The 556,029-nt window shown below is 42.7% G+C and overlaps 7 protein-coding genes and 3 long non-coding RNA genes across 67 annotated transcripts in view; 7 read left to right on the plus strand and 3 right to left on the minus strand.

Annotated features, from left to right (window-relative positions):
• The first annotated feature begins 347 nt into the window (after window positions 1-347).
• LOC118391988 (phospholipid-transporting ATPase ABCA1-like) lies at window positions 348-291,620 on the plus strand. 2 transcript variants are annotated; one of them, XM_052459513.1, is made up of 50 exons: window positions 348-464; window positions 14,535-14,663; window positions 32,032-32,125; window positions 34,952-35,093; window positions 35,364-35,482; window positions 39,064-39,191; window positions 40,066-40,263; window positions 50,929-51,009; window positions 51,258-51,465; window positions 60,722-60,861; window positions 63,154-63,270; window positions 69,998-70,195; window positions 78,449-78,654; window positions 79,709-79,885; window positions 92,527-92,749; window positions 95,613-95,834; window positions 109,542-109,743; window positions 110,425-110,541; window positions 115,088-115,259; window positions 120,820-120,951; window positions 125,392-125,531; window positions 126,882-127,019; window positions 143,291-143,505; window positions 145,166-145,244; window positions 154,669-154,871; window positions 159,920-159,968; window positions 163,685-163,798; window positions 163,948-163,983; window positions 165,811-165,950; window positions 173,286-173,413; window positions 180,327-180,428; window positions 182,022-182,211; window positions 197,568-197,662; window positions 197,959-198,064; window positions 209,131-209,205; window positions 210,450-210,619; window positions 220,100-220,277; window positions 223,774-223,889; window positions 224,507-224,651; window positions 235,100-235,223; window positions 241,684-241,813; window positions 242,214-242,334; window positions 251,568-251,630; window positions 253,925-254,031; window positions 256,189-256,330; window positions 257,244-257,378; window positions 262,074-262,177; window positions 263,519-263,611; window positions 283,062-283,305; window positions 289,836-291,620. In XM_052459513.1, the coding sequence occupies exons 2-50, from the start codon at window positions 14,598-14,600 to the stop codon at window positions 289,959-289,961; spliced, it is 6,750 nt and encodes a 2,249-aa protein (XP_052315473.1). In that variant the 5' UTR covers window positions 348-464; window positions 14,535-14,597; the 3' UTR covers window positions 289,962-291,620. The 2 variants fall into 2 exon arrangements, with proteins under 2 accessions (XP_052315473.1, XP_052315472.1); XM_052459512.1 differs by lacking the exons at window positions 283,062-283,305; window positions 289,836-291,620 and adding an exon at window positions 266,406-268,763.
• Window positions 291,621-379,323: 87,703 nt separating this feature from the next.
• On the minus strand, window positions 379,324-454,363 carry LOC118391990 (thyroid receptor-interacting protein 6-like). 50 transcript variants are annotated; one of them, XM_052459547.1, is made up of 14 exons: window positions 439,187-439,351; window positions 438,827-438,943; window positions 427,808-427,901; window positions 396,400-396,536; window positions 396,031-396,144; window positions 392,279-392,489; window positions 383,956-384,092; window positions 383,600-383,713; window positions 382,845-383,420; window positions 382,577-382,673; window positions 382,247-382,416; window positions 381,877-382,055; window positions 381,120-381,240; window positions 379,324-380,976 (listed from the first exon to the last, which is right to left on the minus strand). In XM_052459547.1, exons 1-14 carry the CDS (start codon window positions 439,187-439,189, stop codon window positions 380,845-380,847), a joined length of 2,202 nt encoding a protein of 733 aa, XP_052315507.1. In that variant the 5' UTR covers window positions 439,190-439,351; the 3' UTR covers window positions 379,324-380,844. The 50 variants fall into 50 exon arrangements, with proteins under 50 accessions (XP_052315507.1, XP_052315508.1, XP_052315500.1 ...); XM_052459548.1 differs by lacking the exon at window positions 396,400-396,536 and adding an exon at window positions 418,733-418,869; XM_052459540.1 differs by lacking the exons at window positions 427,808-427,901; window positions 438,827-438,943; window positions 439,187-439,351 and adding exons at window positions 396,844-396,934; window positions 427,902-428,018; window positions 428,416-428,482.
• Window positions 439,499-440,401, plus strand: LOC118391993 (somatostatin-1-like). Of its 2 annotated transcripts, none has more exons than XM_052459583.1 (2): window positions 439,499-439,744; window positions 440,051-440,401. In XM_052459583.1, exons 1-2 carry the CDS (start codon window positions 439,604-439,606, stop codon window positions 440,240-440,242), a joined length of 333 nt encoding a protein of 110 aa, XP_052315543.1. In that variant the 5' UTR covers window positions 439,499-439,603; the 3' UTR covers window positions 440,243-440,401. The 2 variants fall into 2 exon arrangements, with proteins under 2 accessions (XP_052315543.1, XP_052315544.1); XM_052459584.1 differs by having other exon boundaries at window positions 439,514-439,733.
• Window positions 454,364-457,963: 3,600 nt separating the features above from the next.
• LOC118391994 (B-cell CLL/lymphoma 6 member B protein-like) lies at window positions 457,964-463,293 on the plus strand. Of its 3 annotated transcripts, none has more exons than XM_035783581.2 (11): window positions 457,964-458,121; window positions 458,544-458,630; window positions 458,762-458,988; window positions 459,105-459,350; window positions 459,681-459,872; window positions 460,139-460,531; window positions 460,669-460,784; window positions 460,938-461,084; window positions 461,276-461,418; window positions 461,729-461,866; window positions 462,182-463,293. In XM_035783581.2, the coding sequence occupies exons 2-11, from the start codon at window positions 458,598-458,600 to the stop codon at window positions 462,320-462,322; spliced, it is 1,776 nt and encodes a 591-aa protein (XP_035639474.2). In that variant the 5' UTR covers window positions 457,964-458,121; window positions 458,544-458,597; the 3' UTR covers window positions 462,323-463,293. The 3 variants fall into 3 exon arrangements, with proteins under 3 accessions (XP_035639474.2, XP_052315545.1, XP_052315547.1); XM_052459585.1 differs by having other exon boundaries at window positions 458,088-458,223; XM_052459587.1 differs by having other exon boundaries at window positions 458,088-458,223; window positions 460,938-461,075.
• An 11,738-nt stretch (window positions 463,294-475,031) lies between these two features.
• LOC118391995 (arf-GAP with coiled-coil, ANK repeat and PH domain-containing protein 1-like) lies at window positions 475,032-495,792 on the minus strand. Its single transcript, XM_035783582.2, has 23 exons — window positions 495,090-495,792; window positions 492,388-492,445; window positions 490,636-490,755; window positions 490,392-490,445; window positions 490,156-490,214; window positions 489,803-489,986; window positions 489,240-489,284; window positions 488,967-489,062; window positions 485,934-486,008; window positions 485,311-485,423; window positions 484,935-484,986; window positions 484,698-484,798; window positions 484,335-484,446; window positions 484,005-484,213; window positions 483,833-483,902; window positions 482,562-482,656; window positions 479,096-479,292; window positions 478,516-478,566; window positions 478,263-478,441; window positions 478,050-478,159; window positions 477,866-477,976; window positions 477,726-477,787; window positions 475,032-475,812 (listed from the first exon to the last, which is right to left on the minus strand). The coding sequence occupies exons 1-23, from the start codon at window positions 495,140-495,142 to the stop codon at window positions 475,715-475,717; spliced, it is 2,304 nt and encodes a 767-aa protein (XP_035639475.1). The 5' UTR covers window positions 495,143-495,792; the 3' UTR covers window positions 475,032-475,714.
• A 5,807-nt stretch (window positions 495,793-501,599) lies between these two features.
• Window positions 501,600-522,982, plus strand: LOC118392711 (arf-GAP domain and FG repeat-containing protein 2-like). Of its 2 annotated transcripts, none has more exons than XM_052459588.1 (13): window positions 501,600-502,369; window positions 506,681-506,774; window positions 508,189-508,304; window positions 510,565-510,712; window positions 514,978-515,104; window positions 516,825-516,929; window positions 517,647-517,865; window positions 519,216-519,288; window positions 519,560-519,603; window positions 520,271-520,363; window positions 520,607-520,726; window positions 521,260-521,330; window positions 522,015-522,982. In XM_052459588.1, exons 1-13 carry the CDS (start codon window positions 502,203-502,205, stop codon window positions 522,060-522,062), a joined length of 1,425 nt encoding a protein of 474 aa, XP_052315548.1. In that variant the 5' UTR covers window positions 501,600-502,202; the 3' UTR covers window positions 522,063-522,982. The 2 variants fall into 2 exon arrangements, with proteins under 2 accessions (XP_052315548.1, XP_052315549.1); XM_052459589.1 differs by lacking the exon at window positions 501,600-502,369 and adding an exon at window positions 503,430-506,207.
• LOC127906738 (uncharacterized) lies at window positions 511,233-513,521 on the plus strand. The gene is made up of 4 exons (XR_008062725.1): window positions 511,233-511,558; window positions 511,798-511,830; window positions 512,368-512,659; window positions 513,473-513,521. It is a non-coding gene; the product is annotated as an uncharacterized LOC127906738 (long non-coding RNA).
• Window positions 515,114-516,354, minus strand: LOC127906737 (uncharacterized). 4 transcript variants are annotated; one of them, XR_008062724.1, is made up of 3 exons: window positions 516,211-516,354; window positions 515,802-515,955; window positions 515,114-515,649 (listed from the first exon to the last, which is right to left on the minus strand). It is a non-coding gene; the product is annotated as an uncharacterized LOC127906737 (long non-coding RNA). The 4 variants fall into 4 exon arrangements; XR_008062721.1 differs by having other exon boundaries at window positions 515,802-515,993; XR_008062722.1 differs by having other exon boundaries at window positions 515,764-515,993.
• A 626-nt stretch (window positions 522,983-523,608) lies between the features above and the next one.
• LOC118391996 (insulin receptor substrate 1-B-like) overlaps window positions 523,609-556,029 on the plus strand; it is a 109,143-nt gene continuing 76,722 nt past the window's right edge. Inside the window, 1 exon segment of the mRNA XM_035783583.2 lies at window positions 523,609-524,596. Coding sequence (XP_035639476.2) covers window positions 524,248-524,596 — 349 coding nt within the window. The 5' untranslated portion in view covers window positions 523,609-524,247.
• Window positions 554,019-556,029, plus strand: part of LOC127906739 (uncharacterized) — an 11,667-nt gene continuing 9,656 nt past the window's right edge. The window contains exon 1 of the long non-coding RNA XR_008062726.1: window positions 554,019-554,190. This is a non-coding gene — a long non-coding RNA (uncharacterized LOC127906739). The remainder of the gene's footprint in view (window positions 554,191-556,029) is intronic.

Genomic DNA, 556,029 nt, shown 5'->3' on the forward strand with positions numbered 1-556,029 from the left:
TCAGTTTCTCAAGGCCATGGAATATATGCAAAGTGTCTCCCTCACCTTGATTTTTACCTCAGCCAATTAAAGCTAGAATTAAAGCTTTGTCTATGAATTTGAGTGGTTACATTTCTCACGCCCCATCCCTAAGGTTTTTTACACTAGTCAACATGTGCTCCCGGATTGAGCTTAAGGGAGTAAGCCGTGTAATGTGCACTTGCACATTACCTCGTCACCTGGGTCTATTACCTCAGTCTGTGGCCATGGTAGTCCCCGTAGAGGTCATTTGCATACTTTATAGCTCTGGGTAAAAGGGGAAGGAGGAAGGAAAGTAGAAAAGGGATAGAGAGAGATAGTGGGCTCAGAGGAAAGAGGGTGATGATAAGAGTCACAGGAACTTGTTTGGAGTTTGCACTGGGTCATTGTCATCTGGGGACTCCTAAATATGTGCAGAGAATAATTATATTCTAAAGATCTAGGAGGTAAGTTGCTCATAAATATAATTTTTGGTAACACTTGACGGTACAGAAATTAATAGGTAGCCTAGTTACATAGAAAGTACATGATAAGTGTGTAGTTACACAGTAATAACCTATAACATACTTGTGTGTCTTTGGGATTTATCAAAAACTACTACCTCTAAGCATCATTGGTACCCGTTACCAATTGTCTGTTTTTAACTACATGTTACATAGCAAGGCCTCATGTGATGCCCTGGGCTGTTATTGTTGCTAGCTAGTTTCCTCCTGGGGCTATTTGCATCTTAGCAGTCGCTCTTATCCAGAGAGACTTACAGGAGCAATTAGTGTTAAGTGCACAGACAGATTTGTGTACCTAATTAGCTTGGGATTTGAACCAGCAACCTTTCAGGCTACTGGCCCAATGCTCTTAAACTCTAGGCTACCTGTAGCCCATGACTGGGTCATTACTGCTGGTTTATGAAATTCAGTGCACAAGGTTGAGAGCACAGGAGGTTGGTGGCACCTTAATTGGGAAGGAGAGTCTCGTGGTAATGGCTGGAGGGGAATGAGTAGAATGGTATCAAATGCATCAATGTGTTTGATGTATTCTATATCATTCCACTCTTTCCACTCCAGCCATTACCACAAGCCCGTCCTCCTCAATGAAGATTTCCATGGTTTCCATGTGTTTGATGCCATTCCATTTGCTCCGTTCCAGCCATTATTATGAGCCGCCATCCCCTAAGAAGCCTCCACTGGTTCAGAGTTAGTTTACACTGTGTAGTTATTATATTACCACGAGGGGTACAATTATTTCATAAGTTCTGTCTAATGACTTGGTTTACAATGTCAATGACATTTTTTTGATACATGCTTCTGTAATTTTGTGTATAATGAATTATAACTGGAAATCGTTTTGAATTAATCAGATAAAGCACAAGTTATACAGTACATCTTGTTCATAAGTATGTTGTACAGTATATATTTTATCTTGGTCATATCTTGCGCTATATATTTTATATATTGGTCATACTGTGTCTTTTAATGTAAATCTTGTATCTTGTTCATACAGTATGTTGTAAACAATACATTATTGACCATTCATTTCTATTGGGCACAAACCAATCTGAAACACAACCAAAACAAACAGCAAACGCATCCAAGTTTGTAGGTTCACTGCATGCTAGGAATATGGGACCAAATATTTTTTTGTGACTACATTAATACACCTATAAGTGAATTTGTCCCAATACTTTTGGTCCCCTAAAATGGGGGGAGGGGGGGAGTGCTGTAATTTCTAAACGGTTCACCCGATATGGATGAAAATACCTTCCAATTAAAGATGACAGTCTGGAATTGTATCATTTCACATCAAAAGTGCTGGATTACAGGGCCAAAACAACAACAAAATGGTCACCTTCCCAATACTTTTGGAGTTCCCTATCTTTGCTTTTGGACAAGCTGGTTGTCTCCATAATGCTTACCTTCAGCAATAGCTGTAACAAGTGAAAAACAAACATTGATTGACATGTATTAGCTTAATATCTTCTCTAATGTGTGCTAAACATCAGTGGAGGCTGCTGAGGGGAGGACGGCTCATAATAATGGCTGGAACAGAGTACAAGATTTATTTTATACTATTCCACCAATTCCACTCCAACCATTGCCACGAGCCTATCCTCCCCAATTAAGGTGCCTCTAACCTCCTGTGCTAAACATGCAGTAAGTTGGTGCTAATATGGCTAATTAGCAACTAACAATTGAGTAATAGGCACCAAATTATCATGAACTTACTGTTGTTGATGGATGCTAATATCATGCTGCTTTAAACATCTGAATAGCTTTAGTTCATGCGGCGTTGCGTTCTGTACAGTGACCCATTTTCAACATTTCACAAACAGTTTTGTTTTCAAACTTAAAAGGGGCAATCTGGAACAAAGCCACCACTGCCACAATACATTTTATAGACAGAGCGGGATGGCTATGGATGCAAGGACGGAACATCCATGACATCGTAATGTTCGTTTTATTTATATTTTGAAGCTGTACAGTCTTTGTTTAAAATTACATTGTATACAAAAAATGAAGTATTCTTCCAGAATCAATGTCTATATATAATTAAATTAAAAGACTGCCCCTTTAACACAGAGATAACACAATAGCTTTGATGCAGAAGATTCAACATTTCAGAACATTTAGAGTTAAAGCCAATGTACAGCATCAGTAGAGGAAGTATACAATTGGTTGCAGTGACATCATTATGACACATGTTATGACTTCAAGGTCATACTATTTGAATAAAGAAGTTGTGTTAACGTTAACTAATTCCAGACCAAAAAGTGACATGCCAAATTTGGACCTGCTGGGTCAGTGAAGGTAGGATGTAGTGTATAGTCGTGGCCAAAAGTTTTGAGAATGACACAAAAGTAAATTTTACAAAAGTCTGCAGCTTCAGTTTGTATGATGGCAATTTGCATATAATCCAGAATGTTATGAAGAGTGATCAGATGAATTGCAATTAATTGCAAAGTCCCTCTTTGCCATGCAAATGAACTGAATCCCCCAAAAACATTTCCACTGCATTTCAGCCCTGTCACAAAAGGACCAGCTAACATCATGTCAGTGATTCTCTCGTTTACATAGCTTTGAGTGTGGACGAGGACAAGGCTGGAGATGACTCTGTCATGCTGATTGAGTTCAAATAACATACTGGAAGCTTCAAAAGGTGGATAGTGCTTGGAATCATTGTTCTTCCTCTGTCAACCACGGCTACCTGCAAGGAAACACGTTCCGTCATCATTGCTCTGCACAAAGAGGGCTTCACAGGCAAGGATATTGCTGCCAGTAAGATTGCACCTAAATCAACCATATATCAGATCATCAAGAACTTCAAGGAGAGCGGTTCAATTGTTGTGAAGAAGGCTTCAGGGTGCCCAAGAAAGTCCAGCAAGCACCAGGACCGTCTCCTAAAGTTGATTCAGCTGTGGGATCAGGGCACCACCAGTACAGAGCTTGCTCAGGAATGGCAGCAGGCAGGTGTGAGTGCATCTGCATGCACAGTGAGGCGAAGACTTTTGGAGGATGGCCTGGTGTCAAGAAGGGCAGCAAAGATGCCACTTCTCTCCAGGAAAAACATCAGGGACAGACTGATATTCTGCAAAAGGTACAGGGATTGGACTGCTGAGGACTGGGGTCAAGTCATTTTCTCTGATGAATCCCCTTTCCGATTGTTTGGAGCATCCGGAAAAAAGCTTGTCTCAAGGTGAGCTCTATCATCAGTCCTGTGTCATGCCAACAGTAAAGCATCCTGAGACCATTCATGTGTGGGGTTGCTTCTCAGCCAAGGGAGTGGGCTCCCTCACAATTTTGCCTAAGAACACATCCATGAATATAGTGGTACCAACACATCCTCCGAGAGCAACTTCTCCCAACCATCCAGGAACAGTTTGGTGACGAACAATGCCTTTTCCAGCATGATGGAGCACCTTGCCATAAGGCAAAAGTGATAACTAAGTGGCTCGGGGAACAAAACATCAACATTTTGGGTCCATGGCCAGGAAACTCCCCAGACCTTAATCCCATTGTGAATGTGTGGTCAATGCTCAAGAGGCAGGTAGACAAACAAAACCCCACAAATTCTGACAAACTCCAAGCATTTTTTACGCAAGAATGGGCTGCCATCAGTCAGGATGTGGCCCAGAAGTTATTTGACAGCATGACAGGATGGATTGCAGAGGTCTTGAAAAAGAAGGGTCAACACTGCAAATATTGACTCTTTGCATCAACTTCATGTAATTGTCAATAAAAGCCTTTGACACTTATGAAATGCTTGTAATTATACTTCAGTATTCCATAGTAACATCTGACACAAATATCTGAAGTCACTGAAGCAGCAAACTTTGTGGAAACTCATATTTGTGTCATTCTCAAAACTATTGGCCACAGCTGTATAGCTGGAGTTTACACAAAGTGGGTTGAGCATCCCTTAATGGGAAAATTCACTCAAATTACAAAATGGTATATTGGTTTCCTTAACCTGAAATCAATCTATGTACAAAGTTAGACATCAAGCCATATCTGTAATGAACTTCGTCTGTTGTTTGTAGAGAGTCAGACCGAAATGCAGCGTGTAGGTTACTCATGACTTTTAATGAAGAATAAAGCGGTACATGAAATAACTGAAAAAACAACAAACGAGAAACTAATACAGCCTATCTGGTGACTAACACTAAGACAGGTACAATCACCCACGAAATACAACGCGCACTCAGGCTGCCTAAATACGGTTCCCAATCCGAGACAACGAGAATCAGCTGACTCCAATTAGGAATCGCCTCAGGCAGCCAAGCCTAACTAGACACACCCCTAATAATACACACTCCCAATTAATACAAACCCCAATACGAAATACAACATATAAACCCATGTCACACCCTGGCCTACCCAAACATATAACAAAAACACAAGATATAATGACCAAGGCGTGACAATATCTAGTTTTGTTAACCTGGTCACTGTCTCCAAATGGAAGGAAACCATTATGTGTCATTTGGGTGAACGATCCATTTAATGTTTTGTGAGTGCCGACTGAACTTTTTCAGGTGAAGGTCAAGGCAATCGTTTTAACCACATACATTTCCTCCTATACAATTCTATTTAGCTGTATACTTACTGTAAAACACTACAATTTACAGGGTCAAGCCTCTTGAGATGTGAGCAAAAATACCTTTGTGCCAAATTGCATGTAATTGTTTCTACATAAAGATATCAGAAGGGGCTGAACCTCTCAAGACTACCATTTGAGGCCCCATCTTGAGCATGCATTTTATAAATAGTAAATTACCTTCTGCATTTTTTATAACATAGGTTTCTGGTAATGGCAGGGCTTTTTTTTACCCAATGATGTCTGTGTAGAGCGTAATGAAATATTCAAGTAAAGCAGAGGCAATTACATGACCTAGTGTATACCGTTTCTGAAGGCTTCGCAGAAGAAACTGACTGGTCATAGGGCAGTTCAGAAAAATGCCTGCTGGACTGGTCCATCTTTAGCCCGGTAGGCCTGTCTAAATTGTCCTAAAGGCCTCAAGGACAATAAAAAATGTCCCGGTGCGTTAAAAATGCCTGAGCCAGGCCCTCCCGAGTGGTGCAGTGGTCTAAATAAAACACTGCATCGCAGTGTTAGCTGTGCCACTGGAGATCTATATATATATACCTCTGGCCCTTCTTTGGACACTGTGTTAACTAACCTCCAGACGAGCTTCAATGCCATACAACTGAAATTACATCATTTGAGTCAATTGGAGTTGTACCTGTTGATGTATTTCAAGGCCTACCTTCAATCTCAGTGTCTCTTTCCTTGACATCATAGGAAAATCAAAAGAAATCAGCCAAGACCTCAGAAAATGAATTGTAAACTTCCACAAGTCTGGTTCATCCTTGGAAGCAATTTCCAAACACCTGAAGGTACCACATTCATCTGTACAAACAACAGTACGCAAGTATAAACACCATGGGACCACGCAGCCGTTATACCGCTCAGGAAGGAGACACGTTCTGTCTCCTAGAGATGAACGTACTTTGGTGCGAATAGTGCAAATCAATGCCAGAATAACAGCAAAGGACCTTGCGAAGATGCTGGAGGAAACAGGTACAAAAGTATCTATATCCACAGTAAAACAAGTCCTATATCGGCATAACCTGAAAGGTCGCTCAGCAAGAAAGAAGCCACTGCTCCAAAACCACCATTAAAAAAGCCAGACTACGGTTTGCAACTGCACATGGGGAAAAAGTTTGTACTTTTTGGACAAATGTCCTCTGGTCTGACGAAACAAAATAGAACTGTTTGGCCATAATGACCATCATTATGTTTGGAGGAAAAAGGGGGAGTCTTGTAATCCGAAGAGCACCATCCCAATCGTGAAGCACGGGGCCGGCAGCATCATGTTGTGGAGGTGCGTTGCCTCAGGAGGGACTGGTGCAATTCACAAAATAGACAGCAACATGAGGAAGGAAAATTATGTGGATATATTGAAGCAACATCTGAAGACATCAGTCTGGAAGTTAAAGCTTGGACGCAAATGGGTCTTCCAAATGGACAATGACCCCAAGCATACTTTAAAAGTTGTGGCAAAATGGCTTAAGGACAACAAAGTCAAGGTATTGGAATGGCCATTACAAAGCCCTGACCTCAATCCTATAGAACATTTGTGGGCAGAACTGAAAAAGCTTGTGCGAGCAACGAGGCCTTCAAACCTGACTCAGTTACACCAGCTCTGTCAGGAGGAATGGGCCACAATTCACCCAACTTATTGTGGGAAGCTTGTGGAAGGCTACCCGAAACGTTTGACCCAAGTTAAGCAATTTAAAGGCAATGCTACCAAATGCTAATTGAGTGTATGTAAACCTCTGACCCACTGGGAATGTGATGAAAGAAATAAAAGCTGAAATAAATCATTCTCTCCACTATTATTCTGACATTTCACATTCTTAAAATAAAGTGGTGATCCTAACTGACCTAAGAGAGGGAATTTTAAATAGGATTAAATGTCAGGAATTGTGAAAAACTGAGTGTAATGTATTTGGTGTATGTAGAATGTATGCACACATGACTGTAAGTCGCTTTGGATAAAAGCGTCTGCTAAATGGCATATATATAAGGTGTGTATGTATAAGGTGTATGTAATCTTCTGACTTCAACTGTACATTGGCCATATACCACACACCCTCATGCCTTACTCATCCAAAGTACATGCATAGTACTTTGTGAGGGGCACACAATATGCAGCCTTTGGTATACATTAGCTACATTAGCTACAATAATAAACAGATGTTGAACACTATTTAAGTTGCTGTAATTAAGAATGTTTTCAGTCAACTCACCTGGTAATGCAAGGGTTAAATGAACCGCAAAACAACTTACACTCACACTGAGGAACCCCAGTGTTCTCATTGAAAAAAACAGCGGTGCTTGGCTATTCACGTTGTAAATAAAGTCTGGAAATGTCTCAACATGTTCCTGAATAAACCTTACCAGCTGTTCAAAAATAGCTTGGTAGAAATAAGGGTGACAATACCTTGAAGGGACAATTCCATGGCCACATTTTTATTAAAGCACAGATGTTCTGGGGGAATTAGTTTTGGATGTTTAAGAACTATTCTTGAAGGAAGTAGTATCAGGAAAAGAGCAGAAGGCCCTTGGCCCTCCTACATTGCACAGTTGGTGGTATAATCTGCCATGACTTTGGAAAGCTTTAGTTACCAAACGGTCATTGACAATGCAGGTTAGGTTCACTTTTAGGTTTTGATTATGTAGTCGAATGTCAAAAAACTTTTATTTTAATCCCAATTCCACAAACACAAGGAGGAGGCAGACAGTCAGTCTCTACAGTCCTTTAAGATCTTTATTTTCTTAGTATTACAAAGTGGTTTACAGGATAGAAGTAACACAGAACAAAACACAAGGTCGTTCGGCTTTTCATCCCGAGCAGGGTCGATCCTTTCGGCTCTTCCCGGTCAGGGTCACTCTCATCTGTTCCCCTCTACCCAGACACGGCAATGGAGAAGAAGTGGAGGAGACAAGTCAAAAAGAAATGTCTGAAGCTTTGACACATGGATTGTGTAGGTGTGCCATTCAGTGGGTGAATGGGAAAGACAAAAGATTTAAGTGCGTTTGAACAGGGAATAGTAGTAGGTTCCCTTGGGCACCAGTTTGTGTCAAGAACGGCAACCCTGCCGGGTTTTTCAAGCTCAACAGTTTCCTGTGTGTATAAAGAATGGTCCACCACCCAAAGTACATCCAGCCAACTTGACACAACTGTGGGAAGTATTGGAGTCAACATTGGCCAGCATCCCTGTGGAACACGCGCGACACCTTGTAGAGTCCGTTCCTCGACTAATTGAGACCGTTCTGATGGCAAAGGGGGGATGCAACTCAATATTTAGGAAGATGTTCCTCACGTTTTGTACACCCAGTGAATTTTATTCATTATAAATTAGGCAAAGTGTATAACTGTATTCAGCAGGAGGTCCTGTTTCTATCACAATAATGATCATTGATAACGCTGTACTGTATTTGCCACCGACGGGAAATGAAGGTGAAGTTGGCTGAAAACTCCTTTGACTCTGGTTCATTCATCTGAGCTATAATGAAGACCCCATCTATGTCATCTCAAATACAACGATATTCAGAGAGGAAAGTGTTGGTCAAGAATACTGACGTGTCAACCGGAGAATGATTTCTTGGTAAAAGCGGACTGTTTATTTGCGTGACCCAGCAATTCACCTTTCCCCTCAGGTACTAATTAAAACGAGCTGTGCCATCAGCCATCCCTATTGAACCGGCCTCAGAGACTTTTAAGATTCCCACATGTAAAGAGAGCGTGTGAGCTATAGAAAGAACATTAGCTCTTTGGGAGAGGGCTTTTGGAAACTGATGTTAAAAACATTCTCTGCCTTACTCCGTTTGGATGACAAAATATCTGTTCACACGTTCTGTCATTGCAGGGGTTGAAATGATGCATTCTGATGTAGCAAGTCCCCAAAAACCAGACTTGCACGTTTCTCATACTACATGCTTTAATTTCCTTTCTTTCTTTGTTTCTTTTTTCCTTCTCTCCTCTTTTTTCGCTCCGTTTCTTTTTCTCTTTCCTCTGCCTCGACTCTGTTCTGGGATCCTCTTTGGAACTAATGACACCATTGAGACGGCTTGAGTGTAAAAAGTGGCACGGCAACATATTTAAATTATTCAGTAGTGTTTCCTCTGTCACTGAGACAGAAGACAATTATGGAAAACCAGGGAGACTGTACTGTATGGCTATGAACTCATGAGGGCTTGTGTTGTGTTTGTCTAACTCTGACTTAGATGCAAATCTCCATCATCAATTCCCATTTCCTGTTGACTGAATATTTCCCTATTAAGCAGGCCTCTATGAAGCTTGATCCAGCGACATTCACGCTTCTCAAGGTATAGGCGATGTGCTGGGAGAGTGTTATTTACCCTTCATGGTTGACGTGACTTCCAACACAGAAGGCTAGAAGAGCTGTCCTTCCCTATGTGCAATGCTTGTTTCGAAAGAAGGGGGTTGAAAGCTTTGCAAGCGAATGTGGTACATACTCAATTATACAAGCACTTGAGGGAGACAAGTGTTCATGCATATACAAGGGGGGCTGCTATATAAAGGAAACATGCTGTTTTATCCTGGTGACATTTGTCTGCTCCTTAATGTCAACTCACCTCAAAGATATGGGAAGTATGAAGTATGGGAAGACTTTTTGGAGCCATCTGCTTCGAGGGTCATACAGAGAGTGAATACATGTATATCTGCAATATCCAACTTTTTGTTTTGTTGCATGTGTGTTGACATTTTTCTTTGGGTATGAAACAATATACGTTATGGTAATATTTCAAAAGATGTATTCACTTCAATGAGACAATTCCATTGATGCCCCACCTATTCCTACATTTCAATAATTCCTCATATCAGATGTTTGTATATAGTATGGTAATAGTTGTATATACACTGTTGTACCTGGACCCAAAAGGTTTCTACCTGGAACCTAAAATTGTTATTCAGCTGTCCCCATAGGAGAACCCGTTAAAGAACCCTTTTTGGTTCCAGGTAGAAACCTTTTGGGTCCAGGTACAACCCTTTTGGGTGTCATGTAAAATCCTTTCCACAGAGGGTTCTACATGGAACCCAAAATAGTTCTACATAGTTCTACATCCCACCAAAAATGGGAATTTAGTCCAGTTGGAGTCTCAGGAGTTTCCAGGTTTGGTTTTGTCTATGTTTTGTCTGTTAGCCTTTACAGCAGCTTAACGCCTAATAGTAATGGAACTTTAATTATTTAAGGTCTTCCGGAAACAGCGTCTGGGGACCTAAATCTCTTTTGCACCATTAGAGTATCTTTCTGGCCACCTGGATGTACAGCTTTCATGACAGTAAATAAAACATCTACGGAGTAACGGTAAATAATGGAATAATACAGGTTGGAAATGGAAGGGAAGGAAATGGAGCGTCAGAAGGTGCACATTTGTATGTGGCTTCGACTCGGGCTAAAACTTGCATCCTCTATTTTTTTGCTACCAAAGTCCTACTGTTGTTTATGCAGGAAATGAAGCTTCAAAGTAGCCTTAGAATAGCATACTATATACCGTGTCTTCAGAAAGTATTTATACCCCTTGACTTATTACACATTTTGTAGTGTTAGAGCCTGAGATATATTTTGTCTCATATATTTTGTCTTATATATTATATATTTTGTCTCACCCTTCTACACAAAATACCCATAATGACAAAGTGAAAACATGTATTTATTATACATTTATGCAAATATCTCATTTACATAAGTATTCACACCCCTGAGTCAATACTTTGTAGAAGCACCTTTTCTGGGTATGTTTCGAAGAGCTTCCAACACATGGATTGCCCATTATTCTTTTCAAAATTCTTCAAGCTCTGTCAAATTGGTTGTTGATCAATTCTAGATAAACATTTTCAGATCTTGCCATACATTTTAAGGAACATTCACTGTCTTCTTGGTAAGCAACTCCAGTGTAGATTTGGCCTTGTGTTGTAGGTTATTGTCTCGCTGAAAGGTGAATTAATCACCCAGTGTCTGGTGGAAAGCAGACTGAACCAGGTTTCCCTCTAGGATTTTTCCTGTGCGCTTATCTCCATCCCATAAATGTTTTTATCCTGAAAAACTCCCCAGTCCTTAATGTTTACAAGAATACCCATAACATGATGCAGCAACCACTATGCTTGAAATATATGGAAAGTGGTATTCAGTAATGTGTTGTATAGGATTAGCCACAAACATAACACTTTGTATTCAGGACAAAAAGTGAATTGCTTTGCCACATGTTTTGCAGTATTACTTTAGTGCTTTGAAGCAAACAGGATGCATGTTTTGGAATATTTTTTATTCTGTACAGGCTTCCTTCTTTTCACTCTGTCAAATAGGTTAGTTTTGGGGAGTAACGAAAATGTTGTTGATCCATCCTCAGTTTTCTCCTATCACAGCCATTAAACTCTGTAACTGTTTAAAGTCACCATTTGACCTCATGGTGAAATCCCTGAGCGGATACCTCCGGCAACTGTTAGGAAGAATGCCTGTATCTATGTAGTGACTGTGTATATTCATACACCATCCAAAGTCTAATTAATAACTTCACCATGCTCATAGGGATATTACCCATCTACCAATAGGTGCGCTTCTTTGGCATCGGAAAACCTCCCTGGTCTTTGTGCATAAATCTGTGTTTGAAATTCACTGCTCAAATGAGGGACCTTACAGATAATTATATGTGTGGGGTACAGAGATGAGGTAGTCATTCAACAACCATGCAACTTATTACATGAATTGTCAAGCAAATGTTTACTCCTGAACATATTTAGGCTTGCCATAACAAAGGGGTTTAATACTTATTGATTCAAGACATTTCAGCTTTTCCTTTTTAATTAATTTTTGAACATTTTGAAAAATAGTTCCACTTTGACATGATGGGGTATATTATGTAGGCCAGCGACAAAGAATCTCAATTGAATCCATTTTAAATTCAGGCTGTAACACAACAAAATTTGAAAAAAAGTCAAGGGGTGTGAATACTTTCTGAAGGCACTGTAGCTTTTCTAGCTTAACGTTCACCTATAAGGTCCATGACATTGTCCATTTGGGTGATACAATTAACAAATACTGTATATGGTAAATGGTGTAGTGATAGCTCTGGTCCAGGGCTTTAGTGTGCGTTCCTTCACGTGCTCACCCACATTCTGGACCATAGCTAGTGTAGATGTAGTACTACCAAACAAAGAGAAACTGAGTTGAAACCGAAACCGAAGTGTGTTGATTACAGTAGGCACTTGTTATTATAATGGTAAATCAGCAGGTTAACTGTATTATTTGGTTTAGAAAAGCTTTGGTGATGTCTAATGTAACGAAATAGAATGCAGGTAAAGGTTACAGTATGTCAGTGATGGATTCATAATCTAATAAGGCCCTGCCTGTTGTGCAATTATTGAGTTTTTAATAAAGGTCACGGTGAGAGTGTAAAATGCCATCGTATATCAATCTGTGTTTATTATCTGTTTAATCAGTGTGCCAAAGCCACTCAAATCTTTCGTAAATCCTTTTATTATTATCTGAAATATAAATAAAAACTACATTGACTTGTTAGTCATAAATTACTTGTAAATACACAGTACAACTCGTTTTTGAATTGACATTTCATTCAATTAATTCCATTCCAAGGAGTAAGACCGATTAAGGTCCACAATGGGTGTATGCATATTTTGTTTTTCATCACAAGTGACCTTTTCCTTTGCACAAATCTGGTATTGAATTCAACTGTGATTTATGTTGCTTAGCTACTGTATGCAGACATAGAACATTGAAATACTCAGGTTTAGAACCAGTTATCGCAGAATATTGAATACAGTGAGGAGTAAAAATGCAAACCGGCACACCAAATGTTAAATAATGTCCCTGTCAAAACCTTGTTGAGTAAAGTAAATGCATGTATAGAGTATAGGTTTTCCAGCACACAACTTTGACCTACTACTGTCACTATGTTGGTATTGTACCTACACAAACTATGTGTAGGCAGGTTGCTAATGCTAACAGCCTAATGTATACTCTTCAGAGGTACTGTATAATGGACTTAACAGTGTCCTGCTATTAAAATGATGTATACCGGTATATATACAGTATATATCACTTGGCTGTATGTATTTTTATATATAGGCCTATTTTAAAAGTGTATTATTGTGACGTCACCAACATTATTGCAACAAGAAATACAAGTACAAACATAACTTTAAGCTACACTGAACAAAAATATAAACGCAACATGTAAAGTGTTGGTCACATGTTTCATCAGCTGAAATAAAAGATCCCTGGAATTTTCCATCCGCACAATGTGCCCAAATTTTTTACATCCCTGTTTGTGATCATTTTTCCTTTGCCAAGATAATCCATTCACATGACATGTGTGGCATGTCAAGAAACTGATTAAACAGCATGATCATTACATGGGTGCACATTGTGCTGAGGACCAGAAACGGCCACTCTAAAATGTGCAGTTTTGTCACACAACACAATGCCACAGATGTCTCAAGTTTTGAGGGAGCGTGCAATTGGCATGCTGACTGCAGGAGTGTCCACCAGAGCTATTACCAGAGAATTGAATGTTCATTCCTCAACCATTAGCCGCCTCCAACATCATTTTAGAGAATTTTGCAGTATATACAACTGGCCTCACAACAGCAGACCATGTGCATGGTGTCGTGTGGGCGAGCGGTTTGCTGATGTCAACGTTGTGAGCAAAGTGCCCATGGTGGGGTTATGGTATGTGCAGGCTTAAGCTACGGACAATGAACACTATTGCATTTTATCGATTGAAATTTGAATGCACAGAGATAACGTGACGAGAACCTGAGGCCTATTGTTGTGCCATTCATCAGCTGCCATCACCAGCTTGATAATGTATGGCCTCATGTCGCAAGGAAAATGTCCCAGTTCTTCCATGGCCTGCATACTCACCAGACAAGTCATCTATTGATCATGTTTGGGATGCTCTGGATCAACTTGTACGACAGCGTGTTCCAGTTCCCGCCAATATCCAGAAATGTTGCACTGCCATTGAAGAGGAGTGGGACAACAGTACACAGGCCACAATCAACCGCCTAATCAACTGTAGGCGAAGGAGATGTGTTGCACTGTATGAGACAAATTGTGGTTCACCAGATACTGACTGGTTTTCTGATCCATGCCATTAGCTTTTTTAAAAGATGTCTATGACCAACAGATGCTTATCTGTATTCCCAGTCATGTGAAATCTATAGATTAGGGCTTAATGAATTCCTTTCAATTGACTGATTTCCTAACGTGAACTGTAACGCAGTAAAATCTTTGAAATTGTTGCGTTTATATATGTTTTCAGTATATGATAATGCATCACTGGGTTGTCCCGAACCAGGTGCTTTGCTATGAGACCAAGGCCTTGGGAAGTGGGTGATTAGTGGCATTCCCTCCGGCATGATGCACTTGTTCTCTGTATTAAAACCAAAACCCTGCTTTTATTCCCTTTAGGGTCTATTAAGTGGGGGGTTGCCATAACAACGCGTTGGCAGGATATTGCCTAGATACGGCATAATGGGTCTCCTGACACAACTTGGTCTGCTCCTGTGGAAGAACTTCACTCTCCGGAAGAGACAAAAGGTAACTAACTACACACCCTCAAAATAAATCAACCTACATCTGCTAAAATCATGGACACAGGGCCGTAACTAGGGTTAGAGTTTTAGTGAGGTCTGGAAAAAGATTATACTGCATTTCTATCAAATTAAAAAACTTTAAAATGCTATTTGAAGAACAGCAAAGACAAGGAAAAATGACTTGAGCCATTATCACCTTGGCTGCTATAGGTTCATTCATCTCATGCGATCTACAAAGAGCCAGTCTTTGTTTGTTTGGTGGATGTCTGTAGACATGGGAGCAGCAAAACTTTTTTACTCCTGTTTTAAAATGGCATTTTGTCCGGTATCTCGCAAGCACACTCTCATCAGCTTCTCTAGACTAGTTGCCTGTGAGGCCGGCTGCAAGCGTGATTTGTTTCACGTCACCCTCAGTCTGTGCCATGAGAAGGCGGAGTTAGCGGTTTGAGAGAGTGGCGAATTTGACGCTAAAATGTTCTGGGAGGAAAATCCAGGGGATGCAGGCAAACATAACGAACAAACCACTGTTCATGATTTCACTAGTTGCAAAGATGCAGGTGCAATTAGAACTCGGTCAGATCAAGAATATCAGCGTTCTGAGTTTTGATCAACTCTGGAAGCAATATTTCTATCATATATATATATACAGTGGGGAAAACAAGTATTTCATACACTGCCGATTTTGCAGGTTTTCCTACTTACAAAGCATGTAGAGGTCTGTAATTTGTATCATAGGTACACTTCAACTGTGAGAGACGGAATCTAAAACAAAAATCCAGAAAATCACATCGTATGATTTCTAAGTAATTAATTTGCATTTTATTGTATGACATAAGTATTTGATACATCAGAAAAGCAGAACTTAATATTTGGTACAGAAACCTTTGTTTGCAATTACAGAGATCATACGTTTCCTGTAGTTCTTGACCAGGTTTGCACACACTGCAGCAGGGATTTTGGCCCACTCCTCCATACAGACCTTCTCCAGATCCTTCAGGTTCTGGGGCTGTCGCTGGGCAATAAGGACTTTCAGCTCCCTCCAAAGATTTTCTACTGGGTTCAGGTCTGGAGACTGGCTAGGCCACTCCAGGAGCTTGAGATGCTTCTTACGGAGCCACTCCTTAGTTGCCCTGGCTGTGTGTTTCGGGTCGTTGTCATGCTGGAAGACCCAACCACGACCCATCTTCAATGCTCTTACTGAGGGAAGGAAGTTGTTGGCCAAAATCTTGCGATACATGGCCCCATCCATCCTCCCCTCAATACGATGCAGTCGTCCTGTCCCCTTTGCAGAAAAGCATCCCCAAAGAATGATGTTTCCACCTCCATGCTTCACGGTTTGGATCCTTCTTCTTCCTCCAAACACGGCGAGTGGAGTTTAGATCAAAAAGCTCTATTTTTGTCTGATCAGACCACATGACCTTCTCCCAATCCTGTTCTGGATCATCCAGATGGTCATTGGCAAACATCAGACGGGCCTGGACATGCGCTGGCTTGAGCAGGGGGACCTTGCGTGCGCTGCAGGATTTTAATCCATGACGGCGTAGTGTGTTACTAATGGTTTACTTTGAGACTGTGGTCCCAGCTCTCTTCAGGTCATTGACCAGGTCCTGCCGTGTAGTTCTGGGCTGATCCCTCACCTTCCTCATGATCATTGATGCCCCACGAGGTGAGATCTTGCTTGGAGCCCCAGACCGAGGGTGATTGACTGTCATCTTGAATTTCTTCCATGTTCTAATAATTGGGCCAACAGTTGCTGCCTTCTCACCAAGCTGCTTGCCTATTGTCCTGTAGCCCACCACAGCCTTGTTCAGGTCTACAATTGTATCCCTGATGTCCTTACACCCTCACTGGTCTTGGCCATTGTGGTGAGGTTGGAGTCTGTTTGATTGAGTGTGTGGACAGGTGTCTTTTATACAGGTAAGGAGTTCAAACAGGTGCAGTTTATACAGGTAATGAGTGGAGAACAGGAGGGATTCTTAAAGAAAAACTAACAGGTCTGTGAGAGCCGGAATTCTTACTGGTTGGTAGGTGATCAAATACTTATGTCATGCAATAAAATGCTAATTAATTACTTAAAAATCATGCAATGTGATTTTCTGGATTTTTGTTTTAGATTCCGTCTCTCACAGTTGAAGTATACATATGATACAAATTACAGACCTCTACATGCTTTGTAAGTAGGAAAACCTGCAAAATCGGTAGTGTATCAAATACTTGTTCTCCCAACTATATATACAGTACCAGTCAAAAGTTTGGACAGACCTACTGATGCAAGGGTTTTTCTTAATTTTTTACTATTTTCTATTAAATAACACATATGGAATCATGTAGTAAACAAAAAAGTGTTAAACAAATCAAAATATATTTTATATTTGAGATTCTTCAAAGTAGCCAACATTTGCCTTGGTGACAGCTTTGCACACTCAGCTTTGGACATTCTCTCAACCAGCTTCACATGGAATTATTTTAGAACTGTCTTGAAGGAATTCCCACATATGGAAATATTAAGAAAAACCCTTGAATGAGTAGGTGTGTCCAAACCTTTGACTGGTACTGTATATATATTTTAAAAAACGAATTAGAAAGCACTACCGCGGTGTACTCATATGTAGTTGGCCATAAGTTAGTAAGAACCTCTAAGGTATTGTGTTAGGGCAAAAATAGAGGGATTTGTCTTAAAAACTAGTACATTTCCATGTGAGCTGCTGCCCGAATTCTCTCGCTGGATAAAGGTTTTTACCCTGACACACACAAACAGGAAGTGTCACATTCAATTTGCAGAGATTCATCCCTTCTAAATGTTATGTCACTTGCCCCCTGTGTTTAATCTTTAACAAAGTCAGCCTGATGGGAATGGATGGGGCTTTGGGAATGAGTGGTCAAAAGTTTGTTTAAAAAAGCTAGACTATACCTTTACCCACCAAAACATCCACCTACAGTATTACGTTAAATTCGATAACATAGGGGTATGTGAATATGACACACATACAATTGTCTCTGTCTTTGCAACTGCTTTTATAGTGGAGCATAAAGACTGGTTTTTGATAAATAAAGAAATCCCCCTTGAACCTCCTTCAATGCGATTGAAAAATGGGCTCTTCATACTCTTCCTTGATTTTATGGTCAGAGAGTCCAAGGACATTTACAACGCCCACTCGTTATTCTGGTCTCTGTCAATTCCTGCTGACTCCTCATCTTAGCCAAGGTTGGAGTGTGACATCCCAAATTTGTGACCAGCTGAATTTCAATACACAGCTTTGACTGTAATGTCAAATTTGAGTAATTTAGCAGACACTCTTATCCAGAGAATCTTAAGGGAGCAAATAAGGTTAAGTGCCTTGCTCAAGTATCAGCAGATTTCTCACCTCACCAATGCTCTTAACCGCTAGGCTACCTGACACCCTTGTTGACAACTATGTAACATTGAAGATCCATCCTCATCTTCTCATCTAATACAAAACTACATACAGATGTAGGATTATAATTGGATCACCCTGTTGCAGGAGAACTTTCAGGAAATGTCGAACTTGTAGTGTATTTGAGGTTTAAAAAAGCTTCGGGATTTTGTCATTTCCACTTTTACATTTCAGACTTGATTTCCACGCAATAATTCACATTTCCTGTTGCTTCAGGATTATTTTCCTACTGTAGAAAACTGTGTCTCAAATTAATTTCATCACCCGGTTGCAGGAGAAATTTCCTGTGATGCAGTAAATGTAAAACTTGTTGTGTATTTGAGGTTTAAAAAGGCTTCTGAAGTGTGTAATGAATGTCAGGACTCTGTGTCAGGCTCAGGTTAAAGGTTCAACTCCCATTATCCCTGGCAAATTCCCCCAACCCTAGTCGTTAGCTCCTCACCTCACTCTCATTACACACACAACCCTCTCTCTCACACAAGCCTAATGTAGCAGCTAATGATGTATAGGCCATATAATAGTCTGTGATATCACCAACCAGCCATAAGGGAACAGACTATACTGACTAAAGAGAGAGACCCATTATGGCCATTGCTATCCGGGATCCCTTCGTAACTGAACATCTAAAATGTGAACAATATTAACAGTTCTAAAAGTTAGCCTAACTCTCAAAATATCTAGGAACATACAGAGAAGAAACTATCAGATGCGTCACAATACCCCCGGAACTAGCCGCGTTGGGAGCCAAATTTAAAATGGTATACATTAAATACATGGAGCGGGGTGGAAAAAAGTCCCGGAAGTGACCCAGTGGTCTCCTTTGTTTGTGCGGTTGGGATGGGGGGAGAGTGTCCACTTCACAGGAGGTTGGTGGCACCTTAATTGGTGAGGCATGAAAGACATGAGCCACTGGAGAGCAGACTGGCCAGTCCTTACAGTGAAGGGCAGGTCACACAGGTAGTAGTTGAAGTGTTTGATGGACTCCACTACAGCGAGGAGCTCTCACCGGGTGACACGGTAGCGGTGCTTTTGCTTTTTGAATGTCTTGCTGAAGTACGCCACTACTGTCTCCCTTTCTGGCCCTGGGCCAGCACCCCACCCATGCCCACATTGCTCGCATCTGTGTCCAGGATACAGGTCACAGTGGGGTCAGGGGGCACGAGCACAGGGGCCTCGATCAGTGCATGCTTGAGGGTTTTCAAGGCCTCCTGGCACTCTGCTGTCGTGAGAAGGACTGGTCCTTCTGTAGCAGGCGGCTTAGGGGAGCGACAACGCTGAAGAAGCCCCATACAATCCTCCAGTAGTATAATGCCATGGCCCAGGATGCTCTTCAGCTGCTGCTGGTTGGTGGGGATGGGCCAGTCTTCGACAGCCCACAATTTGTCCTCCATAATGCTGATTCCCTCCTCCCCCAGATACTCCAATCTCCGCTGTGGAGCTATGCAGCTCCTTCAGGGTTATCTTTGGTCTCTTTGATGCCTCTCTGATTAATGCCCTCCTTGCCTGGTCCTTGAGTTTTGGAGGGCAGCCGTCTCATGACAAGTTGGTGGTCCATGGGATGTTCAAAGTTTCTGATATTTTTTTATAACCCAAACCTGATCTGTACTTCATGGTGCCGCTTGCTTGGTGGTGCCCCTTGCTTAATGGTGTTGCAGACTCTGTGGCCTTTCAGAACAGGTGTATACAGTATATACTGAGATCATGTGACACTTAGATTTCACACAGGTGGACTTTATTTAACTAATTATGTGACTTCTGAAGGTAATTGGTTGCACCAGATCTTATTTAGGGGCTTCATAGCAAAGGGGGTGAATATATATGCATGCACCACTTTTCCGTTTTTTATTTTTTATAATTTTTTGAAAAAACTTATTTTTTTCATTTCACTTCACCAATTTGGACTATTTTGTGTATGTCCATGACATAAAATCCAAATAAAAATAATTTTAGATTACATGTTGTAATGCAACAAAATAGGAAAAATGCCAAGGGGGATGAATACTTTTGCAAAGCACTGTAAGTAATAAGGCCCCGGGACACTATAGTGATGTCTCCTTGTCCTTTGATGCACTCCCTCTGGATGGAGATATGATTGTACTTCTCACACTATGGCTCTGGTAAGCCGTAACCCGGCCAATCCTTATCTATAATGCACAAAAAATAAATGGATGCGCTGATACACCATGGGCTCTGCTGCCTCAGCCATACTGTCAATCTGTCATCTATATTGTCCACTCCTGTTTACAGAGTTTATCTCGTGACCTCAACAAAATAACTTTTGTTATGTGGTGATCACAAGAAAATGATCTTGTCATCTCATTAAAACCAGGGAATAATTGTTTATTTCATATATCCTTTCTAGACTTCTGTACTAATCAACTGTATGGCAAGAACATAATCATTTAGATGTGATTACATTGGTAAAATCACTGCTCTATTAAAATATATGAATCTTACGGTATTTCTCCAATGCCAAACCTGTGTGTCTTGTTTGCAGTGAAACTGACGCTGTTTGCAAAGAATTCAATCGGAGATTCAATCGTTTCTATTTACACTTTTATCCAACTGTTGGTGCTTGCTTCTGTTTACAGTTCCTTAGGAAAGTATTCAGACCCCTTGACTTTTTCCACATTTTGTTAGGTTTCAGCCTTATTCTAAAATTCATTAAAAAAAAAAAACGAAATCAATCAATCTACACATAATACCCAATAATGACAAAGACAAAACAGTATTCAGACCTTTTTCTCAGTACTTTGTTGAAGCACCTTTGGCAACAACTACAACCTCCAGTCTTCTTGGGGATGACGCTACAAGCTTGGTACACCTGTATTTGGGGAGTTTCTCCCATTATTCCCTGCAGATCCTCTCAAGCTCTGTCAGGTTGGATGGGAAGCATTGCTCTCTAATGATGTTAGATCGGTCTTAAGTCTGGATTCTGACTGGGCCACTCAAGGACATTCAGAGACTTGTCCCAAAGCCACTCCTGCATTGTCTTGGCTGTGTGCTTAATGTCATTGTCCTGTTGGAAGGTGAACCTTCACCCCAGTCTGAGGTCCTGAGGGCTCTGGAGCAGGTTTTCATCAAGGATCTCTCTGTACTTTGCTCCGTTGATCTTTGCCTTGATCCTGACAAGTCTCCCAGTTCCTGCCGCTGAAAAACATCCCCACAGCATGATGCTGCCACCACCATGCTTCACCGTAGGGATGGTGCCAGGTTTCCTCCAGACATAAAGCTTGGCTTTCATAAAGCTTGGCTTTCAGTTCAATCTTGGTTTCATCAGACCAGAGAATCTTGTTTGTCATGGTCTGAGAGTCCTTTAGGGGCCTTTTGGCAAACTCCAAGTGGGCTGTCAAGTGCCTTTTACTGAGGAGTAGCTTCCGTCTGGTCACTCTACAAAAAGTTCTGATTGGTGAAGTGCAGCAGAGATGGTTGTCCTTCTGGAAGATTCTCCCATCTCCACCGAGAAACTCTAGAGCTCTGTCAGAGTGATCATCGGGTTCTTGGTCGCCTCCCTGTCCAAGGCCCTTCTCCCCCGATTGTTCAGTTTGGATGGGTGGCCAACTCTAGGAAGAGTCTTGGTGGTTCCAAACTTCTTCCATTTAAGAGTGATGGAGGTCACTGTGTTCTTGGGGACTTTCAATGCTGCAGACATGTTTTGGTACTCTTCCCCAGACCTGTGCCTCAACACAATCCTATCTGGGAGCTCTACGGACAATTCCTTTGACCTCATGGCTTGGTTTTTGCTCTGCCATGCACTGTTAACTGTGGGACCTTATATAGACAGGTTTGTGCCTTTCCAAATCATGACCAATCAATTGAATTTAACACAGGTGGCCTCCAATGAAGTTGTAATAACATTCCAAGGATCATCAATGAAACAGGATGTACCTGAGCTCAATTTCCAATCTCATAGCAAAGGATCTGAATACTTATGTAATTAAGGTTGATCTGTTTTTAATTTGTAATAAATTTGCACCAAAAAATAAATGATCTGTTTTCACTTTGTCATTATTGGGTATTGTGTGTAGATAGCTGAGGAGTCTTTATTTATTTAATCAATTTAAGAATGAGGCTGTAACTTAACAAAATGTGGAAAAAGTCAAGGGGTCTGAGTACTTTACGAAGGCACTGTATGCATCCTTTAGTAACCACTGTAGTTTGAGATTCTTGTTTCCGAACGTTATGCCTTTACAATTTTCTGAGTCCCCGTGTGTGTAACTCAAATGTGTATTTGACTCTGGAATGGGAAGGTGTGAAACATATCAACGAGAGAAAGAATCCAATCAATGTTATCTTATAGCCTAAGGTCTCTTCATTATATGTGCTATCACTCCTCATGCCATGAAGGAGAAAACAATATCAGCATTTAACTTTGATTGAATGAAACTATATCAATGAATTTGAATCATATAGAAAAGTGAAAAAAAACTGTGATTCCGATTCTGATGTTTGTCCGGCAAGAGGAAATCTTAGCACATCTCACATATAACATAGGCCTGAACAAAACATAGAAAACACAGCAGGAAAGAAACAACAACATATGGGGATGAAACTCCCCCCAAAGCATGTGCGCAACATTTAATTGGCTGATTTCTCTGAGCTGATGGGAGATCAGAGCAGTGGTAGAGTGGGTTGTCTGGGCTGGAGATCATATAGGCTTTGCGCTGTATAGGGTATTCGTTCAGTAGGTGAGGACGATCCAATCCATTTAGATGCAGTGAAGAAAATGCAACAGTAGGCCACTCCAGTGACATTTTTTTATTTAAATCGGCAAGTTAGTTAAGAACACATTTTTATTTACAACGACAGCCTAGGAACAATGGGTTAACTGCCTTGTTCGGGGGAAGAACGGCAGATTTTTACCTTGTCAGCTATGGAATTTGATCAAGCAACCTTTCAGATGCTGTCCCAACACTTCAACCACTAGTCTACCTGCCACCTATACAAATCTTCAAAAACATACAGTGCGAAACTTGAAAGTAGTTGTGGTTCTCACAATCAAGCGAAATGATACAATGTAGGCCTGTGCACCAGTGATCTGTGGAATGGAAACAACGCGATATACAGGGAAACAACTTCACGCACAGATGTGAGATTTTTTTCCACGAGAGAAGCAATTGTCCTCTTAAATTGTAATTCAAAGTTGCACGTGAAAATATTTAGCATCCTATGACAGTCTGCTCTGCCATTCCTCCACTTTACACCGGGGCTTCCAAAAATATAGGGCTGCTATAAGACCTAAATGGGAAAATAATGGACCCATGAAATAACTATAAAATAGCTCACCACTACCATGACTATATATTTAAGGTATTAGTTGAATGGGGACAACAGCCTTTCTGAAAATACATTTAAATCATGTTTTAATTCATTTTTTCCCCACCCTACTCAATGTACTCATTGTATTCCATTTCAAATTTGGCTCTCAATGTGACTTTACTTCCGGGCTATTATGACGCATCTGGCAGTTCTTTCTCTGTATGTTACTAGCTAAATATATGGACCTGGTACTAAACAAGAGAGATGTTGCCATAAACAGAGCTCGTTGTCATAGAAACTAAACTGTCTCCAGGGCAGTTTCATTGTTTGGTGTAGATACAGTATGGCCCTTATTCTTTTCAGTCAATGTCAATCACATGGTTGTTTTGACTTTACCATGGGGACAGTGTTGAGAAAATCCATCCACCAGTACACCAGGCTCCCTGTGGATAAAGCACAGTAGGGTGGGCCTCATTCCAGCAGAGAACAAAAGACTACATAGAAAGTTTTTAAATCAGCTTTTTAATAAAGTTTTGACTTTATAATCGATACTGACAACATGTCATTTGAGGCTTGACAAATCTTGTTTTGTAGCTGAAGCATTCTCTTATTAATCGTGTTAAGAAGATGACAAAGATGTTATTTCATGGCAATCATGAAGGGCTCTGTGTGCGGCTTGTTCCGTGGAATGTCGTCGAAGACAACATAGATATTGTGCACAGATTATATGTCAGGGAAAGAAACAAAGGGGATATTGGCTAGCAGAAACTGGATGGGAGGAGAAAGGGTATTTTAGGGGTTAATGTCCAATTAAATTAATCTCTCACCAAGCATTTGGGGATTTTATAACAGGCATTAAACTGATTGTATTGTACATTATTTCACATAATTTCATAGTGAGAGGTTACCTATTCACAAATAAGCTAGTTTAAAGCGGCAGGTAGTCTATAGTGGTTATAGTGTTGGGACAGTAATCGAAAGGTCGCTGGTTCGAATCTCCAAGCAACCTCTTATGCACGGATCCTGTTATAGGGATCAAAATCGACAACATCCGGTGAAACTGGAGCGCACCAAATTCATATGACAAAATCGTGATATTAAACATTCATGAACATACAAGTGTCCTACATAATTTAAACACTTAACTTCTTGTTTATCCATCTGCTTTGTCAGATTTCAAAAAGGCGTCAAGGCGAAAGCATACCACACACAAAAGCATTAAAAACATTTTCCAAACCAGCACAGGCATCACAAAAGTCAGAAATAGCAATAAAATAAATCCCTTACCTTAGAAGATCTTCCTCTGTTTGCAATCCCAAGAGTCCCGGCTACACATCAAATGGTCGTTTTGTTCTTTATATCCCAAAATTATCACTTTAGTTGCAGCGATGATTCAGTAATCAACCGGTTCCACTCGTTGAACATGCATACAAAGGAATCTCAAAAGTTACCAGTAAACTTCATCCAAACAAGTCAAACAACGATTCTAATCAATCCTCAGGTACGCTAATATGTAAATAAACGATAAAACTTAAGAAGGAGAATAGATAGATAGATATAGATAAATAGATAAATAACGAAGTGCGCGCCCTCATCCACGCGCTCCACAAGACTACAGTCCAAATGAGAGCCACTTTGAAAAACTACAAATTCTAGCTCATATTTCAAAAAACAAGCCTGAAGCCCTTTCTAAAGTCTGTTGACATCTAGTGGAAGCCATAGGAACTGCAATATGGGAGCCAGTCACCTCAAAACAAACATTTCTGGATGGATTTTCCTCAGGTTTTCGCCTGCCATATCAGTTCTGTTATACTCACAGACATTATTTTAACACGTCAGAGTAGTTTCTATCCCATACAACCAATTATATGCATATCCTAGCTTCTGGGCCTGAGAAACAGGCAGTTTACTTTGGGCACGTCAGTCATCCGAATTCCCGAACACCCAAACAATATGCCCTGACTCTCTTGAAGCACTCATTAGACTATATACAGTTGAAGTCAGAAGTTTACATACACATTAGCCAAATATATTTGAACTCAGTTTTTTACAATTCCTGACATTTAATCCTAGTAACAATTCCCTATCTTAGGTCAGTTAGGATCACCAATTTATTGCAAGAATGTGAAATGTCAGAATAACCGGAGAGAATTATTTATTTCAGCTTTTATTTCTTTCACCACATTACCAAAGGGTCAGAAGTTTACATACTGAATTAGTATTTGGTCACATGCCCATTCCTCCTGACAGAGCTGGTGTGACTGAGTCGGGTTTGTAGGCCTCCTTGCCCAGCTACGCTTCTTCAGTTCTGCCCACAAATGTTCTATAGGATTGAGGTCAGTAGTTTGTGATGGCCACTCCAATACCTTGACTTTCTTGTCCTTAAGCCATTTTGCCACAACTTCGAAAGTATGCTTGGGGTCATTGTCCATTTGGAAGACTCATTTGCGACCAAGCTTAACTTCCAGACTGATGTCTTGAGATATTGCCTCAATATATCCACATAATTTTCCTTCCTCATGATGATGTCTATTTTGTGCACCAGTACCTCCTGCAGCAAAGCACCCCCACAACATGATGCTGAAAGCCCTGTGCTTCACGTTTGGGATGGTGCTCTTCGGCATGCAAGCCTCCCCCTTTTTCCTCCAAACATAACAATGGTCATTATTGCCAAACAGTTCTATTTTTATTTCATCAGACCAAAGGACATTTCTCCAAAAAGCACAATCTTTGTCCCCATGTGCAGTTGCAAACCATAGTCTGGCTTTTTTATGGCGGTATTGGAGCAGTGGCTTCTTCCTTGCTGAGCGGCCTTTCAGGTTATGTCGATATAGGACTCATTTTACTGTGGATATTGATACTTTTGTACCTGTTTCCTCCAGCATCTTTGCTGTTAGTCCTTTGCTGTTGTATGCTGTTGTTCTGGGATTGATTTGCACTTTTCGCACCAAAGTATTTTCATCCCTAGGAGACAGAACACATCTCCTTCTTGAGCGGTATGACAGCTGCGTGGTCCCACGGTGTTTATACTTGCGTAATATTGTTTGTACAGATGAACATGGTACCTTCAGGCGTTTGGAAAGTGCTCCCAAGGATGAACCAGACTTGTGGAGGTCTACACATTTTTTTCTGATGTCTTGGCTGATTTCTTTTGATTTTCCCATGATGTCAAGCAAAGAGGCACTGAGTTTGAAGGTCGGCCTTGAAATACATCCACATGTACACCTCCAATTGACTCAAATGATCAGAAGCTTCTAAAGCCATGACATCATTTTCTGGAATTTTCCAATCTGTTTAAAAGCACAGTCAACTTATTGTATATAAACTTCTGACCCACTGGAATTGTGATACAGTGAATTATATGTGAAATAATCTGTCCGTAAACAATTGTTGGAAAAATTACTTGTGTCATGCATACAGTAGATGTTCTAACTGACTTGCCAAAGCTATAGTATGTTAACAAGAACTTTGTGGAGTTGTTGAAAAATGAGTTTTAATAACTCTAACCTAAGTGTATGTAAACTTAGAAATGTCCTTGTTTTTGAAAGAAAGCTGTTCTTTTGTCCTTTAAAATTGATCAAAAATACAGTGTAGACATTGTTAATATTGTAAATGACTATTGTAGCTGATTTTTTAAAATGGAATATCTACATAGGCATACAGAGACCCATTAATAGCAACCATCATACCTATGTTCCAATGGCACGTTGTGTTAGCCAATCCATGTTTATAATTTTAAAAGTCTAATTGATCATTTGGAAACCCTTTTGCAATTACGTTAGCACAACTGAAAACTGTTGCCCTGATTAAAGAAGCAATAAAACTGGCCTTCTTTAGTCTAGTTGAGTATCTGGAGCATCAGCATTTGTGGGTCGATTACAGGCTCAAAATTACCAGAAACAATGAGCTTTCTTCTGAAACTCGTCAGTCTATTCTTCATTAAATAGTACCCACAAAACACCAGTCTCAATGTCAAGAGTGAAGAGGTGACTCTGGGATGCAGGCCTTCCAGGTAGAGTTGCAAAGAAAAGCCATGTCTCAGACTGGCCAATAAAAAGAAAATATTATAATTTGCAAAAGAACACTGATCAGAGGAACTCTGCCTAGAAGGCCAGCATCCCGGATTCACCTCTTCACTGTTGACGTTGAGACTGGTGTTTTGCAGGTACAATTTCATGAAGCTGCCAGTTGAGGACTTGTGAGGTGTCTGTTTCTCAAACTAGACACTCTAATGTACTTGTCCTCTTGCTCTGTATTGCACCGTGGCCTCCCACTCCTCTTTCTATTCTGGTTAGAGCCAGTTTGCGCTGTTCTGTGAAGGGAGTTGTACACAGCATTGTACAAGATCTTCAGTTTCTTGGCAATTTCCCGCATGGAATAGCCTTCATTTCTCAGAACAAGAATAGACTGACGAGTCTGGGCATTCTCCAGGCATGGTTGGATCAGAGTGGTGTAGATTTCGACAAGATCATCAGCGGGAAGGCCGTTTCTTGCCATCACAGTCAGGAAATGGAGATAACGTGAAGCCTCTTTCACTGTCTGGTCAGTATGTTGTTCCCCAATGAGTTGGTTGTCCTATTGGAAGCCTTGTTATTTTGTGTTTTTCCAACTGGAACAGCCTGTCCACCTATTATTAGTGGAGCTGTTTGTGGAGGATTTTGGGAGAAGCAGATTCTTAGTTTGACAGACTTCTTTCCATTAAGAAGCATGTGGTTCTCTACTGTCCAATCCTCCAGTTTTCCCTCCTCTTCCGTTGAGGTGTCATTTTCAATGTTGACTAGCCTTAAATCACAGGACAGCCCAATGTCATTGGCGTAGCAGGTGTCCAGTGTATCCTCAAATATGACTCTCTGAGTGGACATGTGAAGCAGTAAGAGGTAAGACGAGACGACCCCACCCTGTGGGACCCCAGATGTTACCTCTGTCCATGAGCTGTAAATTCCATTTGCCATCACCCTCTGTGTTCTCCCTGTTATATAGCTGTGAAGCCAGGTGAGTTGCCTTGGACACAGACCCAGACTGGCCAGATGCAGGAGGAGTTTAGCATGGTTACCACGATCAAAAGCCTTTGACATGTCCGCCAGCAGAACCCAGACCATTATCGGCTGCTTTGAGTCTGTCTCCATAAGCCATGTGTGTCCGGCTCTGATCAGCGCATTTGTTGTGCTGTGTTCAGGCAAGTATGCATACTGGTTTTTGCATTCTTCAAGGGCAAATGGTAACAGCTTCTTGGCAATGAGAATTTCCTGGACTTCACCCAGACAAAATGTCAGAGAGATTGGTCTCCAATCACTTTTCTATCCAGGGCTGGGGACCTTAGGAATGGGGCAGATGTTGACAGTCTTCCACACTGTAGAAACTGAGCCCTATTGTAAGTGAGTGAGTGACCACTCATGATAGATCCTCAGAAAATTCCTTCAGTAACCAGGGGGATACCATCTGGACCCCTTGCTTTCTTTAGACGGAGTCTTGAAAGACCTTGTTTCATTTGTCCAATGTTGCGTAGTTCTCCTTCCCCAACAGGCCTCGGAAGAGGAAAAACAGTGAAGGTTGTATTTCCTAGTTCCTCGTCATTTTTCCACACAGTCAATCTGTATCGTCTCTCCAGATGATTTTGAACTACAAAGCACTTTGTTGATGAAGCCCCGCACTTTTTGGGGGTTCTTATTTTTGAGGGCTTGAATTTCATTTGTGTAGTAGTTTTTCTTTTCTTTGCCCCTCGGATGAGCTTTTGAACAGCATTTCTAGTTTTTAAAAAAGATTTCTCCGTTTTCCCTTTCCTGTGAAATATTTGTTGCATTTTCTTGGTGGCCGTTTTTAGTTGTTCCGTCATCCATGGCTGTTGTTTTTTTCTTTTGAAAGGGCATACAATATTGTCATACCCCACACACATTCATATACACTACATATGCACATATGCACACACTTTTGCACTCATCATTTGCTGCTGCTACTCTGTTCTTTATTTTACTCTTATTATTATCTAACCTGATGCCTAGTCACTTTACTCTGCCTTCATGTACACATCTATCTCAAATATCTTGTACCTCTGCACTGGTACTCCCTGTATATAGCTCCACATTGATCTGGTACTGGTATTGTGTATTTTATTTTATTCCTCTTGTGTTACTATTTTATTTTTTAAACTCTGCATTGTTAGGAAGGCAAGCATTTCACGATAAAGTCTACACCAGTTGTATATGGCACATGTGACAATTAAATTGTATTTGATCCTTCTGTCTTTCCTCTGATACTGTGGAATATATTATGATAATTCACATTCTCAGTGGTACCACAATTTCCCTGACACATGTAAAGCTGAGGAAAATGGAAGAGATGTGAAATTACCTAAGACATCCCTCAATAAATGGTGGTTTCATATTGATACTCAGCTTTGACTTTGGTTACATACCGTATTACATTGTTGAGCAACAGATACATATTATGTACTGTAGTAACCATATCCAATAGGTGTGGCTCATTTAAATTCTCTTGAAATCTATGGACTGTAAGTCCATGTCACAGCATCGGAGAAGCTACAACACTCAGTAACAACAAATAAAACACCTAAATAACAACTACTGTATTGGCTGAGTACCATCTCACAACACCGTTGGGCTTAATTCAGAAACCTAAAAGAGTTTGTATGTGTGCATATATTTTAGCAACAAGAAATAATAATCACATGCCATAGAGACACAATAAGTCATTCATATTTGAGAGGATTGACAACAACAGACATCCAGTCAGTGGAACAGCAATGGTGATTTTTAAGGCCATGGACTCTATTGAGAGCCACAGCACAATTGAGGCTAGGGCTGGCTTTGAGTCCTCTAAGCAGCTAGGTTATTCCACAGCAGAGAAGGGGGAGATGAACACACCGGCAGAAGAGATCAGCGGAGGTGGAGGGAGGGAGAGGGAAAACGCTGAGGGACACATAAATGCCTAGATGAGGAGGTGAGGTGGAAAGTTGAGGCCGGATGTAGCGTTTTAACACCGTTCTCCCTAGTTGGCTCTTTGCGAAGCCTGTAGACAGCTCACGCTGTGAGATCACTTTGACTGTTGTTCTAAATTGCCCTCCTACCTTGTCTCTGAGCTACTCAGGTTGCTATGGTATACATATAGTCAAGCTGCATATAGGTGTTGGTTCAACATTAGCTAGCTTGCAGAATCGGTGGCCAGTCTATAGGTATTAGAATGAGATAGCATAGGGCAAGAGTCCCATTGAACTTCTGATTAGCTAGGAGGGTTTCAAAAGGCTCCAATCTCCCACGCCACGGTGAGATTGTGCTCACAGTGTTACTAGCCATCTCTACAAAGGGCAAATGAAGAGATAGAGTAAGAGAAAAACTCAAAGGGAACACATCAAGCTTCCATTGTGTGACTTGTTTTTTCTCCCCTTTTCATTCCCTGGGGTTATTTGGAATAAAAGGCTGATATCTTTGATGTGGTAGGGAGAGATGCAGGAGGGTGGTGAACTGGACACATTAACGAAGAGAAGGGACCCAGGGGTCCAGACACTCAGGTTTAAATTCCATTTATAGCAGGATAGACTGTGTGACCGCGTCCCAAATTATACCCAATTCCCTCAGTAGTGCACTACTTTTGACCAGAGCCTTATGGGTAAGCCCTAAATCGGGAATATGGTGCCATTAAATTGCACATTTTGGGATGCAGCCAGTGTATGAGAAGACGATGTGAGTAAGCTCTGGCCAGGCGAAGTAGTAGAGGAGTCAGTGGAGCTTGCAGTCTCATCCTCGGTAAAAGCTCAAAGCTATGGTGATGTAGAAGCCGACTCCACCGCAATGACTATGCTTTGACACACACACACACACACACACACACACACACACACACACACACACACACACACACACACACACACACACACACACACACACACACACACACACACACACACACACACACACACACACACACACACACACACACACAAAGGCACCAATACGCACGCACACACACACACACACATTGGCGCTTTTACGCATGCACACACATGCACACACACGCTCCAGTGAACCCTCATTAACTTCACTGAACCATACCTAATGATTTCAAAAGCACATTCGTACATAACAGGTGATTTTGCAGAGGTGCTGCAATTTACTGAAACAGGTGATTTTGCAGAGGTGCTGCAATTTACTGAAACCTCGACTCTGTGATTTGTCACTGTACTTTGAGTTCTATTATTTCAGAGATGCGTGTTTCGTAATCATAGATGGATGGCTATAGTATTTGTTCCAAATGCCCTTTAATCATCTTTAAATATCGTGGACAGTAAGTGTCATAACCACAGGAGGATGACGGCACCTTAATAGAGGAGGTCGGGCTTGTGGTAATGGCTGGAGTGGAATCAGCGGAATGGTATCAAATACATCAAACACATGGTTCTCCGCTCAGCAGCCTCTACTGGTCATAACATAAAATGCATGACACGTCATTCATATTAGATTATATGTAATTTGTTGTCAAAGTCTATGCACTTGGCATGCCAATTTCAATGTACAGGGTATTTTATTGCAATGACAAACAAGGTGACCCTAACTCTTCTTCAATAACACTAACTATATCTTTCAGAAAAGTGTCAGAATGACTAGAATGGGATTCACAAGGTAATATGATATAATATGATATGATGTAACATGAGGCAATCTCTCTTCTTTAACTTCAATGCAGGTGCGTCTGGTGGTGGAGTTGTTGTGGCCTCTCTTCCTGTTCTTAATCCTCGTCAGGGTGAGATCAACCAATCAACCCATTTATCAGGGCGGATGTAAGTAGAACAGTCCCACTTTAAGCAAATGACAACTTAGAAAGGCTTTATATGTGAACTCAGCAAAAAAAGAAACATTCTCTCACTGTCAACTGCGTTTATTTTCAGAAGACTTTGTAAGTATTTGTATGAACACAACAAGATTCAACAACTGAGACAAAAACTGAACAAGCTTCACAGACATGAGACTAACAGAAATGGAATAATGTGTCCCTGAACAAAGGGGGGTAAACATCAACAGTTACAGTCAGTATCTGGTGTGGCCACCAGCTGCATTAAGTACTGCAGTGCATCTCCTCCTCACGGACTGCACCAGACTTGCCAGTTCTTGCTGTGAGATGTTACCCCACTATTCCACCAAGGCACCTACAAGTTCCTAAACATTTCTGGGGGGAATGGCCATAGCCCTTACCCTCCAATCCAACAGATCCCAGACGTGCTCAATGGGATTGAGATCCGGGCTCTTCGTTGGCCATGGCAGAACACTGACATTCCTGTCTTGCAGGAAATCACGCACAGAACAAGCAGTATGGCTGGTGGCATTGTCATGCTGGAGCATCATGTCAGGATGAGCCTGCAGGAAGGGTACCACATGAGGGAGGAAGATGTCTTCCCCTTGTTGCCATCCTGTACCTGTCCCGCAGGTGTGATGTTCAGATGTACCGATCCTGTGCAGGTGTTGTTACATGTGGTCTGTCACTGCGAGGACAATCAGCTGTCCGTCCTGTCTCCCTGTAGTGCTGTCTTAGGCGTTTCACAGTACGGACATTGCAATTTATTTCCCTGGCCACATCTGCAGTCCTCATGCCTCCTTGCAGCATGCCTAAGGCACGTGAGCAGGGATGAGAAGGGACCCTGGGCATCTTTCTATTGGTGTTTTTCAGAGTCAGTAGAAAGGCTGCTTTAGTGTCCTAAGTTTTCATAACTGTGACCTTAATTGCCTACCGTCTGTAAGCTGTTAGTGTCTTAAAGACCATTCCACAGGTGCATGTTCATTAATTGTTTATGGTTCATTGAACAAGCATGGGAACCATGTTTAAACCCTTTACAATGAAGATCTGTGAAGTTATTTGGATTTTTACGAATTATCTTTGAAAGACAGGGTCCTGAAAAAGGGACGTATCTTTTTTTGCTGAGTTTATAAAGTATTTCCAAAATATAGATGCTTCGAAAAATGTCTATAAACTCACAAATCTTTATACTCTAAAGCCCCCAAACTCAACAGGCGTACCGTGGGCCGGATCTGGACCCAGAACGTGGTCAATATGGACCGAGGGTCCCGATTTTGTAACGTTCTGACCATAGTTCTGTTATTTTATTATTTATTTTAGTATGGTCAGGGTGTGAGTTGAGGTGGGCAGTCTATGTTTGTCTTTCTATGTTGGTTTTTGTGTTCAGCCTAGTATGTTTCTCAATCAGAGGCAGGTGTCATTAGTTGTCTCTGATTGAGAATCATACTTACAGTGGGGCAAACATGTAGTTAGTCTGCCACCAATTGTGCAAGTTCTCCCACTGAAAAAGATGAGAGGCCTGTAATTTTCATCATAGGTACACTTCAACTATGACAGACAACATGAGGGGAAAAAAATCGAGAAAATCACATTGTAGGATTTTTTATGAATTTATTTGCAAATTATGGTGGAAAATAAGTATTTGGTCACCTACAAACAAGCAATATTTCTGGCTCTCACAGACCTGTACGAGGCTCCTCTGTCCTCCACTCGTTACCTGTATTAATGGCACCTGTTTGAACTTGTTATCAGTATAAAAGACACCTGTCCACAACCTCAAACAGTCACACTCCAAACTCCACTATGGCCAAGACCAAAGAGCTGTCAAAGGACACCAGAAACAAAATTGTAGACCTGCACCAGGCTGGGAAGACTGAATCTGCAATAGGTAAGCAGCTTGGTTTGAAGAAATCAACTGTGGGAGCAATTATTAGGAAATGGAAGACATACAAGACCAGGACAGAGGAGGAGCCTCTTACAGGTCTGTGAGAGCCACAAATCTTGCTTGTTTGTAGGTGACCAAATACCTTTTTTCCACAATAATTTGCAAATAAATTAATTAAAAATCCTACAATGTGATTTTCTGGATTTTTTCTATGATGAAAATTACAGGCCTCTCTCATCTTTTTAAGTGGGAGAACTTGCACAATTGGTGGCTGACTAAATACTTTTTTTTGCCCCACTGTAGGTAGCCTGGGTTACACTGTTGGTTTTTGGGTGTTTGTTTCCGTGTGAGTGTTTGTCACCACAAGGTACTGTTTCGGTTTTCGTCTTCATCACATCGTTTATTGTTTTGTATTTCAATGTTCAGTTAGTTTTAATAAATCGTCATGAACACTTACCATGCTGCATCTTGGTCCGATCCTTACCCCTCTTCAGACGAACCCCTGCTATCATATGAACACACATAAGACATGGCAAAATGTGTAGAATTTCAGGAAATTAGCATTAAAACAGCAAAATATTGGGTTAGGTGGTCATCAGCTGACCATATTAAGATGGCTGAGACAGAACACACAGACACACACCAATCAATTCACTAAATGGAAGCCAGCATCTGAGGACATTCCAGCAATTCGGGTGGATAAATTAAGATGGCCTTTACCAATGAAAAAAATGGTCAGTTCCGCAATGCAATAGCAGCTGGGTCTCGTCTACTTTGTTCCTTGACTTCCATCGAAACAAAAACAATTAGGGAGCAGAAGGTCTCACTTCCTCTTCTATCTCTGACTGCAGTATGTATCTTTGAAGGAAAGTGGAGGATGAGGACTTTTTGGTGGTCATGTATGAAAGGAAATGATCTTTCTGGTTCCAGGTCATTATCCAAATAACGCCATGCCGTCCTCCGGCTTGCTGCCTTGGCTTCAAGGCATGATGTGTAACATAGGCAACCCCTGTGTAAACCATCCCACGCCAGGAGAAGCACCAGGACAAGTCAACAACTTCAACAATTCCATGTATGTAGAAGGGCAACCATTTCAACCAATTTCCATACAGTGACAATTTCCAAATGTACTTCAATATGTCTTAGTTTGACTTACATTATTTCACCTTGATAATGGTAGGTTGTGATGCTCATTTGGCCATTGATATTGTTTTAGGATGTGAGTTATAACATATGTGAAAAAATGTTATAGCTATCTTTATTTAGCCAAGTTTGTTTGTTTGTTTATTTAAGATTTTTCTTGAATAATGTTACTTTTTTCAACCTTCCTCTGTCTAACCAGAATTGCTGGGATGTTGATCGAGCTGCAGTCACTTCTGGCAAACAGATCCAAATTCCAGAGGCTTTCAGAGGATGTGGACCATTGGGCTTTGATTATACAGACATCTAACCCTGCAAACGGTACAGTATTTCAACATTTCAACTCAACTTGTTCAAACTGGTTTTAGGGCCCTGGAAAATCATGAGCCCTTTGGAGTGGTGATCTACTTTGGCACACAAACTCAACCGATCCAGTACCCACTGTTCAAAACTAAGTCTTCAACCAAACCCTGAAAATCTCATGAATAATAAAGCTTTTAAAGCTTGTCCAATTACTGGTTCAGCAGTAATTTGAACAGTATAATACTTTACCAGACTGACAATCACTTCGCCATGGATTTGACCAAGGTCCTCCATCAACGAGAGTAGCCTATTCACAATTTTGTTATTCTCCAACATCCCTTGAAAAACAATGACAACTGATTATTTATGATCCAATTTTCTGTGTGAAGTGGCAGATCGTTTATCTTTATAAGTTGTTACTTTGCATTTGGCTCATTTAGCCTGATGATATTAAGATTTTCATAAGGCAACTAATTTGCAAATAGGCAAAAGGGGGCTTGGCCATTGTTGAGCCTCGCACAAACACCACACTGAAAACCACATTTGCATTTTGGGGTCGCGGGCTTGTAATATACAAGATTAAATCCATCAGAGATCTGTGCCACAGCTTAATTAATGGGATACGCTGTCTGAGGCGAGATGGCGAAAGGTCATTAAGACAAGCAAGAAGCAGAGGAATATCAAAGGGATAGGGATGGCAAAGGTGACTGTATTGTGCTTCTCACCGGAGATGATTAAATGTGCTAGGGTGGGGACGCCAATCTCGTCCGGCAACCAAGTTCAGTCGGAGGCGAGAGCATGTTTTTGGTTTTGACATGTTAGCGAAATGTTGTCCTACCTTATTGGTGGTGTTACAATGATAATGACAGAGGTAGTAATAAGTGTATACTATTGGTAAGTGTATAGTATTTGTAAGAGCATAGTGGTAGTATGAGTATAGTATTAGCAAGAGTATAGTGGCAGTATGGTTATAGTATTAGCAAGTGTATAGCATTAGTACGAGAATAGTGGCAGCATGAGTATAGTGTTAGCAAGAGTATAGTGGTAGTATGAGTATAGTATTAGCATGTGTATAAGATTAGTATATGTATAGTATTAGTAAGCGAATAGTACAAGTAAGAGTATAGTATTGGTAAGAGTATATTGATAGTCAGAGTATAGTATTAGTAAGAGTATAGCATTAGTAAGAGTATAGAATTTGTATGAGTATAGTACTAGTACGAGTATAGTGATATTAAGATTATAGTGATAGTACTAGTATAGTATTAGTAAGAGTACAGTATTGGTAAGAGTATAGTATTACTATGAGTATAGTGATATTAAGAGTATAGTGATAGTGAGAGTATAGCGACAGTAAGAGTATAGTGATAGGACGAGTATGGTATTAGTATGATTATAGTACTAGAAAGAGTATAGTGGTAGTAATAGTATAGTATTAGTATGAGTATTAGTAAGAGTATCAGTAAGGGTACAGTACCAGTAATAGTATAGCATTGGTAAGAGTATAGTGAGAGCAATAGTGTAGTATTGGTAAGAGTGTAGTATTAATAAGAGTGTAGTGATAGTAAGAGTGTAGTATTAGTAACACTGTATTATTAGTAAGATCATAGTGATTGCAAGAGTATGGTGATAGTAAGAGTGTAGTGCTAGTAAGAATGTAGTTATAGTAAGGGTGTAGTATTATTAAAAATGTAGTATTAGAAGAGTGTAGTACTAGTACGAGTGTAGTGATAGTAAGAGTTAAGTGATAGTAAGAGTATAATGGTAGTAAGAGTATAGTGATAGTAAGAGTATAGTATTAGTAAGGTCACAGTGTTAGTAAAAGGATATTATTCGTAAGAGTACAGTATTATTACGAGTATTTTAATAGTATGAGTAGCTCTACTTGTCGTTTAAGTTAAAAAAGTCCTTAGCATATCCACCAATATTGAAATTAGTTCCATAACAGATTTCATTATGTTCTATTTATTTACTCTAGAATACTTAACCGAACCATGTAGCCTAGTAGCTAACCACTGCACAGGAAACTAGTACTGGGATGTATTTCGATTGTGAGCTGCACCCTTACATTCTCATTCAAAGCGGGGAGGTTTGCATTCAACAGTCGATTGGTTTTGATTTTGTCACTGCAATCATGACTATCAGTGGGAATATATAGCTAGCTGGCTAATTGTTTTTGTTTGAATGATGCATCTGGACACTGTACCAGCTTTTTTGTATCACCTGGTTGATGGTTCCTGGTCATTTGAAAATATAAATTGAAGAGTCGTTTGAAGCTTGGGCTCGTAGTGAGGACAGCTGGCTCCTACTCTGAACTGTGTGTGGTGAGCTTTCTGGCTCCCAGAGCTGCTGAGGCATCACCCAAGTGGGTACCATACATTCTGGAGGAGGAGAAGTCCAGTTGCTACATGACTCAGGCTGGTTCCCAGAGTAGCCCTCTACATGATCGTCACCAGACTCCATCTTTATCAACCATCTCCCTGACCCCCTTCCTCTGAACTGTCCCTCTCCATCTTTGGAGGATGCATGCACTCAAAGACTTGGCCTCTATTGGTTGACCTTACTAAAGCTAGGCTACTCATGATGATGTACCGGTTGACCTAACTATAGGTAGGCTACTCATGATGATGTATTGGTTGACCTAACTATAGGTAGGCTACTCATGATGATGTATTGGTTGACCTAACTATAGGTAGGCTACTCATGATGATGTATCGGTTGACCTAACTATAGGTAGGCTACTCATGATGATGTATTGGTTGACCTAACTATAGGTAGGCTACTCATGATGATGTATTGGTTGACCTAACTATAGGTAGGCTACTCATGATGATGTATCGGTTGACCTAACTATAGGTAGGCTACTCATGATGATGTATCGGTTGACCTAACTATAGGTAGGCTACTCATGATGATGTATCGGTTGACCTAACTATAGGTAGGCTACTCATGATGATGTATCGGTTGACCTAACTATAGGTAGGCTACTCATGATGATGTATCGGTTGACCTAACTATAGGTAGGCTACTCATGATGATGTATCGGTTGACCTAACTATAGGTAGGCTACTCATGATGATGTACTGCTTTTACTGTTTTGCTTTTGAAGCACTTTGAGATTGTTATGAAAAGTGCTATAGAAATGTAATGTATTATTATCATCAGCACAAAATGGCTACTTAACTGACTGATACACGTTCAGCAATGATGTGCGAGCTCTCACTAAAACAATTCAACTGTTCGACCCTCCCTCGCTCTTATCCACATTTTATTGCAACATTCACTTGGAGAGTACAATACAATTTAAATTCTGATTCATCAGTAGTTTATGACCCAATGCCCTCCAAAGTGATGAGTAAACAAATCAAAGCAAAGCACTCTGGGGAATTCTACACCTAATGCTGTCAACAACAACATGAGAAAGGAACATCACCACTTTCAGAAATATCTCCCAATCTTTGATGTTTGACACTTTTAGGGAGTATATTGCATTCCATCTTCCCAAAAGAATGACACAGCTCCCTCAAAAATAGTTTTCACCCCAGATCCATTCTAACGTGAAAACACAACTTGTTCTCTTCTCTCCCTTCCTGTTTAAGGTCAGCCCATTCCTCTGAGAAGTATCCTAAATGACAATGAAATGTTCACCGCGTATCTGAAGAAGAACTTGTCCATGCCATTGACAGTAGTCAACAGTCTGATGAACTCAAATATTCACCGGAATGAGGTGAGTCAGCAAAACGCCACACACACATTTATTTCACGTCATAGTACTGCATGCAAAATATGTGCAGAAAGGTCCGGAAACAACATTGCACTCTTAACAAACACAACACAACTTTATTTGCCTGCTTTTCTCTTAAACACTTTGCCCACACAACACACGAACACAGACTTTTCAGCAAGGGTGCAGTGGCGCTAGAGCCAGTTTTTAAATGTCTTGTTCAAGAGCAAAATGGTTGGAGATTGTAGTTGGGATAAGAGACGAGCAGTCTTGCACTTCTTTTAGTACCCAGCCGTTGATTCAAACCAGGGACCTCTCCAACCTCTAGGCTACTACCTACCTCCCAAAATGATTGAACATATCACTGAATTGCAAGGACATCATTTTCAAGCCCAGCACTAACACACCTGGTTCAACTCATTTGACTAATCCCCAAGTCCCTGATTAGTAAAATCAGGTGTGTTAGCCTTGGGGGTTCCCAAGTGTGAATACTTGGGGTTCCCCCAGTAGTTGATTGAGGAACACTGCTTTACCTGGCTGGGACCTTTGTCTTTGTGTTTGGGTGAAATAAAGCTATACTGTAAGTGTGATCTATGAGCGACAAATTCCAACGCTGCTCCAACTGATATCAGAAGATGTGGAGGAAGACAATTATGTGTGCCAGGCAGTACACAATTCCCTGACAAGGGTGTTCAGATAGAATGCACAAGGATTAGGAGATCACCATCTCCTCCACTCACTGTCTAATGTGTGCGTGGGCCGGTGGTAGCGTGTGTGTGTTGTCTGTGTCTGTCTGCTCATGTGCAAAGTACAAAAACTGAAAACTGAATCAGATAGGTTTCTTTCACTTCTGACACTCCTCATATCCTTTAACAAGATGATGGGCATTTCAAGGCAGGACGACCTGAGAACCACCCTCTGCAATGGAACAACACTTGATAGATATGTGGAATTCACCAGCGCGTCTGACAAGGAGGCCTTTCAGAACGTCAGCTGCTCCCTCCCAGCACAACAGATGAGACGAGCCAAGGAAGTTTTCCTACAAAACCTGAATACAAGCAAGATGCTCACCAACGTAAGTAATTGGAATTAGGCTTACAACTTGAATGCTGTCAATTTACCTTATGCCTGGAATCCTTAATGGTGAAACGGCCACGTCCGTTTGGGATATTACAACAACAAAGATGTTACAGCAAACAACTGACACTGTTTTGTTTCTCCCTCTGACATCATTGCACACGCGATAGAACAGAAGAATACCCACACTGCTCGATGCAATAACAGTGGCGCTGTTTCCCGTAATGCAGATTCCATCTTCCATTGTGTTGTTTGTTTCACTGTGACACACAGTGCATGTAATGGAGCAGCATTGTATTTCACTGACCTTTTCTCTCTTTTGGATCTGAATTGTTTGAAATCTATGGTAGTCACTGGCTGATGGTTGTGGCATGTGGCATATTGGTGATTTGCAATTAGTGGCTATTTTCAGTCCAAGACATCCACATGTCACCAAGTAGGGAACACATATTAAGGCTAAATAAGGAGTTCTTAGACTGTAGTCAATTGGAGCTTGTTACTGTCAAATTGCAGGCACATCCTGTGCAGCTGTAACACTCAACTTAATACTGCGGTATAATAATACATATTTTAGTTCTATTGAGCTGCATAGTTTCTAAGAAGCAAAGAAAACATTAAATTGGACTTACTTACTTATTCCTTTTAGCTCGCAGTAAACCAAAGGGCCTCAACAGTGCATTGAATTGGATATATACAATATTATACAATATTGTGGAGTCGGCAATCATTTAGGTTAATATTGTAGATCATTTTCTCTGGAGTATTTTCATTACTGAATCTCACAGTCTCCGTGAGTTCACTTTTTCAATCTTGCATCGAACAGAGCATCCTAAGGTCAAAACTGTCCAAGACAATCACCATCTTAACCTGCGTTGTTTATTGCACATTTGAAATATGTGAGAGTGTATCTGTCTCAATATGTTGGCATGGTGGTATAACGGTTTGGACGGCTGTCGGGGAAAAGTATTTTTGAATAAACCCAAGGTGAGAGATTTTCCCTAAGCCTGAGAAGCTGAGATTTTTGCTCTGTTAAAGAGGCTGGATGGAAGTTATGTTACTCAACTCATGGAACCACACAATTGTAACGGTTTTCTAGGTGTGAAGGAGAGTCGGACCAAAACGCAGCGTGTAGATTGCGATCCATGTTTAATGAACAAAACGTAACACGAATCTAAAATACAAACACCACAAAACAAAGAACGTAACGAAAAACGAAACAGCCTATACTAGTGTAAACTAACACAGACAGGAACAAGGACACTAAGGACAATCACCCACAACAAACTCAAAGAATATGGCTGCCTAGATATGGTTCCCAATCAGAGACAACGATAAACACCTGCCTCTGATTGAGAACCACTCCAGACAGCCATAGACTTTGCTAGATCACCCCACTAGCTACAATCCTAATATATACACACCCACATACAAAAACCCATGCCACAACCTGGCCTGACCCAATAGATAAAGATAAACACAAAATACTTGGACCAGGGCATGACAGAACCCCTCCCCCCGCTAAGGTGCGGACTCCCGAACGCACCTCAAAACAATAGGGAGGGTCCGGGTGGGCGTCTGTCCATGGTGGCGGCTCCGGCGCGGGACGTGGACCCCACTCAGTCAATGTCTTAGTCTCCTCTCCTCGCGTCCCTGGATAGTCCACCCTCGCCGTCGACCATGGCCTAGTAGTCCTCACCAAGAACCCCACTGGACTGAGGAGCAGATCGGGACTGAAGGGCAGCTCGGGGCTGAGGCAGCTCGGGACTGAGGGAAAGCTCGGGAGTGAGAGAAAGCTCGGGAGTGAGAGGAAGCTCAGGAGTGAGAGGAAGCTCAGGAGTGAGAGGAAGCTCAGGCAGGTAGATAGATCTACCAGATCCTGGCTGACTGGCGGATCTGGCGGATCCTGGCTGACTGGCGGATCCTGGCCGACTGGCAGATCCTGGCCGACTGGCAGATCCTGGCCGACTGGCGGTACTGGAAGAGTCTGGTTGACTGGCAGATCTAGAAGAGTCTGGCTGACTGGCGGATCTGGAAGAGTCTGGCAGACTGACAGATCTGGAAGCTCCGTGCAGAATGACAGATCTGGCTGCTCCATGCAGACTGACAGCTCTGGCTGCTCCATGCAGACTGACAGCTCTGGCTGCTTCATGCAGACTGACAGCTCTGGCTGCTTCATGCAGACTGACATCTCTGGCTGCTTCATGCAGACTGACAGCTCTGGCTGTTCCATGCAGGCTGGCAGCTCCTTGCAGACTGACAGCTCCGTGCAGACTGACAGCTCCTTGCAGACTGGCAGCTCCTTGCAGACTGGCAGCTCCTTGCAGACTGGCAGCTCCGTGCAGACTGGCAGCTCCTTGCAGACTGACAGCTCCTTGCAGACTGACAGCTCCTTGCAGACGGACAGCTCCTTGCAGACTGGCAGCTCCTTGCAGACTGACAGCTCTGGCTGCTCCATGTAGACTGACAGTTCCTTGCAGACTGACAGCTCCTTCCAGACTGACAGCTCTGGCTGCTCCATGCAGACTGACATCTCTGGCTGCTTCATGCAGACTGACAGCTCTGGCTGCTTCATGCAGACTGACAGCTCTGGCTGTTCCATGCAGGCTGGCAGCTCTGGCTGCTCCATGCAGGCTGACACCTCTGGCTGCTCCATGCAGGCTGGCAGCTCAGGCTGCGCTGAACAGGCAGGAGACTCCAGCAGCGCTGGAGAGGCGAGGCGCACTGGAGGCCTGATGCGTGGTGCTGGCACTGGTGGTACTGGACCGAGGACACGCACAGGAAGCCTGGTGCGGGGAGCTGCTACCGGAGGGCTGGGGTGTGGAGGTGGTACTGGATAGACCGGACTGTGCAGATGCACTGGAGCTCTTGAGCACCGAGCCTGCCCAACCTTACCTGGCTCGATGCCCACTCTAGCCCGGCCGATACGGGGAGCTGGAATATACCGCACCGGGCTATGCACCCGCACTGGGGACACCGTGCACACCACTGCATAACACGGTGCCTGCCCGGTCTCTCTAGCCCCCCGGTAAGCACAGGGAGTTTGCGCAGGTCTCCTACCTGGCGTAGCCCTACTCCCTGTGAGCCACCCCCCAAGACATTTTTGGGGCTGACTCTCGGGCTTCCTTGCCAACCGTGTTCCCTCATATCGCCGGCTCCTCTCTCCGGCTGCCTCTGCTCTCCTCGCTGCCTCCACCTGTTCCCATGGAAGGTGATCCCTTCCCGCCAGGATCTCCTCCCATGTGTAGCAACCCTTGCCATCCAATATATCGTCCCATGTCCAATCCTCATTGCGCCGCTGTTGCTGCCGTTGTTGCTTCTCCTGTGGCTCCTGCCTGTTGACACGCTGCTTGGTCCGTTTGTGGTGGGTGATTCTGTAACGGTTTTCTAGGTGTGAAGGAGAGTCGGACCAAAACGCAGCGTGTAGATTGCGATCCATGTTTAATGAACAAAACGTAACACAAATCTAAAATACAAACACTACAAAACAAAGAACGTAACGAAAACTGAAACAGCCTATACTAGTGTAAACTAACACAGACAGGAACAAGGACACTAAGGACAATCACCCACAACAAACTCAAAGAATATGGCTGCCTAAATATGGTTCCCAATCAGAGACAACGATAAACACCTGCCTCTGATTGAGAACCACTCCAGACAGCCATAGACTTTGCTAGATCACCCCGCTAGCTACAATCCCAATATATACACACCCACATACAAAAACCCATGCCACACCCTGGCCTGACCCAATACATAAAGATAAACACAAAATACTTCGACCAGGGCGTGACAACAATACCTAGTTTTCGGCAAACAAAATGCTTTTGCTCATGGGCGTTGGGAGTTGTATCCCTTTTAGTCAAATGAGGTCAATTCTGGGCAAAATGCAATGTATTTCGGAAAGGCCTTGACTTTTTTCCACATTTTGTTGTTATAGCCTTATTAAAAAATGTATTATATTGTTTTTTTGCCTCATCAATCTACACACAAAACCCCATAATGACAAAGCAAAAACAGGTTTTTAGACAAATATAAAACTGAAATTTACGTAAGTATTCAGACCCTTTATTCAGTACTTTGTTGAAGCATCTTTAACTTCTTTCATTTAAGAATGATGGAGGCCAATTTGTTCTTGGGGATCTTCAATGCTGCAGACATTTTTTTGGTACCCTTTCCCAGATCTGTGCCTCGACACAATCCTGTCTCGGAGCTCTACAGACAATTCCTTCAAACTCATGGCTTGGTATTTATTCTCTGACATGCACTGTCAACTGTGGGACCTGATATAGACAGGTGTGTGCCTTTCCAAAATATGTCCAATCAATTTAATTTACCACAGGTGGATTCCATTCAAGTTTTAGAAACATCTCAAGGATGATCAATGGAAACAGTATGCACCTGAGCTCAATTTCATGTCTCATAGCAAAGGGTCTGAATACTTATGTAAATAATATATCTCAGTTTACTTTAATTAATTTGTAAAAATGTCTAGAAACCTGTTTTCGTTTTGTCATTATGGGGTATTGTGTTTAGATTGACAATGATTTGTTTCATGTAATCCATTTTAGAATAAGGCTGTAACAAAATGTGGAAAAAGGACAGGGTCCGGAAAACTTCCCAAATGCACTGTATCTGTCCATTTAGGGGAACCTTTTTGCCTCTAGAGCATCAAAGCCAAAATGTTTGCATTACCTCTTTAATTGAAGTTTGTTCTCTATGCTTCTCCAGTGGCCATAGTAAAGTAAAAGCAATTCAATTTGTTTGAATAAAAATTGATATTTTCTTGATTTCATTTAAACATTATTTCTAGTGGAGGCTACAAAAGAGTGCACAAGTTTATCTTTGAGAGAAAGTGTATGGGACAGCAAAAGCAATAAATAAATGATAAGGCAAGAAGTACACAGGCGGAAAAAAAAGCCATTTGTGCAACTTAAGCCCGGAGGCATTTTCAGTCATAGACAAGAAAGCCAGACAAGCTCCGAGCAAAATGGAGCTGGAAAAACATTCTTTCACACTCAGAGAGATGGGAGTTGCGGAAAAGTGTTGATAACAAAAATATAAAGAAAGGGACTTAAAGAAAGAAAGAAAAAAGAGACAGGGTTTATCGAGACAGAGTTGAGTGGTAGTGGGTGATTTGGACATTTGTTGCAGCTTAGCACAGTGCACGATAGATAGTGAGGTCATAGGAGGTGTTGGACATTAAGTAACTGGTGCTCTCTACTTCTGTCATACAATGGTCAAGGTGCACAGTAGGTTAGAGATGTATGAAAATAAGATGTTTTGACCTTAAATTAATTTAATTGAAAAAACTGTTATTGATCCCCATAGGGCAAATAGGATTTGTCACCGGTGTAGAATACACACAGTGATTAAAACGCATACAACAGATAGGTGACGTTTTTACAGGATCAGCCATAGCAGTGCGGTGCCCCTGGAGCAAATTAAGTTTAAGTGCTTTGCTCAAGGGCACATTGACAAATGTTCACGTAGACGGCTTGGGTATTCGAACAAGCAACCTTTCGGTTAATGGCCCAAAGCTCTAACTGCAAGGCTACCTGTTGCCTGAGCACTGATGGCTGTCGGAACAAGTACAATACATTATGTCAATGGCATCAACAGTATAAATATAATTTAACATCTTACAAACTAGTAGTGTTGTTATGATAACAGATGTTTTACCTCAAAACCAATTCCAGGTTTCGTATCATGATACCGAAACGATACTCAATAGCAAAATGATATTTGATAACAAAACGATACCACAGCAAAATAAAAAAATGTATTAGGTAAAGACACAGAATAACCACTGGGCCTATTTATTTATTTTTTACATTTAACAATATGTTGATAACTGGTAGAACAAATAGAAAAAAATGGAATATCTTCGATTCTATATTAAATTTCTTGCAAAAATAAAACACCATATTAAATAACAGAAGAATACCTTACATTTTCCAGATGCGAAACCATATCGGATACTTTTTTTTTTACAATTACATGTAAGCCATTTTAAAATGTAATTTAATACATATCAGGGTTAATTTGCTCATCTATGATTCATAAAAGTAGCTTTTTTGTCTTAAATTAAGGTTAGGATTAGGTATAAGGTTAGCGGTGTGGTTAAGGTTAGGTTTAAAATCACAATTTAAGAAAATAAATTATAGAAATAGGCGGGGTTTGTGACTTTGTGGCTGTGGTAACTAGTGACAACCCTGCTGGCTGGCTAGTGGCTACTGCTCGCAAGTCTCGACAAATAGTCTAAATACTGTATATTGCTGTCAAGTTATCAGTGCATTTCACATTACTTTGAGTTGTGTAATCATATTATAAAGCTAACATGAATGTCATGCTGAATATATGTTGATGTCTTTGTCACTCAAAAATAATAAAAATGTAGTCTAATAATAATGTTACAATGCAAATCTAACGTGTAAAATGTGTCATTTATGTTATTTTGGAACTAAATCTCCCTTGCGCTGCACTGCTTTGGTCACATTTTGCTTAATAGTTTATGTGGGCTGGTCCTCATCTCCTCTGTAATCTGTTTTGTCAACAAGCTACGGGCGTAGAGGTGTGATGTTTTCATTAGAAGAAGCCATGCTGCCGGCTATGCATATTCATGGCGTGAGGCTAGTATCATAGCATCTTTCTCCATTTAATACCAGCAGTTGACGTCAACAACCTTTACCAAATTTTCAAAAATGGATTACAATAACGAAATGTATCCACCAATCCAAAGAAAGGATAGGCGGAAGCTAGAACGTCTGCCGTGCCGCTTTGTGGACAACGGCTCCTATTGTTAGGGCGGAAAGACATGTATCTTGTCAGTATATCCATAAACTTTGTTACTACTGCTCACTGAGAAGATTCAGACAAAATACTAGACAGACTCAATGCTCTCAATCCATATATGACGTGAGACACACGGAAGTACCGGAAGTAAAAACAATTCTAGTACCGAACTATGTTCTAGTATCGAAAAAGTACAGACGTTTCGGTGTACTGTGTAAACACTACAACCACTTATCATAGGATAAATATATAATAATAACCAGTGTTATTACTTTTTATATGATTTGAAAGTACATGGAATTACACAGGAACAATAGTTTTTGTTCCTGACTCATTTTGTGACAATAATATAACTATATATATATATATATATAAATAATGCCAAGAGTGTGCAAATCTGTCATCAAGGCAAAGGGTGACTACTTTGAAGAATCTCAAATATAAAATATATTTTGATTTGTTTAACACCTTTTTTGGTTACTACATGATTCCATATGTGTTATTTCGTAGTTGTGATGTCTTCACTATTATTCTACAATGTAGAAAATAGCAACAACTCAGAAAACCCTGGAATGAGTACCGTAATTGCTGGACTATGAGCCGCTACTTTTTTCCCACGCTTTGAACCTTGCGGCTTATACAATGACGCGGCTAATTTATGGATTTTTCCCGCTTTCACAAGATTCATGCCGCCAAAAAACTGAGCACCGTCACATAATGTGACGTAAATCGAGCTCGCTCAAACTTCCCATCATTCTGATTACGGTAGGCATTTTGTCACCCTCATCATGGCAAAGACACGGAGAAATGCATATGATGCAGCTTTCAAGTTGAAGGCGATCGATCTGGCTGTTGGAAAAGGAAATAGAGCTGTTGCATGGGAGCTTGGCCTTAATGAGTCAATGATAAGACGTTGGAAACAGCAGCGTGAGGAACTGACTCAGTGCAAAAACACGACAAAAGCTTTCAGATGGAAGAAAAGCAGATGGCCCGAACTAGAAAATGAGCTTGAAGACTGGGTCAACACACAGAGAGCAGACGGCCGAGGTGTTTCAACTGTGCAGATCCGACTGAAAGCCAAAACAATCGCCACCGCAATGAAGTTTGAGGATTTTAGAGGTGGACCATCGTGGTGTCTAAGATTTATGAGGTCTTTGTGGTCCTTCTGTGGCTCAGTTGGTAGAGCATGGCGCTTGTAACGCCAGCGTAGTGCGTTCGATTCCCGGGACCACCCATACGTAGAATGTATGCACACATGACTGTAAGTCGCTTTGGATAAAAGCGTCAGCTAAATGGCATATATATTATTATTATATTATGAGACGTAAGGGCCTGTCCATCAGGGTACGGACGAGTCTGTGTCAGCAGCTCCCTGCCGACTACGAGGAAAAAGTTTCAAACTTCCGCAAATTCACTGATGCAAAGATAGAGGAGCATTCCATCGGCCCGCACGACATCATAAATATGGATGAGGTTCCTCTGACGTTTGACCTGCCTCTCACTCGGACTGTCAACAGGAAAGGCGAATCATCCGTCACGCTGAAAAACAACTGGGCATGAAAAAACGCACTTCACCTGTGTTCTGAGCTGCACGGCATCGGGAGAAAAGCTTCCACCGATGTTGATTTTTAAACGCGGATGACGGAAGGCCTAATGCATGAATGGCATACGGAGTGTAATGGCAAGCGACCGGGAGGATTCTTTCACAAGAACAAGGCATTGCTCGTGTTGGACAGCATGAGGGCCCACATAACAGATTCTGTGAAAGAAGCCATCAAGAGGACAAACTCAATTCCAGCTGTGATTCCTGGGGACACAACAAAGTATTTGCAGCCACTGGACATCAGTGTAAATCGTGCATTTAAGGTGGCGCTCCGTGTTCAGTGGGAGGCTTGGATGACAAGTGGGGAGAAATCCTTCACTAAAACGGGTCGCATGCGAAGAGCCACGTATGGTCAAGTCTGCCAGTGGGTCCTGACAGCGTGGAGCATTGTCAAAAAATCCACTATCATCAATGGGTTTCGAAAGGCTGGACTGCTGCGTGTTGTTGAGGGCAGTTCAGCGGGGAATTTGCCGACAATGAAAACGATCCAGCATCAGATGAAGCAATTCTGAGGCTAATCAACTCCTACACCGAAGGAGATGACTTCAGTGGTTTCAGTGCACAGGAGGAGGAAGATAGTGACCAATGACTTTACTGGTAGGCTGCTGTTTAATTTTTGTTACAGGCCATGTTTCGTTAAAGCCTATTTATTTTTGTTACAAGCCGTATTTCGTTAAAGCCAAGGCTGTGTAAAGTTAATTTGTTTCAATGTACCGGTAGGCACCTGCGGCTTATAGACATGTGCGGCGTATTCATGTACAAAATACATAATTTAAAAAAAAATCCGTTGGTGTGGTTTATATTCAGGTGCGCTTAATAGTCCAGCAATTACGGTAGGTGTGTCCAAACTTTTGACTGGTACTGTATATATTTTCAGTAACATAATGTGCTGCTTGGGTGTTATGAACTCTGAAACAACACAAACCTGAGGGGTCATTTTGGGGCATTCCTTAATTAAGAAGTTACAGTACCCATATAAATCTAGTAAGGTCACTGTCTTACTAACCTTTGTAGTTTCTTTAGTCCACAAGGAAATTAGTGTTCTATTTTTGTAACCCCATACCATGCTCTTGCCTCCTTTGGAAACACAGCTGAGAAACACGTGTGAAATAAAGACTGTAACATCATACAGTTTATCAAATGGCTCTGAGATATTGCCTTGTGCCATGGGTCTACTTTTAAAGCCTTTAATACGATACAGCCCAAGACCTCTCTCTCTGCCCATTGACTACTTCGCTGTGATGTCAAGCTGTTTCACCCAAAATGTCCTGAGTGAGATGCCCATGCTTTTCCAATCAGCTTGTCTTAGCTTCCTTGTGTGTTGCTGCCGAGGTTAAAATTGAACCAAAATGAATGTACTCAGAATAAGGGCTGCCTCAATTGCCGGGATAAACGGGGATTTGAGTGACACTTCCTTGAATTCGTAAACACTTTGTGGCTTATACTTTTCATAAACTCAACAGGGGGATTAAGATTCTCTCTCTCTCAATTTGAGATATGTTTTGCTCAGTGAAGGTCACCAGGGACTCATGTCAACATACTCCGGACACATGGAAATGATAGTGTTTAAGGACATGTACAGTGGCTGGGCTCCCTTGGGCCATTGTGCTCTAGCCATCAGATACATGGTATGGATATGAATCATATTCCTACCATTTCTGTAAAAACACATCCACTTAAAACGATCACTGCACTGTTGGGGAAGATATTGTTCTTGGCCATGTTTGAACTAAGTTAACACATTTTGATGGAGAGCACTATTGGAAAAATGCCTTGTCTAGGTTTTTTTTCTTCCAATGTAACAGTTACTATACTTAATATGGTGTTGTTTGTCCTCAAGCAACCATTGTTTTAAACTGAGAGGACATGCACCTGAACAAGGAAATACAGAAATACTCTCTGTCGGCCACTTTTATTGCTAACACCTGAGGTGTTTGATGTAACATTTGAGGTGTTAGCTAAAAGGGGAAGTTCAGTATTTTACAACTTTATGTTAAATGGTTCCTCACTCTGAAAGTAGTCTATTGGGTACAATGGACTACACCATGGTTTTAAACACCCACTACATCAGCTAACTTGTAAGCTAAAAGCGATGGGAGTTATGGGCAACAGTTGAATTCAGATTGAGGAACCATGCATCTTACATTAAGTTGTGAAATACTGAACTTCCCCTTTAATACCCTTAAGCCTGTTAAAAAAAACACATTATGTATTGGATATTACTCAACAACATTTGCTAAATCAACTTCTTATTCCCTCATTTAGTTACCTTTGGATGTGAATCCGGCAGAGACATTTGGATTAGTGGGGAGAACTACAGAAGATGCGTTACATGTGATTGATGAGGTTGGTGTGGTAGTTATTTACCATCTGAAAGGATAGTAGGCCTACATGGAAATCTAGTAACATTCAGTATGTGTCTGTGTCACCCTGTATATGTCTCACTGTATGGAAATATCAAGACAAGTCTATTGAGCAATTGCATGATAATGGATAGAATCATATCAATTTGTTGTCTTCAAGTCAATAAATGAAGTACTACACTGCCATTTTCTGATCATTTGTTGTTGTAATAACACCCTTCACCAATACAGGTGAACAAGTTGCAGAACTCAATGCTGTTCAAGTCCGCTAACACGCTGGATTTCAGAGCGGATGCGTTAGGTAGTCTGAACATGCTACTATGTGGCAAAGCTCCAGACTCCAACTCCAGAAATACCACCATGAATTTCTCTGCCTCTGGACTGACGAGGAATTACACAGAAAACAGTGAATTATCTGATTCCAGGAACCGCAATTCCAGTAAGTATTGTTAATAGTTCACAATACCTTGACCTATGAAAATATTTTAGAAAACAAGTACTGTCAAACTGTCATAACAGTCTTGGTGTTGTTCTCTACCAGATGATACACTATGAAGCAGACACAAAATGTTATATTTTTGTGACACTAAATGGTTCTTATATTTTTATTTTATACAGTATATTGTATTGTCGTATAGTCACCTGCCAGTAAGCCAAAATTGGTTCTGTGAAAGTTCCCAGAACATTTAATTTAATTGAGGTAAAGGCATAAGAAACATTCCCTCCAAAAGTTATAATAACACAACATCTGTCCAGTTGTGTAGACAATTATACAATGTTTGTATTAGGGTGCAAAAAAACATTCCTCTGATGTTAACAGAACATATTTCTTTGTGGGGACAATACAAAAAATAGGTTCCCAAAACACAAAATAGTTGATGACCTTCATACAATGTTTGTATCAGAGGTCACAAAACTTTCCCTCAATGTTCCTTAACAATGTTAGTCATTAACAGTAAATTATATTTTATTGTAAAGGAATTTTGTTGTTCAACAGTCCATGTGGAAACGCATATGGCAATTGTGATATTTATAGACGTTTTTGAACATTTTAAAATAATTATATATTGTCGATCCATTGATTCTTAAACCATATCAAGCCTTGAAATAGCGTATTATTATTGTGAAAAGGGTTCTTCGATCAGTTGTTCTGTCAAACAGCTAGCCATGTTGTGTAATGTACAGTACGTATACACAGCACAGACATGGCACTGAACCATGTTCAGAAATGACATTCATGAATGCTTCAAAGGTCACATTTGTCAAGTGGAATGTGTATAATTCCTGTGAACACTGATGATTTGTTAAAAAAAAATAGGCTGCAATAGGCTTCCTCCAATGACAACAAATCCATTTAGTACAACAGTTACCTGCTGGGCATACACATATGGTTGCTAATCCCAACAACATGAAATAAATATGTAGCCCGTTTCTTGGGTTTCTGTTTTCCCGACAAACGGTCATGCTTTAAAATGCAGCAGTTGACTGTTCTGTTTATTGATTTATTCAGAGAGTTAAAGTTTTTTTAAGGTCAGAAGATGCCAAACTAAAAACCTAGAGAGTCAGAGGTCATTCAATTCAAAATTCATCAATAATAAAAAAGCAGTTTCTGTCTAAAGAGAAAAGACGAACAAGGGAAATACATAAACTAATAGTACAGGTAGTTAGCAATAAAAACGATACTACTGTCATGTATACAGCGCTTGAGGTCACCAGACTGATCATTATTACATACACCTGTCAACATTGTTACGCGCACCAGCGCCTCATCAGATTCACCTGGACTCCATCACCTGCCTCAGCTGGCTCGTCGGGCTCCCATGCCTCAGCTGGCTCGACGGGTTCTCGCGCCTCAGCAGAGGCAACTGGCCCGCTCCTGGTTCCTGGGATCGTCCCTCTGGTCGGTGTGCTGCGGCCGGATCCACGCATCAGTGAGGGGATACTGTCACGTATACTCCCTCTCTGTGCGCTATTACACACACCTGTCACAATCGTTACTTGCACCAGCGCCTCATCAGACTCTCCTTGACTCCATCACCTGCCAGATTACCTTCCCTATATACACCGCTCAAAAAAATAAAGGGAACACTAAAATAACACATCCTAGATCTGAATGAATGAAATATTCTTATTAACTACTTTTTTCTTCACATAGTTAAATGTGCTGACAACAAAATCACACAAAAATGATCAATGGAAATCAAATTTATCAACCCATGGAGGTTTGGATTTGGAGTCACACTCAAAATTAAAGTGGAAAACCACCCTACAGGCTGATCCAACTTTGATGTAATGTCCTTAAAACAAGTCAAAATTAGGCTCAGTAGTGTGTGTGGCCTCCACGTGCCTGTATGACCTCCCTACAACACCTGGGCAAGCTCCTGATGAGGTGGCGGATGGTCTCCTGAGGGATCTCCTCCCAGACCTGGACTAAAGCATCCGCCAACTCCTGGACAGTCTGTGGTGCAACGTGGCGTTGGTGGATGGAGCGAGACATGATGTCCCAGATGTGCTCAATTGGATTCAGGTCTGGGGAACGGGCGGGCCAGTCCATAGCATCAATACCTTCCTCTTGCAGGAACTGCTGACACACTCCAGCCACATGAGGTCTAGCATTGTCTTGCATTAGGAGGAACCCAGGGCGAACCGCACCAGCATATGGTCTCACAAGGGGTCTGAGGATCTCATCTCCGTACCTAATGGCAGTCAGGCTACCTCAGGCGAGCACATGGAGGGCTGTGCGGCCCCCCAAAGAAATGCCACCCCACACCATGACTGGCCCACCACCAAACCGGTCATGCTGGAGGATGTTGCAGGCAGCAGAACGTTCTCCATGGTTTCTCCAGACTCCGTCACGTCTGTCACATGTGCTCAGTGTGAACCTGCTTTCATCTGTGAAGAGCACAGGGCGCCAGTAGCGAATTTGCCAATCCTGGTGTTCTCTGGCAAATGCCAAATGTCCTGCACGGTGTTGGGCTGTAAGCACAACCCCCACCTGTGGACGCCGGGCCCTCATACCACCCCCATGGAGTCTGTTTCTGACCGTTTGAGCAGACACATGCATATTTGTGCCCTGCTGGAGGTCATTTTTGCAGGGCTCTGGCAGTGCTCCTCCTGCTCCTCCTTGCACAAAGGCGGAGGTAGCGGTCCTGCTGCTGGGTTGTTGCCCTGCTACGGCCTCCTCCACATCTCCTGATGTACTGGCCTGTCTCCTGGTCGCGCCTCCATGCTCTGGACACTACGCCGACAGACACAGCAAACCTTCTTGCCACAGCTCGCATTGATGTACCATCCTGGATGAGCTGCACTACCTGAGCCACTTGTGTGGGTTGTAGACTCTGTCTCATGCTACCACTAGAGTGAAAGCACCGCCAGCATTCAAAGTGACCAAAACATCAGTCAGGAAGCATAGGAACTGAGAAGTGGTCTGTGGTCACCACCTGCAGAACCACTCCTTTATTGGGTCTTGCTAATTGCCTATAATTTCCACCTGTTGTCTATTCCATTTGCACAACAGCATGTGAAATTGATTGTCAATCAGTGTTGCTTCCTAAGTGGACAGTTTGATTTCACAGAAGTGTGATTGACTTGGAGTTACATTGTGTTGTTGAAGTGTTCCCTTTATTTTTTTGAGCAGTGTATGTCACTCCCTTTGGTTCTTTCCCTAGTCATTATTGTTTCTGTTTCAGTGTTTTATGTCTATACGCAACTCATGTTCCTAGTTTATTTCCTTGTGTTATTTATTATTAAAGCCACTCCCTGTACTTGCTTCCCGATTCCCAGCGTACACGTTACAACTACAGAGATCCAAAATAAGCTAAAGGAAAACAAAAAGAAGTGATTCAAGATTCAAGAATGGTCTAATGTAGTCTATTACAAACTGGATGGAATATGGAGAAAAATTCTTCAACACAAGAACACTACTAAAACTAATTTGAAGAAACTCGTTACTAAAGATGTCATCTATGATTCTCTAAATTATATTTTAAAGAGGAAGCTAAATATTTTAAGCAGATGTTCTCTTTTCTGTCTCATTCTCACCCTCTGAATGACAATTACTGTAAGGAATTCTTTCCAAAAAAAATGAAAATGAACAAGTCTACAGAAAGATTAGTGCAAATGCCAAATTACAGAGGAATAACTTCTTGAGGCTATTTATCGTTTTGGTCTGGAAAAACCCCAGGGCATACCGGTAGAGATACAGTATATCAAGCCTTCTTTGATATACTCAAAGCTCCATTGTTAGCTTGTTTTAAATACTCTACTATTATAGAAATGGTAGTCTGCCAGTCTGGCAGGAAGGTCTGATTTCACTATTATTCACAAGATCCAGATGGCAAATATAAAGATCCAGTCTATCAAAAAAACTGGAGGCCTCTTATACTTCAATGCTGTAATGCAAAAATACTAGCGAAATGGATAGCACTCAGAATTAAAAAGGTTTTACAAGGTATTGTTCATCCTGATCAGACAGGTTTTTTACATAGACGATACATTGGAGAGAATATACGACAACTACTATGAATAATAGAACAACATGAAACATCTAAGAAGCCAGACCTGGTATTTATAGCGGAAAATGAAAAGGCCTTTGATAAAGTAAGGTTGGATTTTATTTATAAATGCCGTGATTTTTAACATTTCTGTGATTCTCTTATAAAATGGGTAAAAGTAACGTATCTCAACCCCAAGTCTAAAATAGTAAATAGCGTTTACTCCTCAGAGAGTTTAAGTGTCAAGAGGAGTGTAACAAGGTTGTCCGCTGTCACTAGATCTATTCGTTAAGGCCATCAAAATGCTAACTATTAAAATCAGATCAAATAACATTATAGGTTTAGAAATACAAGGCTTAAAAACAAAGGTGTATGCCGATGACTCAAGTTTTATATTAAGTCCACAAGATAGATCCCTGCAATGTCTCATTGAAGGTGTACATAACTTTGCTGGACTCTCTGGACTAAAACGTAATTAACATAAGTGTACAATATTATGTATTAGATCTTAAAAAATACAGCTTTTACATTACCCTGCAGTTTACCTATAAAATAGGCTGATGGTGAAGTAGATATACTTGGTATTCATATCACATAATATATAAATGAGCTCTCCACAATGAATTTCATTAGAAAACTTGCAAAAATAGACAAGATCCTGTAACCTTGGAGAGGAAAATACCAGTCCTTTTATGGAACAATTACACTAATTAACACCTTAGTCATATCTCAGTTTTGTCAGGACCCGGTTACGAACCCGGGTCTCCGGAGTGAGAAAGAACTGAGCCACGAATAGTTGGCAGAACCCAGAAGATGAGGCAGACACAGCAGTACTTGAGACGGTGTATTTAATGAAGTAAAAAGTGAAGTTCTTCAGGAAAACATGTAACTCCACAACCTCAAAAGGAATTCCACAAGAACAAAGGTAATCCTCCAAGACAAAAAGGTAAATCCACAAGGTGGAAGGTATAGCACAAAAAGCCTAAAAAAATACTCAAAAACAAACAAACAAGAACAAAAAACAGAATTCCACAAGAGAGACCACCGGGATCAACAAGAGTTCACAGAGTACTAGGGCTGGGTGCTAACATACAAACACAGAGCAAAGGACTGAGGAAAACAAAGGGTTTAAATACAATCAGGGGAAACGAGGCACAGGTGCAAATAATAATGGGGATCAAGGGAAAACAAAAGGTCAAAAGGCACAATGGGGGCATCTAGTGACCAAAAACCGGAACAACCCTGGCCAAATCCTGACAAGTTTACTCACTTACTTATGGCGCTGCCGACTACTGATTATTAGTTTTTCAAATCATATGAGCAAAAAATATTTAGCTTTTCTGGGATGCTAAACAAGACAAATAAAGCGCGCCTATCTATATAATGAATATGAACTGGGTGGGTTTCGGTTATAAAATATAAATGCTCTAAACCTATCTCTAAAAGCTTCACTTATCCAAATGGTTCTCAAATAGATTACTAAGAAAAACTCATCCATTGTTTAAAAATTGACATTTTGCCTTTGTGCAGATTGCCATGTCTCTTTTTCGATTACTAGAAAATAAAACTTTTTTCAAAGTATCTCTCTTTTACAAACAAGCATTGCAGAGCTAGCTAAATGTTCTATTTCACCCCCCTGAAAAGAGAACAAATAGTACAACAAATATTATGGCTGAACTCAAATGTGCTGGTTGATAAAATAACTGTATTTATGGAAAAGCTGTTTGAAAAGGGTGTTTTGTTTGTAAATGATATTGTAAATTGGGATGGTAGAGTTATGTCTTTCATAGAGTTATCAGAATTGTATGGAAAGGTCTGCTCAATCCAAGATTACAACCAATTGATTACAGCATTACCCCAAAAATGGAGGAGGCCGGTGGTCAGCGGGAGGAGGTAGGGAAGATGTCTGTCTTCCCAATATAAAGAATCAAAACTGGCGGAGGAATAAAAATAGCATAAATAGGAAAGTTTACCAGTTTCATTTGAGGACGAGGATGTTGACAGCTGTGCCGTACAGAATACAAACAAGTTGGGAAGTGATTTTTGATGTAAAGATTCCATGCTACAGGGAGTATGAGTTGTATGAGGGGTATTGGGGGTGCGGAATGGAATTATTAAAATATATGTATATTTGGGGGTGGGGGGGTGGTTTGAGGAGCAACTCTTGGAGAACTGTTGGGAGGGGGATCTTGGAAGGCTGGTGGCCTGGCGGTTGTGAGCTTGGGCCGGTGGCTGATGGGTCGCTGGTTCGGGACCCCGTTTTTGACTTTGTGGGAGATCTGTCGATTTGCCCTTGTGCAGGACGTTGACCTTAGTTGCTTCTGTGGGTCACTCTGGTGGGAGTCTGTAAGATGACTAATGTGATGTAGATGTTGAGCGGCTCCACTGCAAATAGATCCTATGTTTTCAATATTCAACAGAACCCCCCCGCCCCCCAAACCAAAAAAACGGAGTCTAGAACCTGACCCATCAAATCAAGCTATTTATTTACATTGCTGAGTTCCTCATTACACAAATGTTTGTCCCTCTGCTTACCACAGATCGCAATTTCTCAAGTGTGATGTCTTTGGAGTTATACTAATTAGGGGCTGCACAATCCAATTCCATTAATTGCCTATTCGTTTGAGGATCCACAGAAAAAAATGAACGATTTTAATAAGCTTGACTCTTCCCAGGAATAAAGTTACACTCTAAAGTGGATTTGTGTGCTGGTGCCACTACAAATTAGTAAAACAATGCAGCAGCCATTTGAAATGAGCGCAAACACCTCTGCCGGCATGCTAATAGCTTTTCTTGCCTCTTTTTATTGTTATGTAAAGTAAATGGGTATGGAATAAACATTTGCAAGGCTCCAAGTGCACTCTGAGGAATATTAAAATAGAAACAATAAAGGCTAGAAAAGACATTTGGTAAATACTCAATTTTGTTATCCCTCCCAAATTAATTCATGATGGCATTCGGCACCATCCAATTGCATCATTAAGGCAAATAACAGTGTAATACATTTCTTTCCTTGGCAGTAAACAGTATTTTTGTTTAAAAGATTCTCCCACAATGAGATTAGCACTTTCGATCGATTGTTTACAACCACCAATGTGCTGGAGAATCACATATCTATTCATTTGTAGAAGAAAATGTGTGTAGGCCATTGACATGTTTGATTTTGAAAGCCTATATAATACAGAATGACACAGTAATTTAGCTGTTGTATTTTTATTGGTGTAGTTTTGTACAGGGAGGCTCTTTCTGTGAACTGGCATGATTGTAAAATATTGATTTGATTGATATTGTAGTTGCAGTATAGTGGCAGTGGAGCATTGTGTGTGTGTGTGTGTGTGTGTGCATGTGTGTTATGTGTGAGTGACAAAAGGAATTGTCTGTCTTTCACATAAGAGAAATTCCTGCTTGAATGACACATATTCTAGAGAGTTCTATTTCAATGTTGGACGCAAGAGATGTTTGTTGCGGGCAAGAGAAGCGGTGAAGTCTGAATGAGTGATGTGTGTGTTAGCCCAGTTAGGTAGGTGTGTGACTGACTGTGTGTGTGTGTGAGTTGTCTTGTTTCTGCGCTGTGCCGAGTTGATCCACTCTCCAGGGTACAACTCAAATTGATTAAATTTGCTAGGTAAGATGAGGGGCTGCCTAAACGCTCTAAGCAATTACTTGGCTGCAGCTCCCTGTGTAAAATATGGATTCAGTTCCTCACCGTTGTGTGATAAATCGGAACCTTTGGTCAGAATACGATGGTGAGTCACAGTTTTGGGGGAGATAAATATTCGTACGGATAAGAATGGGCGGAAGAGATTCATCCCGATGTCAATATTTATTGGACGGAAAGCTACAAGCCATGTGTCCCTATGTACTTCCTGTCTAAGCAATGTGATTTTAGGAAATGACATCTGTGTGGTCGGGGGAAACAGCTGGCTGCAGTGAGGGCGGCCATTAGCTCTTGACAGAGTCTCCCCGGAGCACCTGAGTAGGGATTGCCGCAAGGCAAAAGGCAAACGTTTATCGCACATCCTGCACTGCAAATGGCCACTAAAATCTTTGACGGCGTGATAGGTAGCCAGCTGTGAAGAGAGCACTGTGGTAGAGGAGTTGGAACAGTCTTTTGGGTCGAGCTGACGAGCCAAGTGTAGACATACACACCTGAGCCCAGACAGACGGACGGACAGAAACACAGAGCAGGACAGACCGTTAGACAAAGACGCAGTTACACATAGGACAGATGGACGGACAGACCACCGTCAGAGAAGGACAGCCAGGCTGGCAGACAGACAGGCAGATACACAGAGATGCTGAGCAAGACAGACAGACTCATCCGCACACCCCTAGAGAAACACAGACAAATGAAGGTTGCAGCACCTGTCACTGTGCTGTTCCCTTAGATCTATGTCTCTGCATAACCTACAAAGCACTCCAACCGACCTAGCAGTATTCACATTGGCAGATTGGATAAATTAATAATGATCCCGCTGCAGCTGAGCATATTGACTTGTTTTCTCCCTCCGCGTTGAGCACTCCCCACCTCCTATGTATTCAGCTAGACTACCGTACAAATGTCTTGCTCCATTCCTCTCTCCCCAGACATTGTGTTATTAGGTACACATTAATGGAGTCGTTTGGGTTCTTTGAAGTGTGGTAATTACATTAAATCCTCTGCATAGTGAAAAGTTAAAACTTGACCGATTGTGTCATATCGCCTGCTACTTCTATTATTAAAATGACTGTTTATTATCTCAGCAGTGAAGTACTGGTTTGCTGTGATTGCCAGCAGATTTCTGGCGATCCTTGTAATTGTACTCTGTGGTTCATCCATTATATTCAGCATTCAGATTGTCCTTTCTTTAAACTAATTCCCAAATGGCACCCTATTCCCTATATAGTGCAATACGTTTCAATAGGGCTTTGGTCAGAAGTAGTCCACTATAGGGAATAGGGTGCCATTTGGGATGGATATTTAATTTTAGGCTTCTAACCCTGAAACACAACAGATGAACAAACTTGCATTTTGATGGTAATCTTGATGGTAACAGATGGATAAAATGTGATGCCAATATAAAATGTTTTTGATGTTTGTTATTGTCAAGATATCATTCATTTATCTTTGTGTTGTATTGAGTAGTTTGGCCCATGTACTCGTTGAGACAGATTGCATTTTTCCATTTTGAAGTTATTAACAGGTGTATTCTCTCTCACCAGGTGCCTTCTGCAAAATATTGATTGATACTATTGAGGGAACTCCTGGCCTACATGTTGTCTGGAGTATGTTTCGGCCCCTAATCCAAGGGAAGGTCCTCTACACCCCTGACACACCTGCCACTCGACTAATGGTCAAAGAGGTAAGTAAAAGAGAAACTCATATTGTATGCACATCAGTTCAGGCGCTGGACCAGCAAAAAAAACATAAAAGTGAAATATCTCTGCTAGAGTCAATTTGAATAGAAGTCAGTGAAGAGAACTGAAAGTAAACTGATGTATGCAACACTCATATAAGTGTCATGGACGTTTACACTCATATCAGTGTCATGGACGTTTACACTCATATCATTGTCATGGACGTTTACACTCATATCAGTGTCATGGACGTTTACACTCATATCAGTGTCATAGACGTTTACTCTTGTATCAGTGTCATGGATGTTTACACTCGTATCAGTGTCATGGACGTTTACACTCATATCAGTGTCATGGACGTTTACACTCAAATCAGTGTCATGGACGTTTACACTCATATCAGTGTCATGGACGTTTACACTCATATCAGTGTCATGGACGTTTACACTCATATCAGTGTCATGGACGTTTACACTCATATCAGTGTCATGGACGTTTACACTCATATCAGTGTCATGGACGTTTACACTCAAATCAGTGTCATGGACGTTTACACTCATATCAGTGTCATGGACGTTTACACTCATATCAGTGTCATGGACGTTTACACTCAAATCAGTGTCATGGAGTGTAAACGTCCATGACACTGATACAAGAGTAAACGTCCATGACACTGATACGAGTGTAAACATCCATGACACTGATACGAGTGTAAACGTCCATGACACTGACATGAATGTAAACGTTCATGACACCGACATGAGTGTAAACGTCCATGACACTGAAATTAGTGTAAACGTCCATGACACTGATACAAGAGTAAACGTCCATGATACTGATATGTGTGTACACGTCCATGACACTGAAATGAGAGTAAACGTCCATGACACTGACATGAATGTAAACATCAGTGTCATGTATGTTTACACTTGTATCAGTGTCATGGACGTTTACACTCGTATCAGTGTCATGGATGATTACACTCATTTCCGTGGCATGGACTTTTACATTCATACTGTATCAGTGTCATGGACGTTTATATTCATATCAGTGTCATGGACGTTTACACTCGTATCAGTGTCATTGACGTTTACACTCGTATCAGTGTCATGGACGTTTACACTCACACTGTATCAGTGTCATGGACGTTTACAATCATGTCGGTGTCATGGATGTTTACACTCATATTAGTGTCATGGACATTTATACTTATTTCAGTGGCATGGACGTTTGCACTCATATCAGTGTCATCGACGTTTACACTCATATCAGTGTCATGGATATTTACACTCATATCAGTGTCATGGACGTTTCCACTCATATCAGTGTCATGGACGTTTACACTCAAATCAGTGTCATGGACATATGTACTAATTTCTATGGCATGGAGGTTTACACTCATATCAGTGTCATGGACGTTTACACTCATACTGTATCAGTATCATGGACATTTACACTCATTTCAGTGTCATAGATGTTTACACTCGTATCAATGTCATGGATGTTTACACTCGTATCAGTGTCATGGACGTTTACACTCATATCAGTGTCATGGACGTTTATTCTTTACACTTTATCAGTGTCATTTACTTTCATGTAGTACACTTACTCCCTAATATTTCCTAAAATGTACAAACCTGTTAAGTGACATTACTTGGGTGTCTATGTAAGTAGCTTGTACAATTAAAACTTTTGCCATTGTATCTATTTCCATATTTTTACTCCACAAATCAGTTGGCATTTACATTAGCTGGTAAATAAAAACGTGATGATATACGCTATGAACCCGTCTCCAAAAAAACAACTAGGAAGTGGAGATGGAGAACACACTCGGGGGAGATGAAAATATAATGTATTTTTCATGAAGTTTCTTCCGATATTAACATCATTTTGACAACGGCATAAACAAAACAAACAAATGTCGAGAAGCTGTAGGGAATTGGATGTGGAGAATATCCAGTGAGATAATGACTTCTAGCGGATCCACCAACTTCACAGTGACCGGCTCGGTCTTGGCATAGGGGCCCGTCTTTACACTCGGCACCGGCCGATTGTTTACATCTCAGTGCTCGGGATTAAATAACCCTGTTTACATTAGTCACAATGGGGGGTATATGAATCAGATGAGTCTCCTGGGGGTTAGGTGAAAGTACGAAGAAGCAGTATGTTCTCAAGGTCGGACTGGCTACAAAATAAATTAGATAGCACAGTGGGAATTCCATCAATTGGAGGACAAACAGATATGGCATTTTCTATTTTTTAATCACCATACTGTACATCTCTCTATCTTGTTTAAGGCAAATAGCACATTCAATGCATTGGCCATGATACAAGAGCTGGCAAATGCTTGGGAGGATTTCGGACATCTTGTTTGGGACTACTTTCAAAATGGCCGCCAAATCACTACACTGCGGGTAAGACTTATGACTCCTTCAATAGAAACACGGATATTTGATGTACTGTACTGCACCGGGGAGCTGGTTTACATGTATCTGATGTTAGACAAGGCCGAGTGACTTGTCATACATGCATCAGTGTCACAGTGTCTTATCTATGGTGACTATGTCTAATGTTAAAGTAACTGTCCAGTGTTTCCAGATTTCTATGAAATATGAACTGCAATTAATTACATGCAATTAATTACAATGTGAGTGAAATAGTTTCCTTCCAAAAAATTGTAATTAAGTATGTTAAAAATCAGTTTTTCTGTGTTGGGGTGGTGTGGACATAGCCCAACAACAGAACGGTGTGGGAGTATACTAGGGTTGAAGGGTGGGAAACACCAAGATTTCCCGGGATTTACAGCCTAAAACCACTCTCTTTTCCCGGGATAGATAACTGCGAGAAACCGGTAAATTATAATAAATGATTTATATAAACAGCATGGCGTGAAATGGAACTGTTAAATTATATGCAATGTCTAAATCTCGCTTCTCGTTGGCCTCTGCATGATGAATCAACACTCAGGGTGGGGACAGACAGTCTATCTCAGTATGGAGAACAGTTCACAATGCATGTAGACCTATCATCTCATTATGGTAACTTTTTTTCTTGTGACAAGGAGGCCTACATTTGCTGCAGCATAGCCTATGCTACAGTAATATAAAGACTGAATGCTCGTCTAATTTACCCATCTCCATCTGGCTTTCAGGGGTCACCTTGTTTTTTATTTTACAGATGATCATTTTTTTAACTGCAGCTGCAGTTTTAAAACAGCTATCAAGCACTCTCCTGACGTCTTTCTCTCTTTCCATCAACTCTAATCAAATTGCATCCAAAATAGATAATCCTGTTCTAAATTGATATATAGCCCTATATATAGACATCTTAGCCTACCTCTTTCACGTAATACATCCAATGCAGTATTAGCCCTATATTTAGCTAATTAATGATGGCTTATGCATAATATGCTTCTATCTTATAGCTTCTGTCTCTTGCGCAATATGCACACACCTGTGCTCTGCTGGCCTCTCAACCTCCTAAGGATCTGACCCTTTTTTTAAAATGTTCTCCTAAAATGACATACCCAAATCTAACTGCGTGTAGCTCAGGACCTGAAGCAAGGATATGCATATTCTTGTTACCATTTGAAAGGAAACACTTTGAAGTTTGTGGAAATGTGAAATTAATGTAGGAGAATATAACACATTAGATCTGGTAAAAGGTAATACAAAGAAAAAAATATGTTTTTTGTGTTTTTGTACCATCATCTTTGAAATGCAAGAGAATGTAATATTCCAAATGAAATATTCCAGGTTAGGCACAATTTATATTTTGGCCACTAGATGGCAGCAGTGTATGTGCAATGTTTTAGACTGATTCAATGAACCATTGCATTTCTGGTCAAAATGCTGTATCAAGACTGCCCCAATGTGCCTAATTGGTTAATTAATACATTTTAATGTTCATAACTGTGCATTCTCCTCAAACAATAGCATGGTTTTCTTTCACTGTAATAGCTACTGTAAATTGTACAGTGCAGTTAGATTAATAAGAATTGAATCTTTCTGCCCATATCAGATAAGGCTATGTCCTGGGAAATGTTCTTGTTAGTTACAACCTCATGCTAATAACGTTAGCCTATGTTAGCTCAACCGTCCCACGGGGGGGACACCGATCCTGTAGAGGATGCTCCTTAGCTCTTGGAGTCCCATGCAGGAATAGCTAGACTAGAATAGCTTGCTGGACATTATATTTTTCGCATTTCTTATACCAATATACTATTCAAAGAGGGACACAAGCTCTTTTTTGCTAAATGTTAAATACAGAAGCCAATTGAACTCATGGGTAGTTTGAAAGAAGAGCGAATGCACGATGGCTATAACAGATATTTATTCATACCCATAACCATTCAATCTTCCTGAAGAGAAGTAAAAGCCTTCTGCATCTAATTTTATTCCTATATTATTCAAGGATGTCATTAGAATGATGAAGATAAGGACAACAAAACGTATTTAATTGAACTGGTAAAAGCAAGGAAGGAGTGAAGCAACAATAGAGAGAGAAAGAGGAGGTAGGCTAAAAACATTAGAGGAAATATTGTGAAAGGTATAGATGCGTCAGCCTGCTAATTATACAAACAGGCACTATTGTTTTCAAATATTTTATAAAACTCTCTAGCCTGTACATGTAACTTTGTAGACCGTATGTGCGGCACCAGAATCGCAGGTTCACTTCTGCTTTATCATGGTTTGAACGATGTGCGTAATTCCAGTCCATATAATACAGTATAATACAATACAGTAATACATTTCACACTCAAAAAGATTAGCCTAAAGGAGCTAGTTTAATTTATTTACCCAAGAGAGCACATCGCGAGCTATATCTATATGGGCTTTTATGTTTTTATGCCTTATAATGCTTTTGAATGTCACTTCTGGTTTTGGCAGGAAATACCGGTTCACCCGGGAGAAAAGGGATTTATTCTCGGGATGGAACATTTGTAAAATACTGTGTTTTTCAAGTGTTGTTTCTCCAATTAATGCTTTGGCCAGAAATATGAGTAAAGGACGAGTCAACAACATTATTTGGGTATTAGTTAACAGAATAGGAACGTCTAATGTAAGTGATAAATTAATCAAGTTGAAAAGAGCTTTTAATATCCTTATCAATTCGTTGTAATAATCCTTGTCCACTTTCATTTTGAATGACGTACTGTACACAAGCCTTCCCGTCTGATGTTGAACATATCCTCCTGCAGCAAGAAAGAAAGAGTATACTGTTTCCACTAGGAATATTTATCAACCTTTGAGAACTGCTTTTCTTACCTGATATCTCTCAACAATAGACTCCTACATTTCCCACCATAACATGTTTTTAACACTAATTCAGCTGAAAAATATACATTTATTGTAGCATATGGAAATGGTGAAAAAGAAAGTAATTATGGGTAAGTGCTGCGTAACTTTCACCTCGGCAGTCAGGGAAGAGGATTAGCTTCCCTGTTCCCTTGAAGCTGACATTACTCACGTGTCACCTGAAATGAGCTTATGGGCAGCTAGGGGAGAACGTAGCCGAGCGCTCCATATAGCCAGGGTATTCATTACCCTAGCCCTAACCTTTACACAAATGGACCCGGCAATTCTCCTTTGTCTTCATTTTCTCCCTCTGAGTGGCGTCCGACCGGACTCTCCTCAGAATGGGTAGCTCTGCTGGTATGTCATCTTCTCCAGAGGTCTCTCAAGGTTTTGGCAACTTTCTACATTGATGGCAATCATGGCACAGCTGAGTTATCAGCCGAGCTGAAGAAAGAGAATCTCTTAAATCCCAAATGAACCCCTTGCCCCTAGACACAGAAAGGATCTAGGAGGATTGAATAGGTCTAAGGAATATGGTGAAAATTTCACCTTGTGTCACGCTCTGACCTTAGATATCTCTGTTTTCTTTATATTTTGGTTAGGTCAGGGTGTGACGAGGGTGGGTATTGTGTAGGCGTTTTGTATGTCTAGGGGCTTTGTAGGTCTAGGTATTTGTATGTCTATGGTTGCCTGATATGGTTCCCAATCAGAGGCATTTGTTTATCGTTGTCTCTGATTTGGGATCATATTTAGGTAGCCATTGTCCCTTTTGTGTTTGTGGGTTCTTTTCTACAGCAAGTTGTCTTTGTGCACTCATTTGTATAGCTTCACGTGTCGTTTTGTTATTTTGGTTAGTTTGTTCAGTGTTCATTCTTATAAGGCTGTGCCTTGGTCTGATTCATACGACGAAGATGACACCTTGACTGTCAAAGGGCAAGATGAAGTTACTACCAATTTGCTTACACCCATTCAATCCTTTCAGATCTACACATGTGCATAGGGGAGAGGGGACAGTTCAGATTAGGATAGGGAACTTCATGTTTACCAGCTTGATCTTAAGTGTTTCCCATAGCATTAACTGTAGCTATACTTGCTATTTTCTTGACTAATTCAGGACTTATGCCATTGAGAAAGCAGTAAAATAAAATCATTAAGATAAATGATAAATTCAAACCTAACAAGGAAATTTCCAATACTATTTCAGTAAAAGCACTATTCTCAAACTCTACCATTGTAACTACCCATCCCGGATCCGGGAGCGTAAACATCAACTGACACTAATTAGCATAACGCAATGGACATAAATATTACTAGAAAATATTCATATTCATGAAATCACAAGTGAAATATATTGAAACACAGCTCAGCATTTTATTAATCACCCTGTCATCTCAGATTTTGAAAATATGCTTTACAGCCAAAGCAAGACAAGCATTTGTGTAAGTTTATCGATAGCCTAGCATAGCATTATGCCTAGCTAGCAGCAGGCAACCTTGTCACGAAAATCAGAAAAGCAATCAAATTAAATAGTTTACCTCTGATGAGCTTCAGATGTTTTCACTCACAAGACTCCCAGTTAGATAGCAAATGTTCCTTTTTTCCCCAAATATTATTTTTGTAGCTTAAATAACTCCGTTAGTTCTTCACGTTTGGCTGAGAATTCGACCGGAAATTGCGGTCACGACCACGTCGAAAAATATTCCATATTAGCTCCATAATATCGACAGAAACATGGCAAACGTTGTTTATAATCAATCCTCAAGGTGTTTTTCAAATATCTATTCAATAATATATCAACCAGGACAGATGGCTTCTTAGTAGGAAAGAGAGAAACAATGACCACATTTGTCCTTTACGCACAAAACACTCTGAGAGACTTCAGCTGACCACTGACGCAATGTTGACATTCAGGCTCATTTTTTCAAAATAAAAGCCTGAAACTATGTATTGTGACACTAGACACATTAGGAAAGCCATAGAACAAGGAATCTGGTTGATATCTCATTCACTGCTCAATAGGGATGCATAGGCACACAGAGGTTTCTAAATAAGAGTCACTTCCTGATTGGATTTTTATCAGGCTTTCGCCTGCATTATCAGTTCTGTTATACTCCCAGACAATATTTTTTACAGTTTTGGAAACTTTAGAGTGTTTTCTATCCTAAGCTGTCAATTATATGCATATTCTAGCATCTTGTCCTGACAAAATAGCCCATTTACTTAGGGAACGTTATTTTTCCAAAAATGAAAATAGCACCCCCTAGATTCAATATAACTAGTTCAAATCTTGCCAACAGGTAAAACTATAGGTTTACAACATCAATTCAACATTACATTACAGTAAAATAGCAACTGATTATTAACAGTTGCCATTTAGTAGACGCCAAACCAGTGACCATCTTGCAAAATGTCAAGCAGAAATTATTATTAGAAAATGCTAAGGAGGGCTAGTTTGAGTTTTCTTTGGCTGTTTTCGTTCGAAGACCTTCTCATGTCAGATAATGACATTTGACACGTGGACGCCAAGGTTAAATGGCATATATGCAACAATCTGGTCCAAATGCCACTGAACGTTAAGAGTAGTAGAACATATATGCCATGTTTAAACAATTGAATTTCAGTGACCCTTTACAAATATTATTTACTCTAAAATAAAGACACTGCATTGTTTCCAATACATCTCTCTGCATGTTACAGATGTACCTCTTCAAACCTAAATTAAGTATTCCATTCTCACTGACACAGAATGGTTGAACTGATTTTTCGAAAAGGTCAGGAGAAACATGGAGATGACATCATTTGACACTTTGACCCCATGCTAAACGGAATGTCATTCCCGAAGTGTTGACTTAGAAATGCCACTGAACACATTGCTCAGAATATGTTTGAGGCGTGTGTATGTGTGCGTTTCCAGCATGTTTTGACTTCAAATTATGCACACTACATTATGAGCAGACCATGTTCAATTTATGAAGTTATACAATACAACACTGCAATTATCGTGTTATTACACTGTTGCAATTTCATGGTTGCCAGCATACTGTATGTACCGTACAAAGCACACTGAGTGGAGCAGTCCCAGACAGACGGAAAGTCTGCATCCTATCCCCTTTATAGTGCACAACTTTAATCTGGGCCCATAGGGATCTAATCAAAAGAAGTGCCCTATATAAGGAATAGGGTGCAATTTTGGACGCAGGCCCAAAGTGTTTTAACCAAACCTGTACCAGGGAACGTACAGTACCTGCGTAGGAAGCTTTTATGTAAGGACGCCCCAGTGTTCTACACCAGAGGAATAGGCGGCCGTTAGCTTTTTTTAAACAGCACAAATAGGGCTGTAACAGCAAGGTCGTTTGCATCTAGATTAGCACATCTCTTCGTTAACTCTTTGAGTGCCGAGCGAAATCATGGCACGAGGCTCAAGCCAAGCTGACAGTGAAGAGTTAACGCACAGCTGGTTCTTACCGCACTGGGGTGAGGGCTGGGGGAAGAGGGGAGGATGGGGAGAAGGGAGACAGTCACATGAATCGCAGTGTGAGTGTGTGTGTGTAAACAAGTGCATCTGCGTATGTGCAGGTGTGTGTGCCTGCATCATGGACCTCCATGGTCATGAAAAAAGTGGTTGTAAATTCCCAAGCCTGCAGTACAACAGTGCCATCTAGCTTAATGTTTCTAATTAATTCTCTCATAGAGAAAAAAGCAAAGTCCTGTAGGTGGGATGTCTTGGGATTGTGCAGGTCCACAATTAGCTTCCACTGCATTCATTTCTCAGTGCATTAATTGTTTTATAATCTGATGAGTGTAAATTACCCACACAAACCCTCTCCTCTTGTTGCCAAACCAGGCCCTGCTGGATAACCCTGTGTTTGTAGCCTTGCTCAACCAACGGCTCAAAGGCACAAGATGGACGGCAGAACTGCTCGCCAACTTCCTGTACAATGGGCCCCCCGAGGGTCGCCCCACGGGCATGCCGCCGAATGACTGGCGCAACGCGTTCAACACCACAAGCCAAATCCTGGATCTCCTGAAGAAGTTCATTGGGGTATGTTCATTATTTTGCTTCACATTGTCAAAAAGGAGATTTGATACCTTTCCCCCCACTACAAAATACACTGACATTTTGTAATGTGTTTGTCTATGCGCCCTAGCTCCATGATATGGGCTACAACTTTCAACACTGTGTACTTTCACAGTATGTAATTTGATTGTGTGAATACGAAGCAAGGTTGCCAATTGTTTCAGTGTTTACAAAAGTCCATATCAATTGACCTTGACAGCGTTCAGAAAAACGCCTTACAACAGCCAACTGCTGTGGTAATAAAAAAAGAAAGATCGTTATAAGCATCCAAGGACACACATTTCTGCTACCGTAACAGCAGAAAACAAACGGTGCACATCTCCACACATGAGGACGTGCAGGCAGTTGGGCGGACATTGACATATTGATCTGTAAGTTGGTTTGCAGCGATACACTACATTCTCCGATGCTATGTGGCCCCACGAGTAGACTACAGACATATCTCAAATGCCCTTATCCTCTTCCTTATTGCTAATACCTGGGAGATGACATCTTAGCCTCCTGGGGTTCAGCCACATGTGACAAATGAATTCCAAAGTAATGCAATCCATTTTTAGTCCTGATGGCATTCCATATTTTTATTTTATTTGATTTATTTCACCTTTATTTAACCAGGTAGGCTAGTTGAGAACAAGTTCTCATTTGCAACTGCGACCTGGCCAAGATAAAGCATAGCCGTGTGAACAGACAACACAGAGTTACACATGGAGTAAACAATTAACAAGTCAATAACACAGTAGAAAAAAAGGGGAGTCTATATACAATGTGTGCAAAAGGCATGAGGAGGTAGGTGAATAATTACAATATTGCAGATTAACACTGGAGTGATAAATGATCAGATGATCATGTACAGGTAGAGATATTGGTGTGCAAAAGAGCAGAAAAGTAAATAAATAAAAACTGTGGAGATGAGGTAGGTGAAAATGGGTGGGCTATTTACCAATAGATTATGTACAGCTGCAGCGATCGGTTAGCTGCTCAGATAGCTGATGTTTGAAGTCGGTGCGGGAGATAAAAGTCTCCAACTTCAGCGATTTTTGCAATTCGTTCCAGTCACAGGCAGCAGAGTACTGGAACGAAAGGCGGCCGAATGAGGTGTTGGCTTTAGGGATGATCAGTGAGATACACCTGCTGGAGCGCGTGCTACGGATGGGTGTTGCCATCGTGACCAGTGAACTGAGATAAGGCGGAGCTTTACCTAGCATGGCCTTATAGATGACGTGGAGCCAGTGGGTCTGGCGACGAATATGTAGCGAGGGCCAGCCGACTAGAGCATACAAGTCGCAGTGGTGGGTAGTATAAGGTGCTTTAGTGACAAAACGGATGGCACTGTGATAAACTGCATCCAGTTTGCTGAGTAGAGTGTTGGAAGCGATTTTGTAGATGACATCGCCGAAGTCGAGGATCGGTAGGATAGTCAGTTTTACTAGGGTAAGCTTGGCAGCGTGAGTGAAGGAGGCTTTGTTGCAGAATAGAAAGCCGACTCTTGATTTGATTTTCGATTGGAGATGTTTGATATGGGTCTGGAAGGAGAGTTTGCAGTCTAGCCAGACACCTAGGTACTTATAGGTGTCCACATATTCAAGGTCGGAATATGCGGGTGCAGGCAGCGATCGGTTGAAAAGCATGCATTTGGTTTTACTAGCGTTTAAGAGCAGTTGGAGGCCACGGAAGGAGTGTTGTATGGCATTGAAGCTCGTTTGGAGGTTAGATAGCACAGTGTCCAATGACGGGCCGAAAGTATATAGTATGGTGTCGTCTGCGTAGAGGTGGATCAGGGAATCGCCCGCAGCAAGACCAACATCATTGATATATACAGAGAAAAGAGTCGGCCCGAGAATTGAACCCTGTGGCTGCCAGAGGACCGGACAGCATGCCCTCCGATTTGACACACTGAACTCTGTTTGCAAAGTAATTGGTGAACCAGGCAAGGCAGTTATCCGAAAAACCGAGGCTACTGAGTCTGCCGATAAGAATCTGGTGAAGAATCCATATCTCAAAATGGATGCCGGGATGAAGATGTTTACTCGCATCATTTACCTGTTCCCTGTCACATAGACTCAATGCATGCTGAGCGTAGATGGGGGGAGAACATTTTAAATGTGCTCCCTTTCTCTCTCTCTCTCTCTCTCTCTCTCTCTCTCTCTCTATCTCTCTCTCGCTCTCTCTCTCTCTCTCTCTCTCTTCAAGGAGCTTTATTGGCATGGGAAACATATGTTGACATTGCCAAAAGCAAGTGAAATAGATAATAAACAAAAGTGGAATAAACAATCAGAAACTAAAAGTAAACATTACACTCAAAACATTTCCAAAAGAAGACATTTAAAATGTCATATTATGTCTATGTACAGCGTTGTAAAGATGTGCAAATAGTTAAAGTACAAAAGGGATTTGCAATGGTGTTTGTTCTTCATTGGTTGCTCTTTTCGTGCGGCAACAGGTCACAAATCTTGCTGCTGTGATTGCACACTGTATTTCACCCAATAGATATGGGAGTTGGATTTGTTTTCAAATTATTTGTGAGTCTGTGTAATCTGAAGGAAATATGTGTCTCTAATATGGTCATACATTTGGCAGGAGGTTAGGAAGTATAGCTCAGTTTCCATTTTGTGGGCAGTGTGACACAACAGGGGAATAAAAATTCTCTCTCGTTCTCTCTCTCGTTCTCTCGTTCTCTCTCTCTCTCTCGTTCTTCCTCTCTCTCATTCTTCCTTCCTCTCTCTCTCTCTCTCTCCCTTTCTTCCATTCGCTCTCTCTCTTTCTTCTATTCTCTCTCCCGTTCTTCCTCTTTCTCTCTCTCTCATATTCTTCCTCTCTCCCTTTCATCTCACTCTCCCATTTGCACAACTAAAGAATGTTTGAATTTCTCTCCTGCTTTAGCATTTTTTATCAGTGTATTAATTCATGAGTTCATGTAGTCAATACATGTCAAGTTGAGAAAACATGGCAAGATTGAACATTAAATTAACATTTTTTATCTTTCAGGTCCTTTGAACCGAATAAGTCATATTACTAGTAATACAACATTGATGCTTTTTTACATTTGTTGAATTCATTTTACACTTTTTGAAAACGAAACACCAAATTGGATCCACGCATTACAGCCACAAGATGGATTATTCCACTATTAATTGTGTTAATAAACTTGAAACAACAATGTAGCTAATCATTGATGATATCGTCATGATGGTCGTTAAAGATGTTGACTGGGTGCCTACAAGCTACTTCCTAAAGTGAGCCATAGATGAATTTAACTGATTTATACTCTGCGTTATCACCATGGAAGCAGGCAGCTAGTCCTACCCATCAAAATATGCTGGCATCTGGGGGAAAACACACATACAGTATAAAGTATAAACACATGATTATCATATGATGGTGGGCCATATGAGAGGCATGCTCATCTCATCCCGCAGCTGTCAGTTAGCAGCCCTCGCGTGGCCTCTACATCCTCTACAATCACTGTATTTGCTGCTACTCCCTACCCAACGTCCTTCCATATCTGGAAGTGGTTCTACACCCCAAATGGCACCCTATTCCCTTCATAGTGCACTACTTTTGACCAGAGCCCATAAGGTGCCTTCAGGGACGCATCCTGGGTCTAATGTAGGACAGCGAGAGCTTGAGGGTGGTAGCACTGTCAGTAGGTTAGTTCCTTAGCTGGGATCGAAGTCCAAACATGGCAACGACTCAGGCTTGGCACCATCATGTCAAGTGGTTGGGTAAAAGGATGACGGTGTTTAACATACTTCCTGTTTCTCGTAATAGGATGGAGTAGTGTGAAGTTGCCTCTAGACGGTGATCTTGGATCAGTTTAGCATTTTCCCCGCTAACGGTTAAAGTTAGGATTGGGGCAGTTTTAAGCTGATCTGAGGCCTGTACCATTTAGCTAATAGAATTTTGATGGGTCGACTTAGGACAGTGGGCTTGTGCTGAATGACTGCTTAGCCTTTCCTCACTGGACCACTACAGATTAAAAAGTGTTTAATGCAGTTGGTGTTTGACTAAGTGTTATTGTGATATGTTGTCATGGAGATTATGAACTAAGTGAAATATGGGAAGAGTTTTAAAAATATGTATTTGTTTAAGAGATGCTGCCACATGGTTGGTCATAGTATGTAAACCAGTGGTGGTCATGATGAGGAGGACAATTTTTTTTGTTCATGAACATGGACTTATTTCTATTACAGCTGTCATGACGTTGGCCTGGGGTGTAGGTTTATGACAGTCATACATACCTCCTCCCCCCTTTTTCCTCTCTCTACCCTACTGAGGTTACATTTGCAAAACCCTTGGTTAACATAGAGATTCTGGGAACATCAGAAGGTGGGGGGAAATTAACTATATTCTGGCAATCCGATCAATTGAACATATGCGGTGGTACTTAATGAATATAATGTCAGTTCGGTTGTCATCTGAGACATTCTCATCAATGATAAGATGACATAAACTCTACAGTGGAAAGTCTACACATCAGAGTTATCGGATTCACATGGAATTGTTGTTCAATTTAAATGTTTGAATATGAAATACTCGAATTGACGCTATACCTTTTCATGAGGTTGCTACAACCTAGCCTATGAATGACAGTTTACAACGTAGGTGCACACAGGTAGAGAGAAATTTGATGACAGACAGAGACACATGAACAGACAGTCCATGTCTCACTGTCTGGGGATGAGAACCAATAGTCTTCCAGGTTTTGTATTGAAGTCAGTGTACCAAGAGGAGGACGGAAGCTAGTTGTCCTCCAGCTACACCATGGTGCTACCCTACAGAGTGCTGTTGAGGCTACTGCAGAACTTCATTGCAAAACAGTGTGTTTTTTTTGCCCTCTCTTCTCCCCAATTCTGTGGTATATAATTGGTAGTTACAGTCTTGTCCCATTGCCGCAACTCCCATACGGACTCGGGAGAGGTGAAGGTCAAGAGCCGTGCGTTCTCTGAACACAACCCAGCCAAGCCGCACTGCTTCTTGACATAATGCCCACTTAACCTGAAAGCTAGCCGCACCAATGTGTCGGAGGAAACACTGCACCTGGCGACTGTGTCAGCGTGCATTGCTCCCGGCCCGCCACAGGAGTTGCTAGTGCGAGATGGGACAAGAACATCCCTCCCGGCCAAACCCTCCCCTAACCCAGATGATGCTGGGCCAATTGTACGCCACCCCATGAGTCTCCCACTCGCGGCCCGGCTGCGACAGAGCCTGGACTTGGACCAGGATCTCTAGTGGCACAGCCAGCACCGCGATGCAGAGGCTTAGACCACTGTGCCACTCGGGAGGCAGAACAGTGTGTTTTAATCAATTATTTGGTGACATGGAAATATATGTAGTATAGTTTTATCTAAAAAGGAAAACTGTTTTCAACGTTTTAAAATTTTTATTTTTATGAAATTCACTGAGGAGGATGGTCCTCCCCTTGGTCTTCTGAGGAGCCTCCAAGTATGTAAACTGGCTCATGGTTAATACATTTCAGGTATGTCACAATATATAGCCCTTTATAATGCATTGTGAGTACACAAATAAACTTTCCCTACATTCAGGACAAACTGCCCAAGAATCATATAATGTACTCTATAACTAACAGCCAAAAATGTGACATGCTGAATTTGGCCGTTCTGTTAATAACTGAATAAAAACATGTACATCGTATGCTGTCTGTGAATATAATATAGCATCGTATAGGACCTTCTTAACTGAGAGAAAGTGTCACAAGGGTGGAGAAGATGTGTGTGTGTGTGTGTGGACAGCTGTCAAGACAGACTCACTCCCCTGATGGCTATAGCTCATTAAAGAAGGACATGGTGAGTTCCAGCTAACTACCAAGCCTGTACCTCATGAGTATGTCTCAGCCGTAGCCCAAAACATATCCCTTGGTACCTCCACATCATTTGTAACTTCGCTGTTGTCCAGTGTATTGTTTTCAGTGTCAGTACCCAAACATGTTATTTCTCAGGCAGGTCTTATAGTTTCTGCACATCGCTTATTTTTTGGAGAGTGGTATTGTAGAAAGGCTACACTATAAATGTTGCAAAAAAATTGTGACGAGCATTTATGCCAATATGATACGATCATGTTTAAATCTAAACCTTACTGTCTGTGTAGGATACAAAATATTGTGTATGGTAGTGCGGAAGAGCCAACCTTTATATGCAGAGACTCGAACTTGAGATCTACACACTCAAATCAGGTTTACAATAAGTTAGCAGTCTACCCTGAGAGCATTGATCAGAATGACAAATCATGTCATTTTAAACATTATTTACAACAATCTACCCAAGGTAGAGGTACTCTGATGTTGGATGTAGTTGAGTATTGTTGCTCTGAAAGCAGATACATATTGGTGAGTTGAAGTGAGGTGAGTATCGATTGCAGTGTTGGGAAGCTACTCTGAAATTATAGTTGACCAAACAACCAATTACGTCACAGAAGTTAAGCTACTCTTAATAAAATAATAGTTTACTTAACTAAAGCTACTTTGAAAAAGTAGTTCACTACATCCAAGATACTGAAAATGATCATATCTGAATCTGAAATGTCAGACTGCAAATTGCAAGAACACATCACACTAGAGTCAGATGTTAACAGGGGGCAGATGTTAACAGGGGGAAGATGTTAACAGGGGGCAGATGTTAACAGGAGTCAGATGTTAACAGGGGTCAGATGTCAGATGTTAACAGGAACCAGATGTTAACAAAGTCAGATGTTAACAGGAATCAGTTGTTAACAAAGTCAGATGTTAACAGGAGTCAGATGTCAGATGTTAACAGGAGTCAGATGTTAACAAAGTCAGATGTTAACAGGAGTCAGATGTCAGATGTTAACAGGAATCAGATGTTAACAAAGTCAGATGCTAACAGGAGTCAGATGTCAGATGTTAACAGGAGTCAGATGTTAACAAAGTCAGATGTTAACAGGAGTCAGATGTCAGATGTTAACAGGAATCAGATGTTAACAAAGTCAGATGTTAACAGGAGTCAGATGTCAGATGTTAACAGGAGTCTGATGTCAGATGTTAACAGGAATCAGATGTCAGATGTTAACAGGAATCAGATGTTAACAAAGTCAGATGTTAACAAAGTCAGATGTTAACAGGAGTCAGATGTCAGATGTTAACAGGAGTCAGATGTTAACAAAGTCAGATGTTAACAGGAGTCAGATGTCAGATGTTAACAGGAGTCTGATGTCAGATGTTAACAGGAATCAGATGTCAGATGTTAACAGGAATCAGATGTTAACAAAGTCAGATGTTAACAAAGTCAGATGTTAACAGGAGTCAGATTTCAGATGTTAACAGGAGTCAGGTGTTAACAGAATGTGTAATGTAGCCTATTAAATACAAAAAAACATGTTTCAAGTGAGAATTTGGTCTGATACCGAAAAAGAAAGGGAATTCTTACCTACTTCACCCGCATTTTATTTTATATTAGCCCAAAAATGTGTGTGTAGTTCCAGTAGTTAGCTACACCGCTATATGGCGTTAGTAGCTACACCGCTATATGGCAACAAAAAAAAAGAAATTAACTACTGAAAACACTACCAAGATATTCATTCATTTAGATATTCATTTCTCTACTCCCCAACAGCGGTCGATTTGAGATTGCTTTCTAAAGGTAATGGGACTCCATTGAGTGCAAAGAAGTTTCATCATGTCTTTGACATTACAACTGGCATCAATGGCCTTGAAGTCTCCAGCTTTCAGTGTTGTTGGCAAGATGGTAGATGCCGAGAGTGGGTATAGTAGTTTTGGACATGTTCTTTCTGTGTAATATCTACGAAACATGCAGGGCTGGAATGGCCAAGGTGGATAAAGATGCCTGTTTGTTCAGTTCGCTGTATCTTACATTTGCTTTCCGTTACTCTTTTTTTTGTATCGGCATTAACACAGTATACATGATCACCACCCCCAAAAAAATAAAAACTAAGAAGTAGATTGTGCTAATTTACTGGCACATTGAACAATGGTGCATGCTGTAGTTTAAGAACAAGGGTGAGCTCTAAAAACAATGATGTGATATCTGAATTCCTCCATCTTTATGCACCTTCGCCATTGTTTGGGAACTTTTAAGAAATGGTGTTTCCAAAGTGAAATTCCCAGTATCCTGATATCTCATCTCTAATCTTATATTAACATCATATTCTTGTTTTAGTAAGACCCCTAGCAGTTTGTAAAGAATTACACTTATTTTCTCTCTTTCTTGTCTTTTCATGTTACAGTGCTTGAACCTGGATAAGTTTGAGGCTGCCGACAGTGAGAGACATCTCATGACTAGAGCCTTGGAGCTACTAGAGAGCAATAGGTACTGGGCTGGTATCGTTTTCGAAGACCTCAACCCTGCCGCCAGCCACCCCCCTCCTTACGTCAAGTACAAGATCCGCATGGACATTGATAAGGGGGAGCGTACGAATAAGATCAAAGAAAGGTAGGCCCAATGCACAGCCTCTGCGCCCTCACCATGTTTTAGTGCTAATGAGAAAACATTGGACAACATGGCCCGTATTCATAAAGCGTCTTAGAGGAGTGCTGATCCAGGATCAGGTCCCCCGTGTCCATGGAATGTAATTCAATAGGATCTAAAGGCTAAATTGATGCTACACTCTTTGAAAAAAGGTGCTGTCTAGAACCTAAAAGGGTTCTTCAGCTGTCTCCATAGGATAACCCTTTGAATAACCCTTGTTAGTTCCAAGTAGAACCCTTTTGGGTTTCATATAAAACCCTTTCCACAGAGGATTCTACATGGAACCCAAAATGGTTATACCTGGAAACAAAAATGGGTTTTTACCTAGAACCAAAATGGTTCTCCTATGGCAACAGCCGAATAACCCTTTTGAAACCCTTTTTTCTAAGAGTGTAGAGCAGCGCTCCTACTCTGAGACACGTTTTGAATACAGGCCCTGATGTTGCTGAGACACATTATCAATACAGGCCCTGATGGTCCTGAGACATTATGAATACAGGCCCTGATGTTGCTAAAACACATTATGAATACAGGCTGTGATGTTGCTGAGACACATTATGGATACAGGCCCTCATGTTGCTTAGCCAATTCTTTCAACTGACATGTCAACTTTTACCAGACAATTGTAGTAGTATCTGAAGCAAAACAGACATTTTATTGCATAGTTTCTGTCCTATGTCTCAGGCGATATATAATAAGCATGCAGTGCCCAAAAAATTATGATTCCATGTTACTCATGGGACAAAGGTCATAACCCATGACATAAATATTAGTGTAACGTTTGTCTGTTTCATCCATGATGTTTCCAAACCCAGCTTTCTCTTAGGCTGCATTTACACGGAAGCCCAATTCTGATCATTTTTCCACTAATTGGTCTTTTGACCAATTACATCAGATAGTTTCACATCAGCTCTTGTTCAGAGCTGATTTGATTGGTCAAAAATGTCAAAATTGGGTTCCCTGTGTAAACAGCCTTAGACAATGATCGTTGTGTTATGTGTGTCCTTTCAATTTAAAGGGGATGGACTCCTGGGGCCCGTAGCAACTCCTTTAACGACCTGCGCTATATATGGGGAGGCTTCGCCTATCTGCAGGACATGATGGACCATGGCATAATACGGGCACACACAAACAAATCCCAGCCGCTCGGCGTGTTTGCCCAGCAAATGCCATATCCCTGCTATGTGGACGATGTGTGAGTACAAAAGCTGTTATCGGTCTGTCCCGTGATCAGAGAGGCAAGAAGGCATTACCGCAATAAAAATCTACTCACTTGGGGACTTGCCACTCACCGCTACCACAGGCTAGAGTAATGGGCTTATCTGTCACTTAGCCCGCACAAATTTCCCTGTGGAAACTCTTCCGAAGCTCTCTCTCATGTTGTCTTCCGTCCCTGGATACTGCTGTCTGTTGCATCCACAACTCTGGGAGGTAGAGAGAGAGAGGAGAGAAGTGTTAATATTCAAATTCAAACTTGAAAGTTTGATGCCCTTCATGAGTTTTTTAATTATGAATTGTGTCAAAGCTGGGGAAAAACACATTTGTTGCAAGATGGAGATACAACAAGACAGAGCTAAATAAAACTTAGCTATTGATTTAGTCCGACCACATGCAGACCATGTCCTGAGCATTGGAGACCTGAATGCTTGATGTATCTTTAAATTATTCAGGCTACATTCTTATGTTCCCTCCCTTTCATTCAATATCACATTTCCTCCTTAAGAAACTACCCAATTCCCTCATGAAACCACACACAAAGTCCATCATATGTAGAGATTGATAGGGACCATTGTATTCTGTGTGAATCAGGTATTCATCAGCGTTACTGTTCTAAAGCACAATGGATAGGTGTATTTCGCCAAGGGAGATAGACTGCACTATAGCGCTCAATCTTAGGCAGTTAAGATTTCCTCGGAGGCAGGGAAATTACTCCAATCTACACGGCTTTATCATTTCCAATAATATACTCAGAGCTCAATGATGTCATCGGGGGACAGATCATTTCAAAGGAGATCAAAGTCCACTAGTGCAACAAAGTAGGTCCCAAATGCCACCCTATTCCCTATATAGTGCACTACTTTTGACCGGAGACATATGGGCCATTTGCAACAAAGCCACAATGTTTCAGGAGACAGACACATATTTCCCCCGTTGGAAGTCACTGTCCCTGATTTAATTAAAAAACAATACTCTATACGGCATCAGAGCATATTGCATAACAACCTTCGTTGGAATGTACATTAGCCTTACTATGATACAGACATACAGCATTAGGACCAGGGCTAGAGGGAGTAGTGACAAGAGTCAAGAGATCAAAAATCGAATCAAATTGTATTTGTCACACACGACGAATACAGCAGCTATAGACCTTACCGTGAAATTCTTACTTACAAGTCCTTAACCAACAGTGCAGTTCAAGAAATATAGTTAATAAAATATGTATAAAATAAACGAAAGTAAAAAAATATCTAATCAATCAAAAAGTAACACAAGAAATGTACATAACAATAACGAGGCTATATACAGGGGGTACCGGTACTGACTCAGTGTGCTGGGGTACAAGTTAAACTAGGTGATTTGTAAAGTGACTTTGCACAGATAATAAACAGCGAGTAGCAGGAGTGTAAAACAAGCAGGGTGGGCATTTGATTAGTTGTTCAGCAGTCTTATGGCTTGGGAGTAGAAGCTGTTAAGGAGCCTTTTGGTCCTAGATTTGGCAAAAGGGTACTGCTTGCAGTGCGGTAGCAGAGAGAACCATCTATGACTTGGATGATGAGTCTTTGACAATTTTTTGGGGCTTCCTCTGACACCGCCTGGTATAGAGGTCCTGGATGTCAGGAAGCTTGGCCCCAGTGATGTACTGGTCGTACGACCTACTATGTGTAGCACCTTACAGTCAGATGCCGAGCAGTTGCCATACCAGGCGGTGATGCAACCGGTCAGGATGCTCTCTACGGTGCAGCTTTTAGAGGATCTGGGGACCCATGCCAAATCTTTTCAGTCTCCTGAGGGGGAATAGGCTTTGTCGTGCCCTCTTCACAACTGTCTTGGTGTGTTTGGGCCATGATAGTTTGTTGGTGATGTGGGGATGATCCCCAAACCTGAGAGCGTTGCAGATGTGCTGTTGCCTACCCTTACCACCTGGGGGGCGGCCCGTTAGGTGGTAAGGATCCAGTTGCAGAGGGAGGTGTTTAGTCCCAGGGTCCTTAGCTTAATGATGAGCTTTGTGGACACTATGGTGTTGAACGCTGAGCTTTAGTCATTGAACAGAATTCTCACATAGGTGTTCCTTTTGTCCACGTGGGAAAGAGCAGGGTGGAGTGCGATTGAGATTGCATCATCTGTGTATCTGTTGGGGTGGCATGCGAATTGGAGAGGGTCTAGGGTTTCTGGCATGATGGTGTTGATGTGAGCCATGACCAGCCTTTCAAAGTACTTCATGGCTACCAACGTGAGTGCTACGGGCGGTAATCATTTAGGCAGGTTACCTTCGCTTTCTTGGGCACAGGAACTATGTTGTTCTGTTTGAAATGTGAGGGTGTAACAGACTCGGCCAGGGAGAGTTTGAAAATGTCGGTGAAGACACTTGTCAGTTGGTCCGCGCATGCTTTGAGGGCACGTGCTGGTAATCCATCTGGCGCCGCGTCTTGTTGACCTGTTTAAAGGTCTTGCTCACATCGGCTACGGAAAGCATTAGTATGGTACAGTTGTATATCAGACCTGGGTACCAAATAGTATTCTCTTTCTGTTAAATACTTTATCTGTGCTTTATCAACCTAGCCCGATGCAAAGCAACCCCTGAATTAGTCGCATAAGTCCCAACCCTTCCCACCTGACACTCCAGTCAGCCTCAATCAAGCTCAAAGTATTCATATCCAATCCTTTTTGAACCCAGGTCTGGTTAGAAGTGTGGTGTTCTTTTTAATTATGGCGAGTTACTCCACATGGTTGCCTTGGAAACATAAAGACCGCATCAGTGCTAGTATTTCTGCACATTGGCATAGTTGGTAATGTCTTTATTGATTTGGCATCAACATCTGGACTAGCAATTGGATCTTCATGAAAAACATGCATTTTCTTAGCCGATAATCAGCTTGTTTCATTGTATAGCTCCTGGCAGGTAGCACAAACCACATAACATTCTGATGTCTCTTCCACAAATGAAATATATAGCCTACTAAGCCTATACCATGAACAAGGTATTATATAGCTAACACGATCAAAGAAAATAGAACATGTATTAGTTATTTGCAGTTGTTGTGCACATTATAAAAAAGGAGAGGAGCTACCTTTATCCTGTGATGATTATGGGAGAGAGGGCAACTCACACATACAGTATCCATTGTGCTTTGCTGTAGGCCTGTATTTTTAAGAATGGTCCCCTCACGGCACAGTGAAAAGCATCCATTTCCTGTTCATTATTTTCCAGCGAATGTTGCAAACGAGCTCAAATGAGACAATCAAAGCACTTATATCCTAATGCCTGTGTTCCCTCTCCGTGAAACATAGGACTAATAATCACTGAAAATGAATGGGGCCCATAAAACACTGCAATACCCCCCGGTCCCTCCGCCATTTACTCTTTCGCTTGCTTAGCCATTTGGGCATTTCCGTAAATTATTAACCCTTGAAAACTGTTATTTCATTCATGAATAATTGAGAGAGGAATTGCAGAAAAAGGGAAGATGCAGGGAAGCATGACAGACAGGACCTTTCAGGGTAATTATTGTGATCTGGAAATGGGGAAAAGTGGGAAGAGCTGCATTGTGCATCCAGATGTTCATGTTTGTAATCTGCTGTAAACACTTTTTAGTTTAGAAAAATACCAAAAAGCCTAATCTGACTTTAAAATGTAATTTAAAAAGCAGAGAATTCTCCAATAATTTTTAGACAACCCATTAACAATTTAATGTTGTGCACTTCACCTAGGCAGAGCGAAGCAAATGCAATATATGTATTAATGTTATCAATTGTATATGTCTGAAGTTCAATGTAACCTCTGACAGTTTCTCATAGCTGTGTGTAAAGTCCTTTATCAAAGCTGTATTTTGTGTAATGCCCTTTAAATTGATAATAACACACTTTCACTTTACCTGCATATTTTAGATACAAAGGGCAGCCCAAAAATGCTTTTATGAACAGTACTTGCAATATTTCTTTGATTTACAATGTATTGTTCCATTTGCCATGTTATAAAAGACCAGCCTTGCACTTTCCTTTTAACATCAAGCTTTGCACTTCAATCATTGCAACTCTTTCTCAAGGATACTCTTATTCAGGAAATAATACATTCCCACTGGGCACACCACGCCAATGGACAATTGGGTAATATTTGGTTGAGACGTTGATCAGTAACATTGCTTCCTATATTCACCCACAAAAAGCTAAATGCCCTATGTGTTATCACAATGCCTTCAGCCATCTAAAAGCAGAATCAACATGAGGACTTAATCCTGTGGTTGAAATTTCACCCTCCAATTAACAGTCTACATTAAAATATGTTTTTTTCCCCCGCAAATGCAGTGTATTTCAAACGTAAATTCCTCTTCACAATATGTTGACAAATTATGTTGAAATGACATTGATTCAATCAGTTTGTGCAGAGTGAGTTTTCTTTTCCTTACGGATTCCTATAATATATTATCTGACAGGGAATGACCTATTGACCCTGTGAGACCACTGTTTCCAGGTTCACGCTCTCCCCTTCCTCATGGTCTCTCTCTCCCACTTCAGTACCTATTTACAGTACAAGGTAAACTGATACAGAACTGTTAGTCCTTCAACAAGAGTGGCCTCTTTTACATTTTAAATTGGAGATAAACAAACTGTATTAGCTCAATGCTTTTGCCGAATTCACACGCCAACCATGAGATGAAGGCTGAGGATAAGAGCTCGTGCTGCTCGGTCTTTAGGGGCGAGATAAGACTTACAAAATGGCAGTTCGAAATCAGAGAATCTGTTTGTAACTCAAGCCTGTTCCATATCAATAGTTGTATAACAATGCCAACCTGATAGTATTGAATCAGAACTTAATTACGATAACATGTACATTCGTTGGTATTGCACAGGACAGGTTCCCATGAGGCTTTTGAAATTAGTGTATAAAAAACAGGCATAGGAAATGAGTATTGTGACTCCATGCAAACATGAAAATGTATGTATTATCTGCAATACAAGTGACAGATCAACATCAAGTTTTCCTTTATGTAACTAGGCAAGTCAGTTATGAACAATGCTATTGCCCTTTTGTGCCTACATGCAAAAAAAATGTAAATACAACATTTAGTTTTAAATAGAAGATACTTTGGATAAATGTCAAAGATTCACCACCATAAATGTTTGCAGCGGCAGTCTAAATTATCTCTGAAACATTCCCACTAATTTTGGGAAGATTTGACCACCCCCAACCTAGTAAATTTGCTAGAAATATGGTGAGGACATATTTAACATAATTACTCAATTCTCTGGGGCTTCTCTGCTCCCCATATCACTTGATTTACTAAAACCCCAAGTCTCTTGACTCTCCTTAAATTAGGTCATGGCTGCGATGTAACTCGAGCCCTGTAACATGCACCTAGTAGGACTTGTATTACTTAAGCACCCTCAAATCGATCAGCAATGTATTATTCAGGAGCATCTGGTGGTAAGGTTGTCAATGTCAAACGTGGTATGCATGACTGATCTACTCTAGAGTGACTAGTCTGTGACGAGTCGACAAGGAGTTAATGGTCGCAGGCTGGACGCCATTAAAGCGGCAATCTGGGATTGGTACATACATTTTTTTAACACTTTGGTGTTGTTTCAATTCCAGATTGCCCCATTAAAGAAATGTTACGATAGAACCAGGACGATGTAATAAAATTATTACTATTCAATCTGATGCAACTGTTAGCTGAGGCAAGATTACATTGTATGAAATCTTTTAGGTTTTTAAAACTTACTTAAGCTCGTAAGCAGACCTGAGAAAGTGACGACATTAATATTTGAATTCAAATTGGTGTCGTCGCATCTTGTGGATTACAAAGCTTCCTGTGAAAGTGATATATTCCACAAGAGAACAGGCAGTGACCTCAAAGAACAGGCTCTCCCGTTCAAGCACTCGCATTACTGCATTTTCTCTCAGTCCCATTGGGCACAACAGCTGTCTCTACATTGGGAGGTAGAGGACATGGTACACCATAACTCATTTGGCCTTTAACAAATTTCAAAATCCATTTAACAAATCACTCACTCAAAAGTTTGCGGATAAATTAGCCCAATGTAAATACCCTGGAAATTTACTTTGATGAACTATTCATGTTCAATGGCTTGAAAGTGGGATATCGTTTGGCCTATTATGGCATAGTCCCTTTGTTCTGTCTGCCTAGCAGTGATAAACTGCTGCTTCATTGGCGTTCCAAGGTATTGTATATATGGTCGGTAAGCATTATTGATATGTGAAATCTACACATTTTCAAATGCTCAGTTCATTTGATATAGCTTCTTCACTGTCTAATAGAGAAACAGAAGCACTATTATATTGGTGTACAATATATTGACATGGCATTTTGGTGACATTACGAAGCTTGTTTAATATCATCTTATTGTATTGTAACATCAAATGATCCATCATCCTGAGCGTGACGGACGGTTCTAACTGGTTGGATAGAGCTGATGCTCAAGGTTTATGAAGGTTAGCCCAATGTAAAATATATAGCTGGACCTATAAACCCATTGGACCCTTGATAAAAAAAAACCCTAGAGTGTGTCTATTCTAATGGGTCATCCATTGGGACAATGACATTTACCACATAGACAACTTATTTTCTCTCGCCTTCTTCTAAGGGGCAATGGTCAGTTCAACGGATGAAAAAGGAGGAGTGTTCAGACAAAAGTGTTATCCAAAACGGTGTTGAATTGATTAAAATGACTAAAAAGGACATTTGAACAATATAATAATGGTTGCCAAGGCTCCCTGTTCAGTACATTATCATGCTTAGCTATGAAAGTAAGACGAGCTAAACAACGTGTGAAATACTAGAACATTAAATCAAGCTGATTTCTAGATACGCATGGATTTGAAGACAAAGGACGGGATTGCGCTAGAAGATTGATTTTGTTTTTGTTAATGGTGCAAAATGCCCCGTTCAACCCATCTCTGAAAGCCTGATTGTGAGAGTTCTGTCTTTACATAAGGAATGGGGCTTATACAACAGATTATCAATAAATAATGCATTAGCTCCCATCTGGCTGCATTGCCTTCCCTTATCAAAGCCTGGGCTTGTCGATATTCCCAGCTTCGCTGTTTCCTGACCTCTTCGATTGCCTCCCTTGCCTTCCCTTTGCACCCACCAGCTTCATCTAGAGTATTGGAAACATGCTTCCCATGTTCCTAGTGCTGCCGTTCATGTACACCGTCTGCATGACCATCAAGGGCCTCATCCTGGAGAAGGCTCAAGGAACTCATAATGGTACCTTTTGGGTTGCCTGGTTCACCAAGAACTGTGTCCTGCTCTTGGTCCCATGCGCAATCATAAGGTCAGTTCTGAAAATGTAGACAACAAAGAAGCAAGGTTTCAAATGTCAAAGCACAATATCACTTGGTTACTAAACTAAACTGGTGTGGGGTAACAGAGACCAGTTGTTAGCTAACATTGATTGTCCTTGAGCTTTTATACAGTATATTGTTTTCTGATAGTCATAGTTAGTGTGTTAGTGTGCACAGTAATAAACTAGAAGATTACTTGGCAAATTAGAGAAACTTTTTTTATTTTTTATTTAGACCCTCTTTTCTCTCCAATTTCGTGGTATCCAATTGTAGTTACTATCATGTCTCATCACTACAACCCCTGTATGGGCTCGGGAGAGACGAAGGTCGAAAACCATGCGTCCTCCGAAACACAACCCAACCAAGCCTCACTGCTTCTTAACACAGCACGCATCCAACCCGGAAGCCATGGACCTCCCGGTCGCGGCCGGCTGCGACAGAGCCTGGGCGCGAACCCAGAGTCTCTGGTGGCACAGCCCTACACCACTGCGCCACCTGGGAGGCCCAAATTAGAGAAACTTTGCCTGAAGATTGATCAACACACATCGGTGTTGGTGTAAACGCATTACAGGAAATGTACACTTCTGGTCAAAAGTTTTAGAACACCTACTCATTCAAGGGTTTTTCTGCATTTTTAAAATATATTTAGATTTGTTCAACACTTTTTTGGTAACTACATGATTCCATATGTGTTATTTCATAGTGTTGATGTCAAAATAAGTGTCAAAACAAAGAAACCTTTGAATGAGTTATTTTGACTGGTAGTGTATAGTAATGCAATTTGTTTAAGGAGAAGTACACACTACAGGAACAGAGCCGTTTAAATATATAATAACGCAATATTGTTTAAAGAGAAATACAGAGAAAACAAATATTATTTTAAAGAGGTGCACACCAGTTTTTTTATACGAGATCTTAAATTAAAGATACTTGATTTGTAAAGTGATTGTGTTTTGTTCTTTGGAAGTCTTGCTCCTGTTAATTGCGGGACAACTAATACCAATAACAAATCGAATCAGGCATGATGTTGATTATCTCAATTTCCACTATCATGCTAATTTATTGAGCATGGCACTACAATTGTAATTTCCCTCCATTAAAATCAAGTTTGGATGTATGTAAAACCTCCCATAGTCTGCTTTGTTTTAATATTATATGCCCATGGGGAGAAATTATGGTGCTTGTAAATGTATTTATAACAAGTTTTTGTTTTGTTAAAATTTGATTAGAATTATTTGTTCTCTTTTTAGGCCTGATCAATAATGAATTTAATATTACTTATTGACAATGTTTGGCATGTCCATGCCCAGCCATAATGCAATTTACAGTAAGCCAAGCCTCTATCTCAGTGTGAATGCTATTGAAACCATGAAATTACTTATAGCAATGTGGACTGCAAATGGGTTCAAATTAACGTATTTAGCAAAGATAGGTCTACATTTTGTTATTTTGTTTCTGTAAGCCATTTAACAAACTAACATTGGAATTGGAGTTGATTCCAAGCAATTCAATAAAATACAGTAAATACACAACTTGAAGAAACCACATATTTCGCCACGGAGCATGTTCTGATTCACCAAGTAAGAGGCCACGCCTCGACCCACCCACAGCTTTTTCCGTCATCAAAACCCAGGCTTTCGTGCTAACGACAGCAAGTGGGACAATAATTGTGATTGTCAAAATAGCTAAATATTTCTGACACCCCTGAACCTATAGCGCTGCTGACCTGCATTTAGGCTTAGATTTACCATTGCGTTCGGCTGTTGCTCGGTAGCTTAAATGTACTTTATGTCACTCTTCTGTGTCATCGAACTTGCCACGTGCAATTTAATGGCGTATCTGTTCAATTGATCCCCTGTCTGTGGACTAATGTGCATCTAAGCTAAATTGAAGAATATTTATTCCAATGAGACGGGCATTTTATTTGCTCATCATCACCACGCATTTCTTTGCATCGTTATCTGCCTCTTAAAGGTATGGTGTCCTTTTCAGGCTCCTAATTCATATTCACGGTTACATGACAAAGAAAATGATTATTCTTAATTTAGATCAGCTAATCAATTTTTTGCAGTTTAATTGGAAAATTCTCATAGTAAATAAAACAGCTCTGGGCTAAATGTAATTTCGCCGTCACCCTAATGTGTTATCCAGCCAACAGCAATTTGTAACATTAATAACAATAAATTGAGTTAGTTGGGTGCCTTGGAGGAACAACTGGGCATGATGTGTATTCAAATCATAGAGCCCTATTCTAAATGTCATGGCCATTTGCAGCATGTTAGTATAACAGGGAATTAGAAGGCAATTATTTGACTGCTGTGTCTGGATTAGGTGTGACTGCCATAAGATTTGTCAGCCACACCTGAGTCCCCCTGTTCTTTTCCACTTGCCATTTCACTCCAGGCGGATGTCAAAACACTAATGTCCCTCCTATCTAGACTGATTAATTGGAGTTTATTAATATTGTTGGCCCAAACACTGTGGACCTTTTCTGCTTCCCACTCAAGGCAACAGTAGAGTATAGGGGGCATGTTGATCACCACTAAAGTCATACAGTAAATCATGATTGGTGTATCTCTAATGGAAATACTGTATGACTTTAGTGGTGATCAACATGCCCCCTATACTCTAAATTGAATTTGTCCTCATAATGTCCCCTCCCCATTTCACTGAGTCATTTTAGCATCTGTGAACAGAATTCACATTTTCTTTGAGTGTACCTGTCTGTGGTTACCAAAGATCCCATAGCACTTATCGTAAGAGTAGGGTGACCTGGCTAAATTCCAAATCTGGCTCATACCATCTTTTGAACATCTTGGCCATGTTCTGTTCTAATCTCCACCCGGCACAGGCAGAAGAGGACTGGACACCCCTCATAGCCTGGTTCCTCTAGGTTTCTTCCCAGGTCCCGGGCTTTCTAGGGAGTTTTCCTAGCCACCATGCATTGCATTTTCCTACACCTACATTGCATGCTGTTTGGAGTTTTAGGTTGGGTTTCTGTACAACACTTTGTGACACCAGCTGATGTAAGAAGTGCTTTATAAAACAATTTGATTTATTGATTGATCATGGCCACCTTATTATATTTTTAATTTATTTTTTATTTTATTTAAATAGGCAAGTCAGTTAAGAACAAATTCTTATTTTCAATGATGGCCTAGGAACAGAGGGTTATCTGCCTGTTCAGGGGTAGAATGACAGATTTGTATCTTGTCAGCTCGGGGGTTTGAACTTGCAATCTTCCGGTTACTAGTCCAACGCTCTAACCACTAGGCTACCCTGCCGCCCCAAGTGATAATGGTCACTTATTAATCATTACCTCATATCAGTCTCATTCTGAACAACGCAGACTTCTTGAATCTGCACAACCCAAGTCTTACGGATCATTCCATACTACACAATTGTCTCCCCTGTAACTATTCCCAAGGTTGTTGATATTGACGTGACTCTCATTAATCTGATGTAATTTATCAAATAATTACCTACTATGTTTAATTGTTACTAGATTAAATTAATAATGTAACAATTAACTCATTAGGATTTTGGGGCACCACGGGAGAAGTTGTTTAACGAGTTACCATCTCCAGAATTAAACTCAAGAATATATATAGTAATAACGGTCACTTATTAATCATTACCTCGTATCAGTCTCATTCTGAACTTCGCAGACCTCTTGAATCTGCACAACCCGAGTCTTACTGATCATTCCGTACTACACAAATGTATTTGATTATTTATTTACTAGCAAACTAAATGATAACATAAGATAGACACACACACGGTATAGGTTATTGATTAGAAACTAAATACGATGAAAACAGGTCCCTAGCGGACTAACACAATGACACATGACACTTGTTACAAAAGATGGAGAGTTAAAGAGAGAGAGAGAAAGCGAGAGAGAAAGAGAGACAACACTTGTACACATTTGGGAACTACGCTCACAGTAATCCCAATACCTTGCCCCGAACTGCCGCCCTTTTGGGAAAGAAGTAATGCATCTATTTTTGTGTTGATGGTCTTCATCGTGTATCTCTGTTGGACCTAGGCCTTCGTGAAAGGGTTCGATTGGGCCTGCTCCTTCGGATGGGCCTTCTCCTTCATTCTCAGGTGTAAGGCTCTGATTGTCCACAAGAAATCAAAATGTCCTTCTTAGTTGTCTGTGTTTACTTTCACTCGTTCTGGAAGAGCGGTCTTCTGAGGACAGTTAATCAGCTGTGTCAATGATCCCCAGAGCGGTGATGAGAGCAGTGTAGGTGACCATGATTTGAAGAGAATAACCAGATGGTCCTACTTAAATTTACTTTCTTATATACAGTACTTAGAACAGCTACTCAACCGTAGCATTGATTGTTAGAGGCTCTTTGTCTTCTTCAACCTTGTGTTAATTTTCAGGGTCGTGACCAATCGAGACCCAGCTGCAGTGGTCTAGTCTGGTATGTTAATTCTTAACTCAATCTTTTATACCCTCGGCTATAAAGGAGCGTTTCCGTCATACTGACACGCTGTCTGAGCTCCCTCGGGCGTGGCTAGTTACGAGGCAAGGTATCATCACTACTATGATCTTATTAGATAACTAAAATCACAATCCTATCATCACAAAAATATTGTCTTCATCCTTGATATTTTCCCCATTCCGATTATGAAATATATTGTCACAGTGTTCATTGATGGATGTTGAAGTTTTGGGGCAGCAAAACCTTCCGTAAAAAAGGGATAGTTACTTCTCAATATTGAGGAGGAAGGGGTGAGAATCCCCTCCTGCCTAATTTACGACCAAGTGTTAATGTGTCAAAACTGGCCTACCCCCCATTTCCCTCTTTTGTGGGTAAGAGGGTTTGGTAGTTGTCAGCTATTTACCAAGCTGATGTGAGGCCTTTGATCCTCACCCATGAGAGTCATGACAATGTAAATAAGAATGTGTTTTCAGTCAACTTACCTGGTAAAATAAGGGTTAAAAAACAATGAATAAATAACTGCTGCCAAGGTAACAGAGTTACTTTGCAGAAAATGAATGAGATCAAAAAGTTGGAAATCCATATCTCAGGCCACTTGAATTCTATCCCCACCCTGAAGGAACACAGCCCCCATGGATACGCCATATCAAGTAAATTTGCTGTAAATCTAATCGTATCTATCAAGTTTGTTGCTAGAAATCAAGTTACCATTGTAGGTACATCATACACTCATTGGGATTTTGCCACAACCATAGCTCAGTAGAAAATGTCAATCAGCACCTGGATGTGACTGGGCCATGTACCCTTTGCCCCCACCTTCTTCCTCTCCCATCTGACCCCTCCCCCTATAAGGTTCCTCCGCTCGCTGGCACGCTCCCTGCCCCTGTACATGACCATAGCCTGGATCTACTCGGTGGCAATGATCGTGAAGGGCATCGTTATGGAGAAGGAGGCGCGTCTGAAGGAGACAGTGAGGATGATGGGGCTGAGGAACTCCACCTACTGGCTGAGCTGGGCCGTGTCCAGCATGCTGCCGCTGGCTGTTAGTGCTCTCCTCCTCACCCTCATCCTCAAGGTGATTCACCACTAATTCCAGACATTCACCAGTTCTTGGAGGGCTGTGGGCAAAAACTGTGGGCTTAGGCTGTCAATGACTTGACGAGAGGAAAGTGATACTTGTATTGTAATAAGCATGTAATTAGCCTATAATAAACTATAATTAGAAGTAATACCAAACAGCAGACCTGGGCCTAGTGTTGTAACATTTTAGATACATTTGGATGAGTCTATCAGCTTGCATACCACTGCTTGTAATAAAAAAGTGGTGTAGCATTACTCCTAATGACAGTATTCAGTGGGTTTGGGTTTGTTCAATCAAAATGGTAGTGAGGAGGAGAGTTTAATCAAAGACTTGAGTTGCCCTGGAGCACAAACCTCCAAGACTGGGAAATTATTTCCTTGTAATGCTGATAAGCAGAGTTACGCCACTATAGGGGTTATATTACAAATAACCATAGACTAACAAATAAAGGCTCACTCCTACAGAAAAACAACAAAATGGCAGCTCCACCAATTGGATTGCTGTTAAGATCGGGCAGGGGAGTAAGCACTTGCATAGACAGATTTATGGATGCAAGGACTGACCATCCTTTTGTTGTGTCTTTGGCTATGCCGGATAATGCTAATCATGCAAATGTAATTAACTAGAGAGTCGGGGCACCACGAAATAATATTTATAGAGCTGTTATCTTCCGAATAAACTCTTAAAGACCTTGTAATATTTTACATCAATAGCAGTCAATATTAATCATCAGCTTAATTCAGTCTCATCTGAAAGTTGTAAATTCTTGGTTATCTTCACGAAACCTGGCTAACAAGTTGAATCAGCGATACAAAATTGGGTTTAATTATTTATTTACTAAATACCTAACTAATCACACAGAATTACATGTACAAATAATTAATTATACCTTGATTACAAATTACGTCATAAAGGAAAACATCCCTAGCGGGCGGAACAGATATGACAGCTGGTTACACAAAAGAAAAGGGCTGGGTTTGAGTGAAAGAGCGGGAAGACTGAGGGACAAAGGTAGAAGCTGTGCTATCGTAAATACAGCATCTTATGCATTCTAAATTACCGCCCATTTGGAAAAGGAAAATGCAATAAATATTTACTCTGAGCTGCGCTTCGGTAGGTTGGTTTAGATGGAAGGCTGTGTTGCCAAACCGAGTCCTTTGTCCTTTGAAGAATGTCTCTGGTTGTCAATTGGATACGTTGTAGTAACGTCGTAGTGTGATAGACGGGATACTCTGTCTGTTCCTTCCTAACCCTCGTTTGCAGCTGCGGTTGACAACTCAATGGCTAGGTATCCCTTCTGTAGTGAATAAGAGTTCAAAGTTCATACTATTTGCAACCAAAGCTCACGCTGATGTTGGCTTCGTTCTGTAGTTATCATCTGAACCATTCTGACATCAGACCGACGTCCTTACATCCTCGGAACAGGAGGTTATATTGTCGTCAAGGCTTTATATAGGAAGGGAGAGGAGGGCGTGTTTGAAAAGTTTTATAACCCATGTCCCTTCACAGGGGCGGGCCACTGATTGAGCAGAGCCCTAACCTTATGAAAACCCAAATCTCTCATTTGGAAGCTAAAATTAGATTTCATCTCCTCACCAATAATTTTATATTCAAACATTTAAATTGAACAACAATTCCACGTGAATCTGATAACTCTGATGTGTAGACTTTCCACTGTAGAGATTATTTCATCTTATCATTGATGAGAATGTCTCAGATGACAACCGAACTGACATCATATTCATTAAGTACCACCGTATATGTTCAATTGGTCGGATTACCCGAATATAGTTAATTTCCCTCCCACCTTCTAATGTTCCCAGAATATCTATGTTAACCAAGGGGTTTGCAAATGTAACATCAGTAGGGTAGAGAGAGGAAAAAGGGGGGAAGAGGTATTTATGACTGTCATAAACCTACCCCCAGGCCAACGTCATGACACTTTACATCAACATGATGATAAATCATATTTTGAAGCTGTCTTAGAAGTACAATAAGTGATACATTTTTAGGAGTAGTCTTGATAAGACGCTATCAACACCTGGTGAGTAACTCGTCAAATCATTAACAATGAGTCATTTTAATCAAAAGCTTTATTTCTGTGCTGCTTTGTGCTGTCTTCACAAATAATAAGTTAATCACCACAATCAGTCGCAATCAATCTGCTTTTGTCTGTGAAGCTTGTTCATTGTAAGATAGCCTTCTCTTGCCCGAGCTGCTAGACGCAAGAAATGGTTATGCCTCGAACATCCATTGGCAATCAATACTCCCAAAGTGCTAACTTGGGTAGTTTAGCGGCTACCACTGGAATACTTAAAGAAATACATCCTTCCTTCCTTTCTTCCTTCCTTGAAGTAATCAAATATGTAAAATGTTTGTATTAGTGAAAGTAAATCCATGATAATGTAGGAATATTTTATAGGATATATTATTGTTTTCTAAATCATGGTTGTGTAGTTCTAAAAATATGGTGAATCAGTTGTTTGGAATTGTAATGGTAATTGATTAACTACCTAACAACTACTTTGCTTTATGCTGATTGGTCAGAAGTTTGTTAATTGTTGGAACAGGAAGTAGTTTAGTTTACGCATGGCTGTAAATATGGTAAGTTTGTCATTAAACCTGCAAAATAGTCATCTGTATATATCCATTGTTATCCGTAGTCATCTATCCACTATGTAAAGAACCCTCAAACTACAATAGCCTTGCTTTCACCTATCACCCATAACTTGCAGATCTGTGATTAACTAATGAAAATGAGGAAGGAAGATGTATTTCGAACAAGGTCACAGTGTTGTATCTTCCCCCTTCTTTCCCCTTTTATTATCACTTTCATCCCGACCCTTTCCCGGTGCAGTATGGGAAGGTGCTGCAGTACAGCGACCCCTCTGTGATCTTCGTTTTCATGCTGGTCTTCTGCGTGGCCACCATCATGGAGTGTTTCTTTATCAGCGTGTTCTTCTCCAAGGCCAACCTGGCGGCGGCGTGCGGGGGCCTCATCTACTTCGTCCTCTACCTTCCGCACCTCCTCTGCTATGCCTGGAGGGACGTCTTGGGGTTCCAGGTCAAAATCGCTGTGGTGAGTGGACCTATGGAACTACTCTTGTGTACTGTTACTTCCACCACAAGTCCATAATGGACAGCAGAGACCCAGTGGGTGTTTATTAGGGTTTGGATTTGGAACTGTATTAAAGACTAAGTAAGTGATTTTGTAATGGTGTTGAAGAGAGAGGAAGGTTATACTTTGACCAAGAGAGTTGTGGGGTTCTACCTGCAAACATACAGTAAACACCAGGCACATGGTAGATATGGTGTGCAGGCTTTTGTTCTCGCCACGCTTAAATAGCACACCCGTGATGCAATAAACCAACTGATGATTTGATTAATTATGTTGTGAAAAAACAAAAGCTTGCACACCCTGTGGGTCTCTAGAACAAATGTTACTAAAACACACACACACAAGCATGCACAGACACAGTACAGATGCTGGGATAATTTCCAACCACTGTGCGATCCCCATGATCTGAACTATAGATCCTTGCCCTGACACGCAAGTATCTTTTGGATTGTATTCCTACTGCTATACAGCAATCTTTACATCATATCACAGATTCTCAATTGGATTGAGGTCTGGGCTTTGACTACGCCATTCCAAGACATTTAAATGTTTCTCCTTAAAACCTCTTAGAACTCCCCATCCCGGATCCGGGATCGTGACTACGGCTCAAGCTCATTACCATAACGCACAATGCAAAAAAATATTCTTAGAAATATTTAACCTCCACACATTAACAAGTCCAATAGCTCAAATGAAAGATAAACACCTTGTTCATCTACCCAGCAAGTCAGATTTCTAAAATGTTTTACGGCGAAAACATAGCACATATTTATATTAGATCACCACCGAAACAAAAGACAAGCGGCGGCCATTTTGTCCCAGAAAAAAATAAATGTAAAAGTAGGATTAAAAAATAAATAATTCACTAACCTTTTGAAAATCTTCATCAGATGACAGTAATATTACATGTTACACAGTACATTTTTTTTTCAATAATATGCCATTTATATCCATAAATCTCTGTTTACAATGACGACATTTAAAAAAATGCTACTCAAATGTCCGGAGAAATGATGATAGCTCCGACAGATAACGTCAGATAACAAGCAATAAACATGACTAAATATACATGTTCTACATATATTTACAAAGATACACTTCTTCTTAATGCAACCGCTGTATTACATTTATTTTTAACGTTACAGACATCGTTCACTGGGCTATACTATGAGTCGGCGCTCAGATATTAGCAGTATGTCTCCTCTACTCTTGGAGTCCACAGAAACCCAAAATAACCACATAAATATTCCCTTACCATTGATGTTCTTCCATCAGAAGACGTAGAAGGAGTCATACTTACCCAATACATCGTTTGGTTTCACGTTGTGTGTCTCTGTATTAGCATATATTAGCTTCGGCTGAAATGCATCCAAAATGACTTCTGGTCCAGCAGTCTTGCGCATCAAAACTTCCAATTTACATATTATATGTCGACTAAACTGGTCAAACTATGTGAAAAATCGAGCTTTATGATGTTTTTAGCATGTAGAACAAAGATCAGCGCGAACAGACAAATCGGCTTCAAATGCTGGATCATGGAAAAGAACGTACTCCAAATCGGCCGCGCGCAATAGAGTGCCTGTTTTTCAGAGGGACACGAGCAATTTCGCCCGCCAAACGTCGAGGGCTCGTGGGATTCTCACAATGAACGCGCCATTTGAAAGCAGGCATCGCGCTGAAGAGATAGAGACTGTTCCTGGATCGGTAGCTGCCTGGGAAGGGTGGGGGCGATGACGTCAAAGTTGACCCAACTTTTCTCGTCACAAGAGAGAGTTTGGGAGAAAGGCTGCCCTGAGAGTTCTGCTTTACATACAGGCATAATTTAAACTTTAGAGTGTTTTCTATTCAATAATAATTTTTATATGCATATATTAGCAATTTTGGGAAAAAATATTTTCAGTTTACTATGGGCACGCACTTTCTCCAACGGGGGCAGTATAGAGCCCTAGGCTTAACCACTCAAGTGTTGCTTTAGCAGTATGCTTATGCTCATTGTCCTGCTGGAAGGCGAACCTCCGTCACTGTCTCAAAACTCTGGAAGACTGAAACAGGTTTCCCTCAAGATTTTCCCTGTATTTAGCGCCATCCATCATTCAGACTAAAATTTAACTTTTTGGCCATCAAGGAAAACACTATGTCTGTCACAAACCCATCCACACTTAAATTCTGACCAGTTTCCCAGTCTCTGCTGATGAAAAACATCCCCACAGCATGATGCTTTCACCACTATGCTTCACTGTGGGGAAGGTGTTCTCGGGGTGATGTGAGGTGTTGGGTTTGCGCCAGACATAGTGTTTTCCTTGATGGCCAAAAAGCTACATTTTAGTCTCATCTGACCAGAGTACCTTCTTCCATATGTTTGGGGAGTCTCCCACATGCCTTTTGGCAAACACCAACCATGTCTGCTTATTTTTTCCTTTAAGCAATGGCTTTTTATCTGGCCACTCTTCCGTAAAGCCCAGCTCTGTGGAGTGTACGACTTAAAGTGGTCCTATGGACAGATACTCCAATCTCCGCTGTGGAGCTTTTCAGCTCCTTCAGTGTTATCTTTGGTCTCTTTGTTGCCTCTCTGATTAATGCCCTCCTTGCCTGGTTCGTAAGTTTTGGTCGGCGGGCCCTCTCTTGGCAGGTTTGTTGTGGGGCCATATTCTTTCCATTTTTTTTATAATCGATTTAATGGTGCTCTGTCGGATTTTCAAAGTTTCTGATATTTTTTTATAACCCGACCCTGATCTGTACTTCTCCACAACTTTGTCCCTGATCTGTTTGGAGCTCTCCTTGGTCTTCATGGTACCGCTTGCTTGGTGGTGCCCCTTGCTTAGATTGCACACAGGCACTTAGAATGTACACAGGTGGACTTTATATAACTACTTATTGTCTTCTGAAGGTAATTGGTTCCACCAAATCTTATTTAGGGGCTTCATAGCAAAGGGGGTGAATACAAATGCACGCACCACTTTTCAGTTTTTTATTTCACTGAATACTTTTACAAGACACTGTAATACCCATAAAATCTAGCTGGCAAACAGGGAAATGGTTCCAATCGTTTATTAAATTTACCCATAGGGGATTTGAGAAAGACTTAAAATGAGTGCTGCGTTTTGTGTATGCTTACCCTGGCATGACGTTTTGATAACCGTGTAAATCTCTCTAGGACAAGGTGACTTTTAGCAATATATTCACCTGTATTTACCCCCCCAAAATGAAATGCTAATTATGCCATGATGATATTGACGAGATTGCTGAATTTAGGCAAAGGTAATAATCTCTGGATTAACTATCTAATATTAGCTAAATGTAGTCATTAATAAATTGGCAACATTTCTTTAAATAGACAATTCTGTGAACTGTCTTGTGCAAGTTTTTTAAATTGACACAATACCTGTTAGCAAAGGTTTCAGCTAGAGATGACGTGCAGGAGCTTACAGGGATTTGTAGTCTTGCATGATGTCTACTTTGATTCCAATAAACCTTTTTGAATCTGAGAGTAAATGGAGCCAAATATATTGATAAAAGTAACTTTTTACGACAGATTTACACGGTCATCAAAACGTCACAAGTGTTTATAAAATCCCCTATTGGAAAATGAATGGTGGAAAAACGATTGGAACTTTTTCCCTGTTTGACCGCTAGGTTTTATGGGTATATTCCTATGTGCCTTGTAACCATTCTTCTCTCAACCTTTTAACTCTGCCAATGTATCACCAGAACTATATTGTTAACTTCAATAACCCCCTGTTGTTATTGTATTTGCCATTTGATCCAATTATTCTTTGATCTCTCCCAACTTTCCCCATTAAGTTTGCGTGTTTTGGGGTGTAGCCCATTGCCCTTAGCCCTTACTGTATACAAAATCAATTTGCGTAACTTTTTTCTGTGATCTGAAAGTTGGAGATTTCCTCTGAGAATAATAATAATAACATTGAGTCATGTTGTTTCATTTCCTATATGGTGCAGTTATTGAGCTTTTAAGGTTTAGTTCACACGGTGATATTACTTTTCATTTTCTGACTGCTCTCTGCCAGAAGTAGGGGAGACCGGGGTTGGTTGTTACATGTTTTACTCTTGTGTGTTATTTCTCAGCACCAGTATATCTCACAAGACTCCTTTCAACGTTAATAGAAAGACCAAGGTCTTGGGTTGAAAAAGGGACCCTTTTTATCGTCATATCTTCTTCCACTCTGTGCTCCTGTGACAACCAGCCCCATCACTGGGTTGGTTGTGTCACACAGTATCAAATCAAATCAAATCAAATGTATTTACATAGCCCTTCGTACATCAGCTGATATCTCAAAGTGCTGGTTGTCACAATGTTTGCTGGCAGCTTATTCCTTTTGTAACAGGAAATTAAGCAATATAGCACACAGTCTTAGAAATAGCATTTCTTTGATCTAACAATGTCTAAACTTTAGCATTTTATGCGTGTGTATGCATGTGTTTGCACATTCATATGTACACGTGTGGGTGTGGGACAGAAACATGTGTGTGAGAGAGGGAGGCAACAAACCCACATAGCACAGATACCACTGCCCATTGGATATATACAGTACATGATGCGGTTTAGACTTTGGACCGACGTCTCCACACTACATATTCCCAACACACTACATATTCCCAACGGAGTTTGTGTTTACTGGGAAGGGAGGTCTCTATAGCAACAACAGCACAAAAGAGCTTGGGATTTATTGTATTCTGGCTCTGATCAATGTGGTTATAATGGAGTTGATAGTGACAACCAACCCCACATTCCATGTGATAACCAGCCCCAACCAACCCCCAATGCTAATTGCCTCCCAATTTTACTTACAACATGGCTTGACTTAGCAAATCAGAAATAGGTTTGGGATGCAGCTCCCCATTTCCTCTATTCAACAAACCACATTTTTCATGTACACTCCCATAATTCAAAAATTTAAATAAAGAAAACACATTCCCCTCACCTCAATGTTTTGCATTGCTGACATGAATCGACTAGGTGGATGGGTAATTTTCAAAGTATTCACACATTTTAATCTTAAAATTATGACACAGCAGACCCTCTAGATTGGGAGTGATAAGCAGAGCTGGGACCAAGTCACTATTATTTGAGTCACAAGCAAGTCTCAAGTCACAAAAGTCTAAGTCCCAAGTAGAATGGGTTGAGTCCAGTGGTGTAAGCAGGAATACGTTTATGGCATGGCCAGCAAAAATGTATTACTACACATAATAAACTAGAGGCCTATAATTAATTGACTATGACACTGGAACATAATGTGCTGATATAATAGTAATAATCACAATAGGCTTGGCAACCTCTCACTGATAGTAGGCTAGCCTAGGCGACCAGGAGATAGTAGGCTAGGATAAATCAAATCAAATCAAATTTATTTATATAGCCCTTCGTACATCAGCTGATATCTCAAAGTGCTGTACAGAAACCCAGCCTAAAACCCCAAACAGCAAGCAATGCAGGTGTAGAAGCACGGTGGCTAGGAAAAACTCCCTAGAAAGGCCAAAACCTAGGAAGAAACCTAGAGAGGAACCAGGCTATGTGGGGTGGCCAGTCCTCTTCTGGCTGTGCCGGGTGGAGATTATAACAGAACATGGCCAAGATGTTCAAATGTTCATAAATGACCAGCATGGTCGAATAATAACAAGGCAGAACAGTTGAAACTGGAGCAGCAGCACAGTCAGGTGGACCGGGGACAGCAAGGAGTCATCGTGTCAGGTAGTCCTGGGGCGCGGTCCTAGGGCTCAGGTCCTCCGAGAGAGAGAAAGAAAGAGAGAATTAGAGAGAGCATATGTGGGGTGGCCAGTCCTCTTCTGACTGTGCCGGGTGGAGATTATAACAGAACATGGCCAAGATGTTCCAATGTTCATAAATGACCAGCATGGTCGAATAATAGTAAGGCAGAACAGTTGAAACTGGAGCAGCAGCATGGCCAGGTGGACTGGGGACAGCAAGGAGTCATCATGTCAGGTAGTCCTGGGGCATGGTCCTAGGGCTCAGGTCAGTTGAAACTGGAGCAGCAGCATGGCCAGGTGGACTGGGGACAGCAAGGAGTCATCATGTCAGGTAGTCCTGGGGCATGGTTCTAGGGCTCAGGTCCTCCGAGAGAGAGAAAGAAAGAAGGAGAGAATTAGAGAACGCACACTTAGATTCACACAGGACACCGAATAGGACAGGAGAAGTACTCCAGATATAACAAACTGACCCTAGCCCCCCGACACAAACTACTGCAGCATACATACTGGAGGCTGAGACAGGAGGGGACAGGAGACACTGTGGCCCCATCCGAGGACACCCCCGGACAGGGCCAAACAGGAAGGATATAACCCCACCCACTTTGCCAAAGCACAACCCCCACACCACTAGAGGGATAACTTCAACCACCAACTTTCCATCCTGAGACAAGGCTGAGTATAGCCCACAAAGATCTCCGCCACGGCACAACCCAAGGGGGGAGCGCCAACCCAGACAGGATGACCACAACAGTGAATCAACCCACTCAGGTGACGCACCCCCTGCAGGGACGGCATGAGAGAGCCCCAGTAAGCCAGTGACTCAGCCCCTGTAATAGGGTTAGAGGCAGAGAATCCCAGTGGAAAGAGGGGAACCGGCCAGGCAGAGACAGCAAGGGCGGTTCGTTGCTCCAGAGCCTTTCCGTTCACCTTTCCGATAGGATCGACTCAGTGACCAGGAGATAGTAGGCTTTGCTAGGCTAGGCAGCCACAAATGTAACCATTTAATACTAGAAGAGCCGAGAGCGTCATATTGACTCAAAACGAATGTACTTTTTTGAATGACTTTGCCATTTTTAAAGTTATAAAGTTAGTCTAAAAACAAGATTAAAATTGACAATAGTCTGAAGGGAGAGAATATTATCAATTGTTACATTGTATATGAAGAACAGCAGAGGCTGGAATATATACAGAGGCAGGGATACGAAACTCAGTGACAAAAAGTGACTTTTGCAAATTCTCCTCCAGAGCCACCAGAGGGTGATCTGTTTTGAGATCTATATAGTATCAGAAATAGCAGATTATGTAGTTTCCAAATCACGTACAGTGCCTTGCAAGAGTGTTCACCCCATCTGTGTTTTTCCTATTTTATTGAATTACAACCTGTAATTTAAATAGATTTTTATTTGGATTTCATGTAATGGACATACACAAAATAGTCTAAATTGGTGAAGTGAAATGAAAAAAACTACTTGTTTTTACGGAAAAGTGATGCGAGCATATGTATTCACCTCCTTTGCTATGAAGCCCCTAAATAAGATCTGGTGCAACCAATTACCTTCAGAAGTCACGTAATTAATTAAAGTCCACCTGTGTGCAATCTAAGTGTCACAAGATCTGTCACATAATCTCAGTATATATACACACCTGTTCTGAAAGGCCCTAGAGTCTGCAACACCATAAAGCAAGGGGCACCACCAAGCAAGCGGCACCATGAAAAGTAAGGAGCTCTCCAAACAGGTCAGGGACAAAGTTGTGGAGAAGTACAGATCAGGTTTGGGTTATAAAAAGTATCAGAAACGTTTAACATCCCACGGAGCACCATTAAATCCAGTATTAAAACATTTAAATAATATGGAGAGCGAGCGCCGCCCACCAAAACTCACGGATCAGGAAAGGAGGGCATTAATCAGAGGGCTTTACGGAAGAGTGGCCAGAAAAAAAGCCATTGCTTAAAGAAAAAAATAAGCAAACACGTTTGGTGTTCACCTAAAGGCATGTGGGAGACTATCCATACATATGGAAGAAGGTAATCTGGTCAGATGAGACAAAAATGTAGCATTTTGGCCATCAAGGAAAACACTATGTCTGGCACAAACCCAACACTTCTCATCACCCAGAGCACACCATCCCCAAAGTGAACCATGGTGGTGGCAGCATCATAATGTGGGGATGTTTTTCATCAGCAGGGACTGGAAAACTGGTCAGAATTTAAGGAATGATGGATGGCGCTAAATACAGGGAAATTCTTGAGGGAAACCTATTTCAGTCTTCCAGAGATTTGAGACTGGGACGGAGGTTCACCTTCCAGCAGGACAATGACCCTAAGCACACCGCTAAAGCAACACTCGAGTGGTTTAAGGGGAAACATTTAAATGTCTTGGAATGGCCTAGTCAAAGCCCAGACCTCAATCCAATTGAGAATCTGTGGTATGACTTAAAGATTGCTGTACACCAGCAGGAACCCATCCAACTTGAAGGAGCTGGAGCAGTTTTGCCTTGAAGAATGGGCAAACATCCCAGTGGGTAGATGTGCCACGCTTATAGAGGCATATCCCAGGAGACTTGGAGCTGTAATTGCTGCAAAAGGAGGCTCTAGAAAGTATTGACTTTGGGTGGTGAATAGTTATGCACTCTCAAGTTTCTGTTTTTTTGTCTTATTTCGTGTTTGTTTCACAATTAAACATATTTTGTATTTAGTAGGCATCTTGTGTAAATCAAATGATACAACCCTCCCAAAAAAATCTATTTTAATTCCAGGTTGTAAGGCAACAAAATAGGAAAAATGCCAAGGGGGTGAATACTTTTGCAAGGCACTTGCCAAACAACTCTTGAAAAAGATCCCTTGAGCTGTATTTATTTTGGGGCGGGCAGAATTACTGCTATTACATGTGCTTCCCGCATGAACTCGCAACATTCAAAGCACAGTTATATATTTAAACAAAATGTATCCCATTCTGTTCTTTTGAAATACCTTTTCTTAATATATTTATTAAGGAATAAACATATTCCTTAAAGGGGAATTTCACACGTGTTTTCATCGTGTCTGAAGAATTTCTAGGTCAGTGAAATGTTTCACACGTACTGTAATTGCCCAGGAGCGAGGCAGGTCTGGGCTTTGGCTGCTGAATGATACACCCTATGACGGCTTCCGGTATATTGAAGGAGGGGGCGAGATCTGAAAATAAATGTAGTGCTGCTTTGTTGCATTTTCCAAAGGCTCGATGTGATACTCATCGCACTATACATTTTTGTGCGTTTAGATATAGTTGTCCTTGTTTGATAGAGCCATTGGATGTCTTCAGCGATGTTCCTATCAGCGGATTCATTGCTAAATATACAAGATGACACATTTTTCCAGTCTCTGAAAGACTACAACTCTGTGGTGGTACGAACTCTGGCCATGTTCCACCCTCAAGGCAGACGTTTTTGAAAGGGAGGCGGATACTAAAAACATAATCCTTTGGGAAAAACTGAAAGCACTGCCCAGACCAGAATGGCGTGATTCACAGATGGAGCATTTTTTTAGCTACATGGTGACATTCAACCATATATTATTCAACTGGAATATAGCGAAGAGGATTCTAAACAAAGAGTTGGATTTAGCTAGAAACTCAGCTACAGCACCACGATGGCATATAACAAATATGGTGGCTAGCTAAGTTCGTTATTTTTCCTGCAAGCCACCTAGCTAGCTACCTAACTTTAGTTGATCTACTGAGACCATTTTATGTATTGCTGGCGATTATACTACAGTGTTACAGTAGGGGGAAATCTAATTATTTTTCTGTTTGCTAACTTAGGTAGCAAGCTATAGTCCACAAGCTCCTTTGTCTTGCTCACATTGAGCGAGAGGTTGTTGTCCTGGCACCACACTGCCAGGTCTCTGACCTCCTCCCTATAGACTGTCTCATCGTTGTCGGTGATCAGGCCTACCACTGTTGTCAGCCAACTTAATGATGGTGTTGGAGTCATGCTTGGCCACGCAGTTGTGGGTGAACAGGGAGTACAGGAGGGGACTAAGCACGCACCCACGAGGGGCCCCAGTGTTGAGGATCAGTGTGGCAGATGTGTTCTTGCCTACCCTTACCACCTGGGGGTGGCCCATCAGGAAGTCCAGAGGGAGATGCCCAGTCCCAGGGTCCTTAGCTTTGTGATGAGCTTTGTGGGCACTATGGTGTTGAATGCTGAGCTGTTGTCAATAAACAGCATTTTCACATAGATGTTCCTTTTGTACAGGAGGGAAAGGGCCGTGTGGAGTGTGATTGAGATTGCGTCATCTGTGGATCTGCTGGGGCGGTATGCGAATTGGAGTGGGTCTAGGGTATCCGGGAGGATGCTATTGATGTGAGCCATGACCAGCCTTTCAAAGCACTTCATGGCTACCGACTTGAATGCTATGGGGCAGTAATCATTTAGGGAGGTTACCTTCGCTTTCCTGGGAACAAGGACTATGGTGATCTGTTTGAAACATGTGCTTATTACAGACTCGGTCAGGGAGAGGTTAAAAATGTAATTGAAGACACTTGCCAGTTGGTCCACGCATGCTTTGCGTACACATCCTGGTAATCTGTCTGGCCCCGCGGCTTTGTGAATGTTGACTTGTTTAAAGGTCTTGCTCACATCGGCTATGGCGAGCATGATCAGACAGTCGTCTGGAACAGCTGGTGCTCTCATGCATGTTTCAGTGTTGCTTTCCTCAAAGCGCTTATAGAAGTCATTTAGCTCGTCTGGTAGGCTTGTGTCACTGGGCAGCTCACGGCTGAGCTTCCCTTTGTAGCCCGTAATAATTTGCAAGCCCTGCCACATGCTCCTGCTCCTTGAAAGTGGCAGCTCTTCTTTTTAGCTCAGTGTGGATGTTGCCTGTAATCCATGACTTCTGGTTAGGGTATGTACATACGGTCACTGTGGGGACTACACCATCAATGCACTTATTGATGAAGCCGGTGACTGATATCAAGTCCAATCTCAAGTCTGGAGTTAGACTCAAGTCCAAGACATGTGACTCTGTGTCCACACCACTGGTAATAAGCACTGTTACAACAAACCCCAGTCACCCCTACAAGCACTCACTCACACTGTGTAACTCAAGTCTTTATAATGCACATACTTGAGAAAGAGGATAACTGAGACCGAATAAACCCATGGGGAAGTTTTGTAATGAAAAGATAAATAGCATATACATGCTCAACTTTTATTGTAGCCTTTCTGAGTGACCTTTCTGCTCTGTGTAGGATCATTTGTCATGGAGCTGTCTGTTCTGCAGAGACAAAGACACAGCCATTCGTAATCTTCATTGCCACGGAGACACATCTTTCGAACCGTGATTCCTTGTTTCTGAAAATTGAAATATTTAGCCGCGGCCTCAAAAAATAGCCTACTCTGGCACCTGACAATGTTCTGTGTTTATCTTTTCAACGCCGGTATACTCTATTTCCTTTAAACCCATTCAAACAAGTAATGCCAACTCAACGACACTGATCTTCTCTCTGAAAAGTGTTTTCAGGTTTTTTTTTGTGAAATGCCTTTCTTGCAAGCTCCAACCCAACAATGCAGTAATCAATATAAATGTACAGTAGCACTAAAAATAACATAAGGGAGAACAAAAACAAGAAAAAACAAGTAAGAAGCTTTATACAGGGTCAGTTCCAGTGCAGTATTTACAATGTGCAGTCATACTGGAGTGATGGAGGTAGGCATGTATAGAGGTAATGTGACTAAGCATCAGGATATACGATAAACAGAGTAGCAGCAGCGTAAATTATGATTGTATGTGTGTGTGTGTATGTCTAGAGTGACTATAAATGTGTGTGCATGTTATGTGTGTGTTGGAGTGTCAGTGTGCGTGAGTGTGTAGAGTCCTGTGAGTGTACGTAGAGAACGTGGTACAGTATAATACAAAGGTCACCTCAGATAGTTCATGTAGCCATTCTGTTGGCTATTTAGCTGTCTTATGGCTTGGGGATAGAAGCTGTTCAGGAGCCTGTTGGTGTCAGACTTGATGCACCAATACTGATAGCCGTGAGGAAGCATAAAGAACAGTCTACGGCTTGGGCGGCTGTAGTCTAATAATTTTCCGGCCCTTCCTTTCACACCACCTGATAAAGAGGTCCTGGATGGCAGGCACCAGTGATGTACTGGGCTGTCCGCATCACCCTCTATAGCGCCACGCGATCGAGGGTGGTGCTGTTGTCATACCAAGCAGTGATGCTGCCAGTCAAGATGCTCTCAATGTTGCAGCTGTATTTGAGGGCCCATGCCAAACCTTTTCAACTTCCTGTGTTTTGCCAATAATCCTTGTGGCATCTCCCTTATTTCTTCCTAGGTGTGTGTCATATCTTGTGTATGTAGAGGGGAGGAAAAAACCCTTTTAATGTATTCCGTGCTTTCTTGTCAAAGTACCTTTGTGCAGTTTTGCCCTTGGCATTGAGATTTCATTCCTCCACTCCCCCTGTTGAGACGGATGGGCTACTCCTCTCATTTGCATGAACAATGTTCCTCTGACCGTGTTGACTTCCAGTCCATCCCTGTAGTTTATTTATTAGAGGGATGTATTTTCATCACCCAACATAGAATAAAGCACACTGTTTCCAGGCACACACACACTCACAGAGAAAAACACACACAACTCCCACTATTGTCTTTGATATCATATTCATACAATGCATTTTAATAATGGCAAATGATTTGCATTCATATTAATGACTGTTGTGATTTGAGGATTTAGCCTATGCAGAGATATTAGCTGTGTGTGTGATATCACAAGGACAGTAATAATGTGTTGTGGCCTCTGTATTTTCGTGTTGATGTGTTTCATAGCGGATGGTCTGTTTGTTTCTGGGGCTTTTGCCCTTCTCAAAGTCAGATTAGCTGCACCGTCAATCTGTCAGCCTGTCACTGAAAGGTCAGGGAGGGGTCACTTGCTTCCCTGCATCACCTTTTCTACCATGATTGGCTGCCAATTGTTTGGCAGTCGAACGTGTCCGAGCTCGGACTCAGGGGGACAGTTGAATGGGTGCCAGTGGCTTTGCATGTAGAGACTGCGGACAGCGTTCAGGTCAGACCTTGGGTGTCACAGTAGGGTCATAACTTCCCCTATTGTCACTCATTCAGAATGTCATTCAATTACAGACGTTGGCGGGTGTTCGATGCGACAGAAGAGGGCCAACATTTACAATGTTTTTTTTGGTGCTGTTGTACATCATATGTTGGTCTACAAGGCTTTATTAAGTGTTTGTGGCATCTGCCTGGGCTTAAACACTTGGAGTAAATGAAGCATGCCCAAACAGCTGGCAGGCAATATGGTAGAAGAGAGTGATCGGCTGTACCAGAGGATGTGTCATGGGGAAAGCACCATTTGTCATTTCCCTAGCAACATCCTACTGTATCAAAGATGTTTTTGAAGCACTTTAAAATAGGATGGAATGTTTCCAAGTAGAATACAGATACTGTTGCAAAAGGTTTTTCCTACAATTAGCCCTATTGAACATGACCATGGTTTCCCATAGCTAGGGTAGGCACTGATCCTAGTCAAAGGCTCAATTGACAAATCACACGATACACTGAGGGTACAAAACATAAAGAACACCTTCCTAATATTGAGTTTCACCCCCCTTTGCCCTCAGAACAGCCTCAATTCGTTGGGCATGGATTCTGTCTCCTCCCCTTCATCTACACTGATTTGAAGTGGATTTAACAAATGACCTCAATAAGGGATGTTAGCTTTCACTTGGATTCACCTGGTCAGTCTAAAAGAGCACGTGCTCCTAATGTTGTGTATAATTCAATGACCGTGTTGCATATCTGGTACAAGTCCTTTTTTTTGCCTTGAGGTTCCTGACATGCTCTGCCTCACGAATGTTGAAGGTGATAATGATGATCTGACATGAAGCCCGACATCCACTCTTGGATAATAACCAATCAGATCTAAACTGCATCCATTTCCAGAGTTTGCTGTCGTGTGTGGCCTTCGGGTATGGCTGTGAGAACTTCGCCAAGTATGAGGAGCAGGGCATCGGTATCCAGTGGAGTAACATTGCCCAAAATCCTGAGGGAGATCGGTACAGTTTCATCGTGTCCATCATCATGATGCTCATCGACGCCCTCATCTACTGGCTGCTCACGTGGTACATCGAGAACGTCTTCCCAGGTAACTCATTCATGAGAAAGCCATCAATAATGCACACTCCGGAGTGAAGTTTCCCCTAGGTTCAGATCTAGGATCGGCTTCCCCTTCCCCAATCGTAACCGTCTGTGGGGAAAAACTGACCCTGTATCCGCGTCTCCCAAGATTCCCGTCACCCTATAACGTAATGCTCACAGTACGGTGTCCATATTAGGACTCTCCAACTCCAAGTGACTGTGACACAACTTCCATTAAGGTGTGAATGTCCTAATATGGACACCATGCTCTGCGAGTGCTGTTCATAATGACATCAGTTAGTGGATAAAGTGCAGTCGATAAGTAACGTATGTCCCACTGACATGAACATAATGTACATAAATGGAACACATTCCACCCGTGTGATGCTATAGTACTCTGACGTTGGGGGTTAAACTGTTTTATAGACCAAATGTACGTTATATTGTAATTACACAATCCACAGAGTACACAGAATTGATACACTCTTGTATGTGTTGTTGTTGGTCAATAACCAGAAAACAAATCGAATATCCCAGCAGACTGGCATAATATATTCATCTCATCTTCTCTAATTAAAATAAGAGGGGGATTTGTGCCAGTCTAGCTGGATGGAAACATGCACTGCAAAGTGGCATCCCTCAAGCTGTTAATAAAATGTGAATGATGTTCCTCCACTCTTGATAACAGGCCAATATGGAATAGCCAAGCCGTGGTCCTTCCCTTTCATGGCCTCCTATTGGTGCGGGATGTCTGCGGTGCCCAACGCTGACCCTAGTCAGTTCAAGGATCCCATGGAATACAATGGTATAGTAGCCAGTGGTATTCACACAAACACCTGTGCACAAACACACCCACACTCAGGCATTACGCAACAGTTATTTATTTGTCTGGTTTAACACAGGTCATTCCCATCACAGACAGAATGCAACCTCAATAAGCCTAGTTCATGATAACTTTAGACTCCGGATTGTTGGCACCTTGATTTTGTGTTAGATAATAATAGACAGATAATGCTGGGGGAAAAACAAGGTTGAGCTCGGAAAGTCAAAGCCTCGTTAGTAAATGACTGCTAATTAACATTTGGTCGAGGGAGGTGCAATGTAGTTTTATTGGCCGTGTCTAGGCCGTTTCGTATTCTGATCATGGAGTGGAATTCCGGAGTCATCATGCGTTTACACTGAAATTTGAACGTGCCCACCATGTCCACATCGTGTCCGGATTCCCTTTTCCTCATGCTATATTCAAATACCAGTATGCGTTCTGGAATAGGCTAAATGTGTCTCAACACCTGGATTTGGTCTTATGCAGCAACAACATTTTTTAAATTGGATAAAAGTAGAGACTCAACTAACATTAGCTAATGAGCCAGCCAGCTAACGTTAGCTAGTTAAACAACAATGAACATAGTGCCAAATGTTGTGTTTTTTGTCTTCGTCTGATGAGGAATAGGAATCATCGGACCAACACGCAGCGTCGTAAGTGTTCATAGTAAATTTAATTAAATAAACTGAACACTGAATGACAAAAACAACAAAGAGAGTGAAAAACACAAAAGAGAAAGCAACTACCCACAAACACAGGTGGGAACAGGCTAACTAAGTATGGTTCTCAATCAGTGACAACGGTTGACAGCTGCCTCTGATTGGGAACCATACCAGGCCAAACACACAGAAATACAACACACAGAACAAACATAGAATGCCCACCCCAACTCACGGCTTACCCAAACCAAAATAGAGACATAAAAAAGGAACTAAGGTCAGGACGTGTCAGTACCCCCCCCCAAAGGTGCCGCAAAACCTGAACCTATAGGGGAGGGTCTGGGTGGGCATTTCACCACGGTGGCGGCTCCGGTGCGGGACATAGACCCCACTCCACCTTAGTCTTGGCCCACTTAGGTGGCGCCTCTGGAATGGCGACCCTCGCCGCTGACCCCGAACTGGGGACCCTTACAGCGGGCCCCGAATAGGAGGTAGACTCTGGCGGCGCCGGACAGGCGGGAGGCTCTGGCGCCTCCGGACAGACGGGCTGCTCTGGCAGATCCGGACTGGAGGGAGACTTGGTTCTGGGAGCATGTGCAGGACTCACCAGGCTGGGGAGATCTACAGGCGGCCTCGTCCTTGGCCGAGGCACTGGATGCACTGGGCCGTGGAGGCGCACTGGAGGTCTCAAGCAACGAGCCTGCACAACCCGTCCTGGCTGGATACCCCCTGTAGCCCGGCAAGTGTGGAGAGTTGGAACAGGTCGCACTGGGCTGTGCTGGCAAACAGGGGACACTGTGTGTAGGGTTGGTGCCGTATGACGCGGGCCGAGAAGACGCACTGGAGACCAGATGCGCTGAGCCGGCTTCATCCATCCTGGCTCGATGCCCACTCTAGCCCGGCCGAGTCAAGGAGCTGCGATGTAACGTACCGGGCTGTGAACGTGCACTGGAGACACCGTAAGCTCCACCGCATAACACGGTGCCTGACCAGTACGACGCTCCACCCGGTAAGCACGGGGAGTTGGCTCAGGTCTTCTACCTGACTCCGCCAATCTCCCCGTGTGCCCCTTCCAAAATAAATTATGGGGCTGCCTCTTGTGCACTTTTCCTCGGGCCAACTCCTCGTAGTGTTGCCGCTCCGCTTTGGCTGCCTCCAGCTCCTCTTTAGGACGACGATACTCTCCCGGCTGTGCCCATTGTCTCTTGCCGTCCAAGATTTCCTCCCATGTCCAGGAGTCCATTCTTCCAAGCTGCTTGGTCCCTTGGTGGTGGGTAGTTCTGTAACGGCTCTCCTCTTCGTCTGATGATGAGGAATAGGAATCATCAGACCAACACACAGCGTGGTAAGTGTTCATAGTAAATTTAATGAAATAAACTGAACACTGAATGACAAAAAAACAACAAAGCGAGTGAACGACACGAAACAGTCCTGTAAGGTGAAATAGCAGACACCTTTTTTTATCTCATGAAGGGAATATAATTATTCAGCTGTGGGTAGATTTTGTGTAGAACATTAGATTTTGGCTGTGAGTAGATTTTGTGTGGAATATACTTTGAGGTAGCTTTTCTGAGGGCATGAATCAAACATGGTTAAAGTGTCTGCTAAATGGCATACCGTCGCTGTCTGATGAAAACTTTGTTACTCCATTTTGCAACAAAAATAAATAATTTACTGATACCAGTAACTCCCCTCAATGTGCTCTGAACATTTCATGACTCTATGACCAAGAAAATGTATTCAAAATAGTTTTAAAAGTTTAATAATTGTGTGTTCGTTAATGGGAAAATTGCATATTTTCAATTTCTTGAAAAGTTTATATTTTGGAGATTAGGTTTTCAGAGACAATATACACTATATATACAAAAATATATGGACACCCCTTCAAATGTGTGGATTTGACTATTTCAGCCACACTCGTTGCTGACACGTGTCATGCAATCTCCATAGAGAAACTTTGGCAGTAGAATGTCCCTACTGAAGAGCTCAGTGACTTTCAACATGGCACCTTCATAGGATGCCACCTTTACAACAAGTGAGTTCAACACATTTCTGCCCTGCTAGAGCTGCCCCAGTCAGTGTAAGTGCTGTTATTGTGAAGTGGAAACGAGATCTAGGAGCAACAATGGCTCAGCCGCAAAGCGGTAGGCCATACAAGCTCACTACGGGACCGCTGAGTGCTGAAGTGCGTAGCAGTTTAAATAGTTTGTCCTCGGTTGCGACACTTACTACCAAGTTCCAAACTGCCTCTGGAAGCAACGTCAGCACATGAAATCGGTTTCCATGGCCGAGCAGCCACACACAAGCCTAAGATCACCAAGTGTCGGCCGGAGTGGTGTAAAGCTCACCGCCATTGGAGTCGCCACAATTGGAAACACGTTCTCAGGAGTGATTTAATCACGCTTTACCAGCTGTCAGTCCGACGGACAAATCTGGGTTTGGCGTATGCTAGGAGAAAGCTACCTACCCGAATGCATAGTGCCAACTATAAAGTTTGGTGGAGGAGGAATAATGGTCTGGAGCTGTTTGTCATGGTTCGGGCTAGGCCCCTTAGTTCCAGTGAAGGGTAGTCTTAACACTGCAGCATACAATGATGTTCTAGACCATTCTATGCTTCCAAATTTGTGGCAACAGTTTGGGTAAGGCCCTTGCCTGTTTCTGCATGACAATGCCCCCGTGCACAAAGCGAGGTTCACACACAAATAGTTTGTCGAGATTGGTGTGGAAGAACTTGACTGGTCTGCAGAGAGCCCTGACCTCAACCCTATCAAACACCTTTGGAATTAATTGGAATGCCAACTGCGAGCCAGGCCTAAACGCCCAACATCAGTGCCGAACCTCACTAATGCTCTTGAGGCTGAATGGAAGAAGGTCCCCGCAGCAATGTTCCAACATCTAGTGGAAAAGCTTCCCAAAAGAGTGAAGGCTGGTATAGCAGCAAAGGGGGAACAACTCCATATTAATTACCATGATTTGGAAATTATGTTTACGTCCCATGTTTCATGAGCTGAAATAAATTTGTTCCATATGTTCCATATGCACAAAAAAGCTTATCTCTCTCAAATTTCATGCACACATTTGTTTACATCCCTGTTAGTGAACATTTATCCTTTGCCAAGATAATCCATACACCTGACAGGTGTGGCATATCAAGTAGCTGATTGAACATTATGATCATTACAAAGGTGCACATTGTGCTTGGGACAATTAAAGGCCACTCTAAAATGTGCAGTTTTGTCACACAACACAAAGCTACAGTTGTCTCAAATTTTAAGGGAGCATGCAATTGTCATGCTGACTGCAGGAATGTCCAACAGAGCTGTTGCCAAAGTATTGAATGTTCATTTCTCTACCGTAAGCCGTCTCCACCGTTGTTTTAGAGAATTTGGCAGTACGTCCAACCGGCCTCACAACCGCAGACCACGTGTAACCATGGCAGCCTAGGACCTCCACATATGGATTCTTCAATTGCAGGATTGTCTGAGACCAGCCACTTGGACAGCAGTTGAAACTGAGGAGAATTTCTGTCTGTAATAAAGCCCTTTTTATGGGGAAAAAACTCATTCTGATTGGCTGGGCCTGGCTTCCCAATGGGTGGTACGGTCCTGCCCAGTCATGTGAAATCCATATAGGTCCTAATGAATTTATTTCAATTGACTTAAACAAGCTGTAGCTCAGTAAAATCGTTTAAATCGTTGCATTTTGCGTTTATATTTTTGTTCAGTATATTTATATACTGTGTGTGTGTATATATATATATATAATTTCATGTATGCAATGTATTATTTACCATCTATACATGCATTTAAAGACACGTGACATTTGTCTAAAGCAGGATCATCTCTTTTTTTGTGTGTTTTATTATAAAGATTATTTGGAAAAGCCACCACCCAATATGAAGGCAGGAGTCTCAATCAGGAACCTTGTGAAGATCTATAAAACGGGAAAAAAGCTTGCTGTGGATGGACTTAGTGTGGACTTCTACGAGAATCACATCACCTCTTTCCTTGGTCACAATGGCGCAGGAAAAACAACCACTATGTAAGTAAAATAATAATACAAATTGATTGAATTGATGTCGTACTTTCCCAGGTGCTCAAAGATTTAACACTTGACATTATATGAAGGCAACTCACCTCATCCACTGCCAATGTGTAACCTGGTTGATGCCATGGCCCAGGAGCCATTTTGCCCCAGAAAGGTCAGCACACATCAGCTATAACAGTGGAGAGGTGAGAAGAGGTCATACAAACTATCAGCTCTCCATGGTTACCACATTACATAGTGCTTTTCAGGGCCATAACACTGCTTACACAAAGTGTGTCGGTTCGTGCTGCAATCTGCCTGTCTACAACAGAGCCAATAGCATTATTAAACTCTTAGCTCTGCTGCATTAATCCTTTCATCAAAGAACTTTGGCATCGTTCTCAGCTCATGGTGTTAGCAGTATGGCCACAGCTTAGGTTGAGGCAAGCCGTCTGAAAGTACAATAAAGTAAGTTAGCAGCAGTGCCGGGGTGTAAGGGGGAGTCATTTAATTGCTGGTCGAAAAACGATTGCAAGAGGTTAGGTAAGGTTAAGATGGCACAAAATGAAGACAGTCAACAAGGCCAGAGAGTGAGTGAGGGAGAGGAAAAGAGAGAAAACAGGTGGGGAGATGAAGAGGATGAAGAGAGAGTGGGTGGGGACAGTGAAAACGAGGGAGAGAAAAAGAGAGAGAAAGATATAGATAGACAATGTGTGGGTAGAGGGAGAGAGAGAGAGAGAGAGAGCAAGAGAGAGAGAACTGAAGAAGACAACAGGTCTCAGCTGAGCAAGCGGAATGAAAGCCAGAACTGAAGCGAGGGAGCAAAGCATGACAAGTAAAGGGAAGGACGAGCAAGTGCTTAGTCACCATCAAATACCAGTTGAATGTTGTGTCCACAAAACTCTTTGTGTCTCTAAGTGTGGCAATACGACATCAAAGTCCACATAAAACTTTATTGCACATAAATGAAATGAAAGATTTCTCAATGCATTGTTGATTTGACCAACTTTTCAACCAAATGGCGCCGGAGGAGATGGCCGCCGTTTTACGTTCTCCTAACCAATTGTTCTATATGTGTTTTTTTTGCGATATTTGTAAATGATTTTGTACATGATTTTTCTGCAACCGTATCTTCCGACAGAAAAAAGCTTCTAGATATCAGGACAGCGATCACTCACCTCGGATTAGACAAAGATTTTTTTCAACTACAACAACAAGCAGAACTCACAAAATATTCTCCAAACACCCGAACAGGGCAGACATCCCAATTATTCGCAAAAGGAAGAGATGCAGAGGAAGATGAGCCGTATACTTTGTCCAGACCCGCAGAAGGCAACTAGGAAAGCTGCCGTTACCATCAATATTACTCGCCAACATGCAATCATTGGACAATAAACTAGAAGAGGTACGATCATGAATATCCTACCAACGGGACATCAAAAACTGTAATATCCTAAGTTTCACGGAATTGTGGCTGAAGGACGACATGGATATTCAGCTTACGGGATACACGCTGCACCGGCAGGATAGAACAGCACACTCCGGTAAGACGAGGGGGGTATGTGCATATTTGTAAACAACAGCTGGTGCACGAAATCTAAGGAAGTCTCTAGATTTTGCCCACCTGAAGTAGAGTATATTGTGATAAATTGCAGGCCACACTACTTACCTAGAGTTCTCAGCTATACTTTTCTTGGCTGTTTATTTACCACCACAAACAGATGCTGGCACTAAGACCGCACTCAGTCAGCTGTATAAGGAAATAAGCAAACAGGAAACCACTCACCCAGAGGCGGCGCTCCTAGTTGCCGGAGACTTTAATGCAGGGAAACTTAAATCAGTTCCACCAAATCTCTATCAACATGTTAAATGTGCCATCAGAGGGTAAACATTTCTAGTTCACCTGTACTCCACACACGGAGACGCGTACAAAGTTCTCCCTCGCCCTCCATTTGGTAAATCCAACCACAACTCTATCGTCCTGATTCCGGCTTACAAGCTAAAATTAAAGCAGGAAGCACCAGTGACTCGGTCTATAAAAAAAATGGTCAGATGAGGCAGATGCTAAACTACAAGACTGTTGCTATCACAGACTGGAACATGTTCTGGGATTCTTCCGATGACATTGAGGAATACACCACATCAGTCACTGGCTTTATCAATAAGTGCATTGAGGACGTCGTCCCCACAGTGACTGTACATACATACCCCAACCAGACGCCATGGATTAGTGATTAGCTGACGCTTTCAAGGTGCGGGACTCGAACCCGGAAGCTTACAAGAAATCAAGATATGCCCTGCGACAAACCATCAAACAGGCAAAGTGTCAATACAGGGCTAAGATTGAATCATACTTCACCGGCTCCGACGCTCGTCGGATATGGCAGGGCTTGCTAACTATTACAGACTACAAAGGGAAGCACATCCGCGAGCTGCCCAGTGACACGAGTCTACCAGACGAGATAAATCAATTCTATGCTCGCTTCGAGGCAAACAACACTGAGGCATGCATGAGAGCATCAGCTGTTCCGGACAACTGTGTGATCACGCTTTCCATAGACAACGTGAGTAAGACCTTTAAACAGGTCAACATACACAAAGCTGCAGGGCCAGATGGATTACCAGGAAGTGTGTTCCCCGCATGTGCTGACCAACTGGCAGGTGTCTTCACTGACATTTTCAACATGTCCCTGATTGAGTCTGCAATACCAACATGCTTCAAGCAGAACACCATAGTCCCTGTGCCCAAGAACACAAAGGCAACCTGCTTAATGACTACAGACCTCATGTCCGTAGCCATGAAGTGCTTTGAAAGGTTGTTCATGGTTCACATCAACACCATTATCCCAGAAACCCACTCTAATTTCCATACTGCTCAAACAGATCCACAGATGATGCATCTCGTTTGCACTCCACATTGCCCTTTCCCACCTGGACAAAAGGAACACCTATGTGAGAATGCTGTTCATTGACTACAGCTCAGTTTTCAACACCATAGTACCCTCAAAGCTCATCACTAAGCTAAGGAACCTTGGACTAAACACCTCCCTCTGCAACTGGATCCTGGACTTCCTGATGGGCCACCCCCAGGTGGTTATGGTAGGTAGCAACACATCTGCCATGCTGATCCTAAACACTGGAGCTCCCCAGGGGTGTGTGCTCTGTCCCCTCCTGTACTCCCTGTTAACCCACGACTACATGGCCAGGCACGACTCCAACACCATCATTAAGTTGGCAGACGACACAACAGTGGTAAGCCTGATCACCGACAATGACGAGGTCAGAGACCTGGCCGGGTGGTGCCATAATAACAACCTATCCCTCAACGTAACCAAGACGAAGGGGATGATTGTGGACTACAGGAAAAGGAGCACCGAGCACGTCCCCATTCTCATCGACGGGGCGGTAGTGGAGCAGGTTGAGAGCTTCAAATTCCTTGGTGTCCACATTACCAACAAACTAGAACTGTCTAAACACACCAAGACAGTCGTGAAGAGGGCACGACAAAGCCTCTTCCCCCTCAGGAAACTAAAAAGATTTGGCATGGGTCCTGAGATCCTCAAAAGGTTTTACAGCTGCAACATCAAGAGCATCCTGACCGGTTGAATCGTAGCCTGGTACTGCAATTGCTCGGCCTCCGACCGCAAGGCACTTCAGAGGGTAGTGCGTACGGCCCAGTACATCACTGGGGCAAAGCTGCCTGCCATCCAGGACCTCTACACCAGGCGGTGTCAGAGGAAGGCCCTGAAAATTGTCAAAGACCCCAGCCACTCCAGTCATAGACTATTCTCTCTACCACCGCATGGCAGGCGGTACCGGAGTGCCAAGTCTAGGACAAGAAGGCTCCTGAACAGGTAACCAAATGGTTACCCGGACTATTTGCATTGTGTGCCTCCCCCAAGCCCTCTTTTACGCTGCTGCTACTCTCTGTTTATCTTATATGCATAGTCACTTTAACTATACATTCATGTACGTACTACCTCAATTGGCCCGACCAACCAGTGCTCCCGCACATTGGCTAACCGGGCTATCTGCATTGTGTCCCACCACCTGCCAACCCCTCTTTTACGCTACTGCTACTCTCTGGTCATCATATATGCATAGTCACTTTAACCATACCCACATGTACATACTACCTCAATAAGCCTGACTAACCGGTGTCTGTATATAGGTTTGCTACTGTTTTCAAATGTATTTTTACTGTTGTTTTATTTCTTTACTTTCCTACACACACATACGCACACATGTTTCTTTCACACTATTGGTTAGAACCTGTAAGTAAGCATTTCACTGTTGTATTTGGCGCACATGACAAATTTGATTTGCACATTTGCACTCTATACTGAACAAATAATTGCACGCAACATGTCAATTTTGGTCCCATGTTTTTATTTCTCTCAAACTTTGTGCACAAATTTGATTACATCCCTATTAATGAGCATTTCTCATTTTCCAATATAATCCATCCACCTGACTGATTTCGCACATCAAGAAGCGGATTAAACAGCATGATCATTACACAGGTGCACCTTGTGCTGAGAAAAATAAAAGTAAACCTTAAAATGTGCAGTTTTGTCACACAACACAATACCACAGATGTCTCAAGTTTTGAGGGAGTGTGCAATTGGCATGCTGACTGCAGGAATGTCCACCAGAGCTGTTGCCAGATCATTTCATGTTAATTTCTCTACTATAAATTGCCTCCAACATCATTTTAGAGAATTTGGCAGTATGTCCAACTGGCCTCACAACCGCAGATCAAATGTAACCACGCCAGCCCAGGACCTCCACTTCCTACTACTTCACCTGCGGGATCATTTGAGGAGGAGGAGGGGGTTGCTGAGGAGTATTCATGTCTGTAATATAGCCCCTTTGTGGGGGAAAACATTTCTGATTGGCTGGTCCTGGCTGCCAAGTGGGTGGGGCTATGCCCTCCCAGGCCCACCCAAGGCTGCACCCCTGACCAGGCATGTGAAATCCATAGATTATGGCCTAATTTATTTCAATTGACTGATTTCCTTATATGAACTATAACTCAGTAAAATCTTAGAAATTGTTGCCTATTGTGTTTATTTTTGGTCAGTATAGTTAATTTCACTCCAATTTCTTCTATAAACAATGATGTAGAAAGTTTACACATCTTGCTATTACTTCATGATGAGTTTGAAAGAAGACTAACTGCTAGTGGAAAGTGAGTGGGAATGGACTTTTTCTGGTTCATTCACTTTTTAAAGATGCTACTTCATTACCGCTGCAATGATGTAGCATGTCTAGCTTCACAATTGTATAGTCAGTGTGAATGTTATTGATTGATTAGCCAACCATGATACAGGTTGTAGATTGGTTGTTTTCTACTGGGAAATTGACATCTGTTCCTGCCACCACTTATTCCAGAATTTTATAATCCAAATTATGAAAATATGGTTATTTAAGATACATAAAATTATATTCTTGTTTGTCGATTAATTTACTTCCACCCTATGTGTTTTATGAAGGTTTTCAATTCGGTATCCAGGGATACGGAAGTGAAAATGACTTTCCCAGCACATTTTCTTGTTCTCCGCTTATCCTATAGGTCGATCTTGACGGGACTGTTCGCTCCAACATCGGGGACCGCTCTCATAAATGGTTACGATATCCGCACGGACATGGACACCATTAGGAAGCATCTGGGAATGTGCCCTCAGCACAACGTCTTGTTCAATGAGTAAGTTGCATTCAACAGGTGAATCTATGTTGTTTAATCGCCTCTTCCATCACCTCTCAATATCGCAGTGGACAAAACTGGTTGCAATGACATCACTATGTCACGGTCAGGTTGTATACTGGTCGTATAAGGGATAGTTCTAAATGTACTGGGGGAGGGGTCAGGTCCAACTCAAGGTGTCGTGAAAGAAAATGCATCCCCCTCCCCAATGTAAAAAGTATTTTCACGTGACCCTCCCCTACTGTAAAAAAAAGAATCACACCACCCCCCTCATACTCATATACTTAACTCAAAATAATGTTTACAACCACAAATAACAGAGGATGGCTGCCAGGCAGGGCTACTGACCAGAAGGTTGAGGGTTCGCTGTCCTGCTACTGTGCCTTTCTAGAACATTTTTATTTTTTATTTAACCTTTATTTAACCAGGTAAGCTAGTTGAGAACAAGTTTTCATTTACAACTGCGACCTGGCCAAGAAAAAGCAAAGCATTGCGACACAAACAACAACACAGAGTTACACATGGAATAAACAAGCGTACAGTCAATAACACAATAGAAAAAAAAGTATATATACAGTGTGTGCAAATGGCATGAGGAGATAAGGCAATAAATAGGCCATAGTAGCAAAGCAATTACAATTTAGCAAATGAACACTGGAGTGATAGATGAGCAGATGGTGATGTGCAAGTAGAAATACTGGTGTGCAAGTAGAAATACTGGTGTGCAAAAGAGCAGAAAAGTAAATAAAAACAATATCTGGATGAGGTAGGTAGATTGTGTGGGTTATTTACAGATGGGCTCTGTACAGCTGCAGCGATCGTTTAGTTTCTCAGATAGCTGATGTTTAAAGTTAGTGAGGGAAATATAAGTCTCCATCTTCAGCGATTTTTGCAATTCGTTCCAGTCATTGGCAGCAGAGAACTGGAAGGAAAGGCGGCCAAAGCAGGTGTTGGCTTTGGGGATGACCTGTGAGTTAAACCTGCTGGAGCGCGTGCTACGGGTGGTGTTGTTATCATGACCAGCGAGCTGAGATAAGGCGGAGCTTTACCTAGCATAGACTTTTTGATGACCTGGAGCCAGTGGATCTGGCGACGAATATGTAGCGAGGTTCAGCCGATAAGAGCATACAGGTCGCAGTGGTGGGTGGTATAAGGGGCTTTGATGACAAAACAGATTGCACTGTGATAGACTGCATCCAGTTTGCTGAGTATTGGAAGCTATTTGGTAAATGACATCGCTGAAGTCGAGAATCGGTAGGATAGTCAGTTTTACGAGGGTATGTTTGGCGGCGTGAGTGAACGAGGCTTTGTTGCGAAATAGAAAGCCGATTCTAGATTTAATTTTGGATTGGAGATGTTTAATATGAGTCTGGAAGGAGAGTTTACATTCTAGCCAGACACCTAGGTATTTGTAGTTGTCCACATATTCTAAGTCAGAACCATCCAGAGTAGTGATGCTAGTCGGGCTGGCGGGTGCGGGCAGCGAACGGTTGAAAAGCATTCACTTGGTTTTACTAACATTTAAGAGCAGTTGGAGGCCACGGAAGGAGTGTTGTATGGCATTGAAGCTCGTTTAGAGGTTAGTTAACACAGTGTCCAAAGAAGGGCCAGATGTATACAGAATGGTGTTGTCAGCGTAGAGGTGGATCAGGGAATCACATGCAGCAAGAGCGACATCGTTGATATTTACAGAGAAAAGAGTGGGCCCAGAGAATTGAACCCTGTGGTACCCCCATAGAGACTTTGACACACTGAACTCTGTCTGAGAAGTAGTTGGTGATGAAGACGGCTGCACAGTACTGTCTTTTATCGATGGCGGTTATGATATCGTTTAGTACCTTGAGCGTGGCTGAGGTGCAACTGTGAGCAGCTCGAAAACTAGATGGCACAGCGGAGAAGGTACGGTGGGATTCAAAATGGTCAGTGATCTGTTTATTCACTTGGCTTTCAAAGACTTTAGAAAGGCAGGGCAGGATGGATATAGGTCTATAACAGTTTGGGTCTAGAGTGTCACCCCCTTTGAAGAGGGGGATGACCACGGCAGCTTTCCAATCTTTAGGGATCTCGGACGATAAGAAAGAGAGGTTGAACAGACTGATAATAGGGGTTGCAACAATGGCAGCGGATAATCTTAGAAAGAGAGGGTCCAGATTGTCTAACCCAGCTGATTTGTACAGGTCCAGGTTTTTCTTTCAGAACATCTGCTATCTGGATTTGGGTGAAGGAGAAGCTGGGGAGGCTTGGGCAAGTAGCTGCGGGGGGTGCGGAGCTGTTGGCTGGGTTTGGGGTAGCCAGGAGGAAAGCATGGCCAGCCGTAGAGAAATGCTTTTTGAAATTCTCGATTATCGTGGATTTATCGGTGTTGACAGTGTTACCTAGCCTTAGTGCAGTGGGCTATATAAACTGTCGAGAGTAGATCCACAACAGATCCAAATGGAATTAAATATTCTATTCACAGGGCTTTTGCACCATTATTCAAATGACATTTTCACTGCGGTTTACAGCCTAGAGTAGAATGTTGTACTCGCTTGAAAACAATAATGCAATTATTCATTGCATTGTGGTGTTGTAGGCTAGTCTATGTAGGATAATTGTATTGTCCCTAAAACAAGAACAATATTGGAGCTGCATATCTGCACCGTTCTTTCTTGTGCAATGGCCTCTCTGATTATATAGACAATTGGTGTAACTTTGAATGATTTTATGTGTGGTATGATGCTAGATAGATCTGGACAAAAGACCCACCTACCACTATGAATGATGGATAGACCGTTAGACTGGTAGACTATATTGACCTGTGGTATAGTTATCGTGTGGAAAAGCACAGTGCATAAGGGAAGTACCAGCAGACCTTGGCATAGGGGAGACCCATGCAAGCAGGTGAGGAAATTTTGAAATTATATAGTAAAACCTTCAAAAAGGTGAATGTAAACATGGAAAAAATTCTCTACCCTCCTATGTTCCCAATAAAAAAAACACAACCCTCCCCATAGCAACAAAAAAGGTTAGACAACCCCCCCTAGTTTGTTAATTGTTTACTAATAAACTAGTGAATGTGCTAGAAAGATCAACAGCTACCTATCTAGCTAGTTGACTGCTGTGGCTAGACAAAAATGACTTGTTTTGAAAGTTCATTTTGAACATTCAATGAAACTGGAAAACGTCCATGGCCGGCATTGTTGTCACCTTAACTGCTACATAACTTCTGAGTGATAGGAAGCAAGATTCCCATCACCAATCAGTCTACATCACTGCACACACACCCATCATTACTACGACAACTAGCTTAGCCATGTCAGCAAATGACTGTTGTCTGAATATACAGTACATATCTGATTTGGTCACTTGTAACTTGCTGTTTGGACAGACAGTAGTCCAAAATGGATTTGAAAAGCAAAACTGATTTGAGCATTAAGACCTGCAGTGTGAACAAGGCTTTAGAGACCATCTGGTTGTAATCTGCTTACATGACCTCTTATCAACAGGATAAACATGTTAACATTTTCATTAAATGTGTCAAATTTTGCCCTGTGGGAGAACCCACAGTTAATGTTGGACATATTCCAAATTCAATATCTACAGTAACTTGCATCTCAAATCCTTGCAATATTCTCCTCCTCCATCGTCTCCATTTTCAAAAATTAAACTAAGCTTCATTCTTTCCATCCACTTTCTTCCCTCTAATAGTGTCATTATTAACCATGATCCAGACTCACTGGCTGCCATTGTTAGATATGCCCTCTCATAACCGGGTTCTCTTCCATTTTCCCCTCTGCTGAGTGATCACCTGTGACCTCCGATGCCTCACGTCTCTTACATCATGATTATGACTGAGTACTAGCGAATTATGGCCATTAATATTTATCCCAACAGAACTGAAGTGTCTATATTTAAACTGGGGCTCTCAATATTAATGCGCACGGGAGGTAGACGCTAAAACGTACGCACAGATATGCCCGCCGGCGTTGCAGTCAAGATGATTCCACAGGAGTTTGTGACATCATGTTACGAATGGAGTCGGCTCGCCGGAGTGGAAACTGTGGTGTCAGAGTTGTGTGGATTGTATTAACGTGACAGATTGAGAGTTGATGATGAAGGTGCTCAGTAGGAACTAATAAGTCATCTTTGAATCATGAAGGACCGTATAAAATTGGGTAATTAAGATCTTGTTAGAGGAGTCAAGTTAATTTGAAGCCTAGTTCAGGAGGGACTATCCCATGTAACTTGAAGTACACTGAAACAACATATAGAATCAATTCAATTATTATTGTCACTTGTCTCTGGAAATGCAGAAAATATTGGATCCACTTTTTGTACATTGGACCAAAAATGTGTACTTAGTGTCGATTTTGTGCCTAATTTCACACACTTTCATTTTGGTATTCATTCTGTTGTTGATAAGTCAAATAATTGTTTCTTAATTGTATTTCTGATTCTTAGCCTTACAGTAGAGGAGCACATCTACTTCTATGCCAGATTAAAGGGTCGAAGCCGTGATGAAGTGAAAACGGAGATGGACCAAATGATCAAGGATGTAGGGCTGCTGCACAAACGCAAGGAACTTGCCAAGAACCTGTCAGGTGTGTGTGTGTGCCCGTGCAAATATTTGTGTCCTTGGGATCTATATGTATCGAGGGATTACAATCATGCACAAATGTTGTAGTAGCTCTCTACCCCAGCCACCACTTGTCAAACCGAGTGTATGTGCGTACGTGCCAGTGTGTGCCTGTGGAAATGCACCTATGAATGTGTGTTAGGTGTATAATCCATTGTCTGGGGAGCAATAAATATCCTTGATAAATTGGCACCAGTCATGGGTTGCATGTGAACAAAATCCCGGAAATAGAACTTTCAAGGTACTTCTAGTCTGATACTTCCACAACACATGACACATTCACAACAGCTCCCAGTGTCATCGTCTTATGTAGCTGTCTGTCATATATCAATTTCACACTGGACAAAAGACAATAAAACATGCTCACACACTCTGTCTGACACATGCACACATACATGACCAGTCTTACATCAAAACATATGGATTCCTCATAACCATGTACAGACCTGTTGCATTGCACAATGTCTCATCTCTACTGCTGTGATGTCTATGGTAAAGTTTTTACACTGATGCACAATCAGGTTTCTTCACCATTTGTGTACCTGCTTGTTATAAGGGCTCAATAATGGTATGAGCTATACATGGAAGGTGTGATATTCACACTGGCAGTAACACTGTAGCTATCAAAAGTAGAAATGTAACACGTATCTGTTTCATGTACTTGTTGTTCTATCTGCGACAAAATGTCAAACGGACCATTAGCTACATACCTTGCCATTCTATGACACAGTATTTTCCCATCCTTATTGAGAAAGAGCCCTGGTGGTTTTGATTTCAACCAAAAACGTAACCTTTATGAAAAGAAAAAGCTGATAAACTGTAAGTGTTATCCTGAACACTCAAACACAGTAAAGGAAGAAATTGATCAGAATGAACAGCGATATACGCTTTTGAAATGTCAAAATCGATCAGCCCTATTCTTTGGTAAATTCTAGTTTTAATTTCATTCCGTGGGTTCTCAGTCCTTCCCTGTATTGATCAATAAGGTCATTGATTAGCTAGGAAGTCTACACACCTGGTTTTCAGACTCTCATTTAAAGGACAGAAAAGAAAAGCTGCAGAGGTTGATTTGGAATTGGGCCTGTATGTTCTCTGTAGGGCACATGAAGTCCTATCCTATTGGTACTTATTTCCCTATACCTATCCACATTTTTTTTTACGGTCCACACAAGTGCTAGGGTGTATGGGTCAGGGGTCATTTTGGAATTGGGATGTGTTTCCTTTGAAGGGGGCAGGAAGTGTGTCCTTTGAAGGGGGCGGGAAGTGTGTCTTTTGAAAGGGGTAGAAAGTGACCAAACGTAAACTGTATCCCCAGGGGGAATGCAAAGGAAACTGTCGGTGGCCATCGCATTCGTGGGAGGATCCAACATCGTCATCCTGGATGAACCCACAGCAGGGGTGGACCCGTACGCCCGGAGAGGGATATGGGAACTTCTGTTGAAGTACAAAAAAGGTATGGGATCTGTCGGTCAAATTACAAATCCAATACCAAACCACTGTTGAGCTCCAGACTATAGACTATGTATGATGTTGTTTGGAGTGTTGACTTGAAGTATATTTATTATGGGTCTTATCTATATAATAATAATATATGCCATTTAGCAGACGCTTTTATCCAAAGCGACTTACAGTCATGTGTGCATACATTCTACGTATGGGTGGTCCCGGGGATCGAACCCACTACCCTGGCGTTACAAGCGCCATGCTCTACCAACTGAGCTACAGAAGGAACACATTTCTAAGGTTACAGGAATACCCAGAGTTAAATACAACTAAAACATTCCGAGTGACAAAAAACAAATCAAGGTTGATAATTTGGCTGTGATGCTTACAGTTGAAAAAATGTAACATTTCCTAAATTGCATCCTGTACAGATCCTAAACAAAAGTAAAATCATGTCAAACATGATCTTACATGGTGCATCTCCTTAGACCCAGATGTATATCTTAGTAGTATTGTTGTGTGTCAGTATGATTATTGTGGCATCAGTAGCCTCTGAAACACTAGAAACATGTCCAGTCGTCTGAGAACACACTGGTCCCCTACACAAGCATGCTGTAAGCCATCCATGCAAGTACATAACTTGAAATATTTTTGGGGCTTATTCTGTAAGATGTAGTGATTATGTAGACAATAAGGAACTGAGAAACAACATCTAGCCTGACATAGAGGTAGTTTTGTAAGTGTTGCAAAAAAGGCAGCGATGGGATTAAAGGGTTGCTAAACTGAGACATAGGACCACATTCATCTATTGACAAGTTAGATTGTTTCCCTCCCAAATTCTGCAAATATGGCCATCGGATACTTAAAGACTAACTTTGATGTTCCCTCTACCCATCAAAAGAACTACATTAAATATAGTACAACAACAAAAAAGAAGTGGTTTACGAGTCCAGAATATTGCCATTGACGACCATTCATTTTATGGTAAAGTAAGATAAGAGGTTATCTCTCCAGGTTTAGCCAGAAAGAACAAACAAATATTACTAATAGTAAGTTAGAGGTTCTCCATACATAAAAAATATATATATATTATATGCTTTTGCTTTGGGCGGCAATGATGAAACTGTCTTCCAAGTCTACGGTATTGTCATGTAGACCAATAGTGATGACGAGATGACAGCCGACAATAAGGCATCTGAGACGCATCCAATTCGATAACACAGTTAACACGCTCATTAATTGTTGACATTCAACTGCTTGTCACTTTGTAGCCCGCAATTTTGCTATTTGCCAAGGCTAGACAATGACTGAAAGGCAAGATATGGACATTATAATAACACATTTCCTACAGATGTCAAAGTGTTGAATGTGCATCGAGTGGCATTTCGTCCTTGCTATCTCATTAGCAGTGTTCTTTCTAATCAAGTCCGATTCAGAGCTTGAGATAACTCTCGTTTAATGAGAACATTCACATCCATAATAGTTAAGTGAGTCATACTGTATCAGGTCTTATTGGCACCACAATGTTGATAATGGTGCTAAAGTTGATCACTGGAACAAATTGCATTGAGAGTGTATTTGTTTGAAACCAAAACCAAGGTGATATATTGCATTTTTTTATTTCCTTCGCTAATTGTTTTGCTGTTTCTAGACAAAGTGTCCAGAGAATGTCCATGTTTCGGGTTGTTTGAACTGCTTGGTTCTGATGTTATACTTTTGTTGTTTGTCTTTCTGACAGGATAAAACCATTAAACAGTTTACATTATCGTCTGAAAAAGTGAAGTGCTTTAAGGCTGAAACTTAAGATAAGCTTGAGTAACTCAAACTTTTGGTTAAGTTACAGATTTCAGCCCTTAAATCTTGATTGTTCAAAGTATTTAATTGATAAGGACGTATATTATATTGTTATGCTAATTGCTTTACTAGGAAATTGTATCTTATTCTCAAAGGTTCCCATTGGTCAGTCTCAGTGATATTGATAGTGAGTAATTGACGACTTTCACACAGTTCTTTTGAAGTAGCCTTACTTGTAACTGTAGATAGTTAATTAGAAAGTACATTCTATTTTCTATGTTCAATAGGCACCAATGTTGTCCTTATGGGCCTCTTTCTCATGTAGACATTTGGGTCCTCAGAATACATACCATGTTCGCTTTTAGTTATTCCTCTCTTACACTCTGTAGAAGATCTTTGCTGATCTATGAGCTTCTTTGTTTTCTTCAAAAATCATATGGGGGATTTAATACATTCCAGTTAAACTTGTGCTGAGAGAACTTGACATTCCCCTATATGAATTGGAGATGTGTTAAAGAGCGACTGCCTTTAAAAAGCAACAAATCCCTTTGAAAACGGCTTAGGCGGCAGCGATATGAGTCAGAAACAGTTATTCTAGTGTCAAAATTGACTACAAAGTGTTAAGAGGATAATGTTGGTCATAAAATCAGTCTTGTCTTAAACAGAGTTTGGAACATCTGTCCGTCACACCGGGGGGTATGATATTTATGCCTCTGTCTCACTCATCATTATCATTATTCACGATTATCTGTGATCATGTTAGCATCCACATTAATGTAGTAGTAAAAGTGACTCCAAAATGACACAATACATTATATACCATTCAATTCTATTGATCACAACATAATCCAAAACCAAAACAAATTGCAAATGCACAAGCGGGATGTAGTCACGAGTGATGTAGTTACAAGTGTGACGTAGTCACAAGTGTGATGTAGTCAATGTGTGATAGGAATATGGGTACAAATAATACACTTTTGACTACTTTAATGAACTATAAGTGAATTTCTCCAAATACATATGAAGCCTTCAAACAAGATACATACAGTGCCTTGCGAAAGTATTCGGCCCCCTTGAACTTTGCGACCTTTTGCCACATTTCAGGCTTCAAACATAAAGATATAAAACTGTATTTTTTGTGAAGAATCAACAACAAGTGGGATACAATCATGAAGTGGAATGACATTTATTGGATATTTCAAACGTTTTTAACAAATCAAAAACTGAAAAATTGGGCGTGCAAAATTATTCAGCCCCTTTACTTTCAGTGCAGCAAACTCTCTCCAGAAGTTCAGTGAGGATCTCTGAATGATCCAATGTTGACCTAAATTACTAATGATGATAAATACAATCCACCTGTGTGTAATCAAGTCTCCGTATAAATGCACCTGCACTGTGATAGTCTCAGAGGTCCGTTAAAAGCGCAGAGAGCATCATGAAGAACAAGGAACACACCAGGCAGGTCCGAGATACTGTTGTGAAGAAGTTTAAAGCCAGATTTGGATACAAAAAGATTTCCCAAGCTTTAAACATCCCAAGGAGCACTGTGCAAGCGATAATATTGAAATGGAAGGAGTATCAGACCACTGCAAATCTACCAAGACCTGGACGTCCCTCTAAACTTTCAGCTCATACAAGGAGAAGACTGATCAGAGATGCAGCCAAGAGGCCCATGATCACTCTGACTGAACTGCAGAGATCTACAGCTGAGGTGGGAGACTCTGTCCATAGGACAACAATCAGTCGTATATTGCACAAATCTGGCCTTTATGGAAGAGTGGCAAGAAGAAAGCCATTTCTTAAAGATATCCATAAAAAGTGTTGTTTAAAGTTTGCCACAAGCCACCTGGGAGACACACCAAACATTTGCAAGAAGGTGCTCTGGTCAGATGAAACCAAAATTGAACTTTTTGGCAACAATGCAAAACGTTATGTTTGGCGTAAAAGCAACACAGCTCATCACCCTGAACACACCATCCCCACTGTCAAACATGGTGGTGGCAGCATCATGGTTTGGCCTGCTTTTCTTCAGCAGGGACAGGGAAGATGGTTAAAATTGATGGGAAGATGGATGGAGCCAAATACAGGACCATTCTGGAAGAGTCTGCAAAAGACCTGAGACTGGGACGGAGATTTGTCTTCCAACAAGACAATGATCCAAAACATAAAGCAAAATCTACAATGGAATGGTTCAAAAATAAACATATCCAGGTGTTAGAATGGCCAAGTCAAAGTCCAGACCTGAATCCAATCGAGAATCTGTGGAAAGAACTGAAAACTGCTGTTCACAAATGCTCTCCATCCAACCTCACTGAGCTCGAGCTGTTTTGCAAGAAGGAATGGGAAAAAATGTCAGTCTCTCGATGTGCAAAACTGATAGAGACATACCCCAAGCAACTTACAGCTGTAATCGCAGCAAAAGGTGGCGCGACAAAGTATTAACTTAAGGGGGCTGAATCATTTTGCACGCCCAATTCTTCCGTTTTTGATTTGTTAAAAAAGTTTGAAATATCCAATAAATGTCGTTCCACTTCATGATTGTGTCCCACTTGTTGTTGATTCTTCACAAAAAAATACAGTTTTATATCTTTATGTTTGAAGCCTGAAATGTGGCAAAAGGTCGCAAAGTTCAAGGGGGCCGAATACTTTCGCAAGGCACTGTAAAGTGATTTAATTTCTAAACAGAAAATAATATACTGTATGTATGAAAATACCCCTAAATAAAAGGTGTACTGTCACCTCATATGAAACATTTGATCTCAAATCCAAAATTTTGGAGTATAGAGCCAAATAAAAAATATATATTTCCAAATAAATATGGAGGGGAGTGTAAATATGGGTATACATACAGCGGGGGTTCTTAAACTCTGTCAGCCTGGGACCCAAATTAGAAATTCTGTGTTTTCCTGGGATCCAAGCTTAGGAAAATATGCAATTATACGTAAATATCGGTACATTTCATTGCCCTTATGCCAAAAAAATGCAATATAGACAAAAACAAATAACAATGAAATACCCAGAAATATATTTTCATGTTTATTTTTCCCCATTAAAAACACTCTTACATTCCTGTGTAGGTAGGAACTGTTGCTGTTAAAATACAACAAATAATTTCATTCTGAACTGGAATAAACGGATTAATCACATCACACAGATGTATAACAGAACACACACACACACAGGCTTTTTGATCGTGCAACCCTAAGTAACAGTACAGATAAAAAAAATCTGGCCTACTGTACATGTTACTGTATAAATTATTATTGATATAAAGTCTAGGTTGGAACTGTTGCTCTTAAAATACATATTTTCTATTCTGAACTGGAATAAACTGATTGATCACATCACACAGATGTAGACCAGAAAACACACACATACACACAGTCCTAATGAGAGGTGTGTGGCTGGTTGAAGTTTTCAACAAGCAGGTCTATTCTGGGCTGTTTTTGACAGTGTAACACTGAGGTCATGCTCAGCATTGACACTGTTTCTGTACTTGTTCTTTAAGTATGTCAGAGTTAAGAACCCTGACTCGCATAGGTACAGTGGGGCAAAAAAGTATTTAGTCAGCCACCAATTGTGCAAGTTCTCCCACTTAAAAAGATGAGAGAGGCCTGTAATGTTCATCATATGTACACTTCAACTATGACAGACAAAATTATAGGTAAAAATCCAGAAAATCACATTGTAGGATTTTTTATGAATTTATCTGCAAATTATGGTGGAAAATAAGTATTTGGTCACCTACAAACAAGCAAGATTTCTGTCTCTCACAGACCTGTAACTTCTTCTTTAAGAGGCTCCTCTGTCCTCCACTCGTTTCCTGTATTAATGGAACCTGTTTGAACTTGTTATTAATATAAAAGACACCTGTCCACAACCCCGAACAGTCACACTCCAAACTCCACTATAGCCAAGACCAACGAGCTGTCAAAGGGCACCAGAAACAAAATTGTAGACCTGCACCAGGCTGGGAAGACTGAATCTGCAATAGGTAAGCAGCTTGGTTTGAAGAAATCAACTTTGGGAGCAAATATTAGGAAATGGAAGACATACAAGACCACTGATAATCTCCCTCGATCTGGGGCTCCACGCAAGATCTCACCCTGTGAGGTCAAAATGATCACAAGAACGGTGAGCAAAAATCCCAGAACCACACGGGGGAACCTAGTGAATGACCTGCAGAGAGCTAGGACCAAAGTAACAAAGCCTACCATCAGTAACACACTACGCCGCCAGGGACTCAAATCCTGCAGTGCCAGACGTGTCACCCTGCTTAAGCCAGTACATGTCCAGGCCCGTTTGAAGTTTGCTAGAGAGCATTTGGATGATCCAGGAGAAGATTGGGAGAATGTCATACGGTCAGATGAAACCAAAATATAACTTTTTGTTAAAAACTCAACTTGTCGTGTTTGGAGGACAAAGAATGCTGAGTTGCATCCAAAGAACACCATACCTACTGTGAAGCATGGGGGTGGAAACATCATGCTTTGGGACTGTTTTTCTGCAAAGGTACCAGGACGACTGATCCGTGTAAAGGAAAGAATGAATGGGGCCATGTATCGTGAGATTTTCAGTGAAAACCTCCTTCCATCAGCAAGGGCATTGAAGATGAAACGTGGCTGGGGCTTTCAGCATGACAATGATCCCAAACTCACCACCCGGGCAACGAAGAAAGATCCTGGAGTGGCCTAGCCAGTCTCCAGATCTCAACCCCATACAACATCTTTGGAGGGAGTTGAAAGTCTGTGTTGCCCAGCAACAACCCCAAAACATCACTGCTCTAGAGATCTGCATGGAGGAATGGGCCAAAATACCAGCAACAGTGTGTGAAAACCTTGTGAAGACTTTTGACTTTTGACCTCTGTCATTGCCAACAAAGGGTATATAACAAAGTATTGAGATAAACTTTTGTTATTGACCAAATACTTATTTTCCACCATAATTTGCAAATAAATTCATAAAAAATCCTACAATGTGATTTTCTGGATTTTTCCTTCTTATTTTGTCTGTCATAGTTGAAGTGTACCTATGATGAAAATTACAGGCCTCTCTCATTTTTTAAGTGGGAGAACTTGCACAATTGGTGGCTGACTAAATACTTTTTTTGCCCCACTGTATGTGGTGTCAAACTGGATAGGAACATCTACTACTTCTCAGTCAGGCAGGAGACTGCTTCCTGCTGCAGATGAGCAACCCAGAACTGTGTGAGGGTTTATCTCAAAAAGCATCTTGCTTCAATCAGTTTATTCCAGTTCAGAATAAAAAGTATTACTTGTAACAGCAACAGATCCAACCTAGACTTGTTTTCAACAATAATATCTACAGTAAAATGTACAGTAGGCCTGATAATTCTTCAACATCTGTACTGTTTCTTGGGGTTGCACTATCAGTAGCTAGTTAGCTTGCTTTGGCTAACGTTAGCTATTGCCTCTGTAACGTTACAAGGCCAGGGGATGGTTTAAAAGAGAAACTCACATCTACTACTATGAGAGTTAGTACTCCGTTATTTCTGCTTATCATCACCTGTTATAAAATGACAACAATGCCATGCTAGTTGACTTACTTTTACACTTTCGAAGCACTGTTTCCTGAAACATTCGGCCCCATTCTGAAAGAACTCCCTGGATTTACCGTCATGTTGTGCAAGGATGTTTGGTCAGGATGTGTCGTTTTTATTAATTTGTTCGTTTTGAGAGACTCATTACTAAGCACTTCCACACACAAAACACAGTGTGGGAGCTCCTTGTTATTTCTCAAAGTTTATATGAAAGAGACAAAAAGTCATCACTGTATTTGCGCTTGAGCTCAGTCAGAACACGTAGCTAGCATGAGTCCATTTCTTGACAGCGGTGAGTGACCGGCGAGTGGGAATGACAAGTCAGTGGCTGACAGCTCGTCGCAGCATGTGTCGCAGAGTGATCTTCAAGAAAACTGCAGAAGAGATCTGGTAAACCGCGAAGAACGCGGGCATCTCGCTCAACTGCCAAACTGAGCAGAGACTGCTGATAAACAGAGAGCGCACTGAACCGAGAGCGCAGTTGCACTTGGCCAAATCAATTCCAGTAATTCATTATATAATTATACATTTATGTAGCGACCCACCATCAACAGGTCCTTTGGGTCGCGACCCATACTTTAAGAAATGCTTGTATACAGTATAAACAGTAAGTATATTAGCTATGTACACATAGGTGCCTTGAACTGAGAGAGATTAGAGTTTGACTGTAGTGGAGGTGTGGCAAGAGAGACTCCTCACTATTGTGCTCTAACTCAACACTCTCAAAACACTAAGAAACCCCATCCTTCCAACTCATCTTTAACTTCCATCTTATCTTAATTAAAATGTTATATCTAGATGGAATAAACAGAACGTTTACTGAGCATTCTCTTTATGTACAGCCTGTTTGAAGAAAAATAATTAGACAACGTCAAAACTATGTTCATGTAATGTTTCTAAACATAGACCCTTTAATGGGCATCAATTAGTGAAGAGCTGCTGAGGAGTGTGTTGAATGTCAGTCTTAGTTAGTGGCTTAGTAATAAAAATAGCTGTATTGACATGCAACACTTCAGGCAGGTTATCAGTTTCTCATTTAATGAAACAGGTAAAGTTCAGGTATAGAAAGTGTCCATATTATTGATCTAGTTAGGATGGAATACATATTAGAAACCTTGTCATTCCTTCTCCTCAGACCTCTCCCAGACCTCACCTTGTCAAATGTGATGCTTGAGTAGTACAGGGTTTTGGACTTGACTAGACAAGGGTAGAGAGTTGAGGAGGATGGGTGACGATGGACTGGTTTAGAGTTTAGGTGATAGGTGACGTCTGAAGAGGAGTGAAAATGTTCAGAATATGAATCCTGTAAATTAGGGTCCAGCCTTAGCAAGGCAGTACTATGTGCTTCCTTCAGCCTAAGTATACACACCTCAATTTGCTTGTCAATGAACAATATCTTGCTGCTGTTAAAGTGTATGAAAGTCTAAATCCCTCCATTTGATGTAGGCCTACAAGAATAGCAGGATTTTAGATCTCCGGCACTATGTTGTATGCAGTCACAGCACAGGAGATTTACCTGCATAATCCACTACTTTGATCTATCACTTTGTGTTGTAATGCACCACAACACACCATCAATCAGTATACCTTTGTGGACTGCACACCAAACAAACACATTTATTTTACTCCCACCTTCCATCATGCAGTGTGTTTTTATCATTTCTCCCTGTAAACCAATGCAATCCCTTGAAATCAACAGTGAGCACGACCAGCCATGCAAAATTAGCCACGTCAGTAGTAACGAATCACATGGGACTGCCCACATGAAAAAATACTACAGTACTGACTATATAATTCTGTAGTATACTGTGGAATGCTATGCTACACACTGTAATATACCTCGATCATATGTAGTACATACTGTACTATAGAATGTTGTAGAATACTGTAGAGTAGTATAGAAAATAATGCAGTATTAACTGCAAAAGAACTCAGTAAACTGCAGTAAATACTACAGTAATGTCTGCAAAACACTACACTTTTTTAAACTAAATAGTACAGGATTTTATTTGCATATAACCTGCCCATTCCCCTTCCCTGTATCCCAATTTGTTCCACCAAGAAGTGAGGAACTAACTGTACATGCCACGTATAGACCATATATCGTGTGCCCTATAGGTTACAGAAAAGAGCAGAAGCTCTGAACAATCCGTTCAGACTCCAGTGCAACCTACCTACAGGTTGTTGAACATTTTGCTCTTTTAGTATTTCTAAAAGAGCAAGAAAAAAAGCCTCCACTTCTATGTCAAAGATAATAAAACAAAAACACTATCGTAAATATATCAGTAATGTCAGCAAAAACACTACAGTAATTACTAAAGTATATACTACAGTTTTCTTTTACTGTAGTATTTATTCTATAGTTAACAGTAAATACTACAGCATACTAGAGTATACTAAAGTAAATCCTGCAGTATTCACTCATGTTTTGCTAACTTTTGTTTGCAAAAACACAAGTGAATACTAAAGAAAGTCCGCAAAAACACTACCGTGAATACTATAGCATTGCATAGTATATAGTATTTTTTTTATTTGGGTTTCTGCTACACTCCTCCCAGTCTCCTCATCTCCCCCTTCAAAGATCAGCACTTTTCCAAATCAAATGGAAAGCGCATTCCGTCACAATTGGAGCCACCTCACATCATCATCAGGGGGCATTGGTTTAGGACAGCATTACACTAGCATTACACTAGATAGGAAAATAGTGTTTGAGCAGTTGCTGACTAACTGTGAATAACTTTAGCTGGTTAACTGTGGTGAGGAACAAGTCACTTATTTACAGTTAGTTAGCTACTGCATCGCTCTTTGCAAGCAAACACACTGCTACCTCCAAACCTAATAATGTGGCTCCACTAATGTTTATATTTTGACCATCTTTCTTCCTCTTTCCATGTGTATTGATCTGCTTGTTTGAATATTTTCAGAGTCCCATAAGATTTTAGTGAGATACTCAATCGGCATCTTGACCATGGTAGTTAAGGTTAAAATCAAATCCAATCAATGTTTATTGGTTGTGTACACAGATGTGGTAGATGTTATAGCAGGTGCAGCAAAATGTTTTTTACTAGCTCCTAACAATGCAGTAAAATGTCAAACAAGTAAACAAAACAAAAAAAATATATATATACAGTGGGGGGAAAAAGTATTTAGTCAGCCACCAATTGTGCAAGTTCTCCCACTTAAAAAGATGAGAGGCCTGTAATTTTCATCATAGGTACACTTCAACTATGACAGACAAAATTAGAGAAAAAAAATCCAGAAAATCACATTGTAGGATTTGTAATTAATTTATTTGCAAATTATGGTGGAAAATAAGTATTTTATCAATAACAAAAGTTGATATCAATACTTTGTTATATACCCTTTGTTGGCAATGACAGAGGTCAAACGTTTTCTGTAAGTCTTCACAAGGTTTTCACACACTGTTGCTGGTATTTTGGCCCATTCCTCCATGCAGATCTCCTCTAGAGCAGTGATGTTTTGGGGCTGTTGCTGGGCAACACGGACTTTCAACTCCCTCCAAAATAATTTCTATGGTGTTGAGATCTGGAGATTGTCTAGGCCACTCTAGGACCTTGAAATGCTTCTTACGAAGCCACTCCTTCGTTGCCCGGGCGGTGTGTTTGGGATCATTGTCATGCTGAAAGACCCAGACACATTTCATCTTCAATGCCCTTGCTGATGGAAGGAGGTTTTCACTCAAAATCTCACGATACATGGCCCCATTCATTCTTCCCTTTACACGGATCAGTCATCCTGGTCCCTTTGCTGAAAAACAGCCCCAAAGCATGATGTTTCCACCCCCATGCTTCACAGTAGGTATGGTGTTCTTTGGATGCAACTCAGCATTCTTTGTCCTCCAAACACGACGAGTTGAGTTATATTTTGGTTTCATATGACATTCTCCCAATCTTCTTCTGGATCATCCAAATGCTCTCTAGCCTCTTAGTACGCCTCATCCCGCATGCGGGATCGTGACTACAGCCTCAAGCTCATTACCATAACGTAACGTTAGCGATTTCTAAAAATCGCAAATGAAATGAAATAAATATGCCTGCTCTCAAGCTTATCCTTTTCTTAACAATCCTGTCGTCTCAGATTTTCAAAATATGCTTTAGAACCAGAGAAAATCAATAATTTGTGTAAGAGTGGTGATAGCTAGCTTAGCATTTAGCGTTAGCATTTAGCACGCAACATATTCACAAAAACCAGCAAAGGGATCAAATAAAATAATTTACCTTTGAAGAACTTCAGATGTTTCAATAAGGAGACTCTCAGTTACATAGCAGATGTCCAGTTTTTCCTGAAAGATTCTTGTGTAGGACACATCGTTCCGTTTTGTTACTATGCATTTGGCTACCGAAACCGAAAACCGAAAATTCAGTCACCTACACGTCGAACTTTTTTCCGAATTAACTCCATAATATCGACTGAAACATGGAAAACGTTGTTTGAATCAATCCTCAAGGTGTTTTGTCATATATCTCTTCATTGAAATGGCAGTCCTAGAAGCCTTCTTTGTTCTCTGATTCGGATGGAAAAATACTGGTAGCTGACTTTTGCGCACCAATTTCCACGCAGACACCGTGCGGGACAGTTGGCAATTGTAGTCTCTTATGGTCAATCTTCCAATGATATGCCTACAAATATGTCACAATGCTGCAGACACCTTGGGGAAACGCTAGAAAGTGTCCGTTCATTCCTGTCGCATTCACAGCCATATAAGGCGATCATGGAAAACCTGTTCATTTCCTGGTCGCTCAAACATCTTGGTTTTGCCTGAAGCTTTTGTTCTAAGGCACTCACAGTGAAAATCTTTGCAGTTCTGGAAACGTCAGAGTGTCTTCTTTCCAAAGCTATCAATTCCAAGCATAGTCGAGCATCTTTTCGTGACAAAATATTGCGCTTAAAACGGGCACGTGTTTTTATCCAAAAATGAAATACTGCCCCTATAGGACTAACAGGCTAGCAAACTTCAGACGGACCTGGACATGTACTGGCTTAAGCAGGGGGACACGTCTGGCACTGCAGGATTTGAGTCCCTGGCGGCGTAGTGTGTTACTGATGGTAGGCTTTGTTACTTTGGTCCCAGCTCTCTGCAAGTCATTCACTAGGTCCCCCCGTGTGGTTCTGGGATTTTTGCTCACCTTTCTTGTGATCATCTTGACCCCACGGGGTTAGATTTTGCGTGGAGCCCCAGATCGAGGGAGATTATCAGTGGTCTTGTATGTCTTCCATTTCCTAATAATTGCTCCCACCGTTGATTTCTTCAAACCAAGCTGCTTACCTATTGCAGATTCAGTCTTCCCAGCCTGGTGCAGGTCTACAATGTTGTTTCTGGTGTCCTTTGACAGCTCTTTGGTCTTGGCCATAGTGGAGTTTGGAGTGTGACTGTTCGAGGTTGTGGACAGGTGTCTTTTATACTGATAACAAGTTCAAACAGGGGCCATTAATACAGGTAACGAGTGGAGGACAGAGGAGCCTCTTAAAGAAGAAGTTACAGGTCTGTGAGAGACAGAAATCTTGCTTGTTTGTAGGTGACCAAATACTTATTTTCCACCATAATTTGCAAATAAATTCATAAAAAATCCTACAATGTGATTTTCTGGATTTTTCTCTCTCATTTCGTCTGTCATAGTTGAAGTGTACCTATGATGAAAATTACAGGCCTCTCTCATCTTTTTAAGTGGGAGAACTTGCACAATTGGTGGCTGACAAAATACTTTTTTGCCCCACTGTATATATATTATCAAGAAACCTCTGAACGAATCCAATTAACAACCCAAATGGTACTGTGAAAGTAATCCAAATGCAATCTATATGTACTTTGAATGAATTTACAGAAGATATACTAAGAATGACATGTAGAACAGTAGATATATTAGATATACAGTAGAATTTAGTGCATTAGGAAATTATACCGACCACTTAACTTTTTCCACATTTTGTTACTTTACAGCCTTATTCTAAAATTGATTTTTTTTTAAATCCCCCTCATCAATCTACACACCAATACCCCATTATGACGAAGCATAATACCCCATTATCCATCTTGACGAAGCATAAACTGTTTTTTTGAATTTTTTGCAAAGCTATTAAAAATAAAATGTTGAAATATCACATTTAAGTATTCAGTATTCAGTATCACATTTTAGTATTCAGTACTATTTTGAAGCACCCTACAGCGACTACAGCCTCAAGTCTTCTCGGGTATGACGCTACAAGCTTGACACACCTGTGTTTGGGGAGTTTCTCCCATTCTTCTCTGAAAATCATATCAAGCTCTTTCAGGTTGGATGGAGAGCATCGCTGCACAGCTATTTTCAGGTCCCTCCAGAGACGTTTGATCGCGTTCAAGTCCGGGCTCTGGCTGGACCTCTCAAGGACATTCAGAGATGTCTCAAACCTGACTAGTCTCCCAGTCCCTGCAGTTGAAAAACATCCCCACAGCATGATACTGCCACCACCATGGTTCACCGTAGGGATGCTGCCAGGTTTCCTCCAGACATGGCACATTCAGACCAAAGAGTTCAATCTTGGTTTCATCAGACCAGAGAATCTTGTTTCTCATGGTCTGAGGGTCTTTAGATGCTTTTGGCAAATTCCAAGCGGGCTGTCATATGCCTTTTACTGAGGAGTGGCTTCCGGCTGGCCGCTCTTCCATGAAGGCTTGATTGGTGGAGTGCTGCAGAGATGGTTGTCCTTCTGGAATATTCTCCCATCTACACGGAGGAACTCTAGAGCTCTTTCAGAGGGACCATCGGTTTTTTAGTCACCTCCATGATCAAGGCCCTTCTCCCCCGATTGCTCAGTTTGGTCGGGTGGCCAGCTCTAGGAAGAGTCTTGGTGGTTCCAAACTTCTTCCATTTAAGAATGATGGCTGCCACTGTGCTCTTGGGGATCTTCAATGGTGCAGATGTTTTTGGGTACCCTTCCCCAGATCTGTGCCTCAACACAATCCTTCGACCTCATGGCTTGGTTTTTGCTCTGACATGCACTGTCCACTGTGGGACCTTATATAGACAAGTTTGTTTCTTTCCAAATCATGTCCAATCAATTTAATTTACCACAGGTGGACTCCAATCAAGTTGTAGAAACATCTCAAGGATGATCAATGGATGCACCTGAGTTCAATTTGAAGTCTCATAGCAAAGGGTCTGAATACTTATACAGGAAATACGTTTTTGTGTTTTTATACATTTGCAAACATTTCTAAAAACCTTTTTTCGCTTTGCCGTTAGGGGGTATTGTGTGTAGATTGATGAGGGGGGAAAAATAATAAGAATAAGGCTGCAATGTGACAAAATGCGGAAAAAATCAAGGGGTGTGAATACTTTCCGAAGGCACTGTAGGTTCAAACAAGAGCTTAGCATAACACAGTGATAATTCTGTGGCAGAACTCTGCGGCAGAGACACATTTAGAAGCTCAGAGGGTGAGAGGGCATAAGGGATGGGAGGAAAAACAGTTTGGTTCTCGATTTCTCCGAACGAAAGAGCATAGTGCTATGTGAGGCTATGGTTAAGACTTCTGTGTGTGTCCTTATCCCAGGGATAATGCAACCTGTGGGGAGACAAATTGAACTAGCACGGAGGGAGAAAATGCCACGCTCAGCAGATAACCCTGACCTTTTGTAATAATGACAGCAAATCTTACCCTCCAAAATGCTCTAAAAATCCAGCCGGTCAGCTAATCAAGAGAGAATGTATATCATATCATGGAACTGTATGTCCGAGTGTACAATGCGCTTCTTCTACTTGTGGCTGTTACTGTTTCAACTGAGATAGAATGAATTCTCCTGGTGAAGGACTTCACTATCATTGCCAATATTATGCAGATGAAATGCTCAATACCACAAGACACCACGTTGTACATCTTACTTTTACTCTTGTCGTTATCTTGTAACATAGGGGTTGCTGGTTTTCCCACTGTTGTTTTACACAATGGTTGCATGCAGTGTTCTCTTCTTATTTCACGTCAGTTTAGTAGTATTGATGTATGTAGCGTGTAACTTCAATATATCTTTTTAAAATGAAAATATCCTGGTACCCTTCAATCAAGCCACCTCAAAGCAAATCTTTAAGTCCTAATCTTCCTTGCATTTCAGGGTTTTGATTATGTTCTGAAATGTGGCAAAATCAACAATAACCGAGACACATTTTAATGCTGCCACCATTCACACACACTATGACCTAACGACATCCAGCTTGATGATCCATTCTGTGACTTCATCACATATCTCATGTCTACTTCCTGATTGACTGGGAATGTGCTGATTAGTATGTGTTAGTTCAGGGTGCATGACATGACCCTCCACTCCCCCTGTGAATAAGCAGGCTCCGGTGTCATATAGATTCTCTGTGGTTGTGATTCGGTTTCTCTCAAATAACTTCTGCTGACAAAAATTGAAACTTTAGGAAACACAGCAAAGGAATGGTCTATGCATAATTTTATGTTGGTTACATTGTATTATATTCAGGTAGTAGTGTATGTAGTTGTTGTTGTTTCTTACTTGATTTGGAAGGAATGGTATTGCAGAATTTGTCCTTTGTTCCAGATTCCATCCCACACACAATCTCGTTGCTTCGAATACAACTACAGTAGGCTATGACTTGCAAACCCAGAGGGGTGTACAATGAGGAAATAAGCACAACACCACAATATGGAAACAGATTGCAGACTTGGCTCTGTTCAAAGACTTTACATTTATTTAATTTTTTGGTCCAATTTATGTATTTCTCAAGATGGTTGACAGAACAAACAAACTAGTTCCAGAGCACTGACTCACACACATGCACACAAACTCACTCTTACTTTCTCTTTATTTTTGTCTGTCTCACACACATACACAAACACAGTCCACCTACACTCCAAATTGGGCCCATTGAGTGAAATCAATAGTTTTGTTGGCTCCATCTTTCCCCCGCAGGTCGCACAATCATCCTCTCCACTCATCACATGGATGAGGCCGACATCTTGGGAGACCGCATTGCCATTATCTCTCACGGCAAGATGTGTTGTTACGGCTCCTCCCTGTTCCTGAAAAAATACTTTGGCAGTGGCTACTACCTCACTCTGGTCAAGGCCGGAAATGAGCAAATTACCAACGAGCGCAGCGGAGTCAAGCAGGGACAGGAGAAAGAGGTAAATGGAGTCGGGTGAAGATGCCCCTAGACACGGATCTTGGGTCAGTTTAGCATTTTAAGACTAAGGTTTGGAATAGGTGAGGGGAATCTGATCCTCAATCTGTACCTAGGGGAAACATCAGGAAACATCACACCAGACCAAGGTAAATACTAAAAAAACTGTGCTGCATTTTGCTGTCTGTTTTGGGACTAGGACATTTTGTTCTCGTGTTGTATTGATAACAAATCAATATGATTGCTAATAACAGTTGAAATAACAAAATGAAAAATGGTTCTCTATTTAGGAAATGATGGAGCTGGGTGAACTCCACACATGACACTTTGGTATCGAAAATTCCAGATAAGCAAGTGTTACCCAGCAAAAAAAATCCCAACTTTTGTTTCATTTTGATTGGCTATGAGTTTTCACCATAGTTTAATTTGGTCAATGTGAGCTAAACATGTAACTCTGGTGCATATTTTCAATTACCCATTCATGATGTCCGATCCCACATTGGAAAACATCATGACACCAATCTATAATTCACCGATAATGGGGCAAGATCATTTGTTTGACTTTTTGCATCTGGCGGGAAGCACTCCAGTAGTAAGCTCTAAGACACATCAGCAACATTTGCCACACACTCCATTATCGACAAGATTCCTGTGACTTTCCAGAGTGAAAGTTGCCCTCCCCTGTAATGATCTGTGTTTAGTCTCCCCCAGCATGAGAATTGGCAGACACCTCCGCACTGGATGATACTAATTGTCATGAGGGAGGGGGGGGAACGAGTTTCTTGATCTAGCTCCTTGCAGTGCCTTGCACACGGTTTTAATCAATAGGAGCAAATTAACAAGATGCACCGATGCAAGCAGGGTTACAGCAATTACCATTAGTCTACAGGGCCTTTGTGGAGAGTGGAGTAATTTGTAAAAAAGAAGAAAAAAAAGAAAAAGAAAATAAATAATAGTAAGAACAAACAATCACATTTTGCGAAGAGAGCTTTAATGCTCCCCCAAAATGACTTGCTACATCAGCCCACTGGTGCAGACAGCAGCTAAGCATAAGCCTTAGGACTTGGCCTGTAGTTCTCATAAAAACCTAATTTAATGCTGCCCATTCTGTCCGTTGACTGGAAAGTTGTGCCAATGCTTACCATCCAGGTTTCGAACTTGGGTCGCCTGCACCACTGTGTTATCACATTGAGCTAAATCTTAGGCATTAGCTTGGGGTAGATAACACAAGTCTTCAGGTCTCTGGCCAGGTTTCTCATTATATATGGGATTTTGTATTTGCTAAATTAAATGAGTTCATATCATGAACTCATGATACGATGGTTGGGTGAATAATATGATACATGTGCGGTGTCCATATTAGGATAGCCTCAGTCTTAGTATGACTTCTTCCAATCTCAGCAGGCCTGCTGAGGCTGCCCTAATATGGGCAAATTATACAGTTTATGATGGTTTGTAGTGGATCCCCCTTACAACTTCTCGGTATATGGTAAGTACAGCATCTGTTGGTGCCGACAGCCAAACTTAGCTCTAATGAAACACTAACGAGTTGGATCACTGTGGTAATTCCATTAATATGAGATATGAGGGGAGAATTGTGGAGGTGATAATCAGTCTGAGAGCTCTACCGTAATGATGAATACTTTAACATTTCTCTCTAATAGGAGACGGATGAGACCTTGAGGAGAACCAGTCTGGATGAAGGGATTGCAAGCCAGAACTGGAGCAACTCTGACCCCACAGGTAGAACCAGCAATAACACCACCTAATTTATCCATACTATATTTGGCTATATCCAAACGAATAATTGAATTGAATAAATTACTAGAAGTCCTACTGAGACTGAGGCTGTCCTAATATGAACACCATACATATATCATATTATTTGCTCAGCCAACATATCATGAGTTCATGATAGTGCTTTTTCAAGTACTCAAAGCACTTAAAGTGAAACAGAGAGTTTGAGCTTCTTTACAGATACAAAACAGACAATCATAATATCATTCAAAAATATCAAATTTGTATTTTATCCTACATAACCAATTATATAAGAGGTTTTAAAAATAGGTTCTATTTGACTAAGCGTTTCATGACGTACACTAAGGCATTGTTGGCAGAGTAGATGGATGCATTTCAATGCATGCTATAATTCACCGATGCATTTCTTGGTAGTACAAAAAAATTGTACATTGTTTGCTGCCTCCATTCAGGATGCACTGTTTCAGTTTCATTGACTCAATATTTTGGACAAAAACAGACTAATTTAACTAAGGCGGGGAATGTCAATACAATCAAACTAGCAAAGGCAATGACCATAAGGCAGTCATAACGTGGCTCATGTCATTGGAGGAGTGGGTGAGTGAGTGACTTTTCCCCTCATATCGTTCTTCGGTGCCTATACACAGCTAGAGATGCAGGTGTCATTTGGTTAGCTAGCAAGAACCTGAATGACTGTGTTATACAGTAATATATAATATAATAATATATGCCATTTAGCAGACGCTTTTATCCAAAGCGACTTACAGTCATGTGTGCATACATTCTACGTATGGGTGGTCCCGGGAATCAAACCCACTACCCATGGCGTTACAAGCACCATGCTCTACCAACTGTGCTACAGAAGAACCACAGTTAACATATCTCTTGCATTCGCAAATTCACTCTGGCTATTTACTCCGATTTCAGAGCACTCTTGTCTGTGTGCCAGAGCGCAGAATAACTGATGAATTTATGAATGCGCAACAGCCGCTGAATATGACCGGTGTCAGTAAACATAGGCAAAAAAGTAGTCACGAACGCTCTCGATAACATGTAAACAGTCTAACCAGCTCTGCTAGGGCGAGTAAAATGGTCAGTGAGATGTTCTCTCATTTGTGTCTGGAATTAGCTAGCTAGCAACCTAGCCAACTTTAGCCAGTTAGCTCGGGTGCTTGGTTGGGACAAGGCAAGCTGCAGGAGGATGAGTAGGCTTCAATTCCCCATCGTTTATCTGTGTAATTTTTGACGGCCAACAAGCGGAAAAAGTTTGAGAGGGTTTATCTAATGTTCCTTACTGAGATTTTAGCTCATCTTGCTCAGGCTAGCATCAGTTGTTGATATTGTTGTTGTTGATGTGCATAACTGAGGGAGAGAGAGCCTACCTTTCATGGTTGTTTGATCAATAGGATTGTAAAGTCACCAAATGTAAGAGGACTCCCGTGATATTGACATATTTGCAGAAATCCATTCAGGTGTATGTTGTGGCGTTTGGCGAATGCGTTGTAATGATCTAAAGTCAAGCTGTTGCAACTGCCTGTAAACAAACAGTCCAGTTCTAAGTGAATGATGGCTTGCCCGTGTGGCAAATGGCTTGTTTGCATAAAGGCCTACTGTAGCTCTGATTGGCTATGGCATATCGGTCTGCATGGACTCCGGTCCTGGACGGGACAGATGGTTTTATTAGGTTTTATTTACTGCAGGATCTATTAATTGTCCAAACGCATGGCCGCTTTCCAACTCTATATTGCTAAAGAATTTTCAGAAAATGCCTTCGTTTAGGTAATTCCCAAATGTTTAAACAATTTATGAAAATGTGAAATGACCATATCTAAGTGCTGGCTTGTCAGATATATATTTTTTTAAGTGCCATATTCTTCCTGGGGTGAATATAAACATATTTTAATCAAATTGAATCTTGCTAAATGCTGTCAGTTCCACTTTAAAATTGGACGTTGTGGATCTCACCACCACACATCAGATATCACAGGAAAGAGAGAAGAAGGAGGGGCTAAAAGTCTGACTCCGGCTGTAGAATGTCATGTCAGCAGTTGATTGTCTGCTCCTGTTCTGGTGACAGTGACATCTCTAAGTACTCTAGTCCTCTCTCTCTCTCTATCTCTCACTCACTCACTTGGATGGGGGACTGGATTGTACATATCATGTGGGAAAAAAGACTGGATTTCTATTGATGATGAGCGTAAGGGTGAGAGTGAGTGTGACGGTGGGAGTGAGGGTGAGTATGTATGAATATAATGACATGGCTTCATTTTAATCCATAACCAAACTACCTAAAAGAACACAGCGTACCTTAAAAACACAGCAACCTTCCAAAGATATATTAAATCACATTCCCTCTATAGAACTGTCTGTGTATGTCATTTTTAGACTTAAACACCACACAGTTGTACATGACAAATACACAGTACAGCATGTGACAAATAAACTCAGCAAAAAAAGAAACATCCCTTTTTCAGGACCCTGTCTTTCAAAGATAATTCGTAAAAATCCAAATAACTTCACAGATCTTCATTGTAAAGGGTTTAAACACTGTCTCCCATGGTTGTTCAATGAACCATAAACAATTAATGAACATGCACCTGTCGAACGGTCTAAAAAGAGCTTACAGGCGGTAGGCAATTAAGGTCACAGTTATGAAAACTTAGGATACTAAAGAGGTCTTTCTACTGAGTCTGAAAAAACCCACAAGAAAGATGCCCAGGGTTCCTGCTCATCTGCGTGAACGTGCCTTAGGCATGCTGCAAGGAGGCATGAGGACTGCAGATGTGGCCAGGGCAATAAATTGCTGTGAGACGCCTAAGACAGTGCTACAGGGAGACAGGACGGACAGCTGATCGTCCTCGCAGTGGCAGACCACATGTAACAACACCTGCACAGGATTGGTATATCCGAACATCACGCCTGCAGGTACAGGATGGCAACAAGGGGAAGACATTCTCCTCCCTCATGTGGTACCCTTCCTGCAGGCTCATCCTGACATGAGGCTCCAGCATGACAATGCCACCAGCCATACTGCTTGTTCTGTGCATGATTTCCTCCATGGCCAGCGAAGTGCCCGGATCTCAATCCCATTGAGCACATCTTGGACCTGTTGGATCTGAGGGTGAGGGCTAGGGCCATTGCCCCCAGAAATGTCTGTGAACTTGCAGGTGCCTTGGTGGAAGAGAGGGGTAACATCTCAAAGCAAGAACTGGCAAATCTGGTGCAGTCCATGAGGAGGAGATGCACTACAGTACTTAATGCGGCTGTTGGCGGCTGTTGGCGATACCAGATACTGACTGTTACTTTTAATTTTGACCCCCCTTTGTTCAGGGACACATTATTCCATTTCTGTTAGTCACATGTCAGTGGAACTTGTTCAGTTTATGTCAAATTTGTTGAATCTTGTTATGTTCATACAAATATTTACACATGTTAAGTTTGCTGAAAATATTTGCAGTTGACAGTGAGAAGATGTTTGTTTATTTGCTGAGTTTATATCATAATTCAAACAATGACAACCCCTCTGTATTACAACTATACTACACACAAGTAGTTAAGCTAAATGTGTGAAGACGATCCGGACTCTGATGCTTAGCAGGGTTGGTCGCTGGATGGGAGACCAGATGCTGCTATAAGTAGTGTTGGAGGGGCAGTAGGAGGCACTCTTTCCTCTGGTCTAATAAAGTATCACAATGCTCCAGGGCAGAGATGGGGGACATTGCAGGTTGCCGTCTTTCGGATGTGATGTTAAACGGGTGTCATGACTCTCTGTGTTCACTAAAGATCCCATGACATTTATTGTAGGAGTTTTAACCCTGGTGTCCTGGCTAAATTCACATTTTTTTTTAACCAGGTAGGCCAGTTGAGAACAAGATCTCATTTACAACTGCGACCTGGCCAAGATAAAGCAAAGCAGTGTGAGAAAAACAACAACACAGAGTTGCACATGGGATCAACAAACATACTGTCAATAACACAATAATCATAATCACCTAATCATCCACAGCCTCCAGTTGGCTCATTCATACCCTGTAACTATTCCCCTGGCTGTTGCTGTAAGTGAGAATGTATTCTCAGTCAACTTACCTGGCAAAAAATATATATATAAAAATCAATTGGAGGTGGTGATGTTTTCTTGGGCTGCATCCCAAATGAAACCTTGTTCCTTATGTACTTATGATCATTTGAGATTTGCTCTTTAGATATCGTGATGATGATAATAATAAATTACACTTTTATGGTGCTTTTCATTACAATCTCAAAGCGCTTATGATGAGGAACTAACAAGATACAGCAATTTTGGTCTCTCTTTGGAGATGTTGAAATCTTCCATAGCTATGTTTTGCCGGTTTATGGAAAACTCAAAAAACCTAGTTTCCCTTAACTCTGATTATGACCCTTGATGAGAAACAGATTCACCACTTTTGAAAAAGTAAATAAGTGGTATAACTATTTGTTGTTGTCCTCAATTATTCTAAATGCAGTGTATTCACTTTTAAAAGCTGTTGGGGCTAGGGGGCAGCATTTTAACTTTTAGATGAAAGGCGTGCCCAGAGTAAACTGTCTCCTACTCTTTCCCAGATGGGAATATATGCATATTATTATTACTGGTGGATAGAAAACACTCTGAAGTTTCTAAAACGGTTTGAATTATGTCTGTGAGTATAACAGAACTCATATGGCAGACAAAAATCTGAGAAGAAATCCAAACAGGAAGTGAGAACTCTTGAAAACAGTGCCATTTGATGTCCATCTTAGATATGGATGAGCATGCACTTCCTAGGGCTTCCACAAGATGTCACCGTCTTTAGATTCTGGTTGTATGATTCTACTAGAAAGGAGGGGCTCCTAATAGCTCTTTGAGTAGGTGGTCTGGCAGAAAGCCTCGGTCTCATTGCGCGCGGTCACAAGAGAGTGTTCTTGCGTTCCAATGCGTTTCTTCAGACAATGAAATTCTTTGGTTGGAACCTTATTGCTGATTAATGTTTAAAACATCCTAAATATGGATTGCTTACATAATTTGACTTGTTTCTACGACCAGTAACTGAACTTTTTGAGTTTTTGTCTGGAGGAATTGCTCGTGCTTTTTGAGGATTGAATGCTGGGCTGAACAAGCTAAAAACAAGTGGCTAAATGATGGGCTATTTGGAACTTTATGGAACAAATCAGTCATTTATTGTCGAACTGGGATTCCTGGAACTGCCTTCTGATGAAGATATTCAAAGGTAAGTGAATATTTATAGTGTTTTTTGTAGCTTCTGTTGACGCCAAAATGGCGGCTATTTCTTTGGGTTCTGAGCGCCGTTCTCAGATTATTCTTTTTCTGTAAAGTTTTTTTAAAAATCTGACACAGCGGTTGCATAGAGGATACGTTTATCTTTAATTCTGTGAATGACACTTGCATCTTTTATCAATGTTTTTGTGAGTATTTCTGCAAAATCACCAGATGTTTTGGAATCAAAACATTACTGCACGTAACGCGCTAATGTAAACTGAGATTTTTATATATATAGATATATATATATATATATATATATATGCACGTTATCGAACTGTAACGGCGTTCGTCTGTTGAAAGAGGAGCGGACCAAAATGCAGCGTGGTAGTTACTCATGTTCTTTAATGAAAATTTGAACGATAAATGAATTAACTAAATATACAAAAACAACAAACGGAACGTTAAAACCTATACAGCAGGGGTGTCAAAGTCAAATGGACGGAGGGCCAAATAAAAAATTTAGCTACAAGCCGAGGGCCGGACTGTTCGAATGTTCATTGAAAAATTTTTAAATGACGCATATAGTCTAGTGAACCTAATTGAACCTACTGAAAACCTAACAAATATATTCCAATATGATCAGATAAATAAAGCAATATTTTCTTATGGCTCTGTCAGTAATCTTTAATTTTCAACAGACACAAAAGACAAATTTCCTTTATATAAAAATCCCCATAACATGAACATTAAATGAAAGAAACCGGTATTCAAGGCACCATCAGTAGCCTATATTTTCTATTTTAGCAAAAGTGGGCTAAATTTACTTCAAAGAAAAAAACCACCAAATCACCATGCTCCGTTTCTAACTCCGTCAGAAATGCCTTGAACTGGCGGTGATTCAAACCTTTGGCTCTGATAAAGTTAACTGTGCGCGTGATGATGCTCATTACATGCTCCATTTTCAAGGCTTTACCGCACAACGCTTCCTGGTGTATGATACAATGATAAGCTGTCAGCTCACCTGTCGCGTTTTCCTCTTGCATCTTTTCCCGTATCTTCGCCACCAGTCCGCTCCTGTGTCCACACATCGCAGGTGCTCCGTCGGTTGTCAAACCCACGAGTTTTTCCCAAGGCAGCTCCATCTCATTTACACATCTTGACACCTCTTCATACAAATCATGCCCCGTAGTTGTGCCATGCATAGGACGTAAAGCCAAAAACTCCTCTGTCACGCTTAGGCTGGAGTCCACTCCGCGGATGAAAATTGACAACTGGGCAATGTCAGAAATGTCGGTGCTCTCATCCACAGCCAAGGAATATGCAATGAAATCTTTTCCCTTTTTCACAAGCTGCTCTTTTAGATTGATGGACAACTGGTCTACTCTCTCGGCAATGGTGTTTCTGCTCAGACTCACATTTAAAAAGAGTTGCCTTTTTCTGGGCAAACTTCGTCACAAACTTTAATCATGCAGTTTTTGATGAAATCCCCTCCGTAAATGGCCGGGCTGATTTAGCGATCTCTTCTGCCAAAATAAAACTGGCCTTGACAGCAGCCTGGCCTTGTGATTTGGCTTTTTTGAACAGAGCCTGTCGAGATTTGAGGCCTCGTTTTAATTCCTCTGCCTTTTGTAGCCTTTGTTCCATGTCCATATTCTTGTTTTTGTCCGCGTGTTTCGTTTCATAATGTCGTCTCAGATTATACTCTTTCAGTACCGCCACACTTTCTCCACACAGAAGACACACAGGTTTTCCAGCTACCTCCGTGAACAAATACTCCGACTCCCACCTTGTTTGAAACCCCGGTTCTCAGTGTCCACCTTCCGTTTTGCCATTTTTGATGGGTATCTGAAAGTTAATTTTACTGTGATGCTGACAACTGCTGTGCCAATAAATATTGAAATGAAGCAGCCTACTGCTCGGTGCGTCACCGTTGCATTGTGGGAAATGTAGTATTGGTGCGTGTAAAAGATCTGCGGGCTGCCGGCTTGCTGCGGTCTGCGGGCCGGTTCTAATAATAAATCAAGATCATCCCAGGGGCCGTAAAAAACCTTCTCGCGGGCCGGATGTGGCCCGCGGGCCTTGACTCTGACATATGTGCTATACAGCCTATCTTGTGACAACAAACACAGAGACAGGAACAATCACCCACGACATACTCAAAGAATATGGCTGCCTAAATATGGTTCCCAATCAGAGACAATGATAATCACCTGACTGATTGAGAACCGCCTCAGGCAGCCATAGACTAAGCTAGACACCCCACAAAAACTCCATGACAAAAACGCACCACAATAACCCATGTCACACCCTGGCCTGACCAAATAAATGAAGACAAACATACATTACTTCGACTAGGGCGTGAAACGAACAAAACACACAATACATGTATAACATGATGTCCTATGAGTGTCATCTGATGGAGATAATCAAAGGTTAGTGATTCATTCTATCTATATTTATGCTTTTGTGACTGAAAAATCGTTGTGTGTGTTTTTGAATTTGGTGGTCATCTAACGTAAATATATGTTGTGTTTTCTCTGTAAAACATTTAAAAAATCGGACACGATGGGTAGATTAACAAGATGTTTGTATTTTATTTGCTCTATTGGATTTGTTAATGTGTGAAAGTTAAATATTTCTAAAGAATATTTTTTTCAGCTGAATGGGAGGGGCTGTTCCCTTTAGGGAACTCCTTGTGCCCCCTAGCCCCAACAGGTTTTAAATATGTCAATTGAAATACAGGTAACTGCCAAAATAAAGGAAACACCAACATAAGGTGTCTTAACCTCTTGCTTCTACCTGGCACGCAGGCGTCCCATCTAGAGCTCTGGAAATGCAAATGCGCTACGCTAAATGCTAATAGTATTAGTTAAAACTCAAACGTTCATTAAAATACACATGCAGGGTATTGAATTAAAGCTACACTCGTTGTGAATCCAGGCAACAAGTCAGATTTTTAAAATGCTTTTCGGCGAAAGCATGAGAAGCTATTATCTGATAGCATGTAACACCACAAAAGACCCGCAGGGGACGTAAACAAAATAATTAGCATATTTCGCGCTACACAAACCGCACAATAAAATATAAAACATTCATTACCTTTGACCATCTTCTTTGTTGGCACTCCTAGATGTCCCATACTCACTATTGGGTCTTTTTTTCGATTAAATCGGTCCATATATAGCCTAGATATCGTTCTATGTAGACTGTGTGATAAATGGAAAAAAAAATAGCGTTTCATAACGTAACGTCATTTTTTAAAATTCAAAAAGTCGACGATAAACTTTCACAAAACACTTCAAAATACTTTTGCAATGCAACTTTAGGTATTAGTAAACGTTAATAAGCGATCAAATTAATCACGAGACGGAGTGTTTTCTATAGGGATCCATCTTGAAATACTGTCCGTGTATTTCTCAACCAAAATATCCGGTCGGAGACCGGAAGAAATGGGCTGTCTCTTGTTCGTTTGACCAAGAAACAAATCCTAGGCAAATGACAAGACTGTTGACATCGTGTGGAAGCTGTAGGTACTGCAACCTCAGCCATATTTAATGTCTTTCGCCCATAACAATGGGTTGAAGTGGATGGATATATTTTTCCACTTTCAGTGATCAGATTTTCCTGCACTTTTCAATGAAACGCACGTTATGTTAAAGCCACAGCCGTGATTTAACCAGTTTTATAAACGTCTGAGTGTTTTCTATCCACACATACTAATCATATGCATATACTATATTCCTGGCATGAGTAGCAGGGCGCTGAAATGTTGCGCGATTTTTAACAGAATGTTCGAAAAAGTAGAGGGTAGACTGAACAGGTTAAAATGACTTTGGGCCACCACGAGCTGCAGAACAGCTACAATGCTCCTTAGCATAGATTCTACAAGTGTCTGGAACTCTACTGGAGGGATGTGACACCATGGTAGCCAAGATATTGGGCAACTGGGCATTTTTTTTTACATGACCCTAAGCATGATGGGATGTTAACTGCTTAATTAACTCAGAAACCACAACTGTGTGGAAGCACCGGCTTTCAATATACTTTGAATCCCTAATTTAAGTGTTTATTTTATTTTGGCAGTTACCATACATGAAGCACAACAATATGACATAACAATAAGATATTGTTGTTTCTGTATTTCCTTTTCATACATCCATGTCGTCCTTCCTGTTTCACTTCACCATGTAGAGCTTACAGCTGTCAGTAAGCTGGTGCGTCGGCATGTTCCCGAGGCAGTGTTCCTGGAGAGCATCGGCCAGGAGATCACCTACATCCTGCCTTACAGCGGGGCCAAGGATGGCACCTTCGCCCTCCTCTTCAAAGAGCTGGACCTGGAGATGGCTGACATTGGCTTCACCAACTACGGCATCTCGGATACCACACTAGAGGAGGTATGAGGCGGACGAAACACACACACACGTATGTACGCAGGCATCACATACACAGACTCGCACACAAGCTTCACATGCAAGCGCATACACACGCACACGTATACACACTGCATTGTTGGGTTTAGAGCTTGCAAGAGAGGCATTTCACTGTACAGTCGTGGCCGAAAGTTTTGAGAATGACACAAATATTCATTTTCACAGTCTGCTGCCTGAGTTTGTATGATGGCAATTTGCATATACTCCATAATGTTATGAAGAGTGATTAGATTTACATTTACATTTAAGTCATTTAGCAGACGCTCTTATCCAGAGCGACTTACAAATTGGTGCATACACCTTATGACAACCAGTGGAACAGCCACTTGCATCTAAATCTTGATGAATTACAATTAATTGCAAAGTCCCTCTTTGACATGCAAATGAACTGAACCCCCCAAAAACATGTCCACTGCATTTTAACCCTGCCACAAAAGGACCTGCTGACATCATGTCAGTGATTCTCTCTTTAACCTGATGTGACGAGCAATCCCGTATCCGGGATCGTAATTATAGCCTCAAGCTCATTACCATAACGCAACGTTAACTATTCATGAAAATTGCAAATGAAATGAAATAAATATATTGGCTCTCAAGCTTACTTAACCTTTTGTTAACAACACTGTCATCTCAGATTTTCAAAATATGCTTTTCAACCATAGCAAAACAAGCATTTGTGTAAGAGTATTGATAGCTAGCATTAAGCCTAGCATTCAGCAAGCAACATTTTCACAAAAATAAGAAAAGCATTCAAATAAAATAATTTACCTTTGAAGAACTTCAGATGTTTTCAATGAGGAGAATCTCAGTTAGATAGCAAATGTTCAGTTTTTCCAAAAATATTATTTGTGTAGGAGAAATCGCTCCGTTTTGTTCATCACGTTTGGCTGAGAAAAAAAAGAAGAAAATTCAGTCATCAAAACGCCAAGTCCAGCAGGCGCCAGGACCGTCTCCTAAAGTTGTACCTTTTCTGCTATGCAATCTGGTTTCAGAGCTGGTCATGGGTGCACAACTCAGCGACGATCAAGGTCCTAAACGATATCATAACCGCCATCGATAAGAGTACTTACCATGCAGCCGTATTCATCGACCTGGCCAAGGCTTTTGACTCTCAATCACCACATTCTCATCGGCAGCCTCAACAGACTCAACGGCAGACTCTAGCATCACTACTATGGATGGTTCTGACTTAGAATATGTGGACAACTACAAATACCTAGGTGTCTGGTTAGACTGTAAACTCTCCTTTCAGACTCACATTAAGCCTCTCCAATCCAAAATTAAATCTAGAATAAGCTTTCTATTTCGCAAAACAAAGAATCCTTCACTCATGCTGCCAAACATACCCTCGTAAAACTGACTATCCTACCGATCCTTGACTTCTGCGATGTAATTTATAAAACAGGGTGGGTAGCCTCCAACACTCCACTCAACAAAATTGGGTGCAGTCTATCACAGTGCCATCCGTTTTGTCACCAAAGCCACTGCGACCTGTACGCACTCGTTGGCTGGCCATCGCTTCATACTCGTCGCCAAACCCACTGGCTACAGGTCATCTACAAGTGTCTGCTAGGTAAAGCCCCACCTTATCTCAGCTCACTGGTCACCATAGCAGCACCCACTCATAGCACGCGCTACAGCAGGGATATCTCACTGGTCACCCCCAAAGCCAATTCCTCATTTGGCCGCTTTCCTTCCAGTTCTCTGCTGCCAATGACTGGAACGAACTGCAAAAATCACTGAAGCTGGAGACTTATCTCCTTCACTAGCTTTAAGCACCAGCTGTCAGAGCAGCTCACAGATCACTGCACCTTTACATAGCCCAACTGTTAACAGCCAACTACTTCATCACCGTACTGTATTTATTTTTTTATCTTGCTCTTTTGCACCCCAGTATCTCGACTTGCACATTCATCTTCTGCACATCTACCATTCCAGTGTTTAATTGCTATATTGTAATTACTTCGCCACCATGACCTATTTATTGCCTTACCTCCCTTATCTTACCTCATTTGCACTCACTGTATATAGACTTTTCTTTTTTATACTGTATTATTGACTGTATGTTTGTTTATTCCATGTGTAACTCTGTGTTGTTGTATATGTCGAACTACTGTGCTTTATCTTGGCCAGGTCACAGTTGTAAATAAGAACTTGTTCTCAAATAGCCTACCTGGTTAAATAAAGGTGAAATAAAAAAATTCAGCTGCGGGATCGGGGCACCACCAGTACAGAGCTTGCGCAGGAATGGCAGCAGGCAGGTGTGAGTGCATCTGCATGCACAGTGAGGCGAAGACTTTTGGAATATGGCCTGGTGTCACGAAGGGCAGCAAAGAAGCCACTTCTCTCCAGGAAAAACATCAGGGACAGACTGATATTCTGCAAAAGGTACAGGGATTGGACTGCTGAGGACTGGTGTAAAGTAATTTTCTCTGTTGAATCCCCTTTCCGAGTGTTTGTGGCATCCGGAAAAAAGCCTGTCCGGAGAAGACAAGGTGAGCTCTACCATCAGTTCTGTGTCATGCCAACAGTAAAGCATCCTGAGACCATTCATTTGTGGGGTCGCTTCTCAGCCAAGGGAGTGGGCTCACTCACAATTTTGCCTAAGAACACAGCCATGAATAAAGAATGGTACCAACACATCCTCCGAGAGCAACTTCCCCCAACCATCCAGGAACAGTTTGGTGATGAACAATGCCTTTTCCAGCATGATGGAGCACCTTGCCATAAGGCAAAAGTGATAACTAAGTGGCTTGGGGTACAAAACATCGATATTTTGGGTCCATGGCCAGGAAACTCCCCAGACCTTAATCCCATTGAGAACTTGTGGTCAACCCTCAAGCGGCGGGTGGACAAACAAAAAAACACAAATTCTGACAAACTCCAAGCATTGATTATGCAAGAATGGGCTCCCATCAGTCAGGATGTGGCCCAGAAGTTAATTGACAGCATGCCAGGGCAGATTGCAGAGGTCTTGAAAAAGAAGGGTCAACATTGCAAATATTGACTTTTTGCATCAACTTCATGTAGTTGTCAATAAAAGCCTTTGACACTTATGAAATGCTTGTAATTATACTTCAGTATTCTATAGTAACATCTGACAAAAATATCTAAAGACACTGAAGCAGCAAACTTTGTGAAAATTAATATTTGTGTCATTCTCAAAACCTTTGGCCACGACTGTACTTTAAAACTTGAAAAACTTTAAACACGGACACACACACACACACACACACACACACACACACACACACACACACACACACACACACACACACACACACACACACACACACACACACACACACACTGCTCTCTCCTGAACAAACCAAATGCTTAGTATGCCAAGGACAGTGTTGGATTATGTCTGTAGGCAGGCACATATCACTAAGTTACTGTTGTCAAACACAACTAATATGTCTCAGAAATTTTTGTCAGATGAAGATGCCCTGCGGGCATTGTGAATAATTCCTTTTCAACGTATCACATCCAGACACAAGGTTATGCTGGTGGAGTCTACTGCATATATCTACTTAGAGAAGGGATGTTAGATGTCAGTTGGTGGTATTTCTAGTGTGTGTGTCCGTGTGTGTGTGTGTCCGTGTGTGTGTGTGCATGTGCTACTAGTGCGCGGGTCCAGTGGTGGAGAAAGTACTCATTTGTCATATTTGAGTAATACATTTGAGTAATAAATAATAAATAAATACCTTATTTGGTTTTAAATATACTTAAGTATCAAAAGTAAATGGAATTGCTCAAATATACTTAAGTTTTAACAGTAAAAGTATTAATAATTTTTAATTCCTTACATTATGCAAACCAGACTGCACAATTTCCAGTTTTTTATTCATTTACCGATAGCCAGGGGCACTCTACAACACTCAGACATGAATTTATAAACAAAGCATTTGTGTTTAGTGAGTCCGCCAGATCAGAGGCATTGGGATGACTAGGGGTGTTCTCTTGACAAGTGTGTGAATTGGACCATCTTCCTGTCAAAATGTAACGACTACTTTTTGGTGTCAGTAAAAAGTACATTATTAGAGTAAAAAGTACATAATTATTTTTAGGAATGTAGTGAAGTGAAAGTAAAACCTGCCAAAAAATGTAAATAGTAAAGTCCATATACCCTAAAAAACTACTTAAGTAGTATTTAAAAGTATTTTTACTTATGTACTTTACAACACTGCGCGTGTCAGCTGTTTATTCACCCGCACCTGCCCGCAATTGCTAATAACCCATCTGCAACCGCCGATTATATGTGATAAAGTGCAAATCTGAGGCCGCCACCCGACCCTAACAATGTAATATATGTTATAAGCCACAGTCAAAGACAGCGGAATTATTTTTTTGTCAGGGTATAGATTTTTTCAAGCTATTGTTTCTCTTTTTATTCAACCCACCACCCACCCACCCTTCAGCCACACAATATATAATGACCCTAAACCCATACGCCACCCGGATATAACCGCAGGGACTGCGGGTCATGAGTCAACCAGCGGATCACTAGTGTTCGCGCATCTGTAATACAAGAGCACGGAGAAAGAAAGGACTGCTTGACAAAGGTTGACTTTTGTCACGAGGCTTGTCCTGGAGGCAGAAATTAGTGATTTACACTAGATAGGCCAGCTGCAAAGACAAAATAGCCTGTATTGTAAAAATCCATTCAAACAATAATTTGCTTTTTCGTCTTAATTTTAAGGTTAGGGTTAGGCATAAGGGTTAGCAGTGAGGTTAAGTTTAGGGTTAAGTTTCAAATCTGATTTTATGACATTGTGGCTGTGCCAGCTAGTGACCACTCTGCAGAGCTACCTCCAGAACAAGTTTCATGATGAAAAACGCTAACCTACCAATTTGTCATTGTAATGAATATAGAGCCCTTGTTTTTGTCATTACAGGAGTGCTGTCGATCATTTGTCTAATAACACACATAGAGGTCAAGTAATTTCACTGGAGATGATGATGCTCAGCAATTTCATATCATGCTAATTATGCTGCGTTCCATCTCACAGATTTTCCTCAAAGTGGCGGAGGACACAGGTGTGGATGTGGAAATTCCAGGTAAATTGCAAGTTTTGCCGGTTGAGTGGAATTTGGGGTGGTTACTGTAACGGTTTTCTAGGTGTGGTGAAGGAGAGTCGGACCAAACTGCAGCGTGTAGACTGCGATCCATGTTTAATGAACAAAAAACGTAACACGAATCTAAAACACAAACACTACAAAACAAAGAACGTAACGAAAACCGAAACAGCCTATACTAGTGAAAACTAACATAGACAGGAACAAGGACACTAAGGACAATCACCCACGACAAACTCAAAGAATATGGCTGCCTAAATATGGTTCCCAATCAGAGACAACGATAAACACCTGCCTCTGATTGAGAACCACTCCAGACAGCCATAGACTTTGCTAGATCACTCCACTAGCTACAATCCCAATACATACACACCAAAACCCCAAGACAAAACACACCACAATACAAAAACCCCATGCCACACCCTGGCTTGACCCAATACATGAAGATAAACACAAAATACTTCGACCAGGGCGTGACAGTTACAATGTAAATTGTAGTAGAATAGTTTAATCGTGGACTGATGATATGCAGTATAGACACAAACACTACTGTGTGTTTGAGAGTATTCAAATCAAATTTTATTGGTCACATACACATGATTAGAAGATGTTAATGTTATGTTAATAAAGTGTAGCGAAATGCTTGTGCTTCTAGTTCCAACAGTGCAGTAATATCTAACAATTAATCTAACAATTCCCCAACAACTACCTAATACACACAAATCTAAAGGGGTGAATGAGAATATGTACATATAAATAAACTCAGAAAAAAATAAAACGTCCTCTCACTGTCAACTGCGTTTATTTTCAGCAAACTTGTATGTAAATATTTGTATGAACATAACAAGACTCAACAACTGAGACATAACCTGAACAAATTCCACAGACAGGTGACTAACCGAAATTTAATAATGTGACCTTGAACAAAGGGGGGGTCAAACATGGAACATGTTCTGGGACATGTTCTGGGATTCTTCCGATGAAATTGAGGAATACACCACATCAGTCACTGGCTTTATCAATAAGTTCATCGAGGACGTCGTCCCCACAGTGACTGTACATACATACCCCAACCAGAAGCCATGGATTACAGGCAACATTCGCACTGAGCTACAGGGTAGAGCTGCCGCTTTCAAGGTGCGGGACTCTAACCCGGAAGCTTACAAGAAATCTCACTATGCCCTGTGATGTACCATCAAACAGGCAAAGCATCAATACAGGCCTAAGATTGAATTGTATTACACCTGCTCCGACACTCGGATGAGGCAGGGCTCGCAAACTATTACAGACTACAAATGGAAGCACAGCCGCGAGCTGCCCAGTGACACTAGCCTACCAGACGAGTTAAATCCCATCTGTGCTCGCTTCGAGGCAAGCAACACTGAGGCATGCATGAGAGCATCAGCTGTTCTGGATGACTGTGTGATCACGCTCTCCGTAGCCGACGTGAGTAAGACCTTAAAACAGATCAACATACACAAGGGTTTGGGGCCAGACGGATAACCAGGACGTGTGCTCCGGGCATGTGCTGACCAACTTGCAGGTGTCTTCAGTGACATTTTCAACATGTCCCTGATTGTAATATCAACATGTTTCAAGCAGACCACCATAGGCCCTGTGCCCAAGAACACAAAGGCAACCTGCCTAAATGACTACAGACCCGTAGCACTCACATCCGTAGCCATGAAGTGCTTTGAAAGGCTGGTAATCAACACCATTGTTCCAGAAACCCTAGACCCACTCCAATTTGCATACCGCCCAAACAGATCCACAGATGATGCAATCTCTATTGCACTCCACACTGCCCTTTCCCACTTGGACAAAAGGAACACCTATGTGAGAATGCTATTCATTGACTACAGCTCAGCGTTCAACACCATAGTACCCTCAAAGCTCATCACTAAGCTAAGGAACCTGGGACTAAACACCTCCCTCTGCAACTGGATCCTGGACTTCCTGACGAGCCGCCCCCAGGTGATGAGGGTAGGGAACAACACATCTGCCACGCTGATACTTAACACTGGAGCTCCCCAGGGGTGCGTGCTCAGTCCCCTCCTATACTCCCTGTTCACCCACGACTGCATGGCCAGGCACGACTCCAACACCATCATTAAGTTTGCAGATGACACAACAGTGGTAGGCCTGATCACCGACAACAACGAGACAGCCTATAGGTAGGAAGTCAGAGACCTGGCCGGGTGGTGCAAGAATAACAACCTATCCCTCAACGTAACCAAGACTAAGGAGATGATTGTGGACTACAGGAAAAGTATCACCGAGCACGCCCATTCTCATCGACTGGGCTGTAGTGGAGCAGGTTGAGAGCTTCAAGTTCCTTGGTGTCCACATCAACAACAAACTCGAATGGTCCAAACACCCCAAGAAAGTTGTGAAGAGGGCACTACAAAGCCACTTCCCCCTCAGGAAACTAAAACGATTTGGCATGGGTCCTGAGATCCTCAAAAGGTTTTACAGCTGCAACATCGAGAGCATCCTGACCGGTTGCATCACTGCCTGGTACGACAATTGCTGTGCCTCCGACTGCAAGGCACCTCAGAGGGTATGGCAAGCGGTACATGGAGTGCCAAGTCTAGGACAAAAAGGCTTCTCAACAGTTTTTACCACCACGCCATAAGACTCCTGAACAGGTAACCAAATGGTTACCCAGACTATTTGCATTGTGTGCCACCCCCCAAACCCTCTTTTACACTTCTGCTACTCTCTGTTTTAGCATATATGCATAGTCACTTTAACTATACATTAATGTGCATAATACCTCAATTGAACCGACCAACCAGTGCTGCTGCACATTGGCTAACCGGGCTATCTGCATTGTGTACCATCACCCGCCAACCCCTCTTTTTACGCTACTGCTATTCTCTGTTCATCGTATATGCATAGTCACTTTAATCATACTTACATGTACATACTACCTCAATAAACCTGACTAACCGGTGTCTGTACATAGCCTTGCTACTGTTATTTTCACATTTCTTTTTACTGTTGTTTTATTTCTTTAATATAATAATATAATAATATATGCCATTTAGCAGACGCTTTTATCCAAAGCGACTTACATTCATGTGTGCATACATTCTACGTATGGGTGGTCCCGGGGATCGAACCCACTACCCTGGCGTTACAAGCGCCATGCTCTACCAACTGAGCTACAGAAGGACCACCTTTACTACACCTACACACACACACACACACACACACACACACACACACACACACACACACACACACACACACACACACACACACACACACACACACACACACACACACACACACACACACACACACACACACACACACACACACACACACACAGTTTTTTTTGCAATATTGGTTAGAGCCTGTAAGTAAGCATTTCACTGTAAGGTGTTGTATTCGGCACACGTGACAAATAAACTTTGATTTGATTTGATTGCCCATTGGGCCATGTCTGAATGTTCTGGGACCCTTAACCTACCAAGCAAATTTTAATACATTTGGAAGCCCGTCCACCGTTGAAGACCCAGGAAGAACAAATTAATATCACGATATACCTTTATCATGTTGATGTGTGATATTGCCCTTAGCAAGTAATATGACACTGTATAGGCCACAAGCGGTTGCTATTATTTCTGTATGGTATTCAAAACGGTAAATGGCTTATGCCAATACAACTGACCTTCTGTGTGTTATTTTAGATAACAAAGCACCTTTGGTAAGAGACAAGACAAGAAGTTCAAGGGAATCCAAGCGGCAACGGCAAAGCCTGACCAATGTAGGGAACACTTCAGACAAAGTGACTGGGAAAAGGGGTATGTGCTTATCTTTCAATAATATATTTTTTAAAGAAGAAAAAAAATAGGCCTATTCTGAGGTAGAGACATGATGTCTTATTGCAAATGAATGGTAATGTTCTGTTTTCTTTCTGTCCTCCCTGTCTATTGTTATGATCCAACTGAAGCTGAAGTGAAAGCCAAGTTCACAAGCAGAGTGGAGGGTAAGTATACCGAGTTAAAATGTTAATAGGGATAGCCCCCTTTTTTTTTCAAATTTTTGCCTAAAATGACATACCCAAATCTAACTGCCTGTAGCTCAGGCCCTGAGGCAAGGATATACATATTCTTGGTACCATTTGAAAGGAAACACTTTGAAGTTTGTGGAAATGTGAATTGACTATAGGAGAATATAACACATTAGATCTGGTGGATGAAAATACCACCATCTTTGAAATGCAACAGAAACGTCCCAAATCCAGCCATCACTCTGGTTGTTATTCAGTGTATGTTCAAAGTTTCAGACTGATAACTTGAAGTATGAGCAAGCTTCATGACATTTAGTGTGAAGTCACCCAGGTACATTTGGGCAAATCGTGAAGGAGACATTTACATTTACATTACATATTTCTGCAAGAATATCATCAAATCTCTATACTTGGACTTTGATTTTGCTTTTCCAGTATTAGTAGTCCTATTGTAAGTTCATCATTCGCAAAACACACAGTTTTCAAAACTTGAAAACTTCAATATTCTTGTAACTTTGTCCAAAAGGAAAAGGCTTGCTTCCGCACAAGGTTACCAGCAACATTTTGCGACAGATACGGGGTTTCCGCATACTCCCAAAAAGCCCAGCTCATTGGCTATCTAGCTCTGTTTGACCCCGATTGGTGCTTATTTGACAAAGTTACAGTCAATCAAGTGAAGACCGCCCATGTCATCGGCGCGCCAAGAATGCGACGCTCTCTGACCAAATTTGGGGTCCTATAGGATATAGTACAGTGCACACCTAATGATATAGTGAAGTCTGGTTACGTTCTAGGATCTCTGAGGAATAAATACGAACGTGATTTGACTGGTTGAAACAACGTTTAGAGTTAGATTTTCACAGATTCCTTTCTTTGCGAATTGAACGAGTGGAAATACAAAATTGTACACATTTCACCTTCAGAGGTGAATTTATCAAACCTATCGCTGTGAACAGTGTTTTGTTGTTATGAGCTCTCCTTAAACAATAGCATGGCATTTTTTTGCAGTAATAGCTACTGTAAATTGGACAGTGTGGTTATATTAACAAGAATTTAATCTTTGTGATATAAGACACTTATATGAACCAACATTTGTTGTTTCTCTAAAAACCTGCGATCGTGACACACGGCGCTGCATGATTTACAACTGTCCCGTCAATGCCTTGTGTCACGAAAGACGCCTATCCCTAAGAAGTTGGCACACACATTAATATGTTTTCACGAAGCCTTATTATTTGCTGCTCTCTGACAATTAACACCGGAGAAGACGCAAAAGGTCAGTCATTGTGACAGTTCTTGCTCCAGTTCTTGCTCTCATTGGTTGGCAACAGAGTCAATTTGTCACACAGGTGCAGCTTTTCCACAAACTGGCGGCCATTTTGGAAAGCCAAACAAATTCCCATAGCCCTTTCAATTCATATTCCACGCATGAGGTTTTCATTTTACACGATGCAATAGTATCAGAAATTGCCCACCTCCTTTACAATTTCTTCCTGAGCAAGCCCACTTATGAAACACATTTTATTTCACAATTTTCAAAAAAACTTTTCTTGGACTTTTTAGACAGATAAGAGGCCACATTGCTTATTTTGTGGGCCTTGTTTTACTCATTAAGATAGTGTTATTGAGGTGTTATTTTCTACACTGTGAGAGAGGCTAAAACATTTTCATTGGCTTCCTACAAACCTAAGAGCCTAACAGATTGTCAGATGGTTTTCATTCATTTCATGAACACTGTATTGTACCTAAAATGCAATGAATCATCTGTGTTATTGTAGACATTTTGTATGCCATCCATTTTAGATGTGGAGAGAGTTGCCAATGTGAATGGGAAGGGCTCCAGTGTGATAATGGGATGGAAACTAATCCGGAGACAATTCCTGGCCCTCTTCATCAAACGTTTCCACCACGCACGCAGGAGCCGCAAAGGCATCATTGCTCAGGTAATGACCACACACAAACCTCACAGTTCTCTACGCCTCTGTTTTCTATACCCTTAAGTGTAGTAGTGTCATGAAAAAATCCATTATATTGTAAAAAGAGGTGGCTACGTACCGTAGGGGGAAGTAGTTTGACAAATAGATATGAAAGTACTACCAACTCTTCAATCTGTGGAGGAGAAAAACGAATGCTCAGTCCCTATGTATGCAACAAACCTAGAATGTATTATACGTTTCTTAAGGAAAGTGGATGTTTTATCTTATCTGAAGGGCTTATCTGTCTTATCTGCCAAGGAGACAGAGCCCATCACAACTTTAAGAGATGCTCTGTAATGTAAACTAAAATCTGTTTAGAACACACACAAACACACATACACACCACACACACACCAGCTATGAGAACTTCCTGTCTCCTCTCATAACGGTTTCCACTTTAAATTAATAGGAACCTCAAAGGCAAAGACATGTCTATGATTTTTTTTCTTCTAATTTGTTAGTATGCTAATAATGTGGTTTCATTAGTTATGTATCAAATAAGATTATCATAACAATTAGCTCACTGGCAGGTTGCTATTAGCTGTAAAGTGTATGTCCGTATCGTTTTGTGAGTTATTTTAATTCAGAGTCAGAACCAATAGATGGTTATCTATTTACATGACACCTTACATTTACTTTTCGTCAGAGATGATGCACAATTGTTGACGTACAAACTCAGCTTTTCTGTTTCTTTGTCATTTATTTTGAGCTCTGATCCACTAATAATCATATTGATGCAAATCTTTATTCATAACACGTGTGTAGACATGGTGCAACCCCATCAGCGATGAATGATACCACGACATTGAATTAATTACACTCCAAAGACACCATCATCATGAAGTACTCCACTCCACTTCTCCTATTCGCCTGTGTGTAAACCTACCACCTGCCGAATTCTAGAACACACTTCCCTCTGTAACTCGCTGCAATACCGATCATACCATTAGTCACTGTCAATACCGGACGTGACTATGTTTTGTTAGCTAGCGAGGGGAGATGTGTGTGGAGTGAAAGTGAGTCCCAAATGGAATCCTATTTCCTATACAGTGCACTACTTTTGACTATGAGCCCTCATCCAAAGTGGTCCACTCTAAAGGGAACAGGATTCCAATTGGGACGCAACCTTTGTTTCATGGCTCCTCTCCTCCCTCCTTCTTCCTCTCGTTCCACCTCTCTTCCTGCCCATTCATGTCACTTGCGGGGCTGACAAAGGGCCTGACCGTCATGTAAACAGCTCCCATTGTTAGCTTATATGAATGTGGCGTGAGGTAATCTCTTTAAACAGAGCCGGTGGGGAATTCAAAAGATGAGACTCAAAATGAAGTGATTTATGGGGACGAAAGTTAGGAGATGGACGGTTAAGTACGTGGACTTGAGGAAGTGGTAGGGAGGCAAGCTCTTGTGTCATGTGAGCCCAGGTGACTGAATCGGAACTCGACGTACGTACCTGAGACTGATTGCGATGTCTTTCCGAGGTTATCCCAGAGCTGTGTGTGGAAGCATTGTGCTTGATTCAAAATGGATGTCCTCTGCCTTCACTGCTGATGACCCTCCTTCCAATGGATGCACATAGATATCATTCAGGGCCAGGCCTCTGTTTCCCAGAATGTTCATAGTGTTAAACTTTAGATTCTGTTGTTGGCATCAAAGCTGTTTTCTTAAAACCATTGTTGCACCCAAAGGGATGAATACAATAGTCATGGTTCAAGTGACAAGGGGGGCAAATGAAAGAATTTCAACATTGGGCACCCTCAAGACACGTTTGGTACACTAAATAGTTAATGTATAAATTGAACACTGACGGTAGTTTGTGGCAAAGTGTACAGATATTTAGTCATACTTTTGTGTGCTATGCCAAACAATTGGTATTAACTTCACACTTCAGTCATTTTAAAAACAAATAAATATTGAATGCGGGAAACCAGGCCCATGACACGACAACTTTTACCCACAAAGAAAGGAGTCTCTACATCCTTATATAATTGTAAACTCATATTACATCGACAATTTCATTGAAAAGTGAATTCTGTCAATTTACAAGGCAGCATACAGGAAATTGAAAGAACATAGTCTGTGTTTTATAATGTCTTACGACATTGACCTTCCAGTCGCTTTGTTCTACAGTTTCTCTATTTTCCTGTGATTCACCAGTCGGTTAATTGATGAGTTGAGCTGCACTCGGTGACTTCCTCTCAGATATGTAACCAATGGTAACAAGGTTACATCTACTTAAGTTGGTACATAAAATAGCTTTCTGTGGTGTTCTGAAATGTTCCATCAATTGCTAACTAACTCTTATTAGTGATCAAATTAGCCTGTGTATTGCAGTGAGTCTTTGTTATTAGCTGAATTAGTCTAATTTATTTTCGTTGTTGTTATTTCCGGTCAATTAACCTTGTTTATAATTTAAAGGCCAACATTGTATATTGTATAATGTGGAAGATTCAGAATTTAGCACTTACGGTTAGTGAATCCATCATAACATAGCAATGTGAGACAAGGGCCTTGTCCGAAATCTGTCTTGCCTACTACTTACTTAAATTACATACGGTGTACTAATCGTACTACGTACTATTTAGAATGTACTGTTTAGTAAAAACTAATACAGCAAGCTACAAGTATCAGCATACTAGTCTCATCCTACTGAGAATGTGTCATCTAATACACAGTTGTGTTGATTCCCTCCATACCTTCATTTTGGTACAGAGCTCCTCTCAGCTGATTATCAGCTGTGGTCAGATACACGTGGCTCTCAAAAGACAACTCTCTTCCTCAATAGTGTGCAACAAATTCTACTAGATGTAAATTAGAAATGACTATGACATCCTGGCATTTAAAGCATAATACATTTTTGAAATTTCACATACTATAAAACATTTTTTTTCACATGCCTACTATTTAGAACACTAGTATGGGTATTTGGACATGACCAATCACAGTCATAGTAAGTAAAAAATGTTCTTGATAAAAGTAGTTATAAGCCAAGTCAGTGTTGGCAAGAAAGACAAGTGTGAGTGGTAGGGTGGATTGAGAACATGTTGGCATGAATATGATGCATATCAAAATCCCTGTTGATGGCATAGAATGAAATATTACACAATTAATAGTGTATCATATACCTCTATGGTTGATGGTCTGTTTTATGTGTAGGTCGGTGTTAGGACATTTTAGGACATATGCTACATCAGATATTTTAAGATTAGCATTTAGCATGTTGGATGCAATTTTCTTTTGGATATCTGATGCAGCATGTGCTACCTATATATGTGCACCGCACAGGCCCTGTGCTTTTCTCACGCAATTGGATAGGCAAGCTAGTAGGTTCACAAAAACAAATGTTTGACCAAATACAATGCTATTTCTCTTTAAACAAATTAACAACAGACTTTCAGCATGCTTATAGAGAAGGGCACTCAACATGTACTGCACTGACACAAATGACTGATGATTGGTTGAAATAAATTGCTAATAAGAAGATCGTGGGAGCTGTACTGTTTGATTTCAATGCCGCCTTTGCTATTATTGACCCTAACCTATTGTTGAAAAAACTTGGGTGCTATGGCTTTTCAACCTCTGTCATATCGTGGATTCAGAGCTACCTATCTAATAGAACTCAAAGGGTTTTCTTTAATGGAAGTGTTTCTAATGTCAAACATGTAAAGTGTGGTGTACCGCAGTGAAGCTCTCTAGGGCCTCTACCCTTATCTATTTTTACCAATGACCTGCCACAGACATTAAACAAAGCATGTGTGTTCATGTATGCTGATGAGTCAACCATATACACATCAGCAACCACAGCTAAGGAAGTCACTGAAACCCTTAAGAAAGAGTTGCAGTCTATTTTGGAATGGGTGGCCAGTAATAAACTGGCCCTGAACATCTCTAAAACTAAGAGCATTGTATCTGGTACATTCCTTAAGTGCTAGACCTCAGCTGAATCTGGTAATGAATGGAGTGGCTGTTGAACAAGTTGAGGAGACTAAATTACTTTGGCGTTACCTTAGATTGTAAACTGTCATAGTCAAAACATATAGATTCAGTGGTTGCAAAGATGGGGAGAGGTATAGCCATAATAAAGAGATGCTCTGCTTTTTTGAAACCACATTCCTAAAAGCAAGTTCTGCGGCCTCTAGTTTTGTCTAATCTTGATTATTGTCCAGTCGTATGGTCCAGTGCTGCAAGGAAAGACCTAGTTAAGCTGCAGCTGGCCCAGAACAGAGAGGCATATTTTGCTCTTAATTGTAATCAGAGGGCTGATATAAATACTATGCATGTCTCTCTTGGCAAAGAGTTGAGGAGAGACTGACTGCAACACTTCTTCTATTTATAAGAAATATTAATGTGTTGAAAATCCCAAATTGTTTACAAAGTCAACTTACACACACACTTATCCCACCAGACATGCCACCAGGGGTCTTTTCATAGTCCCAAAATCCAGAACAAATTCAAGAAAATGTACAGTAATATATAGAGCCCGTATTGCATGGAACTTCCTTCCATCTCATATTGCTCAAATAAACAGCAAACCTGGTTTCAAAAAATGGATAAAGAAACACCTCGTGTGCCTCTCCCCTATTTGACATAGATCGTTTGTGTGTATGCATTGATATGTAGGCTACGTGTGCCTTTTTAAAATGTACTGTGTCTAGTTCTGTCCTTGAGTTGTTCTTGTCTAATGCTGTTCTGTATTATGTCATTCTCTATTATGTTTCATGTTTTGTGTGAACCCTAGGAAGAGTAGCTTCTGCTTTTGCAACAGCTAATGGGGATCCTAATAAAAAAACAATTACCAAATATGCCAACTAGCCAGTCTGCCCTCAAATTAAATGTAATAAAATGAATCAGTTATTTTTTACAGTGAATCTGAAAACATTATAATTTCGTTTTGGTGTTTGTACCCATTTAATATTATTATCTTCCATGTTTCACCAAATTTGAGAGTGTGATAAACTCATAGTCTATGGAGCACATTGTGAACTTAATTACTTTTCTCTATTGTTTGGCGTGTGTTCACAGAAGAAATACTACCAGATGCCACACACAATTACAGTCTGAGAGAAAGTGTGTGTGTTCGGGATTATCTCATTTAGAGGCTTTTCAGTTGTCGCAGACTATTATTTTAGCGGCGCCCGCATTTACATAGAACTCTGATGTAAATATAGCATTTTTCATTTGTATTGTATGAATGGGCTCCGGAAATTGCAGCATGTAATTAATTAAGTTCAGCAAACCTCCCTCTTCAGTGGAGTATCTAGCAGTACAAGTGTTTAACGATGAAAGATATTGTCCATTCTGTCTATGACCTTTTTGTCAGCTCCAAGAATGGAAATGAAAAGGGAACATTTTACATGGAGGAGAGAAAAGGGGGGATGCTGTGGTGGCAGGAAAAGAGAACAGTGCAAAATGCATTATGCCTAAGGAGGCGGCAGTTGACAAAGCAAGTGTTTGAAAGTGTTTAATCAAACTCTTTAGACATGAAAGGCAGCCAAAACAAGTAAACGGCAAGCATTATAATTGACGAGGGTATAAAAGAGTTTGGTCTCATGTCTGATTGTGTGCATCACTTTCATTGTGGATTGTAACGGAGAGGGTGGGGGTGATGATGGGGGTAGGGGTGGAGTGATGTTACTACAGTAGCGTTGGATGTTATGATTTCACCTCTCCGTGTCTTCCACACCTACGCAAGCACACGTGCACATGCAAATGCACGACACAAGACAGACAGATGTATGCAATCATACACCACATGCACACACGATTTATATGCAGTGTGGTCCAAAATGATTGGATCCCTTGGTAAAGATGAGTTAAAAAGACATAAAAATTAATATGCTGAGCGATTAAAAACATGGGGAAATTATATTATTCTAAAATATTTTTAATGGGATTGGAGAACACATTGGGAGAGATCTTACACCATGCCTCCATACATAATCTTTCCAGATTATCTTTCCATTGCAAAATGTTGATTTTATGTTCAAGCAATTTATGGGGTGAATTTTGATGTGTGCTTGGGGTTATCTCGTACCCGCCAGCTGATTAGTATACAGTATACTGTATACAAGATATGCATGTAACAGGGCGGCAGGTAGCCTAGTAGTTAGAGCGTTGGGCCAGTAACTGAAAGGTTGCTGGTAGATTCACTTGCGGCCAAGTTTCAGCCTCCTGGCAGAGGCAGCCAGGTTTTTGGCAAAATACTTGGTAAAGTTCTTGATGCCGTTGACCTTAACAAGTGTTCCAGGACCAGTGGAAGCCAAAATAACCCCATACCATCAAAGATCCACTACCATATTGTATAGTAGTGATGAGTTATTTTCTGCTTATGCATTGTTCTTTCCAAGGCCAAACCCATCCATAGCAGATTTGTGGTAATGATACTTAGTTTGAATTGAATTGTAAGTATGTAGTCCAGTACAGCACATTCCACTCTGGATGAAAACGCATGACAAGTGAAAAGACAAATTATTATCTTTATCCCCGATCACTCCCAGCGTTTGCTACTTGGATTGCGCAATAACACTTCAATGCTCCCTCAAGGGAGCCTCAGTCCGACACATGAAACTACACCCCTTTTCTGATTCTGCGGGGAAAATGCTTCATTTGGTTGGCTGGTGAAAGTAGTATTCTAACACATATGACTTTGGATATCCCACTACAAGAAAAAGGGGGATACCTAGTCAATTGATTAACTGAATGCTTTCAACTGAACTGTGTCTTCTGCAGTTAACCCAACCCCTCTGAATCAGAGAGGTGCAGGGGGCTGCCTTAATTAACATACTGTATACATCATTAGCGCCCAGGGAACAGTGGATTAATTACCTTGTTCAGGGGCAAAACAACAGATTTTTAACTTGTCAGCTCGGGGATTCGATCCAGCAACCTTTCGGTTACTGGTCCAACGCTCGTACCCGCCAGCCGATTAGTATACTGTATACAAGATATGCATGTAACAGGGCGGGAGGTGGTCTAGTAGTTAGAGCGTTGGGCCAGTAACTGAAAGGTTGCTGGATCGAATCCCCGAGCTGACAAGGTAAAAATCTGTCATCCTGCCACTGAACAAGGCAGTTAACCCACTGTTCCCCGGTCGTCCGTCATTGTAAATAAGAATTTGTTCTTAACTGACTTGCCTAGTTAAATAAGAAAGTTATGTGGATAGTCAGTAATTGTCATGAACTGATATTAAACACATTGTATCGGCCTTCTGTAGCAGTGTTTTCACAGGATAGGAAACCTAAAAAAGGCATTGCCAAAGAAGTGTAATTTTGCAGCAGATTCTGATATCATGTCAATGTCACACAGGTGATTCTGCCAGCTGTCTTCGTCTGCCTGTCTCTCATCTTTTCCGTCATCATTCCCCCTTTTGCGGAGTACCCTAATCTGGAGCTGCAGCCATGGATGTACGGGCTGCCCCAGATGACATTCTACAGGTGAGCCATTGAAACGTCATGCTCTCTGACTTTATAATCACACCTTTATCAGTACAGGTGAATATGCTGAGATTTGTATTGCATTTGTGTAAACGTAGCAAACTCAGCAGGGTAACCTGAGCAGGACAGATAGAAAGAATTATAAAAAATATAAAGTCATTCTACTATGATGTTAAGAATAATGGGCATACTGTTTATCTGAATGCAGAAACCACATATGTGATGGAGGTGGATTGCTACTAGTACCAATGTTTGGAGGGACATTTTTTGGGAAAGACTTTGGCATATTGGAATGAATTTGACTGTGTCCCCAATGCCAACCCTATTCTGTATATAGTGCACCAATATGGTGATATTTGGCACTGAGATTTACTGTCTTTCTGGGGGAGAGAAGAGAGCAGTGGAGATGCCTCACAAATTCCAGTGTGTTCATACTGACTGGGTAATAATCTGGCTTCGGCCTTGTCATGGCAGTACATGTCAGGATCCAATGTTTGAGCTCTGACTCGCATAATCTGTCAAAGAAATAAAGTTACATTTTTATTAATCTCATGAGGAGACCTATAGCTGCCCATTTGATGGACAGAAGACATACATTCACTCACAGTAACACTGAGTTGAATCCCAGATGTCAAGGCATAATTAATTGTACACACTTTTAAGGATGCCATCTGAGCTCTGGTGTAGATGGACGGAAAATGGTGGAATCAGTTGCATAGCTGGTTTAACAATGTTTTTTTTTTCATCCTTGTTTAAGTGTCACAGAAAAACACTTATATTTACAGTGTCTATACAAGGACACCCTCAATCTAAGCTGGATTTATTTTCTGCTGAGATTGAGGCTGTCCTAATATGGACACCATATATATTCTATACATACTGTAACATATTGGCAAGTTGGTTTTTATACTTACAGTAACACAGATTTCTTTTGAGAATTTCTTGCATTGCATTTTGGGGTTTGCTTATAAAAATACATAAAAATAAATAGAAGTAATGTGAAAAACATGTTGAATATTTCATAGAGTTCCCTCCTCCTGCTCATTGATATTCTACGGAGGTTTGCTTATTTTATTCAGGGGAGATCATTGTAATAGATTGATCCAGTTGGACGGTTTAAACAGAACTATCAGGCTTCTAACATGTTGCTATGGAAATCACATGTATGTTTTTTTTTTACTGTCTAGAGATTCACCTTCTTAGCATTGTCTTATGTCTGCTCCCGCAATGATTCCGCCTGCACTGTCAGTTGAGGGACGAGTGACTCATAGCAGTGACTCCACCTAACTATTTAAATGGTTGCTATGGAAATTGCGGGTATATGCCTTTTTCACTGGCTAGAATTTCACCTTCTTAGTTGAAGTTAGACTAAAGGCAGTGAGTCTTAACTGCAATTGTTACACCACATTAAATATGCAGTATTCATCAGAACAACCAGAAACTAGCCTTGGTATGTGTCACCATGAGCAAGCTGAAGTTTTTTCACTTCTCTGACATGTGGTGAATTATTTTAAGACACTTCCCTTTGATGTCTGGAAGAGCCACAACAGGCTCGATCCTGTTCTATACAGACAGAGAGAGTATATAGTACATGCTCCAGCTGAAATAGTCAATGTCAACTAAACGTGCCCTGGAAATTTGGCAAATTCAGCTTAAAATGGCTGGTTTAAAAAGCAATTGTTATGCTCCTAATGTTTAAAATGAACATGAATAACATCATATCTATGCCGTGCAATTTAATGCAACTTCGTATCCCTTAATAATGGAGTATTTGAACAGTATGGTCGAACATTGATGACACTTTTCGATTCAAACATAAACATGATTAGGCTTGTCCCATGAACAAAATATTCTTAAGACTTAAATTTCTTTAAAAATGTGATATCCATACAATGCGTCTCTCAGATGAGAGGGGAGTTGAAAGGAGTGATTTGAATGTGCAATCTGATCCCTACTCCATGATATTTAAGTTAAAGTTAATCCATCTGACATGGAGTGGAGGTTATACAACCAAAGTAATGATGAGAAACCATTCTTTCTTCTAAGGCAGTCTTACGAGAAAGCAACCACTTTATTTTACACTCAAGGAAACACATATTTCCTGCCAGAGCATTATGCCTCTTCAATAAATAGCCATATTTTATTTCAGAGAGTAGGCGTCGGCTACATTAGTATTACAACACTCAGATCTGCATTATTTGTTCTAATTCATTGCATCTAAATGGACTATTACTACTACTGTAAGACTTTCCTAAGATTAGTTCTAGTGTGTCTCTGTGTTCATTTTGTCCCCCCAATAGTCTTGTTACCTTGAATAATTGTTCATCCCAGTTTGTGTCCCAAATCACACCCTATTCCAAATATAGTGTACTGCCCTGGTCAAAAATAGATCACTGTAAGGGAATAGGGTGCTATTTGGGACATATTCTCAACTATCATTAATGGTAAAACAGATGGCTGAGCATAATCCATTTTTGCAATCAACCACTTCGATTTCTCTCCTCGCTTATGGCGGAGGAAATTATATACTTTAGACTGACCTTCATGAGAGATAAATGAGCCTATAAACGTTGTACTAATCCCATTGGCCAACAGTGACCACGCTGGACCCGAGTTATGATCTTTATGAAATGCTGTGTTTTTAGAGCCAAGATAAAGAGCAGAGTTTGTGTATACATTGATTTGTAAACTGTCTGTTTTCCCTCCAGGCACATAAGTACCGTAGAGTGCTCTGATGTAAACAAACAGATGGAGCATACTGTATGCACACGTGCACACACACACCACATATATACACACACACACACACACACACGCACACACACAGAGTTTATGTTATGTTGACATCTGCTCCATTCAGAATGCCAAGAGCTTTTCTCATCCATACCTGCTAAGTGGTATGTTTTCATTTGGAAATGTAATGTTCTCAACAAAATGCCAGTGCCCTAAAATTATTACTCTGTCATCCTTCATTACACTAATCACAGTTGCATGTTAGCTGGGTATCTTGCACTACTTTAAATAAAAACAATACAATATACACTCCTGTTGATCTAATTTCCTTTTGGCCAATTTCTCTCTCCAGTGATGGAAATAGTGTAAATATACCCATCCTCCTAATCTTGGTTGATTCAGTGAGCCAAGCCCTTAGTGACCTAATCAAATCCCGATTACAGTATCTAGTCCAGTAACTTAAACCCCCAAAGTTCCACCAGGATAGAACTAATGATGCCGAAGGAGATGGCTGCCATTTTACGCTCCCGTAACCAATTGTGCTATTGTGTATGTTTTTTCGCGTTATTTGTAACTTATTTTGTACATAATGTTTTTGCCACCGTGTCTTATGACCAAAAAGAGCTTCTTGATGTCATTTGCAGGAGGAAAAGACAGAGATAAGGTGGACGACGGTCCGGGTGCCTTGTAAGGATCCGTCGCCGAGAGGGTAATCTACCTTTACCATCGGTCCTGTTAGCCAACGTACAATCAACCGATAATAAAATAGACGAACTACGAGCACGTATATACCTTACCAACGGGACATTAAAAACTGTAATATATTATGTTTCACCGAGTTGTGGCTGAACGACGACATGATTAACATATAGCTGGCGGGTGTTAAGCTTTTTCGTCAGGATAGAACAGCAGCCTCTGGTAAGACAAGGGGCGATGGCCTGTGTATATTTGTAAACAACAACTGGTGCATGAAATCTAAGGAAGTCCAAAGGTTTTGCTTGCCTGAGCAAGAGTATCTCATGATAAGCTGTAGACTACACTATCTACCAAGAGAATTTACATCTATATTTTTCGTAGCTGTCTATATATCACCGCAGGCCGATGCTGGCACTAAGACCGCACTCAATGAGCTATATACAGCCATAGGCAAACAGGAAAATGCTCCTAGTGGCTGGGGCCTTTAATGAAGGGATACTCAAATCCGTTTTACCTAATCTCTACCAGCATGTTAAATGTACAACCAGAGGGAAAAAAACTCTAGACCACCTTTACTCCACACACAGAGATGCATACAAAGCTCTCTCTCCTCACCCTCCATTTGGCAAATATGACCATAATTCTATCCCCCTGATTCCTGCTTACAAGCAAAAACTAAAGCAGGAAGCACCAGTGACTCGGTCAATAAGAAAGTGGTCAGATGAAGGAGATGCTAAGCTACAGGACTGTTTTGCTACCACAGACTGGAATAGGTTCTGGGATTCATCCAATGGCATTGAGGAGTATACCACCTCAGTCATCAGCTTCATCAATAGATGCATCGACGACGTTTTCCCCACAGTGACAGTACGTACATATCCCAATCAGAAGCCATGGATTACAGGCAACATCTGCACTGAGCTAACAAAGAGTGGGACTCTAACCCGGAAGCTTATAAATCCTGCTATACCCTCCGACAAACCATCAAACAGGCAAAGCATCAATACAGGAATAAGATTGAATTGTACTACACCAGCCTCAACGCTCATCGGATGTGGCAGGGCTTGCAAACTATTACAGATTACAAAGGGAAGCACAGCCGCGAGCTGCCCAGTGACACAAACCTACCAGATGAGCTAAATTACTTCTATGCCCGCATCGAGGCAAGCAACCTGCATGAGAGCACTATCTGTTCTGGACGGCTGTGTGATCATGCTCTCCATAGCCGATGTGAGTAAGACCTTGAAACAGGTCAACATTCACAAGGCTGCAGTGCCAAATGTATTACCAGGACATGTACACCGAGCATGCGCTGACCAACTGGCAAGTGTCTTCACTGACATTTTCAACCAGTCCCTGACTGAGTCTGTAATACCAACAGGTTTCAAGCAGACCACCATAGTCCCTGTGGCCAAGAACAATAAGGTAACCTGTTTAAATGACTACCGACACGTAGCACTCACGTCTGTAGCCATGAAGTGCTTTGAAAGGCTGGTCATGGCTCACATCAGCACCATTATCCCAGAAACCCTAGACCCACTCCAATTTGCATATTGCCCAAACAGATCCTCACTTGATGCAATCTCATTTGCACTCAAACCAGTCCCTGACTGACCTGGACAAAAGGAACACTTAAGTGAGAATGCCATTCATTGACTACAGCCCAGCTTTCAACACCATAGTGCCCTCAAAGCACTAAGCTAAGGACCCTGGGACTAAACATCTCCCTCTGCAACTGGATCCTGGACTTCCTGGTTGTCCGCCCCCAGGTGGTAAGGGTAGGGAACAACACACCCGCCACACTGATCCTTAACAAGAGGGCCTCTCATGGGTGCGTGCTCAGTCCCCTCCTGTACCCCCTGTGGAACAGGTTGAGAACTTCAAGTTCCTTGGTGTCCACATCACCAACAAACTATCATAGTCCAAACACACTGACAGTCGTGAAGAGAGCACGACAAAGACTATTCCCTCTCAGGAGACTGAAAAGATTTGACATGAGTCCTCAGATCCTCAAAAGGTTCTGTCACGTTCTTTCAAAATCGAACCCAGAAGCAGACCAGGACAAGGAGAGTAGGAAGAAGGTGAGTATTTATTTACAAGTGAATGTGAATGGGTAGATATATCCAGGTGGCGTAGCGGGCAGCGGTGGTGAGTTGATGGGAGTAAATAGGTGGATCCAATGGGGTAGCGGAATCCTCCGACGACCAGGCGGGAATGGGGTAAATGATCCGGGTGAGTAACTGAAGACAGAACAAACGGAGGTAAGTTTAAGGCAAGCAATACGTAAAAAACAACAAAACAAATTCTATCCAACTTGAGGCTGATACTATGGCACAACATACTGTTCATGGCTAACGATCCGGCAGGGAATGGATGTCAGGTCAGAGCTTTTGAAGGGGAGATGATGATCAGGACAGTTGTGCAGATTACTGATGGGATACAGGTGCGGGTGAACATCGATCTCCCAACAAGCTAATTCGCCCGGCAACCAGACAGGGTGCGTTCCAGGACACCGGAAACACACTCCAGGACAGAAACACAGGCAAACACAGACTCAGGAAGCGGGATTCGTGACAGGTTCTACGGCTGCACCATCGAGAGCATCATGGCTGGTTGCGTCACTGCCTGGTATGGCAACTGCTCAGCCTCCGACCACAAGGCACTACAGAGGGTAGTGCGTACGGTCAAGTACATCACTGGGGCCAAGCTTCCTGCCATCCAGGACCGCTATACCAGGCGGAGTCAGAGGAAGGCCCTAAAAATTGCCAGACTCCAACCACCCTAGTCATTGACTGTTCTCTCTTTTACCACACGACAAGCGGTACCGGAGCGCTAAGTCTAGGTCTAAAAGGCTTTGTATTCTACCCACAAGCCATAAGACTCCTGAACAGCTAATCAAAGGGCTAACCAGACCCCTCTTTTACGCTGCTGCTACTCTCTGTTTATAATCAATGCATAGTCACTTTAACTCGACATGTACATATTACCTCGACTAACCGGTGCCCCAGCACATTGACTCTTTACCACTACCCCCTGTATATAGCCTCGCTTGTTATTTTACTGCTGCTGTTTAATTATTTGTTTCTTTAATTTTCTATTTTTCACTTATCTGTTTTTTTACTTCACACTCATTGTTGGTTAAGGGCTTGTAAACATTTCACGGTAAAGTCTACACCTGTTGTAATCGGCGCATGTGACAAATACATTTTGATTTGACTTGGTCAGGGCATGATCCAACTGTTTTGAGCATGGACTGCCTGACATTTTGCTTTTCAGTCAACGGCAGACCCACCACTTGGTTCCTTATCAAGCTGAGACGTGGGATCGGAGACATGTTTGTTATTGTGGGGACTGGAGATGTTTTATTTGTCCAAGATGGCGGGCAATTAAAAGATTAGATGATTGCTTTGGATTATGTTGATAATTAGCCCTCCTGTAAGGCATAGTGTTAGAGTCTAACTAACAAGGTCCAATTTCATTACAGCAATGATGGACCACCAAATAATACAGAGGTTGCTCACGTGGTGGACTCTTTGGTGAACAATCCTGGGTTTGGGACTCGCTGCATGGCTAACAACCCTATACCGTGAGTATGACCAGCGGCCATTTTGACACACCTCTCCCTCCCTCCATGTTATTACTGCATATGTTTTGTTTGCAGTGTTTCTCCTGCTAGATTTGTCCTTAAAGTTCTCCAAGTGAAGCAAGCCGCCCAATATCTGTTCATTTTGAACAGTGGAGAAGGGTGCAAAGCACATAATCAAATTTGATAAAGTGTTGATCAAGTGCTTATTAGTTGTAGAGATGGAAATGGAAAGGGATTTGTGGAGATGGAAATGGAAAGGGAGATTCAATTGGATATGGCTACACTCTGAAATGCTTGGTGCAATGTCCCCACATTGTTTACTTTACTTTATTACGTTTATTGTTGCAGGGACAATGCACATGAATCCAAATTTCAGTAGTGAATGTTTTAGCCACCTGGAAAATGTTCAAACATAGTCCCTGGGCAGGTTATTAAAAACACTTAAAAATAAATGCAGATAGACAATAAGTGCATAGAGAGCAACATGTGACAAGCAACACTTAGCACGTGGACAGATACTCGTATCCAATGATTTCAGATCTCAAAAGTGCATACAGGGTAGGGGGTAGGTGTCAATATGGAATTGGGCAAAAATTTTAAAAAATGTTTTCACCAAATCTGAAGCTGAACCTGGTCGATTTGGATTTTTTGCTGTTGTTTTGATCAAATCTGAAGTTGCGTATCTCATGCAGGATAATTCCTCGAGAGACTACATTCCGTTTTATTCGTACATGTTCTAACACAATATCCATGCAGTGAAGAAAACCATTGAATAAATCCTAAATATTGATTGCGTACAACCGAAGGCATATACACGCTATCGTACGGTATATGGTTGAGATGAAATAATACATCAATCTAAGTTATTTAGCACCATTTATTTGATATATTCATTCAGTCGTTCTGGGGTTCTCGGAGGTGAGTGTTTTTTTTGGGATTGTGCAGATTTGCCTTGTTTTACGGTTAGGGGGTTGGAATAATATTGTCAATAGTAAGTGAACCTGATATCTCATAACTGCTCCATCTCCTCTCTGTCAAGCCCGATCATGTTCAACATGCTTTATCAAGCTGTTCTGCTTCCCTAACTCTTCAGCCGGCGCACTAACAACACTTACCGTGCCTCCCTGTTTTAGATAAGGAGACTTCTATGCTGTAGTTGTGTTGATAACGTTATTTGTCATCTACCGTTGCTGACGAATGAAAACCTCTCATCTCCAAAACAGAAATGTTTCAGTAAATTGAAGAAAAGAATCCATATTTTTCCCATTAACGAGCATACAGTGAAACTTTTATGGACCTTCAGGAGCTATTTTCCTAGAGTCATGGAATGTTCCGAGTACATTGAGTGGAGTGACTGCGTTCAATACAAAATAAAAAAGGTTTTCATTAGAGAGCGACGCTATGTTTAAAAAGAGCTAGGCCTAAACAGGTATTCTAAAACTGTGTAAGTGTACTGTATACATGCTTGAATTTCAATGTTATGCCTTTCTGATGATAACGGTTGAGAAATCCCCTGCTAAGGCATGATATTTCCTATTTTGATTCTCATGGTTAGTCATCTTCATCATCACCATCATCACCCCCCTTCTCCAGGAATCTCCCGTGTGTCCCCATTGATTCTAAATGGACCACTCCCTCAGTGGAACCCTCTATCAACAACATCTTAATCAACGGGACCTGGAGCATGGCCAACCCTTCCCCTAACTGCCAGTGCAGCACTCCTCAAAAGACTATCATGCTGCCAGATTGCCCACCTGGAGCCGGGGGGCTGCCTCCCCCTCAGGTTAGTCCACAATCTGTCAACCCCAGGTCTGCTTGTAACATAATGGTTTCCAATAGAAATACTTGACCTCTGGCCTGAAATGTGTGTTTAACATGGCAACCTGTGTTGGACCTGAAGACTTGTGTTAGCGCCCCGAACTAATGCTTAAGCTTTAGCTCTGCTAGCTAAAAGAGCAGGCTTCGAACCCCAGATGGTCAAATTGGTGCAGTGAGGGGGAGGTCAAAGGAGGGTGAAGTGTAACATAGTTGATTCAGTGTGCGCTGTATCTACAGTCCTGCAATGGCAATGTAGGTGTCTAAAATTGAAGTTATCTTCTTCGCCTCCAAAGTTTTTATTGTGAAAGCATGTTTACCAAAGTATCCCCTTACAATGGGTAATACTTATTGCATGCTATACTTTTCTCTATATCCCCTCCATGATGGATCCACCTTACAAATCAATCCATCCAATTTAACTAATGGATCCAGAACCAGGATATTACATGACCATTAACCACATTAACTACTTTACCAGGGTCAGCTAGAGTGTATATATCCAGCTAAACATGGATGTCCAGCTGGGACAATGTAACCATTGAAGTTAGACAGCTTTATTGTATCCACGTTACTATTGTCTCATGTCTTCCTCAATAGCCTTAGGGCTGGTCTTAAGAAAAAAATGTATGTTGAGATAATATGTCGCACTACTCTTTTTCTGGCATCCTTTGAACTCTGACCTCTCTCAGATCATCCCTTTTAGTCAACCCCTCTCGGAGAGTGGGTGCAGGTTAGCGCTGAGCTTGCAGATGTCCGACCCCTCCCCTATAACTTCCAAGGCCTGGGTTTTCCCTGTGTGTCTCTTGGAAATCAAAGGCAATGTTTTATAAGCCATTACCCTAACAACATACATGGCCAAATGCAGGACCCCATTGAGTCTTAAACCTGACTGTGATCAATGAGGTGGGTGGCCCCGCTGGTCACCGGGCATGCTGAGAGGAATGAGTGGGCTCCTTTGGCCTAAATGGATTTCTCCAATCATAGAAATAAAATTAATAGAATGGACAAAGCTAATCGTGCATGTGTCACCAGTACACTCAATATGGCTGCTGGTCCACTCCATCAAAGATTTTTATTTTTATTGTATTATTTTTTATTGAATTGTTACACATGCAATCTACTTGCATATGCACATGCATACAAACACCCGTATGGCATCAGCCTCAGGCAAACAAGCATTAGATGTAACAACGTTGCCACTCAGTTTTATTCAAATGTACTTTTTGTGTTGTTTTATTTTGACTTTATTTTTAGGCCATCATTCTATGCCCCGCCCAGCAGCTCCACTCCCACTTGTCTCCAATTCCACATCCCAACACTGGCCACCCTCTTTGAATTTCTACACACCATATATCTTTCAATTGTGCTATGACGTTTAACAACTTGAATCTATCTAATCGAACAGAATCCACATCAACAAACATTGACTTGAATAGGAAATACCATTCTAATACTCCAATACCTTGAATGATATTGAAAACGACACAAAATTGATGGACGGGAACTGGTGCATTCTAGCTTTTAGTGGAAATGGCTTTTGGTGTTTACACAAGGTGTGTTCTCAGTGGGTGAATTCTGTATTATTATTTAAGGTATGTGAGATGAAAGAGAGAGAGAGAGAGATGAGAGTCTGAGCCAAGTGATCTTGGTAATGTACCCACCATAGACTGATAGATAAAAGTCCAATATAGAGGGAAATAGGTAGACAGACATAATGCTTTTTGTTACTTTCTAGGGTGGTTCATGCTTGGCTTGTTAACAATCATTCATGTCTTGAGATGAGCATTTTCTGTTCTATTGGGTTTCAGGAAATAAACAATGTTATAAGAAAATATGCTGCACTCTAGCAACAGGTTGAATTGAAATGACAAACACCCGTTAATTAAATTGGGCTTGATTTAAAGAAGTTAATGAAATCACTCCTGGTTATACTTACGCACACAAGTTATAATAACCTACGATCAAAACCACTAAAAGCAACATTTTGTTATACAGTACCCAGTGATTTGAATTGACTGATTATTTGACTTTTTTTCCCCTGGTGGCTTAGGAACATGTGAATCGAAAGTCAATATCCCACATTTGCAAACAAAAACGAAAACCAATTCTTTCAGTCATGCTTTTCAAGACACAATCATCGACAGACAAACACTCTGGATGTGACAGACATGACCTTCACGTGATTCTGAGACTTTGCATTGCCTGCTACATCATGTGTCTGTCCATATACCAGCTGGGAGAGATACTATGTACTCCTTGAGAGGGAGCGCCAACACCGTACTGGTGAGGAGATTCTGGTGGTTGATTTGATGTGAGGTTACAGCCGGTGTTGAGTGGTCGACATAATTCATCACCCACCTGGATGGTAAATTCAGTTGATCAAAACAGAAAATAGGGGTGAGAAATCAAATACGGTAGATGTATGAAATGACATCAACCGTGACAGAGGTGTAAGGAGTGACACTTTTAAGCCAGCAGCGCTAAGCGAAGGTGTGGTACCAACGCATTGGCTTTTCCACAGCGACTGTTCCTCAGTTTATTCCCCTTTTTTTCCCCCTCAGTGAAAGTCAAATGTCAGAGAGACGGATGTAGTACTTACCCAGTTTGCAAACAAGTATCCAAAAGCACAGTCTGAGAAATATATCATTTGGTTCTCTGTAGCTGGTGTGGGAGGTGAGTTTTTATTCTGCTTGGCATCTTGTTCTGAAGTGCCGCATCATCTTGGAATGAAAATTGAGATGTTTGACTGTAAAAGCCTCATTCTTGTAAGATGGCTAATTGGGATGTTTGACAAAGTCTTGGCAGAGGAACTGTTGGCTTTTCTGGAGAAAAAACAAGGAAGTGGCAGGAAGTGGCCCTGGAGACGTGTCTATTTTCTCAGGTTCTCCACAGCTCAAACAACTATGTTATCCACGTGCTCTCAACAAACAATGCCATTAGCTCTCTGCACACCAGGTTCCACCTCCGGACTGCATTCACTTCCTGTGGGCGGACGCCTAGAACATAAAAAAGAGGGGGGTTTAAACACACACGTTGAAATTTCATAATCAGTTCAATTGTACAATGAAAATGTTTGATGCATTAACTGAATGAATGGGAAGTAGTCACACCTGTGACACACACACACACATATTCTTACACACACAAACACACACACACCAAAAAGCTGGAAGCGGCACATGGCAAGCGGCACAGAGCAGGCCCTTGAAGCAGGTTAGGGGTTAACTGCCTTGCTCAAAGTGTGCATTATGTATGCCTACAGTACCTATGCATGGGAGTGTGTGTGGGTGTGGGTGTGTATATGTGAGCACACTATGTGTATACACATGTGTGCTGAGCCCTCTCAGACAGACAGTAAAGAGGCCTTTGAAAGCCAATGACTTCCTCTACCCGGAGCCCATGCTGTTTGGCGAAACGACTCCTTGAGATGATGCTCTGCTCATCCCCAGACCTCATATATTCCCCCTCCTTCCAAAAGCTCCTTTATAGTGATGGACTGGACTATCACATGACGTCTGCCCTTGCCGGATATGTAATGCCTCGTTGAGCTTGTGCGCAAGACTCGTTGTGTCCCCCCCCCCCCCTCTTGTGACAAGCCAGACAAGACGGGCCGTTTTGAAGTGAGGGTTGGAGAACAGGTATTATGGGATGGGGATGCTTGCAGAGACAGTCGGACAAAAAGAGTACAATTTCCGTGACCTGTCTTATTCTGACACCTGGATGTTCCGGATCTTGACAAGGCTGTCAAGGTGTCCCATTAAAAGGTGCTGTTGGATACATGAGGTTTTTTTCCACGGCAGTCAGTGTCTCTCTCTCTCTCTCTCCATTGTCTATTATTTCCCTCCCTTCTTTAAAATCACAGTATTTTTATTTGAATGTCTCTTTGTGCCACTCTTTGTGCCACCCAACCCTACACACATACAAACTGACGCACCCTATGCACACACACACACCACACACGGACAGACACTGCACACACACGAACGGACACACTGCGCACGCACCCACACACACACACACACACACACACACACACACACACACACACACACACACACACACACACACACACACACACACACACACACACACACACACACACACACACACACACACACACACACACCATTTATTAAACAATGAGTGCTATAGATTGCTTACCTGTGCTCCATGGTCCTGTAAAGGGGGGGCTTGAATTGATGTGGCTCTTTGGCCGAACCACCAACAGAAACCCAGAACATTGGGAGAATATATTCCCTTTGACCTAAAAAAAAAAAAAAAAGAAGCTTTTATTGAATTATCCATGACATGACGTACAGGCTTTGGAGTAGATTTCTTTTATCTTTTATCCTTGCTATCCTCTCAATATGTCCTTGAAAAACACACACACAGAGAGAGAGAGAGAGAGAGAGAGAGAGAGAGAGAGAGAGAGAGAGAGAGAGAGAGAGAGAGAGAGAGAGAGAGAGAGAGAGAGAGAGATGTTTCCATGGAAATGGCATACAATAGTAAGCCTATTTACAATTCTCATGTATTGGCACTCGTTGGCTGGCGATATTTAACTGTAACAAATTAAAAGGCCTTCATGCGTGCAAAGGAATTGATAAAGCGACGGCTCTCTGAGTATTACGTTTGATGTCTTTATCATCAGGAAACTCTACTCAGCTACTGTTGCATAGCCTTGCCACCCTTATCTATCAAATAAATCTTTTAAGAGTTCTTCAAAATGCTTACATCCAAATTCATTGAGATATGCTTTAGCAAGCCTTCAAAATGAAGCTAAACAACCCTTGAACAAACCATTGCACAAACTATTCTGAATGAAAAAGCAACCTTAGTGCACAAAACACTAGTACAGCCAGGGATCAAGCTGGTCTATGCTGGTGTATGCTGATCCATGCACGGTCAGTGCTGGTTGGATGCTGGTCAAGCAAGCCTGACCCGCGTGGTCATGTTGGGTCACATTTTTGTGTTATTACATACAGCCTGGAAGAACTTTTGGATATCAGAGCGACAGTTACTCACCAGCATTACCAGCATTAAGACCAGGAATAAGACTTTCCCGAACCGGATAGTTAGTATCCCCCAGGGTAATTGAACTCATAGCAGAGGCTGTTCCAAAACTCAGCCTGCGGAAAAGAGGCACTCGGAGTGGACTTTTAGTCAGACTCAGGAGGTGCGCAAACCATCCACCACTTCCACGTATATCACTCGCTAATTTTCAGTCTCTGGATAATAAAGTTGACGAGCTTAGGGCAAGGATTTCCTTCCAGAGAGATATCAGGGATTGTAACTGTCACGTTCTGACCATCGTTTGTGTGTGTTTTCCTTGTTTTAGTGTTGGTCAGGACGTGAGCTGGGTGGGCATTCTATGTTGTGTGTCTGGTTTGTCAATTTCTATGTCTGACCAGATATGGTTCTCAATCAGAGGCAGGTGTTAGTCATTGTCTCTGATTGGGAACCATACTAAGGTAGCCTGTTTTGTGTTGGGTTTTGTGGGTGATTGTTCCTGTCTCTGTGTTTTGCACCAGATAGGGCTGTTTTAGGTTTTCTCACATTTGTTGTTTTTGTTAGTTATCTCATGTGTAGTGTCTTTATTAATTAAAGAACATGAATAACCACCACTCTGCGTTTTGGTCCGCCTCTACTTCATCTAAGGAAAACCGTTACAGTAACATACACTACCGGTCAAATGTTTTAGAACACCTACTCATACAAGGGTTCTTCTTTATTTGTTTACTATTTTCTACATTGTAGAATAATAGTGAAGACATCAAAACTATGAAATAACACATATGGAATCATGCAGTAACCATAAAAGTGTTAAACAAATCTAAATATATTTTATCTTTGATATTCTTCAAAAAGCCACCCTTTGACTTGATGACAGCTTTGCACACTCTTGGCATTCTCTCAACCAGCTTCACCTGGAATGCTTTTTCAACAGTCTTAAAGGAGTTCCCGCATATGCTGAGCACTTGTTGGCTGCTTTACCTTCACTCTGCGTTCCGAGTAATCTCAATTTGATTGAGGTCAGCAGATTGTGGAGGCCAGGTCATCTGATGCAGCACTCTCCTTCTTGGTTGGGTCATTGTCCTTTTGAAAAACAGCCCAAACCAGATGGGATGATGTATCACTGCAGAATGCTGTGGTAGCCATGCTGGTTAAGTGTGCCTTGAATTCTAAATAAATCACAGACAGTGTCCCCAGCAAAGTACCCCCACACCATAACACCTCCTCCTCCATGCTTTACGGTGGGAAATACACATGCGGAGATCATCCGTTCACCCACACCGCGTTTCACAAAGACACAGAGGTTGGAACCAAAAATCTCCAATTTGGACTCCAGACTAAAGGACAAATTTCCACCAGTCTAATGTCCATTGCTTGCGGCGCCGACAGAGATGGCCACCTCGCTTCGCGTTCCTAGGAAACTATGCAGTTTTTTGTTTTTTTTACGTGTTATTTCTTACATTAGTACCCCAGGTCATCTTAGGTTTCATTACATACAGTCGAGAAGACCTACTGAATATAAGATCAGCGTCAACTCACCATCAGTACGACCAATAATATGTTTTTCGCGACGCGGATCCTGTGTTCTGCCTTACAAACAGGACAACGGAATGGATCGCATGCAGCGACCCAAAAAAAACGACTCAGAAAAAGAGGGAAACGAGGCGGTCTTCTGGTCAGACTCCGGAGACGGGCACACCGTGCACCACTCCCTAGCATTCTTCTTGCCAATGTCCAGTCTCTAGACAACAAGGTTGATGAAATCCGAGCAAGGGTAGCATTCCAGAGGGACATCCGAGACTGTAACATTCTGTGCTTCACGGAATCATGGCTCACTGGAGAGACGCTATCCGAAGCGGTGCAGACAACGGGTTTCTCCACGCATCGCGCCGACAGAAACAAACACCTTTCTGGTAAGAAGAGGGGCGGGGGCGTATGCCTTATGACTAACGAGACATGGTGTGATGAAAGAAACTTCTGTTCACCTGATTTAGAATTCCTCACAATCACATGTAGACTGCATTATCTACCAAGAGAATTCTCTTCGATTATAATCACAGCAGTATATATCCCCCCCCAAGCAGACACATCGATGGCCCTCTCCTGTATTCCCTGTTCACCCACGACTGCGTGGCCACGCACGCCTCCAACTCAATCATGAAGTTTGCGGACGACACAACTGTGGTAGGCTTGATTACCAACAACGACGAGACGGCCTACAGGGAGGAGGTGAGGGCCCTCGGAGTGTGGTGTCAGGAAAATTACCTCACACTCAACGTCAACAAAACTAAGGAGATGATTGTGGACTTCAGGAAACAGCAGAGTGAACACCCCCCTATCCACATCGATGGAACAGTAGTGGAGAGGGTAGCAAGTTTTAAGTTCCTCGGCATACACATCACAGACAAACTGAATTGGTCCACTCACACAGACAGCATTGTGAAGAAGGCGCAGCAGCGCCTCTTCAACCTCAGGAGGCTGAAGAAATTCAGCCTCCTGAATTTCAAACTTCTACAGATGCACAATCGAGAGCATCCTGGCGGGCTGTATCACCGGGCTGTATCACCACTTTAATAATGGGAATTGAAGGGAATGATGTAAATATATCACTAGCCACTTTAAACAATGCTACCTTATATAATGTTACTTACCCTACATTATTCATCTCATATGCATATGTATATACTGTACTCTATATCATCGACTGCATCCTTATGTAATACATGTATCACTAGCCACTTTAACTGTGCCACTTTGTTTACATACTCATCTTATATGTATATACTGTACTCGATACCATCTACTGTATCTTGCCTATGCTGCTCTGTACCATCACTCATTCATATATCCTTATGTACATATTCTTTATCCCCTTACACTGTGTATAAGACAGTAGTTTAGGAATTGTTAGTTAGATTACTTGTTGGTTATTACTGCATTGTCGGAACTAGAAGCACAAGCATTTCGCTACACTCGCATTAACATCTGCTAACCATGTGTATGTGACAAATACAATTTGATTTGATTTGATTTGTGTTTCTTGGCCCAAGCAAGTCTCTTCTTCTTAATGTTGTCCTTTTAGTAGTGTTTTCTTTGCAGCAATTCTACCATGAAGGACTGATTCAGACAGTCTCCTCTGAACAGTCGATGTTGGGATGTGTCTGTTACTTGAACTCTGTGAAGCATTTATTTGGGCTGCAACTTCTGAGGCTGGTAACTCTAATGAACTTATCCTCTGCAGCAGAGGTAACTCTGGGTCTTCCTTTCCTGTGGCGGTCCTCATGAGAGCCAGTTCCATCATAGCGCTTGATGGTTTTTGTGACTGCACTTGAAGAAACGTTCAAAGGTCTTGACATTTTCTACATTGTCTGAAAAAAGATGGACTGTATTTCTCTTTGATTATTTTAGCTTTTCTTGCCATAAATGGACATGGTCTTTTACTAAATAGGGCTATTTTCTGTATACCACCACTACCTTGTCACAACACAACTGATTGGTTCAAACGCATTAAGAAGGAAAGACATTCCACAAATGAACTTTTAAGAAGCCACACCTGTTAATTGAAATACATTACAGGTGACTACCTCATGAAGCTGGTTGAGAGAATGCCAAGAGTAGGCAAAGCTGTCAACAACACAAAGGGAGGCTATTTGAAGAATCTCAAATATAAAGTGTATTTTGACTTGGTTAACACTTTTTTGGTTACTACATGATCCCATATGTGTTATTTCATAGTTCTGATGTCTTCACTATTATTCTACAATGTAAAATAAATGTCAAAATAAAGAAAAACCCTTGCATAAGTAGGTGTTCTAAAACTTTTAACCGGTAGTGTACTCTGTTTCAGAGAAAACACGGCTCTCTCTATATATTCTGTCTGAGGCGGGTCAGCCAGTCGGGTTCTCAGTTTATCGCGAAGACAGGAATAATGTCTCTCCGGGAAGAAGAAGGGCAGGGGTGTACAGTATGTTTCATGATTAACTACTCTACTCATGGTGTGATTGTGATAACATACAGGGACTCAAGTCCTTTTGTTCACCCGACCTAGAATACCTCACAAGGGGACACGACAAAGCCTATTTCCCCTCAGGAAACTAAAAAGAATTGTTATGGGTCCTGAGATCCGCAAAAGGTTCTACAGCTGCAACATCGAGAGCATCCTGACCTGTTCCATCACTGCCTGGTACGGCATTTACTCGGCCTCCGACCGCAAGGCACTTCGGAGGGTAGTGCGTACGGCTCAGTACATCACTGGGGCAAAGCTGCCTGCCATCCAGGACCTCTACACCAGGCGGTGTTAGAGGAAGGCCCTAAAAATTGTCAAAGTCATAGACTATTCTCTCTACTACCTAACATATATGCCATTTAGCAGACGCTTTTATCCAAAGCGACTTACAGTCATGTGTGCATACATTCTACGTATGGGTGGTCCCGGGAATCGAACCCACTACGCTGGCGTTACAAGCGCCATGCTCTACCAACTGTGCTACAGAAGGACCTCATGGCAAGCAGTACCGGAGTGCTTAGTCTAGGACAAAAAGGCTTCTCAACAGTTTTTACCCCGAAGCCATAAGACTCCTGAACTGGTAACCAAATGGTTACCCGGACTATTTGCATTGTGTGCCCCCCCAACCCCTCTTTTATGCTGCTGCTACTCTCTGTTTATCTTATATGCATAGTCACTTTAACTATACATTCATGTGCATACTACCTCAGTTGGCCCGACCAACCAGTGCTCCTGCACATTGGCTAACCTGGCTATCTGCATTGTGTCCCATCACCCGCCAACCCCTATTTTTACACTTCTGCTAGTCTCTGTTCATCATATATAGTGGGGCAAAAAAAGTATTTAGTCAGCCACCAATTGTGCAAGTTCTCCCACTTAAAAGGATGAGAGGCCTGTAATTTTCATCGTAGGTACACTTCAACTATGACAGACAAAATTAGAAAAAAAATCCAGAAAATCACATTGTAGGATTTTTAATGAATTTATTTGCAAATTATGGTGGAAAATAAGTATTTGGTCACCTACAAACAAGCATGATTTCTGGCTCTCACAGACCTGTAACTCTGTCGTTGAGGCTCCTCTGTCCTCCACTCGTTACCTGTATTACTGTCACCTGTTTGAACTTGTTATCATTATAAAAGTATACATCTTTGTCCCCATGTGCAGCTGCAAACCATAGTCTGGCTTTTTTTATGGCAGTTTTGGAGCAGTGGCTTCTTCCTTGCTGAGCGGCCTTTTAGGTTAGGTCGATATAGGACTTGTTTTACTGTGGATATAGATAATTTTGTGCCTGTTTCCTCCAGCATCCTCACAAGGTCATTTGCTGTTGTTCTGGGATTGATTTGCACTATTCAGACCAAGGTACGTTCATCTCTAGGAGACAGAACGCGTCTCTTCCCTGAGTAGTATGATGGCTGCACGGTCCCATGGTTTTTATACTTGCATATTGTTGTCTGTACGGATGAATGCGGTACCTTCAGGCATTTGGAAATTACTCCCAAGGATGAACCAGACTTGTGGAGATCTATAATTGTTTTCTGAGGTCTTGGCTGATTTCTTTTGATTTTCCCATGATCAAGCAAAGAGGCACTGAGTTTGAAGGTAGGCCTTGAAATACATCCACCGGTACACCTCCAATTGACTCAAATGATGTCAATCAGAAGCTTCTAAAGCCATGGCATCATTTTCTGGAATATTCCAAGCTGTTTAAAGGCACAGTCAATTAAGTGTATGTAAACTTTTGACCCACTGGAATTATGATGCTGTGAAATAATCTGTCTGTAAACAATTGTTGAAAAAATTACTTGTGTCATGCACAAAGTAGATGTCCTAACCGACTTGCCAAAACTATAGTTTGTTAACAAGTCATTTGTGGAGTGGTTGAAAAACGAGTTCGAATGACTCCAACCTAAGTGTATGTAAACTTCCGACTTCAACTGTATATATACTGTATTCTGTCCTATTCCACTGTATTTTAGGATATACCGCTCTGACATTGCTTGTCCTAATATTTATATATTCTTAATTCCATTCATGTAAATTGAAATGTATTGTTAGATGTTACTTGTTAGACATTACTGCACTGTTTGAACTAGAAACATATGCATTTCGCTACACAAGCGGTAACATCTGCTGAACACGTGTTCTGAATGTGACAAATAAAACTATATTTGATTTGATTTGATTCCAGTTTATGCTGGTGATGCTGGTGACCAAGCTGGTCTATGCTGGTCTGCTGGTCTGACCACACTCATTTATCATATTTCCCAGCATGCTCTTTTGTGGTTTGTTTTTATGTCATTTTTGTTTGTTGTGTTTTTGCAGGTACATTGATTGATTAATTAATCATATGCTAAACAAAGATAAATAACATGCATTTTTCTAAACGAATCCATTCTGCTAGTTTGATTTATTGCACCCGTTATTGAAATGTTTGTTCCATTTGACATGGTTTGGGTAGTCTAAGTGATTCTATGTTGGTCAGCAGTGTCCATGGCTGATCCCCAGCAAAAAAACAGAGAAGGGTGGAAACCAAGAAGAAACACTGTAGTCTGGTTACCACCAAACACAAAAAAAAGTCTTGTCACTATGGTAACACAGCAAAGGCTGGACACCATGAAAACATAATGACGGTTGCTTACCAGCAGAAACACAGCGAAGACCGGTCACCAGCAAAAACACAGTGATGGCTGGTCCACAGCAAAACACAACGCCATGAAAGCACAGCGAAGGTATCACGGAAACACAGCAAATGCTGGTCACCAGCAAATATGCTGGGCCAGCCTATGTTGGTCTACTGTATGCTGGCTTTTTCAGCAGGGATGTTCTAAAATAGGCCTTGATATTTGATACTAATTTACTTCTCTTTTTTAATTGGCAGTGCTGCACACTTAACCAGGATGGTTTTAATAACTTGCACTTTGCTTTGGGGGAGTTGTCCTGGCATGGCGTTGTTATTCTATTGTGCATGACCAATTACATTGTATTATCTTCGTAACAGTATGAATCAGAGTTCAGTTTATTGGGAACGGATCTTCCTATTGGCCAGCCTAGGCCTCTCTTTGAGGTAGATAATCAGATAATGAACCACACACACTATGTACTGACAAGTCCTGCAACCTGAATTGTGGTCCTTCTGTGGCTCAGTTGGTAGAGCATGGCGCTTGTAACGCCAGGGTAGTGGGTTCGATTCCCGGGACCACCCATACGTAGAATGTATGCACACATGACTGTAAGTCGCTTTGGATAAAAGCGTCAGCTAAATGGCATATATTATTATATTATTATATTATTCAAGCAGACAGAACCCACGATATGGGTCGGTCACATCTTTGCTCTAAGAGGCTACTGTTGATTTGTCATTTTGGCTTCTACCCCCTAGATCCATTCTAGTGTTAAATGACCTGTCCGAAGCAAAGCGTTCAGCAAGGAAGGGCACATTGGAAAACAAAAGGGAAAAGGTTGTGAGGTTGCAAGATGAGCCAGATGGTGGAATGAGGCCCTGTAAATGTATTTATTTATTTTTAGTAAAACTGCAGCTAGGCAGTGTTGACTTGTAAAGATGGCAATGTCTCTGGCTTATGTTTGTATTATTTTGAACATAACCTTACGTTGGAGGTTGGTCCACTCATTGATATATTAGCGAATGTATTCAAAACATGCACGTAGGCACACAAATGCACGTATCCACTTGCTGCTGCCAACATATACAGAAATTCCTTGTAATTTCCTGCCAACAAGATACGATTTGAGTCACAATCCATCACTTTAGTTCCTAGTATTTACAAATAACTTTACTAGCCGTTACTTTGCCAAAATCCACCTCCACCAACAAGACAGGTGCAGCACTTTTGACAGGAAATAAGAATTACAAGTCATGCATTTCTGAAAATGACAATTAAATGTTGTCTTTTCAAAAACACAAGAAAACAAAATTGACTTGATCATAATTCAGCATTTCTGACGAATCAACAAACTAGATGAGTTAAACTCAGCCTAGGGCTGCATAGCTACAGCAGGTGGTTCACATCGCTTCAAGCAGAACTCTACGTCCCAAAGATTGCATTTGTTTGTGCCAGGTAGAATTGGAAGTTGGTTACTGAGGTTTCCCAAGATACAGAGACTGTGTGCAGAGATTAATAAGAAGCCTATTCTCTTATCGTCTCCAACACCGCGGCGTGCCAGCTTATTCCCCAGATTTGATTACTCTGAGTTTACATTTGCCTCTCTCCTGTTTGCCTCTCCTGTGTGTCGTCAACCTGCCGTCATGTGGTCTAGAGTGGCATACGCGTGTGGAATGAGTGATGTGAAGCATAGAATGCCAAGTGAAGAGAGAGAACGTTCCAGGTAAATAACTGGGATCAGAAGTGGCACGGTGGGAGGAGATATCCGAGGACAGGTTCATTGTAATAATAGAAATAGAATAAAAGAAAGGTATCAAACACATGCTTTGATACTATTTCATTCATTTTTTTTTGTTGCCATTACAACAAACTTTTCCTCTATCTTTCTATGACCTATATAAAACGATGACATGTACGGTGTCCATAGTAGTACACACGCCCATTGAGTGTTGGAAGCAATGTAAACTTATCTGTGGTTTCGATTGGAGGAGGTGAAATGCAGCCAATGCAATTCGACTCTCATGCTGGCTGTCTGAGCTGTGAGCTCAGGCTCATTGTGCACAGTACAGTCAACACTCGAACCATCTGTTTGTTTATTTTGAAGCTCTTGCTGCTCGTAACGGAGACCCAGATTGTTCAACGGTAAACAGTGTGTAGGGTCTCATCTTCTTCCTGTTACAAAACTTCCTAGCTGTTTCACTATTACAGGAACCACATTTTTAACTACATTCAAAATCACATTGTTCATTTTGCAGATAACTAATGGTATACAATGGGTATAGAGTCCAAAGCTACATCAAAGTACTGTATTTTCAACTCATTTGGAATTTTTTTGCAGCTGGCCTGTATCTACAGTTCGACTAGGGGTGGACCTGGAAAGTCTAACTATATAACCAAATAAATCCTGGTTGGATTATTTAGATTACTGGGCACTCATCTGTAAAAACAATAACATAAAACCATTTCAATATGTATCAGGGGGACAGGTAAGCTTTTGGAATGGAACCCCCCTTTCCCCTCTCCCCTCCTAATCAGGCCCCTCGCCCCAACCAAGCTATGAATTAATTAACGAACCAGCGCCTGTTTGCATACAGATCCATGTCATTACCGAACAACAAATAGAAAAGAGGCGTACAAACACTGCTAATCGGTGTGGGGGCGTTTATTTAAACAGTAGTCTCTCTCCGAGTGCAGTGTTTACCCTCGGTTAGCGCGCTAAGCTAGGAACCCAGGGAAGGGTGGAGAGAACACATTTTGTTAAAGGGAGTCAGGTTGGGGGGGTGTAAGGGGCTCGATGCTCGGCTTGGGGAGAGTGTGAGGGAATATGGGAGGGAGGGTCGGGGAGGGGGGTTCTGGATCCTAATTAGCAGTCTCCATGTGCCTTGCCAAGGAATCATCCTAATCAGTTGTGTATCCCGCTGCCCTGAAATGAACTGGGCCAGACAGGGAGGTGCTAGTTGTTGGATGTGGCTATGGAGGATATGTGGACTGGAAACGCACCACTGTGTCGTGTCTTCCCTAATTGTCTGAATGTGCCAATGTATGCAGAGTACGTGCTAATTAGAGCCCTTTGACATTAGCCACAGCTTTGGATGCATCACGGGGACGGGGAAGGTTCCAACAGGCTCATTAATTGACTATTATGATCGGGTTCAGAGTGCTTGGTTTGGTTCCACAGCGCCATGCATATATGAGTTGTTTATGGTTCGAAATGTGGCCGGTGCCACTATCGTGCAATGATGCTTGCATTGATGGAAGTGTTTACAACTCTGTTGTGTTAGGATGGTGGCCATTGTTAAGGCTGAACTTCCGTCAGATTAAGATCAAACGTTTGCACAATACACTATTTGGAACCTGCTGTGTCGGTCAGTTCGTAGAGCAAGGCACTTGCAACGCTGGGGGTCATGGGTTTGATTCCCGTTGGGGCCACCTATACGTAAATTGTGTTGATGTATGACTGTGTCGCTTTGGATAAAAACTGTCTGTAAATGGCATATGCATGGTGCTGCTATTATATCCATTGCTTTGAATGTCAGTTGTTCCACCTTTTTCTCAGAGCCAATGATTGCCTTAGAAGTCTGTATACGGTAGTGAAATGCATGTCACATGTTGATGAGTTCTGGGCTAAAGAAAACCTATGTATGTTAGAAGTAATAACATTTCTTTGTCATGTATTTCCAGAGGATCCAGAATACTACGGACACACTACAGGACCTGACAGGGAGGAACATGTCAGACTTCCTCTTGAAGACGTATGAGAAAGCAGGCAAAAAAAGGTACTTTCACTCTGTGCTCGGTAGCACTTACATAACTTTGAATGTTCAGACATGATGCCAACAATGTGACCGAAGTTGTTATCTGAGATAGCGTGTAATGTCAAGTTCTACGTCCCACTAATTATAACTCATGAGTCAAGAGTCAAATTAAATGGCACTGTGTGTTGTTTCTGTATGTGTGTGTCTGCATGTGTGTGAATTTATTTGTGTGTTTGTGTGTCCATGCTTGTTCATATCTTATTCATTTGCACTCTGATCTTTGCCCGCACCCCTGCCACCACTACCCACCACTCAAGGTACGGAGGGATTTCCGTTGGAGGAGTTAACTCCCAAGTCAGGATGACTGAACCGGAAATTGAAGCTGTAATCAGGGATTTGAAAAGCCTATTCAATTCCCCCCAGGTATGCTATGGATATTGGGATAGTGGTGGCCTTACTGCCAGCTGTGGAACAGCTTGACTTCTGAGGGAAAACGCATTGATTTAATATCTTCCCGTGTGGGAGGATAAAGGTACATTTGCTGTGGTTGAAAGCCAGAAGGGATCTACGGAGATCTCAATTCACAGAGGTGCTTGGAATGTTGTTTATCTGCATTCGATTATGCATGGACGTAAGAAACCAATCACTAACGCTAAGCTTGTGCTCTTTTTGAAACACGAGATCGAATCTGCTTGAGTGACTCTTGAATTTCAGACTCTTGAATTTCAACACATTACCTTCAAATCAAACTGGAAGGAAAGTTAAAACCCAGATAGACTTTGGGTGTCCATGGAAACTGGGTATGATTGTCTCAGATGCATCTAACATATTTACTTCTTCTCAACACATTCAAACAAGTGTATACACACCCCCTCCTATCTATCTATCTATCTATCTATCTATCTATCTATCTATCTATCTATCTATCTATCTATCTATCTATCTATCTATCTATCTAACACACACACACACACACACACACACACACACACACACACACACACACACACACACACACACACACACACACACACACACACACACACACACACACACACACACACACACACACACACACACACACACACACACACACACACACACACACACACAGTAGCCTTTGCAGGTCCATCAACCCATTCAAATAATGGACCTCAAACTTTTAAAAAAGGCAAAAAAAAGGCAAATGAAGTCATACAATCAAGATCAGTGTTACTCTCCCATGGGTGTATTAACCATCCTTCTCCGGGGCACTTCTCCAGGCTCTGGATTCTCCACACTAACACGACTTTGACTCACAGCCGCAGTTATGATGTAACTCTAATGGCTGAACATCAGCCGTTCCCAGCTCTGTGCCTTTCCCTTTATAAAGCGGGATATGTCTGGCTGGCTGACTGTGGTTGAGTCCCAAATTGTACCCCTTGGGCCCTGGTCAAAATAAGTGCACTACAAAGTGAATAGAGTCAATTTGGGACACAACCTGTGTCTGCTGAGGTTGCAGACAGAGAAAGAACAGTATACAGTGTACTTTAGCAGTGGAATCTCCTCAGAGGAGGAAGGGGAGGACCTTTCTTCTCAGTGAAGTTCTTAAAATTAGTGAAACATTAAAGTTATCCTTTTTTAGATAAAACTATACTAAATATATTCACGTCACCAAATAATTGATTCAATCACACTGTTTTGCCATGAAGGTCTACAGTAGCCTCAACAGCACTCTGTAGAGTGGCGTCATGATAAGTTCAGCTAGGTTCCGTCCTCCTCTTGGTACATTGACTATAATACAAAACCGAGGAGGCTTGTGGTTCTCACCCCCTTCCATAAACATTCACAATAATTATGACAACCTCTGGAGGAGGTTTTCCAACCTATCAGAGCTCTTACAGCAAAAACTGAAAGGTTTCGCACCAAATCAAAATATCAGAGAATGAATCTATTACTGAAAGCATAACCTATAGCTAGCACTGCAGTGCATAAAATGTGGTGAGTGGTTGACTCAAAAAGGGAAAGACAATAGTTGAACAGTTTTGAATAAATTAGAAGCAAGAGAAGAAGAGAGATTTTGTTGTATTTTTTTTTCATTTCCGCTTTTTCTTATTTAGCTATCACATGCATCTAAAGTTCAAGATCAGCAGTGTTGCTACTCTCCCTAGGAGTGGCCATCCAGCAAAGATGACTGCCCAGAGCACAGAGCAGAATGCTCAATGAGGTTAAGAAGAATCCTCGAGTTTCAGCTAAAGACTTGCTAACATCTCAGCTGACAATTCTACCATACGTAAAACACTTAACAAGAATGGTGTTCATGGGAGGACACCATGGAAGAAGCCACTGCACTCCAAAAAAAAACCTTGCTGCACGTCTGAAGTTCGCAAAAGAGCACCTGGATATTCTGTGGACAGATGAAACTAAAGTTGAGTTGTTTGGAAGGGGACACACAATAAAAAGCCACAGCACACCAACATCCTCATCCCAGCTATAAAGTATGGTGGAGGGAGCATTATGGTTTGGGGCTGCTTTGCTACCTCAGGGCCTGGACAGCTTGCTATCATCGACTGGAAAAATGAATTCCCAAATTTATCAAGACATTTTTCAGAAACATTTAAAGCTATCTGTCTGCCAATTGAAGCTCAACAAAAGTCAGGTGATGCAACAGGACAATAATCCAAAACACAGAAGTAAATCAACAACAGAATGGCTTCAACAGAAGAAAATGTGCCTTCTGGAGTGGCCCACTCAGAGTCCTGACCTCAACCTGATTGAGATGCTGTGGCATGACCTCGAGTACGGTTCACCCCAGACATCCCAAGAATATTGCAGAACTGAAACAGTTTTGTAAAGAGGAATGGTCCAAAATTCCTCCTGACCAATGCACAGGTCTGATCCGCAACTACAGAAAACGTTTGGTTGAGGTTATTACTGCCAAAGGAGGTTCAAACAATTTGTAACGTTCTGGGTGTCGGGAGTGTGAAGTCAGGCACAGGAAAACAGATAGTTCAATATAGTTCTCTTTTAATGCACACACGGTGAACAACGGCCACCCCACGAAACACTGGGTGCTCAAGACAAATGCCCCAGACACGGGGGACGAAAACAGTCCAGCAAACTCCACGAACATAAACCAACACGTTGGTCTACACCAAACACAAAGGTTACAATAATTAATCCCGCACAAAGAAACGGGCGGGCCGGCTGACTAATAAAGCCCAACTAATTAGAACAAACTCAAAACAGGTGTAATCAATAAACACATAAGGAGGGGGAAAAAATAATCAGTGGCAGCTAGTAGGCCGGCGATGACGACCGCCGAGCGCCACCCGAACGGGAAGGGGAGCCACCTTCGGCTGGAGTTGTGACACAATTATTAAATTCAAGGGTTCACATACATTTCCTACCCTGCACTGTGAATGTATACACTGTGTGCTCAATAAAGACATGAACACATATAATTGTTTGTGTGTTATTAGTTTAAGCAGACTGTGTTTGTCTATTGTTGTGACTTAGATGAAGATCAGATCAAATTTTATGACCAATTTATGCAGAAATCCAGGTAATTCCAAAGGGTTCACATACTTTTTCTTGCCACTGTACAGGGGGAACCGGTACAGAGTCAATGTGCGTGGCACAGGTTAGTTGAGGTAATTGAGGTAATATGTACATGTAGGTAGAGTTAAAGTGACTGCATAGATAATAAACAGACAGTAGCAGTGTAAAAAGAGGGGAGGAGGCAATGCAAATAGTCAGGGTAGCCATTTGATTAGCTGTTCAGGAGTCTTATGGCTTGGGGGAAGAAGCTGTTAAGAAGCCTTTTGGACCTAGACTTGGCGCTCCGGTACTGCTTGCTGTGCGGTAGCAGAGAGAACAGTCTATGACTAGGGTGGCTGGAGTCTTTGACAATCTTTAGGGCCTTCCTCTAACACCGCCTAGTATAGAGGTCCTGGTTGGCAGGAAGCTTGGCCCCAGTGAAGTACTGGGCCATACGCATGCCCTCTGTCGTGCCTTGTGGTCGCAGGCCGAGCAGTTGGCATACCAGGCAGTGATGCAACCAGTCAGGATGCTCTCGATGGTGCAGCTGTAGAACTTTTTGAGGATCTGAGGACCCATGCCAAATCTTTTCAGTCTCCTGAGGGAGAATATAATTTGTCATGCCCTCTTCACGACTATCTTGGTGTGTTTGGACCATGATAGTTTGTTGGTGATGTGGACACCAAGGATCTTGAAGCTCTCAAACTGCTCCACTATATTCCCGTCGATGAGATTGGGGGCGTGCTCGGTCCTCCTTTTCCTGTAGTCCACAATCAGTCCTCCATGACTAGTGGTCCTCCATGAGTAGTGCTGCTAATAAGTCCTTCGTTTTGGGATCACGCTCAGGTAAAACAATTTGGCTGATCTCTATTTCCATATTTTCCAAGTCCTATTCTTGAAGATCAAGGGTTATAACATTTATTGGAATGACTGTAATTCTGATACTTTGGTTTGTAATGTAAAGATATAATTTAATTGTATTATTATACATTGTAGAAAGCGATGGGTTAGATGAAGTGTACATAAGCAACCCATAAAGTAAAATTTAACATCCATAAATGGGCATCTATATAAACTGTAATATTGATTTATCCTGCAATATATGTCGTTCAAATGGTAACATACATTTTTGTCTTCTTCTAATACCTCTTAAGCGGATTATGTTACTGAGTTTGGGTAACCCAAAAGTTACGTTACTGATTACAATTTTGGACAGGTAACTAGTAACTGTAACTGATTACATTTAGAAAGTAACCAGGGCTCCCGAGTGGCCGCGATTGGGAGTGCCATAGGGTGGCGCACAATTGGCCCAGTGTTGTCCGGGTTTGGACAGTTTAGGCCGCCATTGTAAATAAGAATTTGATCTTGACTGAATTGCATATGACGTTAATATGGTGTCAACGATGTAGGTAGGCTGTGTGTAGTGGTTAGAGGTTATGATATAAAGGTTTGGCTTGGATCGTTTTTTTAGTCTGGTCACAGACAACTGATGTGTTTTGCACATCAGCTACAAGTGAAGAAAAAGGGGGGAGGAGAGCACATAGATGCGAGAAGTAATTATACAACGATCAAAGGGATCATGCTGTTTGTATGTGGCTGCTTGGAAAGTGAACTGCGTTTGCATGTGATCAGGAGTGTATTAATTCCACCAATTCTGTTGAAAACAGAAGAAAACGGAACGAGGGAAAGAGGTAAAACATATCTGAATTTGTCCAATAGAATCTCTCATTTGCAACTGTTGGACTAATGATTACACCCTAGATCAGATATATGCAGGTTTTGAATGTGTCAATGACTCTCACCTTGATTACAAAAATGCATCTCGACCTGTGCTCCTACCTTGTAAACTTTCATTCGTAGGCTAGGTTGTAGCATCTTCATGATGGGTATAGGGAAAATTGGAGTATCATGTAGTAGCCTAAACCTATCAAAGTTACATTGAGCTGGGTGAATGGAATATGAATGACATCCAATATATATATATATTTTTCACCTTTATTTAACTAGGTAGGCCAGTTGAGAACATATTCTCATTTACAACTGCGACCTGGCCAAGATAAAGCAAAGCAGTGCGACAAAAACAACAACACAGAGTTACACATGGGATAAACAATCGTACAGTCAATAACACAGTAGAAAAATCTGTATACGGTGTGTGCAAATTAAATTAGGAGGTAAGGCAATAAATAGGCCAATAGTGGCAAAGTAATTACAATTTAGAAATGTACACTGGATTGATATATGTGCAGATTGTAACGGCGTTCATCTGTTGAAGGAGAGTCGGACCAAAATGCAGCGTGGTGGTTACTCATGTTCTTTAATGAAGAATTGCGATACATTAAATATATATATAATATAAACTATAAATATACAAAAACAACAAACGGAACGAGAAAACCTATCTGGTGAACACTACACAGAGACAGGAACAATCACCCACGAAAACACTCACAGAATATGGCTGCCTAAATATGGTTCCCAATCAGAGACAACGAAAAATCACCTGACTCTGATTGAGAACCGCCTCAGGCAGCCATAGACTAATTAGTCACCTCACAAAACCCCAAGACAAAAACACACCACAATAACCCATGTCACACCCTGGCCTGACCAAATATATAAAGAAAACACAAAATACTAAGACCAAGGCGTGACACAGATGAGGATGTCCAAGCAGAAATAGTGGTGTGCAAAAGAGCATAAAACAAATATGGGGATGAGGTAGGTAGTTGGTTGGATGGATGGGCTATTTACAGATGGGCCATTTACAGATGGGCTGTGTACAGCTGCAGCGATCAGTAAGCTGCTCTGACAGCTGATGCTTAAAGTTAGTGAGGGAGATATAATTCTCCAGCTTCAGTGATTTTTGCGATTCATTCCAATCATTGGCAGCAGAGAACTGGAAGGAAAGGCGGCCAAATGAGGTGTTGGCTTTGGGGATGACCAGTGAAATATACCTGCTGGAACGCGTTCTACGGGTGCGTGTTGCTATGGTGACCAGTGAGCTGAGATAAGACTTGCAAAGACTTATAGATGACTTGGAGCCAGTGGGTTTGGCGATGAATATGTAGCGAGGACCAGTCTGTGATAGACTGCATCCAATTTGCTGAGTAGAGTGTTGGAGGCTGTTTTGTAAATTACATCGTCGAAGTCAAGGATCGGTAGGATAGTCCGTTTTTTTACGAGGGTATGTTTGGCAGCATGGGTGAAGGAGACTTTGTTGCGAAAAAGGAAGCCGATTCTAGATTTTCCCTATACCCATCATGAAGATGCTACAACCTTTGGATTGGAGATGCTTAATGTGAGTCTGGAAGGAGAGTTTACAGTTTAACCAGACACCTAGGTATTTGTAGTTGTCAACATAAGTCAGAACCGTCCAGAGTAGTGATGGTAGTCAGGCGGGTGGGTGCGGGCAGTGATCGGTTGAAGAGCATGCATTTCATTTTACTAGCATTTAAAAGCAGTTGTAGGCCACGGAAGGAGTGTTGTATGGCGTTGAAGCTCATTTGGACGTTTGTTAACACAGTGTCCAAAGAATGGCCAGATGTATACAGAATGCTGTCGTCTGCGTGGAGGTGGATCAGAGAATCACCCACAGCAAGAGCGACAACATTGATATATACAGAGAAAAGAGTCCTCCCGAGTATTAAACCCTGTGGCACCCCATAGAGACTGCTAGAGGTCCAGACAACAGACCCTCCGATTTGACACACTGAACTCTATCTGAGAAGTAGTGAACCAGGCCAGCCAGTCAGAAACCAAGGCTGTTGAGTCTGCCAATAAGAATACGGTGATTGACAGAGTCGGAAGCATTGGCCAGGTCGATGAAGACGGCTGCACAGTACTGTCTTTTATCGATGGCGGTTATGATATCATTTAGGACCTTGAGCATGGCTGAGGTGCACCTGTGACCAGCTAGGAAACCAGATTGCAGAAGGTACGGTGGGATTCGAAATGGTCGGTGATCTGTTTGTTCACTTGGCTTTCAAAGACTTTAGAAAGGCAGGACGGATATAGGTCTATAACAGTTTGGGTCTAGAGTGTCTCCCCCTTTGAAGAGGGGGATGACCACGGCCGCTTTCCAATCTATAGGAATCTCAGACGATAGGAAAGAAAGGTGGAACAGGCTAGTAATAGGGGTTGCAACAATGGTGGCAGATCATTTTATGAAGAGAGGTTCCAGATTATCTGGCCCAGCTGATTTGTAGGGATCCAGATTTTGCAGCTCTTTCCGTACATCAGCTGTCTGGATTTGGGTGAAGATGAAGCGGGCGGGGGCTTGGGCCAGTTGCTGCGGGGGGTGCAGAGATGTTGGCCGGAGTTGGGGTAGCCAGGTGGAAAGCATGGCCAGCCGTAGAGAATTGGTTATTTAAATTCTCAATTATCGTGGATTTATCAGTGGTGACAGTGTTTCCTAGTCTCAGAGCAGTGGGCAGCTGGGAGGTGGTATTCTTATTCTCCATGGACTTTACCGTGTCCCTAAACTTTTTGGAATTAGTGCTGCAGGATGCAAATTTCTGTTTGAAAAAGCTAGCCTTTGCTTTCCTAACTGACTGTGTGTATTGGTTACTGACTTCCCTGAAAAGTTGCATATCATGGACACTATTTGATGCTAGTGCAGTGCGCCACAGGGTGTAATAGAAATACGGTCATGCTCCTAAAACAAAGAATCATCCGCCCTCAGTGGCAATCTTTACCAAGGATCACTTTCAGTGCTCGGTTGTCTCCAGCAAGTCTGCCCCCAAAGAATTTGATTAGCTGGTTTTAAGCATTAAACTTTCAAATAGCTCTTTGTTGACAGTTGCTGGGTGTTATCGTCCTCCATCCGCACCGGCCTGTACCGTAAATGCCGTAAGCTCTCTCCTGGCCCCTTGTACTAAGTCTGAATTTGTCCTGCTAGGTGACTTAAGCTGGGACATGCTTAAACCACCTGATCAAGTCCTAAAGCAATGGGACTCCCTAAATCTTTCTCAGATTATCACCAATCCCACAAGGTATGACTCCAAACACCCAGAAAACATTATCCTCAGAAATAATCCTGCTAGGTATCAGTCTGGTGTATTCTGTAATGACCTTAGTGATCACTGTTTTACAGCGTGTGTTCGTAATGGCTGCTCAGTGAAACAACCTGTCCGGATTTGTCATAGACGCTTGCTAAAGAACTAATGAGCAATCCTTCCTTCATGATCTGGCCTCTGTAAAATGGTATAGAATCAGTTTGATCCCCTCTGTCAAAGACGCTTGGACCTTCTTTTTTAATATTTTCAGTGGTATTGTTAACAAACACGCCCCCATGAAGGAAATGAGAATTAAAAACAGGTTCAGCCCCTGGTTCGACCGTGATCTTGCGGAGTTCTCCACCCCAAGAATTGCATTTGGCAAAAGGCTCTCCACACACGTACTCAGGCTGACTGGCTATCGTTCAGGCAAATTAGAAATAAGTGCACTCAGGCTATCCGGAAGGCCAAAGTTAGTTACTTTAACGAGCAGTTCTCTCTCTGTGGGTCTAACCCCAAGATGTTCTGGAAAACTGTTAAAGACCTGGAGAATAAACCCTCAGAAACAGCTGCCCATGTCCCTTAATGTTGATGATGTGGTTGTTACTGACAAGAAGCACATGGCTGAACTTTTTAATCACCACTTCATTAAGTCAGGACTCCTATTTGACTCAGCCATGCCTCCTTGCCCGTCCAACATTTCCTCATCTCCCACTCCTTCTAACATGACTATCCCGATGCTTCTCCCTCTTTTTACCCTGCCCCACTACAAAGTTTCTCCATGTAGGCAGTCACTGAGTCCGAGGTGCTAAAGGAGCTCCTTAAACTTGACCCCAAAGTTGGGGGTCAAGTTTGGGTCAGAAGGGTCAGATGGTTTAGACCCTTTCTTCTTTAAGTTCCTGACCCTATCATCGCCAAGCCTATCTCCACCTTTTTTAACCTGCTTCTCCTTTCTGAGGAGGTTCCCATTGCTTGGAAGGCAAGCTGATCCTAACTGACTGTTATAGGCCTATTTCTATTTTGCCCTGTTTATCAAAAGTGTTGGAAAAACCTGTCAACTATCAATGTCTATAGTATTCTCTCTGGTATGCAGTCTGGTTTCTGTGCAGGTTATGGAAGTGTCACTGCAACCTTAAAGGTCCTCAATGATGTCACCATTGCCCTTGATTCTAAGCAATATTGTGCTACTATTTTTATTGACTTGGCCAAAGCTTTTGATTAAGGTAGACCATTCCGTTCTTGTGGGCCGGCTAAGGAGTATTGGTGTCTCTGGGGGGTCTTTGGCCTGGTTTGCTAACTACCTCTCTCAAAGAGTGCAGTGTATAAAGTCAGAAAATCTGCAAAGTTGAAATTGAAATGAGACTCATGTGGCAAAGCATTCTGGGATCGAATAGGATGAGGAAGGAAGATATTACGACATGGCAAAAACAAAACACACCATGCTTGAAGACAATTAGGAAAGACTAGTCAATAAAGTAGTGTTTTGAGTGCCAAAACAGCTTTCTCATCACGCACTTGACAGAACGCATCGTGCCACCATTGTATCGCTGGCTGTGGCTGTGTGGGTGTCCGGGTCATTGGCCATATGAGCACCATCGCCCTTGAGGAGGAAGTCGTTTCATAAGGGATAAGCATCAGTAAACGTTTGCCGTAATTCCCTTACCCCCCGTGTCTCCCGCCACGTGCCTTCCCGTCTGCAACAGAAACAATGCCAGTGGAATGAGGAGCTAATCCTCAGGAAGAACCCATTCCAATGTCGTGCCCACTATGGTGCCATCCTGCGCCAGCACCTTTACTCCCTCCATCTCACCCCCCTCCGGTTTCCTCCTCCCTCACTCCCCATTCTCCAAAAGGGAGAAGTTTAATTTTTTTTTTTTTTTTTTTACTTCAGTTCATTTAGTAAATACTTTATCACTTATTTTTCTTGAAACTGCATTGTTGGTTTAGGCCTTGTAAGTAAGCATTTCACTGTAAGGTCTACCTACACCTGTTGTATTCGGTGATTGTGACAAATACATTTTGATTTGAAAAGCTAATTATGTTAAAAATCTTGGAGAAAGGCAGAATTACAGACATAAAAAAGGGCTTGTAGTTCCTGAGTTCATTACTAATAAATTAGATGGTCGGTGTTCTGTGTTTCTCCTAAATAGAGAGACGATGAGTAGAGTGTGCAAACACTCCCTCCTCCTTTCTCTTGCTCCCTGTTTTTCTCCCTCTCTCTACTCTCTCCCTCCCTCCTTTTCTCCTTCCCCTGTCCCTCTCTTCCTACCTCTCGTATCGTAGGCTTTTGATTTGAGTCGCCTGCAGACCGAAGGAACCATTTGCATTTATATGACACGTGTAATGCGTGCAGTGTGCACCGGGCCAGGCTGAACTGGACCTGGGCACAGGCGTGACGACGGGCCATCACAAATCACACGGTTCTCAGCAGCACTCATCCCAAGGCCCATTTCACATGAAACATGACCATAGTGTTTTTTTTTTTTAACGCAACCCATGTGGCCAACCCACACCTGGTCCTGCACCTCCACTGTGTTATATGTTAGAACACCATGTGGAGGAATTTCCATAGTGAGAAAAGAGAAGAAATATTGTAAAAAGAGAAAGGAGAGAGGTGCAAGTGGAAGGCAGTGCTGGGTTGGCGAAATAATTTGGCTCCAACGTTGACCCATTCGGTTCCCACTCCCACCTGCCCTCTATAGCGCTAATACCCAGGGGTCATATGTATCAAGCAGTGGAGAGGGAGGGGGGCAGCTGAAGTCAGTGCTGCAGGTTTGCTGAAATAACAAGCCTAATAATGTTACTTCTCCAGCCTATATAAAATACATAAATAAGTGGGCCTCAGCAATATAGAGAGAATGCTGTTCCGTGATGTTTTGCATTTCCAAGAGGATATGTATTTTCCCAAGTGTGTCCAATTAAGCCTTGTTCTCTTGTTATTATTATTAGTATTATTATTCTCTCCTTCATTAGGATAACACGACTGAGCAGATCCTTCTGAACGCCGAGACGCTCCTGAAAGAGCTGGGGACCAGGGATAACGTCAAGGTATTGTATCAGTCTTCATCTTCAGGCTTCGAGACTCAGAGGCTCCTCACCATTTCTGCTTGGTCATCATCATGAGTGCTTTGTGAGAGGATACAGTATCAGGTATAGTCCAACGCTGGTACACAGATCATTCTCTGCCTTTGTAGAGCGATGCTAATCACAAATCATACAAGACAAGCCCATCTCCTGGGTTTTACATGCAATCTGAGCTGCATCTGAATCACTTAATTCCCATCACAGACACCTAAACTGGATAGGGAGTGGTTGAGTGGTTCAAATGACTTCATAAATGTATTATTCAGACGGAGATCCTCCATTGAGACAAGATAAAGCAGCGAAAAGAAGAATTGCACAGTGCAAAGTGGATCCTGTTAGCATTATGATGTTATACTTTTCCAATGGATTCAACAGCAGCCTTTATGGTTGATGCTTGATGCAATTAGACCGCTTGAATTCTGTGTTAGCAGTGTTAACTTAGCCAGCCTCATACTGTTCTTTATAGCATTAACTTCCACTCTCTTCCACTCTTTTGATGTCCACCATGTTTGATGTATCTAATGGGAGTCTAGCAACAGGTCTCCCCGGGGTTGAGGAAAAAGGAATCCAGTGCATTGTGGAATTTATTAAAAGAAGCTGCCGTCAAAATAACTTAAGCACTTGCGTTGTATAAACCAAAATGGCATTTTTTGTCTGTGCAATTGTTTAAGTCGCTAATACTGTAGTCAACCACAAATATCTTCGGGGAGTGTATGTGGAGATTGTGAGAGACACAAAAAGTGTGAGTGTGCACATGAATGTGCTTGTGTGTGTGTGTGCTTTACTGTGTGTATGTGTGATACAGTGTTACGGTAGGCCCAAACTCCATCTAATCTTAATTAGACCAGCACTATCAGCGGGGGTGCTCTCTTTCTAGAATATTCTTCTCCTGCACAACGGGAGATACAGGCACCGGGAGCATCTTAAAGAGAAAAGTACTCAATCGTTTGTTATAACTTTGTGTTCAACTTGTGAGCGTTGATAGTTATTGCTTCTCTTGTTGTAGTTGCTGTTACTGTATCTAAATCAATTATTATTTTGTATAATAATTGGCCATGTTTTACAACTGCATTGAACTGGAGTAACTACCAGGAATAACCTGTATAATTTCCATAAATGTACAGTTTATTCTTTTTAGCCCAGGACTAGCCTTAACCTTGGTCTGTATTTGAACTGTAACAGCTATGAACCATCTGCCTTGTCTCCAGGTGTGGTTCTACAACCAAGCGTGGCACGGGATCGTTTCATTCCTCAACGTGGCCAACAACGCCATCCTGAGGGGCAACCTGCCTACGGGCCATGACCCCAGGGAGTACGGCATCTCCTCCTCCAGCCACCCTCTCAACCTCACCAAGGTGCAGCTCTCCTACCAGGCACTGTGAGTAGGAATGTATCAGCTCCGGGGGAAAGCTTCCCTTACGTAAAGATCTAAGATCAGCTTCCCCTCCCCCAATCCTAACCTTAACTTTTAGTTGGTGAAATAAAAAAATGACCAAGATCAGTGTCTAGGGGAAACTCACCTGTATATATTATATTAGACAAGGAAGGGAGGGAGGGAGGGAGGGAGATGGAGGAAGAGATTCATTCATGTGAGTAGCCCATGGGAAACACACACTTTCAGATACTGTCGCTTTATAACCCAAGAGATCAGCCAGGAGCCCTGAAGCAGCTACCCCATGAGATGTCTTTGATTAATGAGGGTGTTATTGAAGTACAAAACCACCAGACTTCACTGTCTAATGCAGTCAATCATCTATCCAATCTCCATAATCGAGAAAAAGCCTTGCATAATATAAGCTCAAATAACATAATACAAAGTAACATTACATGACTTGCAGTATTATAGCAGAATATAATTACATAACATATCCTAGCATAAAATAAACAGTAGCATAACATAGTATCATATCATACAGCGACATATCACATCATAACATAACCTAAAGCCCTACTGCACATCTAACTTAGATTTGTGTGTATTGGTTATATGTTGTGAAATTGTTAGATATTACTGCACTGTCGGAGCTAGAAACACAAGCATTTCGCTACACCGCAATAACATCTGCTAAACACATGTACGCGACCATTACAATTTGATTTGATTTGAACTATGTAGATGTCAAATTAGGCCTACGCTCAGGCCTACGCTCACACTTTGTTTGCTGAAATGTCAGTTTCGACTTTGACACCTGATGCGATCCTCATGCCACAGATACCATTTAGTTCCTTGTTCCGTTCTTGTGTTACCTCTATCTAAGTAATGTATTGATGTAGTAGCGACAGTGTTGAGTTAGAGAGAAAAGACATGGAAGTGGAGCTAGAAGATAATTGCAATGCCTTACCTTCCCCCTCTCTTTCTCTCTGTCTCTGTCTCCGTCTCTGTTTCTCTCTCTCTCTCTCTCTCTCTCTCTCTCTCTCTCTCTCTCTCTCTCTCTCTCTCTCTCTCTCTCTCTCTCTCTCTCTGCCTTTCTCTTTGTATCTGTCTTGTCTCTCACTCTCTCTGTTTCTTCCTATGTTGGTCTCATTTCTCTCTCTCTCCTTTCTCTCTGTCTTGTCTCTCACTCTCTCTGTTTCTTCCTATGTTGGTCTCATTTCTCTTTCTCTCTGTCTCTCTCTCTCTCTCTCTCTCTCTCTCTCTCTCTCTGCCTTTCTCTTTGTATCTGTCTTGTCTCTCACTCTCTCTTCCTATGTTGGTCTCATTTCTCTCTCTCTCTCTCTCTCTCTCTCTCTCTCTCTCTCTCTCTCTCTCTCTCTCTCTCTCTCTTCTCTTTGTATCTGTCTTGTCTCTCACTCTCTCTGTTTCTTCCTATGTTGGTCTCATTTCTCTCTCTCTCTCTCTCTCTCTCTCTCTCTCTCTCTCTCTCTCTCTCTCTCTCTCTCTCTCTCTCTCTCTCTCTCTCTCTCTCTCTCTCTGCCTTTCTCTTTGTATCTGTCTTGTCTCTCACTCTCTCTGTTTCTTCCTATGTTGGTCTCATTTCTCTCTCTCTCTCTCTCTCTCTCTCTCTCTCTCTCTCTCTCTCTCTCTCTCTCTCTCTCTCTCTCTCTCTCTCTCTCTCTCTCTCTCTCTCTCTCTCTCTCTCTCTGCCTTTCTCTTTGTATCTGTCTTGTCTCTCACTCTCTCTGTTTCTTCCTATGTTGGTCTTTTCCTCTGTTCTCTCTCTCTCTCTCTCTCTCTCTCTCTCTCTCTCTGCCTCTCATTTCTCTCTCTCTCTCTCTGTTTCTCTATGTTGGTCTCTTTCTCTCTCTCTCTCTCTCTCTCTCTCTCTCTCTCTCTCTCTCTCTCTCTCTCTCTCTCTCTCTCTCTCTCTCTGCCTTTCTCTTTGTATCTGTCTTGTCTCTCACTCTCTCTGTTTCTTCCTATGTTGGTCTCATTTCTCTCTCTCTCTCTCTCTCTCTCTCTCTCTCTCTTTGTATCTGTCTTGTCTCTCTCTCTCTCTCTCTCTCTCTCTCTCTCTCTCTCTCTCTCTCTCTCTCTCTCTCTGCCTTTCTCTTTGCCTATCTGTCTTGTCTCTCACTCTCTCTGTTTCTTCCTATGTTGGTCTCTCTCTCTCTTCTCTATGTCTCTCTCTCTCTCTCTCTCTCTCTCTCTCTCTGCCTTTCTCTTTGTATCTGTCTTGTCTCTCACTCTCTCTGTTTCTTCCTATGTTGGTCTCATTTCTCTCTCTCTCTCTCTCTCTCTCTCTCTCTCTCTCTCTCTCTCTCTCTCTCTCTCTCTCTCTCTCTCTCTCTCTCTCTCTCTCTCTCTCTCTCTCTGCCTTTCTCTTTCTTGTATCTGTCTTGTCTCTCTCTCTCTCTCTCGCTCTCTCTCTCTCGTTTCTCTCTCTCTCTCTCTCTCTCTCTCTCTCTCTCTCTCTCTCTCTCTCTCTCTCTCTCTCTCTCTCTCTGCCTTTCTCTTTGTATCTGTCTTGTTTCTTCCTATGTTGGTCTCATTTCTCTCTCTCTCTCCGTTCTCTCTCTCTCTCTCTCTCTCTCTCTCTCTCTCTCTCTCTCTCTCTCTCTCTCTCTCTCTCTCTCTCTCTCTCTCTCTCTCTCTGCCTTTCTCTTTGTATCTCTCTCTCTGTCTTCTATGTTGGTCCTTTCTCTTTCTCGTCTCTCTTCTCTCTCTCTCTCTCTCTCTCTCTCTCTCTCTCTCTCTCTCTCTCTCTCTCTGCCTTTCTCTTTGTATCTGTCTTGTCTCTCACTCTCTCTGTTTCTTCCTATGTTGGTCTCATTTCTCTCTCTCTCTCTCTCTCTCTCTCTCTCTCTCTCTCTGCCTTTCTCTTTGTATCTGTCTTGTCTCTCACTCTCTCTGTTTCTTCCTATGTTGGTCTCATTTCTCTCTCTCTCTTTCTCTTTGTATCTGTCTTGTCTCTCACTCTCTCTGTTTCTTCCTATGTTGGTCTCATTTCTCTCTCTCTCTCTCTCTCTCTCTCTCTCTCTCTCTCTCTCTCTCTCTCTCTCTTCTCTCTCTGCCTTTCTCTTTGTATCTGTCTTGTCTCTCACTTGTTTCTTCCTATCTGCCTTTCTTTTGTATCTGTCTTGTCTCTCACTCTCTCTGTTTCTTCCTATGTTGGTCTCATTTCTCTCTCTCTCTCTCTCTCTCTCTCTCTCTCTGCCTTTCTCTTTGTATCTGTCTTGTCTCTCACTCTCTCTTTTCTTCCTATGTTGGTCTCATCTCTCTCTCTCTCTCTCTCTCTCTCTCTCTCTCTCTCTCTCTGCCTTTCTCTTTGTATCTGTCTTGTCTCTCACTCTCTCTGTTTCTTCCTATGTTGGTCTCTTTCTCTCTCTCTCTCTCTCTCTCCCTCTCTCTCTCTCTCTCTGCCTTTCTCTTTGTATCTGTCTTGTCTCTCACTCTCTCTGTTTCTTCCTATGTTGGTCTCATTTCTCTCTCTCTCTCTCTCTCTCTCTCTCTCTCTCTCTCTCTCTCTCTCTCTCTCTCTCTCTCTCTCTCTCTCTCTCTCTGCCTTTCTCTTTGTATCTGTCTTGTCTCTCATTTCTCTCTCTGTTTCTTCCTATGCCTTCTTTGTATCTGTCTTGTCATTTCTCTCTCTCTCTCTCTCTCTCTCTCTCTCTCTCTCTCCTCTCTCTCTCTCTCTCTCTCTCTCTCTCTCTCGCTCTCTCTCCATGTGGTCCCTGCGGGGAATTTATTACCCATGATCTAACGATGAACTTTGGATCATGGATTACCAGAGTTAAAAAGTAAGGGAAGTAAAAACCGTGTGGGTGTTCGTGTCCTGTGCGATCGTGCATTGTGTCCCTGAGTCATTACCCTAATTCAAGAGTTGTTCTCCACAAAGTGTGGTTCTAAACGGAGCAGACAGGAACATGTGATGTGGTGGTTGTAGAGCATTTATGGGGTAGCTGCTTCCGTCTAGGCATTTTGTCTAGCCTCACTGCAATGCTCTCCGAGCATAAGCAGAAGAATCATCATGGTGGGTCTCTGTGACCTGGAGCTTGCTAGGTCAGTGAATCAGAGAGAGATCTGTTCAGTCACCAAATCTCCCATGTCCATTAATAAAACAGCTTGACATTAAAGGACTCATGTACCATGTTCAGAGCAGGTATTTGGTTTTGCTGCGAGTTGAAAAGAAGAATCCTTTGCCATGTGTGTATATGTCTCAATTTCTGCATTATGGCTACACATACTGGCTGGAAAATGATTTACTCAAACAATTCAAAGGTAGACTATTATTTGACTACTTCATTATGGTTTTCTAACTCCCCTCTACACCTCCATGTTTGAAGCCGCACCTCACTCTAGACCTTAGGCAAAAACACATGGAACGACCAGGAACATTAAATGCTCCCCCCTACTATACTGTTTATTACTTTATTAGCAGGGTGCATGTCTCCTCACAGTGATTAGCCGCTAGTCCTTGTTCAGGGTTACCTCATTAGCCAATCAATTGCCTCAAACATTCCTCGGCCCCGGCAAGCGAGGTCTAGATAAACCTGTTGAAAACTGCTGAAAGTGGGGCGGCACCCACTGCGTAAATGATTTCATGTTTACGCATCCTAATTGTGTCCAGCCCGCACTGATGAATGTTGAGGTGGCGCGGCGCGACTTATTTAATATGTTAATTACCTGGCATAGGTAATGGGAGGGAGGAGGTGGAAGGGAGGAGGTGTGTGTGTGTGTGTGTGTGTGTGTGTGTGTGTGTGTGTGTGTGTGTGTGTGTGTGTGTGTGTGTGTGTGTGTGTGTGTGTGTGTGTGTGTGTGTGTGTGTGTGTGTGTGTGTGTGTGTGTGTGTGTGTGTGTGTGTGTGTGTGTGTGGTTGATCAGAAGGATTACACTGTAGTGTTTTTTTGCAAGGGAAACAAAAATAGGCTATAGGCCTACGTGTTTCTAGGACTGTAGAATTATACAAAACATGTCATTGACTCTCTAAACAAATAACTATTGTTTTTTCATTGATATATTCCCATTGTTTCTTCATGCAATTAATCATTTAAAATAGTTTATGCACTATTTATAAAGCATTTTATTATCAAGCATGTTTGAACACCTTGCAGGTTGATATGCATCTGATGCATATGCAAAAGGGAACACCCCGGAGCATTCTCTAGTGGGTACTGATATGCTGAACAGCTAGCAATTCAAACTTATCTAGATTAGAATCCATCCTCTTGTGCAATAAACAATAGCCTACACTATTGTCCCCAGGTGGTACTAGTTGGTCGGAACTTGGTCCTCAGATGGGTCTTCCTGTTGACGCCAAATAAGGAGTTTCCTCTTGGGTCCCCACATTGTTCACCTTCCCAGTCCCCACAATGTCATCTACCCTTATTTTAATCAATCAATTACATTTGAAGGGGTGTATTCATTATAGATTTTTTTCTATTTTTTATGTTTTCGTTGTCAGAAAGGTGGTGTCCCCAGAATGTGGTGTGAGAACAAGTGTCCACAGTAGGTGATATAAACGTGTGTGTGTGTGTGTGTGTGTGTGTGTGTGTGTGTGTGTGTGTGTGTGTGTGTGTGTGTGTGTGTGTGTGTGTGTGTGTGTGTGTGTGTGTGTGTGTGTGTGTGTGTTTAACTATTCTTGTGGGGACTTGGAAACAAATGTGCTTGGAAACAAATGTGCTTGGGGAAATTTTGTTGGTCCCCACAAAGTCAGATGCTATATCTAGGGGATTTAGTGTTAGGGTTAGAATTATGTTAAGGGTTAGGAGCAAGGGTTCGTTTTAGGGTTAGGTTTAAGTAGTCTTTAGCTGGGTGAATCATATTTCAACCGCATGGAGGATCAAGAATTTCCAACATTGTGGCCTCTCGAGTGGCGCAGAGGTCTAAGGCACTGCATCGCAGTGCTTGAGGCGTCGCTACAGACCCGGGTTTGATCCCAGGTTGTGTCGCAGCCGGCCGTGACCGAGAGACCCATGAGGCGGCGCACAATTGGCCCAGCATCGTCCGATTTAGGGAAGGGTTTGGCCGGCCGGGATGTCATTGTCCCATCGCGCTCTAGTGACTCCCTGTGGCGGGCCGGGCACATGCACGCTGGCACTGTCTCCAGTTCTACGGTGTTTCCTCTGACACATTGATGTGGCTGACTTCCGGGTTAAGCAAGCAGTGTGTCAAGAAGCAATGCGGCTTGGCAGGGACGTGTTTCGGAGGACACATGGCTCTCGACATTCGCCTCTCCCGTGTCCATACGGGAGTTGCAGCGAGGGGGTCAGACTGTAACTACCAATTGGATATCACAAGGTATGGGGCGAATACATTTAAGTTCCAAGATGAATGAGCATTGCTTCTCTGAAAAGTTTTTTAGTAGTTTTGCCTGATTGCGTTTCAAACAGAGAATTCAGTCAAATTGAGTCATCCTATTGGTAACAAGCACATAGCTAATACATCAACTTATAATTTACAGTAAATCATACATACCATTTCCCCAACTGGACATATTTTTATTATAAATTAAACCATGGAAGACTTGTCTAATAATACTTAGACATTATAGGACATTTTAGTAATACAGTTGAAGTTGGAAGTTTACATACACTTAGGTTGGAGTCATTAAAACTCGTTTTTCAACCACTCCACAAATTTCTTTTTAACAAACTATAGTTTTGGCAAGTCAGTTAGGACATCTACTTTGTCCATGACACAAGTAATTTTTCCAACAATTGTTTAGACAGACTATTTCACTTATAATTCACTATATCACAATTCTAGTGGGTCAGAAGTGAACATACACTAAGTTGACTGCCTTTAAACAGCTTGGAAAATTCCAGAAAATTATGTCATGGCTTTAGATGGGGCGGCAGCGTAGCCTAGTGGTTAGAGCGTTGGACTAGTAACCGGAAGGTTGCGAGTTCAAACCCCCGAGCTGACAAGGTACAAATCTGTCGTTCTGCCCCTGAACAGACTGTTCCCAGGCCGTCATTGAAAATAAGAATATGTTCTTAACTGACTTGCCTGGTTAAATAAAGGTAAAATAAAATAAAAATAGAAGCTTCTGATAGGCTAATTGACACAATTTGAGTCAAATGGAGGTGTACCTGTGAATGTATTTCAAGGCCTACCTTCAAACTCAGGGCCTCTTTGCTTGACGTCATGGGAAAATCTAAAGAAATCAACCCAAGACCTCTGAAAATAAATCGTAGACCTCCGTAAGTCTGGTTCATCCTTGGGAACAATTTCCAAACGCCTGAAGGTACCACGTTCATCTGTACAAACAATAGTACGCAAGTATAAACACCATAGGACCACGCAGCCGTCATACCACTCAGGAAGGAGACGCGTTTGGCCATAATGACCATTGTTATGTTTGGAGGAAAAAGAGGGACGCTTGCCAGCCGAAGAACACTATCCCAACCGTGAAACACGGGGTGGCAGCATCATGTTGTGGGGGTGCTTTGCTGCAGGAGGGACTGGTGCACTTCACAAAATAGATGGCATCATGAGGAGGAAAAACCTCTTACCCACTGGGAAAGTGATTAAATAAATAAAAGCTGAAATAAATCATTCTCTCTACTAATATTCTGACATTTCACATTCTTAAAATAAAGTGGTGATCCTAACTGACCTAAAGACAGGGAATTTTTATTAGGATTAAATGTCATGAATTGCGAGAAACTGAGTTTAAATGTATTTGGCTAAGGTGTATGTAAACTTCTGACTTCAACTGTAAGTACTCTTATCCAGAGGAATTAAAGTATAGGTCAAATATTTCAGTAGCTCTCAATCCATGTCAAAGGCAAGACTAATCCCACTGGGCACAGGTGTAAATTCAACGTCTTTCCCACGTTGGGGCGGCAGGGTAGCCTAGTGGTTAGAGCGTTGGACTAGTAACCCCCCAGCTGACAAGGTACAAATCTGTCGTTCTGCCCCTGAACAGGCAGTTAACCCACTGTTCCCAGGCCGTCATTGAAAATAAGAATTTGTTCTTAACTGACTTGCCTGGTTAAATAAAGGTAAAATTTAAATTAAAAAATGTAATTTCATTGAAATTATATGGAAACAATGTTGATTCAACCAGTGTGTGCCCAGTGGGATGACACGACTGGTGCAGAAAGTGTGAGATTTCACTCAGAATGCAACTCAACACCTGGAAAAGTTGTGATGCTTAGATCCACCAAAAGGCCCCTTGACCAATCCTCTGTCTGTAGCCCCTCAGGGCTATGCAGACATAGGCCTCAGATCCCTAGACAATGCCTGTGTCCCAAATGGCACCCTATTCCCTATATAGTGCACTACGTTTGACAAGGGCCCATAGGGCCAGTCAAAAGTAGTTCTCTCTATAGAGAATAGGGTGCGATTTGGAATGCATCCAATGTTCTTAATAACATTGCTCTAGAACTGGATTTTTTTGGTTCTACTTTCCAGCTGTGACCCTATCTGGCTCCACCCATGTTAGGACTAATTGTCAGCGGTAAATGTCTGGGTGGCCTCTGGTTCTGGTTTGTTAGTAAAGGATATATATGGGTTTCAAGTGTGTCCTCGGTTTTTCTCTGATGTTGGCTTATCGAGTCATTCATCTATCATGGACGTCACAAGAGGCTGCTGAGGGGAGAACGGGCTCATGATAATATCTGAAATGTAGTAAATGTAACGGTATCAAACACATGGAAACCATGTTTTCGGAAATTTGATAACATTCCATTTATTCCATTCCAGCCATTACTATGAGACTGTACTCCCCAATTACGGTGCCACCGGCTGCCTGTGATGGGAATGGAGAAAAAAAAGTGAAATCCAATTTTGTATGTGGTGACTGCATCATGGGAACACATGGAAAAGAATGACTTGTAAAGGATTTTAGGATAAAAACAAGCTGCTCACACACCAGGTGCATCAGTACACTGAATCTTTTTTGGTGTTTTCGACTGCTCTGTTGGGTTACTGTAGCGTATATGACCGAAGATGTAAAAGGGTAATGAATACATCTAAAGATTGATTGATGGATCGATAGTAGAAAAATCAATCACTCTCAAAGGGGAGGTTCAGTATTTTATAACTTAGTGTTAAATTGTTAAATGGGTCCTCACACTGAAAGTAGTCTTCGGGCCAGGAGAAACTGTAATTCAAACAGCCTCTTGAAAACTTTACTTTCCATTAGCTACCAGTAGCTAATCATTTATGGAAAGGAAGGGAGCATAAAAATCAACTGAAATTAGCTTTTTTTTTGGTTTGACCTTACTTATAGGTGATTTGTCCATTTTTTTCACTTAAATCACTTAAATATTTTTTTTTGCTAGCGTTTGCTAAAGTTAGCCGATGTTTATTAAAGAAAAAACATCATCTGTGATTTGGTTATCATCTAACATTGAGTTGTAAAATACTAACCTTTCCATTTAAAGCAAACGACCCTTCTCCAGTCAGTTATCCACCAAACCTATTGATCAAACATGTACTCAACTTTCTGCTTTCTTTCTCCTTCTTCAGTGCTGCCACCTCCACCGATTTGGTGGTGTCCATCTGTGTCATCTTCGCCATGTCCTTTATCCCAGCGAGCTTCGTCCTCTTCCTCATCCAGGAGCGTGTCAACAAAGCCAAGCACTTGCAGTTTGTCAGCGGCGTCAACCCGGCCGTCTATTGGGTCGCCAACTTCGCCTGGGATATAGTAGGTTATTTTCATGAAATAAAATAATTACAAAATTCAACTGTATTTCCAAAGATAATCGGAAATGTGTATTTCTGCTGTTTTATGTAATTCCCAGCCCCCGGACACCACTCATACACAAACGAAAGGCTGGAAGCAGCACAGAGTCAGCCTCTGAGCAGTGCCCCTGGAACACATTTGGTATTAAGTACCTTGCTCTAGGGCATAATGTCAGTAGGTGGCACCTGAGATTGTGATGTCAGCAACCCCCTGGTTTCCTGCCATTTCGCACCTAATGAATGATCAATACTTAATGAGACTGTGAGGAAGGGATGGACAAGCACAAACCCCAAATAAAAGTATCGAAACCCCAACCAAAATTCTTTCTGGATGTTGTAATTGGTAGAGTGGAGATTTCACTTGAATTCAGAGGGATAGACGTAAGGTCACAAGTGAGGCGTGTGTCAAATAATCCCCCAAACTTTCTGTCAGTGCCACATGATGCATTTTAAATAGCCATTTAAGGTGTCCATATTAAGACATCCTCAGTAAGTAGGTTTGGATAAGGATACATAATCCTAGTGTACCTAGGAATAGATCATCCAATGGCTGACTCAAACAAATACTCATCAGCAGCAATGTGGTAAATATACTTTTGATCACAATGGCTGTTAAAAAGCCCAGGCCTGAGTAACTGTTATTGACTAGCGCTGAATTATTGACACTGGCAAACAGTGATACAAAGTGGTACAACGTTGATACTTTCCCTCAGGCTTAATAGCGGTAAACAGTCTATCAGGTAACTTAGAGAAAAAAAGAAGGTGGGAGGCAACAGCTCAGCACTGCTCGCCGTGCGAACAAATGATCTGTTGACGAATGCTGACAAAGTGGAGGAGAAATGTTATTATGCAGGCAGCCGAAAGGTTTTGGCTATTTCCATTGACCATTTTCCCAACAATTGTAATATTTTATGGCGCCAAAAAATCTTTAAAGGGATGGTATTGCAGAGTTTTGCTGTTAAGGTTTTATTATCGGGCTCATGGATTTCAATGTGTTATAAGACTGTGTAAAGTGCCACCTAAGTAGTGTTGAAGCCTTAGGGCACAGAGTGGGAAATGTGGAGTAGAAGTTTAAAAATCACATAGGTTTCTGTTATTTTTGTCATTCATCATGCCAATTGCAGTATTTAGCCATTCTTCATCCAATATCATGATTGTAAACCTTCAGATAGAATATTTAGATTATTTTATACTACGGTTTGGTAAATTGTGAGATGGTTTTCTTTCGATTTTTCCAGTCAGGCCAGCCACAGACTCATGTCCTCCTATGAAGGGGAATAGATTGCTCTCGTGTTAATTAGCAAATGAAAGAGGGGAAGCTTGGAAAGCTAATTAAAACCTAATCTATAGATTTCAAAACCGTGTGGAATTCCCATTTTCTTGAGTTCAACATCTTCATCATTATCATCATCTTCTTTCTTTCAGAGAGAGGGACCTTAGCCTGATATGTCTGGGCGTCATTATAATTATGTAGTAATGACATCATTATACGCTTAGATGTTACCTTCCCAGAACTCCCCACAAAGTGATAAAATGCTTAATACGGGGTTCTGTGTGCTTTTTTCTTTTACAGTGTAACTACATAGTCTAACAAGTGGTTATGTTCTTTATTAGAGTGTTATTACAGTGTAATTATATGGTCTAATAAGTGGTTGTTCTTTATTAGTGTTATTACCCTGTAATTATATGGTCTAACAAGGGGTTATGTTCTTTATTAGAGTGTTATTACAGTGTAATTATATGGTCTAACAAGTGGTTATGTTCTTTATTACAGTGTAATTATATGGTCTAACAAGTGGTTATGTTCTTTATTACAGTGTAACTATATGGTCTACCAAGTAGTTATGTTCTTTATTACAGTGTAATTACATAGTCGAACAAGTAGTTATGTTATTTATTACAGTGTAATTATATAGTCTAACAAGTAGTTATGTTCTTTATTACAGTGTAATTATATGGTCTAACAAGTAGTTATGTTCTTTATTACAGTGTAATTATATGGTCTAACAAGTAGTTATGTTCTTTATTACAGTGTAATTATATGGTCTAACAAGTAGTTATGTTCTTTATTACAGTGTAATTATATGGTCTAACAAGTAGTTATGTTCTTTATTACAGTGTAATTATATGGTCTAACAAGTAGTTATGTTCTTTATTACAGTGTAATTATATGGTCTAACATTACAGTGTAATTATATGGTTATGTTCTTTATTACAGTGTAACTACATAGTCTAACAAGTAGTTATGTTCTTTATTACAGTGTAATTATATGGTCTAACAAGTAGTTATGTTCTTTATTACAGTGTAATTATATGGTCTAACAAGTAGTTATGTTCTTTATTACAGTGTAATTATATGGTCTAACAAGTAGTTATGTTCTTTATTACAGTGTAATTATATGGTCTAACAAGTAGTTATGTTCTTTATTACAGTGTAATTATATGGTCTAACAAGTAGTTATGTTCTTTATTACAGTGTAATTATATGGTCTAACAAGTAGTTATGTTCTTTATTACAGTGTAATTATATGGTCTAACAAGTAGTTATGTTCTTTATTACAGTGTAATTATATGGTCTAACAAGTAGTTATGTTCTTTATTACAGTGTAATTATATGGTCTAACAAGTAGTTATGTTCTTTATTACAGTGTAATTATATGGTCTAACAAGTAGTTATGTTCTTTATTACAGTGTAACTATATGGTCTAACAAGTAGTTATGTTCTTTATTACAGTGTAATTATATGGTCTAACAAGTAGTTATGTTCTTTATTACAGTGTAATTATATGGTCTAACAAGTAGTTATGTTCTTTATTACAGTGTAATTATATGGTCTAACAAGTAGTTATGTTCTTTATTACAGTGTAATTATATGGTCTAACAAGTAGTTATGTTCTTTATTACAGTGTAACTATATGGTCTAACAAGTAGTTATGTTCTTTATTACAGTGTAACTATATGGTCTAACAAGTAGTTATGTTCTTTATTACAGTGTAATTATATGGTCTAACAAGTAGTTATGTTCTTTATTACAGTGTAACTATATGGTCTAACAAGTAGTTATGTTCTTTATTACAGTGTAACTATATGGTCTAACAAGTAGTTATGTTCTTTATTACAGTGTAACTACATAGTATAGTTATGTTCTTTATTACAGTGTAATTATATGGTCTAACAAGTGGTTATGTTCTTTATTACAGTGTAACTATATGGTCTAACAAGTAGTTATGTTATTTATTACAGTGTAATTATATGGTCTAACAAGTGGTTATGTTCTTTATTACAGTGTAATTATATGGTCTAACAAGTGGTTATGTTCTTTATTACAGTGTAATTATATGGTCTAACAAGTAGTTATGTTCTTTATTACAGTGTAATTATATGGTCGAACAAGTAGTTATGTTCTTTATTACAGTGTAACTACATAGTCTAACAAGTAGTTATGTTGTTTATTACAGTGTAACTACATAGTCCCGTGTCTAATAGTCATCATCATCTTCCTGTGCTTCCAACAAAAAGCCTATGTGTCCCCTCCTAACCTACCAGCTTTGGTTTGGCTACTTGTAATGTATGGGTAAGTAGCACCAGAATGATATCCATATTTGTATGTGCTGACTTACCCAGTTCAAAGATGTTTTTAGGAAAAAAGAAATTTGTATTTGGACTATGGATGTAATGTTTATATGGAGCAATGTAGATTCATGTTCAAATCCACCCTCTGAATGGCACACATACACAATCCATGTCTCAATTGTCTCAAGGATTAGAAATCCTTCTTTATCCTGTCTCCTCCACCTTCCTCTATACTGATTGAAGAGGATTTAACAAGTGACATCAATAAGGGATCATAGCTTTCACCTGGATTCACCTGGACAGTCTATGTCATAAAAAGAGCAGGTGTTCTTAATGTTTTGTATACTCAGTGTAGTGTGTCGTCAGCAAACATCTCATCCAACCTACAAATAATATTTGAGCCCTGTTCAATTTCAATTCACCCATTTTCCACATAGTATGCCACAGTCAATGCATTTTAATGGTGAAGTGAAGCCTCTTCCCGGAGTTTGTTCTGAAACCTTCATGTCTGTATACCCCTCTTCATTTATCTCCCCCTATCTCCTTTCCTATTGTACTGTTTAAATAGTCAAATATGAAAAATTAAGCTTCTGTTCATGTAACCGTCTGTATTTTCAGGTGGTCTATCACACCCATGATGTACCCAGCCTCGTTTATCTTCAGTGTCCCCAGCACGGCCTACGTGGTGCTGACCTGCGTCAACCTCTTCATCGGCATCAATGGCAGCTTGGCCACCTTTGTCATGGAGCTGTTCGATGATGATGTAGGTGGTGCGGGTTGCCGCTTTCCTAAATCGTCAAATGTACCGTGTCCATATTAGGAGCTTCAGTGTTACAAGGTGTCGGTGTCATTTTGACTGTGAGGCTGTCCTAATTTTATTTAACTAGGCAAGTCGGTCAATAACAAATTCTTATTTACAATGACGGCCTACACCGGCCAAACCTGGACGACTCTGGGCCACATATGTGCCGCCCTATTGGACTCCCAATCACGGCCGGTTGTGATACAGCCTGGTTTCGAACTAGGGTCTCTGTAGTGACGTCGCAATTCCTTAGATCGCAGCGCCAGCCGGGAGCCCAGGGAGCCTAATATGCACACCGTACATACTGGGCGAAAAGTACACATGTTTTATCAAAGAAATGTTTGCTCAATCGACTAATATATCAGGAAGATTTCATTTTTTGACAAGATAACTGATCCCTGTCCTCGATATACTGCAGTGTATTCTTGGATAGGCTTTCAGCGCATGCAAGGAAGGAGCTTTTCCTCCAGGAATGACTTTTTAACTTTTTACCCACTCAATGAGTTTCAAAGGTGGTCTTTTTCAATGATCTTTTATGTTTAATTGTGAAGTTAGGATTGTGTCTTCGGCGAACGTGCTTCATGCATCTTTCAATGAGCGTCAATGTATACCAAAAGCTTCCCTTTCTCCCGGGAGAATCAAAATACAAAGACGGAGAAAAAATCTATACAGAAAGCAAGCAAGAGAAAAAGACAAAACTTGAGAGAGTGTTAAAAGGATAGATGGAAACAATGAGGGAAGTAGAGAGAGAGAGAGATGCCACTTCTCAGTCTGTGTAAGTCAAATCAAATCAAATGTATTTATATAGCCCTTCGTACATCAGCTGATATCTCAAAGTGCTGTACAGAAACCCAGCCTAAAACCCCAAACAGCAAGCAATGCAGGTGTAGAAGCACGGTGGCTAGGAAAAACTCCCTAGAAAGGCCAAAACCTAGGAAGAAACCTAGAGAGGAACCAGGCTATGTGCGGTGGCCAGTCCTCTTCTGGCTGTGCCGGGTGGAGATTATAACAGAACATGGCCAAGATGTTCAAATGTTCATAAATGACCAGCATGGTCGAATAATAACAAGGCAGAACAGTTGAAACTGGAGCAGCAGCAGAGTCAGGTGGACCGGGGACAGCAAGGAGTCATCATGTCAGGTAGTCCTGGGGCACGGTCCTAGGGCTCAGGTCAGTTGAAACTGGAGCAGCAGCATGGCCAGGTGGACTGGGGACAGCAAGGAGTCATCATGTCAGGTAGTCCTGGGGCATGGTCCTAGGGCTCAGGTCCTCCGAGAGAGAGAAAGAAAGAAGGAGAGAATTAGAGAACGCACACTTAGATTCACACAGGACACCGAATAGGACAGGAGAAGTACTCCAGATATAACAAACTGACCCTAGCCCCCCGACACAAACTACTGCAGCATAAATACTGGAGGCTGAGACAGGAGGGGACAGGAGACACTGTGGCCCCATCCGAGGACACCCCCGGACAGGGCCAAACAGGAAGGATATAACCCCACCCACTTTGCCAAAGCACAGCCCCACACCACTAGAGGGATATCTTCAACCACCAACTTACCATCCTGAGACAAGGCTGAGTATAGCCCACAAAGATCTCCGCCACGGCACAACCCAAGGGGGGGGTTGCGCCAACCCAGACAGGATGACCACAACAGTGAATCAACCCACTCAGGTGACGCACCCCCTGCAGGGACGGCATGAGAGAGCCCCAGTAAGCCAGTGACTCAGCCCCTGTAATAGGGTTAGAGGCAGAGAATCCCAGTGGAAAGAGGGGAACCGGCCAGGCAGAGACAGCAAGGGCGGTTCGTTGCTCCAGAGCCTTTCCGTTCACCTTCCCACTCCTGGGCCAGACTACACTCAATCATATGACCCAACGTTTTTGACATGTTTACTTGTGTTTAGACTGAATTACAAGCATTTCTTCTAAGGATGCTTAATTTACTTAGTTTAGCTGTTCTTTATAAGCTGGAACTCAAATTTACCTAAATGTGTTAACACACACAATCATACAAGTATAGTTTCTAAGTTGTCCTCACCTTTTTATATAATGAATGAACCACATTATACATGAAAGTAAAAATAAGAAACAGTTGGTATTAATGTGGGCTGCTACATAATGGGTAAAAGTGAGTAAAGAACAGTTAAGTCTTGACTAACATTGCTATTCAATGTCTTATTTTTTTGTTAACATCATACTTTGCTGCCTTTATATGCTAAATTAAGATGCCATTTGTGACTTTGAACCTGGCAATTGATTTAATTATAATACCTTCCACTTTAATTCACAATTGTAGATTTTCATGCGAGTGTCTTTTTCATGTTTAGGTGAATGAAATGTGCAAATTATTTTCCTTTGCCACAGTCTGTGTGTGTGTGTGTGTGTGTGTGTGTGTGTGTGTGTGTGTGTGTGTGTGTGTGTGTGTGTGTGTGTGTGTGTGTGTGTGTGTGTGTGTGTGTGTGTGTGTGTGTGTGTGTGTGTGTGTGTGTGTGTGTGTGTGTGTGTGTGTGTGTGTGTGTGTGTGTGAGAGATAGTTTGTGTGTGCACACATGTGGGCAATGCGTGAGTGAGTGTGAGAGAGAGTGCATGCGTGCTTGTCCGTGTGTGTGTGTGCATGAGAGAGTGTACATGCATGCTTGTGCGTGTGTGTGCGACTTCACTCTGACAAATTGCAATATCAGGTTCCCCCATCTGAGTTTCTGCTTCAAAAGTCAGCTAACTCTAATCTCCACTCCAAACTGAGCAAATTTTAGCATCACTATCCATGTTTCTATACACAGTTTATATGCAGGTAAACTCATACCTTATATAAACATTTTTTATGACAGCTGTGATGGAAACAGGAAGTTTCAGAGATTTTAGAAATACCAACAGATAATGGTGGGATCTTTTTGTGTCTGTAAAATTAATTATGTGAGAAATGGTGGTGGAAATGCCTTTATGCGAAAATATTGACATAATAACCATCATATCGAAGTAATATATCTTGACGATATGGTGTGTGCTCCTCCCACTACGACAAGGGAAAGCATGCAGTTTATTAGGCTACAGATAACCTGATGAACTTCACAGTGTGGTGAAAGTGCACAGTGATCATGATGCTCCTTTCCAATAAATATTGAGGGTCTGATTCTGATGACATGATCGAAAAGTTTACTTATTTATTTTTTATCAATGCTTTACTGCCGATTGACCCCCCCCCCCAAAAAAATATTCTCGCTCTAATCCATAATAATCCCATCAGTGGAGGCTGCTAAGGGGAGGATGACCCATAATAATGACTGGAACGGAGAGAATAGAATGGCATCAAACACACGGAAACCAAAAATATAAACTCAACATGTTTTTGATTTATTTTACCTTTATTTAACCAGGTAGGCTAGTTCGAACAAGTTCTCATTTACAACTGCGACCTGGCCAAGATAAAGCCAAGCAGTTCAACACATACAACAACACAGACTTTCACATGGACTAAACAAACTTACAGTAAATAATACAGTAGAAAAAGTCTATATACAGTGTGTGCAAATGAGGTAAGATAAGGGAGGTAGATGAAAGTGCAAGTACAGTCGTGGCCAAAAGTTTTGAGAATGACAAATATACATTTTCACAAAGTCTGCTGCCTGAGTTTGTATAATGGCAATTTGCTTATACTCCAGAATGTTATGAAGAGTGATCCGATGAATTGCAATTAATTGCAAAGTCCCTATTTGCCATGCAAATTAACTGAATCACACAAAAAAACATGTCCTCTGCATTTCAGCCCTGCCACAAAAGGACCAGCTGACATCATGTCAGTGATTCTCTTGTTAACATAATGCCTTTTCCAGCAAGATGGAGCACCTTGCCATAAGGCAAAAGTGATAACTAAGTAGCTCGGGGAACAAAACATCAATATTTTGGGTCCATGGCCAGGAAACTCCCCAGACCTTAATCCAATTGAGAACTTGTGGTCAATCCTCAAGAGGCGGGTGGACAAACAAAACCCCACAAATTCTGACAAACTCCAAGCATTGATTATGCAAGAATGGGCTGCCATCAGTCAGGATGTGGCCCAGAAGTTAATTGACAGCATGCCAGGGCGGATTGCAGAGGTCTTGAAAAAGAAGGGTCAACACTGCAAATATTGACTCTTTGCATCAACTTCATGTAATTGTCAATAAAAGCTTTTGACACTAATGAAATGTTTGTAATTATACTTCAGTATTCCATAGTAACATCTGACAAAAACATCTAAAGACACTGAAGCAGCAAACTTAGTGGAAATTAATATTCTCAAATCGTTTGGCCTTGACTCTAGAGATACTGGGGTGCAAAAGAGCAAGATAAAGAAATAAATACAGTATGGGGATGAGGTAGTTGGATGGGCTATTTACAGACTGGCTAACATGTTGGTCCCATGTTTCATGAGCTGGAATAAATGATCCCAAAAAGTTCCATACACACAAAAATATTATTTCTCTAAAATGTTGTTTAAAAAATGTGTTTATTTCCCTGTTAGTGAGCATTTCTTCTTTGCCAAGAAAATCCATCTACCTGACAGGTGTGGGATAACAAGAAGCTGATTAAACAGCATGATCATTACACAGATACACCTTGTGCTGGGGACAATAAAAGGCCACTCCAAAATGTGCAGTTTTGTCACACATCACAATGCCACAGATGTTTCAAGTTTTGAGGGGGTCTGCAATTGGCATTCTGACTGCAGGAATGTCCACCAGAGCTTTTGCCAGAGAATTTAATCTTAATTTCTCTCTTTTAGAGAATTTGGCAGTACATCCGACCGGCCTCACAACCGCAGACCATTTGTATGGCATCGTGTGGGTGAGCGATTTGCTGATGTCATGAGTGCCCCATGGTGGTGGTGGGGTTATGGTGTGGGCAGGCATAAGCTACGGACAACGAACACAATTGCAAATTTTTATCGATGGCATTTTGAATACACAGAGATGCCGTGAAGAGATCCATTCACCCGCCGCCATCTCCTCATGATTTAGCATGATAATGCACAGACCCCTTTCTCAAGGATCTGTAAACAATTCCTGGAATCTGAAAATTCTATGGCCTGCATACTCACCAGACATGTCAGCCATTGAGCATGTTTGGGATGCTCTGGGTCGACGTCTATGCAGCATATTCCAGTTCCCGCTTATACCCAGCAACTTCGCACAGCTATTGAAGAGTGGGACACCATTCCAGAGACTACAATCGACAGCCTGATCAGCTCTATGCCAAGGAGATGTGTCGCGCTGCATGAAGCAAATGGTGGTCACACCAGATATTGACTGGTTTTCTGATCCATGCCCCTACTTTTTTTATACAATGCTCAAAAAAATAAAGGGAACATGCTGTTGTGCAAATGGAATAGACAACAGGTGGAAATGATAGGCAATTAGCAAGACACCCCCAATAAAGGAGTGGTTCTGCAGGTGGTGACCACAGACCACTTCTCAGTTCCTATGCTTCCTGGCTGATGTTTTGGTCACTTTTGAATGCTGGCGGTGCTTTCACTCTAGTGGTAGCATGAGACGGAGTCTAAAATCCTTATATGAATTGTAAATCTTTGAATTTGTTGCATGTTGCATTGATATTTTTGTTCAGTATATTTGATACCATTGCACTTATTCCGCTCCAGCCTTTACCACGAGTCCGTCCTCCACCAACCACCTGTGAATCTCATCATGTAGACTAGCCTACACGCAAAGCCTACCTGCACTTTATCTGTGAGCTGTTGGCTAGAGGATACATGCCAAGACCAGAATAGGGGAATTTGCTATTTAAGGCAACAGTTTTTGTGACAAAACTATCGGGAGAGTGGAAAATGCGATGGAAACACATTGAACTTTAGATTTTTATTCAGTACATAAAAACTTAAGCAAAAAAGTACATTTTATGTGCACTACGTCATCACGCACTGGTTTTTATCTGCAACAAGTCAATTAGGTGGAAACATCACTGGTGGGAAGATCTGTCACCAATTGGATGGAAACCTAGCTTTGTCATACGCTCATGTCCTTTGAACATTCATCTTCTTTCCATTATCTCTGGTGTCTCAGACACAGCTTAATGTTGGCTGTCTTCCTTTTTACATAATGAGACAAACTCATTTGCATGGCGATTTCATTATCGTCATTGCCGTCGTTCATCATCGGTTTGTTTTTTGTTTGTCTGTTCGCTGGCAACCTCCCCATCAAACAGTCATCTTTTTGTTGTGACTTGTTTTCCCATATATTTATCGGTGTTGTTCTGGCAAATCATATTCCTAAGGGGCTCTGGCAATATAATAATGGAATGCATGCCGGTCGCTGCCAATCTGGCAAGTGACCTACCGCGCTCTTCCTTGTCAAGGGCATTTGCCTAGTGTATTAGAAAGCCCACTGGGTAGTGTAGCTCTCCGGGTCAATTGAGACATTGCCGATGGGGGACAATGACAGCCCAGCTATCACTCCTGGGGATGTAAAAGCAGATAAGAGAGCCCTGTAGGTGGCCACGAGCCGGGGCTGATGCATCACTTATTCTACCAGTTAACTGTCACATTTGAATCACCTGGAAAAATGGGCTGTGACATGCTGGGATGTTGGTGGTTTCCACATTTCCTCTGTTCCTCTGTTCTGTTCAGATAAACTGAATGAACAGAGGAGCCAAAATGGCTTCCGTAGATAAGAACGCACAAGACCACGCCCCAGTTCACCGCGGCAGGTTGTAGAGAGATATCTGACAGCTCCATCTTTCTCCGTCGTCTCTATTTCCACACCTTCATTCTATCCCGTCCACCCTGCGCTGCGACGATAGCCAAAACGGGAACAGCAAAGTTGAAGTTCTCTTCATTCTTTGTTGTATTTCTCCACTGAAGGTCAAAGTTAATACACCTAGCTCCCCGCTATGGGAAGATGTCTAATAGTCTAGAGGGAAGGAATAAAAATAGCCAAAACTGGAGGGAAAAGCAAAGCATGGCTGCAGCAGCACATATATTACTTTTACGTCCCAGTTTCATCTGGAGACTGAGCGAGGGAGCATGGGAGTTTTCTCAGCTCCCTGTGGATCGCATCTATCGCACACTGCCTTGTATGCATGAGACAGTGTTTGAGTCAATAGCCCAGCCGTTAGCCACTCAGACAAGCCGGTTGGGCACCTAAATGGATCTGGCCTGGTTGGGGGCCTGAGTGATTCAGGAGGGGGGCAGTCGATGGGGCTGTATTAGTTCTGCCATGTCATGACCCTCTGTACTGTGTTTTGGAATTGCTATGCTGGGCATTATGTCTGGAACTTGTCTACTCTCCCAGGGAATTGCCATTTAATTGTACTGTGTGTGTGGGTGGGTGGGGTGGGTGGTTGTGGGGGTATTACATACATAAATATTTGTATTCCTAACAGCATGTACTGCTGTCTACCTCTTTGATATTAATATAGTGTTTTATGTATACAATGTTACATTCTATTTTGGATGTGCATTACTGATTATGAAGTTTCCCTTTAACGTTAACACATCTAGTTTGAGAAATTGGCTAATGGTCGCCCTCCCCAAAACTCTTTCAGACATATATATATTCCTTTTTGTAAGTCCCTCCGGTCAAGATGAAGGCGATGCTAGGGGAATATGAACACTAAAGCAATATGGGTCAGACTAGAGCCTTGGAGATTTTTTTCACTTCAGAACCCATTTGGAGATGATTTATGGGCATATAGCACAAACTTTGAAGAAAATTGTCACGCGTTTCATCATCGCCTAAGAGCTTCTTAGATCTCATTGATGAACACCCAGTCGAGAGAAGATCTGTTATTTCATGTATTGATCTCGAATTAGGTCTCTATTCCTTCACATTCTTCTTGATGACAAATGGGCCCCGGCTGTACAAGGTCATTGGTTTGCTTTTATTATTTCAGTTTTTCCAATTCACTTATGTTTCTAACTTTAGGCTCTTTTAGCCTTTTGCCAGCTTCTTGCCAGCTTCTTTTTCTTGATTCCAGCTTTAAATTCTAAGACTTTACTCAAGGGATTGTAGTTTAACTATGATTAATAACTTTTTCAAATGTAGTTGAGTGGGAGTGCGTCCAGTATGTGTTGATATGACCAGATATATTCAAATTGAACTTCTTACCATTGACAATAAAAGGTAGCTAAGTAATACATTATATGGATGGCCAGGATCTCATGCTTGACGTTTTGTTGGCCAGCGTGACCTTAAGTCCTTGAGAGAAACTTGTAAAAGTTGAAAAAGGCAAAGATGAATTGGCAGACCTATTGCTGGACATTTGAGAATTAGCGTTGACACCATGATCAATTAGGTATTTTCGTTATGCATACTTCCCTGCAGGGAATTTAGGCCAGTGCTTGGACAGCCCAACTACTCACAGGCAGAAATTCTCAATTTACTGCTGCATGTAGACTACTATTGACATTCCAACTCTAACCTTTGATCTGTAGCTTAAGTTTGGCCATTAACAGAGAAAATATTTACTTGAAGTATAGCGACATCATTACTGCTGTATACATGCTGTCATACATGAAGACCTAAATAAACTTTATTTTAATGATGACGGTAGTGAGTTATTTACCCCCAATGACCAAAGACCCCAATTCAATCCATAACAGATAAAGGAAAACTTTACCTCTAATTGAATTGTGAATGTTTGCACTATATCGAATGTGTTAACTCAGAGTTAGCTGCAAACACTCTGTGTGGACAACGTCATTGGGTAACGCCTCTGGACCACACCTGTGCTTGAAAAATATAGCAGAAACGTGTATGAATCGCAACGCGGTTTATCTTTATCTACAGTTGATTGAATTGCGGGCCAAGTTAGGCCTTTTCATGACGCCATTCCTCAAAATAAAGTAACAAATTGCAGAGCAAGTACAAATCCCCATGATGAAATCTGACAACATAAGGTGTCATCCGCGATTCTCATCTGCCGCTCCACATTGCACTGTGTTAAGCAACGCATGCCACTTTTCGCCCTGGGTCTACCGAAGGAGGAAACGGTGAACTTATGGTTTTCACAAGGTACGCTAGCGTCTTTGAAGACTACCCTGAGACCAAACAGATGCAATTTGCATAAGCTGGCTTTAGAACGGCATGTAAATACAGAAGTGGCAATACTCTATCATTCACTCTCCCCCATCTCTCTCTCTCTCTCTCTCTCTCTCTCTCTCTCTCTCTCTCTCTCTCTCTCTCTCTCTCTCTCATTCCCTCAATCTTCGGTAATGAAAGCAATGTGGAGAACCGACGCTGGCGCTGTTGTAGAATCAGTGCAGACTGGCTATCTTTCATTCTGTCTTCATTTAATTAATCAGGGCTTGTGTGTTTTAAAAGGCACCATCGTGCACCATCGTTCAGCAATATAGCTACAGGGAGAAGGGATTTCAGGAGGGGTGGCTTAATCAGGAAGGGAGGAAAAAGGAAATGTCCGCAACTCAGGTATGCTCCCATGGTGATTTAACCACTCCCACAAAAAATACAACGTTTTGATCCGAGTTGGATCTTCGTCAGGTCATATATCACTGTGAAACACCTATTTAAATCAACTCTAGAGGGCTTGTACATCCGGTCAATTCAATACATCCATTACATTGAATACATTAACATCACAATAAGTATTACACAGTAGACATATGGAGAAACATGAATACATTTAGGTTTGTATCTACTTCTTTCTTTGATATGTGCATCTGTCCTGCACCTAATTAATTGGATTTGCATATATTTCTATAATTTGTATTTAAATCAGGAAGGGCCCTAACCTGGGTAATGAAAAGCCAATAAGATGGTGTGTGTGTGTGTGTGTGTGTGTGTGTGTGTGTGTGTGTGTGTGTGTGTGTGTGTGTGTGTGTGTGTGTGTGTGTGTGTGTGTGTGTGTGTGTGTGTGTGTGTGTGTGTGTGTGTGTGTGTGTGTGTGCGTGTGTGTGCGTGTGCGCAAGTCCATTACTGTGAATGTGCCTGTTATAGCAAGTGGGAAGGTATATCTTTCAAAGTCTCAGTGCTTGGGATGAGAATGTTTGTATCTGTATGTATGAGCAGCTGCTCCTGCCCTCACGTAACGCGGGTGAGGGAGACATCACCGAGTGAGCGTGCCCTAAATGACAAGTCAAGGCTAATTTCCATGTCATTTAGCAAGCAGTGTGCCTCCACTGATGAGCGCACACAGAGGATGCGCTTTAGTTATCTGGGGAGTGTCGAAACACTCTTAATGCCAAGAGCACTCTTTTCCAGCCACCGCAAGCTCCAAATCCGCTGCTTCCCTCAGGTCACTCGACAGACTCGTGCCTCCGCATGTGCAACGCAGACAGCGGGTTCCCTGTAATGTGATGTCATGCCATAATGTGCCCTCATGTTTTGCCGTGTTTCTTGTCTTTTATGAGTCGCTAATACGTTGTTGTTGTTTTTCTTTTTCTTTTCCCTCCTTACAGAAAATCTCGCACATCAATGACATTGTGAAGCAGGTGCTGCTGATTTTCCCGCACTTCTGTCTGGGTCGAGGGCTCATCGACATGGGCAAGAATCAGGCCATGGCCACTTTATTTGAAAGCTTCGGTGAGCATCCTCCACACCACCTTTGAGCTTAAATACCACACTATAGGGAGTAAATTGTTGGGGGGGAAGAAAATGTGAAAAAAATAATGATGACAGAACTGTAAAAGTGTAAATAATGCCACACTATATCTGAAGTGATCACATAGGCTTCATCCTAATATATACTCTCACTGTACTGTAAACTGATTTGGATAAAAGTGGCCTTTTAATATTATATTACTAAGAGTCATCAGTGATTCATCAGATTCATCAGTGCAAAGCTTTTCCCTCCTAGCAAGATGGAATAACATTTAAGTGGTAGGATGAAAGGTCAAATGAAGCTGAGTAATTTAAGGACAAGAAAGAAAGTACAGTGCAGTGTAAAGAAAGACAATGTCATGGCTTTAGCTTTGGTGTTGTCTTTCAAGACTCAATAGAGAATGACAGGTGCAAACTTTCCACTGCTGCACATTGTTGTCTAAATAGCCTTGAAAAGAAATGGAGGGAATTGGCAGATTCATTTAACTCGACAGTTGATTGTTGTAGGTGACAATAAAACAGGTGGGAGGAAGGGTCTGACTATTCTCCAGTAAGAATATTTGGTACCAAACATTTTGGGGTTTAAGATTTACCAAAGGCCAATAGCTTTGCTACTTTGTTTAATTTAGTCCTCTACTTATACAATGCCTTTACATTTTATGATGACTCCTTGCTGTCCCCAGTCCACCTGGCCGTGCTGCTGCTCCAGTTTCAACTGTTCTGCCTTATTATTATTCGACCATGCTGGTCATTTATGAACATTTGAACATCTTGGCCATGTTCTGTTATAATCTCCACCCGGGACAGCCAGAAGAGGACTGGCCACCCCACATAGCCTGGTTCCTCTCTAGGTTTCTTCCTAGGTTTTGGCCTTTCTTGGGAGTTTTTCCTAGCCACCGTGCTTCTACACCTGCATTGCTTGCTGTTTGGGGTTTTAGGCTGGGTTTCTGTACAGCACTTTGAGATATCAGCTGATGTACGAAGGGCTATATAAATAAATTTGATTTGACTTTACAGCATCTTCATAGTTTCACACATAGGGCCCATGGATGTTACCATTACCCTTTACAGGACTAAACACATCTCCTCTTAGTTGTTGCTGCATCATTACCAAATAGGATAACATTTGACCAATAACGTGACCGTAGCCCTAGGCCGCCATTCTCAACACTACATCTAGAAAGCGAAAGGGGATAGGTACACGGGGGAGATTGAGAGGCAGAGAGACCCATGAAAGGCGGGAGCAAAGGCTTTATCTGAGGAATAGATCTGGCAGGAAATAACCGTTTGAGGAATCATTTGCGGCGGCGAGTGTAAAGAGGAAAGCAATCACCGCTTTAAAAAGGCTTGTCTGGAGAGGGCCTATTTGCGAGAAAATGAGACTGAAAACGCTTCCGTTTCTGTCTTTCATCCCTCCAGAACATAGAGGCTGTTGAGACTGAGAGAGAGATGGATAGGGAGGGAGGCAGAGAGAGGTGGGGGGGTACTGAGCTAACATATGGAATTGTTTTAAGGTCATACCATGTATGATTTAGCTATTTGGTTTGGAAATTTAGGACCCCTTTAGGTATCCCCAAAAAATATAGAATTGGGCCTGTACTACTATAGCCCATAGGGTCCTGTTTTAAATGACGTTCAGCTTATAAAGGCTTCATAATGACTTCATAAGCACTGCACAAAGCATCTATAACTGTATGTCATGCTTTATAAAGGGTTTATAAATGTGGCATAAGTGTGTGACATAATCACCAATGTCAAATGTGACATAACCCACTATGTCGAATATAATATAAACATGTGCTTTATAAAGGGTGACACGTTGGTTGGCATAGTCTGAAGTCATGTTACTCACATTACACCTAATCTCAATCCCAGACACTTTCGCCCAAATAGGTGGAAACACTGGTGGACCAACGAATCAAATTTGGCCTTCAGTAGTTATGGTTAGATTTAAAATCAACGTTTAAGAAATGTATTGTGGGAATGGGCATGGTTTAGCCATAATTATGACCTTTTGACTGGGTTAACTAGTGACAATGACAAATACCTTACTCCGGTCACTCCCATAGAATTATATGGTCACTCCACTAAGGCCAACTTTGAGTGGTTGATATCCCAGGCTTATATGTGCTGTGTGCATTATGATGTTACACCAAGAAACACTTACCTTGATGAAAGCCCCCAACATAAAGACATTAAAAGTGGCTTTCTTCTGGCACCAAGATGCATGTACAAAAACTTGTACACAACAAAAACCAGCCATACAGTGCAGTGCTGGGCCTAGTCCCGTCTTTGACACATTCACCATTTCTCTCTCGCTTAATGATCAGCCACAAAATTGTAATGGCAAGGCCCTCTTCTCTAGCATGGGAACAGAAGAGGAATAGGTGAGGTAGCTTCAGGTTGGACTACTCCAAATCATCTTGCATCTGACACACACACACACACACACAGACACACACACACACACACACACACGCACACGCATGCACACACACACACACACACACACACACACACACACACACACACACACACACACACACACACACACACACACACACACACACACACACACACACACACACACACAGTAGCTTTGCAGGTCCATCAACCCATTCAAATACCTCAATCACCCTTCAGAAAACTGTGACTCACGAGAGAACCTTAAATCAGCAGAACATTAATAACCTATTTATTTACACCTTATGTATTATCCTGTATTACTTAGTCCATAACACAGCCATAAAGACTCTATATCGCATGATGCCGTACTTCATTTAAAGTCAGACACCTTTGGTCATTCATGACATAAAGGCTTAATGATGTAAACACAAATGTAGTAACAATTAGGAAATTATCACTAAAGTGGTAGCATGAGTGGTGCTTTCACTCAAGTGGTAGCATGAGACGGAGTCTACAACCCACACAAGTGGCTCAGGTAGTGCAGCTCATCCAGGATGGCACATCAATGCGAGCTGTGGCAAGAAGGTTTGCTGTGTCTGTCAGCGTAGGGTCCAGAGCATGGAGGCGCTACCAGGAGACAGGCCGGTACATCAGGAGACGCAGAGGAGGCCGTAGGAGGGCAACAACCCAGCAGCAGGACCGCTACCTCGCCTTTGTGCAAGGAGGAGCAGGAGGAGCACTGCCAGAGCCCTGCAAAATGACCTCCAGCAGGCCACAAATGTGCATGTGTCTGCTCAAACGGTCAGAAACAGACTCCATGAGGGTGGTATGAGGGCCCGACGTCCACAGGTGGGGGTTGTGCTTACAGCCCAACACCGTGCAGGACGTTTTTCATTTGCCAGAGAACACCAAGATTGGCAAATTCGCCACTGCCGCCCTGTGCTCTTCACAGATGAAAGCAGGTTCACACTGAGCACTTGTGACAGAGTCTGGAGACGCCGTGGAGAACATTCTGCTGCCTGCAACATCCTCCAGCATGACCAGTTTGGCAGTGGGTCAGTCATGGTGTGGGGTGGCATTTCTCTGGGCGGCCGCACAGCCCTCCATGTGCTCGCCAGAGGTAGCCTGACTGCCATTAGGTACCGAGATGAGATCCTCAGACCCCTTGTGAGACCATATGCTGGTGCGGTTGGCCCTGGGTTCCTCCTAATGCAAGGCAATGTTAGACCTCATGTGGCTGGAGTGTGTCAGCAGTTCCTGCAAGAGGAAGGCATTGAAGCTATGGACTGGCCCGCCCGTTCCCCAGACCTGAATCCAATTGAGCACATCTGGGACATCATGTCTCGCTCCATCCACCAACACCACATTGCACCACAGGCTGTCCAGGAGTTGGCGGATGCTTTAGTCCAGGTCTGGGAGGAGATCTCTCAGGAGACTATCCGCTACCTCATCAGGAGCATGCCCAGGCATTGCAGGGAGGTCATACAGGCACGTGGAGGCCACACACACTACTGAGCCTCATTTAATTTTGAGTGTGACTCCAAATCCAGACCTCCATGGGTTGATAAATTTGATTTCCATTGATAGTTTTTGTGTGATTTTGTTGTCAGCACATTCAAATATGTAAAGAAAAAAGTATTTAATAAGAATATTTCATTCATTCAGATCTAGGATGTGTTATTTTAGTGTTCCCTCTATTTTTTTGAGCAGTGTAGTTTTTTTGGACACATATTTAACCCTTTGTTTTGGTTGGAACAGAACTACCTCCGTACTTCCATTAATTAGTATGGGTTACCTTCAGACGGGTTCTGGGGACAACCCGCTACAGACGTTTTCGTGAGAAGACTGACTCTTGGGATGTCTCATGATCTGAAAAACACCACTGTAGCTCGGCCACCTTCCACCACAGATGCTGAAGGCCGACATAGACGGACGTGGCGGTTTGAGATGCAGCCCATGCAAGAAACGGATATATCTAGCTTAAACTGACAGATTTTGATCTGGATTTAAAAAATATATGTTGCTTAGATTGGTGCATGGGTGCGTCTATGGACGCAGGATTAAAGTCAGGATTAAAGTCAGTTGCTGTCAACTTTAAAGAGACATCTAGATTTAGATCCAATCCTATTGAGTTCCAGGGGCAGCCATCTGACATGATTATTGTACATCGTAGTTGCAAAGAACAGAAAGGCAAGCAAGCTGGCTCCCAATTGCAAGCTCTATTAATACAGCTACCCCCCTACTTTTTTCAATTTCTGCCTGAAGACATACCCAAATCTAACTGCCTGTAGCTCATGTCCAGGACCAAAGATATGCATATTCTTGGTATCATTTGAAAGAAAACGCTCTGAAGTTTGTGTAAATGTGAATTGAATGTAGGAGAATATAACACAATAGATCTGGTTTAGATAATACAATGAAAAAAACATACGTTTTTTTATTTTTTATTGTTGTATCATCATCTTTAAAATGAACAAGACAAAACAAACATTCAGATAGGATGATGATGACAATTTCAGTGACAAACATAAGAGGACAGCAGTACTTGTGCAAAGTTTCAGAATGATAACTTTCAAAATGAGTGTGCTACATGACATTTATCATGAAGTCACCCAGGTGTCCCACACAAGTAGCCCAAATGTGGCCAAATTGGTGAAGTTATACATTTTGAATGGAATAACTATATACAAAATACCAAAATGGTATTCTAACACACACACCCAAAACATGGAGAAAAAACATGAAAAAAAAATATAAATATAAATTTACAAAATAACACTTTCAATATTTGGAAGACCCTCAGTCCTCTTCACAATATCGTGCTGCTGAGGCCAGGTGCCATAGCAGTCTCTTTCTGCTGTAAAGCAGAGGGTCACCAAGCATGTGGTGCAGACACACGCATCTCACATTTCATTACACTACAAAAAAAAATCACAAATAATATTTTATAATATCAATTTCAAACAACGGCATTAGCATGAAAATAACTTACCAGTCCAAAACGATGTCCTCTCCATTAAAAAAATATTCCTCAATTTGGGAATCGCTAAATTAATCGTCCTCCAACAATCTCTGTCTCACTTTCCCTATCAATTTCTTCTAAAATTGTGTGTACATCTGTATGTCTAGACTTAGATTTAGCTTTCCCTGACTTAGTCGCCATACTGATTGATATATAAACAGCTGAAGATGCGCTTTACCAAAACAATGCTGTGTGTAACATGCGTGGCTCCTTCCGGTACTTCAATGGCGAATGACCCTCTTTACGCCGGAGTTTACTACATGGGTTGGTCTTCCAACACATAAACATTACATATTGCCGTTTACCTCAGCTCATTGGCTATCTACCCAGCTAGATGTTGGGTTAAAATACAGTCAATCAACGAAACAGCGGTCATATCATTGGTGCACAATGATGTCATTACTTGTTGTCTTCAAATCGGTTTCTTTCAGTGTTACAAACAAACCAGTTGATTGCAATGAAACCAAACATGACTGGATAAAGTCACGTTTTGTGTGTGTATTTACATCGAATGTGTCGTCGAAAATGGAATGAGACGGAATTCACGACACAAGTGGTTCACAAAATGTTTCGTGTTAGGCTACAAAAACGGATTTTATCAAACAAAAGACCATTCACTATGTAACAATGAGCATTGGGATTGCAAAAAGAGGGAGAACGTCAAAGGTAAACAATACATTTTATTGCAATTTGTGATGTTGTTACGCCTGTGCTGGTTGAAAAAAAAATATGGGGCTTTGTTCTCAGATAATCGCATCGTAATCTTTCGCAGTAAATCCTTTTTTAAATCTGACAACGCAGTTGGATTAGCAAGATTCTAGGCTTTCGACCCATGTGAGACACTTGTATTTTCATGAATGTTTAATATGACTATTTATGTAGCGATCACCGTATGTTGTCAAATTCAATCCCGCTAACAGGTTAACAAAGTTTTGATCCACAAAGATCTTCATTAGGTCGTTTAAAACAATATGTTTCCCTTGATGAAGAACAGTGTGTTTTTTTCTCTCCTAGGGGAAGACCGTTTCCAGGACCCCCTCAGCTGGGACATGGTGGGGAAGAACCTGTGTGCCATGGCCATCCAAGGGGCAGTCATGTTCACCATCACTCTCCTTATCCAGTATAAATTCTGCTACAAACCCAGGCAAGAATAGAGGAATAATATATTTAAGTAAAGATGCTTCCATACAGTATCAGAGATGATTTCTCAAAAATGTTTAGACCCAGTCCTTGTTTACCATTTACAGATTTCATGCATTTATCTTTTTATTAGCCCAATAATGAATATTCGTCATTCGACATCTTGTTAACATTGTTAGTGAAATATCATTGTGTCCATCCTTTTTGCTTCACCTAATTATGAACCGAAGTTGTCATAGTAACTTATCTCCATTACCTGAATTGCATTTTGTGAGAAATTGAAACAAATTCTCCCATTAGAGAAAAACATTAGCATATATTACTAGGTTGTCATCATTTGGGATTTATAATGTTGGCTCTAGAGGGATTGTGAGTATGTGGGGTTTAAGCATTTTCTTCTTCAGACTGATTTCTGGAAAGTCATTCTCCAAGGAGGACGAAGATGTGGATGTCGCTCGGGAACGTGCACGCGTCCATGAAGGCGGTGCCGAGAATGACTTGTTGAGAATCTGCGATCTCTCTAAGGTACATTACCACCGTTTATTACCGCACTCATGGTAGCAACATCACCTTAAAAGGTTATATTCATTAATGCTTGCAGCAGCAAAACATTGAGCAACGGAAACAAGCGTTTCTTATTGGACAAGATCAGGTAGTCCCCCTGCGTTTCAGCCTGTGTGCTTCTGTTTCATTCCTAGTGAATATAACCCAGGTCCTCAATCCTCAAGGGCTAGGGTCTGTTGAACTTTACAAAACCTTCAGGTAGAAATCTATAGAACAAATATGATTTCCCTTCACGTAGCATTGGACATCATGGCAGCTCTATTCATTACATTTCTACTTGCAACAATCTGAAGTTCTGAACGTTTCACCTCACTGAATGCGCCCCCCGGCTGTTTCTATTGGATTCCTCCTCCCTCAACGTTGATACTGTGATGTCACTTATCGGTCACAGTATGCCTCTTGCCTGGTTCCCCATATTGAAATAAATCTAGTCGTTCCACAAAAAGAGTGAATTCAATCAAAATATTTTTTTTATATGAATAAAGGTTTGCTAAAGTTTCTAAATTCTTAATTTTGCCATGTACCTACGTCAACTCTGTGTCACTTCTAGGAAGAGTTCAACCCCTTAAACCAAAAAAAATCTCAAAGTTTCACCACCATTGTAAAGCCCTAGTTATTTTGTTGCTTTGACAAAGTCATTTCTGAAGACTATTATGGCTCTACTCTTTTTGGCTGTTTTCTGGTGGATGACTGAGCTGGTTGAGTAAATTACGTCAAACCTGTTACCCATATATAGACAGCCTAGAAAAGTTTTTTTGTGAAGCTTGCATTCGCTTGCACATCCCTATTGCACACGATAAGCTTCCATTCCCTCTGTCACGAGGGGATGTATGCCAGATTTAAGATGAAATCCTCAACCCTGTTACTTTATTTGGCACTTACGGCAGTCATTTACCATAATATTTTGCAAATGTAACTTTTTGAGATGGGAAAATCAGGTTACACTACTCAAAAAGCAACAAATTGGTGGAAAGACCCATTTGCTGATAAGATTACAAGGCAAGGATGAAAGTGAGCGGACATACACTGTGTCACAAATAGCACCCTATTCCCTAGGTAGTGCACTAGATTTTACCAAATCGCTTTTGACCAAATCGTCTCAGATCTGCTAATAAGTCTTTAATTGAACGTTACTGAATCTTTTGACAGGATGGGCTCCTTCCATCTAGGTTGTTAAAGAGAGAGATCTGAAAATGTGCCACTGTCCATATGTGTGGGATTTGAACATGGCTCCTCTTCAAATCAGGGCTGAGTTAAGAACACACCAGCTGTTAGACCATGGTGACTTCTTAAGTATGTCATCCAGGTCTCAGAGAATCGGAAGGCTGGGGAAGGCTGGGGAAGGCTGGCGAGGTGTCACTCCACAATGTATTTAGTATTTATTAGGACTCCTGATTAGCTTCTGCCGAGAAAGCAGCAAATCTTCCTGGCGTGCAAACAGGAAACAACACAACAAATAAAATGTATAATATACATAAATATACATACATAGCACTACATTTACATTACAATTGATCCATCCAGAGCGACCAACAGCTAGTGCATTCGTCTTAAGTTAGCCAGGCGAGACAACCATATATCACAGTCGTATCCCACCCACGTATCACATACATAACACACTGTAAAATACAGTACAAAAGACTGAAAATGGTCTGTGTCTCTCTCGCTGTAGGGAGAAGTGTGCAAAAAAGGGAAGGGTTTGATTTTCTGCGAGGCAACACCAATGAGGTCTCTCTCGAGCTGTGCCGCTAAGCCCGACAACACACTTCCCCCTCCCCCCGCCTCACAGGTTTGGGAAGTGAGTATGCGAGTGGTGCTTGGTATGCTACAGTAGGTAATGGGCACCGCTTAATCACCGCCCAGATTAACACCCTGGCTAAGACCAGATGTTTCTTCCACGAGCCCGTAATGGCAGAAAGCATGGCCAAGTCAACAGCCCTTCGTCGACATCTGTTCAAACTTGACGTCTCTTCAAACCCTCCCCCGCCATCTCTCGCAATCGCTCGCGCACTCCATCTTTCCCCCTCTCAATCTATCACGGACACACTCACCTACACTCACAAGGTAATTAATGCTCAAGCTTTGAATAAAACAGTTGGGACGGATAATGCATTGCCGCCCACAGCACACAAGGTGGGAACAGGAGTTACTTTATAAGGTCTTCTTGACTCACCCTTTGCTCGTCTTCTCTGACGTTTCAAAGCTGACTTTCACATTCTGTAACCTGTGATAAATTATCTTAGAGCGATGTATGGTTACCTTCCTTTATTTCCTCCCTTGTCAGCCAAGAAGTGGTGAGCATCACAAGAGCACAGTGCAGTTATCTTTCTATCATGTTTCAATTATAGACACATCTGTTTTGTTGTCATGCATCTCTTCGCTACTGTAGTACAGACAGTGACACTGAAACATGCAGAGAAAGACATACACAACAACAAGACTCTTCAAGGTGCCTCAACATTTGATTTGATTTACGTTGGAGGGGATACATGGCGCCCAAAAGCATTGGCGCAGAAGGCATCGAAGCGCTTCCAGTGGGCTCCCATCACCTCCCATCACAGCTGGTGCAATCCGGCCGTAGAGCAGAGATAACGAATTGATCAATGAGCGCACCACCTCGACCGCTGCACCTCTTCGGTCTCGCCATAAATCTGAACATGTCTCTCTCGCGATTGACAGCCCATCAATCATCTGTCAGCTGCCTCCTCCTCCTCTTCCTTCACTCAGGAAGAAGCATTTACCACCCAAGAACGACTGTTGAGGCCTCATAGGTTAGCATTTAACCTCAGGGTTAGCGGTTACCGTGACGGCATTATTGATGGGGCCCGTTTTGACGGTGCGTCCGCCAGTTAGCATTTGTGCGCCCGAGCTGTCACTGTGACCTTCCAGTCACTCAGGAACGCAGAAAGAAACTTTTTATGACAGCTGTTTGATGTTATAGGAGTCATGTGAGTACGGTGTCCATACAAATGTAGGATCTTAATTTGTGGGTTATTTTGCTGAAAATCTGCAGTGTATTTGAGATTTTAAAAAGCTTCTAAAGTTTGTAATTTCCAATTTGAAATTTCAGACTTGATTTGCCCTAACAAATTCATCAACCCCTCCAAATATGCTCATTTATTATAATCCACATAATAATTCACACTTCCTGTTGCGGCAGGATTATTTTCCTGCTGTAGAAAACTGGCTCAAATTATGATCCTACATCTGTATTAGGATGTGTGAGTTCTGAGCGGTGAGGCTCAAAGCTTGGGAGATACATACTGTAAGACCCTAGCATCATTTTGGTTTTACCGTTGATAGAATACTGATTGTGAAAGGGATATTTCATCCAAATTACACAAGTATATATTGGTTTCCTTATCCTGATGGATAATGGACAAGAATTAGAGCGTTGGACTAGTAACCTGAAAGGTTGCAAGATCAAATCCCCGAGCTGACAAGGAAAAAATCTGTTGTTCTGCCCTTGAACAAGGCAGTTAACCCATTGTTCCTAGGCTGTCATTGAAAATAAGAATTTGTTCTTAACTGACTTGCCTAGTTAAATAAAGGTTAAAAAAATAAGTAAATAAATTGACAATCCATGCTTTTGGTTTCATTTCCCTGGCACTGTTTTCAAATGCTTACATTTGACCATTTGTGGCACAAATCCCATCCAAGTCATGGTACTGATATTGTCATTTTTCATGCATCATATCCAAATCTTTCACAGAGTCACTTAAAGATGATTGGAACTTCTGTACTGTCATGACGTTGGCCTGGGGGATAGATTTATGACAGTCATAAATACCTCTTCCCCCCTTTTTCCTCTCTCTAACCTGCTGAGGATACATTTTTAAAAAACTTGGTTAACATAGAGATTCTGTGAACATCAGTAGGTGGGGGGAAATGAACTATATTCTGGTAATCCAAACAAATGAACATATGCGGTGGTACTTAATGAATATAATGTCAGTTCGGTTGTCATCTGAGACATTCTCATCAATGATAAGATGACATAAACTCTACAGTGGAAAGTCTACACAGAGTTATCGGATTCACATGGAATTGTTGTTCAATTTAAATGCTTGAATATGAAATTATTTGTGATGGGATGAACTGTGAATTTAGCTTCTAAAATGTGAGATGTGGGTTTTCATAAGATATTGCTGCTCACTCAGTGGCCCGCCCACGTGAAGAGACAGAGGTTGTAAACTATGAAACACACCCCTTTTCTCCCTTCCTATATAAAGCCTTGATGACAACATAACTTCCTGTTTTGAGGATATGAGGACGACGGTCCTATGTCAGAATGGTTCAGATAATAACTACAGAACGAAGCCAACATCAGCATGAGCTTTGGTTGCGAATGGTGTGAACTTTTGAACTCTTATTCACTACAGAAGTGATACCTCCTAGCCGTTGAGTTAGCAACAGCAGCTGCAAACAAAGGTTAGGAAGGAACAGACAGACTATCCCGTCTATCACACAACAATGTTACTACAACGTATCCAATTGACCACCAGAGACATTCTTCAAAGGACTCGGTTTGGTAACACGGCCTTCCATCTACCACCAACCTACTGTAGCGCAGCTCAGAGTAAATATTTATTGCATTTTCCTTTTCCAAATGGGCGGTAATTTATAATGCATAAGATACTGTATTTACGATAGCACAGCTTTTTTCCTTTGTTCCTCAGTCTCCCCGCTCTTTCACTCAACCCAGCCCCTTTTCCTATATGTTACAAGCTTTCATATCTGTTCCGCCCGCTAGGGACGTTTTCCTTTATGACGTCATTTGTATTCAGGTTATGATTAATTGTGTGTATGTGTGATTAGTTAGGTATTTAGCAAATAAATAATTAAACCCAATTTTGTATTGCTGATTCAAATTGTTAGCCAGGGTTCTTACAGATAAAATAATTTACAACTTTCAGATGAGACTGAATTAAGACAATAATTGATATTGACGGCTATTGATGTAAAATATTACTAGGTCTTTAAGAGTTTATTCGGAAGATAATAGCTCTATAAACAGTATTTTATGGTGCCCGACTCTCTAGTTAATTACATTTGCATGATTACCTTAATCAGGGGATATTAATTACGGAGAAATTATTTTATAGAATAGCAAGTCATATCACATAATCCAGCATAGCCAAAGACACGGCAGTACCATGACATAGATTTCTGTCATTTGGGTTAACTATCCCTTTAATAAAATATTGATGTGATTGTTGTTTCTGTAAATGTTGTCATTTGTTTGACATTTTCTGTGTTTACTGTAAAGTACTATGGATCTGAAGTACTATGGAACAGCATGTTAATACAAGAGCAGCCCAAAGGAACCATTTCACAAATTAAAGTTTGTCAGATATTTTCAGGTCTCAAAAGTAGACTAGTGTTGATCAGTGGGATGTGGTTTCATTTTTGTGATTCCAGCTGTTTGGGGCAGTAGAGTCAGATGCCTTGCTCTCTCTCTCTGAACCGTGTGTATTTGTGTGTGTGTGCACGCGTGTGTGTGTGTGCGCGTGTGTGTGCGTTTGTGTATGAGAAGGTGTGTGTGGGTCATCGACCGTTGTCTCCTCCGGTTAACCGCCACCCCCTAGCCGCCACCATGACAGCCATTATAGCTTTCGGGGCACGAGGGAATTATCCGCTAATTGCCTCTGTTAGGATAGGAACTTTACTTCTTCCGCCCGTCTCTACTAGCGTTGTAGCAGAGCTGTGGCGCAGCACGCTATCACCAAAGTAACTTGCAAATCTTGGAGAGTAGCATGTCCAAGTCCCAAGTCCCCAATAATAGCGGATGCCCCCCAGGCTTTTAAGCAAACATGCTTCACATTTGACACACTATCGTGGCAATAAGACATTGTTTTTTTTGTCAAGGTTGAACTGGCATCACTGGGGCTCTCTTGTTCTCAAGGTTGCATTGTCTTCGTCTCAAATGGCACACTATTCCCTGTAGTGCCGGTCAAAGGTAGTGGTCTATAAAGGGAATAGGGTGCCATTTTGGACGTATCTTTAGAAATGAGTGGGAAGGGTCGGCTACTACAGTACAATTAAAACGGATGCTTAATCATTTCTTAATGATTAATCATTTACCAAGTGTTTCACTGCACCAAAAGGCTGTAACTTAATTTCTGCTCTATTAGTACTGCTCCGAATAGACAAGCTGACCAGGAAGAGAAAACATTGCTGTAAGTAGGTATTTCATGGCCTAATATTCATTCACCTTCATGAGACTTGAAGTAGCTTCTCACAAACATAAATGGAATTGTGTCTCATGACTTCAGAGAGAAGGCTTCTACATGTGTTGAACATACCGTGGCCTGCACTCAGTCATATGCTAATTTCAATGCAGTAATGACCTGGAAGTGAACATTAAACTTACATTTACTCATCATGTCCATTTTACTACTAACTCATAGCAAATGCATTACATGGATAGGAAACGGCTGGCGAGGGAAAATCTAGAGACACACAGATACAGTAGATGGATGGACAGACAAGCAGGCAGACAGACATACAGATAAACAGACCATAGTGATGTCATTAGAGTATGCCCCATGGCGCTCCCCCCAAGGATTGTATGATTCAGACCTGAGAACAGGTGGGCAGAAATACAGCTGGCACAATTATCCTGAAATCATTCCCCAAAGGAGAGGAGGGATGTGTCAGTCCTTCCTGTCAAGGTCTGAATGAGATCTAAATTGCCAGACCTGACAAGAACCTTGTCGAGACTTGTTTATTTTTTCCTACAAGATGCCTTTGAAACCACTTCAAACTCTGTCTTTGTGGTTGCTCGGTGGAACTTCTGCTCGATGCGCTAAGTGCTTCATTTAGTCAACCATTTGTTATTTGTGTACTCCCGGAACCCATTTTGCTTCTCTAAGTGTCGGTTTGTTTTCCCGCTACTCGCAACAGCAGCGCCGATGATGCCGACTTGAGAATTTATACTTGCCGGAGGAAGGTGATTAGCCTGCTTGGGCCTCACCTCTGGCAGGTGATATTTGATATTTGCTCGGGAAGAAGATGAAAAAACTGTGTTAAATGCAAATTCAAATATCACACGGAGAGTTAATTTGCAGGCTAGGAGCGGTGAAACTCCAGACACCTTCTTATCTGCAGTTTGCTACAAGATCTAGGCGGGAGCCGAATCCTACACAGAATACCAAACTGTTTTACTCACTGAGCCCCAGCCCCAGCCTCATGCCCGTATGCCCAGAAATTAAGTATAGTGCTGTTATTTCACCCCTTTGTCCATTGTCTTATGTTATGTGCATTAAAGAGACATTCCACCCCTTTCAACATCAAATTCATCATCTCCAGCACCACCCCAACATCGACATACAGTATGTGAAATCAACAGTTTTCTATGTTTTGTAAAAGATAAAAGACGATAAGTGCATCTGACCCTGCTGGTCATCTATGAACATTTGAACACCTTGGCCATATTCTGTCTCCAATTGGCACAGCCAGAAGAGGACTGGCCGCCCCTCATAGCCTGGTTCCTCTCTAGGTTTCTTCCTAGGTTTCCGGCCTTTCTATGGAGTTTTTCCTAGCCACCGTGCTTCTACACCTGCATTGCTTGCTGTTTGGGGTTTTAGGCTGGGTTTCTGTACAGCACTTTGTGACATCAGCTGATGTAAGAAGGGCTTTATAAATGCATTTGATTGATTGATTGTTTCTGATGACATCATCCTGAGACACTGATGGCATCATCTGGTGTGCACGACCTGGTTGCGTTCGGGGCGAGAGCATGTTGAAATAAAATGGACTGGATGACATGATAGGTGGTGCACAGGAAATACTACGCTGATCAAAAATATAAACGCAACGTGCAACAATTACAAATATTTGACAGTTCATAAGAAAACAAGTCAATTAAAATCAATTCATTAGGCCTTAATCTATGGATTTCACATGACTGGGATTACAGATATGAATCTGTGGAAGAATGGCACGACAATGGGCCTCAAGATATCGTCACGGTATCTCAGTGCATTCAAATTGGCATTGATAAAAATACAATTGTGTTTGTTGTCCGTAGCTTATAACTGCCCATACCATAACCCCACCACCACAGGGAACTCTGTTCACAATGTTCACATCAGCAAACTCCTAACCAACACGATGCCATACACACAGTCTGCCATCTTCCCAGCACAGTTGAAACCGGGATTTGTGAAATAGGTTACGAACTGTAGTCAGGTCAAGGCCTTAGTGAGGACAACGAGCACGCAGATGAGCTTCCCTCAGAAGGTTTCTGACAGTTTCTGCATTGTGTTGTGTAACAAAACTGCACATTTAAGAGTGGCCTTTTATTGTCCCCAGCACAAGGTGCACCTGTGTAATGATCATGATGTTTAATCAGCTTCTTGATATGCCACACATGTCAGGTGGAAGGATTATCTTGGCAAAGGAGAAATGCTCACTAACAAGGATGTAATCAAATTTGTGTACAACTGTACCGGATTTCCTCCTCTTCATCTGAGGAGGAGTAAGGATCAGACCAAAGCGCAGCGTGGTAAGTGTTCATGATGATTTTAATTAAAGAAAGCACTGAACACTGAATCAAAACAATGACGTGAATTTACAAAAACCGAAACAGTACCGTGTGGCCCAAACACTCACGCGGAAACAAACAGCCACAAACCAAAAGTGAAACCCAGGCTACCTAAGTATGATTCTCAATCAGAGACAACTAACGACACCTGCCTCTGATTGAGAACCATACTAGGCCGAACACAAAAACCAACATAGAAAAACAAACATAGACTGCCCACCCCAACTCACGCCCTGCCCATACTAAAACAAATAATAAAATAACAGAACTATGGTCAGAACGTGACAACAACATTTTCTGCATATGGAACATTTATGGGATTTTTTATTTCAGCTCATGAAACATGGGACCAACACTTTACATGTTGCGTTTATATTTTTGTTCATTATAGTTGATGAGCGTTGCATGTGTTCTGTATTAATAGATTTGTATATACAGTATGATGTAATATACTGAACTCCACAAACTGACTGAACAGCAGACATACTATTGTAGTGCATTGCTTGTGCTCTCGCCAAAAGTATAGTGCACTGCTAAGGGTGCCATTTGGAACGCACACCAGTTTATATAACATTATTGCATCCGTGTCGAGAGTTCCTTGTATCCCTCCCTCCCTCTGATTAATTATCATGTCTGTTCCTTGCAGGTGTACTCAGGGAAGAACATTCCTGCTGTGGACAGGGTGTGTTTGGGTGTTCCAGCCGCTGAGGTGAGCCACATGCAAAAACACACACACACTCTCAAAAAACAAAACAAGGAAACACGTGCACTCAAACAAAAAATAATATCCATGTCTATGTACACAGGGCAGCAGCCTCTGAGGTGCAGGGATGAGTAACCGGGTGGAAGCCGGCTAGTGACAGTGACTAAGTTTAGGACAGGGTACTGTGTGAATGTCGGCTAGTGATGGCTATTTAACAGTCTGATGGCCTTGAGATAGAAGCTGTTTTTTTGTCTCTCGGTCCCATCTTTGATGCACCTGTACTGACCTCGCCTTCTGGATGGTAGCGGGTTGAACAGGCAGTGGCTCGCTCGTGTGGTTGATGTCCTTGATGATCTTTTTGGCCTTCCTGTGACATCGGGTGCTGTAGGTGTCCTGTAGGGCAGGCAGTGTGCCCCTGGCGATGCGTTGGGCAGACTGCACCACCCTCTGTAGAGCCCTGTGGTTGTGGACGGTGCAGTTGCCGTACCAGGCGGTGATGCAGCCTGACAAGATGCTCTCAAAGGTGCTTCTAAGCCAAATTTCCAAGCCAAATTTCTTCTGCCTCCTGAGGTTGAAAAGGCGCTGTTTCTCCTTCACCATACTGTCTGTGTGGGTGGACCATTTCAGATTGTCAGTGATGCACATAACCAGTCAAAAGTTTGGACACACCTACTCATTTCAGGGTTTTTCTATATTTTTACTATTTTCTACAATTTAGAATAATGAACAATGGTGGACATCTTGAAGCAAGAGCGGACAGCAGACTGGGATAGTAAGAGATGGAATATGTCCGTAACACTCCAGTCAGCTGGTCTGCACATGCTCTGAGGACGCGGCTAGGGATGCCGTCTGGTCCGGCAGCCTTGCAAGGGTTAACACACTTAAATGGTTTTCTCACATCGGCCACAAAGAACGAGAGCCAGTCCTCGGGAGCGGGCCGCGTCGGTGGCAATGTGTTATAATCAAAACAGGCAAAGAAGGTGTTTAGCTTGTCCGGGAGCAAGACGTCAGTGTCCGGCAAAAAACATTCTGGGCTAATAATGTAAGAAATAACACAAAAAATATATATACTTCAAAGTTGCTTAGGAGCTAGAATTTGAAATTCCATGTCTGTCTGCGCCATCTTCCCATCTATCTCTACTCTCTCTCTCTCTACCATCTCTCGCTCACACACACAGTCATACACACACAAACACACACACCATCACACTCACATCCCAGAACTCTTTGATTTCAACACGTACATGCACGGCGTGGTGTTCCATATTCTCCTCACCCTGTTTACCCAAAACCGTAATGTAAATGCCAGCGGAGTATAGTGTGTCAGACCAGAGCGCACCACAGACCTCACACTGTGTTTCATGCATTATTTACAACCGAGCTTAGCCTTACCGCCGCACTTTCACAAGACGGGGTCGCAAACAAGAATGGATCAATGAATGACAGAAATCTAATATTTGCTCCGTGGGTTGCTTGGATAGGTGACCTGACCAGCAGGTCTGTTGTCTGACCAAGTGCCCTGAAGGAGGAAGTGGAGGAAGTGGAAGTATCAGCTCTGTCAGATCGGAGGAGGAGGAGTAGTGCATCGGTGGTTAGGGAACGGTGTTCAGAATGTTGAGGGGAGGGCAGGAGGGAGGTTCAGGGGAGAAGGGTGTGTGTGTTTGCATATTTATAATTTTGTGTGTTTCATGTGTGGACAGTTTGAGTTGTGTTTCTTATGTAAGACACTAAATGTTGCCACTGTGTTATTATGTACATAGATGCCTGTCAATTAGTTTTGCTTCTATGTGTGGATAGCTAAGATAATCTTGACACAGTGACACAAAGTTTACTACTAACAACACACAGTTCCTACAACACAAACAATAACATTTTCTCAATTAAGTCAACAGTATGAAAAGGTCTGTACCAATCATGCATGTTGAATGACCCAGTCCATTTATTGAGTCGAATAAGTATGTTGTACTTGGCCATCAATTACTCCAACAGAGTCAGGAAATGTTTCCCACTCCATTATCTACAACCAATGGCTTCACCTCAACAAAGTGTCAAGGCAGAGTAGAGCATCTTGTATCTTGGCAATCTTTGTCTAATTGTCTACGGTATGTTAATGGTGCTCCACCTGTGTGTGTGTGTGTGTGTGTGTGTGTGTGTGTGTGTGTGTGTGTGTGTGTGTGTGTGTGTGTGTGTGTGTGTGTGTGTGTGTGTGTGTGTGTGTGTGTGTGTGTGTGTGTGTGTGTGTGTGTGTGTGTGTGTGTGTGTGTGTGTGTGTGTGTGTGTGTGTGTGTGTGTGTCAATAGTGCTTTGGACTGCTAGGGATTAACGGGGCAGGAAAAACAACCACCTTCAAGATGCTGACGGGGGACATCGCCGTCTCCGGAGGAGAGGCCTTCCTAAACAGATACAGGTGAGGAGGAGCTAACTGGCTGTTAGCACGCACATGGACACATGCACACACACATACTTGCCACCGGCTGCTACCCCAAGCTAGTCATCATAATTACCCACCCACGATGCTCACTATAAGGGATAGAGCTCAGGGAGTTTTCTTCGCCTTCTTCTTTTTCGAAGCCTATCCCAAATGGCACCCTATTTCCTGTATAGTGCACTACTTTTGACCAGAGCCCCATGGGCCCTGTTTATGTCCTATGAGCTCTGTTCACTATGTAGGAAATAGGCTGCCATTTGGGATGAAGTCCTACTCGCTTTCTCAGCAACTTTTGCTCTTGCTCACTTTGGGTTTTGCCATCCCCCTCTCTTGCTCTCTCTCTCTCTTTCTCTCTCTCTCTCTCTCTCTCTCCCTCTCTCTCTCTCTCTCGCTCTCTTGTACATTCTGTTTTCTTGTCCGTTTGAACTCGTGTTCTCTCATGTCCCTTGTTCATTCTTTCAACGTGCTGTCTTGCACATTCCCCATTCTCTCTCTTCCACTCTCCATCTCCCACATATTTCATTCTGTTGCACACCCCCTCTCTTTCCGGCTCCCGCTCCCTCTCCCTCAATCCCACTCTTGTTTTTCTTTCCCCTCCTGCCACACACACATTTTGAGAGAAACAACATCTCCCTTTCCTCAGCTCCGAATCTAGAACTCATCTCTATGGAAACGATGTGAGGCAAACGGTGGATGAATACTAGTTTCTTGCAGTCTCCACTAGTTTGCATCGCCATAGCTGTGTTGACACACAGTAGTTATTCATTTATTAAAACTGGTAATTGACTTTGTGGTGAAGCAAAACACAGAGGGGCCTTAACAAGACAAAGTTAATGTTGATGAGTGCTGCAGTGATCAAAGGCAGTCTCTTGAACCTTCAAGGAAAGAAAAACTGACAGAACAGGGAGTAAATGACATATGCCCACCTTCTGTTTGGATGAGAGAAGACTGAGAGGAGGATGAGAGAAGACTGAGAGGAGGATGAGAGGAGGATGAGAGAATGCTTATCTGAGCTGTGGGAACAACAACTAGGAGGAAAATATAATTTCTCTCCAAATAAAAGAGTTTGTGTTGAACCCCCAAATCTCAAATTTGTTGATTGTCTGTTTACATTCCTAAAGCCTGCCACAAATAACCTCCATCCCACGAGCGATTATTTCCTGCCAGCCCACTGCTGGGTAGAGCTTGGTAGAGCTCGTTTTTCCATTTCCCCTCACAACATCAATATTGTCACGCAGTATATTGTGTAAAGCAGATTAACGAAAACCGTCTGTAGACAGTGGGAAGCAGTGTAGATGTTTTTCCACTACCTTCAGACTGCAGATGACATGCAAAGATATGCCCCAAAGTGCCGTTCATTTTGCATGACAGATATTGTTTGTGAAAAAGTCACCTGGGACTAAGACTACGTAATGCAAATTGAACTGCTATGTTGTTCCTCATGTTTGGCTCCATGTAGAAAGCGGAGAGTTTTCTTTTTCTTAACCAAGTTGTTAATATTTATTCTGGTAATGGAACAACTTGCTTCATGAGGGCCTTTCGCCGTGAGGACATTTTCTTTTCACCCAGCCTTTGTGAGATACAATACATGGAGTTATACTTATTGTACTTCCCGAGTGGCACAGCAGTCTAAGGCTAGAGGCGTCATTACAGACCATGGTTTGATTCCAGGATGTATCTCAACCGGCCGTGATTGGGAGTCCCATAGGGCAACACACAATTGCCGCAGCGTCGTCCGGGTTAGGGTTTGGCCGGGATAGGTCGCCATTGTAAATGATAATTTGTTCTTAACTGACTTTCATAGTTAAATAAAGGTTAAATAAAATAACAAATAAATAAAAATAATGTTCTCTCTTTTAAATGAAGGTATCGCCCAGGTGCTGAGTTTTTGAATAGTTTAACTGTTTGAAACAGTTAGTAGATGTAAGACTGTGCTGCACATACCAACTGTATAGGGATGGTGATGTTGATGATGATGAAGATGCCACATGATTTGGATCGCTTATTATCATCATCATCATCAACATCATGAAGATCATGATGCTGTTTATGTTGTTGTTGATGATGTTGACGATTGATCCTGATCATGTGGCATTATGTGTCTTCATACAAGTTCTGTGGTGATGTTCCTCCCAGCGTACGGACAGAGATGAGGGACGTTCACCAGAACATGGGCTACTGCCCGCAGTTTGACGCCCTCAACGACCTTCTCACCGGACGAGAGCATCTGGAGTTCTACGCCAGACTACGAGGCGTACCGGAGAAGGAAGTCACCATGGTAACATTTCCCCTTGTCTGACCCAAATAATGTCATTTCCTGTTCCTGTATGACGCAACACCATTTGATTCCTAAGGTTATACCGTTGTCGTTATAGATGTTTCTTCCCCTCCATACAATACATGCACTTCCTTCCATAAAAGAGACATAGACAGCACACTAGACTTGGTCAAAGTAATAAATCACCTCTGAAGTGGAAGACATGTATAATACATAAGGTTCTGGTTTGAGAGGCTGGCCACGGCTAATGCCTTTACATAATTCACCAGCATGCCAAGCAGTGTGGCCGCCCCGCCACCCCCAGTTTCTCAATGGCCCCCTCAGCAACAACAACATAAAAAAAACTCAGCTGGTCAGTTGCCTCAAACTCAGGCCCAGGCGCAGGCCTTTGATCTCACAGCAGCCCCATTTGGCCAAGGGACCCCGTTTCTCTGGTCTCTAGTTTGTCGGGTCCACTGAGCTGTGCTTTGTGGCAGCCATTTTGGCTCTAGGGAGAGCCCCGGGGAGCTGGTGTCATTTCCGCATCATTAGTCCACCAACATGTCAATATAGGGTAAATGAATGTCTGGATGGTTGGACTGGAAACCTGCCTGCACATTGGGGATACCTGAACAGGACAGGGATTGGGAAATCGCTAGGGGGATGAATACTGGATAAGTTCCTGCTGGTTAGTACAATTTGTTGGGTTGTGATGTGGCCCAGAAACCCTCAGTGCAGCATATCAGCCTTAAAAGGGGTCCTGTGGCGATGCCAACCACCATGCATGTCTCATTCCAGGGGAAAGGAAGGGATGGGAGGGTGTGAGAGCAGAATGGCAGAACAAGACACCCCACACCAACATGGATTATTGGGTTACTGTCATAGAAATATATAATTAGTAATTCTATTTATATGGTTTCTGTGTTGTTATTAGGTGGCAGAGTGGGGCATCCAGAAGCTTGGCCTGGTCAAATATTCCAACAAGGCAGCCGGTACCTACAGCGGAGGGAACAAACGCAAGCTCTCCACTGCCATGGCTCTGATTGGTTGTCCTCCTGTGGTATTCCTGGTAAAATGATAGCTGATTGGCTGAAAGGCCCAAAAACAGCCTTGTTATTGCCTTATGACAATGTTATTAACACCTACCAATGTATAGTGCATAGAGTTTGATGGAGGAATAATGGTCTGGGGTTGCTTTTCATGGTTATTTAGTTCCAGTGAAGGGAAATCTTAACATTACAGCATAAATTACATTATTGACAACTTTGTGGCAACAGTTTGGGGAAGGCCCTTTCCTGTTTCAGCATGACAATTTCCCTGTGCACACAGCAAGGTCCATACAGAAATGGTTTGTCGAGATTGGTGCGGAAGAACTAGACTGGCCTGCACAGAGCCCTGACCTCAACCCAATTGAATACCTTTGGGATGAATTGGAAGGCCAACAGTGAGCCAGGCCTAATCGCCAAACATCAGTGCCCAACCTTACTAATATTCTTGTGGCTGAATGGAAGCAAGTCCCCACAGCAATGTTCCAACATCTTGTGGAAAGACTTCCCAGAAGAGTAAAGGCTGTTATAGCACCAACTCCATATTCATGCCTATGATTTTGGAATGAGATGTTCGACAAGCAGGTGTCCACATGCTTTTGGTCATGCAAGTGTATATTAGTTTATTTTAAGCAGTGATTAAATGTTCAGTGTGAGCAGAATATCACCTTTTCAACTCCATATTGCTTTTGCCAATTTGCCAAGAGATAGAATTCCACTTTGTTTTAATTTTACAGCAAAGAGGAGATATAACAAATTAAAGGATGTATTCTGTATTGGTATGCATGCATGACAAAAAAAAGAAATCCTGCCTCAAACTTACAAATGCTTATTGAATTTCCCTGAGGATTATATGTCAATTACTAGTAGATGAAAAAGGGGGCTATATTTCAGTCGGGTCGCTATCTGGTCACGTTTTTAAATTAGTTTTTCAGAGTCCATCCGATCTCGTTTTAAAATGTAAAGCTAACACTGTTTGCAGGATTAAAGCCTTATACTGGGATTTCTCACGGAAAGAAAATGGCATAGAGAGGGTTGAACAAGTTTTATAATGGCATAGCCTCAATGGGAGGAACCAACTTTTTTAAAAATCTTACTGATTTCATGAAAATAGAATCTCTCAAATATTGTACACACACGCCTGATGAGGTGAATTAACATTTACTATTATAAGACTGAAGTATTAATTCATTCATTCATTCATTCAACCTGTCAGTCAGTCAGTTAGTCATTCAAGACATAGCAAATCATTCTGATCCCCTCACCAGCTGTAGTGTGTGTAGTTTTATATGCATGTACTCTGCATCATGTAGCCTGCCTACCTACACAATATTCCCTATTATAACACTGTGCCGATGCTAGTGTTCATTCCGTCAGATAGTTCACTTGCAGTTGTTTAGTGGGCCTGTCTCCTAACTTTGAGACAGAGGGATAATATAGTGTTAGAGTGAATTTCCATTTGTGTGGTAGGTAGTCTTGCTCGGATGCCTAAGAGCAACTTTGCACAGCGACAGAGTCGGCATGGTGATGGAGATCCCTGGTGGGATTTCGGGGATTCTGGTGGTGAAGGGAGAGGGGTTGGAGCACAGGCAATGGGCTGCGTCCTGTCTCTCTCTCTAATCGTCCATGGACACACACGCCCGGGGGAGAGAGAAATGGAATGGGGAATGTGTGTGTGTGTGTGTGCCGTGCAAGCGTGTGTCTGTGTGCGCGCGTGCAAGCAAGTGCAAGCGTGGGTGTTGCATGACTGTGTGGGCATGTGTTTGTGGGGATTTACATGGCGTGTGTGTGTGATTATGTCTGTGTCTGTCAGAGAGAAGTCCCCTGTGAATTAGTTTGGCCTCTAAAAGTCCCTGATGCCATTGGCTCTCCTCATTTTTAGCTTCCTCAAATCCAAAGCTTCTTTAAACTGTTTCGATTCCACTGGTTAGTGTTGGCAGCAGAAGCCTTTAAAACATTACGCTTTTATGTCTAAATGTAGACCTCTTCCAACTGGAAGGGACATATCGGTGTAGTGTCAGGAGCATAATGCTGTGTGATGTCAAGGTTCGGGACAAAAAAAGGATATGAGACCTTTGTGGGGCATATTCTGAGGGTATAAGGCCCAATCTGTAATTTTGACAGCCTGACCATACCATGACGAATCAATCGATAGCCTGACATGTGAAATTGTTTTAAGATGGTCATACTATGGATGATTTGGCAATTTGATTTGGATTTTTGGCCCCCTTTAGGTATGCCCCTAAAATATTGACAAAATTATTTGATAAAGTTCTTAATTTTGCCTGTCGTCCAGAGAAACGCATTGAAAAAGAGTTTGTCCTATATCTTGGAGAAATAAGAAAGCTCAGTAAATGTATATACAGTTGAAGTCATAGGTTTACATACACCTTAGCCAAATACATTTAAACTCAGTTTTTCACAATTCCTGAAATTAATCCTTGTAATAAAATCCCTGGCTTAGGTCAGTTAGGATCACCACTTTATTTTAAAAATGTGAAATGTCAGAATAATAGAAGAGATAATGATTTATTTCAGTTTTTATTACTTCCATCACATTCCCAGTGTGTCAGAAGTTTACATATACTCAATTAGTATTTGGTAGCATTGCCTTTAAATTGTTTAACTCTGGTCAAACATTTTGGGTTGTCTTCCACAAGCTTCCCACAATAAGTTGGGTGAATTTTGGCCCATTCCTCCTGACAGAGCTGGTGTAACTGAGTCAGGTTTGAAGGCCTCCTTGCTTGCACACGCTTTTTCAGTTCTGCCCACAAATGTTCTATAGGATTGAGGTCAGGGCTTTGTGATGGCCACTCCAATACCTTAACTTTGTTGTCCTTATGCCATTTTGCTACAGCTTTGGAAGTATGCTTGGGTTCATTGTCCATTTGGAAGACCCATTTGTGACCAAGCTTTAACTTCCTGACTGATGTCTTGAGATGTTGCTTCAATATATCCACATAATTGTCCTCCCTCATGATGACATCTGTTTTGTGAAGTACACCAGTCCCTCCTGCAGCAAAGCACCCCCACAACATGATGCTGCCACCCCTGTGCTTCACGGTTTGGGATGGTGTTCTTTGGCTTGCAAGCCTCCCCCTTTTTCCTCCACACATAACAATGGTCATTATTGGCAAACAGTTCTATTTTTCATTCATCAGACCAGAGGATATTTCTCCAAAAAGTACGATCTTGGTCCCCATGTGCAGTTGCAAACCGTAGTCTGGCTTTTTTATGGTGGTTTTGGAGCAGTGGCTTATTCCTTGCTGAGCGGCCTTTCAGGTTATGTCGATATAGGACTCGTTTTATTGTGGGTATAGATACTTTTGTACCTGTTTCCTCCAGCATCTTCACAAGGTCCTTTGCTGTTGTACTGGGATTGATTTGCACTTTTCGCACCAAAGTAAGTAAATCTCTAGGAGACAGAACGTGTCACCTTCCTGAGCGGTATAACGGCTGCGTTGTCCCATGGTGTTTATACTTGTGTACTATTGTTTGTACAGATGAACGTGGTACCTTCAGGCATTGGAAATTGCTCCCAAGGATGTACCAGACTTGTGGAGGTTTGCACATTTTTTTCTGAGGTCTTAGCTGATTTCTTTAGATTTTCCCATGATGTCAAGCAAAGAGGCACTGAGTTTGAAGGTAGGCCTTGAAATACATCCACAGGTACAGCTCCAATTGACTCAAATGATCAGAAGCTTCTAAAGCCATTATATCATTTTCTGGAATTTTCCAAGCTGTTTAAAGGCGCAGTCAATTTAGTGTATGTAAACTTCTGATCCACTGGAATTGTGATACAGTGAATTATAAGTGAAATAATCTGCCTGTAAACAATTGTTGGAAAAATTACTTGTGTCATGCACAAAGTAGATGTCCTAACCGACTTGCCAAAACTATAATTTGTTAACAAGAAATGTGTGGAGTGGTTGAAAAACAAGGTTATGTGTATGTAAACTTCTGACTTCAACTGTATATACAGTATACATTTTTCACACATAGAAAAAAAAATGTGGGTAGGCCCAAAACTACCTTCATACTTCAATACATTTTTTAAAAACTGGTACCGGTTACCTTCATATGAGTCCTTGGACACTTCTGGGGGTCGTAGAGCACCATCGTGTTCGTGAGAATCTCCCCTCTCACATTAGTTTGTAGCCCAAATGGTTTATATGCTACAAACAGAAGTTGGCACATCGACGGTACCGACAAGTCCCCTGACACTTGTGGGGGTCGTAGAACAGTCATGCTAGTGATAATCTCCCATTTCCATAGAGTTGTCTTAATAGTTAGGTCAAACCGTTTGGATGCTACAGATGTTTTCGTGAGAAGACCGATTTTTGGTATGTCTCGTGGTCTGACAAACACCGCTCTAGCTCTTCCACCTTTCACCGCAGATGCTGAAGTGCTACACCTGCCGATGCGGTATTTCTACCTTAATCGGTCAGATTTTAATGGAGATGTTCTCATTATGTAACTTAGATTTAATTTAGTATGTTAATCGACTCTAGGGGCTTTGAAAAGGATAGATTGAATAAAATACCCCAAAATATATTATTTTTAAGGACAATCATTTTAAGCTTAAGAATGTTTGTCTAAGGATGTGGAACATGAAGTAAGATTGAGAGAATTTTAAGGGAGAATAGGAGTAGAGATGGGATAACATCGAACTTAATGGAGGTCAGATGTTGAAGGAACGTCTTTTCCCATTACTGTAGGACGAGCCAACGACAGGGATGGACCCCAAAGCCAGACGCTTCCTGTGGGACTGTATCCTGAGTGTCATCAAAGAGGAACGCTCGGTCATCCTAACATCACACAGGTACATATCCTTACAGTTTTAAGGCCCAATTCTAACTTGAGATTTGTGAGTGTGGCTCTGAATGGCATTTTCCTGTTTTACTATTGGGTTCTCGTTCGCAAGGTTGAAAACATTAGCAATACAACACTTCTTCACGTCCTTGCAACATATGTTTTTGGGATTATGCTAAGGTAATAAAGCAATGCTAAACTTCATTAAGGCATTTCTGAGCTGTGTCCTTCAAAAACCATGAGGAAATAAAATTCCCTTGAAAGTTGATGTTGGTCCTTTATTAGATCTGATTTGCAGAGTTAGACTTTACTGTCTTCATACGCAATTAGTGAATGGGCCAGGAGGAGTAGACAATGGTGCAATAACCGATACGACACACCGTAACTCAAACTGAGAAATCCACGAAGTACAAACAGCGAGATGGATAGTACTTCACTACATTCATGTTTATTCGTGACTCCAATGTTTTCTCTCTCCAACCTGCAATATTGTTTTCAAATCTTAACTTCTGTTGGAAGCGGGTGGTGCGGGTGGTGCAAAACCCTTTTGTACAGTTTAGTTTGTGAATCCATTAACACCACTCCATATTGTGTTGTTTTTCTGGGAAACAAAATACATTTGTTATATTAGCAATAGCGGGAACACGGCTCAGTTGCGTTCAATCGTCCATATCCCAACCAGGTGCTTTAGTTTGTCGAGTGGCGCATTCGGGAGGTTTTACATCGTCATAATCCTAATTGCTCCATCCCTCAGCAAAGCAATACAAAGCCTCCACCTCAGCAAGAAATGAATCTGTCTGCATCCAAAATGGCTGCTGAAACTCAAAGAAACATAAGATCATACACAAATGTACAGATGTTTCTCCTCCCTTGTCTCACGCCCACTCCGTCGCGCCTTTCAACGAACAGCGTGAAGCGAATCCCGGGGAAAATAATTGTTCAGCTAAAAGTTACCCATTGTCTGCAGTATTAATCACAGAGCAGGCGAAATGTGGATGCGGCAGGCATATTTCAAAGACGGACCAAATGTTTCTTGTTTTATTTCTTCAAATAAGGAAAAAGGCTGAGCTTGAACATTGGTCATTAGTCAGCCCTCTGGGTGCAGAGAGGACATTGTAGACAACAAAACCCGAAAAATGCTTATCTTACTGACTCTTGATTCAGGTCTGCAAATCTTTTGACTAATGTTTGCATAGAGTCAACACCTTTTCACGTAAACTTAAGATTCTATAGTCCTATAGTACACAATTGAATCTCTCTCTCTCTCTCTCTCTCTCTCTCTGCCTCTCTCTTGCTCTCTCTGTCTCTCTGTTTCTCTGTCTCTCTCTCTTGCTCTCTCTGTCTCTTACAGCATGGAGGAGTGTGAGGCCCTGTGCACACGCATGGCCATCATGGTGAATGGACAGTTCAAGTGTCTGGGCAGCATCCAGCATCTCAAGAGCAGGTGAGGCCTCAACAGTGTCACTAAACACTAGGCCATAGGCCACAGCTTTAATGCTGCTCTCAATGTGAAATTCCAAAAGCAATGTATAGCAACCTATACGCCAGACCTGCAAAATGAGTGACATACAAAAACACTATTACATTTAGCATTTACAGGATCAGTTAGGGTTAAGTGCATAGCCACAGTAGGGGTGCTGCAGCTCCCTTGAAAAATAAATCATAAATAAATAATGAATACATAATTTGTATCTTTTATTCTCACAAAAGTAGTGCACTGGGACTGTATATAGCGGACTGATATAGCTGTAGCATGGGCAACCCACCCCCCTTTCCCCCAAACATCCTGCGGTTATGGTTAAGTGCCTTGCTCAAGGGCACATCGACAGATTCTTCACATAGTCGGCTCAGGGATTTGAACCAGAGATCTTTCGGTTAACGGCCAAACACATTTAACTGCTGGGATACTAACCTACCTCTAAGGCATGATGCCATCTAAGGTTTGTCTCTATTCTATGAAAACCAGCACACTTATAAAGGGAATTTATTAACACTCATACATCATCAGAGGTGATTCTGTCTCGGCGGTTCTCAAGAACGGTATGCTCTAACTATCCCCCATGCTATTTTATGTAGGTGGCCTTGCCATAATAGATCAACCCACCCTAGCCCTCTCTTGACATGATAGTTGGCCTTGCCTTAAAGCTGTGATCCACGATAGGCGAAAAAAGGGCCACTGGCCACCCCAGGCTTTTGCTATTGTTTAGTTTTGAGGAAATTAGCATTTCATGCAGCATCGTGGTGAAAGCAATTGTAGTACATAATCTGCTGTGCTATCACAAGTGCCACGACAACAAAAATAACGCGCTGGATGTTCTAAGTAACGTCTTTGTTGTTGTAATATAGCAAACTGACGTGGCCGTTTCACTGCTAGCGATTCCAGTCTTTGATTAAAGAGGAAATGTAGTACTACTCTATAGAGTAAGCTTTATTTATTATGTGAATAGCTCATGTTGGTTTTTGCCCTATTTCATGATGAAGGGAAAAAGAATTCAAGTCAGAGCGGGAGGAGTGGAAAGTGGGAGGTGGGAGGGGAGAGAATGTATGTTAGGTCTGAGCAACGATGTCAAGGGTATTTCCCATCAAGAGGTTTGATGTCATATGAGAGTGAGTGAGTGAGTGAGTGAGTGAGTGAGTGAGTGAGTGAGTGAGTGAGTGAGTGAGTGAGTGAGTGAGGGAGGGAGGAGGGGAGGGAGGGAGGGAGGGAGGGAGGGAGGGAGGGAGGGAGGGAGGGAGGGAGGGAGGGAGGGAGGGAGGGGGGAGGGAGGGAGAGAAAAAGAGAAGGAGAGAGTAGGGAAGAGAGAGATGGGAGGAGGAGAGTGATGTGCTTACCTGTCCCTCCCAGCTGTAGCCGTAATTAACAGATCCTCTTTGTCAATTACTTCCTGTCCTCAGGGAGAACAAGACCGTCTTCAATATGAACAACACTGTATGGATAGGGGATGTGGAAAGAGGGAGGTGCTGAAAGGGTTAACCCCTGATTAAGTCTTGTGTAATCACTCATTCCACAGATTAAAGCAGTTAGGGGGAACAAGTAAACGTTACAGGTACAGGTACATTTAAATGTTTTTGTTTTGTTTGGTAATTGTGGGTCGCGAGAGTTTTTGTAGTGAATTGCTATTGTCAGTTCTTGGGACACAGTAAATACTTTTAAATTAATAAGTGTCACTATCCCTTTTGTGTAATTAATGTTTCATGAGGTGTGGGGCCGTTAATGACTGAAAAGGCAATTAAAGGTCCAATGCAGCCGTTTTGATCTCCATATCAAATCATTTCTGTGTAAAAACTTTACTGCTCTAAAAAAAAATACAAAATTGCTTCTCAGCAAAGTGCTAATTCTCAAGCAAGAATTTTACTTGGACTGTCAGGTAGCCTGAGAGGGGAGGGGGAAACTGAAAACCAGCAGTTATTGGCAGAGAGGTTTGGAACTCTTATTGGTCTATTAACTAATTTACCGCCTGGTGATGTCACCTCCATTCCACCAAAAACATGCTTAAATTTCAGGTGGTCTTTTCAAACAGCTCTTATACTAAAAGGCCATTATCATCATTTTCACAATTTCACTGCATTATTCGAACCTCAGTGTGGAAATATATATATAAAGCACAAGAAAATCGAGTTGTTGACTACACTGGGCCTTTAAGGACTGTCTCTATTTTCCTTTCCACTCTCTCCCCCTGCCACGTGCGTCTGTGAAATGACAGAGACACGGGACAGACGGACGGACGGGGGACGGGGGGCGAGTGTTTGATCAACCATTTTTAAAGTCAAGCTGCGCAAACCACTACGCAACGTAATCTATTCACATTGGAAGCATGCTTTTCTCCTGCTTGTTTATGTAAATGCTCCCCGCCATGTGGCGAGGGAGGTGTGTGTGTACGCAACGTCTCCCTAATACCCAAGCTGTTGCAGATTTGGAGTGGAAACTTCCATCAGCGTGTCACTGGCGGGGGGCAGGTGGTGTACTGCTGTCGCATTAGTGACTGACCTGCATGGTGGGCAGTGCAACTTGTTCTCTCCTCCACCCTCTCCTTCTCCCATTGCTGAGAGAGAGTGTGGAATCTCGCCACAGGTGCCTCTCACATTTTGACCCCCTATAGCGAATGTGTAATACACGCGAGCCCACCTCACCCCCACTGATCCTCCTCTCCTCCAAACATCTCGCTACATTACCCGTGTTTATTTATCCTCCTGCTGCTTCTCTCTCTCTCTCCTCCCATCTCTTTCTCTCTTCCCAGCTCTCTCTACCTCCTCATCTGTCTCTCTCTCTCTCCCCTCATCTCTCTCCCCCATCTCTCTCTCTCCCCTCATCTCTCTTTCCATCTCTCTCTCCGTCTCTCTCCTCATCTCTTTCTTTCTCCCCATCTATCTCTCCTCTTTCTCCCCATCTCTCTCTCTCATCTTCCCTTCTCCCATCTCTCTCTCTCCCCATCTCTTTCTCCTCATCTCCCCCTGTTGCCTCTCATCGCTCTCTCTCTCTCTCTCTCCCCATCTCTCTCTCTCCCCCATCTCTCTCTCTTCCCATCTCCCTCTCTCTTCCCATCTCTCTCTCTCTTCCCATCTCTCTCTCTCTCCCCATCTCTCTCTCTCTCCCCATCTCTCTCTCTATCTCCCCATCTCTCTCCCTCTCTCCCCATCTCTCTCCCTCTCTCCCCATCTCTCTCCCTCTCTCCCCATCTCTCTCTCTCCCCATCACTCTCTCCTCATCTCTCTCCATATCTCTCAGCCCATCTCTCTCCCCTCTCTCATCTCTCTCTCCCCTCATCTCTCCCCTCTCCCATCTCTCTCTCCCCTTTTCTCTCTCTACCTCCTCATCTCTCTCTCTCTCTCTCTCTCTCTCTCTCTCTCTCCCCTCATCTCTCTTTCCATCTCTCTCTCTGTCTCTCTCCTCATCTCTTTCTTTCTCCCCATCTATCTCTCCTCTTTCTCCCCATCTCTCTCTCATCTTCCCTTCTCCCATCTCTCTCTCTCCCCATCTATCTCTCTTCCCATCTCTCTCTCTTCCCATCTCTCTCTCTCTTCCATCTCTCTCTCTCTTCCCATCTCTCTCTCTCTTCCCATCTCTCTCTCTCTTCCCATCTCTCCCTCTCCCCATCTCTCTCTCTCCATCTCTCTCTCCTCATCTCTCTCTCTCCTCATCTTTCTCTCCCCTCATCTCTCTCTCCATCTCTCCCTCTCTCCCCATCTCTCTCTCCTCATCTCTCTCTCTCCCCTCTCATCTTTCTCTCCCCTCTTCTCTCTCTCCCCTCATCTCTCTCTCCCCTCATCTCTCTCCCCTCATCTCTCTCTCTCTCTCCATCTCTGTCTCCCTCTCCGTGCTCTCAGGTGGTGATGGAACCTCATCCAACCGGCTCAAGCCTTTGTTTGTGCTGCCCTCTTTAGGCCACACCGATGACCTGTCTTCCCACCTTCTCATTGGAGCAGCCTGGCAAACAGCCGCATTGTTTTAACAACCCAACCCTGTATATAAATCTGTCCCCAAATTAGCCAAAATAGCCTCAAATCAGAGAGAGCCCACTTAACGCAGATAGGGGACGGACAACGTTTTAAGAGGGTGACATTTTTCAAGGCCTCATGATTGTTTTGCATTTAAGAGTTCCTTAACCTGATCCATGACCAGGTTGCATTTCAAATTCATCATTCGTCTGAGGGGGGGGGGGGCCCAGCACAAAAAGAGCCCAGCACAAAAAGAGAACCCGGGAGATGAATAAGTGGTAGTAAATACATGTTTTACAATCCAGAGGGATCCCAGGTGTTAAATAAACTGAAATGAAGTGCAGGTCAATGAAAGAGCTTCTACATCTCCCCTATTAGCTTGTCAGGGAAAGCGAGAAGGACGCGGGAAACGAGACCCTAACCTTTTCTTTTCCTGTGAGTTACATCATTCATCTGTCTGGAGATTGAGGCGTTATGCGGCTAGCAGATGCTATATTTTGCGGCAACTTTTTTTTTTTGTCCTTACTTAAGGGGAAGCAGTGAAATCAAATATAAAAGAAAGCTGCAAAGTGCCTTTAATGCATTAAGGTAATTCGGCGTGCGCAGCAGGAGAGTTTTATAAGACTGTCTAAAAGTTGGGATCAATCTAAGGATGTTGGCTTTGAAAAGTCTAATAAATCTGCTCTCGCTCTCTATGCGGATTGACTCGGGTGCACTGTAGCTAAGTAGTACACTATCTAACTGACTGTCAGTGTCTGAGATGGATGGGAAAATAATACCCCTCACGGTTTATAATGCATCAGCGCGTAGCTGTAATTAATAGTGTTTGCACACAGACACATATCTAAAATCCTCTACGGCCAGAGAAAGCATGTGTGTTCATGAATGCAGTTTATATATGCAGAATGTGTGTGTGTCTATTCCAGACCTCATGTGAACAGTGCGTTTTGAATTAAACATGACTGTGCTGTGTGCATATCCATCGCCTGTGGGTTCTCTGTGCCGAGGATGCTTCAATGATGACCCCTATGGGCGACCTCTGTGTGTGACCCCCTCAAGGACTTCCTGCCCGATTAAAGCACGGCAACTCAGGCCCTTGGTGTGACCCCCCCCGCCCCTCGGACACAAGTATGACTGTAGTTGGTGACCTTTTACCTCTATTCTGCCCTCTCTTTTCACACTCTCCCTCACTCCACACTACACAGCACTCCAGCAGGTCTCTGCCCCTCTTTCGGAAGCTGGATGTTATTTGTTTAAAATTACACGGTTTGGGACTCTCCAACTGAGTCGGGAGAGTAGAGAGGGGAGCGGAGGGAGGGGAGAGAGGGATAGAAGTGAGGAGAGAGGAGAGCGGGTCCAGTATAATCAGAGAAGTTAGATATAGAGGCTCTGTAAAAAGCTGTGGAGCTTCACTTGTAACAGCCCTCGTAGAGACCGAGTCTGAATAATGAATGAATAATGAACTGTTGGATGAGATTTAAACCTCTGCCAACTAGACAGACAGGCAGGCAGACAGGCAGGTAGGCAGGCACCCAATCGCAAATCAACCCCTAGCTCCCACTCTTGTGTATTTGTGGATATCTGAATGAAATAGATAAGTATGGCAAAAATTCACCTAGCATATCAGTAAGCAAAAGAGTTATTGCAATGTTACTTATACCTTCCTCATCTTCTCAGATCTCCACAAGTGCATAACGTGTAGGGGAATATAGGGACAAGTGGTCAATTTGGGATTGGGCAAACAATTGACGAGTGAAGATGCTAGCATTTTCTATCGTTTTGAGATGATCTTATTGTGATGAGAACAGAAGGGTATAAATGGGGAAAATGAATATATAGGCCCACCATTCTTCCTATAGCCACAGTGTAGCAGAGAGAGAGAATTGATCAGCCACTTTTTACCACCGCTAACAAGAAGCATTTGATTACACATGCAAGCCTGAAACCCTTTCTCGCGACGCTACCGACCATTATTGCATTGTTTAAATGTTTTTGTCTTCGCTGAGCTCCGGACTTCTGAAGCTCGGCTGCTCCTCACCGGCTTCAGACAGGCAGACTTCCTGTCTGGCCCAAGCCCATCACTAAGTGGAGGGGATTTTGTCAGACTCTTGACTGGATGATGAATCGGGTTTGATGAAAGCAGGCTTGATGAGAGCTAAGTCTCAAAACGGGTGAGATGTCAGAAGACTCCTGCTCAGACTGGCAACTCTATTAACTTAGCCTTTTGTTCATTCAAACTTTGTACTGGTGGCCTATTTCAAAATACCATGGAAGGAAGTCCACTCTACTTTGTAATCACATGGAATTGGACATTGCCTACTACTTACTAAAACTACATACTAGGTACTACATACTATTTAGAACGTACTGTTTAGTAAAAAGGTATGCAGGTATGCGTACGAAACAAATATAAGCAGCAACAATAGACTCACCATAATTTGAAAATGCACTATTTTAATGTTGTTTCCCGTCATTATTTAAATTTGATAAAGTGCCTTATTTCATTATCGGCTGATTGTCAGCTTTTGTCAAACACAGGTGGGTCTGAAAAGATGACTCTCTTCCTCAATAGCATGCAACCAATTCTACTTGATGAAAAGCCGAAATGAGTATGACATCCTGGGATTTAAAGCATCCTCAATTTTCAACATTTCACATTCTATAAAATGTTCTATTATCGCATATTCAGACACGACCATGGCTTGTTATTCGGTATAATGATGTGTTGGCATTGAAAGGCTGTTCTGGCCGTGGATTCTAAGTTGTATGCTAGTACGAACATTGAAACATAGCCTTAGTGTGGTACTTCGAACACTTCCGACCTCGTGTAGCCATCTTTGTATTGGAGGACTCGCCTGTCCACCCGGGGGAACCATTCGCCTTTTCACCACCACCGAGCTTCACAGCTCTCTCCCACAGCCCCCTGAGATAGTGGAGACTGAGGCTTGCTCACCATATCTCTAATTACTATTAAGGGATTGCTGCCTTTCCTTGCATGTAGCACTTAACAGCCCACAATGGACATTTCCACAAGTAAATATAACATTAGGAGATTAATTAAGCAGAAAACAACGGGTCATAGAGCACTAACGACAAAATAACAAGGTAAAGTGTCTTATTTTGTGCTCACTAGACACAGCGTCAAAGCCCAGCAAAATGCCAAATTGTAATTAGCGGATATAAGGCTGTGGCGATCATGAAATTTTGTCAGCCGGTAATTGTCATGCAAATGACTGCCGGTCTCACGGTAATTGACCGCTAATTAGCATAAACAAGTACAAGCCTTTGGAACATATGCGTTTTTATAAAGTCTAAGAAATCTATTTAATATACACCATCACAATAAATCCATTGTTTTTTTAGGCAGGTGTAAATAAATATTATGATATGAAGAAAATGTATTTCAGAAGAACATAATACAGTGCCTTCAGAAAGTATTCACACCCCTTGACTTTTTCCACATTTTGTTGTGTTACAGCCTGAATGTTATATTGATTAAATGTTGATTTTTGTTTAACTGGCCTACACACAATACCCCATACTGTGCATGTTGAATGATATTTCTTGACATTTTTTACCAATGAATTAAAAACCTCATCTCTGTACCCCACACATACAATTATCTGTAAGATCCCTCAGTAGTTCAGCAGTGAATTTCAAACACAAAGAATGGCACCTATTGGTAGATGGGTAAAAATGGAAAAAAAAAAGACATTGAATATCCTGTTGAAGTTATTAATTACACTTTTAATGGGTGTATCAATACACCCAGTCTGTAAAGGTCTGGGTGTAGCGTGTGCAGAGGAGTCAGGAGCAGGACAGCAGAGATGAGTAATAAAAGTAACTTTACTCAAAATCCAAAGACATTTGAAATACCAAGCCCACAAAATCGGACCGAACAATACAAAAACAATCACGCACAAAAACCATGGGGAAAACAGAGGGTTAAATAATGAACATGTAATTGGGGATTTCAAACCAGGTGTGTAAAACAATGGAACAATGGAAAATTAAAAGTGGATCGGCGATGAGTAGAAGGCCGGTGACGTCGACCGCCAAATGCGCCCGAACAAGGAGAGGGACCGACTTCGGCGAAAGTCGTGACACAGTCACTACAAAGATACAGACATTCTTCCTAACTCATTTGCTCAATGGCTGAGATAGGAGAAAATTTAGGATGAATCTACAACATTGTAGTTACTCCACAATACTATCCTAAATGATAGAGTGAAATGAAAGAAGCATGTACAGAATAAAACAATTCCAAAACATGCATCCTGTAAGACACTAAAGGCACTAAAGTAAAACTGCAAAATAAATGAACTTTATGTCCTCAATACAAAGTCTTATGTTTGGGGCAAATCCAACACAACACTGAGTATCACTCTTCATATTTTCAAGCATGGTGATGGCTGCATCATGTTATGGGTATGCTTGTCATAGGCAAGAACTAGGGAGTTTTGGGGGATAAAAATAAACAGAATTGAGCTAAGTACATGCAAAATCCTAGAGGAAACCCTGTTTCAACCTGCTTTCCAACAGACAATGGGAGACAGTACTATAACCTAAAACACAAGGCCAAATATACACTGGAGTTGTTTACAAATATGACATTGAATGATCCTGAGTGGCTTAGTTACAGTTTTGATTTAAATCGATGGCCATATGGTATGGCGCTTAGTCAGACAACATACAGTACAGTAGGCCGACTCATACAGTATGTTGTACTTAAAAGTGGTCATTTGAAACAGGTCTTGTACGGTAGATTAAGAGTTATTTGCCATCTTTAGATGTGAATGATACAAACCTGATATAACAAAATGTCTGAGAAATCAAAACATATATGGGCTGCATAATGCGACTATTTATGATTCTAAATAAATAAAGCTTGCGCTCTGTTCCTGCACACGCTGATCTCTCAAGCGATCATATTTTCACCCATCAGACTATTCTTAATTTAACCTTGTTTATACTAATATGTCAAATTAGTTTCGATTTAGAGTGGCCCATTGCGAAATGGGCAGGAACAGAAACAGGGGGGAAAAGACATGTCATCAGTTAGCACTCGAATAGTGAAAGGATGCCGCTTTCTCTGTCTCGTTTTTCAAGCCGGCCAGGTTGGCTCCTCCGGTTTTATAGCAGAGCAATGCTTTATATTAGCAGAGGGAAAATAAATATAGTTGGAGGAGAAGGCTGGCTGGCGTTCACCTCTTTTTTTGAGGAAACCATCAAAACTCTCCTTTCACACGGCATGACATATAGAAATGTCTGGGATTAGAATAAGAACACTTTTTTCACTCAACACATCAACCACTGTTTCAAGCGCATGCAGCCTCTCACTGCGCGACAGCTAATATGCCTCCCAAACCATGTTCACCATGTCAAATCCAATTTTATTGGTCAAATACACATGGTTAGCAGATGTTAAGGCGAGTGTAGCGAAATGCTTGTGCTTCTAGTCCGACAGTGCAGTACTATCTAACATGTGATCTAACCAATTCACAACGACTACCTTATACACACAATGTAAGCGGATGGAATAAAAATATGTACATATAAATATATGGATGCAAGATGGCCGTGCGGCATAGGCAAGATACAATAGATGGAATAAAATACAGTATACAGTTGAAGTCGGAAGTTTACATACACTTAGGATGGAGTCATTAAAACTCGTTTTTAACAACTCCACACATTTCTTGTTAACACACTATAGTTTTGGCTAGTCGTTTAGGACGTCTACTTTGTGCATGACCTAAGTAAATTTTCCAACAATTGTTTAGAGACAGATTATTTCACTTATAATTCACTGTATCACATTTCCAGTGGGCCAGAAGTTCACATACACTAAGTTAACTGTGCCTTTAAACAGCTTGGAAAATTCCAGAAAATTATGTCAAGATTTAGAAGCTTCTGATAGACTAATTGACATAATTTGAGTCAATTGGAGGTGGACCTGCAGATGTATTTCAAGGCCTATATTAAACTCCGTGCCTCTTTACTTGACATCATGGGAAAATGAAAAGAAATCAGCCAAGACCTCAGAAAAAAATTGTAGACCTCCACAAGTCTGGTTCATCATTGGGAGCAATTTCCAAATGCCTGAAAGGAAATTCCGCTCAGGAAGGAGATACGTTCTGTTTCCTAGAGATGAATGTACTTTGGTGCGAAAAGTGCAAGTCAATCCCAGAACAACAGCAAAGGACCTTGTGAAGATGCTGGAGGAAACAGGTACAAAAGTATTTATATCCACAGTAAAACAAGTCTTATATCGACATAACCTGAAAGGCCGCTCAGCAAGAAAGAAGCCACTGCTCCAAAACCACCATAAAAAAGCCAGAATACGGTTTGCAACTGCACATGGGGACAAAGATCATACTTTTTGGAGAAATATCCTCTGGTCTGATCAAACAAAATTAGAACTGTTTGGCCATAATGACCATCATTATGTTTGGAGGAAAAAGGGGGAGGCTTGCAAGCCGAAGAACACCATCCCAAATGTGAAGCACGGGGGTGGCAGAATCAAGTTGTGGGGGTGCTTTGCTGCAGGAGGGACTGGTGCACTTCACAAAATAGATGGCATCATGAGGAATGGAAATTATGTGGATATATTGAAGCAACATCTCAAGACATCAGTCAGGAAGTTAAAGCTTGGTCGCAAATGGGTCTTCCAAATGGACAATGACCCCAGGCATACTTCCAAAGTTGTGGCAAAATGTCTTAAGGACAACAAAGTCAAGGTATTGGAGTGGCCATCACAAAGCCCTGACCTCAATCCTCTAAAAAATGTGTGGGCAGAATTGAAAAAGTGTGTGTGAGCAAGGAGGCCTACAAACTTGACTCAGTTACACCAGCTCTGTCAGAAGGAATGGGACAAAATTCACCCAACTTATTGTGGGAAGCTTGTGGAAGACAACCCAACATTTTTGACCCAAGTAAAACAATTTAGAGGCAATGCTACCAAATACTAATTGAGTGTTGGTAAACTTCTGACTGACTGGGAATATGATGAAAGATATAAAAGCTGAAAGAAATCATTCTCTCTACTATTATTCTGACATTTCACATTCTTATAATAAAGTGGTGATCCTAACTGACCTAAGACAGGGAACGTTTACTTGGATAAATGTCAGGAATTGTGGAAAAACTGAGTTTAAATGTACTTGGCTAAGGTGTGTGTAAACTTCCGACTGTATGCATATGTGATGAGTAATGTAGGATATATAAACATTATTAAAGTGACTTGTGATACCCATGTTAAATCCATCTATTAAAGTGGCCAGTGATTTGAGTCTGTATGTTGGCAGCAGCCTCTATGTTAGTGATGGTTGTTTAACAGTCTGATGGCCTTGTGGTAGAAGCTGTTTTTCAGTTTCTCGGTCCCAGCTTTGATTAACCTGTACTGACCTCGCCTTCTGAATGATAGCGGGGGGAGCAGGCAGTGGCTCGGGTGGTTGTTGTCCTTGATGATCTTTTTGGCCTTCCTGTGACATCGGGTGGTGTAGGTGTCCTGGAGGGCAGGCAGTTTGCCCCCGTTGATGCGTTGTGCAGACCGCACTAGCCTCTGGAGAGCCTTGCGGTTGAGGGCTGTGCAGTTGCCGTACCAGGTGGTGATACAGCTCGACAGGATGCTCTCGATTGTGAATCTGTAGAAGTTTGTGAGGGTTTTTGTTGACAAGCCACATTTCTTCAGCCTCCTGAGGTTGAAGAGGCGCTGTTGCGCCTTCTTCACCACGCTGTCTGTGTGGGTGGACCATTTCAGTTGGTCCGTGATGTGTACGCTGAGGAACTTAAAAGTTTCCACCTTCCCCACTATTGTCCCGTCTATGTGGATAGGGGTGTGCTCCCTCTGCTGTTTCCGGAAGTCCACGATCATCTCCTTTGTTTTGTTGACGTTGAGTGAGAGATTGTTTTCCTGACACCACACTCTGAGGGCCCTCACCTCCTCCCTGTAGGCTGTTTTCTCATTGTTGGTAATCAAGCCTACTACTGTAGTATTGTCTGCAAACTTGTTGATTGAGTTGGAGGCGTGCATGGCCATGCAGTCATTGGTGAACACGGATTACAGGAGAGGGCTGAGAATTCACCCTTGTGGGGCCCCAGTGTTGAGGATCAGTGGGGTGGAGATGTTGTTTCCTTACTTCACCACTTGGGGCGGCCCATCAGAAAGTCTAGGACCCAGTTGCAGAGAGCGGGGTCGAGACCCAGGGCCTCAATCTTCATGATGAGTTTGGAGGGTACTATGGTATTTAATGCTGAGCTGTAGTCAATGAACAGCATTCTTACCTAGGTATTCCTCTTGTCCAGATGGGATAGGGCAGTGTGATGGCAATTTCATCGTCTGTGGACCTATTGGGGAGGTAAGCAAATTGGAGTGGGTCTAGGTTATCAGGTAGGGTGGAGGTGATATGATCCTTGACTAGTCTCTCAAAGCACTTCATGATGACAGAAGTGAGTGCTGCTGGGCGATAGTCATTTAGTTCAGTTACCTTAGCTTTCTTGGGAACAGGAACAATGGTGGCCATCTTGAAGCATGTGGGGACAGCACACTGGGATAGGGATTGATTGAATATGTCCGTAAACACACAAGCCAGCTGGTCTGTGCACGCTCTGAGAATGCGGATAGGGATGCCGTCTGGGCCGGCAGCCTTGCGAGGGTTATCACGTTTAAATGTTTTACTCACGTCGACCACGTTGAAGGAGAGCACACGGTCTTTGGTAGCGGGCTGTGTAGGTGGCACTGTATTGTCCTCAAAGCGTGCCAAGAAGTTGTTTAATTTGTCTGGGAGTGAGACGTCGATGTCCGCGACGGGGCTGGTTTTCTTTTTGTATTCCGTGATTATGTGTAGACCCTGCCACATACGTCTCATGTTTGAGCTGTTGAATTTAGACTCTCCATTGTCTCTATACTGAAGTTTTGCTTGTTTGATAGCCTTGCGGAGGGAATAGCTACACTCTTTGTATTCAATCATGTTTCCAGTCGCCTTGCCATGATTAAACTTGGTGTTTTGCGCTTTCAGTTTTGCATGAATGCTGCCATCAATCCACAGTTTCTGGTTAGGAGGGAAGGTTTTAAAAGTCACAGAGAGAACAAAACATCTCCAATGCACTTCCTAATAAACTCACTCACAGCGTATACGTTGATGTTATTGTCTGAGGCTACCCAGAACATATCCCAGTTCACGTGATCGACGCAATCTTGAAGCGTGGAATCCGATTTGTCAGACCAGCGTTGGATAGACCTAAGCATGGGCGCGACCTGTTTTAGTTTCTGCCTATATGAGGGGAGCAACAAGATGGAGTCATGGTCAGATTTGCCGAATAGAGGGTGGGGGAGGGCCTTGTATGCATTGCGGAAGTTTGAGTAGCAGTGGTCCAAAGTTTTGCTCGAAAGGGTGCAACAATCAATGTTCTGAAATTAGCTTTGTTAAAATCCCCATCTACAATAAATGCAGACTCAGGATATATGGTTTCCAATTTACATAGAGTCCAGTGAAGTTCTTTCAGGGTCGTCGAGGTATCTGCTTGGTTGGGGATATACACGGCTGTGACTATAATCAAAGAGAATTCTCTTGGAAGATAATGCGGTCGGCATTTGATTGTAAGGAATTCTAGATCAGGTGAACAAAAGGACTTGAGTTCCTGTATGTTGTTATGATTACACCATGAGACGTTAAACATGAGGCATAAACCCACGCCCTTCTTCTTACCAGAGACCAGAGTTCTTACCAGAGTTTCTGTCGGCACAACGCATGAAGAAACTCGGTGTCTGTAACGACTCCGACAACATGTCCCGAGTGAGCCATGTTTCCGTGAAACAGAGAATGTTAAAATCTTTGTCTCTCTGGAAGGCAACTCATGCCCTAATTTAGTCCACCTTGTTGTCTAGAGAATGTACATTGGCGAGTAATATGCTCGGAAGCGGTGGATGGTGTGCTCGCCTTCTAAGTCTGACCATGAGGCCGCTCCGTCTGCCTTTCCTGCGGCGACCACGTTGTTTTGAGACGGCCTCTGGGATTAGAACCCATGTCCAGGGTGGAGCTCCGAACAAAGCATCTGCTTCGGGAAGGTCGTAATGTTGGTAAGTTAATGTTGCTCTTATATCCAATAGTTCTTCCCGACTGTATGTAATAACAGTTAAGATTTTCTGGGCTAACAATGTCAGAAATAATACATAAAACTGCATAGTTTCCCGAGGACGTGAAGCGAGCTGACCATCTCTGTAGGCGCCATCTTGCTCTTTTCGACACTCCAACCCTGTTCCAGCAGCTACCCAGTGCTTAATTTGGGAAATGTGAAGTCTGTTCGGAAACATCAATAGTAACAGGTTTTCACAACAAAACATATTTCATTACACTGTTGACAGCCCCTCTCTCTGCGCTCGAGAAAGGAATGAAGGAGAGAGAGGAGGAGATAGAAGCATGCGGTGATGAGATATTCTGTAGCTAATGGTAATGTGTCAGCTTATTGATTATGAAAATATTAAAAATGCCCTATTACTATGCTATTCAAAATCAAATACAAATTCACTGTAATTGTAGGCTAACTCTGTAAGCCGCCCTGCACAATCGATGAACCAACAGCATCGCCTATGTTCTCTCCCAGACTCATTGATAGAAATGTTGGAGCGAAGCATTAGGTAACCAGTCCATCCAGTACGCATAAAACAGTCCACACTCAACGGCGATGACTATAATTTGTAGAATTTTGAGGTATAGGCTAGACCAATTACCAAGTACCAAAGAAATCTTAAATCTGTGTTTCTTTCTGCCCTGCGTAATATGCGATAGGCTATTAGGCTATGTATTGTGTAATGGCAAAATCATTATTAAAAAGAAATATTGGGCTGAGATCCCGCTAATGGGATCGATATGACAACAGCCAGTGAAAGTGCAGGGCGCCAAATTCAAAACAGAAATCTCATTATTAAAATTCCTCAAACATCAAAGTATTTCACACCATTTTAAAGATACACTTCTTGTTAATCCCCCCACAGTTTCAAATAGGCTTTATGGCGACAGCACCACAAACGATTATGTTAGGTCAGAGCCAAGTCACAGAAAAACACAGCCATTTTTCCAGCCAAAGAGAGGAGTCACAAAAATCAGAAATAGAGATAAAATTAATCACTAACCTTTGATGAGCTTCATCAGATGACACTCATAGGACTTCATGTTACACAATACATGTATGTTATCAAAAAATCTCAGTATACATTGGCGCGTTATGTTAAGTAGTTCCAAAAACATGCAGTGATTTTGCAGAGAGCCACATCAATTTACAGAAATTCTCATAATAAATGTTGATGAAAATACAAGTGTTAATGCATGGTACTTTAGATACACTTCTCCTTAATGCAACCACTGTGTCAGATTTCAAAAAAGCTTTACGGAAAAAGCAAACCATGCAATAAACTGAGTACCAAACAAGCCAAAAGATATCGGCCATATTGTGCAGTCAACAGAAGTCAGAAATAACATTATAAATATTCACTTACAGTGGGGAAAACAAGTATTTGATACACTGCCTATTTTGCAGGTTTTCCTACTTACAAAGCATGTAGAGGTCTGTAATTTTTATCATAGGTACACTTCAACTGTGAGAGACGGAATCTAAAACAAAAATCCAGAAAATCACATTGTATGATTTTTAAGTAATTAATTTGCATTTTATTGCATGACATAAGTATTTGATCACCTACCAACCATTACAAATTCCGGCTCTCACAGAGCTGTTCGTTTTTCTTTAAGAATCCCTCCTGTTCTCCACTCATTACCTGTATTAACTGCACCTGTTTGAACTCGTTACCTGTTTAAAAGACACCTGTCCACACACTAAATCAAACAGACTCCAACCTCTCCACAATGGCCAAGACCAGAGAGCTGTGTAAGGACATCAGGGATGAAATTGTAGACCTGCACAAAGCTGGGATGGGCTACAGGACAAAAGGCAAGCAGCTTGGTGAGAAGGCAACAACTGTTGGCGCAATTATTAGAAAATGGAAGAAGTTCAAGATGATGGTCATTCACCCTCGGTCTGGGGCTCCATGCAGGACGCCCCCTCGTGGGGCATCAATGATCATGAGGAAGGTGAGGGATCAGCCCAGAACTACACGGCAGGACCTGGTCAATGACCTGAAGAGAGCTGGGATCATAGTCTCAAAGAAAACCATTAGTAACACACTACGCCATCATGGATTAAAATCCTGCAGCGCACACAAGGTCCCCCGGCTCAAGCCAGGGTGGGAGAATGGGAGAAGTTCATGTGGTCTGATTAGACCAAAAAGCTCTATTTTTGTCTCAACTCCACTCGCCGTGTTTGGAGGAAGAAGAAGGATGAGTACAACCCCAAGAACACCATCCCAACCGTGAAGCATGGAGGTGGAAACATCATTCTTTGGGGATGCTTTTCTGCAAATGACTGCACCGTATTGAGGGGAGGATGGAGGGGGCCATGTATCGCGAGATCCTGGCCAACAACCTCCTTCCCTCAGTAAGAGCATTGAAGATGGGTCGTGGCTGGGTCTTCCAGCATGACAACGACCCGAAACACGCAGCCAGGGCAACTAAGGAGTGGCTCCGTAAGAAGCATCTCAAGGTCCTGGAGTGGCCTAGCCAGTCTCCAGACCTGAACCCAATAGAAAATCTTTGGAGGGAGCTGAAAGTCCGTATTGCCCAGCGACAGCCCCGAAACATGAAGGATCCGGAGAAGGTCTGTATGGAGGAGTGGGCCAAAATCCCTACTGCAGTGTGTGCAAACCTGGTCAAGAACTACAGGAAACGTATGATCTCTATAATTGCAAACAAAGGTTTCTGTACCAAATATTAAGTTCTGCTTTTCTGATGTATCAAATACTTATGTCATGCAATAAAATGCAAATGAATTACTTAAAAATCATACAATGTGATTTTCTGGATTTTTGTTTTAGATTCACAGTTGAAGTGTACCTATGATAAAAATTACAGACCACTACATGATTTGTAAGTAGGAAAACCTGCAAAATCTGCAGTGTATCAAATACTTGTTTTCCCCACTGTACCTTTGATGATCTTCATCAGAATGCACTCCCAGGAATCCCAGTTCCACAATAAATGTTTGTTTTGTTCGATAATGTCCATCATTTAAGTCCAGATAGCTACTTTTGTTAGCGCGTTTTGTAAACAAATCCAAAGTCACAAAGCGCGTTCACTAGGAGTAGACGAAATGTCAAAAAGTTCTGTTACAGTCCGTAGAAATATGTCAAACGATGTATAGAATCAATCTTTAGGATGTTTTAACATAAATCTTCAATAATGTTCCAGAATTACTTTGTCTGTAGAAAAGCAATGGAACGCGAGATACCTCTCACGTGAACGAGCGTCTGACTCAAAGAGACCTTATGAGCCCCTCCTTTACAATAGAAGCCTCAAACAAGTTTCTAAAGACTGTTGACATCTCGTGGAAGCCTTAGGAAGTGCAACATGACCAATTTCCCACTGTATCTTCAATAGGGAATGAGTTGAAAAACGACCAACCTCAGATTTCCCACTTCCTGGTTGGATTTTTTTCTCAGGTTTTTGCCTGCCATATGAGGTCTGTTATACTCACAGACATCATTCAAACATTCTTAGAAACTGTGTGAGTGTTTCCTATCCAAATATACTAATAATATGCATATATTAGCAACAGGGACTGAGTAGCAAGCAAAAACCTCTGGGCACCTTACTCATCCAAGCTACTCAATACTACCCCCAGCCATAAGAAGTTAATTCTGTTTTTTGGGGGGGGGGCTTGGGGTCAAATATGGGTATATGGATAAACTGTATTATGCGTATGGGTGTTTCAAATTAATCTTCACCTAAGAAAGCGCTGTCCATTTCGTTGCGTTTGGATTTTAAACTATATCCACAACGACCATGTTTTCCACTCAGTTTCAACCTGTTGTTAAACTTGTTTCTTCAAATTGATCATCACAGTGAAGTGAGTTTTTAAATCATTATACTGTTTTGATGAAGTGTTTGATGTGATCTTCGGTTGTATTTGCAATGATGTCAGAGTGGTTAGAGGGACAGAGCCCTGAGTACCAGGCCATTAGCGAGCTGACGATTGTTAGCGAGTTGGGTACTACCAACGCATGTCCAGAGTAGCCTATTCCAACTGTGAGGGAGCATTTAATGAGAATCATATTTTGGTGCATTTAATGTGTCTGTGAAATGATCTGGAAATATGTTTTATTCATGTCAGAATGCACCATGTTACTGAATTGGAAAGGGAATGAATGAGCAACGCTTAATACGAGCGAACCTCATCACGTGTGCCACAATGTCTTTGTTTGTACATTCTTAAGAGACCCCGAAATAATGAGTCAGAAAAATCTGATTTTGGATTCACAATAACCTCCAAACAACTAATTACTACTCCTGCCTAATTATTTTGAGGCATTCAGTTTTTTCTATTTTTATTTTTTAGTAAACATATAAATAAATACTGGGACTGAGACATTAGACTTTGCAGAGGTATACATACCCTGAAAGTATATGTCCTTAGATTGGGATCGGCTTTAAGATGGCCAAGATGGCTCATATCAAGGTGTTTCAAGTCTGATGACAGAGAAGACACTATACCCCCCAACCTCGTCCATAGCACAAGGTGTGTTCCACATATGCACAGTCTGTACAGAGTGTTATATAATGTTAATGTGATTGCTGAGATATTAAACACTTAAATAGTCCAGATATTAAACACTACAGTTGAGTCCCAAACAGCACCCTATTCCCTATACGGAACCATTTGGGACACAGATGATATTAAACTCCCCAGGTATTGTAATGATTTGATCATTTTTACAGACCTGTGTAGGAACTGTGTGTCTGGATGCAACCCACATGTCACACCATGATCTACTACTTATAGGTACACCCAAAGCACCATGGGTAAATCTACATGCCAACTCATGGTTTTGTGCAAACTCAGGACTTAGACAGTGCTCCTAGCGTCAGCACCTTATTAACAAACACAAACCAGGGAGGGGGGGATAGAGAAGGATGGGAGAAAAGGAGGTGGAAGGAAAATTCCTTCATGAGACAAACAACTCACAAGTTTCTGGGTTGTGCCGACTCACACCGCTCTTGCCTGCTTGTGACGCACCTGCTCCTCGACTCGTAGCATGCACCGGGAGCTTTCAACCAGCCGGGGAAATGAAGATAAATTATACGTTCCCCTCCCTCGCTCACTCTCTCTTACATTCCATCCCTCTATCCCTCCTTCTTTTATCACATGTTTATGTTAACACTAGGGCACCGCCACTAGGGCGCGCGTGTGTGTGTGTATAACTGTGTGTGACTGTGTGTGTCTGCTTGCACATGTGCCTTTGTGCGTTGCTTGATGTGTGTACTTGTAGCTATGTGTTTGTGCCTTTGTCTGTCCATATGCTTTGATTGATGTGTGTGTGTTTATTCATTAGTGTCTGTTTTCTCCAGGTTCGGGGACGGCTACACTGTGATCGTGAGGGTGGGCGGCTCGCCCCCCGCTCTGGGCCCCGTGGAGAAGTTTGTCCACGAGACCTTTCCGGGTAGCATACTGAAGGAGAAGCACCACAACACTCTGCACTACCAGCTCCCCCTCAGCAAGGGCGCTCTGGTCAGCATCTTCAGCCAGTTCACCACTCATCAGCAGAGGCTGGGTGTGGAGGACTACTCTGTCTCCCAGACCACTTTGGATCAGGTAACCCAGTAGTTTTTCAGTAGTTTTTCAGGTTGGTTCAGGTTAACCCTTCATTCAGTCGTTATTCTGGGTGAGGACCATAGAGATACTATAGTGTTTCTATGGTATTTTATTTAACTACGTTGTGGGGACACACAGGGCATTTTCTTCCTTCCCTGCACTAACATTGCTGAGTCAACAAATCAAGTTGTATGGCTGGTGAGGGCAAATCTGATCCTGGAGGGCAAGAGGGTGTTTCTTTTTTTGGCACGTGTGTTAAAGCTGGGTGAACATCTGCCGGCACTCCAGGAGTGGAGTTGCCCATCCCTGTTATGGCAATGAAGGCATATATTATCTATACAACACATTTCCTTTAAGACTTGTACACTGAATGCTGTTAGTCTTGCTGTTGAATGTCAACTGCCTCACCTCACGTTTCCAATTGGATGTGTGAAGTTTGAGAGCTGATGTAATCAAGCCTCTGAGAAGAGAGTGTGCCTCGCCCTCAATGATGAACATTAGCACAGCAGTGGAGAGGTCTGGGTAGACTAGAGCACCTTAAGAGGGCCCAGCAAAGGTCACCTGTCCACTCATCCTTTGGGAGAAAAGGAGGGGAAAGAAGGCCTGCCTAGATAAAAACAACCCTCAGTCTGAGAGCCTCTCGAAAGCACCTGCCAGGAGAGGAGAGAAAAAAGAAAGAAAATAATGAAAGAAAGAGATAAAATAATAAAGAAAAGAAAAATGAAAGAAAGAGAGAAAGAAAGAAAGAAAGAAAGAGAGAGAGAAAGAAAGAAAGAAAGAAAGAAAGAAAGAAAGAAAGAAAGAAAGAAAGAAAGAAAGAAAGAAAGAAAGAAAGAAAGGAGAAGAGAAATGTTCGCCAATGCAGTTATGGAGCATATTTACCAGATCACAGCGTAAATAAAAAATCACACGCAGGCAATAAGGTCATTGCACTAAAACACAAAGGGGATAAAAAAAAACACATATGGGGACGGAGACCAGACAGTCACCTTTCAGCTGGTGATTTATTGAGGAGAGCTCTGACCTACAGGGTTCTATTTTCGTCTGGTGTTACGACGGCACTAGGTATCAAACGCACGTTAGTTTGCAACTTCGTCATGTAAAAACTGACGCACTGGCATTTTACAGCCCTAATGCCAGGTTTTTAATTTACCTGTTTTATCAGCTCGCTGGCGCACAGATGGGCGGGTGGAAATATTTGAGGAGTGTCATTAAAAACATGATCCAAAGTGCTAATTTCAGGAAGCGCTGATAGGGATATTTAAGACCAACCAAAAGCTGATTTTAGCAGTAACGCAGTTGGTTATGGAATGAATTTTGACAGCGGAAACTCAGCCTATACAGCTGTGATGCACACTGCCCATATGCGCATGGAAGAATATTTGCCAAATGTGCTTTGGGTGCCTGTATACTTTGTGTTTATAAAGATAAAAACATTTTTCCCCCATTTAATTGTATTTGGTTAGAAACCAAGCATAGCCTCCCCTCTCAATTAAGTTATATATATTTTTTCTGACCAATGCAATCGCGAAGTAGTCAAGACTCTCGATAAAGGGTTTGGCTCCTAAGACTGCTTGGAAATAAATCTTAACCACCAAAGCTTTATTCAAATATCCAGTTTGAAAGGAGTAAAACAGCTGACATACCCTTTTTTTCTATGCATTGTAGGCAAGCACACATGATTTTAGCCATGCTGGTCCTGTATTGGATGTGCGTAAAACCCCCTCCATGATTTAGGCCATGCCCATGCCCATCATGAAACGAGAGATGAGAACCTTTGTGAATACCGGTGAACCTCATAGAGGTTATCTGTAACCTGTAAAAAAAAATATTGTTTTCCATTTCATATTTTCAAAACCCGAGCCCTCCCTTAGGCCTGCTATAACGAAGGCTGGTTCAACAGCAATGCGTGTCTTTTTTTTTTTACATGTATTTCGCTAAATTTTTACTACAACCGAACTTATTAGAATGATTCACCTTCCTGGTTTTATAGTGACAACGTCGGTGGCGTGCTTGCAATGGAACTTCTGGAGATGTGTGAATGCGATCTGTAAAATCTGATCTGTAAAATGTTTCCGATTAGGTTCATAAAACATAGGCCTATTTAGGAGCAGTATAAACGGTGAGTGGACATTCTCCCTTTCTATATATATTGGATCTTTGTCCAGCTACTGTGAAACGTTAGGATGTGCGTAAAACCCTCCATAGTCTGCGTTGTTTAGTATTATATGACCACAGGGTGAAATGAAGGTGCCTGTAAGTGTGACAGCCTATTTTAAACAAGTTTTGTTTAGTTTAGAATTATTTGTTCTATTTTTAGACCTTATCAATAATTAAGTTAATTATGCTTATTGACAATGTTTGGCTTGTCAACGCTCAGCCATACTATAATTTACAGTAGGCCTTGCCCTTATATCATTGTGACTGCTATTGAAGCAATGCAATTACTTAGACCAATGTAGACTGCAAATGGGTTCAAATTAATGTATTTAGTAAATATGGGTCTACATTTTGTTATTTTGTTCCTGTAAGCAATTTAACAAACTATAACAGACTAAACAATGGGATTTGAGTTGATTCCATGGAAATATATAGAAGAAGTAAATACAGAATTCGAAGCATCCACATATTTCGCCATGGAGCAAGTTCTGATTGGCCAGTGAGGGGCCATGCCTCGACACACCCACATCTTGTTTATTCATCAAATCCCAGCCCTTATGCACCAACTCCAGCAAGTTCCCGGATAATTGTGAAAATAGCAGAAAATTGTTCTGACACATGCCTGAACCTACAGCGCTACCGCCTGCACTAAGATTTACCATTGCTGTAGGTTTGTTAAAATAGACCCCAACATGTAAGATCTGGCTCACACTACAATTCATATTGATCCGGCACTAAGGCTGAGGAATTAATGCCTTTATTGAAAGAAAGGTTCCATGTCCGAAATGTGTCTTGCCTACAACTTAAACAACCTAGTGGTCTTGTCTGAAATCTGTCTCGCTTACTACTTACTAAAACTACATATTAATCGTACTACATACTATTTAGAATGTACTGTTTAGTAAAAGCGAATACTATGAGCTACACATTTCAGCATACTAGTCTCATCCTACTGAGAATGTGTCATCGAATACACAGTTGTGTTGATTCCCTCCATTCCTTCATTTGGTACAGAGCATCCTCTCAGCTGATTATCAGCTGTTGTCATGACGACTCTTCCTCAATATTGTGCAGTGAATTCTACTAGAAGAAAAGCAGACATTAGTATATCATCCTGGCTTTTAAAGCATACAACATTTTTGGACCGAGTTTGGGAAACCCTGACCAAATGCACATTTGCGTTGTTTTCCGCCATTTGTTCATTGTTTCTCTATAACTAAGTATACACAAATTGAAAATACACAATTAACTTGAGCACTTGACATTTTCAAAGATACAGTATCGTCCCCTTTATGGAAAACAAAGGGTTACCTAGTGTCTGAGAATGAGTAGTAAACACTGATGCAGCTTCTATGTCCCTTATACATGGACAGCTAAGTGTCACCTCAATCTACTGTGTCACCACTTCTACTGTTCGTCCCTGAAGACGAGAGCATTTCAAAGACAATGGAACAAACTAGCATATAGCTGACGTGGACTGGGGTGGCCTGTATTTAAAACATGCATTGTGGCGCATGTGGCGCACTGGGACTCCACCGCCACAGCAGCAGGTTAATTGAGCGCCTCTGAGTCCTTCTCCTTGCCACGCGTCGGCGGCCATCTAATAAACACCCAAATGCCATAGTTAATACCCATACCCATCTGTTATTAACTAAATGTCAGTCACAAGCACCGGAGCATGAAGTCTAAGTTATAATAAACTAATGCTTAGAAGATTAGAGGTGATTGGAGAAACATGTTTGTCGTGAGTACAGTGGGAGAAGAGATGTTAATACTGCATGTGGCGTATGAAATGATAGTATTTGAAAACATTACAAGCACAGTTGCACACATCCAATGCCTTTTGAGCAGATTGCGGGATATCAAATATGTTCACTAAAGGATAAAACTATGTAGCATAGTGCAATCTCTGCTCCCATGTGGGTTATTGGTGACAACATTTTGACCACTTACGTAGCTCTGCTATATAGAATGCTCTATTGTTCAGAATGGGTGTTGGAATGTGTTTACAAACAATACATTATTTCCAACCTTGACAAATACACAGTAGTCAACCTAGAATTGTGTTCCAGTATGTGTTCTGGTTATTATATAGTTTGCGCAGAGAACATTATAGTATATTTAAGTAATACTGCCTGAAAACCCAGAAATGATTGTGTGACAACTCCCAACAAGGGCTGTTCTGAGGCCTGAAGCGAATCCAAGGCCTGTGGTTGGTGGCAACCAGTGCTTCCTCTTCTTTGGCAGAAAATGGTACGTCCCACTCACGTCGTTGCCAGCTAAAATGGTACTCCAGCGTTTTCTGTTCTCCATTTTAGGCTGCCAATAACTTTTTAGTGAGCTGTCACACCGATGGCCACTCACAGCCATTATTTCCCTTGCCTCCAGGTCTGCATCGGATAACTTTTGCATTCTGAAGTTCTTTTACATGTTTTGACCGAGTCGTTAATTCTACTCATACTATTCATTAGACGTTGCTATGCTAAACAAATCATTGGCATGTCGGTAGCTCGCAGAGATTCAAAGATGATGATAGACAAGAACTTCATAAAATGATGATTTAATAAATATCCAATAGGCCTACATAGGCTGCACTGCTGAAAATGAATGAATGGAATTCCGAGTGTTTACGGTTTCCATGGTGAATTATTAGTTCCACATTCATTCTTGGGCTAGCTAGCCTGCTGGAATGGGAGAGATCATTTGTAAAATGAAACATTGTTGCACAGGTCATAGAGGCAGACAAGTAGGTTTAAACAACCCCAGAATGTTGCAAACCAAATAGTAGCAAGATTAAAACAATGGAGGACAATGGAATTGTGACATTAACACGTCATGGTATTTTGTTGGCCCACCACTCCCGCATTACAACCAATCAACACCCAGGATCCATACAACCCGTTTTATAAAGAGTTGTCAAACTCTGATATGGAAAGCTAAAGGCATAAATGTTTTAAGCCTCTCAGCATACTGTATTCAACCAATGGCATCTGGGGTTAAGATTCAAATAATCCCCTGATAGGTGGAATTGAAGATAGGCATGGAGAAATGCATTGTTGTTGTTTTTACACTTCCTCATCCCCTCCTTAATAAGATGTCATAACGGTGAAGTTATAGAAATAAGTTTTGTCAGCCATTCCTTTGTAAGGAAGCCTGTTGCATTTGCTAAACTTTAGTCTGTCAATCTCAAAATCCCAAAGAGTCCAGCAGTACGGTTCTTCACAGCACTAGTCCTCCTCAATTTAACAGGAAGTGTGTTTCAACGGGATCTAACGCCCAGGATCTTCCTCCATCAAAGGTATCACATACCTACCGTACTGTCTGACGTTTCTCTTGAGTCTCAAACGAAGACTTTCTAGTTCCAATTAAGATGGCCGACATTATCTGAAACCCGAACGGATCACGAAAATTGGTGGAACCTTCCCCTTTCATCTCAAATGAAACATGCCAGGCTGATTTAAAACAGAGTCCGGGCTTTATCTTTGACGCTGAAGTTAGAAGAGTGAACTTGATTCTACAAGGGATTCAGAAGATGACTGTGTTAGGAGGAAGAGCTGAGGAGGGGCGGTGGAAGTTTTTGGTTTTTGTTTTCATCGTTCCTCCTTTTGTCTGTCTTTGCTGCCCAAAGGAAATAAAAGGGCACTTGTTTTATGCCTCAAAGGTGATCGTAGGCATATGGTGTGGCATTATTTTATAGGCTGTAACTGTTGAGAAAGATGTACTTCATAGGCAGCGCCTAATGGACTAGGCGGAGAAGAATCAACATCCCCTGTAAACTGTTGTTTCACTGCAGAAACAATCTCCGCTTAAGTGGCTACCCTCGTTCCCTGAGATAGCATGGCATAATATTAGTTAAGTTGATCCGAGACATTTTGTTATACAATCTGGCCATCTCCCATTTCCTCTTAGGCCTATTCATATAAAGTCACTTCATATCTTAAAATATATGGTGGCTTTCACAGGCCTTTTTGCTTTATTTCGCATCCTTCTTTTCTTGGTACTTTACCTGATGAATACAAGCTTTTACCGTTGTTTCCTCACCCCGTTACACAGACCAAGGTTAGTAAAGAAAGTGTTGTAAATATTGCTGTGGGGGAGGGATCATTATCACGATGCCTTCGGTCTCGTTTCACAGTGGAGTGTAAGACATTTAAGGATACATTATTGAAATGTGTTTTGTTGAAATGTCATTAGACTGAACAGATCGGATACGTTGATTGACTTTCGGTTGAAATTCTTCAATAATTCTGAAAACCTAACCAACTTCAAACTAACTAAACTGAGACCCATTCATATGAGCAGATGTGTGTGTGCATGTGACATGCAAGGCCCTCCTGCATCTACTCTTACCACCCTGTCTTCATCCCCAGGTCTTTGTCAACTTTGCCAGGTACCAACATGAGGAGGACAACCATGCTACTTATGGCAACAAAGTGGACGTGTCTGGCGAAATGCCTATGAAAACTCAGCACTCACCTGTCCCAGAGAGCGCCTGAGTCCCAACGTTCACCACATATTATATCACTGAACAGCACCTAGCGCTGTATATCTCAGGTCTAAGCTTGTAGATAGATTTAGTTTGTTTTACTTCTGCCAGTTGGCACAATAATGTTATAGTATGTTATTATGCAAATGTTAACCGTAAATAACACATATAATGCAATTGCAGAGTGAAATAAGGGCAAGTAAATGATTGGTAAGTGATGGGTCTACCTGCTTCATCAATGTATACATTTTGTCCATGCAGTTATTTTTGGGATTTCTTTATTATGATGAAAAACAGACACACTTAAACGTGGTGTGGTGAAACACAGATTTTCCACAGACCTTGTCATGCCAAATGACATGGCTAGGAAACAGCTCTTCCTCAAAGGTCAACACATGCTACTATGTTGCCCCTTGACATTCTCTTACGACTGTTGTTCCAATTGTTTCACTAGCTACTGATGAAACATTTAATACTTCCCAAATCGCACCCTATTCCCTATATAGTGCACTACTTTTTTTTACCAGATCCCTATCAGTCTTCCAGGACCATACTTTGGATATTTACACATTATCCTCTCCTTCATTCCAAAATTAGAATGGCGTGCCCCACTTCGCAAAATATGCATTGAGTGCGAGACAGAGTCGAGAGCCTTACACTGTGTACTTGCAGGATAAAGTGTGCCTTCAATATAGCCTATCCTCTGTCTCAGGATCTCTCTGTACAGCTGTAAAGACATATTTGTTCGCAGTTGTACTGTTTACGTTCGATAAAACCCATGTAGATATGCGTATAATACAACTATGTTGGGAGAAAATGCAGGTAGATATTTTTTAACAATGGTGAAACCACACCAAGCACTTTGCCAGTTTGCCTGCATTAGTTCTGCAGGTGCACTTAGCACTTTCTACCTAAAGCGAATAACTTCTCTGTATGTATGTGTTTCCCTCATGAGCACTAGGGTTCACTTTGAGAGCTCAATGTCATTTGTATGCCGTTCAATGTCCCCCCGCATTACCATCTTGTTCATTGCAAAGAATAAGAAATCCTATTTGTACTGAATACTGCTTTATGCTAGAACAGATTATTAAACATTTGCACAAATTGTCATGCGACTAGGAGTTGAATTTGTAACTCCTTTAACTTGATATGCTCCGGGATTCATTAGTCCTCGTTCAAAAGTCGCTTTGAGTGACTTGAGCGATATGTGGCAGCCAATATCTCACTCTGCTGCTTCAATAAGTGCACCGTTCTTTCCTTCTTTGTTGTCACTCTCCCCTTCGTTCTTTTAGAAGCCTTCAATTGTAGTCTATCTTTGTTGTCACTCGCGTGTGCAGCACTTCGGCTTTGACATAGAACTCTGCAAATTGTGTGACGGTCGGTCATTTATTTACAGCCAACTGAACAGTGGTGGACCATAATACACAGACAGGATGTGTCACACTTTTTATCATCCCCCGGTCGATCATTGTTATCTATCACTCAAACACACCCGTTGACCTCAATACTTTTTCTGCAGTTTACATTTTTGCAAATTTTACATTTGAAAGAGGGAACAGTATTCAGATGTGTAAGTCAAAAGCACGACAAAACACTATTTTCCTTTCTCAATGTGCCTGAAAACAATGAAAACTCTCTCAGAAAACCATGAATAAACTATGTAAATTTTTACAGTGTTGTTATTGTGATATCAACACTCCTATGCCCCTCATCACCCTGCCACTCCTGACCATCGTACCCAGAGGCCTTTGCTCTCTCTGCTACCAGCCCCATGAATCCTCCAGGTCCAAAGCACCTCTTACCTCCACCTCAAAAAGACCCCTCCTCCACTATGTATGCATTTTGTTTTTTAAATATTTGTTTCCTATTCAGATTATTCAGTGAGTGCTGCAGTACCCTCAGCACCCCTACTTCCTGTGGCTATGTATATATACCCATGAGGGTTCTACCCCTACTCCAGAGTGTAATGGAGATTTTCTTTAAAACGACAGGTATCAAAAGCTAACCCAGTCACATCAAACTCTGGAATGACTTCTAGGATTCCCTTTTTAATTTGTTTCATCTTTTTTTTGCAATGACATTTATATCCCTATAAATGCTCCTGGTGCATGATCTCGCCTGTTCAGAAAAATGGCTAGCTGACGTCTGACACCGTTAGCTCGCTATGGCAGGGGGAGATCAAATTCATATTTAGTAACATTGTTGCCGAAGTCTGAGTGGCAAACAGCTAGGTACATACAAACCTGTGCTGTTGCAAACTGCAGTGCCTTCATAAAGTATTCAGACCCCTTGAATTATTCCACATTTTGTTGTTACAGACTGAATTCTAAATTGAGTAAATTTATGTTTATTCTCACCCATCTACAGTCGTGGCCAAAAGTTTTGATAATGACACAAACTTTCATTTCCACAAAGTTAGCTGCTTCAGTGTTTTTAGATGTCTTTGTCAGATGTTACTATGGAATACGGAAGTATAATTACAAGCATTTCATTAGTGTCAAAGGCTTTTATTGAAAATTACATGAAGTTGATGCAGTCTAAATTTGCACTGATGACCCTTCTTTTTCAAGACCTCTGCAATCCACCCTGGCATGCAGATCATTCTTGCATAATCAATGCTTGGAGTTTGCCAGAATTTGTGGGTTTTTGTTTGTCCACCCACCTCTTGAGGATTGACCACACGTTCTCAACGGGATTAAGGTCTGGGGAGTTTCCGAGCCACGGACCCAACATATCAATGTTTTGTGCCCCGAGCCACTTAGTTATTACTTTTGCCTTATGGCAAGGTGCTCCATCATGCTGAAAAATGCATTGTTCTTCACCAAACTGTTCCTGTATGGTTGGGAGAAGTTGCACTCGGAGAATGTGTTGGTACCATTCTTTATTCATGACTGTGTGCTTAGGCAACATTGTGAGTGAGCCCACTCCCTTAGCTGAGAAGCAACCCAACACATGAATGGTCTCAGGATGCTTTACTGTTGGCATGACACAGGACTGATGGTAGCGCTCACCTTGTCTTCTACGGACAAGCTTTTTTCAGGATGCCCCAAACATTTGGAAAGGGGAATCATCAGAGAAAAGGAATTTACCCCAGTCCTCAGCAGTCCAATCACTGCACCTTTTGCAGAATATCAGTCTGTCCCTGATGTTTTTCCTGGAGAGAAGTGGCTTCTTTGCTGCCCTTCTTGACACCAGGCTATCCTCCAAAAGTATTTGCCTCACTGTGCATGGAGATGCACTCACACTTGCCTGCTGCCTTTCCTGAGCAAGCTCTGTACTGGTGGTGCCCCGATCCTGCAGCTGAATCAACTTTAGGAGACGGTCCTGGCGCTTGCTGGACTTTCTTGGGCGCCCTGAAGCCTTCTTCACAACATTTGAACCACTCTCCTTGAAGTTCTTGATAATCCGATAAATGGTTGATTTAGGTGCAATCTTACTGGCAGCAATATCCTTGCCTGTGAAGCCCTTTTTGTGCAAACCAATGATGACGGCACATTTCCTTGCAGGTAACCATGATTGCCAGAGGAAGAACAATGATTCCAAGCACCACCCTCCTTTTGAAGCTTCCAGTCTGTTATTCGAATTCAATCAGCATGACAGAGTGATCTCCAGCCTTGTCCTCGTCAACAATCACACCTGTGTTAACAAGATAATCACTGACATGATGTCACGTTTTGTGGCAGGGCTGAAATGCATTGGAAATGTATTTTGGGGATTCAGTTCATTTGCATGGCAAGGGGGACTTTGCAATTAATTGAAATTCATCTGATCACTCTTCATATCATTCTGGAGTGTTTGCAAATTGCCATCATACAAACTGAGGCAGCAGACTTTGTGAAAATTAATATTTGTGTCATTCTCAACTTTTGGCCACGACTGTACACACAATACCCCGTAATGACAAAGTTAAAACATGTTTTTAGAATGGTTTGTAAATGTATTGAAAATGAAATATAGAAATATCTCATTTACATAAGCATTCACAATCCTGAGTCAATACATGTCAGAATAAACTTTGGCAGAAATTACAGTTAGAGTTGATTTTCAAGCTGATTTTAATCAAAACTGTAATTAGGCCACTCAGGAACATTCAATCTTGTCTTGGTGACCAACTATTTGGGCTTGTGTTTTAGGTTATTGTCCTGCTGAAAGGTGAATCTGTGTCTAGTGGAAAGCAGACTGAACCAGGTTTTCCTCAAGGACTTTGTTTGTGCTTAGCTCTATTCTGTTTTTTTCCAAAAAAATAACCCCCTAGTCCTTGCTGATGACAAGCATACCCACAACATGATTCAGCCTCCACCATGTTTAACAATGCTTTACATTTTGTTAGTCCCCGCAAGGTCAAATGCTATTTCTAGGGGATTTAAGGTTACGGTTACAATTAGTGTTCGGGTAAGAATTAGGTTTAGTGTTCAGGTTAGATTTTAGGGTTAGGTTTTGGGTAAGGGGTAGAATTAGGGTTAGGGAAAATAGGATTTTGAATGGGACTGAATTTTGTGTCCCCAGGTTAGTTGTACAAGACTGTGTGTGTGTCATCAATATGCACGTGTGTGTTTTGTGTATGAGTGTGTGGTAAGAGCCAGTGCAAGAAAGTCAGTGTAAAAAATAAAGGGGTCAATGCAAATAGTCTGCGTAGGCATTTGATTAACTGTTCAGTAGTGTTATGGCTTGAGGGTAGAAGCTGTTTCGGATCCTTTTGCTCCCAGACTTGGTGCTCCGGTACCGCTTGTCGTTTGGAAGACTGTTGCTGCCCGAGATGAGGTATGTTTTAATTATTTATAGTAAGTTATGTATAATAAGTATTGGTGATTCAAAAGCCCAGTTCATCTTTACATGACTTTAACATACATCTCTGTTTTGCTCAGTCTGACAGTAACCCAGAACTATCAGAGGCAGGGGATCTCTATTTCGGGCTGACAACAACTGCATGTAAATTGTTTTTCTACATCCCTCAAGCTCGACTGGACCTCGAAGCCAGTTCCACTGTTTTTTTTGTTCCCCTCTAATCAGGGACTGATTTAGACCTGAGGCACCAGGTGGGTGCAGTTACCTATCAGGTAGAACAGAAAACCAGCAGGCTCCGGACCTCATAGGGTAAGAGTTGAATAGCCCTGTTCTACATCATAATAATGATATGTCTGAATAGCATTTTGTCTTCATTTTGGCAGATTAACTCATGCTTATATTTTTCTCCTTTTTCTTCTTCTGTGGAACAACCCATAGTACTGGCAGTAGATCGCCCAGCGGCTAAGGAGCTGGACCTGTAGCAGGAGCTGGACCTGTGGCAGGAGTTGGAAAAAAATAGAGGAATTCATTTGACAACTGGAGGGCTGCTCGTTTCACATCCTCAAAACATTTGCATACCGTTGTGCCCGTGAGTAAGGCCCTTAACCCCACAACATGCTCATCTCAACTGTATGTGTGAGGACTGCTATTTGTGGAGGTTGAGAAAGGAGCATAAGCCACATTTTTGTTGCTTTTCTTTTGTTCATTATTTAATGATTTATGAAATTATATTCTTAGCATAAAATTGTACTATTTAATAGTAGTAGCCATAATTCATAAATGGCCTCATGCTGAGTTCTGTATGGAACCATTTTGGTTCAGTGAAGAAGAACCTCTAGGGTTCTGATCAAAGAACCCTATAAAAGGGTTCTATATATCACTTTTAGGGGTTTCATATATGAAGCAAGCGATGGAACCCTTTTTGGTTCAATAAGGAACCTTTTTTTCTAAAGAGTATGATTCACCTGCAAACTGTATTTGCCTGTTTGCATGGTCTCCCTGGTTGTTTGTGTGGGTTTTACTCTTTGACCTTTAGTCCTGGGTCTCAGACCAGGATGGGGGTGACTGCAGGCTTCCAGAATCTTCTACCATTCTTCACCTGCTGGGGTTAGGTACCAACACAGCAAACACTGCAACTAGGAGGGAAGAGGCATATGCGCTGTAGTATCAGTGTGTAGTCTGTAGTAAAAGTGTGGAGGTTTACTTGTTGAAGGCCAATTACTGCAGTTTTGTGATAATTACTGCAGTTTTTTGATAATTTCAATGAAGGATATATACCTATCTACTTTCGAAGAATATCACTCAGAAATGCCACAAAAGCTTAGTTCAAATCACAACCCACGTTATATGGTTAGTTTAATCCATTGGTTGTACTGCATGCTGAAATTTTGTGCAATTCACTTACCAGGAAGTTTGTATCATGATGGATAAACTAAGCCAAGCACCAGTCTGAATGGAAAAAAAGTGGGGCTTTGAGTCATTGATATTAAGAGGACAAATTGCGAATTTTCTGTTAGCTGTGTACCATATGTGAAATTTGGTGTTAACATGATTGCATGTAGTAGTTTTGTTATCTGGAGGTAATGCATCTGTCACGATTTCCACCGAAGGTGGCTCCTCTCCCTGTTCAGGCGGCGCTCGGCGGTCATCGTCGCCAGTGTACTAGCTACCACCGATCCTTTTTTCTTTTCATTTGGTTTTGTCTGTCTTCTGGTTAATTAGTGGGGCATTTTAATCTCTCCCTACCCCATTGGTTTTGTGCGGGATTGTTTAATTTACTGTCATTTGTTTGGATTGCGTTTTCATGTGTTCTGTTGAACAGGTGTTTTTCTGGACTGCGTTCCGGTTGTTTTGAGGCTACTGTTGTGGTCCTGTTACTGTTCTTTGGACTTGTAAAAATAAACACCCTTTTCTTTACATTCCCTCTCCTGCGCCTGACTCCACACCCACCTCTCCTTGGGGAGAACCTGACAGAATCCCGCACCAAATATCATGGAGTCAGCAGGAGCGGACGCGCCCTCCCTGTCCATGGAGAAGCGTGTCCTCCAGCATACAGCCGTGCTACATCGTCTGGGGACGGCCATGGATCAAGTGATGTCTTCAGCCACTTTCCAGCCTGCACCACCACCTTCTCCGGCGGCCCCCGGCCCCAGCGGGATTCGGCTTGTGCTCCCGAGGGATTACGATGGAACGGCTGCCGGGTGCAAGGTGTTCCTGCTCCAGATGGAGCTTTACCTGGTGACCGTTCACCCGAATCCCTCGGGAGAGGAGAATGTCAACGTCCTTGTCTCCTGCCTTTCGGGAAAAGCCCTGGAGTGGGCCAACGTGGTCTGGGAGGGTCCAGACTCGGCGAGGGACCATTACCCAGAGTTCACCCGCCGCTTCCGGGCTGTGTTCGATCACCCACCAGAGGGCAGAGCAGCGGGTGAATGGCTGTTTCATCTAAGGCAGGAGACGAGGAGCGCTCAGGATTTCGCGCTGGAGTTCTGGACCCTGGCCGCCGGCACAGTTCTCTCACGTCACCCCGCTCCTCCGCTCTCTCCACTGGCTTCCAGTTGAAGCTCGCATCCGCTACAAGACCATGGTGCTTGCCTACGGTGCTGTGAGGGGAACGGCACCTCAGTACCTCCAGGCTCTGATCAGGCCCTACACCCAAACAAGGGCACTGCGTTCATCCACCTCTGGCCTCCTCGCCTCCCTACCACTGAGGAAGTACAGTTCCCGCTCAGCCCAGTCAAAACTGTTCGCTGCTCTGGCCCCCAATGGTGGAACAAACTCCCTCACGACGCCAGGACAGCGGAGTCAATCACCACCTTCCGGAGACACCTGAAACCCCACCTCTTCAAGGAATACCTAGGATAGGGTAAGTAAGGGTAAGTAATCCTTCTCACCCCCCCAAAAAAAAATTTAGATGCAAGTGGCTGTTCCACTGGATGTCATAAGGTGTATGCACCAATTTGTAAGTCGCTCTGGATAAGAGCGTCTGCTAAATGACTTAAATGTAATGTTAAATGGGGTGAAATAACAGGGCCCTGATGGACCATTATAAAGTGGGCCAAAAAAGTATTTAGTCAGCCACCAATTGTGCAAGTTCTCCCACTTGAAGAGATGAGAGAGGCCTGTCATTTTCATCATAGGTACACTTCAACTATGACAGACAAAATGAGAAAAAAAATCCAGAAAATCCCATTGTAGGATTTTTACTGAATTTATTCGTAAATTACGGTGGAAAATAAGTATTTGGTCACCTACAAACAAGCAAGATTTCTGGCTCTCACAGACCTGTACCTTCTTCTTTAAGAGGCTCCTCTGTCCTCCACTCGTTACCTGTATTAATGTCACCTGTTTGAACTTATCAGTATAAAAGACACCTGTCCACAACCTCAAACAGTCACACTCCAAACTCCACTATGGCCAAGACCAAAGAGCTGTCAAAGGACACCAGAAACAAAATTGTAGACCTGCACCAGACTGGGAAGACTGAATCTGCAATAGGTAAGCAGCTTGGTTTGAAGAAATCAACTGTGGGAGCAATTATTAGGACATACAAGACCACTGATAATCTCCCTCGATCTGGGGCTCCACGCAATATCTCACCCCGTGGGGTCAAAATGATCACAAGAACGGTGAGCAAAAATCCCAGAACCACACGGGGGGACCAAGTGAATGACCTGCAGAGAGCTGGGACCAAAGTAACAAAGCCTACCATCAGTAACCCACTACGCCGCCAGGGACTCAAATCCTACAGTGCCAGGCGTGTCCCCCCTGCTTAAGCCAGTACATATCCAGTCCCATCTGAAGTTTGCTAGAGAGCATTTGGATGATCCAGAAGAAGATTGGGAGAATGTCATATGGTCAGATGAAACCAAAATATAACGTTTTGGTAAAAACTCAACTTGTCGTGTTTGGAGGACAAAGAATGCTGAGTTGCATCCAAAGCACACCATACCTACTGTGAAGCATGGGGGTGGAAACATCATGCTCTGGGTGATGTTTTTCTGCAAGGGGACCAGGACGACTGATCCGTGTAAAGGAAAGAATGAATGGGGCCATGTATCGTGAGATTTTGAGTGAAAACCTCCTTCCATCAGCAAGGGCATTGAAGATGAAACGTGGCTGGGTCTTTCAGCATGCCAATGATCCCAAACACACCGCCCGGGCAACAAAGGAGTGGCTTCGTAAGAAGCATTTCAAGGTCCTGGAGTGGCCTAGCCAGTCTCCAGATCTCAACCCCATAGAAAATCTTTGGAGGGAGTTGAAAGTCCGTGTTGCCCAGCAACAGCCCCAAAACATCACTGCTCTAGAGGAGATCTGCGTGGAGGAATGGGCCAAAATACCAGCAACAGTGTGTGAAAACCTTGTGAGACTTACAGAAAAGGTTTGACCTCTGTCATTGCCAACAAAGGGTATATAACAAAGTATTAAGATAAACTTTTGTTATTGACCAAATACATATTTTCCATTATAATTTGCAAATAAATTCATTAAAAATCCTACAATGTGATTTTCTGGATTTTCTTTTTCATTTTGTCTGTCATAGTTGAAGTGTACCTATGATGAAAATGACAGGCCTCTCTCATCTTTTTAAGTGGGAGAACTTGCACAATTGGTGGCTGACTAACTTTTTTGCCCCACTGTAGGTGTAGCCTGCTGGAGGACTTCCGCAGGGAGCTAACCTCTCGAGACACCACCCTCACTCTGGACCAACTAATCGACATGTCCATCAGGCTGGACAACTTGGCTGCTCGCCTGTGTCCAGATCAGGTCCTGTTCGTTCCACCCCTCAGCACTCCTGCTCTGACACCCATGGAGTTAGGGGGTGCTGCAGCTTGGGCGACCGGAGGAGGAGCCTCCTCCTGCTCCAGTTGTGGTCGGGGAGGACACACTGCTGACTGGTGCTGGAGGAGCTCATCTGGGAGTCGAGAGGGCAGGCAGAGCACTTCTCGGACACCTCAGGGGAGTCAGCAACCGGCTGTTGATTTCCATTCTTGAGTTTTCCCCTCATTCCCAGGATAAGGCGCTAGTAGATTCAGGCGCAGCGGGGAGTTTTATGGACCACGGGTTTGCGCTTAAGTTAGGGATTCCCTTGGTTCAGAGGGACCAACCCTTCCCTGTGCACGCCCTAGATAGTCGACCGTTAGGGTCAGGGCTGATCAGGGAGGCCACGTTTCCACTGAACATGGTAACGCAGGGGGGTCGTGAGGAGCGGATTAGTTTCTTCCTCATTGATTCTCCTGTGTTTCCGGTGGTGCTGGGGATTCCCTGGTTGACAATCCCAACATTTTGTGGAAACGGGGCTCTTAAGGGGTTGTCAGAGGAGTGCTCCGGTAAGTGTGTGGGAGTTTCCATCGGTGCGATGACGGTGGAGAGTCCAGACCAAGTCTCCACCGTGCGCATTCCCCCAGAATATGCCGATTTGACAATCGCTTTCTGTAAAAAGAGGGCGAACCAATTACCAACTCATCGACGAGGGGATTGTGCGATAAACCTCCAGGTGAACGCTGCACTTCACAGGAGTCATGTGTATCCCCTGTCACAGGAGGAGACAATGGCTATGGAGACATATGTCACCGAATCTCTGGGACAGGGGTACATTCGGCCCTCCACATCACCGCCTCCTCGAGTTTATTTTTTGTGAAGAAGAAGGAGGGAGGTCTGCATCATTGCATTGACTATAGAGGTCTAAATTCCATCACAGTGTTCAGTTACCCGTTACCTAGTTATTTCACGAAGCACGCTTTTTCACAAAACTGGATCTCAGGAGCGCGTATAACTTGGTGCGAATCCAGGAGGGAGATGAGCGGAAGACCGCGTTTAGTACCACATCTGGCCATTATGAGTACCTCATCATGCTGTATGGGTTGAAAAATGCTCCAGCCGTTTTTCAATCCTTTGTAGATGAGATTCTCAGGGACCTGCACGGACAGGGTGAGGTGGTTTACATCGATGACATTCTGATCTATTCCACCACACACGCCGCGCATGTGTCTCTGGTGCGCAAGGTACTTGGGCGACTGTTGGAGCATGACCTGTACGTCAAGGCCGAGAAATTTGTGTTCCCCAAATAAGCTGTCTCTTTCCTGGGGTATCGCATTTCCACATCTGGGGTGGTGATGAAGTGTGACCACGTTGCAGCCGTGCGTACTTGGCGGACTCCGACCACGGTAAAGGAGGTGCAGCGGTTTTTAGGGTTTGCCAATTACTACCGGAGGTTTATCCGGGATTTTGGGCAGGTGGCTGCTTCCATTACCTCACTGCTGAAGAGGGAGCCAGTGCGTTTGCGGTGGTCGGCGGAGGAGGACAGAGCTTTTGGTCGTCTGAAGGCATTGATTATCGATGCTCCCATATTGGCGCTTCCGGACCCCTCTTTGGCATTCATAGTGGAGGTGGACGCGTCCGAGGCTCTTGTTGGAGGCGTGCTATCACAGCACTCGGGCATGCCCTTGAAGCTTCGCCCCTGTGCTTTTTTTCGAGGAAGCTCAGTCCGGCGGAGCGAAACTATGATGTGGGGACCGGGAGTTGCTGGCTGTGGTAAAAGCTCTGAAGGTGTGGAGACATTGGCTTGAGGGGGCGAAACACTCTTTTCTCATCTGGACTGACCAACGTAATCTGGAGTACATCCGGGCGGTGAAGAGACTGCATCCTCGTCAGGCAAGGTGGTCAATGTTTTTCACCATCTCTTATAGACCAGGTTCCCGTAACGCTAAGGCCGACGCACTGTCCCATCTCTATGACACCCATACTTCTGGCCTCTTATCTGGTGGCACCGGTGGTATGGGAGGTGGACGCAGACATCGAGCGGGCCTCACGGTTAGAACCTACTCCACAACAGTGTCCAGCTGGTCGGAGGTACGTCCCACTTGGTATTCGTGATAGATTGATCAGGTGGGCCCACACGCTACCCTCCTCTGGTCATCCGGAGATCAATAGGACGGTGCAGGGTCTTAGGGGGAAGTACTGGTGGCCCACCTTGGCCAAGGACGTGAGGGTTTTAGGTTTCCTCCTGTTCGGTGTGCGCCCAGTGTAAGGCTCCTAGACACCTGCCTAGAGGGAAGTTACAGCCCCTCCCTGTTCCACATCGGCCTTGGTCACACCTGTCTGTGAACTTCCTTATCGATCTTCCTCCGTCACAGGGGAACACCACGATCCTAGTTGTTGTGGATCGGTTTTCTAAGTCCTGCCGTCTCCTCCCTTTGCCCGGTCTCCCTACGGCCCTACAGGCTGCGGAGGCCCTGTTTACACACGTCTTCCGGCACTACGGGGTGCCTGAGGACATAGTGTCTGATCGGCGTCCCCAGTTCACTTCCCGGGTCTGGAGGGTGTTCATGGAGCATCTGGGGGTCTCGATCAGCCTGAACTCTGGTTTTCACCCCGAAAGTAATGGGCAGGTGCAGAGAGTGAACCAGGATGTGGGAAGGTTTCTGCGGTCGTATTGCCAGGACCTGCCAGGAGAGTTTGCGAGGTTCGTCCCATGGGCCGAGATGGCTCAAAATTCACTTCTCTACACCTCCACGGACCTGTCGCCGTTTCAGCGCGTGTTGGGCTATCAGCCGGTCCTGGTACCATGGCATCAGAGCCAGACCGAGGCTCCTGCGGTGGAGGATTGGCTGCAGCACACAAAGGAGACCTAGAGAGCCATCCAGGAATCCCTGAAATGGGCCGGTGGGCGACCGAAGGTGAGTGCTGACCGCCACCACAGTGAGGCCCCCGTGTTCGCACCGGGGGACTGGGTCTGGCTCTCGACCCGAACCCTGCCCCTCTGCCTGCTCTGCCGGAAGCTGGGCCCGTGGTTTGTGGGGCCATTTAAAGTCCTGAGGAGAATAAATGAGGTGTGTTATAGGTTACAGCTCCCCCTTACTATCGTATTAACCCCTCGTTTCATGTGTCTCTCCTCAGGCTGGTGGTAGCTGGTCCACTGCAGAACGTTCAGGTGCGGGAGGTCCCTCCGCCCCCCCTGGACATCGAGGGGGGTCCGGCGTACAGTGTGCGTTCCATCCTGGACTCTAGGTGTCGGCTGGGGGCCTGCAGTACCTCGTGGATTGGGAGGGGTACGGTCCGGAGGAGAGGTTCTGGGTACTGGTGGTGGACATCTTGGACCCATCTCTGCTGGGTGAGTTATACTGCCTCCATCCAGATCGCCCTGCGCCTCGCCCTCCAGGTCGTCCTCGAGGCCGGTTTTGGTCTGTCACGACTTCCGACTTCCGAAGGTGGCTCCTCTCCCTGTTCGGGCGGCGCTCGGCGCTCGCGGCCACAGATCCTTTTTTTCTTTTCATTTGGTTTTGTCTGTCTTGTGTCTTGTCGTTCACCTGTGTCCCATTTTGGTTAATTAGTGGGGTACTTTAGTCTCACCCTACCCTCTTGGTTTTGTGTGGGATTGTTTCGTTTACTGTCATTTGTTTGGGTTGCGTTTTCGTGTGTTCTGTTGAACAGGTGTTTTTCTGGACTGCATTCTGGTTGTTTTGAGGCTACTGTTCTGTTCCTGTTCCTTGGACGTAAAATAAACACTACTTTCTTTACATTCGCTCTCTCCTGCGCCTGACTCCACACCCACCTCTCATTGAGGAGAACCTGACAGCATCTTGGTATTTTTACCATGTCGGTGTATTGTGGACAATGGACAAGATTTTACTGTAGAGCCAGGTGGAGGGAGTATAGGTGAGTCCAGGATAAATATATCCATTACCTGTATATAGAGGTAGAAGGCACATAGCAAATAGAAATGTGTCTTCTGGTTTATCCCCTCATTCATCTATGATTCCAGGATACAATTCTGACCTGGTATTTGGAACGTGATTACTGGACCACCTCTTTAACCATTGGACTACATGCTGCTATATTAGTAATAAACTACCTTCATTAATCCATCAGATCATATGCCGTTTTAAAAGCAAAAATGTTTTGTGAAATATTTTGCACTGGGAAATCTTTTCTGCCTTTTTTTGTCGGGTTGCCATTCATTCTGTGCTCATTAGAAAGGATTGCCTCTGGCAACCTTCCTGGAAGCACAGCTTCTGAGGTGCGTGGGAACCTCACTCTATACCTCCATTCTTGAGGTACAGTATGATATTTTCTCTCTTAATCCTGCTCCTCCTTTTTTGTTGATTAATAGTTAGGATGGTATTGCAGCTTTGAGGGCATAGCTCAGTTCGGAGAAGGTGGGTGAGGAGGTGAGCAAATGTATGCAGGCAAGTGAGTTTGTTAGTGAGCCAACAATTTATCTCCATACTGTAGATTTACTTAATCTCTCTTATATTACATTACATTACATCTTTTGACACACTAAGAGGCCCTTCACACAAGCTTTATCCCATCAAGGTAAAATATATGTCTTTCCAGTTGTTGCAATCGTCGACAGGTTCACAGATCATATGCATATTTCAGACATACTTACCTGTCTCGTTGTGTCTGGCCGGATAGATGTTGATGCAGAGATTTCCACACTCACACAGCTGTGGTAATGGCAATGATGTGTACCAATTAGTAGGTTTCTTGTCTTTTTTCTACTTGCAACATACATATGGTAATCATCTAGAACATTATTAAGGTTTATACTAAATGGGAATTAAGTAACCATATTTTAACAACATTTGATTGGAACAAGGTTCATTCAAACAGCAAAGGAATTGCAAATATTGTAAGTAGTCAAGTAAAAGTTTCAGAGTTTGGTGTCTGAATTTTGTGATAAAGTATTTGTCAATATTTTCAGTAGAAGACAGCATTTGGGAATTAATTACCATATAGATTTAAATAGACATATAAAAATAGCCAGGCCCAGATTGTCATGTATCAGATTATTCCCTTTCTATTCAATCCAGAAAAACATCCTTTGAAATTTTGTTTGCACGACAAACAAAACAATTTATATCCAGGACTGGATGCTTCCATGATGATGAATGATTAATGAATTACAGAAAGATGTTTTAGATGTGTTCTATTCAAGATGCCCCCCCCACACACACACACACACACACTGTACATGCTCCTGATTTGTTCCCTGACTGGAGTACTGGCATGTCCTTGTCTTTGACACCTTGCACGTACCACGTTCACTGTTAATGAGAATGTGGCTTATAACCCCTAGGAAGCTAATGCTGAGCTCCTGCAGTGAGCTCGGATGTTCTTTCCTCTCCTCAACCTGCTCAGACATGAGCCCATCTTAATCATAACCCCCTGGTGTCTCTTTCACAGTGGAGAGATTGAGAAATATATACCTATGATGAAAAGGCATTATTTTGCGCTTTGAGGAAAAAGGACTATTCGAATTCTGCAGAATCTCTTTCGGGCTTTAATGAAAAAATGGCGCTCCTGTTTCTGAGGGGTGGGGTAATGTCCAGCTGTGGCTTGATGAGACTTTAAACTCGCCATGCAGCCGTGTTTTTTGTTTCATTCAAGTTCATTTAGAATCTCCTGCAGGGACGAGCGTCGCCTTGCCGCTGAGATGTCAGAGATACATTTTTCAGCGTCGCCCAGGAGTTTCGAGTGTGCTCGTGGCCCTGCCTGCTGCCGAAGTAGCCACGCTGCTTTGCTTTATTGAAGGATGTGGGTGTCCTCTATGGGTTCACGTTCATGGTGTGATGTGGCCGAGAGCTGACTGATTATGTACATTTTAATAATTTAGCACGCTTTATGTCACCTTAGCAATCACTCTCCGATTAGTTTTCCTCCAAATGTATTACTTCACCTCTCCTTTGCTCAACTCATACAAAAGATAATTGTCTTTTCTGAACATTTCAGAAATGATTATCATAACTTTAATTAGAAAGGTGAGGGGATTATTTTCATATTGATGGAACGGAAATGTTATCACGTACGTCTGCCAGAGGACAGGCTTAATCGACAGTAGAATCAGGCCTACTTTATCTCGTACTACTGTCCATCGTCTATATTTTTTTCCCACTGGAAATTAAATTGTTGATTTCCTAGGCTTTTCTTTTAATTCGTTTTGCCTTTGATGATCCCATGTTCAATTAAAAATGAATTCTCTGAGTACTTGTCTGTCTCACAAGACTATCAGTCAGAAGTAGGATAGGCAGTTGTTTGTCAGAATGTTGTAAAAACATCAAGCCATGATAACTTCACTATTCACAGAACTTCACAGAAGCTCTCAGCAAATATGAACTGCCTTTGTTCATACAGCTACTGCTATTTCAATTTTTTATTCAAATATTAACTTATTGCCGAAAGTTACACTACATAGGGATAATGGAACTATTATTGCTATGCTATAACTTTTATAGCATGGATTAAAGTGGCAATTCAATTTAGTTTGAGGACATTCAGGTTCAAAGCTTTGTGTCATGTAAAACATTTTCATCAAAATGATGTGTACTAGTTGTTGGTCCTATACTTTAGTTTCAAGTTTTGTGTAGTTTTTAGTATTTGTCGTCTTCCTTATTTTCTGTATATAGTACTAGGCCACTAGCTTAATTCTAGCTTTAAATCTCGCCTAATGTTTTTAGCTATATTATTAAAGCCTTTTTCTTTTAATATAGTAGTTGTTCACTATGTAAAGAGCTGTGTGATTTATGTAAGTGAAAGCAATGTACAAATGCAATTTATAATAAAAATAATAATATTATTAATAATAAAATGTAAGCTTCAATTCAATCCAATCAGGCTTTGTCGGCTGCAAACCTTTTAAAGGCAATGTTCCCGTATTCGCGGAGACTGCACTGCTACGACTACTACGACTACTACTACTACTACTGCTACTACTGCTGCTAATGCTACAAAAACGGCAAGAACAATGCAAATTACAAAAACCCAAACCAGAGATGGAATCACCTATTTACTTTTGTAAATAAAATAAGGAAAGAAAACACAATACAAAGAACAGACTAAATGTGACTCATTCCTACCAATTATTTGCTATTTCCTGACAATATTTTCAATTACATCCTTATTCCTTCTCAGTGAGTACATGATCCCCAATATTGAGAGAGAGAGAGAGAGAGAGAGAGATTAAATGCTATTGCAGATGATTAGATGCTTAATTTATTCATACTTTTCAAGCTAGTCCCTTAATTAATTTCAGGCTTGTTTGAAGTGTAGAATTTGCGGATCTGGAATGTGATCATATCCAAGATGTATTTCCTGTGAAATCGTTTTTTATAGAAATGTCATCTTACATTACTTTACATGTACAAAACAATTATGTAACCTCAACAAAAAAATACACTCAGATTCTATGATCTGTATCAGAAGAGTTCAAGCTTTGGCAATTTGTGAGGGATATGAGAGAATTGACAGAGATATAGACTGCCACGGTTGAGTTACTTTTCACAATATATTTCTTTCAGCATACAGAAGATCTATCTTGGTTTCGTCTTATCTCCCAATTTTACCCCCAAAATGTATTATTTTATATCTGATTCCTTTTGGCTCATTTCTCGTGTTTCGCCCATTAAGGTGAGCCTTGAAGTCTCAACAGCGCTTGTGACCTTGTATGTAATTTTGTCTAAAAAGCTACTACTCTCAAAAAAGCAACAAATGAATCTCACTGAAAATGGAAGCGAAATAACGAGTGGTTGATGCCGCCACCGCTCGCAACTTCAAAAACCACATCATCTAAGTAAAAGAGGAGCATGGAGTATGCCAACAAGGTTGATGGAAAGGGGAAGAATGAATTAGGGAGAAATGGAATGAGGTAGGGGAAAGATAAACTGAAGGAGAGTTCAAGGCTCAGGCTCTCTCTTGTCTGACTGTGTCTCTTTTCTCCCCTCTCCCGCCTCCCGGCGCTTTCCAATCTGTTTGGCGGCCGGGCGTGCCACTCTCTCCCAGTGTTGATTTGACACCCTGAAGGGTCTCAGCTACCCCTGCCACTGACAGGCAAACCTGTCAGAGGGCACCATGCCAACTTGGCAGATGAGAGAGCCGCAGAGCCTGTTGGGGCGCGATCCATAGAGGTCCTCGACAGTCTCCCAGCATGCATTCCCCGCGGCACGTCAGCTCCTCAGCCCAGCAGTGGCATCGCCACCGAGACCCCTCTATTTATTACCTTTGACGGGGCCGCATGGCTCTGGCGGTGGGGCCAGGGCTTGTTTGCGGGCCAGAGCAGGTGTTAGAAACCATACTCGTTGTTATGGTAATGCTAGCTGAGGAGAAGGAAGAGGCTACTGCTGCTGGCTATGGTTGAAAAAACAGTTCACTGCTGGTATACTCACATTTATTTTTTATTTTATTTAACTAGGCAAGTCAGTAAAGAACAAATTATTATTTACAGTGACGGCCTAGGAACAGTGGGTTAACTGCCTAGGTACAGGGGCCGAACGACAGATTTCTACCTTGTCAGCTCGGGGATTCGATCTAGCTACCTTTCGGTTAATTGCCCAACGCTCTAACCACTAGTGGACTGCTGGCCTAACACATCTGGCTAAAGAAGCTCTGCTGGAGTCACTTTTATTGATACATTTGACACCTTCTGGAAACAGAAGATACTCTACAGGAATGAAAAAAATCAGCAAAATCCAAATCACCTTGTCTCCTGGACTCTGTCCACGCATTTCAAGGCTGCGTTGAAACAATGGCTGGTAAATGACCCAAGACCAGCTCAGTTAATCTCTACCATTGTGACAATGAGTCGTCATAATGCTGCATCAAATATACACTGCTCAAAAAAATTAAGGAAACACTTAAACAACACAATGTAACTCCAAGTCAATCACACTTCTGTGAAATCAAACTGTCCACTTAGGAAGCAACACTGATTGACAATAAATGTCACATGCTGTTGTGCAAATGGAATAGACAACAGGTGGAAATTATAGGCAATTAGCAAGACACCCCCAATAAAGGTGTGGTTCTGCAGGTGGTGACCACAGACCACTTCTCAATTCCAATGCTTCCTTGCTGATGTTTTGGTCACTTTTGAATGCTGGCGGTGCTTTCACTCTAGTGGTAGCATGAGACGGAGTCTACAACCCACACAAGTGGCTCAGGTAGTGCAGCTCATCCAGGATGTCACATCAATGCGAGCTGTGGCAAGAAGGTTTGCTGTGTCTGTCAGCGTAGTGTCCAGAGCATGGAGGCGCTACCAGGAGACAGGCCAGTACATCAGGAGACGTGGAGGAGGCCGTAGGAGGGCAACAACCCAGCAGCAGGACCGCTACCTCCGCCTTTGTGCAAGGAGGAGCAGGAGGAGCACTGCCAGAGCCCTGCAAAATTACCTCCAGCAGGCCACAAATGTGCATGTGTCTGCTCAAACGGTCAGAAACAGACTCCATAAGGGCCCGACGTCCACAGGTGGGGGTTGTGCTTACAGGCCAATACCATGCAGGACGTTTGGCATTTGCCAGAGAACAACAAGATTGGCAAATTCGCCACTGGCGCCCTGTGTACTTCACAGATGAAAGCAGGTTCACACTGAGCACATTTGACAGACGTGACAGAGTCTGGAGACGCCGTGGAGAACGGCTAGTGATACATGTATTACATAAAGATGGCAAGATGCAGTAGATGATATAGATTACAGTATATACATATACATATACATATGAGATGAGTAATGTAGGGTATGTAAACATCATATTAAGTGACATTGTTTAAAGTGGCTAGTGACACATTTTTTTACATCAATTTCCATTATTAAAGTGGCTGGAGTTGAGTCAGTATGTTGGCAGCAGCCACTCAATGTTAGTGGTGGCTGTTTAACAGTCTGATGGCCTTGAGATAGAAGCTGTTTTTCAGTCTCTTGGTCCCTGCTTTGATGCACCTGTACTGACCTCGCCTTCTGGATGATAGCGGGGCGAACAGGCAGTGGCCCGGATGGTTGTTGTCCTTGATGGCCTTCCTGTGACATCTGGTGATGTATGTGTCCTGGAGGGCAGGTAGTTTGCCCCCGGTGATGCGTTGTGCAGACCTCACTACCCTCTGGAGAGCCTGGGCGGAGCAGTTGCCGTACCAGGCGGTGATACAGCCCGACAGGATGCTCTAGATTGTGCATCTGTAGAAGTTTGTGAGTGCTTTTGGTGACAAGCCGAATTTCTTCAGCCTCCTGAGGTTGAAGAGGCGCTGCTGCGCCTTCTTCACAACACTGTCTGTGTGGGTGGACCAATTCAGTTTGTCCGTGATGTGTACGCCGAGGAACTTGAAACTTACTACCTTACTACAATAACTTGCTTGTAACAGATTATATTCATATTCTCTGAAACTCACTTAGATAATACCTTTGATGATACAGTGGTAGCATTACATGGTTATAACATCTACCGAATAGACACAAATGCCAACGGAGGCGGTGTTGCGGTCTATATTCGGAACCGCATTCCTGTAGACGATCTAATGCTAAATACTGTTGAAGTAATATGGCTACAGGTTCATCAGCCTCACCTAAAACCCATTCTTGTGGGAAGCTGCTATTGGCCACCAAGTGCTAACAGTCAGTATCTGGATAATATGTGTGAAATGCTTGATATTGTATTTGATATCAACAGAGAAGTATATTTTCTAGATGATTTAAATATTGACTGGCTATCATCAAGCTGCCCACTCAGGAAAAAACTTCAAACTGTAACCAGTGCCTGCAACCTGGATCGGGTTGTCAGTCAACCTACCAGTGTCATTACAAACAGCACAGGAAATAAATCATCCACATGTATTCAACACATCTTTACTAATGCTGCAGAAATTTGCTTTAAAGCAGTATTCAAATTCATAGGATGTAGTGATCACAATATAGTAGCCATATCTAGAAAAACCAAAGTTCCAAAGGCTGGGCCTAATATAGTGTATAAGAAGTCATATGTTTATGATGTAAATCATATTTGCTGGCCTGTAGTGTGTAATGAGGAGCAACCAGATGCTGCAATTGACACATTTATGAAACAACTTATTCCAGTTACTGTTTTAAATCCCCTTGGATTGATGAGGAATTTAAAAATTGTATGGTTGAGCAGGATGAGGAAAAAGGCATGGCAATTAAGTCTGTCAGCCCAACTGATTGGCAAATGTACTGCAAATTTAGAAATCATGTGACTAAACTAAATAACAAATAAACTACCCTATGAAACAAAGATAAATCATATAAAGAATGATAGTAAAAAAGCTTTGGGGCACCTTAAATGACATTTTGGGGGAAAAAAGCCAACTCGGCAACTTCATTCATTGAATCAGATGGCTCATTCATCACAAAGCCCACTGATATTGCAAACTACTTTAATTACTTTTTCATTGGCAAGATAAGCAAACTTAGAGATGACATGCCAGCAACAAACGCTGACACACACATGAAAGACAAGAACTGTAATTTTGAATTCCGTAAAGTCATTGTGGAAAAGGTGAAAAAATTATTGCTATCTATCAACAATGACAAGCCTGGATGGAAAATTACAGAGGATAAAAGCAGACGATATTGCCACTCCTATTTGCCACATCTTCAATTTAAGCATGCTATAAAGCGTGTGCCCTCAGGCCTGGAGGGAAGCTAAAGTCATTCCGCTACTCAAGAATAGTAAAGCCCCCTTTACTGGCACAAATAGCCGACCACTCAGCCTGTTACCAACCCTTAATAAACTTCTGGCCATTTGTGTTTGACCAGATAAGGTGCTATTTCACAGTAAACAAATTAACAACAGAATTTCAGCATGCTTATAGGGAAGGACACTCAACAAGCACAGCACTTACACAAATGACTGATGATTAGCTGAAAGAAATTGATGATAAAATGATTGTGGGGCTGTCTTGTTAGACTTCTGTGCAGCTTTTGACATTATCGATCATAGTCTGCTGCTGGAAAAACGCATGCTATGGCTTTACACACCCTGCTATAATGTGGATAAAGAGTTACTTGTCTAACAGAACACAGAGGGTGTTCTTTAATGGAAACCTTTCAAATATAATACAGTTATAATCAGGAATTCCCCAGGGCAGCTGTGTAAGCCCCTTGCTTTTTTCAATTTTTACTAACGACATGCCACTGACTTTGAGTAAAGCCAGGGTGTCTTATGTATGCGGATGACTCAACATTATACACTTCAGCTACTACAGCGACTGAAATGACTGCAACACTCAACAAAGAGCTGCAGTTAGTTTTAGAGTGGGCGGCAAGGAATAAGTTAGCCCTAAATATTTCTAAAACTAAAAGCATTGTATTTGGAACGAAACACTTACTAAACCCTAAACCTCAACTAAATCTTGTAATAAATACAGTGGAAATTGAGCAAGTTGAGATGACTAAACTGCTTGGAGTAACCCTAGATTGTAAACTGTCATGGTCAAAACATATTGATGCAGTAGCAGCTAAGGGAGGGAGAAGTCTGTCTATAATAAAGCAATGCTCTACCTTCTTAACCTTTCTAGGGCAGGCGTTCTGCTAGCCAAACCCCTCGACAACATTCTGTTGAAAAGTCAGCGTGCGAAATGTAAAAATATTCTTTAGAAAAATGTAACTTTCACACATTAACAAGTCCAATACAGCGAATGGAAGAAACTTCTTGTTAATCTCCCCATCGTGTCCGATTTCAAAAAGGCTTTACAACGAAAGCACAACATATGATTATGTTAGGTTAGAGCCAAGTAAAAAAAACAGCAATTTTTCCAGCCAAAGATGTAGTCACAAAAAGCAGAAATGTAGATAAAATGAATCACTAACCTTTGATGAGCTTCATCAGATGACACTCATAGGACTTCATGTTACACAATACATGCATGTTTTGTTCAATAATGTGCTTATTTATATCCAAAAATCCCAGTTTACATTGACACGTTATGTGCAGTAATGTTTTGATACCATAACACCCAGTGATTTTGCAGATTGCCACATCAAATCCCAGAAATACTCATAAACATTGATAAAAGGTACAAGTGTTATTCACAGAATTAAAGATGGACTTAACCTTAATGCAACCGCTGTGTCAGGTTTTTTTTTACTTTACGGAAAAAGCATAATCTGATTACAGCACTAAGAGCCCAATCCAGCCAAAGAAATATCTGCCATGTTGGAGTCAACAGAAGTTAGAAATAACGTTATAAATATTCACTTACATTTGATGATCTTCATCAGAATGCACTCCCAGGAATCCCAGTTTGACAATAAATGACTGATTTGTTCCATAAAGTTCCATAAAGTCCATCATTTATGTCCAAATAGCCACTTGTTGTTAGCGTGTTCAGCCCAGTAATCCATCTTCATGAGGCGCGAGCACTACGTCCAGACTATGTTCCATTACAGGTCGTAGAAACATGCCAAACGATTTCTGGAATCAATCTTTAGGATGTTTTTAACATAAAACTTCAATCATGTTCCAATCGGAGAATTCCATTGTCTGTAGAAAAGCACTGGAACAAGAGCTAACTCTGTCGGGACCACGAGCCTAGGACACTCTGCCAGACCCATGACTCATTCAGCTCCCATTCCCACCTTTATAGCAGAAACCTGAAACAAGTTTTTGAAATCGGTTGACATCTAGTGGAAGCCTTAGGAAGTGTAACTTGACCCCATAGACACTGTGTATTCAGTAGGCCAAGCTTTGAAAAACTACAACCTCAGATTTCCCACTTCCTGGTTGGAATTTTCTCAGGTTTTCGCCTGCCATATGAGTTCTGTTATACTCACAGGCATCATTCAAACAGTTTTAGAAACTTCAGAGTGTTTTCTACCCAATACTAATAATATGCATATTTTAGCATCTGGGACAGATTAGGAGGCAGTTCATTTGGGGCACGCTATTCATCCAAAAGTGAAAATGCTGCCCCGTATCCCAATCAGGTTTTAACAACACTATCAACAAGGCAGATCCTACAGGCCCTAGTTTTGTCGCACCTTGACTACTGTTGAGTCGTGTGGTAAGGCCAGGTCGCAGTTGCAAATGAGAACTTGTTCCTGGTTAAATAAAGGTTAAATAAAGGTGAAATAAAAAATAAAAAAAATAAAAGGTGCCACAAAAAAGGACTTGCAATTGGCTCAGAACAGGGCAGCACGGCTGGCCCTCGGATGTACACTGAGAGCTAATATTAATAATATGCATGTAAATCTCTCCTGGCTGAAAGTGGTGAGAGATTGACTTCATCACTACTTTTATTTCTGAAAGGTATTGAAATGTTGAATTCATAGAGCTGTCTGCCTAAACTACTGGCACACAGCTCGGACACCGATGCATACCCCACGATACATGCCACAAGAGGTCTCTTCACATTCCCAAGTGCAGAACAGACTATAGGAGGCATACAGTACTACATAGAGCCATGACGACATGAAACTCTATACCACATTAAGTAACTGACGCAAGCGGTAAAATTAGATTTCAAAAACATATTAAAAAACACCTTATGGAATAGCGGGGACTGTGAAGCAACACAAACATTGGCACAGAAACATGCATACACACACACACACACACACACTATAACATACGCACTATACATACACATGGATTCAGTACTGTAGATATGTGGTAGTGGTGGAGTAGGGGCCTAAGGGCACACAGTGTGTTATGAAATCTGTGAATGCATTGTAATGTTTTTAAAATTGTATGAACTGCCTTAATTTTGCTGTACCCCAGGAAGAGTAGCTGAAAGCTAATGGGGATCCATAATAAATACAAAAATACAAATACAGTGGTTCAAATATCTAGGAATCACAGTTGATTATGACTTAAGAAACGTGTACAAGCTTCACTGCTCTGTCTTGTTGCAGAAGGTGGTTAACTTGAATAGATGGATAAATCTGCCTCTTACATTATTTGAGAGAATTAGCTGTATTAAGATTAACGTTCTGCCTAACCGAGAGTTTCTTTAACTTCTTATGGTATAGGGGACGCTTGCATCCCACTTGGCCAAAAGACAGGGAAAATGCAGCGTGGCAAATTCAAATAAATTTATATAAAAATTCAAACTTTCATTAAATCAATATGTCCCATAAACATCACAATTGGTCCTTTTGTTTGATTAATTCCGTTCATATATATCCAAGATGTCCATTTATTTGGCGCGTTTGATCCAGAAAAAAACAGCTTCCAAATTGCGCAACATCACTACAAAATATTTCAAAAGTTGCCTGTAAACCTTGTCAAAACATTTCAAACTACTTTTTTAAATACAACTTTAGGTATTTTTAAACATTAATAATCGATCAAATTGAAGACGGGTCTATCTGTGTTCAATACAGGAAGACAACAAACCAAGCTACTTTTCAAGTCTTGCGACAGTGTTACGCAGTTCCTACATGGCCGTACTTCTTCATTGCACAAATAAATAACCTCAACCAAATTCCAAAGACTGGTGACATCCAGTGGAAGCGGTAGGAACTGAAAACAAGTTCCTAAGAAATATTTTTTCCCAATGAGTGACCTCAAAAAAAACTTCTGAACGGTTAGTCCTCGGGGTTTTGCCTGCTACATAAATTCTGTTATACTCATAGACATGATTCAAACAGTTTACGAAACTTCAGAGTGTTTCCGATCCAAATCTACTAATATTATGCATATCTTATATTCTTGACATGAGTAGCAGAAAGTTGAAATTGGGCCCTCTATTTATCCAAAAGTGAAAATGCTGCCCCCTATACCTTAAGAAGTTAAGTCTGTTACGTTTTTCGTTGGTGGAAGAAGGAGTAGACCAAAGCGCAGCGTGATACGTGTTCATGATGCCTTTAATAAACTGAACACTGAATACAAACGAACAGGAGAATAAAAGAAAACCGAAACAGTCCTGTATGGTGAGAACACTGAAATGGAAAATAATCACCCACAACTCAAAATGGAAGAACAGGCTACCTAAGTATGGCTCTCAATCAGAGACAACGATAGACAGCTGCCTCTGATTGAGAACCATACCAGGACAAACACATAGAAAAAGAAAACCTAGACCTACAACGTAGAATACCCACCCACATCACACCCTGACTAAACTAAAAATAGAAACATACAAAGCAATCTACGGTCAGGGCGTGACAAAGTCCCTTAACAAGACAAGACCATAAGACAATTTCTATGGAACAGTAAAACTCCAAAGGTGAGCCTGGACAAATTAACATGTGATTATAGTCAAGGAGGTCTCTGCCTACAAAATTTCAAGATGTATTACTGGGCAGTGCAAATTATATTAATTTGATTCTTATTTGAAACTGAACCAGCCCCTTCTTGGACTCAGATGGAAATGTTTGCTATTAAAGAAGAGGTTGGGAGTAATTATCTACAAATGGAACCCCAAGACTATATCAACAAAAACAAGCAATCCCTGTACCATAAATTTAGTAAGATCTTGCTATGAAATGTGTACATTATTTGGTCTGAAACAAGACTTGTCACCCAAAACAGCCCTGTGGCGAAACAGACTCCTGCCAATGATCTTGGATGGCAACATTTTCCCACATTGGCATGAGAAGGGAATAACGCATTTAGAAAATTGTTATATAGATGGGGTACTTATGTCATGTAGAACATTGTTATATAGATGGGGTACTTATGTCATGTAGAACATTGTTATATAGATGGGGTACTTATGTCATTTGAGCAACAAAAAGTGAAATACCAGTTATCCAATAACCATTTATTCTGTCATTTACAGTTAAGAAAAGTTCTCAGAGGCATTCTTGAAGATATGATTTTACCAAATCTGTCAAGTATTAAACTACTCCACGACAACCATGACTCGTGTATAGATTTATATCCACAGTGTACTCATTGCTAATATAATAATCCCCAAACCAGATATACATAAGTCAATAGAGCGATGGGAATTCAATTTGAATACTACAATTGTTTGGGGGCTATGGTTAGACCTATGCCAAGCGACCATCCCCCTAGATAGATACTTCTACATTAGAACTTCCTCCACCAACTCTATCTAACACCTCAGGGGTTACATAGATGGCGTGGCAGTTGGTCGTGTGTTGTGTTTGTCTTTATCTTATCCCGTGTAAATAGCTGTTTTTTTATTTTTCTCATATACATGTTAATCTCAAATTCTGTCTACGAACTAAATATACTTTCCTGCAACCCGCCTCACCCAATGTGATACGGATCTGCTATTTTCATTCCTTATAACTGGAACCTCCACCAGGAGCTAGCCAGCTAACTAGCTTGGTTAGCCACGGCTAGCAGTTTTCACCTTTTAGCTCGGACACCGCCAGCTTTAGCTCAGACAATACATGCCAGTCAGCACAGAGCGATATCAACCCAGAGCATATCGGACTGCTTCTCCCTACCACATTACCGGATTCCTGCGCGCCTGGATCATTATACCGGATCATCGCAGCTAGCTAGCTGCTATCAAGTGGCTACTGTTAGCTAGTGCCTCTGTCCCGAAGCAAGCACCAGTTTGCATTGAGCTATCCACGAGCTCGGCCCATATACCAGCTAATTCTAGGGCTACAATACCTCTTTTGCCAATTGGCCTGGATCCTTTGTTGTCGACGCAGAGCTCCACCGATCCATCACGACTGGTTTCCCGACATGGTCGCCCGATGTGGTCTCAATGGGCTTTTCCTTTGCGATGTTGCCAAAGACCCATCTTCTTGCCCCGGCCCGCTAGCTTTCTAAGCGCCGTGTCTCCCACTCGCCTAGTGTAGTACTGACTACTGAACGGCTCCCTGACTCACCTATTGCTGTTCTTTGGACCCTATGATCACTCGGCTACACAGCTGATGCCCCCTGGACTGTTTCAATAACACGGTACCTCATTTTGTTAACCTGTCGGCCCCAGCCTCAAACTCAGGTCCTGTATGTACCTAACTGACCAGCTCTGCCCATTCATTGCCATTTACCCGTTGTTGACTTAGCTCTCCCGATCAACACCTGTGATTTCTTTATGCCTCTCTCTAATGTCAATATGCCTTGTCTACTGCTGTCTAGGCTAGTCCTTATTGTTTTATTTCACTGTAGAGCCCTCAGTCCCACTCACCTTGCCTTAGATAGCTCTTTTGTCCCACTCCCCACACATGCGGAGACCTCACCTTGCTTAACTGGTCTCACTAGAGACAAAACCTCTCACCGTCACTCAACGCCTAGGTTCACCTCCACTGTACTCACATCCTACCATACCCTTGTCTGTACATTATGCCCTGAATTTATTCTACCACGCCCAGAAATCTGTTCCTTTTATTCTCTGCTCCCAACGCACTGGGCTACCAGTTCTTATAGCCTTTAGCCGTACCCTTATCCTACTCCTACTCTGGTGATTTGTAGTCTATCACAGTGCCATCCGTTTTGTCACCAAAGCCCCATATACTACCCACCACTGTAACCTGTATGCTCTCTTTGGCTGGCCCTCGCTTCAAATTAGTCGCTAACCCACTGGCTCCAAGCCAACTATAAGTCTTTGCTTGGTAAAGCCCCTCCTTATCTCAGCTCACTGGTTACCATAGCAACACCCACCCATAGCACACGCTCCAGCAGGTATATTTCACTGGTCATCCCCAAAGCTAACTCCTCATTGGCCGCCTTTCCTTCCATTTCTCTGTTGCCAATGATTGGAATGAATCGCAAAAATCACCGAAGCTGGAGACTTATATCTCCCTCACTAACTTTAAGCATCAGCTGTCAGAGCAGCTTACCGATCACTGCACCTGTACACAGCCCATCTGTACATAGACCACCCAACGACCTCATCCCCATATTGTTATTCATTTTTGCTCTTTGCACCCCAGTATCTCTACTTGCACATCATCATCTGCAGATCTATCACCTCCAGTGTTTATGCTAAATTGCAATTATTTCGCGACTATGGCCTATTTATTGCCTCACCTCCCTATTCTTACTACATTCACACACACTGTTTATACATTTTTCTATTGTGTTATTGACTGTATGTTTGTTTATCCCATGTGTAATTCTGTGTTGTTGTTTTTGTCTCACTACTTTGCTTTATCTTGGCCAGGTCGCAGTTGTAAATGAGAACTTGTTCTCAACAGGCCTACCTGGTTAAATAAAGGTGAGAAAAAAAATCCAAATTAAACAAGAAACATAGATATCATCCTGAAATATCAGAGTGTGTTTTAGATATAGAACAGCAGAAGGCACTTTTTTAAATTCTACTTGACAGTGTACTAAATTACAAGCCTTTTGTTATGATGTTTGTGATACTCTGACCTTTATTATAGAGGTCCCTTTCCTACTTGACCCTGAAATATGCATTCTGGGTAACTTCCCAAATGTGAATTTGAGGAATAACTTCAACATCAAATTTACTGAAATGTCCCTTGCTACTGCAAGAAGATTTGTTGCATTGACATGGAAATCAGATTCCACTCTCGCAATTACAAAAGGCCTCTCCGAAATTAATAAGTGCATTCCTGTGGATAAGATGACCTACACTTTAAGAAATCAATTCAACTACTTTGTAAAAATATGGAAACCCTTCCTGGACTGTATGGAAACACTTCCATTGAAGTTGGTGGATGTGAGCTTGTGGATCGATGTAGCTATTGTCTCACTGTAATGTACTGTTTCTATTACGGACTCCTCTTTGAATCTCCATATTTCTCCAAAGCTCAGTTGTCCTGAGTCAGCACAGAACTGCCAGGACCTAGGATTCATGGAGACACTCAAGTTGTTTAATCCTATATCTCTCAAAACATTCATGAAAATAGTAACGGCCTCTAAACCTTCCAGCTGCCTACTGGACACTATTCCAACTAAACTACTGAAAGAGCTAAATTATTTCCTGTGCTTGGCACTCCTCCGTTGAACATAATACATGTCTCCCTATCCTCCGGATGTGTACCAAACTCACTAAAAGTTTGCAGTAATATGGCCTTTCCTGAAAAAGCCTAAACTTGACCCGGAAATGTTTTATGTTATCGGCCTATATTGAATCTCTGATAACTGTCAAACATTTTAGAAAAGGGTTTGCGCAGCAACTCACTGCCTTCCTGAATACAAAATAATGTATACAAAACGCTCAAGTCTGGATTTAGACCCCATCATAGCACTAAGACTGCACTCGTGAAGGTGGTAAATTACCTTTTAATGGTGTCAGACCAAGGCTCTGCATCTGTCCTCGTGCTCCTAGACCTGAGTACCGCTTTTGACACCATCATTCACCACATTCTTGTGCTTTGGCAAAGTGGGTGGGGTTGTATCCTGCCTGGTTGGCCCTGTCCGGGGGTATCATCGGACAGGGCCACAGTGAACCCCCCCCCCCCGTCTCAGCTTCCAGTATCTATGCTGCATTAGTCTTTGTGCCGGGGAGTTATGGTCAGTCTGTCCTATCTGGTGAATTTCTCCTGTCTTATCTGGTGTTCAGTGTGAACTTAAGTATGGTCCCTCTAATTCTTTCACTCTGGCTCTCCTTCTCCTCCCGGAGGACCTGATCCCTAGGACCATGCCTCAGGACTACCTAACCTGATGACTCCTGGCTGTCCCCAGTCCACCTGGTTGTCCTACTGCTCCAATTTAACCTGTTCTGCCCGATCTATGGAACCCTGATCTGTTCACCGGACATAATACCCTGTCCCAGACTTGCTGTTTTCGACTCTCTCTCTCTCACTCTCTCTCTCCATCCCTCTCTATCTCTCCATCCCACCTGCTGTCTGGTCCTCTGAATGCTTGGCTATGAAAAGCCAACTGACATTTACTTCTGAGGTGCTGACCTGTTGCACCCTCTACAACCACTGTGGTTATTATTTGACCCTGCTGGTCATCTATGAACATTTAAACATCTAGAAGAACAATCTGGCCTTAATGGCCATGTAATCTTAAAATCTCCACCCGACACAGCCAGAAGAGGACAGGGCAGAGGAGGACTGACTCAGAGCCTGGTTCCTCTCTAGGGATCTTTCTAATTTCCTGCCTTTCTAGGGAGTTTTTCCAAGACACAGTGCTTCTACATCTGCATTGCTTGCTGTTTCGGGTTTTAGGCTGGGTATATGTATAAGCACTTTGTGACATCTGCTGATTTATAAATACATTTGATTGATTGATTGCTAGAGGGGGATAGAGGGAGGGGAGGGGGTGAGAGAGAGAAAGGGGAGAGAGCGAGAGAAAAGAGAGAGAAAGAGAGATGTTGTTTTGTCTATGACTATGCATAGATAATAAACAGCGAGTAGCAGCAGTGTAAAAACAAAGGGTGGGGGGTCAAAGTAAATAGTCCGGGTGGCCATTTGATTAGTTGTTCAGCAGTCTTATGGCTTGTGGGTAGAAGCTATGTGGGTGTAGAAGCTGTTATGGAGCCTTTTGGTCCTAGACTTGGTGCCTCGGTACCGCTTGCCATGCGGTAGCAGAGACAACAGGCTATGACTTGGGTGACTGGAGTCTTTGACAATTTTTTTGCCCTTCCTATGACACCACCTAGTATATAGGTCCTGAATGTCTGGAAGTTTGGCCCCAGTGATGTACTGGGACATATGCACTAACCCCTGTAGTGCCTTACGGTCGGATGCCGAGCAGTTGCCATACCAGGCGCGGATGCAACCGGTCAGGATACTCTCAGTGGTGCAGCTGTAGAACGTTTTGAGGATCTGGGGACACATGCCAAATCTTTTCAGTCTCCTGAGGGGGAAAAGGTGTTGTCGTGCCCTCTTCACAACTGGCTTTGTGTGTTTGGACCATGATCGTTTGTTGGTGATGTGGACACAAAGGAACTTGAAACTCTCGAACCGCCTCACTTCAGCACCGTCGATGTTAATGGGGGCCTGTTCAGCCGTCCTTTTCCTATAGTCCATGATCAGCTCCTTTGTCTTGCTCATATTGAGAGAGAGGTTGTTGCCCTTTCACCACACTGCCAGGTTATTCTCTTTGCTGCCCCCCCGAGCCCGAATAAAAATTATGGAGAAGGGCCTATTAGAGCACCTGACACATCAGCCTGGCTCAGCACAGATGTGCAAAGCTTGATGAGCACAGGTTGATTCACCCGTGCTTTCTTTTTGATTGAATTATATGGGGCCCGTACATGAAGGACTACCATGCTCTCCCTTGGATCCTTGGACTCCTCATGAAGAGTGCATGATAAGGCCTGTTGCCCCAGCAGCAATAAGCTCCTTAAAATTCTCCACTTTTTTCTTCCTCTAATCAAATGAGGTTTGACCTTGCGATTTGCAGAATACAAAGTAGGCTCAGCAGAGTCACTCATTTAGCACGATTTGAGTCCTTTCTGCGAATCTACCAGTGGAGTCGGGGAAAGAAACAGTATCAGAACACTCGCAGCGCAATCGGCAATAAAAGACAGGAAATGCACTGTATACCACCATCAATGTTCTTCGAAACATCAGGGGAAAAAACACCAGGACACAAATATGGATGACCTGCAAGATTCTACAGCTGCTGTGTGAGCTGTACAGTAGATCAATTATATTTTTATTACACATCAGACCGAATAGCATCAACCTCAGGCAGGCAACACTGATGAAGACAATAGTGACAGGACAATAGTTGTTCCTAGACTAGTTCAGTTCAGTGTTCAAAGAGAGACATAATATTGTTGAAAATGACTTGTATTGCTCCAGCAAAGTAACAGCCTTTCTTTAGTCCAATAAAGAGCTCATTAAGTGAAAAATAATGTTTTCTTTGTTAATAGCTCGGTTTTAAGACACTCAATTCATTTATCTTTCCAAAAAATAACGGCCGCTCTCTAACAATGGCTCTCATTTCCGTGAAGTTAATCTCCCCCATGTTACAACCGTAACCATTTTTATTTTGTGCTTTATTGTTTTGTATTAAACACTGTTCCAGATTACTTCTCCTTTATCAGTGACTATTCAGTGTGGAAGGTAAGTCAAAAGATGTTATGTCGCTTTTCAAAATGCTAATGTGGCCTTTTGGCAGTCAGCAGAACTCTGGAGAATATTTCGGAAGCTTGCAGACACGGCCCGTCATTAGCACTCGCCGTCATTAGCGTGCTCGCGCCTTTTGGCACGCCTCGTGGTCTTGGCAACCAAGGATCAAATTATAGCCCATGCAAATGGACCTCCTGGTGAAAGGGTCGGTCTCCCACAGTAGCAGACCATTCTCTCTCTCTCTCTCTCGCGCTCTCTCGCTCTCTCTCTCCCCCCCAAAAGCTTGTGGTCGAAGGAGGACTAACAAAATACATATAACTATGAGATGAAGAAGAATACAGTACTGTATGTTCAGCCCTTGACAAAATAAAACATACAGTACACTTCAATCTCTGTAAGCACTGTAGCTAGATCTAACTGGCAGACTGGTGTTCAAAAAGGTGTGCTGGAGTGCCAGAGGGGTGGTAATTTTCACTTTTGGGGCTATTCCATTGGTTCTATTGTGCCAGACAAGCTGAATCAAGTATTTAAAATAAAACAATTTGAACCTCAAAAACATGTATGTTTTTTTCTATTACTCATTGGAACATAAGTGGTGAATGTGTATGTCTGTGAATCAGTGGAGGCACTCAGAGGAGGAAGGGGAGGACCATTCTTCACAGTGAAGTTCATAAAAATCGTGAAATGTTTAAAATAGATAAAACTATACAAAATATAGTAACACATGGGACCAAATAATTGATTAGAAAGAACACTGTTTTGCAATGAAGCTCTACAGTAGCCTCAACAGCACTCTGTAGGGTAGCATCATGATGTTGCCGGAGGACAGCTAGGTTCCGTCCTCCTCTGGTTACATTGACTTCAGAACAAAACCTAGGAGGCTCATGGTTCTCACCCCCATGCATAGACTTACACAGTAATTATGACAATTTCCGTAGAATGTCCACCAACCTATCAGAGCTCTTGTAGCATGAACTGACATGTTGTCCTACCAATCAAAGTATTAGAGAAGGAATCTAATACTGAATGCATAAGCTACAGCTAGCTAGCACTGCAGTGCATAACATGCTGTGAGTAGTTGACTCAAAGAGAGAGAAAGACAATAGTTGAACAGTTTTGAACAAATTAATTTCTTCAAAAATGGAGGAGTGAGACAGAGAAAGAGAGCGAGCGAGAGGGAGATGTTTGGCTTGGAAACTTTTTTTCGTCTGGTCATAGACAGCTGATGTGTTGTGCATTGAAGTCCACAAGCAAAGGGAAAAGATGAGAGGAGGAGAGGAGCACCTAGATGCGAGAAGGAATACAACAATACAACAACTGTTTGTATGTGGCTTTGAAAGTGAACTGTTTGCGTGTGATCAGGGGTGTATTCATTCCGACGATTCTGTTGAAAAACGTTTCTTAAATGGAAGCAAACGGAACAAAACGGGGATAAACATACCTGAATATGTCTAATAGAAACTCTCATTTGTAACTGTGGGATTAATGATGACCCCCTACGTCAGCTAGATGCAGGCAAGAGTCTGCAAGGCTGTATTGAATGGGTCGCTGTCTGTCACCTCAAATCTTTCTCTTGACCTGTGTCACATACTTTGTAAACGTTCAGTCGTAGGCTAGGTTGTAGCAACCTCATGATGGTCATAGGGAAAATTAGAGCATCATGTAGTAGCCTAAACCTATGTGTGAATGGAATATGAATGACAGTCATCCAATGTGCTGCAATAGAAATAAGGCCATGCTCATGAAAAAAAAATTCATCATCCTCCCTCATCTTAAACGGCACCAACCGCCACTGCTTTGGATATATCTATTGGTGGTTAATGGATGACTATTGCGGAGTGTGCCTTGTGTGTGTATGAGCAAATATGGTGTGTGTGTTTGTTGGTGGGGTAAGCACGGCCGAGTGCCCCTGTGTGCCCACTGTCAATGGAAGGCCACTCCAATCTATTGGCAGGGCTTAAGGGCCTTGGCGAAAGGGCACGTTTGGGGTCTCTTTCTAAGCTCCATGGGCACACTGTGCCGAGCCCACCGTCGCTTGCTCTCTGTACCCCCTCCAGCGGGCTGATCCAAATGCACAGCGATGCCAATACACCATGCCAAAGGGCAGCGAAAGGATGGAGTGCATGGGGACAGTAGCTCGTCTCCAAAAAGAGGATTTCACTTTAAACCCCGTTCCCCCGAGCCTACTTTAATCCTGGGTCTATTTTGGTATCCCAAAAAAAAGGCTTTGTGTACAGGTGCATTGTGTCTCTGTTTGAAAGACTCATTCACTGCCGTTAGCATTTAGACATGAAAAACTATTACAGGCTCTCGCAATTAACAAAAACAACCATGTTTGTTGCCGCTTGTTAGAGTTGGAGTCTTTAATGACAGGATGTTAATAATAGATGAAGGGCTCTATTCAATCCGTGTCGCTGAAGCTTTACAGATTACGATAGAAATGTAAAGGTAATTTCCAATTGAGCCGAGAAATGCAGGGTTTACCGTGAATGCAGTCTGCGCTAATACAGGAACATTGAGAACCCGTACTGTATATCCTTTTGACTTGCCTCAATTCCTTCTCTGACCAGTCTACCTCTGTGTGCCAGTCGTCAATTTGCATAATCTCACAAAATATATATTTTTTAAACAACATTTTCTCGTATTCAAAATATACTATTAAGACTATTTATCAGAGAAACTATGATGTTTAATCCTATCTTACTTTAATTAGAAACACATAATTTAATCAATCTCTTTATACCAGCAGAGATGTTTAATACTCATGATACTACCAGATGGCGATGGCTTTTGATAGCGTCGTCATGTACACATGCCAGTCGGATATAAAACACAAGGTTTATTAGGAGAGGTCCAACATTCTGGGTCAGAAATACCCAAAGAGATAGAAAATGGAAGCACAGACATTTCTAATAATGTGACATGAACATTTGTACATCTCCGATGAGGAAATACTCTAAGTAAAGAGAAAATACATACCACGGCCAAGTTCAGAAAGCAAACATTGTGGAGCTTCGCAGATATAAATGTCATGAATAGAGCTGAAGGGATTCCTTATTCTACATGGCAGACATGTTTTACATATTTACATCTGAATGCTGTACAATGTTGTGGTGTTCTGAATGTGCCCACTGGTCCTTCCTGTGGTACTTTGTGAGAGCAGCAATAAGTAGACTAACTACCTGCAGTTCTGTTACTTTGTGAGAGCCACAATAACTTGTTCCTGTTGTGCTGGTATTTATCATGCTCCAGCCAACCTGCCGGACCGGGTCAGTTGAATACATGAAGAGTACAGAGGATGAGAAAATGGTCCTCAGTACAAATCAAATCAAATTTTACTAGTCACATATCAGATATTATTGCGAGTGTCGTGAAATGCTTATGCTTCTATTTCCAACAGTGCAGAAATATCTAACATGTAATCTAACAGTTCCAAAACAACTACCTAATACACACAAATATAAGTAAAGGAATGGAATAATAATATATACATATAAATATGTGGATGCGCAATGACAGAGCGGCATAGGAAAGATACAATAGATGGTATAAAATACAGTTAATACATATAAGATATGTAAACATTTTTTAAAGTGGCATTATTAATGTGACTAGTGATCCATTTATTAAAGTGGCCAATGATTTCAAGTCTGTATGTAGGCAGCAGCTTCTTTGTGTTAGTTATGGCTGTTTAACAGTCTGATGGCCTTGAAATATAAGCTGTTTTTCAGTCTCTCGGTCCCAGCTTTGATGCACCTGTTCTGACCTCGTCTTCTGCATAGTAGTGGGGTGAACAAGCAGTGGCTCGGATGGTTGTTGTCCTTGATGATCTTTTTGGCCTTCCTGTGACATCGGGTGCAGTAGGTGTCCTGGAGGGCAGGTAGTTTGCCCCCGGTGATGCGTTGTGCAGAACGCACCACCCTCTGGAGAGCCCTGTGGTTGTGGACGGTGCAGTTGACGTACCAGGCGGTGATGCAGACTGACAGGAGGCTCTCAATTGTGCATCTGTAATAGTTTGTGAGGGTTTTAGGTGACAAGACACATTTCTTCTGCCTCCTGAGGTTGGAGAGGAGCTGTTGCGTCTTCTTCACCACACTGTCTGTGTGGGTGGACCATTTTAGTTTGTCCGTGATGTGTAAGCCAAGGAACTTAAAACTTTCCACCTCCTCCACTGCTGTCCCGTCTATGTGGATAGGGGGGTGCTCCCTCTGCTGTTTCCTGAAGTTCATAATCATCTCCTTTGTTTTGTTGACGTTGAGTGAGAGGTTGTTTTGCTGACACCACACTCCAAGTGCCCTCTCCTCCTCCCTGTAGGTTGTCTCGTCGTTGTTGGTAATAAAGCCTACTTCTGTTGTGTCGTCTACACAGTCATCTCTAAGGAAAGGACCATCTGGAGAACGAGAGAGAGCTATAAAAATATATAAACAAAACAGAGAGAGAACAGGGATGGGGGGGTAAAGAGAAAGGCGAAGGGACAATGAAACCATAATACATGCTGATCGAAACCAGGGGAAATGCACAATCGCAAGCACTTTAAAGCCTGTCGTCCTTCATAAGACAAAAGTTTGCATCACTTGAAAAGCTATTGAGCCATTTTGGACATACAGTTCAGCAAGCAACACGAACTCCCAGTAGCACTGTGTGATGCATTTTGTTGCCTTCACGAGGGGGATTTGGAATTCTTACGTATTTTTGAGCGAAACTCTTGCTGACTAAAGAGAAAGTGTATTTAGGATAATTCTGAACTGAATCAACCACAGCTCTGAAAGGGCCACCCAACATACTTCACCGTAGGAATGGTGCCAGGTTTCCTCCAGACATAAATCTTGGCATTCAGGCCAAAGAGTTCAATCTTGGTTTCATCCGACCAGAGAATCTTGTTTCTCATGGTCTGAGTCATTTATGTGCCTTTTGGAAATCTCCAAGGGGGCTGTTATGTGCCTTTTACTGAGGAGTGTCTTCCGTCTGGCCACTCTACCATAAAGACCTGATTGGTGGAGTGCTGCAGAGATGATTGTCCTTCTGGAAGGTTCTCCCATCTCTACAGAGGAACTCTGGAGCTTTGTGAGTGTCAACATCAGGTTCTTGGTCACCTCCCTGACCAAGGCCCTTCTCCTCTAATTGCTCAGATTGGCCCGGGCGGCCAACTCTAGGAAAAGTCTTGGTGGTTCAAAACATTTAAGAATGATGGAGGCCACTGTGTTCTTGGGGATCTTCAATGCTGCAGACATTTTGTGGTATCCTTCCCCAGATCTGTCTCGGAGCTCTCCGGATAATTATTTCGACCTCCTGGCTTGGTTTTTGCTCTGACATGTACTTTCAACTGTGGGACTTTATATAGAGAGCTGTGTCTTCCAAATAATGACCAATAAATTGAATTTCCCACAGGTGGACTCCAATCTAGTTGTAGAAACATCTCAAGGATGATCATTGGAAACATGATATCAATTTAGAGTCTAATTTCAAAGGGTCTGAATACTTATGTAAATGTTTTTAAATTAATTTACTAACATATCTAAAAAAGTGTTTTTGCTTTGTCATTGTGGGGTATTGTGTGGAGATTGCTCAGGATTTTTTATTTATTTAATTCATTTTAGAATAAGGCTGTAACGTAACCAAATGTGGAAAAAGGACAACCCAGCTGGCCAAACCCTCCCCTAACCCGGATGATGCTGGGCTAATTGTGCGCCGCCTCATAGGTCTCCTGGTCGCGGCCGGCGGGCTGTAGTGATGCCTCAAGCACTTAGACCGCTGCAGCACACTGGAGGCACTGGACACGCAATTTTAACATGGACATTTGGGTAATATTTGTTTGAGACGTTGATCAATGCGATATCAATCTATTTTTACCCACTTAAAAAGACAACCAGAAGTTTTGTTGAATTCCCAAAAGTGTTATCACTATGCATTTATCCACCCAAAAGCACGACCAAAATCCAATGGAAAAACAATGTCTGATTTTTGGTTTAGTTGTCATCTAAATGTGTTATCACTGTGGTTTCAACAATTTAAAAACGCAACCAAGTTCAAATGGGAATACAATGTCAGATATTTTGTATTTATATAACAACTTAATGTGTTGTCTCTGTGCTTCATCTAATAGCAGAACCAAATGACGTTGAATCCAGTTGAGATTACATGAAAAGTACATAGTGCAAGTGATCAATGCTGTTCAAGATTCTGCCAGATTATTACAGCAATTATAGTCCATAGGCCTGCAACCTTTGCATGCTATCTTGAACATGCATGTTTTCTATAATTACTTAAGAAGACATCTATAGTTACAGTAACCTCCAAATATAGCCATGGATGTGTTACTCATTTTAAGGTTAAGTAAATACCGTTACATTCGTTTGTCAAATACTATTGCTTTAACTTTAGGCTATTTATTGTATTTCAAAAGTAATATTGAATTGTGTTTAGATGTTAACGCAACCAAATATCAACATTTGAAGGAGATGTTATTTTTTGTGCCACTGACTTAGTCGGGCTTTAATTCCAGTTTGTCTACATATTAATACATGATATGTTGGATTCACGTCTCTATCTCAACCAAAGCATCTAAGTTAAAACCTCTTAAAGATCCGCTCCTTTAAAAAACATACCCAAATCTAACTGCCTGTAGCTCAGGACATGAAGCAAGGATGTGCATACTCTTGATACCTCTTGAAACACTTTTAAGTTTGTGGAAATGTGAAATGAATGTAGGAGAATATAACACATTAGATATGGTAAAATGAAAAAAAATGTTGTACCATCTTTGAAATGCAAAAGACCATAATGTATTATTCCACTGTATTATCACCACTAGATGGCAGCTAGATGGCAGCAGTGTATGTACAAAGTTTTAGACTGATCCAATGAACCATTTCATTTTTGTTCAACATTTTGTATCAAGACTGCCCAAATGTGCCTAATCGGTTTATGAATAACTTTTCAAGTTCATAACTGTGCATTCTCTTCAAACAATAGCATGGTATTCTTTCACTGTAATAGCTACTGTAAATTGGACACTGCAATGAGAATAACAAGAATTGAAGCTTCTGCAATGTCTATGTCCTGGGAAATGTTCTTGTTACTTACAACCTCATGCTAATCGCATTAGCCTATGTTAGTTAGGACATACCTACTCGTTCAAGGGTTCTTTATTTTTACTATTTTCTACATTTTCTACATTGTAGAATAATTGTGAAGACATCAAAACAATGAAATAACACATTTGGAACCATTTAGTAACCAAAAAGTGTCTTCACTATAATTGTACAATGTAGAAAATAGTACAAATAAAGAAAACCCCTGGAATGACTAGGTTTGTCCAAACTTTTGACTGGTAATGTGCATGTATTGTTTATTTTTATGGCTGATTCAATCAGATCTGCTTTACCCGACATCCGCATACAGTAGCTGATGTTTTGACGGTGTTGGAGGTGGAACTGCATTAGAGCTGTCAAATCCACAAGTGGCTCCCGGTATTATACCTAAAGCGAACATTGCCATTGGCTGCACGGAGTCGCATTAAAACCTCTCTGGGATATTCGGGACGGTAGCGTCCCACCCCGCCAACAGCCATTGAAAGTGGCTCTGACACCACCAAAACATCCACTATCTGGATGTTTGCTATCGCTGGTAAATTCATGGTTAATACTTGATCTGATTGAATGTAAATAGTCTGGGTGGGCATTTGATAAATTGTTTAGCAGTCTTATGGCTTGGGGGTAGAAGCTGATATGGGCTTGGCGCTCCGGTACCGCTTGCCATGCGGTAGCAAAGAGAACAGTCTATGACTTTGGCCACTGGGATCTTTGATCATTTTTTGGGCCTTCCTCTGACACCGCTTAGTATAGAGGTCCCGGATGGCAGGCAACTTGGCCCCAGTGATGTACTGGGCCATACGCATTACCATCTGTAGCACCTTTTGGTCGGATGCCAAGCAGTTGCAATACCAGGCGGTGATGCAACCGGTCAGGATGCTCTCGGTGGTGCAGCTGTAGAACCTTTTGAGGATCTGGGAACCCTTTTCAGTCTCCTGAGGGGAAAAGGTGTTGTCGTGCCCTCTTCACAACTGTCTTGATGTTTTTGGACCATGAAAGGTTGTTGGTGATGTGGACACCAAGGAACTTGAAACAGTCGACCTGCTCCACTACAGCCCCGTCAATGTTAATGAGGGACCCCATGACGGACAGCGATTGAGATAGCTGACTGTCCTTCCACACAACCATCATGGTCCTTATTGGGATTACCTGTGTTGAGATCCAGCTTTCTGTGGCTAAAGTGAGTGGCTTAATTAATTCATCCTCAACATGGTCCTTCATTCTCTCCCTGCAGTAACACAAAAACACTGTCTTCCACCCTCTGTAGAACAGTCAATTCTTAACTTAAAGACTTGAAACTCAGGGCATTGATAAAGAGTACCCCCAGGAGGCCATACATTTAATTTCATGGTTAGGTTTAGGGTTGAGGTTAGAGTCTGTGTGTCCGCCTGTCTGTGAGTGCACATGTCGGTCTGTCTGTTACCCAAATTTCCAGTTGGAATTATGTGGTGTGCCCAGTGGGCTGTCTGTCTGTCTGTCTGCCTTTCTTCCTACCTGCCTGTCTGTGAGTATGTATGTATATTTGTCTGTCTTTGACTGTCTGTTTGTCTGTATGTCTGTATGTCTGTCTGAGTCTCTGAACAAGTTATCCATTGCAGCTTTATCACCAACCTTTTTGCTTTAAAGGCAATATAGTAATGTATTGATTTATGTGTCAATACTCTTGATGCATATCTGTTTTAATTGATTAATTGAATTGACTGATGCATAATGACTGGTGACGCGTATCTTGTTGCATTGAATGCAATTTATTGACTTGTGCATCAAGACTGGTGATGTGGAATAAAGGTGTTGCGTCCCTCCAACAGAGTTTCAGACACTTGTAGAATCTTTGCCAAGGCCCATTGAAGTTGTTTTGCAGCTTGTTGAGGTTTCCTTTACATTCAGTTTTTATTGAATTAAAGGGGCTAGCAATAAGTAAAATATAATAAATATCCAAAGGGAAAACAAAAGTTTTCAGGTTATTCAAGTGTATTTAATTTATTGGCCGTGTGAATGTGCCTTTTTGAGAACATTATTTCTGCTTTTATCCTAGACTAAACCATTTGCCGTCACATCTGATAACCAAGAGAAACCTGATTTAATAAAAGGCTACTCTCCTCTCTCCTTCTATTCTTGAAGATATACCCATTACTTTGCCACCCTACCCAAACCACACTATTTTTAGTTGTTGTTATATTTTACCCAAGTTTACATCTACTGTAAAATCTGTTTAGGCAGGGTCCCACCACCACATTTATTAAATAAGATTTTCAAAAACTCTGCATGAAATAGGATCGTTGGGGACACACACATGTAGTTTCTCAACCAAGTCAACCTTGCCTGATACTCCCATACAAACCAAAGGACCTTGGCAATATCCTGCCCATACAAATCAAAGGACCATGACAATAACTTGCCCATATAAACCAAAGGACTTTGACAATATCCTGCCCACACAACCAAAGGGCCGTGACAATATCCTGCCCATACAAATCAAAGGAGCTTGACAATATCCTGCCCCTACAAATCAAAGGAGCTTGACAATATCCTGCCCATACAAATCAAAGGACTGTGACAATATCCTGCCCATACAAATCAAAGGACCGTGACAATATCCTGCCCATATAAACCAAAGTACTTTGACAATATCCTGCCCATACAAACCAAAGGACTTTGACAATATCCTGCCCACACAAACCAAAGTACTTTGACAATATCCTGCCCACACTATCCAAAGGACCTTGAAAATGGTATCTAATTTCTAGGAAGATTAGATGACCCGCAAGCTGTAATCCCAATATTATTTGGAGGGCATGCTTAATAGTGATCCACTCCAATGCCACCCAGACTGCATCAATCGGCTCGCTCATCAATTGGCTCTCTCTCCTTGGTCTCACTGAGATATTACTCCATGTGGCCTGTGATCATCCTCTTTCTGCTATTGTTGGATATAGGGGACATCTGGGATGACATTCGCAAGCAGCTGCGAGGGCGCCATTATGGTTGCCCCCACCTCGTCTGCCATATTTCCCCCATCAGTGTAACCGTGACAATGAGGTTCTCTGTGAGTGATCCGACCCGGAGGTTGGCCTTGTCCTCCAGGCCAATCTGTTTCAGGGTAAACACACTCATACATACACACACCTACGGCACACACACACACATCCAGATGTCAGATCATAATTTGACCCATTTCGTTGCCGGAGGCAAATTTTGCCGCAGCAGAAGAATTGGAATATCTGAAGAAATATTTAGAATTGCCGCCAGGGGGCAGATGGACGTACATACATTCTACTGGGCACACAAGTCAATTCCACATCTATTTCACGTTGGTTTCACAAAATGTTATCGAAATGGGATGGAAACAACGTTGATTCAACCAGTGTGTGCCCAGTGGGATTGTACCGTAGACTGCAGATCCACTGGGTACCATTTAAAGTAGCCTTTGTGGTCTACGTGCAGGCTACAGCGCGTCTCGTGTGATTTTGACTGCCCCTCGCCTTCAAAAATACCTTTAAGAAAGTTTAAGTCATTGGACAAATAATATTCGATTGTGAGTACATATCCAACATAAACCATGATTATAAATAATACAGATAGGTAGGTTAAATGGATTCATAGACCATGCACAGATCTAGCAAGCAACAATACGTAGATGCTATGCTAAATGGTTCCAGTATTGAAGGAGAAAATAAATAGAAAATAAACTTTATGCTGAGATTCAGGTCTGAGATTTTGAGGTGGAAATTCAAAACTTAAGAAGACTTTTTAACGTTAAATTACATGGCAAGTTTGCCATTTCACTTTGGATTCATGTACTAAATGAGTGGAGGAGTTCCACCACCAGATCGTTAAAGGTCCAATGCAGCTGTTTTTAGGTCAATATATTTTAACTGAAAACAAAACAATTGCTTCTTAGTAAATGGCAATTTCTCAAGCAATAACGTTGCTACGACTGTCTGGGAGTGATCTGAGTGGAGATGGGAAAATGTTATTGGCAGAGAGGTTTGGAACGCTCTTTCTTATTGGTCTATTAACTCATTTACCACCTGGTGATGTCACCAAGCAGGCTAAAACTCCATCCCACCAAAACAGGCTGAAATTGCAGGCAGTCTATTCCAAAACAGCTCTTACACTAAAAGGGCATTATCATAATTTTCACAATTTCACAGTATTATTCCAACCTCATAGTGTGGATATATATAAAACACAGAGAAATCACATTTTTGACTGCACTGGGCCTTTCATTTTTGTATTAATTTAGAGAGTCTATACTATAGTTTCCATTAGGCTCACAAGTTAATTTATTCCAATGTTTTCAAGAAGCAAAACGAATAGTCTGATCATTTACACATCAAAGAAATGTGTCTCAGCTATCCGTAGTCTCATCAAAATTGTCTTTGGATAGGCTCAAAAGCCTAAACAGCTTGACAGCTTTAATAAAATAAATATTAAAGCCACACAATACAGGCTTTCAATCCACAAGAACGATGACTTCAAATGCCGGCATCAAACTGAAAGTACAGTAGGCCTATGCTACAGTAGCCAGCACATAACAGCTTAGCAATGAAAATATCACCTATTGTAAGGGTAGTCCACACCAAAGACCATAACTATATGGACAAATTATACATAACCTACCTATAAAACGTGGGTGAACATACACACAGGAGGAAAGTGTATCGTTCTGTAGTAGTTGTACATCATTCAATCAACTTATGGCCCAAATCAGCTCATCAACTCAGCGAAACACAAACAGTAGCCTATTATCGTTTTTCACACCTTACATTTTGTGATAAGGGCAGGCTACAGAATATATAAGAATATAAGCAAACAACAAGGCGTCTACTGCAACCATCGATGGCACTAGATTATCCCCAGCTGATGTCTCCTTAAACCATCACTACAACGCTAAATTCACCCACACAGCGGATCTCAAGTGCAGCCATTATTGATCACCCCCTTTACCGCTCCCTAAAATATGATGTGTGTGTTTCCTTAGTCCTGCTTGCAACCAAAGTCTTTCAAGATATGCTCACCTTCTGGTTGGTATTATCATCAGAGCAGACTAAGGTGTTATTTATCTATTTGACAAGCATTCCGTACAATAGAAATTAAGTATTAACTTGTTACCACGGAAAATCGACCGTGGTAATTTACGCAGCACTTTGTATGACTTGAAAATAATGTTAGTGTAGCCTGCTGTTATCATTTTGTATTTGTTTCCAAATGGTTTTATCCATTAAATACAACTACCTGTAAAATAAGTGTCTTGTATGGTCATTTCTATCAAGATCGGGGGGAGTAAAATATCCCTGGACTGTCCATATTTTAAATGTGTAACTAAATCAAGTCAATACGTGAGGCTTGATTTATTTATTCCAGAATGAAGTTGCCCAGAATTGAACACACACTGACATGGTGGGCCTATATGTGTGCACTGAAAGTAGCAGCCCTGACGGTTAACCCACCCCAGGCCATAATTGAACTTTGTAACCATAGGTTTGCTAATATATATATATATATATATATATATATATATATATATATATATATATATATATATATATATATATATATATTAATATACTGTATGTTCCTTCTTTTCTTTATTAGAGTCGCTCTCGTTCATGCGCCATTGCGCTCCATTCCACAGGCTACCTCACTATTCTCAATTTCATCTGGTCTTTACATCTGATATTATAGGCCTGTGTGTGCAATTAGTTTTGATAGGGTACAGTAGGCTATAGTTTAGGTGTAGCCTAATGTATGGATGCATTTCAGACACACTTTTGTACATTTTAATGTTGCAGTAATATGACCAGTAGGCCAACATTAGCAGTAGGACATTTATTAATGTTGTCTTCTGCTTTTAGTGTTTGAACGAGTGAAGGCGAGATGGTGATTTTTATAGCTGGCACTGGTCCGAATGACTGCCCCTGCATGGAGAGAACGAGAACACCGGGTTTCCAGTGAAAGAATGATTTGCTCATTTGAATGCGCAGGAAAAATCTCAGCAACAAAATACTGATCCAATTAATATCCGACATCTGTACACAAACACACACGGTCCACCATGCCATATGGGTACACAGTGCTTAATGAGGGTCACTCCAGTGCCAGACTGGTGAGTGATTGACAGGAGACAGGTGCAATGAGTCCATCGCACAAAAGGACGGAGATGACAGTCGCCAGAGCAAGCCTAGACACGCGGGGCAGGAAGGTTCCTGGGCCTGCGGTGAAGAGCTTCAAAACGCTTGACCCAAGGTGACTCCCTACACTCTTCTCTCAGTCTGTGTCTCCTGCTGAAATTGATATGACGGAACGCATTGAGGTCGGTGCAGAAAGTTTGCAAAGCAAAATGTTTTGTTGGATTCAGTAGGATTACTGCCACCTTAGTCTTGTTGTCTGATCTGGTTTGAAAACACAAACTCAGCGTGATTGTGTTTTGCCTTCCTGTCTGGATACCATGATGGATTCTGATTGACAGTGGGGCTTCTATCCCTCCGTTTGTGTAGACTTGTCCTTGTTGCTCATTCACTCACCTGTTGAATGGCTACAGCGTGTTGCTAGTCTGAGAAACACAGTGTCCTACTTTAAACAAACAACTTCTAAAGGCTTTAACATACATACGAGTCTTACTAAGCCTTTCAAAAATCATTGAAGCAGACGTAATACATTTTACATGAACATTTTATTCATTTAGCAGACCCCACCCAGAGCGACTTAGCTATTTTTTGTGCATTCATCTTTAAGTAGTTAAGAGTGACAATCAGATATCACAGTCATAGGGAATACAACATTCTCAGTGAGTAGCTACTGTGTCAGCAAAATCAGTGGTAAAAGAAAAGTGTGAGTGTTAGTTTACGAAAAGCAAGGGTGGTGATGGGGGGTTGTGGCATTCATCAAGATACATGGAGGGTCATATTAAAGGTACTGTATATGAAAGTTATGAAGGCTTCATTAAGTGATGTTTTATAGTGGGACCAGACATTCTTTGTATGTGTGTATGCATGTTGATATAATGTTACAATAATATGGGAGAATAGCACAACCATGTACTGTACTGTATATGCAGTGGTGGAAAAAGTACCAAGTTGTCATACTTGAGTAAAAGTATAGATACCTTAATAGAAAGTTACTCAAGTAAAAGTGAAAGTTAACCAGTAAAATACTACTTGAGTAAAAGTCTAAAAGTATTTGGATTTAAATATACTTAAGTATCAAAAGTAAAATTAAAAGTATAAATCACTTCCTTATATTAAGCAAAGCAGATGGCACAATTTTATTGTTATTAAAATATAGCCAGGGGAACACTCATAAATTATTTACAAAATAAGAATTTGTGTTTAGTGAGTCCGCCAGGTCAAGGCAGTAGGGATGACCACGTGATCTCTTGATAAGCGCATGAATTTGACAATGTTACCTGTCCTGCTATGCATTCAAAATGTAACGAGTACTTTTGGTTGTCAGGAAAAATGTATTCAGTAAAAAGTACAACATTTTCTTTAGGAATGTAGTGTAAAAGTAGAAAAAGTAAAAGTAGTAAAAGTAGTAAAAAATATAAATAGTAAAGTAGAGTACAGAAACCCCCCAAAACTACTTAAGTAGTACTTCAAAGTATTTTTACTTAAGTACTTTACACCACTGTGTATATTGCCTATGCTCCAGTCTTTTACATAAAACCATGTACACTGAGTGTACAACATATTATGAACACCTTCCGAATATCGAGTTGCCACCTCTTTTGCTCTCAGAACAGCCTCAATTCATTGAGGCATGGACTCTACAAGGTGTCAAAAGCGTTCCACGGGGATACTGGCCCATGTTGACTCCAGTGCTTCCCACAGTTATGTCAAATTGGCCTGATTTCCTTTGGGTGGTGGACCATTCTTCATACACACAGAAAACTGTTGAGTGTGAAAAACCCAGCAGCGTTTCAGTTCTTGACACACTTAAACCAGTGCTCCTGGCACCTACTACCATACACCGTTCAAAGGCCCTTAAATCTTTAGTCTCGACCATTCACGCTCTGAATGGCACAAATACATAATCCATGTCTCAACAGTCTCAAGGCTTAAAAATCCTTCTTTAACCTCCCCTTCATCTATACTAATTGAAGTGGATTTAACAAGTGACATCAATAAGGGATCATAGCTTTCACCTGGATTGACCTGGTCAGTCTACGTCATGGAGAGAGCAGGTGTTCCTAATGTTTTGTATACTCAGTGTATATGTACTGTAAGGCATATTTATATAATGTCACAGTAATATGGGAGAGTAACACAACCATGTACTGTATTTGGTCTTTTTCCGCAGTCTTTTTGATCTTTTGCCGCAGTCTTTTACATAAAACCATGTATATGGCCTATTGCCCCATTATTTGACAAAAAAAGTGTCTTCATGGTTCATGTCATTAATATGTGTTGTGTGTTCTTTTACCAAAGCTATGTATTTTCCTTCAATTACTGTTCAATGACAAATTACTAGTGCGGTAATGATATGCCATTCATGTATCTCCCAGCAATTATCTAATTTCAATGGAAAGGTACATGAAGGGTACAAATGGAGTGTGTCTGCTATTATTTCCCTTAAAGCTTGTATTATTTACTTTGTAAGGCAGTGTGTGTGTGTGCATGTGTGTCTGTGTGCATGTGTTTTGTATTGTATTTGTATTTATTAAGGATCCCCGATATTTCCCCAAAACTTCCTAGCTACTCTTCCTGGGTCCAGAAACATTAAGGCAGTTACATACAATTGAAAATATTACATTACATTACATTGCATAACAATTTTCACAACACATTAAGTGTGTGCCCTCAGGCCACTACTCTACTATCACATATCTACAATACAAAATCCATGTGCACGTGTGTGTAGAGTGCGTGTCTTATAGTGTGTATGTGTCAGCGTGTGTCTGTGCATGTGTGTGTCTCTTCACAGTCCCTGCTGTTCCTTAAGGTATATTTTTAACTCTTTAAAAAAAATCTGATTCTACTGCTTGCATCAGTTACCTGATGTGGAATAGAGTTCCATGTAGCTATGGCTCTATGTAGTACTGTGCACCTCCCAAAGTCTGTTCTGGACTTTGGGATTGTGAAAGACCTCTAGTGGCATGTCTTGTGGGGTATGGATGGGTGTCTAAGGGGTGTGCTAGTAGTTCAACTTAGGGATAGGCGTCCCGCTTAGCGGAAGCCATAGGAATTGCAATCTGGGAGACGGATTTACATAGGAAAAATAGGTTTCCATTATAAGAGCCTGGGACAAAAAAAATAAAATCTGGTTGGATTTTCTTCTGATTTTTGCCTTTTGACAGTTTTTGAAACTTCAAAGTGTTTTCTATCCAATGCTACCAATTATATACATATCCTGGCTTCTGGGCCTGAGTAACTGGTAGTTTACCTTGGGCATGTCAATTAGGCGGAAATTCAGTAAACTAGATCCTATCCCAGAGAGGTTTTAAACAGACAGCTCGGTGCATTCAGCATGTCAATACTTCTTACAAAAACAAGTAGTGATGAAGTCAATCTCTCCTCTACTTTGAGCTGTTAGAGATCGACATGCATATTATTAATGTTAACTCTCCGTGTACATATAAGAGGCAGCCATGCTGCCCTGTTCTGAGCCAATTGAAATTTTCCTAAGTCCCTCTTTGTGGCACCTGACCAAACGATTGGACCGTAGTCCAGGTACGACAAAACTAGGGCCTGTAGGACCTACCTTGTTGATAGTGTTGTTAAGAAGGCAGACTAGCGCTTTATTATTGACAGACTTATTAGCTACTGTTGCATCAACATGTTTTGACCATGGCAGTTTTACAATCCAGAGTTCTCAAAGCCGTTTAGTCGCCTCAACTTGCTCATTTTCCACATGATTCATTATAAGATTTAGTTGAGGTTTAGGGTTTAGTGAATGATTTGTCCCAAATACAATATATTTAATTGTAGAATATTTGGGACTAACTTATTTATTGTCAACCATTCTGACTGCATTTCTTTGTTAAGTGTTGCAGTAATTTCACTCACTGTAGTAGCTGACGTGTATAGTGTTGAGTCATCCGCATACATAGACACACAGGCTTTACTCAGAGCCAGTGGCAGGTCGTTAATAAAGATAGAAAAAAGCAAGAGGCCAAGACAGCTGCCCTGGGGAATTCCTGATTCTACCTGGGGAGGCTTCCATTAAAGAACACCCTATGTGTTCTGTTAGACGGTTAAATCTTTATACACAATATAGCAGGGGGTGTAAAGCCATAACACATATGTTTTTCCAGCAGCAAAGATTGATAATGTCAAAAGCAACACTGATGTTTAACAAAACAGCTCCCACAATGTTTTGATCATCAATTTCTCTCAGCCAATCATCAGTCATTTGTGTAAGTGCCATGCATCTTGAATGTCCTTCCCTATAAGCGTGCTTAAAGTCTGTTGTCAAGTTGTTTACTGTAAAATATCACTATCTGGTCAAACACAAAAAAGTCAAGGGGTCTGAATACTTTCTGAATGCACTGTATGTTAATGTGGGCTATTTTTTGAACTTTTCTGGGATGCTTTATTGTTTTATTGCTTTACAGGGAAGCTTATCGGAAGTAGACATGACAATGTTATTTATGTTGAAGCTTATAGTGCATGTGAGCTGCACACAGTGGACTTCCTCCTAGGGCACACCACCTCAGTGCTAACAGTATAACACTGGTTCATAGGCACATGATTACTCAATAACTGTAGGATTGACAGGAGCATTCAGGAGAGTTAGATGGACATAAATGATGATACTTACACTGTGACTGCCATCAGCCCTGGGATAATGTACATTTGCAGCAGCATTACCACAAATCAGTGACACAATGGGAGGGATTATCTGGGTTTGTGGATCATTGATAAATTATTGTCTCAACGCAGCCTTGAAATGTGTGGACAGAGTCCAGGAACCAAGATGATTTGGATGTAGAGCGTCTTCTGTTTCCAGAAGGTGTCAAAGTTATCTATAAAAGTTATTCCAACAGTGCTACAGTAATCTTTTAGCCAGGTGTGTAATGCCAGTAGCCTGCTGAATTTTTCAAACCCACGGCCCAATGGTCGTACTGGACCTGAAATAACTGGCCGCTTTTTGGAATCTTTCAGAGCTACTTTAAAATCAATTTTCAGCAGTTCCGAGCTAGCCCTCCTAGTGTTGTTTGACCCCACATGGACTACCACAACGTCAGCTCCCGGCATCTGTCACAGAATAGACGGAAGCAGCCTTGTCCTGTACTCATGCTCCAGGAGAGCACAGGGTTTTTGCCCCGGGAACTGAGACGGTTCTTACCATAGAGCATGCCTGTGTGCATTCGTTCATGCCTGTATGTGTGTGCCTTTTTACATTTTATTTTAAGAAAAAAAAACATATTGAGAAGCAATACAGCAATCCATGGCGTGGTTGAAATGTACATACATCTCCGAGATGAATGGTGGCTTCCCCGTCGAGTTTAGAGTTTAGAAAAATGTCTGTTGATGTAAGAAGCAATGCAGGCATCTGTTCGGGCACCATATGGGCCCACCTTGCTAATGAGCATGATGAACCCTTTTAATACCTTTCCTGCTACATCATAACACTAAGAGGAGAGGTGTGGATTCACCAAGCCATGTCCCTGGATGGCAGTAATTAGCTATTTAGTTTGTGCAAAGCCAATTTAGTTCACAAAAAATGGAGATTGTATGGACTAGGGATCACACGTAGGCTTTCACCAAGTGTTTGTTTGGCACTTGTTGGGTGCAGAGTCTGTACCTGCTTCTTTTCCAGAGAGAAGTAAACACAGAAGGTATCCACAAAGTTAAACTAAACATTCAAATAATGATTTAATGTAATGTCTTAAGACTTTTTCATTTGACACTGAACTTATTTTTCCATCTGTGTTTTTTCCCCCTACTTTGTAACTCTGGCCTATCTAGAGACATTACTTTAATTCCTTCTCCTAACGTTTCATTTAATTCAGCTCAGTAGTTACCGTCCAGAAATGCTTACTTCCCTCTAGGCCTACTGTCAACTGTAGTGTTCTTAAGTCCTGTCCTCAATGGATATCTGCCCAGACCTGAAAAACACACAGAATATAAACATATGTATTTCAGTACCTGATCAATATCATGCTACATACAATTTTCTGTAAGTCATACTTTCAATGATCTCTCATCAAAAGTCCAACAAATCTAGTCCACCATCTCTAATATCCGAGCCTCAATCTTCAGGCACAGTTTGAGCACTATTAATGTTGCTTTAGATGCTGCTCTGCACATCTATCGCATGGCAATTTTATTGGAATGGCAAATCAATGTTTGTGTGCTGCCTAGCGCTCTACTTTCAGCTTATTAGCCCTTATCAGTTATAACAAGAAGCAAGCAGCTGTTTTGATATGTTTACAGGATAAGATAAAATGGTCGAATGACAATAAATCTATTGTAACAGATGGAACAAAATGAATGCTACTCCTGGATGAATAAAGCCACATTAATTGTTGCTCATAATTGTCAACCTGGCAGAGAATATGAGACTAATAAAGTGAATACCTAGAGGAATATAAAAAGATAAAGAGGTTGTTGAGATCAATAGCAAACGTGGCCAAAAGCGTAACTCTGCATCAGGAATTGGACCGGGTTGGTTACATTTTTTTATCATTTTTCGCAAGCTTTAAAAGCCAAGTCGATATTCAGTGTCTTCAGAAAGTATTCCAACCCGTTGACTTATTCGACATTTTGTTGTTAAATGGGTGTTTTTCACCCCATAATGACAAAGTGAAAACTTTTTCTTAGAAATGTTTACACATTTAAATGACAATCTAATTTATATAAGTATTCACACCCCTGAGTCAATACTTTGTAGAAGCATCTTTGGCAGCGATGAGTCTCTAAGAGCTTTCCACACCTGGATTGTGCAACATTTGCCCATTATTCTTTTCAAAATTATTCAAGCTCTGTCATATTGGTCAATCGTCAACCATTTTCAGGTCTTGGCATAGATTTTCAAGTAGATTTAAGTCAAAACTGTAACTCGGTCACTCAAGAACATTCACTGTATTCTTAATAAGCAACTCCAGTGACCTTGTGTTTTAGGATATTGTTCTTTTGAAAGGTGAATTAATCTCCAAATGTCTGGTGGATAGCAGACTTAACTAGTTTTCCTATAATTTAGTCTTGCCTTAACAAAGGTGTTGAATACTTATACTTACATTTCAGCTTTTAAATATTTCATTATTCTTTGACATTATAGGGTACAGTGACAAAAAAATATCAAAATCAGGCTGTAACACAACAAAATGTGCAAAAAGTCAATGGGCGTGGATACTTTAGGAAGGCACTGTAATTGTTAGTTGAGACTGAATCAGAAATATTGTTGACTGGATAATGTGAGGGAAAGGTATGATCAAAGATGTTTATGACAGTAGTCATCTTGGATTCTTTGTTAGAAGTGGCCTCTTCCTCTCCCTTCTGAAAACAAAACAGTATCTTCAAAATAACATTTTGTTAATAAATTTGCCACTTTCAGGTGATGTTTGCCACATGAATCCATGTCAACCAACAAAAGACGTCAGGAAATAGTATTCTATTGGCCCCTGGAGCATTGTATTAAACCTGTCTCAAAGTGGAACCTTGTCCCAGAGCAGCATGTTGGTCGGCTCTGAGCTTTTAATTATTATTGATTTTTTTAACCTTTATTTTTATTTGATTTGAGTTAGTTCACCTTTATTTAACCAGGTAGGCAAGCTGAGAACAAGTTCTCATTTACAACTGCGACCTGGCCAAGATAAAGCAAAGCAATGTGACACAAACAACAACACAGAGTTACACATGGAATAAACAAACATACAGTTGACGTGTCTTTACTATCATTAACTGAAGACTGATAGTTTTTTATCAAAGATTATCTGTAATTAGTTATTACGCGATTAGACTGATTAATCATGTAACTGTAATTACTAGGAAGTCGGGGCACCAAGGAAAAATATTGAGATTACAAAGTTATCATTTCCTAAAGTAACTTTTCAGGTATTTTATTTGATCAATTAGTCTTCGAATTAATGAATTATTTACTTTACCTCATGTTAGTCTCATTCCAAATGTCATAAATTGTTGGTTATCTGCACGTCTTCACTATGAGTCATCCATACATCAATTGTCTTAAATCATTTATTTATTACTAACTAAGTAATTCACAGAAATGCATAAACAAACAAACAAGGTAAATGTGGTTACATGAAATGATAGGAGAATGTGCCCTAGTGGGCTAAACCGAAATGGCAGCTTGTTAGACAAAAAGGGAAGTGAACAGTTGAAATGCTAATCCTTTGCACATGAACGCTCACTCATTCGGGGACAATTGCAATCAATATATATATTTACGCTCAGTGTGTCGTCTTGATCGCTGGTGAAAAGTACATTTCGTTTGTAGAATTGTCCATCTCTCTCCCTCTCTCTCTCGGTTGTGGTTAGAGGGGATAGTTCAGAGTGACATTCGTTATAGAATGGATGTTTTGGCGGTTGTCGTTCTTCCCGTTCAATGATACCGAATTCCTAGCTGCAGACTAGTAATTAATATCAAAGACTTGTTCTTATTCTGTCGGTATCGATAGTCTAACAGTTTAACCACGTGGTATGGTTAAAATATTCAGCAATGGTCTACAACCTTTGTCCTCCTAATGGAGAAAAATATGGTCTGCAACCTTTAGCCATCTCGTAATTGAGGTAATCGAAAATCCGAGTGGGGGTTTTATTCGGAATGGCAGAAAAGGCTGTCCCAGGATGTCTGACCCTAACTGGGCTCAGAGGCGGTCCTCTGATTTAGTTCAAATCCAATGCCCTTTTTGAGTTTTCCTTCATTAAACAGTCCAAAATCACATTGGACAATTGTGTAAACAGTATCATTCATCTTATACAACAATTAGATGTAAACCTAATATCTGAGGCTATTATATAAACAGCGTTATGGTAATGTGGCCACACCGTCTCCCATGAGCTTCTCCAAGTTGTGACAAATGGACCAGTTCGTAGCTGGATTCTTCAGCGATCTTTTATACTTTCTCCGGAACATGACATTTGTTCGTACCTCAAGTTCTGTGAGGTGGAAGGATTTCCTTTGTTCTCCATGAAAATCTACTCTCTCTACTGTGTGGCCATGTGGCAGGGTCTTCTCAGGAATTTACGACGTCTCTCTGACCACAGCAACCTAGTTGAAGGAGGCAAGGGGGAGGCAGGGAGAGGGGGATGGGCTTGCTATACCCAAAGAGGCCAACGTCATGACACAGTCAGTAATACAATAGAAAAAGTCTATATACAGTGTGTGCAAATGAGGTAGGATAAGGGAGGTAAGCCAATAAATAGGCCATTTAACTAGGCAAGTCAGTTAAGAACAAATTCTTACTTTCAATGACGGCCTAGGAACAGTGGGTTAACTGACTTGTTCAGGGGCAGAACGACAGATTTGAACCTTGTCAGCTCAGGGATTTGATCTTGCAACCTTTCGGTTATTAATCCAACACTAACCACTAGGTTACCTGCCGCCCCAGGTAGCCTAGTGGTCAGTAATAGTAATATTAATAATAGTAGTATGGAGAAAAAGGCAATGGAATCCCCCATTCAGTGAGTGGGTGATGTGAGTGTGTCCATGTTAGAACACTGTTTTCCTCTCTTGTTCACACCACCAGTGACGAGAGGCTAGTGACACCTCTCAACACATTCACCCAAGCCAAGATGAAGGCTGTCGGTCACATCGCGCAGATCTGAAAATCTTGATACTTCTGTCGCTGTCATAGGAACGATGTGTCAATGTTTTTGCTACACAGCCTTTCCTGACATAAATAGACCCGGTGGACGGCCCCAATCTTCTCTCTTAGCACAGTCGCTAGCTGACTGTGCTGTTGTGATCATTTCCGTCTGCCTGGAGCCTTCTTCTGATCGCTGTCTTATTGTTGACTTCCCCTCGCTTCCTGTGCCCATTGCGGCATCTGGACTATTACCTCTGGAATCTATTTACTTTTGATTTACCTCACTATATTGCTATTGGATTAGCTGACTCTCCCTCAGCCGGTGAAATGGCCTCTCTGAAGTGTCTCTTTCCTTGGTTCTTCTTTGGTAGCTAACTCAGCTGTCAATCAATAAGTCTCAGCTCTCGCTACTTTATATCTACTGGATTTGTGTGTGTGTGTGTGTGTTCTGTGGGTTCCTGCCTGTTGTTGTTATTCTTTGGCTTACTACTTAGCTATGTCAACTGTGGTGGTGGCTAGCTAGGCTACTTAGCTGGCTAGGCTAGCTGGCATGTTAAAATAACAAACTTTAGCTGGTTAAGATAACTGCATATACCAATAACATTATTTGATAACTGGTTAGATGGTGTTATGTATTTACAACACGTTGGTTTACTTTAATTAATGTAGCTGTAATAGCAACTGGCTAACTCATGCAGTGCTAACATAACATTAGCAGGCTGATAGGGCTAATGTTAGCAGGCTAGTAGGGCTAACGTTAGCAGATAGTTGGCTAGCAGCCTTGCAAGCTGATTTTGTAACAATAAATTCCTAAATGATTTGCTTGTAAGTTGGCATAAAAATTATATAGAAACCAGTAGTCACGAGGGCAAATTATTTAGCTTAATTTGAAGTTGCCGGGTCTTCCGTATAACGTCACACCCCGCAATAATAAATTCCAGAGGGACTTCGGTATTCCTTGGATTTCTGATCGGTTTTATGTAATATCTAGAAAATGTGAGGTGTAAATTTGCACGGGACTTTTGATGTGTATTGTAATGCAAATCCACATGTTACATGTGGTTATTTTCATGCTACCTGCCTTTTAAGCAGAGGTGTAAACAGCTACGTCATGTGAGGCCTCTAATGTTGTCATAGGCTCCCTTCCCATGAGGCAATGCAACATTGATTGATAAATGTCAGGGCGCAGTGAGACATACAATTAGACCGCTTGCTAGAGTAGCAGAGCTTCGCCAGACTTTACAACTGCCCACGGGGAAATTAACTCATGAGTTCATGGTGGCTACAGGGTTTCCATAGAAACGTCAAATGTAAGACTGGCTTTCTACTCTGTCGTGGAGGAAGAAGGAGGAAATGGAAGAGAGGGACGAGGAAAAGGCTATGTCGAATGTCGAACTACAGAAGCTTCAGAAGTGTTGTAGTCTACAGCGGAGGTTCCTAAATGTCTTGCTTTGCTCCATGACCCACTAATTGAGGTGTGTATTGACTCGCAAAAAATCATACTACGACCTAGGAAATCCCACTGCCCACCTGGACTCTTGTCACGACCCACAGTTTGGGAACCACTGTTCTACAGCACAGGTGTTATGTGTTGTTAATATACCCTCGCAAATATCCATGCAATGCCCCATTCAACACTCAATATGCACAACTCAGCTGCTTAGGGCTAAGGTCGAGACAAGATCTATCAGGAAATCGTATGTATGTAGCAATATCAATCGTCCTGGACGTGGTGACAAGGTGGCATCACCGGTCATTCATTTTTATGTTAATAATAATAATCAATAATTAATGTATTAAAGCCATTATACCTCTAGCATACAAATGCTCCAATGTAGCTTTTGGTTGTAACGCTACTTTTTGGATAATAGCATACCTCTGTATCAATAAGGCAATCTATTTAGTTTTGACATTTATCTATTTGTTAAAAGTTGGCCAATTTGGAAGGGAGAGAGATTTCAACTTGTGTTGAGAAAACGATTGACTGGAGGTGCATTTACTTAGATACTGTTGTTCTGCCCCCTATTGGTCATTCAAATAATTTAATTTGAAATGAAAGGGACATGGAGAGTATTTCAGAACTAGTAGATAGCACCAAGTTCAATGATTCTGATACAGATATCACTTTATTGCTCAGATAAGAGCATGACAGATCACTGGGGCCACCAGTGCGAACATGTATGCTCGCATGACTGTAAGTAGCTTTGGATAAAAGTGTCTGCTAAATGGCATGTACACCGAGTGTACAAAACATTAGGAACACCTTCCTAATATTGAGTTGCACCGCCTTTACCCTCAGATCGTCAAGGCATGGACTCTACAAGGTGTTGGAAGTGTTTCGCAAGGGATGCTGGCCCATGTTGACTCCAATGCTTCCCACAATTGTGTCAAGTTGGCTGGATGTTCTTTGGGTGGTGGACCATTCTTGATACACACAGGAAACATTTAAGCAACAAAACAGTTTGCAGTTATTGACACAAATCGGTGTGCCTGGCACCTACTTCGTACCCTGTTCAAAGACACTTACATATTGTCTTGTCCCTTCACCCTTTGAATGGCCCACATACTCAATCCATCTCTCAAGTGTCTTAAAAATCCTTAATCCTTAATCTCCTCCCCTTCGTCTTTTATTTGATTTATTTCACCTTTATTTAACCAGGTAGGCAAGTTGAGAACAAGTTCTCATTTACAATTGCGACCTGGCCAAGATAAAGCAAAGCAGTTCGACACATACAACAACACAGAGTTACACATGGAGTAAAACAAACATACAGTCAATAATACAGTAGAAAAATAAGTCTATATACAATGTAAGCAAGTGAGGTGAGATAAGGGAGGTATAAAGGCAAAAAAAGGCCATGATGTCGAAGTAAATACAATATAACAAGTAAAACACTGGAATGGTTGATTTGCAGTGGAAGAATATGCAAAGTAGAGATATAAATAATGGGGTGCAAAAGAGCTAAATAAATAAATAAATAAAGTAGGGAAAGAGGTAGTTGTTTGGGCTAAATTATAGGTGGGCTATGTACAGGTGCAGTAATCTGTGAGCTGCTCTGACAGCTAGTGCTTAAAGCTAGTGTTCCAGTCATTGGCAGCAGAGAACTGGAAGGAGAGGCGGCCAAAGGAAGAATTGGTTTTGGGGGTGACCAGAGAGATATACCTGCTGGAGCGCGTGATACAGGTGGGTGCTGCTATGGTGACCAGCGAGCTGAGATAAGGGGGGACTTTACCTAGCAGGGTCTTGTAGATGACCTGGAGCCAGTGGGTTTGGCGACGAGTATGAAGCGAGGGCCAGCCAACGAGAGCGTACAGGTCGCAGTGGTGGGTATTATATGGGGCTTTGATGACAAAACGGATGGCACTGTGATAGACTGCATCCAATTTGTTGAGTAGGGTATTGGAGGCTATTTTGTAAATGACATCGCCGAAGTCGAGGATTAGTAGGATGGTCAGTTTTACAAGGTTATGTTTGGCAGCATGAGTGAAGGATGGTTTGTTGCGAAATAGGACGCCAATTCTAGATTTAACTTTAGATTGGATATGTTTGATGTGAGTCTGGAAGGAGAGTTTACAGTCTAACCAGACACCTAGGTATTTGTAGTTGTCCACGTATTCTAAGTCCGAGCCGTCCAGAGTAGTGATGTTGGACAGGCGGGCAGGTGCAGGCAGCGATCGGTTGAAGAGCATGCATTTAGTTTTACTTGTATTTAAGAGCAATTGGAGGCCACGGAAGGAGAGTTGTATGGCATCTACACTGATTGAAGTGGATTTAACAAGTGACATCAATAAGGGATTATAACTTTCACCTAGTCAGTCTGTCATGGAAAGAGCATGTTTTGTACAGTAACGATATGAGCTGAGAGTCGGGAAGCAAGTTCAGGGAGTGAGTGTTTTAATAAAATAAACATAATTCAAAACAAGATACACTAACAGTACACAGACATGAAACAGAAACAATAACGCCTGGGGAAGGAACCAAAGGGAGTGACATATATAGGGAAGGTAATCAGGGAAGTGATGGAGTCCAGGTGAGTCTGATGACGTGCGTAACGATGGTGACAGGTGTGTGCCATAACGAGCAGTCTGGTGGCCTAGAGGCCGGAGAGGGAGCACAAGTGACAGGACCCCCTCCCCTCCCCGCGGCTTCAGCTGCAGGATGCTGACCAAATGACGATCCCGGGGATCAGGAGAGGACCGGTCACCTCTGCTGAGGCACGGGAAACCTGTCAGTCTGGCCCTGAGACACGGGAGCATGGCAACCTAGAGCACCGGAGAGAGAGCATACCTGACGGTACCCCCTCTCCGGGGCGTTCCTGACAGACCAGCTGAGGCAGGGGAGCTTGACGATAGGGGCTGAGGCATGAAAGCCCGATGAGCCGGCTGAGGCAGGGGAGCCTGGCGATCCGGCTGAGGCAGGGGAGCCTGGCGATCCGGCTGAGGCAGGGGAGCTTGGCGATCCGGCTGAGGCAGGGGAGCCTGGCGAACCGGCTGAGGCAGGGGAGCCTGGCGAACCGGCTGAGGCAGGGGAGCCTGGCGAACCGTCGGAGGCATGAGAGCCTGACGATCTGTCTGAGGCATGAGAGCCTGTAGCGGCTCCCGGACCCGAGGTCATTCCCACCAAAACAACAAAAAAACGACTCCCTGATGCTTCCCTTAGGTGAGGCGTTATTCTGTAACGAGTGGGCTGAGTGTCAGGAAGCAAGTTCAGGGAGTGACATATATAGGGAAGGTAATCAGGGAAGTGACGGAGTCCATGTGAGTCTGATGACGGGCAGGTGCCCGTAATGAGGGTGACAGGTGTGCGCCATAACTAGCAGTCTGGTCGGAGGTCGGAGAGGGAGCACACGTGACATGTACACTCAATGTAAATTACATTGTGATATCTTGTATTTGTCCATATTATGTTTACTATGTGGAACTGTATGTGAATCTATGTGAATCCTCAAAAATGTAAGTGTTTATATTTTAATTTGCTCTCTAATTCTTAGCAAGAGTCATCTACCCCAGTCAAAAATCAATTACACTTGCCGGTTTCCTCATTCTTAAATTCAAAAACAAGGGCAAAACTACACTGTTACGGAAAACTATAAAGTCTATGCAATTTTTTTATATTATCAACAGTAAAATACGTTTTACAGCAGCATACTGTAAATGATGGTGCATTATGGGAAAATGTTGTGGGCTGGGCAAATAAGTGCTATATTTCAAATGGTACTGTAATTCCACCCCACAGAATACAGTACATTACCAAAAACATTTTTACCACTAGTATTGGTATTAGTATTGTTGTTTCTGGCTCATTAACATATTTTGAGGTGTGCCTTGTAAGAGGCACACCAATTTAACCAAATTGTACCAATTTAACTCATACATGGTTATAGTGCCCAATCCATTTGTTTCGGGGATAGATTGGAGTGGCAGCAAGTCTTAACTCTTAAATGGTTGAATATTTCAAAATGTCCTTTTGGTCTGCTTTGCCCAGTAGTAGCTGATAGTTTTTAAGCTACTGTCAAATTCACATTAACCCCTTTACAGTGTACACTTCTCTATGACCCCTCCTGTCTCAGCCTCCAGTATTTATGCTGCAGTAGTTTGTGTCGGGGGGCTAGGGTCAGTTTGTTATATCTGGATTACTTCTCCTGTCTTCTCCGGTGTCCTGTGTGAATTTAAGTATGCTCTCTCTAATTCTCTCTTTCTCTCTTTCTTACTTTCTTTCTTCCTAGGAACTGAGCCCTAGGACCATGCCTCAGGACTACCTGGCATGAAGACTCCTTGCTGTCCCCAGTCCACCTGGGCGTGCTGCTGCTCCAGTTTCAACTGTTCTGCCTGCGGCTATGGAACCCTGACCTGTTCACCGGACGTGCTACCTGTCCCAGACCTGCTGCTTTCAACTCTCTAGGGACAGCAGGAGCGGTAGAGATACTCTTAATGATCGGATATGAAAAGCCAACTGACATTTACTCCTGAGGTGTTGACTTGCTGCACCCTCGACAACTACTGTGATTATTATTATTTGACCATGCTGGTCATTTATGAACATTTGAACATCTTGGCAAAGTTCTGTTATAATCTCCACCCGGGACAGCCAGAAGAGGACTGGCCACCCCCTGGTTCATCTCTAGGTTTCTTCCTAGGTTTTGGCCTTTGTAGGGAGTTTTTCCTAGCCACCGTGCTTCTACACCTGCATTGCTTGATGTTTGGGGTTTTAGGCTGGGTTTCTGTACAGCACTTTGAGATATCAGCTGATGGGCTATCTAAATACATTTGATTTGATATCTACCAGTCACACCGACCTATTAGAGTGATTATGTATTTGATAATACTGTGGGAACGGGCTAAGAAGAAAAAAGCGGTTCCCCTTTAAAGACCAAACTTAATTTATGAAATCTATTTTTCAGGTCAAGAACAGTTGGGGAGGGATATATATATACCTGAGGAAGAGAAGGAGATGAAATATGATTAAGTGGATGGCCTTCATTGCTGCAAAACCAGAAGTCTGACACACCGACACTAGTTTGAATTGTGCTTCAGGCGCTGACAGGAGAGTTGCAGAGCTATCTCCTCCTACCCCCTCCTCCCTCCCGCCTCTCCTCCTTCTGCCGCTCTACCTCTCTCTCAGAAACTGTCAGAAACGCCGGGATTGAAGATTGTCATGCAGGGGTAGACTCGCACATATCCATTGAGTATCAATACCCTCTAGGAAAGTGTTCAGAGGAAAGTGAGAGAAAATACACACATCCCATAACTCCCATGCTTCCCCCACATGTGCACAGTTTGGGTAGGTGTGTTTGCGTAAGTGAGTGCACACACATGTACTCACTCACACAGACACATGTACCGGCACTCACTTACACACAAACACTCATACCATGCGAATACAAACACATACATTTTCCTTTCAGTCTCTTTCTTTATTCTCAGTCCCTAAAGAAAAGGACTAGGATGGACTCTATCATAGGCTAGGTTGAGGAGTGATATTGCCACTGTGGTGAATCTGCCAGAATGCAGGAATTATGGTTAAAGACAAGGTTTCCAGTTCGTGGTATTTATTAACTAACTAAAAAGCACAGCTTTGCTGAGGAGTCTGGAATGGAATCTAGAGTGGAGCCTGGAATGGAGCTTGGAGTGGAGCCTGAGTGTCATGACTTCCACCGAAGTTGAAGTTGGCTCCCCTGCCTGTTCGGGCGGTGCTAGGTGGTAGTAGTCACCATCCTACTAGCCGCCACCGATCCCTTTTTCGTTTGTCTGTTTGTTTTGTCTTATGAGTTTCACCTGTGTTCTGTTGTATGGCTTAATGAGCTTCCCTATTTTAAGTACGTGTACCCGCCCTTGTTTTGTGCTGGATTGTCTTTATGTTCCGTTATTGTCTTTTTGTGTGCGTTTTAGGTAGAGGTGGATATATTCGGAACTTGGTACCCTGTGTTTTTGGGTAGTCACTTTGTTGTCCGCGCCCTGTGTTGTTGGGCTTCTCATTTTTGTGTCCCGTATTAAAGAGCACTTTTCACAACTGGAACTCTCTGCGCCTGATTCCTTCACCCACCTAGTCCCTCTGACACTGAGGCTGGAAGGGAGCTTGGAGGTGAGGCAGCATAGGGAATTAGTAGAGGGAGGCTGTTGCTGCAGTCCCGGAACAGCAGCCCACTGTTGGTGGTCCAGGCGGTGTCTGCACTGCTTGCTCAGGTTTACAGCTGGAGGTTGTGTTGGGGTGGACAAGTACTGTGCACTGGACCTCGAAGAGCTGGTTGGTTCCTGTAGCCTCACATCTGTGCAAACAGTGCTGCGTGGTTCTGAAACAGTTCTCCGTTCATTTTAAATAGTGCCTTGTGAGTTTTCGACTGTTTTAACCCACTGCCTCTGTATCTGCCTTAATAGATTATACCATTGTTAGAATCTGTCGTAGGGGCTCTTCCTGGCCTGTGACAGACAACGTGACAGACAACGTCTGGGGCTGTCACAGGAAGCTAGGGACGATGGTTGTTGGTGTGGGGCCATGATGTGTGTTAAACTCAGATATTTGGAAATCACCACCTTTTCCCCATTGCCTTCATGCCTCTGTTTGCTGTTTGCCGTGTGTAGATTTGGTGCATTTGGGGATGGCTCCTGGGCCTCCTTCGGCTTGGCTGTTGTACAGCCTCGTGTTCCTGGAGGTGAGCAGACCATTGAACAAAGCACCCAGAGTGCTGTGGTGTGGAAACATCAGGGATTATAAAATTATCCATAAACCTAAAACGTACTTACTTCAGCGTCAGGTACACACAACAACAACAGAACCGTACTAAGGACTTGGGCTGCCCCATGCCACCATAAACACTGAACAAGCACTCAGCCAAAACAAGGTGCTTTTCAAGGTGAGGAAGAAAGGAATGGTGATTAACAGTGTGAATTCTAGTGTGGTGAGTTGGCAGGAGACCAAGCGTGTCCAGGGGATAATTAGGTATTTGGTGAGATGACATGATCCTTCAAAACAGTCCCTTTGAGTAAAGCAAAGTCTACCTGGATCTGGGCCTCATTACTGGCCGTGCATGCAGCCTGGTTTGGAGCTGAGAGAGGAAAGTTGAGTTGTAAATGTCACCTTTGGCTCCTTGGCTTCTGGGAAAGGGCTACAAAGAGTAAAATGAGACACATTGGGATCTGCTGATCCCTAGCCTAGTGACAGATGGCAAGCTCGACCCCTTGGATGAGGGAAGAGTGGGCCATGCCAAACGGCGTAGGGTGCGGGGGCACAGGTCGCATCGCTCAATCAAGGCCACGAACTGCGGCGTCAACGGGGTGGGCCGGCCCCAGCTGCCGAGTTGGCCGTTGTGACTCTAACAATAGGTCAGTGGCCAAGAATAGGACTGAACTGGCCGAGAATTTATACCGCTCTTCCTCTCATTAAAAGACAGGCAGTAATGGAAAGAGTGTGGAGGCAGTGTCTTCACTATGGTTTAAGCCCAATTTGAATCAATTGAGGTTAAATTGCAAATGGAATTTGAAGTGAAAAACAAATAAATTAATGAATAGGGTTACTTGCTTTTCAAAATAGATGTCTTATCCGAATCAGTTACGGATTGACTGTCATTGAAAATACATGGACCCTTCCTTGGAAGCCTGTACTCCCTTTTCATACAATGCTGATACTATCTGACACAAAACAATACTGGTATGTTTATTCTATTTCTCATGTCTTCTATCTTCGACCCATGAAGCAGGTTAGTTGTCAACAAGTGACATATTCGGTATTGAATTTATTGAGCGACAGCATCTTACGATCAATTTCCAATTCAAAAGAACACATTGTGATGTTTTCCAATTACAAGTGAAATGTCAAAAATGAAAGAGGAGTCTTACGTGTGCTGAGGTTTTTTTCAAAGATCAAAACCGAGCCCTCAAATTCGAGTTATCCTTGAAATGCCCGTTGTCCCAGCAAGGTAAAGGTCAGCATCTGTGCAGTATTCTATCATCGCTGTAAGAGTGTGTCTCAGTGCAATCCAGTTTTAAATGTCTTCTATTTATTCTTACCGATCTTGTTCTACCATACACACAATGTCTTAGAAATTAAAATAGGGCTTGGAAAGATTTTCCACGCCGTGGACTTGGGGATTCGAACTGGCTTTCACTTATTAGCCTAGCGGTTAAGACCACTTGGACATCTGCCACCGCAACTGTCACTTTCAATTGTCCAACAACTTTATATACGCATTGGTAAAATTGTTCAACTAAGAAAACAGTAATTGTGTAATAACATGTGATTGTGCACTTGTTGTCAAAGTCATGTACAATGTATTCAAAAACACCTACTATATAACTCAAATGTGTGTCAAAATCGCCAAGATTTTTCACATTGGCTTCCCTTGGGACCACAGCCTAAAAGGACATGTATTTCTTCATTATCACTTAGTCCTGTTGGGTAGGTGAAGACTCTTATTTTCCCATAGACACCCAAGTGTGATATGCATTCATATCATCAAAGCTATTGATCCGTTCCCACCGAACACTCTGCCTCATCTCATATGCTACACTTAGCCCAGTGTGTGGAAAGGAATCTTGACATTTCTATTGGTGTGAGCTCAGAAAGCACTCGTTGTGGTGACCTAATTTGCAAGGTGTACAGGGTCGCCTTCATTAGGCACAAAACGGACTGAAACAGGGAGGGACTACTTTTAGTTTCCCATTTCTTAACCTAAAATACTCTACGGGTGGCAGGTAGCTAAGTGGTTAAGCGCATTGGTAACCGAAAGGTCGCTAGTTCGAATCCCTGAGAAGGCAAGGTGAATAAATGTGCTGTTATTCCCTTGAGCAAGATACTAATATAATGCCATTGATGTGTTTCACACTCTACTCCATGTCGTTGTCCTCGGGCAACAGAAAACTTTACCTCTCACGCCCCATCCCCAAAAAATCCTACACATGACAATATGCAATGACAAGTCTGTAAACAATCCAAAAAAGGTGCAGAAGTTGGTATGATGTACTAATTGGGGGAGGGACCTTCATTCAGGAAGCAGAGCGGTGTGAGTGCATGGTGTTTTGCATGTTTAAATAGAGATAACTTTCAAATGAAAAAAACATGTTCTTGTGTAGGAATCTCTAAAGCAACATATTTGATAGATTGTTTTACATATTTTGTTTCTCTATTCTATTTCTCTTGTTTCTCTATTCAACTATTTTAATATTTTTTGTTACCTAAGGGCAACGTTGTGCAGTTCGGCTACTTTTCAGAGCAATATCATGCTCAAGGAAAGACTCAATGCTCGATGTATTTTAATGTAAAGTTATTGCTTTGTCAATGTTTTTGCCAACATATCCACTGACATACACAGAGACATTCTATGGGAGAAAGGAGCCTAAATGAGCAGTTTGAATCATACCCTCTTACAGTGAGGTCAGTAAGCTTGAGGAGAGTGACATCGAGGAAGAATGAACCCAAGAATCAGGTTTGAGATTAAGTGAAATATTAGTTTAAGACGAACTTGTATGTTCTGAAAATAATGAATTTTCCCTGGTATTTCAGTTCGCCCTAAGGCAACAAAACAAATGCTGTGTTTGGGTGGTAAAAGTAAATATTTGAATTGGTGATATATTATCAGAAAACCTCATTCTTCCAAAAAAAATAGGATGGAATATTTGTTTGAATCAAAAACCAAAATGTGTGCAGTAGAGGGTTAATATCTTTCTGCCTTCATTCATAGCGTGACTGGCAGTTTTCGAAAAGCTCCGTTTCTCAATCATTTACGTTAACGCACCGTTTGGGACAGAAACAAGGTCAAATGGAAATATGAACAAAAATATTATCATTCACAGTCATTGGCTAACTCAGTGGAGGCTTTTAGTCCCTCCAATCAAAGACCATGAGGTGAGTTGAATAACAGGGCCTAGCAATCCCTTGTCCCACTTATAACTACACTCTTCTTCTGAGTAAAATAGATCAAAACAGTATACCTTTATGCAACAGTCTGTCCATTTGACCAAGCCAAGGTGGACTCTCTGTGTGTGTTTGTTTGTGTGTGTGTGTGTCTTGAATAAAATTTGTCGTTCAGTATCTCCATTGCCTGGGGCTGTGTGTGTCTGTTTGTTTATTGTGTGTGTGTGTGTGTGTGTGTGTGTGTGCACGATAAATGTATGTACAGTCCGTGTGTGCTCAGACTCTGCATGAGACTATTACCACCGAGCACTGAATATGTCTGACTCAAGCTACAGTAGCTTCTACTTTGTCATCCGTATGTGCTAAGCCTGTAACCATCTTGTCCCTAGGCAGCATGTCAACCCATTGCAATTTCAGGAAGTGTTCGCGCGGGGTATATGGTATGACGCTATCTCTATGATCAAGGTCTGACTGTACATGATCACCACTGGGTAGAGAGTCTGGGAATCAGACCTCTTCTCTAGTATGCAGTGAAACAGTGCCATCTATGGAGAGGATGATGCATTCTTATGATGAGTTTTGATGACAAAATGCAACTCTTAACTGCATACAGCAAACAGGATGTTACCATATTATACAGAACAAAATATAAACGCAACATGTGGTGTTGGTCCCGTGTTTCTTGAGCTGAGATAAAAGATCACAGAAATTGTCCAAATGCGCAAAAGTTATTTCTCTCACGGCTGCATCCTTGCCCAGTCGTGTATATCAATTAACTGATTTCCTTATATGAACTGTAACTAATTAAATCTTTGAAATTGTTGCATGTTGCGTTTATATTTTTGTTCAGTAATTAAGATTGTCTCATGAACATTACAGTGTTGCTCAATATGGCCAGTTTAATAGTATGAGCTGTTCTGCAATCTAAACGACCACACCTACAGTTGTATAGCGTAGCATCTACTACAACATGCATACGTGTATGTAACAAATGATATGAATTCCCTATGCTTCTAATAAAAAATACAATAATACACAGAATATTTTCAATAAATAATGCATTCGATTCATTTACTTTGTATTTTCTTTCCCTTGAATGAACAATTACACGGTATCATAGATGCATATGTACTGTACATCCAGTGTTAAGCAAATGCACTGCTCTCATCTGTGCTTGATTGAGCTTGCCTGATGTAATGGACCAATAGAACAGTACCAAAACCACAAAACCTACCCATCTGTCACTCCAGGCAGGCTAGAGCAAACTCTCCAAGTATTTGAAAGATTTCAAATAGTGTTGGAACCCAGGTCTGACTAGAAGAGCCAGTGCCTTGGCTTCATTATTGTACAATATTCAGCTGACCAGACGTCTCATATGTCAGTTTCCGGTGCTCTCAATCATACTTAATGTTGTTGTGAAAGCCCATCAACTCAGAGCAATATTCTAGCCACCACAGGATTCATCCATTTTCTCCTTATTACCAGCCCAATGGCATTTCCAGTTTACTGACGCCTTTGGACCCACAGGGGATGTTGATTAATTCTGATCTATCAATGCATGTTTCCTCATTTGAAATATACTTTCAAGACTAAAAGTCTATTTTTGGAGAGGCTCCCCCTCCCTGTATTCTTAACCAAACTTGAAACAATATTGAAACAATATTGAAACAATATATTGCAATATAGTCTGATATAAACAATGTATATATTGTTCCAGCATGTTTTCCAAATTGAGTAAAGCTAGCTTGAGTTTCAGAAAATACATAAGTCATATTTTGTAAATGTACTATAACCTGCATGTAGAATATGTGTTACATTTGGTCCTAGAACTTCAACCATATTCTAGAACTGCAACCATATTCTATAATAATAATAATAGCAGACGCTTTTATCCAAAGCGACTTACAGTCATGTGTGCATACATTCTACGTATGGGTGGTCCCGGGAATCGAACCCACTACCCTTACAAGCGCCATGCTCTACCAACTGAGCTACAGAAGGACCACTTCTATTCTAGAACTTCACCCATATTCTAGAACTTCAACCGTAACCATATTCTAGAACTTCAACCATATTCTAGAACTTTAGCTATATTCTAGAACTTCAACCATATTCTAGAACTTTAACCATATTCTAGAACTTCAACAATAAGCATATTCTAGAACTTCAACCATATTCTAGAACTTAAAACATATTCTCAAATTAGAACTTCAGAAGAATGTTTCAATTCAGTATACTACTTAGCAATAACAAAAAAACTTTGTTACCACTTTAAAACCTGGGACAAAAATTTGCCTGCAATGAATGCAAACAAATAAGACATTGTATCAATCAGATAATAAAAGCTGTGCACATTTTATTGTCATCTCAACAGGTGTTCTTCAAGCCTGTACCTGAATCACTGAAGTGGCAAGCGAACAACCAAAGGGAGTTAGATTTTATGCTAATTTAGTGTCACGCTAAAAAGCACCCCAAAAAGTAACCCCCAAAATTACAGTTACACTAGTTAGAACTTCAGTCTGAAAATGCCGCTATCGCTTCAGGTGATTCCCATGTTAAACCATAATCTTTGACTGTGAATGGATGACGATCATTTAGCTCAAAACATGACTTTAGAATTTTTTCTTTTTAGAGCTGAGGACCTCAAGGTTAGTACCTCCCAAATGACTGTCCTGGTGTAAACTGAGTAGTTGTTTACTATGTGGTAGACTGCTCATATACCATTACCTCTATTTCAGATGTTTCATTTATGAAGTGCCCTAACGTTTTTGTTCAAGACATATAAGCTGCTTTAGAAGGAGAGAACACCAGGTGCTAAACGTAGTCTGTGAGAAGATTCCCCTAACCACCAAGTAGAGATGAACCCACTCCTGATACTTCACCCCTTCCCCATCCCGCTCTCCTGTCTTCTCTCTATCAAATAGGATATGTGCGGGGCTGCAAACAGTACAAAGTGTTCCTGTAAGGACCTAGAGTCCAATGAGTCTGGAAGTCTGAAAGCCTGGGGTCCTCCGGGGCCAAGAGTCAGTCGGTTCTCTCTCCACCCCACAGACCTCAATTACTGAATCAAAGGAGGGAAGAGGCCCAATCTCACACACACACTGAGTGTAGCAGAACCCTTTTGGGAACCTTGCAAGCGAGCTGGTGGTTGTGCTCCAGAGAAGCTACATAACTTTGTCTTAGTTCATTTCTTTCTACTATAGTTGCCTACACAGACACACGTCTCCATTCTCTCCATCACCCACCACCATCTTTCAGACATTGGTTGTATATACAGATTTTTCTGTTTCCCACAGCCACCTCTGCATTTAAAAACTGCTAGTCCTACGAAAGGAAAATGTACACTATATATACACAAAACCCCTTCAAATTAGTAGATTTGGCTATTACAGCCACACCCGTTGCTGACAGGTGTATAAAATCGAGCACACAGCAATGCAATCTCCATAGACAAACGTTAGCAGTAGAATGGCGTTACTGGAGAGCTCTGACTTTCAACGTGGCACCGTCATAGGATGCCACCTTTCCAACAAGTCAGTTCGTCACATTTCTTCCCTGCTAGAACTGCCCCGGTCAACTGTAAGTGCTGTTGTTGTGAAGTGGAAACATCTAGGAGCAACAACGGCTCAGCAGTGAAGTGGTAGGCCACACAAGCTCACAGAATTGGGCCGCCAAATGCTGAAGCTCGTATCGCGTAAAAATCATCTGTCCAACCATCTGGTTGGTTTAATTTTTTTTTAAATCTATTAAGTGAAACTGTGAAAACATAGGCCTGTGTGAAGGATATCCCAAGTAGAACTAATACAATATTAAAATGTCCAACTGGTTGTCCTCGGGAGCTTCATGAAATGGGTTTCAATGGCCGAGCAGCTGCATACAAGCCTAAGATAACATGGTTATCAGGAATCAAGGTAAGACTCAGATGCAGACATATCAAATAGACAATGGTTTAATATTCCAACAGGGGCAGGCAATAGACAGGTCAAGGCAGGCAGGGGTCAGTAAACCAGAGGTGGGGCAACGGTACCGGACGGCAGGCAGGCTGACGGTAAGGGTCAAGCAGAGTGATCAGGCAGGTGGTCTCAGAGTCAGGACAGGCAAGGGTCAAAACCAGAAGGGCGAGAAAAAGAGAACCAGGAGACAAAGGGTTGTGAGACATAGGTTTGACTCTGGACACAAAATAGGTGGGATGTGTATGAAGGGTAAGGGGCAACAGCAGACGAACATCAGAAAGGCTAATAATCTTGGAGATAGGAGATGGGCCTATAACCCGGGGGAGAATTTGCGAGATTCCGCCCTGAGGGGCAGGTCCCGGGTGGGTAGCCATACCTTCTGCCCGAGACGATACCGGGGAGCCGGTGTCACGACTTCCGCTGAAGTTGGTCCCTCTCCTTGTTCGGGCGGTGTTTGGCGGTCGACGTCACCGGTTTTCTAGCCACCACCGATCCACTTTTCATTTTCTATTTGTTTTGTCTTCATTGTACACACCTGGTTTTCCATTCCCATAATTATATGTTCCTTATTTAACCCTCTGGTTCCCCCATGGTTTTGTTCGAGTTTGTTCGTTGTAGGTTGGTCTGTGTTTGTGAGCTTGACTATTTTCCTTCTTGGAATATTTGTTGTTTTGAGTAAAGTTACGTGAATTACTAATCTCTGTGTCCTGCACCTGACTCCGCCTTACCTGCTACACCTAGACGCCTCACAGCCGGGGTCCGATGGCGATCCACTTGTCGTTGATACCTGGAAGTGGTCTTGAGGAGGGCCGATCGGGCTCTCCTCCAGGTACGACGATAGCGGCGGAGAAACATCTGGGCATAAGGAACGCCACCTCTTCCTCCTGCTCGGGGAAGAGCGGGGGCTGATCGGGTTCTCTCGACAATGGGACCGCAGGGAGCTTCGGGATGACTCGGAGGCAAGATGGAATCCATGGGCGTGCGAGCAAAATCCAATTTCCTCTCCCTCCGTCATTCCCGTAATCTCCCATCGATACGGATGGTCAACGCGATGAGGGAATCGTGCTCTGTAGGTAACTCCTGGGCTGCCAACTCGTCCTTGACCTTTTCGGAGACACCATGAAGGAACATATTGAACAGTGGCTCTTGATTCCAAGCACTCTCCACTGCCCACCTGCGGAAATCCACCTCATAATCAGCTACACTGCAGGAGTCCTGCCAAAGCTGGATTAGCTTCCGGGTGGCCTCTCGCCCAGAAAATGGGGCATCAAAAACCTTCCTCACTTCTCCCACGAACCCCTCCAGACAGTGCATATGGCCGGCTGTTATTCCCACACGGCAATAGCTCAGGTGAGAGCCCTCCTGGACATCAGCATAATGAGGTAGGTTATCTTGGAGCGATCAGTGTGGAAGGAGGAGGGCTGAAGCTTGAAGACAAGGGCACACTGAGCTAGGAACGCCCGACAGGTGCTCGGCTCTCCATTGAAGCGTTCCGGGGGAGGTAAGCGAGGATCCTGAGAAGGTGGGTCACTGAGGAGCTGTGGAGATACCACCATGGTAGGTGACCTACCAGACAACCAGAATAGGCAATGGTTTAATATTCCAACAGGGGGAGGCAATAGACAGGTCAAGGCAGGCAGGGGTCAGTAAACCAGAGGTGGGGAAACGGTACCGGACGGCAGGCAGGCTCAGGGTCCGAGTAGGCAGAGGTCAAAAATCCAGAGGTGGGGCAAAGGTACAGGTCGGCAGGCAGGCTCAGGGTCAGGGGCAGGCAGAGTGGTCAGGCAGGGAAAAAGAGAGACTGGGAAAAGCTGGCGCTGAGACCAAAACGCTGGTTGACTTGACAAACAAGATGAACTGGCAACGGAGAACACAGGTATAAATACACAGGGGATAATGGGGAAGATGGGTGACACCTGGAAGGAGGTGGAGACAATCACAAGGACAGGTGAAACACATCAGGTTGTGACACATGTGCAATGCCAAGCGTTGGCTGGAGTGGTGTAAATCTTGGACTCTGGAGCAGTGGAAACGTGTTCTCTGGAGTGATGAATCACGCCTTACCATCTGGCAGTCCGACGGACAAATCTGGGTTTGACGAATGCCGGTAGAACGCTACCTGCTCCAACGCATCGTGCCAACTGTAAAGTTTGGTGCAGGACAAATAATGGTTTGGGATGTTTTTCATGGATTGGGTTTATTTCCAGTGAAGGGAAATCTTTACGCTACAGCATGCAATGACATTCCAGACAATTCTGTGTTTCCAACTTTGTGGCAACAGTTTGGGGAAGATCCTTTCCTGTTTCAGCATGACAATGCCCCTGTGCACAAAGCGAGGTCCATACACAAATGTTTTATCGAGATTGGTGTGAAAGAACTTGACTTGCCTGCATAGAGCTGACCTCAACCCCATCGAACAACTTTGGGATGAATTGGAACTCCGACTGCGAGCCAGGCCTAATCGCCCAACATCAGTGCCTCACTAATGCGCTTGTGACTGAATGAAAGTCCCCGCAGCAATGTATCAACATCTAGTGAAAAGCATCAGATAAGATTAGAGGCTCTTATAGCAGAAAAGGGGGGGATCAACTTCATATTAATGCCCAGGATTTTTGGAATGATATGTTTGATGAGAAGGTGTCCACATACTTTTGGTACTTTTTATCTGGTGCAATTTCCACGTATAGCAAAATTTAGAGGCTCAGCCCGGAAGAGAGGAAAAGATGACAGCTGGAATATTAATATCACCACTCGACTAGTTTATTATGACATAGACAGGCTGCAAAAATAGCTTAATTTTCTCTTCTGCATCGCGTACACAGAGGATAGATATTCTCCAGACGATTTCTGCTGGGGATGTGCTCCAAAGCCCTGGAGAAAAGACTTCATAAAATCCTGCCCCAGTAAGGTAAAGCAGTGCAGCGCATGGCAAACCGAATTTCCAGCAGCAAAGGAGCTTGAAAGGTTCACCAGATACCGTGGTACATTGCAAGTCAAGCTCCCGTTTTCGGAGGGGGGGCTTAGTTTTTATGTGAGGGTTTTGTCGACAAGGTGCGAAGTTGTGGCTAAGGTTTTTGATGTTGTGGATTTAGGCTAATACTGCTAGCGTGTTTGGAAATCTGATTTCCACATGTATTTTTTTAATGAAACAATGCATCATTGGAAAGCTTTTGTAATTACAAACTTTAGTCAGTGATGCTGAACAACATATTAAGCTATAACATGTTTTTGATTTAAACATTTTTTTACCTTTATTTAACTAGGCAAGTCAGTTAAGAACAAATTCTTATTTTCAATGACGGCCTTGGAACAGTGGGTTAACTGCCTTGTTCAGGGGCAGAACAACATGCAGTTATACTGAAATATATTGTCTGAAAGAGACATCTATCATGGGTAAAATGTTTATTTTAACCATTTCACTATCAACCTGGGCTGCTACCTAGTGCTACATTAGTTTCTGTCACACAGAAACACCTTCAAACAGGGTGTTCAAAGCTCTTGTGAGAGTTACAGTAATGGTAAAAGGTTACAGTCCTCGTACACTATACAGTATGGTTATAGATAAGGCTTGTCACTAAAACAAACTAAAATGTCCGCCTCTAAGAATAGCTCCTAGTCCTGAAGCTTAAAAGGGTTTGGGAACCAATGACAGCAGGGGCCCTACCAAGATAATCACATTAAATTGAGCTTTTTATATCATTTAACTCAACCGTTTTGGTTTCTTCTCATTAAGAAGTGCCATTAAGGAGTTTAATCTGGTTGGTTTAAAAAATGTCAAATCTATTAAGTGAAACTGTGAAAAAAATGTAGGCCAATGTGAAGGATACCCCAAGTAGAACTAATACAATATTAAATGTTCAACTGCTTGTCCTCAATGCCTTTTCCTGGTTCACTCATACTCCAGCCAAATCCTCAACTTCTAAATCATCCCAACACGTAGTCCATTTATTTATTTATTTTATAAACAATGCTTATCAAATATACCATTCTGTCATGGCGAGATCTTATTCCACACATATTAAACACCCAATTATATATTTATCAGTAGACATTCATTAACACTTTCTTCAAGCTTCAATTGAACTTTTAACAGCAGAAGATCACATGAGAATTACATAAGCGTTACGAATTAGATTTATTTAGTCGAAATGGCATCTGCATAATGCACAACTGTCCCGTTGGACAACAGATGAGATTGCTCAATTGGACTAATTGTTAGATTACAATGCGGTGCAGTGTCATGTGATGCCGGCCCTCTCCTCTCTTTCTATGTACAGTACCTGTGTCACCACACCTTTGCTGCAGCAATACACTCTTGGGGCTTTGCACTTGATAAAGCACGATGTTCCCAGGAGTCAGTCACTGGGAGGAGATAAACATTAATTATCCGAATGTCTCTGACTTCCATTCCCCTCTGCTGCATGTGTCTCCCCTTCCTGCTTTCCTCTCCACGCCTTAGCATTTCTCTAATGAGCTTCCTCCCACATTACAGGGGAAGTCTCTAACGTGCTGCCTCCCAATGACAAGTCTTCAGCTCAGAGAGTAGGAGTTTCAATATTCCTGAAAGAGAAAGAGATGCTGGAGTGAGAGTACTGTATTGTAGGTGCCAGAACCAAAGCCAAGAGTAGAGGCATTGGTAGTGCTCTGGGTCTGTGCTTTTGTTTAGCACTAAACTGTTGTTAGTTCAGTTTCAATGAAGTTTAGACTCATCACGTTCCATGTTGTTGGGAAGATTATGGCTCATTCAGAGACTACATTTCTGTGTGCAACATTATGTCAAACTATCTTTTCCCTTGACATGCAAAGTGTTTGTACCAGTTTTCTTCAGTAAAGGATAAAATAACAAAAACAAAGCTAAAACGTGACTTAATTTGACATTTTTCATTATTCCCTTTCGGAGAAAAGAAACTGGTGCTCAAACGCTTAGTAAATCTGGGTCATAGTGTCACCTATTCCTAAACCAATGAGTTGCCTGACATGAATTGGCATGTCAGTGAATACAAATTATGATGATGTACGTGTAAATGTAAGGGCATTTGTCAACAATTGCTTAAGTACCACTGCCTTTGAAACGTGTAATAAACATATTTTTGCTTGCTTGCTACAAATTCAGTTGCCTTGAACACTTTCAAACCAGGTGCAGTTCAAAAGGATTCTGACCGTACTCACTAGGCCATGGGTAAGTAGGGTGTGATTGAAGTAGGGTGTGATTGATAGGGAAATATGCCTTAAAACTACATGTACAGAGGACAATTAGCTGAGCCCCTTCAACAAGACAAAGCGACAACCCCAACAAACCTGTTTAATCCAGTCTCTAAATCAGTTAATTCTAGCAACATTACCTGTGCAAATTCCTCTCCAAAAGAGAGAAACCGGGCTGTGCTATGTGGGTAGAGATCCCAGACGCTCAATAAAGGTGGGGCACAGGTTCTGTTATTGAGTCAGCCTAGATGAGAAATTACTGTCTGCACAGGAGACTCATGGTGCATTGGCACCGGGCCACAATATCTCTCATTCTCTCACTTTCTCGCCTTTGCACTGAGACTGGCATTCTACTGACAACAGGAGAGGCGGTGGGGGGCGGCGCATTAGTCCTACCCGCCAACGGTATACCCCATTCCATTTTAAGACACCATCTCCACTCTTCACAGGCAGGAGATGGTTGGTGAACAAAGCGACTTGCTGGAATTGAGAGGCTGGAGAAAGCGCATGCTCACATACACACACAGACACTCTATTAATAATAATAATAATAATTACATACTCAGACATACACACACACATTTCTCTTTACCCACACACACACACGTTTCTCTGTACCCACACACATGCACCTCTTTGTACCTTATCAGTGACTTACATGGGCCTTTCCTTTTGGGGGTTCAGGATTTCCACCTCCATGTATCCCGACTTGTTTCCCCGGCCGAGGTGCAGTCCTTGAGGGCCTCCATCGTTGGCCGCAACCTGTGGAAGCTCAAGAAAGGTCCTGCTTGCATGCCATTGTACTGGAGGCATCTTTTGACTAGGATATTGGTCTCTTTTATCCACTGAAAGAACATCCTTTAGCCATCTTGTCCACTTATTGACTATGTGTCTGTATGGACACTGTACGAGCTTGCAAACAAAAAGTAATTATCTTCAATAGCTTGGTGGTCCAAACTGTCTTAGGGGACACAAAGTGACATGCCAGGTTAAGTGACATAATCGTAGACACCTAAACAGAGACAAATGATCAATCTTATCAGCGGCTATATTTAAACCTGTCTGGTCCACGCCTCAGCGCTCAGTTTTGCTACGAGGGAAACACGGCTGTCTGCTTATCTTGTTTGGCTGTTGAGGGCTTGGAGTGTTGGCAGCAAGGGCTACCTTTCACAAATTGTCCCAAATGTTGGCAGGGGAGAGTTTATAAATACCTAACCTCTCTAATAAGAATTCATGTTGTGGTAGAAAATGGATGGATGGTGCGACAGTTGGAGCGAAGGATGAAGCGAGGGATGGATGGATGACTTGTACAGCAATTGTGGCGCTACAGAGGGAAAGCGGAAACGAGGTCAATATACAAACATTGGGCACGTATAGCATCCATAACCACAGGCAACATGTATTGATCAGAGAACCCAGTCAAACATGAGGGCTTTCTTGGCTTTCTCTTTTACGGTAGGTCCCCTTCCAGATGACGGGGTATCACACACCATCAGCCAGGGATATTTTGATTACATATGAAGATAGGAACGTCAAACTTTATACCAACTTGCCTAAATGATTTATTGAAAGCATTTCTTCTTGGACATTCTCAACATGGCTATTTTTGACTTGACTCTCTAATGTCCGAGATAAAAATCCCTTTTAGGAAGGGTAAGCTCTTTAGATTTTTAGATATTATGTAAATACTACACTAAGTATTGAAACTGTTTTAAATAAATACTATGTTTAAAAGGCAATACAATTCAAATAAATTGGTGCTCTATTCAATCTGTGTCGCTGAAGCTTTACAGATTGCGATTGAGCTGAGAAATGCAGGGTTTACCGTGAATGCAGTCTGCGCTAAAGCGGGAACATTGCCGTTCAATTTGAATCACGCTGTAACGCTGAATGTCCGCGATACGGATTGAATAGAGCCCTTAGTCTTCTCCGTCATGAAAACATCCTATTCTCATTAACCCAACCTCTGATGCATCGAACCTGTTTCTCCATGCCTCTCAGAATTGAAGTAATAAGATGAGCCCACTTCTTTCCATAGAATGTTCTTTTATTGAAGGCAGAGGCAGGAGTGATCACCTGATCCAGAGGATAGTAGATGCATGCTGCCATCAGATTAGAAACAGAGCAGGAGTACAGAAGAGAAGAGCCCAGGGTCTAAGTGAGGGCCTGGTCGGGTTTAAATTGTTTTACTGCCTTTACACCTTGTAATGGGCCTTAGGTGGCCATGACATCTCGATTGGGTTTCTTTTCACCCTGAATGAGTTCTAGTGACGCATCAGGAGTGCACTTACCTTAGCATTAGACTTGAGACTAAATTCAAGGGGAACTGCACAAGCTGATTTGGCATCGTTTTATTTGGCTTGCTCTTCAAGAACTGCTGGCGGCCATGACAGAGGCCAAGCGTGAGTTGTCTTGGGGGTGTGGTTTGATGTGGGTTTTTCTTGGGTGTGTGGTTTGATGTGGGTGTTTCTTGGGTGTGTCCTTGCCACCATCAAGACACACCCATCTGTCAGACCCCACTCAATCATAATAAACAAACCTCCTGCAGGTCAATGCCACATAGTCCGTTTTCAAAGGGATTAGTTGCATTTAAAGTAAAGTTAATAGTTCATAAGGGGCGGCAGGCAGCCTAGTGGTTAGAGCATTGGGCCAGTAACCAAATGGTTGCTGGATCTGAATCCCTGAGCTGACAAGGTAAACATATGTTGTTCTGAACAAGGCAGTTAACCCACTGTTCTCCAATAGTCTGTCAATGTAAATAAGAATTTGTTCCTAACTGACTTGCCTGCTTAAAAAAAACATCAACGGTTTGTTTTCAAGCTCTCTACAGTATGTGCCTACTTTGGTGAGTGTGAATCCCACTGCAGGCTCAGACACTCCCTTACATTCGGAGTATGAACTGACTTTACAGAACTAGCATGTGGTTGGGAATGGTCCAGGACTCGCCGACCCTTGTAACACACTACTGATGATTGTGTTTTCGCCACCGCATGGATTCCAAATGCTTTGACTCCAAATGCTTTGACCCTTCCTTGGCGCTAGCTCCACACAGCCGTGTTACTCACACACACAGGAGAAGATGTTGCAAAGAAAACACAGCGTGACATGACTGTGATCAATGCAAGCTGTCCCAACGAAATCTCAGCATAATTTGGCGGATGGCATCAGGAGAAGAAAATGCATTAGCCAGAGACAGCTGTCGTCGTGGCACCTGGGCAAAGGGGCAGCTACGTTCTCCGCTTCTTATTTCAGATAGAGACAGGACAGACAATTAGAATGATTTACAGTTGGTGCCAAGACCACATTGAAGCCCATTCCCCATATGCAAAAACAAAGGCAAGGCTACCGGGGGCATAAATGGGGATCCTATAGTATATGAAGACACTGTGAGATGTTAAGGCTTACAGTTGGTGGTAGCACCAGGCTAAACATTTTAAAAGTGCATATGGTTTTCCTTTAATTAATGAGCAATTGTAGCCTAACAATGGTTATTTTGCCACTGTCACCTGTTGTTACCATTGTACAAGTTCAAATAATAGAATATATACTAGATCTATAATAAACAACAGTAAACATAATGAATTGATAATTGGGTCATTCCATAAAAAGAATGCCCTTTGATATTTTAAATAGAAATTGTGCACCAATATTGACTTTTAAAAGCCTGTTATTTTAAATGAAATGCCATTTAATATAGACCATATGGAGATGTCAAACCCAAATCTGTTTCACCTGTCCTGTGCTTCTCTTCGCCCCCCAACAGGTGTCTCCCATTTGTCCCCATTATCTCTTGTGTATTTATAACTGCGTTTTCCATTATCTGTTGCCAGTTTGATTTGCCCTGTCTCATCGGTTTCGAGTGGCTGTAGTTGCTGTTTTCTAGCCCTGCCCTGCCCTGCCCTGCCCTGCCCTGCCCTGCCCTGCCCTGCCCTGCTCTGCCCTGCCCTGCCCTTCTGTACCTTTCTGCTCTGCCCTTCTGTACCTTTCTGACTCTGCCCTGGATTACTGACCTCTGCCTGCCCTGACCCTGAGCCTGCCTGCCTGCCGTACCATACTGACACTGCCCTGGATTAGTGACCTCTGCTTGCCCTTGACCTGTTGTTGGCCTGCCCCCTGTTTTGTAAATACACATCTGTGAATCGAATGGTATGCATTTGGGTCTAATCTTGAGTTCTGATAGGAGAAATCAGTCAATCAGATTGATTAAAGGCTTGCTAAATGAATAAAGGCTTAAAGGCTTGCTAAAGTCAAGCTTCTAACCCACTTAATCACAAAATGTCTCCAAGTTTCACCATCATTGTAAAGCCCTAATTATTGTGTTGCTTTGAGAAAGCCATTTCTGAAAAGCATTATTTATTTCATGTGATAAGTGATTAATTTATGTCTGGCCCTCATTTTAAGGTTAACCTTATGTGAACTGAACAGTCATTTTAATATGGTGAAACAATTCTCTTTTAAATATAAAAAAAATTAATAAACATTCAACTAAAAATAACTAATGGTAAGCGCATGCAGCCAAGCAATCCCCTTTGCTTCAGCCGCATGTTCACCACATAACAGGGACAAGCGTGCAGATCTCCTGCACTAAATGATGCCAGGTTAGAATGTAAGGATTATGTGCCTTTATTCTCTGGGAGAGGACTGCAGATGGTTTATTATTAATGTACATACATTGACACGTCGAGTCCAAAACGGGAGGTTTAAAAAATAACAAGGTCATTTTCAATCTTCCATAGTTTCACTTTAAGGTTAGAAGTATAGATCCCCACAGTGGAGGTGTCATAATACCCATAAAACCTAGAGGTCAAAAAGTTGTTCTACCATTAATTTTTCCTATCGGGAATTCTAGAAACACTTAAAATAAGGGCTGTGTTTCGTGTAGGCTTATCCTGGCATGACGTTTTGAAACCATGTAAATCTCTTGGCCAAGGTAACTTTTATCAATATTTTGGGCTCTATTTACTCTCAGATTAGAAAAGGCTTATGAGCATCAAAGTAGACATCATGCAAGACTACAAATCCCTGCAAGCTCCTGCACGTCATCTCTCGCTGATACCTTTGCTAACAGGTATTGTGTCCATTTAAAACTTGCACAAGCCAGAATTGTCATTTTTAAAGAAATAGCCAATGTATTAATTCCTGAATTTAGCTAACAATAGAGAGTTTATCCAATTCTTACCTTTGCCTCGATTTGACAGTCTCGTCGAGATCATCAAGGCATTTGTAGTTCTTTATGACAGCCACATTAGCAGATAATCAGCATTTCATTTTTGGGGAGTAAATGCATGCAAATATATTGATGAAAGTCACCTTGTCCTAGAGAGATTTACACGGTTATCAAAACATCATGCCAGGGTAAGCCTATACGAAACAAAGTTCTTATTTTCTTTTCTTTTAAATGTTTCTAAAATCCCCTATGGGAAAATGTATGGAGGAAAAACTATTGGAAGCATTTCCTTGTTTGACTACTAGGTTTTATGGGTATTATGACTCATACTGTGTTACTCTATTAGAAAAGACAATAGCAGTGGTCTAAAATTGAGAGCAGGAGAACACTAGATGGCAGCAAACAATGACGACACAGTAGATAAAACATAGCAGGAGGACAACAGGGAAATATGTTCACTAGACGACTGCAAACGGACCACTAAGACTCTACAGGAATGGTGAGAAATCAATTAATTCATTTAAAATAGGGTAGGCTACCTAGTGGCCAGGAGTTTGTAAGTCCAAACATTTTCCCTTTGGGAAACAAAGACTACCAGATGGCAAGACACAAGTCCTTACACCATGGCGACCGTGCCTACCTACAGGATATGGGTGTTGATCATGTTCCGGCCTCAATTAGAAAAACAGTATGTGATTGTACTGCATTGTACTGTCAGAAAAAGTGGAGTCCTACAGACTGAAACATTTCCATGTACATTTCCATGTAAGAGTTTGTCACAGACATCCAAAAGATAGATATCATTTATTTTATTGATATTATTTCTTAATATTCTTCCAAATATTTTGTCTTGTTCATTCTGTTGGAGAATTGTGTTGGAGAATTCTGTTGGAGAATAAGAACAGGCCTTTCACAAAGCACTTGTGGCTGGAGTGACAATTTTAATGTAACTGTGCACCAGTGGCATTTTGCACTTCAGTTGTGTACACTTTGTATAAACTTAGGTACAAATATACATAAAATATACTAAAAGCATACTAAGTATGTATTACAGGTATACTTGTAATACACTTACAGTATACCTAAAGTATACTTGTAACAAATTCCAAGTATACTTTCAGTCAATATGAAGAAAGTGTAACACAATATATGTAATTTAGCAGACGCTAAAGCAATTTACATTTATGTATAGGTGTCTCCAATCCAATTAAACTTGAGCGGAGTTGAGTGGCGACTAGTGTGGTCGTACTGGAGCTCTGACGTTGCATAAAATGTTGTTTTATCAAAATCGACTGACTTCAGCACCCAAATAATAGCCCCCAAGTACACTTTAATGGCTTGAGAGCAGGCAGAACACTCATCATGGTGTATCACCATCCACGCCATCTGTGGCTGAAATGAAGCCGCTGTGAGTCGAGAAGCAGGTGAAGGTGAAACGTTTAATAAAACAACAACCAAGTAGCAAGCCAACATAACAGAAGAGGAATACATGAACACAGGGATAATACCAACTGAGGAAGGAACAAAGGGAGGTAACCTATAAAGGGGAGGTAATCAGGTCCAGGTGTGAATTATGATGATGAGTGCCAGGTGCGCGCAATGATGAATCCCAGGACCGGTGGTTAGTATTCCAGTCGCCAGCCGGAGGCGAGGAGCCAAGAGTTGACGTGACAGTGGCTTCGTAGTAGGACTCAGTCACTGGACTAGCTAGCTAGCTACTCTTCCCTACTACCAAAATGCAGCACCCACAAGGTGCCAGAAACCACACCACACAATAGTAATTCAGGAGTAGCCTTATAACTTATTCCATACGGTAATAGTCATCTGTCATCTCTTTCCACCTCTACCTTCAGGCTTCTCTCCATCCTCAACCTCCGGACAGTTGGCATAATCAAATCAAAACATTGCTCGCCAGCTAACTTCTGTCTTGAAAACGTGCTGGATTCAAATTATTCAGACTATAATAACAAGCTAAATAAATAGCTAATTAGTTACACAAAAACGTTTGTAAGGGAAAATGCTATACGACCTCACGGTGCCATGGCAACCACAGAACTCATTACGCTCCTCCTCTCTGGTGGATTGATCCACAATTTAACGCAATTAATAAATGCCATACACTATATGCTATCGGAAAAATAATAACTTGGCTGTGTTTGTGAAGGTCTTAGATAACGTTAGAATATTGAACAAATATATATTTCAAATAACAAAATAGCATTTTCATTAATTTATGTTATTGAGGCTTGAGTGGACAGTAGGCAGACCTTCCAATCAACATTTGAGTCACGTCATATAATTAGCAGCTCTGTGTGGGGCATCCGAACCACACATCATTCCAGATACACGCACCTGGGCTGGTGGGGCTAATCTCAACTGACGCACACCACCACTGGGACTGGCTGAGAAGGACGTCAACCTCTATCCTCCTCTGGTAGCACCTTACACTGGACCAACACTAGACTGTGAATGAGTCTCAGATGGGGTGCCTTTACTATTCCCAATAGGGTGCCATTTCAGACAGGGCCCTGGTCAAAAGTAGTGCACTGTACAGGGAACCAATCACATCCCTGTATTGGTCCAAGGGAGGGTGATCCAAGGATGAATAAATCTATATTTTGAGGGCGCCAATGTTACGTACAACTTCAACGTGGCTGTGCTTTGTATGTGGACCAAACAACCTTCTCTCAGATCCAGCCATTTGTTTTGTTCTCCACTCGAGGCTGGTTATTGTTGGACATCTAGTCTAAGATTATTACTGCTGAATATAGCATTGAAGGACACAATCGATATACATTTGAATCAATAGCCAAACATACGGACAGGGTAGATGCTGTGTTCCCAGCTACAGGTGTTACTGGTGGCTCTGCTTCAGTGTTGCTAGCGAGGGTCAGCATCACTCCACACAGAGATGTGCTAAATGTACTACAGAGAGCAGACACAACCAAGGACAAGGTGAGTGGCTGACTAACTTGTGTCAATAGCCTCCTTTATACCTAGTTCTTACAGGAGTCCTTTGTCCAGATCTTCTCCACATTCTGATAGTGCCCACATTGTAGCCATTCCAACAACACAGTGGTAAAATGTGTCTCATCCATCCAGTATGTCTGCATTGTGAACAAATGTCCCTGTCCCTCCCTGCATTCAAATAATTTGGCATTCTTTCAAAGCAATAATTATTTTAAAGCAAAATATTGATGCCAAAACTCAGTTTCATTCTCAAAATCCATCTACACTTGTAACATTTCCAGATACAATGGGTGCCTACTTCCTTAAGGCGTTCAGGAAGATCTGGTCACGATCAGATAACTTATTTTGGAAGTCCACATGTTAGCGCACCTCAACATCACCAAGCAGCCCCTTTCCATGTTGGATCATTTAATTAAACTTCTTTAGGATTGGTGGGTCCCCTGCAGGACGGTTGAACTAACATCATGCTAATCGCATTAGCCTGAAGTTGTAAATAACAAGAACATTTCCCAGTACATAGACATATCGGAGATTGGTCGAAAGATAACATTCTTGTTAATCTAACTGCACGGTCCAATTTGTTGTAGCTATTAGTGACAGAATAAAATGCTATTGTTTGTGCACAGTTTTAAACATGAAAAGTTGAAAATACACATTTGGGCAGTCTTGATACATTTTGATGCAATGGGTCATTGGATCAGACTTCAACTCTGCACACGGACTGCTGCCATCTAGTGGATGAAATCTAAATTGCACCTGGGACAGTAAATGGCGTTCTCTTGCATTTCAAAGACAGGTCAAAAAGTTCTAACCTTTACCAGATCTAGTGTTAGACTCTCCTAAAATACTTTCACATTTCCACAAACGTCAAAGTATTTCCTTTCAAATGGTACCAGGAAAATGCATATCCTTGCTTCAGGGCCTGAACTAGGCAGTTAGATCTGGGTATCATTTGGGGGGGGTCAAAGGGGTCTGAGCCTTGAGGTTAAAGAGGTATTTATTACAATGTCACAGGTACTGTAAATGACAGCTACTTAATTGGTTGCATTGAAGACCTAGATTGGTTATGCTTGACCTCAAAATCAAATGAACTTAGTTTAATGTTCTACTAAGTACGTCGCCTTTCCATAGGTTGTCATGTGTAATAACACTGAATTGTTTGGGGACTAATAGTGGTTTACCAAAAGACATACACATGGTGTAGTTTAATAAAATATGGTTTATTGTCTTTGATCATACTACAAATCGGCATTAAAGAAATAAAGCTAATCATTCACACACCTACTTCATATGCAAGTCAAATTGTACAAACCTGCTCAGTCCATTCCACTCAGACAAATCATTATTCAGCAGTGGAACATAAAATTAAACAGTTACAAAGTGATGACCATTACCCTCATAATCACATTTACACATCTTAGTGACAATAGCGGTTAAGTGAAAAATGCTGTTCACAGGGACCATATTGTGCTCATTGACCTATACGCTGAGAAGAATCAAATACTGAAACACATGATTCTGGACAAAGAAAACAATATAATTGATTAAGGGTCTTGTAGTCAGAAGAGAAGCTTCAAAACATACTAGCAGTTTTTACATTAAAACAGACAGCGGGATGGAGAATCTCGAGAAATTACAACACAATGTGTGAATAACTACAATGTCACAGAGTTACTTAAACACGGCCAACAAAGCAAACTCCTAAGGCTAAGCTTACACGTGGCAAGCATGGAGATGCCCCTTTCTCAGTAAGACGAGAATACTTCATCGCGCCGCATTCATCTTTATATTAAAGTATCAAATCAACCCAAGTGTTAAAAGGAAAAATATCTAAAAAGCACATCACATATTAAAAGATGGAGTTTGGACTGGTATACAAGTAACATTCTCTGAAATGCAGTACCAGTTGTTTACAAATCACTGTCCTGCGGAATAAAATATCTGTTATGTTCTGACATGTGGTTCAAGATTTAATTATATTGACAGATTACAGAATTTAACATCCAATGAGATCAAAGCAATGACGTCAGTGATCTTGTTCCCTCTAATCAATCTTCCTAAAACTCAATTCACTGCACAACACCCACTAGCTCTGCATTGAAAGGTCTCCAAACACATTCACTCCACAACCAAAAACACCTGTAATATAAATTCAGTCACGGAAATACCTTGCATATGTGCACTTTGAGGCAGTTCAGCTCGGTTATTGACTTCAGTGGTATACAAAATATATGTTCCAATACCTGGACTGGTCAGTTACCCCACAGCCAGGAAGACAGTATTCCTCATTATTCTCAATATCACCTCATTTTCCTACTCAGCCTCAATATCAATATCTCCACAATGTCAATCCCATCGGTGTCTGGCAGGATGGTGTGTGTATGAGGGTGCGCAACATGCAGGAAAGTGTGTGTGAGACAATGTGCAACATGCAGGATAGTGTGAGATAAGCTGTGGTGCAGTCAAAGGTCTGAACAGGGGGTGAAATAGTGCAGCCCTCAGCTTTATTCTTCAGATGCCCGAAGATAAGCCATGAGCTGATAAAAGTGAAGGGGGATGAAGTTGTTCTTCGACACTGATCAAGTCAGTTTAACATCTCCCCCTTGTTGTTAAGGTTCATTCCAGATCTGTTTTTTTATGCCAACTTTTACCCCAGAGCAAGTGAAAGTAATGGAATGGTTGACGGGGGTCATCGGTTAAAGGTCAGAGGTGACTTCCTAGTTGGTTAGCAGTCAGTTGAGATTTTGTCTGAGGGGTTTAGGATGTGCTGGGCGCTGCAGCCCTTACACAAGATGTGACCGTCCAGGGGGTAACAGCATCGCTCCTCACCCTCAGAGGACAGGAGCAGACCACACTCCTGGAGGGGACAAAGAAAATCCACAGGGTCAATCCAGGAACACTGGATTAGGTGCAACTGAGGGGGTCTGTGTACATGGTTAGTGGTTAGTATTCCAGTCGCCAGCCGGAGGCGAGGAGCCAAGAGTTGACGTGACAGTGGCTTCGTAGTAGGACTCAGTCACTGGACTAGCTAGCTAGCTACTCTTCCCTACTACCAAAATGCAGCACCCACAAGGTGCCAGAAACCACACCACACAATAGTAATTCAGGAGTAGCCTTATAACTTATTCCATACGGTAATAGTCATCTGTCATCTCTTTCCACCTCTACCTTCAGGCTTCTCTCCATCCTCAACCTCCGGACAGTTGGCATAATCAAATCAAAACATTGCTCGCCAGCTAACTTCTGTCTTGAAAACGTGCTGGATTCAAATTATTCAGACTATAATAACAAGCTAAATAAATAGCTAATTAGTTACACAAAACGTTTGTAAGGGAAAATGCTATACGACCTCACGGTGCCATGGCAACCACAGAACTCATTACGCTCCTCCTCTCTGGTGGATTGATCCACAATTTAACGCAATTAATAAATGCCATACACTATATGCTATCGGAAAAATAATAACTTGGCTGTGTTTGTGAAGGTCTTAGATAACGTTAGAATATTGAACAAATATATATTTCAAATAACAAAATAGCATTTTCATTAATTTATGTTATTGAGGCTTGAGTGGACAGTAGGCAGACCTTCCAATCAACATTTGAGTCACGTCATATAATTAGCAGCTCTGTGTGGGGCATCCGAACCACACATCATTCCAGATACACGCACCTGGGCTGGTGGGGCTAATCTCAACTGACGCACACCACCACTGGGACTGGCTGAGAAGGACGTCAACCTCTATCCTCCTCTGGTAGCACCTTACACTGGACCAACACTAGACTGTGAATGAGTCTCAGATGGGGTGCCTTTACTATTCCCAATAGGGTGCCATTTCAGACAGGGCCCTGGTCAAAAGTAGTGCACTGTACAGGGAACCAATCACATCCCTGTATTGGTCCAAGGGAGGGTGATCCAAGGATGAATAAATCTATATTTTGAGGGCGCCAATGTTACGTACAACTTCAACGTGGCTGTGCTTTGTATGTGGACCAAACAACCTTCTCTCAGATCCAGCCATTTGTTTTGTTCTCCACTCGAGGCTGGTTATTGTTGGACATCTAGTCTAAGATTATTACTGCTGAATATAGCATTGAAGGACACAATCGATATACATTTGAATCAATAGCCAAACATACGGACAGGGTAGATGCTGTGTTCCCAGCTACAGGTGTTACTGGTGGCTCTGCTTCAGTGTTGCTAGCGAGGGTCAGCATCACTCCACACAGAGATGTGCTAAATGTACTACAGAGAGCAGACACAACCAAGGACAAGGTGAGTGGCTGACTAACTTGTGTCAATAGCCTCCTTTATACCTAGTTCTTACAGGAGTCCTTTGTCCAGATCTTCTCCACATTCTGATAGTGCCCACATTGTAGCCGTTCCAACAACACAGTGGTAAAATGTGTCTCATCCATCCAGTATGTCTGCATTGTGAACAAATGTCCCTGTCCCTCCCTGCATTCAAATAATTTGGCATTCTTTCAAAGCAATAATTATTTTAAAGCAAAATATTGATGCCAAAACTCAGTTTCATTCTCAAAATCCATCTACACTTGTAACATTTCCAGATACAATGGGTGCCTACTTCCTTAAGGCGTTCAGGAAGATCTGGTCACGATCAGATAACTTATTTTGGAAGTCCACATGTTAGCGCACCTCAACATCACCAAGCAGCCCCTTTCCATGTTGGATCATTTAATTAAACTTCTTTAGGATTGGTGGGTCCCCTGCAGGACGGTTGAACTAACATCATGCTAATCGCATTAGCCTGAAGTTGTAAATAACAAGAACATTTCCCAGTACATAGACATATCGGAGATTGGTCGAAAGATAACATTCTTGTTAATCTAACTGCACGGTCCAATTTGTTGTAGCTATTAGTGACAGAATAAAATGCTATTGTTTGTGCACAGTTTTAAACATGAAAAGTTGAAAATACACATTTGGGCAGTCTTGATACATTTTGATGCAATGGGTCATTGGATCAGACTTCAACTCTGCACACGGACTGCTGCCATCTAGTGGATGAAATCTAAATTGCACCTGGGACAGTAAATGGCGTTCTCTTGCATTTCAAAGACGGGTCAAAACGTTCTAACCTTTTACCAGATCTAGTGTTAGACTCTCCTAAAATACTTTCACATTTCCACAAACGTCAAAGTATTTCCTTTCAAATGGTACCAGGAAAATGCATATCCTTGCTTCAGGGCCTGAACTAGGCAGTTAGATCTGGGTATCATTTGGGGGGGGGGGGTCAAAGGGGTCTGAGCCTTGAGGTTAAAGAGGTATTTATTACAATGTCACAGGTACTGTAAATGACAGCTACTTAATTGGTTGCATTGAAGACCTAGATTGGTTATGCTTGACCTCAAAATCAAATGAACTTAGTTTAATGTTCTACTAAGTACGTCGCCTTTCCATAGGTTGTCATGTGTAATAACACTGAATTGTTTGGGGACTAATAGTGGTTTACCAAAAGACATACACATGGTGTAGTTTAATAAAATATGGTTTATTGTCTTTGATCATACTACAAATCGGCATTAAAGAAATAAAGCTAATCATTCACACACCTACTTCATATGCAAGTCAAATTGTACAAACCTGCTCAGTCCATTCCACTCAGACAAATCATTATTCAGCAGTGGAACATAAAATTAAACAGTTACAAAGTGATGACCATTACCCTCATAATCACATTTACACATCTTAGTGACAATAGCGGTTAAGTGAAAATGCTGTTCACAGGGACCATATTGTGCTCATTGACCTAGACGCTGAGAAGAATCAAATACTGAAACACATGATTCTGGACAAAGAAAACAATATAATTGATTAAGGGTCTTGTAGTCAGAAGAGAAGCTTCAAAACATACTAGCAGTTTTTACATTAAAACAGACAGCGGGATGGAGAATCTCGAGAAATTACAACACAATGTGTGAATAACTACAATGTCACAGAGTTACTTAAACACGGCCAACAAAGCAAACTCCTAAGGCTAAGCTTACACGTGGCAAGCATGGAGATGCCCCTTTCTCAGTAAGACGAGAATACTTCATCGCGCCGCATTCATCTTTATATTAAAGTATCAAATCAACCCAAGTGTTAAAAGGAAAAATATCTAAAAGCACATCACATATTAAAAGATGGAGTTTGGACTGGTATACAAGTAACATTCTCTGAAATGCAGTACCAGTTGTTTACAAATCACTGTCCTGCGGAATAAAATATCTGTTATGTTCTGACATGTGGTTCAAGATTTAATTATATTGACAGATTACAGAATTTAACATCCAATGAGATCAAAGCAATGACGTCAGTGATCTTGTTCCCTCTAATCAATCTTCCTAAAAACTCAATTCACTGCACAACACCCACTAGCTCTGCATTGAAAGGTCTCCAAACACATTCACTCCACAACCAAAAACACCTGTAATATAAATTCAGTCACGGAAATACCTTGCATATGTGCACTTTGAGGCAGTTCAGCTCGGTTATTGACTTCAGTGGTATACAAAATATATGTTCCAATACCTGGACTGGTCAGTTACCCCACAGCCAGGAAGACAGTATTCCTCATTATTCTCAATATCACCTCATTTTCCTACTCAGCCTCAATATCAATCTCCACAATGTCAATCCCATCGGTGTCCGGCAGGATGGTGTGTATGAGGGTGCGCAACATGCAGGAAAGTGTGTGTGAGACAATGTGCAACATGCAGGATAGTGTGAGATAAGCTGTGGTGCAGTCAAAGGTCTGAACAGGGGGGGTGAAATAGTGCAGCCCTCAGCTTTATTCTTCAGATGCCCGAAGATAAGCCATGAGCTGATAAAAGTGAAGGGGGATGAAGTTGTTCTTCGACACTGATCAAGTCAGTTTAACATCTCCCCCTTGTTGTTAAGGTTCATTCCAGATCTGTTTTTTTATGCCAACTTTTACCCCAGAGCAAGTGAAAGTAATGGAATGGTTGACGGGGGTCATCGGTTAAAGGTCAGAGGTGACTTCCTAGTTGGTTAGCAGTCAGTTGAGATTTTGTCTGAGGGGTTTAGGATGTGCTGGGCGCTGCAGCCCTTACACAAGATGTGACCGTCCAGGGGGTAACAGCATCGCTCCTCACCCTCAGAGGACAGGAGCAGACCACACTCCTGGAGGGGACAAAGAAAATCCACAGGGTCAATCCAGGAACACTGGATTAGGTGCAACTGAGGGGGTCTGTGTACATTTGATGTGATAGCCTGCCAACATCATTCAACTTGAGTGACCTGTTGAACTAACAGTGACCACTCACCTCACACACATAGCAGTTGACGTGGAAGTTGCGGTCCAGCGCCACTATACTGATTGTCTCATCCTGGCCCGGTCCGGGAATGATGGCCTGGCCACACACTGAGCAGCGAGGGGCAAACTTCCTGTGTAGGACAGGAAGCACCAGTGTCAACACTAAAAATAAACAGATATGAGTCTATTGGACAGACTGTCTAAAACTTAAACTCGTAAAGTGCAATTAAGTTTTAGTCATGAGTATTGGACAGATATCTGATTGTTGTGCTAGTGTTTCAGTTGATTGCCTGCCTAAAGTAAATCAGTGGCGCAGTAGTATAAGGCACTGCTTTTAGGAGTCACTGAAGACCAAGGTTCGAGATCTCAAATCAAATCAAATCTGTGAGGCGGCACACAATTGGCCCAGCATCATCCGGGTTAGGGGAGGGTTTGGCTGGCACGGAGGTCTTTATCCCATAGTGCTCTAACGACTCCTGTGGAAGGCCGGGAGCATGCACGCTGACACGGTCACCAGTTCTACGGTGTTTCCACCGGACACATTGGTGCGGCGTGCTTAAAGGTTAAGCGAGCAGTGTGTCAAGAAGCCACGCGGCTTGGAAGGGTCGTGTTTCGGAGGAAGCACGGCTCTCGCCTATCCCGAGACAGTATGGGAGTTGCAGTGATGGGACAAGACTAACTGCCAATTGGATATCATGAAAATAGGGGTAAAAAATTAGTCAGTATCTGCCACAGAGTACCGTCAGTGTGTTCTCTGTGTTTCTGACCTGTGGAAGTCGTCTATACAGTGGATCTGATAGGTGGCGTCCACAGTGAAGGGCACACCGTCCAGGCAGCAGCCACACACAACACAGTTGAAGCAGCGCGGGTGGTAGGCATTGCCCATGGACCACAGGACACGGTCCAGGATGGGCTTGGAGCACATGCAGCAGCGCTCTAGGATACTCTGAGGGGGGAGGGAGAGGAGCAGCACACGTTCAGACAGAATAGTGAGAATGAAAATCCAATAGATAAGGATATGGAGAGATGTGGCAATCAACTGATTAATTGAGAGAACACTACTAAAAGGAAGTGTAGAACAAAAGAGGGAGAAAACTTCACAATACAAAAAGAGGACAGTCAGTGACATCCACTCACAATGTAACAGCTCCTGCAGTGGCTCTGCTTGTCAATAGCGTAGAACGGTTGCCCCCGGAGATGAGCCTGGCAGGTGACACAGGTGAAACAATCCACATGAAACACCTGCTCCATGGTGATACAGTCGCTGCCGTCGTCAAGGACTTTGTCGCCGCAACGTGCACAGCAACCTGGAAGTGTGGAGGGAAAGGGGAGAAGCGAGGAGACAAATGAGAGGGAAATATTGTGGAATTCAACTCTCAATTCAATTTCTCCCAAGGGGAAATGATGTAAATAACAGTCCAGACAACAAAGGACATACAATTTTATTAGAAAGAAATCGGAACATACCAAAGTCTTCCTCTGTCGGGGGATGAGTCATGTCATACACAAACTTCTTAGTGGGCTGGCCCAACTCTTCCTCTGGCCTCGGAGCTGCTGTCCCCTGCTGGACAAATATTAATATTTTCCAGAAAAATCATAGAGATTTTACTTTCCCATTTAGATCTGTGAAACCAAGAGACTGGAGAGACAAGTATTCAAAAAGGACCATAGTTTACCTTAAAAAAAAAAAAAAAAGACACCACAAACATTAGATGTCTGAACTCCAGACACTCACCTTGCTGGGCTTATAGGCGGAGCTTGGTGCCGAGCCTGACTGGTGAGTTTCTGTGACTCCATTGGATGTGGGGCACTGGGTAGCTCTCCCTCCAAACCCTGCGGCACTCCCCTTGTAACCCCTCTCAGAGTGCAGCTCCTGGACTTGGGATGCAGGGTGGCGAGGGAACCAGCCCTGGGGGCCAGTCGGATTCCTGGGCGGGGACCACAATGCATGTTGGCGGTGTGGGGGAGGAGTGTAAGCCTGCCCAGCTTGCCTACCAGTCTGGAAGTAGGTGACAGTTTGGGCTGTTTTGACCTGAAGACTGAACCTTGGGCCAGTATGGGTGGAGGCGGTATTGTAGGAGGCAGGGAAAGGCTGGGGGTAGGATTTGGAGACCTTGGTGTCATTTTCATCTGGCTGGGGGAAGTACTGGAGACCCTGGTGGGGATCACTGGGGTTCGGGGGTATAGAATGGTCTGTGGACTGAGGTGGGAAACCCATAAACGGCTCTCCCCGAGATGGGGCTCCTGGCTGGGCTGAAGGTCTGTAGTGGTCCCCCAAGATGTATTTGTTGTAAGGCACATTGTGGTACAGCTGCAAAATAATGGATAATCATTTTATGCATTCCTTACAATATAACTAACCAAGGCATAAATATCCAGAGGACCCAGTGAAACACTTTCAGACAGATATGAAAATACACTAAGTCACATGTTTATGTTTTGGAGGAATCGTTTACTCCACAGTCCAATGTAGTCAGTCAGGTAGCCTACCTGTGTGCCGTTTAGTGTATGGCTGTCCTGATCAGCCAGCATGCAGGTGAGTGAGTCTGTCTCCGCATCACTGCTGGAGTGGTGTCTAATCAGCTTCTCAGGAGTTTCCCAGTGCTGGGAAAAAGAAAAAAAATGGGTGCCTTCATAAATAATGTCAGAACAGGAGGAGATGGATAGGTAGAGGAAGTGTAGTAATGCGTTTATCCCAATACATTTTTATTTGAATATTCTGAGCCATTTCAGACTTCATAACAAAATTACATTACCACAAATCTTTGCCTGGAAACTACCCTAAACACCAGAGAACTGGACCAAGACAGTGAGAATTCCAGGCTACAGAAACAATTACAACCTACCATCAGCTGGTAGCGGTCCATGTGAAGGTTCAAGGATTGGTCTTCGTCGAGACCTTGGGGAAGTGGTTGGTAGTAGTGGTCATTAGAGTTAAGGTGAAACCCTGGGTCCTCTTGGTGGTGGTGCTGCATGGGCCCAGCTGTAGAACACATACAAAACAGTGCACTTTACATTTACAAACAAGACTTAAAAACCACAGGGTACACACTTAACATTAATCACATGACAAACATTTTATTTACATCAAGAACTAATCACCAAAGCTGTTGATGTACTCAGTATTGTGTCAGGTCCAACACTCTACTCCAAGGCTTGAGCTACAGAATAACGGACTTCTGATTTTCACAATAGTCCATCACAAGATCTCATTATAGCAAGGTTTCACACAAGACAAGCCCAGTGTAATGTAAGGCCCACCACTGTGTTCTTACCTGTGGGACTAGTAGCCAAGTACCTAGTGGCCATTCCTCCTCCTCCGTTCTGGTCATAGACCACATACTTGGGCCGGGTGTCCGAGGAGACCTTCTTGGGCGGCTGTCTGTACACGGCTGGTCCAGAGTCGGACATCTGGGGGACGGGTCTCTCCGGGCTACCAGGAGTCTTCGGGGGAAGCCAGTTAGGACCAGACATGTCAGGGTTCTGAAAAAAAAAAAAGTGTTGTCATGATTAAACAGTTACACTATAACAAAACACTCACATGTTGGTATTAATAAGATTCTCATAATACATTTTTAAAAAGATGCACTAATATTTTGTCAAGAAGAATTCCTGTCACTGGCACAAAAACATACTTGCTGATTGCATATTTAGGTCACAGGTAAGCACTGGAAATCCAAAGATGCTTCAACCTGGATTTCTTATGTCAACTCACATACACAGTTAAACAACAGGCTTATAGTTGAGAAGTAGCAATAAGACAGCGACACTCCCAACCATCAGGGAATTCCAGCAGACAGAGACAAAAGAGTATACCACAAAGCAGGTTCAATGAGTTAAGCAGCTAACTTGCCTAAATAGTCAGAATGGTTATTCTTTGGAAAGAACCTTGAAATGGGTAATGGGCTGATGCTGAGCTTCCCTGGGTGCAAGTTTTTATTTATGCCCTAGCATTACACAGCTGATACAAATAATCAAAGCTTGATGAGTCAGTTATTGGAATCAGCTGTGTAGTGCTAGGGCAAAAGCCAAAACATTCACCTGGGGGCGGGGCATGACCGTGTTTGGGAAACCCTGGTCAATTGACTGAATAACCGAAACAACATATCTAAGTTTAACTTCCTTAATGAACCAGACATTTCTGGTTGTTTATCAAAGTTAGCTAGCTCATTGAGCCAGCTATGCAGTATACCACTATGTTCCACAGAGTGAACCAACACACACACTCAAAAAACACACACAATCCCACAAGTGCGAGATCTATGGCTTGTCCCACAAGGACAAAGGATGCATGTTAGAACCAGGTATAAAACAGGGAAAGTGTGTATATTGTTTTTATTCATTCTTGAAAGATTCTGTAATATTGTCAACTCAAAAGTGATACCATTTCAAGAGGACTGGTCAGATTAAATGACCATAACTTGTACTTGTTAAATGCTTCTAATGTCTTGGTCCTTGAATAACTGACAGAAGTGGTCCCATGAAAACCCATCATGTTATGGAGTCTAGCAACAAAGAAGATCAAATATACATGGCCATATCCATGGTGCCAGTCAGGTAGTGGTTTCTGTAGTTGTATTTTATTCTATTGTACTGTACTCTACAGGACCTCTCACACATCCTCCTGCTGAAGATGTTGGACCTGATGGCCACAGCAGCGGGGGAGAACGAGGTACTACCAGACCTGGAGGAGGCACTCGGGGTGAGGTCGGAGGTGGTGCGCCAGCTACCCCTCAACCAACGGGAACGCAAGGCAGGATGCCGGAACTTCTATTGGAAGACCTTCACATCATGTTAGCCCACCTCCTCACCAAGCAGCCCCTCTTCTTCCAGTTGGATCATTTAAAGACCCATTTCTTACAATGTCACACAGGTACTGTAAATGACAACTACTTATTTTTTTTGCATTGTTTAAGACCTAGAATGTTGGTTATGCTTGACCTCAAAATCAAATAAACTTCAGAGAACATTAAACTAAGTATGGTGCCTTTCCATAGGTTGCCATGTGTAATAATACTGAATAGGTTGGGGTCTAGTACAGCGGTCTAGCAAAATACATACACATGGTGTAGTTTGATGAAAAAAAGGATGGTTTATTGTCTATGTAGTATGATCAATTGGCATTTAAGACAAAAAAAAGCTAATCATTCACACACCTACTTCTAACTTGAGTCAAATTGTACAAACCACCTGCTCGGTCTATTCCTCTCATGGACAAATATCATTATTCTGCAGTACTTATCAATAGGATGCTGTGGAACAAAATTACAGTGAAAAAAAAATAAATAAGTGAAAAATGCAACTTGTAGGGCTCAAAACAAGGACCTTCGTATCATTGTGCTCATTGACCTTTACTCTTAGAAGAATCAAATACTGAAACAAAACATGATTCTGGACAAAGAAAACAATATAATTGATATTTTAAAGGGTCTTGTAGTCAGAAGGGAAGCTTCAAAACCCATCAAATCATACTAGCAGTTTTTACATTATTAAAAACAGATGACAGCGGGATGAAGAATCTATAAGACACTTTCAACACAATGTGTGAATAATTCAAATGTCAGAATTACTCAAACATGGCCGATAGTGCTTTGACGGGGATTAGCAGCACAAATCATACTCCTAAGGCTAATCTTAAACAAAAACCCATAATGAACACAAGAGGATATTCTCAGCCCACGTGGCCAGTATAGAGAACCCGGTTTCTCAGTAAGACAATGGCAAGCATACTTCATTGTGCCTCATTCATCATTGCAAAGTATCAAATCAACCCAAATGTTAAAGGAAAAATATTTTAAAAGCGCATTCACATTTTAAAAGAGGGGGTTTGAACTGCAGTACCAATTATCATTATGCAAATAACTGTCCTATGGAATAAAATATTATGTTATGACATGTGGTGCCAGATATCATATGAAAGCCTGCATAAGGGCTCTCGAGTGGTGCAGCAGTCTAATGCACTGTGTAAGAGGCGTCACTACAGTCCCTGGTTCGTTTTCAGGCTGTATCACATCCGGCTGTGATTGGGAGTCCCATAGGGCAGCGCACAATTGGCCCAGCGTCATCCAGGTTCGGCTGGGGTAGGCAGTCATTCTAAATTAGTGTGGTTAACAGAGTTACCTAGTAAAATTGAAACGGTTGCATTTAAAATCAAAACTATTAACATCAAAGCACTAACTTCAGTGATCTCGTTCTCTAACCAATCTTTCCTACCATATATTTTCTAAAAACTCTTCACTGCACAACACTGACTACACCCACTTGGTCTCCAAACACATTCACTCCACAACCAAAACCACCTGCAATATAAACTCAGGTCACAGAAATACCTTGCATATGTGCACTTTGCTTATGAGGCAGATCAGCACGGTTATTAACTTTAGTGGTATACAAAATATATGTTCCATTATCTGGACTGTTACCCAACAGCCAGGATGACATTGTATTCCTCATTATCCTCTTCCTCAATATCACCTCTTTTCTACTTATGATCCTCCACATCGTGAATATCTATCAATCTTTATTTTCCATGGAGCTCCTTCCATGTCCCACCTGGGTCTGGCAGGATGGCATGTGAGAGACAGTGTGCAACATGTAGGATAGTGCGTGAGAGACAGTGTGCAACATGTAGGATAGTGCGTGACAGACAGTGTGCAACATGTAGGATAGTGCGTGACAAACAGTGTGCAACATGTAGGATAGTGCGTGACAGACAGTGTGCAACATGCAGGATAGTATGTGACAGACAGTGTGCAACATGCAGGATAGTGCATGACAGACAGTGTGCAACATGTAGGATAGTGCGTGACAGACAGTGTGCAACATGCAGGATAGTGTGTGAGATGAGCAATGGTGGAGTCAAGGGTTTGGGGTAGTGCAGCCCCTGCTGCCTGCAGGTCAGGGGCTCTATACAGTACTGCTATGGGACTGAGGGGTAGGGGATAGGGTGTGGTGGAAAAGGAGCAGGGGGTCGAGAAATATATATATATAGGTGATAGTGTAAAGCAGAGGATACGGAAAGGGATAAGGGTCAAACTATTTGTCAATCCATGTTTCAATACCCTGTCTTGAACCTGTACAAATAAACCTGGTCAAGGGAAATTAAATAATGACTTCATATTGAAGACTGTCAGATTGAGGTTCAATAGAGGTTCAATAGTCGGCCAACTACTACTGATTCCTCAGCTTTGGGCATCTGAAGTATAAAGAAAGGCTATGAGAGGATAAAAGTGAAGGGGGATGAAGTTGCCCTTCGACACTGATCTCAAGTCAGATTAACATTTCCACCTTGTGGTTAAGGTCATGAATAAGAGTAGTATAACTGATTTAAGATCTATTACTTAGGGCAACTTCTAACGCAGTGCAGATTAAAATAATGGAAGAGTCATTGGTTAAAAAGTCAGGTGACTTCCTAGTTGGTTATCAGTCAGTGGAGATTTTTGGGTGAGGGGATCTGGATGTGCCGGGCGCTGCAGCCCTGACATAGGATGTGACCATCCAGGAGGTAACAGACTCGCTCCTCACCCTCAGAGGACAGGAGCAGACCACACTCCTGGAGGGGACAGAGAAAACAAGGTCAATCCAGGAACACTGGATTAGGATCAACTGAGGAGGCTGTGTACATTTGATGTGATGGCCTGCCAAACTGAACATCACTCAAGTTGAATGACCTATTCTAGTAACACAGTGACCACTCACCTCACACCCATAGCAGTTGACGTGGAAGCTGCGGCCCAGCGCCACTATACTGACCGCCGCATCCTGGCCCGGCTCAGGCACGATGACATTGCGACACACTGAGCAGCGAGGGGAAAACTTCCTGTGTGGGACAGGAAGCACCAGCGTCAACAATAACAGAGCTCAGAGGGTGGAAAACTAACAACTATCAGATATAATAATCTGTCCAATAGACATGTGTAAAACTTTAAATCTCAAAGTGTAATTCAGAAATTAATTGATCAAGTAATCTCTGAATTACACTTTACGAGTTTAAGTTTTAGACATGGGTCTATTGGACAGATTATTATCTGATTGTTGTGCTAGTGTTCCATTTGATTACATTCCTAATGTACAGTCAGTGGTCTCCTGAGTGGAGCAGCAGTCTAAGGCACTGCTTGAGGCGTCACTAAAACTAGGGTTCGAGACCAGAGAGGTGGAGCACAATTGGCCCAGCGTCGTCCGGGTTAGGGGAGGGTTTGGCTGGCACGGATGTCCTTATCCCACCGCGCTCTAACGACTCCAGCAGCAGGCTGGGAGCATGCACGCTGACACCGTCGCCAGTTCTACAGTGTTTCCTCCGACACATTGGTGCGGCGGGCATCCGGAATACATGAGCAGTGTGTCAAGAAGCAGTGCGGCTCGGCAGGGTCATGTTCCGGATGACGCACTCGTCGCCTCTCCCGAGACAGTTTAGGAGTTGCAGCGATATGACAAGACTAACTACCAATTGGATATTGTGAAATTGAGGGTAAAAAAATAAAATAAAATAAAAAAAAGTAAAGTCAGTATCTGGCACTGAGTGTGGTCTATCCGTGTTGCTGACCTGTAGAAGTCTGCCATGCAGTGGATCTGATAGGTGGCGTCCACTGTGAAGGGCACACCATCCAGGGAGCAGCCACACGCCACGCAGTTGAAGCAGCGCGCATGGTAGGCCTTGCCCATGGACCGCAGGACACGGTCCAGGATGGGCTTGGAGCACATAAAGCAGCGCTCTAGGATACTCTGAGGGGGAGGGAGAGGAGCAGCACAGGTTCAGACAGAATAGTGCGAGTGAGAATCCAATAGCTACAGATATAGATGGCAAGAAAGATAAAAAAAGGAGATCAACTGATGAATTGAGAATACTGCTTAAAAAGAAATGTAGAACAAAAGAGGGAGAAGAGCCTTCTCAATACATAAAGAGAACAGTCAGTGACAGCCACTCACAATATAACAGCTCTCGCAGTAGCTCTGCTTGCCTAGGGCGTAGAACGTTTTCCCCCGGAGACGAGTGTGGCAGGTGATGCAAGTTATACACTCCAGGTGGAACACCTGCTCCATGGCGATACAGCCGCTACCGTCGCCAAGGACGTTGTTGCCGCAACGTGCACAGCGACCTGGTAGTATGGATGGAAAGGGGAGAAGACATAAGGCAAATGGGAGGGACATATTGTGACATTGAAATTAACTGTCACAAAAGGGGAAATGTAAATAACAGTCCAGTCAACACAAAGGACATACAATTCTATGAGAAAGAAATCAGAACTTACCAAAGTCTTCCTCTGTCGGGGGATGATTCATGTCATACACAAACTTCTTAGTGAGCTGGACCAACTCCTCCTCTGGCCTCGGCGCTGCTGTCCCCTGCTGGACAAATATATGAACATTTTCCAGAAAAGTCAGCATAGAGATTTTACTTTCCCCATTTCGATCAGTGAAACCAAGAGACTGAAGATACAAGTATTCAACAAGGACCATCGTTTACCTTAAGAGGCTCCAAAAACCGTAGACGTTTACATTGATGGAAGCATCTTGCTGCAAAATTAAGCGTATCCGCCCGTAAAGGAAAGAAAGAATAAAAAAAACTCCAGACACTCACCTTACTGGGCTGATAGGCGGAGCTTGGTGCTGAGCCTGACCCTGATTGATGAGTCTCTGGGCCTCTATTGGACATGGGCCACCGGATGACTCTCCCTCCAGACCCGGCGACCCTCTCCTTGTAACCCCTCTCAGAGTGCAGCTCCTGGACTTGGGATGCAGGGTGGGGAGGGTACCAGCCCTGGGGGCCAGTCTGATTCTTGGGTGGGGACCGCAACGCGTGCTGGCGGGGTGAGGGAGGGGTGTAAGCATGCTCGGCTTGCCTACCAGTCTGGGAGTAGGTGACAGGCTGGGCTGTTTTGACCTGGACACTGAACCTTGGGCCAGTAAGGGCGGTAGTGTAGGAGGCGGGGACAGGCTGGGGGTACCGTTTGGAGACCTGGGCATCGGTGTCGTGTGGCTGGGGGAAGTACTGGAGACCCTGGTGGGGATCACTGGGGTATGGGGGTGTACGACGGTACTGGGGTTGGGGGTGAGAGGGGAAACCCATGGACGGCCTGCCCTGAGCGGATGCTCCTGGCTGGGCTGAGGCTTTGTAGCGATCCCCTGAGATGTGGTCGTTGTCATTAAGCTACGAAAGAATGGAAAGGGACCATAAATATATATTTTATTATGCATTCCTTACAATGCAACTAATAACCGAGTCCTAAATATCCACAGGAGCCAGGAACACTTTCAGACAGACATGAAAACAATAAACAATGTCAAAGGTTTCTGTATTTAGATTCAGAAGAATCCTTTATTCCTCACAGTCCCATGTAGTCAGTCGGGTGCCCTACCTGTGCGCTGTTTTGTGGATGGCTGTCCAGATCGGCCAGCATGCATGTGAGCGAGTCAATCTCTGCATCACTGCTGGAGTGGTGTCCAATCAGCTTCTTAGGAGGTCCCGGGTGCTTTAAAAAATGTAACAGGATCACATAATAAAGATTTGTGCCTTTATAAAATGTCACAACAGAAAAAGATGGATAGGTAGAAAATGTATAAATGTGAAAATGTGTCCCAATACATTTTAGTATTGGACATTATGAGCAATATCTGGCTTCATAACAATATTACATTACTACAAATCTTTGCCTAGAAACTCAAATAAACACTATGGTGAAATGGACCAATAATCAGTGGGAATTCCAGGATACAGATGCAATTACAACCTACCATCAGCTGGTAGCGGTCCATGTGAGGGTTCAAGGATTGGTCTTCTTCAAGCCCTTGGGGAGGTGGTTGGTAGTAGTGGTCAATAGATTTAGAGTGAAACCCTGGGTCCTCTTTGTGGTGGTGCTGCATGGGCCCAGCTGTAGAACACATACAAAACAGTGCACTTTACATTTACAAACAAGACTTAATAACCACAAGATACCCACTTAACATTAATCACATGAAACATTTATTCGCATCAAGATGTTTATTTACATCAAGTGCTAATCACCAAAGGTGTTGATGTACTCAGTAGTGTGTCAGGACCAACGCTCTACTCCAAGGCTTGAGCTCCAGAATAACGGACTTTGATTTTCACAATAGTCCATCACAAGTTAATTATAGCAAGGTTTCACACAAGACAATCCCAGTGTAATGTAAGGCCCACCATGTTCTTACCTGTGGATCTTGTAGCCAAGTACCTAGTGGCCATTCCGCCTCCTCCTCTGTTCTTGTCATGGATCACATACTTGGGCCGGGCGTCCGAGGAGACCTTCTTGGGCGGCTGTCTGTACACGGCTGGTCCAGAGTCGGACATCTGGGGGACGGGTCTCTCCGGGCTACCCAGAGTCTTTGGAGGCGGCCAGGTAGGACCAGACATGTCAGGGTTCTGAAAAAAAGGTTGTTGTGATTAAACTGTTACACTTTAAAACAATAACAAAACACTTGAGTGTTGGTATTAATCAGGTTCTTATAATAAAAAGAAAACAGCTGGACTGTCCTATTTTGGCAAGAAGATTTGTCACTGCCACACCAACTTGCTGTTTGCATATTTGTCACAGGTAATCACTGGAACCCAGAGATGCTTCAACCTGGATTTCTTATGTCACACATTAGCAGTTTAACAATAGACTTATATTTGAGAAGCAGGAAGACAGCTCCATTCCCAACCATAAGGTAATTCCAGCAGACAGAGACAAAAGAGGGATATACTAGAAAGCAGGATCAATGAGTTTGCCAGCTAACTTGCCCAAATAGTCAGAAACAAACTTTTAAAAGGTATGGCCTGATTCAGGGCTTCCCAAACTCTGTCCTGAGGCCCCCTGGATGCACTTTTTTCTTTTTGCCCTAGCAATACACAGCTGATTCAAATAATCAAACCTTGATGAGTCAGTTATTTGAATCAGCTGTGTTGTGCTAGGGCAAAAGCCAAAACATTCACCTGGGGAGGGAGCCAGGACTGAGTTTGGGAAACCCTGGTCTATTTGACTTAACAACCGAAAAAAAACTTCTAATTTTCTTAATGAACCAGAAAATATACAGTTATTTCTGGTTGTTTATCAAAGTTAGCTGGCTAACTCATTGATCCAGCTATGTAGTATATCACTCTGTTCCACAGAGTGCGCCAACACACACACTCAAAAAACAAAATCCCACAGGTGAGAGACTTATGGCTTGTCCCACTATTACCCATGGGTCTGTATCCACTACAATAGTTATTGTCTCTGACGTTTACGATCAACTCTAAATGATCCCAAATGAAGTTGTATCGTATATGAAGGCATTGTGAGATGTTAAGTCTTTCAGTCTGACAAACCTGCTGTTGGTAGCAGCAGGCTAAACATTTTAAAGGTGTATATGGTTTTCCTATAATTCATGAGCAAATGTAGCCTAACAATGGTTATTTTGACACTGTCAGCTGCTGTTCACATTGTTTCCTTTTGGAGATAGAGGAACAAGATCAAGTAATATAGTCTATAATAAACAAAATTAATCTTGTCAAATCAAATTGTATTTGTCACATGCGCCGAATACAACAGGTGTAATAGACCTTACAGTGAAATGCTTACTTACAAGCCCTTAATTTAACCAACAATGCAGTTAAGAAAATAGCTATGAAAAAAAGGTAAGAGATAAGATTAACAAATAATTAAAGAGCAGCAGTAAATTACAATATCGGGGCTATATACAGGGGTTACCGGTAGATAGTCAATGTGTGGGGGCACCGGTGTCGATGTAATTGAGGTAATAAGTACATGTAGGTAGATTTATTAATGTGACTATGCATAGATAATAGAGTAGCAGCAGCGTAGAAGAGGGGGGGGTGGGGAAATGCAAATAGTCTTGGGAGCTCTTTCATTAGCTGATCTTATGGCTTAGGGGATAGGAGCTGTTTAGAAGCCTCTTGGACCTAGACTTGGTGCTCCGGTACCACTTGCAGTGCGGTAGCAGACAGAACAGTCTATGACTAGGGTTGCTGAAGTCTGACCATTTTTAGGGCAGTCCTATGACACCACCTGGTATAGATGTCCTGGATGGCAGGAAGCTTGGCCCCGGTGATGTACTGGGCCGTACGCCCTACCCAGTAGTGCCTTGCGGTCGGAGGCCGAGCAGTTGCCACACCAGGCAGGGGTGCAACCTGTCAGAATGCTTGATGGTGCAGCTGTAAAACCTTTTGAGGATCTAAGGACCCATGCCAAATCTTTTCAGTCTTCTGAGGGGGAATATGTATTGTCGTGCCCTTTTCACAACTGTCTTGATGTGCTTGGACCATGTTAGTTTGTTGGTGATGTGGACGCCAAGGAACTTGAAGCTCTCAACCTGCTTCACTACAGCCCCGTCGATGAGAATGGGGGCATCCTCAGTCCTTTTCCTGTAGTCCACAATTATCACCTTTGTCTTGATCACATTGAGGGAGAGGTTGTTGTCCTTGCACCAGACGGTCAGGTCTCTGACCTCCTCCATATAGGCTGTCTCATCATTGTCGGTGATCAGGCCTAACACTGTGTCATCGGCAAACATAATGATGGTGTTGGAGTCGTACCTGGCCGTGCAGTCATGCGTGAACATGGAGTACAGGAGGGGACTGAGCACTCAGCCCCGAGGGGCACCAATGTTGAGGGGCACCAATGTTGAGGATCAGCGTGGTGGATGTGGTGTCCCCTACCCTTACCACCTGGGAGCGGCCCGTCAGGAAGTTCAGGATCCAGATGCAGAGGGAGGTGTTTAGTCCCAGGGTCCTTATCTTGGTGTTGAGCTTTGAGGGCACTATGGTGTTGAACGCTGAGCTGTAGTCAATGAATAGCATTCTCACATAGGTGTTCCTTATGTCCATGTGTGAAAGGGCAGTGTTGAGTGCAATACAGATTGCATCATCTGTGGATCTGTTGGTGCGGTATGCAAATTGGAGTGGGTCTAGGGTTTCTGGGATAATGGTGTTGATGTGAGCCATGACCAGCCTTTCAAAGAATTTCACGGATACAGACGTGCTACGGGCACTATGTTGGTCTGCTTGAAACATGTTGGTATTACAGACTCAGACAGGGAGAGGTTGAAAATGTCAGTGAACGCACTTGCCAGGTTGTCACCTCATGCGCGGAGTACACATCCTGGTAATCCATCTTGCCCTGCAGCCTTGTGAATGTTGACCTGTTTAAAGGTCTTACTCACATCGGCTGCGGAGAGCGTGATCACACAGTTGTCCCGAACAGCTGATGCTCTCATGCAGTGTTATTTGCCTCGAAGCGAGCATAGAAGTTTTTAGCTTGTCTGATAGGCTCGTGTCACTGGGCAGCTCTCGGCTGTGCTTCCCTTTGTAGACTGATAGTTTGCTAGTCCTGACACATCCGACAAGCATCAGAGCTTGTGAAATACAATTTGATCTTAGTCCTGTATTGACGCTATGCCTGTTTGATAGTTCGTTGGAGGGCATTGCAGAATATCTTTTAAGCTTCCCGGGAACTTTGAAAGCGGCAGCTCTACGCTTTAGCCCAGTGTGAATGTTGCATGTAATCCATGGCTTCTGGTTGGGGTATGTACATAGTCACTGCGGGTACGACGTCCCAGATGCAGTGACTGATGTGGTGTATTCCTCAATGCCATCGGAAGAATCCCGGAACATGTTCCAGTCTGATCGATAAACAGTCCTGTAGATTAGCATCTGCTTCATCAGACCACTTTTTTTTATAGACAGACACTGGTGCTCCTGATTAAATTGTTGCTTGTCAGCAGGAATCAGGAGGACAGAAGCAGGAATCAGGAGGACAGAATTCCTTACAATGCAACTAATAACCGAGGCCTAAATATCCACAGGAGGCAGGAACACTTTCAGACAGATATGAAAACAATAAACAACTTCAACGGTTTCTGTATTAAGATTCAGAAGAATCCTTTATTCCTCACAGTCCCATGTAGTCAGTCGGGTGCCCTACCTGTGCTCTGTTTTGTGGATGGCTGTCCAGATCGGCCAGCATGCATGTGAGCGAGTCAATCTCTGCATCACTGCTGGAGTGGTGTCCAATCAACTTCTTAGGAGGTCCCCGGTCCTTTAAAAATTGTAACAGGGTCACATAATAAAAAGGCGTGCCTTTATAAAATGTCACAACAGAAAAATATGGATAGGTAGAAAATGTATCAAATGTGTCCCAATACATTTTAGTATTGGACATTATGAGCAATATCTGGCTTCATAACAATATTACATTACTACAAATCTTTGCCTAGAAACTCAAATAAACACTATGGTGAAATGGACCAATAATCAGTGGGAATTCTAGGATACAGATGCAATTACGCCCTACCATCAGCTGGTAGCGGTCCATGTGAGGGTTCAATGATTGGTCTTCTTTGAGTCTTTGGGGAGGTGGTTGGTAGTAGTGGTCAATAGATTTAGGGTGAAACCCTGGGTCCTCTTGGTGGTGGTGCTGCATGGGCCCAGCTGTAGAACACATACAAAACAGTGCACTTCACATTTACAAACAAGACTTAATAACCACAAGATACACACTTAACATTAATCACATGACAAACATTTATTTACATCAAGATGTTTATTTACATCAAGAACTAATCACCAAAGGTGTTGATGTACTCAGTATTGTGTCAGGTCCAACGCTGTACTACAAGGCTTGAGCTACAGAATAACAGACTTCTGATTTTCACAATAGTCCATCACAAGTTCATTATAGCAAGGTTTCACACAAGACAATCCCAGTGTAATGTAAGGCCCATCACCATGCTCTTACCTGTGGATCTTGTAGCCATGTACCTAGTGGCCATTCCGCCTCCTCTGTTCTGATCATGGATCACATACTTGGGCCGGGCGTCCGAGGAGACCTTCTTGGGCGGCTGTCTGTACACGGCTGGTCCAGAGTCGGACATCTGGGGGACGGGTCTCTCCGGGGCTACCCAGAGTCTTTGGAGGTGGCCAGGTAGGACCAGACATGTCAGGATTCTGAAAAAAAGGTTGTGATTAAACTGTTACAATTTAAAACTATAACAAAACACTTACATGATGGTATTAATCAGGTTCTTATAATAAAAACAAAACAGCTGGACTGTCCTATTTTGGCAAGAAGATTTGTCACTGCCACACCAACTTGCTGTTTGCATATTTGTCACAGGTAAGCACTGGAACCCAGAGATGCTTCAACCTGGATTCTTATGTCACACATTCGCAGTTTAACAATAGACTTATATTTGAGAAGCAGGAAAACAGCTCCATTCCCAACCATAAGGTAATTCCAGCAGACAGAGACAAAAGAGGGATATACTAGAAAGCAGGATCAATGAGTTTGCCAGCTAACTTGCCCAAATTGTCAGAAAGAAACTTTAAAAAGGTATGGCCTGATTCAGGGCTTCCCAAACTCTGTCCTGAGGCCCCCTGGATGCACTTTTTCTTTTTGCCCTAGCAATACACAGCTGATTCAAATAATCAAACCTTGATGAGTCAGTCATTTGAATCAGCTGTGTTGTGCTAGGGCAAAAGCCAAAACATGCACCTGGGGAGGGAGCCAGGACTGAGTTTGGGAAACCCTGGTCTATTTGACTTAACAACTGAAAAAAACCCATCTAATTCAAATTTTCTTAATGAACCAGAAAATCTACAGTTATTGCTGGTTGTTTATCTGGCTAACTCATTGATTAGCTGGCTAACTCATTGATCCAGCTATGTAGTATATCACTCTGTTCCACAGAGTGCGCCAACACACACACACACACACTCAAAAAACAAAATCCCACAGGTGTGAGACTTATGGCTTGTCCCACTATTACCGATGGGTCTGTATCCACTACAATAGTTATTGTCTGTGACGTTTACGATCAACTCTAAATGATCCCAAATGAAGTTGTAGCGTATCGTATATGAAGGCATTGTGAGATGTTAAGTCTTTCAGTCTGACAAACCTGCTTTTGGTAGCAGCAGGCTAAACATTTTAAAGGTGTATATGGTTTTCCTATAATTCATGAGCAAATGTAGCCTAACAATGGTTATTTTGACACTGTCAGCTGCTGTTCACATTGTTTCCTTTTGGAGATAGAGGAACAAGATCAAGTAATATAGTCTATAATAAACAAAAGTAATATTGTCAAATCAAATCAAATTGTATTTCTCACATGCGCCGAATACAACAGGTGTAGTAAACCTTACAGTGAAATGCGTACTTACAAGCCCTTAATTTAAAAGAAAATAGCTATGAAAAAAAGGTAAGAGATAAGAATAACAAATAATTAAAGAGCAGCAGTAAATTACAATATCGGGGCTATATACAGGGGTTACCGGTACATAGTCAATGTGTGGGGGCACCGGTGTCGAGGTAATTGAGGTAATAAGTACATGTAGGTAGATTTATTAAAGTGACTATGCATAGATAATAACAGAGTAGCAGCAGCGTAGAAGAGGGGGGTGGGGAAATGCAAATAGTCTTGGGAGCTCTTTCATTAGCTGATCTTATGGCTTAGGGGATAGGAGCTGTTTAGAAGCCTCTTGGACCTAGACTTGGTGCTCCGGTACCACTTGCAGTGAGGTAGCAGACAGAACAGTCTATGACTAGGGTTGCTGAAGTCTTTGACAATTTTTAGGGCATTCCTATGACACCGCCTGGTATAGATGTCCTGGATGGCAGGAAGCTTGGGCCCGGTGATGTACTGGGCCGTACGCACTACCCAGTAGTGCCTTGCGGTCGGAGACTGAGCAGTTGCCACACCAGGCAGGGGTGCAACCTGTCAGAATGCTTGATGGTGCAGCTGTAAAACCTTTTGAGGATCTAAGGACCCATGCCAAATCTTTTCAGTCTTCTGAGGGGGAATAGGTATTGTCGTGCCCTCTTCACAACTGTCTTGATGTGCTTGGACCATATTAGTTTGTTGGTGATGTGGACGCCAAGGAACTTGAAGCTCTCAAACTGCTTCACTACAGCCCCGTCGATGAGAATGGGGACATCCTCAGTCCTCCTTTTCCTGTAGTCCACAATTATCACCTTTGTCTTGATCACATTGAGGGAGAGGGTGTTGTCCTTGCACCAGATGGTCAGGTCTCTGACCTCCCTATAGACTGTCTCATCATTGTCGGTGATCAGGCCTAACACTGTGTCATCGGCAAACATAATGATGGTGTTGGAGTCGTACCTGGCCGTGCAGTCATGCGTGAACATGGAGTACAGGAGGGGACTGAGCACTCAGCCCCGAGGGGCACCAATGTTGAGGATCAGGGTGGTGGATGTGGTGTCCCCTACCCTTACCACCTGGGGGCGGCCTGTCAGGAGGTTCAGGATCCAGATGCAGAGGGAGGTGTTTAGTCCCAGGTTCCTTAGCTTAGTGATGAGCTTTGAGGGCACTATGGTGTTGAACGCTGAGCTGTAGTCAATGAGTAGCATTCTCACATACTGTAGGTGTTCCTTTTGTCCAGGTGGGAAGGGGCAGTGTGGAGTGCAATAGAGATTGCATCATCTGTGGATCTGTTGGTGTGGTATGCAAATTGGAGTGGGTCTAGGGTTTCTGGGATAATGGTGTTGATGTGAGCCATGACCAGCCTTTCAAAGAATTTCACGGATACAGACGTGCTACGGGCACTATGTTGGTCTGCTTGAAACATGTTGGTATTACAGACTCAGACAGGGAGAGGTTGAAAATGTCAGTGAACGCACTTGCCAGGTTGTCACCTCATGCGCGGAGTACACATCATGGTAATCCATCTTGCCCTGCAGCCTTGTGAATGTTGACCTGTTTAAAGGTCTTACTCACATCGGCTGCGGAGAGCGTGATCACACAGTTGTCCCGAACAGCTGATGCTCTCATGCAGTGTTATTTCAGTGTTATTTGCCTCGAAGCGAGCATAGAAGTTTTTTTTTTTTTGCTTCCTTTGTAGACTGTAATAGTTTGCTAGTCCTGACACATCCAACAAGCGTCAGAGCTTGTGAAATACAATTTGATCTTAGTCCTGTATTGACGCAATGCCTGTTTGATGGTTCGTTGGAGGGCATTGCAGAATATCTTATAAGCTTCCCCGGAACTTTGAAAGCGGCAGCTCTACCCTTTAGCCCAGTGTGAATGTTGCATGTAATGTTGCATGGCTTCTGGTTGGGGTATGTACATACAGTCACTGCGGGTACGACGTCCTAAATGCACTTATTGATAAAGCCAGTGACTGATGTGGTGTATTCCTCAATGCCATCGGAAGAATCCCGGAACATGTTCCAGTCTGTGATCGATAAACAGTCCTGTAGATTAGCATCTGCTTCATCAGACCACTTTTTTATAGACTGAGACACTGGTGCTCCTGATTAAATTTTTGCTTGTAAGCAGGAATCGGGAGGACAGAATTATGGTCAGATTTGCCAAATGGAAGGTGAGGGAGAGCTTTGTACACATCTCTGTGTGTGACGTAAAGATTGGTCTTGAGTTTTTTCCCACTGGTTGCACATTTAACATGCTGATAGAATTTAGGTAAAACTTATTTAAGTTTTACTAGGAGCGCCGCCTCTGGATGAGTGTGTATTTATACCTGCGTTTTCTGTTAGTCTGTTGCCAGTTTGTCTTGTCCCGTGAAGTCCCACCCTTGTGTTTTCCCATTTTTGAGTTGCTGTCGTTGCTGTTTTCTAGTCCTCCCGGTTTTGACCATTCTGCCTGCCCTGACCCTGAGGTTGCCTGCCGTTCTCTACCTTTCGGACACCGCCCTGGATTACTGACCTCTGCTTGCTCTTAGCCTGCTGTTTTGTACCTTACTGACACTGCCCTGGATTACTGACCTCTGACTGCCCTTGAACTGTCGTTTGCAGCCCCCTGTTTTGTAAATTAACATCTGTGAATCGAACTGTACGCATCAATCAGATTTGTAATTTTTTACCCCTTTATCTCCCCAATTTCGTGGTATCAAATTGTTAGTAGTTACTATCTTGTCTCATCGCTACAACTCCCGTACGGGCTCGGGGGAGACAAAGGTTGAAAGCCATGAGTCCTCCAAAGCACAACCTGCATGCTGCTAAACATACCCTCGTAAAACTGACTATCCTACCGATCCTTGACTTTGGCGATGTCGTTTACAAAATAGCCTCCAACACTCAACTCAGCAAACTGGATGTAGTCCATCACAGTGCCATCCGTTTTGTCACCAAATCCCCATATACTACCCACCACCGCGACCTGTATGCTCTCGTTGGCTGGCCCTCACTACATATTCGTCGCCAAATCCACTGGCTCCAGGTCATCTATAAAAGTATTTGCTAGGTAAAGCCTTGTCTTATCTCAGCTCACTGGTCACCATAGCAACACCCACCCGTAGCACGTGCTCCAGCAGGAATATTTCACTGGTCATTACCAAAGCCAACACTTCCTTTGGCCGCCTTTCCGTCCAGTTCTCTGCTGCCAATGACTGGAACGAAGTACGAAAATCACTGAAGCTGGAGTCTTTTATCTTCCTCTCTAACTTTAAGCATCAGCTGTCAGAGCAGCTTACCAATCACTGTACTTGTACACAGCCCATCCGTAAATAGCACACCCAACTACCTCATCCCCATATTATTTATGCTTTTGCTATTTTGCACCCCAGTATCTCTACTTTAATTTATTTATTTTTATTTTACCTTTATTTAACTAGGCAAGTCAGTTAAGAACAAATTCTTATTTTCAATTATGGCCTAGGAACAGTGGGTTAACTGCCTTGTTCAGGGGCAGAATGACAGTTTTACCTTGTCAGCTCAGGGATTTCATTTTGCAACCTTTCGGTTACAAGGCCAATGCTCTAACCACTAGGCTACTTGCACATCATCATCTGCGCATGTATCACTCCAGTGTTAATGCTAAATTGTAATTATTTCGCCTCTACGGCCTATCTATTGCCTAGATTTCTATATTGTGTTATTGACTGTACATTTGTTTATCCCATGTGAAACTCACAACCATGTGTTGTTTTTGTCACACTGCATTGCTTTATCTTGGCCAGATCGCAGTTGTAAATGAGAACTTGTTCTCAACTGGCCTACCTGGTTAAAAAAAAGGAGGAATAAAAAATAAATAAATAAACAATTATTTTTGGAAAAGACAATAGCAGTGGTCAAAAATTGAGAGCAGGAGAACACTAGATGGCAGCAAACAATGACGACACAGTAGATAAAACATAGCAGGAGGACAACAGGGAAATATGTTCACTAGACGACTGCAAAGGGACCACTAAGACTCTACAGGAATGGTGAGAAATCAATTAATTCATTTAAAATAGGGTAGGCTACCTAGTGGCCAGGAGTTTGTAAATCCAACTATTTCCCTTTAGGAAACAAGGACTACCAGATGGAAAGACACAAGTCCTTACACCATGGCGACCCTGCCTACCTACAGGATATGGGTGTTGTTCATGTTCCGGCCTCAATTAGAATTAACAGTATGTGATTGTACTGTCAGACATAGTGGAGTCCTACAAACTGAAAAATAACATTTCCATGTAAAAGTGTATCACAGACATCCAAAAGATAGATGTAATTTATTTTCTTGATATTATTTCTAAATTATCCAAATATTTTGTCTTCTCCATTCTGTTGGAGAATTGTATTTCTAAATTGCTGTCCAAAGGTGAAAGGCTATTTTTAGAGTACGCAAGAGTAGAGACATGATCATATTCATTGCGATTGTAGGAAATCATAACAGACCATGATGACAGGGCATCCCCTATCCATAGGGAATCCCCTCTATCCACATCGAAGGGACAGAAGTGGAGAAAGTGGGCAGTTTTATAAGTTCCTTGGTGTACACATTAAAGACAAACTGAAATGGTCCAACCACACAGACAGTGTGGTGAAGAAGGCGCAACAGACACCGGAGATCTTACAGTAGTTTTTTTTTTGTAGTCATTGTTAACTGAGTATAACCTGATTATTAACACTTCACTTGCCTGCCAAGCCAAAACCTACAGGCATCGACTACAAAACAACCCTTCAGGTCTCAGGCAAGGTTACGCATCACACAAGCGTGGTCAGTCACCAAACCACCTCAGTTACAGCAACACAGTCGTACGGGCAGGCAGATGGAGTCTCCACGGGCCTGTTCAGGAGGATGTTATGTCACAGAATGTTCAGATAGAAAAGTATTGTATAGATCAAATATGAGTGTCTGTGAGAAAGAAAAGGGAATCGTGTCTGTTCTATACATTACACTGAATTTATAGGTGCAGTGGGCATATTAATCACTCTCAATCAACTTGCGCCACTTAGTTCATAAAACCGTGTTACACGAAGTGTCTGTGCTTCTAGTTCCGACAGTGTAGAAATATCTAACAATTCCACAACAACTACCTAATACACACAAATCGAAGTAAAGGAAAGGATTAAGAATGGGTACAGATAAATACATGGATGAACAATGATAGAGCGGCATAGGCAAGATGCTATAGATGGTATAAAATACAGTATATAGATATGAGAGTGATGCAAGATATGTAAACATTATTAAAGTGGCATTATTAAAGTGACTAGTTATCCATTTATTAAAGCAGCCAATGATTTCAAGTATGTATGTAGGCAGCAGCCTCTCTGTGTTAGTGATGTCTGTTAACCAGTCTGATGGCCTTGAGATAGAAGTTTTTTTCAGTCTCTCGGTCCCAGCTTTGATGGACCTGTACTGACCTCGCCTCCTGGATGGTAGCGGGGTGAACAGGCAGTGGCTCGGGGGGTTGTTGTCCTTGTTGATCTTTTTGGCCTTCCTGTGACATCGGGTGCTGTAGGTGTCCTGGAGGGCAAGTAGTTTGCCCCCGGTGATGTGTTGTGCAGACCGCACCACCCTCTGGAGAGCCTTGCGGTTATGGGCGGTGCAATTGCCGTACCAGGCGGTGATGCAGCCCGACAGGATGCTCTCTCAATTGTGCATCTGTAAATGTTTGTGAGGGTTTTGGGTGACAAACCACGTCTTCAGCCTCCTGAGGCGCTGTTCACCACACTGTCTGTGTGGGTGGACCATTTCAGTTTGTCCATGATGTGTACACAGAGGAACTTTCCACCTTCTCCACTGCTGCCCCATCGATGTGGATAGGGGGGTGCTTCATCTCCTAAAATGCTTTCAAATAACTAATAGAAATGGATAAAAAATATTTTACAGTTTGAAATTTGACACATACAAGGCACCTGGAACCAACACAATGGCCTTGTCATTAAAAGTTGGGAGTTCGATCCCCTGAGTCCTACCAAAGACTCTATAAATGTAACCCGATGCCTCTGTTTAGCACTCAGCATGAAGGAGATAGATTGGTGGTAAGAGCCTGTGTCAGACTAGCGTCCTGGCCAATGGGTGTACTTGTACATCAAGTGGCTTAATGCCACAGAAACAAGAAGATAGGCTCCTGCCACTATGGACTGTTCTGTCTACGACAAGACTTACTTACTTACCACCCTCAGCCATTGTTACAACAGGCCTTTCACAAAGCACTTGTGGCTGGAGTGGCAACTTTAATGTAACTGTGAACCAGTGGCATTTTGCACTTCTGTTGTGAACACTTTGTATAAGCTTAGGTACAAATATACTTACACTATACTAAAAGCATACTAAGTACATTTGCGATATGCATAAAGTATACTTAAATAATACTAGAAGAATACTTGTAATACACTTACAGGATACCTAAAGTACACTTGTAACACATTCCAAGTACACTTTCAGTCAATATGAAGAAACTGTTACAATACAATCTAATTTAGCAGACACTTATCCAAAGTGATCTACATTAGTTTTTGTATAGGTGTCCCCTAGCCCCCAATTACACTGTGCCAATGGCTTGAGAGCAGGCTGGCAGCAGGCAGAACGTTGTCATCATGGTGTCTCGCCATCCATGCCATCTGTGGCTGTAATGAAGCCGCTATGAGTCGAGAAGCAGGCGCAGGTGAAACATTTACTAAAACAACAACCAAATACCGAGCCAACATAACAGCGCCGGGAATACATGAACACCGGGATAATAACAAAAGAGGAATTAATAAAGGGAGGGACCTATAAAGTGGAGGTAATTAAGTCCAGGTGTGAATCATGATGAGTGCCAGGTGTGCATAATGATGAATCCCAGGACCGATCGTTAGTATTCCGGTGACGTCGCCCGCCTGAGGGGAGGAGCCGGAGTAGACGTGACAGTGGCTTCGTAGTAGGACTCAGTCAGATGAAGTCACAGTTCCGTACTAGCCACTGGACTAGCTAGCTACTCTTCCCTACCTCCGGACAGTTGGCATAATCAAATCAAAACGATGCTAGCCAGCTAACATTAACTAGCTAGCTATCCAAAAATTCTATTATATTATATTCGAAAATGTACAGCAGCTCTCTGCCTAGACGACCTCACGGTGCCATGGCAACCACAGAACTCATGAGATATCAGTTTGTCTCTGTGAATGGCTTGTCATCTGACAAATCAACTGTACATTTCGGTGTTCTTCAAGGTTCGTTTAAGGACCACTATTGTTTTCACTATATATTTAACCTCTTGGGGATGTCATTTGAAAACATAATGTTAACTTTCACTGCTATGCGGATGACACACAGCTGTACATTTCAATGAAACATGGTGAAGCCCCAAAATTGCCCTCACTAGAAGCCTGTGTTTCAGACATAAGGAAGTGGATGTCTGCGAAATTTCTACTTTTAAACTCGGACAAAACAGAGATGCTTGTTCTAGGTCCCAAGAAACAAAGAGATCTTCTGTTGAATCTGACAATTAATCTTGATGGTTGTACAGTCGTCTCAAATAAAACTGTGAAGGACCTCGGCGTTACTCTGGACCCTGATCTCTCTTTTGATGAACATATCAAGACTGTTTCAAGGACAGCTTTTTTCCATCTACGTAACATTGCAAAAATCAGAAACTTTCTGTCCAAAAATGATGCAGAAAAATTAATTAATGCTTTTGTTACTAGGTTAGACTACTGCAATGCTCTACTTTCTGGCTACCCGGATAAAGCACTCAAATAAACTTTAGTTGCTGCTAGAATCCTGACTAGAACCAAAATATTTGATCATATTACTCCAGTGCTAGCCTCCCTACACTGGCTTCCTGTTAAGGCAAGGGCTGATTTCAAGGTTTTACTGCTGACCTACAAAGCATTACATGGGCTTGCTCCTACCTATCTTTCCGATTTGGTCCTGCCGTACATACCTACACATATGCTACGGTCACAAGACACAGGCCTCCTAATTGTCCCTAGAATTTCTAAGCAAGCAGCTGGAGGCAGGGCTTTCTCCTATAGAGCTCAATTTTTATGGAATGGTCTGAATGCCTATGTGAGAGACGCAGACTCGGTCACAACCTTTAAGTCTTTACTGAAGACTCATCTCTTCAGTGGGTCATATGACTGAGTGTAGTCTGGCCCAGGAGTGTGAAGGTGAACGGAAAGGCTCTGGAGCAACGAACCGCCCTTGCTGTCTCTGCCTGGCCGGTTCCCCTCTCTCCACTGGGATTCTCTGCCTCTAACCCTATTACATGGGCTGAGTCACTGGCTTACTGGTGCTCTTTCATACCGTCCCTAGGAGGAGTGTGTCACTTGAGTGGGTTGAGTCACTAACGTGATCTTCCTGTCTGGATTGGCGCCCCCCCTTGGGTTGTGCCGTGGCGGAGATCTTTGTGGGCTATACTCGGCCTTGTCTTATGATGGTAAGTTGGTGGTTGAAGATATCCCTCTAGTGGTGTGGGGGCTGTGCTTTGGCAAAGTGGGTGGGGTTATATTCTTCCTGTTTGGCCCTGTCCGGGGGTATCATCGGATGGGGCCACATTGTCTCCTGACCCCTCCTGTCTCAGCCTCCAGTATTTATGCTGCAGTAGTTTATGTGTCGGGGGGCAAGGGTCAGTTTGTTATATCTGGAGTACTTCTATCTTATCTGGTGTCCTGTGTGAATTTAAGTATGCTCTCTCTAATTCTCTCTTTCTCTCTCTCTCTAGGAGGACCTGAGCACTAGGACCATGCCTCAGGACTACCTGGCATGATGACTCCTTGCTGTCCCCAGTCCACCTGGCCGTGCTGCTGCTCCAGTTTCAACTGTTCTGCCTGCGGCTATGGAACCCTGACCTGTTCACCGGACGTGCTACCTGTCCCAGACATGCTGTTTTCAACTCTCTAGAGACAGCAGGAGCGGTAGAGATACTCTTAATGATCGGCTATGAAAAGCCAACTGACATTTACTCCTGAGGTGCTGACTTGCTGCACCCTTCACAACTACTGTGATTATTATTATTTGACCATGCTGGTAATTTATGAACATTTGAACATCTTGGCCATGTTCTGTTATAATCTCCACCTGGCACAGCCAGAAGAGGACTGGCCACCCCTCATAGCCTGGTTCCTCTCTAGGTTTCTTCCTAGGTTTTGGCCTTTGTAGGGAGTTTTTCCTAGCCACCGTGCTTCTACACATGCATTTCTTGCTGTTTGGGGTTTTAGAATGGGTTTCTGTACTTCCAATCTTTAGGAAACTCAGACGATACCAGAGACGTTGAACAGACTAGTAATAGGGGTTGCAACAATGGCAGCGGATAATTTTAGGAAAAGAGGGTCCAGATTGTCTTGCCCAGCTGATTTGTAGGGTTCCAGATTTTTCAGGTCTTCAGAACATTAGCTGTATGGATTTTTTGTGAAGGAGAAGCAGGAGGGGGCTTGGGCTGCTGCCGAGCTGTTGGTCAGGGTTGGGCTAGCGAGGTGGAAAGCATGGCCAGCCATAGAGATATGCTTATTGAAATTGTTTATCGTGGATTCATCGGTGGCGACAGTGTTTCCTAGCCTCAGTGAAGTGGGCAGGTGGGAGGTGCTCTTATTCGCCATAGACTGGTGTCCCAATATTTGGGGGAATTAGTGCTACAGGATGCATTTGTTTGAAAAACAAGCCTTTGCTTTCCTATCTGACTGTATATATTGGTTCCTGACTTCCCTGAAAATTAGCATATCGCGAGGGTCTATTCGATGCTAGTGCAGTACGCCACAGGATGTTTTTGTGCTGGTCAAGGGCATTCAGGTCTGGAGTGAACCAAGGGCTTTATCTGTTCTTAGTTCTACAATTTTTGAAAGGGGCATGCCTATTTAAGATGGTGAGGAAAGCATTTCTAAAGAACAACCAGGCATCCTCTACTGATGGGATGAGGTCAAAATCCTTCCAGGATACCCGGGCCAGGTCGATGAGAAAGGCCTACTCGCTGAAGTGATGAGTGGTGGTCATTTGACCGCGGACCCATAACAGTGAGGCAGTGATCGCTGAGATCCTGGTTGAAAACAGCAGAGCTGTACTTAGAGGCCAAGTTGGTCATGATGATATCTATGAGGATGCCCATGTTTATGGTTGTATCTGGTAGGTTCCTTGATAATTTGTGTGAGATTGAGGGCATCTAGCTTAGATTGTAAGACAGGGTGTTAAGCATATCCCAGTTTAGGTCACCTAGCAGTACGTACTCTGACGATGGATGGGGGGGGTCAATCATTTCACATATGGTGCCCAAGCACAGCTTAGAGCTGAGGAGTGGGGGGGGTATATAAAAAGCGGCAACAGTGTGGGACTTATTTCTGAAGAGGTGGAGCGGCAGCGTAGCCGAGTGGTTAGAGTGTTGGACTAGTAACCGAAAGGCTGCAAGATCAAATCCCCGAGCTGACAAGGTTCAAATCTCTCCTTCTGCCCCTGAACAAGGCAGTTAACCCACTGTTCCGGTCATTGAAAATACTAATTTGTTCTTAACTGACTTGACTAGCTAAAAAAGGTCAAATAAATATATGTTAAAGTAGAAGCTGTTTGGGCATAGACCTGGATAGAATGACAGAACTCTACAATTCTGCCCCCTTTAGCAGTTCTATCTTGAACGATAATTGGGGATGGAAATTTCAGAAGTTTTGGTGGCCTTCCTATGCTAGAATTCAGACAAGGCTAGGACATCAGGGTTAGAGGAGTGTGCTAAAGCAGTGAATAAAGCAAATTTAGGGAGGAGGCTTTGATGAAAAACATGAATTAACCCGAATTACCCCATGGTTTTTAAGGTTACAGAAGTCAACAAATGAGCACCTGGGGACACGCAGGGCCTGGGTTAACCTCTACTTCACCAGAGGAACAGAGGAGGAATAGGATGAGGGTATGGCTAAAGGCTATTTGAACTGGTCGTCTAGTGCTTTCGGAACAGAATTAAAAGGAGCAGATTTCTGGGTGTGGTAGGATAGAGTCAGGGCATAGTGTACAGGCAAGGGTATGGTAGGGTGCGAGGACAGTGGAGGTAAACATAGGCATTGAGTGAAGATGAGGTTGCAGGCGCCAGTTAAGCTAGGTGCGGTCTCCACATGTGTGGGGGATGGGACAAAAGGGCTATCTGACATGTTGAGAGGGAATAAGGGCTCCGCAGTAAAGGGCTAGGGCAGTAAAGGGCTAGGCATCCCGCTAGCAGGAAAACTTCAGGTGAAACTGAAGGGCGTGCAATTCAAAAGATAATCAGAATTATGGATATTAAACATTTCGGTACAGTGGGACAAAAAAGTATTTAGTCAGCCACCAATTGTGCAAGTTCTCCCACTTAAAAAGATGAGGCCTGTAATTTTCACTGACTTTTAACTCCCTCCAAAGATTATCTATGGGGTTGAGATCTGGAGACTGGCTAGGCCACTCCAGGACCTTGAAATGCTTCTTACGGAGCCACTCCGTTGCCCGGGCGGTGTGTTTGGGATCATTGTCATGCTGAAAGACCCAGCCACATTTCATCTTCAATGCCCTTGCTGATGGAAGGAGGTTCTCACTCAAAATCTCACGATACATGGCCCCATTCATTCTTTCCTTTACACGGATCAGTCGTCCTGGTCCCCTTGCAGAAAAACAGTACCAAAGCATGATGTTTCCACCCCCATGCTTCACAGTAGGTATGGTGTTCTTTGGATGCAACTCAGCATTCTTTGTCCTCCAAACACGACAAGTTGAGTTTTTACCAAAACGTTATATTTTGGTTTCATCTGACCATATGACATTCTCCCAATCTTCTTCTGGATCATCCAAATGCTCTCTAGCAAACTTCAGATGGGCCTGGACATGTACTGGCTTAAGCAGGGGGACACGTCTGGCACTGCAGGATTTGAGTCCCTGGCGGCGTAGTGTGTTACTGATGGTAGGCTTTATTACTTTGGTCCCAGCTCTCTGCAGGTCATTTACTAGGTCCCCCCGTGTGGTTCTGGGATTTTTGCTCACCGTTCTTGTGATCATTTTGACCCCATGGGGTGAGATCTTGCGTGGAGCCCCAGATCTAGGGAGATTATCAGTGGTCTTGTATGTCTTCCATTTTCTAATAATTGCTCCCACAGTTGATTTCTTCAAACCAAGCTGCTTACCTATTGCAGATTCAGTCTTCCCAGTCTGGTGCAGGTCTACAATTTTGTTTCTGGTGTCCTTTGAAAGATCTTTGGTCTTGACCATAGTGAAGTTTGGAGTGTGACTGTTTGAGGTTGTGGACAGGTGTCTTTTATACAGATAACAAGTTCAAACAGGTGCCAGTAATACAGGTAACGAGTGGAGGACAGAGCCTCTTAAATAATAAGTTACAGGTCTGTGAGAGCCAGAAATCTTGCTTGTTTGTAGGTGACCAAATACTTATTTTGCAAATAAATTCATTAAAAAAAATCCTAGTGTGATTTTCTGGATTCTTTTCTCATTTTGTCTGTCATAGTTGAAGTGTACCTATGATGAAAATTACAGACCTCTCTCATCTTTTTAAGTGGGAGAACTTTTTGCCCCACTGTACATACACGTGTCTTATATCGGATTGAAAGCTTAAATTCTTGGTAATCTAACTGCACTGTCCGATTTACAGTAGCTATTACAGCGAAAGCATGCCATTGCTTGAGGTCGGGGCCCCACATCTAAATATTTTTCCACCGGCATAAGTTTCATAAATTCACAAATAGTGATTACATATTCACTTTTTGAAAATCTTCCTCTGATTTGTCATCCAAAGGGTCCCAGATATAACATGTAGTGTCCTTTTGTTAGATAAAATCCTTCTTTATATCCAAAAGTCAGTTTAGCTGGTGCCATCGATTTGAGTAACCCACTCTAACGGTTCTCTTGTGGTGATGTAGAGTCGGACCAAAATACAGCGTGTAGATTGCGATCCATGTTTATTCAACAAACATAACAAATCTATATTAAACACTACAAAACAATAAACGTAACGAAAACCGAAACAGCCTCATACTGGTGCACATACACACAGAATAAGGACATCAAGACACTAAAGACAATCACCCACAAAACCCAACACAAAACAGGCTACCTAAATATGGTTCCCAATCAGAGACAATGGCTAAAACCTGCCTCTGATTGAGAACCATATCAGGCCAAACATAGAAATAGACAAACCAGACACACAACATAGAATGCCCACCCAGCTCACGTCCTGACCAACACTAAAACAAGGAAAACACATACGAACGATGGTCAGACCGTGACACACTCGTTCAACTGCAGAGAAAGGAATCGGAAAATCTACCCCTAAACTTTGTTTCAACAAGTCAAAATCCATTTATTTACTCCTCAGATACCTTAAAATGTAAACAACTATAATATTTCTTACGGAAAGTAGTATGTCCAAACCGATTTTAGCAGGTGCGTCTGGTCTTCATGGCATGGCCGAAAACAAATTTCCAAGACTGTCCCTGTAGTACAACTGATATTTCTTATTCATTTTGGAAGTTACAAGTCTGAATCCTTAAACATAAACTGCTGACACCCTATGGAAGCCATTGGAATTGCATCCTGGGAGCTCGAATTAAGTATACCTTTATACCTGCCTTTGTAAGACCATGGTCTCAAAAAAACAAATTCTCCTACATTATTTTATCATTTCTACCAACTTCAAAGTGTTTTCTTTCCAATGGTACCAATTATATGCATATCATGGCTTCAGGGTCTGAGCAACATGCAGTTTACTTTGGGCATGTCATTCTGGGGGAAATGGAGCATAGCCCTAAGAAGATAAAACAATGAGAGCTGCCCTAAACAGTATACAAGGCATATTGACATGAGAGAGGCATAAAGCAATCACAGGAAAGCAAAGACAGCAGGTACCCGGTTCCGGGTTGGAGCGAGCGGTCGCATTCGCACTTCGCTCTGCAGGTTGTGTAACTTTTTCATTACATTTCATTATAGTACAACGGTTGATTTGTCTAATCTTAGCAATTATTCTTAGCTAGCTACATAGCCGTCCTTGTATCAGAGATAATTGCATAATTATCGTATTTCGTCGCCCTAACGTAGCCTTCACTGCTATTCGCCCAGGAGCTAGCAAGCGCTAGCTAACGCACACAGATTAGCATCACTGTAGTGCTATTCACTCAACTGTACGACTTGATTAGTCTAGTGTTAGCTAGCTACATAGCTGTCTTTGTTTCCAAGATAATTGTGTAGTTTAGTGTGTGTAGCCTTGGAGTGATTATCTTAATTCACTGAGGTTCGCTAGCCAGCTATTTGTCGTCCTTAACGTAGGAGACTCTGCTAGCTAGCCAACAGCTAACAGCTAACAGCTAGCCAACAACAACCCGGTCGCATTCCGCTTCGCTCCACAGTTAGTATCACATTTTCATTTCATTACAGTACAACGGTTTGATTTGTTTGATCGTAGCTAGCTACATAGCCGTCTTTGTTTCAAAGATAATTGTGTAGTCTAGAGCGATTTCCTAGGTTAGCTAGCCAGCTATTGTCGTTCTTTTAACGCAACGTAACGTAAACAACACTGCTAGCTAGCCAGCTAGCCCCCGATTAGCAGCACTGTAGAAACTATTACACTCAACGGAACGACTTGATTAGTGTAGTGTCAACAACGCAGCCACTGCCAGCTAGCCTACTTTAGCAGTACTGTATCATTTTAATCATTTTAGTCAATAAGACTCTTGCTACGTAAGCTTAACTTTCTGAACATTCGAGACGTGTAGTCCACTTGTCATTCCAATCTCCTTGCATTAGCGTAGCCTTTTCTGTAGCCTGTCAACTATGTGTCTGTCTATCCCTGTTCTCTCCTCTCTGCACAGACCATACAAACGCTCCACACCGCGTGGCCGCGACCACCCTAATCTGGTGGTCCCAGCCCGTACGACCCACGTGGAGTTCCAGGTCTCCGGTAGCCTCTGGAACTGCCGATCTGCGGCCAACAAGGCAGAGTTCATCTCAGCCTATGCCTCCCTCCAGTCCCTTGACTTCTTGGCACTGACGGAAACATGGATCACCACAGATAACACTGCTACTCCTACTGCTCTCTCCTCGTCCGCCCACGTGTTCTCGCACACCCCGAGAGCTTCTGGTCAGCGGGGTGGTGGCACCGGGATCCTCATCTCTCCCAAGTGGTCTTTCTCTCTTTCTCCCCTTACCCATCTGTCTATCGCCTCCTTTGAATTCCATGCTGTCACAGTTACCAGCCCTTTCAAGCTTAACATCCTTATCATTTATCGCCCTCCAGGTTCCCTCGGAGAGTTCATCAATGAGCTTGATGCCTTGATAAGCTCCTTTCCTGAGGACGGCTCACCTCTCACAGTTCTGGGCGACTTTAACCTCCCCACGTCTACCTTTGACTCATTCCTCTCTGCCTCCTTCTTTCCACTGCTCTCCTCTTTTGACCTCACCCTCTCACCTTCCCCCTACTCACAAGGCAGGCAATACGCTTGACCTCATCTTTACTAGATGCTGTTCTTCCACTAACCTCATTGCAACTCCCCTCCAAGTCTCCGACCACTACCTTGTATCCTTTTCCCTCTCGCTCTCATCCAACACTTCCCACACTGCCCCTACTCGGATGGTATCGCGCCGTCCCAACCTTCGCTCTCTCTCCCCCGCTACTCTCTCCTCTTCCATCCTATCATCTCTTCCCTCTGCTCAAACTTTCTCCAACCTATCTCCTGATTCTGCCTCCTCAACCCTCCTCTCCTCCCTTACTGCATCCTTTGACTCCCTATGTCCCCTATCCTCCAGGCCGGCTCGGTCATCCCCTCCCGCTCCGTGGCTCGACGACTCCTTGCGAGCTCACAGAACAGGGCTCCGGGCAGCCGAGCGGAAATGGAGAAAAACTCGCCTCCCTGCGGACCTGGCATCCTTTCACTCCCTCCTCTCTACATTTTCCTCCTCTGTCTCTGCTGCTAAAGCCACTTTCTACCATTCTAAATTCCAAGCATCTGCCTCTAACCCTAGGAAGCACTTTGCCACCTTCTCCTCCCTCCTGAATCCTCCCCCCCCCTCCTCCCTCTCTGCAGATGACTTCGTCAACCATTTTGAAAAGAAGGTCGACAACATCCGATCCTCGTTTGCTAAGTCAAACGACACCGCTGGTTCTGCTCACACTGCCCTACCCTATGCTCTGACCTCTTTCTCCCCTCTCTCTCCAGATGAAATCTCGCGTCTTGTGACGGCCGGCCGCCCAACAACCTGCCCGCTTGACCCTATCCCCTCCTCTCTTCTCCAGACCATTTCCGGAGACCTTCTCCCTTACCTCACCTCACTCATCAACTCATCCCTGACCGCTGGCTACGTCCCTCCCGTCTTCAAGAGAGCGAGAGTTGCACCCCTTCTGAAAAAACCTACACTCGATCCCTCCGATGTCAACAACTACAGACCAGTATCCCTTCTCTCTTTTCTCTCCAAAACTCTTGAGCGTGCCGTCCTTGGCCAGCTCTACCGCTATCTCTCTCAGAATGACCTTCTTGATCCAAATCAGTCAGGTTTCAAGACTAGTCATTCAACTGAGACTGCTCTTCTCTGTATCACGGAGGCGCTCCGCACTGCTAAAGCTAACTCTCTCTCCTCTGCTCTCATCCTTCTAGACCTATCGGCTGCCTTCGATACTGTGAACCATCAGATCCTCCTCTCCACCCTCTCCGAGTTGGGCATCTCCGGCGCGGCCCACGCTTGGATTGCGTCCTACCTGACAGGTCGCTCCTACCAGGTGGCGTGGCGAGAATCTGTCTCCTCACCACGCGCTCTCACCACTGGTGTCCCCCAGGGCTCTGTTCTAGGCCCTCTCTTATTCTCGCTATACACCAAGTCACTTGGCTCTGTCATAACCTCACATGGTCTCTCCTATCATTGCTATGCAGACGACACACAATTAATCTTCTCCTTTCCCCCTTCTGATGACCAGGTGGCGAATCGCATCTCTGCATGTCTGGCAGACATATCAGTGTGGATGACGGATCACCACCTCAAGCTGAACCTCAGCAAGACGGAGCTCCTCTTCCTCCCGGGAAGGACTGCCCGTTCCATGATCTCGCCATCATGGTTGACAACTCCATTGTGTCCTCCTCCCAGAGCGCTAAGAACCTTGGCGTGATCCTGGACAACACCCTGACGTTCTCAACTAACATCAAGGCGGTGTCCCGTTCCTGTAGGTTCATGCTCTACAACATCCGCAGAGTACGACCCTGCCTCACACAGGAAGCGGCGCAGGTCCTAATCCAGGCACTTGTCATCTCCCGTCTTGATTACTGCAACTCGCTGTTGGCTGGGCTCCCTGCCTGTGCCATTAAACCCCTACAACTCATCCAGAACGCCGCAGCCCGTCTGGTGTTCAACCTTCCCAAGTTCTCTCACGTCACCCCGCTCCTCCGCTCTCTCCACTGGCTTCCAGTTGAAGCTCGCATCCGCTACAAGACCATGGTGCTTGCCTACGGAGCTGTGAGGGGAACGGCACCTCAGTACCTCCAGGCTCTGATCAGGCCCTACACCCAAACAAGGGCACTGCGTTCATCCACCTCTGGCCTGCTCGCCTCCGTACCACTGAGGAAGTACAGTTCCCGCTCAGCCCAGTCAAAACTGTTCGCTGCTCTGGCCCCCCAATGGTGGAACAAACTCCCTCACGACGCCAGGACAGCGGAGTCAATCACCACCTTCCGGAGACACCTGAAACCCCACCTCTTCAAGGAATACCTAGGATAGGGTAAGTAAGGGTAAGTAATCCTTCTCCCCCCCAAAAAAAAAAAGATTTAGATGCAAGTGGCTGTTCCACTGGATGTCATAAGGTGTATGCACCAATTTGTAAGTCGCTCTGGATAAGAGCGTCTGCTAAATGACTTAAATGTAAATGTAAGACAACAAAGGGTAAATGGCGATGAAGGGGCAAAGACGGTCAGTTAGCTACACACAGGGCCTGAGTTCTAGGCTGGTAAACAAAATGAAGTACCGTGTTAATGAACAGTCCAGCAGGCATCAATTGTGTAGCCGAGTGATCATAGGGTCCAATGAGCAGCAATAGACGAAACAGGGTGCCGTTCGGTAGTCGTTACTACGCTAGGCGAGCGGGAGACAAGGTTTAGAGGAAGCTAGCGGGCCGGGGATAGCAGATGGGTCAACATCCACGATGCAGAGGCACATCGGCCAAATTACTTCAGCAGACGAGCCGTGATGGATCGGCGGGGCTCCGTGTCGATAAAGGGTCCAGGCCAATTGGCAAGAGAGGTATTGTAGTTGGTGTACTTCGTTTGCTAGCCGGGAGATGGGCCTAGCTCGTGCAGCTTCTGGACAAGGGCATTAGCCACAATAACAAATTGGTAACAGCTAGCTACCTGCGATGATCTGGTGTAATGGTCCAGAGCTTGCAGCAGGAATCCAGTGATGTAGTGAGGGTAAAAAAGCAGTTCGATATGCTCAGGGCTGATATCGCGCTGTGCAGACTGGCAGGTATTATCCGCGCTATCCAGGATGAAGCGGCAGGTGTTTGAGCTAAAAAAGGCTTAAGACCGCTATCAGTAGCTAACAATTACCAAATAGCTAGTAGATAATTAGCTGGCTCCAGTAATAGGGTCTAAAAAAATATCTGTATGGGAGTTGCAGCGATGGGACAAGACTAACTACCAATCGGATATCATGAAATTGGGGATGAAAAAATAAAAATACAGTCAGTATCTGGCAACGAGGAAGTGTTCAATCTGTGTTGCTGACCTGTGGAAGTCGTCTAGGCAGTGGATCTGAGAGGTGGCGTCCAGGGTGAAGGGCACAACGTCCAGGCAGCAGCCACAGACCACGCAGTTGAAGCAGCGCGAGTGGTAGGCCTTGCCCATGGCCCGTAGGATACGGTCCAGGATGGGCTTGGAGCACTTGGAGCAGCGCTCGAGGGTAGTCTGAGAGGGGAGGGAGAGGGGCAGCACAGGTTCAGACAGAATAGTGTGCGCTAGAGAGAATCCAATCGATGGAGATGACGGTGAAAAAGAGCAAAAGAGATCAACTGATGAATTGAGAGACTACTGCTAAAATGAAATGTAGAACAAAAAGAGGAAGAGCCTTCTCAATACATAAAGAGGACAGTCAGTGACAGCCACTCAATGTAACAGCTCTCGCAGTAGCTCTGCTTGTCCAGGGCATAGAACGGTTTCCACCTGAGACAGGCGTGGCAGGTGGCGCAAGTGAAACACTCCACGTGGAACACCTGCTCCATGGCGATACAGCCGCTAACGTCCTGGTAGTATGGACGGAAAGGGGAGAAGACATGATGCAAATGGGAGGGACACATTGTGGCAATGAACTGTGTCGCCCAAGACTAAATTTAGATGTGTTGACTGGACTGTTATTTACAAAGGACATACAATTTTATTAGAAAGAAAGCAGAACGTACCAAAGTATTCTTCTGTAGGGGGATGATTCATGTCATACACACACTTCTTGGTGAGCTGGTCCAACTCCTCCTCTGGTCTCAAAGCTGCTGTCCCCTGCTGGACAAATAAATGCACATTTTCCAGAAAAATCAGCAGAGAATTTTACTTTCCCATTTAGATCAGTGAAACCAAGAGACTGGAGATACAAGTACTCAAAAAGGATCATAGTTTATCTTAGAAGCACCACAAACAGTTGACGTTTGAACTCCAGACACTCACCTTACTGGGCTGACATGCAGAGCTTGGTGCCGAGCATGACCCTGATTTTTTTTTGTCTCTGTGCCTCTATTGGACGTGGGGCACTTGGTGACTCTCCCTCCAGACCCTGCGGCACTCCCCTTGTAACCCCTCTCAGAGTGCAGCTCCCGGGCTTGGGAAGCAGGGTTGGAAGGGTACCAGCCATGAGGGACAGTCTGATTCTGGGGGCGAGGGCCGCAGAGCGTGCTGGTGATGTGGGGGAGGGGTGTAACCCTGCTCAGCTTGCCTACCTGTCTGGGAGTAGGTTACAGGCTGGGCTGTTTTGTCCTGGACGCTAAACCTCGGGCGAGTAGTGGTGGAGGCTGTAGTGTAGGAGGAAGGGACAGGCTGGGGGTAGGGTTTGGAGACCTGGGCATCGGCGTAGTCTGGCTGGGTGAAGTACAGGGTATCTCTGGAAATGGGGGTGTAGGACGCTACTGGTGTTGGGGGTGAGGGGGGAGACCCATGAACAACCTGCCCTGAGAGGGTCAATCTCTGCATCGATGATGGAATGGTGTCCAAACAGCTTATCAGGAGGTCCCTGGTGCTGAATTTTCTTTTGCAGGGTCACATGAAGATGGGTGACTTTATAAAATGTCACAACAGCAAGAGATGGATAGACAGAAAAGGTAGAAATCTGAAAATGTGTTTGTCCCAATACATTTGAATATGGGATGAGCGATTTCTGGCTTCATAACAAAATTACATTACTACAAATCTTTGCCTGGAAACAACACTAAACACCATGGTGAAATGGACCAATAGTAAGTGGGAAATCCAGGATACAGAAGCAATTACAACCTACCATCAGCTGGTAGCGTTCCATGTGAGGGTTCAAGGATTGGTCTTCTTCAAGCCCTTGGGGAGGTGGTTGGTAGTAGTGGTCAATAGATTTACAGTGAAACCCTGGGTCCTTTTGGTGGTGGTGCTGCATGGGCCCAGCTGTAGAACACATACAAAACAGTGCACTTTACATTTGCAAACAAGACTTAATAACCACAGGGAACACACTTAACATTAATCACAACAAACATTTATTTACATCAAGATGTTTATTTTATATCAAGAACTAATCACCAAAGGTGTTGATGTACTCAGTAGTGTGTCAGGACCAACGCTCTACTCCAAGGCTTGAGCTACAAAATAACGGACTTCTGACTTTCACAATAGTCCATCACAAGTTCATTATAGCAAGGTTTCATACAAGACAATCCAGTGTAATGTAAGGCCCACCACCATGTTCTTACCTGTGGGTCCAGAAGCCATGTCCCTAGTGGCCATTCCTCCTCCTCTGTTCTGGTCATGGACCACATACTTGGGCCGGGTGTCCGAGGAGACCTTCTTGGGCGGCTGTCTGTACACGGCTGGTCCAGAGTCGGACATCTGGGGGACTTCGGAGGCGGACAGGTAGGACCAGACATGTCAGGGTTCTGAAAAAAAGGTTGTCGTGATTAAACTGTTACACTTTAAAACTATAACAAAACACTTACATGTTGGTATTAATCAGGTTCTTGTAAAATGTTTTAAAAAAAAAACAGCTGCACTGTCCAATTGTGGCAAGAAGATTTGTCACTGTCACACCAACATACATAATTGTTCCTGTTATTTTTGCCCTAGCAATGCACATCTGATACAAATAATCAAAGCTTGATGAGTTGGTTATTTGAATCAGCTGTGTAGTGCTAGGGCAAAAGCCAAAACATGCACCTGGGGGCGGGGCATGACCATGTTTAGGAAACCCTGGTCTAATTGACTCAATAACCGAAACAACATATCTAAGTTTAAGTTCCTTAATTTGAATGAACCAGAAAATAAATAGTTATTTCCGGTTGATTATCAAAGTTAGCTGGCTAACTCATTGATCCAGCTATGTAGTTTACCACTCTGTTACATAGAGTGCGCCAACACACACACTCAAAAAATAAAACACACGCACAAATTCCTCATATGTGAGACCTACGGCTTGTCCCACAAGGACAAAGGATGAATGTTAGAACCAGGTATAAACAGTGCTAATGTGTATAGCGTTTTTATTCATTCTTGAAAGATATTCTGTAATATATATATATCTTCACCTTTATTTAACCAGGTAGGCCAGTTGAGAACAAGTTCTCATTTACAACTGCGACCTGGCCAAGATAAAGCAAAGCAGTGAGACAAAGAAAACCCAGAGTTTCACATGGAATAAACACAATAGAAAAATCTGTGTACAGTGAGTGCAAATGAAGTAAGGAGATAAGGCAATAAATTACAATTTTGCAATTTACACTGGAGTGATATATGTGCAGATGAGGATGTGCAAGTAGAAATACTGGGGTGCGATAGAGCAGAAAACAAAGATGAGGTAGGAAGTTGGTTGGCTGGATGGGCCTATTTCTTAGTGTCACACAGGTACTGTAAATGCCAGCTACTTAATTTGTTGCGTTGTTTAAGGTCGAGATTGTCGGTGTATGCTCAACGTCAAATCAAATGAACTTGAATGTTCTACTAAGTATCCTGCTTTTCAAATCAAACTATTTTTATTTGTCACGTGCCAAATTCAAGTGTAGACCTTGAAGTGAAATGCATACTTACAAGCCCATAACCAACAATGCTTTAAGAAAAAAGTTAAGTAATATTAACAAATAATTCAACAGCAGCATTAAATAACAAGCAAGGCTGTAAACAGGTAGTACCGGTACAGAGTCAATGTGCGGGGGCACTGGTAAGTTAAGGTAATTTGTACATGTAGAGTGAAAGTGACTATGCATAGATTATAAACAGAGAGTAGCAGCAGCATAAAAGAGGAGTCTGGGTAGCCCTTTGATTAGCTGTTCAGGAGTCTTATAGCTTGGGGATAGAAGCTGTTAAGCAGCCTTTTGGACATCGACTTGGCGCTCTGGTACCGCTTGCCGTGAAGTAGCAGAGAGAACAGTCTATGACTAGGGTAGCTGGAGTCTGACAATTTTTTAGAGACTTCCTCTGACACCGCCTGGTATAGAGGTCCTGGATGGTAGGAAGCTTGGCCCCAGTGATGTACTGGGCCGTACGCACTACCCTCTGCTCTGTAGTGCCTTACAGTCGGAGGCCGAGCAGTTGCCATACCAGGCAGTGATTCAACCAGTCAGGATGCTATCGATGGTGCAGCTGTAGAACATTGAGGATCTGAGGACCGATACCAAATCTGTTCAGTCTCTTGAGAGGGAATTGGATTTGTCGTGTCCTCTTCAAGACTGTGTTTGGACCATGACAGTTCGTTGGTGATGTGGATACCAAGGAACTTGAAGCTCTCAACCTTGTTCCACTAAAGCCTGTCGATGAGAATGAAGATGTGCTCAGTCCTCCTTTTCCTGTAGTCCACAATCATCTTTGTTTTGATCACATTGAGGGAGAGGTTGTTGTCCTTGCACCACACGGTCAGGTCTCTGACATCCTCCTTATAGGCTGTCTCATTGTTGTCGGTGATCAGGCCTACCACTGTCATTGGCAAACTTGGATTTGGAGACGTGCCTGGCCATGCAGTCATGAGTGAACAGGGAGTACAGGATAGGACTGAGCACGCACACCTGAGGGCCCCTAGTGTTATGGACCAGCGTGGCGGATGGAGTGATCCCTACCCTTACCACCTGGGGGTGGCCCGTCAAAGTTCAGGATCTAGTTGCAGAGGGAGGTATTTAGTCCCAGTGTCCTTATCTTGGTGTTGAGCTATGAGGGCACTATGGTGTTGAACGCTGAGCAGTAATCAATGAACAGCATTCTCACATAGGTGTTCCTTTTGTTCTGGTGGGAAAGGGCAGTATTGAGTACAATAGGGTTTGCATCATCTGTGGATCTGTTGGTGCGGTATGCAAATTAGGAGTGGGTCTAGGGTATCTGGGATAATGGTGTTGATGTGAGCCATGACCAGCCTTTCAAAGCATGTCAAGGCTACAGATGTGAGCGCTACGGTCAGTAGTCAGTTAGGTTACCTTAGTGTTTTGGGAACAGGGTATATGGTGATCTGCTTGAAACATGTTGGTATTACACACTCAGACAAAGACCTTTTGAAAATGTCAGTGAGGACACTTGCCAGTTGGTCAGCGCATGCTCGGAGCACACATCCTGGTAAGCAGTCTGACCCTGCAGCCTTGTGAATATTGACTTGTTTAAAGGTCTTACATCAGCTACGGAGAACGTGATCAAAATTGTCCGGAACAGCTGGTGCACTCATGCATGCTTCAGTGTTACTTGCCTCGAAGCAATCATATAAGTAATTTAGCTCATCTGGTAGGTTTGTGACAGGTTGTCCTGTATAATACTGAATAGGTACAGCAGTCTATCAAAAGACATACACATGGTGTAGTTTGCTGAAAAAAAGGATGGTTTATTGTATTGATCACATACTACAATTGGCAGGGATGAAAAATAGCTAATCATTCACACACTTCAAACTCAAATCAAATTGTGCAAACCACCTGCTCTGTCTATTCCTCGGCATGGACAAATACAATTATGCTGCAGTACCTTTTAATAGGATGCTGTGGAACACAAAACAATTACAGTGATGAACCTGAGCCTCAATATCACAGATAAACATAGACTTGGTGACAATAGCAGTACAACAGGAGTTGAAATAAATAAAGTGGAAAATTCAACTCACAGGGCTCAACACAGGGACCTTCATATCATTGTGCTCATTGACCTATACTCTGAGAAGAATCAAATGCTGAAACAAAACATGATTCTGGACAATGTAAACTAACAGCATGAATCAAACTCAAGGCTAAGCTTAAACAAAAACCCGTAATGAACACAAGAGGATATTCTCAGCCCACGTGGCCAGTATGGAGAACCCCGTTTCTCAATAAGACAACGGCAAGCATACTTCATTGTGCCTTATTCATCTTCATTGTAAATTATCAAATCAACCCAAATGTTAAAAAGAAAAATATCTAAAAAGTGCATTCACATTTTAAAAGAGGGGGTTTGGACTAGTATAAAAGTAACATTCCCTAAAATGCAATACCAATTATCATTATACAAATCACTGTCCTGTGGAATAAAATATTGATGTTCTGACATGTGGTGCAAGATATTATAAGACAACCTACATACTGTGTTAACATCCAATGAGAGAAAAGCATCGACATGACCCGTTCTTTTCCCAATCTTTCCTTCAGTCTACTTTCTAAAAACTACTCACTGCACCACACTGACTACACCAACTTGGTCTCCATATGTGTTCCATTATCTGGACTGGTCAGTTACCCCACCTTTGTTGGGCAGGATAGTGTGTGTGAAACACGCAGGATCGTATGGGTGAGTGTGTGAAACACCCAGGATCGTGTGGGTGAGAGTGTGAAACACCCAGGATCGTGTGGGTGAGAGAGTGTGAAACACCCAGGATCGTGTGGGTGAGAGTGTGTGAAACACCCAGGATCGTGTGGGTGAGAGTGTGAAACACCCAGGATCGTGTGGGTGAGAGTGTGAAACACCCAGGATCGTGTGGGTGAGTGTGAAACACCCAGGATCGTGTGGGTGAGTGTGAAACACCCAGGATCGTGTGGGTGAGTGTGAAACACCCAGGATCGTGTGGGTGAGTGTGAAACACCCAGGATCGTGTGGGTGAGTGTGAAACACCCAGGATCGTGTGGGTGAGTGTGAAACACCCAGGATCGTGTGGGTGAGTGTGAAACACCCAGGATCGTGTGGGTGAGTGTGAAACACCCAGGATCGTGTGGGTGAGTGTGAAACACCCAGGATCGTGTGTGTGAGTGTGAAACACCCAGGATCGTGTGTGTGAGTGTGAAACACCCAGGATCGTGTGTGTGAGAGTGTGTGCAACACGCAGGATCGTGTGTGTGAGAAGCAGTGGAGCAGCCCCTGCTGCCTGCAGGTCAGGGGTTCTATACAGTACTGCTACGGGACTGAGGGGAAGGAGGTGGAGTGGAAAGGGAGTAGGGGTAGAGGATAGTGTAAAGCAGAAGATAAGGAATATGGGTTGAACTTACATCCATCCACGTTTCAATACCCTGTACCTATAAACCTTATGAAGTCATCATTTAATTTTACTTGACATTGAAGACTGTCAGGTTGAGGTTCAATAGTAGGCCTATTACTAATTCCTAAGCTTTGGGCATCTGAAGAATAACGAACAACTATGAGGATGAAGTTGCCCTTCGAGACTGATTTCAAGTCAGGTTAACATTTCCTCCTTGTGGTTAAGGTTATGTATCAGAGAGGGGGTAGAACTGATCCCAGATCTGTTCCTTAGGGAAACTTTTACCCCAGAGCAGGTGAAAGTAATGGAAGGGTTGACGGGTCATCGATTAAAGGTAAGAAGTGATTTTCCATAGTTGGTTAGCGTTCAGTGGAGATGTTGGTGGAGGGGTTCTGGATGTGCTGGGCGCTGCAGCCCTTACACAGGATGTGACCGTCCAGGGGGTAACAGCCTCGCTCCTCACCCTCAGAGGACAGGAGCAGACCACACTCCTGGAGGAGACAGATATCACACAGGGTCAATCCAGGAACACTGGATTAGGTTCAATTGAGGGGGCTGTGAACATTTAACATGGCCTGCCAAACTGTAAATATCATTCAACTTGAGTGACCGTTTTACTAACACAGTGACCTCTCACCTCACACACATAGCACTTGACGTGAAAGTTGCGGCCCAGGGCCACTATAATGAACGTCTCCTCCTGGCCCGGCTCGGGGATGATGACCTGGCCACACACTGAGCAGCGAGGGGCAAACTTCCTGTGTAGGACAGGAAGCAGGAAGTACAGCGTCAACGTTAACATTAGAGCTCAGAGGGTGGAAAACTAACAATCAGATATTATCATCTGTCCAATAGACGCATGTCTAAACATAAACTCGTAAAGGGTAATTCAGAAATTATTTGATCAATTAATCTTTGAATTATGCTTTGAGTTCAGGTTTTAGACATGAGTTTATTGTATGCCTGAAGTACAGTCAGTGGTCTCCCGAGTGGTGCAGAAGTGTAAGGCACTGCTTGCGATGTCACTACAGCCCCGGGTTCGAGATCTGTGAGGCGCACAATTGGCCCAGCGTCATCTCGCGATGGGATAAGGATGTGCCAGGCCGGCAGCATACACGCCGACACCCTCGCCAGTTCTACAGCGTTTCATCCGACACATTGGTGCGGCTTGCTTCAGGGTTACGTGAGCAGTGTGTCAAGAAGCTGGGCGGCTTGGCAGGGTTGTGATTTTTTCCCTCTCCCAAGTCCGTACGGGAGTTGCAGCGATGGGACAAAACTGCCAATTGGATATCATGAAATTTGGTTAAAAAAAATAAGTACAGTCAGTATCTGGCGCTGAGTACGAGTTTCCAATCCATGTTTCTGACCTGTGGAAGTCGTCAAGGCAGTGGATCTGGGAGGTGGCGTCCACGGTGAAGGGCACGCCGTCCAGACAGCAGCCACACACCACGCAGTTGAAGCAGCGCGGGTGGTAGGCATTGCCCATGGCCCGTAGGATACGGTCCAGGAAGGGCTTGGAGCACATAAAGCAGCGCTCTAGGATACTCTGAGGGGGAGGGAGAGGAGCAGCACACGTTCAGACAGAATAGTGTGTGTGTGAGAGAATCCAATAGATACGGAGAAAGAACGAAAAAGAGCAACTGATGAATTGAGAGACTACTGCTAAAAATGAATGCAGAACAAGAGAGGGAGAAGAGACTTCTCAATACATAAAGAGGGCAGTCAGTGACAGCCACTCACAATGTAACAGCTCTTGCAGTAGCTCTGCTTGTCCAGGTCGTAGAACGGTTGCCCCCGGAAAGGGGCGTGGCAGGTGGCGCAAGTGAAACACTCCACGTGGAACACCTGCTTCATGGCGATACAGCCGCTAACGTCATCAAGGACGTCGTCACCGCAACGTGCACAGCTACCTGGTAGTATTGGAAGGGGAGAAGAGATGAGGAAAATGGGAGGGACATATTGTGGAATTGAAATTAACTGTGTCGCCCAAGGGGAAATGAAGATGTGTTGACTGGACTGTTATTGACAAAGGACATACAATTTTATTAGAAAGAGGAACGTACCAAGGTATTCCTCTGTAGGGGGATGATTCATGTCATACACCAACTTCTTTGTGAGCCCATCCAACTCCTCTTGTCTCAGAACTGCTCTCCCCTGCTGGACAAATAAATGAACATTTCCCAGGAAATATAAAAAATAACGTTCAGCATTTAGATTTCACTTTCCCATTTAGATCAGTGAAACCAAAAGACTGGAGATGCAAGTATTCAAAAAGGACCATAGTTTATCTTAGAGAAACCACAAACAGTAGTTGATGTTTGAACTCCAGACACTCACCTTACTGGGCTGATAGGCGGAGCTTGGTGCCGAGCCTGACCCTGATTGATGAGTCTCTGGGCCTCTTTTGGGAGTAGGACTCTGCGATGCTCTCACTGCAGACCAGGCGGCACTCGCCTTGTAGCTCCCCTCAGAGTGCAGTTGCTGGGCTTGGGATGCGAGATTCTGGGGCGAGTTCCACAGCTTGTGCTGGCGGTGTGTGGGAGGGGTGTAACCCTGCTCGGCTTGCCTACCAGTCTGGGAGTAGGTGACAGGCTGGGCTGTTTTGACCTGGACATTGAGCCTCGGGCCAGTAGGGGTGGAGGCGGTAGTGTAGGAGGCAGGGACATGCTGGGGGTAGGGTTTGGAGACCTGGGCGTCAGTGTCGTCTGGCTGGGGGAAGTACTGGAGACCCAGGTGGGGATCACTGGGGTTTGGGGGTGCAGGATGGCTGGTGGAATGAGGAGGGAAACCCATAGACGGCCCTCCCTGAGATTGGGCTCCTGGCTGGGCTGAGGGTTTGTAGCGGTCCCCCGAGATGTGTTTGTTGTAAGGCACATTGTCGTACAGCTGCAAAAGAATGGAAAGGGACCATAAATATATATTTTTAAATCCATTCCTTACAGTGTAACTAACAACCGAGGCCTAAATATCCAGAGGAACCAGTGATAATGTTTTCATAGCTGTCTGAAAGTGTAAACAGTCTTATGCTTCTGTATTAAGTCTCGAAGGTATCCTTTGTTCCTCACAGTCCCATGTAGTCATGTAGCCTACCTGTGTGCTGCTTCGTGAATAGCTGTCCAGATCAGCCAGCATGCAGGTGAGCGAGTCAATCTCTCCCTCAATGTTGGAGTGGTGTCCAATCAGCTTCTCAGGAGGTGCAAGGTGCTTTTAAAAAAGAAATTGAGCAGGATCACATAATATAGATGGGCGCCTTTATCCAAAAAAAGTCCCAACAGAAGGAGATGGATAGGTAGAGCAAATGTAGAAACGTGCAAATGTGTTTGTCCCAATACATTTTAATATTGGATAGTATGAGCAATTTCTGGTTTCATAACAATATTACATTACTACAAATCTTTGCTTAGAAACTACACTAAACACCACAGAAAATTGGACCAATAGTCAGTGGGAATTCCAGGCTACAGAAGCAATTACAACCTACCATCAGCTGGTAGCGTTCCACGTGAGGGTTCAATGATTGGTCTTCTTCAAGCCCTTGGGTAGGTGGTTGGTCGTAGTCATTAGATTTAGGGTGAAACCCTGGGTCCTCTTTGTGGTGGTGCTGCATGGGCCCAGCTATAGAACACATACAAAACAGTGCACTTTACATTTACAAACAAGACTTAATAACCACACGGTACACACTTAACATTAATCACGTCAAACATTTATGTACATCAAGATGTTTATTTACATCAAGTGCTAATCACCAAAGGTGTTGATGTACTCAGTAGTGTGTCAGGTCCAACGCTGTACTACAAGGCTTGAGCTACAGAATAACAGAATAACTGATTTTCAGAATAGTCCATCACAAGTTCATAACAGCAAGGTTTCACACAAGACAATCCCAGTGTAATGTAAGGCCCACCACCATGTTCTTACCTGTGGATCTTGTAGCCAAGTACCTAGTGGCCATTCCGCCTCCTCCTCTGTTCTGATCATGGACCACATACTTGGACCGGGTGTCCAAGGAGACCTTCTTGGGCGGCTGTCTGTACACGGCTGGTCCAGAGTCAGACATCTGGGGGACGGGTCTCTCCGGGCTACCCAGAGTCTTCAGAGGTGGCCAGGTAGGACCAGACATGTCAGGGTTCTGAAAAAAAGGTTGTCGTGATTAAACTGTTACAATTTAAAATTATAACAAAACACTTACATGTTGGTATTAATCAGGTTCTTGTAAAAATTAAAATGCTGCACGGTCCTATTTTGGAAAGAAGATTGGTCACTGCCGCACCAACATACTTGCTGTTTGGATATTTACATCACAGGTAAGCACTATAAACCCAGAGATTTCCTATGTCAACTCACATACTTTTTTTAACAATAGGTTTGGGGAGATATCACCATTCCCAACCATAAAGGAAATTCCATTATACAGAGACACCAGAGGGTTATACTACAAAGAAGGATCAATGAGTTAGCCAGCTAACTTGCCTAAATATTCAGAAAACACTGTGTGCTTTGGAAAGCAACTTAAAAATGGACATGACCTGATTCACAGTTTCCCTTTTTGTATTTGTTTTTGCCCTAGCAATACACATCTGATACAAATAATCAAAGCTTGATGAGTTGGTTATTTGAATCAGCTGTGTAGTGCTAGGGCAAAAGCCAAAACATGCACCTGGGGGTGGGGCATGACCATGTTTAGGAAACCGTGGTCTAATTGACTCAACAAGAAAGATCTAAGTTAAAGGTCCTTGATTGTAATGAACCAGAATATGAATAGTTATTTCTGGTTGTTTATCAAAGTTAGCTGGCTATAACTCATTGATCCAGCTATGTAGTTTACCACTCTGTTACATAGATTGTGCCAACACACACACTCAAAAAATAAAACACACCACAAATTCCTCATATGTGAGACCTATGGCTTGTCCCACAAGGATGAATGTTAGAACCAGGTATAAACAGGGCTAATGTGTATAGCGTTTTTATTCATTCTTGAAAGATATTCTGTAAAGGCCTTCCGGGTGGAGCAGTGGTCTAAGGCTGTGACACCAGATATTCTGGATTTGATTTTACTGACAGAATTAAGGGTCCCATGAAAAACATGTTATGGAGTCCAGCAACAAAGAAGTAAAAATATCCAAGGCAATTGTCATGTTACCAGTCAGGTAGTTGTTTCTGCAGTTTAATTTACATTCTATTGTTTTCTACTCGTTCCCTTCAGGACCTCTCCCACATCCTCCTGCTGAAGATGTTGGACCTGATGACTACAGCCGCGGGGGAGAACGAGGTACTACCGGACCTAGAGGAGGTACTAGGGGAGAGGTCGGAGGTGGTGTACCAGCTACCCCTCACCCAACGGGAAAGTAAGGCAGGATGCCGGAACTTCTATTGGAAGACCTTCACATCATGTTAGCCCACCTCCTCACCATCACCTAGCAGCCCCTCTTCTTCCTGTTGGATCACTCAAAGACCTATTTCTTAGTGTCACACAGGTACTGTAAAGGTCTAGATTGTTGGTGTATGCTTGACGTCAAATAAAAAAAAACTTAATGTCCTGCTTTTCAAATCAAACTTTTTATTTGTCACGTGACAAATACAAGTGTAGACCTTGAAGTGCATACGTACAAGCCCATAACCAACGATGCTTTAAGAAAAAGTTCAATAAAATTAACAAATAATTCAACAGCAGCATTAAATAACAAGCAAGGCTGTAAACAGGTAGTACCGGTACAGAGTCAATGTGCGGGGGCACTGGTAAGTTAAGGTAATTTGTACATGTAGAGTGAAAGTGACTATGCATAGATTATAAACAGAGAGTAGCAGCAGCGTAAAAGAGGAGTCTGGGTAGCCCTTTGATTAGCTGTTCAGGAGTCTTATTACATTTACATTACATTTAAGTCATTTAGCAGACGCTCTTATCCAGAGCGACTTACAAATTGGTGCATTCACCTTATGACATCCAGTGGAACAGCCACTTTACAATAGTGCATCCAAATCTTTTAAGGGGGGTGAGAAGGATTACTTTATCCTATCCTAGGTATTCCTTAAAGAGGTGGGGTTTCAGGTGTCTCCGGAAGGTGGTGATTGACTCCACTGTCCTGGCGTCGTGATGGAGTGTGTTCCACCATTGGGGAGCCAGAGCAGCGAACAGTTTTGACTGGGCTGAGCGGGAACTGTACTTCCTCAGTGGTAGGGAGGCGAGCAGGCCAGAGGTGGATGAACGCAGTGCCCTTGTTTGGGTGTAGGGCCTGATCAGAGCCTGGAGGTACTGAGGTGCCGTTCCCCTCACAGCTCCGTAGGCAAGCACCATGGTCTTGTAGCGGATGCGAGCTTCAACTGGAAGCCAGTGGAGAGAGCGGAGGAGCGGGGTGACGTGAGAGAACTTGGGAAGGTTGAACACCAGACGGGCTGTGGCGTTCTGGATGAGTTGTAGGGGTTTAATGGCACAGGCAGGGAGCCCAGCCAACAGCGAGTTGCAGTAATCCAGACGGGAGATGACAAGTGCCTGGATTAGGACCTGCGCCGCTTCCTGTGTGAGGCAGGGTCGTACTCTGCGGATGTTGTAGAGCATGAACCTACAGGAACGGGCCACCGCCTTGATGTTAGTTGAGAACGACAGGGTGTTGTCCAGGATCACGCCAAGGTTCTTAGCGCTCTGGGAGGAGGACACAATGGAGTTGTCAACCGTGATGGCGAGATCATGGAACGGGCAGTCCTTCCCGGCAGGAAGAGCAGCTCCGTCTTGCCGAGGTTCAGCTTGAGGTGGTGATCCGTCATCCACACTGATATGTCTGCCAGACATGCAGAGATGCGATTCGCCACCTGGTCATCAGAAGGAGGAAAGGAGAAGATTAATTGTGTGTCGTCTGCATAGCAATGATAGGAGAGACCATGTGAGGTTATGACAGAGCCAAGTGACTTGGTGTATAGCGAGAATAGGAGAGGGCCTAGAACAGAGCCCTGGGGGACACCAGTGGTGAGAGCGCGTGGTGAGGAGACAGATTCTCGCCACGCCACCTGGTAGGAGCGACCTGTCAGGTAGGACGCAATCCAAGCGTGGGCCGCGCCGGAGATGCCCAACTCGGAGAGGGTGGAGAGGAGGATCTGATGGTTCACAGTATCGAAGGTAGCCGATAGGTCTAGAAGGATGAGAGCAGAGGAGAGAGAGTTAGCTTTAGCGGTGCGGAGCGCCTCCGTGATACAGAGAAGAGCAGTCTCAGTTGAATGACTAGTCTTGAAACCTGACTGATTTGGATCAAGAAGGTCATTCTGAGAGAGATAGCGGGAGAGCTGGCCAAGGACGGCACGTTCAAGAGTTTTGGAGAGAAAAGAAAGAAGGGATACTGGTCTGTAGTTGTTGACATCGGAGGGATCGAGTGTAGGTTTTTTCAGAAGGGGTGCAACTCTCGCTCTCTTGAAGACAGAAGGGACGTAGCCAGCGGTCAGGGATGAGTTGATGAGCGAGGTGAGGTAAGGGAGAAGGTCTCCGGAAATGGTCTGGAGAAGAGAGGAGGGGATAGGGTCGAGCGGGCAGGTTGTTGGGCGGCCGGCCGTCACAAGACGCGAGATTTCATCTGGAGAGAGAGGGGAGAAAGAGGTCAGAGCACCGGGTAGGGCAGTGTGAGCAGAACCAGCGGTGTCGTTTGACTTAGCAAACGAGGATCGGATGTCGTCGACCTTCTTTTCAAAATGGTTGACGAAGTCATCTGCAGAGAGGGAGGAGGGGGGAGGATTCAGGAGGGAGGAGAAGGTGGCAAAGAGCTTCCTAGGGTTAGAGGCAGATGCTTGGAATTTAGAGTGGTAGAAAGTGGCTTTAGCAGCAGAGACAGAGGAGGAAAATGTAGAGAGGAGGGAGCGAAAGGATGCCAGGTCCGCAGGGAGGCGAGTTTTCCTCCATTTCCGCTCGGCTGCCCGGAGCCCTGTTCTGTGAGCTCGCAATGAGTCGTCGAGCCACGGAGCGGGAGGGAGGACCGAGCCGGCCTGGAAGATAGGGGACATAGAGAGTCAAAGGATGCAGAAAGGGAGGAGAGGAGGGTTGAGGAGGCAGAATCAGGAGATAGGTTGGAGAAGGTTTGAGCAGAGGGAAGAGATGATAGGATGGAAGAGGAGAGAGTAGCGGGGGAGAGAGAGCGAAGGTTGGGACGGCGCGATACCATCCGAGTAGGGGCAGTGTGGGAAGTGTTGGATGAGAGCGAGAGGGAAAAGGATACAAGGTAGTGGTCGGAGACTTGGAGGGGAGTTGCAATGAGGTTAGTGGAAGAACAGCATCTAGTAAAGATGAGGTCGAGCGTATTGCCTGCCTTGTGAGTAGGGGGAAGGTGAGAGGGTGAGGTCAAAAGAGGAAAGGAGTGGAAAGAAGGAGGCAGAGAGGAATGAGTCAAAGGTAGACGTGGGGAGGTTAAAGTCGCCCAGAACTGTGAGAGGTGAGCCGTCCTCAGGAAAGGAGCTTATCAAGACATCAAGCTCATTGATGAACTCTCCGAGGGGACCTGGAGGGCGATAAATGATAAGGATGTTAAGCTTGAAAGGGCTTATAGCTTGGGGATAGAAGCTGTTAAGAAGCCTTTTGGACATCGACTTGGCGCTCTGGTACCGCTTGCCGTGCAGTAGCAGAGAGAACAGTCTATGACTAGGGTGGCTGGATTCTGACCATTTTTAGGGAATTCCTCTGACACCACCTGTTATAGAGGTCCTGGATGGCAGGAAGCTTGGCCCCAGTGATGTACTGGGCCGTCCGCACTACCCTCTGTAGTGCCTTACAGTCGGAGGCCGAACAGTTGCCATACCAGGTAGTGGTGCAACCAGTCAGGATGCTATCGATGATGCAGCTGTAGAACATTGTGGATCTGAGGACCGATGCCAAATCTTTTCAGGCTCGAGGGGGAATTGGATTTGTCGTGTCCTCTTCAAGACTGTGTGTTTGGACCATGACAGTTCGTTGGTGATGTGGATACCAAGGAACTTGAAGCTCTCAACCTGTTCCACTGAAGCCTGTCGATGAGAATGGGGACGTGCTCGGTCCTCCTTTTCCTGTAGTTCATAAGTATGTCCTTTGTTTTGATCATATTGAGGAAGAGGTTGTTGTCCTTGCACCACACGATCAGGTCTCTGACATCCTCCTTATAGGCTGTCTCATCATTGTCAGTGATCACTGTCATTGGCACACTTGGATTTGGAGACGTGCCTGGCCATGCAGTCATGAGTGAACAGGGAGTACAGGACAGGACTGAGCATGCACACCTGAGGGCCCCTAGTGTTGTGGGCCAGCGTGGCGGATGGGGTGATCCCTACCCTTACCACCTGGGGGTGGCCCGTCAGAAAGTTCAGGATCCAGTTGCAGAGGGAGGTATTTAGTCCCAGGGTCCTGATCTTGGTGTTGAGCTGAGGGCACTATGGTGTTGAACACTGAGCTGTAATCAATGAACAGCATTCTCACATAGGTGTTCCTTTTGTTCTGGTGGGAAAGGGCAGTATTGAGTACAATAGGGATTGCATCATCTGTGGATCTGTTGGTGCGGTATGCAAATTAGGAGTGGGTCTAGGGTATCTGGGATAATGGTGTTGATGTGAGCCATGACCAGCCTTTCAAAGCATGTCAAGGCTACAGATGTGAGCGCTACGGTCAGTAGTCAGTTAGGTTACCTTAGTGTTTTGGGAACAGGGTATATGGTGATCTGCTTGAAACATGTTGGTATTACACACTCAGACAAAGACCTTTTGAAAATGTCAGTGAGGACACTTGCCAGTTGGTCAGCGCATGCTCGGAGCACACATCCTGGTAAGCAGTCTGACCCTGCAGCCTTGTGAATATTGACTTGTTTAAAGGTCTTACTTCAGCTACGGAGAACATGATCAAAATTGTCCGGAACAGCTGGAGCACTCATGCATGTTTCAGTGTTACCTGCCTCGAAGCAATCATATAAGTAATTTAGCTCATCTGGTAGGTTTGTGACAGGTTGTCCTGTATAATACTGAATAGGTACAGCAGTCTATCAAAAGACATACACATGGTGTAGTTTGCTGAAAAAAGGATGGTTTATTGTATTGATCACATACTACAATTGGCATTAGGGATGAAAAATAGCTAATCATTCACACACTTCAAACTCAAATCAAATTGTGCAAACCATAAATCAAACTCCTAAGGCTAAACTTAAACAAAAACCCAAAGTGAACACAAGAGGATGTTCTCAGCCCACGTGGCCAGTATGGAGAAGCCGGTTTCTCAGTAAGACAATGGCAAGCATCATCTTCATTGTAAATTATCAAATCAACCCAAATGTTAAACAAGGAAAAATATCTAAAAAGCACAGTCACATTTTAAAAGAGGGGGTTTGGACTAGCATAACATTCCCTAAAATGCAGTACCAATTACCATTATACATATCACTGTACTGTGGAATAAAATATTGATGTTCTGTTCTGATTTGTGGTGCAAGATATTATAAGACAAACTACATACTGTGTTAACATCCAATGAGAGAAAAGCATTGACATGACCCGTTCTTTTCCCAATCTTTCCTTCAGTCTACTTTCTAAAAACTACTCACTGCACCACACTGACTACACCCACTTGGTCTCCATATGTGTTCCATTATCTGGACTGGTCAGTTACCTCACAGCCAGGAAGACTTTGTATTCCTCAATATCACCTCATCTTCCTACTTATCCTCCACATCCAAAATATCTATCAATAATTTTCCATAGAGCTCCTTCAATGTCCCACCTTTGTTGGGCAGGATAGTGTGTGTGTGTGTGTGTGTGTGTGTGTGTGTGTGTGTGAAACAGTGCAACACGCAGGATCGTGTGGGTGAGTGTGCAACACGCAGGATCGTGTGGGTGAGAAGCAGTGGAGCAGCCCCTGCTGCCTGCAGGTCAGGGGCTCTATACAGTACTGCTATGGGACTGAGGGGAAGGAGGTGGAGTGGAAAGGGAGTAGGGGTAGAGGATAGTGTAAAGCAGAAGATAAGGAAAATGGGTTGAACTTACATCCATCCACTTATGAAGTCATCATTTAATTTTACTTGACATTGAAGACTGTCAGGTTGAGGTTCAATAGTAGGCCTATTACTAATTCCTAAGCTTTGGGCATCTGAAGAATAACGAACAACTATGAGGATGAAGTTGCCCTTCGAGACTTATTTAAAGTCAGGTTAACATTTCCTCCTTGTGGTTAAGGTTATGTATCAGAGGGGGGTAAAACTGAGCCCAGATCTGTTCCTTCGGGCAACTTTTACCCCAGAGCAGGTGAAAGTAATGGAAGGGTTGACGGGTCATCGATTAAAGGTAAGAAGTGATTTTCCATAGTTGGTTAGCGTTCAGTGGAGATGTTGGTGGAGGGGTTCTGGATGTGCTGGGCGCTGCAGCCCTTACACAGGATGTGACCATCCAGGGGGTAACAGCCTCGCTCCTCACCCTCAGAGGACAGGAGCAGACCACACTCCTGGAGGAGACAGATATCACACAGGGTCAATCCAGGAACACTGGATTAGGTTCAATTGAAGGGGCTGTGAACATTTAACATGGCCTGCCAAACTGTAAATATCATTCAACTTGAGTGACCGTTTTACTAACACGGTGACCTCTCACCTCACACACATAGCACTTGACGTGGAAGTTGCGGCCCAGCGCCACTATAATGACCGTCTCTTCCTGGCCCGGCTCGGCGATGATGACCTGGCCACACACTGAGCAGCGAGGGGCAAACTTCCTGTGTGGGACAGGAAGCAGGAAGTACCAGTGTCAACACTAACATAAAAGCTCAGAGGGTGGAAAACTAACAATCAGATATAATAATCTGTCCAATGGACACATGTCTAAATTTAAACTCGTAAAGGGTAATTCAGAAATGATTTGATCAATGGGAGACTTGATCAATTAAACTTTGAATTATGCTTTGAGTGCAGGTTTTAGACATGAGTTGATTGAGTGGTTCAGCAGTGTAAGGCACTGCTTGAGATGTCACGACAGCGTCGGGTTCGAGATCCGTGAGGAGGCGCACAATTGGCCCAGTCTCCAACCCAGGGTTAGGGGAGGGTTTTGCTTGCCGGGATATCCTTTTCCCATCGCGCTCTAGCGATGGGATAAGGATGTGCCAGGCCGGCAGCATACACGCCGACACCCTCGCCAGTTCTACAGCGTTTCATCCGACACATTGGTGCGGCTTGCTTCAGGGTTACGTGAGCAGTGTGTCAAGAAGCTGGGCGGCTTGGCGGGGTTGTGATTTCGCCTCTTGAGTCCGTACGGGAGTTGCAGCGATGGGACAAAACTAACTGCCAATTGGATATCATGAAATTGGGTAAAAAAAAAATAAGTAGTCAGTATCTGGCGCCAAGTAAGTGTTTCCTATCCATGTTGCTGACCTGTGGAAGTCGTCAAGGCAGTGGATCTGGGAGGTGGCGTCCACGGTGAAGGGCACGCCGTCCAGGCAGCAGCCACACACAACACAGTTGAAGCAGCGCGGGTGGTAGGCACTGCCCATAGACCACAGGATACGGTCCAGGATGGGCTTGGAGCACATAAAGCAGCGCTCTAGGATACTCTGAGGGGGGAGGGAGAGGAGCAGCACACGTTCAGACAGAATAGTGTGTGTGTGAGAGAATCCAATAGATACGGAGAAACAAAAAAAGAGCAACTGATGAATTGAGAGACTACTGCTAAAAATAAATGTAGAACAAAAGAGAGGGAGAAGAGACTTCTCAATACATAAAGAGGACAGTCAGTGACAGCCACTCACAATGTAACAGCTCTTGCAGTAGCTCTGCTTGTCCAGGTCGTAGAACGGTTGCCCCCGGAAAGGGGCTTGGCAGATGACGCAAGTGAAACGCTCCACGGCGATACAGCCGCCAAGGATTTCGTCACCCCAACGTGCACAGCTACCTGGTAGTATTGGAAGGGGAGAAGAGATGAGGAAAATGGGAGGGACATATTGTGGAATTGAAATTAACTGTGTTGCCCAAGGGGAAATGAAGATGTGTTGACTGGACTGTTATTGACAAAGGACATACAATTTTATTAGAAAGAGGAACGTACCAAGGTATTCCTCTGTAGGGGGATGATTCATGTCATACACCAACTTCTTTGTGAGCCCATCCAACTCCTCTCGTCTCAGAACTGCGCTCCGCTGCTGGACAAATAAATGAACATTTCCCAGGAAATATAAAAAATAACGTTCAGCATTTAGATTTCACTTTCCCATTTAGATCAGTGAAAGACTGGAGAAGCAAGTATTCAAAAAGGACCAAAGTTTATCTTAGAGAAACCACAAACAGTAGTTGATGTTTGAACTCCAGACACTCACCTTACTGGGCTGATAGGCGGAGCTTGGTGCCGAGCCTGACCCTGATTGATGAGTCTCTGGGCCTCTTTTGGGAGTGGGACTCTGCGATGCTCTCACTGCAGACCAGGCGGTACTCGCCTTGTAGCTCCCCTCAGAGTGCAGTTGCTGGGCTTGGGATGCGAGATTCTGGGGCGAGTTCCGCAACATGTGCTGGAGGTGTGGGGGAGGGGTGTAACCCTGCTCAGCTTGCCTACCAGTCTGGGAGTAGGTGACAGGCTGAGCTGTTTTGACCTGGACACTGAACCTCGGGCCAGTAGGGGTGGAGGCGGTAGTGTAGGAGGCAGGTACATGCTGGGGGTAGGGTTTGGAGACCTGGGCGTCAGTGTAGTCTGGCTGGGGGAAGTACTGGAGACCCTGGTGGGGATCACTGGGGTTTGGGGAAGCAGGATGGTCCGTGGACTGAGGTGGTAAACCCATAGACGGCCATCCCTGAGATTTGGCTCCTGGCTGGGCTGAGGGTTTGTTGTAAGGCACGTTGTCGTACAGCTGCAAAATAATGGAAAGGGACCATAAATACATTGTAAGTACTGGATTAAAAAATATATGTAACTAACAACCGAGGCCTAAATATCCAGAGGAACCAGTGATAATGTTTTCATGGCTGTCTGAAAGTGTAAACAGTCTTATGCTTCTGTATTAAGTCTCGAAGGTATCCTTTGTTCCTCACAGTCCCATGTAGTCATGTAGCCTACCTGTGTGCTGCTTCGTGAATAGCTGTCCAGATCAGCCAGCATGCAGGTGAGTGAGTCAATCTCTCCCTCAATGTTCAAATAGTTTCCAATCGGCTTCTCAGGGTGTGCAAGGTGCTTTTAAAAAAGAAATTGAGCAGGATCACATAATAAAGATGGATTCCTTAATAACATGTCAATAGAGGGAGATGGATAGGTATACAAAAAAGAAATGGCCAAATATATTTGTCCATTGTCCAAATACATTTTTATTTGAATATTATGAGTAATTTCTGGCTTTATAACAAAATTAAATGACTACAAATCTTTGCCTGGAAACTACACTAAACACTATGGTGAAATGGATTAATAGTCAGTGGGGATTCCAGGCTACAGAAACAATTACAACCTACCATCAGCTGGTAGCGGTCCATGTGAGGGTTCAATGATTGGTCTTCTTTGAGTCTTTGGGGAGGTGGTTGGTAGTAGTGGTCAATAGATTTAAGGTGAAACCCTGGGTCCTCTTGGTGGTGGTGCTGCATGGGCCCAGCTGTAGAACACATACAAATCAGTGCACTTTACATTTACAAACAAGACTTAATAACCACAGGGTACACACTTAACATTAATCACGTCAAACATTTACTTCAAGATGTTTATTTACATCAAGTGCTAATCACCAAAGGTGTTGATGTACTCAGTAGTGCGTCGGGGCCAACGTTCTACTCCAAGGCTTGAGCTACAGAATAACAGACTTCTGATTTTCAAAATAGTCCATCACAAGTTCATAATAGCAAGGTTTCACACAAGACAAGCCCAGTGTAATGTAAGGCCCATCACCATGTTCTTACCTGTGGGTCCAGAAGCCATGTCCCGAGTGGCCATTCCGCCTCCTCCTCTGTTCTGGTCATGGACCACATACTTGGGCCGGGTGTCCGAGGAGACCTTCTTGGGCGGCTGTCTGTACACGGCTGGTCCAGAGTCGGACATCTGGGGGACGGGTCTCTCCGGGCTATCCGGAGTCTTCGGAGGCGGCCAGGTATGACCAGACACGTCAGGGTTCTGAAAGAAAAATAGGTTGTCGTGATTAAACTGTTGTGCAAGTGTTTTATAGTTTTAAAATATATGTTGGTATTAATAAGTTTCTCATATAAAAATAAAAAAAACAGGTGCACTGTTATTTAGGTTACAGGTAAGTACTGGAAACCCAATGATGCTTCAACCTGGATGTCCTGTGTCAACTCACATACGCAGATTAACAATAGTCTTATAGTTGAGAAGCAGCAAGAGAGTACCATTACCAACCATAAGGGAATTCCAGCAGACAAAGACACAAGAGGGGTATACCACAAAGCAGGGTCAAGGAGTTAGCCAGAATAATTATTCAGAAAGAACTGTATTCTTCAGAAAGAAACTTAAAATGTGCGTTGCCTGATTCAGGGTTGCCCTGGGTGCATGTTTTTCTTTTTGCCCTAGCAATACACAGCTGATTCAAATAATCAAAGCTTGATGATTTGGTTATTTGAATCAGCTGTGTAGTGCTAGGGCAAAAGCCAAAACATTCACCTGAGGGCGGGGCATGACCATGTTTGGGAAACCCTGGTCTAATTGACTCAGCGACAGAAAAAAAACACAGCAAAGTTTAACTCCCTTAATGAACCAGAAAATCAAGTTATTTCTGGATGTGCATTACATTTGGCTGGCTAACTCATTGATCCAGCTATGCAGTATACCACTATGTTTCACAGAGTGAACCAACACACACACTCAAAGAACAAAATACGTGCACGATACCACAGGTGCGAGATCTATGGCTTGTCCCACAACAAAAAAGGACGCATGTTTGAACCAGGTATAAACAGGGTAAATGTGCATAGTGTTTTTATTCATTCTTGAAAGATATTCTGTAATATTGTCAGTTCAAAAGTGATACAATTTCAAGAGGACTGGGCAGATTAAATGACCATAACTTGTACTTGTTAAATGATTTGATGAAGCTTCTGATAATGTCTTGGTCCTTGAATAACTGACAGAAGTGGTCCCATGAAAACCCATCATGTTATGGAGTCTAGCAACAAAGAAGATCAAATATACATGGCCATATCCATGGTGCCAGTCAGGTTGTGGTTTCTGTAGTTGTATTTTATTCTATTGTACTGTACTCTACAGGACCTCTCACACATCCTCCTGCTGAAGATGTTGGACCTGATGGCCACAGCCGCGGGAGGGAACGAGGTACTACCGGACCTGGAGGAGGCACTCGGGGTGAGGTCGGAGGTGGTGCGCCAGCTACCCCTCAACCAACGTGAACGCAAGGCAGGATGCCGGAACTTCTATTGGAAGACCTTCACATCATGTTAGCCCGCCTCCTCACCATCACCAAGCAGCCCCTCTTCTTCCTGTTGGATCATTTAAAGACCTATTTCTTACAATGTCACACATGTACTGTAAAATGATAGATATTTAATGTTTTGCATTGATTAAGGTCTGGAAAAAATCAAATAAACTTATTGTAATGTTCTAAGTATGTCACTTTCTCATAGGTTGTCATGTGAAATAATACTGAACAGGTTTAAGGTTGGGGTCTAGTACAGCAGTCTATCAAAAGACATATAGTTGAAGTCGGATGTTTACATAAACCTTGGCCAAATACATTTAAATTCAGTTTTTCACAATTCCTGACATTTAATCTAAGTAAAAATTCCCTTTCTTAGGTCAGTTAAGATTATCACTTTATTTTAAGAATGTGAAACATGCAGAAAAATAGTAGAGAGAATGATTTATTTCAGCTTTTAAATCTTTTACATACAGTACAATCAATTAGTATTTGGTAGCATTGCCTTTAAATTGTTTAACTTGGGTCAAACGTTTCAAGTAGCCTTCCACAAGCTTCCCACAATAAGTTGGGTGAATTTCGGCTAATTCCTCCTGACAGAGCTGGTGTAACTGAGTGAGGTTTGTAGGCCTCCTTGCTCACACACACTTTTTCAGTTCTGCCCACAAATTCTCTATAGGATTGAGGTCAGGGCTTTGTGATGGCCACTCAAATACCTTGACTTTGCTGTCCTTAATCCATTTTGCCACAACTTTGGAAGTATGCTTGGGGTCATTGCCCATTTAGAAGACACATTTGCGACCAAGCTTTAACTTCCTGACTGATGTCTTGAGATGTTGTTTCCACATATCCACATAATTTTCCATCCTCATGATGCCATCTACTTTGTGAAGTGTACCAGTCCCTCCTGCAGCAAAGCACCCCCACAACATGATGCTGCCACCCCCATGCTTCACGGTTGGGATGGTGTTCTTAGGTTTGCAAGCCTCCCCCTTTTTCCTCCAAACATAACGATGGTCATTATGGCCAAACAGTTCTAACTTTGTTTCATCAGACGAGAGGACATTTCTCCAAAAAGTATGATCTTTGTCCCCATGTGCAGTTGCAAAGCGTAGTCTGGCTTTTCTATGGTGGTTTTGGAGCAGAGACTTCTTCCTTGCAGAGTAGCCTTTCAGGTTATATTGATACAGGACTCATTTTACTGTGGATATACTTTTGTACCAGTTTCCTCCAGCATCTTCACAAGGTCATTTGCTGTTGTTCTGGGATTGATTTGCACTTTACGCACCAAAGTACGTTCATCTGTAGGAGACAAAACAAGTCTCCTTCCTGAGCGGTATGACGGCAGTGTGGTACCATGGTGTTTATACTTGCGTACTATTGTTTGTACAGATGAATGTGGTACATTCAGGCTTTTGGAAATTGCTCCCAAGGATGAACCAGACCTGTGGATGTCTACAATTGTTTTTCTGAAGTCTTGGCTGATTTCTTTTGATTTTCCCATCATGTCAAGCAAAGAGGCACTGAGTTTGAAGGCAGGCCTTGAAATACATCCACAGATACACCTCCAATTGATTGAAATATTGTCAATTAGCCTATTAGAAGCTTCTAAAGCCATGATATCATTTTCTGGAATTTTTCAAGCTGTTTGAAGGCAGTCAATTTAGTGTTTGTAAACTTCTGACCCACTGGGATTGTGATACAGTGAAATAATCTGTCTGTAAACAATGGTTGGAAAAATTACTTGTGTCATGCACAAAGTAGATGTCCTAACCGACTTGCCAAAACTATAGTGTTTGAAAAACTAGCTTTAATGACTTCAACTTAAGTGTATGTAAACTTCCGACTTCAACTGTACACATGGCGTAGTATGCTGGAAAAAAAGGATGGTTTATTGAATTGATCACAAACTACAATCGGCATTCGAGAAGAAAGCTAATCATTTACACACACCTACTTCAAACTCGAGTCAAATTGTACAAACACCTGCTCAGTCTATTCCGCTCCAGGACAAATAAGATTATTCTGCACTTATCTGTACGATGCTGTGGAACATAAAACAATTACACACAGTTAATCTCAATATCACAGATAAACATAGACTTTGCGACAATAGCAGTACAAGAACAGGAGTTGAAATAAATAAAGTGGAAAATTCAACTCACAGGGCTCAAAACAGGGACCTTCATATCATTGTGCTCATTGACCTATACTCTGAGAAGAATCAAATGCTGAAACAAAACATGATTCTGGACAAAGGAAACAATTGGTATTTTAAGGGTCCTGTAGTTGGAAGAGAAGCTTCAAAACCGTAAAATCATACTACCAGTTTTTACGTTACAAAATGAAGACAGGGGGACGGAGAATCTTAAGGACAAATTACATCAACACAATGTGTGAATAATTCCAATGTCGCAGAGTTACTTAAACATGGTCGATGGTGCTATGAGGGCAGGGATTGGACACAAATCAAAGTCCTAAGACTAAACTTAAACAAAAACCCATAATGAACACAAGAGGATGTTCTCAGCCCAAGTGGCAAGCATGGAGATGGCGGTTTCTCATTAACCTCCACGGGATCGGTGACCCCCCACCCCACAGGACAGTTAAGATAATGTGCTCTAATGTGATTAGCATGAGGTTGTAAGTAACAAAAACATTTCCCAGGACATAGACATATCTGATATGGGCAGAAAGCTTAACTTCTTAATCTAGCTGCACTGTCAAATTTACAGTAGCTATGAGTGAAAGAATACCATGCTATTGTTTGAGGAGAGTGCACAGTTATGAACCTGAAAATGTATCAATAAACCAAATAGGCACATTTGGGCAGACCTGAATTTGTATTTTATTTTTAAATACAGAAATGCAATGGTTCATTGGATCAGTCTAAAACTTTGCCCACACATTCCTGCTATCTCGTGGCCAAAATCTAAATTTGGTGTTTACTTTGAAGTTGTATCAAGAATATGCATATCCTTGCTACAGGCAGTTAGATTTGGGTTTGTCATTTTAGGTGAAAATTGGGGGGAAAAGGGTTGGAGCTTAATAGATTTTTACAGTTTTTCCTCAGTCTCTTTGGTGCATTTCTTAGATTAAAAAAAAATGCAATTCTTGATACTACTTGTACAAATTCCAAATCATCTAGTCACTTGTGCACATCATTAAAGCAATTTCTTATTCCTTTGAACAAATTGCAATATATAATGTACAAGTGTCAGGTTTTTTCCACATGATCAATTGCTCATGTCATGTTGATCAAAATATAGTAGATGGTTCTCTGTTGAATAGTCTTACCCCTCAAAACATCTAGGCATTAGTTCCTTGCATAAGCCATTACATGCAAAATTGTTGAACTATTTGTCATAAACTGTCAAGCATAGTTTTACACATTTCTAGTAGACCTTTTGTACAAAAACTTGAATTGATGAATCGTGCAGGTGAAATTGACCCTCACTCATGAAGGAATGTAAAGTGTTTGTTGGTTGAACTATCAAACAGTTGTCTAAATTGCTCACAGGTGCATCTCATGAAGAATCAATTGGCAAGCATATATAGACAGACCACAACACAGAGTTGCAATTTTCCAATAATGGATGGACCAGGAAACGAACAGGGTCAACAGCCAAGAGGAGGAAGAAGAGGAGCAAGGATGCGTGGTGGAAGGCAAAACAGAGGAAGAGACAGAAGAGGACATAGGCGCATATCTGATGACATAAGGGCCACTATTGTAGACCATGTTGTCAATCATGGCCTTACAATGGCTGAGGCGGGTCGAAGGGTGCAGCCGAATATTGGGAGATCTGTGTCCTCAATAGTTCAAACGTTTCGAAGAGAGAACAGGTATGTCCACCAATGTACAGTGCAGTTACTGTATATAAGCAGTATACTGTATACTTCCTACAATGCTTCATATTACAGTAGTCCACTTGTATTTCACAGCATACAGAAATATACTCTATACAGATACATACTGCACCTTACATGCACCCACCTGTATGTTTTACAGTAAAATGTGTGTTCGCATAGTTTTTGTCTATATGAAAGTGTGCGATGCATCATTGCATTTTTCCCCACATAGGACTGCAAGATTACCTCAAACCGGTGGCAGAGGACGCCTTTTCACACCTCAACAGGAGGAGGCTATTTGCACCATGGTCCTAGCAAACAATGCCATTAGACTCAGGGAAATACAAAGGACCATTATAGAAGACAACGATGTCTTTGAAAACATCCATACGGTTAGCATCTCAACCATCGACAGGGTGCTGCATAGAAACCAGATGAGTATGAAACAGCTGTACCGTGTACTATTCCAAAGGAATGAGGACAGAGTTAAGGAGCTACGGTACCAGTATGTACAGGTAAAACATATCTATGTAACTACTTTACAGCAACATTTTATAGTGATACATAGTACAGTAAGCATAAACTGCACACATTTCCATTGCTGTGGAAGGAACATTCAATATATGTACATTTTGTCACTCTTCCTTACCAAAACAAATTCAACTGTGTGTTCTGGGATATATCGTATAATGGAGTTGGAATCAAGTGAACCCTCTCACAACTTTGTATACGTGGATGAGGCTGGCTTCAACCTGACCAAATGCAGAAGGAGGGGTCGGAATATCATCGGTCACAGAGCTACTGTGGATTTGCCAGGCCAACGGGGAGGAAATATCACCATGTGTGCTGCTATTTCGGAGCATGGTGTCCTAACCCATATCCCCCTTATAGGGCCATGCAACACCCAGCATCTACTCAACTTTTTAAAGACTCTCTACAGGGCTCTCATCCCTGATGATGAGGGGTCTGTTTAGAGAGGATTTGCCAAAATACGTGGTCATTTGTGATAATGTGAGTTTCCATCAATCAAACATCATAAGGCAATGGTTTGTGACCCACCCGAGGATGCTCATAGAATTCCTCCCAATTGAGGAGTTATTTTCAGCATGGAGATGGAAGGTGTACGATCGTCAGCCACACACACAGATGACCCTGCTGGCTGCAATGGATGCAGCATGTGAGGACATCACAGTAGATGGATAAGGCATTCCAAAAGATTATTTCCACGTTGCATTGGAAGGGAAAATATCCGGTGTGATGTGGATGAGAATATGTGGGCCGACAGACAGGAACGTCTGGATGTGTAGAGACAGCACAACTGTGCTGCGGGCAAAGTTGTGCCTAAGGGGTGGTTTCCTGTGTTTCTTTCTAATTTAGTTTTTTTTCCTTTGTGCCCATTGGGTTGTCCAGTCTCTTTCAATCAATAACCCACATACAGTAATATGTAAATAGTACTGTTGAAATTGATATGCTATAGAAGTGCAGCCTTGTGCATTTTCAATACAGTAACTGTCATCCAAACTATAGCCTAAGTTTACATCAGGTAATACTGTCAAAGTACAGTTACATTAACATGCCTAAACATTTTGACGACCTTGTTCGTGAACAATGACAACATTCTGATGATCATTCTCATGATCATTGGCATGAATATTTACTTTTGAGATGTACTAAGGATTTTTAGTGACTGACTAGCTTTAGAAACATATATATATATTGCAGTTTGTACAAATTGTTCTGAAAAATGCACTTATTTTGCACATGTTAGGGATGATGTGAAAAATGCACCAAAGCGACTGAGAAAAACTAAGACAATGGCAAGCATACTTCATTGCACCTTATTCATCTTCATTGTAACATCAAATCAACCCAAATATTAAAAAAGGAAAAACATTTTAAAAGAGGGGGTTTGGACTAGTATACAAGTAACATTCTCTGAAATGCAGCACCATTATCAATATACAAAACGCTGTCCTGGGGAATACAATATTGATGTTATGTTCTGACATGTGGTGCCAAATACCATTACATGACGGGCTACCGAGTGACGCAGCGGCCTAAGGCACTGCATGAGGCATCACTACAGTCCCTGGTTTGATTCCAGTCTGTATCACATCCGGCCATGATTGGGAGTCCCATAGGGCGGCTCACAATTGGCCCAGTGTTGTCCGGTTCGGCTGGGGTAGGCAGTCATTGTAAATAAGAATTTGTTCTTAACGGATTTGCCTAATTTTAAAAAAAAGGTTGCATTTAAATTTAAAAAATACGTTATTAACATCCAATGAGATCAAAGCATCGACTTTAATGATCATGTTCTCTCTAAACAATCTTTCCGTCTACTTTCTAAAAACTCTTATTCACTGCACAACACACTGACTACACCCACTTGGTCTCCAATGAAAGGTCTCCAAACACATTCACTCCACAACCAAAACCACCTGCAATACAAACTCAGTCACAGAAATACTTTGCATATGTGCACTTTGTTTATGAGGCAGTTCAGCGCAGTTATTGACTTTAGTGGTATACAAAATATATGTTCCATTATCTGGACTTGTCAGTTACCCCACAGCAAGGAAGACATTGTATTCCTCATCATTATCCTACTCTTCCTCAATATCACCTAATGTTCATACTTATCATCCACCACATCGTCAATATATATCAATCATTATTTTCCATAGAGCTCCTTTCATGTCCCACCTGTGTCTGGTAGGATAGTGTGAGACAGTGTGCAACATATGCAGGATCGTGTGTGAGACATGATCTGTGTTGAAAATACCCATACTAACATACTGTATAGTACATAATGAGTACTACAAACGATTAGTTCATTTCAGTATACTGTGAACGAAATGAGATCCTTACAGTTGAGAGTACTAGCGCCTCGCCTCTCTACCGGAAGTTGTGAATGTTAATATACAACCTCATACTAGCTAGTTTGCATAAATTACTAAATAAGACGTTTTACAACTTCGGGTGTGTTCTCAATCTGGAGTGCCAAACTGCTCTTGTAAATTCAGAACATTCCGCTCTCTGAGCACACACTGGACGCTCGGGACGGGGAGTAAAGTTTATTTCAGCGTTCTGACCCCAAGCTAACGTTGGCTACTTCCAGACAAATGAAACCACTGACCATTTACTCGCCCTGGCAGATCTGATTATGCAGTGTTCATGTTATCCAGAGCGTTAGTGACTAACTGTGCTCCTGGCAACAATTTAAGTACGTTTTTTTTTGCCGACGTTTACTGACACCGGCCATATTACATTACATTAATTATTCTGCGCTCTGGTACACTCAGACGAGAGAATTTAAGAAAGCGTCCGAATGTCCAACGACTATACCATTTAGCTAAACTAAGAATGACGGGAATAATCAAGTCAATAAACGTTGGGTAGTTAGCCTATAGATAAGATACTGGCAAGTTTGATGTATACGTAGGCAACAAATGTATAAGTAGCCTAGCTAACATACCGCCTGAATATACTGCTGTAATGACTTTTTATTTAACTAGGCAAGTCACATAAGAACAAATTCTTATTTACAATGACCGCCTACAGAGGAACAATGGGTTACCTGCCTTGTTCAGGGGCAGAAAGACAGATTTTTACATTGTCAGCTCGGGGATTCAATCCAGCAACCTTTCGGTTACTGGATTACTTCTTATTTTGGTGCAAGATACCATTTAGTAAGACATACAGGAACGTTTGGCATACTAACTATATCCATACTATGACCAATAAGCATAGTATATAGACAATTCACGTCACAAATAGTATGGTTAGTATGAGTATTCAAACACAGCTATAGTGTGCAACATGCAGGATAGTGTGTGAGATGAGCAATGGTGGAGTCAAGGATTTGGGGTAGTGCAGCCCCTGCTGCCTGCAGGTCAGGGGCTCTATACAGTACTGCTATGGGACTGAGGGGTAGGGGATAGGGTGTGGTGGAAAAGGAGTATGGGTAGAGAATGTAGAGGATAGGTGATAGTGTAAAGCAGAGGATACGGAAGGGGATAGGGGTCAAACTATTTGTCAATCCATGTTTCAATACCCTGTCTTGAACCTGTACAAATAAACCTGGTCAAGGGAAATTAAATAATGACTTCACATTGAAGACTGTCAGATTGAGGTTCAATAGTAGGCCAACTACTACTGATTCCACAGCTTTGGGCATCTGAAGTATAAAGAAAGGCTATGAGAGGATAAAAGTGAAGGGGGATGAAGATGCCCTTCGACACTGATCTCAAGTCAGGTTAACATTTCCCCATTGTGGTTAAGATTATGAGTCAAAGAAGGGTAGAACTGATTCCAGATCTGGTCCTTACGGCAACTTCTACGTAAAGCAGGTGAAAGTAATGAAAGGGTTGAGGGGGTCATAGGTTAAAAGGTAAGATGTGATTTTCCATAGTTGGTTAGCAGTCAGTGGATATTTTAGCAGAGAGGTCCTGGATGCGCCGGGCGCTGCAGCCCTTACACAGGATGTGACCGTCCAAGGGGTAACAGCCTCGCCCCTCACCTTCAGACGACAGGAGCAGACCACACTCCTGGAGGGGACAGAGAACACACACACAGGGTCAATGCAGGAACACTGGATTGGGTTCAACTGATTGGGCTGTGAACTTTTGACGTGATGGCCTGCCAAACTGTAAACATCACTCAACTAGCATGAGATGTATAACTAAAACACACACACAGACAGTGACCACTCACCTCACACACATAGCAGTTGACATGGAAGCTGCGGTCCAGCGCCACTATCCTGACCGTCTCCTCTTGGCCAGGCTCGGGCATGATGGCCTGGCCACACACTGAGCAGCGTGGGGCAAACTTCCTGTGTGGGACAGGAGGCTGGAAGTTTCAGCGTCAACACTAACAGAGTTTAGAGGGTGGAAAACTAACAATCAGATATAATCTGTCCAATAGACACATGCCTAAAACTTCAAATCAAAGCGTAATTTGCGTCCGTGTTTCTGACCTGTGGAAGTCGTCTATACAGTGGATCTGATAGGTGGCGTCCACGGTGAAGGGTACACCATCCAGGCAGCAGCCACACACAACACAGTTGAAGCAGCGCGGGTGGTAGGCCTTGCCCATGGCCCGTAGGATACGGTCCAGGATGGGCTTGGAGCACTTGGAGCAGCGCTCTAGGGTACTCTGAGAGGGGAGGGAGAGGGGCAGCACAGGTTCAGACAGAATAGTGTGTGTGTGAGAGAGAGAAGCTGATAGTTATGGAGATAGACACCGAGAAAGAGTGCAAGAGAAGGCGAGATCAACTGATGAATTGAGAGAATACTGCTAAAAAGAAACGTAGAACAAAAGAGAGCGAGAAGAGCCTTCTCAATACAAAGAGGACAGTCAGTGACAGCCACTCACAATATAACAGCTCTCGCAGTAGCTCTGCTTGTCCAGGGCGTAGAACGGTTGCCCCCGGAGACGAGTGTGGCAGGTGATGCAAGTGAAACACTCCACGTGGAACACCTGCTCCATGGCAATACAGCCACTGCCGTCGCCAAGGACGTTGTCACCGCAACGTGCACAGCGACCTGGTTGTATTGAAAGGGGAGAAGAGATGAGGAAAATGGAGGGACATATTGTGGCATTGAAAGGAACTGTGTCACCCAAGGAAAAATTAAGATGTAATAACAGTCCAGTCAAAACATAGGACATACAATTTTATTAGAAAGAAAGTGGAACGTACCAAAGTATTCTTCTGTAGGGGGATGATTCATGTCATACACCAACTCCTTAGTGAGCTGGTCCAACTCCTCCTCTGGCCTCAGAGCTGCTGTCCCCTGCTTGACAAATATATGAACTTTTTTCATAAAGATCAACATAGAGACTTTACTTTCCCATTTAGGTCAGTGAAACCAAGAGACTGAAGATACGTATTCAAAAAGGACCATAGTTTACCTTAAAAAAAAGAGACACCACAAACAGTCGTAGATGTTTGAACTCCACAGACACTCACCTTACTGGGCTGATAGGCGGAGCTTGGTGCCGAGCCTGACCCTGATCGATGAGTCTCTGGGCCTCTATTGGACATGGGGCAATGGGTAGCTCTCCCTCCAGACCCTGCATCACTCCCCTTGTAACCCTTCTCAGAGTGCAGCTCCTGGGCTTGGGAATCGGGCTGTGGAGGGTACCAGCCCAGGGGGCCAGTCTGATTCTGGGATGGGGGCCACAACGCGTGCTGGCGGTGTGGGGGAGGGGTGTAAGCCTGTTCAGCTTGCCTACCAGTCTGGGAGTTGGTGACAGGCTGAGCTGTTTTGACCTGGACACTGAACCTCGGGCCAGTAGGAGTGGAGGCGGTAGTGTAGGGGGCAGGGACAGGCTGGGGGTAGCGTTTGGATACCTGGGCGTCGGTGTAGTCTGGCTGAGGGAAGTACTGGAGACCCTGGTGGGGATCACTGGGGTATGGGGGTGCAGGAGCGTACTGGGACTGGGATTGGGGGTGAGGGGAGAATCCCATGGACTGCCTGCCCTGAGAGGGTTCTCCTGGCTGGGCTGAGGGTTTGTAGCAGTCCCCTGAGAAGTGTTTGTCGTAAGGCACGTTGTCGTACAGCTGCGAAAGAATGGAACGGGACCATAAATATATATATATTTTTAAAGCATTCCTAACAGTCTCATGTAGTCAATCAGGTAGCCTACCTGTGCGCTGTTTTGTGGATGGCTGTCCAGATCGGCCAGCATGCAGGTGAGCGAGTCAATCTCTGCATCGATGTTGGAGTGGTGCTTTAGAAAATTGAGCAGGATCACATAATAAAGATGGGCGCCTTTATAAAATGTCACAACAGAAGGAGATGAATAGGTAGAGCAAATGTAGAAATGTGCACGTGTTTGTCCTTTGTCCCAATACATTTTTATTTTAATATTACTGAGCAATTTCTGGCTTCATAACAAAATTACATTACTACAACTACTTTGCCTAGAAAGTACACTAAACACCATGGTGAAATGGACCAATAATCAGTGGGAATTCCAGGATACAGATGCAATTACAACCTACCATCAGCTGGTAGCGGTCCATGTGAGGGTTCAAGGATTGGTCTTCTTCAAGCCCTTGGGGAGGTGGTTGGTAGTAGTGGTCATTAGATTTAGGGTGAAACCTTGGGTCCTCTTGGTGGTGGTGCTGCATGGGCCCAGCTGTAGAACACATACAAATCAGTGCACTTTACATTTACAAACAAGACTTAATAACCACAGGGTACACACTTAACATTAATCACAACAAACATTTATTTACATCAAGTGCTAATCACCAAAGGTGTTGATGTACTCAGTAGTGTGTCAGGACCAACGCTGTACTACAAGGCTTGAGCTACAAAATAACGGACTTCTGACTTTCACAATAGTCCAGCACAAGTTCATAATAGCAAGGTTTCACACAAGACAAGCCCAGTGTAATGTAAGGCCCACCACCATGTTCTTACCTGTGGATCTTGTAGCCAAGTACCTAGTGGCCATTCCGCCTCCTCCTCTGTTCTGGTCATGGACCACATACTTGGGCCGGGTGTCCGAGGAGACCTTCATGGGCAGCTGTCTGTACACGGCTGGTCCAGATTGGGACATTCGAGGGACCGGTCTCACTGGGCTACCCAGAGTCTTTGGAGGCGGCCAGGTAGGACCAGACATGTCAGGGTTCTGAAAAAAAGGTTGTCGTGATTAAACTGTTACAATTTAAAACTATAACAAAACACTTACATGTTGGTATTAAGGTTCTTATATTAAAATTAAAACAGCTGCAAGTCCTATTTTGGCAATTAGATTTTTTAAAACTGCCACACCAACATACTTTCTGTTGGCATATTTAGGTCACAGGTAAGCACTGTAAACCCAGAGATGCTTCAACCTGGATTTCCTATGTCAACTCACATAAGTGGTTTAACAATAGGCTTATAGATGAGAAGCAACTATGGCAACTGCTCGGCATCTGACCCTAAGGTGCTACAGAGGGTTGTGCATACAGCCCAGTTCATCACTGTGGCCAAGCTTCCTGCCATCCAGGACCTATATAATAGCCAGTGTCAAAGGAAAGCCCATAAAATTGTCAGAGACTCCAGTCACCCAAGTCAGACTGTTTCCTCTGCTAGCGCACAGCAAGCGGTACCAGAGCGCCAAGTCTAGGACCGAAAGGGTATCCTTAACAGCTTCTACCCACAAGCCATAAGACTGCTGAACAATTAATCAAATGGCCACCAGACTATTACATTGACACACCCCCCACGTTGGTTTTGTACACTGCAGATACTCACTGTTTATTATGTATGCATAGTCACTTCACCCCTACCTACATGTACAGATTACCTCAACTAACCTGTACCCCCACACACTGACTCGGTACTGGTTATTATGTTACTTTTTACTTTAGTTCAATTGGTAAATATTTTCTTAACTCTTCTTGAACTGCACTGTTGGTTAAGGGCTTGTTTAAGTATGCATTTCACTTTAACGTTATACATATGACAAATAAAGTTTGATAGTGCATTCCCAACCATAAGGGAATTCCAGCCAACAGAGGCACCAGAGAGGTATACTACAAAGCAGGATCAATGAGTTAGCCAGCTAACTTGCCTAAATATTCAGAAAACACTGCATTCTTTGGACCCTAGCTTGATGAGTCGGTTATTTGAATCAGCTGTGTAGTGTTAGGGCAAAAGCCTAAATTTGCACCTGGGGGGGGGGGTCCATTTTACTTTTTTAATGAAGCAGAACATCTATAGTAATTTCTGGTTGTTTATCAAAGGTAGCTGGCAAACATTGTTTTAGCGAAGTAGTATACGACTCTGTTCCAGAGTGCGCCAAAACACAAACTCAAAAACGCACACAAACCCCACAGGTGCGAGACCTATGGCTTGTCCCACTACCACTATTACCCGTGGGTCTGTATCCACTACAATAGTTATTGTCTCTGACGTTTACACTCAACTCTAAATGATCCCAAATTAAGTTGTAACAACAAAAACAAGAGAGGAAATGTTGTGCAATGATGTCTCTGCTTAGGCACCTGGACCTGGTTCATAACAAAATACACAGTACAGGCAGTGGAAAAAAATAAAACCACTGACTGGTAGGGTACAGCTGTAAGGATGGGACTGTAATTAGGCCTACAATCTTATGATACAAGACATTCTTCTCCAAACTTTGACCATGACAGCCCCTATGGTGATAATTAATCTACCTTACACCTCATATTTATAAACTATCAAATGTATAACGTAGTTTGCATTATGTTAACTACAAGTTAATAGCTCGAGTCATGGTCTATATGTTATGGAGTAGCTTCCCTCCTCCCACCGATCTGATTTAAACCTAAATCCGGCTGAGCACACACTCAAATCCGAGGATTGCTGGGCCTGATAATTTATCACAGCGGAGTTATCATTCTGTGATTAAAATCCATTTGTTTTGGGATCACAAGACCACTAACCAACTTGATATCAGTTGCCTAATCATGATAACCACACTTTTGATTTGAGCTACCTGTCAAACGTAAATTGAATTGAAGAGCTGGAGCGCGCTAGAGTTGATACATTGTCGCAGCAATAGCAACTTTACATTGTTGCAATTCCAGCCTACCAAAACTTCAGCAAATAAAACAATAACACGACTACTGCGACTGGGACGTAGGTATTGTAGGCTACGGCGAATAGGCTGGAATTAAGATGTCCTACCTCTTAAAATCCCAAAGCATTCGGTATCCTTGTCTTCATACTCATTTACAAACGAAAGATATTTCAGTGAAGCGACAATGAGGCTCGTTCACGTACAAACAATGTTACATCTTATAGCCTTCTGGCACCTCAACTTTATACACGATCAAATGTAGAAACTATTGCTTTGTCAAATTACGCTGAGGCAAAGAACATGTGTACGCTAGTTAGTAGGCTAACTAATTATGTCTATAAAATGATTCACTTTTTCAGTTTTAATCCAATTTTGGTTGCTGCAGCGTCAATGTCGCCTAGCTAGGGATATCAAATTGGTCAGTTACACTGACGTCTACTTGCGAGATAATGCAAGTAAATTACAACAATTACCGCAATGACATGTTTGTTTACTTGTTTGTTTGGGCTACACATGAAGGATAGCCTACACTTGAACACAAGCACGCGAAATTAAATGTTGAGTTATTCGGTGTAGAATAAAAGTATCTCTTTAAAGTTAGCTACTTATTTTTTTCGTCTAGTAACCTACTTGCTCATGGATCCTGCTTTTATCACAGGCCTTCAGCTTGCTACGTCATCATAGCCTTTCAAATGTGCGACGTGAACTTCGTGGTGAACCATGAATGTATTAATTTATTATGAATAAAAAATGTAAATAAAAAAACGTGGTGGACCATGAGCACATGCCTGAAGTAGGAGGATGGGGTATGACGTGCTGCATGTTGTACATTACAGAGGGATCAGCCAGTTGTGAAGATGAAAATGTACTACTTCAAAATGGAGATTACCTCAACTGCACTGCTCATGCTGTTACAGACGCTGTAATGGCAGAGACTCTGCATGGCACAGGCACAGTCTTTGATCAGTTATAACCCAATGCATAGCCCATGTCAGACAGATTTGGAAATGTCCTTTTTGTTAGCTGATCCTGCTTTAAGATATCCCCCTCTTACTAAAAAAAACCGACTTAAATTCTTAGCCTTACATCTGCACCTGATAGGCTTCTAGGAATTTGCAATTGACAAACAATGTTCTTCATGTTACAAAGAAGCCTTTGCAAAAAGATAGACAGACAGATAGATAGATAGATAGATAGATAGATAGATAGATAGATAGATAGATAGATAGATAGATAGATAGATAGATAGATAGCTCAGGTGCATCATGCTTCCATTGATCATCTTTGAGATGTTTCTACAACTTGATTAGTGTCCACCTATGGTACATTTAATTGATTGGACATGATTTGGAAAGGCACACACCTGTCTATATAATGTCCCACAGTTGAAAGTGCATTTCAGAGCAAAAAACAAGCCATGGGGTTAAAGGAATTGTATGTAGATAGATGAGGGGGGAAACTATTTAATACATTTTAGAATAAGGCTGTAAGGTAAAAAAAAACATGTGGAAAAAGTCAAGGGGTCTGAATACTTTCCGAAGGCACTGTATCTCACTCGCTCTCTGCCTCGCCCACTCGCCTATGTCCCCAGACAGTGCTTAAAATGAAGCTATATTTCAATATGTTTTGCTTTATTGTTTTTCATTGCACCGGTTTTCTGTTATTTTTTTCTAATTCCTACCACCATCTAAGGGAGACAAAATTCCTACCCCCCCCTCTAACCTTCTCTTATCAGGATAGTGGTTACAGCTTGCCCTTATATGTCCAGAATGCTCGGCAAGCACAGGAAGAAACAGTTTATATGAATCCGTGTTATTGTTTCAGGCTCTTGTTGTCAACACCTTTTAAGGTATGTAGTAAAGTAGTTCCCCAAGCAACAAAGCGACAGCCCAATCAAGGGCTTTCCCGGAATTGCATTTTTTTTGTGCTTTAGAACCAGAAACAAAATAAGAAATATAGTCAAACATGAAAGAATTCATTGTCAAATGAAAAATGTGCATAATCAAAAAAGCAAAGTATTTTAGAGTGTTCTTTAAATTGTACTCTTTAACTATGTCTTGTTTTATTTGGTAAGATTCTTGACCTTTGCCCTTGATTATATAACCACAATGTTACTGTACGGGAGGGGATGTTTCACCCAACCGGTCTCTAGTCCTGTACATACAGTATCAGAACGACAACCATAACACACTACAATAACCACAACCTTCCAAATTAAAGTTTTTGATAAAGCTCCTATCATTTACATGGGCATAGTAGTGGACACTGACAGATTGGGTGAACAAGGGGAAGTCTCCATTAGCTAGCAGAGCCTTGCCAACTGGACAGACTGAATGGCTTCCGCTCATTGGCGAACCTGTTTAGTAATGTTCTCACTTTTCCTCAACCGCCCCCCTCTTCCGTTCCTCTCACAATGCCTGGAAGTATCTTAGACCCAGGCTACATCTTTTTCTCTGTTTGCTTAAATGTTGTTTATCTTTCATCTTTTTTTTCTCCCTTTTTTATAAGACACAATTGATCTGGCCTCCATCAAAACAAATACAAGCACAAGGACACACACACGCACTCAACACCCCGGGCAAAACACTCTGCTTCCGACTCGCATTTACACTATGGGTTTATACCCAAACATGGCCATATCGGTTGATTTGTCGTTGATTGCAGCTTGTACACATATATTTCAACTCTTACAAAAAAAAATTCACTGACAGAAAAATGGGATTAACATTGGTCTCCTTTTAAAGGGAAGTATTTGTCTTCTATTTGATTTGGGTTGGCTTCAACAGTCCATGAATTTGTTGTTTCATGCATAATAACTTTAACACCCTATTACAGAGATTAAATAACACGAATCAGGGAGTATTATCTGCATCATCTTGACAGATTCAACGCTTGTTTTCCTTAAATGGTGGAAAACCTACCCTCTCTCACTGCTTATAAAACCACAAAACGATTAAAAAAAGAAAAACACATTCAACAGAAACTGAAATCTCAGGTTTGCAGTTTGCATCATCCCTATGGACTGTCTGCTGTTTCTGCAAGGGCGGGCCTCTCTCTCTCTCTCTTGACTCTTATCTCCTTCTGGTCTTGACCCACCGACAGACGCCTTGAAACTCGCTCAAGGTCCTCCGGTTCTGTCAGAATTATTTGATCTGAAGGAAATGCAAGTTCATGGTGCACTGAAGCAGCCCGTCTATTAGGTCTGTGTGTTGTAATGTCATGCACCTCTTTGTGAACCAAGGCTGTGCTTAAGATGGTCACTTTTCCACTTGTTTTTAAGTTAATGCTGACCTTTGACACTTTGTTCCCCCCCCTCCCTCATCCCCTCCCCATGTCTCCTGCTCCACTTATTATTGACGGATGTCCTGCGCAGGCGTTTTCCTCCTCTTCTTGGTGCGCCTCGCAGGATGCATTCATATATGGTGTGTGTGTGCATGTGTGTGTGTGTGTGCGTGTGTGTGTGTGTGTGTGTGTGTGTGTGTGTGTGTGTGTGTGTGTGTGTGTGTGTGTGTGTGTGTGTGTGGCAGTTCCTGCGCATCTGTCCTCTGCTTTTCTAATAGTCTTGGCGGTTGTTGTTTTGCAAGCCAGGGAGAGAGTATCTCCCATATCGCCCCCCTGCCTCCCTCCTCCCCACACTCTCCCGTTTCCTTCCTCTAAGTGCCCATAACACGTTGGCCTCTCCCCTCAGGCAGTAGGCCAGAAGCTTCCGGAAGACTTTACGGAGAGCTCATAACTTTACGTTCACCTGGATCTGTCACCTCAGGAATATACTCTTTATGACTGCATGACTAAGAGGTATACATCATGTCATTTGCGAGTCTCTGTCTGATTTTCACACAGATTTCGCTGTATGCTCACCCTGAGTTGCAGTGAGTTGAGTAAGGATACTATATGCGTCTGGTGTGAAAGAAATGGTTCCAGCCTGATGTATGTGGAAGTGCAACGTTAAATCCATCAAGTCAATGGCTTCTGCTCTGTCTATACAATGTTACATTTCAAGAATGGTCCCTTCTCTGATATCTGAAGAGCCTCAGTTCCCGAGGGGCAGGTTGTGAGTTTGGAACAAGGTTTGTTTATCTAACATGTAGGTGTTCTTTAACTTCCTGGAGAGGGTTCATGGGGAGGAAGGCGTTGGTGGTGGAGGATGGAGGGTGGTCTTCTCTGACCCTAAGGTTCAGCTCCTGGAGAGCCTCACCCTCAGCAACATAATCCCTATTCCCTTCGGATCCTCGTATATATTTGTTCTACTCACACCACTTTCCTGTCATTACTTTGTTTGCAGAGACTATGGGGTTAGAAAAACTAATAGTCCACTAAAAATACCCTGCCGGGTGGCCTTTTCCTGCAGGCAGCACAGCTTCCAGGGTACGTGTGGGCCGTTGAGGAAAGAGGACATGAGAGGAGCTGGTCTGCATGCGGCTTCCTGCGCTATGTTATAAAGACTCCCCTCCCTCCGGCTAACCTCCACAATCTTTCTCAGACAACTGTGGTAGGTTATATCTTGGGATAGCTATATTGAGGTTGCTGACAGTTGAACTGAGGGTTGCGAGGTCAGCATTGTGCACATTGGTTCTCGTCCCTGCTGGTCGGGGTGAGTGGTTACCTAGATGTTTATTTAAGGGTTCGATCATGTTTCATGATGTTTGATAACATTTAGGGGTTGCCTGGATTGGTGTGATTGAAACCGGCGTCAGGGATGCTCGTTATACCACTTTTCTGTCTAAAAGTACATTCCATCAACATGGTTTCACCCGGAGGGCGAATTATGTTGTTGATAAGAATCTATTTTTGTGGCTATTTCTTTTTTTTGTTGGCATTTTTCATGATGTAATGAGATCCATGTCTTGTGCATGAAGTGTTTCATATTAAGTTGCATTATGTTTCAGTGTCGTCATGTTTTGCTTCCTGCAGGTACGAGTAGGGAGCTGGTCTCACCTAACAGAGGCGTCCAGGAGACTCCCCTCTATGTATTCTCTAGCTGGTGCCTTCCTCAACAAGGTGGGTCAATGTGAGAGAGCTGCACTTTTACTGGGACAGTACATTGTACATTTTAGAAACTTTAATATAATACATAGTGCCATTGTAACTCTACCGTTATATATCTTTTTCCTTCCACTCCCAAACAAAAGATGAGCAAGATCCAGGTGGCGGAGGGATATCAGGTTGGAGGAAGGCGTGCGGTGGTGGCGTCTGATGCGGTTGCTGCAGAGGGATATGTGAAGGAGTTTACGCGCCACTCCAACGACGTCCTGCTGAATCTGAATGAGCTGAGGCACCGGAACATTCTGACTGATGCCACCCTCATGGTGGGCGCTGCCCAACTGCAGGCTCACTGTGCTGTGCTCATTGCCTGCAGGTCAGCTCAGAGGATAATATGCATTGTAATCTTCTTGTTCTTGTTCTTCTTGTTCTTTTTCTTCTTGTTCTTCTTGTTCTTGCACTAAATTGCACATTCTGTCCTCTCTCTCTCAGTGGGTTCTTCTACTCCCTGTACTGCCATCGTGTGTCCTCCCCCGTACAGAGTGGTGCTGGAGGCCAGGCCCTAACCCTGTCTCTCCCTGACTCCCTGGACCCCTCCAGCGTCTCCCTGCTTCTGGACTTCATGTACACCTCCCGGCTGCCCCTCACGTCACACACCGTCCCCGGGGTGCTCGCCGTCGCCACCTACCTGCAGATGGACCACGTGGCTGACACCTGCAGAGCGTTCATGTTACACATGTGAGCCCCTTTTTTCTATAGGTCTATGGGTGAGCCTTGGGGGGTGGGAGGTAAGAGAGTGATGATGCTAGCTAACAGGATAAACTAAAATCACCCATGGGGAAAGTTTACTGAAAATTGACTGAAATACCATGTCAGCTAGAGACTTTGGGGTAGACTTGAATAGGCAGTTAGCTGTAAGCGTTTTAAGCTTTAAATAGGCTTCTAAATCTGTCCTACAGGCGCCATGGCTGCTGGTCGAAACTATGTTCAAGAATCCTTTACCTATGGTCTATAGTTAATTGGTTTTGACTGGCGTTACCTGACAGTTCCTTTTGTTTCCCCACACAGTGAGAGGATGAGGGGGACGCCCCCTCAAGTGGAGCTGGACTCCACGGTGTCTGCAGTGTTTGAGGCACCCTCAGGGGGAGTTCCTCCCAGTCCCCTTATCAATGGAAGACCCCGCCCGTCTGTTCTCGCTGTCTCCACCCCCTCACAGCCCGCAGTGGAGGCTGAGGGCCATATTTGCCCTGACTCAGCCAGGTGAGAGAGAGAGAGAGAGAGAGAGAGAGAGAGAGAGAGAGAGAGAGAGAGAGAGACTCAGCCAGGTGAGAGAGAGAGAGAGAGAGAGAGAGAGAGAGAGAGAGAGAGAGAGAGAGAGAGAGAGAGAGAGAGAGAGAGAGTGAATGTGTGTGTACATGTGTCTGCTTTTTTTTTCTTTTTCAGTACTGTGTGTGTGCGTTTGTCTCTATGTGCCATTGTCTATGTTCAGTTTGCTCATTACATGAGTTACTTTTTTTCTCCTGCAGGGTCCCTGGAGACATCCGGGCCTCTCTGCAGCCAGGGACTTTCCTGACCCGTAAGCCCAGGTCAAAGGAACTAAAGTTGGAGCCTGAATCCCCTCTCCCCACACCCTCTCCAGAAAGCCCATCCCGCTCCAGCTGCCAGCCCAACTCTCCTGCTGAGTCCAAAACCTGTAACATGGGTGAACCCAAGAACAGCCCTGACCCTAAGGCGTGCAACTGGAAGAAGTACAAGTACATCGTCCTCAATCCATTCTGTGCCATAACCACAGTGAAGGAGGAGGAGCCTGAGGAGGTCCAGCAGCAGCTTAGGCACACCCCCACCTCTGATAGGATGGAGGTGACATTGAAGCCAACTATAGAGGTGTGGCCAGGGGAAGGATCTGGCCAAAATGACAGGTGTGTTGTCAATATTTTGCAATACTGGTATTTTAAAACCAACAAGTCATATTGACCAAATAAACTATCCAAGGAGATAGTTTAAATGGGCTAACTTGGCACTGATGTTGACAATATGACTATGTTCTGTCTTCCAGGCACGTCTCCTGCTATGATGTCCCTGGCCTTAGCCCTCCTCTGGTGCCCCTCACAGGGCTGTCAGCACACTCTGCAGACCACCCCATGGAGCCTCCCACCTACAAGGAAGGAACAGGTACTACAGCAGTTACTACAACCTAAAACACTTATTTTCTCCAGCTAAACGGTGAGAGATCATACTTGTGTTGTATGCTTACAATGTACATACGTGTCACATGTATATATATGAGATACGTATTAGTATATATTTTCTGCCCCTCCCTGTCAGCCTCGCCTTGCTATCTGGCACCCCGCCCATTGGAGCCAGAGGCTGCCCATCACTGCCAACACCCAATCAAGCGCAAGAATTACGGCTTGCCATTCCGTTACTCCGGCAACCTGAGCGTGATAAAGGCTGTCTGCACAGGTAAGGCAGGTAACCAATGACATCTGATGATGTGGTCATTTGACATACAAACCTCCATGACCTGATGTTTGAGTGCCATTTTTTAATGAACGGAGGCATTGCAGCAGTTTGGACAGTTATGCATTATGGCTGCAGTTGATTATCCCCATAGGTAGTTGATGTGTGTGTTTCATTGAACTTCTCTTTTCCTTCTTTTCCAGCCCCTGCTGCCGGCAATAAGCCGTACCGCTGCAACGTGTGTGGCGCCCAGTTCAACCGGCCCGCCAATTTGAAGACTCACTCCCGCATCCACTCTGGAGAGAAGCCCTACCACTGTGATACCTGCGGGACCCGATTCGTTCAGGTGAGGACCCACCACAGATGAGGGACAGGTGTTGAACAGGGTGTGTGTGTGTGTGTGTGTGTGTGTGTGTGTGTGTGTGTGTGTGTGTGTGTGTGTGTGTGTGTGTGTGTGTGTGTGTGTGTGTGTGTGTGTGTGTGTGTGTGTGTGTGTGTGTGTGTGTGTGTGTGTGTGTGTGTGTGGGTGCGTGCGTGTGCAGGAACAAAGTGTAAGGTCGAAGTCAAAGTTGTTGGTTGATGTTATAGCCATGTTATGTTATACGTTATTTATCAATGTTCATTTGGCTGACCCGTGCACGTGTGTTAACCTACAGGTGGCCCACCTGCGAGCCCATGTTCTGATTCACACAGGGGAGAAGCCCTATCCCTGTCACACCTGTGGCACTCGCTTCCGTCACCTGCAGACCCTGAAGAGCCACCTGCGTATTCACACGGGCGAGAAGCCTTACACTGTGAGTACATCACTCACACCTTACAAAGAACTGCATTGTTGGTTAACGACTTGAGAGTAAGAATTTCCTGGTAAGGTCTACTACACCTGTGGTATTTCTGCGCATGTGATGAATACAATTTGATTTGACACACACATTCGTGTGCAGACAGACACACATATACACGCAGGCGCGCCGCACACCTCTTGTGTTTGACCTCTTGCAATACAAACAGTTGTTCCATGACGAAATGGATCATTTGTCTGTTTACAACCATCAACAACATTATGATGCCATGACATTGCCCTCTCCCCCCGCCCTCCCTCTCTCTCCCAGTGTGAGAAGTGTGACCTGCACGTCCGCCACAAGAGCCAGCTGCGTCTCCACCTGAGGCAGAAGCACGGCGCCGTCACCAACAACAAGATCCACTACAAGGTCCTGGCCGACCCCTACCAGTCCATCCTGCAGGCCTGTTAAATGTCTTCCCTTTGAACCCGGACTTTAACCCCTAACCCCATTATAACACCTAAACATATAGTTGGAAGTACATGGGTCCTGTATGTGATTAGCCAATCAAGCCATGATGTTCTAATATGATTTGGAGAGAGAAGAGAGAGAGAGAGAGAGAGAGAGAGAGAGAGAGAGAGAGAGAGAGAGAGAGAGAGAGAGAGAGAGAGAGAGAGAGAGAGAGAGAGAGAGAGAGAGAGAGAGAGAGAGAGAGAGAGAGAGAGAGAGAGAGAGAGAGAGATTTGACTGTATTAGAGTGATAGATGTAGTAAATTGCAATGAGGTTGGGAGCTGTAGAAATGGATAGAGCACGTGAAAGAAAGTTTTATTTATTTTCCAGTCTCACAGGTATTTTTAGAGACTGGGACACATTATGGATCGTTGAGTATTTGGAAGGGATACTACAAAGATGTCATTGCTTAACAATATAGACAAAGATAGGTCAAAGATCATGATGCCCTCAGCACTAACGTGTTGACTACCCCGATTGTGACAGCTTTAAATAGCTTTTTAACTAATGTTTATTTTTTACATACTTGGGGCTTTTGTATAATGATGTGTCATATTGGATCAGATATTTGCCCGTTACATCCCTGCTGTGTTTTTCTAAAGCTTTTTATTTAAATGTAAGATTATAACTTGTCATCCGTGATTAATTATAATATTATTTCGGAGTCCAAGCAGGCACAGGACTTCCGGCTCTTGTATATGTATGAATATGGGCTCTCAGAGCATAAAAGCTAGATAATGCTACTGTAAAAAATGGATGAGAGATGATATTGATATCTGAAATTGTATGGTGTTCTTTTGCTGGACAAAGACGAGGACTGTTTTATACCAATTAAATGAAATTGATTGCCATTAACTACAAATGAGTTGTATCTTTTTAAGTTGTACTGTATGTGTTGAACGTGTGAGGACTAAATAACATACCCCCTGGAGATGGCTTGTGTATGCCTAAGTTCCTGTACACCGTTAAGGAAACAACGATATGGTACTACTGTATTTATCTGAAAAGATTCAGACATGAGATATGGATGCAATCTAAATATTCAATATCATTTTGGACTCAGCATTCTACCCGCCATACTAATATTGAGTGATTTAGGATTTAGGGATGTAGGACTTTCCAAATCCACACATACACCGTTTGTTTTACTATCGTTGTGGGGAACAAACAATTGATTCCCATTTAAAAATCGTATTTTCCCGAACCCTTAGACCTAACCCTTACCCTAAACCCCTAACCCTAAACCCCTAACCCTAAACCCCTAACCCTAATTGTAACAGTAAACCTAACCCCGAAGTCTCTAGTAATACTATTCCTTGTGGGGCCCGGCAAAATGTTTTACTATCCTTGCAAGGACTACTGGTCCCCACAAGGATAGCAAAACCAAAAACACACATCTCCTCCCTAGACTTCCTTCCTCCCATTAACTCACCCTTCAAACCCCCATGACTCACTTCTTGTGCAGAGGAGCCAACAATGACGCAAACCGCTCTCTGGGTCTGGCTGTTGTTGAGGGAAGGAACAATAGATAGAGAGAGACCTGGGCACCTGTTTCCGGCAGGGCTGTAATGCGGAGTGCACACTGCCATCCACTATTTGATAGCATACTGCTTCCTGTGGTGAAGGGGGCAGTGGCCCCTGCTGAACTCTCCAACCGTCTGTCACCCTCAGTTCCTGCTCTGTGATGGGCTTGTGGCAGGCAGAAGTACCTGATGATCTCATCTGTGACACCCTATTCCTATCAATGCACTACCTTTGGCCAAGCCCAAGTCTGACCAGAGCCCTTGTCAAAAGTAGTGCACTATAGGGGATTGAGTGCTATTTCGGGTGCAACCTGTGTGAATACTATCTGTCTAATCCTTGTTTCCACCTTCCTTGATTACACTCAAAGCTCATTGGAGGACGAGGTCTGAGGGAGGGACCTTGTGTAACGGATGTGAAACGGCTAGCTTAGTTAGCGGTGCGCGCTAAATAGCGTTTCAATCGGTGACGTCACTTGCTCTGAGACCTTGAAGTAGTGGTTCCCCTTGCTCTACAAGGGCTGCGGCTTTTGTGGAGCGATGGGTTACGATGCTTCGTGGGTGACTGTTGTTGATGTGTGCAGAGGGTTCCTGGTTCGTGCCCGGGTATGGGCGAGGGGACGGTCTAAAGTTATACTGTTACATTGGTGCCGTGACCTGGATCACTGGTTGCTGCGGAAAAGGAGGAAGGTGAAAACGGGGGTGAGTGTAACGGATGTGAAACGGCTAGCTTAGTTAGCGGTGCACGCTAAATAGCGTTTCAATCGGTGACGTCACTTGCTCTGAGACCTTGAAGTAGTGGTTCCCCTCTGCAAGGGCCGCGGCTTTTGTGGAGCGATGGGTAACGATGCTTCGTGGGTGACTGTTGTTGATGTATGCAGAGGGTCCCTGGTTCGCGCCCGGGTATGGGCGAGGGGATGGTCTAAAGTTATACTGTTACACTTGGATCCACTCCTCCAATGCGCTCCTTTGAGAGTCATTGAGGAAACATGGAAGGAGGATGCATTACATTTGCAGACACAGCCATTGTCTGTGAGGGAACGGCAGCGAGGAGAAGAGGCATTTGGAGAAATGTTGGAAACGAGAGGGGACTTTCCAACCCCTTCCCCCAGCCTTTCTATCAACGAGATAGTCACTGACATGACATGGCCTACCGTCTGTAAATCAACAGACATTTCATCTGCTGACCCATATTAGTTCTTGACACTGGCAGCATCCTCACACATGTCAATGTTTGTATCAAACGTTACAGGTTACAGAAATTGTTTTTACTTTTTCTTTTGATACTTAAGTATATTTAAAACCAAATACTTTAAGACTTTCACTCAAGTAGTATTTTACTGGGTGACTTTCAGTAGGTGTGTCCATACTTTTGACTGGTACTGTAGGTTAACTATGCACCTCATCATTTTGGTTTAGTAGCTATCAACTTTGAGCAGATTAATGAAGTGATAGGTAATTGCATTGTTAACGAATTACAAGAAAATCATTGAAAAAATGAATTGAATATGGCATTTTTAATACCAGATACTTAGATTTAATATCTATTCAAATTGAAAGACTGATTTGGTACAGTGGATTTGTGAATTTCTTTGTTGTACTCAATAAATTGAAACTGTGCTCGGGGTTTTGAAACATGAGAAATTTTGATGATCTGTTTTTATTTTTATGCTTAGAGTTGGAAATGAACGACATCCTTGCAAAAATTAAACAAAACAAAAACGAATATAACAAAATGTAGATTTCTTTAATTGCACTGCTCATTGTATTGCCAGTCTGATAGAATTGAGTTTGGGGCCAATTGGCATAGGTGAAAATGTGAATGTGAAAATCATTTTTGGTTGTGATGTTGGAGAAGTGTGTGTGTGTGTGTGCGTGCGCGTGTGCGTGTGCGCGTGCCCTTGTGTGTGTGTACCCAATAGTACAGGACACAATGGGTTGAGTTACCCTCATCATGAGTTAAAGTGTTCTTTTACTTCCCTCTAGTGTTGGTTTCTGTTAGTTGGTAAAACTGCACTTTAGCGTCACAACTAATCTCGGTTAACCCCATAGAGAGTGATAGAGGACTGTAGTGCTCAAAAGTCTGTTTTAACATGTGCAGCGTCATTGAGGAATTCCACATTTTTTAAGTAGTCAACTGGGTGGGACATACTATGGGTTAAGATAGAATCACATAATTTCATCCGGGTCATCAGAAGGGACAAGCCAATGAATTATACTTGTGATCAAACATTACATAACTGCAGGTGGAAGGAAATGGCCAATCTTGGCTTTATATCTGTTCAAACAACACACTCCAGTTGGCAGTATGCACTCTTTCAGTTTGTTCACCAACTCAGAGGTAGTAGAAAAAGGAAACGGACTACTTAAAAATGGAGATGGGCTCAATCAATGGTGCTGCCCATGTGCTCACAGACACCATAATGGGACAGATACAATGATGAGTCCTCTATCATTCTTTATGCTTAATCCAGAACTAAAGTCGGGTTCCTCTGGTTGGTTGGCCATTCCTATGGTGGAAATTAATGGGGGAAAAAATAGAGTTTTGGGATATATGCCGAAAATGAGGTCTGAGGTTAAGGCTTACACGGAATCCAAACCGGCTGCAAGCGTGCGCCATCGTGCGCTATCGTGCATACATTTATTTTGTCCCACTACACCAAACGGGATCACGACACGGAGGTTAAAATATCAAAACAAACTCTGAACCAATGACATTAATTTGGGGACAGGTCGAAAAGCATTAAACAACTATGACAATTTAGCTAGTTAGCTTGCACTTGCTAGCTAATTTGTCCTATTTAGCTAGCTTGCTGTTGCTAGCTAATTTGTCCTATTTAGCTAGCTTGCTGTTGCTAGCTAATTTGTCCTGGGATATAAACATTGAGTTGTTATTTTACCTGAAATGCACAAGGTCTTCTACTCCGACAATTAATCCACAAATAAAACGGCCAACCAAATCATTTCTAGTCATCTTTCCTCGTTCCAGGCTTTTTCATCTTTGAAATTATATGGTGATTGGAATCTACACTTTTACCACGACAACTGGCAAAACATTTCATCTTTCAATCACCCACGTGGGTATAACCAATGAGGAGATGGCATGTGGGTACCTGCTTCCATAAACCAATAAAGAGATGGGAGAGGCAGGACTTTCAGCACGATCTGCGTCAGAAATAGGAATGACTTCTATTTTAGCCCTTGGCATCGCAGACACTCGTTGGCGCGCGCGAGCAGTGTGGGTGCAATAATTGAATAACATGGATTTCTAAATATATTTTGTGACGCTCGCGCACGCGACGTGTCCGGTCTGGTCAGCATGTTAGGATATCTTATTTGTTTTGTTCTATCAGATAATATCAGTCATTTTATCATGACCTTTCTGATTGATGAAGCCTTTATGTGATTTATGTGCTTGTATTGATTGCATAAATGCTTCAACATTCACAAAAAGTTAGCTGATGAAGATTATACCATAAAATGTATAAGAACTAAGAGGGGATTCTTACCAACAAATATAGATTTAAAAAACGTTGACAGCGCTATCTAGTGGTCAGAACCTAGTAATATCAGGATGTAGGATGGGACATAAATCTAACAACTTCAATGACTAATTTATCCAAACAGGAGGAAAAAAAACATCACCATATTACCTGAGAATACATTACATAGGATGAAGAAACAATACTCCGAGCCGCAGTTCCATGCTACTTGTCAGACGTAGGGAATTTATACTATATACTCGTTGTTGGAGTGCAATTGGCGTAGGGTGTAGGGGGTTGTTGGTGATTTTTTTGGCAATTTCTTTGGATTCCTCATGTCTAACTCATTGTTAGAAAAAAGTTTGGTCCAAATCAGATGTTAGGTACTATATTCATTGAATATTAAATGAATCCTATAGATCAAAATGGGAAATTTGGGTGCAATCGATTTGTTTAATTTCTCAGAGATCAAATTACATTTAAACAAAATAATGTTGAAGGAAAGCTACTCTTACCTGTTTCTAACAACAGAAACAATTTCAGAACAATCTGAGATGGTGGGTGTCAAAATCCTTTCCTGTTCTTTTTGAGGTGGAATGACCCTGCAGTATTTTATTTTGTGAGGGGTTAAGTGCTTGGCTCAAGGCCACAACAGCAGGAGATACAATACATTAGATCAGAGACCAGCAGCCCTCTGTTGTCAATACCAGTGATAATAATGAATTGTATTTTGTAAAGTGGCTCCTTGCATCATACAACACAATTGGGGGGGGGGGCAAGTGACTTGAGCTTTCAGACAAGTAAAAAGATCAGTCCTACTTGTCAGACTAATGAGTTAATATCAAGCCAATGTCAATGTCTCTAGCCACAGCTCGGCCACAATCAGTGACACAGTAGAACTTGACAGATGGCTACCATTGCTTCCCACCCCCAATTGGATCCCAGCCCACCATTGGAGAAACAATATTCTAAATCCAGCACCACAACCAGAAAAACTCATGGTAAAGTACACTCAACCAATTAAAATGAACATACAGACTCACACAGGAGAGAAACCCTTTAGCTGTGGTGACTGTGGAAAAAGTTTAATCAGAAGGGACACCTGAACTCTGAACATATGAATTCACACAGGAGAGAAACTCTTTAGCTGTGGTGACTGTGGGAAAAAGCTTTAGTCAGAAAGCTTATCTGCTGAAGAATATGAATAAAGTCCACAAAGAAAGAAAACAGAATGAAAACTGAAAGAACAAAGAAAATTAGGACAAAAAGTTATTCTGTCAGAAGATGGGACTAAAAAGGCAGGATGTGGATTTGGATTTAATTTGATTTATTAGGATCGCCATTAGCCGACGGCAACGGCGACAGGTAGTCTTACTGGGGTCCGAAACAAAACGAAAAAGACATTACAGGCAAAAGACTACAATTTGCATAACACGTAGTATGTGTGCACATCTATCAAATCAAATCAAATCAAATCGTATTTGTCACATACACATGGTTAGCAGATGTTAATGCGAGTGTAGCGAAATGCTTGTGCTTCTAGTTCCGACAATGCAGTAATAACCAACAAGTAATCTAACTAACAATTCCAAACCTACTGTCTTATACACAGTGTAAGGGGATAAAGAATATGTACATAAGGATATATGAATGAGTGATGGTACAGAGCAGCATAGGCAAGATCGGTAGATGGTATCGAGTACAGTATATACATATGAGATGAGTATGTAAACAAAGTGGCATAGTTAAAGTGGATAGTGATACATGTTTTACATAAGGATGCAGTAGATGATATAGAATACAGTATATACGTATGCATATGAGATGAATAATGTAGGGTATGTAACATTATATAAGGTAGCATTGTTTAAAGTGGCTAGTGATATATTTTACATCATTTCCCATCAATTCCCATTATTAAAGTGGCTGGAGTTGAGTCAGTGTCAGTGTCAGTGTGTTGGCAGCAGCCACTCAATGTTAGTGGTGGCTGTTTAACAGTCTGATGGCCTTGAGATAGAAGCTGTTTTTCAGTCTCTCGGTCCCAGCTTTGATACACCTGTACTGACCTCGCCTTCTGGATGATAGCGGGGTGAACAGGCAGTGGCTCGGGTGGTTGTTGTCCTTTATGATCTTTATGGCCTTCCTGTAACATCGGGTGGTGTAGGTGTCCTGGAGGGCAGGTAGTTTGCCCCCGGTGATGCGTTGTGCAGACCTCACTACCCTCTGGAGAGCCTTACGGTTGTGGGCGGAGCAGTTGCCGTACCAGGCGGTGATACAGCCCGCCAGGATGCTCTCGATTGTGCATCTGTAGAAGTTTGTGAGTGCTTTTGGTGACAAGCTGAATTTCTTCAGCCTCCTGAGGTTGAAGAGGCGCTGCTGCACCTTCTTCACGATGCTGTCTGTGTGAGTGGACCAATTCAGTTTGTCTGTGATGTGTATGCCGAGGAACTTAACACTTGCTACCCTCTCCACTACTGTTCCATCGATGTGCATAGGGGGGTGTTCCCTCTGCTGTTTCCTGAAGTCCACAATCATCTCCTTAGTTTTGTTGACGTTGAGTGTGAGGTTATTTTCCTGACACCACACTCCGAGGGCCCTCACCTCCTCCCTGTAGGCTGTCTCGTCGTTGTTGGTAATCAAGCCTACCACTGTTGTGTCGTCCGCAAACTTGATGATTGAGTTGGAGGCGTGGGTGGCCACGCAGTCGTGGGTGAACAGGGAGTACAGGAGAGGGCTCAGAACGCACCCTTGTGGGGCCCCAGTGTTGAGGATCAGCGGGGTGGAGATGTTGTTGCCTACCCTCATAACTATTTCATAGTTATTATTTCATAGTTATTATTTTTTACATTATTCTACAATGTAAAAAATTGCAAAAATAAATAAAAACCCGGGAATGAGTAGGTGTGTCCAAACTTTTGACTGGTACTGTACCTTTCATAATAATTCCCCTCATGTTATTAGCCTATATCTTCTTTCTCTAGCATTGCTTCATTTCTTCCCCTCTTTCAACAGTTAAATTGAACAAGTTCCCATTGTCCTTATCTTCATCATTGTAATGACATGCTTGAATAATATAGGACCAGAATAAGATGCAGACGTCTTACACTTCTCTTCAGGAAGATTGAATGGCTATGTGTCTGAATAAACAACAGCTATAGCCTACCGCCATCTCTCGTTCGCTCTTCTTTCAAACCACCCGTGAGTTCTATTGGCTGCTGTATTTAACATTTAGCAAACAAGCGCTTCCATCCCTCTTCAAATAACCTATTCTAGTAAAGCTTTTCCTTGGACTCCAAGAGCTAAGGAACGCTTTTTAAGGAGGGAGGCCAGAGGAGCACAGGTGCCTATTGCGCAAGCAGCCTGGTCTCATAGACTAGATGTAACATAGTAAAAGTAAATCCGGAACACGTAAATTAGTATGATATGTTACGTTTGGTATGGTTACATAAGACAGATGGTTACTTAAGGCAAAAAGTTGGGTGCTTGGTCAGAGTGGATGTGTCTGCTTATAACGCGAACGTCTAGCAACCCAAAGGTTGCGAGTTCGTATCTCATCACAGACAACATTTGATCTGATTAGCAACTTTTCAACTACTTACTACTTTTTAGCTACTTTGCAACTACTTAGCATGTTAACTAACCCTTCCCCTGACCTTAACCCTTTCATCTCAAATCAAACTTTATTTGTTTCATGAGCTGACTACAACAAGTGTAGATCTTCCCTTGAAATGCCTACTTACAAGCCTTTAACCAACAGTGCAGTTCAGGAAGAGTTAAGAAAACATTTACCAAATAAACAAAATGTAAAAATAATTTTAAAAAGTAACACAATAACGATATATATATATATATATATATATACAGGGGGTACCGGTACCGAGTCAGTTTACGGGTCAATGTGTTCCTTCAGACATGATGCTTGGCATTCAGGCCAAAGAGTTCAATCTTGTTTTCATCAGACCAGAGAATCTTGTTTCTCATGGTCTTAAGAGTCCTTTGGTTGCCTTTTAGCAAACTCCAAGCGGGCTGTCATGTGCCTTTTACTGAGGAGCGGCTTCCATCTGGCCACTCTACCATAAAGGCATGATTGGTGGACTGCTTCAGAGATGGTTGTCCTTCTGGAAGGTTCTCCCATCTCCACAGAGGAACTCTAGAGCTCTTTCAGAGGGACTATCGGGTTCTTGTCACCTCCCTGATCAAGGCTCTTCTCCCCCGATTGCTCAGTTTGGTCGGGCGGGCAGCTCTAGGAAGAGTCTTGGAGGTTCCAAACTTCTTCCATTTAAGAATGATGGTGGTCACTGTGTTCTTGGGGACCTTCAATGCTGCAGAATTATTTTGGTACCCTTCCCCAGATCTGTGCCTCGACACAATCCTGTCTCCGAGCTCTACGGACAATTCCTTCAATCCTCATGGCTTGGTTTTTGCTCTGACGTGCACTGTCAACTGTGGGACCTTATATAGACAGGTGTGTGCCTTTGCAAATCATGTCCAAACAATTGAATTGAGATGTTTCTACAACTTGATTGAGTCCACCAGTGGTAACACTGGTGGACTCCAATCAAGTTGTAGAAACATCCCAAGGATGATCATTGGAAACAGGATGCACCTGAGCTCAATTTTGAGTCTCATAGCAAAGGGCCTGCATTTATTTGTAATAATTTTGCTCAAATGTCAAAAAACCTGTTTACACTTTGTTATTATGGGGTATTGTGTGTAGACTGCTGATGATTTCTTTGTATTTAATCCATTTTAGAATAAGGCTGTAATGTAACAAAATGTGGAAAGGGTCAAGGGGTCTGAATACTTTCCAATGGCTGCGTATATGGGAATCGATGTAAAATATATCACTAGCCACTTTAAACAATGCTACCTAATATAATGTTTACATACCCTACATTATTCATCTCATATGTATACGTATATACTGTACTCTATATCATCTACTGCATCCTTATGTAATACATGTATCACTAGCCACTTTAACTATGCCACTTTGTTTACATACTCATCTCATATGTATATACTGCACTCAATACCCTCTACTGCATCTTGCCTATGCCGCTCTGTACCATCACTCACTCATATATCTTTATGTACATATTTTTTATCCCTTTACACTTGTGGGTATAAGGTAGTAGTTTTGGAATTGTTAGCTAGATTAATTGTTGGTTATTACTGCATTGTTGGACCTGGAAGCACAAGCATTTCGCTACACTCGCATTAACATCTGCTAACCATGTGTATGTGACAAATACAATTTGATTTGATTTGATATATCAATATTGAACAGGTGTAGGCCGTCATTGTAACTAAGAATTTGTTCTTAACTGGCTTGCCCAGTTAAATAAAGATAGAAAAAAAACTGGATTATCTATTTTGGATGCAATTTGAATGGAATTGATGGAAAGGGAGAAAGAAAGACGACAATAGAGTTCCTATGATGAGATGATAGATATACATGCATTGTGAATTGCGCTCCATACTGAGGTTGTCTGTCCCCACTCGGACAGTTGATGATTGATCATGCAGAGTGAAGGCCGTAGAAAAGTCAGATTTAGTTATTGCATATAATTGAACAGTTCCATTTCACATCATGGTGTTCATATAAATAACTGATGACAATTGACCGGTTTCTTGCAGTTATTTATCCCTGGAAAGGGGAGTGGGTTTGGGTGGGAAATCTCAGAATCCCGGTTCCCGCTACTCAACCCTGCATTTATTGCAGTAGAACACATCTTTCACCCGAGTCAGAGTCATGAGAAGATTTGAGAACATTTGTTTTAGTCACCAATAGGCCTACATTAGATAATGTTAGATAATTAGATAATGTTAGGCTCACGGTTTAGTCATTTTAAGTAATATGCAATGAAATAGCAAAAAATAAAATATACATTTCAAAACTATTCTATTTGAAGTGCTGAATAGAAAGAAGAATAGTAAACTCTGCAAAAAAAAAGAAACGTCCCTTTTTCAGGACCCTGTATTTCAAAGACAATTCGTAAAAATCCAAATAACTTCACAGATCTTCATTGTAAAGGGTTTAAACACGGTTTCCCTTACAGACGGTAGGCAATTAAGGTCGAAGTTATGAAAACTTAGGACACTAAAGAGGCCTTTCTACTGACTCTGAAAAACACCAAAAGAAAGATGCCCAGGGTCCCTGCTCACCTGCGTGAACGTGCCTTATCCATGCTGCAAGGAGGCATGAGGACTGCAGATGTGGCCAGGGCAATACATCACAATGTCCATACTGTGAGACGCCTAAGACAGTGCTACAGGGAAACAGGACGGACAGCTGATCGTCCTCACAGTGGCAGACCATGTGTAACAACACCTGCACAGGATCGGTACATCCGAACATCACACCTGCAGGACAGGTACAGGATGGCAACAACTGCCTGAGTTACACCAGGAACGCACAATCCCTAAATCAGTGCTCAGACTGGACTGGGGGCTTGTAGGCCTGTTGTAAGGCAGGTCCTCACCAGACATCACCGGCAACAACGTCACCTATGGGCACAAACCCACCGCTGCGGGACCAGACAGGACTGGCAAAAAGTGCTCTTCACTGACGAGTCGCAGTTGTCTCACCAGGGGGATGGTCGGATTCGCGTTTATCGCCGAAAGAATGAGCGCTACACCGAGGCTTGTACTCTGGAGTGGGATCGATTTGGAGGTAGAGGGTCCGTCATTGTCTGGGGCGGTGTGTCACAGCATCATCGGACTGAGCTTGTTGTCGTTGCAGGCAATCTCAACGCTGTGCGTTACAGGGTAGACATCCTCCTCCCTCATGTGGTACCCTTCCTGCAGGTTCATCCTAACATGACCCTCCAGCATGACAATGGCACCAGCAATACAGCTCATTCTGTGCATGATTTCCTGCAAGACAGGAATGTCAGTGTTCTGCCATGGCCAGCGAAGAGGCCGAATCTCAATTCCATTGAGCACGTCTAGGACCTGTTGGATAGGAGGGTGAGGGCCAGGGCCATTCCCCCCCCAGAAATGTCTGGGAACTTGCAGGTGCCTTGATGGAAGAGTGGGGTAACATCTCACAGCAAGAACTGGCAAATCTGGTGCAGTCCATGAGAAGGAGATGCACTGCAGTACTTAATGCAGCTGGTGGCCACACCAGATACTGACTGTTACTTTTGATTTTGACCCCCCTTTTGTTCAGGGACAAATTATTACATATGTTAGTCACATGTCTGTGGAACTTGTTCAGTTTATGTCTCAGTTTTTGAATCTTATGTTCTCACAAATATTTACACATGTTACGTTTGTGTACTTATACCCATGCAAACATGGCCGAAGACGTGACTTAAACAGGAACCAACTGTCAATTGTCAAGCTGCAGGGGACACAAATGAAAGGAATATTTGAGACCTTTCTCTATTAACCAATTAATTGTACATATGTTACGTTTTCAGTTTGTGAGTGTGTGATATGGGGGTATAGAAAAGTTTTTTTTAGACATTTATAAAGAAAACATTTTATATAGCAGCTTTGTTGACATTGCCATGTTGATCTGAGCCTTGCTTTTGGCTGTCGCAGATACACCTCCCCCCCATTTCACTCGCTATTTTCGTCTAGTCGACTTCGCTCGACTTACCGCTTAAACACACCCAGCATATCTAGGTCCACTGAATGACTTTACACAGAAACGGAAATTAACTCGGGTATTTTAATTTTCCGCAAGAAACACATATCTTGTACCTCACGCAGTCAATAGACCCCCCCCCCCAAAAAAAACCAACATGATATACAAAGAAACAACATCACATCCAAAATTATGAAGACAAGTACAAGAGCACATACAACAGTTTTACCCTTTGCTTCAAACATATCCCTCCTTTTCTTTCTGTCACAACAGCACATTGAGGGGGATCGACAGAAAGCAACACAGCTATTAAAGTTGCATTTTTCTTGTTCAACGGTAGTTGTGGGAAACCGAGCCTTACAGTCGAGTCAACGAGACGAGAATTGTGTCGGGTGGCTCCGTTAGACTACGGTTAGCCAAATTAAATGAAGAAATAAGTCATTCAATGGGAGGTTATTACTGTATCAGCCGTCATTATTAGGCTGTACATCTTCTATCTCCTTCAACAAGTGTCTCATGTAGCCACTAAGCCGGAGTGTTCTCCTCTGGCAGTCAAACACAAAGACATTACTGTTGGACCGGAGCCGCTACTAAAGTAATCACCAGCTGAGCAATGACCTAACGCAGAGCAGGTGGCCAGCAAATGTGTGTGTGTGTTTGACTGTGTCGGCGTGTGTGTGTGTGACAACAACAAAAAAGAAAGGAAAACAGCATAACAACAGCATACAAAAGAAACAGCTGTTGAGTAAAAGGTCAAGTTTTAAAGTCTGTGCTGCGGCGTTTGAGCTTCTCCGGGTTGTTAGATGCCATGTGAGAGAAGTCCCTGAAGATGTCCTGGTACGTTTCATCACCTTAGAAAAACAAGACATAAGATGAAAATTCAGGAAAAGAGGATTTAGACATTTACAATTTGCCGACATTAGGCTACTCCTATAAAACACGCATGCATACACGCGGACGCACGCGCACACACTGTTTACCTGTAGCGCTGTAAGGAGGTGGCATCAAGGGACACACTGTGCAAGCAGCGCAGAGCAGGCAGTCGCCTCATTGGACAAACACAAAGGCTCACAAAACAACAACGAGAAAGCACTGCACATCAGAGACTGACAAGACAAATGAAGCATTTCCGAGTATAGACATTACATGAGCCTCACAACCTCAGTCCTCCAGAGCCAGACAAATGATTTGAGTTAGGATACTTCAAACCAGGATTTGAAATAGGGTGTTATTGTGACAGTACTGGAGTAAATAACTTGGAACAGACTTGGCAGACAGTTTGGCTATGGAGGAATGGATGGTCCACCCTCTTTCGCATACAACACCGCAACAAATATTACAGCTCTACCCATTGAGAGTCCACTGTTCCAGCCCAAATTGGTTGCATCAGCTAGGCCTACTGGCTAGCTGATGGGCTCAGACCAGTGGTTCCCAAATGTTTAATCATGGTGCATTGTTCATTGTCCAGATAGACACAAACATGATTATAACAGCCACGATCCAGGCTTGACCAGCAGCCTAAGACTGGCCACAACAATAACCCACCAGTGGGCCCTGAGCCACTGTTTGGAAAACACCGAACTACAATGGACAGAGTGGCTCATTACTTTCTATACATCTTCATGTTCTCAGCACCAAGTTCTAATTCTCAAACAAAAGTCACGCTTAAACGGTGGCAGTGTGCATTTGAAACCGGTCAAACACAATTAGTAACCCCTTAGGTGTGACCACAGAGCCCGTTTGAAAAGGTTAAAGCAAGCCTGGGGGAACATACAGTTGTATAATGGAAAAACCCTCAAGTGAAAATACCATTGGTTGTTGGAAGGTGCATAAAATGTACACGATGAGACAACACTAACAATCAGATTCATTCTTTTTCAAGCAGCATCCTGTGCGATCATACAATACATTCACACATAAGTCCATATAGAACTCTACACTTATATATAGGTGTATAAATACATGTTAAACATGGCCAATGCCCAGTGCTATCATACACTGATCTACATTGAGCTTATATGGGCTGTAATGTGCAGGATGACTAACGGCATTCATTCATTCTACATCAAAGTGCAACGTGGACTCTCTCGTGGTGTGCATACATAAACACTCCCTTTAAACGTCCCTCCTTCCTCTTCTAAGGAATGTTCTCTCCTTTTCCCAGTTTTTCCCTTTAGTATTATATTCCCAAAATGGTTGCCTCTTTCAACATGCAGAAATACTACAGTATAGAAGCCTCTTGTCCATACATTTACCCTGTATTCGAGTTATCCCTCTACTCAAACTGCATTCACTCTACTCCCTTTTTGGAGATACAGCAAATGGTCCCTACCCAGTAATCCAGTTAACAACTCTCAGTTCCAGGAACGTTCCCCATATAAGTTACAAGAATGTTCCCCCTAACCTATTATTTGTCCAGATTCCTTCTGACAGCACTCTAGGAAGGGTCCAGCAATGATTCCAGAAAGCAATCAAAACATAACTTGAACATCATGCTTGACTTTAATGTTAAAAAAAAAATCTAATCTATTTTAATATTACCTCACAACTTACTGGGAACTGTTAGACGAGTAGCCTATGCACCTCGGAGGTACCCCTCATCCCTATCTGTTCTCTCCTCAATTACGATGCCAGTCCACCTCTCTCTACTCATTCTGCCCCCCTAGTGCCCATCCACTCAGTTGGTTCTTCAAGGCCTGAAGTCCCTTCCTGGTTTGGCCCATCCCACTCCCTGTCCCGCCCACACCCTGTCCCCCCGAGTGACCTGATTGGCCAAAGGCTCCATCCATCTCCCGCATCTCCTTGTTCATCTTGGCAATTCGCAGCCTGTCAGGAGAAAGCAGAGTCGTGAGAAAATCAATCAACCCTTCAAGTGTCAACAAATCAACTGAAGTTTATACTCACAGGGTGACAATGTCAGCGTTGGCTGTCTCCACGGCGATAGTAATGGGGTCTTTCTGGTTGTTGTCTCTGGCGTTGTAGTCCGCCCCTCGCTTCAGGAACAGACACACAAGCCTGGGAGATGGGGACCAGGTTAGTGCGTGTGTGTGTGCATGCGTATGTGTGCGCATGTGTGTGTCCATCCTACCCAGTGTGTCCCAGTATAGTGGCGTGGTGTAGAGGTCCTCTCCTGTTGCTGTCTGCTGTGTTGACATTGGCACCGTTCTGTAGCAGGAACTCACACGCTGCCAAGGAGTTCTGGAGAGACGGGTCAGAGGGCAGGTGAGCATATACGCAAAAACCGATACATTCACACAAACCTGCTTGCTCTCTTATAAACACACTCTCTCGCTCTCCTCACCGCGGTGACGGCCTGTAGGAGTGGGGTGCTGGACTCCTCGGCTGTGTTGACCCAGTTGACGTCAGCTCCGTGGGCCAGGGCGTCGGCCATGACAGGGAAATTCTGCAGCGCTGCAGACCGATATAACAACGCCCCGGGATGAAGACCAGACAGGTCCTCCTCTTCGTCATCTTCATCATCTGTGGAGGGATGACAGGGGGTTTAGTGCGTGTGTGTGTGTGTGGTGGGCCGTGTGTGTGTGTGTTTGTGTCACCTTTGTGAATGCCCGTATTGTTCTCTTGGACAAGGTCACTCTGATTGAGCCCTGAGGGGAGAGAGAGCGTCACATGATATTCCTTCAGTATAGCAACAGGCCACAAGATGACATGTTTATCCTGCTGACTATAACAATACACACACTACAACAATGTACCAAGCTTACCGCTTTTTACTGTGTCACCAGGTTTATGGATGATGTGTGTGTGTGTGTGTGTGTGTGTGTGAGTTTAGATGCAGCGAGGCTCAACATTTTGTGAATATTTGACATAAATTCCTTCCTAACTTGATAAATTGTGGAATTTCTGTCGTTGGTATCTATCCTCTTATCTATCCCTTGGACAAATAACCCACAGCACCACATTTGTACTGGATCAGGACTTATATCACTTCAACACCTACCAGTCCATCAGCAGACAGCGAAAAGAACAACATCTCTTTTATAGGAAGCAGAAATGCTATTGATTTGAATACCTAATCAGTTGTAATGTAATGCTTAACAAGGCCAGCCTGGTACAGGTCTGCTCGGTTTGGCCCTATAGTGCGAATCAGATGAGCGTGTATGTCCTGTCCAGTACCTGCGAGTCGTGGCAGGGTGGCCCGGGTGGGTTTGGGTTTGAGTGGGGGTCGTGACCCAGCTGGCCTCTCCTGGGTGTTAGCCCTGTTCCTCCGGGCGCTGGAGCGCCGCAGGGGAGCTTTACGTCCCGTCTCCGGGAGCTTCTGGATGAACTTCTTCTCCACGTACTTAGAACGAATCCACGACTCCTTATCACCCCTGAAAGAGCAATAGAGAGAGAGAGAAAGATGGAGAAAGAGAGAGATGGAGAACGAGAGAGATGGAGACAGAGAGAGAGAAGGGGGATAGAGAGATGGAGAACGAGAGAGATGGATAGATAAAAAAAAGGAAGGCAAGAGAGTGTCAGATCATTAATGCAATTTGAGTAAAACAATATATCAAATCAAATGAATTTCATATACAGTAATGCACATCAACAAACCATCATATTATAACACAGCAATTCAGTTCAATTCAATTTGACAAGCCAGCCCTCCCTGTACTGTATTACAACATGGTTGACTGCATTCTACTTTACATTCAGAACACATACACAAAGCCATGCAGTTGCACAGCACATTTCTGGGGGACAGTTTAGTTACAACACAAACCACAGTCATTGTCATGTTACGGCACAAACCACAGCCATCGTCATGTACCTGTGTCACTTCCTGTCTGGGGTGCAGCAGAAGAGAGGAAAAGAGGAAGTCAGATACAGTGCCTTCGGAAAGTGTTCAGACCCCTTAACTTTTCCAGATTTTGTTACTGCCTTATTCTAAAATAGATTTAAGATGGGGGGGGGACTATCTACACTGAATACCCCATAATGACAAAGCAAAAACAGGCTTTTAGAAATTTTGCCAAATTTAACAAATAAATACTGAAATATCACATTTACATAAGTATTCAGACCCTTTACTCAGTACTTTGTTGAAGCACCTTAGGCACCGATTACAGCCGAGTATTGTTGGGTATGACGCTTCAAGCTTGGTACACCTGTATTTGGGGAGTTTTTCCCATTCTTCTCTGCAGATCCTCTCAAGCTCTGTCAGGTTGGATGGGGAGCATCGCTGCACAGCTAATTTCATGTCTCTCCAGAGATGTTCGAAACGTGTCCTGAAGCCACTCCTGCATTGTCTTGGCTGTGTGCATATGGTCCTTGTTGGAAGGTGAACCTTCGCCCCAGTCTGAGGACCTGATCACTTTGGAGCAGGTTTTCATCAAGGATCCCTCTGTGCTTTGCTCCGTTCATCTTTGCCTCAATCCTGACTAGTCTCAAAGTCCGTGCCGCTGAAAAACATCCCCACAGCATGATGCTGCCACCACCATGCTTCACCGTAGGGATGGTGCCAGGTTTCCAACAGATGGGACACTTGGCATTCAGGCTAAAGAGTTTAATCTTAGTTTCATCAGACCAGAGAATCTTGTTTCTCATGGTCTGGGAGTCCTTTAGGTGCCTTTTGGCAAACTCCAAGTGGGCTGCATGTGCCTTTTACTGAAGAGTGGCTTCCGTCTGGCCACTCTACCATAAAGGCCTGATATGTGGACTGCTGCCGAGAGTTGTCGTCCTTCTGGAAGGTTCTCCCAGCTCCACAGAGGGACACTGTCAGAGTGACCATTGGGTTCCTGGTCACCTCCCTAACAATGACCCTTCTCCCCTGATTGCTCAGTTTGGCCAGGCAGCCAGCTCTAGGAAGAGTTGGTGGTTCCAAACTTCTTCCATTTAAGATTGATGGAGATCACTGTGTTCTTGGGAACCTTCAATGCTGTAGAATATTTTTGGTGCCCTTATCCAGATCGGTGTTTCGAGACAATACTGTCTCTGGGCTTTCTGGACAATTCCTTCAACCTCAGGGCTTGGTTTTTGCGCTGACAGGCACTGTCAACTGTGGAAGCTTATATAGACAGGGCTGCCGAGTGTCGCGATGATCTAAGGCACTGCATCTCAGTGGTAGAGGGGTCACTACAGACCCTGGTTCGATCCCAGGCTTTATCAACCGGCCGTGATTGGGAGTCCTATAGGGCGGCGCACAGTTGTCCGGGTTAGGGTTTGGCCGGGATAGGTCATTGTAAATAAGAATATGTTCTTAACTGACTTGCCTAGTTATATAAAGGTTAAAAAATATATATAATAATAAAAAATAAAATTAAAATATAAGACAGTGTGTGCCTTTCCAAATCATATCCAATCAATTTAATTTATCACAACACTAATCAAGTTGTCGAATCATCTCAAGGATCATCAATGAAATAGGATGCACTTGAGCTCAATTTCGAGTTTCATAGCTAAGGGTCTGAATATTTACATAAATAAGGTCTGTTTTTATTTGTAATATATTTGCAAAGAAAAATGTTTGCTTTGTCATTCATTATGGGGTATTGTGTGTAGATTGATGAGGAAAGCATGTTTGTTATCCATTTTAAAATAAGGCTATATCGTAACAAAATGTGGAAAAAGTCAAGGTGTCTGAATACTTTCCTGCACTGTATAATACATAAGTCAGTGCCCGTCCTCACTAACAGCTGAATGGAAGCAAGCAGCAAAGGGGGAACCAACTCTATATTAATACCCATGATTTTGGAATGAGATGTTCGAGTAGCAGGTGTCTACATACTTTTGGTCATGTAAAATCAAATCAAATCAAATGTTATTTGTCACATACACATGGTTAGCAGATGTTAATGCGAGTGTAGCGAAATGCTTGTGCTTCTAGTTCCGACAATGCAGTGATAACCAACAAGTAATCTAACTAACAATTCCAAAACTACTGTCTTATACACAGTGTAAGGGGATAAAGAATATGTACATAAGGATATGAATGAGTGATGGTACAGAGCAGCATACAGTAGATGGTATCGAGTACAGTATATACATATGAGATGAGTATGTAGAAAAAGTAAACAAAGTGGCATAGTTAAAGTGGCTAGTGATACATGTATTACATAAGGATGCAGTCGATGATGTAGAGTACAGTATATACGTATGCATATGAGATGAATAATGTAGGGTAAGTAACATTATATAAGGTAGCATTGTTTAAAGTGGCTAGTGATATATTTACATCATTTCCCATTCTAAAGATAGAATATTGGCATATTGAGCAAAGAAAAAGTATAGTTTACATTTTAGCAGTATGCATTTTAAGTGTAATAAGGAAAACTTGTAAAACATCTCCCTGCAGTTCCATGTTAATGACACCAGAAGGAGATGAAAGGGGGATTCTTATACCTGGGGATTCAACAGAACTTTTTATAATGTTTTGAAAGTTGCAGATAGAATGTGATGTGAAGAATAGAACTACTCCACAGTATATAGACAATACAGAATCTTGTCTGGTCTACACAATACATTTCTATCTGTACGTTCTGTTCCATTATCCTTCTTAACCTGCAATGAAATCACACGGCAACGCTATTACATCTTGACTGTCTATGTGAGATTAATAAAAAGTGATGACTCATGAAAATGAGAGTGGGGAGTGAGATACCTTGGACTGGAGGGGTGGGGTTTCTTGATGGTGATCTCGTCAATTCGCCCCTCGTAGATCCTGTTGATGGCTGTGTTTCCCAACTCACACATCAACTACAGGACAGCAAGGCAGGGAGGATAAACACACACGTCAGTTGTGCTTTTATTGAATAAAGAAAGTATAAGTATTTCTACATAGAGTTTCAATGCATGTACAGTCGTGGTCAAAAGTTTTGAGAATGACACAAATATACATTTTCAAAGTCTGCTGCCTCAGTTTGTATGATGGCAATTTGCATATACTCCAGAATGATATGAAGAGTGATCAGATGAATTGCAAAGTCCCTCTTTGCCATGCAAATGTACCGAATCCCCTAAAAACATTTCCACTGCATTTCAGCCCTGCCACAAAAGGACCAGCTGACATCATGTCAGTGATTCTCTCGTTAACACAGGTGTGAGTGTTGACGAGGACAAGGCTGGAGATCAATCTGTCATGCTGATTGAGTTCGAATAACAGACTGGAAGCTTCAAAAGGAGGGCGGTTCAATTGTTGTGAAGAAGGCTTCAGGGTGCCCAAGAAAGTACAGCAAGCGCCAGGACCATCTCCTAAAGTTGATTCAGCTGCGGGATCGGGGAACCACCAGTACAGAGCTTGCTCTGGAATGGCAGCAGGCAGGTGTGAGTGCATCTGCATGCACAGTAAGGCAAAAACTTTTGGGAGGATGGCCTGGTGTCAAGAAGGGCAGCAAAGAAGTCGCTTCTCTCCAGGAAAAACATCAGGGACAGACTAATATTCTGGAAAAGGTACAGGGACTGGACTGTTTAGGACTGGGGTAAAGTCATTTTCTCTGATGAATCCCCTTTCCTATTGTTTGCTACATCCGGAAAAAATAAAACCACACAAATTCTGACAAACTCCAAGCATTGATTATGCAAGAATGGGCTGCCATCAGTCAGGATGTGGCCCAGAAGTTAATTGACAGCATGCCAGGGCAGATTGCAGAGGTCTTGAAAAAGAAGGGTCAACGCTGAAAATATTGACTCTTTGCATCAACTTCATGCAATTGTCAATAAAAGCCTTTGACACTTGTGAAATGCTTGTAATTATACTTCAGTATTCCATAGTAACATCTGACAAAAATATCTAAAGACACTTTGTGGAAATTAATATTTGTGTCATTCTCAAAACGTTTGGCCACGACTGTACAGTAACCCCCCTTGACATTAGTCTAGTAATGCTACATTATTGAGATGCATCCAAAGGTAGCGTAGTGGATGTATTCTTACCCGGACCAGCTCTGGTTCCCAGGAGTCCAGGGTGAGGGAGCGTACTTTGGAGAAATGGACACCCAGACTCCTGTCAGAAGGATATAAGGTAGTTACATTTTAGTTTGTGGGTGTGTGGGTGTGTGTTTGCGTGAGTGAGTGAGTGAGTGAGTGAGTGAGTGAGTGTGTGTACCTGTGTATCCCCGAGCAGACGATGCAGAGGGTGATCCCCAGGTTGATAGAGGCCCAGTCTGGACCGGGTTCTCCACAGTCGCAGCACTGCATGTTCCCTGGGATGGCCTGGACCTCCTCCAGAGCCTCGCGGCCCCCCGTCTTCTCCTGCTCCCCACACAGCCCTCCTCCTCCTGGGCTGCCTCCCGACACAGAGCTGCAATGCTCCCTCTATGTGAGAGAAAGAGCGAGAGATGTACACACACAAACAAACTTTGTGTAGACAATGACCTACAAACCTGCTTCTGAAACACATTCGTTCAGAATGAATAACGTTTGTATGTTTTCTCACGGGACTGTGTGGGTCTTCTCTGCGTTCCTGGAAGGCTGAAGCAATGCTGTTCTGGACGGCACTGATCCAGCCCTGCTGCTGGCGCTCGGAGTCTGCCTGTAACAGACAGCTCCTACACACACACACAAAATCACTATGTTAACACTAAACCAATACCCTAAACAAATATCTAAAGCAACATCAACACACACCCCTACTTTCCCTGTATATAACACACACACACACACACACACACACACACACACACACACACACACACACACACACACACACACACACACACACACACACACACACACACACACACACACACACACACACACACACACACACACACACACACACACACAGCTGTAGACTCACTTGGATGGAGAGACCACCTCAAAGCAGAATCGTCTCTCGTTGTCAACGCAGACCTTCACTGTACAAAGACGCAGATCCTCAATCACTACTGTGGGCTGATCCTGAGAGAAAGAAGGACACGGCCAGGCTGGGTGTGTGTGGGTGGGTGGGTGTGTGTGAACGTCATAAACATTGTCTCTGCATGGATTGCTATAAAAAATGCATTGAAAAGTTAAGCAGTGGCCTTCGAAAATGCACCTTGAATTTCTTCTGATAGACCAGTTGATTTTTCTGAATGGAGAACCAGCGCCTACCGTCGTGAGACAGGAGATCAAAAGGAGATGAGAATAAACAATGCAATCATTAGATATATCATGATTCTACCCATCACCTTCCTAGCAGTGGAGGCTGCTGAGGGGAGGCCGGCTCATATTAATGCCTTGAATAGAGTCAATAGAATGGTATCAAACGTGGTTCTATGTGGTTGATACCATTCCAGCCCTTTCTATAAGCCGCCCCCCTCAGCAGCCTCCTCTGCTCCTAGGCTATAGCCTTTAAATATCAGAGAGAGAGAGAGAAAGGCAGAGAAAGAGATCAACATACAGTAGAGAGAATGTGTGGTGGGGTAACATACCTGCTCCAGGTCTTGAAGGCATTGCTAGCTCTCTTATACAGGTAGCCCTCCATGGCAATACCGTTGGCGGCATCAGCACAGAAATCCATTAAGGAGTTATCATAGGACACATCCTGCCAACACAACATAAACACAACCAGAAACATTACTGTAGGGAAGGGAAGGGATAATAGTAAATATCATTGTCATGCAGTGATGCCAGTAGACTACTGAGCTATGTCGAAAAGGAAATGATGACGTCATCAGGTGTGACTAGCTGTATCTTCACAGGTTGGTGACTTCTAGCACAGATAGGATATGTTCTGAACAAAATGAACTACATTTTGTAGACTTACCCTTTGCAAAAACAAAATTACATTGTTAGATGGATTGCAAAGGAGAATTGCCCACACTCATTTCACAGAGGTGGCATACCCGAAGGGAAATATGCAGATGCATGCTAGAATGCACCAATTGGATCACGCTAGCTTGTGTTTGGCTCTGCCCACCTCCTTGCTTGTTCTGCCCTCATTTGTTCCCATTGGAAACGACAGGTTGTGGTCTGTCTTGGTTTAGTTACAAAACACAATAACACGGCAGCCAACTTGGTGGCCTGTGTTTAGTTTGGATCCAGCAGTGTTCACCTTTTTCTTAATGGCCTCGTGTCTCTGTTCCATGTCTCTCTTCTCCCTGGCGGAATTCAACACTAGTTGAGTGTGCTGTGTATGAGATTAAAAAAAGAGAGAGAGTCAGGCACAAAAAAATTGATTTAAAAAAAAAACACAGTATACAATATGTTTCAAATGATGCACATTATCCTATATCACACACGGCAGTGCAGCATGATAGGCCAGTTCGGCCAGGGAACAAAATATAGAGAATAATGTACACAGTATACTGGAACAGTGTATGTTTTTTTGTAGTTTTAGAGATTAATGTAGAAACTGTTGAGGAAAATCAGGCTAGGAGATTAAGGACTTCTGGCTTGGACAGCTTTTAGCTAGATGTCAGGGAGTCCATCACTACAGACTTCATCCTCTTGGTGAAACAGGAAGGAGGAAGTGCTGAACCTGTCCCAAATCCCTGTTTCTGCATGGAGGATCGAGGAAAAACCTCAAGCAGCTTCCTATAGTAGCTTTACTTTCTCCCTCTCTCACTAAAGTTTCAGGACTCCCTAAATCTTTCTCAGATTATTACCAATCCCACAAGGTATGACTCCAAACATTGACAAAAGGCTACTCTCCTTGATGTTATCCTCACAAATAATCCTGACAGGTATCAGTCTGGTGTTTTCTGTAATGACCTTAGTGATCACTGTTTTACAGCCTGTCTTTGTAATGGCTGCTCAGTGAAACGATCTGTCCCGATTTGTCATAGACGCTTGCTAAAAAACTTTAATGAGCAAGCCTTCCTTCATGACCTGGCGTCTGTAAATTGGTAAAGAACCAGCTTGATCCCCTCTGTCAAAGACACTTGGACATTCTTCTTTAATATTTTCAGTGGTATTATTAACAAACATGCCCCCATAAAGATAATGAGAATTAAATACAGGTTCAGTTACAGAGTTACTCCACCTCAAGAATTCTATTTGGTGAAAGGCTCTGCAAACGCATACTCTCGTTCAGGCAAATGAGAAATAAGTGCATTCAGGCTATCCGGAAGGCCAAAGTGAGTTACTTTAAGGAGCAGTTCTCTCTCTGTGGGTCTAACCGCAAGACGTTTTAGAAAACGGTTAAAGACCTGATGAATAAACCCTCCTCCTCACAGCTTTCCCTTCATGTTGATGATGTGGTTGTTACTGACAAGGAGCACATGGCTGAGCTCTTTAATCACCACTTCATTAAGTCGAGATTCCTATTTGACTCTGCCATGCCTTGTTGCCCGTCCAACTTTTCCTCATCTCCCACCCCTTTTAATGTGAATAGCCCTGATGATTTTCTCCTGCCCCGCTACAAAGTTTCTCCTTGCAGGCAGTCACTGAGTCTGAGGTACTAAAGGAGCTCCTTACACTTGACCCCCAAAAAACATCTGGGTCATGTGATTTAGATTGTAGCCCCTATAATCGCTAAGCATATCTCTAACCTTTTCAGCCTGTCTCTCCTCTCTGGGGAGGTTCCCATTGCTTGGAAGGCAGCCATGGCGTGTCTTTTATTTAAAGGGGGAGATCAATCTGATCCTAACTGTTATAGGCCAATTTCTAATTTGCCCTGTTTATCAAAAGTGTTGGAAAAACTTGTCAATAATCAACTGACTGGCTTTCTTAATGTCTATAGTATTCTCTCTGGTATACAATCTGGTTTCTGCTCAGGTTATGGATGATGTCACCATTGCCCTTGATTCAAAGCAATGTTGTTCTGCTATTTTTATTGACTTGGACAAAGCTTTTGATCCGGTAGACCATTCCATTCTTGTGGGCCGGTTAAGGAGCATTGGTGTCTCTGAGGGGTCTTTGGCCTGGTTTGCTAACTACCTCTCTCAAAGAGTGCAGTGCATTAAGAACATCTGCTGTATCAACCACTGCCCATCACCAAGGGAGTACCCCAAGGCTCAATCCTAGGCCCCACGCTCTTAATTTACATCAACAACATAGCTCAGGCAGTAGGAAGCTATCTCATCCATTTATATGCAGATGATACCGTCTTGTACTCAGCTGGCCCCTCCCTGAATTTTGTGTTACACCCCAGCTTCCAAACTAACCCTGATTCAGATGACCATCCTACCCATGCAAAATTACGGAGACGTAATTTATAGATCGGCAGGTAAGGGTGCTCTTGAGCAAATAGATGTTCTTTACCATTCAGCCATCAGACTTGCCATCAATGCTCCTTATAGGGCACATCACTGCACTTTATACTCCTCTGTAAACTGGTCATCATTGTAAAAATAATAATAATAAAATAAAAATATATTTATATCAGTCAATCCAGCAGTCTTTAAGCACCTTCTGCAGGTATTTTTGACATTTTCTTGTTCTTTCTCTCTCTCATTCTGCCTCTCACTCTTTTGCCATTTCCTGTAACAGCAGGAAGAGTTAAAACAGTCTTTGTGGCCTTAATGCTCCAGTGAAAGGTGACTTGCTTTCCGGTTTCAAGCTTCTCTCTGACTAACCTTCCTGTTAGTTTTAGTCTACTGTTGACTTCAGGTCTAGAGCTCCATGTATGGCAGCTCTTCCAGGTATGCTAAAGTGCTATTCCAGCGTGGCACTAACGTTACTGTTTGACTAGATGAAAACACGCATGCACGTGCTCTCTCACACACACACACACACACACACACACACGAACGCATGCAAGCACAAACTTTCTCAGTCATGTGAAATGTTTCCTGTTGACGGTGCCCACACGGTTTCCTGTCACGATGAGAGGGACGTCACCTTGTGACTTCCTCATCCCTCTGGAGCTCATTGCTAGGACTCGTGTGCTAATTAATCAATGGAAGCGACTATTAGAATAAACCTTTTCCACCGTTCATCTAAGAGGAGATCAATTCATCCCCCTCTTCTCTTCCACTCACTCTCATAAACTATTTTTACCCCACTCTCTCTCCCTCGCTGTGTTCCCTAATTTCAAAATCTGAACAACGTACTTGAACAGATCTCTTCCTCCGTCTATGAATTTGGTTCCTCCAACACACTGATCTCCCGCCCTCCCTCTCATTCCTTCACATGTTCTTGTTACCTCTTCACTCAGGGTGCGGCGGTAGTCGTCCAGCTCCGAGAGGGACTGGTGACCTTGCTGGAAGAACTGGGACTGGGCATCCATCATAGACACCATCTGACAGAAGAACACAGGGCAAAGCGTTGTCATACAACCAACTACATGCTAAACAATACATGCAAGCGTAAAGGGAACTCAACAACTGCTCAAGTAAACAAATGATTAGACACCCACATGTGAGCTTAACCATGCAACATTTTACAACACTCCCAACGATAACATGACGAAACTCACCGCCATCAGGATGTCTGTCTTCTTCTTGGCCTCGATGACATTGATCTAGGAGAGTTTGTGAACAGGAGGGAACAGAACATGGGTGTGGTTATGACTGCAGCTAGTACGAAACCTCTGGGTATTAATAGTGACCAACCTGCTATACAGGGAAATCCTCAGGCAATGTTGTTATCATTCACCACAGCAAAACACATGTCCCTAAACATAGGTGCCGTTGCATATCTGATGAATTATTTTGTTAGAAATATGGCCTGGTCCTGACATCTGTTATTTGTAAAAGATCTAGCATTCTGTTTGAGGCCTTTGAGTAATGTCCATGTTCTCAAAAAGCCAGCCAGCTGTGGAATGAGAAAGACTCCAGTCTAGAACTGATCGTTTCAATACTGGCCTGTAATGAAATTTAAAGCAAACCACTCAAAATCAATTCAAAGTCAAACTAACATGCTGAAAATGCATTTGGGGGAGTCAATTAAAGCATGTTTCTACAGCCATGCCAGTGTGTATGCACAGGCAAACACTCACCCCTCCATCTCCCTCAATCCATCCACCTTGGATGCCCTCACCTGCAGTACGTAGTCGAGGGCTCCGGAGCGGAAGGTCTTGCGGGCATTGAGGAGGGCGTGGCTGACCTCTTCTACCTCGTGCTGTTTTCCCCGGGGGGCCTGAGCGTTCCTCCCCAATGCTGCCTCCAGACTCTCACTACCCCGCTCAAACTCCTTACGCACATCCTTGAACCGACGCACGTCCCTGGGAGAAGGGAAGGGGGAGCGGGAGGGAGGGATAAGGCATAACTGAATGCTAGGGAGTGGCCCTTTCAGACCAGAGGTGGGTGGGACTGGATTCGTTGTGAAAGCAGTGTATGGTAGTAGTTTGGGCAAAGAGGACTGAATGAGAAAGGAGTGCCAGACTCACTCACTCTTTCACAAAACTCAGCAACTTCAACTTCACCGACTTCTGTGTGCTTTCAATCACTTCCTATGAGAAAAAGAGAGTGAAAGGAGAGAGAGAGAGCGAGAGAGAGACAAGAGAAAGAAAGAGAGAGGCAGAGAAAGAGAAAGAGAGAGAGCTACTCAGACACCTGACATGTAATAGTGGTTGCTACAGTAACTAACATTGAAAGCTAGTGATGCACAATAGAGGAGTCCAACTCACCCCCTGAGCTTCCAGAATCACTGCCAGCTTCTTGGAGAATTTCTCCAAACACTCCTGGATGAGAAAAGAACATTGAATTAGTCAGTTTAACTTTTTTATCTATGACTGAAAACAATAGAACGGAACTTTCACTTCCCTTCATAATAATTTACTATGAGTAATATGACCTGTACAGTTAGGTTCCTTCTACAATGATTCCAAATCAGTGCTTAGAGTGTATTACCCAGAATCTCTATAGACTCACCCCCATCATGTTGTCCCCAGAACAGTGGTGGCCCAGCTCTTTGAGCCCTGTGACAAAGCTCTTGCTGGTCTGACAGTAGGCCCTGCCAGCCTCTAGCATGGAGTGGCACTGCTTCACCAGCTACACAACACGACAACAGGTGTCAAGGTACAACACAACATGGATACTATACAATGCTAAATGAGATGACATAGCACTACCAACCAATATGGTCACTGTTCCGACACAGAATAGGTTGAGACTGAACATATTTGGCATGGGTCCCCAGATCCTCAAAAGGTTCTACAGCTGCACCATCGAGAGTATCCTGACCGGTTGCATCACCGCCTGGTATGGCAAATGCTCGGCATCTGAGCGTAAGGCGCTACAGAGGGTAGTGCGAACCCAGTACATCACTGGGGCCAAGCTTCCTGCCATCCAGGACCTATATAATAGGCGGTGTCAGAGGTAAGCCCATAAAATTGTCAGAGACTGTTTTTTCTGCTACTGCACGGCAAGCAGTACCGGAGTGCCAAGTCTAAGGCTCCTCAACAGCTTCTACCCCCAAGCCATAAGACTGAACAATTCATAAAATCGCCACCGGACAATTTACATTGAACCCCCCAACCCCCCCTCCCTTTTGTACACTGCTGCTACTCTGTGGATGTTTGTTACCTATGCATGGTCACTTCGCCCCCAGCTACATGTACAGATTACCTCAACTGGCCTGTACCCCCGCACACTGACTCGGTACCGGTGTCCCCTGTATATAGCCTCGTTATTGTGTTACATTTTCTTATTCGTTTTTACTTTAGCCTACTTGGTAAATATGTTCTTCTTCTTGAACTGCACTGTTGGTTAAGGGCTTGTAAGCATTTCCGGTAAAGTCGACACTTGCTGTATTCAGCGCATGTAACTAATAAAGTTTGATTTGATTTGACTCTCAAGACTCTGAACTTTGATGACCAAAGTATGCATCTGAAAATGTTATGCGCACCAAACCCTTTAGGGAATTAGGAATATCAATTGATTGAAAGGAGAGTGTGATCAAGTTCCATTTTCGTCTGGTGACAATAGATTGGGGAAGCAGCAGTAAAGTTCATTCCCTACAACGCAGGTAAAACACCACCATGTCTCTCTCAGTTCATAGTCAATATCCAGAGAAAAGGGATGTTCACAAAAACGGACCCAGTCCAACTACTATCTACACTCTACTGTGTGGATGGCTGGGCATGTTTATACTGTAGAAGTGGTGTTATGCTCATATCGAGAGCTTTGATACTCGGGAGCATAGTAGCAAAAAAGTGGGGAGGTGTGTGTGTCTTGTTCTTCTATCCTTGTGGGGGACCTGAAATCCCCAAAAGTCCCCACAAGGATAGTAAAACAAGATAATGTCTCCCTTGTGGGGACATTTCCACCATCCCCATGAGGACAAAGGCTTTTTTAAGCTCAGGGGTTAGGTATTGGGGCAGCAAGTAGCCTAGTGGTTAGAGTGTTGGACTAGTAACCAAAAGGTTGCAAGACCGAATCACCGAGCTGACAAGGTAAATATCTGTCCTTCTGCCCCTGAACAAGGCAGTTAAACCCACTGTTCCTAGGCCGTCATTGAAAATAATAATATGTTCTTAACTGACTTTCCTAGTTAAATAAAAGGTAAAAAAAAATAAAAAATAGGCTTAAGGAAAAAAGGATTTAGAATGGAAATCAATTTTAGGTCCCCATGAGGATAGAAAAAGAAGTGTGTGTGTGTGTGTGTGTTTCACTGTCGCTCACCTTCTCTAATCGTGTTTCCAATTCACAGACATCTCCTTCCACCACTTCAATGGCGGCCCTGGATGAAACATAGACATATACATCGCCACATCACTTAGGCAGAAGGTATTTTCCCATGCTTCCACACCCTGCTTGAGCAATACCATACTGGTCTGATTGTTGAACTTGTGGCACAATGTTAGTATATCTACAGTAAAAATGTCTGTGGCTCCAATACATCTTTTGGGCTGTAATATCAGACGTCATGAGAGTTCAAGCAGTACACTCGATGCTTCACATGGGCTCTAGTATACATGGTTAAAGCCTGTAAGAAGGCCAGTGGAAGGAGATTGTGGCTGTTGTGACTGTTTGTCTATGAGTCAGTATCTCCTCTCCTCTGTCTGTCTTTCAGATCAACAGCCTTACAGTGTGGTTTCCGTTGCCTTCCACTAAAGACAGAGTGATACTGAGAGAGAAAAAAGACAAAAAGAGAGAGAAGGAGATGCTGAGAAACAGAGTTACGACAGAGAGAGAGAGAGAAATGGAACAGACAGTGCCTGTTTGTCTGCCGGCGGTGAAGTAGAGACAGTGGCTGCAGGTCTTGGGTCGGTCAGCTCAGTATCATTCATATTCAAATCGCCTAGCCCAGCGTGACAGGGGTACCAATACAAACAGGACTGCCAAAGGTTTGGTGGAAAATATAATTGATGAGGTTGGAACAAAGCCTGTGTCATTACACACATACACATTGTAATCATTACTCTGTGTGTGTGTGTTCACGCCTGTGTTTGTATGGTGATAAAAAGGAATGCATATCTGTGTGTGTGAACGTGCATGAGTAAGTGTGCCTGAGAGAGAGAGCGAGACCAAGTTTCTGCAATGATCCACCCCCAAAAAACACACTTCCTGCCTCCTATTTATCACCTCAGTATCTCTCACCTCCTGTTCCACTCCACAACCCCAGCCCACCCCCATGATTACCTAGCAACAGGAGGCAGTGGTTTGACGTGCTACCCCAAGTACTCGGCCTCTATGTCTGTATGTGTACTGTAGTAGCCTCTCGCTTTTCCTCTTCCAATGCCTCTTTCCTGAGAAGTCCCTCTCTCTTCGATCCTTCTTTCACTGATATGTCTCTCAATCTCTTCTCTTCTCTTTCAAAGCCTGTTTTCTCTTAACATCACCCTCTACTCCCTTTCACACTAGCTGTATGTGTGTGTGTGTGTGTGTGTGTGTGTGTGTGTGTGTGTGTGTGTGTGTGTGTGTGTGTGTGTGTGTGTGTGTGTGTGTGTGTGTGTGTGTGTGTGTCTGCCTGTCTGAAGGACTACCTCTGGCACATTCAGTTCAAACTACATCTAAAACCTTCTCCCTCTCGCTGTTCTTGGTCAAACACGAGACCTCACCGCTGCAACTTGCACCACTGACTGCCACAGCAAGTCAAACTTTCCAACACTGTGTGCCTCCCAGATAGACCATGAGCCAAGAAAGAGGGAGGAGAGAGAGAGAGCTAGATGGGGAGGAAGGGAAGAGAGAGGAAGAGAGAGAGTTAGGAGCTCTTTCACCACTTACAAGGTTAATCAAACAAGAATTAAGAAATGTTAATACAGCAAAGACAAAGAGACAGAGAAAGGGAGAAAGAGAGAGACGTTTATTACCACAGTTACTCCTAATCTCCCAGACAAAAAAGGGAGGCAAAACACACCCAATGCAACAAAACTATTTTATTAGCTACTTTCAAACCCAACACAAAATCCACTTCCCTTTTGGCTTCAAATTGTGTTCCTTTTAGAGTTAAAATAAAAAAATATATATATTGACTCTCAAAGAGATTATTAAACCAAGCAGAACTCCAAGGTTGATGTGTGGCATTCGCACATTGACTTACAACCTCGGCTTGCAACCATCTTGATCGCATATGACCTGGAATGTTGATTTGATAGCACCAGTGCACCGAATGGCAAAATTATATTTGTGCCATTGGGCGCAAACACATTTGTTATGTTTGTGTTGTATGTTTGTGTTGTATGTCCGGTGCAGCCGTTGTTACATTTGTATCGTATTTTTTTAAACTAACATTTTAAAGTGGAGACCACCAGTGCTTCCAATGAAAAGGTTAATTTAGAGCTCTGCTTACAACAATCAACAAAGTTGTATATATTCACTATTTTATTCCGACACACAAAGCCATCCCCATTAATGAGAAAAGGTAGTGTCTCGTCCCTCACGTTAATGCCCAGACTCATTTCATTCATGGCAGTGACAAATCTGGCCCCAAGCAAGAGGCATGGCCCCAAACCATCTGCAGGACTGACACTTTGTAATTTGACAAGTGCATCCTCTGGTTGTGCTGGTGCAACTAGAATGGTGTGACACACTGCCAATGCTCAGCATCTATTGACATTGCACAGGTAACTTTGAGCCAAAACATTTGTAGCACTACTCTTATTTCCTCACTGTTAGGGAGGATGCCCTGTGTGTACATGTAACCGTTTTGAAACTATCGAAATAATTGACTGCAAAAACATACAGTAGGCCTACATAGGCTACCCTTGAATAAATCTGTAATTTGCCGGCAGTAAGTAGGCTACATACATTTATGCAGCATTTACAAATTAGCTCTCACTTGACAATGCTAATAATGTGACTGCATGAATAATGCCTGTAGTTTATGTAAACTGTTGCCCCAAGTCATTAAAAAGATTATTCAAGGGTTAATCATGACATACCTGAATCGGGGGGAGTCTTTGAGGCACTCTTCAAAATCCAGTTTGACAGTCATCCTTCGGTTTTGACACAAATTACAACAACAACACAACCGCAACTATTTTGATGTCGAATGTGACATGGGAGAGAGTGCTTGAGAAAATAGATAAGCTCCTTTTGGCGACGTTGTCCCCCAACAAGCAATACTCCAAATATAATATTTACATATTGAAAGTATATTGCATTGTTTTTAGGGTTTTCAATAAATAACTTGTGTTGTCTTGAATTCTATTCTTCTCGACATTAAATCATGACATTAGGTATCAGTGAATCGCGCCTTTCTCTTCTTGGAACAAGAGGTTATTACGTATTGATTAGAATAACTTAGTAACCAAATAACTGCAATCGATGAATTTATTATAGGTCAGTTGTTCCACTTCGCTCTTGCTCTCGTGCGCGCTTGAGTCAGGAAAATGAAGAAAAAAAATCCCAACAGTTTCTCGACAGTTTAGATTCTTTCACCGTAAAAAAATCAAACATCAATAAAATAATTGTAAACATACAGCATTTCCCTCGAGGACCCTGGGGTGACTAGACTGGCACACTAACGAAAAAAATATCTCGATCTCTCTCGCTTGATGCCTTGGTCCTCCCCCTCACACTATTTCCGGGTATGCAAGTGCCATTGCACTAACCTAACAGCAAAAAATACAGTTATTGCAGTGTTGTGGTGGTAGGGAAGTTGTTCAAACGAAGGGGATATGATTAAATAGGCTAGAAATGGCCATTTTGGAGTTAAAATAAGTCGAATATTAGGCTTACATTCATTCTAAGAGGCACTGATTATAACCATGTGGTTGCATCAATTTTTAGTCGTATTCATAGTTAGCCTAGGCAGCCGATAGTGGGTGGTAAATACACTCGTGTCACCCGTCTACCGGCTAAATTAAGTATCCTCTATTCAGGCTGCAAATATATAATTTTACTGCTTAAAAAAGCTGCTTAAAACATTCGTCCCGGCGGGGGAAAAAAGCAAGAATATGTTTTGGCCTACTGTTTAATAAAACACCATTTTCGGACAATTTAGCTTGTTGCACAACCTTGGCTGATCACGGTGTGCAGCATCCTAAATGGTCAGAAAATCTGAAAATGGTGTTGGAATATTGTGTGTTATTAAAACAGTACACATATTATTATAGTTTGCTTTATGTATGAGCCGGGACACAACTGAGAATGCACATCAATCATAGAATATGTAGCGCCCACTATCGGCTGCGTATGCTACATTTGCGTATACAACTCAGAAAATACCACATATGTCCATATGGCTTTTATGTTGATATCACAAATAAATCACAATTTATGTGGAGGCTGAAGAGCTATATGAATATATTTGGAGCAAATGTAAGTCTACTTTTAGCTCCCACCAGTGCTCCATTACATAAAACCCAGCTAAAAACAAACGTTTCCACAACTGTGGAGAACATTCCCTTAAAAGTCTCATTAAAAAGTATTTACCTAATGTTTTCATAGGAGTAGGAATATTCCAGTGTTCAGTTTTCTGGGGATTAGGAGATTATTCCATCAACGTAACACCAAACATACACAGAACATGGTTGCCATGTTCTCAGAGAAGAATGTTCTAGACACGATTCATGGAAACATTGCAAGAACATTCCTGTGTCCAATTGACTATTTAAAACAGGACGTTCTGTCATGGTCCCCTGGAGGTTTTGGTTAGGGACACACTCACACAGTGCTTTTAACACACACTTTTTCAATTTACATACAGTAACAGTCAAAAGTTTGGACACACCTACACATTCAAGGGTTTTTCTTAATGTGTACTATTTTCTACACCGTAAAATAATAGTCAAGACATGACAACTATGAAATAACACATATGGAATCAACATGTCTTCACATGGGATTCGAACTCACAAACTCTTGGTTCACAGCATTCCGCACTACACCACCATGTCTGTGTCATTTATCAATGTATCTAACTATTCTCTCATCATAGATTTGATTTACTTATTTCAGAAGAAAAAAAACATAGTTGTCTCATGTTGTTGGGGCATATTATTATGTTTTAATGTTACTCCTTAATCAAGAGGTTGTTCAAATCCCAGGTGAGGACAAGTTGAATAATAATTACTGTATAAATGAACATGCACAATGTCATGTATGTCAAATATGTAAGTTGAAAACGCTGTATGTTGAAAACAAACATCAGTGGAACGTTACAAATCAAATCAAATGTTATTTGTCACGAGCCAAATATAACAGGTGTAGGTAGACCTTACAGTTAAATGCTTACTTACAAGCCCTTAACCAACAATGCAGTTTTAAGAATTAAAAACAAACAAACAGGTAACGTTACAAAATATTTCTTCCCAATGGTTCAGTCTTTTATGTGTATTCCCAATAACCAATCCATTTGTGATTTATTCGTATAGTGAGAGTGAATGTAGTTTGGTCAATAGGTTTTTATGTGAGATAATTATGCTTGGTAAGGGCCATATACTCCCTTAATCCCAAACCAATGTTTAGAAAGAGGTGCAATTTGGGTGGTTAGGGTGTGTATTCTTGTTTGGCAAACTCTTGCAATTAATGAAGATACTTGTACTTTGTCTTGCTGAGGCAAGAAGCCATCCAATTAACATAAACACAGACACATGCGCGCATACACACACCCACACTACTAGTCAAGGACCATATCACCTCCACCCTACCTGACACCCTAGACCCACTCCAATTTGCTTACCGCCCAAATAGGTCCACAGACCAAATCAAAATCAAATCAAATTTATTTATATAGCCCTTCGTACATCAGCTGATATCTCAAAGTGCTGTACAGAAACCCAGCCTAAAACCCCAAACAGCAAACAATGCAGGTGTAAAAGCACGGTGGCTAGGAAAAACTCCCTAGAAAGGCCAAAACCTAGGAAGAAACCTAGAGAGGAACCGGGCTATGTGGGGTGGCCAGTCCTCTTCTGGCTGTGCCTGGTAGAGATTATAACAGAACATGACCAAGATGTTCAAATGTTCATAAATGACCAGCATGGTCGAATAATAATAAGGCAGAACAGTTGAAACTGGAGCAGCAGCACAGTCAGGTGGACTGGGGACAGCAAGGAGCCTTCATGTCAGGTAGTCCTGGGGCAACGGTCCTAGGGCTCAGGTCAGTTGAAACTGGAGCAGGAGCATGGCCAGGTGGACTGGGGACCAAGGAGTCCTCATGTCAGGTAGTCCTGGGACATGGTCTGTCAGGTCATTAGAGAACGACACTACAGGACACCGAATAGGACAGGAGAAGTACTCCAGATATAACAAACTGACCCTAGCCCCCTCACATAAACTACTGCAGCATAAATACTGGAGGCTGAGACAGGAGGGGTCAGGAGACACTGTGGCCCCATCCGAGGACACCCCGGACAGGGCCAAACAGGAAGGATATAACCCCACCCACTTTGCCAAAGCACATCCCCCACACCACTAGACGATGCAATCTCAACCACACTGCACACTGCCTAACCCACCTGGACAAGAGGAATACCTATGTGAGAATGCTGTTCATCGACAACAGCTCGGCATTCAACACCATAGTACCCTCCAAGCTCGTCATCAAGCTCGAGACCCTGGGTCTCGACCCCGCCCTGTGCAACTGGGTACTGGACTTCCTGACGGGCCGCCCCCAGGTGGTGAGGGTAGGCAACAACATCTCCTCCTCGCTGATCCTCAACACGGGGGCCCCACAAGGGTGCGTTCTGAGCCCTCTCCTGTATTCCCTGTTCACCCACGACTGCCTGGCCACGCACGCCTCCAACTCAATCATCAAGTTTGCGGACGACACAACAGTGGTAGGCTTGATTACCAACAACGACGAGACGGCCGACAGGGAGGAGGTGAGGGCCCTCGGAGTGTGGTGTCAGGAAAATAACCTCACACTCAACGTCAACAAAACTAAGGAGATGATTGTGGACTTCAGGAAACAGCAGAGGGAACACCCCCCTATCCACATCGATGGAACAGTAGTGGAGAGGGTAGCAAGTTTTAAGTTCCTCGGCATACACATCACAGACAAACTGAATTGGTCCACTCACACTGACAGCGTCGTGAAGAAGGCGCAGCAGCGCCTCTTCAACCTCAGGAGGCTGAAGAAATTCGGCTTGTCACCAAAAGCACTCACAAACTTCTACAGATGCACAATCGAGAGCATCCTGGTGGGCTGTATCACCGCCTGGTACGGCAACTGCTCCGCCCTCAACCGTAAGGCTCTCCAGAGGGTAGTGAGGTCTGCACAACGCATCACCGGGGGCAAACTACCTGCCCTCCAGGACACCTACACCACCCGATGTTACAGGAAGGCCATAAAGATCATCAAGGACATCAACCACCCGAACCACTGCCTGTTCACCCCGCTATCATCCAGAAGGAGAGGTCAGTACAGGTGCATCAAAGCTGGGACCGAGAGACTGAAAAACAGCTTCTATCTCAAGGCCATCAGACTGTTAAACAGCCACCACTAACATTGAGTGGCTGCTGCCAACACACTGTCATTGACACTGACCCAACTCCAGCCACTTTAATAATGGGAATTGATGGGAAATGATGTAAATATATCACTAGCCACTTTAAACAATGCTACCTTATATAATGTTACTTACCCTACATTATTCATCTCATATGCATATACTGTACTCTACATCATCGACTGCATCCTTATGTAATACATGTATCACTAGCCACTTTAACTATGCCACTTTGTTTACTTTGTCTACATACTCATCTCATACGTATATACTGTACTCGATACCATCTACTGTATGCTGCTCTGTACTATCACTCATTCATATATCCTTATGTACATATTCTTTATCCCCTTACACTGTGTATAAGACATTTACATTTACATTTAAGTCATTTAGCAGACGCTCTTATCCAGAGCGACTTACAAATTGGTGCATTCACCTTATGACATCCAGTGGAACAGCCACTTTACAATAGTGCATCTAAATCTTTTAAGGGGGGTGAGAAGGATTACTTTATCCTATCCTAGGTATTCCAGTTTTGACTGGGCTGAGCGGGAACTGTACTTCCTCAGTGGTAGGGAGGCGAGCAGGCCAGAGGTGGATGAACGCAGTGCCCTTGATTGGGTGTAGGGCCTGATCAGAGCCTGGAGGTACTGAGGTGCCGTTCCCCTCACAGCTCCATTGGCAAGCACCATGGTCTTGTAGCGGATGCGAGCTTCAACTGGAAGCCAGTGGAGAGAGCGGAGGAGCGGGGTGACGTGAGAGAACTTGGGAAGGTTGAACACCAGACGGGCTGCGGCGTTCTGGATGAGTTGTAGGGGTTTAATGGCACAGGCAGGGAGCCCAGCCAACAGCGAGTTGCAGTAATCCAGACGTCACTCATTCATATATCCTTATGTACATATTCTTTATCCCTTACACTGTGTATAAGACACAGTGTATAAGACAGTAGTTTTGGAATTGTTAGTTAGATTACTTGTTGGTTATCACTGCATTGTCGGAACTAGAAGCACTAGAAGCACAAGCATTTCGCTACACTCGCATTAACATCTGCTAACCATGTGTATGTGACAAATAACATTTGATTTGATTTGACACACACACATATTGTATCTCAAAGAGGGCTATTTCAAAACAGAACATTAAAAAGTCCACGTATCCTTGAGCAACACGAGATTAGCTCTACCTCAACACAACATACATTCTATGTAACCAGAGAGGTCTGCATGCCACAGTAGCTAGTCTGTGGTTGAGTGGCCTACACAGACCTATCATTACAGTGGCTGATGATCTAGGTCCATCATTTATGTCTCTCTGCATGGCGCAACACACATGTACATGAATACAGACACACACATAGCCTACAGACACACACATAGCCTACACACACACACACACACACACACACACACACACACACACACACACACACACACACACACACACACACACACACACACACACACACACACACACAATGTTCACATTAATAGAATAGAGATGTATATTGTTGAACGGTCTTACTCTGCTGAAAAGCTGCTAGATAGTATGCATGCAGGCCTACAATGTTTACATCCTACACCGCCATCAGAAAAGCTTGTAGGATCAAATGACAGGTGTGTAACAATTGCTGCAGGGACTCACCCAGGCCCATACCACCTGACCTGCCTGCACATGACTCTCGTTTGTAACCAAAAGACATCATTACATTACATGCGCTGGCTGATCTGCTCTGAGTGTAAAATCTGAAACCAATCTCAAGTGTGAAGGAGGGATTTACTTTGCGTAGGCGATCAATCTTGAATCTGTTTAATTACTACATGTGCGTAATGACGCGTGCGTAAACCCTTTGGGACCTGTATAGTAACCTATCATATATTTACTGTTCTAAATGGATAGGGTTTTATCAGAAATCGATGTGAAGAGTTAACAAATTCAAGACAGCTAAAACATTTTTTTCATTTCAGACGTCATAATGCAATGGGCGTGATATAGTCTCCCCATGACAGGCATTAAATGTGTGTTGCTGTTACTGTGAAAATAAACTCACATCAGACAACTCTCATAAAATAATCTAGTCATATAGAATATCATTTCGTAATTATAATGGTTTATTTTTTCTCTTCTCTGTTGGTTATTTTATTTACCGCTCTATGCTATGTGTGATGCTCTGTCCTTTCCTTAGCTGGCAATCTGGGTTCCAAAAATCTGTCACCATTCCAAAGCGATGCGTCTTCGTATGGCGAGCAGAGAGCGGAGAGAGATATTTAGAGCGAGACATATTTATTTCACCACTGCCGAAGAGAATACCGCAGCTATTAATAAATAAATAACGACGTAGTAAAACTGTTTGACTGTATGACAAGATCTCCTCTGACTTCTTCTGCTAAAGACACGAAATACCCTGACTCAAGCATGTAATATCGGTCTCAAATCACGTTTAATGCGAGCTGCATAAATAATGCGGGTGTGAGTAACATACACTGTAAACGAAGGGAGAAATCAGGGACTATAGCGGAGGGCCAGTGGTAAACCGCTCACCACTACGAGCCTGTCGTCTGTGCCAGACCAAAGGCGGGGAGAGCGGGCCGAGACAGCAACATGTCGAACCGAAAACATCGGGACAACCAAGAGATATGCGCCCGCAAGGTCCGGGAGTTGGCCCAGGCTGGAGTAAACAAACACTGCTTCGAGTGCAGTCAACCCGGGGTGACTTACATCGATATCACCGTGGGCTGCTTCGTTTGCACGTCGTGCTCTGGAATGCTGTAAGTATGGATAGCTTCTTCTATAACATGCATATTGCGCATAGGCTATTAGGCTACTTATGCCTACAATTATAATAAAACTATAAAACTAAGCCCATTGCATGCCAACCCGGACTCATGGGTAGACGTAACATAGTAAATGTACATTCGGTATTCTCCAATGAGAGTTGTGTTCATTTGTGTGTGTCCATTATCCATGTTGTATGATATGTTAGGAATTGCAATTTCTACAATAAGTTACCAATTTGCAAAACGAATGATATATTACGAATTCCAATTTGTTGTGGCTATCGCTAATGTTAGCAAGGCTGCAAATGTTATTTAGGCTAGGGTTTAGGGCATCGGTTTGCAAACTCATCGCGTTAAACTGACATCCGATGTTGGCATTTTTTGCTAATATCGGCACTATGCAGATGATTCAAATCATCAATTAATCAGATCAAGTTGTTTTTCAGTCTCGGTCCCAATTTGATGCACCTGTACTCTCAACCCTAGATGGTAGCGGGTTGATCAGGCTGTGGCCCGGGTGGCTGAGTCTTTGAAAATCTTCTTGGCAGGGTTCCTGTTAAAGGGCAGAGATGCTGTTAGAACATGTACTGGAGGGGCAAATTAGCTAAAAAAGTAGTAAGTAGTTGCAAATTTGCTAATTAGATAAAAGACAAAGGTTAATTGATGAGATTTCCAAACAACTTTTGGGTTGATTGAAGTTCCCAGGGTGGATGGGTGGGCCCATCCACTGGGACTTCTAGCAACCCAACTTAATAGTTTTCCTTAATTAACCTTCTGTCTTATCTAACCATACCAATTTGTAACATACTATTTTTAGCTCATTTGTAGGCATACTGCACCGGGTGCACACACCCTCCAGGACATCTACAGCACCCGATGTCACAGGAAGGCCAAACCCATCAAAGACCTCAAACCCGGGCCACAGCCTGATCAACCCGCTACCAGGACTAGAAGGGGAGATGTTTTGGTTTCTGGGACCGAGACTGAAAAACAGCTTCTATCTCCATTAGGAATCTACAATGATTTGCTAATCATCTGCATTGGTGATATTAGCTAAAAATGCCAACATCGGATGTCTAGTTTAACGCCGATGTGCAAAACCGATGTCAAAGCTGACGTGCATACCTATCTAACATAGGTAAATGGCGTAATGACGCCACGAAAAATGTAGCTCTACACGTGCTACACAGCATTCCTAACCTAGCCCACAATGTCTGCTCTGTGGATAGCGCAGTCAAGTCGAGCAGTCATTTGAAAGAGTAAGAACATTTCAGTGAGGCAACTCAAAGGCGAAATCCATTAATGCCAAGATAATGGAATGAATTTCCCTTGACAACCAACCGTTCTCTGTCGTAGATGATGTTGGCTTTCGCAGACTGGTCGAGCACCGGTGCACACTACCAAGTAGGCACTACTTTTCAGATGTTGGCTTACCGGAGTTACACAGTATTGTTGAAACTCACATCCATGAGCTACTTGCTATGGGTGTCACTGCTATTAGCTTCACAACTGATATTTGGACCAGCGATGTCAGCCCCATGAGCATTATGAGTCTGACAGCACAGTTGGTCCATGAGGATTTCGTACTGAGGAAAGCCATATTGCATGCTCAGGAATGCCCTGGTTCTCATACCACTGCTGCCATTTCAATGGCATTTGAGAACATGTTTGAAACTTGGAAACAGGAACACTCCTTGCTCCATTTGAACAACTGACTCGAGAAATAAGCTCAACTGCGTCTGCAGCTGATGTGATACCCTGTCATGGCATTGAAATGCCTGCTCAACAAAAATGCCAACACAGACCATCGGTTAACTTTGAAAAGTACTCTATTGGAGGCTGTGAACAGGCGATTCGGTGGCATTCTCTCTGAGCCTCTAATTTGCCGCCACCATGCTCGATGCTAGGTACAAGGACCGCTACTTCGATGCAGACAAGAAACAGGGTTTACGTGAAATGTTACAGACACAGCTGGACAAGATGTAAACAGACACAGTGACAGTGCGCACAGAGGAAGAGAGGCCACGGGCAGACTGAGCTGAAACTTCACTGCTTGACATGTATGATGAAATCCTGGTTGAGACTGAACAAATGAACAACGAAACAGCAAGTAAGGGAAAGAATTAGGTTTTGATTTTGTTTAACTGGTAATGGAGACATACGTAAATACCAACAAAATAACTTTTTGGCCAGTGTGTGTTGCAACTATTTAACTGTACTAGAATTCTTAAAAGGCTGCACAAATTTAAAAATGTGGTTATCGGTATCAGGTTTTTTTTGGCAAGGAAAATATTGGATATCTGACAAAAATGTCATATCGGTGCATCCCTAATCTCCAGGCTTTCAGACTGTTAAACAGTCACCACTACCCGGCCCAGTACCCTGCCCTGAACTTTAGTCACTGTTACTAGGCCGGCTCAATCCTGCACCTTAGAGACTGTTGCTGTAAAGACCGACGCCGGAGACAAGAAGCAGGTACAGGGAGTTGACATTTAATTAGGAACAGACAAAGAGCAAGACATTAACAAGGTCAGCACACTGATTCACAATTACAAACGACAATCTTTGCAGCAATGGGGAACAGAGATGGGGAACTGACAAATATAGGGGAAGTAATAAACAGGTGATTGAGTCCATCCGTCATCCCACCTGGGCGAGCCTGACGGACCGGCCGAGGGCACGGGTGCTGGACAAGCGGGCTGGGTGTGAAACCCAGACAAGCCACCAGAGGCATGAGAACCTGGCGAGCCGGCTGAGGCATGAGAACCTGGCGAGCCGGCTGAGGCATAGGAGCCTGACGATCCGGCTGAGGCATGAAGGCCTGTCGATCCCACTGAGGGCGTGGGAGCCTGACGAGCCGGCTGGGCGTAAAAACATGACGATCCGGCTGAGACCTGATGTGGGATGGGCGCCTTCCGTGCCAACCGGGGCAAGAAACCGCTCGAGCCAGCTAGGAAGTGACAGCCTGACGAGCTGGCTTAGGCACCCCCGGTTCCATCAATGTCGGGCCCCGGACCCGACGTCACCACCAACCGGAACGTCAGTACTCCCTGATGCTTCAAATGATAGCTGCTGCATTCTATAAGGACCGACGCCGGGGACGAGAAGCAGGTACGAGGAGTTGACATTTAATTAGACAAAGATCAATACAGAAACAGCGTCAGCACACGGATACACAATGACAAACGACAAACGACAATCAATGCAGCAGCAGGGAACAGATGGGGAACTGACATACAGGGGAGGTAATAAACAGGTAATTGAGTCCAGGTGAGTTCAATAATACACTGATGGGGGATGGCAGGTTTGCGCAATGCTGGGAGCAGGTTGCCCTATGTACATAGTCATTGACCACAGGTCACTTTAGTAATGTTTACATTCTGTTTTATCCGGACTCTGACATTTCTCATTCTAATATTTATATATCTCTTAGTTCCTTTAGATTTTGGGGATTTGGGTGTATTGTTTTGTATTGTCAGGTATTACTGCACTGTTGGAGCTAGGAACATAAGCACCCGCTACATCCGCGCTACACCTGTGATCTGTTAAATATGTGTATGCGACCAATAAAATGTGATCTGATTTGATTACTATGTTACGTCAGGTCTATGAGACCAGGCTGTGCATGCAGAGAATGATTAACCAGTATGTTGCATCTGCAGATTAAATTTTAGGATGCTGCTGTTACATTTGAGTATTGACAAGAAACTGTAACATGTGTCTCTTCCTCCCCTTGGTGTCCTATGCTACAGTTAATCAGACTACTTTATCCTTTTCAGGCGAGCCCGTAGTCGCGCTCGTGTTACGTTTCATTTCGGCATGGCTCCAGGTTTGGCATTCTCTTCCGGCTCATGTATTGTGTTCTGCATGCAGAACATAGCTCAGATCCCCAACAGATTATAGGCTATGGTTGAGGGACATTTCGCAAGGTTTCACTAATTCGCAGCGGTGAGATTTCAGCACAGGTTTAGAGTCTTGGACAGGCTGTCTCACTCCAAAGAACAGTGAATGAGCACAATATTATGTACTGTTGTGTAAGCCTTCTCTACACTGTATACATTGTCACTATGGCCATTTTCACCGTAACAATTCATTTTCACATTTTCTCACAGTCACCTGTCATTGCGTTCATTTTTTTGAACAATTTAAATACCCTTACAGCCCTTTCCTCTTTTAAATGCTGTATCACAATTGTTCGTCTTTAGCGATTTATGTTGTTATAAATGTGGAGTGCCCCCCCTTTCACATATCTTACATATATCTTTATCGGTTTCTCTTTTTCCAATCTCTCTCTTCTCTCAGGAGAGGACTCAACCCTCCCCACAGAGTCAAGTCTATCTCCATGACAACCTTCTCCCAACAGGAAGTGGAGTTTCTGCAAAACCATGGCAATGAGGTGAGTGACAGTCAGGTGGGCTTGTAGGCGGGACTTAACAGTATTACACCTGTATTTCACACACCTCATTTCAATTCTGGGCATAATGTTCAAATCTCAGCTGGATACTTCAAGATTTCAACAGCAGGAAAAGGTGAACAAAACACAAACAAGAGGCATACTTGGACTCCTAACATTCAGTATTAAATATATACGTGTCCCAGGATGAATAGAGCAAGAATAGATGATATAGATATTATAAATAGATATCATAAATGATAAATGTACATCCTTGGGCCGAGTCCGCCACCAGGAGAGGGATTGAGGCCACATGAGATGGATGAATCTATCTCTGTGTAAGGAATAGTTTTTTAATGTGAACTAGACTAAATAAGGCCCAGCTAAAATCTCATCCATCTTTATGAGATAGAAGAGGATGCTTGATGCTTCCCTCTCTTGTACCAGTCAGACCAACAGAATGTAGCACTGTTTGGCGGTTACAGGCTTTTTCTGGAGGGATGTAGGTTCTCTGCCCAATTTGTGCAGTGAATCGGATCGAACATTGCAGTTACTGTACACACAAACCACCTCATCACTGTGTGTGTGTGTGTGTGTGTGTGTGTGTGTGTGTGTGTGTGTGTGTGTGTGTGTGTGTGTGTGTGTGTGTGTGAGAGGTGAGAGAGCGTGTCTGCAGTGAAAGGGATCAAACTTTACAGTTGCACACAATAATACAATTTAGTTAGAAATGAGTTCATGTGTGCATGAGTGTCTGATTCATTGCACAGATATCAGGTAGAAAAGTCTGGATAGTCCGATTTGGTTAGATTAATGTGTTGATGTTGGTGATTCATAATTATTCAGTGAGCTACAGTAGTGTCGATCAGAGCATGTGACTCTAGCATATTAATGTGTTGGTAGGCAGATGTGTCTACTGTTAATTTTCTACATGATTATTTTGGTGTGTGTGTGTGTGTACAGAAATGTTTAACTACATTTGTGGGGTACAGAAGTCCCCACAAGAATAGTAAACAAAGATTGGACCAACTGGGGACATTTTGTTGGTCCCCACAAGGTCAAATGCTATTTCTAGGGCGTTTAGGGTTAACGATAGAATTAGTGGTAGGGATAGAATTAGGTTTCAGGTTAGAGTTAGGAGCTAGGGTTACTTTTAGGGTTAGGAGCTAGGTTTAGGGTTAAAGTTAGGTTTTCGGTTTAAGGTTAGGGTAAGGGTACTGTTTAGGGTGAGATTCAGGATTAGGTTTAGGATTTTAGGGAAAATAGGATTTTGAATGGGACTGAATTGTGTGTCCCCACAAGGTTAGTTGTACAAGACTGTGTGTGTGTGGTGCCTATTGTTGATGTTCTGCATCATTATTTGTGCGTTTGTGTTTTTCTGTGTGCACGTACGTTTGTCTGCGGCTCTGAACGTGTGTAGGTGGGGAGGAGGACCTGGCTGTGTGTCTTTGAGCCAAAGACAGATGCATGCTTCAACACAAGGGACTCACAGAAGCTCAAGGAGTTCCTCCAGGACAAATACGAGAAGAAGAAATGGTGAAAAAAAATCAATAAAGATATCTACAGTTGAAGTCGGAAGTTTACATACACCTTAGCCAAATGCATTTAAACTCAGTTTTTCACAACTCCTGACATTTAATCCAAGTAAAAAGTCCCTGTCTTAGGTCAGTTAGGATCACCACTTTAATTTTCAGGATGTGAAATGTCAGAATAATAGTAGAGAGAATGATTTATTTCATCTTTTATTTATTTTAACACATTCCCAGTGGGTCAGAAGTTTACATACACTCAATTAGTATTCGGTAGCATTGCCTTTAAATTGGTTAACTTGGGTCAAACGTTTTGGGTAGCCTTCCACAAGCTTCCCACAATAGGTTTTGGCCCATTCCTCCTGACAGAGCTGCTGTAACTGAGTCAGGTTCCTTGCCTCCTTGCTTGCACACGCTTTTTCAGTTCTGCCCACAAATGTTCTATAGGGTTGAGGTCAGGGCTTTGTGATGGCCACTCCAGTACCTTGACTTTGTTGTCCGTAAGCCATTTTGCCACAACTTTGGAAGTATGCTTGGGGTCATTGTCCATTTGGAAGACCCATTTGAAACCAAGCTTTAACTTCCTGTCACGGTTTTCATATGGTGAAGGAGAGTCAGACCAAACTGCAGCGTGTATATTGCGATCCATGTTTAATCACACAACATAAACACGAATAAACAAACACTACAAAACAATAAACGAAAACCAAAAACAGCCTATACTTGTGTCAACTAACACAGCACAAGGACATCAAGACACTCAGGACAATCACCCACAATACAACCAAAGAATATGGCTGCCTAAATATGGTTCCCAATCAGAGACAACGATAAACACCTGCCTCTGATTGAGAACCACTTCAGACAGCCATAGACTCTCCTAGAACACCCCACTAAGCTACAATCCCACTAAGCTACACACCACATACAAAAACCCATGTCACACCCTGGCCTGACCAAATACATAAAGAAAAACACAAAATACTTTGACCAGGGCGTGACACTTCCTGACTGATGTCTTGAGATGTTGCTTCAATATATCCACATAATTTTCTTTCTTCATGATGCCATCTATTTTGTGAAGTGCACCAGTCCCTCCTGCAGCAAAGCACCCCCACAACATGATGCTGCCACCCCCGTGCTTCACGGTTGGGATGGTGGTCTTCAGCTTGCAAGCCTCCTCCTTTTTCCTCCAAACATAACGATGGTCGTTATGGCCAAACAGTTCCATTTTTGTTTCATCAGACCAGAGGATATTTCTCCATGTGCAGTTGCAAAGCGTAGTCTGGCTTTTCTATGGCGGTTTTGGAGCAATGGCTTCTTCCTTGCTGAGTGGCCATTCAGGTTATGTTGATATAGGACTCGTTTTACTGTTTATATAGATACTTTTGTACCTGTGTCCTCCAGCATCTTCACAAGGTCCTTTGCTGTTGGTCTGGGACGGATTTGCACTTTTCGCACCAATGTACGTTCATCTCTAGAAGACAGAACGGGTCTCCTTCCTGACCGGTATGACGGCTGCGTGGTCCCATGGTGTTTATACTTGCGTACTATTGTTTGTACAGATAAACGTGGTACCTTCAGACGTTTGGAAATTGCTCCCAAGCATGAACCAGACTTGTGGTGGTCTACTTTTTTTTCTCTCAGGTCTTGGTTGATTTCTTTTGATTTTCCCATGATATCAAGCAAAGAGGCACTGAGTTTGAAGGTAGGCCTTGAAATACATCCACAGGTACACCTCCAATTGACTCAAATGATGTCAATTAGCCTATCAGAAGCTTCTAAAGCCATGACATAATTTTCTGGAATTTTCCAAGCTGTTTAAAGGCACAGTCAACTTAGTGTATGTAAACTTCTGACTCCATGGAATCGTGATACAGTGAAATATAAGTGAAATTATCTGTCTGTAAACAATTGTTTAAAAAATGACTTGTGTCTTGCACAAAGTAGATGTCCGAACCGACTTGCCAAAACTATAGTTTGCTAACAGGAAATGTGTAGAGTGGTTGAAAAACAAGTTCTAATGACTCTAACAATAGTGTATGTAAACTTCCGACGTCAACTGTATATGTCAGACGTACCACCTATTTCAAACTCATCCCAACTCAAAGTTGTACACTGAGTTGAATGTGTTAAATGTCCATTCAAATTATTTTTAGCACAATGCATTTACTTACATTGGGAAAATTATTTTTTATTAGTTCAGTCTCATTGAAATAAAATCTCTTCTTCAAATGTAGTCACAGCAACATGGAAATATTTTTCAGGCATTTTTCGAAGAACAAGAGCCGGAGGGAGGTGGAGGGACCCTGGAGCCCGCCGGGGGTGCAGGCCTTACCCTCCTCTCACGGCCCCCCGCCCGCCCAGGCCCCATCCCACGCCATGCCCCCCTCCGCCAGACCCATACGCACACTGGTGAGATACATAACTCCTCCGATGGATTGAGGAGATGCGATAGAGGCAGAGGGATATTTCATGTATATAAAGCTTTATTAAATTGAAGCAGAAAGTAAAGAGGAAAGGGGGGAGAGAAAGAGTGAAGATATGGAGGGAGAGAGAGGAAAAAGAAGTAGAGAAAGAGAAAGAAAGCAAGAGAAAAAGAGAGAGAGAGAGAGAGAGAGGTGTTACTGTGGCGAAGAGTAAGAGTTAGTGAGAGTTGTTACTATGGAGAAGAGTAATAGAGTTAGAAGTGTTACTATGGAGAAGACTAATAGAGTTAGAAGTGTTACTGTGTAGAAGACTAATAGAGTTAGAAGTGTTACTGTGTAGAAGAGTAATAGAGTTAGTTAGTGAGAGGTGTTACTGTGGAGAAGAGGAATAGAGTTAGAGGTGTTACTGTGGAGAAGACTAATAGAGTTAGAGAGAGGTGTTACTGTGGAGAAGAGTAATAGAGTTAGAGGTGTTACTGTGGAGAAGACGAATAGAGTTAGAGGTGTTACTGTGGAGAAGACGAATAGAGTTAGAGAGAGGTGTTACTGTGGAGAAGACGAATAGAGTTAGAGTGAGGTGTTACTGTGGAGAAGACGAATAGAGTTAGAGAGAGGTGTTACTGTGGAGAAGACTAATAGAGTTAGAGAGAGGTGTTACTGTGGAGAAGAGTAATAGAGTTAGAGGTGTTACTGTGGAGAAGACGAATAGAGTTAGAGAGAGGTGTTACTGTGGAGAAGACGAATATAGTTAGAGAGAGGTGTTACTGTGGAGAAGACGAATAGAGTTAGAGAGAGGTGTTACTGTGGAGAAGACTAATAGAGTTAGAGAGAGGTGTTACTGTGGAGAAGACTAATAGAGTTAGAGGTGTTACTGTGGAGAAGACTAATAGAGTTAGAAGTGTTACTGTGGAGAAGACTAATAGAGTTAGAAGTGTTACTGTGGAGAAGACTAATAGAGTTAGAAGTGTTACTGTGGAGAAGAGTAATAGAGTTAGAAGTGTTACTGTGGAGAAGACTAATAGAGTTAGAAGTGTTACTGTGTAGAAGAGTAATAGAGTTAGTTAGTGAGAGGTGTTACTGTGGAGAAGAGTAATAGAGTTAGAGGTGTTACTGTGGAGAAGACGAATAGAGTTAGAGAGAGGTGTTACTGTGGAGAAGACTAATAGAGTTAGAGAGAGGTGTTACTGTGGAGAAGACTAATAGAGTTAGAGGTGTTACTGTGGAGAAGACTAATAGAGTTAGAAGTGTTACTGTGGAGAAGACTAATAGAGTTAGTTAGTGAGAGGTGTTACTGTGGAGAAGAGTAATAGAGTTAGAGCTGTTACTGTGGAGAAGAGTAATAGAGTTAGAGGTGTTACTGTGGAGAATACTAATAGTTAGAGAGAGGTGTTACTGTGGAGAAGACTAATAGAGTTAGAGAGAGGTGTTACTGTGGAGAAGAGTAATAGAGTTAGAGGTGTTACTGTGGAGAAGACGAATAGAGTTAGAGAGAGGTGTTACTGTGGAGAAGACAAATATAGTTAGAGAGAGGTGTTACTGTGGAGAAGACGAATAGAGTTAGAGAGAGGTGTTACTGTGGAGAAGACTAATAGAGTTAGAGAGAGGTGTTACTGTGGAGAAGACTAATAGAGTTAGAGAGAGGTGTTACTGTGGAGAAGACGAATAGAGTTAGAGAGAGGTGTTACTGTGTAGAAGAGTAATAGAGTTAGTTAGTGAGAGGTGTTACTGTGGAGAAGAGTAATAGAGTTAGAGGTGTTACTGTGGAGAAGACGAATAGAGTTAGAGTGAGGTGTTACTGTGGAGAAGACGAATAGAGTTAGAGAGAGGTGTTACTGTGGAGAAGACTAATAGAGTTAGAGAGAGGTGTTACTGTGGAGAAGAGTAATAGAGTTAGAGGTGTTACTGTGGAGAAGACGAATAGAGTTAGAGAGAGGTGTTACTGTGGAGAAGACGAATAGAGTTAGAGAGAGGTGTTACTGTGGAGAAGACGAATAGAGTTAGAGAGAGGTGTTACTGTGGAGAAGACGAATAGAGTTAGAGAGAGGTGTTACTGTGGAGAAGACTAATAGAGTTAGAGAGAGGTGTTACTGTGGAGAAGAGTAATAGAGTTAGAGCTGTTACTGTGGAGAAGAGTAATAGAGTTAGAGGTGTTACTGTGGAGAATACTAATAGTTAGAGAGAGGTGTTACTGTGGAGAAGAGTAATAGAGTTAGAGGTGTTACTGTGGAGAAGACGAATAGAGTTAGAGAGAGGTGTTACTGTGGAGAAGACGAATATAGTTAGAGAGAGGTGTTACTGTGGAGAAGAGTAATAGAGTTAGAGGTGTTACTGTGGAGAAGACGAATAGAGTTAGAGAGAGGTGTTACTGTGGAGAAGACGAATATAGTTAGAGAGAGGTGTTACTGTGGAGAAGACGAATAGAGTTAGAGAGAGGTGTTACTGTGGAGAAGACTAATAGAGTTAGAGAGAGGTGTTACTGTGGAGAAGAGTAATAGAGTTAGAGGTGTTACTGTGGAGAAGACTAATAGAGTTAGAAGTGTTACTGTGGAGAAGACTAATAGAGTTAGAAGTGTTACTGTGGAGAAGAGTAATAGAGTTAGAAGTGTTACTGTGGAGAAGACTAATAGAGTTAGAAGTGTTACTGTGTAGAAGAGTAATAGAGTTAGTTAGTGAGAGGTGTTACTGTGGAGAAGAGTAATAGAGTTAGAGGTGTTACTGTGGAGAAGATGAATAGAGTTAGAGAGAGGTGTTACTGTGGAGAAGACGAATAGAGTTAGAGTGAGGTGTTACTGTGGAGAAGACGAATAGAGTTAGAGAGGTGAGGGAGAAGAGTAATAAAGTTACTGTGGAGAAGACTAATAGAGTTAGAGAGAGGTGTTACTGTGGAGAAGACGAATAGAGTTAGAGAGTGTTACTGTGGAGAAGACGAATAGAGTTAGAGAGAGGTGTTACTGTGGAGAAGACTAATAGAGTTAGAGGTGTTACTGTGGAGAAGACTAATAGAGTTAGAAGTGTTACTGTGGAGAAGAGTAATAGAGTTAGAGGTGTTACTGTGGAGAAGACTAATAGAGTTAGAAGTGTTACTGTGGAGAAGACTAATAGAGTTAGTTAGTGAGAGGTGTTACTGTGGAGAAGAGTAATAGAGTTAGAGGTGTTACTGTGGAGAAGACTAATAGAGTTAGAGAGTGTTACTGTGGAGAAGACTAATAGAGTTAGTTAGAGAGGTGTTAGAAGTAAGAAGAGCTGTTACTGTGGAGAGAGTTAGAGGTGTTACTGTGGAGAATACTAATAGAGTTAGAGAGAGGTGTTACTATGGAGAAGACTAATAGAGTTAGAGGTGTTACTGTGGAGAAGACTAATAGAGTTAGAGAGAGGTGTTACTGTGGAGAAGACTAATAGAGTTAGAGAGAGGTGTTACTGTGGAGAAGACTAATAGAGTTAAGAGAGAGGTGTTACTGTGGAGAAGACTAATAGAGTTAGAGGTGTTAATGTGGAGAAGACTAATAGAGTTAGAGAGAGGTGTTACTGTGGAGAAGACTAATAGAGTTAGAGAGAGGTGTTACTGTGGAGAAGACTAATAGAGTTAGAGAGAGGTGTTACTGTGGAGAAGACTAATAGAGTTAGAGAGAGGTGTTACTGTGGAGAAGACTAATAGAGTTAGAGAGGTGTTACTATGGAGAAGACTAATAGAGTTAGAGGTGTTACTGTGGAGAAGACTAATAGAGTTAGAGAGAGGTGTTACTGTGGAGAAGACTAATAGAGTTAGAGAGAGGTGTTACTGTGGAGAAGACTAATAGAGTTAGAGGTGTTAATGTGGAGAAGACTAATAGAGTTAGAGAGAGGTGTTACTGTGGAGAAGACTAATAGAGTTAGAGAGAGGTGTTACTGTGGAGAAGACGAATAGAGTTAGAGAGAGGTGTTACTGTGGAGAAGACTAATAGAGTTAGAGGTGTTACTGTGGAGAAGACTAATAGAGTTATAGGTGTTACTGTGGAGAAGACAAATAGAGTTAGAGAAAGGTGTTACTCTGGAGAAGACTAATAGGGTTAGAGAGAGGTGAATACTGTACCTGAATACTGTATCGACAGAGATCCAATGACACAGACAGATGACCAAAAAGAACCCACTCTAGGTCATCTTCACAGCAAAGATAAAGGGGTGAATAACAGATGAAGGGTTAAATGAGGATAATGTAACACAGAGGAGAAATACATCCACCCACTGTTTGCCCCCGTCTCCCCTCTCCTCCAGTCCCAGTCCCAGCTCTCATCCTGGGGGGACAGAGTCCCCACCATCTCCCCTGCGGACATGAGGGCTGATGTGTTTACCGCCCGTGCTCCCTCACGCTCCCAGAGCTTTAGAGACCCGCCAATGAAAGGTAGAACTGTTCACATTATTTTTTGGTACCGTGAGTAATGGAACCTGAGGCAACATTGTTTGATGCCTGTTTCTTCTTTCTCCTTCCACCTCTCTCTATCGTTGTGTCTGTTTCTTTCTCTTTCCACCTCTCTCTATCGTTGTGTCTGTTTCTTTCTCTTTCCACCTCTCTCTATCGTTGTGTCTGTTTCTTTCTCTTTCCACCTCTCTCTATCGTTGTGTCTGTTTCTTTCTCTTTCCACCTCTCTCTATCGTTGTGTCTGTTTCTTTCTCTTTCCACCTCTCTCTATCGTTGTGTCTGTTTCTTTCTCCTTCCACCTCTCTCTATCGTTGTGTCTGTTTCTTTCTCCTTCCACCTCTCTCTATCGTTGTGTCTGTTTCTTTCTCCTTCCACCTCTCTCTATCGTTGTGTCTGTTTCTTTCTCCTTCCACCTCTCTCTATCGTTGTGTCTGTTTCTTTCTCCTTCCACCTCTCTCTATCGTTGTGTCTGTTTCTTTCTCCTTCCACCTCTCTCTATCGTTATGTCTGTTTCTTTCTCTTTCCACCTCTCTCTATCGTTGTGTCTGTTTCTTTCTCTTTCCACCTCTCTCTATCGTTGTGTCTGTTTCTTTCTCTTTCCACCTCTCTCTATCGTTGTGTTTGTTTCTTTCTCTTTCCACCTCTCTCTATCGTTGTGTCTGTTTCTTTCTCCTTCCACCTCTCTCTATCGTTATGTCTGTTTCTTTCTCTTTCCACCTCTCTCTATCGTTATGTCTGTTTCTTTCTCTTTCCACCTCTCTCTATCGTTATGTCTGTTTCTTTCTCTTTCCACCTCTCTCTATCGTTATGTCTGTTTCTTTCTCTTTCCACCTCTCTCTATCGTTATGTCTGTTTCTTTCTCTTTCCACCTCTCTATCGTTATGTCTGTTTCTTTCTCTTTCCACCTCTCTCTATCGTTGTGTCTGTTTCTTTCTCCTTCCACCTCTCTATCGTTGTGTCTGTTTCTTTCTCTTTCCACCTCTCTCTATCGTTTCTGTTTCTTTCTTTCCACCTCTCTCTATCGTTGTGTCTGTTTCTTTCTCTTTCCACCTCTCTCTATCGTTATGTCTGTTTCTTTCTCTTTCCACCTCTCTATCGTTATGTCTGTTTCTTTCTCTTTCCACCTCTCTCTATCGTTATGTCTGTTTCTTTCTCTTTCCACCTCTCTCTATCGTTATGTCTGTTTCTTTCTCTTTTTTTTCTGTTTCTCTCCTTGCCAATCTCTCTGTCCTTCTCTCTACCGCTCTCTCTCTCTCTCTCTCTCTGTATGTCGCTCACTCACTCTCTCTCACCCTCTCTCTCTCTCTCTCTCTCTGTATGTCACTCACCCTCTCTCTCTCTCTCTCTCTGTATATCGCTCACTCACTCTCTCTCACCCTCTCTCTCTCTCTCTCTGTATGTCACTCACTAACTCTCTCTCACCCTCTCTCTCTCTCTCTCTCTGTATGTCGCTCACTCACTCTCTCTCACCCTCTCTCTCTCTCTCTCTCTGTATGTCGCTCACTCACTCTCTCTCAACCTCTTTCTCTCTCTGTATGTCGCTCACTCACTCTCTCTCACCCTCTCTCTCTCTCTCTCTCTCTGTATGTCGCTCACTCTCTCTCACCCTCTCTCTCTCTCTCTCTCTGTATGTCGCTCACTCTCTCTCTCTGTATGTCACTCACTCACTCTCTCTCACCCTCTCTCACTCTCTCGCTCTCAGAGTCTCTACTGAGAGGTATAGAGAGACAACGTCCAGGCTCTCTGTCTTCAACGATGGGACCACAGAGCCACGCCCCCTCCTTTCCTGCCCTCCCTCGGCCCTCAGGTAAAGACCACACCCTCCTCTGCTTAAATATCTCTCCTTTTCTCTCTCAACTTTTACCTCCTTAGCCAGTAGCACTTTCAAAAACAACTTCACTTTAGTTTTTAGTTTTTTAACATTTATTTAACTAGGCAGGTATGGCACTAACCCGTACAGTAATTGATTGTGTCCTGAATGTTTATTCAGAGGTATAGAATAGAACAAAACAGAATATAGCCTTGGTGGGAGTGCATACTCGCCAGTAGTCCTGTACTCTTCTGCTATTAATTCTGATTAGTCCGTTTCTCCCTTCAAAGTTCCCATTCGGAGAACTGGCCAGGTCAAGCAGAGACACACTGTACCCTGAGATAGATAGAGAGAAATAACACGAATAAAACTATATATGCTATGATTCTGTCCAGGACAGACCCTATCTAGGAACACATTCAACTCCTGCTGGCTGCTTATACATGTAGCATGCTATACGTTTGTGCAAAGCTAGGATTTCCCCAATAATCCAGTGAGGTTCTATTTGCTATCTTGTTTTAGTGAGGCTATTGGATGGTCAAGTCACATGGAAAAACATGCATGGGTTGCGTCTGAAATGGCACCCTATTGCCTATATAGTGCACTACTTTGCAGGACCTGGTCAAATGCAGTGGACTATATAGGGAATTGGGAGCCATCTCGGACTCACCCCCAGCCTTCCTTATCTCGGCCATCTTTGTTTGGTCCTCTCAGGTCGCACAGTGTCCTCCTCGGGGGGTTTAGCCCCCTTCAGGGCCTTCCCTAAGTCTCTGAGTGTGGATTTTGGGGGGCTCAGCCAGCAGCAGAGTCATAGTGCACTCAGCATCACCCCCCCAGCCCCCGGCCCAAACACACACACAAACCACCAGGACCGCTACGCTGCCCTGTCCCAACTAAACAGTGTCTTCTCTGACACGTCGCCTGGACCTACAGGTAAGGGTAGAATGAGTTTGTGTGGGGGGTGGGAGAGGGTGGGTGGTGTGTGTGTGTGTACACATTTTACTATACTCGTGAGTACCAGAAGTCCTCACAAGAATAGTACACCAACAAAAATTCAGAGAAGTGAGGACATTTTGCCGGTCCTCACTCGTGAAAATGCTATTTTAGGCTTAGGATTATGGTAAAGTTTAGGGGTTAGGTAATATAGGATTTTGAATCCCAAAAAATACCTCACAAGTATAGTAAGGCATAGTTGTGTGTGTGTGTGTGTGTGTGTGTGTGTGTGTGTGTGTGTGTGTGTGTGTGTGTGTGTGTGTGTGTGTGTGTGTGTGTGTGTGTGTGTGTGTGTGTGTGTGTGTGTGTGTGACTAAGTGAGTGAGAGAGTGAGATTATTGTCAGATACTTTGCATAATGCCTTACTCTAAATGCCAAGGTTTTACTAAGTGAATGACCCCATTGTGTTTTCTGCACTCAATTCTAAACCGTTGGGTTGTTACAAAACAACTTTGGAAATATGTTCCCGTTTGGATTTAGCAATGCTACTAGCTGCTAACTAATGAGCAGGACCAATGCCGTAGGCATGTTTGAAACTATATCATTGTTTTATTTCCATGATTCAACACATAATATCTCTCCCCTGGGCAATAATATACTGTAGGTAGGTGCATGTGTAGTTTCTTTTGATTAATATAGCATTGAACTATAAGCAGTTTTTTCTGCTTTCACAATCAATAGTTATACCTTTGACCAATCACACACTGAGAGTGGAAATATTGCACCCTATGTCAAATCAAATCAATTACATGTGATCTCTCAAATTAGCCCCCAGCTGAGCCCTGTGCTTGTAGACTGGATGGCTGACGGCATTGGGAGGCTAATTTGATTCAGAGAGGTCTGATAGCTAGCAACAATGACAAGAAGCTGCCATGTGGGGAATTGTATGTGGCTTGTTTCAGCTCGTTGTAACTTTTTTATTGATACCATGTCTTGTTTTGAGGTGCTGTGACTCATGTCATGTCTATGCTAATATTGGCTAAAATGTTCGAGCTCGCTAACCAACAACCGTAATGATCAAATCAAATCAAATCAAAATCAAATGTATTTATATAGCCCTTCGTACATCAGCTGATATCGATAATGATGAATTTGAGGGACAAGTGCTCATTGTGCAAATGTATTTATGTTTTCAATAAACATTTGGAGACAATATATAGTTTACATGTCAACAATCTAAGCCAACCCTGTGTGTTTTTCCCCATAGTTGTGCACGCATCAGTTTTGTTGTTAAGCCTAGAAAACCAACCCGTCTATGGTTCGTCTATTTATTTGAATGTGTGTTTGCAGCACCCCCCGGTGGACTACCACAGTATAGCACCCTATTTGGGAACCGCCTGTCCTCCAGTTCCACTCCTGCCAGGTAATGAATGCACTGTCAAGCAAATACACTTAACATTCCTATTTAATGCATCGAAGAAGTGTAGACTCTGTTAAAGTGCACCAGTCCCGGTACAAATACATAGTTTTATTTGCTCAGGATATCTGCATGCCCTTGGTTTAGTAATTCATGACAGGCCGACATCATAGCTGGAGGCAACTGCAATATTAAATTGACTTGTTTTTAATGTTCATGCATGTAATAATATATAGTTGTTCTTAACTCTTTCCTCTTCTTTTCCGACTTTCTTCAGCTCTCCAGGCGTGGATGCTGTGTCGGGATCACAAACATTTGCAAGTAGGTAGTGTTACAAAAATATTAATCAATCATGGAGGCAGGGGCGTAACTTTGTTTTACAAGTTGGGGGGGGGACATCTTTTTTAAATTTTTTGACCTATTGGTTAAACACTCCAAACAGTCTCCCCGACAGCCTACCAATCCTAAAGCACACCGTTGCCTTGTTTTGTATCACATTCGCATGATAAACCTGGTGGGGACAAAAATGCAATTTCAGAACGCCCCCCACCCCCCCGTCCACAGTGAAAGTTGCGCCCCTGCATGCAGGTGTATATTTTTCATGAAAGACTTTGAAAGGCTTGAACATATCCATGAACTATTCTCTCTCTCTCTCTCTCTCTCTCTCTCTCTCTCTCTCTCTCTCTCTCTCTCTCTCTCTCTCTCTCTCTCTCTCTCTCGCTATCCTTGTCTCTATGCCTCCTACCGCCATGTCTCTCTCTCTCGCTATCCTTGTCTCTATGCCTCCTACCGCCATGTCTCTCTCTCTCTCTCTCTCTCTCTCTCTCTCTCTCTCTCTCTCTCTCTCTCTCTCTCTCGCTATCCTTGTCTCTCTGCCTCCTACCGCCATGTCTCTCTCTCTCTCGCTATCCTTGTCTCTCTGCCTCCTACCGCCATGTCTCTCTCTCTCGCTATCCTTGTCTCTCTGCCTCCTACCGCCATGTCTCAGGCTTCCCCAACCCGTTCAGCTCCAGTTCCAACTCTCAGCAGCTACAGCCTACCCTGTCCCCCAGTAACCCATTCAACAGGTCCACCTCAGGAGGTAAGCTGCCAGCAGAGCACTGCTTATTCAGCCTGGGGGCAAAGGTCAAGAATGTACAGTAACGGGGGTAACTGTATATAAGTAATTCATAGACAGTCTTCATTAGCTAATAGTTCATGTAGTTTAGAAATAACTAACAAACAGTTATATTGGAGATTTGGGAATCCTGGATTCTTGGTTTATTATAATATTTCAATGTACTGTGTGTGACTTAACACCCTTATGTTCTGTTTCCCTATGCAGGTGACTCCAGTGGGTTCGTCAGCTCTCCAACCTCAGTGTTCCCTCCATCCGCCACCTTCCCAACTCCGGCTACCCAGAATGCATTTCCACACAAGCATGCCAACAACCAGGAAGCCAATGGCAAGTATAAGTCTATTATAATTCTCATGCTATTTTTTTCTATTCCCGACAAAATAATGTTGAGAATTTTCTCCAACTGTATAGGATAAGAGCACACAAAAAGTGTTTACCATTTGGTGTTCTATATATATACAAAGTACAGTACATGCTTTGCCAAGAAACAAAACAGTTCATCACTGCAGTGCTGCGTGGATGTGTTCTCTGGCTGGGCTGCAGCAGCATACCGTGTCATCTGTTATGTATGGGTTTTGGCCTGTGATCAAAACCAACACTGCCTCCTCAAACCCTAAGAGGCGCCAACATCATAGCTAATGATGATCACAGCGTCTTCTCCCATGCTTACATAATACCAACTCAGTCCCCAAATATAGAGTTAGAACCCATGGAATTAGAATGAGTGAAACTTCCATGGTCTGAGGGGTGTTGTCTATTCCAGTAATTATTCTATGTTCTATGTTTGTCAGACTAGTATTGGATATATTAGTCTTCGATCCTATTGTATCTCTGATTTTGGGGTGTTGTTGGGTTTGTAGGTTTTGCCTCTTTCTCTGCATCGGACTCTCAACCCAAAGTTCCTCGTCCAATGTCAGTGAACCCATTCACTGTGAGTACCACACCACACTACAGCAACACCACAATAAGCATTGAGTGTACTTCAATAGATTTGCACAGTTTGTTGGGGATTGGGCTGCTAGCTGCTTAATTCTTATGCTAATGCTTCATTCAAAAGGCATTGGAGGGCTTTTCTGGTGATGTAGATGTACAGCATGAACTCACCATCTCCCTCCCTCTCTCTCCATCTCTCCTCACCCTCTCTTTCTATCTCTCTCTCTCCATCTCTCCTCACCCTCTCTCTTTCTATCTCTCTCCTCACCCTCTCTCTTTCTATCTCTCTCCTCACCCTCTCTCTTTCTATCTCTCCTCACCCTCTCTCTTTCCATATCCCCCTCACCCTTTCCCTCTTTCCATATCTCCCTCACCCTTTCCCTCTTTCCATCTCTCGCACCCTCTCTCTTTCCATATCTCCCTCACCCTTTCCCTCTTTCCATATCTCCCTCACCCTTTCCCTCTTTCCATATCTCCCTCACTTTCCCTCTTTCCATATCCCCCTTTCCCTCTTTCCATATCTCCCTTTCCCTCTTTCCATATCCCCCTCACCCTTTCCCTCTTTCCATATCTCCCTCACCCTTTCCCTCTTTCCATCTCTCGCACCCTCTCTCTTTCCATATCTCCCTCACCCTTTCCCTGTCTTTCCATCTCTCCCTCCCTCTCTCTTGCCATCTCTCAGGGGAATGTTTACCCGAGTAGAGGAACGTCGCGAAACCCTTTCATCTGATACCGGCGCCCCGGCTACCCCCCAACCACCCCTGGGCACATGAAGACCAGTGAACTTTAGGAGCTGCTGCCATTTCAATGCCTCTAGAGTATTTTCGCCTTCAGAGAGAGGGGAAACATTCATGCAGGCTCCTCTCCCCTCTACGTGTGTGTGTGTGTGTGTGTGTGTGTGTGTGTGTGTGTGACCATATGTTAAAGGTGTTTGTATGACAATAGAATCCACCTCAGGGCTCAGTGGGTGCCATCAACAAGACACACACACACTTTGCTGTTTCTCCCATGTCCCGCTTTTGTGCAACAACAGTCCCATTCTTAAAACAGTACGCCAAATCATCACATTCGGCTTGCTTTTTTGGAGCCACCTCTGAAAACGGCCTTCAAAAACTAGCCAGTCCAGTCAGTCAGTGTGTATCAAGTTACAGAAGGGAGAGATATCCCGCTTCAAGGCTATGAAAGCTGAACATGATGACGAGCAAAAAATTATGACAAGCAAAGCATTTTTTTCCCTTTAGTGATGGTTATGGCAGCCTTAACATAACATCCTCCTAATGCATGTAGATAGGAGGACATTACAGACAAGCCTGTCTTTCCCCCCCCCATGTGCTGTGTGTATGTATGTATGTGGAGAACACGTTTGTATCGTTTCATGTCCGTTTTTGTCATGAGTAAATCATTTGTGTTTCAGTCTCAGGCTGCATGTGCTTGGAGGGCTTCAAAGAAGAGATACTATTGAATGTAAAAAGCTATTTTCAAAACAAAACTGTTTTATTTCTCCCTGTAATGGACCAAATATTTGTTGTTTTGGGTGAAAATATGGAGATGAAATTGATCTCTTGCAAACAAAAGAAAGAGTTCTATTGAGAAAGTGTTTGTAATGATGTGTCCATGTTCATAAATTCAAATATTTGTTGCGTCTTTAAACAGTGTCTAGTTCTTTATTCGGTGTGTGAGAGAGAGAAAATATTGCATAATATGTAACTTGTAACAAACTATTTGGATAATCAAATATTTACCCAAGTAATTGCTTCCGTTGGCTTTCAGCCAATTATGGATAGCCTATTTAAAAACTTCCCTATTGACAACTTGATATAGGTCAATTCAACCACCAGGTGGCGTATGTTGCACAGTTTTCTAGCCTTGTCCATGAGGTGGCATATACGCTGAGTGCACAAAAGATTAAGAACACCTGCTCTTTCCATGATATGGACTGACCAGGCGAAAGCTTTGATACCTTATTGACGTCACTTGTTAAAAATACACTACAATCAGTGTAGGCGAAAGGGAGGATACAGGGTAAAGAAGGATTTGTAAGCCTTGAGACATGGATTGTGTCTGTGTGCCATTCAAAATAATTAAGTGTTTTTTCTAGTAAAGGTGCCAGTCGCACCGGTTTGAGTGCGTCAAGAACTGCATCGATACAGGAGTTTGGTCCACCACCCAAACGACAACTTGACACAACTGTGGGAAGCATTGGAGGCAACATTGATTGAATCACGTAATTATGCCTCCACACAATGTCAATTCTTTCCCATTACAATTAAATCGATCGCACTAACAGCTGTAACGGGGTTCAACTGAAAAGTATAAACAAGCCAATGGTACCATCATCGGGGTGCAATTTGATGAGGGTTGCATTTCGGGATATAAAATGTCTCAATCGTGCAGCACATCAAATGATCTTCAAAATAGCGTATTGGCTGAAGCGCATAGGCATTCTTATAAGAACGAAACGTCATATGAAATTTGATTCAAGTTCGCACATGAACTCAATGCTCTCTCTCTTTCCTTCTCTGTATTCTCCTTCTCGCCCTCTTCTGTCACTACGGACAAGCGTTGACTGACAGCTTTCCACAGTAGCTCCACACCATAGAGGGGAGAGGGCAGCAGTTGCAGCGAAGTATTCAGTACACTGCTGCCAAGCAATACAGTAAATGGATTAAAGCACTCCGCAAGCTAAATAGTAGTAGCAGACACACTACTGCAAAGAGAAAGGAAAGGTCATATTTAGTATATATTTTAAAATACTGGACTGGACTAGAGGACCTCTCTCCCTTGCAAACATGTGTTAAAGGGAGGGAGGGGGACGCGACTGAATTATGTTTGAATTATTTAGCTAGCGAAAATATTTTTGCTGTCATTGAATAGAAGTTTAGGTTGTAGTTGAGAAAAACAAGAACTCGAGCGCGATGGAGTGCCAACCACCCGACCCGCAAAGCTTCGAGGACGTTCGAAAGAACGGCTACCTCCGCAAGCAGAAATCCATGCACCGGCGATACTTCGTCCTCCGGACGGCCTCGGAGAGGGGTCCGGCCCGGCTCGAATACTACGAGAGCGAGAAGAAATTCCGCGGAAAAACACCCGTCCCAAAGAAAGCCCTGGTGCTGGAGACGTGTTTCAACATCAATAAGCGGGCTGATGCGAAGAACAAGCACATGATAGTGCTGTACACCCGAGCGGAGAGCTTTGCCATCGCGGCAGAAAACGAGGCGGACCAGGACGAATGGTATCAGGCCATGGTGGAGCTGCAATGCAAAAGTAAGTAAACATATATATATATATATATATATATCTAGCAAACTACAGCGAGCTCTGACTGCAACCCGAGCTCTATATGGCTGCCAAACGTTAGCAAAGTGGCCACAGTATTATCTGAACGTGGCAATGTAGCCCACTGCAGCAACTGCTGAAATGCAACTTATAAATTCAACACGTGCTCGTTTAAAATATGGTTCATAGTTATTATTTTTGAATGACATCCAGGAGTATGTATATGGTTCTCAATGGGAGTAATTTCACATTGCATGTCAGCAGCGAGGGGTTTCCCACTATTTACTACCAGCGCTGTTTTGCAAATGTCGGTCCCGATTTGATCATAATATTTTGAGGCCATGCTCTGAAACAGACGGTGGTGTCAAAATATGTCCAAATTACAATGTGTGGTTACTGTACTTAATATGAAATGCTGCCTATGGATCATTTTTAAATATTATGCAAAATTACAGTTCATACTTCTCTGCATAATAATTATTTGCCAAGGCACACCAAAAACTACACCTCATATTCCAAGTTGCCATGTGTGCTTATCATTGGCACCACCCTGAGAACATAGCTACGTTATCATACTTTTCTTACTACCACAGATGGTCTACTTGCTTCAGAAGTTCAGAGGTGGACAAAGAGCTAGTGGTCTGTACAGCGTTTTGAGAAGGGAAAAACAAGTCGTTTAATTAACATGTTGCCAGTATCAAGAGTAGTTTTAGCTAACAGATTGTAACGTCTAATGTGATGCTCAATTAGCCGTTAAACGTTTTTTCGGGTCGCCTAAATCCAAACATTGAATTATTTATTTTTTTACTTTGTACGAATGGGATGGAAAAACGCTTTCAGTGTAACCAGATATAAAGTATGCAAAGAAAATAATGGATGCATATAAATGTGTCTTTTTGAGAACTAACAATTACCTAAATAAAAGCTAGACAGTTGTGGAGAATTGAAAATTCACAAAACAATTGATTTAGCAGAATCCATTTTGTTATTATGTTTGAGCAAAATAACACAGCATTTTCCATAGCAAAATGCATATCATTGCAAGAAACTAGCTTTAAAACAGCAACATTTTCTCTCAACTCCATTGTATAATCACAGGAAATTAGATTTAAAATTGCAACAATTTCTCTCAAGCTGCATGGCAAAATGTTTAGAATTGCAGAAATGTAGCTTTAAAACTGTAACATTTGTATCTCAGCTCCATGGAGAAATTTGTTGAAAAAAAATGCACAATTGTCTCTGTAGTGTCAGGATGGGGACCTCAATGTAGCCTCATGATGATTGACTGTGCTCATTGCCACGCCCCCCTGCCACTCTCACCACCTAAGCTCCTTTCTGATACAGAAAAATCCCTGTACTATTTGGCATAGCACAGAGAATTTTTGACCTACCTTCCAAACTTGGTAGACAACCACTGTCTTCTAAACATACAGTGCATTCAGAAAGTATTCACACCCTTGACTTTTTCCACATTTGTTTCGTTACAGCCTTACTCTAATATATATATATATATATATATAAATCATCCAATCTACACACAATACCCCATAATAACAAAGCAAAAATAGTTTTTGGAAATTTTTGTAATAAACGGAAATCACATTTACATAAATATTCAGACCCTATACTCAGTACTTTGGCTGCGATTACTGCCTCAAGTCTTCTTGGGTATGACACCATAAGTTTGGCTTTTGGGGAGTTTCTCCCATTTATCTCTGTAGATCCTCTCAAGCTCTGTCAGGTTCGATGGGGAGGGTTGCTGCGCAGCTATTTTCAGGTCTCTTCAAAGATGTTTGATCAGGTTCAAGTCCGGGCTCTGGCTGGGCCACTCAAGGACATTCAGAGACTTGTCCCGAAGCCACTCCGGCATTGACTTGGCTGTGTGCTTAGGGTTGTTCTGTTGGAAGGAGAACCTTTCCCCAGTCTGAGGTCCTGAGTGCTCTGGAGCAGGTTTTCATCAAGGATCTCTCAAATAAAATCACATTTTGTTGTTCACATTCACATGGTTAGCAGATGTAATTGTGAGTGTAGTGAAATGCATGTGCTTTTAGTTCCAGCAGTGCAGCAATATCTAACCAGTAATATCGAACAATTCCACAAGAAATGGAATGAGAATATATAAATATGGATGAGCAATGACGGAGCGGCATAGGCTAAGATGCAATAGATAGTATAGAATACAGTATATACATATGAGATGAGTAATGCAAGATATGTTAACATTTATTAAGGTGGCATTAAATTGACTAGTGTTCCATTTATTAAAGTGGCCAATGATTTTAAGTCTATGTAGGCAGCAGCGTCTCTGCTAGTGATAGCTGTTTAACAGTCTGATGGCCTTGAGATAAAGGCTGTTTTTCAGTCTCTCGGTCCTAGCTTTGATGCACCTGTACTGACCTCACCTTTTGGATGGTAGTGAGGTGAACAGGCAGTGGTTCGGGTGGTTGTTGTCGTTGATGATCCTTTTGGCCTTCCTGTGACATCGGGTGCAGTAGGTGTCCTGGAGGGCAGGTAGTTTGCACCCTGTGATGCATTGTGCAGACTGCACCACGCTCGAGAGCCCTGCGGTTATGGGTTGCCGTACCAGGCAGTGATGCAGCCCGTAAGGATGCTCTCGATTGTACATCTTTAAAAGTTTGAGGGTTTTAGATGACAAGCCAAATTTCTTCAGCCTGCTGAGGCTGAAGAGGCGCTATTGCGCCTTCACCACACTGTCTGTGTGCGTGGACCATTTCTGTCCGTCAGTGACGTGTGCGCAGAGGAACTTTCCACCTTCTCCACTGCTGTCCCAACACCGACACTCCGAGAGCCCTCACCTCCTCCATGTAGGAGGTAATCAAGCCTACTACTGTTGTGTCGTCTGGAAACTTGATGATTGAGTTGGAGGCGTGCATGGCCACAGTCATGAGTGAACAGGGAGTACAGGAGGGGGCTGAGCATGCACCCTTGTGGGGCCCCAGTGTTGAGTATCAGCGAAGTGGGGATGTTGTTTCCTACCTTCACCACTTGGGGTCGGCCCGTCAGGAATTCCAGGACCCAATTGCACAGGGCGGTGTTGAGGCCCAGAGCCTCAAGCTTAATGATGAGCTTGGAGGGTACAATGGTGTTGAATGCTGAGCTATAGTCAATGAACAGCATTCTTACATAGGTATTCCTCATCTCCAGATGGGATATGGCAGTGTGATGGCGATTGCATCGTCTGTGGACCTATTGAGGTGGTAAGCAAATTGGTGTGGGTTTAGGGTGACGGGTAAGGTGGAGGTGACATGATCCTTTAGTCTCTCAAAGTACTTCATGATGACAGAAGTGAGTGCTACGGTGCGATAGTCATTTTGTTTGCATTCTTGGGTACAGGGACAATGGTGGCCATCTTGAAGCATGTGGGGACAGCAGATAGGAAGAGATTGAATATGTCTGTAAACACACCAGCCAGCTGATCTGCGCATGTTCTGAGGATGCAGCCAGGGATGCCGTCTGGGCTGGTAGCCTTACGAGGGTTAACACTTTTATATGTCTTACTCACGTCGGCCACGGAGGAGGAGAGCCTACAGTCCTTGGTAGCGGGCCGCGTCAGAGGCACCGTATTCTCCTCAAAGTGGGTAAAGAAGGTGTTTGTTTCTCTGGAAGAAAGATGTCTGTGTCCGTGACATGGCTGTTTTTCCTTTTGTAGTCCGTGATTGTCTGTTGACCCTGCCACATGCGCCTCGTGTCTTGAGTCGTTGAATTGCGTCTCTACTTTGTCTCTATACCGAAGTGGTTTTGGGTCGACCTCTGGAATCAGTTCAAATGCCCTGGGAGGTGCGGACAAAGGATCTGCTTCAGGAAAGTCTTATTCCTGGTTGTAGTGCAGGTAAGTTGACGTCACTCTGATATCCAATAGTTCTTCCCGGCTGTATGTAATAACATTACATAGATTTTCTGGGCTAACTATGTAAGAAATAATACACACAAAAAACAAAATAAGCAAAGTTTTCTAAGGTCTAGAAGCAAGGCATCCCTCTCTGTCGGCGCCATTCGGTTGTACAACTCTCTGTACGTTGCGATGTTCATCTTTGTCCAATCAATTGAATTTACCACATGTGGACTCAAGTTGTAGAAACATCTCAACGGTGATCAATGGAAACAGGATGCACCTGAGCTCAATTTCAAGTCTCATAGCAAAGGGTCTGAATACTGATGTTATAAGGTATTTCTGTTCTTTATTGTTTATAAATTAACAAGAATTTCTAAAAAACAGTTTTTGCTTTGTCTTTATGGGGTATTGTGTGTAGATTGAGTGAATAAAATAAAAAATCAATTTTAGAATAAGGCTGTAACATAACAAAATGTGGGAAAAGGTCATGGGGTCTGAATACTTTCCGAAGTCACTGTACATGTCTAGTTGTAAGGGGTTTGTTGAATTTAGAAAATGCTCCGTTATTAAATGTTTAAAAAAATGCTGCTCCATGAAGTAATCCAATAACATGTATGCATAGATCGAGACGGGTGATGTAACCATGACATGCAGCACACCAGTGGCGGTCATGCCGTTTTTCTGAGAATTATTACAGCATATTGGATGACTGTCCTTCATATGCCATTCACCCAGCTAAATGTAACATTGATAGGCTACTACATGATGCTCAGTTTCCCTGTGCCCATCATGAGTTTGCTACAACCTAGCCTATGGATAAAGTTTACAACGTACTGTAGGTGCACAGTTCAGAATTTGTGTAATTAAGGTTACAGACATTGATATATTCAATACTGCCTTTCACACTCTTGCCTGTGTCTAGCTGTGTCTAGCTGATCTAGGTTGTAATCATTAGACCAACAGTTGCAAATGTTGAGCTTCTATTGGACAAATTCAGGTCTGTTTATCCCTGTTTCATTCCGTTTGCTTCTGTTTAAGAAACGTTTTTCAACAGAATCGGCGGAATGAATACACCCTTTATCACATGCAAACACAGTTCACTTTCATAGTAGCCATATACAAACAGCATGCATCTACGCACTCCTCCGCTCACCTTTTCCCTTTGCTTGTGGAATTAGGTGCACAACACATCAGCTGTCTGTGTTCAGGTGAAAAAACGAACAAATTATTGTTATATATATTTTTTACATTTAACCATTTATTTAACTAGGCAAGTCAGTTAAGAACAAATTCTTATTTACATTGACGGCCTACCCCGCCAAACCCGGACGATGCTGGGCCAATTGTGTGCCGCCCTGTGTGATTCCTAACCATGGCCGGATGTGATACAGCCTGGATTCGAACCAGGGACTATAGTGACGCCTCTTTCACTGAGATGAATTGACATTTCTTCTGTCACAACAATTCATTGATACGTATGCTATGATGCTGGTAAAGTTGACTCGCGCACCTACAGTGCTGGTCATTAAAAAAAACTAGCGTGCTCCTGGATGCAAACAATGTGCTTCCCCAAAAACATAACAAAATGACAATCTGTTTCAGTAGCTATAGTTAGCTTGCTAACTATATAGCTAGGTGTCATCATAAAAAATATCCATAATTTATAAGACAGGTCTGACCACCATTAATCAAATAAGAACTATCTTAGTGAAGCTAGCCACAATGAGGATAAGCCACAATAGTGGACTTTGCGGTTAGCCTTCAAAATAAAAGTATGGCATCATTTTATAATGCTGCATTCATTTGCATCACTGTCAGTGACATACTTTTATGTAGAAGGCAAGTTGCATTATTCCACTAGTGCCTAATCCTTATTGTGGGTGCCTAATCCTTATTGTGGCTAGCTTCACAACACATAACCCGGTCCGTTCGAGCCTCACTAGCCAGATGAAGCTAGCTGGCTTCTTATAACGTTAGCTTTAGGCAACAGGGTTAAGTAGCTGGCTAGCTATTTATTTTCATGAACTGAAGTTCAATTTCAATAGGCGAACAACAAGAGGCAACCAAGCTAATACTTACTCACAAGGATTCCTAAATCATTGCTAAGAATAATGAAAATGACTGCAGTTTGTACTGGTCATTGTTTTCAGGCTGGTTGTATTGGTGCTAGCTAGGTAACAAGCTAAAGCTAGCAACCCCAGTAGTTGCGGTCGAACAAATTATGCTTTATTACCAACGCGGTATTGTAAACACATCGTTCGTGTCTGGGGTTAGCTTGTTTGCAGACTTTTTTTGTACAGATTGACAGTGCTACTGTATCTTTTTTGACACGAACTAAACGGCATTCCATAGTATATATGTCGTGAAGCTAATTTCAGTGATGCTGATACTGTGTAACTCAGGTAGCGCAACATCGGAAAAATAGTGCACTTGGTAGTGTTAACCGGTGCTCGACCAGTCGGCGAAAGCCAACATCACCCATGACAGAGAATGGTTGATTGTCAAGGGCAATGAATTCCGATCTTTTGGATTTAATCGATTTCACCTTTGAGTTGTTTCGCTGAAATGTTACTCTTTCAAATGATTGCTGGACTTGTTGACTGCTCGATCCACACAGCAGACATTGTGGACTAGTTTAGGAATGCTGTGTTGCATGTATAGCGCATCATTTTGGGTGGTGTCATTACGTTGTGTACCTTCGTTATATAGGTATGCACGTCAGCTTTGACATCGGTTTTGCACATCGGCCTTAAACTAGACATCTGCTGATACTGCTGTTGGCATTTTTAGCTAATATCAGCCGATTCCTATATGTTCACCGATTTTATATCGTGCATCCCTATTTTTAAATGTTTCACTTTTTTTTATTTTGTTGAAATTCACTGAGGAGGATGGTTCTCTTCCTCCTCTGAGGAGCCTCCACTGGTGGACACCCACCTGTCTCAATCAGTGAAATGATATTCGAAATAGACAAAATGGCCATACATTCAAACAAACCCCCTGCAACTAGACATTGAAGTTTAGAAAACATATACACTACATGGGCAAAAGTATGTGGACAGTCCTTCAAATTTGTGGATTCGCCGATTTCAGCCACACCCATTGCTGACAGGTGGATAAAATCGAACACACAGCCTTGCAATCTCCATACACAAACATTGGCAGAAGAATGGCCTTACTGAAGACGTTGCACAATCATAGGATGCCACCTTTCCAACAAGTCAGCTCATCAAATTTCTGCCCTGCTATAGCTGCCCTGGTCAACTGTAAGTGCTGTTATTATTGTGAAATGGAAACGTCTAGGAGCAACAATGGCTCAGCTATGAAGTGGTAGGCCACACAAGCTCACAGAACGGGACCACCAAGTGCGGAAGTGTGTAGCGTGTAAAAATCGTCTGTCCTCGGTTGCAACACTTACTACCTCTGGACGCAAATTCAGCACAATAACTGTTCGTCGGGAGCGTCATGAAATGGGTTTCCATGGCAGAGCAGCCGCACACAAGCCTATGATCACCATGCGCAATGCCAAGCGTCAGCTCGGGTGGTGTAAAGCTCACTGCCATTGGACTCTGGAGCAGTGAAAATGCGTTCTCTGGAGTGATGAATCCCGCTTCACCATCTGGCTGTCGTACAGACAAATCTGGGTTTGGCGTATGCCAGGAGAATGTTACCTGCCCCAATGCATAGTGCCAACTGTAAAGTTTGGTGGAAGAGGAATAATGATCTGGGGCTGTTTTTCATGGTTCGGGTTAGGCCCCATAGTTCCAGTGAAGGGAAATCTTAACGCTATAGCATTCAATGACACTCTAGACGATTCTGTGCTTCCAACTTTGTGACAACAGTTTGGAGAAGGCACTTTCCTGTTTCAGCATGACAATGCCCCCATGCACAAAGCGAGATCCATACTGAAATGTTTTGTCGAGATCGTTTTGGAAGAACTTGACTGGCCTGCACAGAGCCCTAACCAATTCCATCGAACACCTTTGGGATGAATTGAAACGCAGAGTGCAAGCCAGGCCTAATCGCCCAACATCAGTGCCAGATCTCACTAATGCTCTTGTGGCTGAATGTAAGCAAGTACCCGCAGCAATGTTCCAACATCTAGTGAAAAGCCTTCCCAGAAGAGTGGAGGCTGTTTTAGCAGAATATGGGTGACCAACTCCATAGTAATGCCCATGATTTTGGAATGAGATGTTAGACAAGCAGGTGTCCACATACTTTTTGCCAAATAATATAAACTCAGCAAAAAAAGAAACGTCCTCTCACTGTCAACTGCGTTTATTTTCAGAAAACTTAACGTGTAACTATTTGTATGAACATAAGATTCAACAACTGAGACATAAACTGAACAAGTTACGCAGACATGTGACTAACAGAAATGGAATAATGTGTCCCTTAACAAAGAGGGGGGGGTCAAAACCAAAAGTAACAGTCAGTATCTGGTGTGGCCACCAGCTACATTAAGTACTGCAGTGCATCTCCTCCTCATGGACTGCACCAGATTAGCCAGTTCTTGCTGTGAGATGTTATCCCACTCTTCCACCAAGGCACCTGCAAGTTCCCAGACATTTCTGGGGGGATTAGCCCTGGCCCTCACCCTCCGATCAAACAGGTCCCAGACGTGCTCAATGAAATTGAGATCCGGGCTCTTCACTGGCCAAGGCAGAACTAACATTCCTGTCTTGCAGGAAATCACGCACAGAACGAGCAGTATGGCTGGTGGCATTGTCATGCTGGAGGGTCATGTCAGGATGAGACTGCAGAAAGGGTACCACATGAGGGAGGAGGATGTCTTCCCTGTAACTCATAGCATTGAGATTGCCTGCAATGACAACAAGCTCAGTCCGATGATGCTGACACACACCGCCCCAGACCATGGCGGACCTTCCACCTCCAAATCAATCCTGCACCAGAGTACAGGCCTCGTTGTAACGCTCATTCTTTAGACAATAAACGCAAATCCGACCATCACCCCTGGTGAGACAAAACCGAAACTCGTCAGTGAAGAGCACTTTTTGCCAGTCCTGTCTGGTCCAGCGGCAGTGGGTTTGTGCCCATATTGTTGCCGGTGATGTCTTGGCTGATTTCTTTTGATTTTCCCATGGTGTCAAGCAAAGAGGCACTACGTTTGAAGGTAGGCCTTGAAATACATCCACAGGTACCCCTCAATTGACTCAAATTATGTCAATTGGCTTTAGAAGCTTCTGATAGGGTATGACATAATTTTCTGGAATTTTCCAAGCTGTTTCAATGCACAGTCAACTTAGTGTATGTAAACTTCTGACCCACTGGAATTGTGACACATTGAATTATAAGTTAAATAATCTGTCTGTAAACAATTGTTGGAAAAATGACTTGTAGAGAAAGTAGAGGTCCTAACCGACTTGCCAAAACTGTAGTTTGTTAACAAGACATTTGTGGAATGGTTGAAAAATGAGTTTTAATGACTTGCGTAGGCTTATCTAAACTTCTGACTTCAACTGTGTGTGTGTGTGTGTGTGTGTGTGTGTGTGTGTGTGTGTGTGTGTGTGTGTATATATGTATATATATATATATATATATATATATACGCACACACACACGTGACAATAAAAAGTATGTGAACTATTTGGAATTTCCTGGACTTCTGCATGAATTGGTCATCAAATTTGATCTAATCTTCATCTAAGTCACAACAATAGACAAACATTGTGTGCTAAACTAATAACACAAATTATTGTATTTTTCTTGTCTGTATTGAGTCCATCATTTAATCATTCAGTCTAGGTTGGAAAAGTATGTGAACCCGAGGTTAATGACTTCTCCAAAAGCTAGTTGGAGTCAGGCGTCAGCTAACCTGGAGTCCAATATATGATATGAGATTGGAGAAGTTGGTTAGCGCTGCCTTGCCCTATTAAAAAAAACACTCACTAAAGGTTTTTAGTTTGCTCTTCACAAGAACCATTGCATAATGTGAACCATGCCTTCACAACAAAAGAGATCTCAGATGACTGAAGATTAAGAATGGCTGACTTGCATAAAGCTGGAAAGGGTTACAAAACTATCTCTAAAGGCCTTGATTTTCATCAGTCCACGGTAAGACAATTTGTCTATAAATAAAGTAAAGCAATGTTGCTGTTCTCCCTATGAGTGGCTGTCCTGCAGAGATGACTGCAAGAGCACAGCGCATAGTACTCAATGAGGTTAAGAAGAATCCTAGAGTGTCCGCTAAAGACTTACCGAAATGTCTGGAACATGCTAACGTCTCTGTTGACGAGTCTACGATACGTAAAACGCTAAACAAGAATGGTGTTCATGGGAGGACACCACAGAAGAAGCCACTGCTGTCCAAAAAAAAACATTGCTGCACGTCTGAATTTTGCAAAAGTGCACCTGAATGTTTCACAGCGCTACTGGCAAAATATTCTGTGGACAGATGATACTACAGTTGAGTTGTTTGGAAGGAACAAAACACTATTTGTGGAGAAAAAAGGCGCAGCAAACCAACATCAAAACCTCATCCCAACTGTAAAGTATGGTGGAGGGAGCATCATTGTTTGTGGCTGCTTTGCTGCCTCAGGGCCTGGACAGCTTGCTATCATCAACGGATAAATGCATTCCTAAATTTATCAAGACATTTTTCAGGAGAATGTTGAGCTTCAATTGGCGGACATCCTAACAGAAGTTGGGTGATGCAACAGGACAACGATGCAAAGCACAGAAGTAAATCAACAACAGAAGAAAATACGCCTTCTGGAGTGGCTCAGTCAGCGTCCTGACCTCAACCCGATTGAAATGCAGTGGCATGCCCTCGAGAGCAGTTCACACCAGACATCCCAAGAAGATTTCTGAACTGAAAGAGTTTTGTAAAGAGGAATGGTCCAAAAATCCTCCTGACCTTTGTGCAGGTCTGATTCATAACTGCAGAAAACGTTTGGTTGTTGTTATTGTTGCCAAAGGAGGGTCAAATCCAAGGGTTCACATACTATTTCCACCCTGTCCTGTGAACGTTTACATGGTGTATTCAATAAAGACATAAACTAATTACACACAAGCAATTATACGTTTTTAACAGACTGTGTTTGTCTATTGTTGTGACCTAGATGAAGATCAGATCAGATAAATTGTATGACCAATTTATGCAGAAATCCAGCCATTTACAAAGGGTTCACATACTTTTTCTTGCTTTGCCTATCAGCCAGCTGGAACAGAATACTGGTCAGACTAGATTATATTTTTTATAGCTAGAGTAGGGTATATTGGAGCCAATGTGTCACTGCCAACCTTCGTCCTGCTCCTTCTTTTCCAAGTCAACCCAGGCCATTGCTGAAACATCCAGATTTCTGTTATGAGCCTGATTCTCTGTTTACTTAGTATTTTCTCTTTTTCTGCTGACATGAAAATATTAGCCCAGACGACATTGATCAGAGTGGAGAAAACACTCAAAAGTATGAAGTTTATACAAGATCCATATAGTTGGATACCTGTGCAGTATACACAAATGTCAGGAGGCCTGCTCATTTTCGATAATACTTTTTGGGGGTATTTATGATTATTTGCAATTATGCACACAGCAACAGAAAGCATTGATTTCAACGTAGACACACTTTCAAATCCTTCCTGATATCAGCTGTTGATCAAGCATTTTGTGCAAACACAACTCTCAAGCCAGTGGCTGACTGGCTGCATCCGCCAGGTTTGTTCTGCGGTCTTTCAATGTGAAAGCTCATAGACCCGGCAGTGACTGGGGTGGGGAAGACACACATGACGCAATCTTGGCGAACGAAGTTAAGGGGTCATGGTACTTACAGCTGAGCTTGCTGGCCTGCATTATGTAAAAGAGCTGATTTTAGAATGAGGGCACTAAACTAGGTACTGCAACAAGAGGGAGAGAAACACAGAAACCTCTTACTGTGTAGATGTCCCAAACATTCTGCACCGGTAATTATGATCAAGAGGTTGAAATATAAATGTACCTCTTTTAACTTGGTTAAACTGTGCCTTAACTAATGTCGTATGCTGGCATATTACCTCTGCTCCATGCTGTCTCAGGCTTAGTTGGCCCTATGTACAGATCTAGGGTCAGTTTTCCTTACTTCAGTCCTAACCGTAATCAACTGGACAGAACCACAGCAACAATAGTCTACATAGGCCTAACTGATCCTGGCTCGTTGTCAAACGTTTCTTCCCCACTCGCAGCACTACGCTTGGAAGAGACCGCAGCAGAGGAGCTCCTTCAGAGGCCTCCGAGTGGGTATGGGATGTGGTTGCCAGATTGGGAAGGAAAGGAGGAGGAGAAGGGGTGTCTCACACTCCAGTTGTCAGCCATAAAACAATCGGCGGCGCTAACTAAATCAACGACCCTGTCAACTGTTTGTCTCTACAAACATTTTGATATCTGTCTCTTGGCATTTCTTCTGTCCATTTTGTCACTGTTTTCTCAGCTTTGTGGTGTTGTTGAATGAGCGCGACATTGTTCAGAACTGCTACCCCCCCACTCCTCCTGTTTCTTGAGTGTTGTTTTATAACGCGTCCATCTCTCCTCTGTCTGGTCTGAGCTAGCTACATCAATCTACATGCATACGGCTCATATTGCATATAGGGTCTAGGTCATGTGGTTCCAAAATATCCATCTATTTCATGCTAACGTTTGCTGAGTTTTTTGTTGTTCAGGGGAATGAGGCCAACCTTGGAATTCCAACCTATGTATACAGTAAAAGGGTGTGGCGGAAATGTATGTTATGCTGGGGTTGACGACAAGCTCCTCACATTTTCAAAGATGCCTTTTGTGAAAAGATCTAGGCAATGAGCAGAGTTTCTGTGTCAGTGTCCATGCAGTCTTAAGGGTTTTCATCCAGTAAGCTGAACGTTTATGGGGGTAACGTGACCCCCCCACACACTTGTAGGGAGAGCAGAAGAATTCACACCCACCCGGACAAATTGGCTCGGCCCTATAGGACAAATGGGGGGCCAGAGGAGAGATGCCCCATTGCAACGCATATTTTCCTACCTGGAAATACCTTTTCAGTCAAGCAAATACTGTGCCACTGCCACTTTCAAGTCTTGTCAGTCTCCTCGGTCCTGTAGGTTTGGAGGAGTGTTTTTTTGACCTGCTTACAGCTTATACTACAGTTCTGGGCCTAAGGTTTGAGAAATGTGTTGACAATGAGAGGTAGCTATTATTACCTATATTTGGGAGCAGGGGATACAAAAGGGAGAGAAGTGCATTCTCTCTCTTTACATACACACAGAAAAAAGCATAATAGACATCACAGCAGTCAGTCTATGCACCCATAGCCCACTTACAATAACTGCCCCAGTCTCCGATGCTTTCCGCGCTGCGATCTGGTCAACTCGTTCTGATAAACCCAATTCATAATTTTGCGCAAATACAGTCCAGCTGCCGAAAGAGATATGTGTTAAGCTGGGTTCAAGGAGTCCATTTGGCCAGTAAGGACTGTAAATCAAGCTGTAAGAGAAGCTTATGTACCAAACTATTTATATTCACGGGAGTGTATCAAGGCTGAAGCAGGGTATGTGGGGCATCATCATTTGCCAGACAAAAGTCCTCTGGCTCACTAAGCCACCTGAAGAACTGTTGTTGACCATTGTACACAACAGAGCAGTGCAAACTTGAGGTGAGGAGATTACACAGCGTGTGTGTGTAATAAAATATATATATATATATATATATATATTACACACAACAAAACTAACTGTTTTATAAATTTGTTTTTACAACTTTTTTGTTACTTTTATACACCATAATTACTGTAAAACTTCAATTAGACGCTAAGTCTCAAATAGCCACCTGTTAGTGTCAGCTCTTTTGTTCTCCCACACCTGCCCGCAATTGCTAATAACCCATATGCAACCGCCTGACTTTACAGTATGTGATAGTGAAAATCTGCGGCCCGAACCTGACTCTAGCCCGCTAATATACAACATTCACTGTAGGTTGTAGTCCGAGACGGCGGAAAGATTTTTTGACAGGAGTTGCAGGATTTTTTGTTGTTGCCTGATTTAGGTGTCTGTTTCTGCTTATAATTTCCAACATTTTGGTAGGCTATTTGTCAGTCAAGTATAATTAGATAATTGCAACTTCTCTTCTGTCACATGCTGCCATAGAACACAAAATAAACATTGGTAAAGTTTTGTCATCTCTGCTTCTTGGCAGAGCAAATACATTTAGGGACCGGGAGAAAATGCAGTAACTCGCCAAAAAATGGGAAAGATTTTCAGTGCAAAATATTCAGATGACTTCAGTTTGACCGGTTGTAAGGAAATACAAAGCTGTAATAACAACCCAATGTGTCTGATAAGATTTAATTTTGGCTTGGATGCTTATTTTATGTGGTTGAAATACTACCAGCTTTTATGATGCTGATAAAGTTAGTTAACGTCTGTAGGTGCTAACTTGCATTAGCATTCTTCACTACCCCCCGAGTCAAAGTTTTGGATACATTTGGTGTATCATTTTACTGCAAGAAATGCTTAATTCTGCAGGAGTTAATATTAAGGCTATGTGAGAGGTTATAGACCTGCAGTCAGTGTCCAGATTTCAGTTTCCATGTAACCCATCTGAACAGTAGACAACAGCTCCCCTGACATGCCATAGGCCTATTTGAAGTCCCTATCTCGTGACTGTCAAATCTGTATAGCCCCTCACAATCATCAAACATAGCACTGCTATCATCCTCTTTTGCCACTTCAACAAATCTTTCCCAAACATTACTTTTCTGTCTGTACCTTTTCATTATTTTCAACTCCCCATTTCAGTTTTTCTCTCTTCTCTTATTGAATTCAACTTTGACATTGTCATTTTCTTTTGCATCCGTGGATCGATGTTTTAATTAGAGGCATACTAAGAAAAAAGAAACATGACACAGTATGTCAATTATAACACATTAGTGCAGGAAATTAAGAAATGTATTAAAATGCTAGAATTAAACTATGCAAATCAGCAAAAGCAGTGTGCATTAAGGAAGTAGAAGCCTAGCTCAATAATAAGCCTGTCTCTAATAAATGCTTGTTGTGTTCAGTGATTTAAGCAAATAAATGCCCAGGCTATTAATGGAAGTTTTACGATACATGATGTCACTTGTTAAATCCACTTCAATCAGTGTAGATGTTGGGGAGGAGACAGGTTAAAGAAGGATTTTTAAGCCTTGAGACAATTGAGACATGGATAATGTATGTGTGCTGTTCAGGGGATGAATGGGCAAGACAAAGAATGTAAGTGTAAGAACAGGGTATGTTAGTAGGTGCCAGGCACACCAGTTTGTGTCAAGAACTGCAACCATGCTGGGTTTTTCAACAGTTTCTTATGTCTATCAATAATGGTCCACCACCCAAAGGACATCCAGCCAACTCGACACTTCTGCGGGAAGCATTGGAGTCAACATGGGCCAGCATCCCTGTGGAACGCTTTGGACACCATGATGAGTCCATGCCCTGACGAATTGAGGGCATTCTGATGGCAAAAGAGGGCGGGTGCACCTCAATAATAGTTTTATTTTTATCTATTTGTTAATTTTCTTACTTTTGCACTGCATTGTGGGGAAAGGGTTTGTAAGCATTGCATGGTAAAGTCTGCACTTGTTGTGTTCGGCGCATGTGACAAATACAATTTTATTTGATCTCCTAGACCATCTTCTGTTGATTTCCACGTGATTTTCATGTTTTACAACTGTGATGTCTTACATGAATTATGAACCATTCTAAGTTAAACATTAATATTTTTCTGAAAAGTATTAGTATATTGTTGATTGACTATTTCCAAATAGCCCAACACTGCAAATTGAAGGGTTCATTTTAAATGAATGTTGTGATGTGTCACCCATTCCTGAACCTGTGACCAGAAACAAACTACATGGGGACAATACCAGAATAAATTATCTAGTGATTCTGTTTCTTTGCAGCAGAATCTGCATTGCTGAGATTATTTGCTGAGATTATTGAATGCTGGCGGTGCTTTCACTCTAGTGGTAGCATGAGACGGAGTCTACAACCCACACAAGTGGCTCAGGTAGTGCAGCTCATCCAGGATGGCACATCAATGCGAGATGTGGCAAGAAGGTTTGCTGTGTCTGTCAGCGTAGTGTCCAGAGCATGGAGGCGCTACCAGAAGACAGGCCAGTACATCAGGAGACGTGGCGGAGGCCGTAGGAGGGCAACAACCCAGCAGCAGGACCGCTATCTCCGTTTGGCATTTGCCAGAGAACACCAAGATTGGCAAATTCGCCACTGGCGCCCTGTGCCCTTCACAGATGAAAGCAGGTTCACACTGAGCACATGTGACAGACGTGACAGTCTGGAGACTCCGTGGAGAACGTTCTGCTGCCTGCAACATCCTCCAGCATGACCGGTTTGGCGGTGGGTCAGTCATGGTGTGGGGTGGCATTTCTTTGGGGGGCCCCTCCATGTGCTCGCCAGAGGTAGCCTGACTGCCATTAGGTACCGAGATGAGATCCTCAGACCCCTTGTGAGACCATATGCTAGTGCGGTTGGCCCTGGGTTCCTCCTAATGCAAGACAATGCTAGACCTCATGTGGCTGGAGTGTGTCAGCAGTTCCAGCAAGAGGAAGGCATTGATGCTATGGACTGGCCCGCCCGTTTCCCAGACCTGAATCCAATTGAGCACATCTGGGGCATCATGTCTCGCTCCATCCACCAACGCCACGTTGCACCATAGACTGTCCAGGAATTACATTTACATTCCATTTAAGTCATTTAGCAGACGCTCTTATCCAGAGCGACTTACAAATTGGTGCATTCACCTTATGACATCCAGTGGAACAGCCACTTTACAATAGTGCATCTAAATCTTTTAAGGGGGGTGAGAAGAATTACTTTATCCTATCCTAGGTATTCCTTAAAGAGGTGGGGTTTCAGGTGTCTCCGGAAGGTGGTGATTGACTCCGCTGTCCTGGCGTCGTGAGGGAGTTTGTTCCACCATTGGGGGCCAGAGCAGCGAACAGTTTTGACTGGGCTGAGCGGGAAATGTACTTCCTCAGTGGTAGGGAGGCGAGCAGGCCAGAGGTGGATGAACGCAGTGCCCTTGTTTGGGTGTAAGGCCTGATCAGAGCCTGGAGGTACTGAGGTGCCGTTCCCCTCACAGCTCCGTAGGCAAGCACCATGGTCTTGTAGCGGATGCGAGCTTCAACTGGAAGCCAGTGGAGAGAGAGGAGGAGCGGGGTGACGTGAGAGAACTTGGGAAGGTTGAACACCAGACGGGCTGCGGCGTTCTGGATGAGTTGTAGGGGTTTAATGGCACAAGCAGGGAGCCCAGCCAACAGCGAGTTTCAATAATCCAGACGGGAGATGACAAGTGCCTGGATTAGGACCTGCGCCGCTTCCTGTGTGAGGCAGGGTCGTACTCTGCGGATGTTGTAGAGCATGAACCTACAGGAACGGGCCACCGCCTTGATGTTAGTTGAGAACGACAGGGTGTTGTCCAGGATCACGCCAAGGTTCTTAGCGCTCTGGGAGGAGGACACAATGGAGTTGTCAACCGTGATGGCGAGATCATGGAACGGGCAGTCCTTCCCCCGGGAGGAAGAGCAGCTCCGTCTTGCCGAGGTTCAGCTTGAGGTGGTGATCCGTCATCCACACTGATATGTCTGCCAGACATGCAGAGATGCGATTCGCCACCTGGTCATCAGAAGGGGGAAAGGAGAAGATGAATTGTGTGTCGTCTGCATAGCAATGATAGGAGAGACCATGTGAGGTTATGACAGAGCCAAGTGACTTGGTGTATAGCGAGAATAGGAGAGGGCCTAGAACAGAGCCCTGGGGGACACCAGTGGTGAGAGCGCGTGGTGAGGAGACAGATTCTCGCCACGCCACCTGGTAGGAGTGACCTGTCAGGTAGGACGCAATCCAAGCGTGGGCCGCGCCGGAGATGCCCAACTCGGAGAGGGTGGAGAGGAGGATCTGATGGTTCACAGTATCGAAGGCAGCCGATAGGTCTAGAAGGATGAGAGCAGAGGAGAGAGAGTTAGCTTTAGCAGTGCGGAGCGCCTCCGTGATACAGAGAAGAGCAGTCTCAGTTGAATGACTAGTCTTGAAACCTGACTGATTTGGATCAAGAAGGTCATTCTGAGAGAGATAGCGGGAGAGCTGGCCAAGGACGGCACGTTCAAGAGTTTTGGAGAGAAAAGAAAGAAGGGATACTGGTCTGTAGTTGTTGACATCAATATTATTGTAAGTTACATTTTGAAGGAACTCCCGACACCTGGGTGTCTAAGGCTTAATTCAAAGTAAAAACAAAAACTTGCAGACAATAGGCCCTCCATGGAATGAGTTAGACACCTTGAGAAAATAATCGTACTGTTCAATCAAGCGTTGTTTTGTGTATCGGAAGATAATCTCTTCCCAGCTATTTTGCAACATGTATGGCGCAGGTAAGCCATTTTAGAGAATTTGGAAGTGTGTCCAACTGGCATCACAACCGCAGACCACGTGTAACCACGCCAGCCCAGGACCTCCACGTCCAGCTTCTTCACCTGCAGGATCATCTGAGACCAGCTACCCGGACAGCTGATGAAACTGTGGGTTTGCACAATCGAAGAGTTTCTTCACAAACTGTCAGAAACCGTCTCAGGGAAGCTCATCTGCTTGCTTGTAGTCCTCACCAGGGTCTTGACCTACAATGAACACAATTGCATTTTATGGATGGCAATTTGAATGTACAGAGAATCTTGTCACAGTATATGAGGCCCATTGTCATGCCATTCATCTGCCGCCATCGCCTTGTGTTTCAGCATGATAATGCATGGCCCAATGTCACAAGGTTCTGTACACAATTCCTGGAAGCTGAAAATGAGCATGTGTGTATATATATATATATATATATATATATTTATTTATTTATTTATTTATTTATTTTATTTATTTATTTATTATTTATTTATTTATATTTATATATTTATATATATTTATATATATATATATATAAATATATATAAATATATATATATATATATAAATATATTTATATATATATATATATATATTTATATAAATATATATTTATATATATATTTATATATATTTATATATTTATATATATTTATATATTTATATATATATATATATATATATATATTTATATATATTTTATATATATTTATATAAATATATAAATATATAAATACATATTATATATTTATATATATTTTATAAATATATAAATAAATATTTATATATTTATATATATGTTTAAATATATATAAATATATGAGTGTATATAGATATATATGTAAATGTGTGTGTGTGTGTGTGTGTGTGTGTGTATATATATTATATATGTGTGTGTGTGTGTGTATATAGATATATATGTGTGTGTGTGTGTGTATATATATATCTATATCTATATATGTGTATATGTATATACACACCGTACCAGTCAAAGGTTTAGACACCTACTCATTCAAGTGTTTTTTTCTACATTTGTAGAATAATAGTGAAGAAATCAATCAAAGGTATTTTTAAAGTTGTTTTTACATCAGCGGATGTCTCAAAATGCTACACAGAACCCTAGCCTTAAACCCCAGACAACAAGCAATGCAGATGTAGAAGCACTGTGGCTAGGAAAAACTCCCTACAGAGGAACCAGGCTCTGAGGGTGGTGATTATAACTGTACATGGCCAAGATTTGTGGTCCTTCTGCTCAGTTGGTAGAAGGGTGTTTCAATCCCGGGACCACCCATACATAGAATGTACACAGACTGTAGGGTCAAAAGCGTCTGCTAAATGGCATATATTATTATATTATATATATTAAAATGTTCATAGATGACCAGCAGGGTCAAATAATAATAATCACAGTGGTTGTAGAGTGTTCAACAGGTCAGCACCTCAGGAGTAAATGTCATTTGGCTTTTTATAGCCGATCATTCAGAGTTAGAGACAACAGGTGCGGTGGAGAGAGAGAGAGAGAGTCGAAAACAGCAGGTCCAGGACAAGATGCCACATCCGGTGAACAGGTCAGGGTTCCATAGCCGCAGGAAGAACAGTTGAAACTGGAGCAGCAGCACTACCAGGTGGACTGGGGACAGCAAGTAGTCATCAGGCCAGGTAGTCCTGAGCCATGGTCCTAGGGCTCAGGTCCTCAGAGAGAAGAAAGAGAGAGAGAATTAGAGGGAGCATACTAGAATTCACACAGGTCACCGGATAGGACAGGAGAAACTGACTGACCCTAGCCCCCCGACACAATCTATTGCAGCATGAATACTGGAGGCTGAGACAGGAGGGGTCAAAACTATTAAATAACACACATGGAATCATGTAGTAACCAAAAAAGTATTAAACAAATAAAAATATATTTGAGATTCTTCGAAGTAGCCACCCTTAGCCTTGATGACAGCTTTGCATACTCTTAGCATTCTCTCAACGAGCTTCACCTGGAATGCTTTTTTACAGACATGCCTTGTGTGCCCCTTTTTTTCGGGTGACTGTGATCTCGCTCTCCACGTTTCAACAGATTAACAATCACAAGGCCTCTGGGCCAGACAGGACACCGGGGCATTTTCTCAAAGCATGCTCAGACCAGCTGGCAAGTGTCTATCCTTGTCCCAGTCTATAATCCCAACGTGTTTCAAATTGACAACCATTCTCTGTTCCCAAGAGCTCCAAGGCAACCTGCCTAAATGACTATTGCCCTATAGCACTCAAATCTGTAATTGTGAAGTGCTTTGAAAGACTGGTCATGACACACATCAACACCATCATCCCAGACGCCCTAGACCCACTTCAATTTGCATACCGCCCCAACAGATCTACAGATGACGAAATCTTAATTGCGCTTCACACTGCCCTCTCCCAACTGGACAAAAGGGGAAATAACTACGTGAGCATGCTGTTCATAGACTCCAGCTCAGCGTTCAACACCATTGTACCCTCCAAGCTCATCACCAAGCTAGGGACCTTGGGACTGAACCTCTCCCTCTGCAACTGTATCCTGTGGTGAGGGTAGGCAAGAACACCTCCGCCATGCTGACTCTCAACATGGGGGCCCGTCAGGCGTGTGTGCTTAGCCCCCTCCTGTTCACCCATGACTGTGGCCACTCACGACTCCCAACAACATCATCAAGTTTGCTGACAACACGGTGATGAGTCAGCCTACATGGAGGTCAGAGACCTGTGTGGTGCCAGGCCATCTCCTCCCTCAACGTCAGTAAGACCAAGGAGCTGATTGTGGACTATAGGAGAAAGAGGAGAGAACATGCCAGTTAAATGTTCCTTGGCGTCCACTTCACTAAGGACCCTAACATGGCCCTAACATGGTCCGCACAGTTATGAAGCGGGCACGGCGGTGTCTCCTCCCCCTCAGGAGGCTAAAAACACTTGTCATGGGCCCTCAGATCCTAAAAAGGTTTTACAGCTCCACCATCAAGAGCATCTTGACTGGCTGCATCACTGCTTGGTAGTGGCAAATGCACCACCCCTAACCGCAAAGCGCTACAGAGGGTGGTGCAGACAGCCCAGTACATCACTGGGGCCGAGCTCCTTGCTATCCAGGACCTCTATATCAGGCGGTGTCAGAGGAAGGCCTGAAAAATTGCCAAAGACTTCAGCCACCCAAGCCATAGACTGTTCACTACTACCGTCCGGCAAACAGTACTGGAGCATCGGCTCTCGGACCAACAGGCTCCAAGACAGTTTCTACCCCCAAGCCATAAGACTTCTGAATAGCCAGACTGCTAAAGAGTAAATTAATGGTACCCAAACTATCTTGCACTGACTCTACGCACACTCACTAGACTATATATACAAACCATATAAACACAGCAAAAAAATAAACGTCCTCTCACTGTCAACTGCATTTATTTTCAGACTTAACATGTAAATATTTGTATGAACATAAGATTCAACAACTGAGACAAACTGAACAAGTTACGCAGACATGTGACTAACAGAAATTGAACAATGTGTCCCTGGAAAAAGGGGGGAGGTCAAAATCAAAAGTAACAGTCACTATCTGGTGTGGCCACCAGCTGCATTAAGTACTGCAGTGCATCTCCTCCTCATGGACTGCACCAGATTAGCCAGTTCTTGCTGTGAGATGTTATCCCACTCTTCCACCAAGGCACCTGCAAGTTCCCAGACATTTCTGGGGGGGATGGCCCTGGCCCTCACCCTCCAATCCAACAGGTCCCAGTCATGCTCAATGGGATTGAGATCCGGGCTCTTCGCTGGCCATGGCAGAACACTGACATTCCCGTCTTGCAGGAAATCATGCACAGAACGAGCTGTATGGCTGGTGGCATTGTCATCCTGGAGAGTCATCCTTCTGTGGCTCAGTTGGTAGAGCATGGCGCTTGTAACGCCAGGGTAGTGGGTTCGATTCCCGGGACCACCCATACGTAGAATGTATGCACACATGACTGTAAGTCGCTTTGGATAAAAGCGTCAGCTAAATGGCATATATTATTATTATTATTATATATATTAGTCATGTCAGGATGAGCCTGCAGGAAGGGTACCATTGTGTGTTCCTGGTGTAACTCGGGCAGTTGTTGTTGCCATCCTGTACCTGTCCTGCAGGTGTGATGTTCAGATGTACCGATCCTGTGCAGGTGTTGTTACATGTGGTCTGCCACTGAGAGGACGATCAGCTGTCCGTCCTGTCTCCCTATAGCTCTGACTTAGGCGTCTCAAAGTACAGACATTGCAGTCCTCATGCCTCCTTGCAGCATGCCTAAGGCATGTTCACGCAGATAAGCAAGGACCCTGGGCATCTTTCTTTTGGTGTGTTTCAGTCATTAGAAAGGCCTATTTAGTGTCCTAAGTTTTCATAGCTGTGACCTTAATTGCCTACCGTCTGTAAGCTGTTAGTGTCTTAACGACCGTTCCATAGGTGTATGTTCATTAATTGTTTATGGTTCATTGAACAAGCATGTGAAACAGTGTTTAAACCCTTTACAATGAAGATCTATGAAGTTATTTGGATTTTTACAAATTAACTTTGAAAGACTGGTTCCTGAAAAATGAATGTTTTCTTTTTTTGCTGAGTTTATAGACACACACACACACACTACCTTGACACTCCCACACAAACTCCACAGACATTCACATTCGCACACACACACAGACCGACACAACACACATACACATTACACACACTTTTACAATCATCATATGCTGCTGCTTCTCTGTTCTTTATTTTACTATTATTATCTATCCTGATGTCTAGTCACTTTACCCTGCCTTCATGTACATGTTTACCTCAAGTACCTCGTACCTCTGCACATTGATCTGGTACTGGTACTCCCTGTATATATTTTTAAATTCTGCATTGTTGGGAAGGGCTCATAAGCAAACATTTCACTGTGAAGTCTACACCGGTGGTATTCGGCCCATGTGACAAATACATTTAGATTTATTTGATTTGAGAGATGGCGTTGCAGTAGTCCAGGTGTGATTAAAACAAAGGTGTGAAGGAGGGTTTCAGTAGGGGGATCAGTGAGAGAGGGTCTGAGTCGTGAGATTTTTTTTTGAGGTGGAAGAAGGCCAAGTTGGTTATGTTCCGGATATGTGGTTCAAACCACAGAGTGGAGTCAAATATAACACCAAGGTTCCTGCCTATGGAATTGCAGCTGTCGATTCTCATGTTGACCTGACCCAGTTTCTTGATGAGGGAGTTCGGGCCCATGAGCATGATCTCTGTTTTGTCGTCATTTAGTTAAAAAAAAGTTATTGCTCATCCAAGTTTTCACTTTACGGAGACAGTCAACAACAAAGGGGGGTACCAGAATGGGTTTTGTGTGGTTGTGGATTTGTGTGTCATCTGCATAACAGTGAAATCTGACTCCGAATTGACAGATGATCTGACCAAGGGGTAGCATACTAAACAGTAATGGACTTAACACTGAGCCTTGTCGGACATCTGGTGATACAGGGGCTGGGGGAGACCTGTAGTTGCCAAGGGAGACAAACTGTTGTCTTAGATAGATGGGAGTGGAACCAGACAATGGGTGTTCCAGAAACTCCAAGAAGCCTCTCAATAAGGTCAGTTAAAATCTTATAACCGACAGTGTCAAATGCTGCAGAGGGGTTTTGTGTCACAACACAATGCCACAGATGTTTTGAGGGAGCGTGCAATTGGCATACTGACTGCAGGAATGTCCACCAGAGCTGTTGCCAGATAATTTAATGTTAATTTCTCTACCATAAGCCGCCTCTGTATTTCTGTCTATAATTAAGCCCTTTTGTGGGGAAAAACTCACCCATGGCTGTTTTCCTTGTATAAACTGTAACTTTGTAAAAAAAAAAAAAAAATTGTTGCGTTTTATATTTTTGTTCAGTATATATTCATTCTGTTTTAGCCCGGTAAAGCCTGATCATCTTATTATATGCTAAGCCCTTACGATTATAACTAAATATACTTATTTCACAACTTACCATAGTGAGATACAAGTTTCAAGTATACTTCCCATAAATCATGCCTGTAAAAGTACCATGATGATCAAGCTGCTAGACACAGTTGTACATGAAAGTTACAACGTATATAACTGTCCCTCCCCTAAAAAGTCTCCCCCTATCCTGAGAAAGCTCTATCAACCCCCTCTCCAAATTTCACGTCTTGCACCTTTCATCACTTTCCTAATCACAGAGTGCATGACACGCCAAATGTCCCATACTTAACCACATTATGCCTCCCAGCTTAAACCTAAAGGTCTGAGTTTGGAGGTACATTTACTCTGTGGTCATTATAGCTGAGATATCTGTGGTCAAAAAGCAACAACAAAAAAACAGGCCAATGACTCAAAAGTGGAACAAAATGAAAAAAAATATATGAAACTGGTAAGAAAATAGACTACAGTGACTACCCAGGCGGCAGGTACACACACACACACACACACACACACACACACACACACACACACACACACACACACTCGGAGGCAAACTGCTCATTAAAGTATAGTGTCAAACTTGACCAGCAAGCCACAATCCAAAACAAAGGCCCTTCCAAGTCCGTTACTAAGCTCTGATCTAAAGTGAGTTTTCCGTTTTCACCTCATAAAACACAGTCATATTAGCTGATGTTTGATACACTAACCTCAAGTCAGCTCTGATCTACAGTCAGTTTTCCCATTTTCACTCCATATAATGGAAATGACTGTTGTCTCATACTCTGACTCCATATCCGTGCAAGTCAAGAGGCCACTTCACCCACGAGGATACATTTGTCTCATGGTTGTAGTGTAGTAGTGTTCCCAGCACCTGTCAGTCAGTCTCCCAGTCATCCAGTCCGGCGGTGGGATCTGGTTCTCACCTGTGGCCGACCGGGCCGGAGAGGCGATTAAACATTAAACCACTGCTCATCTCACTAATTAGACAGTAATTATTGTCTCCGAGTCAGCCCGACGTGGCGTTGCCTGACGGGACAACCGGATGGTGTGGGTGTGAACAGCCACTGGAGCTAGCCTAGCGCTATTTTAGCCGCTAAGACCCAGGGGTGGTGTCCCAAATGGAACCCGATCCAGTGCACTAGTTTTGACCAGAGCCCTATGGAACCTTGCCAAAGGTAGTGCACTATATAAGGAATGGAGCACCATTTGGGACGCAAACCAAGTGAGCGATGTGAGTTGGATCAGAAGCCAGCCAGCCCCATCTAGCCGGGTGCTGGATCCTCCCTCCCTCCTCCTCCTTTTCCCTTCAACCACAGCCACAGGGCCTCAGCAAGGTCGTTTCCTATGCAGAAAATAGTTTACACCATTAACACCCTGCAATTTCATTTAACATGGGGCTAGACAGTCTTGCTGGGTGGGTAGATCTCCTGTTGCGCAATAGCTCCATGTTCAACAGTCAACTACTGTAAAATATCAACCTTAAGTCTTGTAGACTTAAGAGAGATCAATTTAAAGCCTGCATCCTAAGGATAGTCAATAAGTGGACCCATAATTTGATTTACATGAAGGAAAGGCAGAGAGAAATGCAATCGAGCTAGTCGATGAGTGTCCATATGCCACACTGAGCTGGGAGCTGAGGTTTATGCGAATAGAAACCTTTTTATGGTAATATTGATTTGCTAGTTGATAGTACATTATATAACCACCAGCTCACCCCTCTGTTGCAGGACCAGGTCAATGGGTTCGTCATAAGGGTTAAAGCCAGGGTCCCCAATTACTCTCAGCCACTAGATGTTTTTTTTTCTTGAGCGGATGGTCGGGTCCGGAATATAGTTGTAGATAATTTGGTACACTGCATAAACAGATATAGTATTTAACAAAAAGAAACCTTGATTACACATTGGGATACAATCACGTACAAAACATTGTGAACACATGCTCTTTCCATGACAGACTAACCAAGTGTATCCTTCAAAATGTCACTCGTTTAAATCCACTTCTACATCAGTGTAGATGAAGGGGAGGAGACGGGTTTAAATAAGTATTTTTAAACCTTAAGACAATTGAGACATGGATTGAGTATGTGTGCCATTCAGAGGGTGAATGGGCAAGACAAAATATTTAAGTGCCTTTTGAATTGGGTATGGTAGTAGGCACCGGTTTGTGTCAAGAACTGCAACGCTACTGGGTTCTTCACGCTCAACAGTTTCCCGTGTGTATCAAGAATGGTCCACCAGCCAAAGGACATCCAGCCAACTTGACACAACTGTTTGGAAGCATTGGGAGTCAACTTGGGCCAGCATCCCTGTGAAACGCTTTCGACAACTTGAAGAGTCCATGTTCCTACCAATTGAGGCTGTTCTGAGGGCAAAAGAGGCGGGTGCAACTCAATATTAGGAAGGTGTTCTTAATGTTTGGTTTACTCTGTATATATAGTGTATTCAGACTCCTTGACCTTTTCCACATTTTGTTTCATTACAGCCTTATTCTAAAATGTTTTTAATTGTTTTTTCCCCCTCATCAAACTACACACACTACCCCATAATGACAAACCAAAAATAGGTTTTTAGATTTTTTTTGCAAATTTTATAGAAAATGAAAAACAAAAATATCCATTGACATATGTGTTCTGACCCTTTACTCAGTACTTTGTTGAAGCACTTTTGGCAGAGATTACATCCTCGAGCCTTCTTGGGTATGAGAAAAACAGCCCTGTCGCAGACCAGGATGTCTTGCTCCCAGACATACTAAATAACGTTTTTGCTCATTTGAGGACAATACAGTGCCACTGACATGGCCCGCTACCAAAACCTGCAGACTCCTTCACTGCAGCCGACGTGAGTAAAACATTTAAACGTGTTAACCCTCGCAAGGCTGCAGGCCCAGACGGCATCCCCAGCCGCGTCCTCAGAGCATGCGCAGGCCAGTTGGCTGGTGTGTTTACGGACATATTCAATCAATCCTTATCCCAGTCTGCTGTTCCCACATGCTTCAAGAGGGCCACCATTGTTCCTGTTCCCAAGAAAGCTAAGGGTAACTGAGCTGAACAACTACCGCCCGTAGCATTCACTTCCGTTCACAGACGACGCATTTGCAACCACACTTACACTGCCCTAACCCATCTGGACAAGAGGAATACCTATGTGAGAATGCTGTTCATCGACTACAGCTCAGCATTTAACACCATAGTACCCTCCAAACTCGCCATCAAGCTCGAGACCCTGGGTCTCGACCCCGCCCTTGCAACTGGGTACTGGACTTCCTGATGGGCCGCCTCCAGGTGGTGAGGGTAGGTAACAACATCTCCACCCCGCTGATCCTCCACACTGGGGCTCCACAAGGGTGCGTTCTGAGCCCTCTCCTGTACTCCCTGTTCACCCACGACTGCGTGGTCAAGCACTCCTCCCCCTATCCACATCGATGGGACAGTAGTGGAGAGGGTAGTAAGTTTTAAGTTCCTTGGCGTACACATCGCGGACAAACTGAATTGGTCCACCCACACAGACAGCGTTGTGAAGAAGGAACAGCAGCGCCTCTTTAACCTCAGGAGGCTGAAGAAATTTGCCTTGACACCAAAAGCACTCACAAACTTCTACAGATGCACAATCGAGAGCATCCTGTCGGGCTGTATCATCGCCTGGTACGGCAACTACTCCGCCCACAACCGTAAGGCTCTCCAGAGGGTAGTGAGGTCTGCACAACGCATCACCAGGGGCAAACTACCTGCCCTCCAGGACACCTACACCACCCGATGTCACAGGAAGGCCATAAAGATCATCAAGGACAAAAACCACCCGAGCCACTGCCTCATCCAGAAGATGAGGTCAGTACAGGTGCATCAAAGCAGGGACCGAGAGTCTGAAAAACAGCTTCTATCTCAAGGCCGTCAGACTGTTAAACAGCCACCACTAACATTGAGTGGTTGCTGCCAACATACTGACTCAATTCCAGCCACTTTAACAATGGGAATTGATGTAAAAAATGTATCACTAGCCACTTTAAACAATGCCACTTAATATAATGTTTACATTACTCATCTCATATGTATATGTATATGTATATGTATATACTGTACTCTATATCATCTACTGCATCTTTATGTAATACATGTATCACTAGCCACTTTACATTTACATTTACATTTAAGTCATTTAGCAGACGCTCTTATCCAGAGCGACTTACAAATTGGTGCAAATACCTATGACAACCAGTGGAACAGCCACTTGCATCTAAATCTTGTTGGGGGAGAAGGGGGTGAGAAGGATTACTTACCCTTACTTACCCTATCCTAGGTATTCCTTGAAGAGGTGGGGTTTCAGGTGTCTCCGGAAGGTGGTGATTGACTCCGCTGTCCTGGCGTCGTGAGGGAGTTTGTTCCACCATTGGGGGCCAGAGCAGCGAACAGTTTTGACTGGGCTGAGCGGGAACTGTACTTCCTCAGTGGTAGGGAGGCGAGCAGGCCAGAGGTGGATGAACGCAGTGTCCTTGTTTGGGTGTAGGGCCTGATCAGAGCCTGGAGGTACTGAGATGCCATTCCCCTCACAGCTCCGTGGCGAGCACCATGGTCTTGTAGCGGATGCGAGCTTCAACTGGAAGCCAGTGGAGAGAGCGGAGGAGCGGGGTGACGTGAGAGAACTTGGGAAGGTTGAACACCAGACGGGCTGCGAGCGTTCTGGATGAGTTGTAGGGTTTTAATGGCACAGGCAGGGAGCCCAGCCAACAGCGAGTTGCAGTAATCAAGACGGGAGATGACAAGTGCCTGGATTAGGACCTGCGCCGCTTCCTGTGTGAGGCAGGGTCGTACTCTGCGGATGTTGTAGAGCATGAACCTACAGGAACGGGACACCGCCTTGATGTTAGTTGAGAACGTCAGGGTGTTGTCCAGGATCACGCCAAGGTTCTTAGCGCTCTGGGAGGAGGACACAATGGAGTTGTCAACCGTGATGGCGAGATCATGGAACGGGCAGTCCTTCCCGGGAGGAAGAGGAGCTCCGTCTTGCTGAGGTTCAGCTTGAGGTGGTGATCCGTCATCCACACTGATATGTCTGCCAGACATGCAGAGATGCGATTCGCCACCTGGTCATCAGAAGGGGGAAAGGAGAAGATTAATTGTGTGTCGTCTGCATAGCAATGATAGGAGAGACCATGTGAGGTTATGACAGGGCCAAGTGACTTGGTGTATAGCGAGAATAAGAGAGGGCCTAGAACAGAGCCCTGGGGACACCAGTGGTGAGAGCGCGTGGTGAGGAGACAGATTCTCGCCACGCCACCTGGTAGGAGCGACCTGTCAGGTAGGACGCAATCCAAGCGTGGGCCGCGCCGGAGATGCCCAACTCGGAGAGGGTGGAGAGGAGGATCTGATGGTTCACAGTATCGAAGGCAGCCGATAAGTCTAGAAGGATGAGAGCAGAGGAGAGAGTTAGCTTTAGCAGTGCGGAGCGCCTCCGTGATACAGAGAAGAGCAGTCTCAGTTGAATGACTAGTCTTGAAACCTGACTGATTTGGATCAAGAAGGTCATTCTGAGAGAGATAGCGGTAGAGCTGGCCAAGGACGGCACGCTCAAGAGTTTTGGAGAGAAAAGAGAGAAGGGATACTGGTCTGTAGTTGTTGACATCGGAGGGATCGAGTGTAGGTTTTTTCAGAAGGGTGCAACTCTCGCTCTCTTGAAGACGGGAGGGACGTAGCCAGCGGTCAGGGATGAGTTGATGAGCGAGGTGAGGTAAGGGAGAAGGTCTCCGGAAATGGTCTGGAGAAGAGAGGAGGGGGATAGGGTCAAGCGGGCAGGTTGTTGGGCGGCCGGCCGTCACAAGACGGGATTTCATCTGGAGAGAGGGGGAGAAAGAGGTCAGAGCATAGGGTAGGGCAGTGTGAGCAGAACCAGCGGTGTCGTTTGACTTAGCAAACGAGGATCGGATGTCATCGACCTTCTTTTCAAAATGGTTGACGAAGTCATCTGCAGAGAGGGAGGAGGGGGAGGATTCAGGAGGAGGAGAAGGTGGCAAAGAGCTTCCTAGGGTTAGAGGCAGATGCTTGGAATTTAGAATGGTAGAAAGTGGCTTTAGCAGCAGAGACAGAGGAGGAAAATGTAGAGAGGAGGGAGTGAAAGGATGCCAGTCCGCAGGAGGCGAGTTTCCTCCATTTCCGCCGGCTGCCCGGAGCCCTGTTCTGTGAGCTCGCAATGAGTCGTCGAGCCACGGAGCGGGAGGGGGGGAGGACCGAGCCGGCCTGGAGGATAGGGGACATAGAGAGTCAAAGGATGCAGTAAGGGAGGAGAGGAGGGTTGAGGAGGCAGAATCAGGAGATAGGTTGGAGAAAGTTTGAGCAGAGGGAAGAGATGATAGGATGGAAGAGGAGAGAGTAGCGGGGAGAGAGAGCGAAGGTTGGGACGGCGCGATACCATCCGAGTAGGGGCAGTGGGAAGTGTTGGATGAGAGCGAGAGGGAAAAGGATACAAGGTAGTGGTCGGAGACTTGGAGGGAGTTGCAATGAGGTTAGTGGAAGAACAGCATCTAGTAAAGATGAGGTCAAGCGTATTGCCTGCCTTGTGAGTAGGGGAAGGTGAGAGGGTGAGGTCAAAAGAGGAGAGGAGTGGAAAGAAGAGGCAGAGAGGAATGAGTCAAAGGTAGACGTGGGGAGGTTAAAGTCGCCCAGAACTGTGAGAGGTGAGCCGTCCTCAGGAAAGGAGCTTATCAAGGCATCAAGCTCATTGATGAACTCTCCGAGGAACCTGGAGGGCGATAAATGATAAGGATGTTAAGCTTGAAAGGGCTGGTAACTGTGACAGCATGGAATTCAAAGGAGGCAATAGACAGATGGGTAAGGGGAGAAAGAGAGAAGACCACTTGGGAGAGATGAGGATCCCGGTGCCACCACCCCGCTGACCAGAAGCTCTCGGGGAATGTGCGAACACGTGGGCGGACGAGGGAGAGAGCAGTAGGAGTAGCAGTGTTATCTGTGGTGATCCATGTTTCCGTCAGTGCCAAGAAGTCAAGGGACTGGAGGAGGCATAGGCTGAGATGAGCTCTGCCTTGTTGGCCATGATCGGCAGTTCAGAGGCTACCGGAACTGGAACTCCCAGAAGTAGGTGTCTGGCGCTGGACCACCAGATTAGGGTGGTCGCGGCCACTGCTGGTGTGGAGCGTTTGTATGGTCTGTGCAGAGAGGAGAGAACAGGGATAGACAGACACATAGTTGACAGGCTACAGAAAAGGCTACGCTAATGCAAGGA

Source organism: Oncorhynchus keta, chromosome 13, assembly GCF_023373465.1.
Source record: "Oncorhynchus keta strain PuntledgeMale-10-30-2019 chromosome 13, Oket_V2, whole genome shotgun sequence".
Taxonomy (NCBI): domain Eukaryota; kingdom Metazoa; phylum Chordata; class Actinopteri; order Salmoniformes; family Salmonidae; genus Oncorhynchus; species Oncorhynchus keta.

Excerpts from the sequence above, each read along its gene's own strand:
- LOC118391990 (XM_052459536.1), bottom strand. The coding sequence starts at position 428,466 with ATGTGTATTGCTAGGGCAAAAACAAATACAAAAAGGGAAACTGTGAAT. Across the intron at positions 396,537-427,807 it reads CTTGGCTACAAGATCCACAG|CTGGGCCCATGCAGCACCAC; the intron begins GTAAGAACATGG and ends TGTGTTCTACAG. Across the intron at positions 396,145-396,399 it reads TGGACCGCTACCAGCTGATG|GACCGGGGACCTCCTAAGAA; the intron begins GTAGGGCGTAAT and ends CAATTTTTAAAG.
- LOC118391995 (XM_035783582.2), bottom strand. The coding sequence starts at position 495,142 with ATGACTGTCAAACTGGATTTTGAAGAGTGCCTCAAAGACTCCCCCCGA. Across the intron at positions 484,447-484,697 it reads GAGGTGGTCTCTCCATCCAA|GAGCTGTCTGTTACAGGCAG; the intron begins GTGAGTCTACAG and ends GTGTGTGTGTAG. Across the intron at positions 478,160-478,262 it reads TCCTACAGGCCGTCACCGCG|AACTCCTTGGCAGCGTGTGA; the intron begins GTGAGGAGAGCG and ends CCGTCTCTCCAG.
- LOC118391994 (XM_035783581.2), top strand. The coding sequence starts at position 458,598 with ATGTATTCTCTAGCTGGTGCCTTCCTCAACAAG. Across the intron at positions 461,085-461,275 it reads TGTCTGCACAGGTAAGGCAG|CCCCTGCTGCCGGCAATAAG; the intron begins GTAACCAATGAC and ends CTTCTTTTCCAG. Across the intron at positions 461,867-462,181 it reads CGGGCGAGAAGCCTTACACT|TGTGAGAAGTGTGACCTGCA; the intron begins GTGAGTACATCA and ends TCTCTCTCCCAG.
- LOC118391993 (XM_052459583.1), top strand. The coding sequence starts at position 439,604 with ATGCAGTATACCACTATGTTTCACAGAGTGAACCAACACACACACTCA. Across the intron at positions 439,745-440,050 it reads TTGAACCAGGTATAAACAGG|GACCTCTCACACATCCTCCT; the intron begins GTAAATGTGCAT and ends TGTACTCTACAG.
- LOC118391988 (XM_052459512.1), top strand. The coding sequence starts at position 14,598 with ATGGGTCTCCTGACACAACTTGGTCTGCTCCTGTGGAAGAACTTCACT. Across the intron at positions 40,264-50,928 it reads CAAGCAAGATGCTCACCAAC|TTACCTTTGGATGTGAATCC; the intron begins GTAAGTAATTGG and ends TCCCTCATTTAG. Across the intron at positions 173,414-180,326 it reads CCCCAGATGACATTCTACAG|CAATGATGGACCACCAAATA; the intron begins GTGAGCCATTGA and ends ATTTCATTACAG.
- LOC118392711 (XM_052459588.1), top strand. The coding sequence starts at position 502,203 with ATGTCGAACCGAAAACATCGGGACAACCAAGAGATATGCGCCCGCAAG. Across the intron at positions 508,305-510,564 it reads AAATACGAGAAGAAGAAATG|GCATTTTTCGAAGAACAAGA; the intron begins GTGAAAAAAAAT and ends AATATTTTTCAG. Across the intron at positions 519,604-520,270 it reads GGGATCACAAACATTTGCAA|GCTTCCCCAACCCGTTCAGC; the intron begins GTAGGTAGTGTT and ends GCCATGTCTCAG.